The 576,716-nt window shown below is 42.3% G+C and overlaps 4 protein-coding genes and 3 long non-coding RNA genes across 13 annotated transcripts in view; 3 read left to right on the forward strand and 4 right to left on the reverse strand.

Annotated features, from left to right (window-relative positions):
- The first annotated feature begins 22,240 nt into the window (after positions 1–22,240).
- Positions 22,241–330,128, forward strand: LARGE1 (LARGE xylosyl- and glucuronyltransferase 1). Its single transcript, XM_083400742.1, has 15 exons — positions 22,241–23,346; positions 102,945–103,128; positions 158,543–158,844; positions 168,476–168,558; positions 187,178–187,301; positions 199,637–199,808; positions 260,561–260,665; positions 274,452–274,564; positions 276,784–276,909; positions 287,861–288,016; positions 301,742–301,905; positions 309,233–309,511; positions 318,644–318,790; positions 323,733–323,928; positions 328,422–330,128. The coding sequence occupies exons 2-15, from the start codon at positions 103,023–103,025 to the stop codon at positions 328,617–328,619; spliced, it is 2,271 nt and encodes a 756-aa protein (XP_083256868.1). The 5' UTR covers positions 22,241–23,346; positions 102,945–103,022; the 3' UTR covers positions 328,620–330,128.
- On the reverse strand, positions 317,496–360,699 carry LOC310658635. The gene is made up of 3 exons (XR_014502390.1): positions 360,316–360,699; positions 359,198–359,792; positions 317,496–317,810 (listed from the first exon to the last, which is right to left on the reverse strand). It is a non-coding gene; the product is annotated as an uncharacterized lncRNA (long non-coding RNA).
- A 15,070-nt stretch (positions 360,700–375,769) lies between these two features.
- SYN3 (synapsin III) lies at positions 375,770–570,382 on the forward strand. 4 transcript variants are annotated; one of them, XM_083400762.1, is made up of 14 exons: positions 375,770–375,788; positions 407,014–407,481; positions 415,465–415,522; positions 417,218–417,309; positions 429,267–429,423; positions 433,040–433,129; positions 537,166–537,228; positions 551,668–551,810; positions 552,808–552,882; positions 555,315–555,417; positions 560,420–560,554; positions 563,925–563,997; positions 564,862–565,159; positions 566,833–570,382. In XM_083400762.1, exons 2-14 carry the CDS (start codon positions 407,168–407,170, stop codon positions 566,963–566,965), a joined length of 1,734 nt encoding a protein of 577 aa, XP_083256888.1. In that variant the 5' UTR covers positions 375,770–375,788; positions 407,014–407,167; the 3' UTR covers positions 566,966–570,382. The 4 variants fall into 4 exon arrangements, with proteins under 4 accessions (XP_083256888.1, XP_083256885.1, XP_083256886.1 ...); XM_083400759.1 differs by lacking the exon at positions 375,770–375,788 and adding an exon at positions 388,190–388,507; XM_083400760.1 differs by lacking the exon at positions 375,770–375,788 and adding an exon at positions 388,513–388,570.
- On the reverse strand, positions 384,588–389,895 carry LOC310658646. The gene is made up of 3 exons (XR_014502402.1): positions 389,662–389,895; positions 388,588–388,798; positions 384,588–384,924 (listed from the first exon to the last, which is right to left on the reverse strand). It is a non-coding gene; the product is annotated as an uncharacterized lncRNA (long non-coding RNA).
- On the reverse strand, positions 436,448–490,788 carry TIMP3 (TIMP metallopeptidase inhibitor 3). Of its 4 annotated transcripts, XR_014502386.1 has the most exons (7): positions 489,993–490,788; positions 448,331–448,413; positions 443,484–443,595; positions 442,557–442,678; positions 440,119–441,650; positions 437,420–440,077; positions 436,448–437,236 (listed from the first exon to the last, which is right to left on the reverse strand). XR_014502386.1 is itself a non-coding variant. In XM_083400856.1 (5 exons), the coding sequence occupies exons 1-5, from the start codon at positions 490,123–490,125 to the stop codon at positions 441,453–441,455; spliced, it is 648 nt and encodes a 215-aa protein (XP_083256982.1). In that variant the 5' UTR covers positions 490,126–490,712; the 3' UTR covers positions 436,448–441,452. The 4 variants fall into 4 exon arrangements, 1 of the variants encoding a protein (XP_083256982.1); XR_014502387.1 differs by having other exon boundaries at positions 436,448–440,077; XR_014502388.1 differs by having other exon boundaries at positions 437,420–441,650; positions 489,993–490,712.
- Positions 570,383–570,588: 206 nt separating the features above from the next.
- Positions 570,589–576,716, reverse strand: part of FBXO7 (F-box protein 7) — a 12,912-nt gene continuing 6,784 nt past the window's right edge. The window contains exons 6-9 of the mRNA XM_083400771.1: positions 574,850–574,942; positions 572,248–572,424; positions 571,889–571,926; positions 570,589–571,281 (exon numbers count right to left, since the gene is read on the reverse strand). Of these exons, the coding sequence (XP_083256897.1) occupies positions 570,919–571,281; positions 571,889–571,926; positions 572,248–572,424; positions 574,850–574,942 (671 nt within the window). The 3' untranslated portion in view covers positions 570,589–570,918. The remainder of the gene's footprint in view (positions 571,282–571,888; positions 571,927–572,247; positions 572,425–574,849; positions 574,943–576,716) is intronic.
- On the forward strand, positions 572,433–574,955 carry LOC310658650. Its single transcript, XR_014502406.1, has 2 exons — positions 572,433–574,693; positions 574,738–574,955. It is a non-coding gene; the product is annotated as an uncharacterized lncRNA (long non-coding RNA).

Raw genomic sequence — 576,716 nt, forward strand, 5'->3', positions numbered from 1 at the left:
CTTATTGCATCATAAAGCAGTCTCTGTACTGAACATTGTCTGCTGACTCCCAGTGAGTTGCCAATTCAATTGTGCATCATTAAACTATAGATCTTGCACCATCCTTTGGAGGCTGGTTCAAGTGAGTTTAACTAAGATAATAATAATAATAAATTTTATTTATATCCCGCCCTCCCCAGCCGAAGCCGGGCTCAGGGCGGCTAACAACAGTAAAACAGCACAAACAACACTTTAAAATCATTCATTATAAAATTAATTAATTCAAGCCACTGGCAACCATTGGGCCAGAGCTCTGCGAAGATTGCCAATGGAGGGAGTCAGGCTGTGCCCTGGCCAAAGGCCTGGTGGAACAGTTCTGTCTTGCAGGCCCTGCGGAAAGATGTTAAGTCCCGCAGGGCCCTGGTCTCTTGTGACAGAGTGTTCCACCAGATCGGAGCCACGGCCGAAAAAGCCCTGGCTCTAGTTGAGGCCAGCCTAACTTCTCTGTGGCCTGGGACCTTCAAGATGTTTTTATTTGAAGACCGTAAGTTTCTCTGTGGGGCATACCAGGAGAGGCGGTCCCGTAGGTACGAGGGTCCTAGGCCGTATAGGGCTTTAAAGGTTAAAACCAGCACCTTAAACCTGATCCTGTACTCCACCGGGAGCCAGTGCAGCTGGTATAGCACCGGGTGAATGTGATCTCGCAGCGAAGACCCCGTAAGGAGTCTCGCTGCAGCATTCTGCACCCGCTGGAGTTTCTGGGTCAGTCTCAAGGGCAGCCCCACGTAGAGCGAGTTACAATAATCCAGTCTGGAGGTGACCGTCGTGTGGATCACAGTGGCTAGGTCAGGGCGAGAGAGGTAAGGAGCCAACTGCTTAGCTTGGCGGAGATGGAAAAATGCCGCCTTTGTTGTAGCTGCAATCTGCGCCTCCATTGAAAGGGAGGTGTCGAAGATTACACCCAAACTCTTAACGGACGGTGCTGGCACTAATTGCACCCCCGCAAGAGATGGGAGTTGCCCCCTCAATCCCATATCGTCCCGTCCCAGCCACAGGACCTCTGTCTTCGAAGGATTTAACTTCAACCGGCTCCCACGTAGCCATCCAGCCACAGCTTCCAGACATCTGGTCAGTGTGTCTGGGGCCGAGTCAGGATGGCCATCCATCAACAGATAGAGTTGGGTGTCATCAGCATACTGATGGCAACCCAGCCCAAAACTCCGGACAAGCTGGGCGAGGGGGCGCATAAAGATGTTGAAAAGCATCGGGGAGAGTATCGCACCCTGAGGTACTCCACACACCAAGGAGTGGCGCGATGACAATTCCCCCCTAAGCGCCACCCTCTGTCCCCGACCAGAGAGAAACGAGCACAGCCATTGAAGGGCTGTGCCCTGAATCCCCACGTCGGCAAGGCGGTGGTCCAGAAGTTCGTGGTCGACCATGTCAAAAGCTGCTGACAGATCTAGAAGAATCAGCAGCCCCGACCCACCTCGATCCAGCTGTCTACGAAGATCATCTGTTAGGGCAACCAGAGCCGTCTCGGTCCCATGACCAGCGCGGAAGCCGGACTGGAATGGGTCGAGAGCCGATGTTTCATCCAGAAACCCACCAAGCTGTTCAGCAACCGCTCTCTCAATCACCTTACCCAGGAACGGAAGATTCGAAACTGGGCGGTAATTGGATAGATCTAAAGGATCTAATGATGTTTTCTTTAAGAGCGGGCGCACCACTGCCTCTTTCAATTCTCCTGGGAATGTCCCCGTGCCAAGGGACAAATTGATGATATCCCCCAGGAGGGCCCGCACCTCATCTGGACACGCTCTAATCAGCCAAGACGGGCACGGGTCGAGAGGACAGGTGGTGGGCTTTCCAGCTCGGAGGAGTCTGTCCACATCGGCTGGGGATATCCGGTCAAAGTGGTCCAATACTGGACCCGAGGACAGTCGAGGGGCCTCCAGTTCCTTTATTGTATCCAAATTGGCAGGGAGGTCATGGCGGAGCAACAAGACCTTCTCCGCAAAAAAGCTCGCAAATGCCTCACAGCTATGTGTCAAATTGTTATTTAAATTTGGCTGCCCCTCAAGGGACGTTAAAGACCTGATTATCCTAAATAATTGCGCCGGGCGAGAGCTAGCGGATGCAATGGAGGCCGAGAAGTAAGACTTCTTAGCAGCCTTCACCGCCATCTCGTAGGTTTTCATAAAAGCCCTATAAGATGTTCTTGAGGCTCCGTCACGGGCACCCCGCCATACTCGCTCTAGCCGTCTGAGGTCCCGCTTCATTTTCCGGAGCTCCTCGGTAAACCAGGGAGCCCGGTTTCTGCGGGGTCGCAGAGGGCGCTTAGGTGCGATCTCATCGATGGCTGCCAGGAGCTGGATATTCCAGCCCTCAACAAGCTCAGTCAATGAGTCGCCAGGGGGGGCAAGGTCCCGCAAGGCTTGGCGGAATCTATCAGGGTCCATCAGCCTCTGCGGGCGAGCCCAAATTGGCTCGCCACCTAAGCAGGGTGGGGGTGGAAAGTCAATCCTGGCTTTCAGAGCGTAGTGATCAGACCATGGTACCTTCATCGAAGGAGACATGATCACATCTATACCTACGCCAAAGATCAAATCCAGCGTGTGACCTGCTTGATGTGTGGGGCCCGAAACAAACTGGGAGAGCCCTAGTGTCGCCATGGAAGACACCAGGTCCAGAGCCTGTGAGGAGGGAGTGGCATCAGCATGGGTGTTGAAGTCCCCCAATACCAATAGGTTAGGGAACTCCAAGGCCCAGCCGGCCACCGCCTCCAATAGGCCTGACAGGGTGGCTGCTGGTGCGCTAGGTGGCCGGTACACCAGCCAGACAGCCAAGCTCTCCTCGGAGCCCCACACTAGGCCAACACATTCAATGCCAGGGATCGATGGCGATGGTAGAGCCCTGAAAGGACAATCTTCCCGGATTAATAATGCCACCCCTCCCCCCCGGCCCACAGTCCGCGACTGGTGGAGGACAGAGAAACCCGGGGGCGCCATCTCTCGCAAGGTAACTGTTGCCCCTTCGCGCACCCAGGTCTCCGTCACACAAGCCAGGTCGACCCCCTGCGAGATAAAGAAATCTCGCAGGGTGGCGGTTTTGTTGCCTATAGACCTGGCATTGCACAACACCAGTGACGGAGGTGAGTAATCCTTGCTCACCCTACCCTCGTCCCTCGGGATGAGGCGTCCCTCGGGAAGATGGCAAAACCAGCGTCCTGCAGGGACTCATTGGTTTCCACTTGGGCAATAATTTGTATTTTAAAAGCTGAGCAAGAAAAAAAAAATATTGGAAAAGTTCCTGGACGTGCAACTATTACTCAAGTTCTGCCAGATGCAACCCAGTTTGAATCCTGAGCCTTCCTGCTTTAAGCACTAAACTGCAATATTCATACTGTGGTGTAGTAGCATTATTTTAATGGCTTCAAGGAAAGCCAGCCAGGTAACACTGAAAACTGTAGAACTGAATATCTAGCTTCAGTTTCTGCCTTAGGAAGGGAAATTCTTTCTGATATTGCTCACCATACAGATTGGAATCTACGCTTAGAATAGCAGATTTGGGAATATAAAGTGTTTATATAGAGACTTGGATTTAGTTTCCCAGTCTCCCCCTTTCTGTGAAGAGATTATTATTATTATTATTATTATTATTATTATTATTATTATACCAGGCAGAGGGCCTTCTCAGTAGTGGCACCCACCCTGTGGAACACCCTCCCATCAGATGTCAAGGAGATGAGTAACTATATAACCTTTAGAAGATATCTGAAGGCAGCCCTGAAGCTTTTTAATGTGTAATGTTTTACTATGTTTTTTATATAAGTTGGAAGTCACCTAGAGTGTGGGTTACAAATTATAAAATTAGTAGTAGTAGTAGTAGTAGTAGTAGACTGGGGATGTGCACATGCAGCTCTGGCTATTGTACAAATGTAGAGTAGGATCTGAGCCTATGTATTAAAACAGGTATAAGAAGCCTATAGCTTCCCAGATGTTGTTGGACTGCAGCTCCCATCAACCCCAGGCAGCTTGGCCAATAGTTATGGATAATGGAAACTGTAGTCCAGCTACACCAGGAATGCCATAGGTTTCATACCCCTAGACTGAAACACAATTTACTTGAGTTCGGCAACATTGGTGTTTGTTTTACTGATCAAAACAGCAGTTGGCTTTTCAGGGCAGGAGAGGGAGCTTGCACGATCCCATGTAATTTTTAAATTGAAGTGCTATCACACACTTTTCTCATAGATACTCAAACGTTCTGACAAGTTGCATTGACTGTGACTACTTTACTTGTTATGTCTTGAAGATTCCACTCCTGGCAATTGTGCACCTGCCTCTCCCTCTTGGTGCTGTTCCCTCACTTTTCTCAATACAGAATGACAGTGGAACCATAAATCAATGAGTGATGGGAAACTCAGCCATTAAAAAAGTGTACCATGACTTCAGAAAGATCTATTGATCATCTAGCCATGACCTTGAGCTCTTGGTTTCACAACAAGGACAAAAACTCAGTGCAGACTGTAAGTCCATTCAAACTCAGTAGCGCTGGCAATTTGCAATTTTCACATGCAGGTTAGTTTGTAAAACTTGCTTTTGGGGGAAAGTGTGCTTTCAGCTGAACACTTTCTTTTCACAATTCAAAACAGTTTCTTAGCATATGGTATTTTCTAGCATAGTTTAGGGAGGTCCTGACTATATTTTATGAGTACAGAAAATGTTTTGCTTTGTGTTTCAAAGAAGTATCACCCAGTCTAGCCTTGCTAAGGGCTTCAACTGTTGCTTGGTTAATATGGCAAAGGAAACAAGTTGCCACACTGGCATCACTTCTATCATGATTGGTTTGTTCCCCCCGTTATTTCCACCACCTATACAAAATAGGACTACCCCATTCATTTCTCACAATGCATTACACTATTTGCTATGAGGACAGAGGAGGGAAGGAAATATATATGTTAGATGTGCTATCTTGAGCCCCATTAGAAGATTTACATCATTAATGACTACGACACACCCATGGGGTGGGATGCCATCTTGTCCTTCACTTATCGCAGCAAAACGCCGTGCGTCAGCTTTGAAAGCTCATTCATTGGTATAGCCAAGTTCATCAGCTCAGACCCCAGAAATTCTTGTCCTTTCAAGATCCACAGAATATAATAAAGTGGGGAAGGCAGAGAGAAAATCATAGGGTCTAGCAATGTTTGGAAATCATAAAATGCCGGCAAATTGTTAAACACAAAAGCAGAGCTGTTTGATACTGACAGGCTAATTGCCATTGGCTTTGCTGCTATCATGTTGCTCGACCTAAGCTCCAGCTTTTCCCAGCAACCGCTGATGAGGATGAAGAAGATTATCCTTTGGCACTGACAGTTTCACTGCTGAAAAGAGGTGACCTTTTCTTTCTCAGTGCTGTCAGGGATATCCCCAGCTCTGCATCCATACCTACTCAAAAGCTGACAAGACTATATAACAATTTATCTGGGGGGGAAAGACTAGGCTCATCTCAAAGCTGCAAAAGGAAATGGATGGGCATCTCAAATTTACAGATGTCTGTAAATAAGTTCATAACCTTCAGCATGAGACTCTTAATATCAGGGCCGTGGGTTTGAGCCCCGTGTTGGGCAAAGAGATTCCTGCATTGCAGGGGGTTGTACTAGGTGACCCTCATGGTGCCTTTCAACTCTACAATTTTATGATTCTATGATTCACAATTAATATGATGCCTCTTACAGTATACCTGCGTCCTCTTCAAATATTTGTAAGAAGATCTGCATTTTACATTTACAGTACAATGATATCACTGTGACAGTCATGGCTTTCACCAGAGAATCCTCGCAACTGAGGACTCTTAGGAGAACCCTTATAGTACTATAGTTCCTAGCACACTTAACAAACTACAGTTCCCAGCATACTTTGGGGGGAAAGAGTGCTTTAAATGTGTGGTGTAGATGGGACCATCTACATCACAGACTATATTGGCCCCATCTGCACCATACATGTAAAGCGCTATGATGCCACTCAAATAGTCGTGGCTTGCTCAAAAGAATCCTGGGAGACGTAGTTTGTTAAGGGTGCTGATAGTTAGGCGACCTTGATTTCTCTCACAGAGCTTCAACTTGCAGAGTGGTTTAACAATCAATCCCTCTTCCCTGGGAACTCTATGGTTGTTTCTTTATGAGTAGGCTAAGGAAGGACCATGATATGCAGGTACTGAAGAACCAAAGTGGTAATGAGTGTCCAGTGCACAGTTTGACACAGAACCTCTGACACATTAATCCAGCCCATCAGGAAACTGCACATGAACACATTCAATTAGAGTGGGCGGAAGTGCCACAGCATGCAAGCATAACTTGGGCAATTGAATATTTTCCTCTTGGCAGAATAGTCCTAATCAGCACACTGAGGAGGAGAGACAAGCTGTCTGTTCCAAGTGTTTTAAGGCAAGAATTGGACCTGGTGGTGTTTTGTTTTGTTTTAATCCACAATGCTTCTTTAGCTGTACATACAATTAGTTTCACCTTCACTCTTCTGTTGTCACACACATCCTCCAGGATCTCATTCTACCCATGTCTTCAGATATTTTCTCAAGGCCCTGTTCCAAGTACACTACCCTTTTTTAAAGAGGTGCACTGTGCTTCAGCAAAGAACATGATATTTTCTGCAGCAGAACCCCAACTTTGGAATGCAGACACCTGTCCAGTGCCAACATTGCAAGCTTTGCAACATCTGGCGAAGACCTCCCTATTTGCTCAAGCAAAGATGGGGAAACTGTGGCCCTCCAGATGTTGTTGATTTATGCCCTCCCATCATTCCTGACCATTGGCTGTGATGTCTGGAATGGATGGGAGTTAGAATCCAACAATATATGGAGGGTCACAGGTTCCCTATCCTTGGATTAAGTGGTTTTGGGAACTTTTCTCTATTCTGTTCCCCCCATCCCACCCCCAGATTTCAGTCACTTCATTTCGCTTTATTTATCTGTTGGTTTGAACTAGTATATGCTAGCACTACCACCTTAAAGAGGCAGCCAGTACAGGATCGGCTTCCAGAACCAGTTATATATACTTGCGTTGATCTGCCCTACTCACCAACCTAGCAGCTGCATTCTGCCCTGACTGCAGCTTCCAGACCAGGAGGGTTAAGATACATTTCAAATAAAAATGGGCTTCACCCAATTCAGTCCACTCCTCTATGGGTTTTGATGCAGCTATTAAATGTTGGCAGTGAATCCTCATTTTGGGTATCATAAATGCACTGGTTAGGTGCAGAAGGAGCCTGTGGCCAGGAGACTATTCATGATTAATTTGGTTGGGTGGCATTGGACTTGACAGATTGCTTAACAATATTTGTTATTTAAATGCCAGAGTAGCTTATTTTAGTATCTTAGTTTAGTGTGCTTGGCTCTGGGACTGATGCATTTGTTATAGGTATTCTCTGAATTTATATACCTGGCAGTAATTTCTACTGTCTGGCAGCCACTCTCTGTCAATGACTGAATGAGCCTTCTCTCAAAGAAGACACAATTCTTCCCTCAGACTAAAGCCAGTTCCTTTCTAATTAGCATCATGGTTCTGGGGTCTGTAATGGTAAACCTTTCTGAAGTTAATGAGGCAATTCTGGGAACAATTAACCCTTCCATGTATAAAAGACACACAATTTTAATGGAAATGAAGTGTTCCATTTTGAGCAGGAGTAAAATCTTCATTCCTGCCTCAGCTATAGAATTGTCTGTAAATCTGGTTTTAAGATACAATATTAAACTACGAGTTAAATATAGATACATCCTCTTCTTTCTAGTATAGACAGGAAAGGAAGCGAATGTTAATTACAAATAGATGCGAACTAGTTCATGTTTTCCTCAGTGTCATTACTTGCTCACATTACATTACGGAGCAATAATTGGAGAATCCATTTATTTATCCTTAGCATCAAGCAGCAAATGATATTATCATGCAGGATAAAACTTGTCCATGGTGCTGCCATGATGGAGGCTCATGGGAAGGATGTGGTGCTGAGTAAAACCAGGCGGTAAGTCAGATATTGGTTGGTAAGAGATGGCTGGGCATGGTTGGTGAGAATGTCTGAGCATGTGGTTTCTGTATGAAGGATTGCTAAGAATGTGTTTGGGAGCTGCTCCTGAGCTGCAGAAATGTGGGTGAAGCTTCTATAAATGTGCCTTGTATATGTGGATTTTTAAATTGCAGTATAGTATTTTATTTTTATTTGCAAATTTTTTTTTAATGCTTAAGAGAATATATTGTTTTCCTGTTAAGTATGCTACCCTAAATGTGGATCTTGTGTTTGATTTTCATTTGCAATGCTTTGTTTTTACATTTTGTAAGGTTTTATCTGATATTTTAAGATAGGTTGTAAACTGGTTGAACATTTTCTTTGGAGGGAGGAATGCAACACAGAGATTATATAAATAAAATGAATAGAAGTGTGTCAATTAGACAGCAACAGAAATTGCAGTAAGGTATTAGCATTTTGTTCATGCACAAAGTAACAGCTCTTAAGGAGAGCTGGTCCTAAAGCAGGATCCGTCCAATTTTTCCTAGTCTCTCTGGTCAAATCCACACCATACATTTAAAGCACATGGCTTCCTCAAAAGAATCTTGGGAACTGCAGTTAACCCCTCACAAAACTACAATTCCAGAATCCTTAACAAACTACAGTTCCCATTATTCTTTGGGGGCCAAACAATGTGCTTTAAATGTATGGCATGCATGTGACCTCTATCTGCCTTGTTCCACTGTACTTGAAGATAAGCCTGTAAAGATCAGTTTCCACAAAACTGAAACTAGCTGTGCTGGGCTTCTGCTGCTGGCTCTGACCCTTAGCAATGGGCCTAAAGGACAATTTCCCTGTGCGTCCTTACAATTTAAGAACATAAGAAGAGCCCCACTGATCTATCAAGTCCAGCACTCACAAAGACAACTCTTTGTTGAGCTTATCAGTGTTTGCAGGGCAGCGGCTGAAGAAGGAGCCAAAAGGGGTTTCTTGTGTGTGTGATTCTTGTGGCTGATTAACTGCTTTCCCTGGTCAAAGGTCAGAGGGGGCAGGGTTTCTGTTGAGGCAGGTGATTAGCTGTGGGAGGAGCTTATCAGTGTTTGCAGGGCAGCGGCTGAAGAAGGAGCCAAAAGGGGTTTCTTGTGTGTGTGATTCTTGTGGCTGATTAGCTGCTTTCCCTGGTCAAAGGTCAGAGGGGGCAGGGTTTCTGTTGAGGCAGGTGATTAGCTGTGGGAGGAGCTTATCAGTGTTTGCAGGGCAGCGGCTGAAGAAGGAGCCAAAAGGGGTTTCTTGTGTGTGTGATTCTTGTGGCTGATTAGCTGCTTTCCCTGGTCAAAGGTCAGAGGGGGCAGGGTTTCTGTTGAGGCAGGTGATTAGCTGTGGGAGGAGCTTATCAATTTGAACCATCTTTTAGATTTAGGGGAGCTAGTCTCAAGCCCAACGACACATTCTCAAGATGGAGGGGGAGGGAACAGCTGCAGTCGCCTGCGGTTCCTGCGCAATGTTTGCCATCTTGCCAAAGGTTGCAGGCAGCTTTACGTGCAGCAATTGCATGTTGATTGCCCTCCTAAAAGACAAAGTCCAGCAACTGGAGGAACGTGTAGCTACGCTCCAAAGAATTAGAGAGCTGGAGCTCTTCTTGGAAGCAACAGAGCACACCGTCTCCACCAAGGAGGAGACAGGGGACTCCCCTGAGAAGGAGGCTAGTTCACCAACACAGGAGCCCGATATGTGGAGAAACGTGACTCAAAGAAGTAGGAGGCCCAGGGTTCGCTCTGATTGTCTAGAAATACACAATCGCTTTGAGGTCCTCTCCCCTAGCATGGAAGACGAAGAGCAGACTCCATTTGAGGATCTCTCCCTCATTACAGTCGATCACGTATATGAAGATGAGCAGCAAAGTCAGTCCTCAGGGAATGTGCAGGCGACCTTGGAACGGACCGCTCATGGAAGAACCCTGACCAAACCTAAGAGAAGGCGTGTAGTGGTGATAGGGGATTCCCTACTGAGGGGAACAGAAGCAGTGATCTGTGGGCCTGACAAGATGTCTCGGGAAGTGTGCTGTCTCCCCGGGGCTAAGATCCAAGATGTAACTGAACGACTGCAAGGAATCATAAAACCCACTGACAAATACCCCTTCCTCTTGGTTCATGTGGGAACCAATGACACTGCAAGCAATAGCCTCCAGAAGATCAAAAGAGACTACGAGGCTCTGGGCAGGAAATTGAAGCAATTAAATGCACAAATCGTCATCTCATCTGTCCTCCCAGTTGAACGACGTGGCCCAGGGAGAGAGAGGAAAATAGTGGAAGTAAACAGCTGGCTTCGCAAATGGTGTAAACAGGAACGGTTTGGATTCTTAGATCACGGACTGCAGTTTCTTGAAGATGGACTTCTGGCAAGCGATGGGCTGCACCTCACAACGGTTGGGAGGAATGTTTTTGCCAAAAAACTAAGAAACCTCATCAGGAGGGCTTTAAACTGACTAATGTGGGGGAGGGAGACAGTGCTCCTGAAGGTAGGAGTCTATTAATTGATGAAGATGATCATCCAAATGTCATAGACCAAATGGAGCAAACAGCAAGCAGACCTAGTGGTGGGAGGAAAAAATCCTTAAATAAGAGACACGGGGGAATGACTAATGGACTTCAATGTCTGTACACTAATGCACAAAGCATGGGAAATAAACAAGATGAGCTTGAGCTCTTGGTACAGCAAACTAAATATGACATAATAGGCATCACTGAAACCTGGTGGGATAAGTCCCACGATTGGAATGTAAAAATGGAGGGATACAATCTATTTCAGAGAAACAGACCAGACAAGAAAGGAGGAGGAGTGGCGTTATATGTCAGGGATGTGTATACCTGTGAAGAGATCCAAGATTTAGAACCTCAAAGCCAAAGTGAGAGCATTTGGGTCAAAATTAAGGGAGAGAAGAATAATAGTGACCTCATTGTGGGAGTTTACTATAGATCCCCAAGCCAAACGGAGGACATAGATGATGCCTTCCTGGAACAGATGGCCAAGCATGCAAAAGGAAGGGAGATAGTAGTAATGGGGGACTTCAATTACCCAGATATTTGTTGGATGTCAAACTCAGCCAAGAGCATAAGGTCAAACAGATTCCTCACTGGCCTTGCAGACAACTTCATTGTCCAGAAAGTGGGAGAAGCAACAAGAGGAACAGCCATTTTAGATCTGGTCCTAACCAATGTTGATGACCTGGTTAATGGGGTAGAAGTGGAAGGATCATTAGGCGCAAGTGATCATGCTCTTCTGAAGTTTACTATACAACGGAAAGGAGCAGCCAAGCATACTAGGACTCAATTTCTTGACTTTAAGAAAGCCGACTTCATAAAACTTAGGGAAGTGCTGGGTGAGATCCCATGGACAGTAATACTAAAAGGAAAGGGAGTTCATGATGGCTGGGAGTTTGTTAAGAGGGAGATAGTAAAAGCACAACTTCAGGCAATACCAATGAGACGGAAACATGGAAGGTGCCTAAAGAAGCCAGGGTGGCTATCTAAAGAACTTTTAACTGAGTTAAGATTAAAAAAGGATGTGTACAAAAAATGGAAAAGGGGGGAAACCACCAAAGAGGAATTCAAACAAATAGCCAGCACGTGTAGACACAAAGTCAGAAAAGCTAAAGCACAGAATGAACTCAGACTTGCTAGAGAGGTTAAAAGCAACAAAAAAGGCTTCTATGGGTATGTTCGTAGCAAAAGGAAGAACAAAGAAACAGTGGGGTCACTCAGAGGAGAAGATGGTGAAATGCAAACAGGGGACACAGAAAGGGCTGAACTCCTCAATGCCTTCTTTGCCTCAGTCTTCTCCGATAAAGAAAACAATGCCCGACCTGAAGAATTTGGAGGAAATGATTCAGCAGAGGAAACACAGCCCAGAATAACTAAGGAGATAGTACAAGAATACTTGGCTAGTTTAGATGTATTCAAGTCTCCAGGGCCAGATGAACTGCATCCAAGAGTATTAAAAGAACTGGCAGATGTGATCTCAGAACCACTGGCAATCATCTTTGAGAATTCCTGGAGAACAGGCGAAGTCCCGGCAGACTGGAGGAGGGCAAATGTTGTCCCTATTTTCAAAAAGGGGAAAAGAGAGGACCCAAATAATTACCGCCCAGTCAGTCTAACATCAATACCAGGGAAGATTCTGGAGCAGATCATTAAGCAAACAATCTGTGAGCACCTAGAAAGGAATGCTGTGATCACCAATAGTCAGCATGGATTTCTGAAAAATAAGTCATGTCAGACTAACCTGATCTCATTTTTTGACAGAATTACAAGCCTGGTAGATGAAGGGAACGCAGTGGATGTAGTCTACCTTGATTTCAGCAAGGCATTTGACAAGGTGCCCCACGATATTCTTGTAAAGAAGCTGGTAAAATGCGGTCTTGACTATGCTACCACTCAGTGGATTTGTAACTGGCTGACTGACCGGACCCAAAGGGTGCTCATCAATGGTTCCTCTTCATCCTGGAGAAGAGTGACTAGTGGGGTGCCACAGGGTTCTGTCTTGGGCCCGGTCTTATTCAACATCTTTATCAACGACTTGGATGATGGACTCAAGGGCATCCTGATCAAATTTGCAGATGACACCAAACTGGGAGGGGTGGCTAACACCCCAGAAGACAGGATCACACTTCAAAACGACCTTGACAGATTAGAAAACTGGGCCAAAACAAACAAGATGAATTTTAACAGGGAGAAATGTAAAGTATTGCACTTGGGCAAAAAAAATGAGAGGCACAAATACAAGATGGGTGACACCTGGCTTGAGAGCAGTACATGTGAAAAGGATCTAGGAGTCTTGGTTGACCACAAACTTAACATGAGCCAACAGTGTGACGCGGCAGCTAAAAAAGCCAATGCAATTCTGGGCTGCATCAATAGGAGTATAGCATCTAGATCAAGGGAAGTTATAGTGCCACTGTATTCTGCTCTGGTCAGACCTCACCTGGAGTACTGTGTCCAGTTCTGGGCACCACAGTTCAAGAAGGACACTGACAAACTAGAACGTGTACAGAGGAGGGCAACCAAAATGGTCAAAGGCCTGGAAACAATGCCTTATGAGGATCGGCTAAGGGAGCTGGGCATGTTTAGCCTGGAGAAGAGGGGGTTAAGGGGTGATATGATAGCCATGTTCAAATATATAAAAGGATGTCACATAGAGGAGGGAGAAAGGTTGTTTTCTGCTGCTCCAGAGAAGCGGACACGGAGCAATGGATACAAACTACAAGAAAGAAGATTCCACCTAAACATTAGGAAGAACTTCCTGACAGTAAGAGCTGTTCGACAGTGGAATTTGCTGCCAAGGAGTGTGGTGGAGTCTCCTTCTTTGGAGGTCTTTAAGCAGAGGCTTGACAACCATATGTCAGGAGTGCTCTGATGGTGTTTCCTGCTTGGCAGGGGGTTGGACTCGATGACCCTTGTGGTCTCTTCCAACTCTATGATTCTATGATTCTATGATTCTAAAAGGAAAACCTGAGCACAACAGCACTTTCTCCACTTGTGATTCCTAGCAACTGGGATTCAGAGGTCTACTGCCTCCGACAGGGAAGACAGAGCTTAGCCACAGTGGCTACTAGCTATTGATAGCATCAACTTCCACGAATTGAACTTTTGTGATAAGAGCCTAATTTATCAGATGGAATGGAAATTCCAGTGTGGTTGTCCACTTGCTTGTTCTTCCTGTTTCCCCCCTGCTTGTCTTGCTGCTCCTTCTTATCTGCTTCTTTTTACATTACTTCCCAGCCAACTTGTGGTGACATCCTTAGTGCATGACACCTAACAGAATTACCGGTAGGCAGCTTCCAGGTTCAGCTAGCTACTGCACTGAAACTCAGACCACTATTTTAACTATAAAGTTCAATGGCATTGCATCTTTTTCCCAAATGCAAACAGTCAGGAAATTTGGGGGAGCGGGAGTGCCTGAGCTTTTCAGTGGTACTCTTTGCAATATCACTGATAAAAATGTTTCATGGCTGGCTGGCTGGCTGTTTCTTTCTGTCGCTCTCTCTCATACACCAGTTAAGCTTAGCCTCACACAACTGGAATACAAGGTACAATGGTCTCCCTCTGCAAGACTTTTAAGATGTGTTATAGTATCAGAGGGCAATATACCATACTGGTTAATAGGATTCTGTCAGCATAAGTGAATGAATCACTCCTATTCCCAAACACTCCCCTCCAGTCTTTGTTTAACAACATTTGCACTTTCCTGGGTCTCTGTTGCCATCATGCAATAGACCTATTTACTTTATGATGTGGGGCTTGGGCTTGCTTTCTGGAAGGATTACATTTGGTCTATTTTCTGTTGCAAAGCTTTCAGCTGTACTCTGATGGAAAGCTGTCCTGCTGATCCAAGTTAGGTAAGCCCTGCATGCCCCTGCTGTAAATGTAATTGTGTTCAGTGCAGTGGCAAAGTGGGAACTGGATGTTTAGTGCTTAGCACATTTCCTATGAAACACCTCACCACCACCTCCCAGCCTTACACACCTCCTGCACGCTCCCTCAGCCTTCTTCACGTTTCAAAGGGAAGAATCCAGCACTGCTTAGGACCTCTCCACAGGGCCTACTACCGCAAACAATACTCTTCTTGAATCATCGTATCACCAGAGACTTGGGTAGTTAAAATCAATGGTCCAATTCATAAGTTGTGAGGCTATGTGGTAAACCACATCCCCACATTGGACTCTTGCACTGCCCCTGTAGTATACAAAAGCTCCCATCACAAGGAATTGCCTTGATCACGTTGCATTATTGATCTGCTATGTGGAAAAGATATAAATGTAGCTGCAAAGACTGCACATTTCCCATGATGTTAAGGGCAGAGTGCTGTGTCCTGCTAGGGAGATTAATAATTTTATTGGTTCATGTTCCCACATCCTAATGTTTTATATCACATTATTCACATTACTGCCATTTTTACCATATGTCAAAATAGGAACAATACTTTCCCTATGGAGGATGATGTGGTTCACTAGGAAAATTCAGAATTCTAAGGTTGTCTCTCTCTGTGTGTGTATACATTCATATATATATATATATATATATATATATATATATATATAATTTGAATTCAACCTGTGTCCGTATTATTTAAGTTCCTTTTTGTAATTTTTATTCAAGTGTGTATCCCCCTTTGTTAAACTTTTGTTTGGCAATGGTCTGGTGATCAATTACCAATAAATGAATTTGAAATATGATTCCTTCAACGCTGGAGGTAAAGGAATTTCAAGCAGGGCCTCAGATGATGACCGGAGTGAGTGTGAAGGAAACTACAGAGGAAGGCAGTTACTAATTTGTGGAAGAACTTTCTCTCTCTTTGTTCAGTTCTTGTTTTGTTTTAGAAGATACTGGACATGAGAGAGAAATTTGCAGCCAACTGCCTGTTTAATTAGTACCAGGGTGGCCATGTGTCCTACTTTACAGAGGACATTAGTGAAGTGCAGCCAGGGGACAGTCCTCTGCTTAAAGTGCTGACTGGTCTAAGTCTGGTTTAAAAATAAATAACCATAAGCAGGATGAGCAGGGGCCTTGAAGCTGTCCATCAGCAGCTGGCACCTGGGCAGCAAACTGAGCAGGTACACAGACCACCTGGTCCCAGTCTTCCACACGATGGGGAATTGCATTGTGTTACTATTTAATTTAGTCATTTCTAAATTTGCATTTGTGCATATAAATTAACAGATGCATTTCCCCCCAGACTTGTGTTCTCTATTGTCCTCTTTTGGGGAAAGGTTTTTCTCTTGCTTGGCAATACATAAATGGCCACTCTAATTAGTAGACATGTAAGCATTGCATTGCAGGAGGTTGAACTAGATGGCTCTCAGGGTCCCTTCAAACTCTACAATTCTATGATTTGATGATTGGAAAATACATGTGCATATGTTCTCAAACCAAATTATAGGGAAGCATAGTAATAGCTTGCCAACCAGGTAGCAAACCGCTGGATAACTCAGAAGCTGTTGGCTGCACAGGCAGATACAGATGATCAGAGACCTTTCCAATTGACACTTTCTTTTGCCCTCTCATTTGCCAGCCACTCTAATTCACTCTATTTATTTAGAAAATTAATACAACATCTTCAGTAAAACATGGGTTCTAAAGGGCAGCATGCATAAACGTTCCAAGTATCAATACAATATTAAAACAATCAATAGCAAATCAAGCAATGTCATAAACATGGAGAGCTAATAAACCAAAACCATTCAGACAGCTAAAACCATATAGTAAAATTTAAAAGCCTATGCAAAAAAGCCTTGGTTTCTTAACCAGGTGCCAAAAGGAATACTCTATCAGCACCAGTCTTTATCCCCAATGTTAGAGGCAATGTGCCTCTGAATGCCAGTAGCTGTGAATCACAAGTGAAGAAATTGCTGCCCCCAATGGTTCCTTTGCAGCCATGAGTTTATCTGCCCCACATCCAAAACCACATGTGCCAAATAAAAATTGCACCTGGACTTAATTTAGTCTGATATATACTATCATCTGCAAGCAATGCTCTTCTCCATTCCACATAAGACCAAAAAAAGACCAGTCTCTATAGAAAAGAGTAAACAGATAAGAATCTGATATCAGAGAGAGACGTATTCAAAGAAACCAGTGGGGGGAGATTTCAACCTCTCATGACATTGTGTTACTCACCTTTAGGGGGACTATTCTTGAAGACGAAACTTCAAATAGAATTTCCAGTATAAAACCACTGAAATACAACTTCTCAAGAAGTTCTATCACCTGGCCCCGGAAACGAGATAATGGGTTTTTTATCACTGCAGGTGTTCATTGGCTTATCAATACCAGGATACTTGTACCATCATCCACACTGCTTTGTAAATGGTCACCATGATGATTTACATAAGACACATTTAATATAATCGTAATAGTTTGGACTTTTTGCATTTCATTTCTCTGTTATCTAACAGTCCCTCTCTCCACGAACCACCATATAGATACCTACCCACCAGTTTATATACCTGATTAAGCAGATTGTAGTCTGAAAGCTTGGACCATAATACATTTGTTATGGTTTAAGGTGCTACAAGACCTTGTTGATTTTCCTGGAATATACTTACATTGCTACCCCTCTCCTCTGAAAATTGTTTTGTGGTTGTTGGTTTTAAATTGATTTCTTGTTCAATTATGTTTGTAATGCTTTCTCATTTATGTTTGGGAAGGGTTAACAATGTTTTGATCCCTATCTCCAACCATCTGCAGAGAGTAGGAGATTTAATTTCAACACCTTTTGAAAGTAAAATGAATTCAGCCAGCCATGTTTTATAGGTGCTAGCTACACAACTTTTTTTCCCCTGCCTAAAAAAAATAATTAAAAGATTACAGCTGAAATGGTACATATCATAGGGTTCTGGTAATAGAAAACTCATTTCATAATTTGACTCTAATTGTATTGACAAGAAAGTTTGGAGGAGGCAAAGAAATATGCTTTCCTCCACTCAAAATACAGGGAAAGAGCCATGGATCATAAGAGCTCAGCTCTAGAATCTGTTTTCAGTGCTCCTAGATTAGTATAGGGATGAGTTACTAACACAGAAGCTGCCTTTGCGCATGTGCAAAGCAAAGCACAAGTGTGTCACAAGCAAAAAAAGGGGGTGAAGTTACCATGCAACATCTGAGTAAATTGCATGGGCATGATCTGGCTGCACAAGTAATTTCTCTTGGGTAAAGAGTTGGAAGCAGGGTTAAGCATGCATAAGCCTATAGGGTAGCTTATGACATATATTTGCATATGGTGCTGCCTTCCTTTTTTTTGCTATGGTGGGGGAGCATATCTTTAGTCCAGAAGGGAAAGAAGGATCATAGCAGTGTGGAATATATTTCCTTTATCTCCTGATAGAACCCCATTAACATAGCCAACTATCGTGCATTATTATCTTGTGAACCAGCAGAGCAAAATCCTGCCACCTACCTCTTCATGCTCCCTGTTACATTGAGAAACCTTGAGGAAACTGATTGAATTTGGAAGCTCCCTTCACATTTACACTGCAGAATAATCTGCTTGCATTTTAACTTGCCTGAAGGATTGTGCATGGCGAGAGGAACCATATTAAACTAGTTGTGCGATTCAGATGGGGCCCCAACTGGAATGAAGATCCCAAGACCAGATTGTGTCCGTATTCACATAATCTATTTACAACACTATGATACAACTTTAAACAGCCATGAATTCCTACAAAGATTTTTTGGAAAGTGTGTTTGTTTATGGGTGCTGAAAGTTGTTAGAGGCCCTCTAGTCCTCTCAGCCACAATTTTCAGAGTGCTTTAACAATCAATCCCTCTTCCCGGGGAACTCTGGAAACAGTAGCTCTATGAGGAAAACAGGGGTCTTCTGACAAATCTCAGCACCCTTAGCAAACTACGGTTCCTAGGATTCTGTTTAAAGTGGTATAATGCTTTAAATGTATGGTGTGACTATGACCTGTGTTGGTAATCAGTACCTGATCTTCTGCCCCATTGCCCCAGCCCCCAAATCGGTGTCCAAGTCACAACCTCTTCAGATCTCTTCAGATGGTTGCTTATCGACCCATTGCTAAGTGCCAGCTGATACAAACCCAATGAAAGTAATCAGTCCCCAGGAGTAAAAGTGTGGCCTATGAAGTTGACAAGAGTAGTTCTTTTATTTCATATGCAAGTCACACAACTTGTATATTATCATGTAAGATTGTTTGCTTTATTGTCTAAGTAAATGCCAATTAAGTGAGAAGCAGTTTTTTCCCCCTTTTGCTTTTATTGCACGCATTTGGTAGCTTTTATGGTGACTCACAATTCAATAAATAGAGCAGCAAATCATTACTTTCTGCCTTAGTCTGATGATTGATTTGCTTTTCCTGGGGAAAGCTTCTTTATGGCTCTTGTTGCCTAGACTAATGGAGGAACTTCAATCTTTTAAGCCAAATTCATTTGTGGTTAAATACCAGTGGTTAACCATCTACTCTTTATTTCCTTTGCCACATCCTAGACTACTTCAAACATTATGTAAATGTGAGGGATTTTCAATGGTTAAAATATACATACTCATGAAGCATTCTGCCACATCCCATATCTTGAATTGATTCTCCCAGGCACAATTAGAAACAAGATAGAAAAATACCTTAACTTCCACAAAAGTCAGTCTATTTGGTTCAGCAGAAGTTCTCCAGGGTTTTAGACCTTTGTCTTTTCCAGCCCCACCTGGAGTTACCAGGTACTGAAACCTGGGACTTGCTTCATGCAAAGCACCCCTTGAAACACAGTCTTTTCCCACATGGTACAAACTTACGGCTATAACATTTCCTTTTTCAAGAGGCTTGGTTGTTGTTCATACTTTGGTGTCTAGCTGACTATACTGTTTGGAGATGGAAAGTGAGGACACTTGCCCCTGTGATCCTGTTTTTTGTTTTGCTTCATGTAATACACTAAAGTGGCTAAAGTATTTTAGATCTCTTGAAACTCATTCAGATACACCCATCTATGCCTTCTCCTTTGGCCTGTGATTTCATTCTAGACAATTGGAATGTGGCTATGTTAAAAGGCTATGTTAAAAGACTGCTTAAGTGCCAGCCTTGTTCCTTAGTACAGAATAATTATCTAGGGTAGAGTGCTTGCAGTTGTCCTCCTTGCTTGAGAAAAGAACTGCCAGCATATCATACAGTGTTTCTCCAAATCATCATTTCTTGTTGGAACTCAGCAGCTATTGTAGATTTGCCAAGATATTTTTCATATGGTTTTCCGGGGTGTCATTGCATGTCAACCGTCCCAGTCCATAACAGTTAAATGATATCACTGCCATGTTGAGCTTTATGGTATACTTCAGTTCATCTGATATAACTCTGACTGTAAAGCATTCAGCAGTGGGCACTGCTGGAGGCAGGATATTAGACTTGATGGACGAATGCCTTGATGTGGTATGGCAAATGCTATCTTCCCTTAAGTAAACAGTTCTGAAGTTCAAGATATTTTGGTAGACTTTGCTGCAAAATATTATTTTTAAAGCCCCTAGATTTATTTAAACCTTCAATAAAACACTCCCCACTCCTAAGCAAGCCACCCTATTTAAGTGGCTGTTGCGAGGAAACAACTTAATATTTGAAGTATCTGTGGTAGTTTAAAGCTTTCCAAAGATGTCATTCCTCCCCATAATTTTCTGTTACCGCTCTGGAAAGTGTTTTTTTTTAAAAAGCAGCAGTGAATGTTTAGTTGTATCATTCTCTCCCATGAATATTTACATTATTGTTCATGGCATATATGCTCACATCTCCACCCTCCATGTGAAAAGGGTGGGTGGGCTAAATGGAAACAACTCAGAGGGTTTTAAAAAATAAACTGTTATTTGTTAAGTGCTTCTCTCAGCTGCTTAAAATGTTTTGTTCTCTTTATGCTTAACTCCTTGGGCTATTCTCAAACAAAGGCTCTTTCTTAATAGGTTGATTTATGGCAATAATCCACTTTGCATCCCCCTAATGGAGGGGAAGAAATGAGTTAGAAGAACACTGTACTTGCAGACAGGTGCCCCTGGTCCACACATGTCAAAAAATAAGGTATCACAAAAACAAACTCTGCTACATTTTTATTCATTTTTTATTTTTATTTTTGAAGAAATGAGTTCAAGGAAGTGGCATTAAAATCTGACATGTTAATGGGACCAGGACATTAGATATTATTTTAATATGTGGAATATTGACATTTTGATGGCAGCATAATTATTAGATGTTATTTTGTTGCACTGAAACATCATGCACCTGTGAGCCATATGGGATTAACCCATTGCAGTACATCTCTAAGAGGAAAGGGAGGGAGGGAAAGAAGTTCAACTCTACAACTGTGAGTAACAAACATGAAAAGGAAGGGATCTCGATTTGAAACCAAGGTCAGACTGGTTCAGGGCATAGCTGTCAACTTTTCCCTTTTCTTGCGAGGTATCCTATTCGGAATAAGGGAATTTCCCTTTACAAAAGGGAAACGTTGACAACTATGGTTCAGGGACAATTTTAGCAGTCCACTCCTAAGACACCTATATTTACTTTGCTGGAAAAGAGAGTCCAATGGGAGGATGGCTAGGTTCAATCTCTGGTATCTCCAGGTTAAAGGATCAGGTAATGGGAAACCCTCTGCGGGAGACAAAAGTAGCTGGAAGTCCAGCAGAATAAGGAGTCGCCAACGCGCTGCCCTGCCTGCTGCTGATGGGACTTGTAGTCCACGACATCTGGAGGGCTCCTCATTGGCTTTGTCCTCCGCCTTTGTCCCTGGAAGTGCACAGAACGCTGGCAACACTTAGCCAGAACTAGACACAGGGCGCCTTAGCGCCGCGCGAGTCTGCAGAACAGGCTCCGGCTCGCAAAGCTCATGAGGGGCTGAGGGCGCTAACTTCGCCGCGTTGTCCCCATGGAAACTGCGGAAGACCGCAGCGAGCTCGGCGACGCTAAAACTGCCTCTCCGCTTTCAAAGCCCTTTGTGCCGGGCTCCCTCTTGGCCCCAGAACTTGCACAGGGCCTCCCCCCGCTCTGCAACACGCGAAGGTGTCGTCGTGTGAACGGCTCCGGGGAGGGTCTGCCAACCTCATCCCTCCCCTGTGTAACTCCGGCCGGCCCAGCGGAGCGCACGAGGCGGAGGAGGGCAGGACGGGATCCGGCGCTTCTGTCGAAAGGAAGCCCAGACGGGCTTCTGAGTCGCCGCAGCCCGCCCGAGGGAGAAGGAGCCACCGCCAGTTCCCTGCCTAGAGACACACGCACATGGCTAGAAGCGGCGGCCGTTATTCACTCGGATTATTATAGCCGCTGCTCCTTCTAGGCTCCCATAAGAAGCAGGAGGCGGGCGCGTGAGGAGCCGGAGAGCGTGTCCGCGCTGGTGCCCGCCGTCAGCACTTCGCGGGGTTTCTCCGGACTTTTTCCTCAGCGAGGCACCGCCTCCTCCGGGGGGTGCGAGAAGCGGGACAGAGAAGAAGCGGAAGAGCGGGGGAAAGGCTCGCCCTCCGGCTCTTTCCCCTCAGTCTAGCCATCACGGTGAGGGGAAATACCCTCTCCGTTAACTCGTGAGCTCCGCTCCCTTCCCCTCTCTCTGCCTCTCTCCTCGGTGAGGCGACAAGCGAGGGGAGGACGGCTGGAAGGGGGAGGGCTCTGCAGCAGGGGGCCGCTCCTGGTTGGGCCCTGGCTCGCCGCCTGTCACAGGGCGGCGTATGTGTGTCGGCGGGCTGGCCCCGCCTCGGCTCCTCGCCGCCCATCCCCTCCGCTGCACAGACAGACATGACACAGATCCTCAGTGGCTGCAGCTGCCGCTGAGCGAGCGGCCACTTCCTCGGGCTGGGGCGGGCGCGAGGGCGCGCAGCCTGCTGGCAACCGGAGCTGAGGCGGAGCGGCGGCGGCGGCGGCGCCTTAGTCGGCTTCCCCCTCAGCGAGCAAGACAGAGAGAGAAGCAGCCCGCCTGCCTGCCAGTAGCCACACTAGGGGCCAGCCTTGCTTAGCGCCGCCCGGAGCCCGCCTTCCTGCCTGCCTGCTATACCTCCGGGCGGGGGGCAGCCCGGCTCTCCCGGGAGCGCCGAAGCCGGCTGCCGAAGTGGTGGCACTTGGAGAGCCGGCGGGGCGGCGCGGCGCTGCTGGGAAGGAGAGCGAGTGACTGAAGCGCCGCCGCCAAGGCAGCCCGAGCGGCACCCAGCGGCCACGCAGACCGCGCTGCCTCGCCGCCGCCGCCTCTTCGTTGTCCGCGACCTTCTTGAGGGGCTTCCCCACACCAGCCTCTCCGAGCCCTGTCCGGGCCTGGGTTTCCCCCGCCCGGCGTGCTTGCAGGCCCCGGGGAGGCCGCAGCGGAGCTAACGGGACGTGCCCCTCCCCGGGCCAACCCCGCGGGCCGCGCGAGGGGGCCTGGGCGCAGCGCGAGGCGCCCGGCGGGCCACGGGGGTTGCCTCCCCCCCAGGACAGCATGGGGGAAGGAGGAGCCGGCAGGCCCTGAGCAGGCGACCGGGGAGGGGGGCTCCCGGTTCTCCTTCCTCCTCCTCCTCCTCCTGCTTTTCTCCCCCCCCCCCCCGCTTCCTCCGCTGCTCGCACGCAGATCGGACCAGCTGAGCTGCCTTACAGTCTGGGACCGCCGGAGAGATCCTCCGAAAGCGCTGGATCGGCGCCTGCTTTTCTCGGGCAGCCTGACCATCGCTCCCCCCCCCCCCCCGCGAGCAAATTAGATTGGTAGAAAGAAGGGGATCTGCGTCTGTTCCGGGTGCCTTTGGTTCCCAGAAGGAGCCCAACAGCTGCCCGGCTTAGAAGCGGCCAGCCTCGCAGGGGATCCCCCCTCCCTTGGCAAAGCACCTCTCCGCAGCAGCAGCAGCAGCAACAACAGAGAAGGTAAGAGGCTGTTTTGGGCTTGGGCGGTGATGCTGAGCCGGGTTTTGCTCTGTGAGAAAGAAGAGGGGGAGCATCTTCCGTCTCTTCTTTCTTTCTCCTCCGTAAACCCCTTTAAATAAGCGTGCGGCCCGATCCGACGCCCATTTTACGTGAAAGAAAGTCCCGTTTTGTTCACTGGAGTTCATCCCCAAGTAGGCGTGGATGGAATTCCAGCCTCACTTCTGCTGCTGCTGCCTCGTTTTGTGTGTTCTTCTTCCTGACGAATTGGGCTTCTTTTCGAGATACACAATCGCAGCCATCTCTCAAGAGCTGCGCTCCTTTCTGTGCAGCCCATTGTTGTTTGCACGGTTACTCCGAAGCAAGCCTCCCAGATTTCCGTGAGTGTTGGTAGGATCGCAGTCGTCTTGAGTCGGTCGAAGGAACGCACCACCGCCAGTTATCTCCATTGGCGGTGGCTAAAAGGAGACCGGGTTTGATTTGGAAGACAAGTCATTTGTCTAGGACTGGATTCATTCGCATACACTTTGCTCAAAAAATAGTTATGATGCTTATTGCACGACCAATACATACAAAAGTCAGGAAGATGGCAGTTGCCACCTGCATTCACTTCACTGATGTGCAAAGGATTTACTTAAAGCCACAGAGACCTCTGTAAGCAAAGAAGTGGGCTATTGACTTTATTTACTTTTAAGTGGTACTTGCTGTTCAGAAAGGGTGTCATTTGGGTGTTGGTACTCAAAAACAGACCATCTTCAAAGTGAAGCTTTAAGACCCCCATGAATTCCAAAGTAAAGAGCAAAATGTTTGATGGAACTGAATCCTCTCAACATCACCGTTGAGTTGTGTGTAACTTGTGAAAAGTACCCAGGGTGGAATGGACAGAAGAACCTGTTCAGAGTTTATGGATAAACTGTTTGTTGAGGTCTCAATATGTGTGTGTGGATCTTAGCCACCAAGTAGAGGAGCAGATTTTGAGATTGGGGAGAAAAAGGAGGCAGATAGGCTCTCTTTGAACCTTACCATGTATGCTCAGGAGTCAATTACTACTTGCTTCAGTTCTTGAACCATTCTACTAGCATAGGTCATTAGGATTGCAGCCTTAGAGATTTTGTTTTGTTTTGTTATGTGTGGAGAGATGAGAATATTGGACAGCAAAACCATCAAAGCTAGCCCTGGGCAGGAGATATTGATGAAGAACTGTGCTTAAATGTGCAGCCCTGTGTATCTTGAAAACTTGCCTATTCCGCAGGCTAAAAGGTCTTTGTTGTATACCTTGTATAATAGATTTTTTTAAAAAAAAGCGTTTCTGCTGTATCAACAAATAATTTCTGTGTATCTGCATGGGGGGCATGAGGAAGGAGGGAGGGAGAGTTAATGAGCATGCTTGAAAGGTCACTTCAACATTTCAAGAAGCAAGCTTTCTGGCTGGTTTGACTTAAGCGATTAGGTTCAATAAGGAGTTGTCACATTATCAGCTGTGTCCACTTCTTCTCCAGGATGAATGGGCTGTAAACATTATTTCAGTCCTCTCTGAATTTATTAAAGTCAATACCCTCTTAATAGACAATCTGGTTAAATGGGACACTTTCAAGGAACAGATTGCTTTCAGCTAGATGGCTGTTTAATTGGGGTGGATTCTTCCCTTGTACTGCTTTAGGTTTGGTGTCTTGGACAGATTTCTGCTGTTATCAGTCTGTGTGAATTGTGTCATTTAGTTCATTTAGCTGATCTCCTTGGGGAACAAATAAACAACTTAGTGACTCTGTAGAGATAATATGAAGTTTGGCAGTGCTTCGTGTAAGTGCTGTTGGAGAGGTTCCTGGTTCATATTATGCATTCCAGAGCCCATCTGATATGCTTCTCTTCTGAGCATTACCTCAAATTGGGGTGGGGGCTTTCCTTTTCTGTCTTGCCTTCATTAAAAAAAGAAGAAACAACAACTACTGGGCAGGTGTGCTGTTGCCAGCTAGCAACCAAAGGCTTTCTTCCTGGTTGACTGATGTTAGAGGCATATGTGAAAATGGATTAATTAAACTGCAGCAGAATTTTGAGTAGTTGGCTCTGTGTGCACCTTTCACTTTGTCATGTATAGAATTTGGTTAGTATGGGACCTGTGAGAACTTGGCAGAGGGGTGTCTAATGCAAGGTGTAAAAAATGCATTTCGCATATTAAAAAGTGCTACATAAATTGGGCACAGTTTCAATATAGCTGGGATTGGGTATATCAAACTTTGCATGGGCTGCACATTGTTTGGTCTTTGGACAGAACAGCTCAGGAAATGCTGCCTCTTTTAGTCTGTTCCTAAGCATGTTTATTTGGAAATACGTTCAACTGAAATAATTGGGAGTTACTACCAAGTAAATGTGTATTAAGATTATGGATATTAGACTTACTGCATTAGCTAACAAATACTTAGAATGGGGCATGCCATCCACTATGCCAGAGCTCATTACAAATCATGATGTTATGCCAGTGTTGCAGGCAAATGTGCCAATGCAGATGTTTTGAGTTGGGGAGTCATTATTCAGTCTCTCCCCCCCACTCCAAATTACTACTTGAAAGTGGAATGGAGAGGAATTTGGCAAGGGCACAAATTCTAAACCCAGAGTCCTAGAACATCATTTGGAAAATGCCAATTGATCAATGTTTCCTGCCTAATGGAATCTTTCACAGATGCTTTTTCTTTCTCAAACTGAGTTGGAGAGAACTGAAATGGCCACTGGATTGGACCTCAGTAGTTTGAGTCTGGATCTTAATTCTGGACTAGGTTCTTAGGCAAGTCACACAATGTTTATTGTCCTAGCCTTAATGCACCTTTAGCCACCCTCTAATATTTACTTACTTTTCAATATTACTTGGTGTTTTTTTTAAAAAAAAACATTCTTTCAAGCATACATATGCAGTGGAGAGTCTAAATTATGCACCTTACTAACTGTATGTACCTGAGAGTAACAGCTAAATCAGAGTAAGTGTATGATATATACATGTGTACCTTCTTGAAACTTGGTTTCCTGTCTGTTGATGGTGACTCCCACAGGAAAGGGGACTTGTACATGCGAATGAGTTAAACTTAAAATATCATATAAATTACTATTTATTGACAGTTTTGCACCTAAGAAGTACAGGAACTTTGATAAATTAACCTAAGGTTGCTTACACTTTCGAGAAGTGCTCTGCTGGAAATGGCAATATTTTAACTTAACACAGAAATAGTGCTGAGTGTGTTGCTATTTGTATTCTTCAGCCTCTTACTTCAGCAATATGCTAGAGGGACTAGTATTGCTACTGCCTCAGCCCCTGCCCGCCCGCCCCAGTGTTGGAAACCTAGATACTGTCACAATAAGCTGCTATAATAAGCGAGAGTACCAAGCCCTTATTGCCAAGAGGTCTTGTGCTTAAGACAAATTGGTATCTGTAAACACTCTTGCAGCAGAGGGAAATATCTTAACTAAACCTAAGCAGATCGGAATGCTGAGGTGTGATATTGAGCATGAAGTACCAAATGGTAACTTGCAAAGCATTTAGATGCAGTCTCTCAAGGTGTGTGCGTTTCTAAGGACTCAGAACTGACTGCGGGACAGGCCTTGTCAACTACAAATCCATAATAACACAAACAGATCTGAAGTTTAAACTTGCCAGGTCTTGGATTGTCCTACTGTTTTGGTTGTCTGTGGTGGTTTACAAATCCTGTGGTCAGCAGGGCTTAGTGGCCATGTAAAATCTGCAATGAACTTACTGCAGAGTCATTGATGGGCTGGTAGCTTTGGGGTGGGGGTGGGGGTGAGAACCCACAAGTTAGTTAATGGATATTAAGGCTGGATCCCCACATTGCCTTTGTTGCTTTCATATATCCTGTCTGGAATGTGTGCTGTGGCTGAACATCTCCATTGATGTAACCCATTAGCAAATACTCTTCCTCTAATATACTTTGGAAATGCGTAGGGAAGAATATACTAGTGATAGAGGGCTTAAACTAATCGGCAAGGGTCTGGCTGCTCTCCTCTGTTTTCACATAAGATATGATGGATTTTGGGTTGCATTATACAGAAGGATAATAATCCTTTCAGATGTTGGAGTATGTGTGAAAGAGAGCTAGGAATAGCACTGAATATTAAAAAGCCAGATACCGTCTGCAAGCTATTGAACTTTTCTGGAATTCTAAAGAGTGTCCTCTCAATAAACTGCAGCGCAGAAGAAGGTAGAATTTATACTCCGTGAGCTTGTAACAAAATATTTGTGTCCTTTTCTGGCACAGAATGATAATTGTAAGTACATTTTCACCTAGGTAAGGTCATTCTCTTGACAGATAAATTGTGTTGGTGCACAGAACATCTCTCCTGTGAGTTTTCTTGAGCATATGTTGCTTTGTACGTCTCTTGTGGAAATGAAGCGTTCTTATAAATTCTGTACCAAGATGCAGTGCATTACGAAGCCTGCCTAACCTGCACAGGGATATTCTTGTTCATTTTGACAGGAGTAATTGCATGTTGCTCTTCAGAATCCAGTCCTTTTTAATGAATATTTTTCCTTTCTTGTAACCCAGATTTCGGTGCAAACTGACTTCGGAAAGTGAGTAGCTTTTTGCTTGGTGATTCAAAAGCTGATGGCTGCTGGTGGTAGGAATTCATCACCTACTATAAAAACTGTTCAAAGCGGCTTATGAAAGGAAAACAGCAATGAATCGCAAAATCAACAATCACAAAAACAATTTTGTAGCAGGAATAAAAAAAGTAGGAACATAATAGCAAATGTAACAACATACAAAGAAAACATTTCAATACTATGAATGTAACAGAATTACATTGGCAACATTACAATTCCTGAAAGTAGCAAAAATTCCTGAAAGTAGCAAAAATAATAACAAGTTGCACCTTCTCTCTAGAAACAAGTTTCACCTTCTTTATAGAAACATCCCTCCTGTGATGTTACCTATAAACAATGGTAAAAACTCAGATATATAAGCTAGGCGCCCAGTGGCTCCTTAAACTAGGGTTACAGTCACCAAAACTGAATGCAGAGTTTCCATTTGGGGGCAAGATGGCTTGAAAGTCATATTTTTCAATATGACTTTTTGGTTCCTGAAATTCTGATTGTGCAGATAAAACATAACAGATTCTACAGGATTTGTCGCTAGTCAAGATCCAAGGGTCCTCAGGCACACACCTCCACATGGTGTAGACGTCAGGCACCATCCTGGTGCCCAGCCATCTTCATTTGGCCTCAAGTGGCCTCAAGCCAGGTGCAAAATGCACCTGGTGATTTTCAAACACTGCTCACAGTCCCTCCCCTACAGCAACATATTACAAGGAAAAGTGATAGTCTGTAAGATGGGAGATTATTGGGGTTTTTTATTCTTAATTTCATTATGTATTTTGTGTTATACTGTAATTTTATGTTGTGAACCGCCCTGAGATCTATGGATGAAGGGTGATGTACACATTTAATAAATAATAATCACTACTGTTTCCTTTTGGTGGTTGCTGCTTGAAATGTACTATCCTGTGCCCATTTGCTCAGATGTTTACAGTGGGACCTACTTGTGAATAAGCATGCATAGGATTAAGCTGCATGTCAACTGTCCTTATATAATGATGGGCATATAATTATATGCAACCATGGAATGAACAAAAGCATTGTAAATAGTTGTGCCAGTCCCTTAGAAAAAGCCAATAGCCAGTATATGGTTACAATACATTTAATAGGACCACCGAGAATGGCAAAGTCATGTGTGTGTTGTTGTTTTTTGAAAAATGTAGCTGTTGTTGTTGTTTTTTAAAGTCATTTCATGCATTACTTTCAGGGAGGAAGGGGGCAGCTTTGGGGGCAATTGCCCCAGGGGCTTCATTTGTGGTTTCATTTCCATTTTGGACCTAAGTGCCTTAGTTTGGCCTTGGGGAAGCATTAAGTGTGTAAAGAATATAGAAGTGCAGTGTTCTTCAATGAATGGTTTGAACTTGTGTGTGGAATCCTTTCTCTTTGTGGTGAACCACTAGATCTATGGAAGTTAGATGCTCACCTTAATGGTAGGGCAAATCACAGTCAATGCAAATGTATTGTGCATTAATTGCATTTCCTGCTCCTCTGGCTTCATTTCCATTTTGGACCTAATTCGGTTTTTTGGCTGCTCCTTATTTATACCATTTGCACGGGTGGCGCTGTGGGTTAAACCACAGAGCCTAGGACTTGCTGATCAGGAGGTCAGCAGTTCGAATCCCCGCGACGGGGTGAGCTCCCGTTGCTCGGTCCCTGCTCCTGCCAACCTAGCAGTTCGAAAGCACGTCAAAATGCAAGTAGATAAATAGGTACCGCTTCGGCGGGAAGGTAAACGGTGTTTCCGTGCGCTGCTTTGGTTCGCCAGAAGCGGCTTAGTCATGCTGGCCACATGACCCAGAAGCTGTATGCCGGCTCCCTCGGCCAATAAAGCGAGATGAGCACCGCAACCCCAGAGTCGGTCACGACTGGACCTAATGGTCAGGGGTCCCTTTACCTTTACCTATTTATACCATTAAGACAAATCCAAATTTTGTTAAACTCCCCAAGAGGCTTTGCCCAATTTTTCATGGGGTTTAGAGCAGGTCTGTTGCTGGAAATCTCTAGTATAATTTCCTAGAGCTTGGGCTTCTTGGTCAGTCTAATCAGGAATGTTGATAGCCACTAATTGTTAGTCAATTGTGGTTGTGCTGAATGTTTGCCCACATATTCTGGAGTGAGAAGGGGATTTTTAAGTTTCAACAAACTCTTTGCTTACATTACATGTTGATAGTTGCTGCATCCCACAATCTGCAGCTGATGTTTTTGTTTGTTTGTTTGTTTGTTTTTTAAGTGGCTTCCTCCTGAGAATATTCCTGCCAATCAAGGGTCATGTAGGCCGTGTGATGACATGGTGCAGCCAATCAGATTCGACAATATGACGATGTCACAAAGGCAAGTCAGAGAGTGGGCAGGAACCATTGTCAGGAGTGTTTTTCAACCAGAATGCTGTTGGGTATTCTAAGTTTAGAAAACTAAACTAAGGGCAACATATGAGGTCTATAAAATCTGGAATAGAATGGAGGAAATGCACAAGAGTCCCCCCCCCCCCCCGGATCATACGATGAAATTTGTTGGTAGGAGATTCAGGACAGACAAAAAAGGACCTGTGGAATTCACTAACATATGATATGATGATGTTTAATCAAAGGTTATAAAAATTCATAGGTAGATACTTTTATTAATGGTTTATTAGCAATGGTGTCTAAATGTGATTTCCATGTTCAGAAGCACTGTATCTGAAAATAACAGATGCTGAGATGCACACAATGAGGAACTGCTGGTGCCTCCATGCCCTGCTCATGACTTTCCCAAAAAACATTTGGCTTTCTTTCTGATAAGATGGCAGTCTTTAAAAAACAAAACAAAAACTTTGGTACATTTTAATTAATCTTTGTGAAGTGTCTTGGAGATGAAAAGTATTGTGTAAAATGCTGTGTTGTCGTTTTAAGCAAATTATTTTTGATTCAAGAGGCTTGAAACTAGTCATGATGTTTATTAAGAGCTTTGGTTTATTCCTGGTAGCGTTTGTTGCAATTGCGGACTTTGGAATACAATTTTAAGGTGTATAAAAGACCTGGTTCTGAAGGCAGAACTCAAAGAAACCACTACAGCCATATTTGTGGTTTCTGTTTGCCTGACTGATGTCCACCTTCTCCTCAGCCGCTTCGCTGATATGACTCATGCTGATAAGCTCTCCAAGGTCCACCAGCTGCTTCAGCTCCTTCATAGCTCATACATGGGCACAGAAGGATAGAAGGCAGTGATTTGTCTCTGTTCACTTAAAGCATTGCCTCCAGTTTCCCAGAGATGGCTTTTTCATACATAACTCCAGTGCTCGAAAGCTTGCACTGGCAAATTGATCATGCAGGCTGGCCCAAAACTTCTTGGGGGGGAGACTCTTTAAGTCAATGAGAGAAAATACTTTTTAAAGTAATTCGCAGATGGCACTACACACCTGCACAATGCCATAGGTTAAACTCTTATTCTTATTTATTGCTTTTATCTCATGCCCTTCAAGTCACTTAGGGTGGCATACGCAGCCCTTTCTCTTATTTTACATTCCCAGCAACCTTGTGATGTAGGGTAGGCTGAGACAGTGCGCTCTCAGCTCATCAAATGAGCTTTGTGGCTGAAGGCAGATCTGAACCCAGATCTCATTGGATCTAGTCAGTATTCTAATCACTGCACTACACTGCACTGCGAAGCTGAATATATGGAGGTTGAAGACAGACAAAATAAAGCACTTCTTCACACAGTGCATACTTAAACTCTCACCAGAGGCAGTGATAGCCACCAAGCTGGATGGTTTTAAAAGATGGTTGGACAAATTCATGGAGGAGAAGGATACCAGCGGCTCCTAGCCATTGCTAGATATGGTCTTCCTCTGCTGTCGGAAACAGTATGCTTCTGAATACTAGTTCCTGGAAACTACAGGATGTTTCGCATGGACATATGGTTGGCCACTGTGAGAACAGGATGCTGGTATAGATGGGAGCCAGTGTGGTGTAGTGGTTAAGAGCGGTAGTCTCGTAATCTGGGGAACCGGGTTCGCGTCTCTGCTCCTTCACATGCAGCTGCTGGGTGACCTTGGGCCGGTCACACTTCTCTGAAGTCTCTCAGCCCCACTCACCTCACAGAGTGTTTGTTGTGGGGGAGGAAGGGAAAGGAGATTGTTAGCCGCTTTGAGACTCCTTAGGGTAGTGATAAAGCGGGATATCAAATCCAAACTCTTCTTCTTCTTCTTGGTCTTACATTCTTATGTACTTCATTTGCTTTCTCATCACCTCTCTTTCCTATCACTGATTCCCTGTTACTTTTAGTAAACATCTTACTTGATTTGGATGGTATCCCACATGGAGCCAATAGGATTCCAGCATTCTCCAGGCTCTGGAGTTTTGGTGGGGTCTGCCCACTAGCCTTGATAAATTCTCTCAATGGCTTCATAGCCTGTGGAATAGTGGCTTGACTGTAGCCGCTGTGACAATGACTGTCCTCAGGCATCCTCCCAGCACAAGGTCAAGTGCGTGACTATGACTTTCTTGTACCAGCAGGCATTATTAAGGTAGTGTTTGGTTTTATGATACATTTTTCTTGTTTTCTTGCTCTGTTTTCTATATATTGTTTTTACGTGCACTGGTTAGAAATGTCTTATAGAAATAAGTGGCTCTGGTTCACAAGGGGCCTGAAGCAAAAGTAAGTGGAAGGGAGATAGCCAGAATCAGGTAACGAAAGTACAGCCTGGGATTTGTGTTCTTTATGCTTAAAAAAAGGAAAAAAATCAGTATTGAGAGAATGCAGATGCTGTACCATTAGAAAATCAGTTTTGCAACCTGAATAAATCTTTCCTTCTAACTCCTAGAAATCTAGCTCCCCAACTCTGGCTTCTGATATTTCAGTAGATGACATTTCACATTTTTAACCTGATCTATGCAATCACAATGGCTTAGAATCTTTAAAAGAAAAAAAAGAAAAAACCTAATCAGCAATGTTAAGAATCTCAGGAAGCTGAATACTATGCACAATGCCATATTCTACAGATTTCCCCTGCTCTAGCAGCATCTGTGCAACCCTGAATATAGCCCATTCCTGAAGATTATATGATAGCAGTGGTACTCTGAAGAAATATTTCTGCTTAGCTGCCATTGTGTCTGCAAAGTGCCATCCCGCAGAGTACTTCTGGTGGTGAATAGGCAGGTGAATCTGCATTGTCTCCACTGAAACATTGTCAACCTGCTGTGATGAACTTGCCACCTGCTTTGAGGACAAAATCATTTAAATTCAGTTGGGCTTTGGAATCTCACCTTTCATAAAACAGTGCCAGAGTGTGATGTGTTGGAGGCTCAGTCTTGCCCTATTAGTTTTGATGACTGTTAGTCTGGCTTGTCTACTGGCTTGCGCTTGTCGATAATGAGGACAATCGCTTAAGAGTGGGAACTATGTGCATAATAATATTAAAAGGTGTTTACAGTAGATGGCCCTCAGCTGTATAATTTCCTTCTCTTGGAGAAAGTTCATATCTGTGTGTTGTGTGACAGGCCAGAGTAAGTCAAACACATTTCACTACCTAAAGGCTCAGATTTTTTTCCCTCTCCCCCTGATAGGAGAGCTCAAATTGAGAACATAGAGGAAGCTAGAGAAAGATAGGAATCTTTTCAATGTCTGTTCAGGAGCAAGGGATAGTATAGGATAGAAGGTGTAACAATTTACGCTTTGCTGGTTTTAGAGGCAAGATGGCTATAAATAAAGTTGAATACACAGTACAGCCTGTAGGTCAATTTGACACTGAGCATCTCATGGAAGTGGTGAAAGACATTATCATTCTGATTGCTTTTGGGTGCAGATAGGGTTATATTTCTAACAGTGTGCTATATGTGCAGTACCAGGTTTAATAATAATCAAGCTGAATTTGAGTAGACAACTTCATTGAATTAGAACCACTTCAGATCCTGTTTTGTTTGAGTGGTAGTGGAACACACAACTTTTATTAGTTTGGCTATATAAGGTGGATCTGTGGTGGATGTTTGGTCTTTATGTTGGTGCATTTGAATGGGGAATCAGATCTGGAGGCGTTGATTCTCCACTGTGTTCTTGAAAGGAAATAATGAATGAAAGCATCCTTTCCTTCCTCCCTTCATGACTGTGTGGTAAATTAAAATGTTTCTCTCTTTTTAGCCATAACCTTGTAATGCAAAAACACACTTGTTCTAGGGCTAATGCTTTTGGGGGGGGGGGCAGTTGGCTCCCCTGCTGTGACTTCAATCATGCATTATTTCATAGCTTCAGAGGATTTAATGTTTCTGGTGACTTCTATGTGTTGCACTTAGATGATAAGCAAAATCACTATAATAGGCAAACACCTTCCGTTTTCACCCAACAACTTCTAACAGCTTCACTTCTCTCGTTTTCCTTACTTTTGCATGTTCCCCTGTTCTTCCTTCTTAGGATCTATTTGTGTCCATGCCCATTGATCAATATTTTATGAATGTAAGTCCTTGGATAAAGACACATTCTTTCTGGTGAATAAAATAGGCAGCACTACTTTAGCTACCTAACTAAGTATTTGGCTGGTGAGATCATATATGTAAGAGAGAGCTAGGCCACCTTTTTTGGATCAGTGGGCACATTTTGAATTTTGAGAAAATGCCATGGACACCAATCACAAAATAGCTTTGGAGGGGGGGCATACTGCAAAATAGTTGCCAAGGGGTGCATGGCATAGCACAAAATTAAAGAGACAACCAGCCCCAACAACCTTAGGCTTACCATGGAAGTAACCATGTCTTGCTAATCCTAATTGTGGAGATCACACAACACATACACAAAATGATGCTGTTGCTGTATAATAGCAGGGAGCATTCTTCAGTACCAGGAAAAATATACAAGGTGGCCACACACACCACACACTCTCTCCTTTCACAGAAATTGCTTAGATGGTGCTTGCCCATTGCAGAAACAGTGGCTTGCTGCTGACTTTGTTTTCTTGTCTAGGCTTTCAGATTATAAACAACTTTGTATTTTTACTGCTACTGATTGGTGGTGATGTTGATCATTGTTTTATTTTTATATTTGTTTATGGTGAGCTGCCCTCTACTTCTGCCTGGGGAAAGAATGGGAGGTAGCAATGACAGACAGACAAAGAAATAGGTTGTAAGTGTTGTGAAGTCTGCTTCATTCTCTGGAGCCTTTAATGTAGGCATGGTCAGACTCGGGCCTCCAGATGTTTTGAGACTACAATTCCCATCCTCCCTGACCACTGGTCCTGTTAGCTAGGGATGATGGGAGTTGTAGTCCCAAAACATCTGGAGGCCCGAGGTTGCCCATGCCTGCTTTAATGAATGGTGGCTTTATTGCTCTTCTGTTGTGGTGGCTCCCTCTCTCCCTACCCATTGGATTCTGGATTTACACTTATGGGCTTCATACACTGACTATGTATTCATTTGACTTTTATTATTTCTAAGCCACCTTGTACAATGAAAGTGGAAAGGCAGGTGTGATAACCAGCTTTTTCCCTCTTAAACCCCCCCCCCCCCCGCAAAACATTTCAAGGCCATAATTATGTTGTGATTGCTAGAAACAGCCTTCACAGGTTGACTGTTGCTCCACCTGTTGGTCATAACTTATTGAATGATATGTGGCATGGAGACTGCCTTCATTGCACAGTCTTTCTGTTGCTTCCAGGGGTCTCGGAAATCTTGAGACGTGCGAGGAGATTGCTTATTCTGTCTGTACACTTCACAAAGCCATTTGGCTCATGTGTCACAAGTGTAAACTGGGATACGTGCTATGCCCTCAGCATCTTAAATTGTATTCCCATAGCCAAGCTGTCTGCACAGCACTTTTCCAAGTATGTTTCTAATGCCTGTGCTAATTATAATATCTGTGTGCAATTGCAGCTTGATCTCCTGTGTGTGTCTTACCTACTATCACCTTGTTTTCTTGTTTTCTTGCACATGCCTTTGGCTTGCTGCATTTTGGCGTCCCTTGCTTTCTCTTCTGGGTCATCTTAATGATTTGAATCTACAGCCTTGGGCAGAGAATTTGGCTTAAACTTGTGGTTTCCTTCTGTAGCTCTTTCTGAAGCTTGGCTTTACACATCTACATGGGCTTGGTCATGCCCACAGAATGGAAGATGGTAGGATCCCCAAAGACATACTCTACAGGGAGCTGGCTTCAGGCACTAGCCCTGTTGGCAGAACAAACTCTGCAGACATGACATGAAGGCTGCCAATGTCAACCCCGCCATGTGGGAATCCTTTACAGATGACTGCAGTGCCTGGAGACAGTCAGGCTATTCATATATAGCAATGACCAGAGGAGCAATGACTGCTGGGAGGAGCGCAGAGAAAATAAACGCCATGGTGCATCTGCAGCAGAACAACCAGACTCCTTCATTTGCCTCGGCTGCATCAAAACATGCCTCTTCCATATCAGTCTCTACAGCCATAGCAGGCGCTGCAACCTTTCAACCGTTTGACCTCACCCCCAAAGGTGCACTCCTAAGACAGATGCCAACAACAGCAGTCAGGAAATGGAATCAATCCATGTGGCGATTCCTTCCACATGATAAATATCGTGCAGCAGCCTGCCACATGCCTTGGGCATCCCTTCACTTTAAAGCATTCATTCTGGATGTTTTGCTGTGGCATTGTGAACCTTGTCCAGTCTTTGGTGAAATGCTACACACAAATGGTTCACTGTGTGGTAAAAGCTGATATATGAAGGAGACTCCTTGACATTTCTCTAGGAAGAGATGAGGCTTTGCTTTGTGTTCTGTTGCTCAAAGGAATTTGGTGCAGTGCCTTCTTTGTTGTGGTGGCACAAACACTTTTTAAAGAAGGCTGCCTTTTTTTTCACTGTTAGCTGTGAGGAACCTTTGGCTCTCCAGAAGTTGCTGAACTACAACTCCCATAATCCTTCGCCACTGGCCATGCTTGCTGCGGCATATGTAAGCTGTAGTATATATAAGGTGCATATTTCCGGAACCCACCCTATTTTTGTGATTTCTTCTTGTAATTGTAAGTTTTGAAATTGTTGTTAATGTTGTATTTGAAATTGGTGTAACGCACCCTGGGCCCTTAGGGTGAAGGGCAAGTAATAAATTGAAGAACCAAGAGCACATGTTGTTCACACCTAAGTTGTTTGTGTAGTTCAATCCAATGCATGCTACTCAGAAGAAGGTTCTATTCAGTTCGGTAGGAGTGATAATGTTGGAGCCTTAATCTACTGTTTCAAAGTTTCTATGTAATACATATTTGTTTACATAAAAAATGTATGTGCTGTACATCGTGTCTACCTCTTCATTGTAGACCGGCACTGGATTAATATTGATTATATATATAACTTCTATCCTTTCTGTCTTCTAGCATGGAACCCAGGTGTGGCATAGATGTGGTTCCCAGATACTATCCATGCAGTCACCAGACCTACACTTGTTTAGTGGCCTCATGTGCTTTCAGACCCCACATAAATTGTGCTAATTGATCCAAATTAACCTATCAGATAAACCTGTGAGACTCAGATCCACCCCCATCCCAGATAGCCCACAATTTTTTAATCGCCCATGAACTCCACACTTCATCAGTTTCTTTTGACACTCCAAGCAACATGGTTGTTTGGGAAACTTTTAACTAGCTTTCTGCATTTGCTAAAAATTAAGGAAATGAATGCATTTTTCTTTTTTGAGCAGCAGGCTGCAGAATCACCATCTTTCCTTGTCCATATAATCGCAAACCCATTTTGAGTCTAGATTCAAAACAGGTGAGGAGCCCAAGCGAGTAGTTTTGAATGGACTCTTAGTGAGGCCTGTTAGTTACTCTGTGTGAGTGGAATTAGCACTTCAAGGATATTCAACTGAACAGAGCAGTACTACATTGCAGTCTAGCTGTCTTTGAATCCTAGCTCTTTCCTCCTTCATATGGCATTTGTTAAGCTGTAAAACACCTTGATATCAGCAAGAGGTGTTATAGAAATTCAATAACTCTGAAATAACTAAAAATATCAGTAACAATGAAAAACCATTCTCTTGTAGAAGACAGCGGGTACCTGGCAGAACTCTCTGCAGTAAATATACTTTTCTGAAATAAGTGTCATTTCTCTGCCACAGAATCCTCCTTTAATAACTGTTCTATGAAGGCAGAGTGAAGAGGCATCATATTCCTAAAGGTGAAGAGAGAATTGGGCAGTGAGGAGGGTTACACAACTGCCAGAAGGGAGAGTGGGCTTGAGGAGAGGCTGTGGACCTGATTTTTTAAAAAAGGGTTCTTTGGGACAGCCTGAAGGTGGTCTGAAGATGAGCCTTGCCCTCAGATGATGGTAGACAACATCTGGTCCCCATGTTAAAGGACTTGAATATCTAACTGCTTGTTCATGTGGAATCTAGTCTAACTTGATTTAGATTGAAGTTCAAGAGGTGCTATAGCATAGTCGCCAAAAATGCCTGAGCACTGAGCCACAACATTCTCTCAGTTCAGATCTCACAACCAGGAACTCACTAGGCAGCCTTGGAAAGCCAGCATTCTGTCAGCTTCAGCACCCTCCTCCTTTTTGCAGTAGAGGGGAGCACAAAAATAATGCTAGCCTACTTTACTAGACCATTTGTAAGAGTTCACTGAAATTATGTGTGCAGAATAGTTTGAACACACTTTGAAGTACTACTGCAAATGCCACTGCTACTGTTGTTGTTTGTTGGAAAGGGCAGGTGCAAATTTTGGCAGGATTTGAACACATACATTGAATTTTATTGCCTCCTAATAAGTGTGTGGATGTATACACACACAAGCGCACATAAGTGTGTGTGTGCGTGCATGCACACACAAATTGGATAAAAGGCAGCTCCTTACTGGAATACAGGGTGCAGTTTTTGCCCAGATACAAAATCCTATTAAATAAATAAGAGAGGTACTATGTCTACCTACTGGAATCTCAGGCATTCATTTAGATGCAAGTAGGATGGATGTGTCTAATGAGGGGTTGAGATCAGGGGAAAAATCAGTCTAATCTTAGCCCAGGTGATCTTTGATCAAGCAGCATGCCTTCTTCCAACTCCCCATGTGTTTGGAGCAAAGGTGACCTAAAAAGCTTGACTTGCTTAGACCATTGCCTTGACCATGCATGTGAACATGATTTCTGGCTCGTTCACATACTGGTGTATCCAATGTTATCAGTAGCAAATGGAGTGTAGTCTCATCCCCCAGACTTTGCATGGCATTTGGATTGCTGCAGGGATTCAGATACAGGTTTCCTTCTTCTCTCTTACTCCTAAACCTTGCAGAGGGTTCCTTTTTTTCTCTTTTTTTGCACCTCTTACACCTCTGAAAGGCAGTATGCCGTGCAAACCTATCCACCTTTACTTTAGAGTGAGTAGCACTGGAATTGGTGGTAGCCATTCCTGAATAAGCATGCATAAGATTGCACTTTATATTTTCATGGGCAACTTTTGACTGTATATTTTCGTAGACAATTTGGTTATACCTTTTCACGCAGTGAAGGGTCAGTATCAGCCAGAAGCATTAAGAAACAGTGATTTAGGTGTGCATGGCACATGTATGCTTGAATCCAAGCTTGATGTCTGATGATGTCCTAATTTCTCATTTATTTCTTGCAGTCATAGGATAGTATCTTCAGTCTGTCCATAAAGTGCTTGGTTTTCTGGATGTGTGTAAAGTGTTCAAGTGTGAGTTGTGCAATATCATGTTTTCCCTCCAGAGGCAATTGCAAAGAGTATCTGGAAAATGACAAATGCAGGGAGTAGCATCTGGAATGCAACACTTGCCATATGGACTCTGTGTCAAATGTTCTAAAGTACTTTGTTTCTTTCCTCCCATCTCTCTTTCTGTTGTCTGTATAATAAATTGCCAAAGTGCTGAAGGCTTTGCAAGTATTTAAAAATATAATTAGTATTTTCTTTTACATCAATTTCATCTACTTTTTAAAGTTGGGAGGCAGTTTATTGTTTAGTCTGCATTGTTTATAGTTTAGCCTGTTCTGTAGGCTCTAAGTACCATATTTTATGCTCTATAAGACTCACTTTTTCCCTCCTATAAAGTAAGGGGAAATGTGTGTGCGTATTATGGAGCGAATGCAGGCTGCGCAGCTATCCCAGAAGCCAGAACACCAAGAGGGATCGCTGCTTTTGCTGTGCAGCGATCCCTCTTGTTGTTCTGGTTTCTGGGATTCAGAATTTTCTCTCTCTTGTTTTCCTCCTCCAAAAACTAGGTGCGTCTTGTGGTCTGGTGTGTCTTATAGAGCGAAAAATACGGTACTTAGCTGCAATTTGAATAATTTTAGTACTAACCACAATAAAGCCAATAATTTGTAATGGACTCTTCATTGTTAAGAGAAGAACACTGAAGCTATTCTTTTCAGCGATGGATACATCTCTATGTTCATTTAAACTTGATTGAGTGGTATTGGGGTGAGATGAAGGGGTTCCAACATGAAGCCAAATCATGGTTTGGTCCTATGTAAATGAGCTTGGCTGAACCATCAGAGTAACACACTTCCCTTGCATGTCGCAGTTTAACCCTCATTTTCCTGGTATGAGGTAAGCCATTTGGATGAAAGCACAAACCATGGTTTGTGCAAGGCTTGAAAATCAAGGTTGGAAACCATTGTTTGAGCCCAGTTTTTTCCAAGCAAGCACAAACCATAGCTTGCAGGATTGAACAAAATGACAAGTGACTCTGCTGCAGTCTAGATTTTTCTCTAAGCTTGTGGTATGTTGTTTGGTGGATTATGAGTTTTAAGTTTTTGGAAGATGGCATCCACCAACATTAACATTGTAAATTTGATTATGGGAGTATTGGCTTCCAAACAAAACAACATCTTTCCTGTAGCTCAATATGATTGTACATAATAGTGAATCTGCCAGTTGTAAATCTTCTGTGGTAACATTGCCCAACAGCTAGTTGAAAGCAAGGTAACAAAATGCATGCATCAGAAGAAAGCTTACTCTGAGAGAATTGGAATGCAACTTCTTGAGAATTCACATTTAGATGTAATGGTACACCCTGCACTTTGATTCCAGGTCTGGATGAAAAGGCAGCCAAATTCATGCTCTCAGGGACAAAAATGTGTTTGTTGATCAAGATAATTTGTAAAGGTGTCGGCGGGATGGGGTGGGGAGCTGTCAGTTCACTGCTTGGCACTCGAAGATTCCTCCTTGAGGTGAGAATTCATGTGTCTGTGCTAAACTAGTAAGCACTATATCGGGAAATATGCAGATGCCATTCCCTGCAAGGCTATCCCATTTCTTCCTTCAACCTGATACCTCTTAAAACAGAATGGAAGTTGGTAATTAACAGTGTGCTGTAATGGATAACCAGACTCCAGTCAGTGTAACTTTCTTAATGCTTGCATTAAAAAAGAATTCATAATATTTTGCCTACTTTGAACTGTTCGGCTACATTTTTTCAACCGAGCATAAATATAATGCCTCCATGAAACAGCAATTTAGATACTTGTTAAAGAATTTTCCTTGTGCTGTTTTCCCAGGACAATGGACTTCTAATTCATTTGAAGCTTCATTGGTGGTTAACTTAGTAGTAGCACATAATTTCTAATGTGTGAAGAGTTTAGCCTTTTGTCTGTCTTTGTAATAATGATATAGATTCATATGTCATAATTATTTCCTCTTTACAAATGAAGAACTGAGGCTAGAAAGGAGTGTGAGGCTTGGTACCACATTGAGTTTATGGGTATGACTTAAACTCAGCTCCTTCTAGTATGTTGTTGTTGTTGTTGTTGTTTAGTCGTGTCCAACTCTTCGTGACCCCATGGACCAGAGCACGCCAGGCACTTCTGTCTTCCACTGCCTCCCGCAGTTTGGTCAGACTCATGTTTGTAGCTTCGAGAACACTATCCAACCATCTCGTCCTCTGTCGTCCCCTTCTCCTTGTGCCCTCCATCTTTCCCAACATCAGGGTCTTTTCCAGGGAGTCTTCTCTTCTCATGAGGTGGCCAAAGTATTGGAGCCTCAGCTTCACGATCTCTCCTTCCAGTGAGCACTCAGGGCTGATTTCTAGTATACTTGACACTTATTGAATACATGAATGCATCAGCAGAAGCCCCCACAGATATATCTGTTGAAGGGCTGTACCATATGAGATATCAGGTAGTGCATAGAATTTCTGAATGTTTCCCTGCATTAGATTTTCTCTATACTCTTAGACTTACCTGCTATGGAAAAGGTCCTAGGCTACCCTTTCCCCCAATATGCTTCTGCATTATGAAAGGTGGCTTGAAAATGTTTAGCTTATGAAATTTTCATGCAGAACTGCAAACTATAAATCTGTTACTCAGGATTTAGTTGACAGGAAAAACTGTTTCTCAAGTAGACATACAGATTTATATTACTGGTGTTTTTGAAGCCCATAATTGGTGTATGAATTTGTCCAGCTTGTAGTGTGCTTGGCTGTATTATAAATAGAACATTGTTTCCCACAGAAGCTTTTCCTCTAACTTAGAATGTATATCAGACCAGCCTTTAGCAGCACAGATGCCCAAAGTGTGGTCTTCTGTGTAGGTGTAAGCTCCAAAGTTATTTAATATTAACTCCTCTCAGTGAAACTCTGTATGATTGCTGTGTTTAACTTTCAAAGCAGCTCTTCACCATAGCTAATGGAGTCTGGGGTGGGTTCGGAGAAGATGAAACTAAAATGTTGTTTGCAGGGGCTGGTACAATATGTGTGCACACATTCTGAGCTGGGAGAGAATTCTTGGTGAGGGGGCGTGAATACAAGCTTTTAAAAATTCTTCTGAATTTTGATTCTTAGGGGAACCTGCATATTGCTAATTTTATGTGATTTTTTTTAAAACAAAAGAAGATTCAAAACCACTGATTTGGACAAGGTTCTGAATCCAACAGTGTTATAGGCTAATATTGCTGCATTATTATCTTCAGCCAGAATGCTCCCTCTGCCAAGAATTTTCTGTTGCACTATTAATTGGAGCTGTCAGTGTGAATACTGAAGTAATAACATTTGTTTTGCATGCAGAAGCAGCATAGAGATCAGCAATTAGTTACAGGTTTGAAAGCACCATGCCCTAGTGGGTTACGAGAGGTTAGTGTATGTAACACTGTCTTCACTTTCCACACTCTGCTTCCATTTTATCTTAATTTGACTTTAAGCTGTGTTCACACTTCCACTTACTGTACACTCGCTGCATTTCTAGCAGTGGGTTTTTAATCTGTGTTCACACGACATTACCCCAAATGCATAAGTATCCCATACTTTGTTATAAAATTCTATTCTTTGATGTGTTGTTTCTCATATCAGATTCACACCTATTCGACTCCTTAAACTGTTTCCAATTCATCTCTAGCCAACACCTTTCCTTAGGGTAAAGATGTCCAATGTCCCACCCAGTCAATGCCCTGGTGTGCAGAGTTCATTTCAGAGACAAAAATGAATCTGACATTAACAAAGCTGTGCTGATGTGAATAGCTAGGGGTGAAAGAACTGTGAAATATACCGGGGGTGGGGAGAGGGGCCAATTTCACTGCATTCTAAAGTGGTAATGTGAACACACCCTTAGTTCTCACATTCATTTGAGAAAGGAAGCCCACAACAATATGTTTGTTTAGTGCAAATAAAATGACAAGGGAACCTTCTTTTCCTCCAAAGAGGAGGCTGTCCATTGCTTTCCCTGTATGAGTCATTTCTCTAGCATGTCTCCTTCCAATAAGAAGGCATTCATCCAAAATCAAAGGTGCACTCCTTAGAGTAGATACTTTTTACACTTGGAAACGAAAAGAATTCCAAGAAATCCTTGTGCATTTCAAGGATCAAGACTAGGGGAAAATGCTGATTGAAATGGAGTTGCAGTAGGTTTTGATTGGGCAGCCACAGATTAACCAAGTTCTGGTACATATATATGGGATTAGTTATGCTATGAATTAGATTGCACAATGTAAATGAACTGTAGCAGAGTACAATGTACATAATTAGTTCAGAGAAGAGCTGGTGTTCTAACATAGTGACAGTACATGGTACTGTATGTGATTAATGCCAGTAGGCGTTTAAAAAAAGAAATAACTCACAACCAAGCCAAAGACTTTTTTTGGGTACTGTGGAAATAATAAACCCAAATGGGAACTCAAGTCATCCATAAAGAGTGGGAGCTTTTTGTTCTGTTTTACCTTTTATTATTATGGCTGTATACTGTCTTGTTTGAAGTGACAGATGTGTGCCCTATAATATTGTGTGTTGCAAACATACCATGGGAAATGAAATGCTTTTATTATAAACTGGAGGTGAGTCTTAGCATACCTCTATTTTGGTTGTCATAGGAGCTGGATATGGCACTGCAGTTTATTAGTTGATTACTGATTCCTTTGTTCTTTTGTCTGAAACGAGATAATCCCACCGCTACAGAAAATTAGCTGGGCAGCCAAGTTCACAAGCCAGAAAGCTCCAGAGTTTAGGAATTAAGCGGAAGACTGGTTACCTCCATTGTAAATGTATGTACTGGGTTATCTGCCCAGGTATATTGACATGGTCTGTGGTGATGGATTGGAATTGCACTCACTACTCCTTTCCCTAAGCGTTCATTCACTTGTGCTGTAAATCTTAGGGTTTGGCCAATAGTCTTGTTCAACTCAATGATGCTTAAGGCTATATGCATTCTGAGTGCATTGACTCAGAACCAGGTTCCATTAAATCAATGGGACTTGCTTCCACATAAAGTTTAGAATTGGTGGTGTGAATTGGATTAAATGCAAATAGTGCAGCTTCACTTTTGTTTTGTGCACTAGATGTTATAGCTTAGAATCTGAACTCAAAAGGTGTTTATACCCATGGTGGGGTGAAATTTTATTAACCAATTCTGCACAATAACCGATTAAAGAAAGATAACGTATTTGTGTATCCTCTGTGTAATAGGCAGATAATTATGTTTCCGAAGTCTTAGGTTGCAATCCCAAACACTTCCAATGCTGGCTTTAATAGCATTAAGGCCTGGATTAGAAATTTCAAGAAAAATATTATTTGGATATTGATTTATTTGGCCAATACCAAATTTTACACTGTGATTCCAGAGTAACAATAGACACACACACCTAAGTAGCAGTACTGGTATTGGTACTGGGAACTAAAAAGCTTATTCAAGTGTGCCCAAGGGTTATTGCATACCTAGTGGAATTATTCACTTTAAACAGTGGTCTACCATGCATTTTCAAGATTGATGAAAACCCCCTACAATTCCCTCGCTTTTGGAAGCATTTGCCCTGTGGGATCAGAGCTGCTGTTTAAGGAAAAGAAGATGAAAGTCACCTTGATTAGATAGAATAGGCAATGTTTAGCAAACCCAATTCTAAGCATTTTTCATGCTGGGTGATGTACATTTTAAGACTAGGTTGCTACAACCATGAGTTGCTATCTGTAACTTAGAGGTAGAGGTGGCAGCTGAAGTCCATCAAATTTGGATCAAGCAGTGGAAGTGCTAAGATTTAGCAGCTAAATTGATATCTGGCTGTGAGGATGGACTAGAGAGCCAGTAAACTGAAGCTTAATCTCAGTAAGATGGTGGCATTGTGGTTGAGTGGTTCATCTGCCCAGCGGTGTTGTATTTATCCTGTACAAGATGGGGTTGTGCTGCCCCTTAAGCAACAAACGTGCAGTTTGATGTGGTCCTTGGTCCTTTCTTTGTCCCTGGAGGTACAGGAAGCTTCCATGGCCCAGAATGTCTTTTGCCAGCTTGGGTTGGTGTTCCAGCTACCCTACCCTGGATAGAGAGCCTAGCCTCTGGGTTAAACTGAAGTTCAGCTTAATGCATACCATACAACTACATCCATTGTTCTTCTTAAAGAAGTGGAAAGTGGGTTGTTCTTGTGATCACAGCATGAGGGGAGTTTTAGTGATTTCCTCCCTAGCCATGATGCCCCACTGGGAAAAGGCTACAAAACTGTATAAAAAGAAAATTCATAGTGCCAAGGATATTGGATTTTCAGGTGGAATAGTTTTCATAAGTGAAAACAGGCCCTTCATAGAAGGAAGCTTCCTTCTTTCTATGTTTTAGGCCAGGCATGGCCAAACTTGGCCCTCCAGATGTTTTGGGACTACAGTTCCCATCATCCCTGACCACTGGTCCTGTTAGCTAGGGATGATGGGAGTTGTAGTCCTAAAACACCTGGAGGGCCAAGTTTGGCCATGCCTGTTTTAGGCAGCTGCCATGGCATATTGTGGTGCTTCCTTGCTTGATGCCACAGTTTCAAAGTGGGGAAGTATTAGGCCATCTTGGTCATTCACTCTTATCTCCAGACCTGTGAACAACAGCCTGCTCCTAATCCAGGCCTTGCTCCTGTACCTCTTTGGACAGGAATTTCTCTGCTAGCCCAAATTCCTGCTTTCCTGTGGTTTGTTGTGTTAGGATTCTCCTACTAGTGCACTCACCATTACTATTGTACTGCAGATGTTTACCACAGGTCTGACAGTATTCAAACCACAAGCAGTAAACTGTCTTGATTTTATACCCCCTCCCTTGTTCAGACTGAGAGGAGTGAAAACCCATGTGTGAGGGGAAAAAACCCTTTTTACTTATCACCATTTATAAATTCCCATGTTTACCAATTTGGCCTATTAATAGCACAGATACAGGCATTTGTTGCAGCAGACTATTAAATTAATAGTGTCCTTAACCAGAGGAAAAGAGAGGTGGTTGGCAAACGCCCAAGGAAAGAATCGACATTATTGCTTGGTGAATTCTAATCGCTTAAGTGCTTCTGCCTACAGGGTAGGTGATAGAAATTCACTTTGCAGTGGCGTATACTATTTAAAACACACACATTCTCTCTCTCTCTCTCTCTCTCTCTCTATACATGCACACCCATTTTTAATCCTAGGGTGTGATATTAAAATGATTGTCCCAATAAGTGTCCCTTACTGGTTTGCAGGCATCAGACATATCCTCGTTTCAGAGGTATCAAATATCTTGATAATGTAAAAGACAAGATGAAAGCTACATACTTTTTTTTTACATCTACTCATTTGAGAATAATTCATAATTTCAAATTGGGGACAGGATGGAATCTGGTTCCAAGGCCACACTGGAATCTTGCATTGCATTGCGCTGTACTGTAACTTATATATTTAGAATTGCCTTGCTGCATCAGTCAGAAGGTCCAGTCAGTCCACCACCCTGTTCTCACAGTGGCCAGCCTGATGGCTACGGGGAAGCCTGTAAGCAAGCCATGATACCAAAGCCCTTCCTAAATACCAACAACTAGTATTCAGGGACTCTGATACAGGAGGTAATATGGCCACCATGACTGGTTGATTGTTGATAGACTAGCCATTGATTGTCTTATCCTCCATTAATTTGTCGGATCCTTTTCTAAAGTTCTCCAAGTTGGTAGCCATCACTACAACTTATAGTAGATAATTTCATATTTTAATGATGTACTGTGTGAAGTTTTTCTCTTCTCCTACCATTCAACTTAACTGAAGGACACAGAGCCATAGCACTATATGAGAAGAAAAATAAATCTCTCCACTTTTTCTACATCATGCATAATTCTACACCCTTCTGTCATGTCACCTTTACCAACCCCACCCCAATGAGCTCCCTATTCCAACACTGAGTCTCCACCAGCAGCTAGACTCTGGAAAGCGCACAAAGGTGATGGCCACCTTTGGCTGTTTGTTCCAGAGATCTGATGTTCAGCATGGAATGCTTCAATAAATTGAGGCTTTAAGTTGGTATGTAGACTAGGGGTAGCCAACAATGTGCCATCCAGATGTTGTTGACTATGCATTCTTTCATTCCTGACCATGATAGCTGGGCTGATGGGAGTTGGAGTCCAATAACATTTGGAGCACATGACATAATGTTTCCAGATATCTTTAGGTGCCAGGCAAAAACTTTCCTGTATAACCAGACCTTTGGCCTTTAACTATCTGTGGCCTTTTAAAAATGGGTGGGATGGTTTTAGTGTACTTCTTTTCCTCATTGGTTTTAATGTTACTATATGGGTGTGTTTGTTTGTAAGTCACTTTGAGTTGCCCTGGGCAAGATAAAACAGCTAACAAATTTAAGAAAGGATGATGGTGATGATGTCAGCTACCCTAGTCTAGCCTTTAATAAAGCCATCTAATCCTAGTGCTTATTGCGCCATCTTATAGTGAGTTCTGTGATTTAATGATATGTCATGTGAAACTGTGCTTTCTTCTGTGTGTCCTGGATCTACTGCTGTTCAGGTATGAATTCTAATGATCCCAAGCTCCTCTATGTTTAAATAAGGGAAATAATTTTCTTCTATCCACTTTTGGGAAGGTGCCACTTTATGGTGGAACCTGAGAAATAAGTTCATCTTTTTTTCCTTTTTCCTTTTTAAAAAAAGAATCCATTACCTTAGTGGCTCTGAGAAATTACAGCTTGGAAATACCAAATTCAAAAAAGAATTTCAAGATCAAAAGGTACAAAATATATCCATTCAGACTTTCAGAACCTTTTGCCAGTTTCCTTTCCCCATTTCTGACTTTTCTCCTCATTTCTTTTAGAACCATTCCACCCTTGAGCACCTATTTTTTCGTCCCTTTTCTCTTTCTACAATAAATCTGTCCTTGTGCTTCTATTTCAGATTCAGTAAGGATGGTATTCTGTTTTTCTTCCATTCGTTTTCTCTCCCTCCCCCTCCTTTATAATGATTTCTATCTTTCTAAAAGAAGCTGATCCTGTACTGCAGTGTGCTCAGTCTCTTGGCTTTCTTGTTACTTACATAGATTTGTAGACCAGATTTTTGCAATGCTTGGGGGCAGATTATGTGGTCTTTCACCAAGGAAAAATTCTGATCCATGCTCTGAAAATGATTGATGAACTTATGATACAATCTCTTTCTCCAGTAACACTGGCCCAGGCCCAGGTTCAAATCCCCACTCATACATGAAACTCCCTGGGTGACCTTGAATCATTTATACACCCTGATACCACTGTACCTCTCTGGATTTTTGTGAGGATAAAATAAGGAGGTGCCATGTATGCTACCTTCAGCTTACTGGAGGAAAGGTAGGGTATAAAATGTAATTAAAGAAAATAATATTGGTGTCATCAGTTGTGCGTAGCACAAGATAATAGGTCTGTGCTCTGAAGAGTGTACAGTCTAAAATTTGGCACAGGGGAAACAAGGGAGCAATACATTAGCTATCAATAATTTAATAGATTTTATGTTAAATTGTTTGGATTTTTTTTTTACTTGACCTTAGCCCCAAGGACAGCAGGGCAGAATGAAGAGTTAATGTAATGAGGAATGTAAAGCTAGCTAAACTCTGTGAGTATGTCCCTGCCTAATAGAGTTATAGAACAACAACCTGGCATAGCTTCCCCCCCCCCCTTTTGTCAATATTTGCACCAGCATGTTATCTAGGCAAGGCAATAAGTATGCTATATCTTGGCACTTAAGTTGTTGTGAGCGTGTTTCGCTCTAAGGAGATTGGGAATTTCTACACTGTGCTTTGAAGTTTTCTTGTCTCCACAAACCACACTTAAGTTTTGCCGCAGTTAAAGCTTCAGACGACATGCTAAACCTAAAATGCAAGTAGAAGCTTCCAATTTCTGCCTGGCAACCATGCTGGGAAGGGGAGAACATGTAATCATGGGAATCCAAAGGAGGTTATTGCACTATGGAGAGAATGCAGTTGCAACAAAATCCCCCCGCCACAAGAATTTTAAAGGATTTTTGCATATTTTACATTGTGTCTGAATGTAACACATGCTACTGTACATTCTACATATATACACATAGGACATGGTTCTCTTTCACAAGCATTTTCTATATTTATATCCACATCGTTGCTCCAACCTTGCAACAGATGTCATCTTTTTTAAAGCCACCTCCATGTTCCTCCTGCTCATAAACACCTTATAAAGTTGTTATGTAGCCAGCACTGAGGCTAAAGTCACACTTTAACTGAATTATGTTTTTGACATATGTATTTTTATGCATCTCTTGCAGGGAACATTTAAGACATGAAGTGTGTGGAAACACGGAGTGTGAGAGACATGATTCAGAGAGTTAAGATTCGAGGGCCTCCTTGAATCCAGAAATGTCCCTTCCCTTCATACACTGTGGGGTTTGCTGAATGAGGTTGCCACAATAGCAAATACATCTGTTTGCTTAAAATACATAAATCTGCCCTTGCTGAATAGGAATGTCTTAGCATACTATCTTAGAGTAACTTTGGCACTGTTATATTACCACAAGTGTCAAGAGGGTGGCAGCAACAGTGTGAGCTGGTGCAAAAATGAATATGCTGCACATGAAATTGCCACAAGCCACACATGGTCTTTGAGCTGCATAATAAATGGTTAGTGTGGAATGTCCAGGGAAGAGGAGGTATTCATTTGGGGGAGGTAAGTGGGGGCAATAGTATCAAGCAGTTGTGGGGAACATTTGGCTCCCCAGATATTGCTGAAGTACAGTGTGAGTCCTTTAAAAGAGGCCCCATGGATACAGAGAACACATGTTCCATGGAGCCTCTTTTAAAAGACTCACCCTGTACAACTACCATTAGCCCCAGCAAGCATAGTTAGTACAGTGGACGCTCGGGTTGTGAACACATTTGCAACCCACAGCGTTCACAACCCACGCGGGTCGTGATTCGGCACTTTTGTGCATGCGCAAAGTGCAATTTAGTGCTTCTGCGTATGCGCAAGCGCTGAAACCCGGAAGTAACCGTTCCAGTATTTCTGGGTACGGCGTGGTGCACAACCCGAAGTCACGCAACCTGAAGCTTCTGTAACCCAAGGTATGACTGTATAACTAGAGGGCCAAATCTGATGTACACCCGATTATATAAAATATGTGATGCTGGAGGCTTAGCAACCCTAGTGGGGTAGGTGAAAGTTTGGAGAAGCAGATGTGTCTGGCAAGTCATTACTGAAGCATGAACAGAACTGAAATCTCCTTTCTTGCAGTACCATCAATCTGTAACTCTTTTCCTTTGCTGTTTTTATGAGCACTAAAACCTGTCCATATTTTCCTCCATAAGAGATGAAACAAAAGTATTCCAGTGTTTCATTTGCTAGACAAAGACATTTCAAGAACTTATTTTAAAGATGATGCCGTCTCAGGATATGCATAATTGGAGGAAGAAAGTCGGGAACTTTTCCTTCTCTTCTGCCTTCCCTACTAGTATTTTATGATTTCCCTGGTGAAACCTTTTGCATGAATTGCATGACAAATGAGTCTCCTTCCTTTTGGTTGGCATTGAAAGGGAGTTATTTGGGTAAATGGAGCCTTGCTAAGTTTATCACAGGAAGCACAATAGGAAAAGAGATCAATTTTAAGTAATGTGTGGTACATGAATAGGATTTAATGGGAGACAGGTGGTCCAGGTTACTGATAATGGAAGGAAGCATCTTGTCAAAGAAATGCCTCAACTTGAACCACGTCTTTTAAACAAAAGCCATACGAAAATGGTGTGTGGTTTTTATTTGTGCATTGCTGGTACACCTGTGAATGCCACTGTGGCAAGTCTGAACATAAAATTCTCAAATAGTGGATTGAAAGGCAACAGATAATTGTGGGAGCCTTTCTTGTCAGGTTACCGTAAGGTGTTGTTTATTTCTAATACAGTGGTACCTCGGGTTACATATGCTTCAGGTTTCTGACTCTGCTAACCCAGAAATATTACCTCGGGTTAAGAACTTTGCTTCAGGTTGAGAACAGAAATCATGCTCCGGCAGCAGGAGGCACCATTAGCTAAAGTGGTGCTTCAGGTTAAGAACGGACCTCCGGAACGAATTAAGTACTTAACCTGAGGTACCACTGTACATTTTTCAAGATAGCACTGGAAGGTGAACTCCACTTGTAATGTATGTAAATGACCACTAGGTAAACAGAGGCTAGATTTCCATCATTTGGGATGTTGTAGAAACAATTTTCTGGCATCAGCAGGGGTTGGCCTGATGATCTTTAGGGCTCTGTTCCAACTCTATGATCCTTTGAAGTATTCCATAGTAAGGACATTTATACTCCCCCCCCCCCCAATACCAGACCTTAGAAATAGATAAAAGAGTGCAGAAGGCAGGGTGAAGGGAACAAGCATTTCTTCTTCACACACACATACACTTTTGAATGTATTAGCATTATTTTCTTATGGATATTCACAAAATTCTCCCCATCTGAATTTCTCCTCAAATTTTGAGATTCCATTTTTTCCAGTTATTCTTTATGGAATGGCTCTTGAGTTAGCAATCTTCCATTTTTAAAGCTGCTTCAGGCAGCTATGCATGCACATTGATATAACATTGGAAATATGAACCCTCATGCAGTAATCTGCTCTCAGAGACTTTCCTTTCTTGCACTTTGTTTTAACCTGATGTGTGCATGCTCATTAGTTGCTGCAAGGAAGACAGCTGCTGCGAAATGTGCATGTGTGAATTCTGAAATGTAATTTTAGAAATTCTCCAAGTCAAAACAGAAGGCAGGTGGAATTCAGGGATCAATAATAACCCAAGGAACAATAGCATAATTAAGACTTCCATTCATCTCTATAGAATTTCTAATGTTGATTGCGAGCTGAGAATGTCTGTAAACCAAAACATGCTATTTTTGAAATATGGAAAAGAACTAACTCTTCCTTTGCAAGCTGCCATTCTGATGATAGTGTAAATCTGGGGAAATAAGGCTTAAGCATGACCACCTTTTTATGGTGACTAATCGTAATATGCCAATCCTGTACAAAGATGAATCTCTGCTGGTGTTTTCCCCATTATTAAACTGTTTGAGAATCATTGCTGTAGGGCTGAACTCCTACTCCAATAAATTTGGAAGCATAAATATACAACTTGTGGTTATGAAGTAAGCCTGTGCTGGATTCAATTTGCTCTTCAGCCACATGCCATCTGTATGATTCTGGCCAAATATTTATGGCCCCGTCCCCAAAACGTACTATGCCAGCAAGGAAGTTCTTAGGACAGTGTGCTCTAAACCCCAAGCCAATGTAGCATTGCAGTGACTCATGTCACAACATAATGCCAGTATTGCAGGACAGATATACTACTATGAGTATTAAAATAGCAGAGTGCCGGATAACAGTTTGTGAGCAAAGGGTGGCACAAGAAGAGGGCTGAGTGCATAATATACGATGACTCATACAGATCTTGGGTAATTGCGGGGTAGAGAAGGAGAGAAAATGAATATGGCTCATTTTGCTAAGACAACTTTGTTCATCCAGCTCCAATATTAACTGGGATCTTAAATCCCATCACTCATGTAGTACAAATTCACTTTTTGTTCTTGACAGTGGTTTGTGGTAATCATTCTTTGGCAAATACCTTAGCAATTATTCCTGCTTTGACAGCATGCACTTAGGGGGCTCACCAATCAGTACACTTTTAATTCATTGCTTCTGCCCCCAACCCCCGTGTCTTGAAAAGAGAAGGGGATGAAAGTTCCTGGACAACTTTTGTTTGGAAGTGAAACAGGTTTACTTCCTGGCATCTCCTGGTAGGGTCGAGAAAGACCGCTGTGTGAAATCCTGGCAAGCCAGTCAGCATAGACAATATTGAGCTAGATGGACCAATGAGCTAACATGGTATATTCAGCTTCCTAAGTCCCTATGAGCTTCAGCTCATGTTGGCCAACTTCATTGGTGCTGCATTCTTTTTGCAAAGGACTGCCTGAGCATAGTGGCTTCTTATATTTTGCAGCCATGGGCAGATGCAAACTTTTTGGAAGTTTTCAATTGCACAGGTCTGCCACAGATTGAGGGACATGTATTACTCATTCACACAAGCTCTTTGGCTATATATGCAGATATAGAAGTAACACCCTTTCAACAGCAGTTCTGTTTCCAAAATGACATCATTTTTAGCTTTTGAGCGTTGTTTGAAAGTGATTTGCCTTTTGAAGAACATGTAGAAACCCAGAGTGAAGACACAACTGAGCTTCTGGAATTCGGTGTGTAAGACCACATGGGTGGCTGTGTCAGTGCCCAGGCTGAAATAGCTTAGCAGGATCAGCAAGAGTGGCAGATGCATTGCCCAGCCAACTTTTGTGCTAGCAAGTACCACTTCACTGGCAAATTTTCTGTGTTCTGCTGCAGGAGCTGACATCTGTAAGCATACATATGTGTCCTTTTACTGCCTCATGAGTTTTGTGTTCCTAAGCTGCTTTCTCCCAGTCCACATCTTCTTTCCCATCCCCCAAATCTTCAATCAAAATCAAACTTCTTCAATCCCCACCCTGCCTCCACTGCCATCAACATAATGCAGATGTCTGTTCTTTTTCTTTCCACCTCTCTCTCAAAAAATTCTTGCTGACCACCAATTATGACAGGGCACCCCTAAGCACATGTCACTGGGTTCAGTGAGATTTAGTTCCTAGTGAGTGTGCTTAGGTTTGCAGCCTGGAATTCTCCATCCAGAACTTTGCTAGACCATAGCTAAACCAAATTGGCCAAATTGGAATATGTCAACCAGAAGAGACAACCTGAGTTTTCTCATTTTAAGAACATTGTGCAGTAGATATTTAGATGGATCCCCAACCTTAGATGAACTTTTCTGTATATTAAATAAATCGACAATTGAAATACTAACCCAACCCAGGCTAGGAGATGGACATTGGAATTGCATGTTTTTCTTAGGATGACCATTCAGTAAGATGATGTACTTAGCAATACTCCTCTCTATCATTTCACTAGTAAGATTTGGATTCTATTGGTATAGCCTATCAAGGGACAGAAAGTTTAAAGGTCATATTCCAGAATGAACTTATTAATGATTAAGCCTCACTGGAAAAAATAAATTGAACTCACACTTGTGCATCTATGCACTGGATTTCAGTTATGTGATAGTTGCTTGATTTCCATCTGCAGAGACCTATGTACAAGTTATTTTGTGTTAACCCTTGTCAAGTTTTTATACGTGCTCTTTATCAGCACAACTTCTTTTACAAGGAACTTGGGAGAGTTTTCATGGGGTTATGTACAGATAAAAAGTTCTGACAACTGTATATTAAACTATCACAGCTAGAGTTTCAGTTTTGAAGGAAGGAACATCTTAAATGAATGAGATAATACATGGTCCAGACATAGTGGATCTTATGAAATACCCGTAGCTGTGATTCAAAAGCTTGGTGGGAGAGTGCACTGCAGCCTGCCAGTTAATTTCAAGTTTGTTCCTTTCTCAGGGTGGGGAAAACAGCCAATAGGAGGGCAGCTTTGATTAGTATATAACAAATGTTGCAGTGCAACTGTGACAGGTCACACAACTTTGGAAGAGGAGATCTAGGAAGAGAGGGGAAATTGTTGAAAAAAATAGCTGAAGTTATAATACCATGCTGCAACTTTTGCTAGTGAGTTCTTAAAAGAAAAAAAAAAACCTTCTTTGATTTGATTTGATTTTTTCAATTCCCCCCCTGCATAGGTTTGTTAAAATTAGTTATAACGGGTTTTTCTTTTCTCTAAGGCACGAGTGGAGAGCTTGGGTACTGAATGAGGTCCTCCAGGCACTTTAATCAGGCCTACATAATTATTTCCAGGTCACACACCTCACCAGCCCTGCTTTGCACCCCAAGTGCGTTTGCCAGTCTGGAAAGTGCCCTTGAACTCTGATAATGTCTCTTGCATGTATGGATAGATGATATAGAGAGGTGTGAGAGTGTGCATGGAAACTAGCTTACAGTACAAAAGGGGAATTGTACATTAATTGCTTCGCCTACTTCTACCTCTGGCCACACCCACCCCAGCATCATGTGACCCTTGGAAACTTGTCCCCATCCCAGCTCTTAGGGCTCATGTACTTATGTGATTGATGTCACCTCACTTGGGAACTTGAGATCTCAGGGTCTGATGTAATGCATCCGTGCATACGCTGCAAGAAACATTACAATAGCCAAAATGCACAGGATCTTTATCTGTGTGTCAGATGCTGGTATGGTTGCTCGAGAGTAAACAGGCAAGACTCCGACCTGTCTTTTCCAGGCTTTATTCTTGCTGCAAAATATTTACAGTGAAGAGCGTCATAAGTTCATGTCTGGCTCAATCGCTAGCAGAATCTGGGAGTGGTTGGTTTTTGTACCTCCCCCAGCATAAAAGTCGCGTCACCCCCAGCCTTTTCCTTCCCTCCCTGCACCGAAGCCTACTGCGCAGAATGGGCACTGGCAGCAGCGTACTTCCCACCTCTCCGGTTTGCTCAGGGTCGGTGTCGAGGCTCTCCCTGGCATCCCCTGGTCCCTGCACCTCTTCTCCACTGGAGGTGGGGCTTTCCTCCTCGCCGGAAGAGGAACTGCTTCGCAAGATTTTCAGAGGTTCCCTATAACACAACTGCCCTTCCATCTCTCGCCTCTGAGCTGATGGCAGTTCCCTGACACTGTGCTTTAGCTTCCTTTTATGTACCACAACTCTATAGCTTTCCCTCCATTAAGGTAACTAGAGGTTCTTAAGATTCCTTTGTTGTTTTTGTGTATTGGCTTGCAGTATACAGGCTCCTTGAGGAAGAAGTGTCTTATAAAGTTAATAAATAATCACATACAGTGGTACCTCAGGTTAAGTACTTAATTCGTTCCGGAGGTCCGTTCTTAATCTGAAACTGTTCTTAACCTGAAGCACCACTTTAGCTAATGGAGCCTCCTGCTGCCGCTGCGCCACTGGAGCATGATTTCTGTTCTCATCCTGAAGCAATGTTCTTAACCCCAGGTACTATTCTGGGTTAGCAGAGTCTGTAACCTGAAGAGTATGTAACCCGAGGTACCACTGTACTGACTGCAGAGCAGGCCCAGGAATTCAGGAGGTTCTGTGCTGGCCCAGCCCCTTTCCCAGTCATGAAACACCCATTGTGAGAATAGCCTTCTGCCCACCTTTCCAGCAGGCACATTGGAGCACTCCTCAATAGAAGAGCTTCCACGATAGCAGAGGCCAATGGAGCTGAGCAGGTCTTTGCACCATTCAGACCCCCTCAGGCATGGCAGATGGGGGAAGTGCTGGATTGCTCTGCTGAGTGGTAGTTGCCTGTCCCGACCCCTATCTGAAAGGTGACCCGTAACTCCTAGTGCTCTCTTTGTTCAGGAATTAGAATGAATTGAGGGTGGGGGATGGGGAACCTATAGCCCTCCAGATGTTAAGGCTCAGCTCCTATTGGCCCCAGCCAGACTCTGGATGGCCACAAATTTCCCATCCATGGTCTAGGCCAGTGTTTTCCGTCTCCAGTTGTTTTTGGACTACAGTTCCCATAATTCCTGACCACTGGTGCTGCTGCTAGCTAAGGATGATGGGAGTTGCAGTCCAAAAACAGCTGGAAACCCAAGTTTGGGAAACACTGGTCTAGGCCAAAGACTCCAAAGCAGGAACAGGTTTGCTCAGGAACTAGAACAGTAGCAGCTGATAACAGCTAGAGAAGGAGAGAAAGCACTATACAGTATCAGCCAGAAGCAGGGGTCAGACTTTTCTATCTTTTTAGCAATTTAAATTTTAATCTAATGACAACTTCCTGATGCAACAACACTTCTCTTTCACACGGACTGCTTGTCTCTCCGTCGCATGCATTGCCTGCTCCTACTTGCAGACATTATCCTAATAGAAATGAGTTACTTTAATTCCTTGCAGCTGTTGATTTTTCTCTTTTGACACGATGCTCTGCTGAGAATACTAAGTTTTGCTCCTGTGCTCACTGACCTTTCTTTATCAGCTTATGGGATAAAAAAAAGGGTACTGAGACTAAATAGATTGTTGGTGGGGGGAATGAAAGCTAACTCCTTAAATGTCCTCTGAGTTAATGCAGGCATATAGCTTAAAAATAAACACCACGTACACTCAGAGTGCGTGTCTGAGGTGCAAAGAGAAATTCAATATTACATAAACACATTTAGAGGGGCTGATTCAGAGTTTCCCCATAACTGTCTTATTCTGAATCCAAAGAAATGTGAGAGTGAGTTCTGTTTTCACTGGTGCAATAGAGTTAAGTAGTTGGCATTTCTAGGGCTCGACTTCAGTAGTACGGTATATTGTTTTAAAACTAGAAAGTGTGTCAGTACAGGCTTACCACTGGTAAAGGCTTTTTAAAAATCATTTTTTTGCAGAGCATCTTTCTGAGTTGCTTACCCATTCAGAATTGCTATAGGAGTTGGATCTCCAGATTGGCTTTGTTTTGTTTGCACTTCATTTATTTATTTGCTTCTCAACCTAAATGCTGAGCAAGTTGAGTTTTAAAAATACAAAATAATATTCCACATTTCTAGTGATTCACTGGTCATGGCTCATTTGATATGCAAAGTGTTGCAGGTTTCCTCTCTCTGAGAGTGGTGGCTCTTCTCTTCCCCTACCCCCCAAAGAAGTGAGTGGAAGGACACATGCTTTGCATGCAGAAGGACCCAGGGTCAATCTGTAGGCAGCAGTGGTGAGGAAAACCTTTCTCTGAGAAAATCCCAGGAGCTGCTGCAAGTCAGAGTACGCATTTCTGAACCGGGTGAGCAAATACTCCCAAGTTCAGAAGCTTCTTACAAAATGTACAAGTAAAAATAGTGAAAGGTGGTGATTCTCAAATATCTTTACAGTACATTGATGTCTCGTGGACTTACTTACTTTAGTCATCTGTAGAAACCATTGCAAGAGGCTCCCTGCTTGATTCTGTGCTCTTCTTGTGCCCTGTTGTTTTGGATTATATGAATTTAATGCATGGATGTTAGGAGCAGGGGGACATGGATGAGTGTGAAGGCTTTCTAGGCATGATTTGGTTTTTGTGTTGGTCATTTGCTGTAAAGCTTATCCACGTGGCTACCAAGTTACAGACTACAATGCTTTAAAAAGGCAAAACCTGCCATTTAATGCAATTAAAACATCCTGGTTTTGTGTCCAGTTTATTGTTCTGCCTTTAGGTTGTTGCACATCTTCTTGTACTTCAAGATCCACTTGATTTCAATTTGGCATTCCCACCCCTTCTGCCCACTGCATTCTCTTAAGCTTTTGCTCAAGACTGAACTTAACATGACACATGATGTTTCTGTTTACTTCCTTTTATTTTTACATGATAATCACTGACTGATCTCTGCTAAGATCTGGGAATAGTTTGTTAGCTGCAGCTGCAGAGGAAGCAAAAAACATTTTGTGTTGTTTTTTTTTGTATGGGTCCAATGTAAACTGGGCTTTGAAAAATGCTATTTCTCAGCATCTGGTGGAACAGTACAGCATTTATTTTCAAAAGGCTAGTTGGGAAGAACATTGCTTCTATAAACCATCTGCATGGTGTATGTTTAACCATCACAAGGTTATCAAACCCCAGGTAACAAACCATATCTAGGAGGTTTTTGCAGCATCTGTACTCAAACAAAGGCTATATTTTATGCCTGTAAATGCAGCCTTGTACTCACTGCCTCCACACCACATAACACGGACCCCTTGTGCTTAAGATCGCAATCATGAAATTGGAGTCAGGGCTATTCGTGTGACTCCCACACATTGACCTTATCCAATTGGCTAAGCATATGCCTAAATGAATGACTTCAAGATGCATAACAAATTATTACAGCATATCCCTTTCCCCAGCCATTCTGGAGGGCTCACAATTGAGTGTTAAAAACAATACGGCATTAAATATTAAAAAATTCCCTTAACAGGGCTGCCTTCAGATGTCTTTTAAAGATAAGATAGCTGCTTATTTCCTTCACATCTGAAGGGAGGGCTTTCCACTAACTTTGAAAGATGTAACAACAGTGGCAGGACAGAACAGAGCCTTTTCAAGGTGTGCTCCAAGCCTCTTTTCTCGAGCAGTGGCTTATATTCACATTGTTATTATTATTACTTAATATTGCTTTGATTTATGACACACCTTTTGCCGTAAGATTCCCTAGGTAGGTCACCACAATTAAAAATGCAATATTAAAAGAAGAAGAAGAAGAAGAGTTTGGGTTTGATATCCCGTTTTATCACTACCCGAAGGAGTCTCAAAGCGGCTAACAATCTCCTTTCCCTTCCTCCCCCACAACAAACACTCTGTGAGATGAGTGGGGCTGAGAGACTTCAGAGAAGTGTGACTAGTCCAAGGTCACCCAGCAGCTGCATGTGGAGGAGCGGAGACGCGAACCTGGTTCCCCAGATTACCAGACTACCACTCTTAACCACTACATCACACTGTTTAGAACACATAGGCACAAGACTAGGGTTGGCCCATACTCGAGCACAAGACCCTGGTTAAGAGGTGTACATTTTTATTATATAATAAAATATATTATATCCTGCCTTTCCTCCAAGGAGCTCTAGGTGCATGCATGGTTCTCCTCCAACCCATAATATTCTCATAACAACCCTGTGAGGTAACTTGGGCTGAGAGGCAGTGACTGTTCACCCAATAAGCTTCATGAACCTGGGTCTCCCAGTTCCTTGTCCAGCATTCTAATCACTCTACTATACCAGCTGTACATACTACTTCTGACAGTCTTCTGAAAGGTGGAGACATGGTGTGGACTCTCTCTCTGTATATCTATCTATCTATCTATCTATCTATCTATCATCTATCCTGCTATATCCAATTGCAGACTTGCTTTAACTTTTAGTCTGATGGCTTAGTTGTTTTAGGGTCTGGTATTTTGCTCCGAGACTTGTGGTAGAGTGGAATATTAATTTAAAGATAAAGTTAAAAAAGCAAGGTTGGTTTTTAGCTGATGCCTCATGAATAACAGTCTGCTTTCTTGAAAACGCATTTTGAAGCCATCCTCACTGCTGAATGATCTCCTGACTCTCAAGATTGGCTAGAGCTGCTGTTTGCCATGTTGAATAAACTACAAGCCGGGTGGAGGAATGAGCTATCTGTTTTGCCCTGTAATTAGATGTAATTATAATATACTCTAAATGGTGATGTAGCTTCACATGAGTTAAAGTGCCCTTTCAAAGGTTAGTATTACTGTTGGAAAAATTAAAACGGGCAATCGTGTTTTATGTTTTGTTTTTAATTAAAAGGTTGAATCATCAGTGATATTAGGCAGTGATTTTCAAGTGTGAAGAGTTATAAAAAAGGGTGCAGCTTCAGTGAGGCTTCCTCAGAGAGGGACGCCTTGTTTTTGTTTTTGTTTAAAATATTTAGGCCTAGCTACAGTTGGTGCTGATCACTCTTTATTTTTAGATCAGCTGGACTAAAAATAGGGAAGACAGAGGGGGAAACAAAGCACCATGAATCTTACTGTGTGTGTGCTTTAGCTAGCAAAATTCTGTGTATAGTCTCCAGAATGCGGGATGGGTATTGATTTAGATCTGTCCTGTTCATTGCAAATGCTGTCTTAATAAAAAGGGATATCTTGTTCAATTGTGGTCCAATCTGGAATCAAGAAGGAATTCCTGCTGCCTTCCTGTGATCTTGGGTTCCTCTCATCCCCTTGATTTGGGGAAGAAGAAATGAATGGACTTGCATCATTATAAGTGTTTCCCTTGGGATCAGCCGCAGTTGGATTTCACTCATCTGCAGAGAATATCCCAATGTTCTGCAGTTTGTTTATAAATCCACTCCAGTCTCTGAACTTCTTGGGTTGTATCAGATAGTGTCACATGACCCATTCCATCAGTGCAAGGATTTATGCTTGTGCAGTGGAACTACCCCCCCCCCCAACTAAATTTGTTCCATGGGGTGTCCAAACCCTCTGGACCAGGTTTGGGAAAGGTGTGAGCATGTGCAGGGGGATGAGGAGGAATGAGTACATTGGATACTGCCCCTGAGGCTTCATATTTCCTAGTTTTCGAGAGTGAGATGGATGGATAGCTAATCTATTTCATTTATTACCCACCATTCACCATCAGATCCCAGAGCTAGTCACAACAACTTTAAAATACAGTGGGTTGTATGCAGCTAGCTTTTACTCAGAGTAGATGTGTTAAAATTATTGACCATGACTAACTTAGGCTCATTATTTTCAATGGCTTTACTCTGAGTAAAAGTTGAATACAACCCAACATTTAAAAGCATTTTTAAACAAATTGCAATCACATTAATAGGATCCTAATTTATATCTATATTTAACTATAATAGGGTTGCCATATTTCAAAAAGTGTTGAATTTTGGGGGGTTTTTTGCAAAGTTCTTCAGCTATTTTTAATGACATTTGGCAAATCTACACATTCAACATGGGTTGTCGGATTGTCCAGAACTACTAGCTTATTGACACTTCTGTCCTGTGACTTCTAGGCACTAATTTTCTTCAGCAAATTTCTGCCTGCCCCTCAAGATTATTTTGTAATCTTTGTAAAAACTGTTAAACTCTGAATTGCAGCTGTTGATAAAGCAATCATGCAAAAAACACAAACATTCATATGGTGTCTCCAACCCCGAGACTACAAGTAAAATCCCCCAGATACTGAATTCAATCCAGCATGCTTTCTAGTAAGTATGTTTGAGACTTACAGATCTTAATTTTAATGCTTTGAGGTAATATTTGTGGCATGATGCGATCAAGCTGAAGAATCCTCATCTCTCCACTCAAGGATCCTTTCCAGGCTGCAAGGCACCATTACACAAACTCGAATGTGCTAGAAGTTATCCCTTTCCCATAAAGCTCTTGAACACACATTTGGGGAGAGTGATTTGAGCAATTAAACATGTGTGGTTTAAGTTAAGTGTATACACTAACACTTTATTGGATGAAACTCCAATCCTGCTTTGCTTTTTGAGTTGTCAGTATCTCTAAATTTAAAAATGAAAGAGGAGGGGTCACACTTGGGCTGAATGATAATGCAGCTTGGGAATGGCAATTTGTGTGTATCTCCTTTCATTTTGAGAGGATTTGTAGCCCGTGCAGCATCTTCTGGCATATTCCCTCCCAAGCACCTTTCATTACAGCAAACAGATGTGTTGTGCTTCTTATATGAGTCATCTGAGGATATGAGAATACCAAATATAACTTGAGGGACTGAGGTGTGTCCCATGAAAGCGTTACCTCTTGACTTCAAGGAGGGTGAAGCTGACAAGGTACAAAGATGGGGTTAGCATTCTTCTTTTGGCATGGCTTGTTTCACTACCACAGTCCAGATGCTTACCAAACTGCAAAGGTGTGAGGTAAAAGCAACTGGAACACAAATCAAACATGTGAGAGACAAACCATTCAGCTGTCTATATTGGACAAACAGGCCAAACCAAAGGATAAAGGTAAAGGTACCCCTGCCCGTACGGGCCAGTCTTGACAGACTCTAGGGTTGTGCGCCCATCTCACTCAAGAGGCCGGGGGCCAGCGCTGTCCGGAGACACTTCCAGGTCACGTGGCCAGCGTGACATCGCTGCTCTGGCGAGCCAGAGCCGCACACGGAAACGCCGTTTACCTTCCTGCTAGTAAGCGGTCCCTATTTATCTACTTGCACTTAAGAGTGCTTTCGAACTGCTAGGTTGGCAGGCGCTGGGACCGAACAACGGGAGCGCACCCCGCCGCGGGGATTCGAACCGCTGACCTTTCGATCGGCAAGCCCTAGGCACTGAGGCTTTTACCCACAGTGCCACCCGCGTCCCAAAGGATAAATGGACATAAATCTGACATCAGGAATCACAAGACAGAGGAGCCAGTAGGAGAACACTTCAATCTCCCAGGACATTCAATACAGGATCTCAAAGCAGCTGTCTTATTACAAGAGAATTTCAGAAATAGACTTGAAAGAGAAGTTGCTGAATTACAACTTTTTACTAAACTGAAAACTACGGAGAGACCTGGTCTGAAAAGAGATATTGGATTCTTGTCTCGTTACATATGCTAAAACTATTTTTTGTCATCTGCATACTATCCCTTGCTTTTTCCTGTAGGACTAATTGCAGTTAACAGGTTTAGCATACCCATTGAGTCAATCACCCATCTTCTACTATCCTTCTGAGAAAACCCCATCCCACCCTCCCACTATATGCAGTGGAACCTCTACTCACATACGGAATCCATTCTGGAGGTCCGTTCGTGAGTCGATCCAGGTCGCTGGGAGATGCATTCGGAGGCAGTGCTGTTCTGCGCATGTGCAGATGGTGGCAGCCACTTCTGCGCATGTGCAGTCTGCAGAAGCCGCTTCTACGTGTGCGCAAATCGCAACAAACCCAGTATTTACTTCTGGGTTTGCCACGGTCGCGAGTCAGATGGTTCACGAGTAGGGGCGGTGGTAAGTTGAGGTTCTACTGTATAAGGGTCTGGTGACTTCTGTTTCAGTGTATCTGAAGAAGTGTGCATGCACACGGAAGCTTATACCTGGAACAAACTTAGTTGGTCTCTAAGGTGCTACTGGACATTAAAAAAAAAATTGTTTCTTTTGTCTGCATCAGACCAACACGGCTACCTACCTGAATCTAAAACCATTGTTTGGTCATCATGGCTAACTCACTGTTTGTTAAACATGGCTTAGTATTATGTGCGAACTAAGCTATTGTGACAAATACAATAATCTGTGAAGAAACATATACAGCAATAAAAGACTGCTAACATGAACTTGTATATTATTTTATGCACAGAGATAAGCTGTCAAGTTTTTGTTTCCTTGTTTGTATATCTTTAAAATCATCAAATCCAATAAGTCTTTGCTTACGATCTAAATCTACAGCAAAGAGAGTCTGAGTTAGTAGAGCCTGTGACATTGAATCTCAGGGTTGTGGGTTCAAGCCCTATGTTGGAGAAAAGATTCCTGCATTCTAGGGGGTTGGACTAGATGACCCTCATGGTACCTTCCAACCTTACAGTTCTATGATTCTATGACACAAAAGGAGAATGGACTGGGAGGGAGGTGGAAATAGGTAAACTTGGGTACCAATTCTTAGCTACAAGTTGTATCTCTTCACCCAACTGTTCAATAACATTTATTTTAGTGGATTATTAAACTTGGGTTTAAAAACTATTCCTGTAAGTGGAATTAAAATTGATGCAAATTAGTAATTGCAGAAAAAGTTTTCTTTTGCATTCTAAAATTAATTATTAAACACCACTTGTTGGTTCTTGGAAAATGTAGTTTTCCAGAATACAAAGGCAACTATTTTTACCTTTTTCTGAAGGCTTAATGATCAATCACATACAAAACCAAGAGCCACATCACTTATAGAATCAGGTAGGCATATATTTATTGCTCTGGCCTTTGACATAATTCATCAGGGGAGTACAGAATAAAATTACTGTACCTAAAACTGATCTATGCAAATTTCAATTTTCATTAGACGTGTGAGGGAGGGGAAATACATTTATCAAATGCAAACTAATAAAATAGGTGGTGGGGGTGTAAGCAGAATGCATTTCAGCCTTGTCAATTGAAAGTTGGAAGAGCACAACTATTACACAGTTGATTCATAAATCACCTATAAAACAGTCATTGTTAGGAGTAAGTTGACTGAAGTTAATGAATACTAGAGATGTTCATCAGGGTGATTTGAGGAAGGCGCTCATGTTTCAGAACTGGATCACTCCCTAAGCTGCCAAATGAGTCTGTGGCCTCTGCTCACTCTCGCTCTGTGTGTTTAAAACAGCTCTTTAGAAAAATCTAGAGCTATGAGCATTAAGGAGCCCAGTGTTGTAGAAAAACTGGAATCTATGAAAAAAATGCTATTCAAAGGTTGTTGTTTGTGCTGGCTGCTTTTATTCAGCTCTTGCCTCTTTTGCAATGGGTGCCCCAGTTTGAAGAAATCATAATTACAAACACATGACAGTTGGTAAGCTTAAATATTTAAGAGCAAGTGGAACTGCATTTTACAGACACATTGTTGCAAATGGCGCAAGCATCTTTCTGTCAGAGATAGGAGGTGGTTCTTTCTGGCTAAATTCGCTTTAGGTTACTTGGTGGAAATAATACCATTTTGGTTTGTGTAAAGTAACTTTATGGAATCTGAAAAGCTAACAGGTGGGGAATCTCTGACCTAGGGTCCAATGTTTCTATGTGGCCCTTGGAAGTCTCCTCAAGCCACACCCCCTCCCAAGTTGCAACCTTTTCAAGAGATTTTGCCTGTCCGTCATGTGTCTCTGATAATGCCTCTGGATTTCCTGGCTGGAGTTTGTGTTGCTGTGTGGCTGGGTGGAGTTTGTGTAATTGTGTACAAGTTTGTGTAGACACTCACCTACTGTAGAAAGGCATATACAGTGGCACCTCAGGTTAAGAACTTAATTCGTTCCGGAGGTCTGTTCTTAACCTGAAACTGTTCTTAACCTGAGGTACCACTTTAGCTAATGGGACCTCCTGCTGCTTCCGTGCTGCTGGTGCGCGATTTCTGTTCTCATTCTGAAGCAAAGTTCTTAACCCGAGGTACTGTTTCTGGGTTAGCGGAGTCTGCAACCTGAAGCGTCTGTAACCTGAGGTACCACTGTATATGTAGTCCCTTCCATGACTTATCATGTGGCTCCCATAAGGTTTCCTAGAAGAGAATGGTGGAAAAGATTCCCCACCCCCAAGCTACACCGTGTGCCCTCTCTCTCCCAATCTCTCTCTCTCTCTCTCTGGCTTCAGTGGTAGAGGTTCATGCTCCGGCACCGGGGCGGGGGGGGGGGGGGGTTCGGAGAGCAGGCAGGGGTGGGGCTGGTGTGCATCCCGAGGTGGGGCACACTGCCTGCAGAGGCATGGAGTGCATCCTGGGGGCGTGGCACCGAGCACGGGCGGGTGGGGGGTGTCAGCCGCAATGGCATGATGAGAGCCAGTGTGGTGTAGTGGTTAAGAGCAGTAGACTCGTAATCTGGTGAACCGGGTTTGCGTCTCCGCTCCTCCACATGCAGCTGCTGGGTGACCTTGGGCCAGTCACACTTCTTTGAAGTCTCTCAGCCCCACTCACCTCACAGAGTGTTTCTTGTGGGGGAAGGAGGGAAAGGAGAATGTTAGCTGCTTTGAGACTCCTTCGGGTAGTGATAAAGCGGGATATCAAATCCAAAGTCTTCTACCCCACCGGGATCACGCTGGCCGGGACGGTGCGCTTCCCCCACACTCCTCTTCCTTCACCAGTGTGTGGCTTTAGTGCAACAGGGGAGGGGGAAAAAATAGCTTTTCTGTATTTCCATGAATTTTTGCTGTTGCTGCAAATCCTTTAGGAATATTATTAGGCTCCCTCCTAGCCCTTTGGGCTGTGGGGTTTTTTTTTTTATTGTTGATGGTAATACCTTCATGGTCCATCTGCCAGTTCCCCTACATCTTTTATCCCCAGGTGTTCTTTGCCTTGCAGATCAAACTTCACTGTCACTTCTGCCCTCCCTTTTTACTGTATTTTATGCCTTCACGGACATGCTTTATTCAGCAGCAAGCCACTCTCACCTCATGAAGCCTTAATCTCTTTCTTTTCCACTACCTTCATCTCAGGAGAGGCTTTCTGGCTAGCTGACTTGGCGTCTCATATTCCAGAGAAGTGTTTTCCTTTTCCCACCCCACACATGTCATCCCTGCTATCCTGCCATTGAAGGAGTTAAACAGCAGCTGTAGGTGGATCTCCTGTGAGCTTGTCCTGAGGAATGAATGTTATTTTAATCTTCATTATCTGCATGACAATGCTGTCTGCACTCAGGAGGGTCCCTGACTAGCCAGATGGCAGTCTGATTCCTCTGCTCCTCATAATCAGTTTCATTTTATTTATTTGGTGGTGGTGAAAGGGAAGAGTTTTGCTTTAAAAAAAAACCCACTTCTCTCAGCCATCCTGTTTGTAAAATTTGCAGTGAATGCATTTTACTCCCTCCCCCAATTAGTGGGGCTTTTCATTAAAGGTGCATATCTGCCAGAAGAGAGAACCAGTTCAGTTCAGTCCTAAGGATTTTCCTTCCCACCAAAGGCTGTCAGGGAGGAAGTCAAGTTGCTCCAGCTTTTTTAGGAGCTTCAAATAGTAAGTTTTGCAAAAAATACCCTCTGTATATGCTCCCTCTTATCAGAATAATAATGAGAGTAAACAATAAATAGCTAAGTGGAGGGAATGCAAGGAAATCAGAATTGAAAGATTCCCCCCACCCCTTGTTGGGAACAGAAACTGATATGAGGCAACACAGAGAGGCTAATCAAGGTGGAGTTTTTTTCCTTATACCCAAGATTACAAGGAAGCAATAAAACCAGTTGAACCTGCAAAGAAGGCCATGTTGAGTTTAAAGGCACAGGAGCCCTGAAAAACCTTCATAGTCATTTTGGAATTTTAATTTTGTCTAAGTTTGGTATTTTCTGATGATGATTTAATGTATTGTGTAGATCTATTGTTGTTGCTGTAAGGTGCTTTGAGTATTGGGGAAGCAGATGCTAAGTTTTTTTTTTTTTTAAAAAAAATGTCCACACTAAGCAAGCTGGATCCACAGTTGAATTTTATTACATAATTTTTCTCTATCTGGACACTCTTACATTTCCCTAAGCAATTTTAGCACCTTGGTGTGTTTGTGTGCATACACCTGTGAGTGTTAAATTTTCATTTGCACTAGTGAGAGTGTGTGTGTGTGTGTGTGTATAGGTACCTTGGGTTACAGACACCTCGGGTTACAGACATTTCAGGTTACAAACTCCGCTAACCCAGAAGTAGTACCTCGGGTTGAGAACTTTATCTCAGGATGAGAACGGAAATCACGCGGCGGCGGCAGGAGGCCCCGTTAGCTAAAGTGGTACCTCAGGTTAAAAATAGTTTCAGGTTTAGAACGGACCTCTGGAACAAATTAAGTTCTTAACCCGAGGTACCACTGTGTGTGTGTGTGTGTGTGTGTGTGTGTATTCAACATTTGCATAACCTCAGTGAAATTGAATTTTATAGAAAAAAGAATGAGTATATGATGTCCCAACCTGATGAGGAAAACATGAATGATGGTGTTCTTTTCTTCTGACAGTATGCTGCATCTTTTGGTGTTTTTTTTTTAAAGTAGTAAATTACACCACACTTACTTTCTCCAGCATCCTAAAAAAGCAACTATATTAAGATCTTTTATATGCGCATTTATCTAAATTTAATTGATTGATTTTTACTAAATGCTGTATAATAATAAAGGAAAATCTTTAATCAGAAGACAGTCCTTGTTAAATGTACCTGTGTATTTAATTTTTAAAATGTTGAGAAAGAACTCAATAATGCAGTGTTCAAAGCCAAAGGCTATTACGAGCTAAATAAGTTCAGTGGTCCCTTCTAATTCCCTGTTGGACATCTGCCTGCAATGTCAGAATGCTATGCAGTTTGACAGCTTATTCACAAAAGCGAACTGATTTGGAGAGCTGAGATTACAGATTAACCATGAAGTATATTGGCAAATCTCTGTAGGGGAAATTTGTTCAGTGCTTGCTAGCAGTATGCATAGCTCTTTTGCCAACAATGTGGTGCCTTCATTTTCATTAGCAGAAGAATAAATCTGCAAGCACATTTTTTAATGGCCTTGGCATTATTTTTAGATCTAGTGACCAGTATGTTAGGAATGAATAAAATCCCCCCCATGCATTCTTGCCTGAATAGATGAAACTAGCTTTGCCTTATTTGTTACTGTACTGTAGAACTTCCTTCTATTCACACTTTTAAAAAAGCCAAACCAAATACATTTTAAAATGTAATGTAAAAGGTAAAGGTCCATTAGGTCCAGTTATGGCCGACTCTGGGGTTGCGGTGCTCATCTCGCTTTATTGGCCGAGGGAGCCAGCGTACAGCTTCCGGGTCATGTGGCCAGCATGACTAAGCCGCTTCTGGCGAACCAGAGCAGGGCATGGAAACGCCGTTTACCTTCCGGCTGGAGCGGTGCCTATTTATCTACTTGCACTTTGACGTGCTTTCGAACTGCTAGGTTGGCAGGAGCTGGGACCAAGCAATGGGAGCTCACCCCGTCACAGGGATTCGAACTGCCGACCTTCTGATGGGCAAGTCCTAGGCTCTGTGGTTTAACCCACAGCACCACCCGCATCCCTTAAACTGTAATGCAGCAATTGATAATTAAGGCAAATGGTGATGGGTAAAGTAAACTTTCCTAAAAATGGGAAATAGTCTGGCTTTGCACATGAATGATCCCCACATGCGTTAAAAGGGAACCACGAATTTTGTACTTCACTCAAGGGAGCAACAGTCATAGATCTGAAGAAATTCCTGTATTGATTTCATTGTAGATATCTAAGGACTGCTGCTGACATATCTATCCAATTTCCATCATCCCAGACTATTGGCCATACTGTCTAGGGCTGCATGGAGCAACATCTTGAGGGCACCATGTTGGCCACCCCCTGGCCTAGAATGTACACAGTCATTAATTGTTTGTTTGGTCTTTCTGTATGAAGTGTTAAGGGGAGGGTAGTACCTCTGGTGGGTGACACATTGTGCTTCTTCTGGGATAGTTTGTTCACCTTTGGTCCCCACCCTGCACTCAGCTCTCACCTGTGGCTCCCAGAAGCTGTCAGCATGCAACAGCAGTCACACCTGGGAATGGCTTTGACTAGCTGGCTAAACCAGGTGAGGGTAGCCAACGGGTCTCAAACCCTTGGTAAGTTAGTGACTTCCCTTGCATGTGAAGACAGGCTGTGTCATGTTGAATGGACAAGACAAATAGTGGGTCCAATGGTCAAGAAGGCATTTTCTGCACAAGCTGTTGAGGGAAGTGAGGGGCAGATGGGGCTTGTCAACCTGGGAAGTTCCAGCAACTCCTGCAGCCATGTTGGTGCCAAACATTGTTCTGTTTTCCTTTGGACCACATCAGGAAGGCCCGGGGGGGAGGTATTGTTGTCAGGGCAGCCCAGGACTTCTATACACACTGCCCAGGCTTGTGCCCTGGCGAGGTCACTTTAGTGCTGCAAGACAGACAGATGCCAATAACAACAGCTTGAATTTCCCAGTTAGTATGCCATAAATCACACACACCACCCTGATGCTTAAGTTTCTGTATCTCTGACTTTTTATTTGACAACTCTCACATGATAAAGATGCTTATATGTGGCTGTCCCTTCTTTACAGAATGTGAGCACAGAAGGCACACATCAATAGCAGTCTTTTGTATTTGAATTGAAAAGAAACTAAGTATGTGGGGGTGTTTTTGCCAATTTAAAAACTCTTTATCTCTCAAATAATTAAATCCTCTGGCACAATTATCCTAATAGAGCACAGTGGGAAGGTTTCACACCTCCAATTTAACCAGCTGTTCAAACTAAAAGAAATATTATTTAGTGGGAAGCAGTTATGTAATGTCTCTCAAACTAATCCTTCACAAATGATGTTTATGGAACTGCGAGGTAAGCCTATTCAGACCATACTCAAACACTATATTGTAGCATGCTCTCCTTTATCATCTGACAGCTACACTTTGTTTAGGTGCTTTTTATACTTGCGTATATGAATATAAAGCTATTTACTCTTACATAGTGAAGAACCATATGTCTTCATGTGCACATGAAAGTTGGTATTGACTTGCTTGAAATTTGCACATTCTTACACAAAATGACCTACTGTGCAGTTCTTGGGATGTGCAGATCAGAACTTGGCTGTCCACCAGATTTTGCATTTCTTTGAATGTTGTGCTACAGTTCTCATCAGTTTAAACACACTGAAATTTGCATTTTAATAAGTGCTCTTAGAGAAAATATGCATTTAAATACACATTTTGAGGACTTAAAATAAAAAACCTTTCAGATTTATTGCAAAAAATGTGAATGGAACAGAACTATACATAAAAAGCATGTGAAAGTGACAAACTGGAAATACAGTTTTTCTGTCCTTAGCGTAGATATTTGGGTGTCGGTTAAGTATTGCATCAGCTTTATTAGTATTGCATCAGACCAATAACTGAGCTTCCCCCTTGGAGAACATTGGTCTATCTCAAAAGATTATTGTAAGGATTACTGAGAGAATTTACAAAAAGATCACTCATTCAATCTATGCATGAGGTCACAGCAAATACTCCTGCCCCTGACATTGTGCTTGCCAGTTTGCCCCTTTCCCTGTCATTCATGTGTTCAGTTGTACAGTGGTACCTCTAGTTGCAGACTTGATCCATTCCGGGGTGCCGTTTGCACCCCAAAAAGTCCGCAACTAGAGCACCACTTCTGCATGCACACATGGTGCGATAGAGTGCTTCTGCGCACATGTGAAGCATGCACATTGCTTCTGCGCATGTGCATGCGGTGAACACAGAAGTAAACACTTCTGGGTTTGCCGCATTCGTAACCCAAAAAGACACAACATGAAGCGAATGCAACACAAGGTATGACTGTATGCACAAAGTCACATTTTCTGTAGACATTCATGCTATATGTATCAATGTCATAAAAGGGGCAAGCCCATGCACGTGGTGTCAAGGGTAGGGCTAGTCAGCATGTCTACATTCTGGGGATGCCGGTGGCACTTTGGTCTAAACCATGGAGCCTCTTGAGCTCACTGATTGTAAGGTCAGCAGTTCGAATCCACAGGACTAGGTGAGATCCTGTCACTTTGTCCCAGCTCCTGCCAACCTAGCAGTTTGAAAGCACACCAGTGTGAGTAGATAAATAGGTACCACTGCGGTGGGAAGGTAAATGGCATTTCCGTGCACTCTGGCACTCGTCACGGTGTCCCGTTGCACCAGAAGCGGTTTAGTCATGCTGGCCGCATGACCTGGAAAGCTGTCTGCAGACAAACGCTGTCTCCCTTGGCCTGAAAGCGGAGATGAGCACCACACCTCATAGTCAAATTTGACTGGACTTAACCATCCTGGGGTCCTTTACTTTTACCATTTTTACCTTTGTTTGAACACCTATAGCCTTGGCCCAATATTCTTATTGTGGTTGTATATTTGAATACTGAAAATTTATATAAACGGAGTGGGGAGGGGAGCCCTGAATGACATGATTATGTCCAGGAACTCATGTGTTGCATTATTTACTTCAACAGACACAAAGTGTCTTCAGTGCTAAAGGGAATCTGGAATTACATCCTGACAGAATTTGTTTCCTTTTCTCTGGCAGCAAACTAAATTACAGCTTATCACTTAGGAGATAAAGGAAGAGGGAAGCCAAAACCAATAGGAATAGCAGAGATGCATTGCTAGACAGCCTGATAATAGATGAACACTGATAGTTTGAGAGTCTCTGAAAATAGGTAAGTGCTTACTGGCTAAGTGCTACAAAAATGAGAGCTTCTGATTTATTGTTTTCTACCTTGCTCTGCATAAAAGCTATACTTTGGCTTTTTGGTCTCAAAGCTTAGTAACAGGGGGAGGAAGTACTCTTCCCCAGAGACAACCAGGTGGAAGACTCTGAAACAGTGCAAAGGATCATCTTCTTAACTCTTTGAAGATATGATGATCATACAGACATTGAATTCTATGTCCTTCTAGTTAATAGTTTGATGTGATTCCCATAAGTTCCTAACAGATAAGATATAATAAATGTTTCTTGAACAGGAATAGAACATAAACAGCTGGAATTGAGGAGGCAAAACATAGCCTTATCCTCCATGACTTTGTCCAGTTCTCTTTTTAACCAGCCAAGTTGGTTGCCATCACTCCCTTCTGGGGGAGCGACTTCCATAACTCACCATTGCCTGAAGATCTGTCCTGATCTTCCAACATTCAGTTTCATTGGATGCCTATAGACTTAATCCATGCCACACATAGTTTTATATGCTTCTATCACGTCACCTCTTGCTTACCTTTTCACTAAACTAAAATGTCCCAAATGCTCAACCTTTCCTCATGTGGGAGTTCTTCCATCCCCTTGATCATTCTGGTTGTTCGTTTCTTTTCTTTTCTTTTCTAACTCTAAAACACTCGTTTTGATGTGTGGTATCAGAACTGCACACAGTACTCCAAACACTTGTGCCCACCTGCATGGCCTACCAAGGACGAAGGCACCCTCCTGGTGCTCGAGCTAACCAGCCTCATGGGGTGCTTGGTGCTCCTGTGTGCTGCTTCCTGGGGCCTCAACCTGCTTGATTCCAGTGCCATTGTTCTACTTCCCAGCTGCTGTGTCCCCATTTCTACATATGAGCTTCAGAGATGCTTGAGCATACGATGTTGTTATGATATTAGATGACTAACAGATGGCTTGTCCCACACAACAGTCAAAGTTGGCCCATGAGGTGGGGGGTGATAAAAGATTCCCCACTTCTGTAGTAAAATATTCCGTGCTCTTGGTAGGTACGAGGTGGTCTTCTAGTTCACCCAGATATAGGGGAAGGTGAAAAAAAATATGCAATCTCTCAGAGATGAGATCTGAGGGTAAATTGCATGCTGACTCAAAATTTGGAGAGGTTAGATCCTGAGAGTCAAGCTTGGCTACACAGAGTTGAGCATGGCTACAGGGAGCAGAAGGGAGAGGTGGTCCCCCCCCCCCCATTGGCCCATCTGGAAATTTAACAGTCATCTAATGTACCTTCTTCTTTTTTAATCCTCCTTGTTTATTTGAGGTAATCTTGCTTGGGTATGTATAGGCTTCAGAAGCTAGATTGGTGATAGCAAGGCCTTTCCCATAATGGAGCCTTGTTTGTGTAACACCATCCTTAGGGAGGCCTGCCAAGTATAGTGGCAATTTTCTGGAAACCCCTTTTTTGGGGGGTTGAATCTTTGCTGCAATTAGATATGTGCTTTTCTTAGCAATGAGGTGAAAACTTGAAGCAGGGCGAGTGAAATATGTGAGCACCCCTGCTTAAGTGACTGCATGCAGAAAAGTACATAGTTCACCTTAAGCAAGGCACCCTGCCTCTCTTCTGTTCACACCTCAACTGTGGCATTCTCTGCCCCCTTCCCCTAAGGCTGTATGGGCTAGCTGCCTTTTGCAGCCTGAGATTGCGAATGTTTTCAGTGCTATGATCTCAGACCGAAACTCTAAAAATAGCTGGGATGGAACAAAAAAAAAAAAAAACAACCTACTGCTGGAGACTCTCACAGCCCAAAGGTCTTCAGCAGTGGGTTGTTTTCTGCCCTGCTCCCCTTCCATTGTTGTTAATTTTGGCTATTTACATCGATTGGGACATGAAGACACAAACTGTCCTTCACCTCTTGAACAGGCAGAATTAGACCTTGCAGTTCTAAAAGAGGCTGGGGAAACACGATATGAAAGCAGTGTTAGAAAGTGAGATTTAAAAGCTGGGAGCTAAGTGGCACCTTAAACCTAGGTTATGGGTGTAACAACGGAGAATCTAGGCACCCTTTTTTATAAGAAGAATACAAAGCTAAAATCTTATGTTCATTTTTCACTTGGTCTTGTCCTCAACTGAAGACTACAAAAAAAACCAAAAACAAATCCATGCTTCCCCTGCCTGCCCCCCTAATATTCTTAAGAGGGTCTCTTTTCCAGGCTTCAGAGAGTGGGTGGAAGTAGGGAGGCAGAAAAAGGTCCTCCTTTCGATACAATAATCTTTCTTGTCATTGTCCCATACAGAACAATGAAATTGAAAAAATCTGCATCAGACATTCAAAAACCCAGACATTTCCTTCCACTGTGCAGTTTTAATCTGAAATCTTAGGCACAATACTGCGCCCAGAGCTCTGAAATTGCTCCCACTAATGAAATTCCCTGTTGCAAAATGTGTCTAGAACAATGGGAGTTTCCAATGCAGTATGAAAGCACTAGGTTTTTGAAAACCCCCATCTTCCCTACCCCAGTGCTTTCAACAGCTCACAAACTTGGTGGAAAACATGAGTGCCTAGTAGAAATATTCCCAGAAAGCCAAACTTTTGAGGCAAACATGTGCATTCATCCCCTAGCTATTGCATCTGTTTCATATATCTTTGTATGTGAAATGTTGATCTTGTGTTTGTCACAGGTGAGTTGACATTTGAGCTGCTTTTAAGTTGCCTTGAGAATCTTATATGGATGGGGCCTATGACAGGATATAAGTGACCAAGAGTGCCCCATCTTTAATGTAGCAATACCGGGCACACAAAAGGAAAATGGTTCAAGTCTTTAGGTATGTGGGTTTAATGTGAGAGTCATGACAAAGGCACTTAGACAAATGAAATGCAGCACAAATGAGTGTGCTGCACTGGAATAATTCTGCTTAGTCTTGTACTCTTCTTTGGTGACATTCTATAGGACTAAAGTGAGTTGCTCTAGTTTTGCATTTGCATTCAACGAGGATGGAGCTGGGCTGCCTGAGCTAGAAACAGTGAGCCAACCATTTCTTAATTTTTTTTAGCTAGTTTAATGAGAAAATTGAACAAAAGAAGACAGATTTTCAGATAATTGGGCTCAGGAGGCTTCCTACTTTTTTCTTCTTTCCCCCCAAGTAGATAAGCTGTTCGGATTTTCATAAAAAGTGCTTATGATATATAGAATTTTTAATAGCTCTGGCAGTGGTTTCTTGCTTCTCAAATTTATGCACCATATTCTGTAGGTAGTATCAGAGATCAGGAAGGAAGCATGTTAAAATGAGATTGCAAGGGGGATTGACTTAGCTCAATGTACCTTTCAGGGGGGAAGGTAGATTCAGTAACAATTGTTTTAAATAAAAAATTCCCCGTTCAGAATATCTAGCGATGGATCAGTCTTTCTCCTGGTGATTGTGTATGCTGTCTTGTTTCTATAAAAATTAATATATACATAATTGCTACTTAATAAAGCCTTTATACTGGGTGTGGCTAAGGTGTGACCCTCCCACCAGTCCCAGCCAACATGGCCAATGGTCAGTGAGGATGGATCTTTAGTCCAGCAGCACCTGGAGACTACAGGTCAGCTCCTCCCTCCACACATTGTTCAATATTTTGCCCTTAAAGTAATATGTTCTATATAATGGTGGACGTTACAAGGAAAACACAGGATTCCCAACCCACATTTACCTTGTAATGGCAATGTATGGGCTCAGACATATTGTTGGATGAAGGAATCTTTTTTGCCCATCTTCCTCATTTTCTTTCTACCCTGCACATGCACCCCAGGTAGTTATTGATTCATTATTGCAAGCTAGCTTCACTTCTGACTTTTGGGACTTGCAATGGGAGGAGAATTTTAAGAACACTGAGCAGGGGGAGGGACATCTGCAGGGTATAATCATTGGGCCATGATGGTATTCAGGACACCTTCCATCACTGACTTTCCCCTATAAGTGATCGATTGGGACAAAGTTGGGACTTACATTTGCCAACATAAAGTCACTTTGGCCCTAATTTAAAATTAACCTATGTTCTCTGCTACTTTGATCTTCACAGAATCATAGGTTTGTTTGTAGAGTTGGAAGGGACCCTGAGGATCATCTCTAGTCCAACCCCTGCATTGCAGGAATCTCAACACTTGGTTCCCCATCCAATATAGAAACCATACTGGACCTTGCTTAGCTTTGCAAATGTGCCAGCAGTTTTATTGCTGCACCACTAGGAGGACTCATTAAGACAAACCCCAGTGATCCCTGGTCTAATGACTAAGAGCCCTGAAGTTTCTGCCTCTGACAAAGGTAGATTTCAGGAGGGAAGTAGTGGGCACACATAAGCTTAGTCCAATCTGATGGTGATGGAATCATTAATCCCTCTTGCTTCAGTTTAAGGCAAAACATTAAAGACTTAATTATATTAATTCTAATTTCAAACCAGAATATTTTTAAAACACAATATAGCTCGTACTAGAAATATTAAACAAATGAAGTTAAAAATAAATTTGTAACTTTTTATCCACTTACAGGTTTGAAAATGTAACTGAGTGTGCTTTAAATCTAAATATTACTATTTATTTGACATACTGGATAATGGATTTTGTTGAGTGAGCTTCTTTGAAAAATAATGCTGAGTATAAAGAAGGAATACTTTGCCACAAACACTAACAATATTATTTAGTTTTGCACCTCGTTGCAAATGACATCATGGTTGGTCTCCAACAGCTTTTAAGCCCACAGAAAGAAAAAGAAAATCTCACCTTATTGATTCCAGAACTGGCAAGAAATAAGAAAACAAGCCATGCAAGAAGGCAAAATAAAACAATGTTAAGTGCAGAGAATAAAAATATAATATGGAGGGAGAAAATCTAGTTTGCATTAAGATAAAATGCTATCAGTTCCCTTTTCTGAAAAATGAAAGAGGATTTCCCTACCCTTTTTGCTCATGCAAGATGTCAGAAATTTATTTGTGTGTTCTTGTATTGATACCCTGTGTCTCTTCCAAGGAGCTTAAGTTGGTGGACATGGCTTTCCCCTTCAGAGAGACATGTTAGGGTGAGAGAGAGAAAGCAGTTGTGTTAACTTGTAACACTAAACCATGGTTTGGTGCTAGGAGGATGAGGCTTCATAAGGTAAAGATCAAGTTTCATTAAATGAAGCTCCAGGTTCATATCCTCCCCTTCCTCTCCTTTCCTATGCAGCCAAGAGAATGCCTGCCAGTTTTAATTCCACTTTTAAGGAATCTTGGAGTTACGTATGTATGAATCAGGAATCTTGTTTAAAAGAAACACAGATCATGTTTTAAACTAGCCAATTGCACACACACACCCCAACCAGTTGCATTAGAGAGAAGGACCAACCAAGACAACTGCAGAGCAGGTAAAAACCTTTGTGAACTTCCTGCTCTGCTTTTCCTGCTGCTCCCCATGAAAGGAGAGAAGAGATGCCTGACCATTCTTGAAGGACCTAGCCACCCAGCAGTGATTTACAGCAGCTGGCCTTGAGGCCAAACTTCTTGGTTTGGGTGCAAATATTTTAAAAAATCAAACAAATAAACCAACAGGTTAATGTGAATGATTTTTCGGCTAGGGAACAAGGGGTCAGTGTTGAGGGTTTTTTAAAATTTGCTTAGTTTGTGGGTGGGGGTGTTGTTTTCTCTATTGCATAGTGCTCTGTTGTATCATTGCTGTTATGCAGGGCAGATGGATTCCTCCACAATGTGTTTTATGGAATATTCATGTGACATATGATCCTCCACTTTTGAATGGTATAACATATTTATGCATTTCCCCCTCCAACTTAAGTCACTTGGAAACATTGGGTTACAAGTGACTAGTAAGTGTAATAATAAATAATTGAATAAATCATGGTTGGTTAAGTTGGATTGTTTAAAACCACAATATCTGGTTGATACATAGCCATATTATTTGACTGCAAAGCTAAACTTGGCTGAAGACCACCCACCTGACTACAGAAAAATGAGGAAGCCTGGTGCACCTCTACAACCCTGAGCAAAGCATTTACATAGCACTAAGTATGAGTGTTACATATGAACTGCAACAGTGATTGGTTCAATGCCCCACAGAGAACTTCATAGTTGTGACTTGCATTTCCCTAGCAGCAGCAACTGGGGAGGAGGCCACTGGAACAAATAAGTAAGCCAGGTGCTGATTCTTAGCTGAGCTGTGAATATGCCCAAGGCACAGAATGAGACACTGAGCTGTTCCCTGGGATAGGCTGCAGACTATGCCAGCAGCCTGCTGCTGTTTTGACTTCTCTTGCTGAGGAAATATCAAATGTGGTGGCAAAACTGAAGTGATGCAACATGGACAAAACCAGGAGTTTGTTCTATTGCAATTTAAAACTGCTATCTCCATTATGCCTTGCCTGGCTCTGAAGAAACATTGCAAAAATATTTCATTGCTGCTGCTTCAGATATCTTTGAGAAGATGAAACTGCTGGGCCAGCTGTGGCTGGTAGGCAATGCATGTTTGGGGCTGGTCTGCCATTGCTAGTAGCCTAGCTATTTGAGCTAACAGGCAAGGTGACTTGTGGCAGGCTGACAAGCTTAAAACTTGGCCTCTTGAGCCCAGGCCTGTGAAGTAGCCTTCTCCCTTGTGGTTAACCAAAAAGGTGCAGTTATTTTGGGGCAAGGGTGGCAGCATTTAGAAATATGTAGGAATCTGCTGTACTCAGTTTGCTCAATGTACTCTCTTCCAGGCAGCTACTTTGTGGGCTCTGGTTGGCAGTGATCCCTCTGGTAGTGTGTGGGCCCCCAAAAAACTTATGCCAAATCATGTTCATAGCTAAAAACTGGCACTTAGGCTTGTGTTTAAAGTTCTATAATTGGTGAATTCAAGATTTCTATGCTGCAACAAAGAACAGAAACCTTCCCTCTATTTCTCTGGCCCTCTGTTTAATGCAAAGGGTGAAGAGACTGGCCAAGACCTACTTCCTTTTTAGGGAAATAAAGTCATAAAGAGGCAGGGCTGTACTCTTTATATAATGACACTCGTAGAATAAGGAGAGACTGGTGTAGAGCCGCAAATGATCCAAGAGTTAAGCTTCGGCATCCTCTGTGACATTACAAGGGATTCTAGGGTTCAACTCTTGGATTTCATGCTGCTTCAATTTGAGTCACTAAAAATACAACCACCCTTGGCAATTACTTGTGCTGCTTTGTGCATTATCTAACCCTGGCCTTTCAGATTATCATGATTTTTTAGTTATGAGCCCATTAACAGCTCTGCTGGTCAGTTTAGACTTGCATGGTGTTACAACCAAATACATGCAATAGAAAAACATACTAGTTGCAGAATAGGGGTGAGACTTTGAGCAATGTTGAAAGGGTGTTTTAAAATGGTCATGCAGGAGGCAGCATATTTAAATACAAAAAACCTAATACGTGCTAATGTTTAACCCCCTCACACACCCACATACCATCTCTTTTGCATGGCTGGTTGGGAGTTGGACAAGAGGCAGGGAAAATAAATCAGATAGGCGTTTGGAAGAGGGAAGATAGTGAAGCATATTTGATTAATTTCTGTGTCCATTACAAAGAATAGGAGGACTTGTTCTGAAACAGAGCATCTGTGGAATAGCCGCTATTGAAAGTGAAATAATATGTTCAGAATACATAAAGGGGGAGTATTTGCAGCATATTGGGCACTGTGTCACCAAGAGCTTTTGCTGACTGGCTATATGCATTTTATCCCTCTCATATTGAAATGAATGAAAGTTTCTCTTGCCACATACAGTCAATTTGTTGCAGAATTATCACCACTGCGGTTTAACATGTATTGGATAGTATTCCAGGGTACTGTGCAGAATGCAATGTGTGAGTTGCATGATTCTTGCCCAGAGGGGTCACTTTAGTTTAGACAGAATGAAAAACCCCTTGTAATGCTCTTTCCCAAGCAAAGCCACCTGGCAGTAACTTAAATTCTCCAGTACCAAGTTAAACTTGTTTCTTCTTTTTGACGCAATGTGATGAGTTGATATGTAGTCCATGTACTGGTGATGTTTTAATGCTGCTGCTGCTGCTCTGTATCCTTTATGAGTTTGGGATTGTTTTTAATGTTAACTACTGATAGTGGTTTTTATTTACAATTGTGTGTGATTTTATTCTGTTGTAAGTTGCCTAGAGACTTTTTTTGCGCAAGACACCTGAGCTATAAATAACACTAATAAGGATAGGCAGAGTGAAAGCAGCAGCAGAAATAAGGCTTGAAAGGTGGGAAATGTATGTAATGAACATTGAAGATTTTGAAGAAATAGGAGAGAGGCACTATTCAGCATATAGGGTCCATTGTCTACAACATGGTATTGAGGGAGGATAGGTGTACATCTAACATACATGCAAGATCTGCAGTCCATAGGCGGTTCAAGCACCCCAAAATAGTATCGTGGCACGTTAGCTAGAATCTCTGCTGACCGTGGGCAGGTCTATGCCTTCCACAGGGGTGTAAGAAGGCATTATATTCTGGTTTCACCCTGATTTCATTGCATTCAGCACTTTCCATTCTGCTGCATTTTGTTTTCCATCAAAACTGACATTTTTTATCTTGGTGTCCACTGTAACTTACAATGTCATTATGTTATTCCACCCCTTTCAGTTCAGTGGAAAGGAAACTCAGTGCAAATTAGGAACAATGTAATTGATTATGTATCATTTGTAGACTGAAAGTAACAAGCAGCAGCAAATATGTACCTTCTCCGGATTTATCTCCTTTTAGACATGGGATGAATAAGTGAACACTGCAATTTCTGCTTCTGTTTCTCCCTTCATTGGAATTCTCCAGCATCCTTAGTCTACCAACATAATGCTGTCCTCTTTCAGCAGCCTTTCTTATGATATAGTTCAGTAAAATGTTGTTGGGTGGAGCTACCCTTCTGGCCACCATACCATGCTCTCAGGTCTATTTCTATCTCTGATTTCCCACAACATACTGAATTGTGAACTTTTTAGTGCTATTGAAAGCTGTGAGAAGATCTAAAATTCTTGGATAGTAGAGCAGTTTTAAAAACCATATATATATATATATATGCTGTGCACTGCAATTTCTCCAGAGTGAAAGTGCCTTGCAAATATGCTGAATTTATCACTAGGACATGAGTGTGACTTAGAAAAGCATCATTTTTATCAGTGAGGTAATGGCAAAACTGAAGAACTCTACTGGTAGAAGGACAAACAGGACGAGACACAAATTTCACAATATTTATTTATTGTAATGGCAAGCTTATTTCTTTTGTATTTAACATCAAGGTAGGGAGTTGCACAGCAATAGTTGCACACCCTTATTCTTTTTATGGATTTCAAGCAGTTACTTACCAGGAAGCATTCTGGCATGGCATGGCAGAATGCTTTGGTTTAGATTTACAAGAGAAAAAGAGATAATGCTCTGTTGCATCTTCCCTGCCCTGTCTCTCTATTTAAGGGGAAAGAGGAAGGGCTGTAGTTCATTGGTAGAGCATCCACTTTGCCTGCAGAAGTTCGCAGGTTCACTCACTGGCATCTCCAGGTAGGACTGAGAAATATTCTCTATTTGAAAGCTTGGCAAGGCTCTGTCAATCAGTGTAGTAGATGGTAGTGAGCTAGAAATACCATTGTTCTGACTTGGTATAAGGCAGTTTCCTATCTTCCTGTGACAAAAACAGATATGGCCCAGTGCAACAAAAATTCCTACCTAGCATGTGCATTACCGGATATTTGAAGAACTGCATGTACTGCAATACTGCTAGTATACGAAGTTGCTTTCAAACTTCAGACTATTCAGTGATGTATTGTTATAACAACTATAAAAAAACTCGTATTTCAACACAGGAAATGTTCACACTTCTGTTGTTTTGAGCACTGGAAGTGGATCGGGCGTGAATGTCAGGCACATACTTGAAGGTGGGAGGACTAAACAAGAGCAGAGCTTGAGCTGAGGTTTTGTGGGAATACAGTGGTGCCCCGCAAGATGAATGCCTCACAAGACGGAAAACCCGCTAGACGAAAGGGTTTTCCGTTTTGGAGGTGCTTCGCAAAACGAATTTGCTATGGGCTTGCTTCGCAAGATGAAAATGTCTTGCGATTCCTGGTTGTTTTTTCCCCTCCCCCCCCTTTTTCCCAAGCCCCTAAGCCGCTTAACAGCTGTTAGCTAAGCCGCTTGACAGCTGATGGCTAAGCCGCCTAACAACTGTTCTAAGCCGCTTATCAGCTGATCTAAGCCGCTAATAGCCTTTTAGCAGCTAATCCGCTAATCCCTTAAGCCTTTAATAGCTGCTAATAGCCTTTTAGCAGCTAATCCGCTAATCCCTTAAACCTTTAATAGCCGCTAATAGCACTAATCCGCTAATGGGCTTGCTTCGCAAGACGAAAAAAACCGCAAGACGAAGAGACTGGCGGAACGGATTCTTTTCGTCTTGCGAGGCACCATTGTACCAGATTTTGGCGTTAGTAGTCAGAATTTCTCATTAAGGCAGTTTACGCATCTCGTTTTTCATGTAGAGCCTGCTTGTGTGCCCACAGCAGAGAGGTACAATTTTGCCCCTTGCAAAGACACGGAAGGAGCATGCATAAGTTGCTTGTTCTCCTGTTTTGGGCCAGGCCACCCTGAAAGTGTGTGCTCTTACCATGGACTGCAAGGCTTGCTATATTCCTGTGACAGAAAGGATAGAAATAATTGGGTGGGTTGAACATTCCTCTGCTAATTTGTTTTTAGGAACCCATTACATTATAATAGAAAGGGAAGCTCATTTTGTTGTGGTTGTTCTTGAAATAATTTGTTTATGCAATGTTGCATTAGCGACCTGTGTGCCCTCATTACAATTCTGCACCTATCATCTTAAACAACTTTGTTCTTCTGATCTCTGAAGAGTGCTTTTCCTTGCCTGGAAATTTGCTGTAGCTCCAAAGCTGTGCAGTGCAGTTATGCTTCATAGAAATGCCGAGCAGTGCTGCTGTGGGGGTGGGCAGGACACTGTATGCCCCCCAAAAGTAATACGTGTAAGCAGACGGGAGTGAGTGCAGCATGATATGTAGTTTCATGGTTACACTGCTAAGCTTTCCAACTAGTAGTAGGAAATGCAAACGATGCTCACATAAATATTTGTTGGTTCAATTTCCATATCTTCACTTTTCTGTTTTTGTTTTTTTGTACCCCTGCCCGTACGGGCCAGTCGTGTCCGACTCTAGGGTTCTGCGCCCATCTCACTTAAGAGACTGGGGGCCAGCGCTGTCCGGAGACACTTCCGGGTCACGTGGCCAGCATGACGAAGCTGCAGCTGGCGAGCCAGCACCAGCACAGCACACGGAAACGCCGTTTACCTTCCCGCTATAAAGCGGTACCTATTTATCTACTTGCACTTAAGGGTGCTTTCGAACTGCTAGGTGGGCAGGAGCTGGGACCGAAAGACGGGAGCTCACCCCACCGCAGGGATTCGAACCGCCGACCATGCGATCGGCAAGCCCTAGGCACTGAGGTTTTACCCACAGCGCCACCCGCTTCCCTATTAGGAGTATTTAAATTCTAAATCCAAAGAGCCAGTACAACTCTTGACAAAACCCAGAGCTTTGGGTAAATTTGGTTTCATCATTCCTCCCCCCACAGTTATTTTGTTTTGTCCTTTGTCCATTGAATTATCCTTTCAGTCCCTGCACCATAGCCAGTGAATTGCAACAAGACTGGGTTCAGTGTGAAAAGGGCAGGTAGAAATGTTGGGTGTACTGCTGTCCTCTGAAATGGATGTAGACTTCTAACCTTTGTTCTGCTCAAGGGAAGCCCTGAGATTCTAGTCCCCTGCCAGTTGGCACCAAAGGCTCTGAAGTTTCTCAAGAGGGAGACCTTGTGACCATGGTTTATCTGACCCTTGTATCAGATAATCTGGATGTACATAGAGGCAGAGCTGTGTACTTTCTTGGTACACAGAATATTGAATCTGCTGGGAAAGTACAGAATATTGAATCTGCTGTAGAGACTGCAGCTCTCTGACACTCTTGTTAGAGGGTACATCTATACTAGGGTGTCTTGGCTGTAGAGGGACCAATGTTTAATTAAAAACAAAATCAGAAGATAGAGCTGGGTTGAACAGAGCCTGGATTTTGGAACCATTGCACAGAAGTGCATTCAATAACATCCCCATTCAATAACAATGTGAACTGAATGCATGAAGTACCTTCTTCAAAACCATTGTGTTTGAGGCTACAAGTATTTGTGTTTTTTAATCTAATCCTCCATTTTCCTGAAGGTTTTATACACCTGTAAAAGACTTTTTCTGCCTCTTTTACAGGACACTTTAGAAATTCTTTATACTTTTGGGGGGTGCAGGATTGAGTTTGCTTTAGCATTGCAAGGTGGCTGTGCATGGTATGTGTGTTGTTTTAGCAAACATTTCCCTAATACTCTGCATCCTCCTCAGATTCTTATGCTTTGTGGTCTCAAAATGCCTTATGAGAAGAGTTGACTCATGACTCTGGGTCAGACTCTGGGAAGGGTGACTACTGAGCACCTGAGAATTGTTTGCATTTGCTTATAGTTTAAGGGGGAATCCTTCTTTTTACCCTTTTTTCCTGAACTGATTGCTTTAAAAATAAAAAAAAGACTTCACTATTAAAAAGACAGCCTTTCAACCTTTGACACTTACAGGAAAGCCCAGATGAGGACATCATAGAGTTTTGGTTGAAGATCACCAGAGGGATGATTTGTAGGATTCTTTTTTAAAAAATCTAGCCGGGGTTTCTTTTCCTTTAGCTACTGAACAAATAGTATTGTGGAACTTACTGAGTTGTTAACTGTTTGTTCAAATTCCTTAAAATGATAAGCGGCAGAAAGGCAGCATGACAGTGTTCTGTTCCCTTTTGGATGAAAGCAATGGGGATTTATGGTACGCTATTTTCTTTCTCACTTTCTCTAAATTCCAACTGGGTAACATAATGAAATAAGTCATATTGTGATTTCATTATGAGAATAATTTGGGTATCTGTGAAGTGTTTGGTGATATGTTAAAGGAATTGCCTCATGGGGGGGGGGGTGGATTGCAATCTTATGGAAGTAAGTCACACTGAACATGTAGGATTAACTGCCAGGAAAACATACATGGAATTGCACTGTCTCAATGACTTCCTAGAGAAAGTTGCATTCACTGAAGATTGCTGTGCACTGGCCATTGCCCCACACTGTCTTACAGTGCCTAGAGTTTGTTTGGGTCATCCAGTGTACAGTTCTAGGAACACAGAGAGACAGCAGATCTTGCAATGCAGTGACTCCAGCTTCTTGACTAGTCATGAACAGAGACTGGTGTTCTCTATGCTGTGATAGGGCATATTTGAAACGCTGTCCTGTGTGCCTAGCTAAATGAGGATAGACAGTTCTGTCCCTATGCATGCATGACCTCTGTTTTAGGATATCATGTTTCTAAGAGACATTTTGACACCCTTTCAATATGATGCTGTCAGAGACTATTATTGTTTGAGCATTTCAGTAACACTGTGTGTGCATTACAGAAAACATGCATGCATTAAAGAGAAGTAGGCACTGTCTTTTTGGAAAGTGGATTCCATTTCTTTTTTCTTTATAGTTAAATATAATATAAACTACATCATGGCAGTTGCTGGAGCAGGCACCATTCATGGTCTTACTTTTTACATGAATTTTTGTTCTCATGCCCTCCTATCAAACTTCAAGAACTTACTTTGAACAACTATTACACGTCACTGTGTACCAAATTCCATTAGTGGGCTTGTTTGGCTATCTAGAATTCATGGTTGAAAAGGAGGAGTTAGCAGCAGCATAATGGCAATTGCCAAAGATTGGAGGAGGGCCAGCCCACCCACATTAATGCAATATTCGTGTAGAAATTGGGAAATTGCTGTCACGCTGAAGGAATCAAATCTTGCACTTGTTCAGGAAGGAAGACAAGATGATAGAGTTTGTTGAAATGTTGAAGATCTTTATTGTGGTTGACAATCTTCAAGACAACACTTTGTTGATACTTTTGTTATCAGCTGTGGGTTTTTTTCTTAAATAAAATGTCAGTATCATAATGATCCACGTACATTAAAAACACAATAAATAATAAAATATAGGACAGAGGCAGAGTAGAATCAGCTTGCAAAAAATTAATTGTGTTTCAGGAAGTACATCCCATCTAAAACATAAAATCACCAATATCTCCCCAAATATGCTGCCCAATATGGCAGTATATGTGGTTTTGGGTAAAACATAAAGTCTGCCCCCCCAGCTCACTATGCTGATTTAAATGCCACTGTGCTCTAGCTGACACATGCTTGATTCACATTGAAGCACCCAGCTCTTCTACATTGATCCAAAAATACAGTATTGGAATAAGTGGGTGGTATCCAACGAAACAGACCTAGTAGCAGAAAGAAGTCTGCTTGTGCAACAGAACCCCCCCCTTTCTCTTGCCACACATCCCCTGCACCCTCCCCAAATCTGCTCTGGAGGTTGGGAGAGACCTCAAAACAGATTTAGGGGACACACAAGGGAAAGAGTGGGAGGATAAGTTCCATTGCACAACTAAAAGTCATTGTGTTAAAGGATCTATTTTATTGGATACCACCTAGGGTATTTAGAATTAGAAGTTTGAATGGGTAAACTTATTATTTTTCTTCATGGGTATGCCTAGACTTAGAATGTTGTTCCGTTGTTTGTTTACCTCCCACCAGAACCAACACTGTGCTTTTCCAATTGTGTGTGCTTTCATGTGTTAAATTTCCCAGCTAGGGGTGATGCAAAATTTTCTCAACTTTCAAGTCCCAAGGCAAATTCAGCTGTCTTCCTGCATTTACCTTTGGATTTCAGGCCAAGTGCATCCCCAGTGGATCTCTTTCTAAGGTTCCCCATTGCTGCTGAAGGGGGAAAAGAATATCCTGGATTGAACTGCAGGAGCCCCTTTGGTTTTCTTTAGAGAGCTTTTATAAATGCATCATTTAAAAAAATAATACCCTTTTCCAATTCTGTGGCAGCTTGAGGTTTGCAGTGGCAGAACACAGTATCTGGTGGAAGAAGGTCAAAGTAGATCAAAGCAGTGAGCAGACAAGAACAGGATCTTGGAGAGCTCCAGAGGAGCCCTACTGGCTACCTATTAAGGCAACTACAGGAAGTTATTTCTGCAGGGCAATAGAGCCAGACTTAGCCTTGTGTAGGCTGACTATATCAGAAGTGAAATAGGTTCTGCCTCCCTGGAGCTGGCTGAGTGATTTAAAGGACACACACCTTATTCTATAGTCCTTGGCATCCACAGAGCCGGAGATAAAGGTGTACTGCAAAATACAGTGGCAGGTCTGTTTTCTTGGAGATCGCAGAATTAAGGTACTGATATTGGAGTCCTCCATGCACTACAAGGTCATTGGCCTTGACAAGGTTATTGGTATTGAAAACCCCTCTCTAGTGCTATTGCCAGATTAGTGATTAGTGTTTCCCCTTCCTGTACAAAGTGGGAGCATGGAATGGTAGACCTTGTTAAACCAGGCTGTTTAATTCTGCTCACCATCTTGGACATGATAAGTTTTCATGAAGCACATAGTCACTGCTCTTGCAGTGGGAATAACTGTTTCAAATGTTACCAGAGCAATTTGGGATGATGTAACCCAGTCACTCAGTCTCAGTGAGAGTCCTAGAATTGCTATGATAGATCATTGTTCCAAGCATAAGCAATTACATTATATCGATCTTAATATTATGAACATCATGGCACATGCTGAGCCAAAGTGCTGTACAAGTAATTTAGTGGGATAACTATTTGGAGAACTTATAATAAAACTTGCACAAGAGCATTTACATTACAATAAATGCCTGTGTTTCTCTGTGCTGTTACCTCCCTCCTAGGTGAGATTACACATCTTCCACTGAATGCAGGAGTCTATGAATGTTATGGAGCTGTGTTAATGTATCTTTGGGTCCTCATAGTGAGTGTTAACACTAGCATAATTTCCATGCTTGTTGCCATTCTCAAAATTAAGGCTTGATAGAATACCATACCAACAGTGGGAAGAAAAACCAAGGTAAAGTTATGGGCCCATTCTATTTTGCATCAGGCAAAGGAATACTTTACATAGAGGTGCTATCTCAAAACCCCCAAAGTATACAGCAAATCTGTCAAAACTTAGCTCATAGTGGTAAAGTAGGATGTAGACATTGGGGTACTTTGCACCTATTTTGGGGTGTTTTTTTAATTGAGAATTTCTTTTTGTCATTGATCAGGAGATAGCAAGAACCAGTTCTTAAGTGATCCACCCTTTTTTGTTTGAACTGGGAAACAAGAGGCTCAGAACATATTTAAAAGCTCTAACAAAAGCTACAGATTTAAACTAGCTTACACAAGACACACTGGTATTTCAAAACACCAATGCCAGCACTTTATTCTTGGCTACAGAAAGACCTCATTTGCTTGTATACTAAGAGAAGACTGGAGGGTGTACCATGTAGTTAAAACCATGCAATTTAAATGCACCTAGGCTAGGCATGCTGCAATGGAAAAAATAACCCTACATTCCCATGACAGCAATGTGATGAAAATGCTCAAAAAGATATGTGAAAAGTGTTGTTCAATATAAACACATGTAAATGATGCACATTATGTCAGAAAAATCACTGTTTTGTAGCATGCTTGCATGTTTTGCCATGATGTACTTCATTTACATGTACTCTATAGCATTTGACTCTTCCCATCCCCCACTCCATTTCAAATATTTAGGACTATTCTGTCCTTCCTTCTGATTTTGTACGTGAGGAGGTAAAAAGAGAGGCTGGCTTGGCATCAAAGCTAGACTGCTACATCACTCTAGAGCATTGAGTGCATATTGGAAATGGAGAGAGCGCTTTCAGATTCTGTCAATAAGTATTGGCATTTTAATTAAAATCTTATTAAGAACAATGAAAACAGTTTATTTCTATTTACTAATAACAAGAGGGTGCTTATTCCCAGATTACTATTTTTAAATGTGTTAAGCATGACTGGGTTTATGTGCCACAGCAAAATATAAGCTATTGCTCATGGTATGAGCCAAATGATCTACTTTACTGGCTGGGGAGACCTACTACTTCTTCTACTACTGCTACTACTACTGGAAGAAACAAACCACAATACCTGGATTAGCATGGTTTGTTGTACTCCAAACAAATCACACTGATAAACCAAGATTTGTTCTTGGCTTACCGCTGGTGATCTTTCTTGAGCAAAATGTACTGCAATCCAGGGTTAAATTACAATGGTTCATTTCCTCCTTAAGCAATGGGGGGGGGGGGGCAAAATAGCCCATATAGATGCATTTGTGGTAAACCATTAATTGTGGTTTAATGTTATATGCAAACTGGGCTTTTGTTTTGCACAGTGATTACACATGGCTCAGTTACACAAATCTTATGTTAAATCACAGAAGTATTCAGAGATGTGGTCAAAATGCTTGAGAATTGCTTTGAAGATATCTGAAAGTATCTCATTTTAGAGTGTGTGTATTCTTTTGTTTTTACCATGTAGATTCTCTGAAAAATGCAACAACTTATCACCAGCTAAATTGACTAGATGAAATCTTTTTCTGTTGTTGACATTGTGTTATTTTGACACCACGCAACAGGAATAGCTTTGTTACTCATATCAATCTTTCTCTATGTCTTTGTACGTTAAGAAAAGAGCTTGGAATAATCCGATATTCCTTAAAGCAGTGCATAAGCCCCAAGGAATTTGTAGAAGTCTAAAAGATAATATTTATTTGATGAATTAGACATCCTGGTACTAGTAATACATATATTTATGATTTGAAAAGAGAGTAGTCCTAATCAGGTGTGACATAACCTGGGAGGAATGTCAACCTGCCCAGCATTTCAGGGTGTGTCATGTAACCCAAGGAGGCATTAATGTGGTTCCCACCCAAGCACCGACCAGACCTGAATTATTCTTAGCTTTATCAGTGTGGAAGCCTGATGTACCTTCAGACCAATGCTTAAGGGACATTTGATCTAGGCTGCAATATATAATGCATATACAGTTTCAGCAGCATGGGTGGCTGGTCAAAAGGTGGTGTGTGATTTTCCACCACACTGCACCCCTACACTTTCTGCCTGCTTCTTGTGCATATGAACTACCTATCCCTCATTTTGTAGGATATTGCAGATTTACTAGAACTGACCACATTGTAGTGCAACTTTTGTACTTAAAATGTATTTGGTGTAGATGAGACTCATGAGAGTTGACTTTTAACTAATGGAGGATGGTGTATACTAAAGCAGTGCATGTAAAGCTGAATGTTCTGTACAGCAGCCTGTTTCCTTTTTTTAAGATACATTCAAAGCTGTTGAAGTGACAGTAGCAATCCCCATTCCCGGATTATATCTTCTCTCTTGAGAGTGGCAACATCAGTTCCCTATATTATGACTTTGGTGTTTTCTTCTCACCTGCTTCTTTTTATTCTTCTTCTTCACTTTAGATTGAGTTGGCTATTCACCTTCCTCCCCACCCCACCCTATCCAAGAAATGTTGTCAAAATGAACATAATTGCTGTTTTGATTAAAAAATGAAGAAAGCAATTTAAAGTAATGATCCTTTTCATTGAGTGTTTTGTTATTGGCTGTTGTTGGAGGGTAGCAGGAGATTTATTTTCCAATTTAAATGTCTTACATGTTTTATCAGATTCACTCACCTTTTTTTGCAGATCCTTTGTTCTAGTAGAATGTTCTGAATACTACTTTTAACATTTGTTGAGAGTTAAGAGCATTAAGGTTTACTACCTTTAACCTTGAGAGAAAGTTGCAGTTACCCAATAAGTCAAAGTATTGAGCTTTCCTTTCTGTTACTTTTTTAACTGCTTGGAAGCTAAGCTAGAGTTACACTGTAGATGGCAAGTATTGGCTTGGATCCAGAGAATCATGAGTGGAGCAAGAAAATATCATTACAGTGGACCCTCTGGATATGAACTTAATTCATCTTGGAAGTCTGAACTTACCCTGAAAAGTCTGCATCCAGAGGCGCCGCTTCTGTGCTCGCGCACATGTGGCGCGATAGACTGCTTCTGTGCATGCACGTGCTGTGAAACCTGGAAGTATACACGTTCACAACCCGAAATTATGCTACCCAAAGGTAACATAACCTGAGGTACCACTGTACTGTTCCATAAACTCTTGTGCAAGCTAAATAAGTTTTCTTGCAGCACCACAATGTATCAGGAGTTGGGATACAGTATGAGACACCAGTAAGCAAGGAAGACACAGGCTGTAACATGTAAACTGAATTAACTATCTCAAGAAGGAGCTTTTGCAAATGGAAGAACTCTGGATCTGGGCCATTTTTCTCACACAGCACTCTTCTGCTAATTCTGAAACTACATTTTCATGTCTTTTGGATCCAAGCCACATCATGCAGGCTTGTTCTCACTTTTTAATGCATTCAGATCTGATTAAGTCCTACAAGTTTCACTTCTGCCCCCACCCTTGCAGTCTGAGAGGGGGAAGGGACTTGTTTCACGGTTTCATATATACATTGCAAATTTCCGTTTATTTGCAAGTGTACATAATGTTAGAAATATTTTCCTTGGTTGTGTGAAACTATGCTATGTCTTAGAGGAAGGATGCCTGATGGAGAACTGGAACATTTATAAAATGTTAAGAGTACAGTTCCGTTGATTAAATCAGCCTTCTCTGAGCAGGTGCTCCCAGATGATAGACTACAACCCCCATCATCCATGACCATTAATTAGTTATCATCTGAAAAATATTGCATCTATTATATTTAATAATAGAATCATCATAGAATCTTAGTATTGTAGAACTGGAAAGAACCCTGAAGGTCATGTAGTCCAACTCCCTGCAGTGCAGGAATCTCATATGAAGCATCCATGACAGATTGTCATCCAACCTCTGCTTAAAAACCTCCAAGGAAGGAGCGTCCACAACCTTCTAAGGGAGTCTGTTCCACTGTCAAACAGCTCTTACTGATGTTTAGTCGGAACCTCCTTTCTTGCAGCTTGAATTCATTAGTTCAGGTCCTACCCTCTAGAGCAGGAGAAAACAAGCTTACTCCACCTTCCATGTGACAGCCCTTTAGATAATTGAAAGTAGCTCTTGTAACTCTTCTTAGTCTCCTCTTTTCTGGGGTAAACATACCCAGATCCTTCAACCATTCCTCATAAGGTTGGTTTCCAGATCTTTGATCATGTTGGTTGCCCCTTTGTAGCATTATTTTTTAGTGAAGGAGTTTCAGGTTCATATATTAAAATTCAATGAGAAAAATAGCAATTGGCAAATACACAGGGTTGTATCCAATGCTAATCCAAATCAGAGTAAGTAATGGACACGATGAACTTTGGTTCATTAATCTCATCATGTCTACTTAAGTATAATTTAGTGATATACAATATACCATTCATGTACTGTGGCAAGGTGAGTTAATGTAGAAACCAGGTAAGCCACAATGCTTATCAGTTTAGTTTTCATAGTAGCTTAAATCCAGGTATTGCCGCTGGTTCAGGTTCTGGATCAAGCAGGTTTTAGTGTAATCCTGAAGCAGTCATTTTTAAAACAATATTTGGTCTCAAGATAATACTGAAATAAATCCTTTCCTTGTCATTTAAATTTGGGGATGCAGCTAGTACTTCATTGCAGTCTCTTCCTTTAAGAAAAGAAAAATCTTCTACTAACTTTAAAATCATCCGCCCCCCCTGGCCATAATAAAGCTTCCTATTATTTAATATCAACTGTGGGAGGAGAAAAATAAGAAGGCTGGCTTTATATCACTCAGATGGTTTCACAAATGGTTTTGTACAAATTGGGTTAGACAGTAGTGCTAATCATAAAATACATATTCCTTCATCTTATCCATTATTGTTTGTTCTGCTGCATTTATAATTCAAATACTTACTGTTTCTTCAAGGCAAGGATGATGAACTGGTTCCTTGAGGGCAGTATTAGACTCTGAGCTTTTGTCGAGATTCTTCAACGGAATCAGAGCATTTGTGGGAAGCATGTAGAGTTCTAGTGTGCTTCAGTGGACACTTTGATGAACTTGTGTATGGGATTCAGGGTTTAGATTTCTGTTCTTGTCCTTGGCAAAGTCACCCTCTTCTGAGTTTACTGCCTTTAGCTTTAATGTCATCATGGAATTGACCTATGGTCCTGGATCACTGTGAGGGTGAATGAGATATGTATTTCATGAAATCATAATAAATGTTACATTTAAGATTTAAGGTTCATGATGTGCGGTTTTATTGGCATGCAGTGACAAAATGTGATTGATGTCATGAAGCATTTGAATAATTGTTGATGGTTACATTTAATAAAAAAATCAGAATAAGGCAGATCTTCAGCCCTTACATCTTTCTTTTTAAATAATAATAATGCTATGGAATTTTATTCTGATATAAAGTTAAAATTAAAGACTGCAGAAAGAAACAGGACACACAAAAGCACAACAGGATTGCTAATTAAGAGAGAAAGGAAACATTGATTACAATTTTTAGGAAAGCTTGCAGGACAATTTGAGAAACAGCCTAAAGAAAAGCTCATTACCTATTGAGAGAGTTGTGATGTAAGTTATGAAGCTGAATTGCCCTGGTTCCCACCCTCTGACATACTACTCAGTTTCTTGGCTTAAGGGAACCCAAAAGCTTCATTTAAGAAATCAGTAGGCGTTCTCAGCATCAGTTCAAGGATACCCAAATCAATAAACAGTAAGTAAATCTCTAGGATACATGGCTAGGTGTAGCTAAGGTGTTGTCCCAACACTTGGCATGCCCCTCCCTCCCAACTCATTCACCTGGTTCTCATCTTCAGGGGAGGGGAGTTTACACTGGTGCAAATGGTTTTTCATCCTTGGCAATGGGACCTGAGTCCAACCCTCTGAATCTCCTTCGGCCTCCAACCAGACTGGTTGCTTCCTCAGCTACCATGGGAACTTTGCTCTTAGGAGGTGGGGTAAAGCCTGGGTCAAACAACTCCCCTTCCTTTCTGTGATGTCCAGCAACAAAGGGGCAGGACATCTGCTTGAGTTCCTCCCCACCTCCAAACTGTGAATCATTCTTCCCTTCCTCTTCTGGCAGATCCTGTCAACTGCATCCCAACCTGAGTGGCACCAAGGTTCCATGACATGAATAATAGTTGGGGAGGGGGAATGTGCAACTGTACTTTATCTGAATTTGATCAGAAACTTGAAGGTCTTTTAAGTAAGTGATAAAGGGGAAACCATGGCACTGTAAAAACATTTTTAAATTGAGATTTATTGCCTGTTCTTGTTGAGTAAGCTTGCACATCATCATAGTCTTCCAAATGTTATTGATCCATTGTTTAGAAGGTTGCTTGGGAATCTTCCAATGATGTGCTGTACATAGATTTGTTGCTTTATATACAATTGCTTAAGAAGGCCTTTATGCAGGAATCCAGGGTCCAAATTTATGCAAAAGCATTACATTGTTCAATGCAGTGTGGATATATTGGTTTAAAATATGAAGCAGTCTGTCCATACCCCTTCCCACAGTAGAGTAATGTACCTCCTATTGAAAACTAGATATTAATCTTCCTTTACATTTGTGTTGGTTGGTTGATAAGGTTGTGAAAAAGTTAGAGACACAACACCAATATTAATTTCCCAGAGTTTCACTTCCATCATTCTCCCTTGCCCAGACACTGTCATCCAAAAATGGCATTTAGAGGATATTATAAATAGATGGTATCAAACTTTAACCAAAGAGAGAACATCTATAAAGGATTCAAAATGTATTTTATAAATAAAAAAGTAGGAATTGGTCTGTGTGTTCAATGAGAGTATGCGTAAGAAAGTGATATAGTTGCAAATACCAATACAAATACAGTGAGATTGGTTCATTTCCCCCCCAAGACATTTGCATAGGAGAGAGGCTCTCCTTTATCCATCAACTCAACCAATGTATAATACTGTTATTTTCAAACAGGAAAGCCTATGGCATTGTTGTATGCTGTAGTTTCTAGAAGATGCAGCACTGAAATTAGTGGAGACAGACCAGAAACCAGTTATATCTTTCATTTCACCATTATTCCCATGTAAGTGTGATGTCTTCAGTCACAGAGCATTACAAGGATACACCTAGGTCTGTCACCATGGCTAGCCCATGTCAAGGTATCTGGAGGGTTGTTGCTGCTGCTGCTGCTGTTGTATTTATATCCCAACCTTTTCCCTGACAGGGACGTAAGACAGCTTACAGCCAAACTAGAAAAAGCTAAGAACATTGGGGGGAAAGCATAGTTATCACTGTCCAATATATGTGTGTACATTGATAGGCTGGGAAGCAATGATCAGTTCCAGAAGAAATGTGGGTTGCTGAGTGGCATAGTACAGTACTCGAAGTGGTACTGCTGGAAGTCATTTTGACTGGGGTCTGCTGCAAGTATCTCTTTTGAACTTTGGCTTCCACCTTGATCACATAAAAGCTAACAATAACTTGGTTATTGGTCAAGATAGGAGTTTGTATATGAGTTGTTTTTGGCATCCAGCTGTCTCAAGAGGCAATGGAGTGCATCTCCAGGAGTGAAGTTAAACCGCTGCATTAGCAGCATCGAAGCAACCTCGCTAGTGTGCAGGCCTGGGCAGTATGTATTGAGGTCCTGGGCTGCCCAGGAGACAAGACCCCATTCTTGGCCTCATTGCTGTGGTCCAAAGAAAAGCAGAGCAACATGTTTGGCTCCAGCTTGACCGCAGGAGTTGCCAGAAAGAGGCATACAAGGTGCCATCCATGCGCTTTAGGAACTCCATTCCAGATTTGTGTAGGGTGTACTCCTTAGCCTTTTCTTCTCCCCAAAATATCCCACAAGGCAGGGAGGATTAGGATCAGAGTTTTTCTCCTAGATGGGCTACCTTCCCTGGTTGATCCTCACCTGGTTTAGCTGGCTAGTCAAAGCTGTTTGTGGGATGTGGCCTCTGTGAGCTCTCACTTGTGGCTCCTAGAAGCTTGTTATATGAAGATTGCTTGGAATAAGAGGAGTCCTGACAAGATATTAATCCGTATTTTGGCTGTCTGTGATAACCTATTCTCATGGGTGTCAACTATGTGGGCCCATGGGTACTCAGGCACCCACAAATATTAAACGAAGGGGCTAGGCACCCCAGGAATCTCTTTGGTGGTGCGTGCATGTCCCGCAGCATGCACACATGACATCAGAATTGCCGCAGGGCATGCACATCACCAAGTCCCTGAGATGTACACATGTCACATCAGCACACCGCCGGACATGTGTGCACCATGTTATCACACCCCTGCGACATGCAGACATGATGTCAGCACACCCTGGGCACCCACTGTTGAAGGGGCAAGGTGGCACGCCTGCCTATTCATTTATTTATTTAGTTTCTGAGGACTTGGAGTTCACATTTGAAGATACCGAATTGAAGCTGGATATAGTGAAGTTGCAAGTATTACAGCTCCTCTGTATTTCTTAGGTGTCCCAAGGGCAATGAATTGATCTGACTTGTAGATTTCCTGCAGCATCAGAATATCAGGATGTTACTTAGCAAGGGGGTTGGGCAACCCTCTTGCATCTGACAGGTTTGCAAAGCCTTTTACATTGCAGGATACCACTTATGATCTAAAAAAAGAGAGAAAGCAATTTGGAATCTTTGCATCACATGAGCATTAACATGTTCTCTCTCCTTTTAAGATGCAAACAATTTTCTTACCGCTTATGAATATTACAAGTTTGAGTCACCAAAATGAGTCTTCATTTTGTGATTAATTTCTAATTTTGGAAATATTTCTTATTTGATTCTGGACAAAGTGTTTAATAAAGAACTTATTTCGTTTGCTTTTTTACTTAAGGGAAGTTTTAGAGCAGCCTCTTTCTTTGCTGTTTCAGAGTAAAGATGAATGAATAATCTCACACTGGGTTTTGAATCTGAACACACAGCTTACTGCTTAAACTCTGAATACCTTTAAAACTTCAAGGACATATTTACACTACAAACATTTATCTGTTTTAACTGTCATAGCATTTCCCCATAAAATCCTTAGAATTGTAGTCTGGTATAATATCAGACCTCTTGTTAGAGATTCATAGTGCCACTACCCCACTTCAAACTACATGTCCAATTTTCTTAAAGAGGGAATGCCTGTTCCAACAGGATATGTCTGTGTTGTGGATACATCCAGACTTCAGTGATGTAATTTATTAACGTGTTGCAGTTAACTGCAGTAGTGGCATTCTGCATTCATCTGTGGATTAATTTTCTTCAAAATCATAAAATCTGGATGTAATCTTTTTTAAGATGCTCTTTTGATAGAAAGGCTTTTGTGTATCATTAAAAAAAGAAAGAAAACGAGATGTGCATATTGCATCTACTATATAAGCCAGGAATAAACAATATATATATCTTCGAGATGTTGTGATCTGCAACACCCATCGTCCCTAGTCAGGCTGACCAATGGTCAGGGATGTTGAAAGTTGTAGTCTAGTACACATCTGCAGGACATCATGTTGTCTACTCCTGAATTAAGCAAGCTGTGGCTTTCTAAACCAAGCTAGATTGGTAAGATTACATTCGCTGTATGGATGTTCTGCCTTCCGCAGCACACTGTTTTGGATCATAAACAAACAGTTTATTCCATCCTCCTTGGAATGGAGGGACTACGTGGTTCTTTCATATCCTCTCAACATTTGACAAAGGTAAATAGTCAACATATGTCTGATTAAGTGTTCAAGGTATTTGAACAAGCAAGCCACAACAGTATGAGCTAACGGCATTTTCCCTCAAGATTTTCTTTGAAAAAAGTTTTAGAATTGAATTCGGTGCAGTTTTGACAACTTGGTATGCATAGTTTTTAAAACCTTTTGTTCCTATTTAAAATAGATATAGTTTGAAGACTATAAGGCACCTTTTTCTAATGTGTGAGATTTCTGCTGCCCTCTTAACAGCAGTATAGTCTGCTAAATAATATGACTCTTTACAGCTAAGTTTTAGCACTGCAATTTTTCCTTTGTCCTTTCAATTTGATATATAACTTGAAATATACTGTATTTAAATGTGATGAGGAGTGATACATAGAATTTCTTACACCATTCTCATATTCTGAGGGGTGCGGGGATAGACCAATATATATATACAAGGTTAGACAAGTAATTAACCTTATCTATATTGCCTGATGTATACCCCCAAGCTTGGAACATACCCTCATTACAGAGGACAGCTTTGCATACTGCATCCAATATATAAGCCAACCATGTATGCCTTGACCAAGTTGTGGTGGTATGGTAGTGCTGGTATATTGGGAACTGCTGAAATACTGTGAATGGTTTGGGGAGAATGCAAGCTGAACTTTTGATGCAAGAAGAGCTTTACCTATTACAGCTATTTACATTCACTGCTGGTAGGCCTTGTAATGAACTTAGCAGTCCTGAATACAGCTGTGTGAAACTTGGATTGTGCGTGTGTGTTTTGCTACTCTTCTTGTTTTGACTCTGTGTGTCATTGTGTGTTTGTGTGTTTTGCCTGACTCAGAGCTGAAATAATGCAGAAACATAGAGTATCTCCTACCCACCCCAACTCTTCTGGAGCTTCCACCTGAAAGCACAAATCCCTGTCTGGCAACCATGGGGAAGAAAAGATTAATCCTGGAGGCTGAGCTTGATTTCACCCAAAGAAAGCTGGGCTAAAGTCAAAGCCGAGCTAAATTCAAAGTACATACCTTGTCTGATTCAAGGTTCATCTTGAAAGCACCACTGAGTTTAGCATGCAAGGGAGCCAATCTCTTACAGCTATGATCCAGAAATGGCTTTAAAGACCATATGAGAGACAATCCAATAGAAAATGCATAGATAAGGAAAGCTTACAAAAAGTAAAATGAGTTGATCAATACTTGTTAGTGGTGCATATCCCACTTTTGGAAGGGTATCTGTCTTGTGGAAAGACTGTTGAAAGGAAAATAGAAATAATAGCAAAGCTAAGGTATTTTTAAAGTAGCTAATGCCTTAGATGTACATCTGCAAAAAGGACAGAGTGTATCTGTGTTCCAAAAAAATGGCATAAAATAAAATGACATTTCAAGTTTCTTTGAGGGCTGCTTGACCTGTTGCTGTGAAAACTGGGTACCCACAGTACAGTCTTGCCTGCTTGCAAATACCCATGCCACATTCAAGAGTTCGTTTTATAACAAATGATATACAGAAAACATTTTTACTTAACAGAGTTACTTACTTTTTAAATAAATTGACTCTCATATCGCTAGGAACCTCCAAGACTGTTGTTATTCTCTTAAATAACATCGGTAAATATACGAAGAGTGAAATGTAATCATTCACCACTCTAGCCAGTGAAATCATGGGAAAATTGATAGGCTTTAAAGTATACTTGAAAGGTATATCAGTTAAGAAGTAAAGTAAATAACTGGGTTTTAATACAAAGTGGATGAATGTATAACAAATTCGACTCAATACAGTGTGTCACACATGAATGAAATTCCTGATTCCATTTTAGAAAACAATACAATGCTTTCTGTAGCATTTTAATGCACAAATTAATGTACAGTGGTACCTCGGTTTAAGAACAGCCCTGTTTACGAACTATTCAGTTTAAGAACTCCCCAAAACCGGAAGTAGTATCCCGGTTTGCGAACTTTACCTCTGTCTAAGAACGGAATCTGAATGGTGGAAGGGCACCGGCATGGGAGGCCTCATTAGGGAAAGCATGGCTCAGTTTAAGAATGGTTTCAGTTTAAGAACGAACTTCTTGAACGGATTAAGTTCGTAAACCGAGGTACCACTGTATTACATTAACAGCTATTGCAGAATGTGTTGCAGTAGCTCTCATCAACTTTTGATACCATCCATGATGGTATCCTCCTGGACTCTCTGCTGGAGATGGGTATTGGGGGGGGGGGCTGTTCTTTGGTAGTTCCATCTTATCTCCAGGAGTGGTAGAATTGGATGGGTGCTTCTTGGTCTCCTGGCTTTTTAGCTTTAGGGTGTCACAAGGCATTGTATTGTCTCTGATGCTATTTAACATCCACATGGAGCAGTCTTTAGGAGTTTGGTTAGGATATAAGGAAATGGAATTATATTAAGATATTAAGACTATGATAAAATCAAAGTAAGACAGAGGGAAGGAATTTGCTGATAGAATATATGATCCGGAATACCAGAGAAGGGAGGTCTGGGGAGGTCGGAGAAACAAGCTAATGCAAAGAATATAAGGAGACAAAAATGGTTTTTACTCTTTTTATTTTTATGTATCTTTTTTGCTGTTTTGTGTTTGTATGTCGTCGTATTCTATTTTTTGTTGTGCTGTGTTTCATTTTTTGTTGCTTTATACTTACTGTAAAACTCAATAAAACATTATTTAAAAAATAATAATAGGAGTTTGGGAGGAATATGCTGATGATACCCAACTCCATTGACTGAGAAGGCCCTGGATGAGGCCAAAGAAACTGAGTCTAATACTGGTAAAATGGAGGCATTGTGGAGGAATAGTTCCCAGCTCCAGGAAGTTGGTATGTTACCTCCCCTGGAATGGGCCTGCTCCTGAATCCAGCTCTGTTACTGGAGATGCTGGTATCCTCAGTGTCTAGGGGTGCCTTTTAACAACTTGGGTTGATATGACAACTACAACTGTTCCTAGATCAGGATAGCTTGACCACAGTTGTCCATACACTGATAACCTCACGGTTCAATTAGTCCAATGCACCCTATGATTTGGAGGCTGAAGCTGGTGCAGAACAGGGCTCCTAGGTTGCTTGTGGGGGCAAGCTACCACCATCATACAACACCCTGCTTTCAGGATTTGCACTAGGTGCCAATCTGCTACTGGGCTGAGTTCAACGGGCTGGTACTAGCAGAGAAGTCTCAAGACGAAGTTCCTTGAGAGAGCACCTTATGCCTTACCGTCAGTAGATCACTGCAGTCTGTGGGAGAGTCTCTTCTGCAAAGATCTCAGATACCGGTTTCACAATAACTCAGAGCAGGGCTTGTAATATAGTTGCCCCATTCTGTGGAATGGCAGTCCTTTCAAGGTACAACAGGTGCCCACTATATCCACTTTCCTGAAGCAATTGAAGACATTTGTGTTCTGACAGGCTTTCCTAGCTGGATAAATGGGTCTTTACCCTGAGTGCCTATTTTGTATGGTTTTAGTCTTGATATTTGTTGTGGTTTTCATTTTTTGTTTTTAATTATCTTTAGTGTAAATAGCCTTGAGACTATTTTTTTTAAGAAGGTAGTTAATAAATAATTGATAATAATGATAATGATAATAGTAGTAGTGGTACTTACTATATTTTTATAGCAGCCACAGCCCACAAGGTGGGTTTAAATGTTTTAAATAGACTGCACCTGTGAAAATAATTTTGTGGTGGGATTACTTGTATTCATACAAGAGCTATGCCCAAGCTGTTGATTCTGGATGAGTGCAAGTGCCACAGCAGTGCTAAGAAGCAAACTGAAATGGTGAAGTGTGTTGCTGTTTAGTCGTTTAGTCGTGTCCGACTCTTCGTGACCCCATGGACCAGAGCACGCCAGGCACTCCTGTCTTCTGGTGAAGTGTAAAGGGCCCTAAAAGGCTACCTTACACTTCAGTTTTACATTACACAGTAACCGATCTGAAATCAGAACGGAACACGAGACTTAACAAGAAGTTGCTTTCTGTTGTAGATTCCTGACACGTGAACCTGAATGGCTTACATGTTTGTAAATTATTGCCACATTCACATGTTTTCAGGGAATACCCGAAGCATGTTAAGTGCACACCTAGAAAGCATTGTGTATGAAACAACTCTTAGAGAACATTGTTGCTTACTGCTGCTGATTGCTACTGCTTCTGACTCTTCCGCTTTCAGGCTGCTGCTGGTGTACCTGCTGCTCTTTGGAAGCAGAGGCAGCAGAACAGGTGGCCCTGTTTTATCTACCCAGGAATACCACCTGTGCAGAGACATCAAGGAGAATGGAAGTTTCTTTATTTTCAAAGGGCAGCGTAAAATGGTTGCTTTTTTTAATAAAATGTATGTCGCGTGTAGCTGATATGATAAGATACGCTATTGATTTATGCTCTTTCATGATGCTTCTAAGGAACACATTTATTGTTTTTGACATTTTGCAGAATACTGAAATTGGGACTGTGTTTTTGCAGTGTGTGTGGCCTATTTTTACCCGTGTTTTTGCAGGGACTGTTGGAGGAGTCTAACTTGGCTCATGAGAATGGCAGGGTGCTAATGTGCACTTGATAATGTATTGCTTCCTTCTCTTTCTTTCAGGGAATATGTGGGAGACTGTGGACTTCATGCTTCCGACATAGGAACAGAACCAGATTAGGAATCTCCACTTCTGAGAGAATGCTGGGAATCTGCAGAGGGCGACGGAAATTCCTGGCTGCCTCTCTGACTCTCCTTTTTGTTCCTGCTGTAACCTGGATTTACCTGTTTGCTGGGAGCTTTGAAGGTAAGAGGAAAAAGCCTGTCTAATATTGATGGGTTTTGGGAGCTGATGAGTTTGGGGACTTTTGTTGCTGTCACTTTAGATCTAGCAGCATTTGGACAGATGGGATGAAGTTGTCATCTGTTGCCTCCCCCATTTCCCCACCCACTATAAAAAGGGAGGGGAGGCGATGCTGTCTCTTCACCCTGACATTTTCAGTATCTATTTTCCAGACCTCCTAGTTAGCTAACTTCTGTGGTTGTGCCTATTTTGAGGGTTGTAGCATAAACTGAATTATTAGCATCATAGACTGATTTTATATATATCACCTTCCTTCAGCAACAGTATTTGTTTAACTCTCCTTGTGCAGACTGCCAGTTGAACCCCAGCACAATACAAGCTGTTTGCATTCAACTAGGAGTAAACGACCAGTTTCTGCTTCCCATCTTCACACAGTTAACTATTTATGATCCGAACAGTGTTTAAAACAGAGCAACATTTTTAGAGTGAATTTTTTCCTCTTCATAAATGCATGTCCCCTGCAACTGGCAGTTCAGAGCTGGTGGCAGCATTGTTGGAAGCAATCAGAGTACATTTCATGATTCAAACTCTGTGCTTGGAAAAATGAAGAAAAATAAATCTACATTTTATTGGAGGTCTGATAAAAGAATTGCCTGATATAAATTGATTTTTTTCTTACAACTTGTTGGGGGAAAGGGAGATTCTGCACTTCACAAAGGACATCAAAACAAAATCTATTTATTTTTATACCACCATTTGCACAAGTCACAGTGTGGTTTACAGTAAAAATAACAAGTAAGTAAGAATGCATTAAACCCATAAGAAATGCAATCTATTAACAACAACAACAACTTATTTTTTTCTACACCGCCCATCTGGCTGGGTTGCCCCAGATATTCAGATTAGGTTCCTACAATAATATACAGGTAAAAAAGGTAAATGACCCCTGGACGGTTAAGTCCAGTTAAAAAGCAACTATGGGGTGTGGCACTCATCTCACTTCAGGTCAAGGGAGCAGGCGTTTGTCCGCAGACAGCTTTCCAGGTCATGTGGCCAGCATTACTAAACAGCTTCTGGCGCAACGGAACACCATGATAGAAGCCAGAGCACATGGAAACGCCGTTTACCTTCCCGCTGCAATGGTATATATTTTTCTACATGCACTGATGTGCTTCCGAACTGCTAGGTTGGCAGAAGCTGGGGCAGAGCAACAGGAGCTCACCCCGTCATGCAGATTCAAGCTGCTGACCTTCCAGTTGGCAAACCCAAGAGGCTCAGTGGTTTAGACCACAGCGCCACCTGCATCCCCTACATAATATACAAAAACACAGCAACAAAACAACAAAACAACAGAACATCACACATTAAAAGTGTTCCAATGCTGGGCTGTCTATGGAAGGTTGTTCCAATACAGGGCTGTCTTTAGATGTCTATGGAAGGTTGTATAATTATTTATCCCTTTGAGATCTTATGGGAAGGTGTTTCACAGGGTGGGTGCTGCAATCGAGAAGGCCCTCTGCCTGATTCCCTGTAACTTCACTTCTCACAATGAGGGAACCACTGGAAGGCTCTTGGAGCTAGACCTCAGTCCCTGGGCTGAATTATGGGTGCAGAGACCTCCTTCAGGTATATAGCACTGAAGCCATTAATGGCTTTAAAGCTGTACTTGTACACAAACACTTAAAACACACAACAACAACAAATCACTGAATGCTGTTGCTATTAGTAGTTGTCAATTAAGTCCTTTCCTCCTCCATATACCCTCTGAAAAAGATGTGTCTTGACCAACTACCTGAAGTTATAAACAAGTTGTAGGCTCACAGGATGAAACAACCCTGGTTCATGCTTCTCTTACTGAGGTTAACACTGTACAGCGGGTGGGTGTGGGTGGGTGGCTAACCTGTGGCCCTCCAGTGGTCAGCAATGATGGGAAATGTAGGTAAGCAACTTCTGGAGTACCATAGATTACAGCCAATGGAATGTCACACTCTCTGCTGATGTTGTCATTGCAGATGTCGACATATGCTTACATAGGCAAGTATTTAGTTAATTACAACTTGGCTGTCCCGTAGTCATTGCATAAGTGCTTTCTAGAATAAAACATTAATGGAAGAGTGAGAAATTGGCTACTTGAAATCAGAATGGCTTTTGCATGCTGAAGAGGTTTGATTTCTCCCCTGCCCCTCCTTGCTCTATAATTCAAAGCTCTCCTTTTTTTAAAAAAAGGTGATTTACATTCCAAATTATTATTTCCTATCTACTGTCTTACAGTCCAGCTGTAGATAATCCCATCTCCCAGTTGCTTAGAGGCATTTACGAATCTGGAGTGTGCCATGCAACAGGTGTCTGACTCTTTCCTCCCACCGCCCAAAGTAAATGCAAGAGCAGCAGGCAATCAAACAGCTTGAGGACAGCAGCTTAGATAGGAAGATAGTTTGTCCAGGCTTGTGTCTCGAAAGCATTCAAAAGATGAGCATGGTGTGCTGTTTGAAAGACCCAGCTCAGTAGTAAAAGTACGTTTTGAATTCCAGAGGTCCTATGCTCAGTCTCTCACACCTGCAGGAAGGGTTGGAAAAGGCTCTTGTTTGAAACCCTGGAGAGCTGATGCCATTGTGTAGACAATGCAGAGGTAGATGGGCCAGTGGTTGGAATCTGTAAAGAAGCTTCCTGTCTGTCTCTCCCTTCCCCATACATTGTGCTGTCTTACTTAGTATAAGGAAGCTTCTCCCCTGCACCCACACCATAGAATCTTAGAATCATAGATTTGGAAGGGACCCTGAGGGTCATCCATTCCAACCCCCTACAATGCAGGAATATGCAGCTGTTCCTTACAGGGATCAAACTTGCAATCTTGGTATTATCAGCACCACATGTGTGTTGTTGCATTTGTGGTGTCTAAGAAGATATCCCATTATTTAGAAAATGATTTGTAGGGAGGTTTTTTGAGTTTTAAAAAACCTTCTGCAATATCGAATGTTACAACAATACAAAATTGTTCTAATTACAAAGAAAGGGGGAGGTATTCACCAATAAATTGCACTGCTTACAAAATAAACATAAAATAGCTCTTTTGGTTTTAACATTGTACTCCAGGCTTCATTATCATTTCAGCAGGCAACATAAACAACAACATAGCAAATACAAAATACAAGTAAAGAATTACTCAACAAAATAGAAAAATAATAACAAATAATTTTTTAAAAGAAAGGAAAAAGAGAACTAATTAGCTCTTGAGCCATTATTTGCCAAACAAATGAATCCAATAACTATCTTAATATATATATATATATATATATATATATATGCAGGTTTTGGTGTCCTCGGGTGTCTTCCCGTGTAAAAGTTGGGGTGTCTAGGCGACGTTTCGACGAGGTCTCACTCGTCATCTTCAGGCTGGTGCACAGGCCACAAAACCACAGCTCGCCCCTATACACGAAGCCAAGCCAGAGCACAACCAAGTGCAGTACAGCCATCTTCTCAGAAAAACTCTTCACAAAGTTCAAGAGTTCAAGACACGAAGGCTTTAGCAACTAATCCACACCTAATGACCCACCTAAGTGGGATTCAGGAAATCACTCAAGAAATCACTCAAGATATCCCTCAAGTAATTAAGGAACAAAAGAAGAAAAGGCACACTAGCCTGGGAACCTCCTCTCTGCCCAGAACATTGGAGGCTATACACCACACCTCCTCAACAGTATTTATAGGAACTCAAACACTGAGATCCTGCTCTGTTCCAGTAACAAGAAGCCGAAAGCACCAGCCTGAAGATGACGAGTGAGACCTCGTCGAAACGTCGCCTAGACACCCCAACTTTTACACGGGAAGACACCCGAGGACACCAAAACCTGCATTCCTGTACCCGTGAAAATCTACGAAAGCATATATATATATATATATATATATATATATATCTGGATATATAGACAGTGAACTTGAAAGAGATCTAATTAGCCTAATAAAAACAACCAGTGATTAAGAAACACAAATAATACCTGGATGGCATTTTAACAGTTTTTTCAACACTGAGATAGTGTTCTCATTTTAAACCTTTCTCATGCATTGTTCAGCTTTCCTTTGGACCACATCAGTGAGGCTGAGAAGGGGGGGGGGGTCTTGTCTTTTGGGCAGCCCATACGCACTGCCCAGGCTTGCACCCCAGAAATGTCACTTCAGTGCTCCTAACGCTGCAAAAACATTGTGGGAGGCAACAGTTACAAGTTAACGGTCTCTGCAGCCACAGCAGGCGCTGTGATTCTCCAGCAGCTTGATTTCACCCTCAGAGGCGCACTCATGGTCTGTCGAGCCAGATGGATGCCTGCAACAAACAACTCCATCAGCCACATCCAGCATGGTTAATGATCAGTTGTGTTGGGAGTTAAAATCAAACAACATCTGGAGGGCCACAGGCTGTCCATCCTTGCAGTAATCACTGCCTCTGATGCTGCCTCTTCCAGTGCATACCAGTAACATAAATTTTGTGGCCATAGTCGGCAACTAGTTTTTTTTCCTGGAGGGACACTTCAAATGCAGAGTGAGAGTACATGGGTCAGCAAAGTGATCTTCTACCATGTTCTGTTACGACAATTATATTTTTTCCTATTTCCTACCTTTTAGTTAGGCAACTAGGAAACTGGCTTTGGCTTTGATGGGGGACACCAGCTTTTGAACAGTAGTTTTAGGAATTAATGGTCCATTTGCTTTAGTTTAGCTTACCCCAGTTTTCAAGCCTTCCTTACATTGGCAGGCTCCAAATAGACAATCTCAGCTTCCCTACCCCCCTTCCTTTCTTTTCCTTTTCTTCTTGCAGCAGTGCTGTTTCCTTTATGGGCTGGGGGGATTTAAATTTTCCGATCTTACAATTCAGCACCTCAAAACCCAAAGGAGATGAAGGACTCTCATCTGTTTAGCTAACATCTTGAAAGACAAAGCTAATACTGAAGCATGAAAAAGAGAATGAGGTTTATTCCCCGGTGCATACATAAGCAATATTTGAATGAGCAGTGATTCAAAAGTAACTTTAGTTTCTGTCAGATTGAGAGAGGAACTGAGATGTCTTGCCAAGACTAAAACACTGATCTCATATAACCTTATTCCCCCTCCACCTGGGAATTGCCTGTGGTCACTGTTCTTGCAACAGAACAGGCTTGCACAGCTTCTGTGACTCCCCTGGATGAATGCAACCCAACAGCCATGTGTTAGTCTGCAAGGAACTAGATAACCCCAACCCTAATTTTGTAATTCTAGGCAGGTAGCAAAACCAGAAATTTAATTGCCACTAATTCCCAACCTGATAGATGACACTATTTTAACTGATGGGCTGCATTTGACTTGGTAAGTCATGCATTGTGCTGGTCTGCTTTATAAGAAGGAAAATTGCATGATCCTTAGTTTGAAGTAATGAATACATGAGGCTGCTTCATATCGAATAGGACCTTTGGGCCGTTCAGTATCATCTAATGTGCCTTGCAGTGGCTGTCCAAGGTCCTGGAAACTCTCAACACCTGCCCTGATCCTTTGTAACTGGAGGTACTAGGGACTCAACCTAGCACCTTCTCTATGCAGAGCATGTGCTCTGTCACTGAGCCAAGGTCTCTTACCATAATCTGAGTGTTCAGTAGAGGCAGAGTTGGGGCAGCTGACCATTTCCCCCTCACTGAGCTCTGAGCAGAGTAGGTGCCCTGTTATGAGAAGGAGGCATGTAGGCTCCAGCAGGGTCCTAGAGCTCTCCATACTCCTTCCCAAAGCCTAGTTAGTACTTGCCAAGATTTGGGGAGAATGTGAAAGGCTCTAGGACCCTCCTGGAATCCTCAAACCTCCTTCCTAAAGCTCAGCACTGTGTGGGTGCTGGGGAAGGATTTTTGCCTAGCTTAGGGTGCCATAGTACCAAATTCTACCCATTTATTCAGATCTTTAAAAAGAAAATAAATCCAGGGCTGTTAAACTGAATGGGGTATTCATGTTTTCCAGTTAATTCTAACCAAAGCAGAATCAAGTTTCTGCAGTTTTTACCACTGAAGACTTTGAAAGGGGGAAAGTGGATTTCTAATGGATGTTTCCCACCACTCCTTAGATCATTATCGCACTCATTCCAACTATTCTAGCAAACCTTTGGATTGTGGTATCTGGGTTTAGAGAACCTGGGAATGGATTGCCAGCGCTGGAGAGGTTGGGTCCAATTTATTTGTTTATTTCTTGGTTTGTGGGATTAATCAACTTCCACTTCAAATTAAATCTACTCATGGTGCTTACAACATTTAAAATACAATCCTACAAGATGATAATAGCAATGGTAAAAGTATTATGAATATTTCTGTATAATCACATCCACGTTCAGTGGAAGCCCTTTTCATCTGCCCACTGAAAACAGCATTCGAACATACTAAGTGGGCATTGCGTAGTGAGTTCCCCGTCCTGTTCACACACTCCTGCCAACCCAGCACATGTTGTGGTTTGACCAGTTTGACTACAGTAGTTTAGTTTTATTTGCTGCTCTGGGTTGTACAGCTTCCATGAGCAGAAGTGATTTGGAAAAATTGCAGGCAACGACTGATTAATGCATGTCTGAAAGAAGTCACTAAAAGGGTGGGATGGAATGAGGCGAGGCAGGGCATGCAGGAGCCGGGAACAGAACCCCCACAGTAAATGTCAGGTACTACAAATTTTGGTCAGAGACTTCAGCCAAAGTGGGATTTGGTTGACCGCTTCAAATCCATATAAGGTAAGATAGAGTTGGCAGTCTGAATTCAGCTAATTGATCTGTGAATGCTTCCCTAGGGAATTATTTTCTGGAGAATGCTATTCTTCTTGATTACATCGACAACCTTTAATCCCCCTCCTTTCACTAAACCAGAGCAGCAAATTTCATTGGTTTTTTTAAATATATTCATTTTCAGCCTTGTCCATTTTGGTAGAAAAGCAACTTCCCAGGCCTAATAACTATTGTGAAATCTAAAAATAATTCCACAGAGAGGATCAAACTGAACAGCTTTAAATAGCTGTTTAACATGTCAAATAACTATTCATGCAAATAAGGATTTAATTTCATCACTTAATAGCATCTGTATATTAGGTTCACCAAATAAAACTTGCAATTAATGTATAATGAAATGATGTTTACTAGTAATCTTTTATGCATTAAGAATGGAAGGTGTTTACTCTTTAGAAATGTTTACATCATGAGTACACTAATGCAAAAAACTATTTTAATAATTTAAAGAGTGTAAATTACCAGTTTGCCATGGAGAGACTTGAAAGAATTCAAGTAACCTTGCAAATAGTTGTGAATCAGTTACTACTTATTGCATTTTAACTCCTTGTTTTCCAATGAGCTCAGGGTTATATCTGTGTTTCTCTCCACCACCACCCCAATTAATCACAACTACCCTATGAGGTAGGTCAGACTAAGAGTTCATGAATGGCCAAGGCTGCTCAGTGTTTTTCATGGGTCCCTGGTCCTAGTTTATTATTCATTCATTCATTCATTCATTCATAACCTGCCTTTTCCCCTGATGGGGACTCAAGACAGCTTAAAGGAAAAAAAATAAGAACTGCTAAAAACATAGAAAAAAAATATTATTTAGATTAGTTTTTTTAATCTTGTATTATGAAAAAGCTTGAATAAAATATCATTGGGAGAAAACCAATCATGAAAAACAATTGAACATTTGTAGAACTAAAACTATAAATGTATATAAAATATGTTAAAACCATATCAATAATTACAATTAACACAGCACAACACCAGCCTTTTCATTCCCCATAACCTGTTGAAACAAGAAAGTCTTCACTTGCTGGTGGAAGGACAACAAGGAGGGTGCCAGTCTAGCTTTTCCTGGCAGGGAGTTCCAAAGTCTGGGAGCAGCCACTGAGAAGGCCCTTTCCTTGTGTCCTCACCAAGTGTGCCTGTGTGGGTAGCAGGACTGAAGCAAGGGGCTCCCATGAATATCTCAAAACCTGGGCAGGATCATATGAGGGAATACAATCTTTCAGATAGATTAACTCAGGAGCTGGAAGGTACCACTTTGTCTGTTCTTAGTCTAACCAGAGGAACTCTCCATTCTGTTCCATTGCTTTGCCCGTTTTTTTCTGACTATCCTTAGACTCCCTCCATCTGTCTCTTTCTTTCCCATGCCACTTTCCCACCACAGCACTCACTTTGAAGAGGAAACCACAGGGCAGAAGTGTCAGTTCTCTCCAGTGTGTGATGAAAGGGTATTGCATCAGCTAAGAGGCTGGGATTACATACTCTTACACTGAATAATAGGCCATCAACCATCTAATTGCACATGTGCACAAACTTACTGAGTTTCAACCCAGACTTAGTCATGCTTAGAGGAGAGCATTTTTTTTTTTTTAAAGGAACTTAAATTAGAAATTCCATTGATTTTAGTGGGTCTTTTCAAAGCATGACTGAGGCTGGATCCAACCCCATGGTGTGTGTTTGTTGTATTAAATTTAAATAAGGCCTTGGTATTAGAAGGATGGGTATGGTTCTCATAAAAAAACCTTCTCAAATCATTTTCATTGAGCTGACCTGTTTAATCTCTGAACTGAATACCAGGGCAATATTCTTTCCCAGAAGTATTAAATATAACAACTTCCTAGTCTGTTTCAAAGTCTGTTTTTTTAATATAAAAAAAGGTAACTGTCTCAAAGGAAAGATCACAGAATATTTTATATGAGCTGGAGTACAAATTTCTTGTCTGTGCGTACATAATTATTGCTCTCCAGCAGCTTTAACAAATGTTCTCTGAACTTTTGCCAATAAATTGCGAAGTGAGTAAATCTAAAAGTTCACTTGAATTTACAATGTGGGGTGAGGTCATTTATACATCTATAGTGAGACAGAAATGTTCTCTTTCACTGAAAGTATATAGCATGCACTATCATAGCCTTTGAAAGTCTAATGGGACTTAAAGGGGCCACTTCAAATAAGATAGGCTATTTCATGGAGGCCCCTCAGATATTCTTCTCTGTGTCATGTGCCCCATGCAGCGAGCCATTTTGTAGCCCACCTACTGTTGTAGGAGTGGCTTGTGGAAACATGGTGATAATCCACCTGTTAAGGGTTACACATTAGACCAAAGACAGAGGACCTTTTCGACTTGGGATCCAGATCATAATCTGTCACACCTCCATGGGCCAGCTTTGACAGGTGAGACAGTGGTCCACCTGCCAATCACCTGATGCCATAATGGTGCCAGATGGTTGAGAGGTGGGTTTTCCTGCCCATCTGTCCCTGGCAGGTGGCCATGATTTGTGGGGAATCACCTTGCAGACCAAACTAGGGCTCTTGCCAAGCCAATGTTGTTTGCTCCTAGGTTGGAGATTCTCCCCCTGCATGCACTCACACACACATTAGATCTAGGGATGTTGGGAAGAGGAAACACACATGGACTGATTTATCAATTTGCATGTCCTCCACCAGAGGTACTACGCATCCCCTAACACCCAATACATGCCAGCTTTACCTAGTGGTTGGAGAGAATATACTTTCAGAGAATAAAAAAAAGACCTATATTTTTATAGGTCACTACTACCCTTTGACATGTCCCCCCACCCACACACAAAACAACTTTTTTTCTATGTGCACCTCAGGAAATTTAATATTAGCAGTGCAGATTAAACACATTCAGTTCATCAGAGAAGATATTAATCTTGTTCAGGTCCAATGGGGAATTTAATTTTCCATATTCTATTTCCCTACCTCATGAAGCTCTGGCGGCTGTCACTTGCACCGACATCTGTGGGACTTTTAATAATCTGGCTCCACAAACTCATCCTGGTGGTTTCATTCCTTTTTATTTCTTCCTTCACTCTTGCTGAATTTCATCACTGCAGGTTGTAATTGAAGACCACTGTCAAGAAACAGAGGGGAAAATGTCTTTCCTTTGTGCAAAGCTGTCTCTGCAGCTGATGGTTTTTGCTAGAGCTGGATAAATTAAATCAGGACATGGTCACATCTGGGAGTTTCTTGCAGAATTCTTTCTAGCTTTCTAAGCATCCCTCCATGCTCTATTGAGCATCTGTATGGCTAGACTTTTTCTGTGATTGGAAGAGGAGACTCATCATGGACTCTTCGCCGTTTAGAATTGTAGCGCTCATCAAAGTTCGAAGGTGGAGCATAAGATTTGACTTACATTGCCTGCTTGTTAATACAGTGAGCATTCTTTAAGAATAGTTATTAAGTCATTTATTAAGTTCCATTAAAGTTATCAAAAATATTTCAGAGCAGAGTGGCGTGTGGATCATAGCCTTTGGCAAGCTTGCATACACATTAATCTTCATGGCAGATCTGCTTGCTAATTGCAGAAGGCAAACCTATCCATGGGATTGCTGCAAACTTGCATTTTTATAAGCCCAGATAAGAAGTTCCTCAGTTGTGTAAATGTCAAGAGCAGTTCAAAGGAACTGGTCATCTGTGATGGCCGCATATCTTAAATTGATTGGTAGATTTCTAGAAGGAAATCTGTTTAAAACCACCACATTAGCTGAGACTGCAGTGAGTCTTATTGATCAAATCTGAAAATCCAGCTTTAACCTGAATACCTTTTAGATGATCCTTATCAAAATATGACAAGCACTGACTTTTTTTGAATCTAAATGCCTTTTAATTTTTAACATAAGGTTTGCACTCAAGGACTAAAGAAAATGATTGCCTTTTTACACAGGACTTAGTCCTAGAACAGGGGACAGCAAACTTTTTCAGCAGGGGGCTGGTCCCCTGTCCCTCAGACCTTGTGGGGAGCCGGACTATATTTTGAAGAAAAATGTGAACAAATTCCTATGCCCCACAAATAACCCAGAGATGCATTTTAAATAAAAGGGCACATTCTACTCATGTAAAAACACCAGGCAGGCCCCACAAATAACCCAGAGATGCATTTTAAATAAAAGGGCACATTCTACTCATGTAAAAACACACTGGTTCCCAGACCATCCGCAGGCCGGATTTAGAAGGCGATTGGGCAGGATCCGGCCCCTAGGCCTTAGTTTGCCTACCCATGTTCTAGAATAAATATAACACAGGCACTCTGTAAACTGTAGTTATCAAACTAGAAGATAACTTTAAAAATGCTTACTCCCACCCTTCCTTCCCTCTTCAGTGTGAATTTGAGAAGAGTGCTGCTGGATCAGACTAAAAACACATCTAGTCCAGTGTCCTGTTTTCACAGTGGCCAGTCAGAAGCTCACAAGCAGGACATGAGCACAGCAGCAGTTTTCTATTTGCATTCTCCAGGAGCTCTTATTCAGAGTCATGCTGCCTCCAGTGCTGAACCAATGCATTACTCTGAATAAGAGCTCCTGGGGAATGCAAATAGGAAGCTGCTGACTATATGCTTCCCTTCTTATGTCAGCTTTAACCATGAATTAGTACTGCAGATTCCCCAATGCTAACCATGGGGAGAGTGGTTGGCATTGACCATCTTCATCCCTGGTTTCAGATCCTGGTTAAGACAGCTTGCTAACCATGATTAAGAGGGAAATTTATTACTGTGCTCTTAATCATGTTTAGCATTTGGTGCAGCTGTCAGTTTAACCATGGTTTACCACTGTAAGAGGAAGTGGGGGGATTTGTGCTAGAGGAGGAACAGTGTGTGTATCAATGTTTTCTTGAAGTGGGTTCCTGATCTACCAACCATGGTTTGCAGGGATCCACTCTTGTGTCTGCACCACACCTTTGACAAAGACCTTCACAGATCCTTTCTCCCTCCACTAATATAAGTACATGTCAAGTCAAATAGGTTTCTTTTGGCTGTATCTTTGAATGGCACTGTGATACAAATTCAGCATTATTTTTATCACAACCAAAGAAGAGCCTAATTGCCATTAATAATGACGTATGGGAGCAGTGATACTCCTTGGTAGTAAAATGGGACAAAATGACATTAGTTTCAGAACAAAATACTTTTACAACCTGAAAAGTGTTTGCTGTAAAGGGGAAAAAAAAAAACTAATTCAAAACCATCAGGAACATTTTCCCTTTAATTGGCATCATTGTTTTATTTGCAGGTTTGCACAAGGGATCTGTGTATACAGTATTATTCAGTGCTGGTCTGTGGCAAGAAATAATGGAGTTTCGTAGAGAAAATTTTAGAGCATGTTGGGCAATCATAAAAACATGAGATCCCATGCACAAGGGAGGGGAAGTGTGCACTTCTGTACATCATCTTTGCAAGCAGCTTGGGCTTGCAAACATTTGCTTATTTAAACAAACAGCCTTATTGTTAATTATTAAAGAAGTTGTTTGCCTCATATATCCCCTAGTAAATAAAAAGGAATATAAATATATTGGCATTATGCAGAAGGCTAAAAACTTTGCAGTGATTTTGTGTTGTCTGACTGTAGAGCAATTTCTGCAGAGTCAGAGCAACGTGTGATTGGTCTTCAGAAAGGAGAGAAAAGTAAGGGCTAGGTTTTCTTGTGTGCACTTCCCTTTTAGAAACCTAGCAAAAGAACCTTTCAGTTTTAGGAGGGGGCAGGGCTGCAGCTGTGGCAAGATGTGTGCTCACCTGCCTGACTGGGAGGAAGATTGCTTTTGTGCTGTGCCCTTCTACCTTTGGCACATTGGAAGCCTCATTTGCTTTGTTGCTTTGACAGTGCTGCACTCCTGCTGCCTCTGCATTTGTTGGGCTTATCTTGAGCTATTATGCTGAATCCTTTGCTGATCCTGCTGTTCCTAACTTGTAGTTGCCCATAACTCATCTTGGGGGCATTATTTTCAACAGTGCCTCTGTGGCAAATGTATCATCTGCTATGAACCCCCTTTAGTGATGGTTCATCAGGCAGCAGGTATCTGCCATTGTTGGATCTACTTCTGCAGTGAAGCTTTACCTTTTTCTTGCTTTCCCAAATGCAGTTCTGCTCTGAGAACCAGAAGGACTGAGTGGTTGTTTTGATAATTTCCTTTGGAGGAGAAACGAGAAAGAAACTAAATGCTTCAGATGTAGTATATCTTGATTTGAACAATGCTTTTGACAAAGTCCCCATGATATTCTTGTGGAGAAGCTGCTAAAATGTGGGCTGGACAAGGTAACTGTTAGGTGGATTTATAGCTGATTGACTAATTGAACCCAAAGAGTGCTCACTAATGGTTCCTCATCATCCTGGGAAAAAGTGACAAGTGGGATGCCACAAGGTTTTCTCCTGGGCCTGTTGTTGTTCAACATCTTTTCACATGACTTAGACAAAGGAATTGAGGGTCTGCTTACGCAATTTGCAGATGATACCAAACTTGAAGGGGTAGCTGATGCCGCAAAAGAAAGAATTGGCATTCAAGATGACCTTAACAGGTTGGAGAATTGGGCCCAAACTAACAGAATGAATTTCAATAGGGACAAATGTAAGGCTCTACACTTAGGCAGGAAGAACCAGCTGCAGTAATTTAAGATGGGGGACTCCTGGCTTGCCAATAGTACATGTGGAAAGGATCAAGGGGTCTTAGTAGGCCACAAGCTTAACACGAGTCCACCAGTGTGATGCAGCAGCAAAAAAAGCTACTGCTTGGTTGCACAGAATGTAGTATCCTGATCAAGGGAAGTAATAGTACCACTCTATTCTGCCTTGGTCAAACTATACCTGGTCACTGTATCTAGTTCTTGGTGCCACAATTTAAGATGGATATTGGCTGGAATGTGGGCAGAGGAGGGCATCCAAGATGATCGAGGGTCTAGTCTAGCTTCATGAGGAATGGTTTGAGGGAGTTGGGTGTGTTTAGCCTGGAAAAGAGGAGACTGAGAGGAGTTACGATAGCCATCTTCAAATATCTGAAGCGAGCTTGTTTTCTCCTGCATCCACAGCAAGAGGTGTAGAGCAAGTGAAACGATACTGACATTTCATTCTGATATTCCAAACACCTTCTTCTGCATTTCCTAGCATGTATCTTAAAATGCAAGAAGGGAAAATGGCCTGGGATGACAATTGTTGAATGGTAAGTGTATTTCATTCATTGGATGTGACTGAACTGAACTACAAAAATAGCCACATCTGAAAGTAGCGGGCAACTTTTATAAAATGTCATCCAGGCTTTCAAAGCAACAGAAAAGGAAAGGATTTCTGCTTGTCTCAAGCAGATAATGTGCTGCTTCAGATGCTTCTGAGCACAGTGTGCCACTCAAGTGGAAGAGTAGAATGCTGATGGTAAAAAGGTGAGATGTTTTGGGTACCATCGCTGTCACTGAGAGCAATGATTTAGCACTTTTGTTTCATGCTTTCTGGTTTATCAGCTTCCCTCAGGAGCTGTGTCTATGCATTTTTACCATCCTTGACCCCATTTCCAAATGCTAAGAGATTAGTAGGTGATTCTTGTAACCTAAAGGGGGGTGAGGGGGGAAATGGGGGGGGGACAGAATTAGAAGCATTTAGACCTGGGATGTAAGTAACCCTTTACGGAGATTTAAAGTAGATGGGTTTATTGCTAGATGAAACAAGTTGACATTTCATATATTAAGCTCATTTAATTAACAATCATGGAAGATTCATTCACACCGGAACTACAAAATATTTCCTGTGTAGAAAGTGCTTTTTCTTTCTATGTTTGTGTTTTGTAAACCTGCTTGGGGAGTCAAAATGTCCTTATGAAGTCTTAAATGTGAAATTCCTCCATGACAATTTTGAAATGGGAGAGATCAGTTTTCATATTGCTGAGAATGGTAGGGTTTCCCCACAGTTGCTATCAGAAGAGATAAGAAAGGAAGGCTTGTGAAGATATTACTTGGGAGGGAGTGGACAATGCTAAGATGGAAGGGGCCACAATCTGCCTCAGTATGATGCATTCAGAGCCATTCAATAGGTAACCAAACTGAAATGCATGGGTTTGAGTTAAATTTCTGTAATGAAGTATACCCTGATTTATTTCTTTAACTTTTATTTTTATTGATGTTCGTTAAACACATGCAAGAATCAACTGCTGAAGCAAACAAACAAACAAACAAACACTGGAGATTAAAGTTATCATTAGAGTTTTTGAACCTGGGCCTGATTTTGGAGTATGTGAGTCCAAACCAGACAGGAGCCCACCACCTTCCAAATTCCCTCTACTAAGTGCTCAGATTCTTCCAGCTTAAGTTTACTTTCTGACAGATTGTGAATTTAAAACATAAGCAGTAAATGCATCATAGAAACCCATTTCACTGGTTTCCTTATCTGTGCTGTCTCTGGCTGTATCACTGCCTGTCAGTTTGCCACACTCTATTGCTCACTTGTGCATTGATTTCTACTCTTGCTTAGTCTTCCATGCTTACGATCAGTGCCTTTTCCTTTTGCTGCTGATCAAGGTGTTGGTGGCAGGATACTTCCCACAGCAGTTTTTCAGGTTTCTGTTTTGCATTTTACACTTCAATTCATTTCAAGTGTCACCGATGCATGCTGATTTTTATTTTGTTTTTAAGAATTGACCGCCTTAGAGCACATCTGCATTGTGGCCAATGGGGAACTGGAGTTGCTTAGACAGAATCTAAACTACTTATATATCAGATGGAAAAAACAGGGTTGCCACATTTTTATAGTCTAGCCAATGAATTGCACTCCAGATGTTGTTGGACTCCATCTCCCATTAGCCCCAGCCAGAATGCCCAAAGACCAAGGATTATGGGAATTATAGTCCAGCAACGTATGATGGGCTTCCCCCTACTCTGCAGTCTTTCACACTGAGCCATATATTCCCTCCTTATGGCAGATATTGAAAGAGAAACTACAGGTGGAACTGAAAGAAGAAATCAAATATTAACTATTTTTTATAGATTTGCATTTCTGACAATGTCACAAAATCACAAAGCCTAGTGTTCAATTTACACATTAACATTACATACAAGAGCTTGCAGGGGAGAGGGAACTGGTAAGGTATATACAACATGCTGTTGCAGGAACTGGACATGGGGGGAAGTGGTTGATTTCTTTCGTGGGCACAAATCACCCCATGTATGAGATAAGCCACCAGGTGCTAGGTCAGTCAAGACAGTTGCTATGGAAACAGTGCAGTGCGTTCTATATAAGTGATTAAGGCGCATCAGCTCATTAGACAGTCACTTTATCTGTCTGTGAGCCAGAGTCTGTGTTACATCTTGAAGCTGGAGCAACAAATATACTTTGTGCTTGTATATATTTCTGTATCTGCACAGCCTACAAGTTTTGTGTATATATCAACGTCCAGAACCGTATTACTGAAACCTACAGCAGTAATTATTTTGGACCTTAAGCTGCCTCTGTGCAGTGACTGGAACTGGCGGAAACTTCCACTATGTGGATATCTCGCCACAAATTTCCCAACAAATGCTCTGTCAGTATTTGGATACCTACAGGTGAGGCAACCTTTGAACTTAACTTGAGCATCATTTCTTTGGGCTCTTTTTAAAACCTAATTCAGAAAACAACTTGAGCCATGTTCATGCACCCAAAGTTATTTTGGCTCACAAGTATGCTTTCTTATTTCACAACAGCCATGTTCAGGCATTTGTCTGAACACATAAAGGATTAAATTGGGAGGTGAGGCAGCTCCACTCCCAGTGCCTCTCAATATGCCAGCTGCTCTTTAATTCTTAGTGGAATTAGTGTAAATGTCCGAAAGGCTTTTAAAGGTGCATTAAACTGAACCATTCCATGAGCAAGAATCATGCTTGTTGTAGTTCCTGATTGCGAGGACAGTTTCTAAGACTGCTCCATTGTTTAATTAGCGAAGATCAAAGGAGTAACTGGTGTTCCTGAGGACACTGAGGAGGAGCTCTGGTTTAGCTCATCATGTGTTTAAGCAACTGCCTAAACATTTGACTGAATGGGTTTTTTTCACAGTGATAACTTCTACAAAATAAATATATGTAGGAAATGTAGTTGTAGTAAATGTTGATCATGCAGACGTTGCATTCTTGACAAACTCTAAATTACAATCCTGTATTCCCACCCACCCCTTAGTTTGTGTTAGCTTTTAGTTCAGGTTCTACACTAGCAACCACAGGCTTTCAGTATATTAAAAAAAAAGAAGATAGAATATTTATTAATTTCATATTTATTACTGGATTATTTTAACTTCATAATAAAGTCTTGAAAAATTAAGAGAGACATTCAGCTCCACACTGTACAACAACTACATCTTATTGAAATTAATAATAAAATAAGTGTAAAATAATTTAATAATCGCCAATTGGATGCTGATATTGCCGCATGTTTGCATGCTGTATTCCAGCCTTTTTATTTGTAATTTTCATTTACAAAATTATACTACCATTATATTCTAGAACTGTTTGTTTTTTTAAAAAATGTGTCATTCTTGGCAACAGTTATTGGAAATGGAATTTAAGAGTATCTTTATCTCCTTGTTGGCAGGGCCATGAAATCAACTGGCATTATCTAACTCACTTTCAATTGTTTTCTAAGTTGTTATAGTTCTCACACTTGAGTGACCAATCCTACCTAACGTTTTAAATAAATAACAAGATATTGGCTTCTTTCATTGCCCTTGATAGTCCTTTTCATACTTTAAACATCATTTGCATGACTAAATCCATAACATCCACTCACTGCGCCTGATCTTTACATTTATTCTGAATGGTGGTTCTCTCTTAGCCTGGCTAGACTTGTTGCATTCTTCCTTTTCTTGTCTGAAAGGTCTGAACATAGAGTTTATTACTTGCTTCCCCTAATCACTAGTACAGATCACATGCAGGATTCCCACAGCACAAAATTGAACATAATTTATTGCGCTGTTTTGGTGGCCAAAATTAATGGAGAAAAGTCAGTGCACTTGTTCAATAACTTTACAAATCTTTGCCTCCCCTATTTCTGACAAATATTTAGAATTTATTGCCATAGGCTGATGTCTCCCAGAAGAGCTAATGATACTTCAGGGCTTGTGGCTGCTTCTGTGTGGTGATGAAATGCCTCTAATAAATACCTCAGTATAATTGATGTTATTGGAAAACATCAGCAGATATTGACTAGGAATTTTTCACAGCAAAGAAGATCTTTCCCCCCTGTGCAAATGCAATATTTTGAAATTTCAGTCTTTATACATCATATTCCCAGAATCATTAAGGGGAAGATAAAGAGATGAGAGTTTGCAAGCAGGGCACATACGTCCAAGTTTGATGAGGAAGATAGCTGTTCTAGCATAACTATATTTTATCTATAGGAATTATTTGGAGGGGAAATGAAGAAGGCAATTGAAGGGGTTGTTTTTATTTGTTAGGTATTTTTGTGTTTTTGTATTGTAAAGTGCCCTGTGATCCTCAGATGAAGGGTGGTATACCAATTTAATATATTTTTTAAAAAAATTAGTTGTAGAGCTCTGTCTGTGACACTGCATTGTGAGATGTATAAGTGAAAATAAGGGGAGGAAAGGGGAAGAACCTACATTTGAATGGCAAATGCAGTTTATGAAGGTGTCTGCAAATTAAGTTGTTTTCTTCCCTCTTGCTGCTTTCTAAAGTGACAACCTGTTCTGTTCATTAGAGTGATCAGAACTAGAAGGTATTCACTTAGCAATTTAGCCCTTTTCCTTCTGTCAGGGGGAGTGGAGGAAATGTGATATTCCTTATTTGTTTACCGCATCACTTTTCAAGTTTTGAACCCAAAGGATCAGACTGTGTTTTCTGAGGGTACATAATCTCCATAGGCTGGAGAGCATGGGGAGATTGGTAACGTTCTGCACTATTAACATAAACAATAAACTCATACCCGACACAAAGAAATTTGCCCCAGCTTTTTTGACTCTAGAGGTTCCCAGTTTATATGCCATTTTTTTCCAGCAGGGCCTATTCCCATACCTTTGTGTACCAGTAAGGAATATCTGCTCCGGCTGAATCCAGCTGTAGCCACAGTTAACGTGGATAATAAACTCCTTACTCTGTAACAGATTCAGCTTTTATATTTTTCATGAAGTAAGTGGGAATCGGACATCCTATCAGCCCTAGGAATAACCAGAAACATCTCCATCACATAGAAAATACCTAATCTAATATGTTTTTCTCCTCCCCCTTAAGACCTAGCTTTATAGCTTTAGCTCCAAGTCAGCTTTTCCCTTCTCCATCTGCTTTTCTTAACACCAGTCTGATGAACAGTTGCTTGCTCACTGTTATGTGGCATTTTGGTCACCCTAATAAATGCATTTCCCTACTACAGATTTGCAGCTACATAATATGTATCAAAATGCATATACCAGCGTAAAGTATGCATAACCCATATAGAAGAGAATACATAACCCTACAGATTTTATACCAAGGAAGAAATATGCAGGTGGTGAAAATTCTAATATTTGAAATATATATTTTTAAGTAGACCTAATTTTTCAAACTAATTCCATTCCGTTCTTTAAGTTGAGCAGTTAATGTGCATAACGACCAGCCATTGTTCACATTCACCAGGCCTCTTCATGTTAGGATTATTCTCCATGCGGCCTGTTAAATGCGCACAATGGCTGGTTGTTATGCACATTAACAGCTCAGCTTACGTTCACCTTAACATGTGTATGCATGTGTGGCTATATAGTGTAGAGAGGAGAAGAAGGAGAAGAAGAAGAGTTTGGATTTGATATTCCGCCTTATCACTACCCTAAGGAGTCTCAAAGCAGCTAACAATCTCCTTTCCCTTCCTCCCCCACAACAAACACTCTGTGAGGTGTGTGAGGCTGAGAGACTTCAGAGATGTGTAACTAGCCCAAGGTCACCCAGCAGCTGCATGTGGAGGAGCAGGAAGTGAACCCGGTTCACCAGATTACGAGTCCACTGCTCTTAACCACTACACCACAAATATCCAAATGAAATTCAAATGAAATGAAGTTCTGTACCTATATCCTCCAACTGAATCACACATAAGAGAAGAAAAGTAAAAAGGTGAATGATTCCATACCAATTTTTTAAAAAGAAAATATCCAGTGAATAACATGTCTGGCAATTACATTAGTGATGAACTTTATTATGCCTGGAATTGTTAAGTATATGGAAGAACAAAATTTGCTGAGGAAGAAACAGTATGGCTTTTGCATTATCCCATGTTGCACATCATACACAGATCTTGGAGGGTGTCAAAAAGCACACAGAACTAATGGAAGTTGTATAATCATTTCTCATCTTCTGCCACCATTGTGTGCATAGCATAACAATCTTCTGACTCTTTCAGGGTATGTATTTGTTTCTTTTGCCAGCTGTTGACAGTGATTTATAATTGCTTCACTTAAAAAATAATCCCCCTGTGTCTTGAACCTTTAAGTGCATGAATGGGACCTGAGAGAGTGTTAATGTGCTTTCCAACCTGTTGTTCAATTGTGCTACCAAAGAGTTACTTGAATACCAGATCCCAGGTTATTTTGACATAAAGCATGTACTCCCCTTGATATTTAAGCTCTACATCTAAAGCTCTTTTGGTCTTGGCTCCTTTTACACTTTTTAGTTGAGTTTTGCCTTCCCTTTGGCTTTTAGCTAATCAACCACACACACACACACACACCACCCCTGGTTCCAGGTTCCTTCTAGGCCAGCTCCATTTGCACATCTTTATGTTGCCTTTGAGGTTACCGTCTAATATTTTTGTTTGTTAGGATTATAGCATTAGTTTGACTTTTAAATAAAATGAAACGGGCAGTTTCTCATTAACATTTATATTGCTTTTCTACCCTCCTTGTTTAGTTGTGGCCAAAAAGTTTTAAAGTACTGGATATCTATAGTTTAGGGAATTTCTCAGATGAAGAATAACCCCTTTAGAGCTGAGAGGTGGCACATAAAGCTTAATGCAGGGTTCAGCTCTTACGAAGGCTGCAAAGCAAAATGAATAGGGTAGAAATGTATTGGTATTTAAGGGAAAAAAATCATTTAGCTGTTGGAGCAAAACATTTTGCTTTGCAGAAGGGTGGATAGGAATAAGGATTGGGCTTCTATTGATCTGGTAGCATAGGTACATCAGGGGGAAACCAGATTAATGCATGCTATAGGGGTGATCAAATAAATACATTTGCAAATACCGTGGTACCTTGGGTTACAGACACTTCAGGTTACATACGCCTCAGGTTACAGACTCCGCTAACCCAGAAATAGTACCTCGGGTTAAGAACTTTGCTTCAGAATGAGAACAGAAATTGCACTGCGGTGGTACAGCGGCAGCGGGAGGCCCCATTAGCTAAAGTGGTACCTCAGGTTAAGAACAGTTTCAGGTTAAGAACGGACCTCCAGAACGAATTAGGTTCTTAACCCAAGGTACCACTGTATGTCCCAGTTATTGGGGGTTGCAAACTGGAAGGTGTCCAAGCAGAAGGCAATTCCAATTATGGAGCAGGGTGGATGTGTTACTCTGATTTCTGCCAATTTCTGTCCAGCAGTTGCAGCCCACTGCTCACCATTGAATGCTATCCTGCAGTTTCCCCTGGTTCTCAGGAGTAGCTTTTGGGATCACCAAGGACTGCAGTAGGATGAGGCAGGAAAGCCTTGTTTTATAACTGGAATGTGATTAGGTGCAAAAGACCCCTCTCCTTAATACATGTTCATCATAGCTGAAATACACAATCTGGTTTTGATTAATGTAGTTTAAGAAAGACGTGCAAATAATAATAATTGATTCGTTGGGCAAGTATATCCCTTGTTATTTAGAGGCCAGACCTTTTCTCTCCATTCTCTGTCAAGAATCAGAGGGATAAATTTTATATCAGCAGCAGCTTCTAAAAATTCTTCCCAGTGACAGCATTCTGAGCTTTTAGCAAAGCAGGGGTTTTATAGTTGCTAGGTCCAGGCTCTAGGTATCATGTCCCCCTATCTAGGTACAAATCTTTCTCCAATGGGTATTTAGGTCACCCCTCTTGGCGAAGAAGGGGAATGAGTCATTGACATTCCATTCTACACCATCTAGGTCTGAGGATGTGGCTTTCCCATTATTCTCAGACTCGGGTAATGATTCCTCTGTAGCTTCTCCTGTTCCACGGCCATGCAGTAGCATGTGATTACACAGTCAGTTACAGTTCCTTTAACGATTGCAGGCAATTCTTCTGGAGAGCACAGGAAGACCTCCCCCTCCTCTGAGGGAAGGCACTTCCAGCCTCCTCAAACCTTCACATGCTGCTGCTGCTGCTTTTTCTTTGGTGATCACTTGTAGCCGGGTAAGATTGTCTTCCATGAACACGGTCTTAACAGTGATTCCGTAAGTGACTATGGAGGCCAATTCTGGATCCACACGTTCTTCCACATTAGGGACATAGGTTTCTGGGCAAGAGTTGATCACAGTGAGTGTTTGCCAAGTGTGCATTCCTTTTGGCTTGTTTCTCCTTTTTACCCTGAGTTCATGGTCAGTTTGGGGATGGATTTTTGGAAGACTCCTGCATATGAAATGTGTGGAGATCAGTGCACGCTGACCAATGTATAGTCTTCGCAGTAAGGCTCTATTCCGATGGCATGAGTATCACGATGACCGATAGATTCTTATCTGCTGCAGCCTTCATCCGCCTTCACAGCCATTGTAACATACCACTTGTTATCGTCCGCCTGTTCTGATGTTGAGGACTTCTTGGATCATTCTTTGTTTAGCTCCTCCCCTTTGACCTTGCTGCCTTGGGTGACCCTACTGGGAATATAAGACTCCTGACAACTTCACTCACAAGGACCACAGGAATGTGCAAGCCCATTCACCACGGCATGGTGATGATCCAGTGAGTGAGACATGATGTTTATCCTTTGCTAAGAAAAGATCTCCAGAAGCTTAGCCAACAGGATCTTCTGGGAGCTGCCCAAGGTCCTGATCTGCTTTCCTTTGTATCTGCCTGCCCTGCCTTGCCTGTGTTTCGGCTGTCACTTTCCATGCTAGCTCCAGCAAAACAGTGTTCTAGTGATTTGTTGGACTTCTGCCAGGAAATGATTCTAGTCTCATTGAAACTCTTCAATTTTTCCTCAAAATACCTTTGAAGTTTTGCATTTTCTGCAAAACCTTCCTTTGGTGAAATTTTAATTGCAGCTCCTCATTTCATACCATTTTGTCTGAGTTTACAGCTAAATAAGATTGACATCTGATCAGACACGGTTGACACTGTGCTGTGAAAAAGTCATGTGAGGCTTGGCAATGGTAATTGCCATGTGCTCCCTGGAAATCAAGATAATAATCATTGTATCCTAAATGGTGTAAAGGGACTAAGACAGGGTCACTTTGAAAAAGTATCTGGTGATGTAACTAAATACTTCTCTATCTCTTGAGTTGAACCCAAATCAAACAGCACACATTGCCTTTCTTTGTAAACTTAGAAAACTTAGGAATAAAATTTAGGAAGTTTTAAAGGATAACAATAGTTCTGTGTCCATTTCCAAATCGTGAGCTCATCTCCATTGCAACGATTACGGTAACCCACTTTATGCTAGTGTAGAATGCAGCAGCCAGACTACTCACAGGAGCAGGCTACTGGCAGTATGTTACTCCTCTGCACTGCCTGTCAATTTGCTACTGGGTCAAGTTCAAGGTTCTTTTCTTAATTCACAAGCCCTTGAGCCCAAAGTATTTTAAGGGTTGTCTGATACCTTATAGAATCATAGAATTGGAAGGAACCTGAGGGTCATGTAGTCCAATGCCCTGCAATACAGGAATCTCAACATTCAGTCCCATCCAATTTGAAACCATACTGGACCCGGCTTAGCTTTTCAAATGTACTAGCAGTTGTATTGCTACACCACTAGGAGGCAGCTTATGTGATGCTTAAATGGATGTTTTTATTTTTCTTATTGTAATTTTATATGCTGTAATTTTCTTTACGGGTGGTCTATAAATATTTCAATCAATACATAAATCTGTGTCTGCTGAATGGCTTTCATGTGGAGGTGAATTCAGGAGTCTGTGTTATTCTGAGTCAGACCAATGGTCTGCATTCCTAGTAGTGTCTGTCTTGGCTTAACAGCAGCCTTCAAAGTCCAGTTGGAGGTTTTTTTGCAGCTCTGTTTCCTTAGATCCTTTTAACAGAGATACTAAGGATTGAACCAGATATTTTTGTTCACTGACTATGTGCTGTACAACTGAGCTGTGGCAGTTCCACATTGTGTATGCTTTAGGTTTCTCAGTGTTGAGTACAGAAGTCACTGCAATCAATCACAAATGCACACTTTTTTCCTAGTATAAGCTGCAACCTCTATAAAGAATGTATTGTACTGAGAATGTATTAGATCATATATTGTCATGGCAGTTGGTATGCATAACTAACATGCCTGCATACCTGAATATTACAGAATATGAAGATAAACTATATGCTTTCTATTACCTTTTCAACATCAACTACAGCACTGAGCTATTACAGTGTGATATTTTGCATCTTTTATGCATATTTGCTTTAAACAACACATTAAAATTCAGTGCAAAAATGCTTCCATGCAGCCTTATGCACAAAAGCTGAGAACTTCCCATTTACAGCTGTGGTGGGAAACATAACTTGGTAATGTGCTACCTATGCTTCAGGGAACAGGTTTACCAACATAAACAGCAACAAAAATGTGCTATTGATGTACAGGGGGTGGAAATTTTGTGCTTTATGGGAGCCATATTTATATTTTTGAGCTTCCTACCTTTCCAATATTAAGTTACGAGTTCATTTCCCACACTGCATCTGTACATAATGTACACGGCAGCTTTCCACCTAACCAACCTGCCTTCTTGATTGACGCTCTATATTTGCTGATGATCACCATCCATCCTGTGGGCAAAGTATGAAGCATTGCTTTATATTGGCTCCTCTCCCTTGCTCCCTAGCTTTTGTTTGTCAACAAATAAAGTTGCTCCGATCCCTATACAGTAACACAAAAAATACTTATCCATGTATAAGACGAGTATTTTTTCCGTTAAAGTAATGTTTTAAAAAATAGGGTTGTCTTATACATGGGTAGTTCAGAGGGGGGATGGGGGATTGGTTGCTGCTGTGAGTAGGAGATGATCAGCGGCAGTAGTGCATGTGATTGGTGGCTGCAGCAAGCGCTTTTTTTTAATTGGCTGTTGCAATAGTAATTGGGCAGGCGATAAGCGGCTGCTGGCTGCGAGCGGTCAGACATTTGCTCAACAACTCTGTGCAATTTCCCCCCATTTTCTTAATTTTGAGTTCCCCAAAATAGGGGGCATCTTATACACTGGGGCATGTTATACACGGAAAATTACAGTAATCTCTCTTGTTGCTCATCCATCTGATGCCCCTCCTCAGTGTGCTACACTGGCTTTCTGTTCCATTTCCTATGTGGCACAAACCTCTTGCCCATACATTTTTAGCATTTCCCCATAGTGTTGCTTCTTGGTTTCCTGCAAATTCCTGGCAGTGACCTATTTCTCCTCCACCATCAGTCTCTTCTTTAAACCAGAAATATCTTATGTATACTAGGGGTGTGGCTTTGGAATAACCCAAGGGGCAAAATAAGAGAGGCTTTGGGGGCACATATGAAAATATTTATAATTCTAAAACTTCCAAGACGCTTTTCTTCAAATTGGCTACATTTTTATCCCCACCCCTACATTTTATTAGAATTTGCAGAAATTGCGGCTTTCCTTTTCCTTTTTTCAGAAACAATAAACTTTCTCCTTTTGCATTTGTTCAGAAATATAGGATTCAAAGGACTTTATTGATCAAGCTGAGAGGCATGGAATTCTGGGCTAGACAGGCTTTGCAGAGCTGATATGATTCTGGCATCTCTAGCTGCCAGTCAAAAGTTGTTTGTGTTTCCCTGATCTCATGCTAGGCATCTTTCCACCTCCTCTCCTCTCCTACTTGCTTGATGGTTCAAGAACTTCAAGATTTACTTTTGAATGGCACTTGAACAACAGGAAAAGTTTGCAGAATGCTTTTTGGCTCTTGATGTGATTGATATTTACACTTTCTCTCTATGCATGAGATAGCTTACTGATATCTTTCAACCTTGTTTCTGTCTGGTTGTTGGCTGCTGTCTCATCTCAGAACTGTTTACACAGTCTATTTCTATCTTCCTGCTCCAGGGTCTTTTCAGCTGTGTGTGTGGTTTGTACTTTGTCATTCCAAGGTGAATAAGGATGATGTTCTCCAAGGGGACTCCCATATTCACCCTGTTTCCTATAACATTCTTTTAAAAGAAATAGAACTAGAAATAATTCTAGTAATACTAAAACCTGCATTGCATTGGTTGCTCAAGTCTGTGAAACAATACTGTCTTAAAACAATAAGATGTTTCATATTTCTCAATAAAATGATATAAAGGAATAAAGCCACAATAAAACAATATTAATAATTAAGCTGTACTGAAGAGGTACTGAAGAGGTAGCTATGCAACAGCTTTTGAACTGAAAATGAAAGCTCTGTTTGTAGTTGAGGAGGAGTAAACTAGCAATGTTCTGCAAAGGTCTGTACAACGTTTTCAATAATTTCAGGTCACCATGTTGGTCCATTGTGTGTGTGGGGGGGGGATCCATAAGTAACAGCAGGGCAGTGACTTTACTAGGAGGACTAAGAGCTGGGATGGGAAAATTCCAGATGTTTGATTTCAACTCATCCTCCGCAGCCAGCATGGACAGTGGTTAGGAATGATGGGAGTTGTAGTCTGGGAGGCCACAGTTTCTCTCTTCCTGAATGTAATGAGCGTCAAAAAATGAGTGTGCTTTGAGTTCATAAAACGGAAGACCCCCAAGTGACTGTTAGTTTTTACCAAATAACTACTAGCTTTCCAAAGTGGGAGCAGCCCTGCCCCTGTAACCAGATACCTTTTTGTGTGTGCCATACATAATTTAAGTCCAAGTCCTCTCCACAGTCCATTAAATTCACTAGGGCTTACTTATGAGTAAACATTTATCTGCTTGATCTGTATATGTACTTTAACATTGCCCCCCCCCATTCAGTCTTGTAGTGGTCATCCTGCAGACTAAGGCTTTCCTCCTTCCAGCCACTTTACCCAGCAACATCTATTTTTAAGCCCCCTGGGGTTTTGGGGGAGCCGGGGAGCCGTTTGAGTTTTAGCTTGATGAAGGCTTTTTCCTGCTGAACTCAATATGCCTCTCTTCCTTGTTACATACAGGTATTAGCCAGCAGTTACTCTTGCATTTTTATTATTAATGGCCAAATTAGACCGTCGTGTAAGGTCCAACAACTGCATTGTGATGCTTTCACCTTTGAAGCACCTGTGGTTTCACCACCACTTTCTAAGTGCATTTTGCTGCATTAAATACCACTCAGCACAGCATGCACCTTTTTATTTATAGCATTTTAGAGAGAACAGAAGAACAGTGGGAGAGATAACAGGGGAAAGGGGTGGAGAGAAGAACTGAAGTAAAAATGGGGGGGGGGACATATGGCCCTGTGTTACAAATTGGACTTAAATTGGAGTTGAAGAAAGAATCCTTGGGCTGAAAAGGTAGTTACCTATGAGGTTAACCTCACTGCCATTTTCAGTACAGTGGTACCTCATGTTAAGAACTTAATTCGTTCTGGAGGTCCGTTCTTAACCTGAAACTATTCTTAACCTGAGATACCACTTTAGCTAATGGGGCCTCCCACTGCCGCCATGCTGCTGCCATGTAATTTCTGTTCTCATCCTTAACCTGAGGTACCACTGTATCTACTTAGTTCACCTTCCCAGTCAAGGTGCTTAACTTAAAGTTTAGGGAACCAGAATGACATCAACTTTAACTGATTCACCTAAGAGTGATTCTTACCAATTATGCAAAAAAAGGCATGAGAACTGTAGAAAATGCAAGTGCCTTCCACTCTGGGTCCTATTGTTGTTTTATTTATAATAAAATATTTCTATACCACCCTTCATCACTATTGTCCCAGGGCAGTCCAGAAAAATAAAACAAATACATCAGGAAAAGGTATAGTCACAATAACATTCCACCTATAGTAGCTGGGTCATATTTTCACCTTAATAACTAGAAATATTAATAAATAGAAATTGAACCATCTAAGACTGGGTAAAAGAAAAGGAAAAGGGATCCCTGACCATTAGGTCCAGTCGTGACCAACTCTGGGGTTGCGGTAGTCAACCTTTTATACCTGCCCCCCCCCCCACTAATGCATCTTTCTTGATGGTAAAATTTCCTTACCTCCCACCAGTGCTCAATGGAAGGAGGATTCAGCTTGTGCCGTAGAACCCCCTATCCGCCCACCTAGAATCCTGAAATGCCCACTAGTGGGCAGTAGGGACCAGGTTGACAACCCCTGATCTAAGATGTGTCCATTAATTGGCCTACTTAAAGCCTCGATAAAGCAAGTTTGCATGAACTGGGAACACATTATAGGTACTCACCCATTAGCATCAATCAACATTAGGAACCTCCTTCCAAATTATGACCCCAAAACCCTTATGTCATGCTCCAGGGCTGTCCTTAGGGGTAGTGTCTCAGTCCAAGGACATAAAAGCCTGTTACCAAACCACTTACCCAAGAGAGTAGGCTCCAGTTGCTGCATGATTTTGCACCAAGAATCAGTTTGGGTCCAAAATATGATCCAGAAGCAATGTCAGGAAACAGTCCAAGATCAATATCACAGAGGGATCAGACAAATGTGGAACTTTAATCAGGATCCAGAGACCTGTGTTTTTCCCATTAACTGGAAGGATCAAGAGGGAAGCCTTATATACTGTGGCCACCTAGATCTCATCCTAACCACAGCTTCTGAGAGCAAAGAAGCTCCAGGGATGGCTTCCTCGCTTGTAAGCCAAAACCCATGAGCTGTGTGATGACTCTAGGTCTGTAAGGACATGCTGTGCTGTTGCTCTTCAGCCCGGGCTCAGGTTTCTGATGCTCAAGAAGACTGAGGGGTAGTTCCAACTCCTCCTTGTGACAGCTCCAAGTTTCTTCAGCATGTCTCCCACAAGAAGGCCTGTCCAGGGGATCCTCAGCACTGTTTCCAGGAAGTCCTACCTGCTCCTCTCCTTGACCTGTGGAGTGTCTGGTTCAACATTTGTTGATTCAGTGTCACCAGGTCAGGGCTTGATATGGCAGGACACCTTAAAATGAAAAGACCTTGCTTCTTTCCCCTTTGTTTATTATTTTGTTTGTATTCTCTTATGGTCAGGGTTCCAAGGGAATGTGTGGCCTCATGGTTCCCCTCCAAGTCTTTACCCTAAAAACAGTAGGCTAAAGCAGGGGTGGAGAACCTGTGGCCCTCCAAATGTTGATGACTACAGTTCCCATCATCCCTGGTCATTGACCATATTGGCTGAAGCTGATGGGACTTGGAATCCAACAACATCTAGTGGGCCACAGGTCCCCACTCCTGAGCTAAATGGACCTGTCCCTCCCCCCCCCACCAGAAGACTGTATTTTCTTCTTCCACTTGGAAAAGGTAAAATCTGTATCCTAGTATTTTTCCCTCTTTAATTTCTGTCTTCTGTCTTCCCTTTGCAGATTACCGAAACTGTCTCTCAGTTTTTAATTTCCTAACTTTTCTGTTCTATCACCCTCTCATCTCCTTATTTGACACCAGCCTTTTGCATCCTCCTTGTATAGCAAAAACTCCTTGTTTCTTTTCAATCTATTTGTCCTCTGTAGAATTAGCCCCACAATTCCCTGTCCAATGTGAATGTTTCATCTGTAAATAACCTTTTGTTTCTGTAATATTGTAATAAATTACTCATTTGATTACTCTGTTACTGGCTCTTCTGTCTTGCTCCAAATTCTTTCCCCCATACCAGTGGGAGCCAGTTGTCCCTGTAACACACCATGACTCTTGGCTTAAGACCCAAACACATGTTCCTTCTGCAACCAAGGACACATGGTAACAAGTTTGAAGACTGCTGACTTAGATTATGGAGTAGAAAGTCTTTTACAGTACTTGCAGAAAGCAGTAAAGCATAGGAAGTACAAGCGTTGCTCAAGGTTGAATTTAAATTCAAAATGAAATTGTAAGGTGTAATTTTCTCCTTCCTTTTTAAAGCTCTAGAGTATTGTTTTTACAATATTTTAACAGATTGGGGAGGTACGATGGTAACAGAAATGAGTCCCACTTCACACAATTCCTTTTCTAATTACACCCCTGTGCTATTGTTCATCCCATGACATTGTCAATAAAGTAACAATATACAGACAAAGTCTTAATATTATAGTGTCAATAGACATACCATTTGGTCAGGAGTAACACTTCTGGTTTGAATTTTAAAGGCAGATGTTTCTCTGCTGACCCTTTTTATTTTACTCCTGATGAGAAAGTTGGACAGTGGAATATAATGTTTCACCAAGTTGCAGAGGGTGGATAGCCACCTGCCCAGGCAATTGGCTGTGGTTATTGTGAGCTTATATTAAATGTATTATTCCAGCTGTTTGTATACTAGGTCAAACAAAAGTCTCAAGATAATCTGCATGGAAGACTTGGGATTCTACCTTTAAATCCTGCCTTCTCACTAATTGTGATCCTGATTGAGAGACAGGCCTTTTAATATTCTTCATATAAAAGTCCATCAGAGACTAGTCCTTTAGTGACTAGTTTCCCCACCCTTGATTTCTAGAGGGAAATAATATCTGCAATGGCACTTGGAGATGCTAGAGCAAATGGGAAAAGGTTTTCATTTTAATTAAAGAGATTCCACCCAATGGGAGGTAAATGAACCATTCATACAACATTCCTGTTAATAGTATTCTGAATTAGGCAAGATGTTCTATTTATGTGCTGCTCTGGAGCCTACAGGGGCTACTATTCCAATGTGTTTTACTACTACTGTCACTTTGGGACTACCTGCATGTTTGAATCAGAGAGGACCTGCAATTACAAGGGTTGACCTCAAATTTATTGACACCAGAAGGCTTTGTCTATGTCTGATGCTGCCTTGGCACTGTCCTGGGATGAATAATAATAGGAGAATGTTCTTCTTCAAAGGGGAATTGTGTGAAGTGGGAGATGTAGTGCTCGTAATGTTCATGACAAAGTGCAAATACAGATGCTACCATTACATCAACAACCACACTTGCCTAAAGCACAAGACTTGTTGCTCCGTTGTATATCTAGCTTGAAACTCACCCACAGAATACTGTTGTGTTCTGTTGCTGGAAATTGCCCATCAGTTTGTTCTACTGCTTGCCCATAAGCTTTTGAAATTGCATGCAATTTGGAACTTGCTCAGCAGTGACCAAGGTACCAGTGGTGTGTGAAATGGAATAGAACCTCACAGTCAGGGTTGAGTTGAATTGGGGTCCAGTACAACTAGGCAAATTTCCCACTCATCCAGCCCTTTCTGAATCCTTGCATGTTTCTAGGACCCATGTAGAGATGGCCACGCAGAATCTTCCCACTCTCTCCTACTGGTTTTAACCCCCTTGATCCAATTGACGGCTTCACTCCGGTAGTAAAAACACATGGTGTTTGGGGGACCTCCTCTGAAGATTGTCTATTTGCCTCTTAGAAGAGTGGCCTTGATTGTTTTGTCCTGGGAAAACTCTCCCAGGACCTCATGTTTTCTGTTTGTAAATGGTGTGTGTGTGTAAGAGAGAGGGAGAGAGAGAGAGAGAGAGAGAGAGAGAGAGAGAGAGAGAGGATAGGATAGGTGTACTTCACTTCTCAGGAAGTATTGTGGAGATAAATATATTTGCCATGCAGCAATGCACTCTGGTAATGGAAGCCAATAAAAAACACACACCCTAGGATTTGATAGAAAACCCTCTTCAAAGCCAGATTGTTCCAGCAGTTTGCACAGAAATTACCATTTGACATGGTCAAATGCATTGGTGCCAGCCATGGTCGTATAATGTACATTCCAGGTTTCTGCTTTTTAGTTTCTAATCTTTTCTTTGTACTTTCTTCCTCTTTCTTGAGACTTGTGTGTTGCAATAAACCCTGCCTGACTTTGCAGTTGGATGTGGAGGAAAATGGATCCAGGTGTATGTTTTATCCCTTTGCCACTGCCCTGATAGCTTTGAGTTTCATTAAATAAGATTGGCAAAATTTTTCCTTCTGTGTGCATCTATACATATATATTATCAGTTATTAAGCATATTCATATTAGGGTTCTGAGAATATTAGGGTTCTCATTTTGCTGCTGTTGCTGAATATATGTATTCTAATGGCTATTAAGGCTTGTCTGCATTGCAAACAAATGGGCTCCTTTTTGTGTGGGTGTTGGTTACTATCAGATGAATTCTACATGGGTTGTTTGACACCTGTTTCTGTCCACAATCGGGATGACGCTTGGGCTTGGTGTCTGGTCCTCCCACTGAAGTTTTTTAAAAATCTGACAACAGCATGGTCATGGATCTGATTAAGGCAGGCTTCCTAACCTTGGCCCTCCAGATGTTTTTGGCCTACAACTCCCATGATCCCTAGCTAGCAGGGCCAGTGGTCAGGGATGATGGGAATTGTAGTCTCAAAACATCTGGAGGGCCGAGGTTGAGGAAGCCTTAAGGGGGGAAGATATCTTGTTCTATATGAACAACTTCATGTTTTGGGACCAACTGATGTTTTTGAGTATGAAATTTCAGTCCTTCTCCTCAGCAGCCCTCTAGGTTGTGAAACTCCCTCTCCACAGAGGTGCTTCTGGTACCTTCATAATATAGTTTTCAGAAATGTTGAAGACATGCCTCTTTATCCCTGCTTTTGACACCTGATATGCGTATTTTTAGGAACCACCTTCTTTTTGTGTTTTTAAGTAAAAAAAAAAGCCACCTGATTTTAATACCATGTTTCAATTGTTGTAATTTGGAGGAAGGGTGGGTTAATAATAATTCTGCTTACTCACATATCACTATCTGTCTTGCAAATTCTGCATGGTCAAAACAAAAGCAGAAGTTTCTTCATTTTATTTTTTTAAAGGAAATAACTTTTTGGCATGCCATTACTTTGTAAGCTATCATTTCTCTTCTTTATTCAGACAATAGAAACCATGTGCATTAATGAAAGATGGCATAAGTACATATCCCTTCCCAACTCTTATTACCTTGAATGCTTGATGGTTCTAAATTATAGATCTCCTTTTAGTAGAGAAAATGAGCGGACAGCAGGGACAGAGTTAATAAATTATCCTAATCTGCTTTGCCTTTTATCCATAGATGTATGAAACTTTGCCAAGAGAGATCTTGAATAGAAATCCATTATAATAAAGTTTTTAAAAGGGTGCATTTTTTTCTCCTTTAAGGGGTCTCCATTTTATAATTTTCAAAGTTTTTGTTCTTTCGAGCACATTTTGTTCTCCAAGCACATTTTGAAACTTTGACTCAAACTACTATAGCATATTGTAGCCAGTGGTGGCCCTCTGCCGGGCATTTTTGGGGCAGGTGGGTAAAGCCACTGATTTGCTAATCACCTGATGCCATATGATGTCTGCTGGTTCGTAGGTCAAGTTGTAAGAGTAGGCACTGGACCATCTCCAAAGTTAGGGCTGTACTCCCAGAGCACCAAGACTGGAGATAAGCCTCTGCTATCACCCCTTATTTCTGAGGAGGAAGCAGAGGCTTATCTCTGATTTTAGTACTGTGGGATCATAGCACTAAGGTCAGAGATAAAAGAGTTTACTATCAAAGAGCAGGCATAGGATTGCCTCTGATCTTGGTACTAAGATCAAATGTAACCTTGGCTCGTGTTCTTGCACTGTTGTGCTTAGTACTAAGATCAGAGATCCCTTATCTAAAATTGTGGCAATTAGTGCTTAGGTCAGAGAGAACAGAACTCTGCACCATATGCTCTCAGGTGACTTGACAGGTGTGTGGGCCAAATTTAGAGTCCTGGTGGTCAGAGACTTCCCTTCGTCATTGTGGAATATGATAAATTCATACCAAGCACTCTACATTCATGTCACTTAAAAAAAGAAAGCAAAAAAGTAAGACCAGGAGAGCATGGCTTTACCCATTTCAGTTCTTCATTGGCCTGGGTTCTACATAACTTAGGAAATGTAATTACCCCACATAGGCCTCTGGTTCACTTCAGTAAGAGGAAAAGATGCCTTCTACTGAGAGATGGGAGTGTGGCAGATTTTTCTTGATGCTGGTGCTCATGTTCCAGAATGCCTTCCCCATGTAGGGCCACAATTTCTCTATCAAAACACTCTACATTCTGTTTTTCTTTTCAGGCTTTTGCACTGCCCCCCCCCCCTTTTTTTTGGCTGACAGAAATTATTGGGAAGGATTGATAATGTTTTGTAAATTGCATATTTATCACTTAATGTTTTTGCACATAGCTTGGTTGCTAGTATTGCACAAAGAGCAGCTGATAAGATTTACACATGATGGCTTAGATCCTAGGATCTGTAAGGAGAGAGAATTTCACCAAATTATTTCCACACCAACCCTGCAACCACTTGAGCCTCTTCCCAGAGAGTTGTGAGAACAATGATAACAGATATCATTGTGACACCTCAAAGCAGGGGTTGTTACAGACCAACTCCCATCAGCCCCAACCAACATGGTCAATGGTAAATATAAATTTGTTACTTTGTGAAGTGTCATGGGACTCTTTATTGGCTTTGCTGCAAGAGCTTTTTACTGCTGAACAATGTCATCCAAACATTGAGCCTTTAAAGTTTCTGTGCATAAATGCCAAAATCTCAAATTGAAAGGCATTGTGGCATTTTTGTATATATTTAATGCCAGCATTGAAACTGGGCTGGTTTTTCATATGCCTGCTTCTGCATTGTTAAGATCGAACCTCCTTTGTATTTAATGTCTTGCATCTTTCATCCACATGCTTAATTTGCCTTCATCCATCCATGATTAAGTATAGAGTGGCATAATTTAGACATCCATCTGGTTCAGGAACATGCATTGTATAACAGGGACCTCAACAAATGCATTGTTGATTCTAAGCAATACAACAGCAACTTACTCCGCTATAACTCATAACCAGACTTCTGTGTTTTGCCTACTAAATGCTATTGTCAATACTGCATGTTGCCTATAGTAATGTGCCGGGTTCATCCCAGCTCTCTTTTCTTTAATTTCCTTGTGAAGCAAGTAATTATGATTTTAATTTTATACATGGGGGGGGGGGGAATGAGACTGAAGCTGTGCATTGTTTTGCCTTAGCCAGCAGAAGTCTGTGTTCATAGTGCATGCTCCAGTGCCTGACAACCATTGCTGAGTGGCATTGCATTTTCCAGCTGACACCTCTACGCAGGGACTTGGGATAGGGAGGAGCGCTGGGGAGGTGCTTTCATACTGCACCTGCACAGAATCCATAAGACCTTATGCAAGCTGACTGTGTTCATGTTCGTGCAGACCTTTGGAGCAAGTTTAGCCTGGTAGTACAGTACCTTTATCCAGGGTCCTATAAATTATGATGGCGCTCGGTAACTGTCTTTCTACTACTTGTAACAATCTCACAAGGAATTTCACCATTTAAACTGCTACTCTGAAACAGCAAGTCCAATAAAGAAACAAAGAAGTCAGCTTATAGTTGAATCCTTCCCTCTCCCCCCCCCCCATCTCTTATTCCTGTTTTATTTTTGATTTTCTAGTCTCTTGCAGTTCAGGTTAATAGTTTGAAATGTTAAAACTGAGTGATTGCAAAAGCTTGCAAGAGGACAATTCAGGAAAACTTTAAAGCTTGCCACTCTTTTACTATATTTTTGTTGATCCTGATAAAAGTACTGGAGGGTATTTTTTTTACCCTTTGTTGTGCCAGCACAACTGTGTTTTGCTTTTTGTGCTAAAAGGTTGCAAACCAAAATAATTTAAGGCAGGCTACACATACACCATACATTTAAAATACTCTTAGGCCACTTTAATAGTCGTGGATTCCTTCCACCCCAACACAAACCAAAAACTGAAAATGGTGGTTTAAGGGTGATAAGCTCACAGAGTTGCAGTTCCAAGCACCTTTAACAAGCGACAGTTCCCATAATCCTTTGGGGGAAGCCATGACTGTTGGAGTGACAGAAGAGTGCTTTAAATGCATGGCAGGGATATGACCCTAATCTTCACCAATGCTTGTTAACTGGGCTAGTATCCAGAAAAGCATATGCTTTTTAACTGAAGTTTACAGGTAATCCACACCTTATATGAGGGTTCAGTTCCAAGGATGACGCATACAGTATATGAAAACATTGCGTATAGCCAAAATTTTGTTACCCTGGGAGCTGCCCCATGGCTAGTGCCCTGTGGTTAGTGAGTAATGGCATCCCTTTTGCTCCCGGAGCCAGTGTGCTAAGTCAGCCTTGCCCAGAAAGCAAGGCTGAGAGCTTAAAAGCTCTTGTTCTGGGTAACCACAAGCAGATCTGGCATGAAAAGAGTTTTTAAGCTCTCAATCTTGCTTCACAGGCAAGGCCTACTTGGTGTGCTGGCTCCAGGAGTGTTAGGGATGCTTCCCCAAGATATTGTGGGACAAATCAACTTCCTGTGAGATGTCATGAGAGCATCCCCAACTTGCTCACGCATGGTTGAAATCACTCAAGTTAAATGTGCATGCGATGTGGGTTACCTGTATTGGATTCAAATGTTTTCTGGCTACCTTTACAATAGCTTTTTAAAGAAAACAAATTTTCCAACAATGCTATAAGGTCAATGAACAGCCTCTTAAATCATTTATTTGAAGTACGCTATCTAACATTCTGCTATCCTCTGTTTTCAATAATAAGCTGTTAATACTTTATATCACTGCTATTGATCCAACTGTTTTCTGAAAGCTCCAAATAGCAGCCAATAAAGGGTTTAAATTATTGAAAAGAATTGATCATCCAACTGGATACTTGGATTTCATTATATAGAATGCATCTGATGAAGCACATTTTCATTAAAGCAACAAACTGAAAGCTTGGTTATTAAGAGAGAAGGCCAGGCTTATAAAGTTGTGAACAGCTACAAATAAAACATTCATCTTAATAATGATAATAAAAAGGATGGCTGTTTAAATGGCCAAGTTAAATGAGGAACATTTATAGCTCTTAAATGGCTCCTTTTTCTTTCTTGTGAATGTCAGTCTTGCATTCAGGAATTCTGAAGCATGCAAAGGTTTAAGATAGTTGCCACTGTAACAGTTTGCACCAAAAGAAAGAAAGAAAGAAAGAAAAAAGAATGGTTCTGGAAATAATGTTGGCCCATGCATATGTAATGGGAAACTATGGTTTTCCTCTGTAGTGAGCTTTGGGCTCATATGCTCCCCACTTCATTTTTTATGACTGCAAAGAGGAGGATGGAAGTTTCTGCTTCCAATTTTAAACAAACCGCAGTTGACTGTTACATAAATATTTAATGAGCTGTGGTTTTGCATCCCTCCCCCTCTTCATGGTGTAATTCTGTGGGTATTTTAATGTGAATTTTAATTTTTTATATAATGTGGTGGCATTGACCCCAGGTGCTTGTTTTTATTGCCCCGGTTGAGTCAGAAAGCCTATTTCTCACATGGTGTAATGCTAGCTAGAAGCTAAAATGATTTGCAGTGATTAAGAATAAGAAGCTCACATCTGCAAACATTCTCTTCATGCCAAAGAAGAGGGGAGTTAGCGTGCATCTACAGTGTCTGCTTGCCCAACAATTGAGTGGATGAAGAAGGCTATGAGAGGGTTTGCGTTATTTGGACATGCAGTATTTCTAATAAAAAGTCATGTTTCAAGTATCATAGAATTGGAATAGCTATCCATATTTTTTTAAAAGTTGCATTCCTTTAAACATCACTGGTCTAAGATGGGCTCCATGTTGGATACTCATCGTTCTTTTGTTGGTGGCATTTATTTATCTCAGGTTTTTGTTTTTTGTTTTTACTTATTTTCAGATATGCTAAATCAGTTGTTGCTAGGCTTTTTAGCCTTTGCAACCATGTTTTACTGCTAAAATTAAATCTGAACAGAACATTCTCAAATAGAGTGCTCTCTGTTTTTTCCTGTATTGGACTGTGCGTCCTCTGTTCATCAAAAGTTATGAATGTGAAGGAGTGGAAAATTTAGAAAGAGGGAGAAACAATATCTTCTGGCTGTGCTTTATTTTAATGTGACCTTTTAAAAGCATTAACTTGGGTGGGTAAAGGAGTTTTCAGAATGACTAGGTTGTCATTTGTCATTTTTATTTTTGGGGGGCACATGAATTGTTTTATCAATCCTCTCCCTTGTCTTTTAATAATATGGCTGAGTTTTATCTAAGAGCACATTGTGGAGAAAAGGGAATAGAAAATGATGCAAATGTAATGAAATGATAGAAACAGAAGCTGAGGAAGAGTTTATGACAGCAAAGCCCCTTGAACTTTCAACCCACTGGACGGTTCTCTATTGAAGGCATTAAAACTAAAAAAGCTTGTTATCCTACGGATATTACATTAAGAGTGTGGATCAGTTGTCAGTTCACATTAAAACATACAGTGGTACCTCGCAAGACGAATGCCTTGCAAGACGAAAAACTCGCAAGACGAAAGAGTTTTTTGTTTTTTGAGTTGCTTCGCAAGACGAATTTCCCTATGGGCTTGCTTCGCATTCCTATGGGAAACCGTCAATGCATTTCCTATCGGAAACCGTGCTTCGCAAGATGAAAAATTCACAAGACGAAAAAACTCGCAGAACGAATTAATTTCGTCTTGCGAGGCACCACTGTAGTTAATGTGGTTACAAATAATTTTTTTAATAAAAAAATAAATAATGAAAATACATTATCAAATAAACATAAAAATAATATAAGATTTGAAAATAAGGGTAAAAATAAGCAGTATGTATTAGTGCAGATTGCTCAAATGTTTTCACTTTGCTCCTGCTGTTGCTATGCTAGGGAGGAGACAAGGTGGAGGCTGGCTTAATTTTATATACAGAACCACACTCGTGGTTTGTTCAAAAGAAACATCATTCCAGAAACATCCTATCCCTTCATGCCATGCCCATTTCTCAGTGAAATTCATCAGTACTTTTTTGTTTCCCTGTCTTTTGAATGCAAACAACAGTTGCTATCTTTTTAGAAGCTTTTAAAATAATGTGGTGCTTTCATGTTTAAATGTTCTTGGATCTCTTTTCCTACATGTATTTTAAGAATCCTAGATAATGTGAAAAATATGCAATGTGATGAGCCATACCTCAGTTGGTAGAGCACGGGGTTGTTGTTTTTTATATGGAGACAGCCCAGATTCAATCCTTGGCATCTGCAAATAGGCTTTATAAAACCATAGAATCATAGAATTGAGAGTTGGAAGGGACCCCAAGGGCCATCTAATCCAACCCCCACAAAGCAGGAATCTCAATTAAAGCATCCATGACAGATGGCCATCCAAACTCTGTTTAAAAACCTTCCCATCCACCACCTTCCAAAAGAGTCTTTTCCACTGTAGAATGGTTCTTACCATCAGAAAATTATTCCTTATGTTTAGCTGAAATATCCTTTCTTGTAAATTGAAGCCACTGGTTTGGGTCCTACTCTCGGAAGCCGGAGCTTCATATTCTGTGTGACAGCCCTTTATATATTTGAAGATAGTTATATATCGTCTCAGTCTCCTCTTTTCCAGGCTGAACATATCCAACTTCCTCAAGAGTTCCTCATAAGGCTTAGTTTCCAGACCCTTAATCATCTTGGTTGCCCTCCTCTGCACAGGTTCCAGCTTGTCATCATTCTTAAATTGTGGTGCCCAGAACTGGACACAGTATTCTGGGTGTGGTCTCACCAGGGCAGAACAGAGAGGTACTATTACCTCCCTTGATCTGGACACTGTGCTTCTGTTGATGCAGCCTACATCAGCATTAGCCCTTTTTTTGCTGCTGCATCACACTCTTGACTCATGTTAAGTTTATGGTCCACTCAGACCACTAGATTCTTTTCACATGTATTATTGACAAGCCAGATGTCCCCAATCTTATATTGGTACAGCTGGTTCATTTATTCCCATTGAAATTCATTTTCTTAGTTTGGGCCCAGTTCTCCAATCTGTTATGGTCATCTTGAATGCCAATTCTTTCTTCTGCGGCATTAGCTACCCCTCCCAGCTTGCATGAGCAGCCCCTTAATTCCTTCATCCAAGTTGTTTATAAAGACACTGAACAATAACAGGCCCAGGACAGAACCTTATGGCACCCCACTTGTCACTTTCCCCCCAGGATAATGAGGAACCATTAGTGAGCACTCTTTGGGTTCAGTCAGTCAGCCAGCTACAAATCCACCTAAGAGTTACCTCATCCATCTCACATTTTATCAGCTTTCCCACAAGAATATCCTGGGGGAATTTCTCAAAAGTCTTACTGAAATCAAGATACACTATGTCCACAGCATCCCCCTGATTCACCAAGCTTGTAACTCTCTCTATATATATATATAGATTCATCTGAAATGACTTGTTTTTGATAAACCTATGCTGAGTCTTAGTAATCGCAGCATCCTTTTCTAAGAGCTCATAGACCGACCATTTACTTATATATTCTAGGACCTTTTCTGGTATCAATATCAAGCTGACTGGTCAGTAGTTACCTGAGTCTTCTCTGAAACCCTGGAGCACCACTGCCCTTCAGTGTAGATAATCTTGAGCTAGATGGATCAGTGGTCAGATTCTGTATAAAGGCAACTCCCCATGTTGCTAACATTTGTATATGTGGAATATAAAGGAACATTTTGGCAAGGTTCCTTGTGTCTCTGTGTTTAAGAAAGCACATTATTATTTCCTTTGTTAAACCACATACTCCTTACTTGTGAGTCCTGGTTCCCTTTGCTTGGCCATGTCTATAATATATGAGAACACTGTGAAAGGGAGAGTTTTTCCTTTTGTTTGCTGTGCAAGAAACACCGCTGGTTTGTGATGTAGCACCAGGGAGCCGACCACATGCTGACCTACTGCTGCACAGTGTCGTGTTACATTTATGGTGCTACATAAAAATGATTTAGAACACCATGCTCTACGCATGTAAAATTTGGGAAAGATGAGGCTCATTGCTGATTCCATAGAAGTCAATGAATTCTGCCAAAGCCTTCAGCAAGAGTAAGATTAGGCTCAGAATATGCCATATTTCCTTTGTAAGAAAAAGAGTGAGATCAATAGCTTGCCTGTATTTTGACTACAGTCATTCATCACCAAAGTTAAGGATGAATGTGCAGATCCTTATATATGTAATTCTGCCTTTGCAGAAGCAGCAAGGTGGATGAAGAGATGGCCTGAAATGAAAATCAAAGAATTAAGCGGCCTTATATGTAATACAGCCTTGGTTTTTACTACTCTTACCATGAAGTCCTTATTTTCATAAAATTCCTATATGGATATATTTAAGTGGAATATAATGATCCTGGGTAGTGAGGAGAACAAATTTCCATAATTCTGCTTTTTCATCAGAACAAGTTTAATCTCTATTACTTTCTATTCCTTTCTTCTTCTTTTACCCTCAAAAGAAATTGAGTTTTAATAAATTTACCATAATTGATTAAATGTCCTAGATTGGTAACTGTGTTAGCCTGTTGCAGCAAAAGAGGTGGGGGGAAGAGTCTCTTATTGGGACCTTAAAGACTTAACAAATTTATTATGACAAAAGCTTGAAGAGGAATCTGGTCTACAAAAGCTTTTGCCATAATTCAAATTCAAATTTATTAATAAGGCAGCCAAAGCAAGGTTATAGCCAAAGAGAAACAATCGAACTGGGAGTTTGTGACCAGGACTTGAAAACAGGGGAGTATGCTAGGGATTGGTGGAGGAGACTGAAGAGACTGAGCTTGTGTCTTTTGGATTAAGGCTGGTTGCTTGTATGAGCTGTTTGGAGGCTGTGTAGGTGTGGCTGTGTGCTGTGCTAGAGCACAGGTTCTGAAGGGGGTGGGCTACTGCTGAGAGGAAACCAGGCTAAACAGGGAAGTATGTTGGGGGAGGAGTTAGCAGCCAGCAACCATTATATTTAGCTGATTGCAATCTCTGGGAGCTTGTGGACTTGTAAAGAGTTGGTATTTGCAGGGATGTTTAATGGTGGCATTTGAGGGGGAGGCTTGGACTGTTGTCTTGCAGTGTACATTGGACCAAGAGATGGATAGCGAGGGAGCTGCTGCAGTGACTTGTAGCACCTGTGCTGTGTTTGTCTTCCTGCCTGAGAATGTGCAAGCTACACCAGCTGCAAGTGCAAGCTGGTTGCCTTGCTGGAAGAAAAGGTGCAGCAACTGGAGGCCCATCTATCCATACTTCAAGCTGTTGGCCAAGATTAGGAATTTCTCACTAGAGCAGAGTGAACTGTCCTGGAACAGCATTGAAGGGTGGGTGCCCCTAGAGAGGAAGAAGATCACCCTTTCCTGGAGATGTGCTCCTGGAGGTACATGACACACAGAAGCAGGACTGTAAGGAGCCATGCTGTGTCACTGGAGCTGCAAAACCAGTTCCATGCCCTCGCCTTAGATACCAATTCTGCACCAGAAGAGCAAGGACAGCAGTTGCAGATCTCAAAGCACACTGAGGTGGCTGTGGAAGGTTCAGCGTACAGAATGATTCCTGCCACTTCCCAAAGAAGGAACAGATATGTGGTGGTGGTAGGTGTCTCCCTACTGAGGAGGACAAGGGTAGCAGGTGCAGAGGTAACAGGATTGCCCTAGAAGTGTCCTGACTTCAGGAGCAAAGATTCACAATGTGACAGAAAAATTGCCAAATGTCCAATGACCACAACCCTGTCCTTCTGATTCATGTGGGTACAAATGATACTGCCAGACATAGCCTTTGACATATAGCAAGCAACTGGGTATGTTTAGACTGGAAAAGAGGAGACAGAGAGGCGCTACGAAAGCCATCTTCAGATATGGCTTTCATGGAAGATGGAGCAAGCTTGTTTTCTGCTCCGGAGGGTAGGCCTCGAACCAATGGCTTCAAGTTGCAGGAAAGAAGATTCCAACTACGGTAAACACCAGGAAGAATTTTCTGACCGTAAGAGCGGTTCGACAGTGGAATGGTCTCCCTCAGGAGGTGGTGGACTCTCCTTTATTGGAGGTATTTAAGCAGAAGTTGACTTGCCATCTGTCATGGATGGTTTAGTTGAGTTATCTGCATTGCAGGGGGCTGGGCTAGAGACCTTTGGGGTCCCTTCTGCCTCTACAATTCTATGAGTCTATGATATGTAAGATATATACATAAAAATAAAAAGTTGACCTATACAGTAAATAAAACAGAATAAAAAAAATAGAATCTTAAATATTAAAGGTGGCCATATGACCTTGTCTAAGCTGAGCAGCCTTCACTGCAAATTTACCTGAATTAAACATTACAGGCCTGTCTGAACCAGACAACAGATATACAATCTTATTCAAGTTACTACTGTATTAATGTTCTTCCCAGCACCTTCCAGCTGCTTATGGTAGCAGGAATATTTTATGGAAACAATTTATTGGATTCAACCATTTCCCCCCTCATTAAACAAAAATTAGATCTGCCTTGTTCGTTTTTATTTTTATTTTGTGAGAAATAGCCTGTACTGAGGAAGGTTGTGATAACAGAAGTTATTAACATATTCACACACAGACATGAGAAGAACCCTGCTGGATCAGATCAAAGGTTTATCTAGTCTGTCATTCTGTTCTCACAGTGGCCAACTCGATTCCCCTGGCAAGTCTGCTAGCAGGATGAATTCATTAGAACTTTCCCATTCAAGTTCCCCGGCAACTGATATTCAGAAGTATCCTGCCTCCAAAGCTGGAGGTAATATATATATATATAATTATTATGACTAGCAGCCATTAATAGTCTTATTTTCCTTGAATTGGTCTAATCCCATTTTAAAGCAATCCAAGCAGGTGACCATTACTGCCACTTGCTGGACTGGATTCCATAGTGCTGTGTGAAGAAGCTCTTCCTTCTACCTGTCTTGAATCTCCCAACATTGAGCTTTCTTGGTTCTAGTCTTATGAAAGTAGGAGACAGGCTCCTCTCTGTCCAGTTTCTCTGCATCAGGCACAGTCTTACGCACCTCTATCTGTGATGTTCTGCCTGACTTATTTTTCCCCCAAATGAAACTTAAAATCCCCAAATGTATCGTTCCTACATTATCATTTTGGAGGTGCAGTGACCAGAAATTGTATACAGTGGTACCTCGGGCTACAAACGCTTCAGGTTACAGACTCCGCTAACCCGGAGGTAGTACCTCAGGTTAAGAACTTTACTTTAGGATGAGAACAGAAATCGCATGGCGGCAGTGGGAGGCCTCATTAGCTAAAGTGGTACCTCAGGTTAAGAACAGTTTCAGGTTAAGAACGGACCTCCAGAACGAATTAAGTTCTTAACCTGAGGTACCAGTATACAGTGTTCAAATTGTAGTTGCACCCTATATTTTTGTATGAGGAAATTAATCCAGTTAATTTAAAGATAGCGCATGCTGCCATTAATTTTTCCTTAAGTCTTTAAAAAATAGCCTTTCAATCTTTTGCTTTGGAATTGGGAAAAGACCGAGCAAACAAGGTCTGCTTGCGTCACAGCAGCAAAATGATTTTCACTTTCTTCTTCTGAGGTTCTTTGCTGCATTTGCTAGAAGAGGATTTGTTAGGGCTTCTTCTTTTTTTCCACCTCCTGAAAAAGAGATGGAAGGAGGGAGGGCGAGAGGAGCTAATTCATGAGTCGCTTGTCTCTCCTCACAAGTGAAAATAAGTGTCATAACAGAGATCAGTCATCATGTATTCTGAATATGCCATTATTTTGCATTTTTCCTTTCCCTGCTTTGTAGGACTGAAGTGACTTTAATAGCAGGTGCACTGAATCAAAAATTCTGGGAAAGCAAGGGGAGAATAGAAAGCTCCAAGCACTAGGAATCTATTAATATCTCATTTACTGCTGTTTCATCACTGGAATTTCACAGGTGTTTGTTTAATAAACCAACTTGACAATAGCCAGTATGCATCATGCATATGTAATATATTAAAAGGGGAAAGATGATGTTGTACAAGACATCCAAGATCATTTCAGAGGTCCAGTGTGGATGCTGCATTGTTAGTAGAAATCACAGGCAAGAGAGTCACTTATGCTTCTGTTCAACCGCTGATAATGTACATCCACATCAGTGGTACCCAGATCTTTCTTTAGCCTGATTTTTGTGTTCCAGAGATCCAAATGACAGCAATTTGGATGTAATATATTACTAGCAGATGAGCTGAAGCTGAGGTTTCACATCTGTCATCCCCCCTAAAAGCCAAGACCGTGTCAGAATATTTTTCTCTTCTATAGAATTTCCTTTTTTTGTTGTTGTTGAAAGCAAGTTTCCAGGTGCTTATAGGTGCTGGCTGCAAATAGATGAAATTTATTTCATCTGTGCAGAGGGCACAGAGGTGGCAATGTAAGTTTTCCAGTGTTAAAAGGGATGGCTGTAAAGTCAGTGTTTTACCTATACCTTGTGACCAAAAAAACAATAACAAAATGACAAAAAGTGCAGAGGAAACTATGCAAAGTAAGAGGAATCATGCAACTTTCCTATTTTGCTTAATGTATACGGGTTGCAGAAGTATTCTTTTTGTTTGGTGGGTTTGGTTTTTTTTAATTGTTTGGGTGCGGAAACATAATGTTTGGGATCTGAAGTACACACAATCCTACCCAGAATGCAGAGATGAGACCCTTGCCTTATTCTTATCCAAAATGCATGTACAATCTTTGTATGTGTGTACATTTATTGACTCTTCCCCAGTTTGGCCATCTCAGATATTTCTCCTCTTTTAGGGGCCAAGAATCTTGACACATTCTTCTTCTCTTCCCTTGGCTTTAAATGCCTTTATCACCCTTGCAGCTTAACATATTGTTTAGCTCAACTCTGCCTAGGCTTGCACATTTCTGGAGTGACTGGATAAAATCAAGCAGCTAATTCTGGGTGCTAGAGCTATACGTTTCAAAGATGTTCCTGCTGCTTCTTGGTTATCTCTCAGTGTTGCTGCCTTGTGAACTGCAACAGAAGTACAACCATATGTTGGTTTCCAGGTGTTAGCCAACAGTAGCTTCATTTCATAGGCTAGCTACAAAATATAGGTGAATTGATATGTAAAAATATCCGGTATTTATATACCTGAAAACTGAGACAGGTACTGGGGGGAAATAGAGTTCTCTTTCTATGAGGGATGCTAGGGTTTTATAAGCAGCAGCTGCACCCAAGTCTGACAGCAGATGTATTGATGCCTAGGGAGAAATACTCCAGTGCTGCTATGGCACTGTCAGCCTAGTTTTAGGGCCTGGCGATTCCTCTTCATCAATCCCACCAGGCTTTATGAATTATTGCCTCTCTAGAGCATCCCACTTATTCATATGCTGATGCACACCTGTACAAGCATTCACAGAACTTCCATAGCCGCATCAGAAATCCATCCTTGGCTGTAGCCTTTATTGCACCTCTTGGAGAATATGTGTTCCTGGGAACTTAGTTTGTGTTGTTCGTGTTGCATGCACACAATCACATCTGCAGCTAGACCCGCAGGCATGATAGGAATTTGCAAACAAACAAGTTACTATATTTTACATGCAGTGCCGCTTCCTTTGGATGTGTTGTTGTTGTTCTAATTGCGCACAGTACAATTTAATAATTAACTCATTCTAGTACCTCATCAGATTTAGATTATTTGCTTGCATTTACTCTTAGATAATGAAGCAGTCTCTGTGTAGTACTTTACTCTCCATGCTCCTCCTAAGTCTTATTAAACGAAAAGCACAGGCAACATTATCATAGCCACATTTTCACCAAAAGGCTGCTATAATCTCTGCTTCTAACAGATTGTGCTCCCCTCCCCCCTTTTTTGTTTCTCATTGTGGCTCACCTAATGAACATGTGCCACTGCTAGGAATGTCAGAGAATTCTGACAAATGGGACCAGAAATTGCCAAAGTTCGCTTATTCGTCCAGTGTCTGGAAGAGACATCAGCGAAATATGAGTCAGAACAGAAATCCATGCCTTTTTACATCCCTGCAGAACTATAATGAAGTATGAATGCAAATCTTCTAAAAAAGAGAGAGAGTAAAAAATATGGGGCAGGGGGAATGGATAACAACATATTAACTCTTCCACATCCCTGCTCTACATCATATTCTGCAGTTGGCAATATGTGGACCTGCCTTTTTAAACCTGGTGCTTCCCAGAGATGTTGGACTACAACTCCCATTTTTCTCAGCCAATACAGTTGTGCCCTCCAGATGCATTGGCTTGGTTCTTCTGGCAGCCTGGTGCTGATGGCATTTGTATAGTCCAGTGCATCTGAAGGGCACCAGGTTAGCAAAAGTTAATGTAGACAATGGCAGGTAAGCACATGCTTCTTACAGGTGTCTCAGTTGAACATTGACTCATTGTAATCAACAAATGCAGAAGCCCCTTAATCTGCACTAATCAGACTTCATCTGGTCTACTGTGTCTATTTCAAGGTACCATACTTTAAAAACAATGCATGCAAACTGGGGCATATTTTGAGGAGGGTAATGAAGAAGGAAAGAGTTGTGGAACTGGATGTGTTTAGCCTGAAAAAGAGAAGACAGGTAGACTGGCAAGACATTCTACTACTTTTAAAAATATCTTGAGGGTTGTCACACAGAAGAGGGCAAGGGTTTGTTCTTTGTTACTACAGAAGGCAGGACTAGATATGTTGGACTTAAGGTTTTGGTTGGTTGAACATTAGAAGAAACATTTTGATCAGTTTACTCCAACACGGTGCCCTCCAGTTGTTAGTGGAACCAACCAGTTACCTAAGAGGTGGTGGTTTTCTCTTGCCGGAGATCTTCAAGCAGAGACTGGACTGGATAGCCATCTGTTTGGAGCACACTTGCTCTGGATTACCTGCATATTTCCTAGATTTGGGCATCTAGATGGACTAGCCTACAATCCCTCCTGCACCCCTCTGATTCTATATAGTACAACAGTTGGGAGGATAGGGTGATGAAGGTAAAACTCCATCCATGTGGACATATTATTTCAGCTTTGAAAATGCTTCCAGAGAACATATCCACCTAACATTTACTGTGTGTGTGATTTCTTAGAAAAATGATTTCAATAAAATACATGTCTTAATTCCAAGGTACAAGCAGATGAGTTTTTACATCTGCTTATGTGTATGTATGTCTGAGAAAGAATAGCTGTATTTGTTGAATTGTTAACATCCTTTCATTCATTGTACTGAAAGAGAAACGCAAAGCTCACCATGCCACCTTTGTCCCTGAAAAATCAGTGCTGCACAATCGGAACACAAATTCCAGTCTCCATAGTTGCGTCAGCAGGGGAAAGAATCCTTTTACATAGGCAAATACTGCTCAAAAGTTTAACTCAATAATTAGCAGCTGGAGTCTTCTGCTGATGAGCAGCTGAGACTATTCAGCAAGAGAATCTGAATTAACCACATCTGGGTGCTGAGTTAGCCTTTTTTAATCCATTGATATTTACTGCATCATGATTTTAACATATCTGAGGCATGCATTTGTGAATTTACCAAATTTCTTTTTACTCTTCTGGCAATGGTCTGTCTTGCTTCTCAGCCAGACATGACAGCAGTAGGGAGTGCCCCCAACTCCAAGGTTAAAAAGAGTCTGTTGTTGTACCACAAATTCATGTTAGCAAGTGCTTGCTTGGGGCATTTAAAAAAGAGATGAATAGAAACTGAAGCTATTATCCAGGGTTAAGAGTGTGGAGCACGGATTGAAAACTAAACTTCTCAGGGTTTTCTGGAAAGATTTGCATGAAATAAGAGAGGTAGTATCATGCAGGTGTTCTAAGATGATGTTCCAAAGATATGGGGCAGCAAGGTATCTTTTGAGGGTACCAGAGACCTTTGGGTACAGGAAAAGCTAGAGGGGCAAAGGTAACGGGGATCTAACGGGGTATAAGAGCTGGAAAATCTCATTTTATCTGGAAAGAATATTCCCATCTTTGTTCCCCACAATCCCCATCCCACTAAGTGTTATCTGAGGCCTAAAGTGCTGGGAGCAGGGAATGTTTTTGCAGTGGTTGGAGTTTGAGAAAATAATTCATCAAGAGCACAGATGGTTGATTTAGAACCTAATAGGTATTAACACACTATTTCCCCCAAGCTTCGCTCCTGATATTGATAATGTGTTATCTTTGCCAAGCCTCCCCTCTTGATAGCATGTTATCTTTGTCAAGCCAAGCCTCCGATAAAATCTTATTTTTCACTCACTGCTTAGCCTGATAAAATGTTGTTTTCTTTCGACTCCACTCTGCAAAAAGGGCAGTGGAGGAGGAAAATGTTTCTTTTAAAGACTTCTCTTTTCGGCAGAGTTGTACATTTCCCTAGGTCATATAAAGTGGGTTGCAGGAGAAAGATTGGGGACGAAAGTAAAAAGGCAGTAGCTTCACGGAAGGCTGAGAAAATAACAGGGCAAATCATTTGCAGCTCTATATTCCATTTACCTGAGAGGAACTTTGTGTGACAGTTTTAAGTAGGCATGCAGAGGACTGCCCTGTTAACCAGCTGGCCACTTCTCATTACTTGGTTTTCATTTATAGACAAGCAGGTAGATTTAGCATCTACTGTAAGCAAATATGGCAGTTACCTCCTATTTTGGGCAAAGCCCACCTATTTGACACCATATGACATCAGGCTTGGCGATGTCTCATCTCCAGTCTTGGTGCTAAGTACCACAGTACTAAGATGGGAGATAAGTCTCTGCTTATATACTTAGAATATGCACACAGAATGGCAGTAGTGTCGTATCTGTATATGCAGATTCTGACTCTAGCAGAAGTCTCTTAATGTGTTTTCTAATATGTCAAATGGCAGCTTTTAATGTGGCAATGCTACACTGTAGAGAGTAAGCCCATTAAATGCAATGGGATGTAGTTCTGAGGAAACACATACAGGAATTCACTGCAAGTAACATTATGCAGTAAAAGCTATAATTTTATATATTGCAGATGGGATTCAGTCTTGTACTAACAAAATGAGGTTGCACAGCTAATATAGATTTGGCACTCTTGTGCAACAAATCCAATTCAGGGGGAAAATGGACTTTTTACAGTAAGGAAAGTGATGTGGAAACACACTGGAAAGTGTAGGATAACAGTTGCTTGACATGATACTGTGTAAGTTCCCTGCAAACAAATCCAAATGACTGTTCAATAAACAGTGAATATTATATAATCTTCCTGAAAACTTTGTGCAAACAAGTCAGGGTGAATCCTCAATAAACAGGACATTTGGAAGTGACATCTCCATTCATTCATTCCAAACAGCAGCAGCAGCAACAACAACAAACCATGGATTAGTTAAATAAAACCATTGTAGAAATTTATTTTCCTTCTTTTTTAATCATTATTGTAATTTCTAAATTTGCATCTATACTTATAAATCACTAGGTACAAAGTTCATGCAAATCAATGTCTCCTCTTTTTATTATAAATTTCCTCTTTTTTAGTGATGCATAAATGGATACCTAAGTAGGCTGAAGTAAGATGGTTCACAAATCAAGAGAGCAGTTCAATAACTTTTCACTTATAAAAAAGCTTCCCCAGAATTTGTTACAGTTTTTTCAAACCGGATCATTTCCTTCAATGCTTTGCTGAAGTGGAACTTGACTTTGCAGCAGCCCAAAATAGTCACCTGTTTGTTGGTGTGATCCATGCTGAAAAAAATTGCTGCTAGTCCAATTTATAGTGACAGCAAAGTACCTTCATGCTACCTTACACTTCACTGTTGCTGTCACTGGTTTCATCAAGGCAAGGAGACTTGAACCTGTACATTTGGCACTTGCTCACTGTGTTCAAAATGCTCTTGAGGTACCACTTTTCCAGATTCATTATACTATTCTCTTAAAACTTCCTTCATTCTGTAAGCGTTTTCAGAGGTTTCACTCATTTCAGAATTAGAAGATGCCTTGTTTACAGTGCAGACATCTGGAGAAAATTGCTCAGCTTCGTTCAGCAGTCCTATCGGTTGCTGTCAAAACAGCTCATCAGGCAGCATTCTCTAATTCCAGCTGATGCTACCTCGGAGCAACTTAAAAACTTACAGTAGGACACGTCGGTATAAAAATTCTCAGTGGGTGTGGGAATGAGTTTCTTAGCATGCACTGCGATTGCTGTGTGGAGATGCAGGCGTTGAAACACCAAATGGTTAGCAAAAACAGCCTCAACCCCGCAGCTGACATCCATCTGAGCAGTTTGTAAAGCCAGGTGCCTATAGACAGCCAAAGCAGCAGCCAACAAGTTCAGAATTGGGGAAAAATTATACTGAGCATTTTTCCTGCAGCTCAACACATTCTGTTCTATTCTTGCGTTATTTTTAAGCTCCTTGTGTTCTGTACTTATTAAATGTGTTTTGTGTCAATATTCTTGTATTACTAGTGTGTGTGCGCATCATAACACATAACACATTTCATTAGGAAAAATACCTCTTCACTTTTGTTTCATTTTGGGTTTTTTCCTTCCAAATTTTCCCCACCCCCACTGGGTGTGAAACGTATTAGACTGAATACAGATGTGCAGGTATTATCTTGCCTTTTTGAACATCTACCATCTGCTTACCGTATTTGTTTAGGGTCTTTTATGACTCTTTTATTTATATTAAATTTTTACCACACCTTTCCACCAAGCAGTTGGTTTAGGATAAATAAAAAGTTCTGGACATATCTGTTTGCCTTGGAATTTGAGTTTCTTTTTGGCCCAAATGTTCAAGCAGTGTGGTGAAATTACTTGGTTCCTTTGAATCCGCCAGCATGTCTGTTTAGAAGTTACTGTAATTCATATATCTTTGTATAAATAGAAAGATGTATATACACAGGCCACACAAACTTAGTTTAATTTTCTTATCTGATTGTAAATTCTGGGTTGACTGTCCCTCTAAGACCAGGGATGGAGAATATTTTGGGGACTTTTGTCCACATTTCTTTAGGGTAAATGTGGTTGGGGGCTTCATACTGTCAGTGTGTGGGGCCAACACACACACCAGGGTGGCATCCCTTTTCTCTTTTCTAATCATAGTAATAGTCAGTTTGTTTATTTCACACATTTTCCACAAATACATTGGTGCTCAATGTAAACAGTCTAAATGTAGTAGTACTGTACATTATCTGTAAACAGGAGAAATCATAATATCACTGCAACACAATATTAACAATTAACAGTTTAAAATATCTCAGAAATGGAGGTGAGCATAAAGTTTACCAACAGGTAAGCCTTCTCTCCCTATTTCTCTCCCTTTCTCCTACATTCCTCCCTTCCCCTCCCCCGACTCAAGAGCATTCGCTCACTGTGGCACCCTCTCCCCCCAAAAAAAGAAATCTGCTAGCCTGCCTCCACCAGTTACCTGCCTTCAGTAAAGCAGCAATTGATTCCCAGTACACAGAACTGTCCAGAAGTGGTCTGGATGCTAAACCACAGAAGATGGGTCCTAGAGTGTCATTCTAAAGGACTCCTCTATATGAGGTTAGGGAACCATACTGTTTTGAAGGACCATCCTAGCTCTGTGCTTGGCCAACGTGCACATGAATGCCTTTCTGACAGACAAACATTTTCTTCTTCTTTGGTGGCTTGGGGGCCACTGTGAAAAAAGTGGAAAGCCATAGGTTGTCTACCTCTGCTTCATGTTCTGTTACAAAGTGAAACATAACCGATTTTGCTTCACTTTCCTGGCACCTGTACCCTTATGACCGAAGAGGGTCAGCCCCAGAGTGAAAGAACTTGAATTTGATGTCCCAAGAAAGCACCACCTTACTTGTATAACATGTAGTCCATACACTGCCAGAAGAAATATTTGGATTTGAGTTGCTAAACATATTCATATAGGGTCATGAGAATTTTGGCTGTCCTAAAGCAACACATAATTTGCATTCCATAGCAGCCTGAGACTGAATTATGTTTGTTTGGAAAAGGTGGGTGCGAAACTGCCATTCCGGTTGGGTATGTGGCATTTATTTATTTTGTTTTATCTTTATTCTTGAATTCTTAAAAGCGTCAGCTACTCAGACATTATAAATCGGGTTTAGAAATCATGTGAGGGGTGGGTGGGTAGGCAGGCGTAGATGAAAACAAAGATGGGGATATGAAGCATAAGGCATTCTTTCCTTTAAATGAAAAAAAAAGAGGAGGAAAACTGGGTTTTCATGCGGCCTGTGGGTTGCTTGTTTCTACTCCTGTCACAAATAAAGCCAAACATAAAATAGAAAGTCTGTTTCTCTGCCCTGCGTAACTATGGAAAAAAGAGGGTGGCTTGGAACCCTCTGGAAAATGATACTTGTGTACTTCAAACAGCACCACTGTTTTGTGTTTTTTCCCCTTCATTGGATATGGATGTGCTTTCTGGGAGTAAAGTTGGGTATTTATAACTTCATGTGAACCACTGCAGTAAGATTACCACTAGCGATAATAAGAAATGTCCGCTGTAAATAGTCTTCCTTAATAACTGTGGTAATATAGCATTAATAGTACTCAGTTGTTTATCTAGAACAGTTCCATCACCACCAGTTGTTTTGCATGCCCACACACAACACTGTGGTTTTAGCAGCTGTTCATAACTACTAAAATACTTGGTAATGGCTACATATCTGATAGAGCCTAACACGCTGGTGTTACACAACTGCTTTCTGGCAGTAGATGTATCAGAGCCATTAATAATAGAATAGCTCACCGATAATATCAGAAATAAAGATTATGGGGGAAAACAGTGCTTTTTTTCTAGAAAAAGAAATGCTGCCTTAAAAAGCACTGAAAATGCATGCTGTACCAACTCCTGATCCATCCATCCGGGGTCTACCAGAACTCTCAGAGGAGGTGCTGAAACTAAGTTCTGGAGTGTTCCAGCTGAAAAAAAGCTCTGTGGAAAATATAGGAGAGAACCTGGGGATTGGAAACATGTGCAAAGTTATTCTATTCTCCTATTTTCTGTAATTGTCTACACAGTCGCATCAGTAGTGTATTACAAGAGTCTCCCACCCCAAGCTCCATATTGTAATACTCAGACACCAAAACTTGGTACTGGATGTGGACAAAATGTTTTTCCTGGTCTTGTATAGTGTTTTGCTTAAACCTCCTGACCACTTTCATTGCTGAGAGGCTCCTTGTTGTTAAACTCTACAATGCTGTTAAGTTTGGAGGAGAGGTCATAGGTCACTGGAAGAGCACATCCTTTGGATGCGGAAAGTTCAATATCTGGATTCAATCCCTGGCATCTTCAGGTAGGGCTGGGACAGACTCTTCTAGTAAAGCTTCCAAGAGCTGCTGCCAAGCAGTAGAGTCAATACTGTGAGCTAGTGGACCAATCTTCTGATTGAGTACAAAGCAGCATCCTACGTTTTCTGCATTTGCAACACTAGTGTGTGTTGTTACATGACCTAACTTCTTTTGTTGGCACCCGTCTGTCTTGGAAGACAATGGAGGAGTGCACCTTTGGGGGTGAGGCCAAGCTGTTGGACGGTTGCAGCACTTCCTGTGGCTGTAGATATTGGTGTGGCAGAGACAAGTTTCATTGCAGCTGTGACGGATGAAGGCATCCAGTTGTGCTGCTGCAGATGCACCATGGTGTTTCTTATCTCTGTCTCCTCCCAGCGGTCATTTCTCCTCTGGTTACTGCTAAAAATGCACAACTTGACTGCCTGTCTCCAGGCACTGCAAGGGATTATAGCCTTCATGTCACATTTGCAGGCACCGAGTTGGTCTGCCAGTTGGCCTGGTGCCTGAACCCAACTCCCTGTGGAGCAGGTCCTTGGAGACCCTGCCATCTTCCATTCTGTGGACATGACCAAGCCAGGGTAGACGTTGTTGAGGCAGGAGTGTGAACATGCTGTAGGCTTGGGAGAGCACATCTTTGTTACTATGCAACAGATATCTCTCAACTTACAAACCTTCCTACGTTTCAGACAAGCTGTTTGATTGCAATCCATGATGCAGAGAGAGATTGCAATGATTGTAACCAGGTCTCACAACAAATGTATCATGTTGGAGCTAGAGAAAAGTAGGTTTACCATGACCAATCACTTCCAAAGAAAGTGACAGGGATTCTGTGTGCAACTCACTTCTATTTGCAGAATAACTAGCTGCTGAACAAGACAGAAGGTGCTACTCTGACCTGATTCCTGAGTTACAGGATTGGTGTGACTGTTGTTCTGTTGCAACTCTCTTCACATTGGTCATGCAACAACAATAGCAAAGCATATGGCAGGCACAGGATCAGATGACAAGAACGACAATAATACTCTGGTGGTGATGCCACCTAAGTTTGATGCCAGAGTGCTGTTTCCCCTGTGTTTCTGGTCTTCTTACATAGGTTGTATCCAATGTTAGTTGTACTCAGAGGAGACCTATTGAAAATTGTGGACAGGACCAACTTGGGTCCATTAATCTTAATTAATCTACTCTGAGTAGAACTTGGTTGCCTATTATGGTTTCTATAGTCTTACATTATCAGAAGGTCTTGAGACAGAATCAAACAAGCATCAACTACATCACATATATAACAAGAAAGATAGGACATACCTGATGCAGAGGTGGAGCTAGCTGCTGTGCATCTGGGGGCAGGGCTAGCCACCCACAGGGGCGCCGCCTGTGGCAAGCATCCCAGGAGGGTGGGCACCCCTCTTCCTCTGCCAGTGACCTGATGGTAATTGATATATTGGGTTAGTCATGTGCATAGTTGTTTGTTTTTTAGCAATTCAGGACTTATTACAGAAAAAGGTTCTCTCTGTTCCTTTTTGAAATCTAAATTTTAAATGTCCTTTGTATCACTGCCTCTTTCCCCCCTCCTTTCATCCTAGATGGAAAGCCAGTGTCATTGTCTCCAATTGAATCTCAGCCCCACAGCCCTCGTTACACAGCCACAAGTCAACGTGAAAGAGAGAGCCTGGAGGTCCGCATGCGAGAAGTGGAAGAGGAAAACCGGGCACTTCGCAAGCAGCTCAGTCTTGTGCAGAGCCGGGGCCTGTCCCATCGCCGAGGCAACCACTCAAAAACTTATTCCATGGAGGAAGGGACTGGGGACAGTGAGAGTCTGCGGGCTGGCATCGTGGCAGGGAACAGCTCAGAGTGCGGACAACAGCCAGCAGTGGAGAAGTGTGAGGTAGGTAGATTGTTCTTCCATCTCAGGCCATGCTTCTCAATGTTTGGCTGGCCAACTTTTCCATGGATGCATTTGTGAGAAAGGAACGACCATGCTCTGCAGCTTCTTTGAGTGCTTTTGTCTGGCTTGAATGTGTCCTTACCAGGGTGGAGAGATGCATGTGGGGTGGTGGTATAGAAACCTCTTACCCCTAACTGGGTTGCTGGAATGCACCTATTGTACAAAGGTAAGAGTCACATCTGTCTCCCCTCCTTCATGCCAGCATGAAACTGATTATATAGTAGCACATTCCTGCTGTCTAAACTGCATAGGGATTAAAATGTATTTTGTAATTGCCCATTTTTTATTTTATTTTTTGCATCTGGCTCTACCAGCTTCTGGCATGCAGCCACCAAGATGTTGCCAATGAAGGAATGAAGATTGCGGGTTGCAAACAGGTTCCCTTCCCCTGCTCTGTTGAGAACTGGTTGGCTTTATTGGGGCCTTGGCCTGCTTTCAGTGCTATACCCACGTCATGGGCCATTGGCAAATAATTTTTATAGATTCCATATATATTTTCTCTTTTTGTGAAAGCAAGCAAGTCAAGTCAGTGGTGATACTGTGCTTGTTGATATGTAATTTAGTAATATGTAATTTAGGAAAGTTGGAAGCAGTGCACAAAAATATGAGAAAGACTGGAAATAAAAGTGATATTAAAGAGAAAACACATTTGCTTATATGGCATAAGATAAATTTGTAGTTAGAGTTGGTAGAGTACCATCATGACCAAGGACAGCAACTCAGTAAAATGCTGGCAAGTTCCATAGGACAACATTGATGTTTGTATCAATTATATTATCTAATTTAATGGCTGTTGCCCCACAATTTTCAAAGTCCATAGGAAGTTTGTTAAACTTGGTCCACTGATTACTTTAACATCACAATGTAAAATCTACCAAGGGTGCTTGGTGCAATAGGCAGGTTTTGATCTGTCATTTTCACTTATCCTCAGTTTACCTTTAAATGTGACTGTCTCTACTTTTACAAGGTTGTAGAATTTATTTGAATGTAACTTGTTATGTACAAATTATGAACACCCTATAAGTAATGATTACATTGACCCCAAATCAGGAAAGATAATCTATTATAATTCCCCGCAGTTCCCATGGGTATCCTAACTCTTCTATCTAATTTCCATATCTTCAATTTCTTGCACATATTCACAAGCATGGTTCCTCTCCTCATACTGTTGAAGAAGGATGCTAGCAAAATTCCCTCAAGTCGGGCTCAGAGGGCTTGCAAAATCCTACCTTAAATGAGAGGCAGGTTTTGAAAGCCCCTAAATCAGGCATAGGCAAACTCAGCCCTCCAGATGTTTTGGGACTACAATCCCCATCATCCCTGACCACTGGTCTTGTTAGCTAGGGATGATGGGAGTTGTAGTCCCAAAACATCTGGAGGGCCAAATTTGCCTATGCCTGCCCTAAATTCTTCTCTGGCTTAGAATAACCTGCCAAGCAGAGAATAATCCTTGGTTTCCCTTCTTGGTCCCCAAACACCCTTCCTGCCAACGCTTCAGTCTCCTAAACATCCTCTTCCTGCCTTCCCCTTTATGAACACTTCCCCAACAAGGCACCCTCAGGCTATTTTGCACTGCAACTCCAATCAACCCCAGTCAGCATGGTCAATGGTTGGAGATAACTGGGTGCTGGAATTAAAGCAAGAGGTAAGGGAGGAGGATGTTTTGGGGGGACTAGCAAGGAGGGACTCTTGGGGATCAGGGAGGTAGGTTATTTCGCCAAGCTTTTGGGTGTGTTTTCCCCAGATTTTGTTTAGTTTTCTTCAAAGTCAGTTGGAAGCAAGTGGGTGCAAGCTCACTCCTCTATCAGATTCCACAGACCTTCTAAGACCCGCTGAATACAGCAGACATGTCAGCTTCATTTAGACCTTGAAAATGTGTCAGTTTCCCCAAAGATGTGCAGCGGTAAATATGACAATGGTTTTCACGGTTGTTACACAGCATCACTGACTCCATTGTGTTCTTTCTTCCAAGATGTATTTGTGATTGTCACTCACTCTCATTTTGCGAACTATATCCATTCAATTTCAAAAGGAGCTGGGAGGAGGTGATACCTCACTTGAGTAGAAGAAAGCCAAGTTTTTTGAGGACACTTAACAGAATACACCAAGGAGAAATCAATAAACAATGGTATCGGCAAGTTCTGAAAATAGCTGCAAGCAGCTATTGAGAAGCTGTAGATGGGAACAGCTGGCCCGAATATCTCTCTCTCTCTCTCTCTCTCTCTCTCTCTCTCTCTCTTGTCTCTCTCTCACTCACACACACAATTCCAACCAATCAACAAAACTTAACAACTGAAAGGAAATCTCTTGGCAGTTCTAGATCTGCCTCCTGTGCCCACTTCACAAAGAGCAAATCTCACTGAATGTGGTGGAACTTGCTTACCAGTAAGCATGCATAGGGTTATATGGTAACTGTCTTCCGAGTCATATTTGTCAAGGGAATTTTTACACCACCACAATATTTCCCAAATGGTAGGTGGTCTATAGATTCTTTACATAAATCAAGAAAAGAGTACAGGATGATGGTGGTGGTGATTTGCCTTTGTAGTATCCAGACTACTCTTTTTATATTCTACTTTTTATGAGTTTGATCTGAAACTGTAGGAATCAGAGAGGGAGAAATCCTTTGCTCACCTAGGTGAGAAGGTGGGAGAAAGGTAGTCAAATCTAACAATGCATATTCTTGCTGGTTAGCATGTGAATGGGTTAAGGACTTAGCACTGTATTGCTGATAGGCGGACACAGACCATAGAGATGTAACTGGCAGAGAAGGCTCTGTGTGATGTCATTTCCCCTCCTCTCCTGGGAGGGAAAAAGCAAAAGAAGTATTTCCTGTTCCTTCTCTCCCCACCCCTCTCTTCAGCCAGCTATGAAGGAAGGCATGCCTCTGATTGCGCCAGCATGCCTGCAGCTGGTTTTGCTGTAAACACAAGTATTTTACCTGCATTTACTTTTAATGCTGTTGCTGCTAGGGACAAATGCTTGCCTGCGGGTAAAATATACGCTTTAAACTTGCTTTTCAGTCTGTAGCCTGTTCCTTTGACTAACAGGGTAACAAAGTGGGAAATCGGCCTAGCAGCTAATTCCTTTGCTTCCAATTAAACTGCTTAAGATGAGATTTAAACTCTGCTCATTCCCGCGCTTTTAACTGCCAGTAGTAATTCTTTTGTCTGTTTCTTTTGTCTGTTAACCAACACACATAGGTTTGTAGGGCAATAAAATATAGTTAATTATATTCCCTCACCTACCTAATAAAACCCATCAGATACAAGGGATGCTAAGAAGTCATCGCCTCCTTGGCAAGGACTTCAGTTCCCTGGGTTAACATTAACGAATTCAATTAACATCCCCCCACTCCCCAGGAATCAGGAGACCAGACAATAAGTAGAAAATGAAAAAACACATATCCTCATTTTAGCACACCTACAGTCATCACTAGATGTTGCAGGATATTTGTTTGTCGCCCAAATCAACAGTCCCATTTCTTTCACTTGATTCACTTTTTCTAATAATTGAATAACAGAGAATGCATGATGTCACATCATCACTTGGAGAGATTATCTGTCTTCTGCAAGCAGAACCCAGTGAAAAGGAACAGCGATTTGGTAATTTCCAGAGAGGTGGCTGTGTTCTGTTGCAGCAGAAGGATACGAAATGCAGAAAATTACAATGATCATTGTGTTATTAAAAGTGGCCGGTCACAAAAACCAAACAGTAGTTGATGACACAGGCATCCTGGCTTTGGTAAGCCACCTAACACATGCAATGTTGTAGAAAATCCATTGTTTCTATTCTGTCCACACTGAACCTCTTGATGAATTGTAATTCAGGGTTTTCAAATTGTAGTCTACCTTTGATGTTTCCTGGTTCTAGTATAGCCACCTTAAAGTCAATCCTGAGTATGCAGGGAGGTTAAAATGTCCAACTGTTTTTTGGTTATTGCTATTTCTGATGTTAGATTTATGCCCATTAATTGCTTTGCCATTTGTCCTACACAGAACAAAGAAGGGTATTGTTGGCAGATGATTTGCAATATGATGATGATGCATCATTATTAGATATGGTAGGCAGAGGGTGGATGAAACATGAAGCTGTTGTTGTTGACAGCTATGGAAAAAAATCTGTGAAGGCTAAAAATCTGTGAAATCCAGAAATCTGTTGTGGTATATAATATGTCCAGCGCATTCGACATGCAGTCTTATTCAGTGGCAAGAAAACCTTCCACTATCATCTTCGACTGTCATGTTAAAGTAATTCACTTAGGGCATATTTTCCTCAGCAGCAGTTTGATAATGATATTCCCATGCTTTTGAAATATTGCAGATCATTTTTAAGTAATGGGGGTAGGTTTTGCAGGGGTGGGATTAGGAGATTACTATTTGCTTTACTAGGAAATGCACATGAAGCAGTTTTTCCAACCTAGTGCCCTCCAAATACGTTGGACTACAATGGCCGTCAGCCCCATCTGCTGATGGGAGCTGCATGCAGTCCAAAATACCTAGAAGGCACTGAGTTGTTGAAGGATGATTTCAGCTCTCTCCCATCTTTCTTGTGCTCCTGCAGAAATTTGGATGGCTGAATCTCTTAAGGCCTAGAGGTATATGTGCTGCAGCCAATTTTGGACAAGGGAATAGCGGCTAAAAGGGGTGACTAGATTAGATGGCCTTCCAGATTATAATGACTTTTACCAGTAAATTTACTTGCTCAGCAGGGGATTAGTGTTATGCCCCAGGCAATGGTTATGTAAAACATGAAACTTCCCCGCTCTCACCATGCACCTATCTTAACCACACAGTATTTTGATAATGAAATAGCTTTAACTTTTTCCTCTTAAAAGATTCACACAGTAATTCAGCGACAGAATGTAAGCTTAATTTAAACATCCTTATTATCAGATTTGCCTTCTGGGTTCTCATTTATCCTATTACTGGAAATGCCAGTTATGTGTTTACAAGAGAGGTCCAATTTCACTCCACCCCCCCCCCATCCATAGTAAGATATTATTTTAGCTTCCTTTCCCTCAAGGTAGGGGAGAATTAAGGCCAGAAAAGGGAGGTTAAGGGGAGGATTGTGTGATATAACAGAAAACAGAGAGATAAATCAACACTAGCCCTCCTCTTATTGCATTGTTTGGGGGGACCAGGAGTAATCTGAGAGAGGCAAACCCCCCCCCCAAAAGCAAGTGCCTCTGTTCAGCTTGTCAGAAATAGATGTGATTTATAAGCAGAGCTTCCAGCTGAAATGTTACCACCACCATCACCACCCACAGACCCACCACACTGGCATGGGAAGGAAGACATTGTTCAAGCACCTCAGTGGAGTGCCCTTTGCTGCCAAGGGAGCTAGGAATCCAAGTCAGTGTCCCAAGTAGGAATGTGATGTTGCTACATCAGTTTCTGACAAAGGGTCTCCATCAGTGGAAAGTCACATTCCCAGCAGAGACCTGGAGTCTCAGCTCACCTCTCTACTTGGGAGGAAATTGAGTGCTGACACAGAGCTGAAGCACTCGTGCCTCCCTTTTCCTCTACTCTAGATAAACTTGGTGGACTCTTGGGAGGGAGGTAGCAGAGTTGGCTTTGCAACATTTCTGCTTAGAAGCATACACAAGGGATTGAGACCCTCTGGGGTTTGAAAAGGGATGCCTCTGCATTCTTCATCATAATAAAAACAAAAATAAAAATTATTTAAGATTATGAGGATCATATTTTGAGAAATGCTATAGGTAATGGCTTACAGAGAATCTGACTATAGAATCTCTATTCTCTTTTGTTACTTCATGTTGCAGCTCAAGTCCAGCTTCCCATTCCTCCATGTGGTGTTGGATTTTACATTTCTCCTTGTTATATTCCTCCTTTTTATATTTAAATTGCCCTGCCCCTAGCCCATTGAGTTATATGATCCATTTAAGTAAAAATTCAATAAATATTATTCTTTAACGACATTAGCAATTTTGTTCCAAAAACAATTTTTGATTCATATGTCTGGTTTTACAACAACAATAAAATACTATTATTCCCATTTGGAGGATTGAGTTTACTGGAGGACAAAATTGCTAAAGATGTGAAAAATTTTAATTTTTTTTTTTTTTTTAAAAATGGGAGTAGCTAATCACCTGGAGAGGTAGCAGGACCTTTCAGATGACAGTAGCATTAAAGGAGAACTAAACAAGAGAGGGGTTAAATGAACTATTTGAATAGGCCTTCACTATGGAAGTTCTTTTGGTTTCATGATGGAGAGCTCACTTAAAAATATCAACTCAGTGTGCAGCAGCACTGAAAAAGGCAAATTTAATATGGGGAATTATTAGGAATGGGCGTGTCTTCTGTGGAGTGTCTTCATCTGGAAACCTTGTATAGTTCCAGCTCTTTCGCCTCAGGAGGGTATCCAGTGTGGTGTAGTGGTTAAGAGAAGTAGTCTCGTAATCTGGGGAACGGGGTTCGCGTCTCCGCTCCTCCACATGCAGCTGCTGGGTGACCTTGGGCCAGTCACACTTCTTTGAAGTCTCTCAGCCCCACTCACCTCACAGAGTGTTTGTTGTGGGGGAGGAAGGGAAAGGAGAAAGTTAGACTCCTTCGGGTAGTGATAAAGCAGGTTATCAAATCCAAACTCCTCCTCCTCCTCTTCTTCTTCTTTTCTTCTTCTTCTTCTTCTTCTTGTACTGGGAAAGATACAGAAAAGAGTTCCTGAAATTTTAGAGAGTTTTCTTAGATGCTTCTTTGTTTAAGCAAAATATAACTAGGGGAGGGCATTAGAGTTCATAAATTTATGAATGCTAGAGAAGAATAGATAAGTTTTTGTAACACAATTTGTTACAAATGAAATAGTTGGATGGTAGGTTCAGGCAAAAGGAATCATTTCTCTTATGGAATTGATTGCCCCAAGAAGTGATTATAGCCACTATCTTAGATAGTTTATAAAAAGAGTAGAGAAATTGATGGAAGATAGAATGTAATCACTGTGTTGCAAAGGAAGTATAGCGTTGCTGGGGGACATACAATGGGGGGAGTTGCTGCCTTCAAGCCCTAGTTGAGACTTCCCACAGGCATCTGGCTAGCCACTGCTGGGAACAGGATGATGAACAAAATGGACCTTTAGTCTCGTTTCAGCGGGACTTCGTGTTCTCAAGGCCACCCGGTGAGATTTGAACCAGCTGTCTCTGCTGTTTACACGAGTTTCAGCAAAAAAAGACAATAATGTCAAAGTAATTAAAATGAAAAGTAACAGGGATGTTTCTTCTGTTTTCTTTTTCGGGCCTTAGAGGACATACCTTGATGTGATTATTTGCTTCTTTGTGTATGTGAGAGTCAGTGTGCTGTATAAGAAATTGATAAAGAAAGCTAAAACTATTATTAAGGAGGAGAGTGCGTTCAATATTGAATCTGACTAATCCATGAAGTATCACTAAGTTTGGGGACAGAGATCTACACCAGTGGTCTCTGTTGTTTATATGGGTTTTGGTGAAGAAGAAAAAAGACAATACTGCCATAATTCAAATTGTGGTATTAAAAACAAAACAAAAGTCCTTTAGAAATTCACTCAAAAAGAAGCAGACTTAACCACATAACCACACAGCTGGAATGCCACATGGGAAAATCAGCTTGGAGTATGGCTGACTAGAGTACTTCTCTGTTAAAAATGGCAGCCTCTCAAATCTTCTTAACAACAACAACAAGAAGATTAGGAGCATGCTTAGAATTAAACCACAGATCTATGATTCTCAATGGGATCAGCTATTGAGAGGTATCTTCCCTGTGGTTAGTTTAGATGTTCCTTGGTTGAGATAAACTGGGTGGCAATTTTTGCTGGGCTCTTTGTGTGAGCAGCAGCATGATGGGATACTTCTTGCCTTGATTCTGCTCACAAGAATCAACCCTATCGCAACCCTATTTCAAATTCATGGTGGCTGCTGCTAAAGGAAACATGAGCTTTTCTTACCTTCCCCATCCCCTCCAGCAGGATGGCACTTCCCTGTGTCCATGATTCTTGGAGCCATAGAATTCCTGCAGTGCAGGAATCACAGCTAAAGAACCGCAGACAGATGTGTTCTGTGCACAAATTTTACTGGCATGTACCTTCATTAGGAAGCATGCAAACCAGGCCAAGCATCCCAAGGCTAGAAACTGCACTTGAGATTTCATGTTTTGTAAAACACATTGATACATAACTTCAGTATAGTTGTAAGAACATAAGAAAAGCCCTGTTGGATCAGGTCAAAGGTTCATTTGGCATCTTCTTCTCACAGCGGCCAGCCTATGGGAAGCCCACAAGCAGGATTTGAATGCAGCAACGCTCTCTCCACTTGTGATGCCCAACAACTGGTATCCAGAGGCGTTCTGCCTCCAGCAGTGGAGATAGAACACAGCCCATTGTGGCCAGTAGCCATTTAAGCCATCTTTTGTAGACCTGGTATCACAGAGGCACACACTTCTTAGCTTCTCTCAGCAGAGCATATAAATGCAGCTGAGTACTTACTTGTGTCAGGAGATTGTCTATTGACTCCAAATACTTCCTCATTTTATTCCTAGGATTTCCCCCCCCCCCCCTTCTTATCTAGGATCTTCTAGGAGATCTCAAATCTAGCCCCCATTATTAATAATAGTGATGTTATTAGCTGCCTACCTAGAACAGGCATAGGCAAACTCGGCCCTCCAGATGTTTTGGGACTACAATTCCCATCATCCCTGACCACTGGTTCTATTAGCTAAGGATGATGGGAGTCATAGTCCCAAAACATCTGGAGGGCCGAATTTGCCTATGCCTAACCTAGAACATGGGACGCGGGTGGCGCTGTGGGTAAAAGCCTCAGCGCCTAGGGCTTGCCGATCAAAAGGTCGGCGGTTCGAATCCCCGCAGCGGGGTGCGCTCCCGTTGCTCGGTCCCAGCGCCTGCCAACCTAGCAGTTTGAAAGCACCTCCAGGTGCAAGTAGATAAATAGGGACCGCTTACTGGCGGGAAGGTAAACGGCGTTTCCGTGTGCTGCACTGGCTCGCCAGATGCGGCTTTGTCACGCTGGCCACGTGACCCGGAAGTGTCTGCGGACAGCGCTGGCCCCCGGCCTCTTTGAGTGAGATGGGCGCACAACCCTAGAGTCTGTCAAGACTGGCCCGTACGGGCAGGGGTACCTTTACCTTTTTAACCTAGAACATGTGAACTCTCCCTGGAAAGGATTTTTGTTTGGTCATAAACTTGGGAAGTCTCAACTTATTTGTGAACTTCTGAAGGCTAGCTATCACAAATTTTACCATCTCCTTTTCCTGCATCATATTCTATATCTATCTATCATCTATCATCTATCATCTATCATCTATCTATCTATCTATCTATCTATCATCTCTATCATCAATCTACATAATAAAACTTCAAGTGCCTTGAAGCAATGATTTCAAATGTAGATGGTGTTACAAATATTTAACATACTTGCTGTTTAACATACAAGTGTCAGATGAGCATTAAGCACAACAAATGGCATTGTTCGATAGTGGGACTGTTTTCCTGTTTAATGAATAATAAAAGTGAAAAATTAAATTGCTCTTATTCCCCTTGCTTTCATTGTCTCTTTCTTTCTACTTAGACAATCCATGTCGCCATTGTCTGTGCCGGATACAATGCCAGTCGGGATGTTGTCACACTCGTCAAATCAGTCTTGTTTCACAGGTAACACCTTTATCTTGTCGCATGTTTCTTTGTAAACATGATCAAGTATGGTTTTGCTCCTTCTCAGTACAGTCTTTGGGTAATGCCATGTTCCTAGCCCATGCAAACAATACTTTACAGTCTAATCTAAATGTCCTCTGTGAAGAATGTGTGTTAGGTACTATATGCACTTTGCCATGCATTATAAAGTTGGCAGCAATTCTGTATGGGTACTACCAATGGGTGTGTCTGGCTGCTTCTCCTGTTTGCATACTTCTATAGCTATTATCTGATAAATGTTAGCGTCACCACCTGAGCAAGTTTTTCTAATAACAACTGGGCACATTCTCTCTCAATAGTTGGGTTTATTATGGAAACGGGCAAAAACTGATCTCTTCCACCTAAGCAGTAAAGGGCTTTAGATCAACATCAGATTTTTTAAAAAGTTGTGTTCAAAGGCTGGTAGGGAATCCAATAATGATAGAGAAGTGCTATAATACCCTTTGAGGAACCCATTGACAGTAGGCTACCCTATTCTGCACAAACTGGAGCTTCGAAATTATTTATACGTGCATTTATACATGAAGCATATTACATTAGCCAAGCAAAATAATGGTAACTATATTTGCATCTTGCAAGGCAAAATTTGAAAATGCAATCAAGCTGAATTAGAGATACTGTAGTTTGTAAAAAAAATACATTCCTTACAAAATGATGTGGCTTTGCACTGGTCACTATTAATTTGTCTTGCACTGGTCAGCCTAGCTTTTTGTTGTTGCTGCTTTCATCTTACATAGACTTCAACAAATCATAAGCAAGTTTACAGACATTACAGAAGCATTAAACCTGCAGTCTCCTCATTGCATAACTTTTTCAGACAGAACATGTGGCATCCATGTTTTTTTCTAGCTGATATTATTTTTCATTTTACTAAAAAAAAGAAATAGTGAAAATTTACATGGTGTCTGTCTGATTTTGAGTGGGCATGCCTTTATTTGAAAACTGCTCATGTTTTTCCTTGGAAAGATTTTACAGATGACATGTAGTAGTAAAGGTGGATCTGTATTGGAACAGATGTGAAAAATCACTTTAGTTCAGTATTCAGCTATGCAAGCTAAGCTCCCAGCTTTCCAGCATTGAGCTAAAACTGTTCTTACCAAGAACTACACCAGGGAACAGCTAAATCTGGAAATTGGGCCACTTTTCCTAGTCAAGATAAAAACCAAATCCATTCTATTTACTTAGAATTTATTCTGCTCAAACAAAGCGTGGTTGTTGGGGTTTTTTGTGGTATAATTGGTGTGTGTACTCATCTGGAAAGCTCACAAAGCCCCCCCCCCCCCCCCCGATAAAGCTAGTGGTCTGATCTCTAGTCTCTACAAATCAGTGTTATCCATACAGGGCCTCTGAAAGGAATTTTATCAGGGGGTGCAAACTTTCTCTGGGGCCACTTAATATCTCCTTTAGTTGTTTTGCTTTTATCCACCATGCCATGAACTATAGGCTGTAAGGTCAAAAAGGGTATGGAAGATGAGAAAGGAGTTGAGTGGAGCACTCTGTTCATTTTCTGCATTTAAATCTTATACTCCCTCCATGATAAATATAAATAAATATACATAAAACAAGAGGATCATAGATAAGAAAGCATATTTGATTTGAACATCTTTGTTTATTTGAACATCTTAGGTTTATGCTACAATACTGATAAGGAGAAAGAATTCTCTTTGAAACAACCTTTTATATTGCAATGCAGATCAGATCAGAAGACATTAGTATTATGTAATGGTTCTAGGGGTTGCTCATGCGTAAGTTGCGGCCACTCCTGGCTAGGCTACTTGGTTGAACCCTTTCTGTCTGGACAGCCTCAAGTTTTGTGGCTGCCTCAGTCGCTGGCAGAATCTGTCAGTGGGCATTTCTTGAACCTTTTCCAGCATAAAAGCTGTTTGACGCCCAGTCTTCTCCTACTCTCCCTGCGCGGAAGTCTTCTGCGCAGGGAGGGTGTGGGCAGCAGAGTACCCGTACTCTCTCTGCTGGTCTCTGGCGAGGAGTCCTGGAGCCACCTCTCCGATTCCCCCATCTGCCCCCCTTCTCCACTGGTGTTACGCTGATTTCCTTCCCCAGCGGATGGGCTGCCTCTCTCTCTACTGGGACCCTCTCCAGCATCCCTCTGGAGCCTTCTCTCCGCCTCCAGCTCCGATGGCAGTTCCCTGACATATTAGTATAAAAAAAGTAGATAAACTTACTATTCACTTTTTAGAAAGAGCTTTTCTGTTCTTTTTTGTGAAAAATTTCTAATCACAGCATGAATATTAATTGTTCTGGCAGTGTTTGATTCAATACTTAGCCTGGCCAAATCTGCAAGATGTTCCTGAGACGTTGTAGGCCTTAAATAATTTTTAATTATTTGCTAAATGACCTCTCTCCAAAAGCTACTGTTGCTGTGAATGTTAATAGTATTCTTAAGCTAACATAAACATAATGGAAACAGGTCACCGAGTTTGTACTCTGTCAACAAGTTCAACAGATCTAATGGCTTTAACTGTGCATTTACAAAATTTGTTTTATGTACCGAGGGTAAATATTGCATTTCTTTTCCAAAATCACCCCCATTAAGGTCAGCAGGACATTGATCTGATAAAGTTAAAGCTTTTCTCTCCACATCATTTTTGGACATAGTAAGATATTTCCACAAGAAGTCAACTTTTTCTGCCAACAGCACTGAAGTGAACAGTTAATCCTGCTATAACACTGTCTACCAAAACATAAAACACACACTTTGTGAAGTAGGCCTCTTCTGGAGTATCACCTCTGCCATTCACTTATTCCAAGTTAGCATCAGGTGTGCTGTCATCATGCAACCTTGCCCTCTTGTGCCTAACTCCATCACATATGCAGGAGAGTTTTATTTCTATATTTATGGTATGTTTGATGCAAAAGATGCCACATATAATAAAACTTCATGGACTTTGTTTGTTGTTTTGGCCATCACATTTAATCCTAGGAGGTCTTCTAGTGGTAATTTAATGGCAGGCAAGTGGGCTGCAAAAGGCTTTACACATTCAGCATGATCTGTCCGCCTTGTTTCAGACATACCATAAAGAGCACAACCAATACATTTTTGTAGTAATTCCCACCACTTAGAACTGGAACTGAACAAAGTGGTATACAGTTTGAATTGTTCTGAAAAAGGCTATTGCTTCAGATATGCATTCAGCAGAATAATTTCCACATAAGATGAGTGTATGACAACCACAAGGTGAAAAAAAAAATGCTGTTGAGAATTGTTCCTGTATTTTTTGCTTGTGTGCCGTTGTATTTTGTGGCCATATTTCCCCCATTATCGTAGGCTTGAGCTCTACAATCACTGAGAGAAATAGCATGTTCCTTCAGTGTATGCATTAGCAACTGAGCCATTTCTTCTCCTCTTTTGTTGCTACAATCTGCAAACTTGAGAAATCTTTCTTGAATCTCCTACCCTGCTTGTCTTAAAAGTACATATCTCAGAAGAAATGTTGTTTGTTCAATATGGGAAGAATCTAGTGTGGAATCTACTATGACTGCAAACTATTTTGCAGATTGCCTCTCAAACAAAATGTCTTGTTTCACAAGATTCGAGCATTCTGCAATAAATTCATTTTGTGAGTAAGAAGCCTCTTATTCCTTTTCTGTGACTCATCTACACTTAGCATGTGTTCTTGGAGGATGGTGTTCCATCTGGAGAACAGTTCAATGATTCCTAAAAAAGTTTCCATTGTTGTAATCACCATTTTGATGGGTGAACCATTAAATGGTAGACCATGCTCTCCCAAGAACAGTACAGCGCTGATGAAATACTTTAAAAGGTTGTACCATTTCACAGCTTCAGTTTTGATTGATGCTTCTAACATGATATCAACTCCTCTCTCAGACAGCAGGGCGCCATTCTAGTTCTCACCAAGCTAGGTAACATTCTCTGTGACTGTTGTTCTTTTCATGTTTTGGGATCCCGTAGGAAAGTTTATGCCACTTCCCATTAGAATCACAGCCTTCAGCAAATACCAGTGCAGATTTAGGCACAGAAGTGGTGATATTGACTGTCTTGTGCCAAAATAATTGACATAGAAAGCTACATAAAGCTTGTTTCTCTTGACTCCAGGCAAGCCGCATGTAGTTCTCCATTAGTGCTTTGGAATTTCAGTATGCTTTCTGTCATGCTCTAAGGGGATGTATTTGTAGTAACACTCTTGGGAAGGGACTATTTAAAGCTGCCGTTTTTCTCTGTACAGTCATACCTTGGTTCTCGAACAGCTTAGTTGATGAACAAATCAGCTTCCGAATGCTGAAAACCCGGAAGTAGGTGTTCTGGGTTTTGAACGTTTTTCGAAAGCCGAACTCCAACATGGCTTCTGATTGAGTGCAGTAAGCTTCTGCAGACAATTGGAAGCCACACCTTGGTTTTCGAATGGTTTTAGGAGTCAAACAGACTTCTGGAATCGATTAAGTTTGAGAACCAAGGTTCCACTGTAGTAAAATACTGAATGCTATAACTGATCTCCCTCTGTTCAACTTTAAAAATGTTCTCCCGGCTTAACCACTCTTTCTGTCAGTTTCGGCTTTTTTCATAAGCAATATTATAAATATAAGTAAAAGGTACAGCTGTGCTTGCTTGATCAAAACAACAACAAAGTAGCAAGAGCTCACCTGCAAACTTTGCAGCTCGTTGCAGGTTGGCCAAAATAACTTGAGTTGTAAAAAGATTTTACAATTCCTTGTTAAATATATCTGAGTAACTTTGTTTCTCAGGTTAAGCAATAATTCCAAATTAACAGCACCTTTTGTCAGCAAAAGCCCAAATTAAAATACACAGAGATGAATAATCATCTGATCCTCTATTCATAGTATTAATAAATCAAAGCACAATTAAATATCTTAGGTAGGGGTTTTTAAAGGGACTTTTTGTTGTTGCTTTTATTATACCCTTACAAATATTAACTACCTCCTGGTTTTTATTAGAGTTATTTGGAAAATATAGTTTTACCGGTTGTAGTCAGTTCTTCATCAGTTTGTGATGATAGTGGTGGCAATGATCTGTTTTGCCCTCCCCTGCTTGAAGATGGACTGCTGTCAGTGACGTCACCCACTGCCCTTCACTGGCAGACGGCAGTCCCCTCTGTAGGTGGAGCTTGTCACCTGCAGGAGAACCAAGTCAAGCCTGTCTTCTTGCTTCGCCCATTCATGTTATCTTTCGCTGGGACTTCAGTGCCACCTCTCTGGATATCTTAGGAGAAGTAGGTGGCAGCACGTTGGCAGAAAACAAAGTGGCCGGGGGAAGAAATATTCTGGTGTTTTATGCAAGCTTACACAAAATGTAAATGTTAGTTTTCACACAATATATGCATATGTTTTCTGAGGTCCCAGGGAATTCCTGGCTCTCTCCTTTGGTTCCCAGGATCCCCTTTTTGACCCCAGGCAGGGGTATGATGTGCCCTCTGCACTCCGCATGTATCCGTGCAGGCAACCGATTGCATAACCAAATGCCTTCCCTGCAAGTGGAACAATATTTTTCTTGAAAATTGTAATCAAGGTGACAGGAAGCAAAGGACTTTTCGATTAGCAAGAACCATCCTGCTGCCAAGCCAGAACCAAACACTCATGTGGATCTTCCTGATGCAGCCTTGAACTGCACTTGAAAATGATTGGCTCAGAGGTTGAATATGTTATCATTTTAGTTGTGATTTTAAAGGGAAGATTGCTTTAGAGAGGTCTCATCCTCCACTTGACTAGGGCACATCATACAGCAACCATGTAATTCAGTATAATTAGTAGGCTTTGGGATTGGTAGGCAGCAGGATGCTAAATAGCTGGTGTGTTTAGATAGCTGGAATGATGGTGAAAAGTGAAGCTGTGTGAATGAGAGACAGGGGTAGTGCAGGGTTATGCAAGCTTGCCCATTCTACATTCTTTAACTTTTGAGATGCTCTTAGCTCTTGGCTTTCATGGTCGCCATATTAATTCCCATGTGTACAACATATATGGCAGGAGAAATGCACTGTCAGAAGTATTACAGTTGAGCGTAATCCATTCCGGAAGACCGTTCGACTTCCGAAATGTTTGACAACTGAGGCATGGCTTCTGATTGGTTGCAAGAGCTTCTTGCACTCAAGCTGCATTGACGTTCAACTTCTGAGGAACGTTTGAAAACCGGAGCATTTACTTCTGGGGTTTTGGCGTTCGGGAACCGAAACGTTCAAAAACGGAGCCATTCGAGAACTGAGATTTGATTGTACCAGCATATATATATATATATATATATATATATTCCAAAATGGCTCTTCTGATTATGAATTCTAGGTCTGATAAGCCGGCCCAACATTAGCAACAAAGACATATTGAAAAAACTGGTTTGTAAGCAAAACATTAAAACACAACAACTAGAAAAATAAATCATAAACCTTCTCTGGTACTCTTTTCCCTGTACCACCTGTTGGGGTTGCTTTTATGAGTCTTCCGGGTTCTCCTTAACTTGCAGCTGGGTCTCTTCTCACTTTTGAAGGGAATGGCATTGTGGGATCTGCCAGGGCTGAGGTGAACGCCTACAGAGTCTTACAAGTGACTGCACAAGTAATAGCCAGTATCCACTGTCATACAGTAAAATTCCATGGGCTGCAATCTCTAAAACCACACATATTTTAGAAACATAGTTTATATAATTCAGAACCTCTCTCAGTATTTGAATTATGTTCCTCCTCCCATTTTTATTTATTTATCATTCCAAAAGCTGCAGTAGATAACGTCTGCATCTTTGTTTTGCTTTGCCCCAGCGAAATGTTTCAAAACCACACTTGAGGTTTCAGATGAAAAAAAGAAGTTTAGTATCTCTAGATGTGCAAACGTATGTGCCCACTCTGTAGAAATCCTTAGCACTTTTAAGTCAGTTTGACACAACTGAGCAGGAGAAATAGAATAGCTCTCGAGTGCTTGCAAGCTGCAATAAATATTCATTGGTACTGCTGCATAGATGGAAGCTTGAACAACCCCTCATCAATCTCCGGTCTCTGAAGTGATGCAGATATTTCCCCAATACAAACTAGGCTAGCATTTGTAAGTGTGCCACCAAGGACTGGACCTCGTGTAGCACAGAACAGCACTAACTCATCCTCTGTTCTTTCTTTGTTTTTATCTTTCCAGTGAATTATCCGTAGGGCTAGCCTATCCTCTCTGTGTATATCTGTGCTATACCCAGTTTTAATGTGTATATCCTCTCCTCGTCCACAGATTTCTTTGCAGCTTCTCTTCCAAGAATAAGAATCCTGGTGTGCTCTGAGATGTAGGTTTGGCATTGTCCTCCTCCTCCACTGCAGAAATTACTGTTTCAGACCGTGATGCATCATTTTCTGTAAGGGGTGGATTTGTAGTCCTTTCAGTTTTATCTCTGCAGAGATCTGCCTATACCATCTCCCACCTGATGCAAACTCTTTTCTAACTGAGGTATCTGTTTCCCAGTTGTCTTTCTGCACACCTTGCCTAGTACCTTTAGCATGTCATTGTGATCCCCCTGATTCACTCATGCCCATAAGTCACACAATATGTCCTTACTTAGTGAGGCTACTGGATTTTTCTTATCTAAATGTATACGGTATGTTGCTTTCTTGGAAGCTTAGCAAGGAGTTCTATGTACCTGTGATATTGAGCCTGCGATAGCTGTTGCAGTCATTGGGAAAGGAAAAATGCACATGTGAACTTGCCATAGTCATTGTCAGACATGGGCCTGATTTGAATAGAATAGTAAACCATAGTTCTAACCCATTACACGAATAAGCTGCAGTGAACCACATCATGCACTCCACCCACAGTACTAAATGCACAGCTTCTGGTGGTTATGAACCATGCATCTTTGTCACAGGGAACCACTAACAGACTCCTCTGAAGATTTCAGTGATTGGCCATAGATACAAGGAACCAGGAAGTTCTTAAGATATCCGGGACTCAAGTTATTACAATTTATTAATTGCAAATTAATACTGTACAAGAACCTTGAACATGACCCTGATAGCATCTCGCAACCAGTGAAAGCTCCTAAACACCACCAACCATCTTAACAGCAGAATTCTGCACCAGCTGAAGCCTCCAGACTAGGCCTCAACAGCAGCCCCACATTGAGGTTACCAATGCATGAATAAACGTGGCCAGGCTATCCCAATTCAATGGCACCTGTAGTTGGTGTGCTAGCAGTAAGTGGTCAAAGGCACTCCTAGCCACTGAGGCTGCCTGAGGCTCAAATGACAAAGAATTATTTAGGGGCGTCCCCCAAACTTTGAACCTGTTCTTTCAAGAAGGAATGCACCTATGTCCAAAGCACACAACTGGCTAATCTCCTGGACATGGAAACCTCTATGAGCTTCGAGAGGTCACAAGACTATCTTGAAACTGAGCATTTAATTATTTATTTTTGGCCAGGAATTGAAAAGCCCATTGCACATTACAATTATTATGTAAATTGCAAATAATTAGCACAGACTAATGGAATAGATTTGCTTCAAAAGGCTTACACAGTTTATGGCTCAAGAGAGAAAGGCTACCTACCTGTTTCTGTAGGTTGTTTTGGTTGCTAACCATGATTCTTACTGCTGGTGATTTAGCAGCACCTTTAGCTGATAAGAGAGAACAATAGCATCAATAGCATATGAAAGGGGTTTAGAGTTCAAACCATTCATTCTGCCAGTAGGTGGTGGTTTATAATAGATCCTCTCTAAATCCATTTTGCAAATGCTCCTGGGACATCCGTAGCCTTTAAGTGTTACAACTGTTGCAACCTATTCCGTATGTTTTCTTCATTTAAAATTAATGGTGCAAATGCATTAGAGTTTTCACCTTTGCCACTGTTTGGCAAATATTTCTGATTTTCCTGTCACTTAATTCAGAAGTGAACGTATAAAGTTCTCTCATTCTGTGTGGTACAGGATCAGGACTTGGCAGGGGGCAGTTCAGTGTCATAGGGCTCAATATTCATCCCGTAGGTTCCCAGATAACAGATACAGCAACATGGGTGTGTTCCAAGAACTTGCAGTTTATTCTAATCTAGAAATGCAGGCAAAGATTCTTAAAGGTAAAATGTTAGCCTTAAAACCATTAAAAAATATATTGTATGGCACTCTGGATTGTGATTTATGAAAATGTTGCAGTTGATAATTTCAGAGCTATTGCTCATCCAGCTTGGAAGACCCGACTTCTCACACTGTCCAACATGATGACCATTACAATTCTTGTGTATATTTGTATTAAGAATAAGGAAATGAAATGGGATGTTATGGCATTATGTGCCAATTAGGTTTGCTCACCTATGACAGTTGGAACAAATATGTAATACATTTAGTAGTACTCCTCACTGACTTGTATGGATTGAATTTATAATTGTTCATATCTGTGGTTCTATCTTGCCCTAATTCCAAGTTTACTCCATTTGCACCATTATCAAAAACCTTGAAAGCTGTACTTGTGCAGAAATACAATTATTTATTTATATCCTTGTAGGAAACTCATCCACAGACCGCCATTTACGTTCCATCTGTTCAGGGACTAAGAAATCAGCCAGAAACATCAATAACATCTTTATTTCCCAATTTGCTTTCCATTTTATGTGGCTAATTTCATTTGTTAATATTTAGCATACTTGATACTTAACTCCCCTATGGTTTTTAGGTGATGGGAGCCTTTTGTTGTTCTTATCTTAACATTTCATTTCCCCCCCTGATAAGAATTATATGAATAAATTATCTTGAAAGGCCTAGAAAACAAGTACAACTGCATGATCTCCCATAACATTTTATCTGGAGAGTTTCTATTTCTGTTTGGTACCTTTAGGATTTTCAGTCTTCCAAAAGAGGGAGAGAGAAAGAGAGAGAGGCAGGTGGGGAGAAGTCACCTTGAAATATGTTCTTGCTAATGCAGTATCCAAACAAAACAAAACAAAACAAAACAAAGCATTCCAAAGGCACAATTTTATGTTGCTCATTTTAAAAGTTTAAATTCGGAGTAGGGGCAATGGACTAGTGAATCTGTTGTGATTGTTTGACTACAGCTTCCAGTGCTTCCGACCATTGGCTTTGCCAGCTAGATCGGATGGGAGTTGAAGTCCAGCAACATCAGCAAAGCACCTTGTTGCTTACCTGTGCTTTAAGATATGTCAGAGTAACATCATGTGCAAAACTAGCCTCCACCAGGAGAAGGGATTTTTCAGTAATTGCTTGATGCTGTGCAATTCTCGCCTCCCTGAAAGTTTGCCTGACAACACTTGTTTGTGGTTCGAGGACCCGGTCCCCGCGTAGTGGAATGAAAACACAAGGACACGTGATATAAGGTTAATGAGCAAGAAAAGGCCACAACTTTATTTATTACAGCAAGTGAAAAGGTATTGGCTTAGGCATTGGATTACGTCAGCTGACTCCACCCCCTCAGAGAGGGGTGAGTCTAAAACAGGGGGGGTTATTCACCAGTAGGTGGAGCCTGTTGATGCTAATCCAACTATAAGCTCTCCCCTGATGTCACCGAGGGTCGTGCCATGGCCTCCCGCCACGCAGGCATCGGACAGAATACACGACCGCCGGATTCCTTTAATGGAATACCCAAAATTGAAGGCGCAGGCAATGGCCACACCTAGCCCTTCGACACACCACAACACATTATTCCAATGCCTAACTGCCACCCGAGCCCAAAAGGCTCACTGCCAATACCCTCACAGCTGTAACCAATCCCTGATGCTGCTGCTGATGCTATGTAACCAAATGTCATTCCCTTGAACCCCATCATTCCGGTACAAGGCCTGATCGCCAATCCGGATATGGTCATAAAGCACACCCAACGGGCTATTGCACAATTTAAGAGTTTCCTGGATTTTTCAATGGCCATATAGTTCTGCGCACCGTGCCAAACAATTCTCTTCAGGAAGGAGGACAAGAACACCGTTGTTCTGGGACGCAAGGCAGCAATCTCATCCAAATATCTTTTTATGTTCCACGACAAGTCCGCACTTCTTCTGTTAACAAGGTTATTTCCCCCTAATTGAAGGATAAGGATTTCGGGAGGGCAAAACATGGCGACTTTCTCCCTCAGCAATGGCACAAGCTCTTCCCAACGCATGCCTCGTCTCAAAAACCAGGAAACTCACACTCCAGGTGGCAACCCAAGATTAGGGGTGAGGCCGCAGTTAGCCAACATGGGCCCAATGGACTATACTGTGGCCGCAAATCCAAACGCCTTTTTTTTTTTTTGAGAACGGCTGAGAATAAAGGAAAGAGAAAGATGGGTAAGTAGAGGTAATGCAGCGGAGCGCATACTAGCGAATGTAACCTTTATAAGCATCGTATTTCCACCGGCCCATTTCTTTAATCCTATCCGCCGGCAGACCCAAGCGTGCCGCTGTTGTGGTGGCACCAATCCTGAATGAGTGTGCAGCATAATCCTGGGAAGATAAACCACAGGCATCAATAGCTTTGCGGAGTACCCTTGTGAATTGGTGTCTCAACAAAGGTGACCCATCCTCGCAACGGGCCAGTACCGGGCAATCTGAGGTAAAGGTACCAACTAGTGTCCTTGACCGGGCATGGGCCCCGCTGCGCTGAAGCTGTAAGTTTTACGAGGGAACCCCTACCTGCCTGATCCGTTTTGGATTGACGTATCTGCACCGTCGTGCTGGCTTCGGACAACTGCACGTCCTCCATGAGGAGGCCACGCGTTGACCCAGTTGCGTTAACCTCGGCTACTACTTCACCGACCCTCAAGGCACCAAAAAAGGCAATCGCATATGCAGCAGAAAAAAGGCGGGCCTCAAACTTGGTCCAGCAGATTGACCTAAGCTTTGTGCATATCTGAGAGAGCAGCCCGTAAGAAATTGGCTTAGCATATGCTGCGGAAAAGAGGCGGGCCTCAAACTTGGTCCAACAGATCGACTTAAGCTTTATGCGTATTTGAGAGAGCAGCCTATAAGAAATTGGCTTATGGCCCTCGGCTCTAGGGGGTTGCAGCTTACCCCAACCTTCAATAGCTCTGCAGATCAGGAAGTCACTGCACGGGTCAGAGGAAAACATGGCTTTACAAAAGAAGCTGATGGCGGCTACGTGTTTCTTTAAAGTTTTGGGGGCCCGGCCTAAAGGAGGTTATAACGTATGCCGCAGAGAACACCCGGGCCTCGAACTTGGACCAGCAAATTGACCTAAGTTTCATACGGATTTGGGACAGCAGCTCGTAAGAAATAGGCTTGCGGCCTTTGTTACTTGGAGGCTGCAGTCAACTCCAACCTTCAATTGCCCTGCGGACCATGAAGTCACAGCACGAATAGGTGGAAAAACATGGGTCTACTAAAGAATGTGATAGCGGCTATGTGTATCCTCAAAGTTTTTGAGGCTCAACCTAGGCCATGAAGGTGTGTTAAGTATTGCAGAACGTTTTCTGTGGAGGGTGTAACATTAGTGGAAAGGGAGGATACTTTGGACCTGAACCCCATGAAATCACACCAGACCTTCTTATATGATCTAAGCGTAGAGCAGGGGTGTCAAACTCAAATTCATCGGGGGCCGCATCAGCAGTTTGGTCACCCTCAAAGGGCCAGTCTAAGCAGGCATAAAATGCGTTGCAACAGTTCGATCCTATGTAGATTTTAGGGAACCTAATTGTATATAGGATCGGGCAGATATTAGCTCCTCTGGAGCAATGCGGTCGTCTCACCAATAAAACAAAATGGGTATTAGAAAATGGAGAGCTGTGGACGGGCACTCATTTGGCAACCACATAAGAGGGATATTTCCCTGCTCCTCCTGGAAGATCTCCGCAGAGGAAATTCAACAGGTGCCGTCTTTTTCCCTCGCTGTAGCCACACCGGCAGATTTTCTGCTCGGCACACAGAAAACCTACCAGAAAAATGTTGGCAGGCATTGTAACAATTAAAAGTTAGCAAGGAAGGCTCCCCCCCCCCCCCGCACCTCCAGGAAGGAAAACCCTTTTGCCCTGTTAATGCAGTTATTAAAGGCGCGATCCTCATTATTTTAAATGAAGCGGGCACACTTGGGAGGCAGCCCATTGAACTCAATAGGACTCCCCGATTTCACACGCACGGAGAGAAACCAATGTTACCCATTATATACATTTGCAAGTGGCAATGACTAAAGTAAATAAATATTTCCTTCCCCCTGGAATTCCTTAAATATTTGTAGCTTTGTCTCCATTGTGCACAGCAGCGTATATTATATTAGAGTAATCGGAGGGGGAAGGGGAGAAAAATGAGCAAGCTGCTCATTGATGTTACTTCCTACTATGCTGCTGCTGCTGCGCAGGCGCTCTTAGCCGAAGCAGGTTTTGAACTCAACTTCCCAGGGATCTTGGCGCGCCTTTCATTCGGTTGCTTAGCAACCGACATACACCTGCCATGGAGCCGAAGGCGGAGCAGGAGGCGAAAGACGCAAAAGGTACCCCCATTCCCGCCCCTCTCCATTTCCCGCCTTCAGCCATTGCCCAGACTTGCCACCACGGGGTTCCCCTCGAAACTACCCCTTGCTCTCAGTAACGTTGGCAACACTCCACTAGTATGGCACACTTTAAAGCGCCGCTAGAGGGCAGACGTTCTCTGGCTTGTAGGCTGCTGCGCGTGCGCTGAAGAGGCGGCTTTCTTGTGTCAAAAAAAAGAAGCAGCGAGAATAAAAGGTGAAGACTGGCGGCCGGCGGCGGCTACACGGGCCACATGACGAGGTCTGGCGGGCCGGATTCGGCCCGCGGGCCTTGTGTTTGACACCCGTGGCGTAGAGGGTGCGACAGATGCTAATACTCCCTTAATCACTTCACGTCTCCAAGGTTCTACAGGTGCTCCGGAACGGGTTCTGGCAGTGGCTGAGCCCTGGGAGCTAATGCTCGGAAGTGAGGCACCGGAGGACGAATGATCGGAGTAGGCGATGACTGCTTAGCCAGTATGTTGACCACCGCCTGGTTATCAGTTCTGAAGCACACCCGGCGATTCTGGAACTCCTCAGTCCAAATGTGAACAGCCACAACTAAGGGGAAAAAACTCCAGAAAAGTGAGATCCCGCGTGATAGCCTCGCCTTGCTACTCTGCTGGCCATTGTCCCCTAAAGAATAAACTGAAGCCCAAGGACCCAGCGGCATCAGAGTGAACCTGGAAATCTGAGGACAGGTTGAGGATTTCCTGCCATAAGGACAATGGAGGGGGGAAACGCACAAGCACCCTGGCCAACAAATTAAAATGTAAGGCAAACCCACTCAGTCACCCAGACCAGCCATGCAATCGGACAGGCAAGGGCAATAGAGGGGAAAGCGTACAAGCACCCTGGCCAAAAACTAAAATAAAATGCACAGCCACCAAGGCAGAGGCAGGGGAAGGAAAGCGAGGAGACGAGGGAGAAAGAAAGACGGAGCCACACTCACACTCAGACCTCGCTGGGGGCGGAGAGACCACGTGCTGGGCAAGGGAACAAGCTGCAGCTTAAGAAAGGTAATTCGCACTTAGACCGCACAAACAAATCAAGCACCAGGAGTGGGGGGAATTAAAAGCTTAAATGTAGGTTTTTACACGGAAAAGAGGACATAGCAAGGCAAACCTGGATGCCTGGGTTTTTTAAAGCAGTAAAGCAATGAGCGCACGCAAGCCTCCTAAAGTTGAAAAGGCAAGCCAGGAACCAGGCAGCCTCCACACACAGAGGACCCCCCCCCCCCCCGACTCCAAACCTCGTGACTCTTTCCTGTGATGACTCCTAGCTGATGACCCGCGACGGGACGACGAAAAGTGAGGCCAGAAGGCTGGTGCCCCAGCAATTTAGGCTGCTAAACACGCCCCTTCACAGGCACCTGGTTGGGTGCCTGCCCGTGGGCATGGGCACCAGCCAGGTGAGTGGGAGGCAGGGGGCTAACGCCCCCTGCTTGAGGCGGAGTCCGGCTCCCGACCACAACCACTCCTCTCTTGCAGGAGAAGAGTCTTTCCTTTTAGGGCAGCTGAAAACATCATTGTTCTGTAAAGCCTTTTTGACAGGTTTTTCCTGCTGTCACCCATTTTAAAACCAGTTTAAAACCAGTTTAACATTGTGTTTTAATTGTCTTTCCGAGTTTTGAAGACAGTCACTAAAAGGTAAAATGTAAATTTAATAAATGAGTGAATGAATGACATTTACAATTCAATGGGGCTTGCTCCCAGGTTAAGGGAGTATAAGGTTGCAGTGTAATTGTTTGATAACCAAAGAACCATTTCTTATTTACCAACAAGTTGTCACAAAACTTTCCCTGGGAAACCTCCAGAATATATGAAGTGGTTGCTAATCTGGGCTAATTTTAAAGCGTCTGCAGGGTAGCAAATATATATATGGTGCAAAAATAATGTTCCTGCTTTTTGCTTACCTGCTGTGTAGGTAGAAATCCTTTTTAAAACAAATACCTCAAGTGTTTTGATCTGGCTTTTTGTTAGTGTTCTTGAGTCTGATCTTTAAGTTTTAATTGGTTTAGATGAATATAGAGTTGCACATAATTATTCAAGGGATTCAGAGACAAGGTCACATTCAGAGAGAGCTGTGCAGACATGCTTCTGCCAATGGCAGACAACTGCCAATAACAATATTGTGTTCCAGATTTTTGGAAGCAAAAATACCACATATTTGTGGTGTGCTCTACTTTTAGAACTCCATAATATCAACTTCTCAATTGGAACAAATCAATACAACTTCACTGACTGACACCAGCAAAAGATCTGGGTTTTTCCCCCTTCCTCTTCTATTTTTGACAGTGTTTGTTGTGCAACCATATTCCCAAGAGGTTACACATAATCCTTAGCTGTTTTCCCTCTTTGAAGGAAGGAATTGAGGGCCTTGCACTCTAATACTTGTGTTTTCCAATTCACTGATTTTTGTACTTTGTTTCTCCTGACCTTTTGTCTTCAAGTGAAATGTTTTTTTCCTAATCTCTCCTATGAGAGTATGTAACATTTCCAACTTAATGACATTCTCTTTTCTGCAGTCTTGGTGAAATGCCTGAATTCTCTTTAATGACATGGCGCTCAATTCATACCTGTTGGTCAGCAAGACCATTCTGCCATTCCCTGAGGTTACCCTTAGAGGGACATTGGGCTGCTGGCTTCGTCTGTTCCATCCAGTTATCGCTCTTATTTATTTCACTTATGAATTGCTTCCTATGAAGCATCTCAAAGTAATTTCACAATAGAAGAAAGCATCTGTAAAACAATTGCAAATATAAAAACTGTTAAAACGATCGCATGTATAAAAACAGTTTGAAATCCAATCCCAATGCTTGACTGAGAGCAAACCCTCCACTTCAAAGACTTGCTGAAAGGGGAAGGTCTTCTGCAGGCACTGAAAAGGCAGTAGAGATTGTCCCTGTCTGATCTGTGATGATCCAATCCACACTAAAGGCCTGATTCAGACATTATGCAGAACAGACCCCCTGAGAAGATGGTGTCTGCAAAATGTTCTCTTGCAGCTCACAGTGATTGGCTGGGTATATAAAAGATTCGATCTATTAGGTATCCTGGCCCCAAGCTGTATAGGACTTCACCAGTACCAGCCCCTTGAATTTAGCCCAGTAGCTAGTTGACAATCAGTGTAATTCTTTCAGCAGCAGCATAATATGTGCCCAGTGAGCAGCCAAGCTACCAGATTTTGCATTAGTTGCAGCTTCTGGGTCAAGCTCATAGAGCATGCTGCAGTAATGCAATCTGGAGGTTACCAGCACATGGACAACAGCGGTTGGACTTTAGAGATTTTTGAAACACTCAGCCAAATCTAAATGCTTTGCCATATGCATCATAGTAATAATGTGGTTTGCACTGAGATCTCTCCACACACACCTCTTTCGTGTGGGAATTAACAGCAGGAAGGTTATAATTGTGGGTTTTTCTTGTGTCCCTGTGACTTTATTACTGTGTTTTCTGTGTCTGTATCCAACACTTTGGTCAAAGCACTTGAATTTTGTAGAACCTTTAGGGTCACGCAAAACAACTATTGGAATGGGCTGCTGTTGCAGAATTAGAGCTTGCAACAAAAATAAGCCTCTTGGCTCTCTTACAATGACTATATGAACACATGTAGGATTGCAGTGCATATGCAGAGCTCTGTGGCCCCAAGGAACTGCCTTGTTCATTTCAGCATCAAAAAAAGTGCTTTCAATGCGCATTGATATCCGTGAGGAAGCATCTTTTTGCTTGTAGTTCGCATGCTCACTGACGATCTGTGAACCTTTGCTTATATCCTTTACATCCTGATTACTCAAGATATGCACTCCTTATGGTGAATACTGTCATAATGGTTCTCTGTTTTCCTTGCTCCCATTTGTTTCTGGTTGACTTTATTCATTGTTTGCTTTTAAATGTCTATAGAACACTTAAGGAGGAACCAAAAAGGACCAGACAGACTTTTCTAAATTACTATATTGAGTTAGACATTAGGAAAGAGAGCAATACTTTGGGTCAACCAAATTAAAGTGTACTAGGATTACGCAATCATGCCAAACACACATTTATTGCAGCACCTTATTAAGCATCCCATCGTGGATGAAGAATGGCACTTGACAGATACAACTATTTAACTTTATAAATTCCAAGTAAATGAGGGCACATTGTGCCATTCAGAAGACTGGAAAAGGTTTGAGAAGGATGCTAAAGGCTAACTGGACCATCTGCTGTTTTAGTGGCTTTTTCTTACTGTTCTTCCATGCTTAGTAGGAAGTTGCACAATGGTAGATAAATTGCAGTATTTGTCCTACCATGCAACTTAATCACACAGATTGACTAAGGTCTAGTTCTCGAAGAGCAGAGAGGAACCAAATCTGCACGCTTAAAACTAGTATCAGGAGGTTTTTAATGGTTGATGTATTATTATGTTTTTATATTTTTCTGGAAGCCGCCCAGAGTGGTTGGGGAAACCCAGCCAGATGAGCAGGGTATAAATAATAATAATAATATTAGTAGTAATATGTCAGGAAGAACATTAGGCTAGAATTGTGCAAGACAGTGGTGGTTGTTTGCAGGGTGTAAGTAGTATTCAGTCATCTGAGCCCTTGCCTGCAGTGGTGCATTTCAGACACAGGTTTATCTCTCCCATCTGTTCCTTTTGAGATTGGCTGTGGAATGTTCTGCTTCTCCTGAAAAGGGAAGCATATGTGGGAGTGCAAACCTGATGTTTATAATTCCATCTTATCCCAAGGCACATAAGGGTCACATAAGAGATCTCCATGCTACTCTAGAAGTAAGTTTGTCACTAAGTGCATAGATGTGACAGTGTTGGTTATTGACCCCCCCCCCCAAAAAAAATCTTTATCCTCTATTTTGGAGAGCTGGGGGAGAGACATTCTTATTACACCAAGTCGGCACAAGGTAATTCAGAAACTTCAAAGCAAATCAGACTAGCACTTTCAGTACACAAAAGAGAGAGAGAGAGAATTAATAGCCTTTGAAGGAGCAAATGCATGAGAGAGCTTTAGACCACAACTGAACTAAAATGGAATATATATATATATATATATATATATATATTCCCAGCTCATTATACAGCTGCACACACCTATTATAAAAGAGTACGGGTTGTAAATGGGGAGAGCTCCTTTTATAAACAGAGCTCGAAGCTCTTACCAGTGTTATTTCCTTCTCTTTTGTTTCCATCAGACGGAACCCTCTTCACTTCCACCTCATTGCAGATGCCATTGCAAAACAGATCCTGGCAACTCTCTTCCAGACCTGGATGGTGCCTGCAGTGCGCATAGACTTCTATGATGCAGATGAGCTGAAGGTAAAGTAAAACAAAATGCCATCATAATCCAGTTCACCCTGTTCATAATTGTATATAATTGAAGAATCAGCAACTAGAGCGGGCATAGGCAAACTAGGCCCTCCAGATGTTTTGGGACTACAACCCCCACCATCCCTAGCTAAGAGGACCAGTGGTCAGGGATGATGGGAGCTGTAGTCCCAAAACATTTGGAGGGCAGAGTTTGCCTATGCCTGAACTAGAGGCTTGGGGGCCAAATATGGTCTTAAGAGGTGCCACATGACTCACCCATCCCAGCTACAAGGCTTGAGTGACAAAAGCCACACCCAAGTGGTCATACTCTGGACAGGGAAATGATTTGAAGCAGACGGAATTATTTTTTTTTCAGTTTGTATGAAAATGTTTAGAAACTTGGCATCTGAAGACAGAGGCATCTGAAGGTTGTGGCAGTAATTTGTATGCCATATCAAATCAGTTCCATGCTAAACTTGATTAAAATCCTGTAAAAAGGTAGAAACAAAATTTAGCAAATTGCTCTGCTAATTAAGGAAATTTCAAACCACTCCATGTGTTAGGAGGAAGTGAAAACAGATTATAATTAGAAGAAATGGCAAAGGGGAAGGATCATATGTCAGAAAATACTCTCACTTAAAAAATTTGAAAGAGATGACTTCAGGATGTTTCACATATTAAGCAGCAGACAAATATTGACCTAGATGAATCTTCCTGCTGAGGACGGCTTTGTGAGGAAAATTGAGGCTTCATTATTATTTAAAACACAGAATCCATACACAAGAGATTATTTAATTAATTAAAACTGCAAACTTTTCCTTCAGAGTTTCTTCCTTTCTCTTCATTTTCACAACTTCAAGAGAGAATTTCTTCCATTGTTTGAGGCGGCTTTACTAGTATTTTGCTTGTGATGGCTGCTGCCACTCATCCTAGCCAATGTGGTGCCTTCCAGATATTTTGGCCTACAACTCTCATCCACCCCAGCCAGCCTACCCAGTGATCAGGGATGAGGAGACTTGTAGTCTGAAAAATCTGGAGAGTACCATGCTTTTAAGAAGCTTAAGTTCTTTCCAGGTTGCTTTTCTATCCAGATGGCAGTCAATTTGCTCACAAGCTTCATATAGTCAAATGGTTGGACAAATTGCTTCCATGCAGGACACTGTAGAGCAGATAAACAGAGCAGATGCTTATGATTTGCTGTTCAGCAGAAAACCAAATTTGGGAAAGTGAATTAGCTTTTTTATCAAGTGCTCTTGAACCTTTCAAGAATCCTTTGTATGCTCTGGGACATCTTCTCTGTATATGGATGCTCACCCCTGAGCTACTGCTGATGAAGGATACATCTGTTCCTGTTTTATTTCTGGAAGTTCAATGAGAAAGCTACCCTCAGAATCTGACAATGTGACTTTGTTTCAAGGGCCCAAGGAGGGAACGTGACACCAGTAAATTCTGAGTTCTGATTTGTTGCAGTAGCACATCTTCATGTCCTGTCACCTTGAGCAAATAAAGGCAGATCTGCAACACTTCAATACCATTTTTTTCCACCGACTGCAGCATTGTCCTATACATGTCTGTCATGTCTGACCTCTAACAATCCCTTACACACCTCTTTGTGGCCTGTTAAGCCACTTCTATTCAACCATTTTACTTTAGCTTGAAGGATCCTACTCTGTGTGGGAGACTTGGTATAGAGTAAGGCCCTACGTGAGTGGGAGACAGGGAGGGAGTTTTTATGTTGCTGTTTCCTTGATACTATACTGCCCTTAATGAGCTGGTTGCAAATTATGGTTAATGCATTCAGTGATTTTTGTGGCAAATGGTTGGCTAGGCATTAGCTGTGTTGTGTGGGTATGGATGGAGGGGATATTTCAGACTGAGGTTTGTACATTTGCTTGTTTATTATAAAAAAATATTTGAGCACCACTAGTCGTAAAACTAGTTCGCAATCAACATACATACGGTATGTTGAAGATTGCGAAGGTTGTGTTTGAGAGGTGTTGAGAGTAGAGTGGTTGAAGCTTCTATCTCAGTTATCTTGTGGAGGCAAAGCTATCTATGTGTACATAGCACAGCATGTTGTATACTGAAACAAGAAAAAATGTGTGTTTTTTCCAAAGTTGTTTTAATCAGTTTCAGCAGAAGTGCTCAGTAGTAGTTGTATTTTTAATTCTAGTCTTGCACCATTTTTCATGGGGTTGTCAATGCAATAAGGTCGAGTGTTCAGCTTTCCATGAAACAACATCTCCTGCCGAATTATGTTATTATATGGGTTACAAAAATAATATTGTGTAAAGTCCATCAGCTCCTTTCTTGGGGTGGTTTGTTTTCTCCTTGTATAGAGTCAGTGTCACGGTCCAGTTTATGGGTGGTTGAAGTCCCGGCTGAAGACGTTGGGACCTAGGGCAAGACGGCGGGGTGGGAGCAGAATTGGGAGTCCGGAAACCAGGAGTCAGGAAGCCAAGGGTCTGAGGGTCATGAAACCAGGAGTCAAGAAGCCAAACGCAGCAAGTCAGGATGCGTGTTGCTGTGGCAAAGAGCCAAAGGGAAATGCTGACCTTATATCCCTTCCCGGCTCTTGCCACCAGGTGCTGTGAGTTACCAGTTGGCCTCACCTGTGCGGCTGCACCTTGTCTCTTCAGAACAAACTTAGGAAAGCCCCAATCCTGCGAAGCCCTACTGGTCACAGGGCCTGGCTCCTGCATGCACTCCTGACAGTCAAAATGTATTGTACATAAGTTCCACGTTTATGCCTGATACCTGGTTTCCTTGAATACCATTCATATAAATAGTTATAGCCATAATAAAACTATTACTAGTAGGTATAGGAATCAGATAGAGGTAACTGTAGAATCTTGTTTTCAATATTAAAATATAGAAGCTTTATTGTGAAAGGATTTCCTACTGTCCAGCCAATACCCTGAGAGCTCTAGGACATCCCTAATTATATATCATTTTGAGGAAGCATTCAGGTTAATGTGTCTCTTTTTTACTTTTGACCAAGCATCTATGGTCAGTATTGTGAAACAGAAATTTAGGTGTACCACTGCTTATTGTCTTACAATGTCTTATAGCTTATCCCCTAAAAGCTTTTTTTGCTAATCATGGTGGTTTCTACCAAAGCTGTCACTTCCTCCCCTTCTCAACAGACACTGTTCCTTGGTGTTGAGCTTTCTAGAAATGTCATTAACTCATATATTGGAATTGCTTCTGCACTGAAATAGCTGGAATGAATCATATTGAAAGGTCGTCCTAAAGGGTCACCCTAAAGTTGGGAGCATTAGCCTACAACTCATTTATATTGTACTACTAGCATACTGTAGGTGCTTTATAAATATTAAATGATTGTGAGCAACTGGCCACATTCTTAACAGTCTGAAAATGTTCACAAAATGGAGCTGTCTGCTGATATCTAGCAAGCAGAAGAGGTTTCTCTGCAATTCCATAATATTCCAGTATTCATTGAAGGGTGAACTGGTTTTTTGCAGTCTTATTCACTTTTTCCAGTGCGATTTTGGAGGAAAAATCACAGGTAGCCTGGGAAGAGCTCCAGGAGGGTCCACCACGTTCAGTTGGTGGTGCCTTGTGCATATCTTTCTTTGTTCCATTTAGCTTCTGTAAAGACTTCTGTAACATGCATCAAATGATGTCATCAGCTGTTATCATAATTAAAAGAATCTTTGTACACTTGCTGCTGGGGAGCTGCAGTATATTGCTGTGAGTTAGACATGCACTTCATGATGGCTGGGGGTGGAAGTTTGTGGAGCTGTGGCCCTCCAGATGTTGCTGGACTCCCCGTCCATCAGCCCCAGTCAGCATCACCAATGGTCAGAGGTGATGAGAGTTGTTGTTGTTGTTAGAAGAAGAAGAAGAGTTTGGATTTGATATTCCGCCTTTCACTCCCTTTAAGGAGTCTCAAAGCGGCTAACATTCTCCTTTCCCTTCCTCCCCCACAGCAAACACTCTGTGAGGTGAGTGGGGCTGAGAGACTTCAAAGAAGTGTGACTAGCCCAAGGTCACCCAGCAGCTGCATGTGGAGGAGCGGAGACGCGAACCCGGTTCCCCAGATTACGAGACTACCTCTCTTAACCACTACACCACACTGGCTCTCAATGTTACAACAAAAAATTCACCGTATTTTTCGTCCTATAAGACGCACCAGACCATAAGATGCACCTAGTTTTTGGAGGAGGAAAACAAGAAAAAATATTCTGAATCTCAGAAGCCAGAACAACAAGAGGGATCACTGCTCAGCGAAAGCAGCAATCCCTATTGCTGTTCTGGCTTCTGGGATAGCTGCGCAGCCTGCATTCGCTCCATAAGACGCACACACATTTCCCCTTACTTTTTAGGAGGGAAAAACTGAGTCTTATAGAGCAAAAAATACGGTATTTAATCACCTTCAAAGCCACCAACTCAAGGTGATTTACACATAAAATAATTAAAAATGCAAAAAACCCAACAGCAAATACATTTAAACCAAAACTAAAACCCTAACAAATTGACATTTATGGTAAAGACCCATTTATGTAGTTGTGAAAGTCTGTTCTCTGCAGCATTATGGGCCTGCCTATGTAGCAGTGGGCTACAGCTCGTGAGGCAATAAGGTATATAGAAAGCCTCTCAGATTTCACACATGATAACAAAAAATTGGTTGTACAATATCCTTGGTACAAAAATTGGTTGTACAATATCCTAGGTTGTGGGAGAATGTGGAAATCAGCTAAGGTTGTCTGGGCAGAGGAATAGAATTCTAGCCCCTAACTTCATCTGGCTAGCAGGTGGAAAGACTAAATGCCACACTAAAGGACTTGCTTGAGTACACTTTCTCTGAAACTGAAGATCAGGACAGGTTGAAGGTTTCGCTTGCTGAATCTGCAACTCTTATTCCCAAGACAGGCATTGTAGAAAGAAAAATCTGACAGGAACATGATTAGCATGTACAGTTGACTCTGGCATTCCTCTGTGTTTGTCAGTAGCACTTCTCTCAGTAATTGTGTTACTGCTTGTTCTTTCAAGCTTAGTTTGAGGTCTTTTTATTATTTCTTATTTATTTTCTGTATAGCCTAGTTTCTGTAAATGCAGTTATGCTGGGAGTGAAGGGATGAAGTTACATGATATCAGATTTGAAATAGACTAGTGGTGGCCTAGGGAGCCCTTATTATGCAGTTCTGAATCCTTAAATTCCTTGCTTATTAACTCTTGGAAATATTAGGATAGAGCCCCAAGAAAAAAGAATATTTGATGCTCATACGTATTAATGTACATTCAATCATGTCCCCACTGTATCCTTTCATCTGTCATTGTTCTTTTTGTGCACTGATTTATCTGTAGCCCTCTAAATGTTTTGGACTTCCAACTTCCATCAACCTCACTCAGCGTGGTCAATGATCAGGGGCAATGGAAGTTGTGGTTCATCAACATTGGAACAGTCACAGTTTAGCCACACCTGTTTTATTGTTTGCCATGCCATCTTTTGAACCATAGGAAACATCTTAATAAAAGGCCTAGAAAGTAAGCACAGACATGTGATGTAACAATCACACATCCAGCAACGGAGGAGTGAAATGCTAACAGGGAGACCATCACTCCCTGAAATTTTCAGCACCTCTAAATTATGGAGCCCTTTGAACTGCAGCTGCCTAGCTCAGCTGTCCGTATGTGAACCTTGTCTGTATGTGAAAATCACAGCAGTAGCAAGTAAAACAGTAGAATAATATAAACACAGCATCAGTAAAAGCAGAATAAAAAAGGCGGAGATATAAGAAGTATGAAAATATAAAAAGAGAGTTTCAGTTGGCAGCAAAGAGAGTATTAAGATGGTGCCAGATGAGCCTCAATGGGGAGAACACGTTCCACAATTGGGGTGCCACCACTGAAAAGATATTTGGCAGAGGTAGCTGGAGAAGGGAGATCTTCTAAAGAGTGACCTCAGGGTTGATATATGTGGGAAGAGGCTTTTGACCTTTCAATTCAAAGGTCAAAAAGAGTACTCTCTACCCATGAGTTTACTTTTAGTGCAGGAAGCAAGTTGGCTAGGTCCTTCTGCTAAATCCCCCAGATCAAACCCTCCGGCACCTTCCACAAACTGGGACAAAATTGTGATGAATTGTTTGATTCCCATTTGTGTCATTAAAAAGAATTAGAATTGACACAGCTTTGTAGTTCACGGCTGGCTTAGATTGCAGAGATGAATTCGGCATTATTAACATCTTCCCAAGGGGCCATTTGGCCTAGAGAACTTCCATAATAAGTTCAAGGTTAACCTCAGAAAAAAAGTGTCTGGTTTCACAACAGTGATTGACATACCTAAAAGAACAATCAGAAGTGACTCTCAGCCATGCATTGACATATTGCCATGGGTAATAGCCTGAGAGCAAAGGAATTAGTAGCTGTTTGAAGGTGACTCTTCTAATTCAGGGCAGGTATCATTTTCGCAGCTTTCTCTGCTTTGTGCATGAATCTTCCACTGCAGGTGGTATTGTCACGCAATATTGTCTTTTCATTTAATAGACCAGGGAATGCTATCTAAAATTAATAAGCAAAATGTAGTCCTATAGTGTATTCATACACAGACACAGTCTTCAAATGATTTTTTCCACAAGCATGATCTGAAAATACAAAAATGCATAAAGATATTGAACCCATGTAATATGTAAGAACAATATATAGTGTGTGTGTGTGTGATTATAAACTTAAACTTAACACACTGTATAACTAGCAGACTTGTATTCCACTTTGCTTGGGATTTCTAGGAAACTAAAGAATCGGTTTTGAAACTAGTAGTTAAAATCAGTGCAGTTTTGAAAATTTCAGCCCACCATCCAGTCGTATACAAACATCAGTGAAAACCTTCTCCTTGCCCTCAGGAACTGTTATGCTAACTTAAGAGGTGTCCAAATGCATAGTGGACAAATAAGCAACTTTCCCAAATATATCAAAGATGCATCATGTGATCATTATAATCAGTACAGGAAGAGAGTTCTTTACTTGGTGATATGTGACTATCTATGAACAGGAGACTGCTGGAGGTGTCATGCCTGAACCAATATCATTTGTCAATCTGGTTCTAAAATCAAATTTGGGTCCTTAACATCCTTCCTGAATCCATCCAAATGACTCTTACTTGTGAAAAAGAAAAGAGATTCCCTCTGTTTTGAGAAATACTTCAACTTGGAATTCTTTGACATAAAAAACACATAAAGCACCAGTGCAACAGCAATTATTACAATGACTTATCATCAGCCTTTATTTCAGTGAGTTAGGTTTCTCAGAGAGTTAATGAACCCCGGGTGGTGAGTGCCCGGAAACCCTGGAATCTTACATTGCTCTGAGCTTCTAGTGATGTGCAACAATATGATTGCTTGGTTTCAGGATCAATATGTCTATAGGTTAATGTAATGTTTAGCCTGAATAAATATTTCAAAAAAAGCTTGCAAGAGAAGCATTTAATGCCTGAGCCCTGGGTGTCCTGAAACTGGAGGCACTTTTATTTATTTTCTTATAGGTTTTGCCAAATACAATACTTGTTTTCTTGATTGCATACATGGGTACAATTTATTATCCAATATTAAATTGCATTTCTTTTGTTCTCATTTCTATTCAGAGAAAGTAATGATAACCAGGAACCTCTGAGAGCTACCCCCAAATTTATTTCAAAGTAGCCAAATAATACATCTATGATAAAGAGACAGGGAAGGATAAATTAAAGTGAGCTTCAAGGACACTTCATTTAAAAATGCATTTGTGTGTGTGCTCATTAATAGTCTGCTATTATCACTTCTGCTGGAGTAGCTGATGCTGACAATATTCAGTGCCTTGCACTTTTCTTAGTTTCCCCAAGATCTTCTCTTGCCACTTTTACACAATTATTCATTTGCAAATGACAGTATTTATCTCTCTGCTATATTTGTACCAGTCCACTGTCACACTGGTGGTGACGGACAGCACATGATCCAGGCTGAAGGAAGCATCACAGATAGGCAGGCAGTGGGACAAGCAAGCTGAACTTGCAGTGGTGAGACAAGCAAGTGGGGGGACAGAGCAGGCAAGCATTGGGGGGGGGGGTTCCAGCGAGAGGTTGAAGCAAGAATGTGAGTTGGACCTGCAATGCTGAAAGTGCTGAGAGTGAGGGCAATGCAGTGGCATGGGTGAGCAAGTAGGAAGCAAAGCAGGTGTGTGAGTTAGGCTTGCAGTAGTGGGGCAGGTCAAGCAAGAAGGGGTTGTGTGGCATGAAGTAGGAAAGTGAGCTGGGGTTTGCTGCAGGCAAATAGAATGAGAGGGTCACTATGGGCAAACTCCAAAGGACCCAACAACATCAAACATACCATCTCAGGCCTATTTAGTAATTGCTCATCTTCTAACATGGTGTATGCCATCAAATGCCAGCAATGCCCTTCAGCTCTCTATATTGGACAAACAGGCCAAACCCTACACCAAAGGATAAATGGACATAAATCCGACATCAGGAATCACAAGACAGAGAAGACAGTAGGAGAACACTTCAGTCTCCCAGGACATTCAATACAGGATCTCAAAACAGCTGTCTTATTACAAAAGAATTTCAGAAACAGACTTGAAAGAGAAGTTGCTGAATTACAACTTATCACTAAACTGAAAACTATGGAGAGACCTGGTCTTAACGGAGATACAGTGGTACCTCAGGTTAAGAACTTAATTCGTTCTGGAGGTCCGTTCTTAACCTGAAGCACCACTTTAGCTAATGGAGCCTCCTGCTGCCGCCGTGCCACTGCTGCACGATTTCTGTTCTCATCCTGAAGCAAAGCTCTTAACTATTTCTGGGTTAGCAGAGTCTGTAACCTGAAGCGTATGTAACCTGAAGAGTATGTAACCCGAGGTACCACTGTATTGGATTCCTGTCTCATTACATATGCTAATCATCTGCATACTATCCCTTGCTCTTTTTGTAGGACTATTTGCAGTCATTAACAGTCGTCAACAGGTTTACCATACCCATTGAGTCAATCACCCATCTCCTACTACCCTCCTGGGGAAAAGACCCCACCCCACCCTCCCACTATATATAAGAACAGCCATTCTTGGTGACACCCAGGATCTAAGTAGCCAAGCACCCTGCTTCCAGTAATGGTCAGCCATGTGCTTTCAGGAAGCCTCTAAGCAGGGAATGAAGCCAACACCTCTCTTGCTCTTTGCCACCCCCATCCAATGGTATTCAGAAGCTGACTTTGCTGAAACAGGAGTGCACGTAATTCCTGGTGTAACTATTAGACATGTCTCTTTGTGGTAATTTCTTCAAATATATAGACCTTATATTTCTGCATCATATGAAATGGAGCTGATTGGGCATACAGATCCTTTCGCAAACAGTATAATTGCATCTTATGCACATTTTACTTGTGCAAATTCTGTTCTACCCGCTCAGCTCTGACGGTAGCCACAGCATTCCCGGCAACAGTTGCAAAGATGAGCTGCATGTTGCAGCAGAGGGAGATGGAGGAAGAAGATACCCTGTCTCCCATCCTTCTCTGGAGGAAGAAGAAACCCCAGCTGCAGAAGGGAGGAGAGAAGCTGAAAGAGAGAGCTGAAAGCAGAAGAAAAAAGCCAGAATGGAGCTTTTTTTTCTCCTCCCTTCCATAGCCAATAGAACTAGGTTTCTCCTTTCTTCATCTGGCTCTGCTGCTTCCCCACTAATTTTGTAGCCCAGAAAGCTAGATGTCTTGTTCCTCTGGCAATGGAGATGCAGAGGTCGTCCATGTGGGAGTGCCCCTTCCCTTCCAGCAGGCAACATTTGGCTATGAGTGAATTTGCATATCTGTGCTGCCTCTGGTTTGGAGCCCTTTTGTGAGCTGCAATCACACTGTATGTGTGTATAAAAACCATTTTTCACTTTCTTTTTGCAAAGCTCACATTTCTTTCATTTTAGAAAGTCCTCCTTTTAAACAAAACAGCAACAACTGTATGGTTCTGTGCTCTGCTTTGGTCCCTAAAGCTGTAATGAAGAGGTCTGCCACTTATATTGTTCTTAGTGGACAACATGTTCATGGTGCAATAAAGTTCTATGCTTGGAGCTAAAATAGAGTACAAGATAAAAGGCAGGCCTTGTTAAAGAGTACAGAGTGAAATCCCTACAGTCAGGGACTCTTACCCTTTTCCTGACCCTTTCGTCTAAATAAACTCTGGATACCAGTGGTAGCTTTTAATGAGAGAGAGTGGAGATGTTGAGGGGAAAATGAGGGTAAGGAGGTTGAGGAAGATGCTTGGAACTATACTAGATGGATGGCTATAGATATATGTGATACAAGTATGTCAACTCTGCATCTGCTTAGCAAATGCTGCAATTAAGAATTACTGATTTTCTCAGTTACTTTCTCCAAAGTATAAATACACAAGGTAGTTCCTCAAAACTACCTTGTAGGAAGTGTCAAAACTGATGTCTGACAATGGAACATTGTGTCAGTAAAATTAGGCTTTGGGTGTTATAACATTGACATAATCTATAATGTACTTAAAAGCAGTAAACATTTGCTGATATAGGTTAGTGCCTGGTCTCAAAATATAACCATTCTTATCCTGTTGAGATAAGGTCTGTACTGAAAAGGTGACCCTGCTTGTCTTTTCCTTAAAGAATTAACCTTTCCCTTTTCATTTTTAAATGTAGGGCCAGCATCCTCCCCTAATTTAAAGCCCTTTGGTTTTCAGTTAGCATCCAAAAAGCATTGCAATGCAAATGATTTATTCTGTGTCCTCAGAATAAATGTTTAAACCTCGTTGTTTTCCTCTAGTTCAAATTCCAGAGCAGACTATAGTGGATATGTGACTTTGGCATAATGGTGTATTTAATTTCCAGTGGTCTACAAGCACAATGCTTTCGTGATGATAATTCAGCACACTACACGGCTACAAAGTCCGTTTACATCTTGCAAGGGTAGACAGAGTGATTCAGTTATAAGAAATTATTCTCGCTTTTAGGAATTCAGTTGTGTTTCAGACCATAAAATCGGCATGAATTTCAGATAACTATTTGGGTTCAGGGGTGGGACCAGGGCCCAAACTGCACTATACACATTAAAGCACAATCATACCACTTGAAATAGCCATGGCTTCCCCTAAAGAATCCTGGGAGCTGTAGTTTGTTTGGGGTTCTGAAAGTTTTCAGCTGACTCATAGTCACTTGATAGAGCTACAGTCCTTAGAACTGTTTCACAATCGATTATTATTATCCATTATTATCCATGTTCCCAAGAACTCATGACTGTTATAAAGTAGCATCATACTGCTTCAAAAGTATAATGCAGATGGGACCTATGGCTTTTGCATGTTTGACAGATGGAACCAAAAATAAGCTTCAGGGATGGGGGGGCAGTGGTAAGGAGAGTTTACACCTTCTGGGGAATATTCATTAGACCCTATCCCCTTGCAATTCTACATTTTGTGCCCTGACTTTCAGCCAGCTATTCTTATTACCCCCTTGAGTTCATCCTGCTGCCACTGAGACCTACGAAGGAGGTGACAAGAGCCTTGCGGTGGTTGCTGCCTCTACTGGCATATAGCTTTGTGGACCAATCCATAAAATATGAGATTACTTCCAATTTTACTAAAATACTCATTGCTGGGTCTCTTCAAGATGGGCTTTGGAATCTTCTTCTGAAACTCATGTCCTCTCACATTCCATGTGGGTCCTCTTGTCAACAAGTCTTTTAACCCACCTTTAGATGTTGCCACTGTAGTAAAACCTGCAAAGCTCAGGCATACAAATCTGGGCTAACCTATATGAGAAGCTGATATTGATGTCACCAGAGGTCAGTGGAACTCAAAGAGTCAGCAGCTGCCACCATACTATTGGGGTAGCTTTTGAATTTGGGCTTCAATATCCAAGCTTTATTTATCCCCCCCCAAAGTGTGTTTGAGTAGTGAAGGCACAGAATGTTGCATTTGGCTTATTTATTTATTTATTTATTTATTTATTTATTTATTTATTTAAATTTCTATACTGTCCTTCACCCGAGGATCACAGGGCATCTTACAACATAAAACACAAAAATACACAACATAATAACAAACAAAAACAATACCCAACCCCTTATCTTAGTACCTTTGGCTCAGATCGTGTCAATGTGACAGTTTGTGGTTCTGCTTATGTGCAACTCTGGCTATTTTGGAGACCTTTGGAGTGTGCACAGAGCCCTTGTTTCTCCAAACAATTATCTGTATTAATCAAGGATGACTGAGCAGCACTTTTTTTGATTTCAAGGACAAGCATTAGGAAGAATGCTGAGAAACCTGTTTTTTATAAGAACTACTATCTCTAATAAAGCTTGTCTTTTCCTTTCCTTCCTTCTCTCTTCCTTGTCCTTTCTGTCTATTAGTCTGAAGTGTCCTGGATACCCAACAAACACTATTCTGGGATATATGGGCTGATGAAGCTGGTTCTGACAAAGACTCTGCCTGCCAACCTCGAACGAGTCATAGTACTCGATACAGATATTACCTTTGCTACAGACATTGCTGAGCTCTGGGCTGTCTTTCACAAGTTCAAAGGTATTGTAATGCCTTACGTTTTCATACTTTTTGTTAACCATCCAGGACGTATAGAGAACTCTGTTGTTTGAGATGACTATTCTCTGCCTGCTGTTACTTTCCTTTCATAGTCTGCTGCCTATTCATTTACTGCCAACGGTAAATTAGAGTGCCATTTGGGGGGTGGTTCTGCATACAATATTGTATTTTAGAACAGGATAAGTGGTAAGGTGTGAATGTGTGGTGGGGGTTGCATTGCTGTTGGTGTACATTAGAGACTAGGTCAGTGGAACTTTACAAAGAGAGAATTAATTGCTGATGCAGGAGGAAGAGGCTATAGCAGAATTCAGGGCTACCAACTAAGGCACAGCCAAGAAAAGGTAAAGGTACCCCTGCCCGTACGGGTCAGTCGTGTCCGACTCTAGGGTTCTGTGCCCATCTCACTTAAGAGGCCGGGGGCCAGCGCTGTCCGCAGACACTTCCGGGTCATGTGGCCAGCGTGACAAGCTGCATCTGGCAAGCCAGCGCAGCACACAGAAACGCAGTTTACCTTCCCACTAGTAAGCGGTCCCTATTTATCTACTTGCACCCGGAGGTGCTTTCGAACTGCTAGGTTGGCAGGCGCTGGGACTGAGCAACGGGAGTGCACCCCGCCGCAGGGATTCGAACCGCCGACCTGACGATCAGCAAGTCCTAGGCGCTGAGGTTTTACCCACGCGCCACCCGCGTCCCTACAGCCAAGAAATCCCATAGCAAAATCAGAATGGCAACATGTACTCAAAATGCAGTGAATGCATCAGTGTTAGGAGGGCAGCGGTTTCTTAAAAGAAGCTTAATGTCATTTCCTATTGTGGCCTTGCAAAACAAATCAGTAGAGTTTTTCAAAGTAACTTTCAGAGTATGTTGACTGCAATAATGTGTATTGAAAACACAGTTCAAAAATAACCAGAGTTATGGAGCAGGTATCGCGTCACAATTTTTTTTAAGAGTTCAATTTTGTTTGTGTTGGAAAAGCTAGGCTGAATCTCTTACGTATATATTCCTACATGCATTTGTACAGAGTAGATTAGACTGAGAACCTGACTTAGCTAACATAAGTTACGATTGCAGCTTTGATTGAAACAGATCCAGTCATTTAGCATGTACTGCTTCTGTTAACTTAATGGTGAAGGCATCTGCAGGTAATAATGTTCATGTTCAAGCAAGTTTCCCATCATTTTCCCAATTTAGCTGCTTACCGACTGCATATTTTAACTACAGCAGGAGTCTGCATGGAGTTGCTGGAACTCATATTAACATTGTGAAACATACCTCTCATTGTTTCTGTTTTTGTAGGTACTAGGCTGTTCATCCCATCCTCCTCTCAGCTATTTTAATATTCACACTTTGCTTGCTTTGATTTTTTCCTTCTTCTTATTACAATGTCTGGCACTCTCATTACATTTGATTCCATAATACAGATATGAATTCTGTCCATTGCTGGATCATCACATGAAAAAAAATCTATCTTTTAGTGATTATTTTTTGTTTCTTTAGTCCTTCCTCTGCTTTCCTATTATAACATCTTATAGCAAGTTTAAAACAACCTCTTTGGGACAAAATGCTTCATGAAAAGTACTTAACACAAGGGTAATAATACTGTCCTTAGAAGAGAGCTCCTCCTCTGTAGGAGCCTGACTCCATATTCTGCTGCATCCTTCAGGGTAGTTTTGAAATCATTGACTTTCTTACCAGAATTGTTCAGGCACCCAATTGCTGGCTAGAATTGTCTTGTACAAAACCCTTGTCAGATTTGATATTGTTTGAGCAGATAAAATAATTTTCACAGCAGGTAGTGCAAGGAGGAACAGAATGTCTTCTGAGATGCTCAGAAGAAGCAATTTTTGCTCAGCCTTTCAGATTTACATGAAAGACTCATGCTCTTTGGCATTTGAATGCTTGCAAATCATCCTAAATAATCCAACTGCAAATTATGATTTGGGATGGGAATAACTTGCGTTTTGCTTGAGAGTGTCGATGATGGAGCTAATGTTAGCCGGAACTAACAGCTACCATTCCCCCCTCGGTAGTGGCAAGCTCCCTTATATTTAATCTTAGGCATGCTTAAGAAATTTGTACTTTGCAGATCCCTATATGAAAAAGCCTGATACACACTTCTTGAACTAATGCAGTGACCAGAATTTAGTAATCCCTTAGATTTTGCCCAACCTCAAATATTCTAACGCATAAAGAGAGTCCTGCTGCACCAGGCTAAAGGCCCCTCTAGTCTTAACATCTTGTTCTTACATTGGCCAATCAGATGCCTTTGGAACCTAGCACAACACTCTTGTCACTTGTGACACCCAACAATGAATTTTTGGAGGCATATCGCCTCCAGCAGTGGTGGTAGAACCCATGCATCATGACTAGTAGTCATTGATAGCCTTACCCTCCATAAATTTGTCTAATCTTCTTTTAAAGCTATCCAAATTGGTGGCCACCACTACCTTTCTTTAAAACACTTTTAACCCACCTTTCAGCCAGTAGGGCTGCAAGGCATCTTACAAACGTCAGAAATAAGCAAACCTTAAGGCTTACAATCTGAAAAGTGATTGGAAGGGTGGATGGAAAGCAAACACAGGCACTAACTATTGTTTATGAAGCTGTTTGTCTGTTTTAGAGATTTATAGCCTCCCTTTCAACAAAGTCATAGACTGGTTTATAAAAACATCAAGATTTAAAGGTTTTTTTTAATTATTCCAATTTTAAAAGAGCAGCAAAAAAAAACCAACAGAATAATACTCTTCAGATTAAAAAGACTGTATGTTTGTGTGGGGAGTTCTCTTGACATCAAAAGGACATAAATAAAGCAGAGGCCAAGTGAGCCTATCATGGGAGAGCATTCTGTGGGCACCACTGCTGAAAAGGCCATTTCCCCTTCACACTTTCCTGTTATTTAAGATCATGTTGAAATTGTTTTTCAATCTACTAAAGTGAGAATGGCAAACCAAGTGTCCTTCAGATGTTGCTGGACTACAACTCCAGTCACCCCTGACCATTGGCTTTGTTAGCCGGGATTGATGGGAGTTGGTATCCAACAACATATGGAGGGCATCAGGTTGGCTGTCTCTAAAATATTTCAGGATTTATTGAAGAAATAAGGCAGAATAAGTCCATGATGGTGGTTCACTTTCTTAGATGTTTGTGCAGAGAAGATTTGGGATCTTTTCTTAAGATGGTATAAGAAGCAGAAATCTTTGTTTATTTGTGTGTACATGCATACATATGTATGTTTAATAATTTAGTTTTGGTGATCTTGTGATAATGAATGAATGAGATCACCTAATGCACATGTGTTGCACAATTTGTGTGGACCGAATTCCTCTAAGTTGCAACTCCATCAAGTGGTAGAAAGGTATATACATGACTTTCTAATAGCTGCTTACTTCTGCATACTCACAGTATTTTTGAATGTTTGCTTCTAAGCCAGTTAAGCATGTCACCCTGGGCCCATTCCTTGTGTGAAGGGTTGGTTTTTAGCTGTGGATATAGGTCTGAGTAAGAGAATAGGTTGGTATCTAGTGCTATTATGTAGATATTGATACTGCATTGGCATAAGGCAAAGAAATTCATCAAGCTCTGATCATGCACACCTGTGCTAATTTCTGTAGTGCCTTATGGGAGAACAGAAGTTTTCTCCAAATATTTTACTGTACATTTTGTTTTTGAGGAGCAGGTGGTTTTTCTACTGTCATTGAGAAGGTCATTGCACAGTAGGATCCACTGTGTACTTTACAGGAGCTGCAATTGTAGATGGATAAAATCCTCCGGCAGATACTGAGGTTCTAAGCCACAAAACTAATGGATCTGTGGGTTTTCTTTGTGCTGGTGTGATTTGCATGGGCAACCCATATTTCTGTTCCTCTGAGCCTCATATAGAAGTCTGTTTAATCACTCCCAGTTGTCTAGTGGCAGCTGACATATGTTACCCTTGCTCCAGTTTGCCAGCTGACAGAGACTGACGGGATTACAGCCATTTTTATATGAGAGCAGCATTCCAGAAACACATGAGAGAAAGGAACTATTATAGATGGCAAGTGCAGAAGAGCCAGCTTTAGTCTACATGCTGTAATATTAAATAGAGAGGTGGAGAAATATTACATCCATGCTATTCAGGAAACCTACAGCCATACAGCCTAAATAACCATAGTTCTTGAGTTGTGGGGGGCAGGGTATAATATTTTGAAATCGGTTGCTTTTTCTAGATGATGCTACAGCATATATAAAAAGTGAAAGTAGAACCTTCAAATTCACAGTGTGTCAGTGTAATTGCATAAACACTAGTAGGTTTCAAAATTAATCCTAAGTAGCTCTATACACCCCTAGTAATTTTGAATCTCGGCTACAAAATTAGTTTTCACCAGCCTTGAATCCCTCCTGGTACTCCTGGCTGGGGCTGCTAATGGGAGTCCAAAACATCTGGAAGTGTACCAGGTTGGTGAATTTCTGTTGCAAAAAAGATACTATGAATCTGGAGAGTTTAAAATAGAGAGGAAGTTCAAGAGCAACTGTGAATATCTGTCTACACCCTCATCAAACTTGCAGCATGGATAGGATTTATTGTTAAGGTGATACTATATGCCCTTCTTGGCCAATGTGTCAGGACAAAAACAGCTTTTATTTTGAATTGGGGGTTTTTAAGGCAAAGGGCTGCACTGCCCTGGCCCCGTTCTGTAGCTTCCCTGCTGTAAATATTGCTATGTTTTTCATCTGTATGTTACTTGCGTATTTTAGGTGGTTTTATCCTACTTCTTAATATTATTAATGTTCATTATTTTGTAACTCACTTTGAGTTTGTGAAAAAAGGCACTAATATACATAACAAGCAACAATAATTAATTTTTTTGTGAAATAGACCAGAAGAACAGAGAGAAAAGGCAGCATTGAAAACAAACAAACAAACCCATATGCATGGCAATGGGCATTACAGTGGTACCTCGGGTTACATACGCTTCAGGTTACAGACTCCGCTAACCCAGGAATAGTGCTTCAGGTTAAGAACTTTGCTTCAGGATTAGAACAGAAATCGTGCTCTGGCAGCGCAGCGGCAGCAGGAGGCCCCATTAGCTAAAGTGGTGCTTCGGATTAAGAACAGTTTCAGGTTAAGTCCGGACCTCCGGAACAAATTAAGTACTTAACCCGAGGTATCACTGTACTCAGCACCATGGCACCAAGTGAACATTCAAGGGAGTCCCAGACAATCCTGGCTCTCCATTTTAATAGTAGACTCAAGGCTATTTAAATACCCTTCCGAAGTTTTTATACATAAATTTCTATTTAACTCCTATGTATTGAAAACCTTCCCCCACACCCACTTAAAAAAAGAATTAGATTTAAGTTCATCTACACAGCTGGTGATGCAGGTTGGTGTTGTTGTTGTCTTAAAGACAAAAGTACTGACATCTCAGTGCTTCTATCTTCCCTGGATAAACACAGGCTACAGAACCTGTTTGCTTTGCGCAGCAGCTCAAACAGTAATAAAAATCTGTACTGACATCATAAATACCAGAAAAGGTCACCAGCGATTTGGGTGCAGGCACAAGTGCCCAAAGCTGAGGAAGGATTGGCACATAGTCAGTCTGGAACTTTAAATCCTTAAGCTCCCAGCATGTCGGGGCATTGGTATATTGCTCTTCAGAGTGCCGAAGGTAACAATCTCACTATGTGAAGTTTTTGCAGCTCTTTTGGAAGGAATAAAGCACATTTTTAAAGCCTGCTTGATGGTATTCTTACAGGGAGCGTTACTGGCATGAAAGTTGCTGTGAAACAGCCTTTGCAGGCCTGCAAAATAAATTCATCTCTACAAAGAAGGTCATGCATTTGCCCCTGGGAATTTGACACCAATTGTGTTAATGGCCGACTTGTACAATTGGATCTGCCTACAGAAAAGTTCCAACAGGATCAGATCTATCAGACAGCAAGCAGTAAGCAGCACTGTGTCGGGTCTGGCTCTAGGTGGACAGACAGGGAAGAACTAAGAACAGGGCCCTGCTGGAGCTTGTTGGGCACACAGAATGGTTCAGACACCTGGAATGAAGAACAAAACCATGATCCATGTATCATGTGGCTGTGATTCTGCAAGTATTTCCATTTAACTATATAAAGTCTAAGTCCATTGGTCAATGAAATTTACAATTGGCCTGGCAAAGTGCAATTTATCCTGTCCCTGGGCGTGGGGCCAAGTGCCCTCATTGGTCAGTTGGCCCCTCTCCCAGGGGAACACCCAAGATTTGCCACCACCATAGGCCAATATGTGGCAGGCAGATGATCCAGCTGGCCATTCATTGGTTCATCTGCAAAACCGCCTGCCTAGGAGGGCAAACAGACTTCCCACAAACACATTCGAAAAATCATTGAATGTTAATCAGCCAAATCCCTGGTTGAAGAGAAGCTTTTTTTCCCCTGGTGCCTAACGATAGGTAATGAAGGTGCCAGGTGAGCCTCCTTGGCTCTACTCTGCTTCTGAGTAGACATGAATAAGATTGCACTCTAGGCTAGAGGTATCAACGCCATATTTTCTCAGCAATAAGAAACTCCTTAGGAGGTGTTTTCTTCAATGATGGGATATGCAGAATTAGCAAGTCTATCTGGTAAAATCAGTTAATGAAAGTTTTCAAGGAGGAATGGAAAATGCTTGTAGATTATTTTAAAAATTACTGTAAATGTGTTAGCACACTAGCAGGTTTGGAGTAAGTTCAGCAGTACAAGTTATTTTGAGAATAAAGCTGAGGGAAAAAAGAAGGTATAGATTACTTATAATGTGCAGCAGCAAAAGATAATCATGAGAAAAGCACTTTTTACGTGATGTTTGATCAATTGTATTTTATTTGTGAAAAATTATAAACATTAAAAAAGGAGGTGTTTTCTTCAGAGTGAGATTAATGGAACAGTTCCTCTGAACTGACGTAGAGAGATTGTTTATTGAAAATATTTGTCTCCTGTCTGTACAGTAATAAGCACACCACCCAAGGTAGCTCAACAGTAAAACAAGCCAATAATAGCAATACAAAAGAAAAGATAAAATATGGCTTTTTAATGTTATGAGCAAAAAAACTTCAATCAGGAAGTAGTTTCAAAACCTTCAAGCTGCTACTGAAAAGGTCCTTCTCCCATGTTCCAACAAGACACAACTCGGGTAGTGGTGGCATGTGAAGCAGAGCATCTCTGGCATACTGTAATAATTGAACAGGCTTATATGAGGTAAGACAGTCCATTAAGTATCCTGGTCATAGACTCCTGGAACAGCTCTTGACTGTAGTTAGGGCTTTTACCATTCAGGGCCCTAAGTACACTGGTACATCTTTGTACCACCAGCACTCCTGCCTCTGAAAGGTGCAACTGTACAGATCAGCATAATAAGTAGCCCCATTAAGGAAATTAGTAGCACTTCACATTTGAGAAAATCTTCATATAATACATCCCTTCGATCTTGCTCTTGCATGACTGAAGTTAATTATAAGATAGTTTCAATTCAGCCAAAGTGCCATTCAGGTAAATAACTAGCAATTCTTTCCCTTTTAAAGTAATTTCTGTGTGTTTACTATAATCTCATACAAATAATTTTTCAACAACCTTATAATGCGACTTCTGTGCCTGTGAACTGAACTTCAGTTTCCATCTAAGATCACATATAAATAAATGGACTGAAATTTAGTAATTTAGTATATAAATAGTTTCTAACCAGAGCAATCAGTTTGTGTATTAAATTCTATTACTGGGGAAAATATGAGCAATAATAGCTTACCTAGCCTCCTGTAATACAAAATCAGTCAGAAATAGGTTGTTTTCAGTTGTAAATAATTCATTGTGCATGTTTAAAGGCTCTAACCTTCAGAGAGAATGCAATCTTTCTTTAGGAAAATTGCTAAGAAGCACAGATGGATACCATCAAGGATTTTAATTGGTTATTTAAATCACAGTTAAAACTGGTGATTTAAATACAATCCACCATAGTTTTGACAAGATAAAATTCATTTTCTTCAAGGAGCTCTGCTAAGTACTTTCAGATGTTCAGAACTTGGCTCCAGGTCCACATGGGAGGTTCCAGGGCTGATTTGTTTTGAAGTAGTCTTCACAGGGCAGTGTGCCTTTAGGATTTGGGGCAAGGTTTGTTGTGAGAGGCTACATAAGGTGGCCAAAATGAAATGGAATTGACTATGCCTGTGTACTTTACAATTCACTAATGGATTGTCATTTTTGCTTTAATTTGAATATTGTATGCTTTGCAGTGCCTTTCTGAACACTGAACAGAATTCCATGTAGAGATTCAAAAATTATTGCATTTAACTGGCAAGAAAAGATAGAAAAGTAATATAAGGCATCTTCTGTAGCAGACAAACTGTAACTGAATCATTTTGACCAGCCAGTCCTGGGTGTACAATAACAGAATTCGCCTTATGCCACTTCACATCTGCTTAGAGAACTCCATGACTGAGGAATATTTAAGTTTCAAAACTCCTGGAAGACTATCAAAGAAAAAAAATGCAATGCCATGTGTTTGATGTTTCGCATACTGATAACCAACCTGCTGCCTTCCAGATGTTGAGGACTACAGTTCCTATCAACCCTCACCATTGCCCATGCTGGCTGGAGCTGATGGGAGTTGTAGTCCAAAAATATATAGGGGAGGCATCACAAGAAGGCACCTTCACCATATTCATTGCTAAAAACATTCTTGTTTAGACAAGCCTCTCCAAATGCTTAGAAAGCTAGTGTAAACTTTAATCTGTTTTCAGTATTGTAACTCATCCTACCCTAACCTGGTGCCCTCCAGCTACAGATGGGAACTACAATCCAGAACACCTGGATGGTATCGGGCAAGGGAAGTCTTCTGGTAGCAATGCAGCTTTCAGTTGCCACCTGCCCATAATTGTTATGGGTTGTTCAGGAGCACTTGCTATGGATAAATTTGTCCATCTATTTGAGAACAGAGAATTGTGTGTCCTGATCAGCTTTTATCTTCCTCCTCCTCCTCCTCCTCCTCCTCCTCCTCCTCCTCTTCCTCTTCTTCTTGGGGTTTAATTAAAAAAGATTTCGAGAGGCAGCAGAATGCAATAGCAGATACAGTTGTTACTTAAAAACCTTGACATAGAAAGGCAGTTTTATAGAAAGCATAGTGTTTCATATGATCTCTGATATCCATTCTGAGATCCGAATTTAATATGTTAAACAATGTGTCTAGGCAAGCAAAACAATAAGCAAAAGAAAGAACTTTGACAGTGCACAGATATTGTTGTTATTAATTTACTACAGGAACTAACATTACAGGGCTGGCCACAACAATTTAACACACAATATCAAAAGCAGTTTAAAACAAGTTACAGTCACAAGAATAGGGTCGGTCCTAAAAAATAAACATTTCAAGCATCAAAGACTAGGGAAACTCATAGCCACAATATGTGTTGGTGGACATACCTTAGAATTCCAAAGCAGATTGGACACATCCATGGAGGATAGGTCTATCAGTGGCTATTAGCTATGGTGCTTATATAGTACCTTCAGATTCAGGTGCAGAAACACTGGTAGGTGGAAAGCAACAGCACATGCCCTATGTGGTCTTCCTTGGGCATCTGTTTGGCCACTGTGGGAAGCAGAATGGTAGACTGGGCAAACCTTTGGTCCAATGTGACAGGGCTCTTGCTCTGATTTTTTTAGGATACCACAGATTGCTAATTCTGTGGTATGCAATGAAGGGCTAGGCTATCCACTATTTATCAGGCTGAAAGATGGCAACCCTCATGCCCTTCAAAGAAAAGAAGTATTTTTCTCTCTCCCCCAACTGGAGTGATATTAAGCAGCAACCCCATCCCTGATACACGCAGCTTCTGGGTTTGTGCTGCGCACCTGAATTATTTGTGCTTGCCTAGAGCATTCTAACTCAAGGCCTGTACAAGTAGAAGCATCTCTTTTCAAATCCTGCAGTGATCATTCTCATTAATTTAGCAGGCTACATAATAGGTTTTCATGTTCCTGCTAATTAAGACACAGCATCAGTGACTCTCATCTTTGTTATGTGTGAAAATCCGCAATATGGGCTAGCCAGTTTAAGGAGGAAATGGGACCACAGAGTGCATTAATAAAATTGTCAGGCAGCTATTAAAATAGTTTTAAAGTGTCTGAATTTTTATAGATATGTTGAAAGGTTGAATAACACTTGTCTTCACTCTATAAAAAGAACATCTGCTCCTTTCTGCTGGACCTGTATAAATGTCTAATAGTTGGGCTACAAAATGCTCAGATGCAAAATTGTGCTACACTTTGACTTAAAGGTTCCTTTGGGGACTCTGCTTATTTAAGCTTTCAGGCACCTGAAAACTGCATTGCAAATGTGTTCCCTTTTACTATTTTCAAAAATACCACCTACCAGTTATTGCATTTGATTTATTTCACTGATAATGCTCAGCATGTGGAAGACTTCTGTGGCTTTTTACATGTTGCCATCTAACATATTGAGTCTTGTAGCATGGGGGTCTTACAGCACAGCATCCTTGTGTGTCTTTTTCCAAGAAAAAGGAAGCCATGGTGTATTGGAGTGAGTTAAGTAAAGATATTGCAAAGTATTCTTCAGCATGTGTTATCTCTCAGCCATTGCTTGTTATTCAGAGATTGATTATTTCTGTGGTCCAGTGTTTAGGGTTCTACAAACGTTAGCTTGTGCAAGTCATGATTTGTGCTTGCCAATGACTCCTTTCACCCACCTTGTGTCTGTATACTCAGTATGCTGCAGGATCCAAGGGACTGTCTCACAACATGCTGGACAGGTAAGAGACAGCACATGTCTCTCAAAATGTAATCCAAGGTCCAGTTTAAGTGGGGAACCCTCACTTCTTGTACTTAGGACCAAGCTGAACAAAATGAAATTAACAGAGAAACCCAACTTCCTAACCACTGTGATCAGGATATGTGAATTTCACGGCACTGAAAAATTATTTCTAGTTGATTTTTTTAGTAGTTAGTTTTTAATTGCTTTTAAGAATTCAGATTCTGCATTCATGTATGTAGTTATCTGCTAAAAGCAACTGTAAATATTCTCCTGGGTCATTGATTCTTCTGCTGTCTTAGAGGAACAGCCAAACACCTTTCCCTGTTGCACTCATAGGCCATGTTTGCATGTTATGCCGCTCTAGACGATGGCTTATGACTATGCAAATGCACTGGATCCGGGAAAGAGATTGCAGCTACTTTTTTCATCCCCAAGCTTTTTAGCTTGCCACAGCATGGCAGATAAACCAAGGTCGGGCTTAGCATATTGTGCAAACCAGGTATTGTGGTTATGCTCTCTACTCCAATATGATTTGTCCAATGGTGGCTACAGTCCATGTTTTAAGCAGAGAAGACACTAACCATGATCCTGAGTTTAGGTGACATGATAAACCAAACACTGGTTTAGCTGCCATCTTGCACTAAGCTAAAAAGCCCAGGGAAAAGCAAAGTCGACGTGAGCTTCTTCCTTGGAGTCAGCATGTTCCTGGTTTACCATGATGTGCAAACCGAGTAATAGAATATAACATACGGCAGGTGCTACATACAGAGTGTAACTAGAGTCTTAATCTGGACAATACATCCTCATTAAAACTAAATAAAAATGGGGGACAAATCGATCTTGCCACATGAAATATTTTCATTACACATTAAGCTGTGAGTGTAGCAGGGGAACATTTACCTAGTCTTTGACCTTGAAAAGAGGATCAGTGGCCTGGCAAATGCATTAATCTGGCCAAAATGGGAGAGGTGGAGCATAAAAGTGTTAAATGCATCAATAAGTAAACTAGATTGCAGCCAGTCCCTTATACGTAGGTTTTGTTTTTCAACCGTGCCCTTTTATTACATTTCACCATTAAACAAACTTTGCAGTACTTCTTATATTTGGTTTGGAGACATTTGCACAGGGAAAACTATGGATACAAAAACTTCGAATATATATGTTTAGATGGCAGTTCTCAAAGAAATATGATAGTAAACATTTTAGAAGTACAGTGGTACCTCGGGTTAAGTACTTAATTCGTTCCGGAGGTCCGTTCTTAACCTGAAACTGTTCTTAACCTGAAGCACCACTTTAGCTAATGGGGCCTCCTGCTGCTGCCACGCCACTGGAGCACAATTTCTGTTCTCATCCTGAAGCAAAGTTCTTAACCTGAAGCACTATTTCGGGTTAGCAGAGTCTAACCTGAAGCATATGTAACCTGAAGCGTATGTAACCCGAGGTACCACTGTATATTGAAGAACAGGTGAAAGTTAAGATGGCCAAAATTGGTTTTTTTTAAAAAAATATACATAACTATTCCTCAAGATAATATTTCCACCTTTGGGCGCAGTGTGTTGCTTTAAAATACCTGATACTATAGCACAGCTCCAAACCCAGAGAAGCTGAGGGCAGGAAATGGGAGCATGGTCCAAAACAGGTACAGTCAACTTTGAGACAACATAGATCAGAGTCCAGTGGCATGGGTTTCCTCATAGCCAGTTAGAAGGTCTAACTTCCCAAAAGGCAGTTCAGGATCAGAGGAGCCACAGACAGGAATGAGACAGGGGACAAGAGCAATAGTAGTAGCAACAGAGGCGCTGAAGGGTAGAAAGTGGGTATCAGATTGCATCCTGCACAAGTCATGATCAAAGACAGCAGAAGAGCAAGTAGAATACTTGCACTCAAGATAGGCTGCTCAGACAGGAGACTGAATGATTAAGGGTTGCCCTCTGAGGTCAACTGGTAGTGTTCAAAGAGGCTGTGATTAACCAGCCAGATTTGCCAAGAAGTAGCATAGGAATAGCTGGCTATCTGGACGATCTGGTTTGAGACATACACTCACTTCCTCTGGTGCCCAACGCAAATGAGGAGGTGATTTTATGCATTACCCAAAAATAGAGAGACCAACACCAGGGACAAAAGAGGACACTGTTTTGCATATGTTGATTTATCTGTATAGATGCAAATGCAAAAAGAATGTTTGCAATTTAAATAGAAATGCAATACTTATCAACATAGTTGAGGAAGACTGTGTGGCCTGTGTGCCTGACTCTGCTGCTGTCAAGGTGCTGACTGTTTGATGGGCAACTTCAAGGCCCCTGCACTCCTTTTTTATGAATCTTTTTATTTAAACTGGATTGGATGACAAAGTAAGTATTCCTTCATATAGAGGAATGCCCTCTGTAAAACAGGACACATGGTCATGCTATACACAAAGCTGGTGTAAACTTTATTAGTTCTTCATTAGATGGGAAAGCACTTGGAGTGCTGTTTAAAAGTGAAGTACAAATACAATATTTTTTTTTAAAAAATAATATATACAACCTTCCACCACAACCCTTTTTTAAAGCTCTGTTAGGGCAGTTTGCTCATTAGCTCACATGTGCTAATAACTCAAAATTAGTTAATTGATAGTAAACAGAGTAGATGAATAAATAAATGGTGTATGTGGACAGAGCAGCCACCAGCCCATCATTTCAGCAATGTTTAAGTTTACATCTGTAATGATGATCTGGCTCAAAATACACAGAAATGACCCTAAGGAATGGGACTCCAGGATCCGTTATGTCACTAAGGAAGTTTACTCTTAGGTTTGATGGTTGCATAAAGGAAGGCAGGGAGTTTATAAACTCAAACCTAAGACTTCATTCCTTAAGGCCCTTGTACTATTCACATGCAATCTATCAAACACATTGGCTTTTCATGGTAATCGCTTGATATCCTACCCTCTCAGAACATGCCTGGCTCACTGTCGACAGCACCTGGGCCATGATAGTAACAGCCATACTTCTAAGGACCTAAGGCCCCATTTCCAATTACAAAGCTCTCGTCTGAGGTTTTACCTTGGAGGTTGATGCTACAAATCATGTCTGCAATGCTGTGCTTGGCAGCAGACCAATTTCCACAAGGTACACAATGGCATAGGGGCACATCTGCCTTGCAGTTGCAGACCCAGGACTAAAGGTGAGATGCACTGCACAGAGTTCAGTGACCTGACTGTCCCAATTATGAGGTGGTGAATACGCTGTTGTTAATCTGGGAAAGGGGAGAAATACCCTTGCTTTTGAAATGCAGTGTGTCCCTGAGAAGTATGTTTCCTTGAGCTCCACATCCATGCATCCCATGAAAGAAGAGAAATGCATGGTGATGGAATTAGCACCAATCCCTCATTATTTCTCTTGTTGTTTGTATTCACGGAGGCCTCACACATTCCTGTTCCCTTTATAGTGATCTTGAGCGTATGCCCATATAGCTCAGTTAAATGGAGGATCTTTTATTTTCCAATTTTATGTTTTAAAATTTGTTTTAGATTTTTACTTTTCTGTACCAGTAGATTTTTTTTAAAGTACTGGTCACTTCAACTAAAGGCTGTTCATAAAATTCACAACAGGAGACTTGTGGCATAATCTTTAAAACTGACAGCTGGTGAGCAAGATTATCTGCAAGGTTCGGCTGTCAAAGCACTTTGTGCAATAGCAGCAGCCTTGGAATTCATTTGGTTCTTCTACTCCAAAAGCAAACATATTGGTCTAAGGTAGAAGCATATCCCAACCTCTCACTCTCTCTCTCTTTCTTTCTCTCTCTCTCTCTCTTCCTTTCTGAGCTTTGAACAATGAATACCTCCAAACTGTGTGGTAGATTGGGAAGAGAGGCTGTTGTTATTTCCATTTTGGCATGATAGGCAGGATTTGGATCAGACAGAACACTACCAGGACTAATGCAAATAGTATGACAAGTCAGCCTGGAGGAGAGAGGGAGTTTGTGAGATTGTATGACTTAAGCTGCCTCTTGCTATATGCCACAAAGCAATTTCTGTTCTTATTAATGGAGAGTCAAGCTTATTAACAGAGAGTCCATGAGTGCTTCTAGACCCGTGATAGTGAACCATTTAGAGAGTGAGTGCCCAAACTGCAACCCAAAACCCACTTATTTATTTCAAAGTGCCAACATGGCAATTGAACCTATATATCTCATTTTTTCTCTGTGTTTCACGTTTCTTCTTTATGAATGCTGTTGTAATAAATAATCCTTCATAAAACTTATTGCATTACATTCTTCATTAAATTATCTTTCTGTTGATATATAGTTTTATGGTATAACTCGGTGCTTTTTTTCTTAAAAAAATGTTTAGGGATACTCTCATTGTGACTCAAAAAAATCACACTTGGGGGGGGGGATAAATACAGTTCAAATTGAGAGAAATAAATACAGTGATACCTCAGTTTTCAAACAGCTTAGTTCTCAAACTACTTGGAACCTGGACACTTCAAACCCAGAAATGAGTGTTCCGGTTTTGGAACTTTTTTCGGAAGCCAAACATTCTCTGTTCTGAGTATAACCTTCATTATGAGTGCCACACTTCTGTTTTCCTAGTGAGAGAAGGCGGGCCAGGCAGCAAGTGAGCAGGCAAGGGATGTTGGCACCACCCCCACCCTGCTCCTGCTTGCATGGGAACAGGAGCTGGATCAGGGCTGCTCAGCTGGGGAGGTGCAGGCTCCATCACACTTTCCATTGAGGGGTTCATGGCTGCACTCCCCTCAAAGGAGAGGTTTAAAGGAGCCCCCACCTCCGCATCAGATCCCCTGCAATCCCATGAAGGCAGCCAGGCTGAACAGTTGCTGGGGTTGGGGAAGGCGGAGGCAGCCCAGAAGCTGCATCTGAGAGCCCCTGTACCACCTGAAGGCAGCCAGGTGCTCCTCAGCTGAGCTGCCCGCTCCCGCTCCTGCTTGCATGCGAGCAGGAGTGGAGGCAGGGATATCTCAGCATGAAGCCTCCACTCCACTTCTGAGAGATCCCCGCCTCCACTCCTGCTTGCACACAAGCCCTCCTCCTCCTCCTCCCACCCCACCCCCAGCATGGAAGCTACGGCCCTGCTGGGACGATGGCACGCATGCCCACAGAGAGGGCTCTGAGTGCCCTCTCTGGCACATGTGCCATAGGTTTGCCACCACTGTTCTAGACTGTTGCTATTTTCAGATCAGAGTCATTCATATACCAGCAAATGCAGGTTCCACAGTGAAAGTTGATTTGGTGCTCTTGCACCATAAACCTCCTTCCCCCTAAAATTGGACTTTTTGCAATAAGGAAAGTGATGAGCAAAACACACTGGAAATGATTGTTTCATGTAACATTGTATAACCTTTCCTGCAAACTTGGTGCAAACGAACTAAGATAAATATTCAGTAAATGGGTCATCTGGAAATGGCCTGTGTTGCTAAGCACTCTTAGTTTGAGAACCAGATGAGATGTGAGTATTGCCATATAGTTGAATTAAAAAACAAACAAAAGAAATAACTATCACTGTGGGGCAGGGAGCAAATTGGGAATGTAGTTGGATAACGTCCTTCATTGTCCTACTTAAAATTACTGCCATGCAGTAACAGGAGAAATGACTGTTTACCTACTGGCGCTAAGGAGAGCTTTCCTGCCCCTGCAACTGGCAGGTATGGGGCATTATTCCAGTTGGAACCCAGGTAGCAGTAAAGAGTTAAAGACCCCTCCCACAGTCCCAGTCCAGCAAGAGTTTATTTTTTCATTTAAAAAATAAACTAAGCAAGGGCAACCTACATGACAAACATCATGTCTAGTTTGCCCCTGAGTGTATATAGTAATTTATTATAGGAAAGAGCCACTACTTGATCATTTTTTCTCCTTTATTCTCCCTTAAGGAAGCTTTCTTGTGAAAGTATCCTGACATGGTGAAATTTATGGTTAGTCACCTCCTGAGGAATGATCAAAAACTGACCTTCGGATTGTAGAGTGTTCATTCATAAGAAGGGTGCACCACCGCTGAATGTAAGGAGTGAGTTGCCATAATAACTTTTGCAACATAACATGCTGCCGCTTTACCAGCTAGGACTGAGCCTCTTTTTTCTTCACAGAGGCAAGGAGAACTAACTTTGAGAGAGAGAGAGAGAGAGAGAGAGAGAGAGAGAACACTCACTCCTTTAGACCACCTATTTATTGAGCAGTCATCCAAATTAGTTTGCACAAAGCTTATTAGGAGGTTAGGCTGTATTATTCAGCATTATTCACTACTCAGCAATGATTCTCATTGGTTTATGAGGAAGATATCCTGCATATCCACTCTGATTTGCTTGCATGGCGATTACAATGCCATCCCATTGATCATTCACCCCACACTTTTCAGCATGTTTCCTCATCACTTTCCTAACTGCAAAGTGGATTTCTTGCACCAGCGCTTGCATACACACCATACATTTAAAACGCATTTTTCCCTCCAAAGAATTGTGGGAACTGTGGTTTGTTAAGGGTGCCGGGAATTGCAGTAGTGTGAAGCTACAGTTCCCAGGATCCTTTGGGGTAAGCCATATGCTTTGAATGTATGGAGTAGGCACAGCCAGAGCACTTTAATCCACTTAAATCGCAGAAAGCTAAAGTTCCAGTATGCTCTTGAATTTGCTCATGCAAAATACCGACAGTCTGGAGGTGACCAAAATACCAGCCAGCTAAGTGAATTGTCGTCATCGCCACCACTCTTCTAAATTGGTAATTTAAAGACCATATGCACTTTTTACTGTTTTAGCCACTTATTATTATTTTTCCTGATCTTACATAAGCTGCTCTGGGAGCTTTGTCGGCTGAAAAGTGGAGTAAACATGCTTAAAATAAATACATCATAAATAATTTAAATTCACCTGCAGAAAAGCTCAGAAGAAAAAGGAGCTATGAATGTTTCCTATCATCTGTTGCCAGGGAGCCAAGTTCAAAACTATGAGGACTGAACCCAGACGTTTTTGACAAGTGACTGTAATAACCTTACCCTGACTTTGATCCTTCTTTATGAGTTTTTTTTTGGGGGGGGCAGTAAAAATACAGACAACTGGTAAAGTGGTCCTGGAAAGACCTTTGGGTATACCAGACACAACAGGGACATTTTTCAACATGCAGGAAGATCTAAGACAGTCAAAATGTGAAGGTGGTGCAGTGTGACTAAGGCAATCAACTTTTCATCACATTGTCTCTCTTCCTTCCCAGATAGCTGGTTTAAGTAAAAGAAATATGATGGGCATAGCTTAGACATAGCAGGTTTTGTACAATTGGCTCCAGAAATCCATGGGCCAGGGGCTGCGGAGGCTGACTGGCAACACCGCCACATTTTCTGCATTTCTCACTGTAGTTTATGTCACAGCTAAATAAAAGTGTTTGTTTACTCGGAGATTTAAAGAATCTCTCTTTTTTCTATTTTCAGTAATACAGTATTAAATAATTCATTCAGACATACAAAACAGGATGTCAAAATAAAAAAAGAACTGCAGAGAGAAATGTACGTTAACAATGGATGTCCTCTATCTCCCAAATTTTCTTTCCTTTTACGTGTTCTAGGAAGCCTTTTTGAAAAGATCTTACTATTGGTTTTGTTTTGATTTAAAGGTGATGTACGAAATGGTATGCATTTTACCTTCCTTCATATAAACAAGACTATTCCATCAAGATCTGGCACCAAATCCTATGGTCCAACAATGCTAGCAGCTGCTGCGCCATGAATATACTCGTATAAGGCTGATGCATTTGCGTTATGATCATATTGCACTCCCAGCCACAACATGAAAAACTCAAGAATAACATTGGAAATGGCTGTCAATTTTGCCCATCCCTCTTCACCCCATCCTGCCACATCTCCCCACATTCATTGCCTGTGCCTGCTGGTTATTGTCCCAGTAGGGCTTGCCTCATTAATGTCTGTCATCCACTTCTTGGTCTGTTATCACACAAAATCAGTAAACTAGGAATCAAGAAGACAGTGAGCTGTTGCGGCTTGCCCTGTCACCTTACCTGTTGCTCTAAAGGCTCAGGGCAAGTTGCAGACTTTCACACCTGTTGGGGGGGGGGCAGTGGAGGATCCTAGCCTATGCCGTATCCAGAAGGCAAGTCACAAATGGGGAGAGGAATCTGCTGGTTATGATGAAAACAGCTGACACAATTCCAGCTTTTTCCGAATCACATAAATGGCAGAGTGAGCTGGAGAGCCTCACAACAGAATGGAGTTGCCATCCTTTCTACTTATGCATGAACTTTGATTCACTAAAATTGCAAGATGGCAAAAGAACAGCAAATAGAACATAACCCTGGAACGTGTCCAGAGGAGGGCAACCAAAATGGTCAAAGGCCTGGAAACGATGCCTTATGAGGAACGGCTAAGGGAGCTGGGCATGTTTAGCCTGGAGAAGAGGAGGTTAAGGGGTGATATGATAGCCATGTTCAAATATATAAAAGGATGTCACATAGAGGAGGGAGAAAGGTTGTTTTCTGCTGCTCCAGAGAAGCGGACACGGAGCAATGGATCCAAACTACAAGAAAGAAGATTCCACCTAAACATTAGGAAGAACTTCCTGACAGTAAGAGCTGTTCGACAGTGGAATTTGCTGCCAAGGAGTGTGGTGGAGTCTCCTTCTTTGGAGGTCTTTAAGCAGAGGCTTGACAACCATATGTCAGGAGTGCTCTGATGGTGTTTCCTGCTTGGCAGGGGGTTGGACTCGATGGCCCTTGTGGTCTCTTCCAACTCTATGATTCTATGATTCTAACCCATATTGTTGAGTACCACTGCAGGCTTCTCCACACATACCTTTCCTCTGCTTTTCCATGCACAGTCTCTGCTTTAAAGCTCCGTGTTCGAGTGCCCCCAGCCCCCTTTTTTCTTTTGTTCCAGAGCTTCCCCCTTGAAACCTGCTCTTTAAAACTCAATCAGAGCAAACGCCAATCTGTGGGGAAACCCCAATTGACGTTTCTTCAGATTGACCACTGAAAGGCAGGTTTTTGCAGGGAAAGCTCCAGGGCAAAAAATAAATAAATCAGAGATTTTAAGAGCAGACCTGTGCTTGAAAAAAGCATGGCTAAAGGTGAGTAGGGATAAGCCCTGAATCTGTGCATTGCCATCTGCCATGTATTCTTCAGAAGCACAAGAAACCAGGAGCACAAAAAATTCAATAAGTTCACATGGAAACAGGTGGTTTTCTAATGGTCCCTTCTGTTGCTAGAAGACCTGTTTGTGGTTTGAATTGCACTACGTTTGGAGGACGGCAGTGCCCCTGCACCTTTTGAAGGGCTTCCCTGGAGATAGCTAAAAGATGGTTGCAAGAAATGGTTACTAACTTTAGTGGGAATGTTTTGATTCTGGTCACCTATTTTTCAGGCATAACTTTGCACTCCTGCAGAAAGCTGAGACTTGCTCTGAGCAAGAATAGGATTCTACCTAAGTCCTACCTAAAGAATATTGTTATACTAATATGAATTCATTTTTCACGCAGTGCTGTGCACCGTCAGGTTGCAGTGTTAGAAGTTATGTTGATAGTCAATCATATGGATTCACCCACTTTGCACATTATGGTCATATACCCCATAATTTCACCAAGTATGTGTTATGGCTTAGCTGGAACAAAGAATTAGATTTGTTGCATAACTTGGAATCACTCAGAATAGTGATGTCTGGGCTCTTTCCTTTTGAGTTTATATGATTGCTTTTTAAAGGACTAGTTTCCATAACAACAGGAAACATTCTTTTATATTACCATAGGAACAGGCTGCTATCATGGGTGTCCCCTCCCCACTTTTCAGTTTTATTTCTTTTTTGGCTTTGTGACAGCACATTACTTGTTTTTATATAACGACCTTTTTTGCAAATGTACCACATCACTGTAGATGTTTCATAAGATTTTGGTCATATATAACAGAAGAGGAAAAAATCAGGTTATTGATATAGTCATGAAAAAGAAAACTTGGCTTGTGAGTAGAAAAAAAATCTTAATTAAGACTGTACAAATGCAGACTCATTTTGATTTTGTGTTGAAAATGCTGCTTTCTAGGACAGAATTTCTTGAGACTTTCATCATGACAATATTCACCTTTCCCCAATCCTGTTCACTGCCTTTGTTTTCTATTCTCTGCTGCTGCTTTGATAAGGTAAAAGTACCCCTGCCTGTACGGGCCAGTCTTGACAGACTCTAGGATTGTGCATTCATCTCACTCTAGAGGCCGGGAGCCAGCACTGTCCGCAGACACTTCCGGGTCACGTGGCCAGCGTGACGAAGCTGCTCTGGCGAGCCGGCACCAGAGCAACACACGGAACGTCGTTTACCTTCCCACTATAAAGCAGTACCTATTTATCTACTTGCACTTAAGGGTGCTTTCGAACTGCTAGGTGGGCAGGAGCTGGGACCGAACGACCGGAGCTCACCCCGCCGCGGGGATTTGAACCACCGACCATGTGATCGGCAAGTCCTAGGCACTGAGGTTTTACCCACAGCGCCACCCGCGTCCCCACTGCTTTGATACCATCCTCCTAATTATTCCTATTCCTTTTTTCTAGATTAGTCATATGGGTGATTACAACCAGTCAGGGCTCACAGAGTCAACAGGATACTGCCACAATTCTGTATTGATTAGATTTAGCTATCCAATGTCACTGAAGGCCAATGAAATAAATTTAGAGCAGAGTTTTTAAACTTTTCTCCCCATGAACTACTTGAAAATTGCTGATGGTGTTGGTGGAGCACTTAAATATTTGTTCTGCTTCTTGTAGCAATTATAATGCAATATGCTGTATGTTTCTAAATTGTATTTTTTCACTGCTTTTATTTCTTATAAATAAGTTGTATAGAATTGAATTTGTAATATGATAAAATAAAATAAAAAGAAGCAAGAAAATACAACAAATAAGGAGATTATTTAGTGCAGACATGCAATGTACCACCTGAATGAAGCTCATGGACCACAAAGCTCATGGACCGTTTTATTTTGGTTTGGGGTTGAATATTGAGTGGGGTGGGGACTGGTTTTGTTTTGTACAATTGTTTTTTGTTTTGTTTGCTTTCTATTTGTAAATGGAGGTTGGTATGAGGCTTGGGATTGCTACCGTGGTAGGGCGAGGGAGGTATGGCGGTGGGGGCAGATGTCATAGGCGAAGGGGATCGAGATACAGATATGCTCGTACCCCTTCCAATCTGTGCCCCATCCCGAGGGACGAGGGTAGGGTGAGCAAGGATAACTCACCTCCGTCACTGGTGTTGTGCAATGCCAGGTCTATAGGCAACAAAACCGCCACCCTGCGAGATTTCTTCATCTCGCAGGGGGTCGACCTGGCTTGTGTGACGGAGACCTGGGTGCGCGAAGGGGATACTGTTACCCTACGAGAGATGGCGCCCCCAGGTTTCTCCGTCCTCTACCAGTCGCGGACTGTGGGCCGGGGGGGAGGGGTGGCACTATTAATCCGGGAAGATTGTTCTTTCAGGGCTCTACCATCGCCATCGATCCCCGGCATTGAATGTGTTGGCCTAGTGTGGGGCTCCGAGGTGAGCTTGGCTGTCTGGCTGGTGTACCGGCCACCTAGCGCACCAGCAAGCACCCTGTCAGGCCTGCTGGAGGCTGTGGCCGGCTGGGCCTTGGAGTTCCCTAACCTATTGGTATTGGGGGACTTCAACATCCATGCTGATGCCGCTCCCTCCTCACAGGCTCTGGACCTGGTGTCTTCCATGGCGACACTAGGGCTCTCCCAGTTTGTTTCGGGCCCCACACATCAAGCAGGCCACACGCTGGATTTGATCTTTGGTGTTGGTATAGATGTGATCATGTTTCCCTCAATGAAGGTGCCATGGTCTGATCACTACGCTCTGAAAGCCAGGATTGACGTTCCACCCCCACCCTGCTTAGGTGGCGAGCCGATTTGGGCTCGCCCGCAGAGGCTGATGGACCCTGATAGATTCCGTCAGGCCTTGCGGGACCTTGCTCCCCCTGGCGACTCATTGACTGAGCTTGTTGAGGGCTGGAATACCCAGCTCCTGGCAGCCATCGATGAGATCGCACCTAAGTGCCCTCTGCGACCCCGCAGAAACCGGGCTCCCTGGTTTACCGAGGAGCTTCGGAAAATGAAGCGGGACCTCAGACGGCTAGAGCGAGTATGGCGGGGTGCCCGTGACGGAGCCTCAAGAACATCTTATAGGGTTTTTATGAAAACCTATGAGATGGCAGTGAAGGCCGCTAAGAAGTCCTACTTCTCGGCCTCCATTGCATCCGCTAGCTCTCGCCCGGCACAATTATTTAGTATAATTAGGTCTTTAACGTCCCTTGAAGGACAGCCAAATTTAAATAACAATTCGACACACAGCTGTGAGGCATTTGCGAGCTTTTTTGCGGAGAAGGTCCTGTTGCTCCGCCATGACCTCCCTGCCAATTTGGACACAATAAGGGAACTGGAGGCCCCTCGACTGTCCTCGGGTCCAGTATTGGACCACTTTGACCAGATATCCCCAGCCGATGTGGACAGACTCCTCCGAGCTGGAAAGCCCACCACCTGTCCTCTTGACCCGTGCCCATCTTGGCTGATTAGAGCATGTCCAGACGAGGTGCGGGCCCCCCTGGGTGATATCATCAATTTGTCCCTTGGCACTGGGATATTCCCAGGGGAACTGAAGGAGGCAGTGGTGCGCCCGCTCTTAAAGAAAACATCATTAGATCCTTTAGATCTATCCAATTACCGCCCGGTTTCGAATCTTCCATTCCTGGGTAAGGTGATTGAGAGAGCGGTTGCTGAACAGCTTGGTAGGTTTCTGGATGAAACATCGGCTCTCGGTCCATTCCAGTCCGGCTTCCGCGCTGGTCATGTGACCGAGACGGCTCTGGTCGCCCTAACAGATGATCTCCGCAGGCAGCTGGATCGAGGCGGGTCGGGGCTGCTGATTCTTCTAGACCTGTCAGCAGCCTTCGACATGGTCGATCACGAACTCCTGGACCACCGCCTTGCCGACGTGGGGATCCAGGGCACAGTCCTTCAATGGCTGCGCTCGTTTCTCTCTGGTCGGGGACAGAGGGTGGCGCTTGGGGGGGAATTGTCATCGCGCCACTCCCTGGTGTGTGGAGTGCCTCAGGGTGCGATTCTCTCTCCGATGCTTTTTAACATCTTTATGCGCCCCCTCGCCCAGCTTGTCCGGAGTTTTGGGCTGGGCTGCCATCAGTATGCTGATGACACCCAACTCTATCTGTTGATGGATGGCCATCCTGACTCGGCCCCAGACACACTGACCAGATGCTTGGAAGCTGTGGCTGGATGGTTTCGTGGGAGCCGGTTGAAGTTAAATCCTTCGAAGACAGAGGTCCTCTGGCTGGGACGGGGCGATATGGGATTGAGGGGGCAACTCCCATCTCTTGCGGGGGTGCAACTAGTGCCAGCATCGTCCGTTAAGAGTTTGGGTGTAATCTTCGATACCTCCCTCTCTATGGAGGCGCAGATTACAGCTATAACAAAGGCAGCATTTTTTCATCTCCACCAAGCTAAGCAGTTGGCTCCTTATCTCTCTCGCCCTGACCTAGCCACTGTGATCCACGCGATGGTCACCTCCAGACTGGATTATTGTAACTCGCTCTACGTGGGGCTGCCCTTGAGACTGACCCAGAAACTCCAGCGGGTGCAGAATGCCGCAGCGAGACTCCTTATGGGGTCGTCACTTCGAGATCACATTCATCCAGTGCTATACCAGCTGCACTGGCTCCCGGTGGAGTACAGGATCAGGTTTAAGGTGCTGGTTTTAACCTTTAAAGCCCTATACGGCCTAGGACCCTCGTACCTGCGGGACCGCCTCTCCTGGTATGCCCCACAGAGAAATCTACGGTCTGCAAATAAAAACATCCTGAAGGTCCCAGGCCTCAGAGAGGTTAGGCTGGCCTCAACTAGAGCCAGAGCTTTCTCGGCTGTGGCACCAATCTGGTGGAACGCTCTGTCACAAGAGACTAGGGCCCTGCAGGACTTGACATCTTTCTGCAGGGCCTGTAAGACAGAGCTGTTCCACCAGGCCTTTGGTCAGGGCGCAGCCTGACCCCCTCCTCTGGCAATCTGCACAGGGTCCTGCTTGCTGGTTGCCATCAATTTGTTTCTGATTGATTTTATGGTGAAAAGTTTTTAGAATGTTGGATTGTTTTTATTGTTGTTAGCCGCCCTGAGCCCAGCTTTGGCTGGGGAGGGCGGGGTATAAATAAAATTTATTATTATTATTATTATTATTATTATTATTATTATTATTAAAGCACTCCTGATTTAGAGGGTGGACAACCCTTCCTGATTTAGTCAAATGCTTGCTAAGGCAGCTTCCCACAACCAGAGGTATTGCCAGGTATTTTAGAGTCTAACTGGAGAGCACTTTAAGCAGGCACCAAAAAGGAGATTTGCTCTGTGAGTTTAAGTGTAGCTTTCAGCTCAGCCCTACATATAAACATCTATATAAATAAGAAGCCAATAATAGAAATCAAGCAGCCATTTCAGGTTATTTTTTAATTGTCTAAATATTTATACCCCATCTTTCCTTGTTCAAGGAGTTTAATGTTATCCCATTTTTCTCTTCCTAGTGCTTCCAAGGTAGCTCACATACCGGTAATTTGACAGTGCAGTTCTATGCTATGCATATTGACTCAGAGAAGTAGTTGAGGTCAATGGGACTAATGCTGCAGCCTAAAACAATGTTTAATAACCCTGCCACATGTCCACTTTGTTGTCCTTTTTGATGCCAGACAAATCCTTTTGTGTTTTTCAAGATCTTTTAAACACTTTTCAATGTTAGGTCATAGTTATTTCATATTAGCCTCTGCAACATTGGTGGCAATTAGTTGGTTTAAGTTGTTTGTAGTGTTTTAACTCTTTTATATGATCAAATGATTTTTACTTATTTTTATGTGTGAACATAGCCAGCCCAAGACATTTGCTCTCTAAGGCAAAGAACAAGATGTCCCCCATTCTATGTGCAGAAGCCAACTGGCCTAGCAGTTGAGTCTTACTTTAAAACTGGGGGTGAGTGAATACTTTGCTGCACCTGAGGGTAACAGTCTGGCTTAAGGGACACACAGCTGGCTGTGCAACACAGTTTTGTCCTCCAACAGAAAGGAACAACTATGTGACTCAGAAAGAATAGCAGGGGGTTACTGTTGTTGCCTCTTCTGCCACATCTGTCACCTGGAGCAGTTGCTTCACTGTTCCTAATGGTAGGGCCATTTGAGCATATAAATTGTTTTGTATTTTGTTTTGTCCTTCTTTTTTGAATTTCTGTTTTACGTTAAGATTTGCATGTCACCTACTCTGTAAGGTGACTGTTAAATACAGAATAACAAATCAGTAAACAAATAAGTATAACAAATCAGTAATGAAACAAAGGATTTCAAAACTCTGGTGCATGAGACAATCTCCTAATATTTTGAACATGGACTTCAGCCACAAATAATGCCAATAGGATGTATCATGTTGTTGTTTTTTATTATTCATCCAGAGCACAGCATCAAGAAGCTGTTCCCTGTTTACTGATGAGCCACAACAATGTTTAAAAATGTATGAGTGCCAAGACAATTTCAGTCTTTAGCAGTGATGGGCAGTACGACCATTTGTCCAACAACTCTGATGTCTACAAGCTTATTTTTTTAAAAATAAAAACTGTAATAACTTTGCCAGTAGATCACCCAAAGGAGTTTTGGTGTCATATGTACTCTCCCATCAGATTGTGGTTTGTTTAGAGCAAGACATAAGCCTGGGTTCACACATAACACTTAACCAAACCATAGCTTAGTCCCAAGTAACATAATGGTAGCAGGACCATGGAGAGGAGCGAAATGGCCATGCTTCTTGCTCTCTGCGTTATTGTTTTTAAGCTTGCTGGTTCACACTTGGCATTATGTGCAAACCAGGTCACTGAATGAGTATTGTACTACAACAGACCATTGTGTGCATGCTAAAGGTGAAAACCCATTTGTGTTGTATATTTGGTGTGATACTCTTTATCCTTTGTTGATAATATTGCTATATAATGCAATCCTATGCAGGTTTACTTTGAAGTAGACCCCACTGTGGTTGACCCCCAGGCAAATGTACATAGGATTTCAGCCTAACGACAGAAAGAAGCCACACCAGTCAAGAGAACTGGGCATTTGGTGTGTGTTTTTTCTTGACTATATCTAAGAATGTGGCCTTTAACCTTGCTGGAAATGGTTCCTTCCACCAAAACAAAAAACAGAAATCACATTCCATTTTGCTCCCATCTTCCATCTGAACCAGTGTCCCTGGCTATAACACTGCCTAGGATAGAAGTTAATACTAATTATTATTGATGCAGTGTTTCTCAGTTCCCTTCATAGTTGGCAGCATTCTGACTTCACACTGGGTGAACTCTGAAGCATGAAGTAGCCTCATCCTAATTTCAGACAAAGGGAAAGGAGTTTTTTTAGTTAAAAAAATATCATCACCTTGAAATTAGTTTCTATTACCCTTAAATTATTGAAGATTGACCACCGTGCAATGTGATTTCTGCCCTCATTAATCTTACTAACTGGCTGCATTCAATACAAATCCTTTCCCAGTGTTGTCCTCCCACCTATAATTTGGAACTGCCTGTGTCAGCCCATTCTTGCATTCTATTAGCAATCGCCTTCCTTACACTTTAATTTGTTATAAGTGACTGGTGTTTTCTCGCTGGCAGCCGTAGATCTTTATTTAGTGGACAGTTAGGCACAAATCCTGATAGTTATTTTCCACTCTTCCCATCCATATAATCATATCGGAATAGACGTTGATGGGCATGCTGTGGGATGCACGCATCTGCGGAGAGATTGTTGAAATGCCACCTTCAGTTGTAATATAAAAACCAAGGTGAGAGCAATTTGGAGACCGAGCAGTGGAAAATGATTGGCTTATTTTATTCAGCATTTATTTGGTGCAGCTGTGGCCTTCTGTGGAGCTATTGGATTAGACATCCCATTTGTTAAGTCCAAGTCACTGTGTGAATTTTCTCCCTGAATCAAAAGCACTCCGGTACAAAAGCCGAGGTTGTACCTGGCAGTAACGCTCAAGGAATTTCATATCTGTGAGTTTACAATTGTGAACTGACCTTACCTGAATCTCCTGGAGTAATGTGTGGCTCAGAGCATAAGGTGTTGCTTTTTTCTTCTTCTTTCAAATATTGCAATGTAGTTCTGGGATCAAAAGCCTTGAAATGCTTTAAAAATGCATATTTGATAGGGGGAAATATGTTCAAAGGTAAGTATTTCAATGCATATTGAAATGTACATTTTTGTACATATATCTCTTTAAAGTTTGTGCAATTTAATGCAAAAATGGGATTGAATGGACTTATTACTGAACACATTTGAAAGTGACACAAACCAGAAATAGTTCGGTATATTCAGCACTAACTGGGTGTGTGCCAAAACTGTTTTGTCATAATTATACACCGCCAAGGGCTTGGAGATCTGATTAACTTAGGGAATAACAACTTCAGAATTTGACCTCATTATCTGGAGCAGGAATTCAGCCAGCAAGGCCAGTGAGCAGGAATGATGGGAGCTGTAGTTAATGATGCCCAGAAGGTACCACATTGGGTAACTCCTGCTCTAGGGAATGTGTGGTGCATGCTGCCAGGTTATCCAATAAAAAATCATCTCCTTATCTGGACACTTCCCAGGTTCATTGTGACCATGGGGAGGGTGGGGGAATTATTCAGCTGTCCAATGATCTTTTCTCCATTGTTCAAACTCCTGTGTGCTCTTCTCATGGACTGGGAACCCATGTGCCTATCAAGCTGTCCTGGTGATAGAGCTGCTTTTATTTTAGAACCAGCAAATATTAATTTTCTTTGTCACAAGACTGAATTAATTACTATTCCAAATAAGCTGTGAAGTGGGCCTCAGATAAACCATGGAAATCTAACATGAGAATTCAAATGAATTTCATATCCTGTGTCCTAATAGATTTCTGGGTATAGAATGACAATGACAGGGTTTTTGTTGCCTTTTGTTTTGGATTTGGATTGCTAGCTGGATTATTTTTTTTCCTTTGAGGGAAAGGGAACTGATATGTAAAAAAGGAGGCATCACTTTTTCCCCCTCAAAGGAGACATAATTTCTCTAAGCAGGATTCAGAAACACCGTCCTTTTCTCCCCTTGCTCAGGAATGCTTCTCTAAAACCATATAAGGTCCTGCATGCTTTGGCACAAGCAGGGAGTCTAAATTAAAAGCAATTAGTAGTTCAATAACTGTCAGTTACTGTTCAGTGTCTTAATGAAGATGTAATTAGCACTAATGATGACTTTATGAAGGAAAATAGCAGTGGATTAAACATGCACTCGCAGCTCCTTTTCCTTCCAAACGCAAAGCACACACTTTCTGAAGTAAACCTTTGTGATTTGAAAAGAAAGAGTTAAATCTGTATGCACCGTGCCATTCTTTGCTGTGTGTATCATGTCAGTGAAAAAACATGTTGCAGTTGCCTAGATATTTCAGTAAACGTGTATTATCTTGCATAGCCCCCTCCCCAATGGTCTGGCATCAGTGACTGGTGGGCCATGCCAAGGGTCCAGCATTTGCTGAAGGATGTTGGCACCAGCCCTGTATATTCCTTGGAAGGAAGCTGGTCTGAACCTCAGGTCTCAATGCCTCAACCTCAGAGTTAATTTGGAAGTGAACTCTACAGCTGCTGAGGACCATATTCATAACTGCTATGACCACTAGATTTAGGTCAGGGACCCAATAGTGAGTTGCTTCCCACTAACAATTAGAAGAGAGTAAGATGTGTGAGGCCACTGTGTGGATTCTCCAGGCTTCCCCTATTTAGATGTTCAATTCCAAAAGATGGTCTTAAAGGCTTTGAGATGTCAGTGCTAAAGCATGATCCCCACTTCAGATGCAATGGCAAGTCCCATTTTAATGGAAACGGAAAGTGAAAGTTGTCCTGGCCACATGGGAGGAGAGGGCAGGGGTGGTATGCAAGCCTGCAACCTCCTGCAACATGCAAACACTGCCTCTGTTCAGCGTCAGTTATCAATTATCTGTATCGGTGGGACTGAAGCTTCTTTTGCAGCTAAGCCCAACAATTCAGAGCTGCCCACAAAAAGTATTCACACTGCAGTTGCCAACAGCTCTAAGACAGAGAAAATTCTAATTTCTGTTACTGAAAGCGCAATTTTGCAAAGCTAGGCTGGAGTGAATATCAAACCACACCTGGACACTTCAGTCATTTTCAAGAGCCCTTTCTAGGAAGAGTAGCTTGCCTTTTTAAATCTCCCTTCCCCATAAAAAAGGAGGGAGAAGAAAAAGTGTACATGAAACATAGGAAATCTGGGGAAAGGAGGTGTTTGCAAAGGGTTCTGTTGACCTTAATGTATATCTTCTTGCAGTTACCCCAATAGTGAATAACCTAGTCCAGGGGTCAGCAACCTTTTTCATGGGCTGGTCCACTGTCCCTCAGACCATTTGGTGGGCTGTATTTTTTTTGGGGGGGGGGATGAACAAATTCCTATGCCCCACAAATAACCCAGTGATGCATTTTAAATAAAAGCACACATTCTACTCATATAAAAACACCAGGCAGGCCCCACAAATAACCCAGAGATGCATTTTAAATAAAAGGACACATTCTACTCATGTAAAAACACGCTGATTCCTGGACCATCCATGGATTTAGAAGGCGATTGGGCCGCATCTGGCCTGCGGGCCTTAGGTTGCCTACCCCTGACCTAGTCTAACAAGGTTGCTTTTCTTACCTCTGTACTAAGGAGAAGACAAGCTCATCTCTCTGCTTGATCCTGATACAATGCTTCTCAAACTAATAATAAAATAAGTTGTGCAGTTGTATAAGCACTATTTCCCCAGGGAGCCAGTGGCACTTCAGGGATATTAATGAATTAATTAGCACAAGCCCAGGACGTATTATTGCTCACATTTTGTTGGCAGTGAAAGAGGCAGGATAAACTTGTCCAGGGTCAGGCAAAAATTCCACAGCACAGCAAGATAGAGTGGTGGAGCGGGGGAGAATCCTTATTCCCCATGCAGCACCTAAAATCCGATCCTGCTACATAAACATTTTCCACCCTAGAGATACTTAAAGCCCTCTTGTCTCATTCTATAAGGCCAATGCTATGCTTATCCATGCAAGAGGATGTACTGGCTTTTTTGTTTTTATATCCCATTGCAAATTCATGGCTAATTTGCCCTCCGCTATCAAATAATACTGTACTTAGCACTTATCTTTGCAATACTTTACAGGCCTCTGCCATTTACATCGGTATCGTAATCCTCCCTCTACCCAGCAGTACTTGCTGAAACGAAATGAAAGCGAAGAGGATATGATTTGCTTGGGGACTGGGGCTCACAATGGATCAGATTCTGATACCTATGAATATGCAGAATTGCACCTGACTCCATTCTTACCTACTGAAAATTCAGTTACTTTCAAGTAAAGCTTACCTTCAGGACTGGCCCAGTGGGATTCAATGAAGAGTTGTTGCATTTCCCTTGGCCTTGAGAAAATGCTGGTGGAATATTCATGACTAGCTCTTATTGAAGTGGCCCTTTCTGATCACACTAATTGGTGGGCCATGTGCACTCGGCTCCACCGAGTGCCAGAACCTTTTCAAATCCATGCATGTGGGGTGGAGAGTAGATGACTAAAAGGCAAAGGGAACAAGTAGAAATGTAATTGCAATAGACCTTGCTTTATATAGAGATGAGGAACAGGGTACCCAGGTCAGAATGATCTGATCTGAAAACTTTTATAGTTCTTATTCTGTATCACTTACTGATGTGTTTGGTTTATAGGGTAAGGTATGTGGAGGCCAATGGTTGCTTTGTTTTCACTGTCTTTCAGATTAGTAGCCACCGCTAATTCCTAAGGGAGGGGTTTCTGCCACACACTCCTGAGTCCTTCCAGGCCACAGGATGTTTATTTGCCAGAATTCTCCAGTTCAGAAGACTCATTCCTAGGGCAGCTCTTGCTAGTCCCATGCCATAGTAACAAATGGTTGCAGATTAAGTCAGTAGCCTATATCAGGGCACAGACTGCTCCTCAGAGCAGACAAAGTCTACAGCAGGACTAATCTGGCCAATTTCACAAAGGCCTTATTGCAGAAGCAACAGTTTCGCTCAGTAGATGAGAGCACTCCGGTCAACTTTCTCATAGTGCTCTGTCCAAGGTCCTGACAGTGACAGTACCTGGCCTTCTCTAAGTCAGACCTGGCTGATTTTGCTATAGTTTCTCTTTAACTGATGTGAATCTGCTATAGCTGCTATATCTCACCTTACCACACCTGACTCTGCCCTTCCTTCCAACCATGACTTGACCTTACCAGATGTGACTCTGCCTTATCTGCTGTTATTCTGCCCTGCTAGCAGGCACTACTGTTCAATATGCTTCCCTTCTGATCCCGGAGCCTGGCCAGAACAGGACAGTGTGATCCTGCTCCTCACACCTCCACAAGATCACAGTAATGTAAAAAGTTAAAAATTACCTTGCAAATTGCAGCTTTTATATCATTGCCCCATATACTGGAATCTAGAACTGGAATGCATTCACTGAAAGAATTCAGAAACAAAAATACTAGCCTTCCATTTTTGGAGTAATATTGAGTTTAATGGTTGAGAAAGGCCCTGAAGTTAACAACTAAGGCTGTGATCCTAACTCCACTTACCAGGGAGCAAGAACCACTGAATTCAGTATGACTTAGTTCTGTTTGCTTGCTTAGGATTCCAGTGTTATACTTAAGAAACACATTGACATTTCTAGATAAGACGTAGTAGCAGCTAATGGTCTGAATCCATGCAGGGAGAGTGTGAAACACTGGACAAAGCATTTGGTATGAACATCAGAAACTTGTGTTCAACTTTCCACTTAGACATGGAGTTCTCTTTGGAGACCTAGAGCCAAATCATCCTCTCTCTGTCAGCGAACCCTGCATCAAAGAATTATTCCACATTCAGGTATTAGGTGAGTTCAAGTGCAGCCAGATATCTATTGTTAATGTATTATTCTTCTACCTTTTAAATGAGTAGGAGCTCAAATGAACAGCTCTTTTCTATCTATTTAATCATAGCATAACTCCCAACACAACAACAACCAGAGCCTTGTTTTGCCCCAAGCTTGCCAGTCTGTTTTCAGGAATGTTATGTCCTTATAAAGTGGATGATGAATTTCAGCCAGTTTGCAGCCATCACTCTTACATAAGAGTGTCAGCTACCCTGAACGGCTAGAAGCAGACGGCAGAGAGCTCTGAATGAGAAATTTATTTGCCGTTCAAGATAATAACAATGGCTTTTATTGGCCCTATAGAGAGCATAAATGGGTTTTTCAAATTACCAGTGCTTTGTTTTTCATAGACCAGGCCTCCACAACTTCTGACCCACCTAATGAGGCACAGCAAACTAGCAGGGTATTATGGCTTACTAGGTCTCCCTGTTTTCGTAGCCGCAACAAGCTGAAATCCTACACATACCTACTTGGAGGTAAATGTTACTGAATTAAGTGGGACTTAGACAGACATGCATAGACTAGCACTCTAAATATCTCATTTGCAGAGGCTGCCATATTGTCAAAGGTAGTTTGTATTCTGTCAAGGGAAACACATTTTCAAGGGGACTCCTTGTGTGCTAGACACCAGATTTTGCCATGTGGTGGTACATTGAAGAGAAATACTAACCACATTGATGTGGAAGAATATTTTGATCATAAGAACTGGACTTTACACAAAATAGAAAATTTTGTTAAATAGTTAATAAATGATGCCTAATCAATTTCAAGTAAAGAATGGATAGTTCCAGTTCAGATATTGATGATGGCTTAATTGTGTGAGATGTTGCACTGATAGAAAAATGCATAGGAATTAATGATAAGGTCCTGATCTGTCATTGTTAAAGTCACAACTTAGAATCATAGAATTGTAGAGTTGGAAAGGGACCCCAAGAGTCATTTAGTTCAACCCCCTGGACTGTAAGAATCTCAACACATGGTCCCCCAAACATGTGACATTTTACTAGGGCTACAACTTGCTTTGTGCTACTATGTCATCAATGGCTATCAAACAAAATGTATGCAACATAAGAATAGTAGGTGTGATGAGAATAGAGATTGTGCCTTTGGTCTGCCATGGCAAAGTCCCAAACAAGTACAATCTTAATCACCTTTTGCATTGTAACACGCTAGAAGTTTATAATAGAAGTGAAACTGCCAGGCAGCTGCCCTGAGTTTACTTGATTTCCATAGGACATCATTATAGCTTGGTCAACACATATCATTATTCATTATGTTACAGATCTGTGAGATTCGTAAGAAAAAGGGTGGTGTAAACACACACACACAGGCTGTGGGCTTTCTTCTATATCTACTGCATTGACTTGTGTTAAGTGGTCAGCACAGATGAAGCACACTGAATTCATCTTAAAACAATTTCATTCTTCCAATTCTAAGGTGCATTTTCAACCTTTGCCACAAGACACAGCATGCTCATGAAATTGTATGCTGAGGTCAGAGTTCTCTGCACATTATCGGGCATAAATATCGCAGGAAATATTTTGTTTCTATGAAACTAGTTCCTTTTCTTAGCTAGACCTGAGCAAGAGTTGGAGGTGTTGGAACAAGACATGCATTAAATAGCAAGGAGCCCTAGGTGAATGTATTATTTCTATTTCCCCATAAGTTACAGGAACTTGGGGAGCTCTAAGTTAGCAAATGATTTTTTTGACCTCTAGCTTGGCATGTCAGCAAAGCCAAATTTTGCAGATTTTTGTGACCTTGGGTGCAGAGACGAGAATTCTACAGATTCACACTAGAGACACACAGCTGTGATCAGAATTGGATGGGAACACATTTGAGGGCTCTTTGCCTCACTTCAAATTTGAAGTCACATTTGGGCTGTAGAAATGTAGCTAATTCCCCATTCTAGATGCAAGTAGCAATGCACAAACTATTCCCATGGCGGGTGACACCCTGCAGTTGGTGTTTGTTTTGGAATTTAGGCTTGGCTGTTTTTAACCTCAAATTCTTATCCTCAGCATGGAAAATGTGTCTGTCTTGCTAAAGGACAATTCTGAGTAAAATGATAACTAGTTGGGATATGGCCAGACTAATACCTTCCTCCAAGTTTATTTTGCTTCCTGCCACAATCTCAAGATCCTTTTCATCAGTGCCACTAAATTCAAAGTTAATCCTCCTTTTGTACTTATGCTGTGCTTATGGCCGACACTCACTTTCTTGAATTCTGTTTTAATTTAAAGCCTCTTGTGACCAGGCTGCCTGCAATGCATTAAGTTGAGCTGTGATATTTTCAAGTAGATTTAAATGCTGGGTATCCAGGAGCTACTTTGGCAGTGCGGCTGCATGCCCAGCTGTGTTTAGGAAAAGAATCAAGTTGAAAGTGTGCCTCCCCACCTTGTTTCCTAGAAAGAAAACATGCCATCTGTGTATCAGCTGCAGAGAGGCATGCTGGGTCAGCAGGGGTTAAACAGATATGTTTGGCATGTAACTACCTTAACCTGCCAATTACTCAGCAGGAAGGAAAGGGCTTGCTGGGTCTCCTTGGTTATGGGCTGGGAAACAGCTGATAAATACTAAAGCCCAACAATTCATTAAAAAGGATAATGTAGGGAAAGGGAGATGCTATTTACTTTTAGCTTCTTATTAAGAATTTTCCATGCTTCAGCTGATCTATTGGTGGAAGAATCCCATGGTGCATCTTAGCCAATGCTTGATGGGAGCAGACTACTGCTATGAGGGTCATTCCCAACTCCCCTCCTGAAAACTTACACAGGATCAGACCAGTAAAGGAGCATATCAGGCCACCTTCTTGTTGTTCCTGCCATCTTACGGCTCCCACATTTGGTTTTCACGATGAGCACCATGTCCACACCCTCAGGCTGCAACATGCACAATCTGGTTCTATGTAGAGGCGTCGCATTACACTATGTCTTTGGTAAATAAACGCCAGTGGCGGGTGGCTATCAAGTCTTGTTCCCACCATTTCCCTGGTTAGAGAAACTCTTTGGAAAGACCCTCTGAAGAAAGCAAGTCATGCTGATTCACTTCTGTGAATTTATGAAAAGTTTTTTTTTAGGGTTTTTTTTCTTGGAAAATCTACAACTAGACCATGAGTCAAACCAAAACCACATGTCTTGTATGAAGTCGATGTCTATATTAAAAGTGTTCTCTTGTGGCTTACAAAGAAAAGAAAAGAAAAAAAACAATGGAAAAGCTGTGACAATTGAAATAATCCTATAGAATAGGAGTAGATAGTGCTCTAGGGACCTTTACTGGCCTGCACACTTAGTGACAATCCAATTCAAGTCAAATGAAAGCAATATTTTCCTCTATATACTTAGTAAACATATTACAGCTTACTTCCAAACATCCCTACTCAGCAAAATAAGGGCCAGTTTAGAGCAGTCCCAGCCAGTACTTACCCCCTCAGAAGGTATTGCTGGACATCTCACCCAAGCTGTAATGATAATGATGAAGTGTTGCTTCTTTGCTACCCTGACTGCCACAGAGTAGAATAAGTTAGGGCTCTCATGTATTTAGTCAGAGTCACATTTTGTCATTAGTACTGTAATCACCTCCCAGTCTGTTTCATCACCCCCAGCTCTCTCTGACCATCCATGGAACTGAGCAAGTTCTCAAGGTAGGAGAGGACATGTAGGAGTGATCGTATCCAGTGCTGGAGCTCCGTAAATTGGAAATACTGGCACCCTCACCCATATGCACCTCCAAAAACAGCTTATTTAGGGCAATGGTGGCTGAAGAAATGCACCTGCCCTCTCCAGTTTCCCCTAAGGTAGGCTCATGCTCTGTCTTGCTTCTCCTGCACTCCCACACACTTACATTTAAAGAGACTGAAACATTGAAACTAGAGCTGTGAGCAAATGGCCACTGGAAACGTGTCACCATATTTGTGGGCAGAAAAAAATGGGGAGACCATTTCTCCAATGGGAGGAGTAACTATCCAACACTTTCTTAGGGGTGAAGTTAAACATTTTTCTTTTCTTGTCTCCTAAGTAGATGCTGATGGTGGTTGCTGCTGCCACTGCAAGCAACAATTGTTTCGGCAAGTTGGTCACCATTTTGCATCCTGCACAGTGTATTGCTGAGGATGGTAGCCAGTGTGGTGTAGTGGTTAAGAGCGGTAGTCTCGTAATCTGGGGAACCGGGTTCGCGTCTCCGCTCCTCCACATGCAGCTGCTGGGTGACCTTGGGCTAGTCACACTTCTTTGAAGTCTCTCAGCCCCACTCACCTCACAGTGTTTGTTGTGGGGGAGGAAGGGAAAGGAGAATGTTAGCCGCTTTGAGACTCCTGAAGGGGAGTGAAAGGCGGGATATCAAATCCAAACTCTTCTTCTTCTTCTAACAACAACAACTCTCATCACCTCTGACCATTGGTGATGCTGACTGGGGCTGATGGACGGGGAGTCCAGCAACATCTGGAGGGCCACAGCTCCACAAACTTCCACCCCCAGCCATCATGATGTGTATGTCTAACTCACAGCAATATATTGCAGCTCCCCAGCAGCAAGTGTACAAAGATTCTTTTAATTATGATAACAGCTGATGACATCATTTGATGCATCTTACAGAAGTCTTTACAGAAGCTAAATGGAACAAAGAAAGATATGCACAAGGCACCACCAACTGAACGTGGTGGACCCTCCTGGAGCTCTTCCCAGGCTACCTCTGATTTTTCCTCCAAAATCGCACTGGAAAAAGTGAATAAGACTGCAAAAATTCAGTTCACCCTTCAATGAATACTGGAATATTATGGAATTGCAGCTGCTGGGTGACCTTGGGCCAGTCACACTTCTTTGAAGTCTCTCAGCCCCACTCACCTCACAGAGTGTTTGTTGTGGGGGAGGAAGGGAAAGGAGAATGTTAGCCGCTTTGAGACTCTTGAAGGGGAGTGAAAGGCGGGATATCAAATCCAAACTCCTCCTCCTCCTCCTCCTCCTCCTCCTCCTCCTCCTCCTCCTCCTCTTCTTCTTCTTCTTCTTCTTCTTCTTCACAAAACAAGGATGGAGAATGTTTGGGAGGAAATCTGCAAAGTGGCTTTACATACAAAGATAAATATATAGGCTTAAAGGAACAAAATAAATTGGGGGATAAATGTGGAATTGTGTCTTTGTTATTCAGTGAGAGTTGAACAGTTAGAGTTTGTGATATCTGATATTTTCCTTATAGCTTGGTTCCCCGTATAGAACACCCTTGAACCTGGTAAACCAAGAATGCGTTGTGTGACTCTCTAGTAATCCAGTACACAGAATGCAGGTGCTGAGAGGCCTGTCTAGTTCTCTTGAACAGATAAGGAAAATAACCCCATGGTGCTGCCCAAGAATTCTTCATTCAGTGATAACTGTTGAAGATAAGCACACAGCTACCATTATAAACCTCCTAGGCCTTGGAAGGTGTGGGTTCAGATCTAGATTGTGGTGTGATTAATGAAATGTGTTTAGTAGCCTTATCTGAGTCTTTAATGGACTGTTTTCCACATTAAACCTCTGCTGTATGATTGATGGGCTTGTTCAGGCTTCTGAAACAGCGGGGGAGGACTAGTGTTAGTTGTTCAAGCTATGGAGAGGAATAAAGGAAAGCTTCTTAGCTAATACTCTGGTAACTGCTGTGTCTGTGTCTTTCCCTTTTCTTACCCATCTTGCTTTCTGGCTGAATATATACCAATTTCCACAAACTGTGTGCCAAGAAACAACCTAATATATTTTGGAGGTTTTGTAGAATCCTTGAATCATAGGGGTGAAGAACATTTAGTCCAACCACCGTACACAGAGCTTACTATCCCAATACTCACAATACATTAGTCTGTAACCATATAATAGTGGGCCAAAAGAAGGGAACAGCAGAGAACATAATGCCATAAACATAGGAAAGGGGATAAATTTTCTAAAAGTGTATACTTAGCAACATTCAAGCAGGTCAAAGCAAATACTGTCTCTTCTTTCAGAAATTCCAACGCTTGGCAGCGATTACCGACACTCATTCTCAAAGGGCAACAACCATCAGGACTTCATTGCCCTTTAAGAACTCACGTTATCAGTTGCTGTCAGGTTGTGCCCAAATTGCATGATGGTTTCTGTCTTCTTAGACCTTAATCCTTTCACTTTTACTTGGGTGAAAAATAAAGCGAACAAAAAGAGTCCTTCGGAATTTAAGACTAAAAGACTCCATGTAACAGGACAGAGAGTTTTAATGGGTCAATTTGAGATGCATGGGAAATGCCTGCAACATGAAAGTACAATTGTAACTCCCACAGAGGAAACAAATAATGCCTCAGCATTTTTTCAGGCTAACGGGGAATTGGGTTAGAATGCTGGACTATATCCATACCCCTAACAATTACAGTTGATGAAGCCAATTCTTAGTTCACCAAGTCTCCAGCTATATAGGGATTCGCAGATTAAAATTACAGTGGTACCTCTGGTTATGTACTTAATTTGTTCTAGAGGTCCGTTCTTAACCTGAAACTGTTCTTAACCTGAAGCACCAGTTTAGCCAATGGGGCCTCCTGCTGCTGCTGCTGCTGCTGTGCCGCTGCTACACGATTTCTGTTCTCATCCTGAAGAAAAGTTCTTAACCCGAAGTACTATTTCTGGGTTAGCGGAGTCTGTAACCTGAAGCATATGTAACCCGAGGTACCACTGTAGTTGGTGCATTTTCACACAGCAGCTACATGGAAATGAATACAAGACACACATGTAAGCTATCTTACTATCTGTCTTGAGTATCTAAGCAGTGGTGTTTTAACATGCTAGCTTCTAGATGGCCTCCCATGATATCTGCAAATCAAGTAGCTATATACTGTGCTGGAGGTTTGGAACACATACTGTTTCAGTTGCAGGACAGAGATCTCAGGACAGTCAGTAAGATCTAGAGGCTCATATTGGGTACCTTCATATTTTAATGGCAAGAAACCTGCATATTTCAAGAATATATAAAAATGCTGTTAACCAGAAGGCTGGTGGTTTGAGCCCATCCAGGGACAGCTGTGGTCAGGATTCCAGCATTGTAGGGGTTTGGACTAGATGACCCTCAAGGTCCCTTCCAACTCTACAATTCTATGATATATATGTATATATATAAAACAAACACACACAAATAACTCTAGGGAGATAATCAATGATGCAGGGAAACAGGAATCCCCTTTTTCAAACCAAAGGGTTTTGTTCTTTTCAATAGAATAGAATAGAATAGAATAGAATAGAATAGAATAGAATAGAGATATAACCGGTAAAAGTAATTATTTCTAAAAACAGTCACTCTGTGCAAAAGTAATGAATTGGCTAGAAACATGAGTGTTCAATCTAAAATGAGATGTCAGAGATCACAACTGACAGCACCCACCCCACACAGGGACAAAATAAAGGTCAGTTGTACGAGGGCTGCATCTGACATAAACTTTATTAGACATAATTTCTGACCTCCCGTGCCTATGGGATTCTCAATTCCTCAACAGAAAGTGAAAGGAGGCCTGTATACATGAATTCCTCTGCCATTACCATAATATTGCTATTGCTGACTCGTAGCAGCAGAGAAAGGACAAAGGAAGTCAGCAGAATTTCATGGCTGATCATGATGATGGTGAACTGCAATTCTACATTGGCAGTGGAAGCTTTTCTGAGGCCACACGGAGCCCTGTAAGGAAATATTTTTTTGCCTTGCTGCTTGTAACTCTTTATACTTTTACAACATGAGACCAGATTTATTGAGCTAAATGTATTGCTCCCTGCTAAACTAAACACATGCTGCCATGCACCGCACTGCCCTGTAGGTAGTCCATCTGATCATCTCCCTGTTTTACACTGTTTTGTGTTTTCCCTCTTCTATAAGTAATTTGTCTTCTCTGTTACTTTCCATTCATCTCTCCTCATATTTCTTACCTTAACTACTCATTTGTTTGCCTGCTGTTTGTGTTTCCCCACCCACCCGCCATAATATTTTACAAGGTATTCGGGCACTCTTGCCCATCCATCCTGTTCATTCTGTGGGTCATTACACCCTTGCCTTCTAGCTGCATATCTGTCTACCTAATTGTGCTCTTTCTTGTCCCTAATCTCATTTCTTTTATTTTCTCATTATGTTGGTGAGTAATAGCCTTGTATTATTAGGGATCTTGTGAAGGAACCGTATTGATTGGATCTTTTTTATTTGCTAAGTTAATAAAACCAACTAAATAAATAATCATGTCCCACTACTATAGCCTAAATGCTTTTGCATCCTGCAAAGGCACAGGGGAGTTCCAGCCTGCTTGCTCTTTAATTAAAAGTAAGTTTTCAGCCGCCTCTTTCATCATCAGAATTTGCTATCACCTTGAAATGAAGGCTCTGATGTTGTCTTCTAAAATTATTGAGTGCTAGCCAGCTGGGGGAGTTGAGTTTAGAATATACATTAATCTTCTTAACTACCTTCATCAAGATGACTGTCCAGGCTGCCACAGATCCAGTGCTTTTGTTCTCTGTATCTCTCATTTTTTTTTGTCCACAGTTTGCCTCTGTATATGGTCCATGAATATAAACCTTGTGTTATGTGCTTCTTAATTAATAGGACCAGGGAATTATAGATCCAGGTCCTTGAAGTTTTTTCCAAGGTGGTATCTAAGGTCAATAAGCTAATATGCAGCATTAGTGCTTGGTTTGTCTTTCAATATACATGATGGCTGTATAATATATCATACCATATCAGAGGCAATATGCCTCTGATTACCAGTTGCCAGGGAACAGTGAGGTAGTGGCTACTTGTGGGTTTCCCATAAGCATCTGGTTGGTCCCTGTGGGAACAGAATGGTGGTGCAAATGGGCCTAGCAGGACTCTTCTCAATTTCTTACATTTTTTGTAGAATTCCAAGTTAAAAGTCTAATTGCTATAGCAGTCGCTTTTGCCGTTCCAGAAAATAGTGTGTGAATTTCTTCTCAACTGTTTAGTTTTATAGTCTGCCTTGAGAGTGAGAAAACATACATGTGAAAATGTCCTAGTGCACATGGAACATTGGCAATATATTCTTCTCTCCCCTTTTGTCCTCCAGAACAGTTTTCCATCATCAACTGTGGTTTTGCATTGCACCTACACAACCCATAGTTCTTTCATGAACCAGAGACGGAAACCATGTTTTAAGTATGTTGCAAACCAAAGTAAAATAAAAAATAAAAAGCAGACCTGTGTTTTGTTCTAACCATAGTTCATAACAGTGCACATGAAACTGTGGCTAGTGCTGAGATGAGGGAAATTGCTGCAGGGAGCGGAAATGGGGCACATGTTTTTCACTTGGACTGGCTCCCAAAATGCAAACTATGGTTTGGAGGAAGCCAGTGCTACTCCCTTCATGAGATCAATGAAAGTTTACTCAAATCATGCTGAATTTGTCATATAAAAATGATGTAGGAATTAGACGTTGAAGTAAGACTTTTCTTACTTCAGGGATGCACTAATTGTTTTCTGAAAACTATGCAATCCTAGAAATCATATAATCATAGAAATGTAGAGTTGGAAGGGACCCGATGGGTCATCTGTATCTACTTAGAAGTAAATCTGGTGGTGTTCAATGGGGCTTAATCCTAGGTAAGTAGGCATAGGATTGCAGCCTGACTATCTTGCTTTCATGTAAATCTCAAGACAAGTTATAATTTATAGAAAGCTGGGATATTAAAATATATCCAAAAAGGGTTTCTCTGTCTTAGTAAGCAAAGAGAGATTTATGCTCTCTTGACTTTTTGTTCTTATACATTTTGATTAAAAAATACATCAAGATATGAGATGGCTAGAACACCCATAAAAATGGTTTTACTGCACTATAAAGGGGAATTCTGCTTCCATTGCATGCATTAGTAGAGAAAGAGAGGATTAATTGATAAAGTAGCTCTCTCCTATTAATATTTTTTTATTTGCAAAAACTGTATCCAGGTTCCAGAATTTTGAAAGAATGGAAATGTGCAATTGACGTTGTTAGACTTGTAGCCAAAATATTCACTTTGTCCCTGTTGTGGTTCTAGGGATTGCTTGTGCGTAAATTGCCTTCACTCGTGGTGGTCTGGCATGGCTGAACCCTTCCTGACAGAGCAGCCTCTATCTCGTGGCTGCCTCAGTCGCTGGCAGAATCCGTCAGTGGGCGTTTCTTAAACCTTCTCCAACATAAGAACTCTTTTACTCCCAGTCTCCTCCCTCTCTCCCTGCGCGACAACTTTCTACGCAATGTGGGAGCTGGCAAGGGAGCACTGGTTCCTTCTCCGCTTGTCTCTTGTGCAGAGTCTTGGAGCCACCTCTCCGCTTCCTCTATCTCCTCCCCTTCTCCACTGGTGCTACGCTGATTTCCTTCCCCAGCTTGCGGGCTACCCCTCTTTCTGCTGGAAGCTTCTCTGCCATCATCCTGGAGCATTCTCAGCTCCTCCTCCTCCTCCGATGGCAGTTCCCTGACAGTCCCTAAACTGGCCTCTATCAAAAGAATGGGAAGTAGTCAACACAACACTATGTTTTTTTAATTAAAAAAAATATATCCTGGATAGGTCCAGGAAATTCTGGGCAGATTAGATAAATATTAGCTCTGGATAAACTGTGATATTAAGAATATCAGCATGGCCTGTGCAATGTTAAGTCATGTTTCACAAGACCTTTTGAAGTTTGAGAACAAGAATGTAAATAAGACTGGATGAAAGTATATGCTGGAATTTCTCAAACACTTTTGATAAAGATTCCCGAGTAAATCTGAAATAAGAGGGCAGGTCTTCTTGTGGATTAATAACTGGTTACATGGCAAGAAACAGAGGGAAAGACAAATGAGAGGAGCAAGAATTGGGCTCCTCAAGGTTCTGTATTGGGACTGGTACTACTTCACATCTTCATCAATGATCTGTTGTTAAGCTGAGCAGTGAGCAGTGAGGAGCCCAAGTTTACAATCTCCCAAAATTATTCAAGTCAGACTGCAAAGAATAAATGTGTAACAAAATGGCAAATAAGGTTCAATATGTGGGAAATGATGCATGTTAGGGCTAAAATCCCTAACTTCACATCTGAAGCAGTGATAACTAGCCAGGAAAGAAATCTTGGGGTTGGGTGTATAGTTCAATGAAAATGTCAACTCTGCATGTGGTAGCTGTGAAAAAAAGGCAAATTTTATGCTAGATATAATTAGGAAAGGAACTGTAGTTACAATTTGCAGTATTGTAATGGCTTTATGCAAATTGGCATTGTGACTACATTTGGTTCTAGCTAGCGCAACTCCAAAAAAATTGTTGAGTTGGGAAAAGTGTCAAAAAGTACAACCAAAATTATCAGAGGGTTGAAGAACCTGTATAAACACACACACTACTGTCCATACCAATTCCAAGGTGGTTTACAACCTTAAAAGATAATTCAGTGACTTCAAACCAATTTAAAACATCAAAATAAATACAAATTAGTTCAGTAACTAGAACAGTAACTAAACCCAGTTATCTGTAATTCCCAGAGGCCTGGATTAATAAATGTTTTTAAGAAGGCACCAAAAACTCAACAAGGTTGGTGCCTGCCATATTGCTTGGGGGGAGGAGATTGCTCCATAAACTAGGCACCGTGGCAGAGAAATGCCTCCCCCTGATTGATTCAAGGTGTATTTCCTCAACCAAGAGGGTCTCATCCTGAGATCTGAGTAGGAACAATATAGTATATATAGTAGTAACAATACAGGCGGAGGCATTCATGGAGGCCATGGCTGTCAGTAGCTGTTTGTCAGGATAGCTACATTCAGAGATAGTATGTCACTGAATACTAACTGTGCACTGAGGAGCACAGTAGGACAGGGATGTTGCCTCCATGCCCCGCTTCTGGTCTTCCTTAGAGGCATCTGGTTGGCTCCTGTGAAATCAGAGTGCTCAACTAGATGAATATTCAGCCTGCTCCAAGAGCGCTTCCTTTATGTGCTTAGTTAACATGCTAATCACATTGCTATCTAATTCAGAAATCTCTCTTCTTCCTCATAGTGGTGCATTAGCTATATGGATTTTTAATAAACTTCGCAAGTGGAATGTTGTCTTTGTTAGGGAGGAGCATGTCAGTTTAAACTTCTGAGTGCTGATTGCAACCCATTTTTCCCTTTGTGCTGCATCCCTCCAACACTCACGGCTGCAAGACTGATGAGTTCCTCATTGTGGAATATGGATGACTCACCGCTCCCCTAGATAGGGTACTAGCAACACCATATACTCTATTCAGACAGCAATTGCTTTAAGTTGTGCATGTTTCTCACCTTGGCACTCTCCCTCCTGAAGGCATAGGATCAACCCATGTCATTGGCCCCATCCATACATTTGAAATTGTTTTCACAAGCATACCACACACCACACATGTACCAGCAATGTGGGATAACATCCATGCTACTAGGTTTGTAGAGAGCCTTATGCAATCTGGAAAGCATTACACCACATGTAGAAAACAGGTGCAGAAAATGTGCCACTGAAATTTTTCTCTTGCAGTCTTTTCAATTAGAATTTGAGGACTCATACTAAGAGGGACATTTGCAGTAGGTCTCTGAAGGAGGGCAGGGAAGGAGAAGGAGCTCTTCATCTGCTGGGAAGTGAACCACAGAGGCTCTGTCGATGTCAAGGCATGTAGACTTTTTGCACCCTGTTGCCTTCTGCCCATATAATACCAACATTATCCAGTGTGCAAACTCCAAGTAATGAAGTCTGAGTCTCTCCCCCATCTGTCTCACTAAATGCCACTTGGAACAAGCGCCTTTTCATTTGACAATAAAATCAATGAATGAAATATTATAGAACTGAAGGAGATGGTGCACAGAATTCATAATGGGGGCTGTTTGTGTTCTGGCAGAGTCTTGTCTCCTCTCCATCCTTCTTTCCATTATCACCCAACTTAGATTTACTTAATGAAAACCTCCTGCTAATCTCCTACCTAGTTGCTTTTCAACCTCAACCTTTTTGCACCCCTTCAGAATGCCTCTGGCTCATGTCAATGATTTTGGAACCCTCTGAACTAGTTAGATATTTGTCACAATTAAAGCACATATGGTGTTAACTGAGTGAATGAGTGAGAGGCCAAAGAGATGAACATAGCATTTAATGGCTCCCCCTACACTTTCCACTGTATTGTCTGTTATGCCCTTCCTTTCCTCGCAATGATATTCTTCAAGATGAGGGGAAATCCTCAGCCATAAGTAAATAAATGGTGAGGAATGAAAAATGCCTGCAATAGAATGGACTTCTGTTAATCCCCTTAAAAAAAACATTTCTTATCGGCAAAGGTTGGGAAAATGCTTTCTTATTCTTTTTATCAGCAAATAAGTTTCATTCTCTTTGGGGAATATTTTTTTCTAATAGTGTTTTCTCAGACCTGGTATTTTCTCTTGGGGGGTGGCTTATAAAGAATCATAGAATTGAAGAACTGGCAGAAATGTGAAGGTCATCAATATAAACCCTTATGCCATGGCTGCAATATACTTCTGCTGCTGTTTTATCACATTTATATAACACTTCTCATCTGCAAAGTGCTTTGCAATGTTTCCCTTTTCTTCCCCTCTTAAGAACCCTGGGAAGTAGGTCAGGTAGCATTCTGAGGCTAAAGAATAATGACTTCTTCAGGAAAATGCAATGACCTGGTTCACACATCACATTAAACCATAGTCAAAATAAACTATGGTTTAATGTGAATGAACAGCGGGTTGGTACACGCTGCTCAAAAGTTCCCAATTTCTTCTTTCTCAGCTCATGCTGCCCTGGTGAGCAAGTAATCCATAGTATTGATGCTATGTTTGAACCCAGGATCATGGGCAGAACCATAAGCAGAAGCCAGTGTTTGTTTTTGTCCTATCATTCATGGTTTGTCTCAGAAATCAGACCAAAAGCCTGGATGTGAACATAATGACATAATGTTTCCTGCCCAGTGCATACAGTATCTACTCCCTAGCCACTTCATTGTGGGCGACTTATAACACTGTTTTACAAAAACCCTGATTCCTCCATAAGACACAGAGTGTTTCCTTATCCAAGCTGGATGTCCTGTTGGGATTCAGGGTTATTCAAGGTAAACATCTGGCTGAATTCTACTCAAAACATGAAGATTTGTCATCGTTCCTACATGCTATGTGACTAGCCCATTGTCTGAGCCTTATTAATGGACCGTCATTTACACCTTCGGAATTGTTAGTACCTTCTACTCCCAGCTTTTAAATCTTTCTCTGTAAGAACGATTTGGATCTATAACTTGTCTGGAAGCCTAACGTTGACAATGTGAATTAGCTTCTGCATAAAAACAAATCAATCGCCCCTGTAAGAAGCAATAGGTATATATGTTTACAAACAGCAGTCTGAGTCTGCTGGAAGCAGGAGTATTTTATGTTTTCATCTCGGCAGGTTCATTAGTACCCCTAGAGAAATAGGCCCTTCACATTTTATTTTGCATCTCCAAAGAAGGACGGAAACATCAAATCAGTTAACGATATGTCTGAAGCCAGGCAGTTGCCACACATTTTGTACTTGCAAGTGTTGCAAATAGGCTGCACAGTCTTCATGCAACCCAATCTCCAACCTCAACTAGGAATCTATTACTATTATTATTATTATTATTATTATTATTTGCATATACAGTGGTACCTTGGGTTAAATACTTAATTTGTTCCGGAGGTCCGTTCTTAATCTGAAACTATTCTTAACCTGAAGCACCACTTTAGATAATGGGGCCTCCCGCTGCCACCGCACTGCTGGAGCACGATTTCTGTTCTCACCCTGAAGCAAAGTTCTTAACCCGAGGTACTATTTCTGGGTTAGCTGAGTCTGTAACCTGAAGTGTATGTAACCCGAGGTACCACTGTATAGCCCACCTTTTCCTCCAAATTGCTTAAGATTATGTACATACTTCTCCTCTTTCCCAATCATATTAGACTAAGAGGTAAGGCCTGGCCCAGGGTCACCTGGTGAACTTTATGGCTGAGTGGGGATTTGAATCCTGGTCTCCCACTATACCACACTGGCTGTCAGCCACTCAATCCACCAAGACTGGTGGCAAGGAGCTGGGTGAGTGTACTGGTGTACTGGTAGCCATTCCTGAGCAGTGGCTAAGGTGGCACATTCTAGCCACATTGCTCCTGTGCTGAGACCTCCAATAGCTTGTGTAAGCTGATGGCATTAGCTGAGGCCTTCATGCATTCATAACCACGCACCTGCACTAGAATGATCAGGTGATTTCCCCCAATTAAAATGGCTGCTTCCTGCCAGTAATAACCAGAACAGTTTTGGAACCTCCCTCTTGTTTGGGAGCCATAGCTGTGTATCTCACTGGTCGCTGTACAAACTTTCTGATTTCAGTGCTCTCTCTCTCCCCCTCCCGCCGAAGCTGCTTTCCTGCTTCTCATGCTCCACCTTTTCCAGGGTTGTGTTCAGGGACCAAGCGCAGCCTCTTATTTCACAGCAGGGATGACATCATCTCCTGCGTCATGATTTGCCAATCCTCTTCATGCCAAATAAATAAGCTTTTCTCAGGGAGAGAAGTCCACCAAAATAAGCTAAGCAGCAAAGGAAGGAAGAGGTAGGTTGCATTAGCAGGCATGACTAAGGCTAAATTGCCACTTTTATCTTGGAAAAATTCCAGAGATTTGGGGGTTTTTCAAGTGTCTTGCAACTGAAACCAAAATGTCTGTATTGGTCAAAAATTCATTTCTGTGGTGTAGTCTTAGAAGTGGCACAGCCTTGCAGGTTGTCACAAAGAACACCTGCACTTCAGAACTGATTGCTACACCCCTGAAAGAAATAGGGTTGCGCTTATGGAGCCCAGCCCTGGTAAATCTATCACAGTCCAGCCACTAGCTGATTTTACTGTTCTCCATTACATGGATGCATTCTTCTGACAGGACTTGTGCTAACTACCTGCCTTATCACAGAGCTTTATCCCCTTGAATAATAAAATAATGCATCTGTGAAAGACACGGTCATGGTGCATGAGCAATTACTTTCATGCATTCAGCACATTCCTTCAAGATCATTTCACTACGTTATCACTTAGAGGCATGAAGGGAAAAAAGAACCTTTATCCCATAAGTGCATTTCTTCACGGTACTGATTCATACTGTCCCCACAATACACTGCGTGTTACTCCTACGCAGCCTTCATTCACTGCAAAGGGCTTAACGCAGGGGTCCTGATGAAATCCTTTGAAATGGATAGTAGTCACGCATTTGCTGTGCCAGGTAAATTGTTCCCTGTGCTTTTTAATGGACTTGTGCTCCTAAACCTGGTACACATCGAAAATTCAGCTTTCCTTGCATTATGTTATATCCGGTTTGCACTGCACATATGCTGGGCGGTGTGCAGGACATGGAAGGATGGTCTCTGCCCCAAAGTCGTACAAGCTGAATGCTGCAGACAGACCAAACAGTGAGGATAAAGCCTGTTTGAAGAGAAAGCAAGAAGGGAAGGGATGGGGATCACTGTGGGTTGTATTTTTTAATATGCTATTTATGCATGTTTAAAGATGCTTTTTAAGGACTGGATCCTATGACACAGGGCAAGCCCAACTGAAGTCCACTTGCACAATGAGGAAAACAAGCTATCTTCTGAATCGCTTCTTCATATTAATGACCTGTCTGGAAAATAACATCCATTGTGAGCTAGGAGGAAAGACGATTGCTTGTTACTTTGCGATGCAATTGTTACAGCATAAAATATTGGGATAAAGATAGAGAATCTGTGGTGTTTGTGGGTGGTTTGTTATTACCGCTAGAAACCTTCACATTTCAGTTCTTGTTCTTAAGGCTGGGAAGTAGATTTGAATTATAATTCATCATGGAGAACTGCATTTGGTAATAAAACTGAATCTCACTGCTGTGGAAATGGATTTTCAACTTTATTGGCAGAAAGGTCACCAAGCGTTCTCCTTTTGGACTGGAAGTAGCAACAGTTCTAAATGACATCACACTTGGCTGGCTGATGCCTGGAACTTAGGTGGTACAAGAAAGTGAGGTTTTTCTGTCCTATGAGGCAACATCTGGTTTTGGGGGGTAATTTGAGTGGTGTGCAGAAACTGTATTAAGGGCAGCCAAGTTCAAGGTGAATTACACTGCAAGGATGAAGGCTTGAATGAAAACCAAAGGATTTATGGCCACTTGACCCTCACACCATCAAAGTTGGTGAACACACCTTCTAATGACACTTTCTGCCTTGTTTAAGAGTACAGGTTGCTGCCCCACAGTTTCTATCTAACAAGGGAGCTGTCTCACCAATTGAGCAGGTCTGAAGAGGCCTCTCAAAGCGTCTCTTCTAGCTCCTTCCAGTGAGGTTATAGCTGTAACTCAATGGAAGAAAATCTGCTTTGCATGCAGGAGGTCCCAGTTTCAATCCCCACCATCTACACTGAGATAGGGAACGCCCTCTGTCTGAAACCCTGCCTGAGCTAGATGGACTGTTGGGTTGATTAAGGATAAGGCAGCTTCCTCTGTTCCTGAGACTGTGAAGCTGGCCCCACTGAGCATGGCACTGAGTGGAGAAGTGCTAAGATGGGCAGCTGCAGTGGCCACCATATGCTTCCAACCATCAATATTTTGCCAAAGGATGCTACTTTGAGGCAGAGGAAAAACTCTAAGGATGTATTTGGGGTGAAGAGATAGCAGCCACTGCAACCCAGCACTTCCCTCAGTCCCAAGTCCTTTAAAATTGTAGTAGCAGTAGTAGTAATAAAATGGTGCAAGTATGAGCTCTCTGGGGCACCCAGTACTTACCCAACTATGGCATGTTTTAAAGCTGGGCCTACAACTGAGACAATTTGCAGGCAAAATAAAAATTGCACCTTGCTCACTGGCTCATGTTTACAATCCTCCTAGCATTTCCTGAATTTCAAAACCCCAAATATTTAAGTGGGGTGGCAAATATGACATCTCATTGTGCTTTCTCTGTCGTAGGGCAATGCATATTTTGAAGTTAATGTTTATGTGCTCCACATCTTGCCCATTTGAGTTGGTTATGACTATACCAGGAACTTGCCCTCACATTTTATTGAAACAAGAATGTTGCTCCTTATGTAGTACAGCAATGCACAGTATACGTCTTATGTTAGGAAGAGAAAAGACCAAAGACTTACATTTCTTGTAATTTTGTGTGTGTGTGTGTGTGTGCACGCGCGTGTGTGCATGTGCATCGGTTTTCAAAGATAACAGCTTACAAATCATAGGGTGCAGGAACAAGCACACAAAGTGGCATTACTAGCTACAAAATAATATTAGCTTGAAAATTCAAAGGCATCTTCTTACATCCAAATCCAGGTTGTCTCTTGTCAGTTTACCTTGTGTCTGCACTCTCAGATTCAGATGAGGAAAACATATTCTAGCCTCCTTCTACCCTCTGGAACAGGTGGGTGTTAACCTGGGACACATTCCAATGATCTTAACTCCAAAAATGCCAAGAAAGAGCCCTATGAGCTGCATAAGGCTGAAAAATATAGCAAGCTAGAGACTTGTTTCTTACATCCAAAGCTACTATTTTAGCTACTGCACCACATTGGCATAATTTTCCTGAGACCTAGTCCAATAACCTTATTCTTATGAAACAGTAACATATGTCTGGTATGTAAGGTCTCCATTGTATCCTCTAGTCCTAACTACAGTAGAGCTTACATTCTGAGCAAAACAGTTCATAACTAAAGATATTAGAAGGCTGCTCTTTGCAAAATCCAAGGGATTCCCCAATCTGTTTTACGACCGAAGCCCCTTTCAGGGTGCTACATTGTTTGGAATAATCCTGTTCTAATTCTGCCCAACTTGATAAATTTTCTCTGTGGTCATGGCCGGCATCACAACCTTGGTGTTTGTGGGTTCTCTCCCCCGCCCCCCGCCCCCGTTGTCTGGCTATTAATGATGATGTATGTATAAGTAAAGCGGACATCTTCATTTTCATAAGCTAAACTTGTGCCTGGAGTAGCAAGGAGTGAGTGGAGTGCACTTAATCATAACTCTGGGTCTAGAGCAGAAAACAATGACAAAGCTTTTGCTGTTAGTCACGGTGTTTTACTATAATAACTCTTAAGAAGGAGAGATAGGCAGAGCAGAGTACAGAGCAATTGAAATGCATTGTGGTCGCTGCTATGTTCTCATCTAGCAAAGAATCGTGATGTTTGCTTTGTCTTTCAGAAAAGGGATCCATTCCCTTTTCCAGGGGCGCAAAAGATTAGAGGAGCTAATTCTTCACCTCAGGAGATCCAGGTTTGAAATGCCAGCACACAGTGAGAAGTGAAATGAGTTGGTAAAGTGCCCAGTTGGAGGATTGATCATAATAGAACAGAGCTCCCAGAGGGCTTGGCACTGTGATTTCTTCTCTGGAGAGACCCAAAGGTAGATGCTGCTTTTGGAAGAACTATGTGTCAGTGACTGAGGCTGGAAGTCCATACAGTGGCGGAGCTTCATGCTCCAGCTTGCGCGCATCCTGGGGGCATGGCTTCCAGTGTGGGCGGGGGGCAGCCGCGATGGCACCCCACCAGGATCACGCTGCCAGGGGCCGTGCACTCCCCCCCCCACTCCTCTTCCTCCGCCAGTGGGTCCATACTATCTTGACAGGAAACTAGTTAGATCCCAGGGCACAGCCAGAAGGAGCATCAGGCCCCCAGCTTGCTGAAACTGAACAGGACTGGGTCTGCTCACTGCCTTGATGGGTGGTCACTTGAGAATCACATGTACATGACCTTGGGTTGGATGAGGGAAGAAACAGATAGTTTGACTTTTCAGGAAACTACCAATGGTGGCAGTAATTGATTGTTACAAAGCCTTCTTAACACTGATCGAGCATTCGTTATATGGCAGCACATGAGAGGGTGTTGTTGTTATAATAGTGCCCCTAGTTATGGAATACCCACACCTCTCAAGTTTGACCAATGACAATCATGCTGGGTTTTAAGTAACAACTAATACAGTATTAGGCCTTTGGTTATTAGCATTAATTGGTGGAGATGAGAAATACCTGCGCTAACTGGATCCATGTGTCGTGTTGATGATGATGATGATGATGATGATAACAATGTTTTATTGATTTTACATTATGTTTGAGCTGTGTTACAAGATCCTGCTCCATTCACTTTGAGCAGAAAGACGCAGTCACAAAGTGGTGTTAACCTGGTGGCAGAATGCAGCACCGGCACAGATTTAACCAGAAGTGGGTGGGTATCATTAGGTGCATAGCGCATACACAGAAGCGTCCGCCATCGTGGCATGGTTCTATCAAACAACATAAAACAGGACTGCAATGAGGTCTATGTGGTACAAGTTTGGCTTTATTATTTGATAGAAATGACAATAAGTGCTTCACCACAGAAAAGAAGGGATAATCTCAATAGTGTCATACCAAAACAACAACAACACAACCACACAGAATAACAGTCCCTTACTTAAGGAGGGAAGTCTTTTTAATGAAAAGTAGCCAGTGTAATTTGAGCTGAAAACAGGGCTCTTCATTCATCAGGGCATTCAAATTGTGTTTTCTAGAAGACGGTTTTTTATTTCTTATAAAGGGGTAATTTGTTCCCCACTGTTCAAACTAACAACTCTGCCTGAGAGCTGGTTGCTGAGAAGGAAACCAAATCTAAATAAAAGTCTGTAAAGGTATAGTTCCATTTCAACCATCCCTTCTGTTTCTAAAATTCAGTCACTTAGTGATGTTGCTTGTATAGCCAAAATGGCACCAACCACATGCAAGAGTAGAGGTATCAGCAGACTTGGGAGATGCCAACATTTGCAGAAGTACAAATTATTTGGCAGGGAGGAAGCAGCTCAATGTGAACTACGTATATTCAGTGGCCACAAATTCTGGCTGTTTATTGAGTGAGGTTACTCAAAACTGAGTTGAAAGGAGAATGAAATGGAGTGTCATGGAAGAGCACAGGACTGACTGGCTGGATCAGTGAACAGGAGCACTTCATCCTGCAACATTTTGTCACAGGTTCTGTCTGTCTGTTTTGTTATCATTTTTAATGGACGGCAAAACGGGCTCAAATCGGCACTGGCAGAGGAAGGGGGTGCGGTGGGTGCAGGACACCCTGGGTGTCATCCCTGAGGGGGGGGTGACATCACCGCCCCACCCCCCTTCGACACGCGCCGCACCCCCGGTGCACAGCATATGTGCCGTTCCAGGCGCCAGAACAGCTAGCTCCACCTCTGCAAATTGGGTAATACGGGTGTTTAAAAAACAAACAAACCTGGATACGGCTTCCAAGTGAGAGAAGAAATCCATTAGCAACCAACAAGGTTTGTGCATTATCAATTATGAGTCAGTCTGAGGACTGACCTGTGTGCCTTGAGTTTGAGAGAGTAAAATGAAAGTGGATGGGTAGTCTACAGAGAGGGAATTCAATATTGACTTCTTGCAGATAGGATTTTCACATTTTTCTTTTAATGCAGTTTGTAACTACTTGAGAAGACTCTCTAGACTGCTGAGTTATGAAATCCCTTGCTGGACATTAGACGAGGTCAGCTTGTTCTTCTCACCAGTAATATTTGGTTCCACCTGAGCCAAGTTCTAGGATTGCTAAATTGTACCAATTAGGACTTGATTCTGTCTTTATTCTTTTTATTACATTTTCACCCGACTTTTTCCTAAAATGCCCAAGATGGCTAGCAACAATAAAAACTACAATAGAAAGTTGTCATTCCATATAATGCAATAAGCAATAGCCCAATAAAAGCATATTGGGCATATGTGAGAAAATAAAAGTAAAAAAGAAATGTTAGTTAAAAACACATTAAATACTGAGCAAACACAAACTAGCAGAGAAGAACAAATCTACTAAGTAGGACAAGCATGTACTTAAATGAAAAGGTTTTCACCTGCAGGCAAAAGGGCATCATTGAGGGGACTAAACGTGCTTCCCTTGGCAGGGAGTTCCAAAGTCTGTGTGCAGTGACTGCAAATGACTTTCTTTTGGGTTCCTACCAAAGACTTCAGAAGCTGACAGAACAGAGAGCCAGGGCCTCCTTGAAGATCTTAATGCTCAGGCAAGTTTACACAGCGGGCAGCCCTTCAGGTAGCCTTCTCCCAAGTCATCTGGGGCTTTACGGATACTAACCAGTGCATGGAATTCTGCTTGGAGCTGGGCATGCAGCAAGTGCAGCTGTAACTGTTTTAACCCTGGAGCCACTTGCTCCCATAGCCTGGCTGTAGTATTCTGAACCAGTTGCACTTCCCAAACATTCTTCAAATGCAGTGCCAGTTGGACTCCTATTCTCTGATTTGCCTTTCTACCAGCCAGGAACACCTCTGTCTTAGGTGGATTAAGTTCCAATTAGCCCAGCCTCAACTAGTTCAGAAATTGTATCAGAACATCAGCACTTTTCTTTGTGACAGTGAGACAGAATTGGATGTTGTCTGAATGCAGATGACACCAAAGACCTGGACAGCCTCCACCAGCAGTTCCATGTAGATGCTAAACAGCACACACAGTGGATAGAACAGAACCCACCCTTTGGGACACCATAGGCTAATGGCTACCCCAGCTCCATCTTCTGAAACGACTCCTCCAAGAAGGACTGGAACCACTTCAACAGTCTCATCGCAGCAGCCAGTCCAGAGTGATCTCATGGTTGATGGTATCAGAAGCCACTGAGAGGTCCTGAAGTGTGAACAGGGTGCACTTCCCTTCTCCAGTCCCCAACAAAGTGTCAGTTTGCATTTTTTGGTGCAAAATGTATTGGTCTAAAGTGTAGAGATCTTTCCTATTCTGATTAATTCAAGAGGGTTCTGGAAGCTTTCTGTGTGATACAAGCTGGAAGTTTCTAGCTAACAAGCAAGCTTCTATTCTGCCTAGAAACAGGCAGAAGGTTCCTAATGTTTTGGTTATTCTTTCAGAGAAGCTGAACAGCTGGTTGAAACTGGTTCTGTTACCTCTTTCTGTCAAGGAGCCTGAGTTTCACTTTCTGTCTCTCTTTCCCTCTGGTGTGGTGTTCTGTATATAGTATGCTTAGCGTTAAGGTTTCAGTCCTATTACAAGTTAAATCTGCTGCAACTGGATTTCTTATGAACTGTGCCAATCCTGAAGATGTATGGATTTGTGACCTATAAGCTCATTTGTCTTCAATAAACTCTGTTGGATAAAGCTAATTTGCCTCTGGTCTATTTTGGGGGAATCCTACAACGTGTTTTAAGTTTTGACTCTGCTAACTGCACATTGGAGTCTGCTCTGGATCAATATGAGCAGAATTCATGACACAAAGGTCATCAACTACAAAGGCAACCAAATCATTGTCCGGCCTATAACCTAGTATGGGGAATGGTTTTCAATCCAAGGGCGACATTCCTTTATGGAAAATTGTCTGTGGGTCTGCATGCCAGTCATAGTACTGCGCTGCTTTTATTTTGTTTATTTATTTTAAAAAATGTTTTTATATTGCTGTGCATTGCCTTCATATTTTGTGAGGGAGCAATATATAAAAATTTAAATATAAAGCAAATAGGAGAGACCAGAGGCAAAAGTGCGAAGATGAAAGGGTATACACCTTACCTTTGCCCAGTAGTTCACAAACAGAGAGAGAATGGAATGAAAGTTACAGGTATGGAATATTTTTCAGAGCGGCTGAAGCCTTCCAGATTGCAGACAAATATGCAAGGGGTTTCGGTAGAGAATCTTTAAGAGTAGTGTATGTGTGTTCCAGAAAAGGATGCCCTAACATGCAGAGCAGCAAGAAGTAATCCCTAGGTAAGCTTCCTGCCTTGCAAAATTACAGAAGGATAAGTGAAGGCTCTACACACTGTAGGTTTTAATGAGTTTTGATGAATGAAAAACAGTTTGAGTCTTCTTTGTTTTCTGCACAATTCAATTGACAGTCGCACACTGAAGACGCACTGCACAAAACACAGAGACAGAGTCAGACAGCTACTATATTATGTTCGCAGACAATCAGTCAAACGCAGACTTACAAATAACACTGAAATGAAATTAAATGCTGCTAGAGAAGGGAAATGATTTACCTAGTAATAATAACACGCAAGGCAGACAAACAACAGCGAGTACGATCTTACAGAAGAAGAAAAAGGCTACAAGAGATGGGATTGGTATGGAAAGGAATAAAAGGTAAGGTCACACACAAAAAATACAACCAGTGATAACTCCACAAAGTTGTTAGAGTCAGCTTGCAAAGAACAGTGAGAAACAATGAACAGTTTATGATGTTACTTCAATGCTGCTCCCAAAGGAGCTACAATAGGAGAACCCTAGTTAAGTCATAGAAGGCTAATCGCCGAAGAATTGATGCTTTTGAATTATGGTGCTGGAGGAGACTCTTGAGAGTCCCATGGACTGCAAGAAGATCAAACCTATCCATTCTTAAGGAAATCAGCCCTGAGTGCTCACTGGAAGGACAGATCCTGAAGCTGAGGCTCCAATACTTTGGCCACCTCATGAGAAGAGAAGACTCCCTGGAAAAGACCCTGATGTTGGGAAAGACTGAGGGCACAAGGAGAAGCGGACAACAGAGGACAAGATGGTTGGACAGTGTTCTCGAAGCTACCAGCATGAATTTGACCAAACAGCGGGAGGCAGTGGAAGACAAAAGTGCCTGGCGTGCTCTGGTCCATGGGGTCACGAAGCATCAGACACGACTAAACAACAGTCAAGTCATTCTCCATTTAAAGCTGGAAGTGACAAAAGTATACCCCCTTCCTCTCCTTCTCTGTGCCTGGTGATAAATATCTTAGCTTTTCTGTGGGACGTTCAAAATAATTTTACTTTGTGGGCTTCATAAAAAGGTGATATACACCCTTGATATTGACCATTCCATTGTGATAGTAAACCTGCCTTCATGAGCTTTTCTCATATAGCTTTAAGAAATAATACATGGTGGACTCAGTTACATTCGTCAAAATAATACATTTTGAATGTGTTATAAACATCTAACACCAGATGGCACCAGAGAGCAAAAATAGTTTCTATGGATTTTTACATAGGCTTTTTTCCCCTTTTGTTGTAACAAATTAACTTCTGACTTATTTATAGCACTTTTAACCTATTTCTGGATCCACCCGGTGTTTTCACTAACTAATTATATCGTATATTTTAAACAGGCTGTTTATATTCCTATGGTGACGTTGTTGTTGTTGTTGTTGTTGTTGTTGTTATTTACGTGCCCTTAACCCTAAGATCCCAGGGCAGATTGCAACATTAAAATACAATATTAAAAATAGTTTAAAACAATTTATAATCACAGAAATAAGCAAAATGGTTCGTGGTGGTTGAACTAATCTAAGCATCTAGAGGTAATTACAATCTTACAGGTCTTATGTTCTTCCAGAATGGTTTTTTTCCTTTTTAAAAAAGTGAAAGAAAGCAAAATAATCTTGTTTAAAATCAACATGGATTAGAGTAAGAATTTGTCGTCAAACACACACTCTCTATTCTGCACTGTTTCTTCGAAAAGCTCAAAAAGAAAATAGCTTACATACGGTTCCTTGTTGATATCCTATCTAGGCATCTTATATTGCCAAACCTTATTTACCCTGAGCAGTTCAACAGTGTTTTGTGCCTTCCGTCCAAATACAAATCACAGTTGGTAGCATGAACATATTTATTTGACCTTGGAGTTCAAAAGTGTTCCATAGTTTAGAACAATGTTAAAACAAACCTCTCATTCAGCATATCATGTTGGCAAACATGAAAAGAAAGAAACAAGTTCAATTAAAGATAAAATATTAATCCCACACTTATTAAGAGTCTGGGATGCTTATAGAAATAAATTAAGTCCAGGCGTTTCACCACTGTTGCCAATTATTTACCATGCTGAGTTTAAGACAGCAAAATCAATGGGAGGCTTCTTTCAGAGAACAACATAACCTAACATAGCTGTGTGACGTTATAATAAGCAGCCATATGATTCCTCTCTCTGAAATAAAATAGAAAGCTGTGAGGAAACCTTCTAAATGTCAATATTTTCAAGTTAAATCCTTTGTAATAAACATTTAAATGGCGAAGGGGGGATTAGGGCATTAGCCAGTGGCAGTTTTCAGGGACCAATAAGGGGTAACTATCCAGCATGGATAAATTACTTCAAGGCTTGGAAGATACAAAGGGCAAAGTAAAAATAATGTGGGGGGTAGGATTTGGAAGGAATCTGGGTTTTTTGCATGTTTTAAAAAGTGTTACTCACCCGGTTTTCTTTTTCTCATTCCCCCACCACCACAAAGCCCCTGCTTTTGTGTAACATCTTGCCTGATGAAAAATTGTAGAGAACTTGAAAACTTACCATAATCCTGTGGCATTTCAGTTCGTCTTCATAAAGGCACTGCTGCCTTTGCTGTTTTTTCATCTTACCATGTTTGCCTTGGGGGATATTTTCTAATGAAAATCATTGATACCATAGGCCAGCCAGACATAAGTCTAAGGCTTTTTGTTTGCCTCATTTCTGTTCTGCTCTTCTTTCATGGAGCTCATGACAGTGGATATGAACTTCGGAGCTGGCCCCTACTATTGGGCAAAGTGAGACAACCGCCTCAGGCAACAGTTTGTTGTGGGAAGGCAGTAGAACAACAGTGGCAGCTGCCAGGTTGTTCCTCCTAATTCCCTTGGTCATTCTGTTCTCTTGGAAGACAGGTGCCTCTAGTACAGTGGAGGATGCCACCCCATCAGCATAGTTTATGTAGGATTCAGTTGCCAGTTGCTTTTGTACATATAGAAAGCGACAGGCACCATATTTGCCTCAGAAAATGATATGCCCTGGACCTTCCCCCATGAGTGTATCCTACTTTATCCATACAAGAACCCTGTGAGGTAGTTTGGACTAAGAGATAATAATGTCTCCAAGGCAAAATGAGACAGTTAATACTGACTTTTTTTCCACATACACATGGGAGAATTACAGATATGTAATACAGATATGAATGATCCTACTAGGGAAATGTTTGAGAGATGATGAATGAACACTTTTAGATGCTATCGGACTGAGAGATTTTACAGGTTTGGTTAAAATCAAAGTATTAACTTTTAGTCTGGTTGGAGGGCATATGTGTAAAACTTACTTTTATTCTATGGATTCATTCGAAGAGTTTATATAGCCCACCTTTTGAGCCTTTTCCAGGGCAGATTGCACTAAGTTCCTTATTGATTAGTACTGTATCTTATTAAGCACTTCATCTTTTTAATATGTTTGCTATTCATTTAATTCTGTCGAATATGTGTCATACAAACATAAGTAAATAAAACATGAAACAGTGCCTTATTTAAGTGTCTCATGATAGACCTGCTCAGGCATTCAATACCCAATTGGCTACCTTCACCCCCAGATACCAACTCATGCACTGGTTGCACTTCTGGTTGATCTGGATTCATGTCCCTGAGGAGGGAGCCCTATGTACATACAGCCTATAAGGGATTGGAATGGAAATTCTGCCAAGTTTGGTTCTGATGTTGATTCCCTAGAACATGATTTTGGCATTGAGGAAATGGGTGTGGGCAAGGTGCCAGGGCACCCAAGCCCCAGCAGCTGCTATAAGAGGTAGGAGAGACCAGCAAGAGGGTGGCAAAGGTTGTGAGTCTGTGATGTGAGGAATAATGGGGACCAAGGTAAGCTTTGTTATCTATGGATTCTGAAGGAGGTTATGGAGCTAGAAAAGCAGGCTTATTGGGCAGGGGAGTAAATATAATGAAAGCTTTGCGTTCTGTGATGATTAAGCCCTTCCTAAGCCAAGGTCTAGGCTAGAGGATATTTAGCTCTCTCTTTTAGGGATTGCAGAGGCATTAAATAGGCTCCGAGTGGTCTTATGAAAAAGGGGTTTTTCCATACATCTGTATGCCCATAGGGTCCCCTCCATCTGGGGGATGTGGCCAGCATGTGCATTAGTGTCTAGGGGACAGGACTAGCTGGGTGCATTCAGAGAAGCCTCTGAACAGGGCTGATTTGGTTCCTAAACAGGAGGATTGGCTTGTGTCGGGTACAATGCCATGCAACATGTTTTCATTCTACGTGCATTATGTCCCTCTGGCATTTGTGTGCTTGCCTGTCTTTCCTAAGAGTTTGTCCTTGGTTTTTTGTTTTCCAGGCCAGCAGGTTCTTGGTTTAGTGGAGAACCAGAGTGACTGGTACCTTGGGAACCTCTGGAAGAACCACCGTCCCTGGCCAGCCCTTGGGAGAGGTTACAACACAGGTAGGCCAAATTGCAACATAGAACTAACTGAAAAACTCTGATTAGTGAAATGAAATGAGGGAAGGGCTATAAATCCCTGCCATCAGGGGCATGTTGGACCAAGTTGAGAGAACAGGATGCCTCCTTCCCACAGCTCCTGCCAGTACCTCTTATCAGGTGATTTAGAGGGAGAGACCCTCTGCCCTCAAGTTAACATTGACTCTTTACATTGACTCTTCCAATTTATGAGCAGTCTCTGAAAAACAGGAGAATGTATCCCACCTGAAGACCATCATAGCCAGACAGATGTAAGCCAGAAAGTATTTGACGGAGAGGGCTGCCCAAATCCTCTCTTGCATTTCTACCTAAACCTGTACTTAATGGCATTATAACTTGTCTAAACTATATGCTAGTTCATTTCACAGCACTTTGGTTGGGGTTTTTCCCTGCCTCCTGCACTCAGTTGCTGGAGAGGAGGATTCACTTGGTGAAATAGAAGTATCTGCATTCCTAGATTTGAAAGTTCCAGCTGAAATTTAAAAATTATGAATACTCAAAAACTACCATTTATATTTTCTCTGTCATTTCCTTCCCCATCTCAATATCACTTTTAAAAAAAGTCACTCACTTTCAATTTTAACAGCTGTTCTCCTCTTGATTGTTTGCCACATGTTTCTACATCCAAATTGACATTCATATTTTTAATATTTTACTTCTGGTCTACATTAATTTGTTCAGATTGTTTCCATGCCCCTTCATAATTTGCAACATGAAATGAGGGTGCCCTTTTGTTTCATACCACCTTAGTTGTTAGTCGATACTGCAAGGATGTCTAGAAAAGTGTTCTGTGAGCTCTCTTACAACTCTGGAGGCAACCATTCCTTACAGCTTGGTTATGTTCAGAACCACTGTAAGGTTGCTCTTCTTGTTTGGTCTTCGATAGTCTGGGCTAAGCTAGTAAAGCAATGATGTGTGGCAGAGCATCTTGTTAACAGGACTGCTCATGTTTCTGTTTACACATGTACCTGAATACATATGTTACACATGAGTTCAAGGAAGCAAAACCTTTGAGGATCTTTAATCTGAAGATGAATGCATGCCACAGTGGTTATTGCACCATGTGCCATTACCAATTTATAAATGTCAATTACATTTACTAGAGGGGATTAGTGAGGAATAACACATGTCAAGATGAATTCAGGCAAAATGTTTATTTACGTAAAATTGTGGGCAGTGAGTAAAAGGGCTTTGTGGCTTGAAGCTCCAATTCAGTCATTTAAAATAACAAGATGGTTAGTTGTTACACAAGCTACCCAAACCCACATTTGCCTGGGCCAATAGCTTAAAACTATTTCTTTGAGAACAGTAGGAAAAGATGGAGTTTCAATAAATAGAGCAGGATGGCTACAAGGGAATGCTGAAATGCAGGTGGCTGGGGTTTGGATAATGCAAAGACAGAAAGATATAAAGATTTGGAAACTAAGAAAGGTAAAGATTAGAGGAAAAGATGAACACCAATAGCTACCTGCTCCAAAGAAGGGAGAGTAAGGAGCTATTGTTTTCTGAGTTTCAACGTGACCTGCTTATTTGATATTGTTGCGGCATATGGATTCCTTACAGCAGTTCAGTTGACTGGGCGCCCCGTCCTTCCAGTACAGAGACTCAGCATATCAGCTTCCTGCTTCCTGAACAGACACCACAGGCTCAGGCAAAAAAGGGGGACCTCAAGTCAAAGTTTGACTACCACCCTGGGTTCCTGAGAAGTCTCCTAATGTAATTTTTTTAAAAAAACAAAAAACCAGAAGCAATTTCCATGAAGGGACATTACTTGCTTTTGTTTCCTACTTTTTTAAAAAATAGAAGTGTAGTGGTTGGAGTGTTGGACTAGGACCTGGGAGACCAGGGTTCACATCCTCTTTCAGACATGAAGCTCACTGGGTGATCTTGGGCCAGTTCACTTCCTCTCAGCCCCAACCTACCTTACAGGTTTGTTGTGGGGATTAACTGAGGAAGGGGAGAACCGTGTACACCACTTTGAGCTACTTGGAGGAAAAGATGGGATGATGATGATGATGATGATACAAGAGTCCTGATGAACCTGAAGAAAATAGCAAACACATCTGAGAGGCGAGGCGGCAAGGGGACAGTATCTAGCTAAGTGAAAGGCAGGTGTGCTCCCCTAGCCATCCACGGGGCAAGGCAGGCTTGGAGAAGGAATGTAGAGTAGCTCTCTGGAGTATCCAGATGGCTGAATAGTTTGGGGATGTGTGGGAAGCACAGTTATAGGAGAGAAGCTTCCTGATGGACATTAGCTCTAACACAAAGGATGATTACCTTAATGATAGTACTGGAAAGAGGGTTCATTAAATGTTAATTAATTCAAATACTGAGTCATTACCAGACGTATCAATATAATTTCACTACTGCAGAATGGCAGAGTGGTCATTACCAAGCCAATCAGAATTCACATCCAGATGACTGAGGTGTTTCCCATGGGGAAAGTCAGTGGTACTTTCCCAGGAAGGGTAAATTTAGACTAAGCATGATTACCAGTGGAATATGCTTCCTGGAGGAAGTCTGTAGGGCCAAACAAGGGCATATGTTTGCATTAGATAATTAATTAACTAAACTTTTTTTTTTCTGTTCATGGCTTCTGAAGTTACTGTTCAATCCCATGCCCATGCAAGTCAGCCCACTCAAGCCAAGGTTTGCTTCCTCTGTTACTTTGCAATAGCACCACACTCATTGCACAGACGTGGTGGCGCTGTGGGTTAAACCACAGAGCCTAGGACTTGCTGATCAGAACGTTGGCAGTTCGAATCCCCACAATGGGGTGAGCTTCTGTTGCTCGGTCCCTGCTCCTGCCAACCTAGCAGTTTGAAAGCACATCAACGTGAAAGTAGATAAATAGGTACCACTCCGGCGGGAAGGTAACCGGTGTTTCTGTGAGCTGCTCTGGTTCACCAGAAGCGGCTTAGTCATGCTGGCCACATGACCTGGAAGCTGTACGCCAGCTCCCTTGGCCAATAAAGCGAGATGAGCGCCGCAGCCCCAGAGTCGGTCACAACTGGACCTAATGGTCAGGGGTCCCTTTACCCTTTACCTTTACATTGCACAGAGCAAAGAGAAAGTAGCACCTACTTCTTGAGCATATTAAACTGATCTTCTCAATCACAGTAATCTTCCTAGTGGCAGGCTGGAGTGCTGGTCTTAATATAGGGAGAGCCAGATTCAAATCCATGATCTGGAGTGGTTGTGGGAAACTTGTAGACCTAGAACATGCTTCACCAACCTGGCCGCCTCCAGATGTTTTAGACATCACCCCCAGCCAACATTGCTAACTCCCAGGATGATGGAAATGGTGGCCTAGAACATCGGCAGGGCACCTGGTCAGGGAAGTTGCCAGCAACAGGTGGGGACAGAGAAGTCTGACGCAAGGGGCAAATTTGCTGAACATCATTTACTTTCTGATTGCATCATGTTATGATAAGGATTGTATAGGCAGCATTGGGTGATGGGTGGTGTGCTACATTTGGACAAGGTAATTGAACTAGAACGACTTTGCTTTCTTCCAGTTCTGTAAGCTGGTATTCTGAACAACGGTAAAATATATAGAAATAAGATTATGACAGAGTGATGGACTCATGTCCCTTCATTGCTGGGCCCATTCACATAGCTGGTCAACAGTATTTTTCCCATGGCAGAGGAACTGGCATGCACCATTGCACATAGGGTAAAGTGTAGCCATAGAGGCCCCATTTGTGTAATATCTCATTTAAGGAAAAGAAGAAGATTCAAGCAAATGGGACCTTTGTGTCTAAGTACCTTTGTGTGCAGCATCTTCACTGCATGTTAGAATAGTTGATGTGCACTTTGAATAGTGGTTCTTCTGTGTTTGCAAATTTACATACCCATGCATTATCATTCTTATAGATCTTAGTCTACTCATACTTCTACTTTTTCAGTTGTATCTGACAGATCTATTAAACCTCGCCCTTTTTCAGCTTGTATGATTAGGAGAATCTAAAAAGTGGGTGGAGAGGTGAATGGAAAGCCGGTGAAAGGAAAGAAGATTGGATAGGAGGTTGCCGTAAATGGAACAACATTTTTCAAAAATGTGGAACAAGAGGTCATTGAGTGAGACACTCAACCTCTTGAAGACAGCGAAGGATGGATTATTGACAGAGTCAGCATACCCTGCCATAAAGAAATCCAGTAAAAATTGAAATGTATTATTTGACTCAATGCTCCTGGAGGAGAACAAAGACATAAATCTCTTGAGGAAGGTAAAGAAATAGTGAAGGAAACTCAAGTCTTATCAGATACCGGCTCAGTAAATTAGAGCAGCTGTCAAATAACACAACTGGTGGCGGGAGGGGGGGGGGCAGAAATCTCTAGAAAATGGCAGAGGAAAGATGAAAGCCACAGGCAAATCAATCATGGTGCCATAATGGAGAAGCAAATGGACCAAGCTCTGGAGCTATTTAGACTAGAATGGAAAAGTAAGCTTTAAAGAAACTGTCAACCCTAATGGTTACTGGAGAAATAGAGAAGGAAGGAAGGAAGGAAGGAAGGAAGGAAGGAAGGAAGGACTATTTGCCTCTTCAATAAAGCATGAGTGAAGTCAGATCAGCACAATTAAATGAATTTAACAGTTTACAAAACTTCCCCAAGGAAAACTGTCCCTGCTTTTGCTCTCATTAATCCTTTGCCTCAGGGCCCCAGCAAAACTATAATATTAGTCCCAGGGCAGGCTACACATTCATGGATTCACTGCCAGTCATTGTTTTTCTCTATATATAGTTAGATGGTGTTCTGGTAGGTTTGAAGGCTTGCGTGCTATTTTGTGGCACAGGTATTGCCTTAATAATGGATTTGGGGATTTAAATGGATGAAATATGTAATTTAGATACAGTTGTGTAGGCTAGAACTTACCCAATGCAGACTCATGGATTCGCCACCTGCCAAACCTTTTTCTCCACCCCATTCTCTCCAGCCATGTTTAATGTCTAGCATGACAGAGAGTTCTGGAGAGCTCGAAAGCTAGATTCTTGACTGGAATTAAAATTTCACAGGATGGCACACATCATTAGCTGTCTTTTATCTCAAAAAAACCCCAGGTTGAAGTCAAAATCCACTGACAGCCGCTCTTTACTTGTAGTATTTGAGCCAATATTCCACTAAGACACAGTGTGCTGCTTCATCAAAAGGCAGTTTGATCTTCTATGGACTCCTCTGCCCTAGGCCCTATTTATGCCATTGAGGTTTCCACTAGTGGAATAGATCAGGTTATAGGTCTATAGGCAGGCAAGAGCAACTGTGGAAGTGGCAGTGATAGCTGAAGATCCCTATTACAGTAATTAAACAATACACATCTTTGTTTAATGAATCCATTCTAGTAGCCTTTCTGAAACCTCTTTTCATATTGCTAACACATAGGCTTGTGCACAAAACTTAATTGATTTTGATTTGTTTTAAAATGCTGGTGAATATATGGAACTTACCAGAGGTCTGAGTGCATCAGGACAATGTGATGATCAACTTTGCTTTGAGAAGAAAGCTTTATGCATTATGACAGCAGTGGAACACTAATGAAGCAGTTGAGCTTTTTAAGGTCTGCTTCCTCTTATAATGTTTGTCATGAGCCACTGACAACATTTACATATTAGATGTCCCAAAACTGGCTTTAACCCAGCAAGCGAACTTCAGGTCCCCCCCCCCCACCGCCCCACATCTCATTATCAGCTTATACTAGTTTATGAAATGTGTCTGACACTTTAGGGATGGAATTCCAGGAGGAATTCATTTAATCCTTGCATTGCAGGAGGTTGGACTAGATGACCCTCAGTGTCCCTTCCAACTCTACAATTCTATGATTCTGTGACCATTAAATATGGAATAGCCATTGCCTACTCTGAAAAAAAATAGACCTACAGTGAGTAAATTAGCATTGCAGTGGATAAATTAGTCCTCTCTTTCTAACATTCTCATATGTATTGCAGCCTTCTCTAACCTGGTACTCTCCAGATGTTTTGAACTACAACTCCCATCAGCCCCAGCCAGCATGGCCAATGGTCAGAAATGATGGGAGCTGTAGTCCATGACGTTTGGAGGTTTCCAGGTTTTTTTAGCAGTTAATGTAATTACTCGTGTAGCTAGATTATTTACAAGAGAGGTGGCCAGCTGGGCAGCCATAGGCCAGATTGTGTCCCCCTAAGGAACTTTTCCAGCTAAATCAATGAGACATAAAAAAACCTTTCCTACTGTTTCATTAAGGAAAATATTTAATGACTCCAGGTTGTAAGAAAGGGAGACATTTCTTGTAATAATAGTAATAATAATAATAATAATTTAATAATAATTTTATTTATACCCCGCCCTCCCTGGCCAGAGCTAGGCTCAGGGGGGCCAACACCAATAAAATTACAATAAAAACATAATGGGGGGGACACCCAATTTAAAATACAGGTTAAAATGCAATTTAAAATGCAGCCTCATTTTAAAAGTAGCCCATAGATCAAGACCTTAAGGGGAGCGAAACATAAGGGTCAGACTGAGTCCAAACCAAAGGCCAGGTGGAACAGCTCTGTCTTGCAGGCCCTGCGGAAAGATGTCAAGTCCCGCAGGGCCCTAGTCTCTTTTGACAGAGTGTTCCACCATGTCGGGGCCAGTTGAGACCAATCTTACCACCTTGCAACTTGGGACCTCAAAGTGTTGTGATTTGTGGACCTTAAGGTCCTCTGCAGGGCATACCAAGAGAGGCAGTCCCGTAGGTATGTGAGTCCTAGGCTGCTTTGTTATGGCACCTGGCCACTTATGAGAATGCCAGGTTGTTTAATAAAGTACAGTGGTACCTCGGGTTACAAACATTTCGGGTTACAAACACTTCAGGTTACAAACTCCACTAACCCAGAAGTAGTACCTCGGGTTGAGAACTTTGCCCCAGGATGAGAAAGGAAATCGCACGGTAGCAGCGGGAGCAGCAGCGGGAGGCCCCATTAGCGAAAGTGCGCCTCGGGTTAAGAACGGTTGTGGGTTAAGAACGGACCTCTGGAATGAATTAAGTTTGTAACCTGAGGTACCACTGTACACTTTTGGCTCCCAGACCATTGTCTGGAGCATAGAGCAGCACCCAAGAAAACAAAGTTCACCATCCCTGATCTAGAGCACAGTAATGCCTTGTACAGTGGTGCCCCGCAAGACGAATGCCTCGCAAGACAGAAAACCCGCTAGACAAAAGGGTTTTCCGTTTTTCAATGCGCTTCGCAGGACGAATTTCCCTATGGGCTTGCTTTGCAAGACGAAAATGTCTTGCGAGTCTTGAGATTTTTTTTTGCTCCCCACCCACTTTTTCTAAGCCGCTAAACCGCTAATAGCCTTTTAGCAGCTAATCCGCTAAGCCTTTAATAGCCTTTAATGGCCTTTAATAGCCGCTAAACCGCTAATAGCGCTAATCCGCTAATAGGGTTGCTTCGCAAGACGAGAAAACCGCTAGACGAAGAGACTCGCAGAACGAATTAATTTCGTCTTGCGAGGCACCACTGTATATTTGAAGCAATAAGCACTGGGGCCCTTTTACCTTAAGCTTTGCTAATAACTGGTTTGTTGCTCTGGTTCACTTCTTGACATTCCTTGTTTTTTCTGAAGAATATAAAGTAATCCCATTAACGAGGAGGACACGTCTCAATTCCCACTTTTAAATGAGGAAATAATGCCACTGTAGTTTGATTTAAGACCCCATTATCAGAGCATAAATGTATGGAGATGTGTATGTTGCACTCTAAATTGCTTGTAGAAAAGAATTCTTGTTTCCCTCCATCCTGCTGTGGACACTGAAGGAAGCATATGTTTTGAAGTAAGAACCAAAGAATATAACTAATTATGCTGCTCCATTCTCAGGAGTGCTCTTCCCTTTCTAGTGATGGGAGGCCTCTCATCAGTAATTTTAGCCCAGACAGAAGAATTGCACATCAAAGCCAAGCGTTGCTGTCCTGGTGACTAAACTGAACAAAAGCCCTATAATAGATAATGGGGATTCCATGAAACTACATAGTAGTAGCGGTAGTAGTGGCAATGATTCTCACTTACTGAATGCTTTCATCCCCTTTACCCATGTTGCTTCCCTACATCGATTAAATAATAATATCCCTACATAATAGATGGGGGCAGAGATGAGAGCGAGAGAGAGCCTAAGTGAAAGCATAAGAAGTACCCTGCTGGATCAGACTAAAGACCTAGCTAGTCCAGCATTGTATTTTATACAGTCGCCAGCCAGATGCCTATGTAAAGCCCACAAACAGGGCATGAAGGCAGCAGCCTGCTCTCACTGAGATCAATCGATCCATTACAGTCAGCAGACCAGTAGTAAAACAAAAGCATACAGTAGATTCTAGATTTCTGATAGAAACTCATGGAATCTACTTAATTCTTCAGCTGCAGCAACATCCACTAGGGGCTGAATCCCCCAAAGGTATACAGTATTTTTTGCTCTATAAGACTCACTTTTTCCCTCCTAAAAAGTAAGGGGAAATGTGTTTGCGTCTTATGGAGCGAATGCAGGCTGCACAGCTATCCCAGAAGCCAGAACAGCAAGAGGGATTGCTGTTTTCACTGTGCAGCAATCCCTCTTACTGTTCTGGCTTCTGAGATTCAGAATATTTTTTTCTTGTTTTCCTCCTTCAAAAACTTGGTGCGTCTTGTGGTCTGGTGCGTCTTATAGAGCGAAAAATACGGTAATTCATTTACAGGGGTAAACATTTACAACTACTTGGTAGGTTTGTAACACAAACAACTGTCCTTTGGGTCTGTTATAGCTTCTTTTGAGAACTTTGGATTGGGGCGCAAATTCAGTTTTGATTTGCAGTGATAAAGAAGCCCATTCAGTTCTCCTCTAGGTGGAAAATGTAGGCACAGTCTGTGATACAAAAAGCAAAATAATCTATTTTATTTTGTTAAGGGTTGGGTTGATATCTGAGGACGGGCAAGACCTTTTCCTGCCTTTCACACTGGTGAGATTAATACTAATGTACTTCCTAAAATAGGCTGGGAGAGTGAGCCAAGAAACAGAAAGGTTTTTTTAAAAGCAGAGTGTCTCTAAGTAACTACATTTCCATAGCCCCAAGCAACAGGCCTGAACATGAATTACAGGAGACCTTCATGCCTTTATAACATTGCTACTTATTTGTTAGATGAGTCTTGTCTGACTAGTTGTCACCCTGCTAATTCAAGAAGATCTGCTTGTATCTGCCTTCCACTCTTTTGTGCTTATGTGCTGGCAAACTTTCCCCCTTTTCCTTCTGGGTGGGAGAATAAGGGAAAATATGCTGCTACGCTGTCATTGGAAGATGAAAGGATCGCAACTGGAGCCAGATGTCCAAGGAAGGGAAAAAATCCTTTGATTTCCCCTGTTCTCCCACCTCCCATCTCTCTCTCTCCCCCAGCACAAACAGATGAGGACAAATCCCTTTCTGCCCTGCATTCTGCTGTTTGTCATCTTGAATCTAGCCTGAATTGCACTCAGCATGACTCTGGGGAAGGAAGGACTTTGTGAGGCAACTCTTGTCACATACACTCCCACAGCTGAATGCAGTTCTTAACGAATGTGAGGGTCATGAATCTTGGAGAGAATGCCAGTTTGAGCCCTGGCTTCTAGAAAGCAAAAATTCCTTTATTGCCTGCTTCAGTTTTGGGGGGCCTTTTTTGATGCTGCTAATATGAAATGAATAGAATAAATTCATCCCCGTGGCATACACTCCTTCATCTTGCTAACACTGATAGAAATTGTGCCCTTCTTAGAAGTAAACATTGCAAACTGCAACAGGCTGAGCTGCCCTTTATTGCATCTCTGTCTTTTTTGGTGTTCAAACCCTGGATGGTTCGGCAATATTTTCAAAAACACTGTATCCTTTCTTTGTATTAAGAGTGGGGATCATTTACACATCCATTCCAGGATGATTTTAAATAAATGTCCATGCCACTGTGTAGTAATAGTAATAGTAATAATGATTCTGAAATTGTTTTAGATGCTCTTGAGTCAAATATCTTATAGTGTTGCATTTTTCAGCCTTTGTGTTTGGTCTCCTTCCAGTCTTTGCCTCTCAGCTGCCACTGTTGATAACCCCTTAATCTCTTTAGTTGTGACACCATAATCTGCCAGCCTGGGAGAAGAATGGAGAAACAGAGGGGGGAAATAACAATAAATGCCACCCCCACAGCACTCTCTTAAATAAGTATTTATTAGATCATTTTTCCTGTTTTTCAAATGTAAATGTAAAACCAGTTTTACACATCCTAAGGGTCTGAGTGAGGGATGGTTTATTTTATTCCTCTCTCTATACCTTATTCTTATAACCAAAGTTCTTGCTGTCTGGAGGTAATCCACAACAGGGAGGGGAGTTGTTACTTTACTATCTAATCTATCTATCTATCTATCTATCTATCTATCTATCTATCATCTATCTATCTATGATGGGAAGATTCCACTTTACAATGACCTTCAGCCTCAGCCAATCATTCCTTGGTGGTATTCGTGGCCACAAATACTTTTTCTCACTCTCAGTCACACATGCAAACGCCTGACAGGATTAAAGCTCTTTTTTCCAGGCAAATGTTTCAGGGGATTAAAAAGGGGGGGAAAGAAAATCAGTTGTGCCAGTTAGAAAAGAGGTTGGCTAGCATTTCATCAGGACAGATTTTGGGCACGGTGATGACCTTTTCCTCCTCTGATGACTTCTTGCAGCAGGAAAGCAAAGAAGATATAATGGAATGCTTCAATACCAGATGGATCATTGTGAAAAATGTCATTCAAATGCACTTGGGGAGGTGACTTAAATGCACTTTTTTATTGTACAAATTCTTCTGTTGGCAATAGATTCTGGTTGAGAAGTAGTGCCAGGTTAAATCCATAACCTTTCTCCCCCAATTTTGGGAACATTTTTCTCTCCTGGACAAAAAAAAAATCTGCCATACTAGATGTCAATCTTTATAATAAAAAAGAGCGAACAACACCACCTTAACTTTTAGCAATAGGATGAGTCAATAAGGCTGCAATCCTGTGCACACTTACGGAGGAGTAAGTCACACTGAACTGAATAGGGCATACCTCCGAGTATACATGTCTAGGATTGCTCTGTAAAAACCACCTGTGGTTCACCCAGCCAGTGGATTGACTGGTTCAGAATACATATTTCTTAATCAATGTAGTTTGAGACAGGACATGAAATGGAGGTTGCAATAAGTTCCTGTGAATATAATTTTACAACCTACCTAGGAAGCCTTTTTGATTAAGTCACCCTTTCTGGATGTCTTCTGTCCTTTTCGACAGACAGAAGTTGTTGATTTAGCATTCCCCTTTGGTTTCTGCTTTTGTTCTTCCCCCCTACCCTTGGTATTTCACCTATTGCAGGTGATTGCAGCTTATAGCCCCTGTCTTGCTCCTTGGTTATTATCCTGATGTGTTAATTTTACAGCATCTCCAAGTTTAACTATATTCTGTTTCTTATCGCTCCTTTGTTGCAGTAATGAGGATGTTAAGCGAGAGAGGGCCTATCGCTGATCCCTCTAGACGGTTCCTGCTTGCATTAGAGGCTGCCATTATCAGGACCATTTTTTGTTTAGCAACTTACAAGCAGTTACCATTCCCCAAAATGAGGTTCTTATCTATGTCCACTGGTATTTCTTATTGAGGCAGTCCCCTGAGACTCTATCTTAAAGGTTTCACTGAAAGCAGATACAGGGTTTGTAGTATATCACCTTCATCCACTGCTTTTTGAAGTTTGGTTTTCAGCTATGTACGGAACAGCTGGGAGGGAGGAGACCCACTGGAGTATAATGAATAGACTGCAGCCTGTTTTGCATGCTGATTTCTGTGTTAACCCTGTCATCACTGCAACAGTCCACCATAATAGATTTTAACTACTTTAGTCTTCTCCGTTTGTCCTCATGTGCACTTCATATTGTGGTTTTTATGTTGATCTTTTCTGTGAACCACCCTGAGGCTTCTGGGTACACAGCGGCATATAAATTCAATAAATAATAATAATGAATAATAATAATAATGCAATGGGAAGGTGCTTCATTCTCGAAAGCCTTTGCAATGGGGGTGATAAGTGGAGAGGGAGAGGAAGTCGGTTGCTTAGTGACAGCTTCATTTTGGAGGCAAGTTGGAGCTTTGAATTTGGGGGTTTTCACTGGGACAATGGTGTGGGGGGGGGGGGTCAGCCCTACCATTGGGCCAAACTGCTGCCAATTGTCATGAAATAACAGCAAATTGTAACTTGTTTAATTGATCATTATTGCAGTCATGCTGTCGGGGGGGGGGGAGGCATTTGTGGGATTTCCTGCTTCAGCTGCCAAAACAACCCCTCTCAGGCCTTGGCACCTAGATTTGAGTGGCAGGGGGCAGGAATGTCATTAAGTGCTCTGTCTCAAGCAGGAAAATGTTTTGGGATCAGTCCTGTGCAGGGGGAAATGATTAATGTCAGGAGCCGGAGTCATGTATATGTCAGCTTCAAAAAACAACAACACAACAACAACAACCACCCATGGTGCCAATGGAATTAACTCTTTATTCAAGGAAACAAACCACAGCTCCAGCCTAGTGGTCTCAGCAACTCTTTCTAGGAGGTCTTACCCCAATGAAGCAGTTGTGAGGACTGAAGGTCCCAACCTTCCCAGTGCCCACTAGGAGTCCTCCTCTCCAGGGTCCTTCCCACACAGTCTCAGGCAGTGCCTGCACACAACCCCCCTCTGCTCTGCCCGTTTCATTTCTCTGTGTGTTCTAGGACACCAGTGGGGAGGGGAGCAGAGCTGGTCTCAGCCGGAAGGGGAGACTCCCCGGCTTCTTCAGCAGCCTGTCTCTCTCTCCAGTCCCCACTTTTGCCTCAAAATCTGAACTGCTCTCTGCTACAGCCTGTTGCCTCTTCTGTCAGCATCTCCTCCTCCCAGTCTGTTCCTTCTTCTCTCTCTAAACCCTGATCATCATCCCACGACCAGCTCCTGGCTCTGAGCCTTCTTCCCCTGGGGGTTCCCCCAATGGTGCTTCCCACCACTTTAGTAGCTCCTACCCCTCTCCTGCTTCTTTTAAAAGGAAACGCATACATTGGCAAACAGTGTCTTTAACTTAACAAGTTTGGTCCAAAGTTTCACAATTATTAAGCTAATTCTTTATTTTTTAAAACAAAACAACAGCAATAAAACTGGTTGTGTTCTGATCAGGATAGTTTCTTTCTCTTCCTCTGTTCATTGTTTTCTGCAAAATGATGGGCTGGTTCCCATTTTTAAAGGAAGTGCTTGCTTTTAACACAATTCAAAGTGTTGGTGTTGACCTTTAAAGCCCTAAACGACCTCGGCCCAGTATACCTGAAGGAGCGTCTCCGCCCCCATCGTTCTGCCCGGACGCTGAGGTCCAGCGCCGAGGGCCTTCTGGCGGTTCCCTCACTGCAAGAAGCAAAGCTAGGCAGGCAGAGGGCCTTCTCGGTAGTGGCGCCCACCCTGTGGAATGCCCTCCCATCAGATGTCAAAGAGATAAACAACTACCTGACATTCAGAAGACATCTGAAGGCAGCCCTGTTCAGGGAAGTTTTTAATGTGTGACATCTTAGTGTATTTTTGGTCTTTGTTGGAAGCCGCCCAGAGTGGCTGGGGAAACCCAGCCAGATGGCCAGGGTACAAATAATAAATTATTATTATTATTATTATTATTATTATTATTATTACCCAGTGCAGCACTGAAACATGAAAGCCTTTGCTCTCCCTGTTTTCATTTTCTTTTCTTTGCATTTGTTGTTGCTGCCATTGTTGATTCCAGGGGTCATCCTGCTACTTCTGGATAAATTGCGCAAGATGAAGTGGGAGCAGATGTGGAGGCTCACCGCTGAAAGAGAGCTAATGAGCATGCTCTCTACCTCATTGGCTGACCAGGTGAGTGTGCAGTTCAAGGTAATGGCACAGAGGTTGCTTCTGAGAGTAAGTAAGGGGTGGGGAGAGAGAAAATTGACACAACTTTCCTAGCCAATGATGGTTCTTTGCTGCAAAGATTCCCCTGGAAACATGTTGGGAATTAGGTGCATAGAAGCATGGAAAAGGTACGCCAACTTTCCAGGATGGTGGGGTTGCTTGTAAACATCAAATAAATGAATGAGTACCTTTCATTGGAACCACAGCTTTATAAAAATACATAAATACTAGAAGTGAGCTTTCAAGAATCACACCCTTTGTGAGGCTGCAGGTGTTCAGAGTGAGAACTTTCAAAATGAGTATTGTACATGCGGAGGCTCAGTAGTTTATTTACCTATTTATGTGCCATATTTTCAGCCGTTCACTTGAATCTTAAAACGGCTTACAAATGAAATAGAAGTTTGCAGATCCATGGCACCTCTACAATGAAAAACACTGGATTTTAAAAACCTGTAATTGGAAGCCTGCACAGAAAACATTCTGAAGAAGCCAAAACCAGTCAGCAGCAAATTGAACCTTGCCATGGAGAGCTTTCCATGCAGAATGAATGTCATTATGGAAAAAGCCAAACCCATTGCCCTTACCATCCTTAACCCTGTAGGACAATCATGGAGCACAGATCAAAGGGACTGGGGAGTTACATACGAGAGGAGGCCCTACTAGAAGTTAGCAACCTCTGGGCCATTTACAGCTTGTGGTAGCCAGATGTCTCTTGTACACTTAGATCCATGCAGCTCTAACCCATCAAGCCAAATGCAGCCTACTAGTCATGCAGGGCAGCTTTCCATAAATCTCATGATTTTGCTGCCTGCTAAGATAGTGCTGAGCTGAGCTGAAAGTCTTTGGTTGCTAATTTTTGGTTCACAATGGGAGATGGGAGGAATGAAATCTAGGGGCACTGGCACTGATTCTTAATTTCCTTTTGTGGGGTATAACTGTAGTTTTTCAGAGCTCAGAGAAGACATCTGAAGGCAACCCTGTTTAGGGAAGCTTTTAATGTTTGACAGACAATTGTATCTTAATATTTTGTGGGAAGCCTCCCAGTGGCTGGGGAAACCCAAGCCAGATGGCCGGGGTATAAATAATAAATATTATTATTATTATTATTAGTAGTAGTAGTATTAGTATTACTATTATTACTAGTACTATTACTGTTGCTATTCTCCACCACCTCCACAGAATGGCCCAGAACTACATCATGACATTGCCTCATTCCAAGGAGCATCCTGGGGATGGAGAGGAATGATGGTTTGCACTGGCAGCCCCAGTGTTGTCTATTTTACCCAGTTCAACTAAAACGGAAAAGATGGTTTTAAAAAATGGAGAACTAGTTCTTGAGCATTTGAGGAATGTTGTTGGTGGTTGTTTATCCTGTGATTTCAGAAAACTAACATTTTCTCCACTACTGCGCACGCACATTTTTCTTTTTAAAGAGATGCATGTCATTTTCTTCCTTTGAAACAAAAGGCTACAGGCTTCTACGAAGCCTGGAAATACTATTTCCTTCTCTACTGGTTTTGTCATTCTCAGTTCAGCAAACAGTCATTATGATTTCATCTGACTCCAGCAATTGCAACCACCTCCCTCTCTTCCATCCCTTGCCATACAATCTGAGCACCTCACAGACATTAAGGATATTATCCTCGCAGCACAGCTGGGAGTTAGAGAAGACTCATTACCCCCCATTTTGCAGAAGGGATGCAGAGATGTGGAGCGATTAATGTTCTGATTCAAAACCTATCAAAGTCCATTTTAAAACTCCTGCCAAGTTTGGCTGCCATTCTGAAGCCAATTTTCTTAAGAACAGTATGCTGAAAACCACTGGGACTACTCCAGAGTGCATATTGTTTCGGGTCTACAGCTTTAGATTGAGTTTAGATTGAAATTCGTTGACCAAAAGAGACACTATTCAACCTAGGACTTCAAAGGCAAGCTTGTCTGTATTCCATCCTCTCTTTTTGTTGAATGCTATTGGGACTGGACTGCCACCTGGCATCTTATAATGCATGAAATGTTAGGTCTGAAGTATGATTATGTGGGCTTTTGGGGGAGCCTCATAGTATCCATTAGTCTTTACAACAACAACAACAAAGATGTCAGCACTTTTACTTGTTTTCCAAAGGCTGAAAACTTTGTGTGTGTTTTTTCACAAAGTGGCAATTTTTTCTTCTCTTGTCTGGCAGGACATCTTCAATGCAGTCATCAAACAGAACCCCTTTCTTGTGTACCAGCTCCCTTGTTTCTGGAATGTGCAGCTGTCAGACCACACCCGCTCTGAACAGTGCTACCGGGATGTGTCTGATCTAAAGGTAATGTTGAAACTGCTTAATTATGACTTAACTAATCCTGCATGGGGTCAGAGAGAACGAAATGGATGTTTTCCCGCAATGCAACTTAAGGGATGCCCCTTTAAGCAACTGGGCAATGTTATAAACGATGCATATAACAGCAGGTTCAGACAACTCACTCCACATGTTGAAACAGAGCAGGAAACCCCACTCCCCACCTCTTGCGGTTGTGCGCCACAGCTAATGTCCACACATTCAAAATATGCGGGATGAAGCGCTACATGTGTCCTGATGTACATGTGCAAAGATCTCCATAGGTCACTCCTTGCATAGAGGGGCTTTATAAACATGCATCTATACACTCATAAAGCACCTTCCTGTGCATTCAGAACAAGCAGGCATCTGATGCCACAGTGGCCAGACTGTACTCCACATATTCATGGCATTAAGCACCCGAGATGTATCCTACAATAAAAGCCACTGGGAGTGGAGGGAGAAAATGTTCATTTTAATGATTGCCAGCTACTTTGTAGTTTCGTTTGCTGAGGAAATTGCAAATATACTGTAAATGCCAACACTTGGGCTTTGGACACATTAATGCACAATTCTATGCACCTTTACTCAGAATTTGTCGGTCAGTGGGGTTCACTTCCCTGTAAGCGTGCATAGGGTCACAGCCTCAGTCACTTAAAAGTGGCTACATGTAGAGATGAAACAGAACTATCTTGAACCTGTTATCACCTTCAGCCTTTTCAGGTGAATGGATCCAGCCTGTTGCACTTCTGCCTTCTGGAAATGGGTAGAAAGGATTAAATAAAATGTACTGTATTTAGCATAAAAGCACCGTTGTTTTATGCAGGAAATTTCCCCAAGCAGCAATAGGGTGCCATCTGCAGTAGGGCTTCCCAAATGCAGAAAATAAATGTTTGGTGCATGCAAACCATTGTGGGATTGCTGCTGTGCACAAGCAAACCCACTGGCGCTTGCATGGATAAAATACATCCTTCATCCTTCCATCGTTTTATTCGTATGTTGCCTTTCCATAGTTAAAACCATGCTCAAGGCAGCTTAAAGGTAAAGGGACCCCTGACCATTAGGTCCAGTCATGACTGACTCTGGGGTTGCGGTGCTCGTCTCGCTTTATTGGCCAAGGGAGCTTCCAGCTTCCGGGTCATGTGGCCAGCATGACTAAGCCGCTTCTGGCGAACCAAAGCAGCGCACGGAAACACCATTTACTTTCCCGCCGGAGCGGTACCTTTTAATCTACTTGCACTTTGATGTGCTTTCAAACTGCTTGGTTGGCAGGAGCAGGGACCGAACAACAGGAGCTTACGCCATCACGGGGATTCGAACCGCTGACCTTCTGATCGGCAAGCCCTAGGCTCTGTGGTTTAACCCACAGCGCCACCTGCGTCCCCAAGGCAGCTTACCACATGAAAAAAATCACATAATTGCAAACATAACAAAAGTAGTTACAAACAGTAATCATGTACACAACCAAATTGAAAAAATTTCCACACAAATCATAATAAGATCTAAAATAAAGATACAAAAAATAATAATATCAATAACAGCAACAACAAACCCTAAACAATAGTCCAGCCCAAGAGTCTGTTCAGCAGCCTCAGCTTTTGTAGCTGGAGTCAGTCCAGTCCCAACCTTCCCAGGCCAGGTGGAAAAGGGCCTACAAGGCAGGGAACAGGTCTTCCAGGACTCACAGCCAAATGTTCTCTAAAACAAATGCAGCCTCTTTCTAAGTGAAGCCCCTAACAGCTAATATAATTCCTGCCCTTCCTGTATTCTGTTGGTGTGGGGGGAAGTGGAATGACTTCTTCCTTGTTTGTACTATGAACCAATGGTGTAGCTAGGCAATAGTCTGGACTGACTCCAGCTACAAAAGCTGAGGCTGCTGAACAGACTCTTGAGCTGGACTATTGTTTAGGCTTTGTTGTTGCTGTAGCTATCTATTTTGGAAATAGACTATTCACTAAACTGTGTCAGCATCATAGTGACAGTTTAGTGAATGGTAGGCTAACATATGAGCAATCCCGCAGTTTGCGCCTACAAAATCTGAGTCCTTGATTTAAAACAAAAAGCAGGTCATAGACTATTTCCAAAATAGATAGCTACAGTCTAAAATTCTTAATGCTTAAGGAATGATTCCTGTTGACTACTTTAATTGATCGTTGCATTCAAGACAGATCTCACTCTTTGATTGCCCTTCTTCCAACTTGCGATGCAAATTCTACCTGCCACTACCTGGCTTCAGGGCCAATGTCAGGACCAGAATTGGCATGGTCAGGCATCTGCCAAGGGCCAACAGCCCAGCAGAGGACCCATTAATAAAAGCCATCTCAACCTGTATCTCCTCTTCACCACTGCAGCCTGGTTGTTCACCAGCTGCTTATTCTGGCTCAGTCAGTGGTGGAGCAGTGGATGAAGAAAGATCAGTAGATGCCACTGCCTGCTTGATCAGTGGCTCACTGCCTAACAGTAAGCAAGTGGCAGCAATAAACAAGAAGAGAAGGAACAGGACTCACTGTGGGAGTGGGTCCTATGGACCCTCCAATATCTGTGGCTGAGGCAGTGGCTGATTCCCACATAATGTTGATGGTTTAGTGCTTTGTGGACATACCTAGACAAGCCAGAACGAAGCATCAGATACATTTGCTTTCCCCATCCCTTCTGCTCATCCTGCATAGCCAAGAGGAAGACTTTGGCAGAATTTAGTCTAATTTGTAAAGAATCCTGGCTTAGCATTTAATTCATATCAGGGTTTCATTTTAAAGCAAACTTGGCTATGTTTTGTTTTAACAAGCCATTGTCAAACGATGGTTTATGAAACCAGTTTGTTTTAAGCCAGCATCCCTGGTTCAAACACATATTAGCAGCCTATGCATGTAGTCCTTAGGGAGAAAACGTGGCTGACATATTTAGCACAGGGTGGATTTTAAAAAACAACAACCTGGAAATTAGGAAGTTCCAGTGACATTTAAAATAAATGGCACAATACAGTATATTTGGCACATTATGTATTTTATACTGAATAGGACTGGAGTGAAGAAAAATGTAGCAGAAGCCTCCAGTGGGTGGAAGAGAAAAAGATGAATTGTATACATTGGTGTTAGAGGATTAAGAAGAATGGTGTGGGAAGAAGGAAACACAGAAGGAGATTTTAAATTCCAAACTAAGCTGGACCTGGCCTTTGCATTCCTCAAATCAGATGGAACCAAATTATTCCTATCAAACTGAAAAGGCATCCATTTAATTCCATTTGACCCAGAAGTCACTGAGGTCTGGGGATTTGTCATCATTGCACTGACCCAACTTTATGTTTCAGACTTCAGGTGTCCTCATCAATGGCTGTTGTTCTGCTATGGGTGCACTTCTCTGCTGCTCTGTTCACAATCTTGGGTGATAGACCTATGTAGCTGCTAAGTTGTGAAGTGGACTCCATCTTTTAACAGGTCTCTCCTGTTGCCCCCAGTGGTGGTAGAAGAAAATAGCCTTGTGTGTGTGCGATAGGAGTATCACAGCTGTTCTGTACCCAACAGGAGTTATGAAACTGGAGGCTCCCCATATATGAGGAGTAGAGAAACTTTTCAGTTCAGATGAGTCAAGCTTATCTTGAACATCTGATTTAAAATGCTCCACTTGAATGGGAGTGAGTGGGTTGTTGCATGCGGAAAATATTTATTAGATCACAGCAAACAGGAGATAAGGAGATATGGATAATTAAGACAGTCTGTTAATTTGTAGTGATCAACCAACCAAGTAAATTAAAATATTACCCCCTCTTTTTTGTCATCTGTCTTCAGATTTATAGTCTTTTTCACCATACCTTGGAAACAATTTCCTCTGTGCTCCCAACTCAAGATCTAAGATGGCTTAAACCTAATTGATACATTGTCCTAATGATGAAGCAGCAAATAGACTTCTTTCTCCAGCAGTCTGGAGAATGCTACCAAGGACACAGGCACAAACTACCCACCCCCTGCTCACCTTGCCCAGACCTCCTGGCAAAGGGAGCTTCCTGGTCTTTAATGCCATTGTTGACACACCATGTACTGCCATTTTTTGCATTTACTCTGAATACAGCTGTCTTGTTTTGAATGAAGAGACACACTTTCCCCCTGCAGTTTCTCAGAGCAGGACTAGACACTGTATTCAATATGGGGCTGCCACCCAATGCAGGTGATGGGAGCTATAGTTATTTGGAGGAAGTTGCTGAAGGGTGGCCTAGACATAGCTTCCAGTATTTCACATCTTAGGGAATGGTGAGATAGCATAATAGCTGGCAGGAGGTGTTGAGATAATTTTTATTTTAGTTCAGTCATCTAACAACATTTGCATACTGCTTGACTGTAATAAAACCTCTAAGTAGTTTACAAAAGAAAACAAAAACATTAAAATTATCTACCGTATTGGCCCAAATATAAGCCACACCCACAAATAAGCTGCACCTTTAAAATTTGGCGGCTTGGGGGCGGCTTGGGAGCGGCAGACAGGACGTGTGCCGTTGCCCCATGCTCCTGGGCTGCTTTCTAGGGGGGAGACGCACCGTTTTGCCAGTGGCGTAAGGTTGTGAATATAAGCCACGCTTTAACTTTTCACGATCGGAATTTGGAAAAAAAAGTGCGGCTTATATTCAGTCCAATTTGGTACATGAAACTCATACTATGTACATTGATAGAGGGCAGGATTAGCCAATGTGATACCCTGCAGATATTGCTGAACTCCAAATCCCAGCAATGCTAACCAGCATGACCAATGACCATGGATGATGGGAGTTGTAGTCTAGCAACATAGGGAGAGCACCAACTTGGCTACCCCTGCTGTAGTGTATACAGTAGGATACAGCAGGTCCTATTTAATTCTCAGTCAACAGCACTTTTGGATACAGACTACATTCAGATTAGATTCTTTACATTTCAAGCAATAATGTGTTTTTCTCTGTGCAATGAATTTTCAGTTGCAGCATTTTGAAAAAGACCACACGGCAGTGAAATCCTATACAACAAGTTAATGAATTGTGATTTTCCCCAACAATGAGTTGTGACCTCACTGAGTGAGTCAGGCAAGAGAATTTGCTGGTTGTCAAGGATACAACATAGATATTCTGGACATTCAAAATCATGAGAGAAGACATAGTTTTCTTTTGTGGGGGTAAGAAGAATGGAGAGTTCAACAGAAATTCATTTAACTTCTTATTTTTATAAAAACAAAAAGAAATTGCCCCAGAAATACATTGCCTGGCATTTGCAATCAGTTTGAATGTAATCTATGTTGAACCAACAGATGCTTGGATTGTGATCCTAATCAAATCTCTCCATATGAAAAATGAACTAGCTGGATGTGAGTCACCCTGTCTTCCTCGGCCATGTTTTCCAAACTGGAACAACCTGGTGAAACTTGTCTGCTAATATTTGCATTTTTCAGAGGCCTTAACCCAAAACAGTCATTTCAGATTCACCTCAAACATTTTTCACCTGCTGAACCTCTTGCAAGTCCAACTGCAACTCAAGACCGAGCTGACTCATTGCAATGGTGTCCTGGAAACTCTCTAGCTTAGCAAAACAATTGTGGCAGCTGAAAAATGTTAATGGAGCCCTTCTGTCCAAAACTGGGCTCCTCATGTCTTTGATCCAAGCACCGTGATAAGCTCACTTCCTCAATGAAGGACTGTTCTCTTCATACAAGGTATATTGTCAATTGACAGCATTTCCATGGCCAGGCTGTTTGGGGAGGCCACCAGCAAATTAACAGCTGAGCTGAAATATGAACTTAAGACTCTCCACTCATTCTCTTGACTGCTACACTATGCCGGTTTCATAGTTACCAAAACGTAATTACCACCGCTGTACTGTACAATTTATCAGTGGTAGACAGTGTACTATATTTATGTCAGTCTGTAGGAAATTCAGATTCAACTTACAATGCAACTGTAATTCACCTTACATGTCTACTTGGAAGTAAGCCTCATTGAGTAACTCCCAAGCAAGTGGGCATAGGATTGCAGCCTTAACATTTCAAAAAAGAAGTAGACAAACTAAAAGAATAACTGCATATTCTCTGATAAAACCTAAGCGAGGGGGAAACAATAGCATTGAAAAGGCCATCTTATTTTCTCAAATTAAGTAGCGTGTGACCTTTAAGAAGTATTTGCCCTTTAAGGCAGTTAACATGAAAAATACAAATAGAAATTAGCCATGTTTTTTTGAATTTCTCAGAAGGTAAGGCTAGCTGAGTTGGGGTTTTATAAGTGAAAAATAGCACATTACAGTTTGGGTCCTATATGTAGCTGTAGATAGGTGCTGTTTGATATTTAATGCCATATTATATATGAGAGAGCCAGCACGGCACAGCATGGGAGACCAGGGTTCAAATTCCCACTCAGGCAGGAAGCTCACTGGGTGACCTTGGGCCAGTCACTGCCTCCCACCCTAACCTACCTTTCAGGGTTGCTGTGAGGATTAAATGAGGAGGAAGAGAACCAAGTGTGCCACTTTGAGCTCATTGGTTAAAAGGGTGGGATATAAATGCAGTAAATAAATAGAAATAAAGTAGACAGTGTTAGCTCAGAAATGTGCATGAGCCTGCCATGATCTGGGAAGCAAGTATTCCCAATCTCTATTTGAGCATTTAGTAGTAAAGGGCTTATGATTCTGTGGGTTTAAGATGGAAATGCTGAGTTAAAATTCAGTGTCCTCCAGAGTTCTTGAATTTGAAATGTGTAACTGTAGTATTGACTTCAGCCGAATTAGGATTTAATTATGTATATTGGTTTCAAATAGGCTGCAGTTCTACAGCACATTCATTTGTAAATAAATGCATTTGAGTTCTGTGCAGTTATTCATGAAGAGCTCTTAATTTGCATTTGAGTCCAGCCCAATAACCTGTGCAGTGGGGTGCTTAATGAATTTACAAAAAGTGTAAATTTCCAGTTGCTCAGAGAAGTTTACAAGGCTATACACAGGACTATAGGCCAAGACGCCAAGAACCACACACAGCTAGTCCCTCATGCTGAACTATTCTCCAATAGTTATCTGCATGATAACTATCCTTTTTTCAACAAGCCCAACACAAATACAAGAGCGGAGTACATACGGAATAGTGCTATATTGGACTCGCAAGTACATAGTCATTTATTTTATTTATTTACTACATTTCTATACTACCCTTCATCCATAGATCTCAGGGCAGTCCACTACAAAAAAAATACAAGATAAGAAACGCAAAATACACAGTAAAACAAGAACAAAACAATACCCCCCTCCCCGCAACTGTTATAGTTGGTTATACAAAATTAGCCTAAAAAATATAACTCAAGTGGTTGTTACAACAAAACATACAGTAATCTTGAACAATGGAGTACCAGTAATGAGCCATTTCCATGCAATCTTTCTTTCTTTTTCCCAAATCCATGCATCATTGATTTCCAATTCTGGGAAATCTTTTTCTGATGGATTGGAAACTGGAATCTGTTTGGAATGATTCAGGACCACTTCGTGCTTTGTTGTAATATCCACACAACTTGCAGATATAGCAAGACTTGTCCAGCGTTAAAGGTTAAGGGTGTGTTGGTTGTTGGACTATAACACCCATCCATCTCAGGCAGTATAGCCGCGGTCAGGAATGTTGGGAGCTGGAATCCAACAATATCCAAAGGGCTACAGTTTCCTATCCCTGTAGTCTAGCCTGCCAGTCTTTCTCCATACAAAAGAATGAACTGCACTTTCTCAGCTATCTTTCCAGCCAGATCATTTATTTTTATTGGTTGAACTAAGCACCTCAAGCACTAAATGATTTTGCAGCATTTATTATATCTTTATTTTTGTCATTGTTCATCCTGTAATTTCATTGCTAGCTAACACACCTACTGTGTTTGCAGAAATTAATAGAGGGGTATTAATTACAAAACAACAACAACAACACCTGCACTACTAAAAATTTGGTTGTTTCCTCCTGTCCTTTAACCATGTTAACACCTGCCTGTCCTTCAAAGAAAAAAATTCTGGACACTATTCAATTCCATTCAACTTTCATTCAACCCAGTCCAGGCTCTCTTGGACATCTGTTCACATACAGATTCCTGACACACATTTCAGCTCCGATTAAATCATGAATATCAAGTTCTTGATACACACTAGCTTTTGGAAATGCGAAAACTTTTCAATTTACAGCTGCCTGGAGAGTTGAGGTTGACAAATACCAATATCTAGACTGGCCATAGTGCACCCACAAATCTACAAGATGCCAACCGTTCAGGGCTTACAGTATCTCTAACTCAATTTGGGCTTCATGCTTCCAGAGACCATTTTGGTCCTCAGAGGTATGCACTACCGAATGGATTTCCAGACCCCAAATAAATACAATCTGTTTAGAGCTGAGTTGAGGGAAAATTCTGTCTCTCTTTTTCTTTTTCTCACTCCCCTGCAATTTCTCACACTTGCATGCACGCACAGTGCCCTAGCATAATGCTACACCAACAGCACTAATGCCTCTGCTAATGGTGAGGCCCAACCCCTAGAAACTATTGTATGAGTTCTACTCCCTTGGAGAAACTCAGTGAAATGATCCCCACAATTTCTCTGCCTGCAAAGATGGCGGTGAGTTTTTGGAAGGCCAGGTGTGCACAGCTCTGATTGTAGCTGCCTGCAAGGTCAGAAAAATGGGTTCTAGATCTACTCTACCAAAGCAAGAAGAGTGGAGTGGATTGATCCAACTGAATGAAAATCTCCTTTATTTTTCTATCATTCTCCTCTTCTTGTCTGATGGCTGGTTTTCCTGTAGAGCTTGGCAAATCCGCTCCAGCAACATTCAAAGTCCTGAACAAATAAACTGCCCAAATTTATTTTGCAGGGTTGAAACCCAGTTTGCTCCAATAACAGGAAATTGCTGTTTAAAAGATTGGTTTTAGGAATGGCTGTTTTGATCATAATTAGTAATAGCTACGTTTTGGCTCTGGTTCATGGGGTCACAAAGAGTCGGACATGACTAAATGACTAAACAACAACAACACATATTGGCTCAGTTCAGAATCCCAGGTTGAAATTTTGTGGCAGTCAGTCAGGCTCTACTGAGAACACTGGAAAAGGAAATTATCTTCTAGTTTTGAGGACTATAGCTTGAAATGATAGCAATGTTCTTACTTTTCCCTTCCTCGTTTTCTCCTTTGTGCTCTTAAAATAGTCTTCCTCCCCACCTTTTAGGTGATCAATAATTCCCATCCTTTGCCATTTGGGCAGAATCACTTACTTGCATCCTTCTAAAGCTGTTTAGCTGCAGCTTAAGCATTCTTTGCTTGCATTCACTTATTTTTCTGCTTCCACCAAGGAAGGCAACTTCATTTCAGTAATGCTTTAACACACCCTGCTTTTTAGGTTTTATGCAAAGGGCTAAAAAAGATGGTGAGCCTATTTCTCCAGGGGTGATTCGCATGGAAGGATTTGAATGTAGTGCAGACCAGCAAACAATTTCGCTGTGCCTTATTACATGACCATCCCACTGCACCACTCAGAGGCTTGCTCTTTTGGAGCTAAAACTAGACACTCCACATAAGCAGCAAAAAACATCCCTTTTTTACAAGCAGACATAGTTTTAGCCAGCATCACATACTGAATGAGGATTGGAGTAGGGAGGCACCATTTAGGGTCTTCCACAGTTAAACCCTTTCTTCAAGGAAACTGGAGAACATGAAGTAGCGTATGATCCTAAGTGATTTGAGACTACTTCATTTCTTCTTGGTTTTGTTTATATATGTCTTTTTATCCCTCAGCGGTTAATTTTGGCCTTGCTGCATAGTCGGCACTCTGAAATTCCAAATAGGTTTGGTCTCATTGCCTAAGGAAGATGCTTTCAGATTAGTAATAAGAAGTGCCACGAGGAAGTTAAATAAAGCTGTGATACAGCACTGCAGCCACTGCTTACTCAGCTCTTGGCAATTTTTTTGCTGCTCAGAGTGCTGCCGCCCCTACATGTAATTTCTCTAATGGATGTACAAAGCCTTCAGGAGCCCCAGTTTGGAAGAGTTCCCAACAAAATCCTCTCTCTCTCCCTTCCTCCATGCATACACACATCTTGGCCTCTTTGGAATTCATAGAAGCTAATGCTTGAAACAAAGAATCCATTTTATGCCTAAAATGTAATCTCCATAAAATGAATTTGTTCCAATCTGTCACTTCTTGATCCCCACTGGAGGTTTTTCTTCAGGGCCTTTAATTCTCACCCTATTATCATCTCCCCATTACGTTGCCAAAGCAGAATGAATGGTGGCTTGTTGATTGGGCTGGGGGTAGGGAATGGTGGGGTGACACCTTTTAAATGGGCTGCCTGGACTCTATTGAAGACACAGTAGGTGAGCTGTTGAAGCTGGCAGGACACGGTATTCATGCACAATGCAGCACAAGACTTCAGCAGTGTGGAGAAGAAAATTTCCCAGTGCTTAATTTTTTTTCCTGCAGAAAGTTTTTCCAATTCATAAGTTCATTAGTAGCAGGGGATGGGTGCCAGCTGTCACTATACATTAGGCAAGCTTGACAGTTTCAAAAGTTTTGGCTTTGTTTACTCAATACAAGTAAAATAAGCATGCTAAGTTATATCACTCTGTAGGGCATCGGGGGGGGGGGGGGAATCCAGTGCAAACTAATATTGAATTTTCAAATTCAAACATTTCCAGAAAATTCACATTACAGCAAGCCTTCAAGTGAGATAGAGTCCTATTGTATGTCCTTGTTTGATAGGGATGTTTCCCCAATGTTTCATGTTCTGCAGCTTCCTTGAAAAAAAGGTAACTGTGGAAGTCCCTAAATGGTGGCCCCCCCCCACTCGAATCCTCATTCAGATTCCAACGCTGAGAAAGGATGAAGTAAAATGATTGTAACAATATAATGAGAAAGGTGTTCTTTAAAGGCAGCAGGCAAATGTGGCTGCGTTTTCATGACGGGAATGGCTGCTTTGTTTTTTCTCCTAGGTGATCCATTGGAACTCACCCAAAAAGCTGAGAGTAAAGAACAAGCACGTTGAATTTTTCCGCAACCTCTACCTGACATTTCTAGAGTATGACGGGAATTTATTGAGGCGGGAGCTCTTTGGGTGCCCCAGTGAGGCTGATGTCAACAGCGAAAATGTAAGTTGGAAGCATGTGGCTTAAAGATGGGGGTGGGCTTTTGTTTTACATGGACCTGTGCAACTTGGAGGGAGGAGGGCTTGTATCCCAGGGCTTGTATCCCAGCTGAAAGAGTACAGGTTTGCTGTAGAGTCCATTGCCTTTCTTACTCTCTCTCTCAACTTTCAGAGGATAGCTTTCCCAGATACCGACAGACTGGTTCATAACAGTCATTCAGACTTGACTCCCACAGATTATTTTACAAATTTATCAAGAAAAGGGGTAGAATCTCCAGTATCCTTAAGCAGGTGTGGGGAACCCTTTTCTGCCATGGGCCTTGTGTCTTCATGGGTAATTTGTTGGGTGACTGCCAAGCCAAAAGTAGGTGAGGCATCCTCTTTTCCCTGTCTCTCACTTTCTACCACCCTCCTTTCCCTCTGGCTGGCACAAGCTATTCAAGGACTTTTCCAGCCCTAATACCTGAAATTCTTCTAATGGGGGAGGCAAACCAGGGACCTTCTGCACACAGAGTATGTGATCTGTCATTAAGTTATGATTCTTTCCCTGCCCACTCCCAAGTAGAAATGCAATGGAAAAGAGACTGGATTCACAAAACGTCCCCCAATCTCAATAGTCTACATTGTTGAAATGATGAAGAGATGGAAGTAGCTAGACCTATACTTTTGAAAAGTTATGTGTCTTCATATTTCTGCATATATATTGCAAGCTGTATAATGGGAAAGCGTTTGAAGGTGCAATTATTGTGGGAAATTGTTTGAAATTACAGCTAGTTTCCTTCCGTAATAGCTATATGCTGAGTTCTTCCTCCTTCCATGTACCTATGAAGCACAATAGCAGTGTTCAGGACAAGTAGAACAAAACTTGCAATTCAAATCCCTCGGGCAAAGTGGTCCTTTTTAAGTTAAATGCGGGGATATTTATATATAAAGGTGTGTTCTTTTGTGTATGCAGTATCAATTTGTTTAAAATGTTACAGGCAGGATTTACTGCATGATGCATTTAAATCAGACTTTTGCAAAGCCACCTACAAGAGAATTCACTAGCAGAAACAAGGGAGGCAGATAATTTTAGGTGCCCCTATAAGAAAAGGAGTTTGGGCACCCCAAAATTCCTCATTACCTAAATTCTGCAATTTAATATTCACAATAGTTTATAACTGTTGTTTGTGTTATGCTCACAACCACCCTGTGAGGAAGAGGGCTTTGCTGGTGGCAGAGGAATACATACTGAACAATTGCTTTTAGGCTTCCTCTATGTATATAGCTGGTCACACTTCAAACAAATGGTGAATAAATGCAAGGCTGAATTAGGTTGGTTGGGGGTCCTGGTGCAGTTCCCAAAATAGGACACACACACCCCCCCCAATGAAATTAGGTGCCACAAATTAAGTCCTGTAGGATCTTAAAAGTTAACAAAATTTTATGGCATAACCTTTTGTGGACTACGAGCACTACTCTGAGCATGTGGAGTTTCACAACTCTCAGCAAAATGAAAATGAAAAGATTCTTACCAACCATACAGTGAAGATCTATTACTCTGTGCCAGGGCCAGCCTTATCATTAGGCAAAGTGAGGTGGATGCCTCCAGCAGCAGCAGATGCTGGGAATTGGGAAGCAGTAGCCAGACAGAGCTATGTGTGCTCTGTTGTTTGCCCTGCATCCCCCAAGCTAGCTTTTTGCCCTCGGGTCCAGTGGAAGAGGCTGTGCTGTCACCAGTGTAAGATTCAGATGCCAGTCTGGCCAGGCATCTGTACTTGCAATTGGAGGGAGCACTGTTGATTCTCCACCCCACCCCCACCCCTTTGGAGTTATTTTCCTACTCTTCTTGACTTCTTAAAGAGACGGTCATGTTGCTTTAGAACTCATGAAGCTAACTATTGTGCATAATTTCATATCTGAAAATCAAGGGTAATTACATATGCCTCTAGATATACTCCCCCAGTTCAAGCATCACACCACACACACACAACTGTAACTTACAAGATAGAACTACAGTTTCTCACTTCATTTAAAAAAACAAAGAAACTAAACCCTCAAACACACTGGCCCAGTTTAGACGTAAAATATACAAGCCTGGAGCTCGTATGCTCCCTTCTCCTATGTCAATGTGACCATGAGAACAAGATTATAAACTTTTCTTTCCAGTTTCAGTTAACTACTGTTTATCTTAATGTCTCCGAACCATAAATTTCAGTTGATTTTAGCTATGGTTTATGGAAGCAAGCCAGCTTCACATACCATGGTTTGAAGCTGGCTTATTTCCTCACTCCATGAAGACTAACCATAATCTGGCTAGGTTTGGACATAATCCTCCATTGCTGTGGTTGGTTAAAATTGGAAGCAAAATCTCATTTTTATCGCAATACATTCCAATGAGGCCTCTGTAGTTCATCATTATTTTTATTCTAAGTTTATTTTCGCTCACTAGTTCCTTTCAGTTTCTGCTCAGTGCATTCCAGCAATAAATGTACTCCTTTCTTAGTTGCAATAAAGTGAGGAGGAGTTTTATTTATATCTTAAAAGGTGTTCCTAACAACACAGAGAAGAAATTAAGTAGATATTTCAAAATACCTTACAAAACCTGCAATTTTAAAAAGAAATCTTTCCAACTACGTGAACAACATTTAGAATACAAGTCTGAAAACTTAGCATCTGAAAACCACGGAGAGCAAGGGGGGGCTGTTCCTTTAAACGGCAATTCTAGTTGTGAGCCTATAGTCTCCACTGTGTCACTTGCCATAAATTGTTAACACAGACTACCAGTGTACCAAGTAGGGAAGCCTTGCAATGTATTTATTTTTATTTCATTTATTTTAAAACATATACAGATAGCCCTCTCATATAAAATATCAACAAAATAGGCAAGTACAAGATAAAAATGACTAGCTCACCTTGAGAAACGTAGCACAAGTGGATAGGCTTGAAGAGAAGTCTGAAAATTAGCAGCAAGGATGCTGGCCGAATCTTTGCTGGAAGAGTATTCCTCAGCATGGGACCAGTGACACAGAATGCTCTACTTCCAGGTGAAGTCAGTTGTCCCCATGTTTCAAAAGCTTGGCTAACAGCACTCTTATGTAGCATACCTTAGCACAGAGGTAACTTTATGGAATGGAATGGAATACAAATGTCATTCATTCATTCATTGTAATATTTCCCTTTTCCAAAAAGCAAACGATCAAGTTGAGTTGGGGGAGGTAAGACAATAAAGAATACGTTCAGAGATAGATGGCAGCAGCACATATGGAGGCTGCTCCTTACAAGAGAAGGGCTGTCATTCTGTTTTGCTTTGCCTGCAAAAAGTCCCTGGCAGCTCCAGGGATGGGTGAGGAATATCTCCTGTTTAACACCCTGGTTTGCACCTCCCAGTCAGTGTAGACAGTACTGAGATTGATAGACCAATGTCCTGTCATGAGTCTTGAGGCATCACCAGGCTCAGGAATGGCAGACTAAGATGGACAAGAAGGAAAACCAGGCGAATGACCGGGGGGAGGGCTGAGACCTGGGAACAAGAGCCTTGCAAGTGGGCACCCTTGGCCCACCTTTAAAAGCTTGGCAGGTGGGCATTGCACCCCATTGGGACAACTCCATTTTTCTGGCCTCCTTTCCCTGATCTTTGACTCCTTGGACTTGACCTGCTGCTTCTAGCCTGGCTAACCTTTCATTTCCTGGAAGCTAACCTGAGCGTAGCTGCTATTGTGATCACTAAATTTTGCTGAGCTTGTATATCTTATTTGTCTCAATGAAGATCTCTTCCTTACTCTCAAGTAAGAGCCTCTCTCATCATGATCTGGGTGGGAACCAGGATAATAAGGCACTTCCTATGTTCCCGCTGGGAATGTTAGTGCCAATTCGCCAAAATGTTCTGCTTGGCATTCCTTGTAGTTCTGGTGCTGGGAGGGGTGGAAATTACATTTGCCCAGTGGGCAGGCTAGCCCCACACAAGAGAAAATACTAGTACAGGATTTAAAACAGCTCTGCCTCAGATAATTTGAGGGTTGGTTGAATGGTAGCTTTCATTGTTTACAAGATCAATGGCTTATGCCTGTCACTTGCAATCTGGCTGTCTCAGAATTTACCCTCAAGGGGTCATTTCAATATGTAAGCTATTACAACTTAGCAACTCCATGTTATTAGAGGTATTGCATTTAGAATTTAATTTGTAATTAAGAGAGCTTGTTTGGAATGCAAATATCTGTTAAATACCTAATGGAGTTCAATAGGTTTTATACTGCCCTCAGTTATGCTTTGGCCTCATTACAGCACACTAGTGTTAAGAAGAGGCATTACAGAGAGCATAAATTAGATTTATAGTTTTTTCCTTATGCTCCTTGTTTTTTGCCTGTATGCAAAGTAGCTCATTTCTCCTGTATATTATGCATTCTGCTGCATGCTGGTGGTTTCTTCTTTTTGTGATTTCCCTCCCTAGTTTGAGTTTTTGTACTGTGGGTTGTGGTGAAGGAGATCATTCACAGATGCTAAAATGATTTTTTTAGTTGCTCCAGGGATAGAACACCATTTTCACATAATGGTTTGACATCAGAAGCATTTGAAACAGGATAGGCTGGAAGTTTAAGTAAATATTTAAAAAACAACAACAACAGGGGAAACCAGGGGCCTAATTTCTGAAACCAAGTCTTTTGCTTACCATTGAAATATGTTTCTTGATTTTGGTGGGCAGAGCAAAGTCTCACGCTGTCTTCAGCATTATTATTATTATGTATTAAATTTGTACATTCTTCCTGTCAGTAAAATTTGAGATCTAAAATAGGATGGGGACCCTCTGGCCCTCCAGGTGCTGTTGGGATGCAGCTTCCATCAGCCCCAGCCAGCATCACAGGTAGTCAGAACTGGTGAGGGTTCTTTTCCAAGAACATCTGGAGGGCCACCAATTCCCCCTTCCTGTTCTGGAACATTGCTCCTTACAAGAAATAGGCATTTCATTGCACAGCTTCTGGCAAATGCTGAAGAGGCTCCTCTTTACCCTGGCTTTTGATACTTGGCGTGGAAATTTTTAATACCCACGTTGTATTTGTGACTGTAAGTTGTTTTACACTGTTTTTGATACTGTGTTTTAATGTTGTAACCCACCCTGGGACCTCATAGTGAAGGGCTGGTCGTCAACAACAACAGATTCCTATATGTCAAAACAGTTCTTCCCTCAGTTTAACATTTTTAAAACCAAGCTTTCTTTGGGAAAACCCAATTCAGCATCCCCCTGTGTGAAGGTGCCAGTACCTGATCATAGCAACACACAAGGAGAGCTTGAGACGTGGGAGTTAATGTGATGGAATGTCCTGAAAAGCTTACTAGAAGAATTCATTTTAGTTATAACAAGCACACAGATGGCAGAGATTATCAAGGGAAGAAGCCCAAGAACATGACATACTTGACTTCAGAGCGGAGATGCTTGGAATGTTTGTCAATGGTAGCTTATTGTATCATGTGACTGTTATTGGGATTCGTAAACTTTTCTTTCCTTCCTCATGTTTACAGTTCGGTTATCCTACTACTTAGTTGCTTTCTTTAGAGGAGGGATATGAGTATCCTGACATTAAATATATATTTTTAATCTCTGTTGTGGCAACTGAACTTGTGTGCTTGGGTTTGGACAGATGGAGGGAAGGGGGGAGATCTGATACCATTAGTTCAAATGCAACAGGGGAGCACATTTGGTACAAAAAGGGAAATTATGGTAAGAAAAATAAGTCTTTTGTGCTAAGTGCAGGGCCTGTAAAATGGAAACTATTGAAGGGTTTTTTATGCTGCCTAATAACCGGTGGTGACAATATATGTGATGCACCACCCGTGTCATCTGGTGACTTTGCTTTCACAGTTGCTAAATGAGCCACCAGATTTAACAAGGGTTCTGCACTAATTTGCTCCATATCTCATGCATGGCATGAAACGTGGAAGGGGGAATTTACAGCCCTTGAAGTAAGTGGAAAGGACCTCAGCAGGATTAGTGGCCTTTAGATCAAGCATTGTTGCCTGTCTCATCCTCCTCTTCCCCGCCTTCTTATTTTAATGCTGAAAGTAAGTTTCCAATGAAAGTCATAAAAGCAATGCACACTATAATATCTTATTTATGAGCTTTCTATAGGCCTTTAATGTTTATGTCCAGCATTCCATTACCAGAGGACCTACTTATAAAGCGCAGGGTTGTTCTGTAGTATGTTTAGTATACCCAGTTGTGACTTCACAGCAAAAGCTGTAAGGCAAGATATAATTTCTCTAGTAAAGGCCTCATATTCATTCCGTATTCACTTTTTTTCTTTTTGCCGCGACTTCTGTCAGGGGCATTCATATGATGAAGCACCAAAACTACTGAGAGCAGTGGCAGTGATAAAAACTGTGGTGCAGGGTAGAGCAGTTTTGTGACTGAAAGAACTTGCATGTTACCAGTTTTAAGGGAATTACCCTGCCAGTAACAAAGAATGCTTAATTACCTCCAGAAAGAGCTGTGCCAGGGGAAAAAATCCCAGCCACTTGATTGCCCAGCCACTGAGGGATCTGATTTTTATACATGGAGTTTTGAGGATTTATTCAGTTCTGTTCAAGTCTAGTGCAAACATGTTGGATGGTAGCTTTTTTTGGGGGGGGGGACAATTGCCAAAATGTAGGCATTTGAGGAACTTTCCTATCCTGAGTAAGGAATAGCTGATGGGGAAATACTGATTGATTATGTAAGCCTTCTTGTGAGGGCTGTGTCCTACAAGATAACCTGTAAATAAGGATGTAATATAATCATATAATAATTGGTTGAAGTCACTGTTCGCGTCACTTTTTCTGTCCCCAAAGTCTTGTGTGGTAGAATAGTAGCTAGTGGGCAGGGGTCAAAAACAGGATCCACAAATACTCATGTCATGGTCACCATGGCAACCACCCTTCCTGATTAGCATCACTTATCATAACACATACTTCAAAATATGTTGCAGAGGCAGAACCACCAAAGCACAACATGAAGTTAGGCCTGGAAATGGCACACAAAATGGGGGTCCCCTCACGGTTCCTTTTCAGTGTCTCCAAAGAGCAGCCTGGAAAATGTGGATGAGGCAGGGTAGACCCTTTAACTTTAGAATGTACTGTAGGGATACTCAGAGCAGAGACTGAACTAAAAGCACAGCAGCTGAGGGCAGGAAACAGCAGGAAAATTAAAAGCTGCTGAAACCACTCCGATTATAAATTCAGACCAGCTAACTGCTGTGCCTGGGAGCGCATGATCAACAAGACGAAAAATACTGTTGCAATTAGTCTCTGCACACCAGTGGAATAGCATTGCCTATCTAGAGCCTGTTTTGGAATGCAGAACATTTTAACAGCTCCTCCATCGAAGTTCCTGGACAATTCCTTCGGAATAATGCAGCCCAAATGGAGACTTGCTTTTAAAGCTAAGGTTGTATATGCACTTCTAAATTGCTCAACTTGATTCAAAGGTTTGTTTGCTTTCAGCAAGCTGAAGTTTTTTTAAAAATAAAAAACACAGCATAGAACCACATAAGTTAAAGTAAATTGATATAAGCAGACAGCCGACACTATTATTTGTATTTGGGCACACATACAAAAAAGTCCCCTTTCCCCTAAATGGATAGCCACAGAAGAGCCACAGCAGGTATGTATTTTGGCTAGCCATAGGGGAAAAAAACAGTGAAAGCTGTAAAGGCAAAGCACAGCATGCTTACTGTGTGTGAAAGAAAGTTTATAACCATGCAGAACATGGAACACAGAGTTCTGTGACTATCAGAGCAATCCAAGCCCTGTTGTTTGAGGTGGGGGGTTGGATTGGGCAAAGGTGTTCCCCTACACAGCTGTGCTAGCTAATCCTGCCTCCCTCCAGTCACTGCCAACAGAATGGCCCAAGGGACATGCCATCAGTACAGCACTTCCCTTTCCAGTGGGTAAAAAATGCCACCAGCCAGATTCTCCCTGGAAGTCGAAGAACTTGGAACAGGCCATTATGGGGATGTTGAGTGGGAGGGACAAAAATGGCCTGGATCCCAAACCAGTTTCACTGATGTGACAAGATGCCACCAGGCCTGATATGAGCCTGGTGCACCACTTCTAGGCTGGTGCAGCAATCTTCATGCCACCTACTTTCTACCCCAACAGCTGTACCTCAGTGGTAGAGTACCTGCCTTGCATGCAGAATGTCCTGAGTTCAATCATCAGTTTCTCCATGTAGGGTAGGAGAGACTCTTCTTTGAAACCCTGGAGAGCCACTGCCAATCCGTGTTGACAATACTGACCTAGATGGACCAGTGGTCTGACACAGTATTGGGCAGCTTCTTGTGTTCTTCACCCAGCACAGCAGGCCTGTGGATGCAGTGGTTTGAACAGAACTGGAAGTTGGGAAGGAGACAAAAGTGTTGACTAGAGAGCAGGGTTCCTGTGCTTGTAAATTGTTGGGAAGAGATAATTTTGGATGATGCACTTGTCCTACCTCAGTGTTTTGGGGGAGAGAAATACCAGACCTGTCAACAGCCCCTCTTCAACAGAAAGGTTCAGAACCTCGTCCTCTCTGGTATTTCACCATAAGCTGTAAAACTATGACCGCCTACTGGCATTAATAATAATCCTCCTTTCAAAAGAGGGAGCCATGTTAATTAGAGCAGTAAGAGCAGCTCTGCAAGTGCAAGACCTAAAACTGGTTTAGAAGGAGATTTGTGCTCGTTGCTGTTATGAGATGTTGAGGGAGAGTTTTAAGCTTTTCTTCCCCTAATTAAAAAAATCCATTTGCAAAAGAAGTTGGAAGTTACTGTGCACTGAAAGATAACTGTATCCATCAAGGACAGCCTTTAATCTCACAATTAGGTCCATGCGGACAAGCAAGCCAGCTCAAGACATTTTGCTGCCTGAGGCAGAGCAGCAGACAGCTCTTTCCTCCCATGTCAGGGTGCACAGTTCCCAAGGCTGGTCAAGTTATTTTGGCACCTGAGGCACAAAATCCCACAAGCACCTTTCTCCCTTCCCAGCAGTACAAATGCAGTACAGTAATAAGTTAAATAACCATCAGTTTGCTGCCCTTTCATGTCACCTAAAACTAGCTGCCTAAGGCAGCTGCCTCCTTCAGCCTAATGGTAGGGCCCACTCTGTACAAGATCCCCCAGGCTATAAATATTTCTTTGAGGAGTTGTTGTTTTCAGCTTTAGTAGCTAATTAACGTACTGAGAATTCTAAAACAGAAGGTTGGCCATGGTAGGCTTAGCTTGTCCATTGACTTGGGCATGTCTAGTGCAAAATTCTTCTCCTCCTCCTTTGAATAGGAGAAAGCTGTGTTGTGTTATAATCTGCATTTGAAAGACCACCTCAGTTTGTGGCATGGTGCACAAGGACCTGCTGTCTGGAGGTAGAAGACCCAAAGTCCCCTTGAATATTCAGAATTAGCTGTACAGTCGTTTGGCCCATTTTCCCTTATGGCTTGTGTAAATATTAATATATCATGAAGCTGCTTGGAGAACTTTGAAAGGCTAGAAACTGGCTATAGAAGAACAAATGTAGCAGGCGACTACCAGTCAAAAGGTGAACATATGCAATTTGTCACATCAGCTTTCAGTTGATTGCATGTACAGCAAACCAGCCCTCATGCAGTAGAATTTGTTTCACGGACTATCGTGTCTTATTCTTTAAGGTTTTTTGTGATAGACAGCAAGGAGCAGCTAATCAACTGTCTAGGTAGATGGATTCTGTCTGTCTAAGCCACAGACAGGGAGTCACCCTCCACCACTGATGTTGTTAGGTTACAGTTTCTAATGTCTCTGTTCATTGACCAAGCTGGCTGGGATTCACAAAAATGGAGTCCAACAACACCTGTTGTTGTTTAGTTGTTTAGTCGTGTCCGACTCTTCGTGACCCCATGGACCAGAGCACGCCAGGCACTTCTGTCTTCCACTGCCTCCCGCAGTTTGGCCAGACTCATGTTGTAGCTTCGAGAACACCGTCCAACCATCTCGTCCTCTGTCGTCCCGAGATGGTTGGACGACACCTAGAAGTCCACAGATTCCCCATCCCTAGTCTAGGTCCACCTCAAAAGCAGTTTCCTCTGATCTGAAGTTGAGGCGCATGCCCCAGTTCACTGTCCACATAACTAAGTTAGAAAATATCCTTTATCTCCTCTTATTTTCGTTTTGAACTGGTAGAAATCTGTATCTCTTTGGTAGTTTTTTATTTTGTATTTCTTACACCTTCTACATTATTTTATTCAAAATCTAATGAAAGTAGTTGCTACTTGTATCTGTGGAACCATTCTCGGGGGGAGGGGGATTCTTGAAGGAGGATTGCAAGGGCTTTTAAAATTATTCCAGCTTAATATGTACAATCAGGAAGAAACTGACTACTTGAACAGCTGCACGGTCCCCTTTATCTAAAGCTTGTTCTTATACAGTGGTACCTCGGGTTACATATGCTTCAGGTTACATACGCTTCAAGTTACAGACTCCGCTAACCCAGAAATAGTACCTCGGGTTATGAATCTTTGCTTCAGGATGAGAACAGAAATTGTGCTCTGTCGGCGCAGCGGCAGCAGGAGGCCCCATTAGCTAAAGTGGTGCTTCAGGTTAATAACAGTTTCAGGTTAAGGACCTCCGGAGCGAATTAAGTACTTAACCTGAGGTACTACTGTAAATCGAAATCTTCTTACACTTCTTTATATCATGAACAGGAGTTACGAAGATGTTTGCCTAAACACAGCATTTAAAGGGCAAGTCAAATGCATAGGTTGGAACCTGCATTTCATTATAAATTTGGGTATATAACTAATATGTGTATAATTCGGCAAATTTGTTCATGTCCTGCCAGTTTTCTGGTCATGCATTGTAATTTAATAACGCTGTAGACACATTGAGGATCCGGACTAATTGCATGCATCTTTCACATAGATTAGGCTATAATTATTCAAAATATGAGTTGCATTATTACTTGCTCTTTGGCATAATTTAAAGAGAATACAAGGATCCTCTTCAGCAGAGTGAGCAGAAGCAGCGTCTGAGGCTTTAGGCCTTGAGTGGAAAAAGTTGCTGAGGTATTTGGAAGTTAAATGTGCTGAAGCCTAAGATACCAAGGAGGCACACAAACGCAGACATCTTAACTTTTATCAAACTTTATGATTTCTTGCTTATCTCTAGATCATTGAGAAACTGACTAGCATATTTGAAATTAGTAATACTCTGGTCAAAATGTATTGGCTTGTCATAAATTGTGTTCCGGAAACTTAAATGTGAAGCATGCCAATTAAAACTTTTGCAGACTTGGGTAGTATGGGGCTGGCTGGCAAGAGAGACCATGCAGGGCCAGCAGATGCGGCAACGACACACAGGCTTTCACTACATGTTGTTAATTACATTCCTTCTCCTGGATTTCATATGTGATGCCCTGATAATATTTGAGCATATGTGCTCCTTAAATGAGAAGTTCTCATTGAAAGACAGCACAAACTTTATAGTCAAGCTTGAACACTAATGAAAGGTTTCTGTTGGACAAAAATACATTTCTGGGCCACCATCTGCAGATCAAAGTGGGGGGTCATATATACAGCATCTGGCCAGCTTTGTATTGGAATTGTCCCTAAGAGACAATTCCTCCCTCTTTTTTTGCATCCTGGGCTCCTTTGAGAGGAAGGGCAGGATATAAATTTAATTAATTAATTAATATAATGTAACATTTCCCCTGTGGAAAGATGTTACATAAATATTAAACTTGCATTTGGTCCCCTTCTGGCTTCATCCCACCCCCGGTTAAAATACTAGGGCATGAAATGCGATCTTTCTTTATTCCATTCCTCAGCAGTAGTCAGAGACATAATTTAGTCCATAGTGCTATTCCATAGCTCATAATTAAGTTGTTATATCCTTTTATCTTAGAAGCCTGAAGTAATCTGATAATCACTCAGTGACTACCTAGATAATGGCTACTTTGCAATTACCAACTTATAGCTTGGCTATTTGTGAAATTAAAAAAAGAAGAAGATACTATGATATCTCGAAGGAGTGGTATGGTACAGCTCTTCTAACCATTTCTACTTAGGCTGATGAATAGAACTGATAAGGGGAGAATGCTAATGTCTTTCCATGGAAGGAAATTAAGATGTTTCATCTAGTCATTTCTGGCTTTATTTAAAATGTTATTTGTGCTTAGGGGGAATGAAATGAACGAGGGTGTGATGAACTGAGGTTTTCAGTGGTGAATGAAATGTAAGGTGATGGAGAATTTGTGCCCACAGTGGTAACTAGAGTAGGGCAGAAGAAGAGAGGAAGAGACACATGGAGACAAGGATTGGATAAAATCAGTCATCACTTTATAGACTACAGCTTTCATAATATCTGGGCATGGCCAATGGTGTGGTGGGTGGGGATGTCTGTGCAACTCAAAGACTTTTTTTAAAGGAAGATAAGGATGCATCTCTGGCCATCAGTTGATCATTTGATGACTGGAGAGAGGACAATAATCCCCCTGCTCGGCTGATCCACAGCTGAGAATGGGAAGAGGGGGTCTGTGCTGAATGTGTCTGCTGGTGGGTATGTCCTCTGTTCGTGCATGAGAAGGTGTGAGGTGACCACACCCACCACTGGCACGGGGCCCTTGGAAGGTTGGCCAAGAGCAAATGCAACCCCCAAACTATAATCAATTCTTCTTCTGTTTTGTTTGGTGAGCCATTTAGTCATGCATGAATTTTGATGGCTCTTCGAAAGAAAACATACCTGCAGCAGTAGGAACCCTTGATGTGTTTTTTCCAGAATGCCAATGGCATAGCTTTCAAGTACAGTGGTACCTCAGGTTACAGATGCTTCAGGTTACATACGCTTCAGGTTACAGACTCCGCTAACCCAGAAATAGTACCTTGGGTTAAGAACTTTGCTTCAGGATGAGAACAGAAATTGCCCAGTGGTGGCAGCGGGAGGCCTCATTAGCTAAAGTGGTACCTCAGGTTAAGAACAGTTTCAGGTTAAGAACGGACCTCCAGAATGAATTAAGTTCTTAACCTGAAGTACCACTGACAGAAACTGGAGTATCTGGTACACTGCCTAAAAGTAAGTCTTGTTATATCACTGCTGCAACAAGGCTGGATCCAGAACAGCATATACAGAGACAGAGGCAGAATTTTGCCAGCACAGATGTCTTCAGAAAGTTCATAGAAAGTAGTTCATAGAAGTTCATAGAAATACTTGTTGATATACATGTATTCCCCTGCCAGTGGTTAATCTTTAGCATCTCTCAAAAACCTTAGATGAGTTGTTGTTGTTGTTTCCCTATCCTGGCTAGTTTCCACTGACATACCCAGTGCTTCTGGAAGGGCTTTACTTTGCATGCAGATGGTTCCAGGTTCAATCCCTGGCATCTCCAGGTAGGGCTGGGAATGTTTCCTGTTTGAAAACCTGGAGAGTCACTACCCATGTGAACTACTGAATTAGCTGGACCAATGATCTGATTCAGTATAAGGCAACTTCCCATGTTCCTTTTAAAAAGTTTATTTGTGCTGATGGCCACTATAAAAATATATTTGGTTAATGAGTTCTGTAAGTTAATTATGCATTGTGTGAAGTAGGCCTTCTATTTCTTTTAGGGTCTGTAAGTGAGATGACTTTGGGGTCTGTGAGAAAGTTCATACATGCAATGAATGAAAGTGACAAGATGCTAGTGAGGTACCTAATCTTAACAAATGACAACCCTTCACTAAAAGAGGTTTAGTAATATATATGCTTGTGGTTTCCCCTCCACCACCCTACCCCCACTACAGCTCCAGAAACAGCTGTCTGAGTTGGATGAAGATGACCTGTGTTATGAGTTTAGACGGGAGCGTTTCACTGTCCATCGCACCCACTTGTATTTTTTACACTACGAGTATGAGTCTGCTCCAGACAACACTGATGTAACGCTGGTGGCTCAACTCTCAATGGACAGGTAAGAAATGCCATTTTATTATCCCACCAAGAAATCTGGAAAATGCAATTAGCACCCGCTAATGAGTTCAAGAAAATTTCACAAGGTCTTATGTCGGTGGGGAAAAGAACATTTGGGATTCACTGACAGTAAATGAGTGCCATTTTCTTTCCTTCTTGTGGAAAGCACCAACAGCTGTTTTGTACAGAAAGAGGGACATGATGAGTCAGAGACTTCAGTGCTCAGGTGCAGGGTAGGAAGTTACGACCCTGGAAATGGCCTGATCTACCCTATTGGTAGTTAACTGATCATCATCATCATCAGTTCCCCATGTTCAAAATGCTATGCAGGACAGGCAACATAAGCACAGCAATTCATACTTAATGAATTGACAATGCTGTATAACAATGGCAATCCAGCCATTATAGTTCATTTAAAATACAGCAAAAGTGTAAATGAGCGTAAAAAAACATGTGGTGAGTCAGGAAAGGAAAGAACCTAGATAACATTGATTGGTGACTCAAGCAGAGGGTTTTTGTTAGTTCTCCCTTACCTTCTGTACCTTGCTTTGCTGGGGATTTTACAAAATAGGTTCTTTGTTCTACAGCATATGTAGACCTCTCCATTTGGTCCATAAGGGTGTTTAGGCCAAGCCATGCCCACCCTGGTGCCATATATGATGTTAGGAGTGGGATAGTCAAAGGTGAGTCTTGGATTAAAGGGGTTTTGATGCTTGCAAAGCCTCTTGAGTCGTGCTTCTCAGGGGAGTAGTTCTTCTCAAGGAAAGAGGCACACTTGTACTGCAGGGGTGGAGGTGGAAATCAAGTTCTGGCCCACTAGCTAGATCCTCTTCCATGCTCCTGTCCTAGAGCTACCGCTGTCCTTGATAGCCCACGCTTTCTCTGTCTTGCTTTTGCTTTGGGCACACTCATAATTTTCTTTGAGCAGAAGCTGTATTGAGCTGGCAATTTTTATCCTGTCAAATTTGGTTTTTAAGCGGCTGCATCCCGAGAGCCTGGATAAACCCGGAATGTGCGTTCACAGAGATTTCGAGCAGCCTGTAAAATGTGCGTCACTTCTATTCAGAAACCAAGAGCATCTCATCTGAATTGCAACATCAGAACCCCCACATCTCAATACCTGAGGCCCTCCTTCCTCCCTGCTTTTGGTAGAGTTAGTTCTAGGAAGGAAGAGGCCCGTCTTCAAAAGAAGCAAGCAGTCAGCACTGCATTAGGCAGAGCACATACCTAGCAGAACATGAGGCATGTGTAACACCTCTGTCCCTCTAGTTGACTACACAGAAAGGTCAGTGTTCCTCCACAGGGAGACCCTAGGAACTTAGGCTGACTAAATGCATGCTGATTTGCTGTAGAAATGAGCATAAGCCCACAAAAACCACTGCACTGTTTGGCTGCTAGCTTATGCATCTAGCACATTCAGTCATCATTCGCCACGTTCACCAGCGCCTGTTCTATTGATTTTTAATTTGGAAAACATTTCTTGGGGTGGTGGGGTTTGGGGCTTTCATGCATGCCTTTTGAGTTAAACAAAGACGAAGAAAAGAATCTCACACAAATCCTGTGTGAATGCCACAATGAATTAGAGAAGGAAATGAGGCTGTGTATGTTTTCCCTCCAGGATTTTAATTCAAAGGAGCGAACTGCAGCTCAGCACTGTTTTGCTGGCAACAATGCAGCAGTTGAGCATCTGTTTCGCTTTTTTGGATCCATTCAGGGAACACGCTGTATTGATAGACAGGGATGCCCATCTTTATTCAGAAAGGAGAAAGCAATTGGCCTGACATGAGAAAAAAAATAATCTTTCCACGCACTGTTAGTAAGTTGTTGTTATTCATTGATTCGGGTTGGAGATTCTCTCTTTCAGCTAAAATCAATAAATAATATCCCTACCAAAGAAGCTTTTAGCCATTTTATTTCCTCTTGCACCTTTCAGTTGTTTTTCACTATCTGTTTTAAACTGTTTTCCTTTATTACATTCCTCCCACAACACTTGTATTGTGTGTTATTGTCATCGGCAAGGAGAGGTGCAAATACTAGTAATAGATGAGGCTATAGCATTTGTTCTTTCAGTGAATGCTGTGAAGAGAGTGGGCTAGATGCTTTGAAATGTCTCTCCTCGCCGCCATCCGTAGCAGAGCTATTTTGCAGTGCTCCTGCAGCACGATCCCTGGGAGTGTTGCTGCTCCCTGGTCAGTTGATGTCGCTGTGCTGGCCTCATCTAGAGAGCAAATCAGCAACATGCTAGGCCTATGGGGGCAATGCTTTGGGGTGCAGACCTGAGAGAAGACTTTCTCATTTTTCTAATCCTAAATTCAGTTTTCCACTTCTGCAACAGTTTGTGATTTAAAAAAAAAAAAAACAACCCCATGTAAATTATCAGCATTTAAGTGTGAATTTTTCCTAAAATACATGCCTGTATGCAGTTTTACGAAGTAATACTTCTTAATATAATGCATTTTTGTATCTTATTTTCACCGATATATACATTTTCATGCACATTTTACTCTAGTATATGCACTTCTGTACACATTGTTTTACTGGAGGACTGCATTGAAACATTTGGGAAGGTGTGAGTTTTGAAGGATGGACTGTGCTGTGGTTCCCAGATGGTTTCAAAAAATGCAGATTTGGTAGAGTCACCTATAAAGGCATGTTTAACCTACCCATTCCCGCGAGACACCATTGCTGCAAAATACCATTCCCCGAAGCAGCCATACTGTACCGCTGATCAGCTGTTGGGGAGGAGACAGAGTGTCAACTTGAATTCTTGCAGTCTGCAACAAATCTCTATGGCCCTCTCCACAAGCCCAGAGATGGTGGTTGCTGAATGATAGCATTTGGAGGACCAACAATCTGCCTAGGCATTGAATCGCCAAGCAGGCCAATAAAATACTAGCCAGGTAGTAACCCTATATCCTTCCACTCCCACAGGTAAACTTTTGCAGTATGTCAGACACCCTGAAAGGGCCCAGGGACCCTGCTAGACTTTTCCATGACCACATTGAAGCAATTGGGAGAGTTATCTGAAATCAGTTCCATCCATCTGTGCTGATTGTCTGCTTTTTGTTGCATAATAGGGAAGAGAAATCCCCTGTGCTTTTTACTGTATATTTTTTAACAGCCTCATATGTTTTATTTATGATTCCTATCACGGGCTAGCTAAAGCTTTGCACATACCTTTGGGGGTGTTTTTGTTTGTATCGATCCCTATTTCTAATTTAAGTGTGTGTTACACCCAATAATAACCATCATTTCAATAATAGATTAAAAAAAGGAGAAAATAATGATTCAGGTATAGACTAGCAAACGTAATCTCTGGTATCTAGGGAAGCAAAGCTTCTTGAATGTCATCAGGATCATTCAGAACTGCAGGGAAAAGCTATTAATGTTGAAATCAGAATTTATATTTGCCGGTTTGAACATGTTATTTCTTTCTGCTGCACAGCTTAGGAAAGATGGTGGGAGAAGAAAACAATTATTATTATTTTTGATTACTGTAATGAAGAAAAAAAGATTCTTTTGCCTCATATAAACATTAATAGGGAGGTTATAGTAGTAGGGATTTGGAAAATGCAGAAGAAAATCTAACTGCCATGTCTTGATATTTTAGGGGGATTGGGATTTGTTTTTTGAGTGGTTTCTCTGCTTTCTCTTTAGATTAATAAAATAAGAGGTTTGGTTTAGCAAACACTTATTCACATCCTTATGGCTGCTCTAGTTATTCTTGCTGCAGAGGATGAGGACCGTGACTAGGCAAGATTTAATTCAGCGATATATATGGAAAATGTTATGTTGTAGATTTAGGGGGACACCCCCCCCCCCCCAGAAAACCCTGAAATTTAATAATTGGTAGGATTTTGATTATTTGAAGGGGAGATTACAGGCCAGTGGGAAGATTGCAGGCTAAGCTTCCTATCCAAGCCAGGGCCTCACTTGGGATAGAGGCATTAACATGACAAAAGGTGTTGATGGCCCATCAAAGGGAATTCTTGGACCTGGACAGAGGTTGCAGTGGTGATGGGGAGGTGTTTGAGGTGTCAGGAAAAGAGAGTCTTTAGAGCAAGGTGTGCTGGGAAGAAGGAGGGAGAGAAAAGACTGGGATCCATCTTGGGCAGGCTGGTTGAAGGCTGGCTAGGAGAGATGTCTTTGACTCCAGGGCTGCACTGCTGCAAGTCCCTCTTGAAATGACCATGCTAAAGATCTGAAATCTCTCCATGCAGACTGAAGGTGTAAATAGGTGAATAAATCATATTTCTTAAAGCTATGGCAGTCTCTACCGTGTCTCAATTCTCCAAAGCAACACAGACCCTGGGTGAGTGCCTGGAACCCCCTGGTATCTTGCTACAGAAGTAAGGTAGCACCCAACTTCTGTAACAGCTATTGGCTTTACATTTGTTTTTCATTTTAATCTAAAACACCATTCAGCTACACATACAGAAGAACTTCCTTATGTGATAGAAGACTTCTGCATCCCACCACACTCTGCCCCTTTGGAGTGTGTTTACTTAGGATTCACACATGTAATCAGTGGCTAGTTTTCCTGAAAGAGGAAAAAAATAGTGGAGCCTCAAGTCACCCTTGAGAGCAGCCTGCCAGCAAGTTCAGTTGCCACAAATGCCATTCCCCAAACTTTTCACCTTCAGCTTGGCAACTGGAAGACCACAGGGATTTCCAGAGCTGAGATTAGGTTCACTGGTGGCCACTTACTGACCCCTGGGTAAAGATTAATTAATTTGCCTCAATCCATTCCAATGTTCACTTGCACTTTTGTCTGGTATTTTCCATTCTGCTGCAATTGTTTTAATTTTGCACAAGTGGTTCTTCTGTTTTGTCATCAGCTGGTGCATAAATATCCTTTTATTATACATATGTCATACAGCATGATAGACACACATATCTCAGCAATGTCTACAGATCAGTTATCTTATGTGTGTTCCATTTCAAAGTGGCCTTGTGGCACCTTAAAAACAAAGTGGGTCTGTGACTGAAATCCTAACCATGCAATCCAAACCATGTCTACTCAAAAGCAATCCCCATTGAATTCAATGAGGCTTACTCCAAGGCAAATGGAGTAGCATTGTAGCCTGTCTCCCTATCTTGATTCCATAGTTCAATATAAACTTGTCACCATGCACTGTTTTCCTCACTCGGACATCAGGGAGAGACAATTTAGCACCCTGTTGATATTTTGCTCTTTCTGTTCTAGATTGTATGGATTCCTGTTGACATATTAAACGTTTTACAGGCACTCATCTTCACTCAGTGCAATGCCACTTAATTACACATAGATCATTTAACTGCAACATTTTATTTCATAAATACATATTTTATACAGAAAATGGTTGCATGCATTTATCTGCTAAAACATAAAACTCAAGCTAATTTATGTTTTAAATGTTTATACTAAACATGATTTTGTTTTTGACAGCTTGAAATCTGTTTTTGTGCCATGTAGAAAAGAACAATAATGATGATGTGTTCCTTTGGTTTTTAAATTCACAGTACAAAGGGGATTGAATAGGTCTGTATAGGCTGCCACTAGCAAATAACTAGAAGTTATAAGTCAACAACTTCAGTGGGGGGATGAAATTTGCCTGGGGCTGGGGCAAGGACACTTAATATTTTAAAACAAAGATTTAGGGGATAGATGGAGGGTGAAAAATGAGCAGTAAAATCCAGTTGGTTCCCCCCTACTTTGACAAAGAGACTTTAATTGAGGAACACAGATGAAGTGTACAGATAGCAAAAGAGATCACGTCTTCCCATATTAAAATAGCCATAATGCATTCAATTTTTTAAAAATTCACAGTAAGAAGCGGATTTTAGTTCATGTTGACTGTCTCTAGCAACAAACAACTTATATGCAGTCAAAAAACAACACTTCTAAAAAAAAAGAAAATTGCTGAGGCACCTGTCAGGACAGCAGCAATTATACATCAATGAATATGTAAATAGTGTATATTGCAAAGCAATTTATGCATCTATTTAGGTATAATGTGAATATGTTAAAAAGAACTGAGGCAAGCATCATTCATAGCAAGAATCTGTGCCATGATGGGGGTCAAATGGGCAGGTGGAAAGAAATCCACTTGAAAGTCTAGTCTTGATTTCAAAAGATTCTTCTTACATCTCTACCCCAGCACATGCACATGATTTCAAAAAACAGACAGGCTTAAACTGCATTAACATCAGCAGGTAAGTACTTCAATTCTATGCAGACACATCAGTGTGGTTCTAGTTGCTATTGAACAATGATGAGTTAAAAAAACACAGTTGTTTTAAGGTTATCTGGGATTTTTAAAATTTTGTTTTTATTGTATGTTGTCTACAGTTGGAAAGGTAGTTCACAATTCTATAATATCATTATTATTACTGCAAACTCCACAGAGAAGCAAGAGCATCAAGGGGTGTTATTTGGAAAGAGCATTCTACCACTTTTTATCAAAGAGGGCAGAAGTTGTTACACTCTACCACAATCCCAAAGCATTTTCAAAGCATTAAAGAGCAACCAAGCCATCTGCATTCAACAGGAAAGTATGGCTGGCCAAATAAAAACTCAACAACACTATGGACACATCTAACTGTAGTTCACGGAGCTAAATAAGTGATAAACTGCCGGAATGAATGTTGAAACAGAAATTCAATATAAATTCAACTTCTTGTGAATTTACCACTTAATAACAACCAATAAATGTCCTAAGTAAATATTAGTAACCTAAGTAGGGCTCCCTGAAGTACTGCAGCTTCCCACAGCTGAGGAAAACATATATATATATAAAAGCAGCATAGCTAAACATTTCTTTCCTTAGCAGAAAATACAACAGCAATGAATGAAGCAATACAATGTAGTGGTAGGCACTTACTCTTGAGTATACCATTGCCTTTCCCAACCTGGATTGTTGAGGATTACAACTTCTGTCAGCTACTCAGCACAGTACCAGGTTGGGAAAGACGTAACAAACAATTACCTATTTTATTACTTAAATGGTTTCACTCTTTCAAAAGATTGAAGGTGATTTTTGCCTCTCCAATGATTCCATAGGCCCTCATCTGCTGCATCTCCCCCTTCCTTGTTCTCTGTGATGGGACAAAATCTTTAAAATTAATGTTTCTTTCATTCTAGAGAAGATGTAAAATGTACCAGTTTTTAGTTGGTCTTTGAAGCTCCCATTTCGGAGACGGATCTCCAAGTGATCTTTCGACTTCAAAGTATCAACATATGTGGAAATATTTGCATGGAGGTTACCCAGTACAAGAGTTTAAACAGAAAAGGGGGACATCCCAGTGGTAAAAAATTCCCTGTTCTAACCCTTCCTTTCTCATCTTAGACTCCAGATGCTTGAAGCTATCTGCAAACACTGGGAAGGACCAATCAGCTTGGCACTCTACCTTTCTGATGCAGAGGCACAGCAGTTTCTGCGCTACGCTCAAGGCTCTGAGGTCCTCATGAGCCGTCACAATGTTGGATACCACATAGTGTACAAGGAGGGCCAATTTTATCCAGTGAACCTCCTACGGAATGTGGCAATGAAACATATCAGCACGCCATACATGTTCCTGTCAGACATTGACTTCTTGCCTATGTATGGACTCTACGAGTACCTCAGGTAAGCACATGAATTGTTCTGACAGGGTCACAAGAGTCAAGCCATTGGTCCATCTAACTCAGTATTTTCTACAGTGACTGGAAGCAGCTCTCCAGGCTTTCAGAAAGAGAGTCTCTCTCGGCCCTACATTTCATTTCATTTATTACTTATTTTTATTAAATCTGCCACCCTTCATCCGTAGATCTCAGGACAGTTCATAACATAAAATTACAATATAAAAAAACACAAAATACATAAGAAAAATAAAAAACAACCCAAACCAATAATCTCCCCCTTCTGCAACACAATCAGCTAATGGCCTAGTTAAAGAAGAACGTCTTTGTCAGGCGATTAAAGATGTATAATGAAGGTGGCAGCTGAACCTCCCTGAGGAGAGCATTCCACAAACAGGGAGCTACTGCAGTAAAGGTCCATTCTCATGTCGATACTCTCCACAGAGGTGGAGCTAGTTGCTCCGGTACCCAGACCGGCAGACATGCTGTGCACCCAGGGGTGGGGCCATGGGGGCAGGGTGAGCATTCCAGGAGGTGAGATGCCCATGGGGGCGGAGCAAGCTGCCCATGAGGGGTGTAGCGAGCTGCCCATGTCGGGCTGCTTCCTGAGCGAGGGGTTAGAGGGAACCAAGCCGCTTTGCCAGCAGCCTTCCTCCCTTCTTTCTTCCTTTTGACAGCTCAGGGGAGGCTTCCCCCCCGCCAGAAGCAGCCTGGGAGCGGGGGGCAATGGTGTGCCGCCCACCCCCAACTCCCAAGCCTCCCCCAAGCTGTCAAGATGAAGGGAGAAGGGCGGAAGGCCGCCAGCAAGGTGGCTCAGCTCCACCCCTTCCTCCGACGGCTCATGGTAGGCTTGGGAGTAGCGGGCGGGCCGCACTGAATGTCACCCCCCCCCCCAGTGATGACACCTGGGGCAGACTGTCCCCCCTTCCTCTGCCCCTGACTCTCCAGACCTCTCATGGAAGAGGCACACAAAGAAGGGCCTCAGAGAATGCTCTCAGGGTAGGTTCATATAGAGAGAGGTGGTCCTTGAGGTATTGCGGTCCTGAGCTGTTTAAGGCTTTATAGGTAAAAAACAGCACTTAGAATTGGACCCGGAAACTAATTGGCAGCCAGTGCAGTCAGACCAGGATCCGCGTAATATGCTCGAACTGTCTTAAGCAATCTGCCCACCAAATTCTATACTAGCTGAAGTTTCTGAACCTTCAGAGGCAGCCCTGTGTGTAACACATTGTGGTCATCTAGCCTAGAGGTTACCAGAGCATAGACAACATAAGTTAGTCTATCCCTGTCCAGATAGGGGTGCAGCTGGGCTACCAGCCAAAGCTGATGGAAGGCAAACCATGCTACTGAGGATTTATTTATTCATTCATTCATTCATTCATAATGGGCACTTTGATAAAATATGTTGAAGTGGCTTGCAACATACAAAGTATAATAAAATCAGTTGATAAATCTCCTTAAAGCATAATTAAATTGCCCTGTGTCCCACCCATCCCGCAGCCACCAGGAAACAAGAATATTATAGAATATTCAATGCACTATCACACAGAACAGTTCGTGATAGTAGAAATGGTCAAACTTAAATATTACAAAACATGAAATTGTGTTCAAAATTTTGAATCTAGATAATATACTCCAAAGGGAGATTGTGAAAGTCTCTGCTGTGAGGCACTTTTAAACATAAAGATGCTCAAAAGCTATACTAAATGTACAATCACATCCTGAAATGGCATGGAAATGGACCGGGTGCCCCACAGGTCTCTCCCATCTCTGATATCTATTCTTCTAGGATGTCTTTAACAAGAGGGGATGTGAAAAATGTTATTGAAGTTGTTATCTCCCTGACATACTGTTAACCCAGCACTGTACCTTGAAAATGGAGCTGTGATCCAAGCAGGTTAGATAAGTGATTGAAAGATAAGATCTTGTCAAAGCAGAATAATTACTACACTGAACTTTGGAGGTGGGGGGAGTGACTTCAATGTGTACAGTAGTATAGCAATAAATATGAACAATTTGGGTTTCGTGGTCTTCAGACCTCTGCTCTATTTACATGGCTTCTCTTAATGAAGATTCCCCCCACACTTTACCTCCTTCCAATACATGGAACAAGGAGGACACCATGTGGTCAGAAAAAGGATCCAATATCCTTGATTTTCACGAGCTGCTTCTTTTAGAGAGGGATGTTGTTGTTTTTACCCAACTTTCACCAAACCCATTTTTACTCCTATCACATCTTCTTTTTCTGCCCATATCCATGTGATAGATTATTCTGATAGATACTTTCTATTCCTTATTTGCTGTCTGCAGTTTAGCTGAAAGTTTTATGAACCACTTCACTTTCTCCAGTTTTGGATTCCATGTTCCTGACCTTGGCTAAGGACAATGTGTGCATTCTCAAACTCAGCTGAGCAGAATCTACAGTCCTTGCAACAGGCCCTGCTCAGGAACTGTTGCAAATGCTTAGAGCCAGCATTTTCTGCATATTTGTGTGCAAGCACACACATGTTTATGTTGGCTCTGGAAAGTGAGAGGTGAGCTGTGTTTTGTGCCTTGCAGAGTCTTAGAAAAGTCTTCCAGTTCAAAGTGTTGAACAGGCAGACCAACTTACTGATTAGAAAATAGATACTGAATAGAAAAACCATCTAATTTTAGGAGTCCACGCTCCACTTTGGTTCTTTTCTGTCGCATCTTGAAATATAGTTATTACATGTCAATTTGTGACTGCTTATGCCCTAACATAGAAGAATTCCTTTCCCCTTATCATACCACTGGTGAAACAGTTCTGAGGGGGTAATATAAAATATATATTTGATGGGTTATTCTTGAACAATTAAGTTACACTTTGTCCACTGCTGGTGTGAGGAGGAAATTGGAAGCTCCTGCTTTCATTTTTAAACAGTTTGTTAGTTATGTCCACAATTTATATACTGCTGAACTATGATTGCCTCTAAGTGGTTTACAAGGACACAGCACAAAAATATGCAAATCAACATACACAAAATAGCATAACAAATACTGTGTTCAAAATATCATAGTGGATCCTAATACCACGAAATGAAATCCCTATTTGTCCTAGCCTAGCCTGATAGAAAAGTAAGGAACAATTCCACTTGAAAATAAACTCTATTATAATTCAATGATCTTTTACAATCTGGTTTGACTACATGGACTTACAAAGTTGTCTTCTACTAAGTCAGATCACTTTGCCATCCAGCCCAACAGGCAGCAGCTCTCTGAGGTCTCAGGCAGAGACCTTTTCCAGCTTCAGTCTTTTGCACTCTAGATCAGGGATGGAGAACTCTTCATGTGGTCCTCCATATGCTGTTGCACTCCAGCTCCCATCAGTAAGGTAAAGGTAAAGGGACCCCTGACCATTAGGTCCAGTCGTGGCCGACTCTGGGGTTGCGGCGCTCATCTTGCTTTATTGGCCGAGGGAGCCAGCATACAGCTTCCAGGTCATGTGGCCAGCATGACAAAGCCACTTCTGGCGAACCAGAGCAGCGCACGGAAACGCCATTTACCTTCCCCGCCGGAGCAGTATCTATTTATCTACTTGCACTTTGGCATGCTTTCGAATTGCTAGGTTGGCAGGAGCACAGACCGAGCAACGGGAGCTCACCCCGTCACGGGGATTCGAACCGCCGACCTTCTGATCGGCAAGCCCTAGGCTCTGTGGTTTAACCCACAGTGCCAGTACCAACCAGCAATTCCAGTGGTCAAGGATGATGGGACCTGTAGTCCAAAGACAAGTGGAGAACCTCAGGTTCCCATCCAATGTTGCAAATGCTGGAGGCTGAGTCACCACTTCACTGAGTCACTGCATAGTCATTATTATTGCTTATCGCTTCATCATTTAGCTCATGATCTGCAGTCTGGTCAGTACGTAGCTCTTTGTTGAAGGATTGTTACAAGCATGCCTTGGGATTGCAGGGGGCGTGTTGTTGTTTTGAAAAATCATAAATATTATTTTCCACATGCTCTTTCTTTGTCTTTAGAATGTGGGTGAAAAGTAGGTGCTGGAAAGCAGATATTTATGTCTGAAACCTGAACCAATCTGTTCAGGCATTGTATAGAAATAAATACGTAGCCTGCACAAATCTTTCTACTTCAAACACCCTGGCACATAATATAAATATATTAGAAGTACTGAGTCACACTTGAGTCAGCTTACGGAAGCACTACGTTTAATGCAAGTGCGATCGACCGAAACTGTCCTTAATTGAGCAAACTGGAAAGAAACGTCCACTAAATGAGTTTATATAGATCCTCAGCATGAAGCCTCAAATTCAGATATAATATCCTGAGTCTTAACATAGATCCTTTCCCATTATGAAGCTCGTATACTGTTGACATTCCAGTACTGCCTAGTAATGGAACCAGGCAGCTCTTCAGCCCAAGGAATAACAAAGTTCACATACTGCTCACTTCCCATTTCTGGGTGAGGCTTATCTTCCTTAGCTTACACCTCTCATTTTGGCACTTTGGACATAGAATCATAGAATTGTAGAGTTGGAAGGGACCCTGAGGATCATCTAGTCCAACCCCCTGCAATGCAGGAATGTGCAGCTGGATCGAACCTGCAACCTTGGCATAATCAGCACTATGCTCTAACCAACCAAGCTACCCAGTGAGTTGACATATCTGCATTGCAAAATTAGTTAGTCATTTACCACTTGCAACTGTCATGGCCTTGCCCTAAGAACCCTGAGAATTATAGTTGGGTGAGGGGCTAAGGATTCTCTTAGAGATTCCTGTCCCACTCTAGAACTGTGAGAACTTTTGGCTCAACTTCAGGGGAAGACGAAACTAAGCCTCTACCCTGTTTTGTTGATTGGAGGGTGGGACTGGGGTGGAGTTTGTGGGTGGCTTGTTAATAGCCACAGAGTAACTCATTATTTCTGAATTTTAGGGGGGGGGGGTCCTGATAGCTGCAGGAAATCACTTTTTGTATGGTAGCCATCATTTCCCACATTAACACACAATGTCTTCAGATGATGCAACATCTGAAGGCTCTGACAGGATCCTAGAGTCCTCCTTCCCAAAGCCTAGCTAGCGCTTGCCCAACATTGGGAAGGAGGAGGGAGGTCTCCAGGACCCAGCACCTCCCTTATCCAGCTTTTGGAAGGCACCATGAGGGCTGGGGTGGGTGTCAAATCTTGGTCTTGCATATTACCAAGGTCTGTCCCTGATCTGGGGCACTGTGGACAAAGCAAAATGGCAGGTGGGCTCTTGCCACAGGGTCTCTGTTGTTACTACTATGAGGGGAAGCAGGAAAAGGAAGGAAAGGAAGGGAAGGGAAGGGAAGGGAAGGGAAGGGAAGGGAAGGGAAGGGAAGAAGGAAGGAAGGAAGGAAGGAAGGAAGGAAGGAAGAAGTCAATGTCCCACATCTGCCAGTGGTGCTCACTGACAGATTCACCCACCCCAAGTTTGTTTAGCTCATCTAGATTATCACAATTTGTAGAACTTTAGGAGAGGAATAGTAGGGACTATATGGGAGAGTGGTCTATTGGGAACTTGGTCATGGCAGCAGCTGAAGTGGTTACCAGAAGAGGGACATGACCAACCTGCTCGCCACTGGAAACAAGGCTCAGGCTTCCACTGGTGCCAGTGCCGCACATCATGTGCATTTTAAAGCTATTCTCCACAGCTGTGTGGCTTATAGATGAGACACGTGGTTAGAGTAGCAATCTGAAGATCCAGCATTACTGCAGTCTTTCGGGAGCAGGGCAGAAATCAGAGCTATTGAATAATGCTGTGACCATAATCATCATCCATATGTTTCATGTACCAAGCATATTAAGAACATCCTAGTCATATACCTGTAGCCATTTGACTGCCACTCTAGTGGTACTTTGTCTCCCATTTCTTCTTAACCATTGGCTGCATCTTCCTTTTTACAAAGGACAAGAAAGGGGCAGGGCAGGGTCTTTTTATGCTACTAATGCAACAAAGGTCTTAACCCTTTCAAAGTATTCCCACAGTTCCAAAAACAACATCAAACACAAGGTGCTATTTCCAAAATACTACTTACACTGCCTACAGATGCTTTAGATCAGCCTTTCTCAACCTGTGGGTCCCCAGATGTTGTTGAACTACAACTCCCATCACACCTAGCTAGCAAGGCCAGAGCTCAGGGATGATGGGAGTTGTAGTCCAATAACATCTGGGGACCCACAGGTTGAGAACCGCTGCTAGATTAATGCTAAACTGGTGGAGAGCGGGTGCAGTAATAGTACTGCTAGGTAGAAGTGCCCACTCTTGTGATATGTTTGCTACAGCTGTTGTTTTGGCCATGCACGCAGACAGATCTTGCAGTGCCCTGATTTGCCATTTGGATCAACATAAGTCATCACACCGTGATCATTGTACAGTTGCAGTGAAGCTTCTGGGTGTCTGCTGGATCACCTGGAAAACTGATTCCCTGGAAATGTCCTGCAAAACCTATCAGCGCTTGTAGGAATCCAGTTCTGTCTCCTGTTTGCACAATAAGGCTGAGGGAAGCCTACAGTAATAGCAGAGAAAGTCAAGATAATGATCTACAGATTAGGCCAATATGAAAGCATTTTAACTAGTTTAGCCCCACTGCATTTAATGAGATGCAAATGGCTTCAGTGCACCTTCTTCCTGCTTCAGTACTTTGTGGGTCTTGCCAAGTTCTGTGCCAAATCTACAGAAGAAGGCACAAGTTAAAGCAGTGGGTGGAATCATTAAGAGTGTCACGAACGCTGAATAATTCTGGCAGCTGGAGGAGGCTGGTTGTAAAAGAACTTTCTATTTAGAAGCAGTTGCCTGGGTCAATTAGAATTGATGGAAGGTAGGGGGAGAAGAAATAGAGAAAAAGTACCCAAAACTTATAATGGGAAGCTGATAAAATTCAATAACCTTTGCACACTGACAAGGAAATTTGATGCAGACTCTTCAAACAACTTTCAGAAAAGTTTCCCAAGAGTTACCTCATTTTATGGAACATCCACACAGAGAGGCCTGAGGGGAAATCTTTGATTGGTAACTATTATGAAATCCCCAAAACTTAAAGTTTATTCAGACAATTTACTTCCCAACCCCACAGCAGATGTGACAGCACATCCTAGGATGTGGCTCCCTTTCATTTGTAATAATCAGAATCTTGAACTTGGAGCTCTTGAGTTTGCTAATATTTCCCTTGAAGGCTCACAGCAGTATCATAAACATCATTACAGTTAATCCTGTTAAGGGGAGCCAAATTTGACATAAGTGGAGAATGAGACTTTATTAAGGAAATGTTTTTTTAAAAAAAAAATTGATGCTGCACTGTTTCTTCTGACAACAGCAGTCAGACCCATGCAGATGTTCTGTCAGCCACCTGTGTGAGCAGAATATGTGTCTGTAATGTAATATATGTGGTGTACTGGTTAAAGTGTTGGACTAAGATTGGGGTGACCTGGTTTCAAATCTCCACTCAGCCATGAAGCTCAATAGGTGATCTTGGGCCTGTCACACTCCTTTTCTCTCAACTTAACCTACCTCCAGGGCTGCCCACTCATGAGGCAGAGTGAAGTAGCTGCTTTGGGTGGTGGAAACCCAAGAGGCAGTTCCCCTGCAGACACCTAGCCACTGCTGGCAGCAGGGAGAGCTCACTGAAATCTTGCAAGATATCACAACACACACAAGATCTCATGAGAATTCAGCAAGATCTTGCAACATTTCAGTGAGATCTCACCAGAAGCTGCCACTGCTGCCACCACCACTTCATGGGTGGCGCCGCACAACCCAGGTAAGGGAGGTGGCACTGTGCCACATTCCCATTTTGCCTCAGGTGGCAAAATGGGACACATCACCCTGCGTGCCTCACAGGGTTGTTGTGAGCATAGAATGGGGAGAGAAAGAACCATATGTGCCATCCTGAAGGAATTGTAGAATATAAACATAATGAATAAAATAAAATATCCCAATCTGCAGGAGTCATTTGAATGGCCATTCAAGAAGAAATAACTCAGTTGTTGAGCATGTGTTTTATAACAAGCCTTTTTTATTTATACTTCACCCATCTTCCAACATAATAAAAACACAGCAAAATGTCAAACATTTAAAACTTCTTGATACAGAGCTGCCTTCAGATGTCTTCGGAAAGTTGTGTAGTTGTTAATCTGTTTGACTTCTTGTCTCCAGTACCCTGAAGAAGACCATGAGATGTTCAAAAGTATACAAGAAAGTGATAGGCAACCCATGCTGTCTGCCCTCACAATCGACCTCCCTGAGTGAAGGTTTCCTTTCCAGCTGTTGCAATTAATATCCCACTAGCAGGCCTGTCTTCTTTGAAGAATCTGAGGAGAAACAGGGCAAAAGTCTTCAAGCAGGAATGAAGAATCTGTGACCTTCCAGACATTGTTGGAACTACAGCTTCCATCATTCCTGACCTTTGGCCATGGTGGCCGGGGCTGATGGAGAAGTCCAACAACATCTGGAGAGTCACAGGTTTAAAGATATCCAGACTATGGGGTTTGAGCTCAGACCCAAAGCAGTGGAGAATCATCTCACAATGTAGGACCTCAGGCATGAAATAACAGCTCAATGAGCTCCAGTTTTATTAACATACAAAATAAAGTTTGATTGGTAATCCCCGCCCCCCAACTGGGAGAGAAAACTGTACAAAGTAAATCTTGCGGAAATGACTCAGGAATTATTAGAGTGTAGAAATGTTGAACACTAATGCTTGTTTGTTGCTAATGTGACTTCCGCAGACCTCAGCAACTGACAAATTGTGTACTTTTAAAAATCCCAATGGCAAAATTATTAGTCTTCCTAACATTTCCTCTTTGAGCAGTGATTTTGCTAGTGCATGTGAGCTGTGTGGCAGAGCAGAAGCTTTGCATCTCTTCACAGGGGAAATATGGAAACCACTTTTTGGGCATAACAGGGATGCCTGGAGAATTGGAAGTACATCCCTCCGGTGATGCCTTTTTTCCACCACTTATCCGCAAAAGCTCCAAATGCAAATGAGAACTTGCAGTTTAGACAATGGGTGACTATAACACATGCAATGTACTCAGTGGGAGCTAATACCTCTCAACTGTATTTGTTCAGGTAAGTCTTTAAAAAGCTAATTAAAATTTTTGCTAATTGGTTTTGGTTTTTTCTTTTCATTTTTCTCCTCCAGGAAATCTGTTGTCCAACTGGACTTAGCCAATACAAAAAAGGCTCTCATTGTACCTGCTTTTGAGACCCTTCGCTATCGCCTCTCTTTTCCCAAGTCAAAAGCAGAGCTGTTGTCTATGTTGGACATGGGGACCCTCTTCACATTCAGGTACTGCATGCCTCTTTTTAAAAACAGCACCCAACCACTCACCCACAGTCAGGGAATACTAGCAAAGGCAAAGGGACCCCTGACCTTTAGGTCCAGTCATGGCTGACTCTGGGGTTGCAGTGCTCATCTTTGTTAAAAACATATAAAAGTTTGTGAAAACTCACTCCCATGCTTTATTGCAGTGACCCTCCCTAGTTGGACTACAAGGCCTATCCTTTATTATCATTGGCTATGCTGGTTGGAGGCTATAGCTTCCCCACCCTTTTTATTGCTTCATCTCAACCACCAAAACTCATCCCTTTTCCTGCAATATAGGAGGTTCTCCAGATGAGGGAGTCCATAACAATTGCACAGTGACCCCTGGGAATGCCTTTGTATTTTTCTTGTTCAAACTTGGTACAAACTTGGGAAGACTGTGAAGATCACTCAGCCTTAGTGATTTCAGTGGTGTATATACAGAACGAGATGTACACAAGAATGAAAAGTCCAAACCATATGGAGCTGCATAAATTGTACTGAATATGGAGCTTTAGCATTTGCCAGCACTGTTCTTTGCCAGTTAAAAGGTAAAGGGACCCCTGACCATTAGGTCTAGTCGTGGCTGACTCTGGGGTTGCGGCGCTCATCTCGCTTTATTGGCCGAGGGAGCCGGCGTACAGCTTCTGGGTCATGTGGCCAGCATGACTAAGCCGCTTCTGGCGAACCAGAGCAGCACACGGAAATGTCATTTACCTTCCCACCGGAGCGGTACCTATTTATCTACTTGCACTGTGTGCTTTCGAACTGCTAGGTTGGCAGGAGCAGGGACTGAGCAACAGGAGCTCACCCCGTCACGGGGATTCGAACCGCCAACCTTCTGATCGCCAAGTCCTAGGCTCTGTGGTTTAACCCACAGTTAGGTTGATACAAAATCTCATACTTCCATCATTTAAAAATGAATGAAGGGTTTTGCTTGGTTTGCATTACTAGGACCAGGCAATGGGATGAGTTAGTCTCTCCCAGTTGTGCCTGCCTGGGAATTTAGGACAACAGCAACAGAGGCTGGAGTATCAGGGAGGGGAGATTGCTGTCATCCTTGGGAATTCTGTATCCCTCTCCGGGCCTCTGAGCCAAGTGAGTACTGATTTGAAGTGTGTGTATCTTATGTTTGTCACTTGGGGCAAATGGAGGGTGCTATCACCAATTTGTGTACCACCCACCCCACTATCCTGAAGCCTCCCAAACAGAGTTTTTGCAGGTGGCCTTGGTCTTGGTGTTGGGGACTCCCTCGTTGATCGCTCAGGGAGACTTCAACATCTGCTTGGGACTGCTCAGGACTCGTGGCATTAAATTCTTTAAAACATAAATTCTTTAAATAGTTCCTCTGGCAAAAGCACAATAATTAAGTCCTACATAAAAGACCTAGAACATTCTTGACCCCTTATGAGTAGGGTGTGTGTTTTCTAACCCATTTTTGATGATGGGGCCTTTTCAAGCCTTGCTGACATACACAAGGGCTTCCTGGTCTTAGTGTTCAGTGGAGTGCTCCCATTCCACATAGCTTCGTCTTCAAAAACTTAACAAGTCCAAACTGAACAGTTGATGAATGTGAGGAGTAAGATTGTGTGTTGATACAAAAGAACATAAAAGGTAAAAGTAAAGGGACCCCTGACCATTAGGTCCAGTCATGGCCGACTCTGGGATTGCGGCACTCATCTCGCTTTATTGGCCCAGGGAGCCGGCGTACAGCTTCTGGGTCATGTGGTCAGCATGACTAAGCCACTTCTGGTGAACCAGAGCAGCGCAAGGAAACACCGTTTACCTTCCCGCCGGAGTGGTACCTATTTATCTACTTGCACTTTGATGTGCTTTTGAACTGCGGGGATTCAAACTGCCGACCTTCTGATCAGCAAGTCCTAGGCTTTGTGGTTAAACCCACAGTGCCACCCATGTCCCACAAAAGAACATAGTATGTGCCAAAAATACTCTTGCCTCTTCTGTTTCCTAAATTGTGTAATAATTTAACAGATTTGTGTGTGTGTAATTAGGAAAATAACTGAATCTTTCCTAGCTAAAAAGAAAGCTACTGGGAAATAAAACCTCTAAGTGTTGACCTCACTTTTATGATCCCTCATCAATCAAATTTTCCACTTGCATAGCATTTATTTTCCCATTAGGGGCTTGCCTCTTTTTTCTAATTAACAACAGAGAACAAAGGTGGGCTGGGCTTCTGTGCTATTACCATCATTGCACAGTTAGTTCTCACACTTTTATTGGCCTGTCTAATTCTTCCAAGTTCTATTCACCCACCCTGCCCGAAAAGCAGCTGACAATTTCCACCTCTATTTTCAGGTTGGCTTAATAAGTCATTAGTAGCCATTGAGGCCAAGTTGATGAGGGAGGGCTTCCGTGACAATGATTGCTGATCATGCCTGCAGCATCCCAAACCCTCTCACCAAGTGCTAGATTGCAATCTTTCCCTCAGTGAAATTGCTTTTGTCACCTCTTTCCCAAATTCATGACCTTTCCTGCCTTTGGGCAGCAGAGAAATATAAAGTACCTCTCCCTTGTAAATTCCTCCCCACCCTTTCAGTCCACTTCTCAGCAAATTCTGTGGTTGCCTGGCTATTCTAAGAATTTCATAACTGGAGATTAATGTATGACTCCATTCTGCCTTTTGTACCAAGCCATTCATATTAAAAGTGACCAGCTCCCTTGCGGCAGGAAGAGTCAAGCTATTAAGCTTTGGCCTGCTAAAGGGGACATCTAGGTGGTTAGGCTCTTCAGCACAATGAAAGTCCAGCCAAGTGTGTTGCTGCTGCTCCTAGGTCCACATACTAAGTTGCTACCAAACTACATGCATCACCTTCATGCTGGGGTGGCACATTCTCCCTTTTCCATGGTTACAAGAGCATCAGTGCTATTTATGCTTTTGAAGGAGTTGTAACTGTGCTATCTGGGGCTAAGACACCTAGAGAGGCACTGTAGAGTGTTTTCTTATTATTCAACACATCCCTCATCCCAGGGAGCTTATGTACTAAGCAGAGCCTTTTGTTCTGATTCTCATGTATAGCAACAATGGACTGTCCATGGACTCAGCTATACAACTGCTAATAAAGCCTTTTAAGTGTGTTGTAAAGTCCATTATACAAATGTGACACTAGATGGCAATTGTGAGCTATGGCAAATTCAATATATATATTTTTTATTTTTTTTAAAAAAAGCATTTTTCACGTTTTTTTATATGTGTGTAGATTCCACCCATGTCTGTTAGTCTTACATGAGCAGGAGTACGTCAAAAGGCCCTGGTTGAAGCCCCCTTTCTTTGCATAGCTCCAACCGCTGGATTATTTAGTTCACAGCAGTTTATTAGGGACATCATACTCTGTTTCCACACTGAATACAATCTGGCAATTTCCTTGTTGGGGCACTGGTGAGGTGTGACTTGTCAGCCCCTCAAGCTTCTCCCTACTTTGGCTCAGCTGGATTTCAAGTCTGGAATTCTCTGCCTCTTCCCTTCCTCCTCAGTTATAAGGTACTTTGAAGGCCCACTGTCAACAGCTGTCTCCCCCCAGCTGTTCCTTATCTGCTTTATTCACACTGCACAGGGGAGAATTGGATGTCTTGTCTAGCTACAGGCTTGCATCCTAGCCTTCTCCACCAGTAAGCCCTGTTGACTAGGGCCATGATCCTGCATCCTTTCAGGGACAAAAAGCAGAGGGCCATGGGTCAGTCCATGCTGGTCCTCCATGATGTCCAATGCTTCATGTGTGACCACTCCATATAGATGAACATTGTAGTCCCAGAAAACAAGAAAGTGATTTTTCCTGTCACACACACTCTTTTTTCCAATATTTCACACCCAGAAAAAAGCATCTCTATGAACCATCTCCATGAAAAGGCAAGGACAATGATTTTTAGTGCACAGATTCTGGATATCTTCTGGAAAATGTCTAGATGGTTTGGGATCTATACAACTAGGAGTTTGCTTTGTTGTAATTTGTTGTTGCTGTTTCTTCAATTCCTAGCAAAACATGGCTATAGCAGAACCTGCTGCTACAAAGATGCAACTCATCTGTGCTTACTCACTATCTAGTTCTGTGGAACATGCAAAATATCCCAAGGAGTCCTAGGTTAAGCCAAATCTCCATGTCAAGCCCAACATTTTTAGAGAGTTTGTGGGTGAACTGAGATGTCTGACAGGAGCATGTCAAGTTGACTTGACTGCACTGGTTCTTATGATAAACATTTGAGCGCACTGTAATACATGCTGCCTGTGATGTAATTATTTCTTGGTTTAATCAATAATCATGTGGCGAGGGCCCATGTCAGTGATTTCAGGAAAGGCACAAGTGCAAGAGAAAATTATTGATCGTTGTCTTAATAGGGTGAGCTCAAGCTGTGCTTGAATAGGCCTTGCTGTGACGTGAATAAGATTAAGAAAATATAAAAGGATGCCTTCCTGCAAATTGAATTGATTGTCTTAGATGGAATTGTGTAGATGGCACATAGCAACAAAATGAGAACTGTGATGGCACTGAAAGTATTTATCAAGGCTTTGTTTAATGTGTTTATCGATCTGAATTTCTGTCATGATATCAAAGAAGTGGCACTTCAGAATTCTGCATGCCTTGGAAACAAGCTGCAGAATGAAAAACAAGCCTTTATCATTACTAGGAACAATATGTTAGCTCATTTTCAGTTGCTTTATCTCAAAGTCAACATCTCATAGCTATCTTCCAGGACTGGAATTACTTTAAAATACAGAAGTGAAGTGTCATAGTTCAAGAATGCTCCCCTAGTCAGTCATGGTTTGCCTTTTGCTCATTAGAACCGTGTGCTTGATGCTATAGCCCTAATGTCCATGTTTCCAGCTATTCCATGAGCAGTCAATGTAAGGTAGTTTCCAGCGTTTGCCCCATTTCAGTGAATTGTCTGACCAATGATTTTACATCTGTTCAAGGTATCATGTCTGGACAAAAGGGCATGCACCAACCAATTTTGCCAAGTGGCGAACAGCCACCACACCATATCGAGTTGAATGGGAAGCAGATTTTGAGCCATATGTCGTGGTAAGGCAGGACTGTCCAGAGTATGACCGAAGATTTGTCGGATTTGGCTGGAACAAAGTTGCCCACATCATGGAATTGGATGCACAGGTGAGGAGGAAATCTTTGCTCCAATATGGCATGTATGTGCAGGCAGTTTAAAAGAGGCCTGCTCCTCTCCAGGTTGTAGTACAAACTGTTGATCAGGGGTGGGGAACCTGTGGCCCTCCAGATGTTGTTGAATTCCAACTCTCATTGCTCATGGATGTTGGGAGTTGCAGTCCAGGAATATTCGTGGGGCCACAAGTTTCCCATTGCTGTTACTGAAGGAACATTCTTGCTTAGAATTCACTGGAAATAAGAGATGTGAGCTTTACATAAGCTGTCACAGCTAAAAGGTAGCTAATCATCATTGTTGACAGGAGACACATTACAATCTCTCCTTATCGCTTGTTCCTGTTGGATGCTAGTCCTAATGCAACTGTGCTCAGAGATGTTGTGTGAAGATACACCACCTCAGTTGCTTTAAGACTACCTATCAGATCGCTTCTGAACTTTTGGTTTACTGCAAGTCTGAATTTGTTCTCCTTGTTCTATTCTGCCATTAGGATGTGTGAGGAGCTCTTCTGTTAGGGGGAGACATTCAGACCCCATAATAAGGTAGCCTGAAGTCAATGCTGTCCAGCAACAAATACATCATAACCATCTGCTGACCATGTAGCATAGCTCTTTGCCATTAAGAATAATGCTGCACTAAATTTTCATCTTAATTCTCTTTACAGTGTAAAAGTTGTTATTTGGGGAGAGGAATTAACCTCCCACCAAAATAAAAAAAGAAAGAGGCACCCTCCACACAAACAAAAATTGTTTTTTTGTGCCAAGCAGTGCATAGTGCAGACAGTCACTCCCCGCCTCCCACTTGCCCAAAAAAGCAGGGGGGTTGGGGGGTTGGGTTAAACCATACATGTTCCAAGTCACCTTATTTAAATTTGCACCTAGCATTTTAAAGCTGGAGGTCAGATCCACAAGCAACATCTGTGTTTCTCTCATGGCAAAGCAGTTTGCCAAGCTAGGTCAGGGGATAGTTGTCTTGATTGCTTCTCTTTTTACTGCTATTTGCTTTTTACTGCTTACGCTCCCGAAGCCAGTGAAGAGGGAGACTGGGAAATCCCACACGGGAATGTCTTAAGTTGCAATGTAAAGAATGGTGGGTTCCAAAAAGCCAACCTGGTTCTCCACCAAACACTGCAAGGTGACAAATGTTTACTTTTGCTAATGCTGCCCTTGGTTATCAGGTCCTGAATTCAGTCTGGCCCCTAATAAACCCCAGGCCTGGTTTTATGATTTATTTTACTTCCCTTCCCACTTGCTATTCCTCAGCAGTTTCAGATCTCTGCCAGCCTGGGTGATTGTTATCAGAGAAGGTCAATTTTGATCTTGCCTGTAAATATGTCATCTTGTTCCATAATCTGTCAATCTATAAGGCCCTGTGCTTTGTTAACTGACCTATTATTAAATACAGGAGAACTTCCTTTACCTAAGCATCCTTCTTGTAAAATTTACCCTCCTAATGTTGACATGTAACAGCCTTGTTCAAGGAGTCTTTGTCTTGGATGGCAATTTGGTCATTTAGTCAGCGAGGGCACATCTTCTGTTTAATCACAGCATATTTGAAAGTTTGTTTCTGGAGTCACATGGCAACCTTGGAGCTCTCACTCTACATTCTATGCCCATACCTGGGGAAAGTGGCAGGAGCACAGAAAGATGTATTCTACTAAGTCAAGCCCCACTGGTCCATCTAGTACTTAGTACTGTCTATACGAGTTGACCATGGCTCTTTAGGCTTCTGATATTAACAATGTGGGAATTTTGCATGTACCTTTTTTGCTCTACCACTGAACTATGGTTCAGGAAGCTTTTTGGAGAAAACTGCTGCTCTAGGACAACAAAGTAATTGAAAACCTTCCACATGGGGTTAACCATCTCCTTTTTGCAGCTACCTGGATTTGCCAAACTCTGTCTACTCACTTTTTATAGACAACTCTGACAGTGTTGTTCTCAGCCTACTTACAGCATTCCTGATTTTCTCTGTTCTATTGCTTTCCTCCAGACCTGCTTTATGCAATTTCCCCACAACTGCATATTCAGCCAGTTCAATGTAGCCTAGCATCACATTACTGGATATTTTTTTTCAAGACTACTGTGCCTTTAATTAGAAACTTCCTCTTTGTGGCTTCTGTCTATAATTGTTTCCAGTTCAGTGTGGTGTGTTATTATTGATGAAATCCCTTTTCTTTGTCTTTTAATTAGTGAATTCTAGTTCCTGATGAGGCACTGAATTACTGATCTGCCCTCATTGTCACCTTTATTATTATGAAAAGATGCTATTTTGCTTTTTAAAAAAGGAAAGAAAAATGAGATAAAACCTATACTTAAAGTCCCCCTTTGGAGTTCAAGAACTACCTAATTAAATGTCAGGTTGCGGACAATTCATCACTAACGCCATGTCTCTTGAACAGAAAGGAATTAGATTAGGAATAGGGAACCTGATGTTGCTGGACTCTTAACTCCATTAGTCCCTGCCAGTATTGCCAGTGGTCAGGGATATTGGGAGTTGTAGTCCAACAATATCTGGAGAACCACAAGCTCCCCATCCGTGAATTAAAGGCAGAAGGTGCAAGAAGGAAGCCTCTAACTGAAGTTGTGGGGAACTTTTGCTGATTGGCATATGCATTACAAAAAGGCCTTGGCCATGGAAATGGACAGTGCCTGGTAATATAACACTGTATTAAATGTTTTGAAGATGCACTTATAATTTTTCTTCCGGTGGATTGCAGGAAAGCAACACTTAAGCAGCTCTAAAAGACTCTTGTGTAGAAGTATCCATAGTCTAAAAAGGCCAGGAACAGGCAGATTCTTTGCCTTTGAATAGGCTCCAAAATTCTCAATGGGTTTAAGCTTGAGATTCCTAAGATATAAGGTGTGGGGGTTTTTTATCATGGAAGAGCTTTTTTCTTGCCATAAGATATATAAGCAATGGAGAGAAATAACTGCTCCTAGAAAGGATGGGGTTGATGAGGTGTAACAGCAACACTGCTGAATAAAGAGGATGGATGAAAGGGCAGCCGAGGAGGATGTTGATGACAGTTAAAGCCCATAGCCCTCATGCAGGAGGAGACATTAATCTTCATAAAGGCTGCAAAATTCTCCAGCGGAGCTGGGAATAAGTAGATCTGACTGTAAACTAACATATATGTGTATAATAAATTCATCATTAAAAGAAAACGAACATTGATTAAGCATATGGATTCACCTTTGCCATGTGCAATGTATCCAGGCCAAATACTACAAAGACATTACTGCTCATTTTTAACACCAGAACTAATAGTACAGGGTGGGGAAGCTGTGGCCCTCCAGAAATTGCTGGACTACAACTCCCATCATCCCTGGCCATTGGCCATACTGGCTGGGATTGATGGTAGCTGAAGTCCAACTACAGCTGGAAAGATACAGGCTCCCTCTCTTCAGTCTACCGTAATGTATCAATAATGTTTGGATGCACATTTTAAGGAAGGATTTGCACGTTATTTTGTGGTGATCAACATTAATCCTGGGGTTGCAGGAGCAGAACAAGTGTGATGGGGAAAGGGGCTATGCCTTTTTCTGAATTTCTGTGATAAGTGAGGACGAACCCCACCCCTAAGAATTCTATAATGCTATGCTAGTACTGTTTCACTAGGAGGCTGGCGCATTTGATGTAGACACAGATTTCAGACCCTTTCAGATGCCAGCCCTTCCACCCAGACCCTGCAATAAATGCAGAGCAATTAATTTGGAGGTTCAGGTGTCTGTGGAGAGGAGGCTTTTGTGAGCAGCTCAGGTGGCCCTGGGTTGCAAAGCTGTAATTCTTTGAAATAGCAGCCCTGAGTGACTTGAGCAGCATTTCAGCTGTCATTCTTTAGTGATGGCAAAATCCCGAGATTTAATGCCCCGTGTCTTTGGATGCAGCTCAGAAATGTGCTGCCTCCTACTTCAGTACCAAAAACAGAGAAGAAATGGGCAGAACTTAACAGTTTTATTCTGACATTCTCTAAGATTCCAAAACGGGAATTCCCACATATGCTTTCATTTGCAGTTTTATGCGGTCCTAATGCTAGCTTTTAGAAAACCATAGTTTGCAAATCAGGTACCAGGCTTGTGAAAGTGCATTTCCTCCTTCCTCTCTTTCAACCCTTCCTTTGTCAGGCTTCACCTTAGTTTTACATCAGCATACATAGTGTAACTACACATCCTCATCTGCATGTGTAAACAGGTGTGCACTTGTCTCCAATCCACATGGTTTTTGAAGTTATTAACTGAGAGTCATGGTGTGGATTGGGGCAAATTATACTCATCCGATAGGGGTTTAGCAACCAGACAACAGACAAGAGCTACACGGGGGAAATATGCAAGTATATTATAAAAAAATTAATTAATTCCAAAAACAACATCTAGTGTTGGACCAGCAGTTATTTAGTTAAATCTGAGGGGTAGATGATATTATTTTTTATTATTATTATTATTATTATTATTATTAATTATTATTATTTTGTCTGTGTTCTCAGGAGTATGAATTCACAGTGCTGCCCAACGCCTACATGATCCACATGCCGCATGCTCCCAGCTTTGACATCACCAAATTCCGCTCAAACAAGCAATACCGTATCTGTCTCAAGACCCTCAAGGAAGAGTTCCAGCAAGATATGTCACGTCGCTATGGCTTTGCAGCGCTGAAATATCTCACGGCAGAGAACAACAGCTAGCACCACTTGGACTGCTGTGGAAAACAGAGACTGAAAGGAGGAGCCATTGAATGTGTGCGGCCCAGTCTTTTAGCCTGGAACTGAGAGACGCCTTTGTTTTGGGGATTTGTTTTTTTTTTAAAAAAGAAAAACGCATCAAGCAGTTCTAACCATAGAGATTTGGAACAAGATCTCTCCAGACTGTGCTCATGAGCTGCCACCTACCCGCCTCTCTAAGGCCTTTAGTGGGTAAATGTGCAGAGAACAGCAGTGCCTGCATCTATGGGCAGCACCCAGGGTGGCAGGAACAGTGGAGGGAGTAGGCATTTGTTCTTAAAACCGCACAGCAAAAAAACAAAAAACAAAACGATCTTCTTTGAAATATAGGCTTTCATGTTGCTATTTAATAATTCCACATTTTTTAAAAATATGTAAAGGAAGATCTTCAGGTCACTGTCCGGTGAATTAAAACAAAACGGGGGGGAAAGTCCCTTCTAGAAACTGAATTTGCATCTGTAAAACAGCTGTTGTCTACCCACAGAAGAATGCTATAGAGCAGGATGAACCAAATTCTGCCTGTCCGATGAAGGGGAGCTATATCTAACATAACAGGATTTGTGGTTTATTATATATTGAATATACGCAGTATTACTGTGTAAGCATTTCTGTGGCATCACACAGACATTTTTCTCTAATGCTGCAACGATGGACTCTCCTCCAGCTCCTCACTGCTGCCACCTACTCTGGCCATGTACCTTCCTTTCAATCCAAATTGCACCCTTTTGCACTCCATGTTCATCTCCAGCTCTGGCCATTCATGCCAGAAGGTCTGTGCTTTTACCGCACTGTTTAAGCTCTGCTTCCACTTGAGAGCTTTTTCATGCACCTTTCATGAAACAAGTGGCCAAAGTGGATTTCTGACTACCATTGGTGGGGTGGGGTTATTTTTCAAAAAAGAAGAAGTTTTAAGTATTAGTGTTGGCACACATACAGGTCATTTTATTATTATTATTATTATTATTAGGGAAACTCACAGACCATTGGCTCTTCCACAGCACACCTGCTTGCAAAAAAGACTCTGTACCTTTGGCTGTAAGTGGACGTTGTCACGGAACAAGCAAGTTTAGCTTCAGTAGCCATGGGGCGCTACAGACTCTTGAGAGATTGCTTCAGTAAAGGAGTTCATTAGGAGCTAAAAGGAAATAACTCCCCATTTGTGGTAGGGAGAAGCAGGAGACATTGACGGCTTTTGTTTGGATGGAAACTGATTCAATTCACAGCCACTATTAAATATAGGAATACTTGGTGAGGGTAGGCAAGGAGTGCGAACAAGCAACACATAGGAACACACACAAAACCAGACACTGGACATTTTGTTATTATTATTATTTTCGTTATTTCTTTGGAATTAATGTTGTGTTTACATGGATGGAGGAGATGAGGATTAATGCACTACCCTTACTTGGGGCTACTTGTATTTGGTTGCAATGTTATTGAGAGAGCAGAATTTGAATAAATGAGAAACATGTCTTTCTTCCTTCCCCTGACAATGCAAAAGGTCTTGCTACCACTCACCCACCCTATACAAGTCACTGTGTTTTGGTGGTTTGCTTTATGGGCTAGTCGTTTGGCTGCTGCCAGGTATGCCCTCCTGGCTTCTTCATTGAAGCCCTATGTGAGTTCTCCCATCTGCTGTTTTAAGTTACTTGAGTGTGTGGTGGTTTTCTATGTCCCATGCTTCAGAGGCTAATGAGTGACAGCTACATCATCTCCCCCCCCCCCCAGAAAGCAAACCAAATTGCAGCTCCTGATCAAGAAACTGGAAGAGTTTGCAAGAGACAAATACAGTTGTGTCCTATTCCTGTTTTCTTCTGATGTAACGTGTATTTGGGACTTCTCCCCACCAGCAAAATCCATGAGACACAGGAGCTATCTGGAGATCACAGATTAAATTGCTAGCCCAGATGCATCCATCTCCACTAATGGGTGGCATGTCAATTGGCTCCTAAGAGATGACTTGACTCGTTCTGGGAGTAAGAGAGGTGGCTTTGGGTTAGCAAACTGCATGAAAAGTGTGAGAAGCTCTAGAGGAGCTGCTGGATGAAACCACATATGGTGCACTGGTCAGCTTCCAACATAGGCACTGCCTTACACCAAGATCAGAAGAGGCAGCCACATGCGTGTACCCTTTTGCCAACTCCAGGGATGGTTTACCAAATGTACTGTGCATAGTGGATGTATCACAAGTCATTGGGAGACCTTTAACCCCTGAATACTCACTCCTTTGTACATGTCAGGGGAAAATGACAAAAAAAGAGGGCTAACTGCAGCTGAACTGAAACACAAGTTGTCCATCACTATTCATCTTCCCCTGTGGCATGCAGCTGCAAGAGAGAGTTAGCTATGTTGTAGGTTGCACAAATGGGCCTTGCATAAACCAAGTGTGCCTTAGAGCATTTTCCAGAATCCTCTGCAATGCACAGTAATGCTGCGAAAGAAAGCTGGTGTTCCCTGGATGAAGTTCGGCTGCCATTAGGATCATCGCATTAGAGGGAGACTTGCATGCCATCTGGACCAACTCACTGCTCAGTAGAGGGAATTTGGAGCTACAGCACCCCTAACAGATGGCTATCCAGCCTCTGGTTGAAGACCTCCAGTAAGTAAAAGAACATACACACAGGAAATCGGCTCCACTGTCAAACTTACAATTTGAAGGTTTTCCCAATATTCAACCAAAATCTACCCTCCTATAACTTAAGCACTCTGTTTCCCACCCAAAATATACAAGCAAGTGGCTTTAGGGAAATAGCAGTACAAGCTCAACAGTTGACATAAGGCCTAGGAGTCATAATTCAGCAGTTCAGGAGCAGGGCAAGAAATTCAGAACTGGACAGAAGTGATGAGAGATGGCAGAACAAGTTTCTGCACCTTTCCTGCCAAGCATTTAAAGATGAGGCATGGGATGCTCACCCACAAGGCTCTTGCCTTATGGGAATATTGAGTTTGCAAGTGTGTACTCCATTGCTGGGGGGGGGGGGTCCTGCGAAGGCAGCATCCATATCTAGGCAACAAAACTGCACCCTTCTGTTCAGACACCACCATTTCCTGTTCAGACTCCCCTATCAGCTAATCAAAGCCCTCCCCAGCCTCATCTATGGCTCCTCAATCGCAGGCAGGTCAGATAGGAGAGACAGCAGCCCTGCTTCCCCTTCTAATGTAGCTGAAGTCAGGGCAAAAAGGAAAGATCACCTCACCCAGGTTCCCACAATTCCCCTTCCTTCCCTCTGTTTCTTCCTACTGTCTGATCCTACCAATCCAAGCCTGATCCTGACCATGCTTTGAGGTTCTTAACACCAAGGCCATTAGATCTATGTTCCCCTGTCAGGAGAGACAACATGGTCATGAAAGTGGTTTTCCCAAGGTGAAGCTCATCATTGCTCTCCAGGTGTACTGACAGCTATAAGATTCCCAAATACAGAAAACATAACTGCAACTTGAGCCACAAGAGAACAGGTATCTCTGTCCAACTGTGTTACAGCCCCTCAGGTATCTGAAGAATGCTATATTGCCCCAGCAACAGTCTCTTCCAGGCTGTAGTTCCTTCAACCTATAATCATATAACTTGTTTTGTTTTCCATATTCCCTGGCCATTTTCATTGCTGTCGTCTGAACCCATTCCAGTTCGTCTGTATCTGCATGCTATTTTCCCGATGAAGCCTCAATAGTACATAATAAAGTAGAACTATTATTTCTTGTGACTTGGAAACAATAGTTCTAATAAAACAGCAAAAAATAACATTAGCAATTGTTTTGCAGCCATGTCACACTGCTGACGCATGTTCAGCTTGTGATCAGCTGCAATCCTGAGATTCTTTTCATGTGTACTACTGCCATTATTTATTTTCTCATTAAGAAATCCCTGGTAAATGTCTAAGGAATGTTTAGAATGTACCTAGAAATATAAAATATAAAATTCACACTTTAGGTATTATGGATCCCTATTGTTCTATTGGGTAATGTACTAGAAAGTTAAGAGAAGGGATTACAGGGAATCATACAGTTCTGGGCTGATTCTACATTTTTAATCTAATTTGCCAGCCGGTGAGAGTCTCTGTGTGAGAGATCAATCAGACTCCGGTTTAAATTATTTTAAACTATACAAAACTCTGTTTGCTTTTGCTCAAGGAAGTCTTGGTCTGTACAACTTCAGAAACAAAAACAATTCAATTACTACAGATCAAGACACAAAAGAGGCCAGTATCTCTGCATCTCAGGTGGAATGGATCTAGATATTAATTTGCAGTCGGATGAATGAGATGCATTTTTTCAGAGAATCATTAGCATCTTGAGCAAGTAACTGCCTGGAGATGTGGTTAAGACACTGGTTTTGGCTACCATACATCTCAATATGACTCCTCGGTGACTATGCTAGAGTGGCCTTATTCAGATGTAATGCTAAATTAAGGTTAAACATTAAGATAAACGAGCCTTGGGCTTGTGAGATCCCCTCTCCTCTAGCACAGCCACAAGACAATTGAAACTGTGGCTTCTACTTTTAATTAACCACAATTTATTGTCATGTCTAAATCCAGACAAACGGTGGTGTGTCTTAACAATGATTTAGAGAAACAAGCCAACTTCAAACTGTAATTGGCTTCTTTCTCTAAACTACCCTTTCCCAACCTGGTGGCCTTCAGATGTTTTGAACTACATCTCCCATAATCTCTGACACTCCTCCATACTGTCTTGGACCGACACATGTAGATGAGGACTGCAAAGCAGAATTAAGGTGAACCACAGTTCTGGGGTCAGACATAATGCAGATGCTCCACCCGCTGCTCAATCTGAAGTCTTACTTGTTTTACATAGGGAAATTCAGCAGAGGGCTTGTAGTCACATTCACTTGAAGGTGAGTTGGATTCTATGTAAGATTGGAGATCCTGTTAAAGCAAAGTCCCCCAGCTCCATTCAAGCAAACATGAGACAGAGCCTCCTGCAGATCTTCACCATGCAACATCGAGAAGGTTGGGCATGGAGGCAGAGCTTGCGTACACACCCCTTTCCCTGTGCACACTTTCAATAATTGTACATTCAGGTGAATATCTGAATACGCCTATTAACCATGATGAACTGAAAGCAGAAGTGAATACTTCCAATCTTGCAGCCATGTTGGAGAAGGAGAGGGTAGGAGCATAGTTCAGTGTTGCATCCAAACCTGATCGCTGAACTGCTGGCTACTTTTGGATGTGCCACTTTATAACTGGGACAAACTGGGTGTTTTAACATGCATACGGCTACAACCAAAGCAAGCATCTCCCACCTGGTTCCCCCAGAGCCATCAGGATCCAGGTAAGTCGTAAACAAGAAGGAGAGGGAAGTAATCATGTGGTTGGTAGTTTTTGCACCTGCCACACATGACATAGAACGATTGGTTCTAAACATTAGCCTAAAATGGGTGAGGAGCCTCAGTCTCAGGGGCCAAATGTGCTCCCCAGTCCTCTCTCTCTAGCCCTTTGGACTCTTCCCATGGCATCTCCTTGTCCCTAGCAACAACCCTCCCTGGCCCTGCTTCACATCCTGTTTGAATGTGTCTTTGAATTCTGATTATGCCTCTTGCTGGCGTGGATGACAGGGGTGTGAGTGTACAAGCCAGCCTATCTTACAAAGGGGCAAGTTCCATTCATTGCTCTCCCCACTTTTCCCTCTCACCCCACTCAGCATTGGCATATGGCCCCAGGAAAGTTTCCCAGAAGGGGATTCGGCCCTTGGGCAGAAAAGTTTCCCACCCCTGGCCTAAATCAAGTTAGTGCATAGCTTCTCTAACACTATTTAATGTGGCTCCTCCCCCACACCCGGCCAGTATATAAAATAAGTCAAAACTAAGGTTCACTCTTACATAGCTTTCTAATGGAAGTGTTGAATCATACTGCCTAATGAGAAGTTTTTATAAGATCATAGATCTTTGTGCATTAATATCGAAGAAGGAAAGGTCACCATCACAAGTCAACTTCAGATAACATTTCTTGCTAATTGTGCATTCCACAAAACTCTGCAGTCAGCAATGTCAAGCTGCAGTGGACTCAAAGAACCACCGAAATATCCAGGGCCATAGTTTTAGCTCCTGTCAGTCTCATATCAGCTATTTGATCAAGCGATTGCATACAGCAGGATAACAATCAGAATCTGGCTGAAATCAGGCCCTGAATAATAACCAGAGCCATGTGTCATTAGGATAAGAAGCTTAAATTGGTTAATCAAAGGGATTATGAGTATTGTACCGGTTAATTGGGAAAACCACTAGCCTGGTGGAACACATAATTTAATAATGATATTCTGTTGCGCAAATGCCCTTACTTGATGGAAGAAATATGGAGACAAAGGAAAGAGAGCTATCTATCCCATCCATATCAGTGCAAAGTGAAGGGGTTTCAGACTGCTGATATGGAGGGGAAGCTTGTTCACATCTCTACACTCTCGTTGATATTAACAAGCTAGTGCCCTTTAAATAATGGTTGAAAAATACTAATTGAGTGGGAGGACAAAAGCAGAGTGCCCTTCACTTCAGCTCTTAATCAGCAATTCAACTCACAAACCTCAGAGTGCGTTGCCTGCTTCACAAATAATGAAAGAAGATCCATTGTAGGGCTCAGCCACACTTCTGCTTGTCGCTGCTTCCCCCTGAGAAAACTCACTCTTTACCAGTGAATTGGAGCAAATGTCAATCGAGTTTTCTGCAAAATGTTTGCTCCAATTCAGCAGGATTTCCTGGGGGAAACAATAAACCACTTGGACCCGTGCGCCAACTCCAGAGGGGGGCGCCCACAAAACTTTTGCTGTGGGTGCCTGGCCTCTGCCCCTATCACTGCCACCCCACCCCTGCCACACGTGGTAGAACAGGGTTCACACACACACACATCCCTCCCCCAACATGGGGACAGTGGGGCTGGATGGCACATCCAGCAGAGCAAGGCCAGCAGACACCCTGCTCTCTGCCTCTGAGGGAGAGCTACTGTTATGTAAATATATGTTTCTCCCATTAAAAGCAATCACATTTGAAAGTGAATAACTTTGGCTGTAATTTGGACACAGTCAATTTATCGCACCTCCAGCAGGTCTTGCCAACATAGTATCCTCCGGATGTTGCCATAGTACAACTCCCTTTACCTCTGACCAATTACCTCGCTGGCTGGAGTTGAGTTATACCCCACAACATCTGGAGGACACCTTATTTTCTACCCCTGGCCTAAGGCGTGGGGTGGCCCAGGCTCCAACACCTTTCATAGTTGTGCAGAAGAGGGGATTTCAGCTGGTGTAGCTCGTCATGCAAGCTATGTCTGCTGAATTTTCCCTCTTCTGCACTACCTGTCTTCCTCAACCTGATGCCCTCCAGATGTTTTAGCTTACCATATCCATCAGCCTCAGCCAGCGTAACCAATGGTAAAGGTAAAGGTACCCCTGCCTGTACGGGCCAGTCTTGACAGACTCTAGGGTTGTGCGCCCATCTCACTCAAGAGGCCGGGGGCCAGCGCTGTCCGCAGACACTTCCGGGTCACGTGGCCAGCGTGACATCACTGCTCTGGCGAGCCAGAGCCGCACACGGAAACGCCGTTTACCTTCCCGCTAGTAAGCGGTCCCTATTTATCTACTTGCCCCCAGGGGTGCTTTCGAACTGCTAGGTTGGCAGGCGCTGGGACCGAACGGCGGGAGCGCACCCCACCGCGGGGATTCAAACCGCCGACCTTTCGACCGGCAAGCCCTAGGCGCTGAGGCTTTAACCCACAGCGCCACCCGCGTCCCTTGCGTAACCAATGGTAAATTGCAATAAAAAAATATCTAGAGGGTACCAGGATGGGGAAGGATGGCCTAAGGCTACAATCCTGTGTACACTTACCCTGACAATAACCTCCACTGAACACAATGGGATTTCTTCTTCTTCTGAGTAAACATGCATAGAATTGCACTGCTCATGTTTTATGAGTTTTCTTACCTTCATCTACAAGCCCAATGAGATACCTTTGTTCAATTTTTTCCCAATGGGTTCACAGACACACACCAAGTCTGCCCACCTGAATAGCTTTGCACCACTCCATCCAGATGCTGGCACCTGAATGGTAATCCCCTGCTTTGCCTGATAATTAATAGATGCATCCAGCAGCACTGGACCCCAGCACACATGCTTCAGGCCAAGTTGAAAATTGACTCTGCCAACTTTTAGCTAGTGTTTAATAAACCATGACAGTAATTTACTCCTCCATCCTTTGAATAATTAGTTTCCTTTCCATGTAGATGTCCCTGCAAGGAAGCTAGTCAAATCCTTTTTGAAAGCCACTGCATGGCACTTTCAGTGTTCATCCATACTGTAGATGGCATCTGTATATCACAGGCCAAAAAGGGTAACAAGTCCCATCTGCGGCAATTCACAAGACCAAGGGGGGTTGTTTTGTTTTTCCAAAGGCCCGTCCATTCATCGTTAAAATGCATCATGCATTCACTTATACAGCCTTCGCTAGCCTGGTGCTTTCCTGAAGTTATGGATCAGAACTCCCTTCAGTCCCAGACACCACGGCTGCATTTCTAAATGCACTGGTTTTTCTAAGTGCCTGTGGGGTTGTGGTTAGAATGTCAGACTAGGGCCTGGGAGACCAGGGTTCAAATGTTCTCAAATATTCTGGAAGTAACAGGATGCACCAAACTCTCAGCTTATCTATGAAAGATAATCAGAAGTGAGTTTCAACCATTGATCCTCCCAGTCAATGTATGGTTTCTCGTACTTTATCAGCCACATGGCATCATGTTTTGCACTTGGAATCCATTTGAATGAACAGCTAAGTCAAACAGAAAGAACTTCAACATTTGCCCAGGTGACCAGTGTTTCCCACCACAGACATCCTTTGAGGCTGTCTTGGAGGCTGATTCTAAAGTTTGCTGTCTGGCTTTGCAGGGGCCAAAGATAGCAAAGATAGCACTGAAGGGTGTGGAGTCTGTGGCCTTCCAGGTGTTGTTGGTCTTCTATTGGCCCTAGTCAACACGGCCAATGATAGAAGTTGGCATCCACCAGCATTTGGAAGGTCACCGATTCCACACCCTTGACACTGCTGCATGCTCTCCATTCAGCTTTTTGGATCAACTCCCATTATTTTTAGCATCAGAATATTGCTTAAAATGGCATTCCGTGCATCCTGTGATATGCGATTTACCATTATCCTGCAGGACCCTCATAACCGGAGCACGTTCGCAACTGGTATTTATCACAAAGCTTTTCAAGAGGCAAATGTCGTATTCCGTGAGATATATTTTGCACTCAGCATCCATTTATCTAACCACTCTGGAGGTTAAATGTGTCAGCAAATTTAAATTGAGGGTTGCATCGAAGTAATTTAAGAGCTTACAAGATTTGAGCTGACTAATGTATTAATATTTTAAGCAGCATCTTAGAAAGTGAAGGAGAAACTTATGGATAAACATTAGTAGGCGTTTAAAGAGAAAAATTAACAAAAAGGGGGGGGCGTGAGGTCCAGTCTAATATATCTTCAATTGTGTGCCTGATGTGGATTAACAGGAATGAATATTTAACTGAAATTCATAGATGGAAGCCTAAATAACATAAAAATATACAGTATCTGGCAATCCATCATCTGTCTCTGATATGCTTAAGGTTGCATGACCTATTAGAGATCACTCATGACCCATGCTTAGGCAGATGAGAAATGGATGCCTGTGCAGTCACAAGCTCTGAGGAATCAAACTCCTGGCATCCTGAACACAGCCAGCAGGAGCCTCCAAATAACCCATTTCAAGAGAATCAGGTAGCAAATGATGGCATAAAATTCTGCCTGAGACCTTGGAGAACTGCTGCTAGTCTAATCAGAGAACATGGCATTGGTCACAATGGGCTTGTGGTCTGATTCAATACATGGCATCTTTCTGCACTCCAAAATACTCAGATCCAAGCATTGCTGGCTAATCAAGCCTAATCAAGCAGAGTGAACTGAATAAGGAAGCCCAAGCTTGAACAGTGAACTCTGGGCATACAGTGGACTAACAAGTGGGTTCACTATTTGACTCAATATTTCCCCCCGCCCAAACATGCATTTCTGTATATTGAGTACTTAAAAAAAAAGTCTGGTTACTTATCTGAACTTCACCCCACCCCACCCCCAATTTCCTTTGGAGTGAAATGATTTGTAACATCAGATACAGAATATTTGCTAAGAGGATTATTTATGAAGTTTCTGAGTTGAATCTTCCATCTGTCATTCTCTCAGCCTCAGCTCTACCCTCTTCTTACAGTGATGGTTGTGCAGATCACACCAAGGTGATGTATGTGGAGTGGTTAAAAACTGAAACAGATTATATACAAATGTTTTAAATGAAAAATGAGCAGCCTCAAGCCCGGTGTTGCATAGGAATTCTAAGAAACAAAAAAATTGCCACCGTTTGAAAAGTTCTGCTCACCATCTTGATTCAAAATGGCATCCAGTTGTATCCAAACATAAAGGAAAACCCGCTGCTTGATCTCAGGAAGAATCATGCAAAATGTGGTTATAAGTGATGCAGTTTTGAAAGGGTCAGTCCATCATATTGATCCAAAATGACAGCCAACTGTATCCAAACAGACAAAAACCTGCTCCATGAACTCAGGGACCACCATGCAAGGTGTGGACATCTTAAGAGATGTCCAAATGCAAAGTCAACAAACACATTTTCAAAATATATAGTAGATATGAATGAGCCTTTGCAGCATCAGCACTGGCTTTAGCAATCCTGCAACTAATATTTCTGGACTGTCAGAGAGTTCAGATGAGAGAGAGAGAGAGAGAGAGATCAGTGGAACTCATAGGACCAGTTCACAAAGCCATTGCTTGCCCAGTTCACAGAACACATGTCACACATCATTTTGTATGCAAGGCAAGTATCCTGCTGCTTTTTTTGGATCTGTATAGTTTTTACACTGAATTTACAGGTTTTGCAGTTAATAATTATGTGAACCAAACCCAAGAAAGGAAATTTCAAAGCTGGGTAATGGAAGTGACATTAATAAGATGAGTTTTATAAAGCTCCATACATATTCTTGACCAATTGACTTTAACAAGCTCATTATAGGTGGATAAACAGACTGATCTGGTTTTATCTGCTAAATAAATGTTTGTTCCTTTATTTCTAATAGCACATGCATTATTTCTTCAGCTGACCATAACAACACTACTTGGTTGAGAAAGCACAAATATTAAGGCAATTATTGAGCCCAAAATGTTTTTGCACTCTTATCAAACATAACAGCTGCCTCTGTACTCACAATAAACCATGGTTTCTGACTTATCTTGGTTTGCTGTAACTGAGCAGCATTTGGTCTCCAATACTGTTTCATTCCTAGTATGGCACAAATGGAAGCGACAGTTAACTTTGACTTCCTATTACAGTTGTGCCCAGGATCATGGGTTTACAATAGTACCTCAGTTTTCGAACGTCTTGGAAGTCGAACGTTTCAGCTTTCGAACGCCGAAAACCTGGAAGCAACTGCTTTTCAGAAGCCAGATGTGCCATGCAGCTTCTGTATTGACTTTTCCGGACGTAAATGCTTCCAGAAATGCATGCTTCAGTTTTCAAACATTTCAGTCTTCTGGAATGGATTACGTTCAAAAACCGAGGTAGCACTGTATATCCAACTAAGTGATGCACAGGGTAAACCCCTTGAAAGCATGAAACCATTAGTAATATCCTTTAACATCAATGTTTAGTGTAGATAAGCCAATACCAAACTACAAGTTATGAAGCTGGCTTATTTTCACTAATCATAGTTAAGATTAACTAATATTTAGAATTCAGGCACACCATTAAAACAAGGATGACTAACTTATGGCTCTCCAGATGTTATTAGACTAGCCATCAACATCTGGAAGGCCACAGATGAGCCACCCCTACACTACCCTACACTAAACTGGCTAATCTAAAATAGAATTTCTTCCTTGTAAGATTAAACCATGGTAAGCTACACAGTCACTTCTTTTAGAAGTGAATGTTATTTCAATGCCTGCCCTTGGAAAGAACTGGAAAAAAGCTTGGGGGAATCTGAGTCTCTAAAAGCAAGTGTTATCAGTGTACAATAATCAGAGCCTTTCCCAAAGCTGTAATGATCAACTTTCAAACTCGTTACTTTAAATACATAATGACCTTTTCAAAGCCTTCACGATTTAAATGTTTATGACATTGGGAATCAATGGGACTTAAAGGTGCTTAACTGTGTTTGTAAATCCAGAGCTTTACCCGACACTGAAATGACTGGAGAAACCATTGTTTGCACAGAGCTCTATCTGCACATCATGTTCTGATCTGCAGGGCTGCCGCCTTCTGGCAAGGCAGGCCGGCTTCAAGTGCTCAAGTTCCTCCAACAATGAGAAGTGGCCTAAGGTCTCCAATCCACTCTTCCCAAGCTCTGCTGCCATGGGCAATGTGGATCTTAAAGTGTTGATTCCTCAGCCTGAAGGTGATGATTACTTTGCCTTTCAGTGCCCTCCTGCCTTGTGTTTGCCCATTGTCATTATGCAGACATGCTAATGCGAGCCAGGAAGTCAGGCTCAGGGGGGAAACATCTGTGAGGGCCCAGACTTGACCACCAGGCTTGGACCATCAGGAGCCTCATCCAAGTACCACAGTATGGGAAGTATGGGAGACACTTGACTCTTCTACCAGGTCTGGCTCAGAAGAAGCTCACTGAGGGTTCTGACTCAGGATCTGCAACCTCCCATCCACTGGTCTCAAAACTTTATTTAGTTCTCCAGACAGTGACACAGCAGCCCCAGGTTGGCTGGCCCTTTTCCAGCTTCATTTGGGACCATGCCATGTTGAAGTCTCCATGATGGGTGTGCACCATGGGTGGCAGCTACTGCAAATTACTGCAAGTATTATGGAGCTAGCACCACAGTGACCAGCGGTACATCTCATGGACTCTAGACATCCTAGGCATGTGCTAGGATGCAGTGGTTGCTTGCAGGCTCAGCCAGTGAAAATGAAGATGCTGATTTTATCACCTTGGATTGGTGTTAGCAATCCAATACCTTCTTGAATGTGCCCAGACCTTCCTTCTATACCCCAACTACCCATCCTCTTTTCAACTACCCCAATGTTGCCACTGTAGCTGCAGCTAGATAAATTTTAAATGTCTCTTCATCGAGCCAAAGACATGGTTACCCAGCAGATAACATCATTCCTTGTTCCCAGCAGGAACAGACTAGGAAAAGCTGGGAAGAAGCCTGAATGGTGCCATATCCCTATTCTTTCCTTGCTTGGCTTGGCTTGGCTTGGGACAAGGAGCCATGTCTACTGCTGAGTGACAATTGGAGAGTCCTTGTTCTTGGCTGGGAGTCCTTCTCTACATCAGGGATGGGGAAGCTGTGACCCTCCAGATGTTGTTGGATTCCAATTCCTAGAGGCGTGAGTTTGCACAGCCAATTGTCAGGGAAGAAGAAAGCCATGGTCGAGCAAGATCTGAAGAGCCACAGCATTCCCACACGTGCTCTACAAATATGCAGAAATGGGTGACAGAACTCTGAACTGAAATGCTCTAGTCCAGGGGTCAGCAAACTTTTTCAGCAGGGGGCCTGTCCACTGTCCCTCAGACCTTGTGGAGGGCCAGACTATATTGGGGGGGGGTGAACAAATTCCTATGCCCCACAAATAACCCAGAGATGCATTTTAAATAAAAGCACACATTCTACTCATGTAAAAACACGCTGATTCCTGGACCGTCCGCTGGCCGGATTTAGAATATGATTGGGCTGGATCCAGCTTTAGTTTACCTACCCATGCTCTAGACTGCAAATATGGGTCATGGGGGTTCACCATGGGCTGCATACACCCATATTCCCTGCCCTTTACCCCAGAGTTTGGCTCAATCCCCAATCAGCCAGGAGAAAACCCTACTTAATTACCTAGTCATAATGGAAGGAAGAGATAGGGAAAGCTCCCACTGTGCACCTGGTCAATGGGAAAAGGCAAGCAGATGGATAGTCAATTATCCCTGGGAAGTATTTTACAAATTGTTATCAGACACACTGTCAAGGAAGTAAGGTAAATCTATATGCCCGTGACAGTTGCTAAATGTAGCTTTACTGCGATGTAAGAAATCATAACTGGTCCTCTAAATAACTGTTCTGTTCTGACTTTTATGATTAATACAGGCATGAAGTTGGGGTTTCAGTGCAGTATATATTTTTTGAAGTTTTCGTGAAATAATATCTGCATTTTGACCACAACTGTCTTTTCCCTATCAGAGCTGTCCCCTGAAACCTAGAACTGCATATTAATCCTGCTGCTGCCAATATTGCAAAATGTGGCTCTTGGGCTCGCTAAACATGAGGAGCTGCCTTAGCCTTAATGGAAAGCAAGAGAGAAGGGATGACGTTGTGGCCAGACATGACATGACCTGCATACATGATCACAGCACTTCTTACTACTGTTTATTGGAAGTCTTAAATGCAGCTGGAACAGGTTAATAGTGTACAACTAACTGGTTTTTGCAGTAGGCTGGAGTAATTTTTTCTAGCTTCCTGCAGACATCTCCCATCCGCAATTCCCTGGCTTAAAAAAGGACTCAGAATGATCCAATAAAAAGACCTACCGGTAAGTATCAAAAAAGGCAAGAATATGAATAGAGGTCCTTTCCTTCATTTGGGGAAGGAATGTACAACTACTTTGTATGCAGAAGGTCCTAGGTTCAACCCCAGATGTGGCTGGGTGAAACCCTGGTGTGAACTCCCAAGGAGCCTCTGTTAGTCACCGTGTAGACAACACTTGAGCTAGGTACTTGGGAAAGCATTGTGGGAAATGATGCACGACATGCCTTTGCCACCTGGACTCTGAAGAAGGTGAAGAAGGCATCATGTACAATACAGCACAAGAATATTTCAGGGTTAAAAGCATTACCAACAAACGAATGAGCCCATGTTGCATTTTCGTTTTAGCCTGGTTTGCTCTGGAATTGCACTCTGTTTAGTCGTGACACATGTGGTGTTTACATTCTTTAGGGGGAGAACCTACAGTTTCATGAGCCTTTTGGTGAACGGTGCATGAAATTATGTTTGTCATTTACTTGCGAGTTACATCTCACCGAGGAATTTAAATTTTAAAATTATGCGGCAGCCTAGTGGCCTGAACTATCGGTGAACCCTTTTCTCACTCACTCACCCACTGTGGATGAACCTGGAGACTACGCTTTGGGAAAGGGGGGTGAGAAGGAACTCACACGCCTGCTTTGTTTTACAAGCACCTTTTTGAGAGAAACTCATCTCCAGAGTGCAGCTTTCTTCACCGCCACCTTCCTGAGCACCTCCTGAAAGGAGCCAAGTCTACTGGGCTGCCATGGCTCAGGGCCAAAACAAACCCTCTGCCCCAGGCACCACCAGTTTTTCTTTAAAAATAATTTTGATTATGTAAACTTGGGGTGGGGTACCTCAGGCCTAGGGGCCAAATCAGGTCCTCCAGGCTATGCCACCCTCCCCTGGCCAGCCTCCCTTATTGGCCCTGCTCTGCACCCTCTTGAAGTGCTTTTGTCTGCCTAGAACGTGTCCTTGGACAGTGGTACTTCCTCCTGCTTGCATGATGGAGAGCTGGGTGTATGCATGCAGAAACCTCTGACTTTTCGCATGCTTTAGTCTGCAAAAGTCAGAGTAATGTCCGTTACATAGCTCATTTTGGCCTCAGTGCTGCTGGGTGGCCACTAGAAGGTTGTCCACCAAGCAATGTGTCTCTTGGGCTGTAAAAGGTGAAGTAAAGGTAAAGGTAAAGGGACCCCTGACCATTAGGTCCAGTTGTGACCGACTCTGGGTTTGTGGCGCTTATCTCGCTTTATTGGCCGAGGGAGCCGGTGTACAGCTTCCAGGTCATGTGGCCAGAATGACTAAGCTGCTTCTGGTGGACCAGAGCAGCGCACGGAAACGCCGTTTACCTTCCCGCCAGAGCGGTACCTATTTATTTACTTGCACTTTGACGTGCTTTTGAACTGCTAGGTTGGCAGGAGCTGGGACCGAGCAACAGGAGCTCACCCCGTTGCGGGGATTCGAACTGCCAACCTTCTGATCGGCAAGTCCTAGGCTCTGTGGTTTAACCCACAGCGCCACCTGCGTCCCTAAAAGGTGAAGTAGGTGATGTGAAAAGACTGAGACCCTGGAAAACCACTGCCAGTCAGAGATGACAATGATTCCACCACCACCTCATATAAATTCACTATTTCCATATGTAGATATGGGGAGAGGCCAAACCTGAGTGGTACAGAGTACTTGCATTATATGCAGAAGGGATGGCTTTTGCAATGGTTGCAGTTAACTCATTTTCCAATGGGCTGGAGTAAGTTCCTCTCGCTTCCTGTAGATGCCTCCCACCCACAGTTCCCTAGTTTCGGATTTTTTAAAAAGAATTGGAATGATACACTTCAAAGACAGAAGTACCAAGTGGCAAAAGTATGAATTGTAATTATTTTCATCATCTCAGACAGTGGTGAAGCATGCGCCTTGCATGCAGAAGGTCCCAGATTCAAACCCTGGCATCTTCAGATAGGTCTGGGTGAGACCCTAGTCTGAAACCCCAGAGATCATGGCCAGTTAGGCCACCAATGGGCTGGCAGTGTCCTGCATTCCTGCCACTCAGCTGTTGGTCTTCAACTTGTAACTCTTGCTCTTTTTGTGCTCTTTCAACATGAAACCGTGGCTGTTTTAAGCAAAGTTGTTTTCCTTGGCACACACAAAACAGCATACTCTACATTTACACACTATATACAAGTTAAGGTAAAGGGACCCCTGACCATTAGGTCCAGTCGCGGATGACTCTGGGGTTGCGGCGCTCATCTCGCTTTAGTGGCTGAGGGAGCCGGAGTACAGCTTCCTGGTCATGTGGCCAACATGACTAAGCCGCTTCTGGCGAACCAGAGCAGCGCACGGAAATGCTGTTTACCTTCCCGCCGGAGCGGTACCTATTTATCTACTTGTACGTGACGTGCTTTCGAACTGCTAGGTTGGCAGGAGCAGGGCCTGAGCAACAGGAGCTCACCCCGTCGCGGGGATTCAAACCGCCGACCTGATCAGCAAGTCCTAGGCTCTGCCCACAGTGCCACCCGCGTCCCATATACAAGTTACACCAATACTTTTATCCCTCTGGTCCCAGAGGGGTTTCTGTACTTCAATGTCCTTACTGAACAAAGTCCACACATAAGTTCTAAGTCAATTTTCACATAGTCCTGTAACAGCTGAGTCCTGAGGCAATTCTCAAAGTCTCAGACATGCTCTTCTCAAAGTGTTCAGATAACTCCACAGTTCCACAACAATCCACTCCTTCCTGACAACAACCCATGATCAACAACCAACAACCCACGGCTGTAATCTAAGCCCCTATATACATAAAGTTACATGCCTAATCTGCCCAGTAACACTGCTAATGAAGTCACCAGATTCAGCCAGGTACATCTCAGGAATGAGTCAGCTCTTTCCTCACTAATGAAATTAACCCATTAATGGCATTCCTTAACAAGGACTTGATCCATTTATAGGTGTGTGCAGCATCACAAGTGCGCTTTGTCTCCAGTAAAGATGGCATGGGGTGACCATGTGCCCTAATGAACTAAGGGCAGCTTTGAAAGGCTGTCAGAAAACAGTGTTCTGTTTTACAAGGTGTCCTCTATTTGAAAGCTGTCCAGTCCAAGGCTGGTTTAGAGACAAGGAGCCATAAAAAGAGAGAACAGGAGCCATGAAATTGCCCATCTACACTGAGCAACACCTGGTCAGCCAACAGGGCAGGCATGTCAGTCACCTGGCGTCTTGCCTGCCACAGTAAGATGTGTCACATTTCTATTTCAGTTATAATAATTTTTCATTAATGTGTGTCTATAGCTATGAATCGTCAGGCGCTAAGCTTTATGCAAATTGTGGCTCTCTTTTGTCCCACCCCTCTTTTTTAGTGAGGTGAATCCTCATTTTTGGCAACATATGTGGCAAACAGGCAGGACAATGGGGAGAAGAAAATGGATCCTAGTGAGGGATGTGGCTGGGACTAGGGTACACCAGGGCAAGCAAGAGATGGGGAAGGAAGTACTCACAGGGTGATGGAGAAAGGCAAGGGGATGAGAGTCAATGCACAGGAGCCAAAGCAGCAGGACCCATCACCAGAGGCAGAGGAGCCCCTGTCTCCATGGACACGGCAGGCACTGAGATGTAGAGAGCAGCAGGAGGGGTGCTCTAGGACAGGGGTCAGCAAACGTTTTCAACAGGGGGCCAGTCCACTGTCCCTCAGACCTTGTGGGGGGCCAGACTATTTGTGGGGGGGGGGAATGAACAAATTCCTATGCCCCACAAATAACCCAGAGATGCATTTTAAATAAAAGGACACATTCTACTCATGTAAAAACACCAGGCAGGCCCCATAAATAACCCAGAGATGCATTTTAAATAAAAGGACACATTCTCCTCATGTAAAAACACACTGACTATCTGCGGGCCGGATTGAGAAGGCGATTGGGCCAGATCCAGCCCCCGGGCCTTAGTCTGCCTACCCATGCTCTAGGAAGCTGAGGCAGGCAAGGGTCCACAGCCCAGCTCCCTTGCTGGCCAGGTGAGACTCATTAGCTCTGGGAGGAGGTGTGTGATTCCTTAGCTGGATTAGGCTTGGAACAGGTGAGGGTCACAGGCCTCATCAAGCCCAGATGCTGCAATCAGTCAACAAAAGGGAAGCAGAGTTGAGGTGCTGTGTTTGCTCAACTGCCCATGTTGAAGGACCTCAGCTTGGATGCTCCAGGAGCTCTGTGAGATTATGATTCAGTTTGAACTTTGGACGCACGGATTGACCCTGGATGGGCGGCTTGACATATTGACTTGCTTCCAGGTAGGCCAGGGGTTTGGGACAACATAAAGCAGGCCCTCATAATGAATTCAGGAACCAACTTCACCATGACGAGCCAGTTTGCAATTTATAAAAGAGAGCTTTCCCTCCTCTGGTTTTCATGAAGGTGTTTGATCACTATCTGAAAGGAATACAATGTACTTGCTCATTCTGTGGCTGGCTGACTTCAGAAAGAACTGTCTGAGGCCTGTCAGTGTGATATTATTTTCATTATTTTGATGTGCAACCACATCAAATCCTACTAGCAGCTTGATGCTTTCATCTGTATAATGCTGCTACATTTTACGTGAAGTAAACCCTTACTGGCTTCTGCGCAGCAATACAACAACATGGGTAGCCACTGTAGTGCCCTCTAGATGTGCAGTCTAATAACATCTAGGGGGCACTACTTTGCCTGCCCCTATATTACACACTTAGTTAGAAGTTGTTTATTATTATTATTATTATTAATTAATTAATTAATTAAATGTGTTCTTCACTTTTTCTTGCCCATTGCAACCAAAGCAACTTACAACCCTACAACCAAATAAACATCCCCACATAGATCCATTAAAACCGGGGGGGGGGGGGGGAATGCATTATGTTCACATTTCTCCCCCCCCCCCGAAATTAATATTATCACAAGATTGTCAAAACCTCTTATCTCTGTATGTACTACAGTACTAGCTGTATCTCCCATGAGTCTCTGATTGTAACTATCTTCCTTGTCCTGGAAGCCAAATTCGCATTTTAAGCCCTTTCTCAATACCCTTGCTATGCCCCTTACTTCCACACCATCACCCACAAACATTCCTGAATGTCTCTGAAAGCAAAAGCTGCTGCAGATTACCTTAGTGTACCTGCCACATTTAGCTATCCTCCTCTTTCCTAGGATGTTTAGAACATTAGAGAATCTGGTGGAGGTGGCATCCATCTGTTTCGAGAGACAATGGAGTGCGCCTCTGGGGGTGAAGCCAAATTGTTCCCTAGCTTAGCTTAGAACTTGGCCCTGACTCTATGCCAACAGTGATAAAACAGGTGCCTGATCTGCTTCATATGCCTATCCATGTGACAGGATGCTGAGGCTATTTTTTTATTTATTTATTTATTTATTTTAAGACTTCTCACATAGACATTCCTGAGTCTTTAAAACAGAAAGTGTTCTACAGACAGTTGTATCATGTACCATTGCTGCCCTCTACTGTTTAGATTGATAGATATTTTTAAGTAGCTTATTTGTGCGGGCAAAATGCAGGACCTCAGGGTCATCCCATTGTTTCCTGCTGACATTCCTGCTGATAGTTTCCCAGTTGGTTCCCAGTTGGTTTTTGGTGGTGCTAGAACACAGGGTGGTGTGAGAAGGTAGGTCAAGGGTTGGGCTTGTGCAGCTGATTTTGGGGGGCACAGGGTCTCAAATCCCTTGGCACTTTTGTCAGAGGCTGGCAAAATGTATGCATATAACCAAGCCATTGTGACAGGATTCACTTCTGCAGCAAAAATGATATGTGGCTTCTGAAGAAATTAATAAGATTTGCAAAAGCAGTAGTGGCACCACTTCCTTCCCTGCAAACCCTCTAGGGTGTTAGGATCAGTGGAGGGGGCCTTTTCGGTAGTGCAGCACCCTCAGAAGCGGGTGTGTGTGGCCCGAGAGAGACCATTTTCTATGGTAGCCCCTACAGAGCTGCGTCTGACAATTTCACTATACACTTTTCAGTGAATGGCTCTTTACCCTGGCCTTTGTCACCTGATAGGTATAATTTTAGGAACCACCCTATTGTTGTGGTTGTGAAATGTTTTAAACGGCTTTAATGTTGTTTTAAAAATTGTTGTAACCTGCCTTGGGGCCTTAGGGTGAAGGGTGGGCAATAAATCTGACAACAATGTAATGTCACATTTGTACATTGGAGTTCCTTAGAGAGATGGTCACAAAAGGAGAGCCAAGAAAAATTTCCAGACCCCTTAAATTCCCAGCCATTATTTTTTCCTGGTTGTAAATATTGCTTCCTCTTTTAAGATGTTTCCTCCAGTTTTTGTCAGCCCTCTTCACACCCAGCATGCTGCTTTTGGAGTTGTTCACTCTGGATACTGTTTTGCATCAGTGAGGAGGTTGGATGGAGTCGATGGAGAACTTGGGACCATTGAGCAGTCTGTGACCTGCGTTGGGTGGCCTGAGGTTGGGCCCTTTCTGCATCCCCCCTTGTCATTCTGAAGTTTCTGTAAAGCGGGGATGGGGAACCTAGGCCCTCCAGATGTTGTTGGACTCCAACTTCCATCAGCTTCAGCCAGTATGAACAATGCCAATGGAGACTGTTCCATTAGAGCAGGGGTCTGCAACCCGCGGCTCCGGAGCCGCATGTGGCTCTTTTACACCTTTGCCGTGGCTCCGGGGCGGATACTAGCGAGGGGAGGAGGCGCATTGTGTGCCCCGACACTCCCCACTGTGGCGGGCGTTGTGGCGGGCGTTGTACTGGCTGTGACGTCGCATGGGGGCGGTGCGTGCGTTAGTCACTCACCGTCCCGACATCACCTTCCCGGTTTTGCGGCTCTGAGAGGCACTGAGTTGTTTTAACGTGCTTGATTTACTGCATATCTTAATCATGGATATTATAATGGGCTTATTGTGTGTTTTAATTATGGCTGTATATATATTTAATGTTTGTCTCGCAGGTTTTTACACCTTGTAAACTGCTTAAAAGTCTATTTTGGCAGTAAGCGGCATATTAATAAATAAGTAATAAAAGCACTGATGAGAAGATGATGAGACTAATCAGGAAAAGGGCCTTTGAGGACATAATATCCAAGGGACTCCCAAACCTGGAACCACTGGCAATTAAACTGTGTGCTAAAAAGACTACCTTAAAAGAAAACACCTCATATATTCCTTTTAAGAAAGTTGTACTGGCGTCTATGGTTAATGATTGTTCTGGACGTTAGCAGAGAAGGTCTGCCAGGCTAGAAATCATGAGATGCTAAACTGCAGGGCCAAGAGAGCTGTTGTCCAAACAAAATAATAAATAAGATAAAATAATAGCTGCAATGATTTTTTGCCTTACTTCCTGTTTGGTTCCCCCACCCCCGTGCTGCCACTCTCAGGCATACTCAGCAACAATACTATAAAACCTTCAAAGTTCTCCATGTTTTTATGAATGTTATTATGTACTGTGTTGTGAAAATAAAGAGAACACGATGTGATTACATCTGTCTTGGTACTGCAGTGCCAGGGTGGAGGTCACCATTCTGAGTAGACACTTTGCAAGCTGTGAATAACGTAAGGTGGTTGGTGGCAAAAATGTGTAGTAAAAACACCCTGGAATGATGTGAGCTTGTTTGGACTTAAAAATTAGTATTGCTTTAGAGATGGGACAGAGGAACCATAGAATCACAGAATTGTAGATATGGAAGGGACCCCAAGAGCCATCTAGTCCAAACCACCTCACCACCCACCGCAATGCAGAAATCTCAGCTAAAGCATCATTGACAGATGGCCATCCAACATCTGTTTAAAACCCTCCGAGGAAGGAGAGTCCACCATCTCCCAAGGGAACCTGTGCCTCCCCCCCTCCCGATGTTCCTGGACCTCAAATCCCAACATCTCTGACCATTGGCTATGGTGACTGGGGCTTTTGGGAGTTGGAGTCCAACAACATCTGGTGAGCCACAGGTCAGCAACCTCTGAATTAGGTTAACAGAACTATGGGTTCTTGGGATAAACGCCACATTACACAGTGCATGTCGTAATGTCCCAATGTGTAGTAGTATTGGGAAGAGGTTTTTTCGCATGGAGAAGTAGTGATTTGGAGGGAATGCTTAACCCTTCTCCTGCCTACTATTATTCTGCTGAATGGGATGTGAGAGAAACTTGATGGCTGGTTTTAAACGTGAACCTACCAAATCAGTACTTCCCAAAACAAGATGCAAACCAAACACAGACATCCTTCAGAATTCACAATTCTTCTCCAAATTTTGCAGTGAAGTTCTCAAGCCAAGTAACGTGTACAAAAACCACACATATTCATGGGGGAAAACATACCAAAACGCATTATATTAGGAAAAGTTATTTTTTTAAAAAAAGGGTATTAGGCAAAAGCGCACACAAAAATGTGCATATTGCAAGAAATTTTCAGTAAAATGCTTGTGCATGTTCATGAGGGTAAGGGGGGAATCACAAACAGATGTGGAAATACAAAGAACTGAACCTAAGACTGGAAGCATGAGAAACTGTTAAACCCAAACGGACAGATCCACCCATCCCCTGGCCAAGCTGCTGTCCACCCTGTAGGATCCCAACATGTTACTGGAATCCTAAAACACTCACACCAGGTGCAATGAGAACAAAATACCGTATTTTTATGTGTATGAGACTAGGTTTTTCCCCTTAAAAATAATATCAAAACTGTGGGAGTGTCTTATACATGGAGGCCATTTTCTTAAATTGGAGTCCTCAAAAATAGGGGGCGTCTTATACATGGGGGTATCTTATAGATGGGGAAATATGGTAATTGGGGAAAGGATTGTGACCACTTCACCATGTCAGTTTTCCACACAACACACCCTCCCCCCCCCCTCCAAAAGCTGCTTTTCTCAATGAAACATTCAGTTGGAGCTTTGTGACACCTGTTTGGGTGTAATGTGTACTTTCACCCTCACCTTCCAAAGCAAAGCTGGGCCAAAGTGACACATAACTGGTGGCTTTTTCTGGCATTTCCCCCACATTTCCTTGCTCTTTCCCACAGTGAAATCACAACATGATGTTGGTCTGTTGCCATGGAAGCAGATTCTTTTCAGAGAGCCACTGCAATAAGATTGGAAAGTATTCTGTTGGCAGTAGGGTAAGGATGGGAGAGCAACAATTATAGGGGAACCTCCTGGTGGTGAGGGCAAGGAAAAGGAGAGGGCAAAACCTGAAGATTTGCTATTGGGGTACAAAAGTAGATTGACAGGTTTCATTCAAAGGAAACAGAAACTTTCCCAGCACTCTGGTTTTTTGTTTATAACACTTGTGGATGGGAGGATTGTCAAATCCACAAAGCACTTAAGGCTTCCTTCCTTTCATTTGTATGAAGAGCAGAGCTACGCTGGAATCCTAGCTTCTCAGTGGCTGTCTGCACATTGATGCCAGAAGCGACTTACCAAGTGACACGGAGTCACTTCGCGAGTCTTGCTCATGAGGGCTATGTGGTCCTTCAGCCTGGTTTAGGCAAGCTGCCCCTTCTTCCCACACTGTGGTTTAGTAAATGATTTGCTGCTTTGGTTTGTAAACAGCCAAAGAAATGCATTGAAAAGCACTGCTTTTTCGGGGACATTTTATTCCTTCTCACCCCTGTTTCACAGAACCCATTCACGCATGCGCTGTAAAGAGTTTGCAGACCCTAGTTTTACACCATTCTCATAACCCCATTCTTGCACACACAGAAAACCTGATCAGGTTCACACATTACCACTCACGACATGTCGAGGAGTTGAAAAGCAGGAGGCTTTTGCACTTCATATATTTATGTCATGTCTTATTTGGCCACGGACGCCTGTCTCTCGTTCATACTACTGTTGGGGATCTCATGAATCAGGCTATCTGGTTGGCCGTTAATGTAAAACAGCCTTTGCTGAAATAAGGAGCAGAATAAGGCATAAAACAGAGAGGATGGAGCATATTTTTCTAAGTGCTCTCTGTGAATTTCCCTCACTGATAGATGAATGAGAAGAACAGGGGAAGAGGGGCGGGGGACAGAGTCTTGCTTTCCATAGGGGGATGAAGTTGCTGGTGGTTGCAGGGAGATAGTGTTTAGCGTGCAGTAAATTTCTCATATTTCTAAGTCATTTGAGTGCACGTTTGCCAAGACTTTAAGATGTATGGAACCATACATCAAGTCCCGTGTAAAACTGGTGCCATTATTCTCTCATTTTTCACCGGAGCTTGTAAGCAGGTCTCATATATCTTTAGCTCCCGCTGCAGCGCAGGTTTCTTCTGCCTGTTCTCCTGCACCTTCCTGCCAATTAGATTCCAGCAGGGACATGATTTATGTAAACACTTCATCAAAGTAATCACCCCAGGAACCTGAGAAAATGGCAAGCCAGTGTCAAGCATGGGACACACATCAAAAGATGCAAAATCCACATTTCCCCCCCAGTACGATTTAGCACTAGGGGAACAGATCCATCCTAGCTTTGCATCAAAGCCACTTTTTACTGTAGTTCATGTCATTTTATTTTTCTCGGAAATGAAACCAAGGACATTCTTTTAGGTCATGGGAAATGTCACCAGCTTGTTTGGGGCATCAGTTCTGACAGTTCTGGGTTGTGTTGCTTTGTGTGCGTTTTCCCAGATCTTCTGTCTGATGAGATCTCTACCTTTCTGGAAATGTTTTGCCTGTCACCAAGTGGAAGGTACTAAAAAGCCCTCAAAGAAGGTTTCAAGGTGCATATTTGTGCAGTGAAATTTACACACACACACAAAAATGTGCACTGACTTTTTGAAACGGGGCATGCGGAATGATAAATAACTCCCTCCAGTTCTTTGAGGCCTTTTCCAAAACTGACGCCTGGTTCCACCACAATGTTTGCAGTGACTTTCAGAGTGTTTCTCTTTGTTCTGTTTTTATCTCCATGGGTTGCATGTAGTTTTAGTGTGTTTTTGCTTTAACTGTTGTTACTTCCAGTGGTGGAAATGGAAGTGAGACAGTCTAAAACTACACACGTGGATGTATGGAGCAGAGCTGTAATAAGGCAACCTTTTCATTCCACTCTGTGTTTGTTGCACGCAGCACTGGTTCCATTCTGCTGAAGTTTGCCTTCCACCAAAATTACACTATTCATCTTGCTGTCCTCTGTGGTGAATTTACATAACTTAGAGGTGCTTGATTTTGCCAGGAGCTGGCAGGCCACTTGGGGTGGCTTGGCAGGCTGCATCCAGCCAGTGGGCCATGGGTTCAGCATCCCTGTGTATTGCTAGACCAGATATGGCCGGTAGGCGGCGCTTCCTGGTTTCAATGCAGCTTTATTATATATAACTTATAATGAGCAGTTATAATGAGCCAGATGCAGCCATAAAGATGTCAATATAATCCAAGCTATATATATATATATCTGTCAGTATGATTAACACCTTGCATCTGTCAAAATAATTAAGACTTAGTGGGCACGTCTATCTTGGCCCAGCCATGGAACTGTAATGGACAGTGTTTGGTGTTTGTGTTTGATTTAGAAGCAGGAGAGAGTGCTTGCTTGGGATACTGAATAATCAGGTTAGGAGGAGGGGGATTTCAAGGGAGCATGGGATGACTGTTGAGAGGTGCAAATTTTGTGAGTTGATAGCTGGAAGAAGGGCAGTAGATAATAACTGAATAATGTTCCTGAAGTTCAGTAAATAGTGAAGTTACAGGAATGTGTTTAGGATATTAGTGCTTTTAATCCCATTCAGCCCTGACTTTGGTTTACTGTGGATTTGTATTCATTATTCTTCAGATAAATCCTCTGTCTGTTGATAACCCTGGGTACTTATCCATGAATCCATAAAATCATCTCTACACTTCCACTTGCACCTCCACTGTGCTGTTAGCACGGGAAGGCAGTGATTACCCCCAATATTTATACATTGTCCAGATAAACACATTTATTCCCATCCCTGCCCATCTGCTCCTCCATTCCTCTATCCCTGACTGTCTTTTTTGTTTATATTTTTAAAAAAACACTAAAACCTATTTAAAGCACTTAGTTTCCCCATATAAATATTCCGTAGCAGTCAGTTGTTTTATGACACAACCTTTAATTTTAAACAAATGAGTACATGCATGCACTTATGCAGATGTGGAAACAATGTGAAGCACATCCTTTTGATTCGTAAATATAGAAGCAGTAGCCTTCTAATAAACTTCATGGAAATCAATGCACACTTCATGTTCTGCTTTCATGTTTCTATGAAAATTGTAAAACAATGCTTCTGAGCCATTGGTGTGCCAGAACCCAACTGCATCCTAGGCATGTTTATTCAGATGTCCAATGAGTCTCACTTCCTAGCTTCCCATTTAGAATTCTTTCCCATCCCTAAGTGTACCTATTATAGATTAGGTGTACTTCTTGCAAATCAGAAAAATCATCTAGCCAAATGTTTGCAGGACAAATTATGACGCGAGCCATTTGGATCCAGAGTACTGCATAATCTAAGAGTCATATATGAGATAGCACAAAAAATAGCTTCCTTCTGTTATCCCATCATGAGCCTTTTCTGCATCCAACCACACCCTATCTCCTTTCTCTAATTTAAGGATTGCACTTTGCGGCAGGTTTTCATAAGCTTCTGAGGTAATCTGATCAGATGCTTTCACCTCAGCACCATTCCTTGCCAGGATCATATGTGAATTCTGGTGTCCCTCCAGGCTGTAGGTGCAATAATATACTCCTGGGATTTGGCAGGTGAATATGCCAGATGACTCATCAAAGACTTGCTGCTCGTTGTATAGAATATTTTGAAATTCTATGGGCTGATTAGGTGCTGGATAGCTTTTGCCCACTTTTGCAGAAAATGCAGATTTTGGTGGTGCTCTTAGGCCTGGTTGACAATCAGCTGCTGGCAATCCATGAGGGCATATCAATTCTGGAGTCCCTGGCAAACCTTTTTAAAAATTGAAGAGAGAGGGGGGGAAACAATTTAGCAGAAAAATCACTGAAAGATGTCTGTCTCAAATCAAAATAGCCTGCAGCTGTTTGGGTACAGACTCTTCCAACCACTCATAGGGCCCAGGCACAAAAGCCGTGTTTGAATGACAGGTACCCAGCTTTGGCTGTTAAAAAAAGAAGTTAGCAGTGCATTGAAGTTGTCATGCAAATAGAAATAATTTCTTTCTCAGAATCTCTAGAGCTGAGGTGGGATTCCTGCTGCCCCCCAAATGTTGGACCCCCAATTGCTATCAGTCCCAGCCAACATGTTCAGTAGTCAGGAATGATGGAGCTGTAGTTCATCAACATCTGGTATAAACCATCTTGGCTTTGAGTCCTGGAAGACCTGCTCTCTGCCTTGCAGGCCTTTTTCCACCTGGCCTGGGAGGGCAGGACCCTGACTGACTCCAGCTACAAAAGCAGAGACTGCTGACCAGACGTTTGACGCATTGTTTAAGGAGGGCATTGTTGTGAAGTTGGTGTTGCTGTCATTGGTGTGGGTTTTTGTTGTTGTTGTTGTTTTGTATCTTTATCTGTATTATAATGACTTATGTGGAAATATTTTGATTCTATTGTGTGCTTTTTGATGTGTTTTATTTATTGTTTATGACTACTTTTGCTATGTTTGTAATGGCTTATAATGAGCATGGCTTTAAATGTGGGAAGATGGCATACAGATAAAATGATGTATATAGGATTAAACGGCATTAGGTATTGCAACACTCATGCCTGATTTTTCCTCTACCAATGCACTGGAGTGAGGGGTGATTTTACAGAGGAAAAGTAGTGGGAGAATAGAGAAGGGAGAAGAAGTTGTTTGGATATTCACGTTTATCCATCTCCTGCTGTTGTGGCACTAAGATGTTGCCAAAGGTTTTGATTTCCTGGTTTGGAGTTCAAATTTGTTCAGCTTGCAATGCTTAGTTGTATTATGAATCGAGCAACATTTCCCCACAAAGGTCTTGGCCAGCTGGGAAGGTAAAACAGGGTTCTGCACCTGCATGGCCTTAGCAACAGAGCAGGTACCCCAAACCAGCTGCTCTGTAGGCTCATGCACAGAATACCTTCAGTGTCAACCACACTTACTCTCCCTGAAATTCCCAGTGCAAAATGTTAATGCTGTAAGCTGTTTTGAGCATTATTGATGAAGTGGGACAGCAATAACTACCAATTAATACACTAATTATTGTAATTATCTCCTGCCAACCTAGCAGTTCGAAAGCACGTCAAGTGCAAGTAGATAAATAGGTACCGCTCTGGCAGGAAGGTAAACGGCGTTTCCGTGCGCTGCTCTGGTTCACCAAAAGCGGCTTAGTCATGCTGGCCACATGACCCAGAAGCTGTACACCAGCTCCCTCGGCCAATAAAGCAAGATGAGCGCCGCAACCCCAGAGTCGGTCACGACTGGACCTAATGCTCAGGGGTCCCTTTACCTTTACCTTTAATACACTAATTAATTTTTGGACTTTGATGGACTTATAGAGGATGTGATGAGGATTTGTACTGGAAAAAAACAATTCTCAAGCTACATATTTAGCATTATCTTAATATTATAGAATTGTTAATTGTTAGTAAATTGTTAATGTTTAGGATATTAACCCTGTGCAAAACAAAATATGGCCCACCAGTCTCTCAGTAAACCACTTGATTTTTAGCTACTTTCCTTGAATAGCAAAAAAAGGGATGTTTCAGGCATTTGGTAGATCTCATGATTGCTGGTAGCTTGCCTTCTGTGTGGTCAGTTATATGAAATGCATTTCAGCAGGCTGAAAAATAGTTCAGATTAGTGGCTGAACCAGAACTGAACTGGAGTTTAGACATTCAGGTGTTCAGAAACCTGAACAGAACTCGGCTCCCTTACTATACTTTTTTAAAAAAAACAGCAACAACACAATATTGCAGTTACTAAAATTTGTAGCTGTTTCTTACCATGTTTTGACCTTCTTTGGTTTTATATAATCATAAAAATTATACCATTTGATATAGTGAAATCTCTCCAAGTGGTGTACTAAAAAACAATTTTAAAAATACAACAATGTTCCGCAAAATTTCCTAAAAAGAATATGAAACAAATAGCAACTGTATATTGCAAGTAAAAATTAAAACAGGATGGGAAAGGGGTGGGGTTCCAGGAAAAATGACTTTGGCAGTGGCATGCACCATTGAACCCAATGGACTTCTCTCCCCCCACCCACCCCCCTCTGAAAAAAGCTCTGGTTCCCCACTTGTCTCCCAGAACCAGAAGAGGCATGAAAAGGGAAGAGGAGAGACTGACAACATGCAAGCACAGTCTCTGATTGCTTGGGGGGGGGGGGATCCTGAAGAGGAAGAGACTTAGGCAGCTGTGGATAGGCAGAGACTTTCAGTCTCAGCAACAGCTTCATGGGGAAGGACCTACTGGGAATGGGTTGTGGTGCTTATTAGGTCTAGCATTCTGCCAAGTCTGTGCAAATTGTGCTTTTGCTAATACTTAACGCTGACTTGAACAGTGTGATTTACTGCTGGCTCACTCATGACACTGACCCTCCTCCCAGTCCCTCTCCCTAAAACGGGTGACTAACAGGGTGACCAAAGCTGTTTCTATCTGCAATCCAGGATTAAACCCAGCACCTGCTTTGTTTATTTGGTAAACATAACCAAGAACTTGATTTCTGTCGCTTGGTTTCTGAAGTGTTCTGTCTTCCATGCAAAGTGTAGTATCATGGGCTGTCCCCTGAGCCCGCTAGATGACATCGCAAGGGATCCTTGCCTTAGGAGAGTGAGAAAAATTCTCAGGGATAATTCACACCCCAGCCAGCACCTCTTTAATCTTCTACCCTTGAGCAGGAGATATAGAAGTATAATCAGTCGTACCAACAGGCTAAAAAACCGTTTCTATCCATGGGCTGTTAGGCTGCTGAATGGAAAATTATATAGTGCAACTGACTTTCGGGGTTGGTGTGTTGTGCGACAAGCACACAGAGTGCAATGAAATTGAGTGTTGGGGGGGGGAGGCTCGGTTAATTTCATTGTACACAGGTTGACAATAAAGGTATTAGTAGTAGTACTAGTAGTAAAAAATTTGCTGAGAATTAAGCTAGAGATCATACCTGGTGCCCCCTGTGGTCCAGGAGCACCTATAGGACCAGGTGGACCAGGAGGACCAATGAAACCAGGAAGACCAGGAAGACCAGGTGGACCAGGTGGACCAGGAATACCAGGAAGACCAGGAAGACCACGAGGGCCAGGAGGACCAGGTGGACCGGGAATACCAGAAGAAGCTGCTTGAACTTCTCCAGCTCTGGCCAAAACTATGGTCAAAATCCAGACACCTGAAGCAAAATATAAAAGAAATAAACTACCTTAGCATTTATGTAGTGTAGATAGCTAAAGAGATAGCCACATAGGCAGTCACATTTGGACTACATGAGTTTGATTTCTACTTGATTACATCACTCATGAAAGTGGGCAGAAAGACTGATAAAATCTTTAGAGTCAATTCTACTATAGCAAAGGCGAATAAATGGCTAGGTGGCTGTTTAGTATGTCTGAACTCTGTAGCTCTCAGAGATAGAATATTACAAACTAATTTTAAAAGAAGGCTTCGCATTGAGGAGAAAAATATAATTATCTTGAGAGAGGTCCCAGGGAGGCTGCTTAAAAAAAAAAAAGACAGAATTATAAATTTCTCCCTACTGGGGAGGGCTGTGAAGGAGGTCTCCAAGGAGCATGCAGCAGCAGGCAATATATTCCTCAGAGGACAGATTGGCTGCCCCTGTAGATCCTGACACTTGAAGCAGTCACCTCATCCAGCAGCAAACACCCATCTCAATAGTCAAGCCTTAACAATAATGCTCAGAAGGCTCAGAAAACAAAAGTGAGCTTAGCTGCCTCTTCTGCAAAGGATCGTGCATGAGGAGAATGGGACAACCTGTAGCGCATTTCAGAACCTGGAAGCATTTTAAGTGGGGCATCCTTAGATGATCTTAAAATTGGTTGGGCCAAGGTTGCGAGCCTCTTGCCCTCCAGATATTACTGGACTACAGCTTTCATGAGGTGACTGGCCAGGCTGGCTGAGAGCTGACAGAAATGGAGTTCAACATCTGGGGTGTCTGGATGTAAGGGCAAACGTGCCACAAGACCATTCTTAGTGTGCCCTGGCCCCAAGCTTTGTGTATTACCAGTATTGCTCTTACAAGCCCTGGATGAAATGCCAGCTGATCAGCACCACTTTGCATGCTTGTCCTGATTTTGGGAAGAGAATTAAACCTATTATCAGAAATGAAAAAACAAACCTGGACAAAGGAAGCTGCAGGGTCTTGATGTTCCCAGCATCATCTTGATGGTTTTTGGGGGTTTAAAGCTGATCTCAGTTCTTCTCTCAATTCCTCCTTAGCACCCTCTGAGGTTTAAGTGTGTTTGAACAGCTTTGTCACATTTATAGCTTTTTAATGGGTGGCTGCAGTTTTTGTATCCAGGAAGGAATTTCCCAACATTTCTACTTCTCTAATATTTACTCTATAATATTTACTCTTCATGTAAAAGACCTGAACTCCATTCTCCTCTGCTCCCAAAAGAGCAAAGTCTGGGGTGGGGATGATCACCTCAGCCTATTTCAACATCAGTTTCCTGCAAATGACACTTCAGATAGTGGAGCAGATGAGGCCCTTGAGTTATTGAAAGTTGAACTTTTACATAGTAAATAAATATGGCATGTGGAATATCTTCTGTGGAAAAATCTTCCATATGGTCATGCCAGAGTGTCAGAATAAAGTTGAAGGTCAGGGAGGAAAGTAAGTCTTGCCAAGTTTCTATCCAAGCAAGTTCCCTTCTCTTTACCCACTATATGCAAACATTACATTTCAACACAGAGATGGACCTGGTAGCCTTTGTGATTACATTTCTCTATCTTTTTTCAAACAACAGGAAATTCAAAATAAATTATCCTTTGGATTTTTTTTTAGTTACATCACAGCAGAACATAGACAGCTGTCAGGTAATGTAGAACCGTAGGAACATAGGAAGTTGTCTTCTACTGAGTATGGATAGGAATAACATGTAAAACATTTTGGGATGCTGAGGGTTTTCTTCTGTATAAAAACATTAAAACAATGTCACTTATAAAAATCATTCAAAAATCAGCAGATAACCGCCAAGCAGTGGAAAAAGTAATGTCGGAAGTGGCAGAAGGTGGTTCTTCCAGTGCTCTGGTCTCAAACTATCCTCAACATTGGCTTCAGAGGCATTGAAAGAAAAGCCAGGTGTCTTGCACTGGTTTTGAACTACCATGTCATGCCATTTCTTTCTTTCTTTCTTTTTAAATAGTAAATTTTATTAGTATTTTCCACACAACAACAAAAAACGAAAAATAACAATACACAAAAACAAGCATATAAAAAACTAATCCAAATCTTACAAATCAATAATATAAACACTAAAAAGGAAAACAAACATTGACTTCCACCAATCCCACAGCACCTCCATTACCACTCATTGCATTTTCCTGTTTTCCTGATCATCTCTATCCTAACATCTATATATAAATCCCTCTTTCTTATCCTTTCACTTCACAAGGTTATTCCAGACTCAGCCAGATTTCTGTCCTTGAACCTTGGCTTTTAAGATATTCATTTAGGCACTTCCATCCCCTTTTCACTTCACTTTTTGGTTTTTGTCTTATTATATCTGTTAATTTGGCTAATTCTAAATATTCTGAAAGCTTACATAACCATTCTCCCCTAGCGGGTAATTGATTCCGTTTCCAATACTTAGCCACTAGGATTCTTGCTGCAGACGTTGCGTATAAGAAAAATTTACTTTTGTCTTTTGGAATATCATTTAAAATTCCTAAAAGGAATGCCTCTGGCCTTTTACTATATGATATTCTTAGTATTTTCTTTATTTCTTCGTGGATCATGCTCCAAAATTTCCCAATTTTGGGGCATGTCCACCACATATGGTAGAAAGTTCCTTTTTGTGTCTTACATCTCCAGCACTTATTATTATATGTATTATTCATTTTTGCCAGACTTTCTGGCGCCAGGTACCACCTATGATGCATTTTCATATAGCTCTGTCTTATTAGGTAACATGCTGTGAAATTTATATTTTTTTATCCATAGTCTTTCCCATTCATTATATTCAATTGAATGGCCCAGATCTTGTTCCCATTTTTTAACAGTGTCACCTTTTTCCTCCTTTTCTATTTTCCCATTTTGTAACAATTTATATATTTTTGAGAGAGTCTGTTGTTTGTTATATAAGATTTACTTCTCCCATACCGATATTTTTTAATCAAACCCCTTAAGTTTATTATCCTTCTCAAATATTGTTTTTCATTGGAAATATTCTAACCAATTCACCCCCCTCTCTTTTAATTCTTCAAACTTTTTTACTGTCGGGCAATCCTTTATCTCTTTTTCGAGTTCCCTATATGTTAGCCAACTGTCTTTCATATTATTCTATGCATGGCTGATGACTCTATAGGCAATAGCCACCAGCGAGTTTTGGCTGTTACTATTGTTTTATTTCTTTCCTAAACTTCGAATAGGGCCTTTCTCACCAAATGATTAGTAAAGCCTCTGTGTGCTTTTATTTTATCATGACCCAGGTAGCCTTCCCACCCGAAAACTTTGTCCTAGCCCTCCAGGTCTAGGATTTCCGTATCTGTCAGTAACATCCAATCTTTCAGCCACGTCATGCATGCAGCCTCAAAATACAGCTTGTGGTCCGGGACCGCGAACCCGCCCCTTTCTCTGGGCTCCATCAATACTTTGAACCTTACTCTTGGCTTCTTACCCTACCAGATAAAGTTAGAAAGATCCCTTTGCCAGCCTTTAAAACATTTTGTCCCAATAATTATTAGGATCGTCTGGAAAAGAAATAGCATTTTTGGGAGAATTGACATTTTTATCAAGGATATCCTACCCCATAAAGACAAGCTCAATTTATTCCATTTATTTAAATATCCTTTTATTTCCTTCCACTTCTTCACATTATTATCCTTGTACAAATTGGTATTTTTATTTGTAATCCAGATCCCCAAATAGCTTTCATGGTGATTTTAAGGCCTGTTACCGTCCAATTCTTCCTGTTCCTTTACCCCCATATTTTTCGTTAATAATTTAGATTTTTCTTTATTTAACTCGAAGCCCGATACTCGCCATACTCAGTCAATTTCTTTAAGGCTTCTTGTACACTTTCTTCTGGATTTTCTGTAATAATTCCAGTAATAATTACATCATCCACAAATGCTTTAACTTTATATTGTCTATTACCTAGACTAATCCCCTTAATTTTTGGGTCCTTTCTTATTGCTATTAGGAGTGTTTCCAGCGTCACAATGAACAAAAGTGTGGATAGAGGACATCCTTGTCTGGTGCCTCTTTCAAAGAGCAGGGGCTGGGATGGGAACGATCACCTCAGCCTATTTCAACATCAGTTTCCCGCAAATGACACTTCAGATAGTGGAGCAGATGAGGCCCTTGAGTTATTGAAAGTTGAACTTTTACATAGTAAATAAATACGGCATATTTATTTAATTTCTTCTGTGGAAAAATATTCCAGATGGTCATGCCAGAGTGTCAGAATAAAGTTGAAGGTCAGACAGGAAAGTAAGCAAGTCTTGCACTGGTTTTGAACTATCATGTCATTTCTATAGAATTTAATTCTATAGAATTAAACCCATTCTCAGAAAGAAAAACTAACCTGGATGAAAGAAGCTGTGAGACTGGCATGTTCCCAGCATCATCTCATGTGCAGCCACAGAGTTAGCTTGCGGTAAATCACACAGATCAAAGTTGGAATTAACCCTTTATTGGCAAAAAAAAACCCCACTATCTTCGCAGACTTGGCAGAGTTCCAGGCCTAATGGAGCACAGAAGCTCACTCCCTGTAGGTCTTACTCCATGAAATCAGTTGCGGAGACTAAAGGTCCCTGTCTCCTCACAGCCATCTATGTCTGCTCCTCTTCATGGCTTTTTCTAAACAATCGGAGACTGCACCTGTGTACCTCTCTTTGCTCCTCCTGTTTCATACTTCTTTTGGTTCTGGGTTTCAGTAGGGAGGGGAGCTTTTTGCAGTTGGAAGGGGAGACACCCAGGACTCTCACCAGCCTGACTCATCTCTGCCTCTTGGCCTCCCTCTTGTTTCAGCTTCTGCCTCTGATTCTGGACTTTTCTCTGCCACAGACTCTCCCAGCTCACTAAGTCCTGTTACCTCATCTACTTCTGACACCTCCTCTTCCTCGTCTTCTCCTTCTCCCTGTGACCACTCATTGTCATCCCACCACCAATTCCGGGCCTTTGAGCCTTCTTCCCTTGGGGGTTCCCCACCTGGTTCCTCCCACCATTCCTCTGCTTCCAACCAGTTCATGACATGTGCTTGGAAGTGATCTATCTCTGGAATCTGTGTTCTTCCCACAACTCCTCTGAATAGGGTCAAGTGTGGTCAACTGGCTTTGTCACTTAAATGCTTCCATATATCCCTTTGCCTACATTTAAAAAATCAGTAATCATATTATCCACAAATCAAATACCCCAAATTCCCAGCATTTCTTGTCTTTAATATTTATTTCAAGCTGCCCAAAAGTACATGGATTCCAACCCCCATTGCCAAAAGACAAATCAACATTGTCCCAGAAACTAAACTTGACTTATCCTAGGTCTGAACTTTGTACATCTCAATTTACTGCAATTAGAACATTTTCATAATGGGCAAATGCAACGTGTTTGTTTGATTGACACTGAAAAGTATGGCAGATGGTCATAGCAGGCTTGCCTGGTTAAATAAGCCCTTCCAACTCCACTTTACATATTATATGTAAGCATCACATTTCAGACATGGAAGTCACCAGTCTAACTTCCCCAGCATGAACATCTACAGAAGAAGCCCTTCCCATTGTCCCACCAATAACTAGAGCAGGACCTTCTCTGTTATGGCACCCCATATGTGGAATTCCCTCCCCAGAGAGTCAGTTGTTCTCTGAATTGTTTAATTCTAGGTATTAGCTCACAGCATACCTGTTCTCTCCGGCCTTAGGGTACTGGTTGAAAGGGTTTTTGGACTTGCTGGTGGACTGTAATTTTTTACTCTTGCTCTGTGGATGTTTCCATCCTTTATCTGGTTTGTATTGTGGTTGCATAGCTTTTGCATGGATTTATGCATGTTATATTCTGTCATGTACTGCCCTGGGAACTTTTGGGCTGAAAGGCAGCAGAATATCAGTCCAATAAATAGCAATGAATAATAACTTCATGGCTGCAATCCTATATCCCCACTTTATTGGAAGCAAACTCCTTTATTTATTGTATTGCACTTGCAGACTGCCTTTCTGCCAAGGCACAGACAGTGGTTTACAATTTTGAAAAGAAAGGAAAATGCTATAAAGTTGATCTTGCAGGTGGAAGGAGGACAGACTGACTGGAGCAAGCCCTGAATTTGTTGCTTGCCTGCTTGCCTGCCTCTCTTCTTCTCACCAGTGGAGGATGGTGCTCATTAGAACTGGGAGGGAGGGAGGAAAGGAGGGAGGCCAACAGTTAGGCTGAACTGAGCAAATGGCTGGTAGAGCTAGGAGTGCTGCTGTTTAGGAGGAAATGTCACGCTCCCTTAAATTTTACCTTCCACTTCAACATTCTGCCCCACACAACCTCCACTATCCTTGCCCCAGCAGTAGAATTAAACCCATTATTCAATTATTAATAATAATTCTGAAAATAGAAAGCCTAACCCAGCCAAAAGAACTTGTGAGATATTTTGCATTGTCTCGAGTGCTTGGATGTGATCTGTCTCTTGAAATCTCTCTCTTTCCCCAGCGTACACACTGAAGCTGCTGTATTTACATAGTCCCTCATGCTTACATCATTGGTGGTCAAAGATTTCCTATCAGGCTTGCTCAATTTTTACTAAGAGTGCTGCCAGCACCATCCAGGGCAGGGTGGGGTGGTATACTTGCCCCAGGCCTCGGACGGCTACGTTGGCTGGAGGGAAGCACCAGGGTCTTCCCAGCCAACCAGGGATTTAATGGGCCTACCCCAAACTCAGACAAGCTCCGCAGCTGCTGAAGGCCATGCACTCCTTCTGGGTGTCCTGGGCCACAGGGTCATTAGCCTAATAATTTTTGCTGCCTGAGCCAGAGCAGCAAACAGTTCCTCCCCCCAAGCAGACATCAAATTGGCTTCAAAGAAACGTTTTAGATGAGAGCAGCCAGTAAAACAAACACAAGCCACATTATGATGCCTGTTCTTCCCATAGGGCTGAATATATGCCCTTCCACCACCACCAAATTCCAAAGAACTTGGGTGGAGCCAGAAATAATTTTTTGCTGTAAGGCACAGCATGTCCTCTGGACATGCAAATACTTTGTTTGCAAAGTTCAAGCCAATTCGGGTTTAAAAGCAGCTCTGTCAAATTCACTTTCTGAAACCATATGAGAGCCAAAACATAGCCCCCCTTCCGAACCCATACTCATCCCAATTTTTGTGATGCAGTTCTCTAGGCAAACAATGTTTACAAAAAATAATATATTAAGTGAAAGTGTGCATAAAATGAATTTATTGATGAAAAAAACATTAAAATGTGCTATATTAGGAGAATGGGATGCGGGTAGTGCTGTGGGTTAATCCACTGTGTTGCTTGGGCTTGCCGATCAAAAGGTCGGTGGTTTGAATCCCAGCGGCGGGGTGAGCTCCCATTGTTCAGTCCCAGCTCCTGCCATCCTACCAGTTCGAAAGCATGTCAAGTGTAAGTAGATAAATAAGTACTGCTCCGGCAGGAAGGTAAACGGCATTTCTGTGCACTGCTCTGGTTTCGCCAGAAGCGGCTTAGTCATGCTGGCCACATGACCCGGAAAAACCGTCTGCGGAAGCGGACAAACGCCAGCTCCCTCGGCCTGTAAAGCAAGATGAGCGCTGCAACCCCAGAGTCGATTGTGACTGGACTTCATTGTCAGGGGGTCCCTTTCCCTTTTATATTAGGAGAAACTGCTTACAAAAATGTGCACGTTAGTCAAAGCTGCATTCAAAAATATTGTTGCATGCCACCCCAAACTCCAGGGGTTCCAGGCACTTACCCAGGGTTCATGCTGGCACAGTGAAGACTGTGGTGTCTTTGGGATATATGGTTTATTTACACACATATATACGACCTGAATCTATAATGAAGGGGTTCATAGCAGTAGCACCTCAAGAGGGGCCTGCTTCACCCATAGCCACAGCCTTGGATGTGAGCAGAAATCAAACATCTCTCACTCTGGCTTCCCAGTCTGCTTCTTTGTTCCTAACTCAGATCACTCAACTCTTAACTCTGGCCTTTCTCTTACTAAAAATTAATTAATCAGAAATTGCTGCAGAAATGTGGGGAACTGAATTTAAGGTGAGAAACTGACAGATCCTTTAATCTCTATTTGTTCCCTTAAACTGCCACTAGATGTCAGCCCAGGATATGATAAAATAGAGACAGATTTTTTTTTTCAAGAATTGGCTGTGGTGTGTAAAACAGAGACAAGTAGAATGATACATGAGGTGTTCACAAGTTACATTCAATGACTGTACAATCTGTGTACCTGTGCACACAAATAGCTGAACTGCATACTAATATGTGTAATGCTCAATTAGTGTATAGTTCATATGGATACAACATACCACAGCTGAGCCAAGCATATTTATTTATTTTATTCACACTTGATTGTAATAAAAACTCAAAGCAATTTACGAAAAGGAAAAGAACCATAAAATTATCAGCAGAGAAACAGTTTGAAAACAACTATTAAAAACTTTTTTTAAAAAGTGGGGGGAGATCAACAATGAGCTGAAAACCAGATTAAAACGCATGTCAACATTCTACATTCTGGGCTTGCAGGCGCCGAAAAGAGAACAATGAAGGGACCTACCTGATGTCAATAGACCTCAAGTGTATCAGCAGGACTACTTGGGAAGTGTCCTTACTGTGTTATGTTCAATTGTATATTTCCTCTTGTTAATCAACCTTGTAGAGCAGATAATTGGTGAAAGGTTCTAGAGCTTCATTGTATGGCATCCAGTAAACATGCCCATCTGAAAAACTTTGGAGTTCTGTTGCCAGACAGCAGCACAGACAACATTGAGCTAGATGAACCAATGCACATAGGAAGCAGACTTATACAGAGTCAGACCATAGGTCTATCTATGTTGTTATAGTCTTACAAGTGGTGGCTCACCCAAATTTCAAGGTTCTAACCCAGCCCGACCTGAAGATGCCAGGAATTGAACCTGGTATCTTCTGCATGCAAAGCAATTGCCTTACCACTAAGCCAAAGCTCTTTCCCCACATTGTCCAACCTGATGTAAGGTAGCTTCCTATTGAGACAAATGTCTAAACTTTTGGTGCAGAAAATGAAAGAAGCCACCAAGCACAATGTACTGAAACACTGGCGCATTCATGAAAATGGCTGCTTGACCCAGGAGAGTATTGTAGATTGCATAGATTGAAGCAATATAGGATGAATAAAAACTAACTCCTCTTGGAATAAAAATTGTCCAGACCCAAAATGTGGTTTTAAAGCTTTACTAACAAAACGTTCTTCAACAGACACAAAACAATAAATGGTATATCAAGACAGTTGCAAAATGTCATATGCTTGTCCAAGCATAGGCTCAGCTTCTTACAAATAAGACATAACTCTAAACAGACCTGAAATCAAAGGTCTCTCTCTCCAGACAGATTCCATTAGCCTTCATTCCAGCCCAAGACTGTTCCTCCTAGAGAGAATCATTAGCAGACCTTTCTTCGGTGGCTTGAGAGAACAAAAAAAAGAAACCCTCAAAATGGTGATTTGCAAATGAATACCTCTCATATGATATAAGTTAAACACCACATCAGAGCTAGCAGAGAGACACATCAACAGTTAATTATCAACCCACCAGGTACTCAGAGAACGCTTCCTAGCTTTAATGGAATTTCCTCAGTGTTATCTTTCACAATACACATTGAGAGTCATTTTCCCTTTCAATGTACAATTAAACAAGTATACTTACCAAAGAGTATTCAAAATCCATTACAGGCTTAGAGGCTGTACTCTTCCCCCTCCCAATATATCTTTCTGCCAATAGAGGTCAGCCTATGGTAGTCTATGATAAATAAAACCATGTAACTCATGGGTAGGAAAACCAAGGCCCAGGGGCCGGATCCAGCCCAATTGCCTTCTGAATCTGGCCCGCGGGTGGTCTGGGAATCAGCATGTTTTTACATGAGTAGAATGTGTTCTTTTATTTAAAACGCATCTCTGGGTTATTTGTGGGGCATAGGAATCCATTCATTTTCCTCCAACATATAGTCTGCCCCCCCCCCAGAAGGTCTGAGGGACAATGGACTGGCCCCCTGCTGAAAAGGTTTGCTGGCCCCTGATGTAACTCTTCGGGAAGCTGACCACTGACAGGCAGTGCCTCTCCACAATTCAGTAGAGGTTCCCCTTTCCAACCCTACCTGGAGCTTGGGTCACTATGTGTGCTGTACATGCCTGTAGTCCTTCAAAGCCCCCATGCAAATGCATTTGTGATGTCATGAACATTGGGAGCAAGCAAGAAGTGTTTAATCACTTGTGGAAATGCCATCTTGTTATTTGGAAGGGAATAGCGGTTCTGAGTTAAACAATTGGCCACCTCCCTGGTGAGGTCAAATTGCACACCAGTGAGGATGAATCACTATACCCAAAGGCAATGATAACACGTTTCTAGACAAGCTCTCGCGTTTCGTGCTAAATAAATAGAAACAGTGATATGGCCCAAGAGGGAAGTCATGTTTTATTATCTCAAGCAGTGGTGTTTTTACAAATGAATGCAATGCTTTCTGTTGCTCCTGTAAGATTGCTGTCTAAAGCAGAAACTGCCAGGTGGATCGTCAGTGTAAAGAGACAGGATTTCCCACTTGGGCGATCTGCACAATTTCAAGCTAAATTCAGATTGCTGGATCTTGGATCCAGATCACTGAATCTGCTTTAAGATGAGATGCTTAGATAGGCCTAATCCTTGCTGCCTTCCTTGGGCCCCAAGAGGATCTTACTGAGGAACACCATCTGCACTTTATCACTGCTGTTTCACAAGCTCTGTTTGCACAGGATGTTAAAAATATCCTCTAAATGGAAGCAAACACAGCTGTATCCTTTAAGATAGGGATGGGGAACCAGTGGTCCTCCATATGTTGTTAGACTATAGCTCCCATCAGCCCCAACCAGCCTAACTAGTGGTCAGAGATGGTGGGAGTTGTAGTTCACCAACATCAAAAAGGCTGAAAGTTCCCCATCCTAAGGGAAGTAGTGTCAGACCCAGCTCCCACTCTGACTCCCTCTTCCAAGTTTGAACCTATCCTGTTTGCAAGCATACTGACACACACATTTACACCTCCCAGGTTTGGGAGAACTTACTTATCCAGACATGTGGGCTTGGTCATCTGATGGATCAACGAGGAAGGCTGAGCTTGCTGAATTGCAAATAATCTGGTCATGGCCAGAAAAAGGGATTGGAGTTAAACACATCGCCTTCCAGGGAGATAATAATGGGGACCTACCTTGTTGTAAACCTGGAAAATGGATTTTTAAGAGGCAACAGCCATCTTCAAATAGTTGCAAAGCTGCCATATAGCTGATGGAGCAACTTTGGTTTCTGTTGCCCCAAACCTGAACCAGTTACAAGAATTGTGATTATCACTAGATCTGGCCAGCCTGGCCTCAGTTGACCATGCTCCAGTGACCTCCTGTCTGGACTACTGTCCAGAAGCTACAGATAATGCTGAATGTGGCTGCTAGGTTTGTTAAGTGGGGGAGCCCTGAAAGCACTGCACTGGCTGCCAGTGAGTTACCAGGCCAAATTCAAGGTACAGAGCCATAAATGGCTTAGGGCCCAAGGTGGAATTTAGACACAAATTTAAAACGTTGTGAAAATGCTTTTTTTAAAAAAAAAAAAAAGTTTTTAAAAATATTGCATTTGCCATAGCTCTCCATCGCCATCTGGTGTCACATTTGTATAATGCACTTTAAAGGTAAAAGGTAAAGGTACCCCTGCCCTTACAGGCCAGTCTTGACAGACTCTAGGGTTGTGCGCCCATCTCACTCAAAGAGGCCGGGGGCCAGCGCTGTCCGAAGACACTTCCGGGTCACGTGGCCAGCGTGACATCGCTGCTCTGGCGAGCCAGAGCCGCACACGGAAACGCCGTTTACCTTCCCGCTAGTAAGCGGTCCCTATTTATCTACTTGCACCCAGAGGTGCTTTCGAACTGCTAGGTTGGCAGGCGCTGGGACCGAACAGCGGGAGCGCACCCCGCCGCGGGGATTCGAACCGCCGACCTTTCGATCAGCAAGCCCTAGGCACTGAGGCTTTAGCCCACAGCGCCACCCACGTCCCATAATGCACTTTGCAGCACACTAAAAATGTTTTATTTGCAGCTATAAAGCTGAGTCTCAAGTTTCTAAAAGAGTGCCTTCCCCAATATCAGTCATCTCAGGTGAGGCCTTGATAGGGACTTTTCAATGGTGACTCTCTGTTTCTGGAATACTGTCCATAGTGAGGTGTGTCTGTCTCCCTCATTATTGTTCCTGGCAAGCCAGAAATCAGTTGGCGAGAATGTTTTAACTGCTTTTAGTTGTGTTTTTACAGATATATAATTGCTGTGTCTGCCACCCTGGGTTCCATTGGAAGGAAGGAAGGAAGGAAGGAAGGAAGGAAGGAAGGAAGGAAGGAAGGGATGCATATATTGTATTAGGAATAACTCCCCCCAAAAAAACAAGCTACTAGGTTGTGAGGCAGACTGTCTTGGAAGGTTGTGAATGCTCCTTTGTTCCAGGTTTTTAAGAAGAACCCTTCAAGGATGCTGTAGCAGTGGGGTTCTTTAACTGGCAGGGATTTACATTACAGGACAATCCAATCCCAAACAGGGCAGCATCTGGGGTGAAAGCCAAGGGGGCAAGCAAATTGCTGTGCCAGCCTGAAGCCATGTTTCATTACATTTGATGGGTAGAACAGGGAGCTCTGTGGCAGTGGAGATTCTGGCATCACTTTGCCTTCAGAGGCCAGCAGGAGTGCTGGACTGCAGCCTTAGATAACTTCTAATGTAACTGCTAACTCTATGATTCTGTTACCAAATCAATGCATGCAAAGTGCTGCCTTAAATGCTATGTATTATTATGGACTTGCACGCCTAAGTAGGATGAACAATTGGGAAGGCAACATGGCCGTACATGCCTGTCCTGCAGCGTTTGCTAGCTTTGGCATGGGGTGGAACAACAAGAGCTCATCCTGCCTCCATTAAATAAACAGCCAGTCTCAACTCCGGCAGCAGCAGCAAGCCCTTTACAGGTCCCATTCATCCATTTGCGGAAATCTCCTGCTGCGTCTCCACTGGCTGGATCGTATGAATAATAGAGGAGAAATGCTCGGCTGAAGCTGGGCGCATTGGCAGTTTAAGCCGAGCATGAATAATTCAGCGCATTTCCTTTCCAGGAACAAAAGCAGCTGCCATTGGAGCTGTTGATCCCATTCAGCTCCTCATGCTTCTCTCTTAAGCATCTCCGTTTAGCCTTGCCTCGTACAACAGTATCAGGTTCCTTGCGTGTGATCATCCCTTAGCCCTCGGTTTGGACAGTTAGGGCATGCCACTTAACTTATGATTTTAATCAAGGCTCTGCTCTTGAGGGACTGGACACAGCCAGTTCTTTAGTCAGCTAGTTGGATGACTAAAGAATAAGATTAAGTAACATCCAGTTCACAATCCGTATGCCACTAGCTCTGCCATAAATTAAATACAATGCATTTCACCCAAAATACTGAAACTAAGGCTAAACTGTAAGCATACTTACCAGTGCATAAATCTCATTACAGCACAACTCCATTATTTATTATTGTTATTGTATTTATTTATATCCCACCTTTTTCCCCAGACCAGGAACAGCAACACAGATAAAATATAGAAAGCTGAAAACATATAAGAGATAATAGTTTAAAAGTAATTAAACTAAAATAGAATTAAAACCATAGGAGCCAACTTCTAGGGGCTGAGGGAGTTCTGGGCATCCAATAGAATATTTGTAGGGGCCGGGGGCCCCTCAAGTTAATGTGCATTGCTTACAGCCCTCGGCACCCTTAATAAACTACAGTTCCCATGATTCTTTGAGGGACACTAACTGTTTAAAGTGATTTGATACTGCTTTAAATATCTGGTGCAGATGACACCTTGCTAGATCTTTGATGTCCTTTCTCTCTGTGTCACTTGCGCTCTCTGTGTCACTTTCTTGATGGCAGAAAGTGAGGAGGAATTAAAGAACCTTTTCATGAGGGTGAAAGAGGAGAGCACAAAATATGGTCTGAAGCTCAACATCAAAAAAATGAAGATCATGGCCACTGGTCCCATCACCTCCTGGCAATTAGAAGGGGAAGAAATAGAGGCAGTGAGAGATTTTACTTTCTTGGGCTCCATGATCACTGCAGATGGTGACAGCAGTCACGAAATTAAAAGATGCCTGCTCCTTGGGAGAAAGGCGATGGCAAACCTAGACAGCATCTTAAAAAGCAGAGACATCACCTTACCAACTAAGGTCCGTATAGATAAGCCATGGTTTTCCCAGTAGTGGTGTATGGAAGTGAGAGCTGGACCATAAAGAAGGCTGAACGCCGAAGAATTGATGCTTTTGAATTATGGTGCTGGAGGAGACTCTTGAGAGTCTCATGGACTGCAAGAAGATCAAACGTATCAATTCTTAAGGAAATCAGCCCTGAGTGCTCACTGGAAGGACAGATCGTGAAGCTGAGGCTCCAATACTTTGGCCACCTCATGAGAAGAGAAGACTCCCTGGAAAAGACCCTGATGCTGGGAAAGATGGAGGGCACAAGGAGAAGGGGACGACAGAGGACGAGATGGTTGGACAGTGTTCTCGAAGCTACAAACATGAGTCTGACCAAACTGCGGGAGGCAGTGGAAGACAGGAGTGCCTGGCGTGCTCTGGTCCATGGGGTCACAAAGAGTCGGACATGACTAAACGACTAAACAACAACAACTCTCTCTATTATAGTCTTCTGTTATGAGTCAGTCACTTCAGACTTCATGGGGAGGGGAATCTCCCTGGAAATCCTTTACATGCTAATCAAAGGTTAATTTGATCTGAAATAAAAGCATATAGAACTAAGAGCCTTGGTCCAAGTCACACAAAAATATTATATCCAGAAATGGTTACTGATGACGATGAGCTGATCAGAAAATGGAAGGTTCTGAGTCATTGTCCCCTTTGTTCCCAGCGCATGCTGCGCCCAAGAAGAACTGCGCAGTTGTAGCTTCACCATTGACAGGACAGTAATTCAATCAAGCAGTTGTAAGAGATACCAGAGAAAAAGCTGTGGGCAGGTCAGAAGTTCAGCAGAGCCCAATGAAATACATCAGAGCGCCAGGAAGTAAAGGCTTTTCTGCATCCCTGAATGCTTCATTAATAGATTTTCTAAAGCAAAGAAAAAGAAGTCTGGACCTGCACATTTCAGTTTTTGCAGGAATCTACTATGCACAAAAGAAATATCACTGAACAGCCTGATCCTGTGCCTCAGAAGTAACTCCCACAGAATTCGGTGGGATTTACTACCAGGTAACTGTTCAAAGCACTGCTGGCTACTGTCATCCAGAGGAGAAAAAACTTAAACACATTGCAGAGTTCCCCAAAAATAGACCAGAAGCAATTGTACTTCATCCAGCAGAGCTTTACTGCTACTGAAGGCAAATGAGCATAATGGTCACAAATCCAATACATTCAGAATTGGCACAGTCAAACCTTCAAGCTTTGGTATAATCTAGATCAGGATTGTCTCCTTCGGCATCAGTGCTCCAGGATTTCGGACATGGAACATTTCCAGCCCTAGCTGAAGGTGCTGGGAATTGAAACGGGGACCTTTTGTCCCAGGCAAATACTCTGCCACCAAGCTATGCCCCATCTCCATGCAAGGAGAAAGAGCAATACTGAGCCTGGATCAAAAGGCAGAACAGTAAGGGACAGAAGTTGGTTGGTCTTCAGCAAGGGACACCACGGGCCCCTTCAGGTATACTTTTTATTCTGCAGTCTTGATTCTTTGAGTTCATGACGGCATGGGGCCACTTCTATACCCTTGCAATACTGTTTGTGCCTGCAGAAGATTCATGGCAAAAATACTGCTTCATTTCCAATCAGCCCCATAGGTTTCTGCTGAAATCCTGCAGCTGCTGCTGCTTCTTCTTCTTCTTCTTCTTCTTCTTCTTCTTCTTCTTCTTCTTCTTCTTCTTCTTTATTGCAGGCCCAGTCACAGAGCCATCTTACTGGCCAGGAGGTAACACCCCCACAGTCGCGATGGCCAAGGGGAAGCCCACCCCCCCCTTGGCCAACATCCATGCAGGACCAGCCAACTGGGAAGGAGATGAACAAAGGTCCGCAACCGACACCCACTGGGGAAGAGGTGAGCTTCTATTATTAATTAAATAACTAAATAACTAAATAATTAAATTAAATTAATTAAATTTGTATACCACACTTCATCACAAAAAACTAATAAAGCAGAGTGATATGTGTACAGTTCAGAATAAATCCCCCACTTAATAAACTATTATTGCTTTGACAAGTTGCAGAATACGCACACAAAACAACAACACGCCAGTCTGGAGGGCCCCAGGATACCCTGCAACCTCATGAAAAAGAATCTCAGAATCAGAGTGAAGATTTCTTGGGAGGTAAGTCAAAGGATCTATCTTGTTCCAAGGTGGAATATGAATTGTTCCTGATGAGTTCCATGGAGGGAAATGAACCAAAAGGAGCAAACTGTGCCATTACCCCTCTGATATATCCATCATTTGCTGAGAGGCTAAATAGTTCCTTCTTCCACCCTCTTCTGCTCTTGCTACATATTGCTGTCATCTGTGCAGTGCTTTGTAGGAAACAGGAGAGAGAAAATACCTAAGTATGCATCCTTCTAGCTGTAATAGGATTTTGATCTATAGGTCTGAACTTTGTACCTGAAGGGTAGAACTAGACAATACGAGAAGGGTATAGGCTGTGAAGCAAGAGCTCCAGGCCCCTGTCTACACAATGTGCTGTTACTGCTCACCCCATGTTGTGACATTGGGCATTTGCTCAGCCTGCCTTATTCTACCGGCAATGTTGAGCAGCAGAGACTGGGAAACGCACAATGTCAAGATGCTAGAACATGCAATAAGCTGGGTGTGGCCAGAAGGTAGATTGGGATGTGCTAAAAGATCTTTGGATGATTTGCCTATATTGGCCATGGTCTCTGTCTTTCACCTGTTTAGCAAAAACAGTTAAAATGTTTCCCTCCCCTCAAATTATGGTGCTGAAATAAAGAAAGCTTGGAAGCAAACCAGGGGCAGATTTTTATATGAAAGGACTATGGGCTCAGTTCTGGTACTGAAAACAAATTCCTGATCTGAGCATGCACTCCAAGTCTTTCTGTTTCTTAAGATCAAGTGAAATGTGATTTGCTTGTTAAAGGAAATGACACTTCATGCATTATTTTATTCAATCATACATAAGATAGCTGTAACAAGTGGTGATAATCTGAAGTGCCATACAGAACACAGAACTGAAATGGCAACCTTTCAAATGCAGTTGCTTCCTGGTCAACAGCAATTAGAGATCACACAGAATTCCATCTTATGAAAGTGGTTTGCAATTAAGTGCATTGAATTAGGTAATATTCCAAACTGGCTAGGCTGTTTGGCTGTGCAGCTCAGTTGGTTTGCATGGAAAGATTCAAATTTTAATAACATCACAAACAATCTGCTGTACTAAGTGAATAGACATGAATTGCTCATTGCCCTCCTTTTAAAATTTGTGGACCAAATAGTGACTTGGACCCACACATCAGCTTGAATCCCAACATCCTCTCATTTGTACAGAAAGTGTCCACCAACATTTGCCCTGGTTGTAGCCCTTTATTCTGTCCCAGTCCAGAGAGTCAAATGACCTTCCAAAGTGGCATGCATACAATGGGAGCAAGGGACTGCAACCAAGAGAGAACTGGCAGTTCACCATCTGCATGTGGATCTGCTCTCCATTCATGCATGGGGATAATGGGATCTAAGCCATTGCTGATGAAGGTGAAAGCGGTGGATGCAACAGGGCACTAAGCCCATGCCAGCTGGTGTTTAGTAAACATTCCAGCTCTTCCCTCTAATGAAGAAAGCATCTGGTCTCCGGGAAGTGTGGAGCTAGGAAGACTGTGTCAGAAATGAAGGCTGCTTGGAACGTTGCTGTATTAGTCGTTGGGGAAATCAGCAACTGTTCTGCTCAACTGACATAAATAGCTCAGCCTATCTGCATTCTCGGTGGCTCTAAAGCAGAGCTACTCTGGAATTGGCCGGATTCTGTGTCACAAACACATGGCAGGGCAGGAGGGACCAGCATCGCGATTGTCATGCCATATGCCATTTCTGATATCATAAAGAGACGGCTTAGTGATTGATCTCAACCTAACATGGTGCAGTTGGCATGCTAAGGAACAAGGATATGTTGTGTTAGACTAGTGTTAAGTTCTAGGCACTAAAAGCCTTTACGGATGAAAGGATGGCTTCAGCTGTTTCTTTCTAAATCTAACAATGAGAACCACAGTCAGTAAGATCAGACTTGAGTCAAAGAGAAAGAGATAATTTTTGTATATTTTAATACAGAATCAAACAGGCAATGCTTCAGCGGCACATTCATATATCAACTGAGTCTAGGAAAATGCAGATTTGAATTTCCAATCTGACCAATGTGCTGAAATGTGCATGCTTTGTCTGAGCCTATCAGCAAGCCAGATTGATTGTAACCAGTGGCTGAATTATTAGCTATTAACTTTTGAGGGGCTAAAGGGGGGGGGGGGCGAAGTTTGGAATGCAAAGGGTTACTTGCAAAACCACACACACAAACATGTTATTCTGCTTCAAGGCCATTTTTCAGCGAATGTTCTTGCCTTCTGCTGCTCCTCCCTCACTACACAATTGGGGATTACATAATAAATGTGATATCACATCACTATGTAGCCACTCAAAGCTGGCTAATAGTGTGAAAAGAGGAAACACCATCATTGTTGCCTAGGGAATGAAGGGTATTCTCTCTCTTTATGGACAATTTTTTCCCCTGCTTGCAGCCCCCTCCCCTTCAGCTTTACCTCTGCTTCTTGTGCCCTGATCCTGACCCCTGTGTCATTATTTATATTTCAAGCAGCATGTGTGAAGGAATCATACCAAATTTAAAAAGAGGGAGTTTAAATGTGTGTGTAGGTTTGCCCACACACTCCTGGAGTATGATGCATGCTTTTTTTAAAAAAAAGGGGGGGTTATCCAACATTATTCCACCATTTAAAGACTCTTGTGCTCACAGCTTGGTTTGCAAGCATGCTGTTAAATTCTTAATCCTCATCATTAGTACTGACTGAGACAGATGTATGTTCTCCAAGTGCCAAAACAGATCAATTCACATGTCTTATGTGCAGTAACTTGCCTGCAATGACAACAAATAATAATTTTAGAGTTGGAGGGTTTTTATTCTAAACCCTCTGCTCAGTGTGGCCATTAATAATACTTAACATTTGTCTAGTGCTTTCAAGCATCCGTTGCACTCCACATGCATCTATTGGTAACAACCCTTCCAACAACCCTGAAAGGTCAGTCAGTGTCCTGAGCCCCTGGCCTACCAGGTGGCAAGTCAGTATGTCAAGTTCCCAGTGCAAGTTCCCAATCCACATGTCCAAAGTCCTGCAGTGATCCTAGGCTTCCAAACTGAGGTCCCTCAGCATGGGCTGTTGAGCAGACACAGCACCTCGGCTCTGCTTCCCTTTTGTACTTTGCCTGCTGATTGCCGTATCTGGGCTTGATGAGACACGTGACCCTCACCTGCTCCAAGCCTACTCCAGCTGAGGAATCACACACATCCTCCCAGAGCTAGTGAGTCCCACCTGGCCAACTAGAGAGCTGGGCTGTGGCCCTTGCCTGCCTCAGACTCCTAGAGCATCCCACCCACTACTTCCTACATCTGAGAGCCCACCATGTCTGTGGAGGCAGGGGCCCCTCTGGCTCTTGTGATGGGTCTTGCTGCTCTGGTTCCTGTGCACCAACACCCCCCATCTCCTTAATCATCTTCCATCAATCTGTGAGTACTTCCTACACCAACCTCTTCTTCCCCATCCCCAGCTTGTGTCCTAGTCCCAGCTACACCCCTCACAGGGACCCTCTTTCTCCTCCCCATTGTCCTGCCAGTTCATGGCAGTCAGTATTATATCCCCCATATTGCAGATGTGGAAAATGAGCCTCACCTAAGGCCAGGTAGTGAATTCATGGTAGAATTAAGATTCACTGAGGACTTCTTGATTCACAGCCCAGACTCCTAGTAGGAACTCTAGTACACATCTCTCTGGAAACTCAAATGTATGCACATTTAACATGTGAACATTAAGTACAATTCGGTACAGTATATAAAACATAAATCCACTAGTGCTTCTTGTCTAATAACCTACTGCATTCAGAACCCTAAAGTGGAGAAGAGAGAGAGTTCTAGGCTAGAAAGAGCAGAAGAAAAAAGATGGGACGGGAGCGTGTCAATTTGGCATGGGATTCTGGAAGACAAGGAAGGGGTGAACAGCTTACTTATCCAGGGCTTAGATGAACTGCTGCAGCTGTAGATGGATGTGTGTATCTGTATGTCGATGCCAGCACTAAGTGCCCAGGCCAAAGATCCTATGCCTCTGGTTCTTGCATTATTTCAGCTCAGAATCACGAGCCCTGACATTTAGTTGTTCTGAGTAAGGTCTCAGTGAGAGGAAGAGGCAAGCAACAGAATACCCAAAGCTCAGAGCTTCCCAGTTCAGTGTCCTGCGCCAAGATGCTCCTTGCAGAGAGTGTGTGTTGTATGTGTGGGAAGAATCCGCCTTCCTGTGCCAGAGTCTGCCCCCTGTTTGCTTCCTTGCAAGCTAATACCACTAGCAGCAAGTTACTACTGTGGGGTACTTGGGTTGGCAGTCTGGGGGAGCAGACCTGCTCCCCACATCTGGCCCTAATAGTGATGCTACTTAGAAATGTCAACAAGGGTGGGGAAGAGTTGATTCAACATGCATCACAAGTAAATGAAACAAGCCACTTTTATAAATAATTTGTAGTGATCTCAGCAAATGCATTTTATTCAGTCATAGGAACACAAAATGAGCAAAGGGAAATACAGACACGGCAAGTGGTTCTAGGCTATGCTGACAACTAAACAGTAGCACTTTAAATATGTTCATTTGACTAGCTGAGCAGAAGGTAGGCAGGAGAAGACTGGACTGGATCTCTAAGGCTTCCAATTTTCTTCTGTCCTTGGCGTTCTCTCCCCATATTGCTGCTGCAAGAGTTAACCTACCCATGCAAAATGGCGCACGTGCATATGCTGGCACACAAAGAGTGTCTGAGAGAACCCAGCCCTCTAACCATCTGCTCTTCCATATAAATAAGTAGAAGGCTGAACAGTCTGAGCACAGAGACACCTGCCAGAGAGAGAGATGGGAGGGGAGGGAGAAGCGACGCCACAAATAATAGCAGAGAATGTTTGTCTGCAAGCATCCAAGGCACAGGCAGAGGCCATTTGTTCTATTCGTGAAAGTGCTATCGGGTTTGGTGACAGAGGGATGGAAAGAATACCTGCAGACTTTTTAACCACAGACCATGGTTAAAGTCCAGCTTCATCAGGCAGACTGGGAAGGAAAAGCAGATAAAATGGGACTGGGCAGCAGGACTAGGAGACAGTTCAGTGTGTGGTGCCTCTTGTTTGCTCTTCCTGACTATGGAACGAATGGTTTAAGTTGTGGGGGTGAGATGATGATGCCCTGCTCATACTATCTTAGGGGCTGTAGCTATGCAGGCGCACAATATCTTCTGGTTTGATCCTTGATGGACAATGCATGGTGCTAGTCCATCTTTCAATGCAGGCACCTAAAGACACAAGCTACATTGGGCAGGGTCCAGCCAAAGCTAAACACTTTGAGCTCCATTTATTTCAAGGGAAAATTAGGCAGGTGCTTAAATCTCTCATCTTTATAACAATGTGACATGCAAATAATTAACTTTGGCTGGATTGTACTCTATCTTTGTGTATTCCCCCCACCTCAACAACCAGTGATGTATTTTCATCCATCAGCAAAGATAAATGATGTTCTTATCTCTCTGCCATCATTGCCTACCACAGTCATTTTTCACTGACTTTTTATTCAGTTGAAGCAGAAAAAAATGGCACAGCAGAGTTTGAGATTCATTTTTCATAAATTCTACACCAACTTTTTAAAAAGCCCTTTCCCAACTCAGTCTCATTTAAGTGTAACAAAGTTTGTTATATGGAAAGGTGTTAACTGAAACTCTATGAGCACTCTCGAGCACGCGCCACATACACACTTTAAATAGCCTGTTTTGCTTCCAAATGTTCAGGTCTTTACAACATTATTGGAACTGGGGATTAAAAAGGAGAGAGAATAGATGGCTTGGTTTGAACCATGCATCCCTGATCATTTCAGCAGCACAATTCACGAGCACATTTGTGTCTGGGGGCATGTTCTCTAGAACTGTGAAGCCCTCACAACTGGATGGTGGGAAATTTATTGTGGCAGCCAGGCCATTTGTGGGCCATTTAAACTGTACAGCAAAATGCACTACTGGTGTTTGGAGACTTGAGTTGGCCCCTCAAGATTGGAGATACTGACCACCCCCAGTTTACGGCAATGTTTAATATGAGTAAATCTTCTTTTATTTTTCTGTTTGTTCCCCCATCCCCTTCCATTATTCTCTAGAAGGCCAGGGTAAAATGCTGATTGACTTATTCCTTCTGGAGAAAGCTCCAAGATCCTAATTATAACCTGATAAATTGCCTGCATCCACTTGAGAATTGAGTTCCTCCCAGTCATTAACAGCCTTTACCTTGGAAAAATCACTTAGCCTAGAGCCTGGCTTGATGCTTACGGATGACAAGTGGGACTGTTTCATTCTCTTTCCATCCCCTAAGCTTGTAACAGGAGCTTTGTGGAGCTGTCCAGTCTTTCTGCAGGAGAATAAAGTTTTCTGAGTTAAGGTCAGGGTCAACTACCATCAGCATTCCCTACTTCCTGAAAGCTCACAGGTTCTTGTCAGTTTGGGATTATTATTGGGGTGTGTGTGTGTGTTAATTTATAATTAAAAAAACCAAAACTTTGATTTACAAGCATGTACTTCTGTGGATATAGGAAGTTCCCTGAACTATAATTTTTGAAGGGCCCTGTTTTGCTTCTAAACAGATCGGTGCTCCATCATATTAATTAGAGCAGTGCCCAGTGCAAAGGGCTCCAGTTTTTGTCCTGTTTAAAAAATTACCGTAGTTCTTTTCCTTCTTTCCTAGCCACCTTCTGGTTTACACTAATGCCTTGCTAAAACATGTATTAAGTGGTGACTTATTTTTCCTCTCTGCTAATTAATATGGAAATTCTCAGGATATAAAAATTGCCTGTAAGATTTTATGCATTCCTGATCAAGAATCTTTAAGTATATGAGCATGGGGGGAGCCCCAGGTGATGAAGCATCTCAACACTGCAGCAAGGTAAAGAGTTAAACGGACAGCTGACTTAAGCCCCTGTGGAAAGACCAAAGTTGTCAACTCCACTGCTGATATTTAACAACTTCATTTTCTAAGTAAAAACACCCAATAAACAAAAACAGCAACCAAGGATGAATTATAGCTTGCACAAACTAGCAAGGACAGACATGTATAGTAACCATTTTTTCTGGGGCCTCACACATTTCAAAGCTAATATTCCCCATCGCTAGTACTCAACAGACACATTTAGCAAAACATATGGAGGTGGATTCCATCCCTCCTACCCTAAACGGTGAAATCTGCTTCACAAGAAAACACACGGCGGAGCGTGGCATATTGCCCCTAGCAGAAGCATGATTCATATGGTCACTGGTAGCTGGACTCTGCCCCCGGCCTATTTGATTATGAACATAATTATAAAGAAGTGCATGTGTATAAAAAGGAGCAATGGTTTACAGAAGAGATTGTAAATTGTACCTCGGTTGAAAACAAAATGAGTAATTCTGGAACCGAATTCTCCTATCCCTTAATTATGCATGAACTTTGCAAACTCCGTTTAATTAGAGGTTCTACACACACTGGATTGCTTCCTATTGTTTGCAGCCTTCCTGAGCTCAAAGCTTAGACATGACTCTTTTCTTCTGGCTCTCCTGCTGCTAGGTTGCATCCATCAATCTGAATGGAGTGACAGGTGCCTGGTGCAGCAGCAACACTAAGTATTCAGTTGAGACTAGAATATCCAGAAATGTGTTAGTGTCTGATGAGCAGGAAAGGTGAATGCATATTACAAAGAGGGAAGAGAAAGATGTATATGTATCCTTACACACACTTTTTTTCTGCACAGTCCTATAATTCTGCAGTCTCTGGGAACCCATTAAGGGTTGTTCCTTGACTGAAAGCACACAGCTCATTATTATGATGATTATTGCTTTGGTCATAAAAATGACTCAAGAGTGACTTGCAAAAGAAATACTAAAACCAATTACAGCAAACACAATACAGTGGTAACTGGGTTTGCTTACTTAATCCGTTCCGGAAGTCTGTTCTTAAACCAAAGCCATTCTTAAACCGAGGCGTGCTTTCCCTAATGAAGCCTCCCGCTGCCGGTGCCCTTCCACTGTTCGGCTTCCGTTCATAGACTGAGGTAAAGTTCGCTAGCTACTTTCAGTTTTGCAGAGTTCTTATACCGAATAGTTCGCAAACAGGACTGTTTTTAAACCAAGGTACCACTGTACCTAAATACAAAACAAGCAAGCAAGCAAGCAAATGCACCCATACAAATAAAAGGCATGCCAAGCGTGTGTTAATGAACCTTTTGCTCTGTGGACACATGCTAGAAAGTTGCTGTTGGCCACAGCATCCCAACAAATGGAAATTCAGTAAATAGTTGTGTGTGTATCATCATAGATGAGAGACATTTCCTTGTAGCAACTTCAAAATGCATGAAATGGCTCCTCAGTTAAGACCCTCTTCTGACTTTATCTTTCCAAAGTGAGAAGAACAGCAGAATCTACCCCTTCTGCACCCCCCCAAAAAAGGAATTACATTAGGACTCAAATAAATAATCTAATTAGAATAACCCAAAGTAGATTCCAAATGGATTGGGCTGCTTCTAAATGCTCTAGAGGCAGATATGTGGCAAATCTTGTGGTGCCATTTTGGGTGCCATTTTTTTTTATACAAAACAACAATGTAATGTGGATATAAATAAAAAGCATCATCTTGTACCATTAAGAGCCCTGATTAATGATTTAACATGCATTTATTTATAATCATGTATAATTATTGTTTACATAGTGTACTTTTGAGATGTTTTTGTAGAATACAAAACCCAAAGCATTAAAAGGTAAATAATTATTTAGTTAAGATCACTAAAGAAAGGATTATCATAGCTTCAAACCACTCAAGAGTAGACAAATGTTAATCAGTCCATCAGTAGTACTAGCAACAGCTAGCATGTCCTGGCATTCATGACAGAGACCTGAGCAATTCAGCCATTGATACTGATAGTCGGCAATTCATTAATGAGATGTGCCTATCTGGATCTTGTGTGTGTTCAAATGTAACAGTAAGAGACTGACTTCCAAAGCAGTCTGTATTGGAAGATCCCTTGCAAAAATAATGTGGTGGTTTTTCTTAAATAGTTGCCTGGCAACCAACCAAAGGGCGCATAGTATGAGACTGCAGATGAGCCTAAGGAGATAAGGGTTCCTATCAGTGTCACAGTGGAGAGAGCTTGTCTTCAGTATGAGCTGGCTGGCTGGCTGGACTGGTATTATCTTTGACCTAGTTCCAAAAAACAAGCAATGAACAAATAGGTGAGATGATAAACTTGTGTCTCAGTTGTACCACTTGAGATTTAAGGGAGAAGAGGTCATATGGCTGAATGCTCCTCCAATCAACAAAAGCTCATTGAACATAGAAAAATAGATGTCAGGAAGGCGGGTTTTAGCATAGTTCTGTGTAATATTAGGGTGGGGTGTAAACAGCCTCCCAAAATTGTCAACCACTATTCACATGATGTGAATTTGGGAGGGATATCATTTACCGTATTTTCGAGAATGAGATGTGGCCTTTGCTCTGATCCAGTATGGCTCTGCTTATGTATGTACAACTGCTGGAGAATAATGATAATGGGTGGATATCCAACATTCATCATAGCCCCTTGAAATAAATGGACTTAAATCCATAGATATCCTATCAGTGAATTTGTTCCAGTAGCCCAACAATCAAGTGAGATGGATCCTTTCATGTCCCATATATAGCCCATAAAATGTGCACCTATCATACTCATAACCAATCAGATGGAATTTCCCTTTTGTCCTGTCTGTCTTCTCTTTATCTGCACATCATGCTGATATCCTTGTTAAATTTTCAGTAATCCCCTGTTGCATAATCGGCAACAGATTAGGCCTCCTTTTGTACTTATGCCTGTTTTTGTTCCGTCTAACACAATGGAGCCTGGATGCTGATTAGGGCCTCTAGGATTCTTATTAGCACAGCTATGAAGTAACCATGATAACAAGCATAGTCGTCATGACCTCTTAATTGGAAAGGGAAAACAGTCTGCAGCAAGAGACCTTTTTTTTGTCTTTAGACATGTGTTTGTCCTCTGGTAAGACCATAGCTGAATACAAAAAAGGAAAACAAAGTCTGAGAAAAGAATGTTGATTTGTTTTGGTTTTCTGGGACATTTGCTCAGTGTTTGCACCCTAGTTTCACTGTTCTAGAAGTTCTCATTTTATCTCATTTTTTAAAGGGAAGTTGGGCAGATGTTCCCTTGACAAAAAGTGGCAAATCAAAAAATCACCTATATATTAAATTCTTTACTAGGGGGTGGGGCAAGGTAGGGAGCTTTCAAAGATGCAATCCCGCATCCCTATTCTGAAATGGTACAGTCCCAAGAAGGCTGTGCCACATGTTTTTCCGAGCAGATTCAGCTGCCAGTTTCCCTCTTGCAACCTACTTTACAAGGCTGCTGGGGAAAAACCACAAAGGACTGTAAACAACAACAGCATATTACCAACAACAGCTTAAGATGATATTACGTTGTTGTTGTTGTTGTTGTTGCCAGGGGCAGCTCTGGAGTTACTGAAAACAATTTCCAGAGAGGAAACAGCAAATAAGATCAAACAGTTCAAAGGGTTTCAGTACCATGGACAGGGAAGGACTACAGAATCAGTAAAATCACCTCTTGCTCTTGAGGAGGTAGTGCGGTTATCATAACCTCATAAATACAAGGGACACAATTCAGGGAAATGCCTTGCAAACCATGTCGTCTTGCAAGCAATGGGGTGATACCTGGACAGAATGTGGAGTCCCATTGATTTGAATAGGACTTGCTACTTAGATGGCTCATTGTAATCCTATGCACATGCATGCCCAGGTATGAAGTTTGACTGAGTTCAGCAGGGCTTATTTATGCATTTTAAAAAATTATATATCCTGCCTGATTGTAGTAAAACCTCTAAACCAGGCATCCCCAACCTGCGGCCCTCCAGATGTTTTGGCCTACAACTCCCATGATCCCTAGCTAACAGGACCAGTGGTCAGGGATGATGCAAATTGTAGTCCAAAACATCTGCAGGGCTGAAGGTTGGGGTTGCCTGCTCTAAACTCTTGAAACGGCTTATATATACTGCTTGATTGTAGAAAAACGCAGGTAAGTAGATACAAGAGTGAAACAATATCTGTGGTGTGTATCTAGATAAACTTTTTGCACCATGACGCAAAGCATGATACACACAATTGGCAATATTAGCTTCCCATCATTACAATTAGAGATTGTGGTTTTTGTACCGATTTGGATTGAATGGAAGCTTCTGTCCTGGAACAAAAGCAGCTTGAAGTGGTGGTTTCTATCAAGACTCTGTGAACATGAGAAGAGGTCTGCTGGATCAGGCGAAATCCAGCATCCTGTTTTCACAGTGACTGGCCAGGATGCCCAAGAGAATCCCACAAGCAAGACCTGAGTGCAGCAGCAGCATCGTCATATATGGCTCCCAACAACTGGCATTCCGCGGCATACTTCCTCTGACAGTGGAGTTAAACCTTATCCATCCACAGCTAGTAGCCAGTGGTAGCCCAGAGGTGGTTTTAGGGTAGCACAACTGGTTAGGTGCTGTGCTGCAGGGAGTGCCACAACAATGCTGTGGAATGGAGCACAAGAGGCAGGGGGTGCCAAATTTTAGCGTCATACAGGGCACCTCTGAAATTTGAGAGCCCAAAGCCTGCCACTGGATAGCTTTATCCTCTGTGAATGTGTTTAATTATTTTTTTAAGAGAATTAGACACATTCACATTGGGGGCCAACACTATAGCATATGGGAGAAAACTCCACAGTTTTAACAATGTGCTGTAAGAGAAAAGTACTTTGTTTGTATGCACCACAGTCCTAATCATAATTCTCTCTCTCTCTCTCTCTCTCTCTCTCTCTCTCTCTCACACACACACACACACACACACACACACATATCTGTTATTTACAGGGGAAACAAGTTAAATACAATCACACGTTTAATGTCACACCCTCAATTGTAGAAGCTAGAAACTTGTTGGTGCTGTGTAACTCAATTCCAAACTAAGTCCAGCTACAGAAATGTAATGCCTGTGTATCTTTCCTGTCAAGCTCCAGATGTTATATTTTGGGTGTTCATTTCTTTACTTGCAAAAATTGTCTGTTTCCCTCTCCCTCCCCCTCCCCCCATTCCATAAAATGTTTGGGTTTGTTTTTAAAGGAAAGCAGAGACTTTGAATGCTGATTTCAGTGCTCACAGCTGTGAAAACTGCAGAATACACACAGCCCCAAACCTAGAACTGGCCCATATTATTTTGAGCCAGTACTAATGGCAAATGTGGAAGGGAACATTTCCTGTCTCCTAGCCCCAAGCATTATTTGGTCTCTTCTGAAACAATCTCTAATGAAGGTTTGGTGCTGGCAGGGGAGGAAAGGTTACAGATAGAGAATTCTGCCCTCAAACCAAATCCTCTCCTCTCTCTCTGCCTCTCTGCCTAGGATGCTGATAGGGTGAGTCACTGAATCTGTCTCTGGGTGCTACTTCAATGCAGCAGCCTTTCGGGAAAAGACTTCTCCTGCCCTCTCCAGCAGGGCTGTGAGATATCCAAGCCTGCCCACCAGTAGTTTTACTAAATAATTCATTATGCTCCCATGATAACTGAAGTATAAGGAGGGGCTTGATTTAATTTACTGCCTGCTTCAAGCCAATCGGGCGGTAAGGCTGCAGTAGAACCGGGTGACAGCAAACCCTGCTTGTATGCTGTGAATGTGAAAGAGAAGCAGTTCCGTGTGCAGGTTAAGGGGAAAGGATTGGATCCAGAGGAGCCACTGGATTAAGAGACTGGCCAGAAGGTAAGATTCAAGTGCGGATCTGGATTGTCCAGAGGATTAAGCAGCACAATGCAGACCTTGTGTGTAAGAATTCTCCTTACCTAAGGACGTATTTTCCGATTTATGGGGGAGGGAACCATGGGTGTGTGGAAGCCTAACGCATGCAGCTGGCATGTAGGCTTGCACTGCTTTTGTGTCTTTTGTCTGCATGCACCCGCTGTCAATATCTGTAACCGAATAGCTGTCGTACAAATAGCTGTTTCCATTGTGCATTCCGTACGCTACATAATCAGTGGCACGTTGCATTTGTGTCTGTAAAATCAAAGGAACAAAAACCAATTAAGAAAGGACACACAGACCAGCCCTTGGGGGCTAATGGAATCAGAAGGCACCCGGTAGTATTGTAATTATTCTTTTTAAAGTGGTACGCATCTTTAAAATCTCGAATGGCTTCCATCTGAAGTGTGAGACAAACCTCCCTCTGGAGGCATGACTGTACAAGCAGAGGCATAGAATAAATTAAGAAAAGGGGGTAAAGGGAAGTGGTTTAAAGAAAGAAACTGAGAGGGACTGAAAAGAGAGGAGGACCAGAAAAGGAGCAAGAGAAGCAAGGTGTTTCCCCCCCCCCAAAAAAACCCACCTTTCTGAAGTTGTAGGTATCTTAAAATCATGAATCAACTCTTTCTGCCCCCATCCTAAGCATATGTACTCAGAAGTCAGTCCAATGGGTTTCAAATGGATACAGAATACAAGCCTGTGCATGTTTGTTCCCATTCTATTCACACTCCTGAAAAAGTGTGCACAGGATTGGAGCCTTAAGCATGTGCTTAGGATGAGTACAGATTTGCATGAGACAAGACCAAAGGCAATGTTTATTCCTTACAAGTGCTGTCTTCCAGTGTTGAGGCAAATTCCTGAAGAGCGTGTCTGTAGCCATCAGTCGGTTGTAGCAAAAAAGAGTTCTATGGCAACTTGAAGATCAACAAATATCACACAGCATATAGAGAGGCACAGGGCACCTGATGGCACATCACAGGGGGGGAAATAGAGGAAATGCACCACCAAAGCGGGGGATAAAAGCAGGCACATATTTGCATACAATTTGCATTGGTTCATGTACAAATGCAAATTTAGAAATAATTCACATAGTTACATAGGATCGCAAGACAACTGACCATAGTGGGGAAGGCTGGGACCAGGTGACCCGTGCTGGTGAGCAGGTTCAAAGCTGCTTCTGCTCTCCCTTCTTTTGGTTTTTAATCTCTAAAGCAGACTTGGGTCAGACAGCCCTTCAGATAGAGGGTGGTCCTCTCAGAAGAATGCATAGTCACCCTAGAAAAATCACATGATTTAAACATTGATGCAAGGTGCTTTTTTTAGCTACAGGGCAGCTCTGTTCCCCTTGTATATAGGCCTGTGTATGGGGTGATTCTCCTACCACACCTAGGAGAAACTATGCACTTGGCATGGTAAGGGCATAAGAAGATCTGGGGAAAGTTGTCACCTTACAATACTACATGGGAAGGAGGTGGATTGTTTAGTTGTTTTTGTTTTTATTATATATTTTGTGTTCATATAATGTGATTTTATGTTGAGAACTGCCCTGAGACCTGCGGGTATAGGGCAATATACAAATTTAATAAATTATTACTGGGTGACCCATAGAAGTAGTATTATTGATTAGCAGTAGGCCTGGGACATATAGAAGAAACTTACCTTAGCTTGCAAACTTCAATGCTGCAAACAGTGGTGATAGCCATTAGTTCTGTAGGCTTTTGAAAAAAAGATTAGAGAAACTGGACATGGGATAGGTCCATTAAGAGCTATCAGCAACAGAAAATAACTTCCACCCTCACAAGCAACATGCTTCTGAATCCTGCAGACCAGCAACATGGGAAGGCTGTTGCCTTCACACTCCACTTGTGAACTTCCCAAAGGCATTTGGCTGGCCATCGTTGGAAACAGTGGGATGCATGCATTTTTGGCTAATTCAACAGGTATGGTCTCAGATTTGCCCTTATATCCATCCTAGATCTCAAATAATAAGCTTGGCCAATGGCCAGGGATAGTGGGAGTTACAACCCCTGCATGGTTTCGGTGGGGAAGCACAAATGCTTCCATGTTCCCACTACACCTACAATATAGCATGTAATGCATCTGTATGCACAGACAATGCACACAGTTCCTAAAAGAAGGAGGGAAAGGGAGAGAGATGTTGGTGATTAGCATATATGGCCCTGAAATGATTAGCATGTCTCACCCTGTCACTCAGTCTTTGTCCCCTTCTTTTTGATGATTGCATGGAACATCAGGAAAAAGTTTCTGACAGTAAGAGCTCCTCAACAGTGGAACGAATGGACTCCCTCAAGAGGTTAGGCTCTCCTCCCTTGGAGGTTTTTTAGCAGAGGTTGGGTGGTCCATCTGTCATGGATGCTTTAGTTGAGATTCCTGCATTGCAGGAGGTGGGACCAGATGTCCCATGCGGCCCCTTCCAACTCTACAATTCTATCATTCTATGATCTATATATACAGATGCATAACATGTTATATTGTTGGTCAGATGGCAACACACAAGCCTAAAACCCACTTGGAAGCTGTGCTTTGCACTCTAGAAGGCATGATAGCAACCCATTTCCTATCCATGCCTAAACTTTACATGAGTGTAGGAAGTGGATCTCAGTGCCTCTGTTTACAAGTTAAGCTTTGCATAAAGATTCCCAAGCACTATATTGTTATAGAACCTGGGGATGGGGGAGTCCTAAAGATTGTTTTTTAAAGAAAACAGAAACCTTTTACATTCATTGTGCATTTCTATAGGCTTCCTGTCTTTTAAGCAGAGGATTTAGCTGTTCACTTCTCTTTCAAACATGTTATTATATAGAATTTATCACTCCTACATTACCAAAAGAAAGCAGGCTTATTGGAAGGACTTGAACACCATTGTGCTCATTTTGGAAAGCCTCAGTGTGGTATAGATTGAGAATCTCTCCTCTGTGGTGAGAGATGGTAATGAGTAGGGGGCAGGCAAGCCCGGGCTTTGTGTCTTGGCAAGCAGAAATCAATGCTAAGTGCTCTGTGTAATCAGATTCCATAGCATGGGGGAGAAAGTGTGAATGACTAACACCAGGATTTATTTCTGGCAGCTGCTGGTCTAGCTATACCGTGTAGTCGTTCTAGGTGGTAATTTAGTAAGGCTTGCGTTTCTAAATATTTATCGCAGTTCAAGTGATGTGGATTTCATGGGCTTACGCAGAGTTATGGTGGCTTGCACATGCACAGAGCATTCCAACAGAAACCCTGCACTTGCTATCACTCTTATACATCTTACTTGTGAAAGGAAAAAAGTACCACCCAAACTCTACTGGTGGCTGGTGCCCATTGTGACTGGCAGGGAGCCCAAACAGTAACTAGAGCCGAAACTAATGACAGGCAAAGCCAACTAACTCTAGTTTTGTCCCCATCCTTTCCCCTGCTGAGTTCTACAAGGGCAATAATGAGACTAATGAGGAGGAGGATGCTATTAGGCAGTGCCACAACCTGGACTGGCTGTAAGTGGGACAGGTGGCTGGTGAGAGGCTAAGGCTCTCATTTTCGGAAAATGAGCCTCCAGAGCAAAACCCTCTCTGCTAATTTTCTGGAGTCGGTTTGTGATCAATGGGGCTTCCCATTGAATAACTCCTAGGTAGTGAGCAAGATATTATTCAGAAATAATGGCTCACTGCCCATCTAGCAATGGCAGACTTTAGGTTCTCAAATTTCATTGGGACACAAAAATTTAGTGCCCCCCATCTCTTGCACTCTGTTCTACATTATTATTGTGGTGCGAGCACCCAGTATAGCTGAGTGGTTGGGCTACCCTAAAACTGCCTCTGGTATAGGCTCCCCCTGTCCCTTCCCAGCTCCTCTCTCAATCCTAGCTGGATTATAGCAAGTACCACCCTGTTGGTGGGAGCCAGAGCCAGAGAATGGGCTGCAACACTAGTGTAAGGGACATAATATTCTCATAAATATATTGCTGCCTGCGGGGTGTTAAAGCAACAGTTTCTTTGCAAGGGTCAACAGCTGGAAACCATTTCCCCCAGCCACATTTTCTGCTTGGCAGGTGTAACAGTTACAGAGACAGAAGTGTGACCTAATTAGCTGTGCCTAATTGCAAGAGCTTGAGGCAGGTAACAAAAAGTTATACACACTCATTGCAAATGCAATTTAGGCATATTGAAATCAAATTAACTGAAGCAGCAAGCCTATGTGTACATCCTTGGAAGTCCAATTGAACACAGCCGAGTCTACTGCTGAATAAATAGGATTGGGACCATATTCGACCACTCGTAACAGGGTGGCTTCACAAAATGTAAGGCCGTGTACTTACACTGAAATGACAGGCAGCACAATATTGCTTTATTCCTGAAGTACATGAATGAAGCAGAGGTACAATTCCTGGAACTGAAGCAATGTTTTCCTTATCTAAGGAATAGCACATTTTCTTCCCCAGTTTACCCCTGCTTTCTTTTTCTCTTTCTCCACATCCTCTGTTATCTCCCTCGTGTCAAATTCTAGATAGAACACAAGCTCCTTGCAGAAGATGTCTGGCTTTTTGCTTCTTAAATGGGTGCAAATAATAGCAGCAATAATGACAGTTAACAACAGCAAACACATTTATGTTATATATACTGCAAAAGGCTGGAGGCTCTTTCAATACAGCTGTCGTAACTATTGCTTTGATTTTTTAGTACGTAAGAATAGGAAGCTGCCTTCTACTGAGTCAGAAAATTGGTTCATCTAGCTCAGTACTGTATACACTGACTGGCAGAGGTTCTTCAGGGTTATTAGTAAAACTGAACTGCCGCTTTCCCCCTTGAAAAGTGCACTAATAAAGCTTATTAGGTGTCTGTTCTCAGCAACACAGCTGCAATAGGAGACAGGGAATGGGATGCAGTTACAGTCTTTCTCCCTGGTTGGTTGAATCCATTGTTTGCGCCATCCTTGGCATTAACATTTTGATTTGGAAACTGGGGCAAAATGCCAAGCACTCCTCAGGACATATAATCTCATTGCCCGTCCACTGGCATTGTGCAGGTGAAATTTGAGGTTGCTTTTCTTGTTAGGAACATAGGGCTCTGCTTTCTACTGAGTCAGGCCATTGGTCCATCTACCTCAGTATTGTCAGCACTGTCTGGCAGCAGCTCTCCAGGGTTTCAGACAGGAAATGTTCCCAGTCCCAATGCCGGGAATTGAACTTGGGGAATTCTAGATGCTCTACAACCAAGCTCTCCCCCTGGTTGCTGAATTGATTAATTAATGAAATGTTGCTTCCCTGCACTGGCTAGATCATGAACTGTGGCAGCAGGAGGGCAGGCAGTTCTAAAACTGTGTCCATTTTAGGTATTGTACCAGGGCTTGCACCCCCCACAACTGCCGATTATTGGCAGCCCCAACCTTGCTTCAGAGGGTGCCTCTGAGTCTGCACACAATGATGTTTTCACCTGCCAGCCAGTGTGCAGTGCTGGGTTGGGGAGCAAAAGGGAAATCAAGGTGCGGCAGGCATGTTTTCCCCTTACCTGTGGCTACTGAAAAGAATTCTCCTTTGGACTAGAGGAGAGAGAAGGGAGCTGCTGACTGCGCACACTTGCCTCATATTATGGGATCAAAGATAGGATCTTCTGCACCATTCTGCATACAGCCTAGGAACTAACAGAGAGGAAAGAGAACGGATGAAGGGAAGCTCCATCCTCAGACTAGGGAGTATGCCCTCAGGTCACACATCATGAGCAGAGCACTGGTCAAGTGCCTCCCCAATGCAAGTGGAGGCAGAGCAAAGACTAAATAGAGAAGCACCTGTGTCTGTTCTTCCTACTCCCCAAACACTCTCCTCTTCTTTTAGGCATTACCTGTCACAAACTCCAAGAGAGAAGTTTCCAACGTCAGTGCTATTTTCACACTCTACCCAGAGATCCTATTGATATAAATGCTTCTATTGCTTTACAGCCTCAGGAGTGAAAGACAAAAAAAGATAAGGAGAGGGGCTAGTTTCCCTGACTCCTCAAGGACTGGTTGAGGCAGTTCTGCACTCCCCCTCTCTCTCACACACACACTGAACAGAAGAGATGTGTGTGTGTGTGTGTGTGTGTGTGTGTGTGTGTGTTCTTGTTCTCCTAATGTGTACAAATACATTATTTGCAAGGAGTCGTGGATCATCCTTTGGTAGCCCAGTTTCCCTTATGGTATAGATTAAGTCCCACTCCAACCCGACTTTTATGTCATGTTCATTTTTGATACGCAGTAAGCCCTCACATTAGAAACCGCTGGAAAAACATAGTGACTTAAGGACTCAATCAGAGAAGAGAGCTTATAGTAGCTGATCCCTGAATAGAGATTTGCATATTTATAGTCAAGATTTTATGAACTAAGATGTTGGTTATTATCCAGAGAATGGGTCCTCCCCCTCCCCCAACCTGCACTGTTACTATAATCATTCCAGCTATCCATGCACTAGGAAAAAATCTCAACATACAGTATTAGAGAGGAAGGGGAAAGAACAATTATAGACAACAACAGATGTACAATGGCTTCAGGAGTAAGAGTTCTGGGGTGGTCAAAACAAGGGCTAAACATTCCTTTGATCCAAACATTCTCAGCTGGGAGAGGGGAGAAGGAACTTGTTTGGGAGCTAAAGGCTGCTTCTGTACAAAATGGCCACCCTGACCTCCTTCTCTAGCCTGGAGATGGGCAGAGGCATGGAGCTTCTCCCTCACTGTGATGAGCCCTCTGAAGTTCAGTGGAGCTGTGGAAGGGAGATCCCTGTCCTAACCCACAGAGGAAGATTGGGGCTCTTCTTATTAAACTTGCTACAAGACAATGAGACACTCTCTGCAGAGAAGACAGTGAACAGAATTGTGAACCCCTGAAGAAAAAGAGGATTGGTCTCCTCAAGGACACCATTAGAGCAAGGACTAAACCTGTTCACTACCTTTGGGGGAAGGGGCAGCAATAGCCTCCTCTCAGCTGTGTCTTAGATGGAAAGTTGGGCTTATATGGATAGCCAGTGCTTTCTTTCTTTAAAAAAATGTTTAGGGGTACTCTCATTTTCCTCCTCATATTGAAATACTGCCCCTCAATGAGGCCAAACTTAGATTCACAAAATGTTCTGGGGTATGCGTACCCCTGCATGCCCCCCCCCCGAAAAGTACTGTGGATTGCTATACTTGTAATCCATAATTAGACCCATAGCTTAATTCTAAAATTTGTTCAGGATGTGGGACCTGCCAATAGTAATGCCTAGACGAAATTGCAAACTACAATGTTACACTCAGGTAGCACACACCAAGCCACCCTTTTATAACTGGGACTTAGGCTGCCGAAATCTCTTCTCTCTATGTGAAGCTCTTTATTCTAGCTATGTTTAGTATAGAGCTAACTAATGGGGAATAGTATTGAGCATGTTTATTCCTGTGGCTGTGCTGAGCTGTATGGCTGCAGCTGACTTACTGTAGCACACTATGCTGTTGTATCTTCTGGAGAATTTGCCTAATTCATACCGTAACTCCTTTTGGTAATCTTCCTTCCTGTATACCAATAGAGGAATGACAAGACTATAATATTGCTATAAAGTATCGTAGCACCATGGAAAATCATGGATTAGTTTAGATTACTTTGTGTTATGAATAATAGATCACTCAGCGATATCCATTACTGAATCTACATAGAAATGATATGTACAAGTTGTTTCCATGATAAACTAGTATGTGCATACATATGGACATCGGCACAAGCTCAATATTTAATAGCTGTGCACTGAACTGCTCATTTAACAAATGGCTTGTTTTTCTGAAAGTCCTGTAATTGCAGAATTATGCAGGGACTCCCTTCCCACCCTCACTGTAATGCAGCCTTTGAATCTGCTTTACCACTTGGCTCAATCATTATTGTCTTCCGCATGCTAACAATGCAAAAGTTCAAAATATTTTTGGTGACTTTGATGAAAACCGGAAGCAGCTTGACCTTTTCTCTCAGGTGGAACATTTCTGAAGCTTAAAGGTTGCTCCCTGCAATTACAAAATTCAACTCACACAAAGCTCCTGTCTCCAGAGCTTAAACTCTCTTCACTGAAAAATCTCAGGTACACATTTGGGCTACAACTCCAAGCAGGAAGCAATTATTGCTAAGAAAGTCTGCATATTGAACTGATGCTAGCCTGAGACAAAACAGAACAAATGAAGTTCAATGCCTGTCATTATATATATATATATATATATATACACAGTGGTGCCTCGCAAGACGAAAAGAATCCGTTCCGTGAGTCTCTTCGTCTAGCATTTTTTTTGTCTTGAGAAGCAAGCCCATTAGCGGTTTAGTGGCTATTAGCGGCTATTAAAGGCTTAAGGGATTAGTGGATTAGCTGCTAAAAGGCTATTAGCAGCTTAGTGCCTTAGAAAAAGGGGGTGGGGAGTGAAAAAAAACCCCAGGAATCACAAGACATTTTCGTCTTGCGAAGCAAGCCCATAGCAAATTCGTCCTGCGAAGCACCTCCAAAACGGAAAACCCTTTCGTCTAGCGGGTTTTCCGTCTTGCGAGGCATTCGTCTTGCGGGGCACCACTGTATATCTTTTTTGTAGAAAATAATGATAATAATATTTAAGACTTAAATACATGCATATGTATGTGGTTTGAAGTGACTGAGGAAGGGACATTGTTTTAGGATGACACGTATCATTTTAAAGTTCTTTTTCAATAAATTGTTGTAGTTTACTACCCAATTTTAGGTGCTTAGTTTTGTGTCAGATGGCTCAGTGGTGGCTGAAATGTTTTTTGGATAGTAGAGAGTCAATTTGTCTTCCACCAACAGCATCGTGAGATAGTGGGAGGAGGTTGCAATTAGTTTGCTTTCAGTATCTTAAGGCAAGAACTTTAAGAGATGTTATTGAAATGTGGCTGCAGTGCTGTACGACAACATCTATTACTACAGGCAAGGCTGTTTACAAGCTGAGAAACAACAAAGATCACACACCTTATATAACAATCTGATCCAGTACAAAAAATAAGTCATAATAAAAACGTAACTTTAAAATAAACAATTTATATCAAATAAAGTAATGTTCATTAATCCATTATAATAGCATTGGATAGTTCATTAATCCAATATAATAGTACACAATGAAATTAACCACGAGCAAACAATAATTAAACAAAAAAATTCACTCTTAACATTGACAAGAAATAATTACCAAACTATAATCAATAAAAATAACAGCAAGGAGTTCCACAGTGCAGGACATGGCTCACTACAGGGCTGGTCTCTGACAAAGGCTGACTAAACCTTGGGATGTTGGAGACCACAGAAAATTGCACCATCAGAAGATCTCAGTGATCCAGGTGAAGCATAGGGAATGAAGTCGTCCATGAGGCACTTTGGGCCCAAGTGGTTTAAATTAATACAAGAGCCTTGAACCTGGCCTAGCAGCAAATCAGCAGCCAGTGCAGCTCCCTTAGCAAAGGAGTAGCATGTTGTGAGCAGTCTCACCATTCATTGTGCACTGGTTGTAGCTTATGGACAAGATACAAAGGTGTTATCATATGCAATAAACTCTACCTTGCTTCCCTCTTAAATTTACTCACCTGAGCTAGACAGAGGAAGAGAATTAGCAGCACAGTTGTAAATCCAGGATAGGATCATGCTACCATGACTTTACAGTCCAGCTTTTGCTTTGCTCTGCAAAATGCGATAGTCAATCTAAACAGAAAGGAGATAGGTCTCAGGAAAGGAGTACTGTAAATCAGAGGCATGCTGATGGAACTTCATAACTCTGCATGTTCTCTATGGTTTCTACAGCCAGAAGCAGAACAGTTAAGAGGAAAATGGAAGGGAGCAGAGCAGTCAGACAAGGCAAGAAAGTATAGGTCCTGTTGGCCACGAGATTGCTGTACAGCTGTTTGAGAGGAGAAGGAGTCAGCATTCTGCAACGTCTCAGTACTGTCTCAGGAATAGCCTCTATAGTACTATTGGCCACACATATAAGAAGAATGAAGTGGGAATGCAATGGTATAATTCTGAAAGTGTCTCATGATCTATTCTATTTTGCCACATTAAAAAAAATAAAACTGTCTAGGAGCAGAAAAGTAGCACAGCAAAGGTCAGGCTGGAGAATAATCTCTCCCTTAGGTGCTTTTTGGTGCTTTGTTCTTTTACATGCTGAATGGCTTTTTTTTTAACATGGGAAATCTCTCAGGTCCGCAGTCTAAAGTGGTACAGCCCACTCTGCACACCCTGGCATAGTACCACCACATTTTTCTGCTGAGTGTATAGACCAGGCCATAGCTGCTTAATCGAGCAACAAAAATGTATAAGTCACTCATTCTTGACAGGGCACCTTTGGCACAATAGTTCTGTGAGGGCACCAAGCCTATAATTCTTATTAAACTACAACTCCCAAGATTATATAGGGAAGAATGGATGACGTTCAAGCCAGTTTTAGGCTGTAATACAGAGATGCCTCAAGAGGCTTGATGTGGTTTGCAGGTAGCACTGAAGAACAATGTTACAATCTCTATGTGGTATTCCTCTGAATAGAAGAAGCAGTTTGACTTCTGTATGAGGTAAAGAGAATGGAAGGGACCCCCCACCCACCCGGAATTGGCCATGAAGGATAACCTGATTTACCCTCTGCAGTGTTAATAATTTAGACAAACCTTTCAATGGCAGTGTTGCATGCTGCTTCCCTGCAAGCTCCAGTTTATGTTATGCATTATAATTACTTTATTTGTTTCACAGTAATGGTTCCTGAAAAGCTAGTAACATGTGCCCATCTGCCAAAGCTTATCTCTGATTCCATTTATTATTTCTCACTTCTGTTTGTTCTGTTCTTCTCCGCTTGCTGGTGGCAAAACACACACAGGATCCATCTCAACAGAAAATGCTGTTCACACAGGACCCAGATTATCTGAGGGTGGGAATTACCTGAGCTAGGAGGCCCAAGGGGGCCCATAACCATGACTAAACCAGGGGCAGGGAACCTCAGGCTTGGGGGCCAAACACAGCCAAGTCTCTTGAAACTCTACCCAGCCAGCACCCCTTTTGCTCCAACCCTGCCCACCACTGGCATGTGACCCCAGGAAAGTCACCCTGGGCTGAAAAATATTCACTGCCCTTTGTCTAAATTGTAGACCATGCTTGAGGATACAGTGGTGCCCCGCAAGACGAATGCCTCGCAAGACGGAAAACCCGCTAGACGAAAGGGTTTTCCGTTTTGGAGGTGCTTCGCAAAACGAATTGCTATGGGCTTGCTTCGCAAGACGAAAATGTCTTGCGAGTTCCTGCAATTTTTTTTCGCTCCCCACCCCCTTTTTCTAAGGCACTAAGCTGCTAATAGCCTTTTAGCAGCTAATCCGGTAATTCCTTAAGCCTTTAATAGCCGCTAATAGCCGCTAAACCGCTAATAGCGTTAATCCGCTAATCCGCTAATGGGGTTGCTTCGCAAGACGAAAAAACCGCTAGACAAAGAGACTCGCGGAACGAATTAATTTCGTCTTGCGAGGCACCACTGTACTTAAGCAGATTCATTTTCCTATATCTGCATTTTGGATCTATCTACCTATTTACACAAATATTTATATCCCACACTTCTAGTGCTTATGCGCCACATAAAATCAATTACAAAGTATCATAATGTTCCAAAAACACAATATTAAAAAAATAGATACAATATAAACAGAGACAGATGCAACAAACGAAGGCATTAGATTTAATACCTATCCAGAAAAGCCTGCCTAAAAAAGTTTTTTTGAAGTACAGAAAATTCACTAGTGGAGTCTCACAAGGCAAAGAATGCCACAATTTAGGTGGGATCACAGAAAACACCCTTGATCTCCTCCCCACCAACCAAGACTCCACCATAGCTAGGCCACAGAGGAGGACCCTTTTGTCAGAAGAATTTAGGGCCCAAACAAGCTGATATATGTATGGAATGTCCAGAGCTTGTGAGATATGCTGGAGCCAATCAGAAGTAGTGCCCGAACAGAATGAAAGCCTGCAATCCAGTACCTACTTAACTGGGAGTAAACCCACTGAACTCAGTGGTATTTTTTTCTGCATAGATATGTACAGGAAAACAGCCTGGTAATACAAGAAACTGTAGGCCTTGCAGTCTGAGAGACTTGAGAAATGTGGGTCCCCTACAGGCAGAGGGGATGGGTTGGCCCAGTGTGGGAGCTGACTGGCAACAGGAAAGAGGGATAAGCACCATAATAAGAAGCGACACTGACATCCCAGGGACTGTGAGTTGGGGCTGCGTATAGGTTTATGGGCATCAGAAGGTATGTGAGTAAATAAGCTAGGCCTCTAGCATCATTGCGCACTGAAGAAAATTCATGTCATTATATCCCAGGAACAAGGAAGAATTCCTAAAGGGCATTTCTTAACATATATTTAAGTCTATAATATTATGTATTGATATATATATATATATTTGCCATACTGCGGTTTACGCCTGTAAATACCTAAATCAGGCAGCCAGAAACATAAGGAGCTTAAACAAGAAGGGGGGGGGAGCTAAAGAGCACTGATCAATCCTCCACCCCACCCCCAAACTTGCCAAAAAATGTCAAGAGATTATTGGGTAGGCGGAGGGTGGGGGCTGGGTTAGAAATGGATACCAGGCCTAGAGAAATTATGTCCAGGGTACTCTTGTCTACCCTACCCTACCCAGGGCTGCTTCCAGAGGCCTCCACCATGTAAGGTGCGATAGCTAGGTGGAAAAATAAAATGCTTTATTGTCTTACATAAGTGAATATCCTACCTGCCTATATAATAGCTCAAATATATGTGTGCTAATTTCATTGGGGGTATACTTTTCCCTAGGGATTTGAAGAAAGATATAGACTTTCCATTCTCATGAAAGACTATACAGTAATAGCCAAAGCTGTTGGTAGGATTGTGAATGTATTCATTCAAATGCTAAATGCTCTGTAATATGGCTAATGGCTTCCAACCAATGGTCTCCTCAGTCCAGCCCACTTTTGTGACCTCTCCTTTATCTTTATTAGCAAGGCTACAAGAGGGAAGTGGTTGTTTACTGGTTTAGGCAGCAAAGTTGTAGCTTATAATAAAACAAACCCCAGGTACTTGTAATGAAACTTTGCTCCCATTCATTCCCCATTACCTTCAACTCCCTTTTTCTTGTTCTCTATTGTGTTTTTTCCTTCACTTCCTTCTTATCCTTCCTTGTCTCTCCCCTTGCAACACACACACTTTTCAAAATTTAAATTGTGAGTTCCTTGGGGCAGAGAGAGTTGTTTGTGTGTGTGTGTGTGTTCCCCCAACTTTTATGTATACCGTCTTATTGTGAGCATGTGGCGATTTACAGATTAAAGGAGGACATAAATCATAGCATTTCCAGATCAGCTATCAACATCTTTTTACTCAGTGAAAAAATTATGCAGCTTCTAACTTGAATGTTGCAGATTGCCATTTCTCCTGTGCTGCAAACCACTTTTGAAATTGAGACTTTTTTGCAAGCAGTTTTTGATGTAGCTTGGAGGACAGCTGCTCAAAGAAAAAATGCTCATTCCACTAAGTATGTTCAAACCGTGGGGCGAATTTTCTTTTGTCTTACTTGCTTTTCATAGTCATCCCCACCATGAGATGAGTACATGTTCCCAATTTACAGGTGGAAAACTGAGGCAGGCAAACCTGAGGCCATGTATTGAACCTTCAACCTTGTCAGCCTAAGTCTAATGTTCTTGCACAGCCATTTTCAAATTAAATAGGACTATGGAAAGAGCCTGTACATGATAAGGCTGTGAACTATCCTCATGGGGGAAATGATGTCATGATAAATTTTGTCACCTAAAAATGGGCATGTGCCTGGTAACTCTCTGATCAAATTTCCAGGCATTCAACACCAATGGAAGCTTCCCTCCAGGGACTAATAACAGCTTTGAGAGTGTGGGTTTTTGTTGTACAGTGCTACTTCAGGTTACAGACTCCGCTAACCCGGAAGTAGTACCTCAGGTTAACAACTTTACCTCAGGATGAGAACAGAAATCGTGCAGTGTCGGCACGGCAGCAGCGGGAGGCCCCATAGCTGAAGTGGTACCTCAGGTCAGGCCCAGGCGGGGGGGGGGGGGCATGTGGGCCACTAGGCCCGGGCCTCCAATTCCAAAGGGGGCCTCACTCAGCATATTCACAACCACAGGGGATTTATAAGACTTCAGTTATCCCCAGGGTAAAAAAGGGGGGGCATATTATCTACCTGGCCCAGGCCTCTGCCTGGCTCTGCAAGGCCCTGCCTCAGGTTAAGAACAGTTTCAGGTTAAGAACGGACCTCTGGAACAAATGAAGTTCATAATCAGAGGTACCACTGTTATTTTGGTATGGTTGGCATATGCCACATCCCACCCCTGACAGCAGCTGTTTACATTCTTTAAAAGAAGCACATTTGTTGCTTTCATGAAATTAACATAACACATCATTTGAACCACATAACTATTCAAATGAGTTCAGCCTGCTGGATGAAATATCAAAGACTTTCAAGTATGCTTAAATCCCAGAGTAGTTAAATCCTTTACGGAGAGCAGTTTTTTAATTAATGGTGTCTCGGAATCCTCTTTGTGAAGGAATCTGAATTGCTGTTTGGTCCAAGTCCAGTTTAAGATCCCTAAGGAGGGAGACCAGGAGCCTTGAAGTTACCTACCAACAGTTAGTACCTGGTTAGCTGACTTACTAGGCACATGACACCTGGTTACAGACTTCCACACTGTGTATGTATTGTATTTCCATGTAAAAATAAGAATAATTTTAAAATATGCATTTATACATATAGAATAGCATATGGAAGCAAATCCATTACTTCTTTTTTATCAGTGAATTTACTATGGGGGGGGAGGGTATTAATGTTCACCCTGTTTTTTATTGGATTTCTGTAGCAGGATGAGACACAATTCATTAAGAGTAAAACTGTAAATTAGAAGGAACCATACACTATAACCATGTTAACATAAGCACATAAAAAGAACGTGCTGGACCAAGCCAGCATTCTAGTACAGCATTCTGTTCTCCCAGAGGCCAACCAAACTGTATGAAATAGTCAGCCCAGCAGCTGGGATATAATAAAGACAAAAAAGAAACTTTAGGAGAACAAGGCCAGAGGATTGTTCAATCAGAGTCCTTTCTGATGCCTCAAAAATTGACCTGGACATTTTCTTTCTCAATGGGTTAATGAACCTGGGGGAAGCAGCTGGTTTTATACAATGGTGTAATGTGTCCTTCCTACAAAAAAAGCAACAGAAAAGTCACCTGCAAGCTTAATTCGCACAAGGCTTCAATGTAGTAATTTGTTCTTAGTGATACATTCCTAGGGGCTAATGGCTGCTGGGTATGGTCTGAAGGCACAGGAGGTCACCATCTTGCTAAGTAGGTCAGAGCCTGGGGCAGTGCCTGAATGGTGACCGCCTAGGAACCAGATGTATGCTTCCTTTGGTTCCATGATGGAAGAAAGATGGAATATAAACATAAGAAAATGCATGGTGACAAATGGTGAATCATAGTAACTGGACAGGCACTGGAACTGACAGGTGGCAGCAGATTAAAAACAAATCCTAATAATAATAATAAGAACAACAACAACAACATCCCATGAACTTTATTGGCTCAAGTGGCCATTTTTATCACAACTAGTATAAACGTTTTTGAAAATTGAGTTGACGGAAGATACAGTTGGTACCCAGAGATGGACCAAATGCCAAAAGTGCATCTCCAGTTTGATCATTCTCACACTAGAAAAAAATGTTGAAAAAATGTTGACCATTGATCTGGCCCAGCATCATCATCATCATAATAATAATAATAATAATAACAATAATTTATTTATATACCGCCCTCCCCAGCCGAAGCCGAGCTCAGAGTGGCTAACAACAATAAAAGTAACACAGTTTACATGTTAGTTCTTATGGATTATTTCCAAAGTTAGTCAGACATTTCAATAGGTCAGCTCTGAGTAGAACTTATTTGGATACCACCCTATGTCTACAATGGCAGAATTATATGAAAAACTGATCCAGATTTAACAATATTCAGTACATTAGGATCCGTGGGGAGGGCAATCCTGGTATAGTAGAGAAACTGGCCTTAGATGAAGTGCATCTTCTGAGGCCAATTCAGTCCATCTTATGATTGTTTAAATTATGAATGGGAGAGTGGTCCATGACACGTGCACTTTGTACATGCATACATTGGGAGCACATTCCTATAGTGACTGTGTATTTATGTAGTGCACACACAGATGTTAGTATCAAAGTCTGGCTGTCACAGTTAGCATTCAGTAGTTCAATATGCTCAGTTTCAACAAATCAGGTATAAACCTTCCAGCTTTATCTTGAGAGAAACCCACTGTTGAAAAAAACATGTTTGACCACTGATCTGTAATTGGTGCTTACTAGCATTCATTGTTTGGAGATTTGGCATGTGTTTATAAAATTTTCATGTTGTTGATCTTTTATTAATAGTATTATATAAGATTTGTATATTTACAAAAAATAATCATCAGATTTGTACTAAGGCTCTTCACAAGATTATAATACATGAAGGCACTCTCAGACAGGATATTTTGTACAAGCACAACACATTTCGCTTAGCCTGCTGCCTTTTCTCATCTTCTTTGTAGGGTACAAATTTGGGCTGCCTTTTGCGGAGGTGGCCATTTTAGCTCCATAGCAAGAAAACAGCTCAGTTTAACCCTGGCTTTAAAAACATGGATCTGTTGTGACAGCTATAAAAACACATGGTAGAGAGAGCCTTGAGATGATGTGAGAAGAGTTCTATTTTATATACATCAGAGCACAGGGCAGGCTGAGACTAGAAAAGCTCTCCTCTGTTGTGAGAGAACCAGCAAGTTGCTTTCCAACTGTTCCCATAGGCATTTTTATATCACAGCGGATCCTTAATGCATCTTGCCAGGCCCTGCGAATTAAATACACCCAGCTTATTTTATTCAGATCAGTGCACTTCAAAGCCATATCTCTCTCAGTAGAGGAAGGCTCTGCTCTATTAATGCCAGTCATGATGCCATATAGTCTCCTGTCATTTAGTGGGAGACTAGACTTTTGCAAACACATATGACATCATGTACCATCAGGCCTAGGGCTGGGGGAGAAATTTGATTCAATTTGCATTTAAAGGCGAATCCACCTAATTTGCACTTTCCAAAACAATACGAGAAATGAAACACAGCCAGCCTTTGAAATCTGTACTTCTCTTTGCAAAAATTTGTATATTGGGGGAAATTTGATACAAACGTGTATATTAGAAGTGTACACTAAAATGCTGATGCATTTCCACAAGAACCATTTTATAAAAAACAAACAAACCACAAATGTTGAGAAACTGAATTTAAGGCAGGAAAAATGAGAAGCTGAGAGAAGCCGATACTCATAGATTTGCCCATCTCTCATTAGATCCCAGAACTAGACTACAGAAAAGTGGGGGAGAGAAATAGACAAACCAAAGAACCCCATTATTTTCAGGGCTTCAAAAAGAAAAGAGCCAGACCACTCTCGTGGCATTATTCAGTAAATCTGTAGTTTTTATTTTCCATCTCTGCCCTCAGTTTGCACTGACGTCACCTGCCTTCATTTGAATCTTTGATAGAGGAGGAATGCCTGTGACATTTATGCTCAGACTTAATCTTAATGATGGCGGAGGTGTTTGCGTCAAGAATGTGCAAAGGCAGGCTTTCATTTGAAAGGCCTTTACTGCAGGGGAAGGGGGAAATAAGTAATATGTTGCACAGGAAGACTTTGAAGATGGAGATGGCTTCTGTAATTTCCAAGGATTAGCACTGGATTTATTTCCCCAGCGTTGCAGGCTTTTGCTGAGCTGCCTCTGGCTCCCCTGATAAGCAGGCATCACAAAAGGCCTTTGCAACCCATGGAGTTGCCATGATAAGACTCTGCCTTGGTCAGGCGACAAGCCATGTGATTGTTCCCATTGCCAGAAAGAATAGCATTGTGAAATTCAAAATTATAAATCACAGTTTTAATATCCAAAGGGTCTCTTTTTCAAACAAAGGGACATGATGTGCAATGCCAGCGCTGACAATCCTTTCCCGTTTCAAAGTTGGGCTTTTGATGCCCCTTGCGACATCTCTAGAGTGTATCATAAACTATCAAGCTGTCATAGAAATATCATGGACAACTATGTATAGTCTCAGGGCTAGGGCTGCCCAACTGCTCCCACAAACATGTTGGACTCCATCAACATGTGGCCTGCCTCCATCAACTTTTGTGGCCTGCCTGGCATTACGCTGTACTGTTTTTAACACTTGATTGGGAGCCGCCCAGAGTGGCTGGGGAAACTCAGCCAGATGGGCGGGGTATAAATTATTATTATTATTATTATTATTATTATTATTATTATTATTATTATTATTATTATTAAAGCAGGGGTTGCCTTGTGTAGTTTTTCATGAATTGGTTATGGATAGGGATCCAATCAAATGAGCTGAGTTTTACTGTGGTTTTTTTGTGTGTGTGTTTTACAGGTAAAACTATCTTGAGGAAATCAAGTGTCTTCCTCCCCAGTGTACAACTGGTGACAGAACATCTCTTCCAACAAGGCAGCAAGAACCCCAAAGGCTCTTTAGACTCTTCCACTGTGTTGTTTTGTCTTACCTGGGTATTCGGGAAACAGCTACAATGAATTTCCTGCGAAGGCGCCTCTCAGATAGTAGTTTTGTGGCCAACTTGCCAAATGGTTACATGATGGACCTTCAGCGTCCCGATAATTCCACCAGCAATCCTGTTTCCCCAGCAACAGAGAGGAGGCAGCAGCCTGTACAGCAACCTGCTTCTGTTTCTTCTGGTACCAGCATCTTTAGTTCCATCTCCAGTGCCATGAAGCAGACCACGCAAGCAGCTGCGGGGCTCATGGAACACACACCAAGCCCTACCCCTGTAGTCCAGCAGAAACCCCAAATCCTATTGGTAATTGACGATCCGCACACTGATTGGTAAGTACCCATACTTTCTTACAGAGGTAGACAACACAATGAATTCCAGATATTTGTTAGTCTACAACTTCCATCATCCATGAGCACTGGCCATGATGGCTGGGGCTGATGGGATTTGGGTTTTATTACTGTCAGGTGGTATATAAATGTTGTTAAATAAAATAGGATTGATTTCCCTTCTTTTTCTGTAACGGGGATGGGGTCCAATACCACCTGCTGTTTTCTCAACTAACCTGCTTCTGTGTGAATTTTATGCCTCCTGTAATGGCAACAGAGGAACGCTAGATGTCAGAATCTCATCACTGCTTCTCCTGAGGAACTCCAGATAGAGCTGTACAATAAATGTATTATAGAAATATGACACTATAGTGTTCAGGATTCTGACTGAGTTTGGCAATGGTTGGAAGTAATTAGAGTACAGGCTGTATTTAGTGATTCAGTATTGCAAATTAAAACCTAAACTCACGTTTTCTCTCTTAATGGACCTCCGTGCCTGTTGCCACCCATGCAGAACTAATTCCACAGTCTTCTTTAGCCACAAGCAAGAAGTCATTGGCATTCCTGCTTGTGACTTTTAGTCCTAGAGGAAACTAACGAATGGAATGCCCCCCATCTCCAGCTCCATTGTTTTTTCTAGAGTAAACATTTCATTCACAGCTTTTCTTCATGGTTGATAGTCTTCCCAGAACATGCAAACATTCACACATTTCAATAGCTTGTTGCATCCAGACCAGAAGTTTTTTCAACCTGTATCTGACAGCACAGAAAGAGTGATGTCAGAACCACACGTCTCAACCTGTCAATGTTCAGAGTTCCACTTCCTAGGGGACCCCCCCCCCCAAAAAAAAGCTTTATTTAAATAACAAGGTATAAAGAGCCTTGGCTCCAGATATGGATATGCAGCAAAGGGCTTTATTCCAAAAGTTGTGCACATGTACCTGGTTCTGCCTGTGCACCAGTCAAATGCTCAGCTTTTAATAATCTAGGGTACTGTTCATTCCCCCTCCCCAGAGGGATACACCAGGCAATCAAAGCTAGTCAAGATCGAAGTGACAACCATGAAACTGAATCTATGTATCCAGGGCCCAGTCCTTCAGCAGGAGCTACACATGCATCTCCAGGAGTCATTATGACGACCCAATCTTGAGTAGTATATTCACAAACACCTGCAAGCCATGTGGTTGGTTCAGAAATGAATCAACAGGAAGCATGAGCAGATGAGCTTCTTTGCACATGTAAGTCATGTGCTCAAACTTTTATCGGGTCAGAACATCTGTGATTGGACTGGAGGACAACAGTCTTGAACTGTACAACTTTCCAGCCATTTCCCCGTGCTTCTTTTGTATAATCAACAGAGCTGGAAGGCTCATCTAGTCCAACCCCCTGCTGAAGCCTGCCACTTAGAGCATCCAATACTACTGCAACATCCCCATCAACAGAGCATTTAAATGCATCCTCAATATGTGTGCCATCGCACCCCTTTTCTCAGCCATATAACAACAAACTAGATTTCAGGCTTTTTTGTAATCCCATGCAACTAATTCCAAATGCCAGGAGATTTAGGCACCACCTGCACTATACATTTAAAGCAGGAGCATACCGCCTTAAAAATCATGGCTTTTCCAAAAGAATCTTTGGAATTGGTTTTGTTAGGGATGCAGTCCCCAGGATTCTTTGGGGGAAGCCGTGACTGTTTAGAGAAGTAAGATACTGCTTTAATTGTACAGTGCAGGTGGAGCCTTTTCTTCTTCTTCCTCCAACAGTATCCCATTGGGCTGTGTAGCAGCAAGCCACTTCTGAGATGCAAGGGATATTCAGAAGCAGTTTGTACTGAAACATAAAGCTGGTGCGCTGCCCTTGAATACAAATCACAACTACCTCTGGGTGCACATGAGTCCTCGGAAGTGAGGTGATTGGTGCTTTAGTTCCAAGGCAGTTTGTGCTATGTGCCTGGTTGGAAATAGATTTGTGGCAGGGCGCTTGTGGCACTCCTTAAATAAAGAATAACCTAGTTTTAGGAGCTCTGTGGATTGCTTGGCTCAGGAAGAGGGATGCACCATGTGCCAGAAAAATGGGGACCTGGCTTGTGTGTATGCATGTGCTTCTGTTTGTTTAGGTAGAATTTTGGGAAAGATCCTTTTCTGCTTGTGACAGAAAGAAGAGGGTGTTTGTTCATACTGTAGTGCGTACAGTCTGAGTGCACTTTTGGGTGACAGGTGGGGCAGCCTAGCCAGATTGCTCATTTAGTCTTCTCTTCCTGCTTGTCAAAACAAAGTAGTTTAACTACCTAGAAGGCTGGTGTATCTAGCTGATACTGCAGAAAATTCATTGCTTTTCTCCCTCGGGGATGTGCATTTTTGAAAACTGTTTAACTTCCCAAGGACACCTGTGGAAATGCAGAGTCCACAAACATGGGAAAGGATTGGCTGGTGGGTGGAGAGAAGACTAAAGCAGTGTATTTATTCACAGTATGAGGACATGAGGAAACGGAGTGGCAGAACTCCATGTTACTGTAAGCCAGCCAAATCTGAACACATGACCTCATCCAGGAGGAAAACGTCCCACCTCTGGCAACTTCCTTGCCCAAATCACTTCTAAGTAAAATCATGCTCTTGCTGGAGTGAATTTCTTAAATACAAAGTAGGGCTATATAATGTTAACCCTTTCAGCAGCAAGAAAAGGCTGTGCTCCTTCAGTTTTGGGAGAGAGAGACAGAGAGACAGACAGACAGACAGACAGACAGACAGACAGACAGACAGAGAGAGAGCTGTCTATTGATACCATATCTTGAGACCCAACGTATTACAGAAAATAAATATTTTGCATGCATTGATCAGTTACTCCACCAATCTTCGAAACAAAAGCAGTGTTTTGTCTAAATAATGCTCAGATTATTCCACAGTCACCAGCTGACTTGCTTAATACTCATCCACAACATAATGGCTTTCACATTGTATCATTTACAAATCAAAAGGTTAAAATCAGAGGGACTAAAAAGTGCTTAACTTTGGCTGGATCATTCCCTCAGTTTATACTTAACAATGTGGTTCCAGTGTGAGGTACAATAATACTTTCTGCATGGTGGCCTGGTTTTCATGGAACACTAAATCAAACTATAGTTTTCAATGAATGAGCAAGTGTGTTGGTACACAGTGAAAAATCACAGCTGCTTCACTGTTCCCCAACTCCTGATGCTGCCATGCTATCAGAAGGTAAGCCACCTTGGGCAAAACATTTGATAGCTCCCTTAAGTTACTTTTAATAGTTAAAATCAGAAAATAGAAGCACTGAAATAAGTGTCGCAAAATTCCCATGGGTAAGGTAGGGGTGCTTATACATCCTTAGGTTGCCTCTGAATTCCAGTGAAACCAAAAATTCAAGGCAAATTTGGAGATTCTTGCTTAGGTGTAACACCTAAAAAAGAATTTCCATTAAAGGGGGTGGGTGGAAAGGAGGGAGGATCTTCAAGCCCTGTTGTGATGAAGAATACAAATGCCGCTGCCCCTCATTAGTTTTGGAAGATTGCTAAAGGGTTAACAGCTACACATCCCACATATCCACATTTTGATTGTTTTAAACAGAGGAGAGAGAAAACATGCAGACAAAAGACATTTCCTTCCCATAATAGTTACGTGCAAATTAGACGGTGCAGAGATGCAAAAAGATCATGCAACACTAGGAGATTGAAGAATAATATGGCAGGTGAAATTTACTAATTGTACACTAATATCTGTGATACATGTAGGGGGAATCCTGAGTTATACCACATTACTACATGATGCCTTGGAATCCTTGTAAATACTTAATGTATACCAGTGTTCTGACCCACAAGATTCCAGCAGCAGCAACCCTTCCTGGACTTCCTTTGAAAGAGTCAACAGGAAGACTTGGTTCTCTTGCCATTTTTCATACATAGTAGATTTGAGCTTCTTTTATACTATTAGCATCACTTACAAATAATGTTAACATGGGGGAGAATTCAGAAGTGAAATTCAATGTATGCTGTGGCCGGCCAGGTTTTATAAACACATCAGGAGCAGATTTAAAACAAAGCCAATTTAAGCCCCATGTGTGAAATGCCCTTAGCAGCTCATGCTCCCTTATTACAACATAAATAAAAACAAACTGGCTGCAATCCTGCACAGAGTGAGCTGTATGCAGGATTACAGCAAATGACAGCTGCACAGGGGGGTTGGGTATGAATGAAAACCCTGGACGTCATCCAATTGTGGCAGAGAGTTCAGGTAAGGCTGTCAAAGCGACATGATAAATAACACTTCTCACATAACTGTGTAGTGTTTCACAGGTCTGCTGCTGCCACTTGTATTTATATTTTTGTAGTGTATACTTAAAGCACCTTGGGGATCCAGTCCTCCTGGCAGAAAGGTGACCAAGAAATGTGAAGGATTAGCATTGATGCAAAAATAGACATAAGGGGTCTGGAAAATATTCCCTCCTAGGTTATAAATACAGTCATGCGAGTCAAATTTGGTAGCCTTAATTACTTTAGCAGAGTCTCCTTAAATGTACTGTGTTTAACCCTATAGATTCTTGTTTGGAATGGCCCAGTGACATACTTTCCAACTTTTGACAGATGAAAATAGATACACTCATTTTACACTAAGCAAGCAATTGGGGTTTTTTTTATTTCGTACATTAATATTCCTTATGTATATCATGGAACCCAAGTCAGTGCATGGGGTTCGCAGGTGGTCTCCTTTCCAAGAACTGACCAGTTCCAGACCCATTTAGGTTCAGCGAAGGGGCTTTGTCTTGTGCCTTCAGCAGACAATGCCTAGATTCATAGTGTGTTATTAAGCAAAGTGGCAGATGTTCTGCCCCAAGAATTCTAAAATACTATCTTCGAAAACAGAATTGGATCCAGACGTAGGCTTGTTCACAGTAAGCCCACTGACATGTGCCACTGATATTGCTGGGTCTACTCTAAATCTGAATTTCTTACAGTCTTACAAACCATTTAAATGTTGATACTACAAATCGGCTCATTTGTTATTCTATCATACAACAAATCTTACTTCCTAAATCCAAAAACGAACATTTGCAAAACACACCACAAAGTAGCAAAATTGTAAGAACAATACCAAATAAAGACATGAGTATTAAATCGAGCAAATAGGTCCCTGGGGGTAGATGTGGAGTTGCTTTCCATTAGTTATAAATTTAGTACGCTTCAACTTTTACACAGCTGGTGTGATCAAGAATTCGAGTTTAACACCATTATGTTTTTAAATATCTTTAGGACATATATTCAGGAGCACTTAAATATGGATTAGTTGCACATTAACTTTTCTAACCACAATGGCAGCCTTGTTCAAAGAATCCATCTCCATGTGGTTAACATCGCATGACTTGATAGCAGGGCTGTGCTCAACATGCCCCACACCACAATATGGTGCTGTTGCACTCAGGTCCTGAATGCAGGTTTCCCATTAGGGCAGGGGTGGGAAACCTCAGGCCCAGGGGCCAAATGTGAACCCCCAGACCTTTCTTTCTAGTCCTTGGCACTCATGCCAATGCACACCCCTCACTGCCCCGATTTGTATCCCAAGTTAAGTTTTTTTCCTGGCTGGAGTGGTTGCCTAGCTGGAGGACCAAGATGGATGTGTGTGTTTGTGTGTGTGTGTGTGTGTGTGTGTGTGTGTGTGTGTTGAAACCAATCTACTGTAGAAAGGTGAATTGAACCTTCACTGTACTCTTTTTGGTGCCTGCTAAAAACATTTTTGTTTAACAATCCTATCCAGACATGTAAAGCGGATATGTATTTTGACTTGCAGTTTTATTTTATAATGTGTATTTTAACTGCAGATTTCATTTATGTATTTATTTATATGAATAACAAAAAAATTCAATTTTTAGTGTATAGTTTCTATTTCATATACTCCCCCTTACACATTCCTGCAACTAAGCAGTTATACAAATTCTGATATATGAACAAATAAAATACCTTCATGGAAGTGGCAGAGATTAGGAATGAGCATAGGGAGGGTAAATTTAACATATAAGCAGGGCCAGGAGTGCATTCTCTTCCAACTACGAGAGTGATTGCTGGTGTTTGCTCCAGACTCTTTGCCTGTTGTTTAAAAGACCAAGGTGGTATCCTGGGTGTATATGCCTGTTTGTGAGAGATGGGAAACATAAAATGATGTCAAAATGAAACCAAACACTTAAGATAAAACATTATTGAGAAGATCAGTTGCCTAGGCTTCTGCCTTTCTCTTGAACCACCAGAGAGATATTGTTATAGAAGCCAAAATGATGTTGGCCTGCTTCTGACAGGCCAGAAACGTGACCATAGTTCATAGGTGACTGGAGAAAAGTCTGTGATAACTTAGAGCAAGGATAGCCAATGTGGTGCCCTTCAGGTGTTGTTAGACTCCCGTCATCCCTGACCATTTGGGAATGCTGGCTTGTGTTGACTGCCCTGATTAACACCTGTTGACTGCACCAGCCATCTGGAAGACACCATGTTGGGTACCACAGGCTTAAAGGAAGGCTGGCTCAAAGGAAGGCTGAATATCTTATAATTAAGTGTTTGCAGTTGCAGATGGCATAGCTCCAGGAAATGAGCTGCTTTAGCTGTGGCAGTGCACAGCATTCTGTGCACCCTTTACAACTAAAGTGGATTTATAGGACTGAACACCTGCTAAAATGGTTCGTGGATGTCAGCCATAATGAGAAAACAGGTACAGTTGTAGAGGAAACACGGCAAGGTTTGCTGGGACCCGTGAGTGAACCTGGGCTGACCGTCAGGAAACATGGCCTGATTTATGGATCTCATGTGGCTTTCAAGTTAACCTGTTCCCAAAGTTCATATGGATGGTTTCCATTGAAAACAAGCCTGTAATAAGCATTTCCATGCTGTTGCAACAAACGGATACCCTCTTGCGTGTATCTCTGGCATGCTGTCTGGCCTTAGTAACAGGGGACAGGCCAACAATGCACTAATTTGAATAATGTGTAAAGCAAAATTGTTGCTGCATGTTATACAAAAGCCCTTAAGGAGCATCTGGGAGAGTGGCAGCCAACATTTTGTGGCTGGGATGAATCTGGCTCTGCAGAAGGGCGGAGTGGGGGGGCGGGAAGCAGGGTGGGTAGACCCAAGAGGTCAGGCCCTGGAAAAATATAGAGGAAAAAGATCAATTGTAATACTAGTTTATTTACTGATATGCTTCCTGTTCAGGAATTGTTATTATCTTTGGCGGTCCCAATGAAACAGGATAGATAACTACAAACATGTTTCCCCTCCACAGAAAGAATTCTTACAGCCAAAAACAAATCAGCCCCGAGCACAGATTTTGTAAATGCGTGCTGCCTTTTTTATGCCCATCCATTTACATAGAATCAATTTTGAAAAATCACTTTGGGATTGCAAAATATGACATGGACTTACTCGTGCTTAGAGACCCATTGAAATAACAGCTAACTTAAGTCCCATTGATTCCACGGGACCCCTCTAAGCCTGACTGAGACTGCAGTCCTAACCTCACATATCTGGAAGTAAGCCCCATTGAATTCTACATAGGGATGTGGGGGAATTGCTTCAGTTTGCAAATAACATTCAAAAATGGATTATATTAGGAGGAAAGGTTTGCAAAAATATGCATATCAGTCAAAACTGGATACAAAAATGTTTACTAGGAGAAAGTTGCATTTTCATGAGGATTTTTATTTAGTCAACTTTTTGCAGAAAGGTGAATTTCTGAATTTAAGATTGGAACAATGAGAAACTTGGAGAACAGATACTGACAGATTTGCCCATCCCTACTTCTGAATAGGCATAGTTAGGATTGTACTTTAGTCTGAACCAACCTCTATGTCTGAATTGGCTCCGAAGTTGAGGCTCACGTTTTTCAACATCAAGGAAAAAACAGCCGAACAAAAAAGCAATCAAAAGCATCATTTATATCTATTTAATTCTCTCTCTCTCTCTCTCTCTCTCTCTCTCTCTCGTTTTCTCCATAGGTCTAAATATTTTCAAGGGAAGAAGGTGAATGGGGAATTTGAAATCCGAGTGGAACAGGTTAGTGGGCAATGAAAATCTGTCAAAAATTGGCTCAGGCACGCAACTCAGTACTTGTTTTGCAGGTGCCTGACCATTTCAGCTAGGAGGCAGTTGAAATTAAGGAAGCATTTTGAGCTGGCTTACATCAGATTTAATTTGGTTTTCTGTTATGGTAGTTTATTCATCAAGGCCTGGAGTGTTTTTCCAGGTGCCTGCTGAATCACGCTGCAGATTTTCATACTTTGCTTGCTGTAGGTGAAAACATGGCCTTTCTGAGGGGAGAAAGTTGCTGCTGTTTAAGTTTTTTTTAAAAAAAAGCAAAAATAGTAGAATATTTTAGAAGAAAACGTCTGAACAATTTAACACTTCTGCAAACAACATCACTTCCCACCTGTTTTCTTGTCAGACTCCATTAAGTATGGATGCAAGTATGCAAAGGTGCATCCACAGACACCTTCTCAAGACACCCCAGAACAATTCTGAAATGTATTAACATGTTTGCCTTCTTAATTCTTATAACATCTCAGTTCCCCCTTGGCGCATTCTAATTTTCTACTATGGCCTGCTTTGTGCAGAAGGCACAGAAGGACGAATAGTGTTTCCCCCCTGCAAGTTATTCGCTTTGGAAAAGAAGGCCTTCAGCACTGGTTCTTCTTTTCCATCACCTTCTGTATATGCTCTCACACCACACACCATGGCTACCTTTTGACCTGTTGCTTCTGCTCCTTTCCTGACACGCCAGATTTCACACTTGGCGTGAAAAAAAGTCAGGCTTTCTTTTGAGTTATCTGCTTGGAAAATATACAATTTCTTCCTGGCTCTGCCTTTTTTTATCTCCTAAACTCCCAGCAGTTTTCCAAATGGTATAAACCATTCGCCACCACACCCTAGTACACCTTGTTTATTTGCAAGTTGCAACACAACAGCACATAACTTGAGGACTGTGCCATTCCCCCTATCACTATATAACCCTCTGCATCCCCCACTCCCAAATCTTCCCATTTCCTTGATTTCTTAGAAAGGTTTCTAGGCAAGTAGGCATGAGCCTGATCCCCCTAATTTACAAATCAACTGGTGCTTTCAATACAGAGAAACCAGATGTGTATAAGTATGGTTTTGTGATTTTAGTGCCAGTTACCATCTGTGTGCCTGGGAGAAGGCAGAGTCCAGTAGATCCTCCAAATGTTGTTGGGCTTCAGCTTCCATCAGCACTAGCCAGTACAACCAATGGTAAAGGATTATGGGAGTTGTAGTCCACCAACATCTGCAATGCCACTGATTCCTCATCTCTGATTCAGATCAAACACTTGGGTAAAAATATAATAAACAACAATTGCTTCAGCCCAGTTCCCTCACTTGCTTACATTCTCGCCAATAGCAAATAACAATGTAAAGACACTATCCTGACTAAATAGGCATTTAAGTCCAAGTCAGATGATGTCCTCTTGGGATTTGGTGCTGACCACTCTTAAATCCGCCTTTATTTACAATTACAGTAATGCCAACTCAGGGTTATCAATCATGTTTCATTAATGTTGTACCATAAACAGTTTACATTTGCCAAACAAATCACTACTAATTAAATATGCTGGTAGAAATCTTGTTAAGACAAACATTCCGTTTGAAAGTGAAATCCAGGAATAGGTCAGTTTTATTTCATGTGTTTTCTGCTGTTATCAAATAATCTCATTTATTTTTATTTTTCCACTCTAGGCAGAGTTTTCAGAACTGAACTTGGCTTCATATGTAGGCACTGGCTGTATGGTGGACATGCAAGTCATGAGGAATGGCACCAAAGTGGTCAGGTGATTGAAATTAACTTCTCCCCCTTTACAATTAATCTCAATCTTGTTGCTGTTTTAAAAAAACCAATCTGGGTGGGATTCACCTAATAAACCACATCAGTGGAAGCCCTGCACAAGGACCTCTGCTTGTGCAACAGAGCTTCCCCAGTCCCTCTGCACACTTTCCATGACCCAAGGAGCATTTGTAATCGTCCAACACTGAATTCCACCCTCTGTGTTTTTCCTACTATCTGGGATGGACAATTATGAGCAACCTGTTATGGGCTGACCAGCCTGATGGAATGTGAAGAAGTCAGGACTTCAGGAAGCAAGGGCTGATGGTTTGTGTATTTGTTAATTGATGAAAGGGATTCTTTTGGAAGCAGTTTTTCATAGTAATCTGGATCTTGAAAAAGCGGAGCAGTGTTACTTTGGAGTGTGTCCATACTGCTAGAAAATTATATCCACAAATATCCAAAGTACATTGCCATCTTACCTTAGCCCACCCCATTCTCATTCCCTGGGTCAAAAAATGTATAAGTGGATTGTCCCTTGCATTTTATGGCCATTCCTTTTGTGAACCAGTATTTTAAAAGGATTCTTGCAAAATGTAACCACTTGATCTCAAGTGCCTTCTTTAAGAAAGCATGTGTTTCAGTTGTGGCTCACATGCCTCGTTTGCAAAGGTCTCAGGTTCAAAACCAGATATTTCCAGGTAGGTCTTTTGCACCTCTCTGAAACCATGACTGCCAGGCCAGTCACTGTAAGCAGTACTGAGCAAGATTGACTGCTGGTCCAATTTGGTATAAAGTTTCAGTCTCTGTGATTCTAGCAGGATAACAATTAAGTTTTGTTTATTTTTATACAACACAAAATGCAAATACAAGCATCTCTATGTGAGCAAACTCCCTGGGAATTTGCAGGGGAAGAAGAGGCTGTGGGTGTTGATGGGGAGTTGGGACCATGAATGATGTTCACAAGACACAATTCTATTCAAATTACAGGAGTCTACGCCACAATTTTGATTAGCATGAAAGCAATTTCCTCAGGGTTGTGCCTGCTTTTCACAGGCATGCATTGTAATGCAACGAGAATGGGAAAAACATAGCAAAGGAAAAGTACATATGGATGAATTTTGTGTTACAGTACATCCAGGGAAACAGAGCAACTATTCTTTTTCTGAGACACAAAAACTTATTGATGTCTGGGTGTGCACAGCAATGCTAGCTGCTGAACTCATTTAATTTTTCCCAGTCTGTTCATTTTGGATACAGTTGTCTTTTTTCTTATCTGAATTCCTAGGCCCTTAGCTGAGAGGGGGGTGGGTTAGAATTTGTACTCGTCCTACTCAACTCATCCCTTACATTTCTTCTTCTTCTTCTTCTTCTTCTTCTTCTTCTTCTTCTTCTTCTTCTTCTTCTTCTTCTTCTTCCTAAAATTTGTATACCACCCTTCATCCGTATATCTCATAACATAAAAATACAAGATAAAAACACAAAATGCATAATAAAAACAAGAGCAAAAAACCCACAAACCAATAACCTCCCACTTCACATCTCCTTGTGTCCTCTGGGGTTATTTTATTTTCTCTGTCCTGAACAAGTGATAAACCACCTCACAGCAATTGCAAGGGGCTGTATACAACTTTCTCTGTCTGACAGCACATGGGTGTGTGTGATGTGTGTGTTGTGGAGCGTAGCAGCCCAATCCAGAATACAAAATTTAACCCAGTTCAGACCCATCGGACTCACTGAGGTAGGAAAAGTTGAACTCCAATTACTTCACCTTAGTAGTGTTGTGGATCTGGCTGTTAATGAGCGCGTAGGTGTGCTCAGGATGACATTCTTGCATATGTGGCCCAAGGCATGTGTTTTGACATATATCTGCTCTGACATACTGCTGCAAACACTCAGCATTTGTTCAACACATGTGCCAGTTTGGCCCTTGGGAAACACAGCACGACCGTCTTGTGTTACCACCCTTAGAGTAATTTAGAAGATACTGGGTGGGGGAGTGAAAAGAGATTCACACGCTTTCCAGTGTCAGCCTGAAAGCATGCTTTTAATGGGTCTGTTGGAAAGGATCCCTAATTTATCCTCCTCTATAACTTCATTCAGAAAAAAAGAAAGCATTCCCATAGCCTTCAAATTAATCTGTGCGGAGGCAGGAAACAGATTTCCGTCCAATGTTCCAGACTGAACTCCTACCTCTCATTGTCCAGAATCCTAGGCAAGTCAAGAGCAGGCAGGCATTTATCATACCTTACATAATATTCATCGTAAAATATAACTTGAAGATGCTTTTAATTTTGAACACGTTCTTTTGTACATCTATTAGGTTGATGCCCATTGGGGTATTATGGGCTGAAGCTGCCCGCATGTGTGGACAACTGGAATTGAAAATGACCTGAAAACACTGCCCTTCACACAAGCCCCCTTTTAAACCTTTGTGTAAAAATAAACTTGTACCTATCAGCCAAAAGATAGAAACACTGAATTCGATATTGTGGTATTATTATTATTTCAGGCCAAAAATATAGTATGAGCAGTGCCGGATTTACTTAGAAGCTAAACAAGCTATAGCTTAGGGTCCCACTCTCTTGGGGCCCCCCCCAAAAAAAAATTAAAGGGGGAAAAACTGGATGTACATTTCCAAAATATAAGCTAAAAAACAAATGAAATAAAATAAACAACTAAAATTAAACCTACACACAGCAACAGTGTTTTGCGTTGTGTAGGCTCCTATGATGTAAGTAATGCTGGCCTGCTAGCCAGCTCCCTAAAATATCACTAGTTTGCTTATTTGCTCATAAATTACCATATAGCATATATTCAACACAAAAAACAGTGACAATTTGTTGTTGACAAAGGACAGCTGGACATATAAATGGCCCCATTACCTTCAGTAGCTTAGGGCCTCATCAAACCTAAATCCGGCTCTGAGTATGAGGATTTGATAAAGTTCTGTCGGTGATCTCTTGGTTAATTTATTCCTTGCACAAATGTGAGTTAACCTGTGTTTATAGGTTAGCAGCTAACTTCAGTACCATTTTAAGCTAAATCTCTCCTGCTGTGAGGACTACCATTTAGTATAATGCATTTAGTATGATAAAGCCCAGATATACCAGAATGGATATACCACAATGATTGATCTAGAGAACCACCTATGGGGCTCTATAGCCTTTTTCAATCAGGGTACAGATAATGGGAACCAAGATACAGATCAAACACAAGAGTAGTAGTCATTGTAGATCAATATATCTTAGTGGTAGCTTAGTGTAGAAGGTCCCAGGTTCAATCCTTGGCATCTCCAGGTAGGGTTAGGAGAGACCTCCACCTGAAACCTTGAGAACTACTGTCCATCAGTGTAAATAATGCTGAGTTAGATGGACCAGTGGCCTGGCTTGGTATAAAGAACCACGTTTTCCTGCCTGATCAAGAGGAGATAACAAAAGCTGAGAGGGCAATGAGTCAAGCCCTGGAGAAGAGCAAATCCCCTAAAGGGATTGTTAGTGCCAGGAGGGAGTGGTTTAATGCTGTGGTCTCTGTTTGTATTTCAATGCTTTTGTATAAATGCATTCATTCTTACCATGGTGGTTGGCTAAAATTCCCCTGTCAGAACTATGGAGAGGTCAAGGGTTGTTCTGTTTCCTTGGTATAAATCTATTCATCCTTTAATTAAAAGTGACTTTCCTATCGATTCTGGTTGGCCAGTCCTAGTGTGTAATGTTGACACAGTTGTGACCTGCTGCACAGGAATTCCAGATTGTCTGTGGCCTGAATATACACGGCCTTATGACAACTTCATGATGTTTTAAAAAAAATTTTATTGCTAGGCTTTCTACCACACCTTCCTGCCAAGAAAATGTACTCATGGCAGCTCACAAGATTATTAGAATGATAAGACAAGCAAATGCAACAGTAATACATAAATAGTGGTAGTTAAAACAATTATTGAAACAGTCCACATTAATAAAATACATGGAATAAAACCATATTCACTGCCTTCTCTTACTCTGCACGCTGGGGAAACCTGCTATATTAAAGCAAGTTACCTTCCTTTTTCATGGCATGTGTCTATATTTCCAACAGGGTTGTGTATAAAAACAGAAATCCACATTTTGCACAGTGTTAGCCCAGATTGTATTACTCTGTACTGAAACACACTATAGAGCTTTTACGATGGAAGTGACTGAAAAAGAGGGGGGAGGAGCAGAAGACATTCTCTGGCTGCCATTGGCTGAACTGCTGATAATATCCTAGGCGGAGCAGAGTAAATTGGAGCCATAAGGAAGGAGGGGTGGTGCGTGGGAAGGGAGAGAAACATGAGCCTAGGGTGGGCAGAAGGCAGAATAGGATCTACTTGTAGATCTTTGAGTGATTTAAAGTTGATCAGCAAGGATTTTGCATTCCCATTTAACACAATTGGCCCCAGTTATATTGCTGAAAGAAAGTATCCTTTTGATTGCACGTTCATTGTGATTTGTGCTCGTGATGCTATTGGAGCAGACATACGCAGTCCCGCTCTCAATACTGTTTGTTCCCGCAAAAGTTTTAAGGCACTCTCAGTTCTTGAATTCCAATTAGTGCACATCCTGTGACTTCCTGCAGAAATTCTGTAACAAATATTCCAGTTTATTATTGGCACATTTTGTTGCATTATATGCCCCTCCATCATTGTGCACTTTGGATGCATTATAACACCTATGGGTAGCAATCATGTAGTGGCACTGGGGGAACATCACAGAATAAATAATGAAGCAGAATGGATCCTCTACAAACAAACTATTATTCTGTCGATTGCATGTTGCAGAAGACACCTGCCATAAAACACCAGCCTAAAGGGTGAGAATGTTGAGGGGGGAGGTAACTAGGAATGCATTTTTGGGTGGAAGGCTTGTGGGCTTCATCCCAAATGGTTACACAAAACAATTTCCTGGACTCAGCATTCTTTCATTCTAAGTTTATGTGTTGTGCAACTGGCTCTAGTTGGCGGGTCTTGGGGCTCTAGCAGATCATGCAACCCTGAAGTCTTCTCAACCCTGCCCAGAAGCATAAATCAGTAGCTTGGTGAGAAGGCAGCAGGCCAAGGGAAACAGGAGGTAGTGTAGGTTTGAAAAGGAGGAATGAATTAACTCAGGGGAATGAGGGAATGAGACAAAAACCAGAACAAAGATGGAAGAGATGCATGTGGCCTGAAGCTGAAGAAGTGAGGAAGGGGAAAATGTAGATGTTGATTTCAAATGACCAGTTTTGTAATGTCCAAATCAGAAACCATGGTTTGTTTTGCTCAAACATATCATGGCCAGAAGCCAAGACAAAACATTCCACAATCCCAGGTTCAGACATAGCACTAAAACAGGGATTATGATTTGCAGCTCCTGCTTACACTAGGGAGGATTGAACCTGGAGATACCTGTGCATTTACAATAAACCATTAACTATGTCTTGCCATCATGGAGTGGCAGGAAGAGGTAAGAGGGCCTGTTCTGATGACTATAGAATGTAGGTAGGTTCATGTGGAAACATATGATCTTTAATTTATCTGAGTCCCAAAGTGTTTGGGGGCTTTAAATGGCATCACCAACACCTTGAGGCAGGAAACAAATTAGGTGCCAATGTAACTGAAATATTGCTTGTCAGAAGACTGGGATTTCTTCAGCAGCCTCGCATCTATATTGCACCTGACAATGATGACTATTGGTAGTGTACAAATACCTTTACCCGCCTTGAAATGTTCTTTTCTGGATAAATATGAGTGCTATATTGCTAGTCATGACACAGCAGCCGTTTCATCCCATGTTAAAACTCTTACTTGACAATAGGGTGGCTCATGGGATCTAGCTATAAGCATCCCAGACAGATTGATATATATAAGGTCTAGAAATTATGCAGTTATACAAATTACTTTGACTTAATCTGTCACCATCACCATGATTTCTTTAAAAAGTGGCGGGGGGGGGGATAGAAAGTTCTCTCTTTTTCTCAGCCTTTTGCCGTCTCTTCTCCAGTTGCTGCTATTAAACAGCTGCTTGGGGCAGGGGGGTTACTCTCGTTGTGGGTTTGCTTATCTTCTGGATGAATAATGTCCCTCTTTAACTCCTCAGCAGCTGGCGTCCAGCCTATGTGTGAGAAAGATGCTGACAGTTATTGGGAAAACATTTGGAGTGGAGGCAGCTGCCAGAAAATAAAAATAAAAAATACTGTTAGCAGACAAGGGCAGGGAAAGATTGGGGGTATTAATACCTTCCAAGTTCTTTCACATCCCATATTCCTTATCTGAAGGAGTTATCGCTCACCAGGACCCAGGTTTTTGATAGTTAAATCACAGGAAAGATGAAAGCCCTATTTAAATTTGTTTTGTTTTTGGTCATGTATCATTCTTATCATAATTTGCCTCCTTTCATCATGGCCTTTTATTGAGTCTAGTTTGAAAGGGGGGTGGAAACAAAGGTTAGCATTTGAGGGTCTCATTCTACTCTGTTGTTCACATATGGAACTCCAGATGACTTTCACTTGATCCTGGGAAATAATCCACTTTCCAAGCCCCCTTTCCCCTTCTGGTTCATTTTTAATCAAACACACACCCCTTTCCAAATAACATCTGAACTTTATCCTGAGATATAACTGTGAAGTTGTTATAAAGATCTACATAAAATCCACTATGGTGCATATATATATATATATATATATATATATATATGCAGGTTTTGGTGTCCTCGGGTGTCTTCCCGTGTAAAAGTTGGGGTGTCTAGGCGACGTTTCGACGAGGTCTCACTCGTCATCTTCAGGCTGGTGCTTTCAGCTGGAAGGTTTCCTCCCCGTAGAGGTGAGATATTTGCTTTCGTAGATTTTCACGGGTACAGGAATGCAGGAATGTACAGGAATGTACCTGCATTCCTGTACCCGTGAAAATCTACGAAAGCAAATATCTCACCTCTACGGGGAGGAAACCTTCCAGCTGAAAGCACCAGCCTGAAGATGACGAGTGAGACCTCGTCGAAACGTCGCCTAGACACCCCAACTTTTACACGGGAAGACACCCGAGGACACCAAAACCTGCATTCCTGTACCCGTGAAAATCTACGAAAGCAAATATATATATATATATATATATATGGTTCAAATCGTTGTCCAGCCATGAAGCTCACTTTGTGACTAGGTTTGCACCAACTCTCAGCCTAACTTGTTGTGGAGATAAAATGAGAGTGTCTTATGTATGCTACCTTGGTATATAAAGGAGTGGGTGGCACTGTGGTCTAAACCACTGAGCCTCTTGGGCTTGCTGATCATAAGATCGGCAGTTCGAATCCACAAAACGGGATGAGCTTCCATTGCTCTGACCCAGCTCCTGCCAACCTAGCAGTTCAAAAGCACACCAGTGCAAGTAGATAAATAGGTACCGCTGTGGCAAGTAGGTAAATGGCGGTTACTGTGTTCTGGCTTCTGTCACGGTCCTTCGTGCACTAGAAGCGTTTCAGTCATGCTGGCCACATGACCCGGAAAGCTGTCTGTGGACAAACACTGGCTCCCTTGGCCTGAAAGCAAGATGAGTGCCGCAACCCCATAGTCACCTTTGACTGGACTTAACCGTCTAGGGGTCCTTTACCTTTTACCTTTACCTTGATATCAAGGAAGGATTCCCTGGAGAATCCTGTTTAATTGTATTTAGTGCATAGATTTAAGAAAACTACTTATTCTGCATGCAAGAAAAAAAATAGTATTTATACACAAAGAACTGATAAAAGTCAAAGAATATGGTCAATGTTGAGAACAGGTATACAAGAGAAAATTGAGTCACCATTTTTAATGGTTTGTTATAATGAGGAAATAGGAGATACATCTTTGTTAGACAATCTATCAGTAGGTATAGTAATGATTAAGATAAATAATGGCTGATTAAGATAAATAATGTATTTGAGGGCAGGATGTTTAAAACATAAAGGGGAAATGGGAGGGCATCAGCCCCCAAATCAGGTCCATTTGGGGGTTTGTAAGAAACAAAATTAATGTTATAACCAGATACAATTTACTTAGAGACCCACTGCTTAAATTATGATTTACTTACAAACCCACTTGTTTAATTGTTTGCTTATGTAAAAAAAAAAAAGTTCATTAGGAAATATTCCCACTGGAAAAAAGAACTCCTAGCATAAAAGATTGAATTTTGAGGATCTGAGAGCTGGTGAATATGATAAAACTAGATTGTATAATGTGTGTCATGTATCTGCACCATAAGGCACAAGAAGATAGTCACCTACATAGCATAGGAACATTATTAGAAAATAACTTATTGGTAATTGTATTTATGCTATATTTATATTGGTAATAGTATTTACATGATATACATTTCTTTTTATTTAGAGTTGTACATATCATTTACACTGAATGAGATCTTTTCTTCTCCTACATATGGGGGGGGGGAGGATTTTTGTACATTCTCACAACCATTATCCATAATTCCCAACAGGCTTTGGGGAATGCGCAAATCTTGACTGAATTCTGTACATTCTCTGGCCAATATGCATAATCTCCAACAGGCCTTCATGAATATGCATATCTCAACTGCTTTTGTGTATTTTTCGGGCAATATGCACATTCTCCAGTCAGTATGCATAGTCTCCATGGAACATGCTTTTCCCCCTATCCCTAATTCAGCAGTTTGCAATTTCCACTCCCTGACTTGCTTCTGACCCACTGCTTATTCACACATGGCCCATAGCATACTCTCCCACAGATCAGTTAAGAAGGGATGCAGCTCCCCCCAAAAAACTTTCCTTCCTCCTTTCTCCTACTTTCCTTCCTTCCTTCTTGAAAGTCCATTCAGCTGAGCAGCACAAGGGGAATCACAGGGAGAAGGAAGTTTTAAACCTTCACCTCTTACCCAAAAAAGAAAAGAAAAAAGATTGCAGGGGGCTCAAGTTAGGGGGACTAAAGCTATAATTTGCATCTCGGATACTGTGAATGTCTCCAAAGCTCAGCAAGTCAGAGACAAGCCTTTGTATGTCAGAAAATATAGAGAGTTGTGGCAGCTGCCAATTTTGGCTGAACACTGTTTGTGAAACTGTGAATAGTTGACTCAGATTCACTGTAGTCTTGGGTTTTTATTTAGCCATCACAGCAATTACTTGAACCAAAGAACACTAAGGATATTACACCTGAAGTCTCTGTCACATATGACTGTAATATGATTTCAGCTATTTACACTAAAGGATAAAGGAATACTGCCCTGTTACTTCAGTAAGACCCACGTGAATGAATGTCCATGATGTGCCGCAGTGCATCGCGGGGTTTGTTCTAAGGTCATCACTGTTGATTCCTATTAGCTCAGGCACACCTGAAAAAGGACATTCTTTGGGAGATTATCGTTCTTCCCAGCTAGCTGAAGTGACATATATGCTGGATTTATGCCTCAGAACTTTGCCTGAGGAGGCCAATAATACCACAGCAGTGTGCAGCCTGTCACATCTTATTGCCTAATTATTTATTCTCCCTGCTTTGCCCTGAGTCCTGAGAAAACAGTTCAGTTCCAAATCTCCTCTTTAGTCAAAACATGCTGGTCAGCTGAGCATGGTGCTTGTCAGGGTTCAAGCCCACAGCAGGTCCTGAACCCGGACAGCCAAGCAGGGATTCTTGAATGTGGTGGCCTCTCTTTTTTGCCTGTGTGAATAAATAACAATTGTCCAGTAGCACCTTAGAGACCAACTAAGTTTGTTCTGGGTATAAGCTTTTGGGTATAAGCTATTCAGACCTGGTCTGAATAGAGATATTGGATTCTTGTCTCATTACATATGCTAAAGATATTTTTGGTCCCTTGCTTTTTCCTGTAGGACTAATTGTGGTCTTTAACAATAGTCAACAGGTTTGCCATACCCATTGAGTCAATCACCCATCTCCTCCTACCCTTCTGAGAAAACCCCCATCCCACTGTCCCACTATATATAAGGGTCTGGTGACTTCTGTTTCAGTGTATTTGAAGAAGTGTGCATGCACATGAAAGCTTATACCCAGAACAAACTTAGCTGGTCTCTAAGGTGCTACTGGACATTTTTAAAATTAATTAATTAATTAATTTAGGCTGCGTCACACCAACATGCCTACCTACCTGAATCTTGCCTGTGTGAGGCAGTTATGGGGAACCTCGCCCCGGGCCTAGTTCAGCATGTTAGGCCTTCCCATTTGGCCTGATGTCCTATATGGCAGCAACATTAAGAGCTAACATTAATATCAAAGGACCTATAATAAAAGGGAAACAACAGCTAGTTAATTTATTGCTGGTTTAATTTTGTTGAATGTCTTGATTGTTATTCATTTATTGTTTTTGTAAACCGGTTTGTGTAATTCGTTTGTTATAACAATCAAGCAGTAAATACATTTTATGAAGTGAAAATAAATAAGAAACACTGCAAATCACCCCAAGATCTATCAGTAGCTTCTGATCTAAATACTGCTCACTCGTGTTCTACAATACTCAGGTGTCCCACAACAGATGCGAAAATAATCTCTCGAAGGCGTATAGCCAGGTGGGACTAAGCCTCTATGCTAGGTTCCTGGCAGGTGAGGGCCTGTTGCCTACCAGGAGAGAGAGGGGTGAGGCAGCAGGGGAATCAACAGGAAACAAATGCACTGGGCAACCCACCACCTCACCCATCTCTCAGCAGGCAATGGTGACCCACCTGGCTGGAAGCTAGCGCAGTGGCTCTGCCTTACCCCAGACACTGCTTCTGGCTTGTGGGCGTCCTGAAGGCATGGCTGGCTGCTGTACGAATCAGGATACTGGACTGGTTTGATATTGGGTCTGATCCAGCAGAGCTCTTCTTGTGATGAAAACTGTGCCTAAAAAGTAATTCAAGGAAATGAAATAAAAGTAACCCAATAAATATTAAAACACTTTCCCAAGTTTGAACCCAATTCATCAGAAAACACCCTGAATAATAAACAGCTCAAGGTATAAAACTGCTTTAAAATGTTTATATTTAATCTACAAGGGAGGGGAATTAAAGAGGTGAGAAGCATCTCTTCTATACTTGTCTATTCTATCCTAGGTAGATTCAGACCAGCAGTCTTCCCACAATGGTCTATTGGTGCTTGATTTTAACTTCTTTTTGCTTTTAACTTGTTCTTAACTTTTTATGATAAAAAGTTTGGTGGGGGTGTAGATAGGTAGGTAGGTATAAACTGTTGCTATGTATTTTTGTTATACAGCAGTATATAAATATTTTAGTTAATAAATAAGCAAACCTCAAAAGGAGAACTCTTCTATCAACTAGGGAGTCTGTGTCTGCATATACCCCGCACATTTAAGGTACTCCCCCTCCCAAAGAATTATGGGAGCTGTAGTTTACTCTTCACAGAGCTATAACCCTCAGTACCCTTAACAAACAACAGGTTTCGGGGGGGGGGTTATGCTTTAAATGTATGGTATATATGCAACCTATGACAAAACAGACAATGCTCACTTTGTGTTTTCTATGGGAAAACATTCTCTAATAAGTGAACATATGTGTTTAATGGATAGATGTTTTCATTCATAAATGCCATGTGGTGATCTTTAAATTGGTCTCCAGCTTTAAGAATTCAGCAACTGCTTTTGCTCTGTCATCTGTGCAGCACATTGCAAAAAATTGCCACCAAACCCATCCAAAGTTTTCACATGAGAACGGCTGGAAAGACACTTTTCCATTCCTAATTTATTATCTTTAGTTCTTGTTGTAGATCATTCCTGTATGAGCCTTCCTGTCTGAGCCCATAATGGAAACTGTGAGAAATGTACCTGGAGTCCTCTCAGTTCTGTTTCGTAAATCCTAAAATGAAGGATTTTATTTATTGATGTCTTTAATATAATAACAATGACTGGTGCTTTTTTGAAATCTTAGAATTATAGGAAGGAAAAGCATTGGAAGCAAAAAAGAAAGTAATTGATAGGAAGTGGATGACTTGACTGACTTTTAATAAATGTCCTCGGATTATGTCTTCTAGATCCTTCAAGCCTGACTTTGTTCTCATCCGGCAGCATGCTTACAGCATGGCACTAGGAGAGGACTTCCGCAGCCTCATCATTGGCCTCCAATATGGCGGAGTCCACAGCGTCAATTCTCTTTTCTCCATCTACAATTTTTGCAGCAAGCCCTGGGTGGTAGGTGCCATTCTTAAGCTTCCTTACATGAAATGAGAGGGGAGTTGAGGATCCCCGTACTGCAAGAAGCTCCCAATTTAATACTTTGGTTGTTTTGGTAAATCTAAATTATTTTGCTGTTATTTTGTTTCAAGCACACCAGGTATGCTGTGAGACTGAGGATTCTGTGCAACTCAATACCTAACAGGCCAAATAGCTCAACTGAGGAAAGCGGGCCTTGGGCTTTTGCTGAGAGAACATTGTCACAGGCAACTCAGTACTTTATAAGTGTTGTTTGTCTGGCATGTGGCAACCACACACTGGATTTTCCAATGGCCTGGAATTAAGTAATCTGGAAGAGTGGAGGATTGCCATGTGCAAATAGTTTACCTGATAAAGGCTTAGACTTCTGGCACTGATACATCCTGCAGGTTTCAGGGTCTGACTAAAACGTTACTTTCTCTCCACAGATCCATGGGGTGGTATTCAAAGTACTGGGAGGCCATGGTCCCTTCAGCACAAGTATTACTGCTTGCACAATGGAACTTGCCCCGCTTTCTTTCCCTTGTGCCCCCCCCAAACCTGTTCCCCCAATTCTCCAGAGCAGATTTTAAATTCTGAAAACTGAATGGAAAGCAGGGATCACAACACAGTGTGCCATTTCCCCCTAATAAAACCAGGATGGGGGCAGAAAAGCATGGCTGTTCTTTATTTGCCAAGTGCAGGATTTTTGTATATTTTATTACATTTATATCCTGTATTTCTTCCATCATGGGACTCAAGCGAATGTAGATATGGTTGGTTCCCAGGTGGCTACCCATGTAGGCAATGATCAAAGCCAGACTTGCTTAGCTTCAGCAAGGTGGTAGTCCCAGGTGCCTTCACATTGTCCCCTGGGATGCGCGGCATACAATATTTGTACTGTGTAATCATAATCATAATGTGATTTATGGTATTGGGCTGCCCAGATTCTTTAAGTCCTCATGAGCTCATAGACTCTACTTTCTCCCACTACTGCTTAATAAAATCAAAGAGGTCAAACTGGCATTGGAAACAGTTTTTGGCTTACTTGATTGAATATGGGTCAGATATGCATTTCAAGCACAACTTAACATTGCTGAGGTCATCTCTGGCAAGGAATACAGACCTGAAATTATAGCAGACTATTAAGAAATTGAGACAGCAAACTTTGGGAATTAATATTACTCTATTGCAGATATGTAAGCTACAAAGTAAGTATTTGAAATTAGGCATCTGCTCATCAATATTTTGCTGAAAATGTGCTATATATACAACATAGAAATAAACAAGTCTTGAGTTGCAGAACAAGATTATTTCTTTATTTTCACTCAGATTAGCATGTTTTCCTTTATTTATTTATTCTACTTCCATGGTCAAAATTTAACCTTCCTATATGGTACTAGATTGTCCACAGTGTGATGGTATTTCATGCTACTTGGAATTAGCAAAGCACTCTACCAATGTTACTTATTGTGGTCACACAAACATAACAATTAATTAATGAATTAGTATATTTGACTAAGGTATGCAAAGCAAGCAAGGAAAACAATTCAGCAAAAGGTTATTATTCCCCATTAACTTGTTTCAGGTGGGCACAAGTACATTCTAAAGATGCCCATTAAAACTAAGGCTTCAGAGTTCAAAGATAAAGAAGGCTACAATGTACGCTGACAGAGAGAAGCAGCTGGGAGAGATAGCAAACTGGTACCACCATAGATGGATAAATATTCTCTGTTAAATGTTGTTTTCTCTGCTGGCCCTCCAGAGACAGTGAAAGTTTAATTACCTTTCCTTATTTTTCTTTCTTTATATCTTTTTTTCCAAAGCGAAGTAGGAAAGCTACTATAGGTCATCCATGTGAAGTGCATTTCATACCCCATTCTTGGTATGTGGTAGCATGCATTCCAGTGCAGGCTAAAAGCATTTACAAATACAAAATATATAAATGATATGTTGTGAGGTCCTCCCCTATCAGCCTATTTGCTCTCTTAGATCTCTTGGAGAGGCCTTTCTCAGTGTCACACCAGTGTCTGAAGCATGATGGAGTCAGAATGAAAAAGAGGGCCTTCTCTACCTGTGCCCAGGTTGTGAGCAGTGCAACGCAGCTGCCATGAGCAATGCAAATGCATTTGAAAAGCAGGGTATACGTTTTGGAAGCAAATAAATAAACATTTTTGTGTGTGCTGCTGCTTTGTACAAGTTTGGGACCAGGGACTGGCATAACCTGCTGAAGGAATGGCAGATTGCCCCCATGTGAACTGCAGCATGCATATAAAAGATAGATCACACATGTTTTTATATTTGAATGTGCTACATAATTGTACGGTGACTAACATACACTCCTCTTTTGCTTGTTGTGTCTATCCTCTCTCTCTCATATACACACACTTAAACACACAGCTGTAACTTCTTATGTTTGCTCACTGAGCTAGTCAAAACAGTTTCATTTTGCTTTTCTCATCAGATGTTCAGGGTTAGTGTAAGTAGTTAAGAGAGGCAATCTCGCTTCTTTATGCTGGGTCAACAACCTGTGTTGCCAACAATAATTGCAGGGGGAAATGGCAGGCTATTTTATTTATCTGCATGCACTGATCTCTGACTGGGCTTGCTGGTGACTTTTTACACTGTCACATGCTGTTGGAAGATTTCTGGATTTTCTCAAATATTTAATTTCCCCCCTGAAGGAATAGTTTTGTTTATTTAGACAAATGGTGAAGACCAGCAATATCCGAGAGGCATACAACCATGCCATATAATTTTTGCACTTCTTTGGGGTCGAAGAGTATGTGCACTTTAATTTTCTAAGAAGCACCCTAAGTTAAAAGGCCTTTCATTATGACAGGTGGGATTTTTTTGGAGCACAAGCGGGAGAGGAAAACAATCCTCCTCCTGCTGCTGCTGCCCATAATTGGCCTCTAAATTTTTGCCCTTTGCAAAGTATTGTTCCCAAATGAACTTTACTTTTATCTGTAGGATCCATTCACTGGGGAGCTTGTCAAGGAGTATGCCTTGACATTGGGGGGGGGGGGGGACATAAATTTGCTCCTGGAATTGCCGGTGTCTATTGTGAATATTTGGTTTTGTGCATCTCAGTTATGTCCCAAGTTGTCCCAAGGTTGTGCTTCCGCATAGAACTCAGTAGGAGTGGTTTAGGAATCGTTATGCCCCTACTGCAGGTTCCATTTCTTGCTCTTGCTCTTTGGGGCAGAAGATGATGGCCTTGGGCAGGACAACAGTGCTGGATTTAGGGTGGTGTGGGCAGTTCCCCATAGGGTGCTGAGATGAGGGGGCACAAAATAATAATAATATTCAGAATATCCATTTTAAAAGCAAATCTACCAAAAGAAGTTATTGTAAAAATAAGAAATAGGAGGGGAGCAGATTTTGTCCTTGCTCAGGTTGCCATATTCATAGAATCATAGAATCATAGAGTTGGAAGAGACCACAAGGGCCATCGAGTCCAACCCCCTGCCAAGCAGGAAACACCATCAGAGCACTCCTGACATATGGTTGTCATGATTACCAAATATGATTACCAAAGTCCACCCCTGAGGATAGGAATTGTTATATGTATGTGCTTGTTAAGTTACATGAATCCTCTTTCTTTCCATTTTAGTTCTCTCAGCTAATTAAAATCTTCAACTCTCTGGGTCCTGAGAAGTTCCCTCTTGTGGAGCAAACCTTCTTTCCAAGCCATAAACAGATGGTAAGTACCTTGGGTTTATTTTCTTCGATGGTGTGCTATGATATATAGAGAATGGGACTGTGACTCTGGAGAGAACAAGTAAACTATTCTGTGGGCACTTCCAGACTAATGTTTTATTATGGGTGTACTCTACAACATGTTCTTGAGACAAGAAGAGTGGGTTTGTGGTGAATTTATTCCACTTAAGTGTTTTTGTGTGTGATGGTTCCCTGATACTACCACGTTATTGAACGCGGGTTCACGTATGACTATCCAATAGCATCATGAACACAAATCATAATGAATGCACAATAAAAAGCATGTCTGGAGGGGCCCAGTGACACCTAACAGAAAAGCAGCAGCAATGTGATGGCATTATTTAAATGTCCCATTCCCATTTTTTCCCTAGTTCTGGGAGGAGGACATTAGAAAAGTGAAGTAATATTTGACTGATGCATAAAGACTTCTGGATCTTGACAGTAATTGGTTCATACAAGGATGGAGGGCTGGATTTAGGTTTGATGAGGCCCTAAGCTACTGAAGGTAATGGGGCCCTTTATATGTCCAGCTGTCTTTTGTCAACAACAAATTGTTGCTGGTTTTTTTTGTGTTGAATATATGCTATATGGTAATTTATGGACCTAATAGCCATTCACACATAACAAATAGGAGTCTACACAACACAAAACACTGTTGCTGTATGTAGGTTTTATTTTATTTGTTTTTTATCTTATATTTTAGAAATGTACATCCAGTGGTTATTTTTCCTTTACATTTTTTGGGGGGGCCCCAAGAGAGTGGGACCCTAAGCTATAGCTTGTTTAAATCCAGCACTACAAGAATGCATTCCATATGTATCTTTTTGTGTCTTCAAGTTTGCCAGTATTGATGGGTGTGACATTGTGTCTGTCAACAGATATGCCCATCCCGTTTGGTCAGTTTTACTCCTTCAGGCTTGGTGCCTTGAAGGCCATTCCTCCCTCATGTGTGGCTGCTGATGCCCCAGTCCTAATGACCATGCTTCCTTTTCATACTTGTGCCTGTGTACACACAAAGTATAAAAGGGTAACATTCATGACTAGGGTGTTGGCATCTCCCATGCACTGCAGAGAAAGATGCAGTAGCAATGGGAGGGGCAGGCAACGTGGGATGCGTCTGAAGTTTGTCTGAAGAGGCTGTGTGTGTGGCCTGATTATGCTAGTCGTTCCTATGGCCATAACTCTGTATTTCTATCTGCGTGCCTTGGTGCCATCAATATCATTTTTGCTGTGCAGGACTGCATTCAGAGTAAATGCAGCTGTTTCTGCAGGAATTTGTTCCTCCTATTTGGACAAATAAAGCAGACTGTGTGGTACAGTACTTGGAAAGATGTGTGGGTTTGCATTCAGCATTACAACTGGTCTGAACTTTTCAGTGATGAGAACTACACAGTACTTAAAAAGCTGTGATACCATTGCTAATAAACATTTACATCAGGATTACTCTGTGAAGTCTGTTTGAAAAATGTGACCCAACCTGACTTCCTTTAGTTATAAAATTATTTCCCCATCTCTCACCCAAGTTTTCCTTTTGGGAGCTTTGGTTCTGTCAGTGATCCAGTGGACTCTAGAAATAATAATAATAATAATAATAATAATAATAATAATAATAGGCTTTATATACCACCCTATACCTGGAGTTCTCAGGGCGGTTCACAGAAAAGAACTGCTTGTTATTCATTTAAAATCTCAATAAGGACTATAACTATTTACATGGAAGTCCAGGTATCTTTTCTTATAACATGAAAAGGATTTAGTGCATTTATTTTTATACATCTAAAAAGAGGTCTGGATATGCATAGCAAAAGTACTTTTTCTTTTAAAAGAAAGAACTTGATCCACAAAAGAAATGCAGAGGTTATTAAAGCAGTACTGTTCTTTCTAGAATACAAAAAACACCAACCATCCCATACTTTTTCTGGGGAACTTTTTCTTTTGTTGTACAGAGCCTTAGGGCAGTAAGAATCAAAAACCCCACTTTGAACCAGCTTGTTTCTAGTAATGTAACAAATGCTGTATAATGCTTAACTGTAAATAAAACCTCTAAGTGGCTGTTTAATTAGAATACTGTGTATGGGCCTAAAACATCTGTGTTTGTAGAATTATAAGCAGCCAGAGCTGAGGCATCAAGAGTTGCTGATAATTTATGAGGTGTAAGGAGAGCAGAGGAGGGAACCCTCTTGCATGAGAAGAGGTGAGGATGCTACTATTCAAAGTTTGAGTGCCATAATCTCCCTTGGATCTGAGCTGCTGCAGGAGAGGACACTGTAGTAGATTACTCCAGCTGCTCTCTGTGAAGGATTCCCATTCTATTCCCTTGCATCATTGGGTAGGGCTGAGATAGACTGAGTTGCTTCTAGTCAGTGTGGATTCTGAGCTGGATGGACTGATTGTCTGACTTGGTATAGAATTTCAGCTTATCATGTAAGTAGAGCTTTGCTTTGCACTTGTTACTCTTCTGAACTCTGTTCGCAGTTCAAGATGGATAAAGCAGAACCTCACAAATGACGCGCCATATATTGTTTTGACTACTGGATACAAAATGAACTAATGTAAATGAAAGTAAATCTTGCTTGCATTTGCACGTGGCCAGTGATCCCCATATGATTATTATCTTCTCCTCCAAATAAAAAATAAAAATCAATTTTCATGCATAATAATTATGAGAAAGCTATGTGACCGACACATGCTAGATTTTGTTCCCAGCTTTGGCACAGAGAAAGAGGAGATGAGAATTCCCAGGGATGACGCAAAAGTCAGAGTGGGAATTCTAAGGAATTAGGAATAAGACCCGTTGAAAGCTGTGGAGCTTAAGGGCATGTTCACATTAGTGGCTTAAAATGCAGCAAGGTTGTTTTTCTGCACTGGGTTTCAAGCCACATTTCTATAGTGTTGTTCACATCAGAGTGGGGGCAGGGATGTCTTAATCAATTATACATTACCTTTTTGGTTTCTCCTCCCCCTGCAACACCCACCCACACCCCAGAACTCCTATTTATGAAGCTGTATTCTGTGTATGCACCCTTATCTGCAAAGGCACAATGGCTGTCTTAAATGCACACACTGTTCTTAAGCATTAAGTGAATGTGGCTTAAGTTTTCTAGTCAGATTGAAGCTGGTTTGAGAAAAAGCACATCAAACAGAAGTATTTGTAAAGGATCAATATGGTTGTGGAGTAAGTGGTAATATGAACATACCCTAAGTGTCTGATAAACATGAGTCATCAGCTTTCTGCCACCAACCAGCAATAGCCAGTCAGATAGCTCAAAACTGTCAACCAAATTAAAGAAGGGAAAATGTCTGTGATAGAAATAAAACACTTTATTGTTTTAGAATAAAAGGACACTATAAAAAGTGAACATTATTACCTTAAAAGACAATATACATTCATTGAATATAAAATTTATAAATAACAAAAACAAGGAGGAAAACTGTAAACAGTGCTACAAAACTAAGCAAAAATTACATTCCTTCTGAGGAGACGTTTTCTCCCAGACTGATAGTAATGGAGAAGAAAAAAGAATGCAGATTTACAGCCCAACCCAGTGCCTGTATGTTCACAAGAGAGCCCCACTAGGTTTGATGGGACATACTAGGACTGCAGAAGGCTGCAATCCTGTGCATACTTGCCTGGGAGTAAGTTCCATTGAACTCAGTGGGGTTCCTTTATTCGGAAAGGCATAGGATTAAGCTTTATTTGAAACGATTAAGGGTTCTTCATTGGGCTTGCACAGACCTACATCTCAAAACCTCTGGAATCAATGGAAAGGTGCCAGTTGACTTCAACAGGTATGGCTCAGGCCCATGCACCAAGTGCAAAGCTCAGCTTAATAGCTATAATGGCTGAGAAGCCAGTGTGGTGGATAGAGAGTTGCACTTGGGTCAGGGCTACCTGTTTCAAGTCCCACTCTTGTCCTGGCAACCTGTAAATGGGAATGATGGCAAGGGTTGTTGTGCAAGGGAATGAAGCAAAGATTATAAAGCAGTTTGCAATTTTGTTTTATTTTTAATGATTTATAAAAAAATGTTAGCAGTAGCAGACAGTAGGATGGGGCAGTGGTGCTGGCCTGACTTCCCGGTAGCAGAGTCACTATTGCTTACTGGGATGAAGGGTGGGAAGGTCAAGGTAGTAGGAGAGTTTGATGCTGTTCAGATGCAGCAAATATGGCGCTCCTGCCAGTGCATTTCTACAGCACCAAGCTTTCTCCCCCCCCCCTTGCCCCCCACCCTCCCTCCCAGTAAGCAGCAGCAACTACCCCACCCCAACATCCACTACTGATTATTAGTAACACTAAAAAATATGGAGATCTCCCAAAAGAAATGTATTTTTTGCTGGGTTCTTCCCCCTCAATCTTTACCCTCCACTTGACTCCTTATTAAAACAAAACAAAACCCCAAACAACCCTCTTTGATGGCTTGATTATCAGCGTGGTGAAAGGTTGTTCTCTTCTGCCCTTGCCTTCTTAGTTGTGTTGCATGCCCTCCAACAACTCTTTACTTTCTGTAATGTACAATGGAAATCTGTATACAAAAAGAACTTACTTTTCCCCCCGATGGGTGGCCTGTTTGTTTGTATTTTGTTTGTTTTCCTACAAAGCACACACATATATTATAGCCTGTATAAAGACACATACCTTCTTGGCAATTAAAGAGATTTCTACAATAGCTTGGTAGCAGAGCTGTAAAGTCTCAGCTATGATCTTAAAATTCTACAGTCAGTGAAAATAATACAAATGCGGAGCTGCCATTCAGTGGAAATACAGATCACATTTTTTAACAACCCAGTCAACAGGAAGCTGCTTCCCCTTCTTGCCTTTCAAGATCTGAATTCATGTTAAGTTTATCTCAGAAGCGACACAAACTGAACTTAGGCCACCTTATCTCCAGCAAGCTGATAAATAACAACCACTGCTAGAAACACTGAAATACTCTCCCTACCCACATCAGTCATAACACTGGCTTCACTGAATTTGGCCTGCTGCAACTTAAGCTAGACTTGTTAACTTCCATTTCAGAAGGGTGAAGGCTTGGTGGAAAGAGGATTAACTCAAGTCTCAATATGATTTTATGTGGCCTTGGCAATTTTTCAAGATCTGATTTATGGGTACGTAGACAGGTCTGGAGGGTGCATCCTACTGGCTATGAATGAGCTACTGTCCTCAAACCTTATGTGGGACAGCGAATCTGCACGGAGGTTTTGACAAGTTCAAAACATTAAAACACTTCTCATATGTCTTCGTATATTGTAGTGAAGTGCACTATTTTGTGCCCATATGACATTAAAGAAAAGCTGTATTATCAGTGCCCACTGTGCAGCTTTTAATTTCCAAAGTATGGTGAGGGATCCACCCCTGTGGTTCAATACTAAAATGGATATGCCTTTAGAACAATGCCATTGATTTTGGCTAGATTAGAAGTAGTGTTAGTGCTGCAGTTTTCGCCATTGTAGCTCTTCAGAAATATCAGTTCAAGAACGCTTCTGCTGCCAATAGCTCTGAAAGTGTCAGCAATTCCATCACAATGATGGCTTTAAAATAAGTGCCCTAAAGGGTCGATATTTCCTCCCTGGAAACCAGTACGAAACCAGGCACACTGAGTCCTATCTTACAATTGGCAAAACTTGCTCTTTCTCACTTCTTGCTATGGATGCCCCCTCGTTGTACAAAAAGCCCAGCTCTAGGCAGGGGTGGACTTTGGTAATCTTTCATAATATGCCACCCTGTGTGAGGCCAAAATTTAGCACCCTTAAATGTATCTTCTCAATTTTGCGCCCCCTCAGCTCAGCACCCTAAGTGGGGGAACTGCCAGCACCGCCCTAAATCCAGCACTGCCTCAGGGTCCAGCTCTGCTGCCAGAGGGAACACTGGATGAACTTTGCTACTGGCCTAGTGCAGCAAGCAAGAACATAGGGTGCAGTCTTGAGATTAGGACCAATCTGCACAACCAGCAGACCACGTGATAAAACCACTTCAGTCTACAGACTACGGATTGCATGACTGAATGCTCCCTCGTGTTAAAATAACTTCCTACAGAAAAATAAGAAATCAGCAAAAAGGGAACTAGCTTAGATTTCTCTGGGATATGCTGGTTTTCTGTGTACAGTACAGGGTTTATTTATTTCAGGATCATAGCCCTGAACTCCAGGTCATGACTCTCGTGGTTGTGGGAGCTTCAATGCACACATGAAGCTCTCCCTGCCTGTAAGAAGGTAGCTAGGCACATGCTTAAGTTGATCGCTTTCCAGCTTATGACAGCTCTATTTTCTACACTGGAATGAATTGAAGACAGATAGCAAATTAAGACACACACAAAAACCAACTTTTAAAAAGTACTGTAAAGAAAACTTGTGTTCATTGTCAATATTTCACCCCATTCCACAGCCTCCGCAAAGTATATAGTTGCCCATCCCATCAGTAACCCTGCTTCTTGACAACATTATAATGTAAAATACTTTTATTACAATATTTTTATATTATACTTTTTCATAATAAAAACAAACAAATTACCAAGTCCACAGTGAAGGTGGGACAACCTCCTCCTTCATCCCCATTGCCAGAAGGTTTACTGAACCCACAAGCATAGTTCTGCTTAATCATAGCCAGCAAGGTAATACATCACTAAAATGTTCCTTTAAGCTATAATCCTATACATACTTACCTAGGAGTAAGTCCCACTGAACTCAACGGGACATACTTCTGTGAAACATGCATAGGATTCCATTGCTAGAAGGTGATTTCTAGAGCCTTAGGAAATTCTGTACTTCCTAAGTATTTCTCTGGTAGCACAGATGGGTGTGTTATACACCCATCCAGCGTATTTTTCTGGCTACTATGCAGACTGATGCAGATCATTTCAGAGGAGGAAAAAGAATGACCAAGGAGTGTTTCTCCGCATAGTATTCATATGGCAATGTGGTAGTGTGAAATGGCTCCTGTGTAGTATAATCGCCACACAATGAAAAGTCCTAGAAACAGAATTATTTTTCACTTTGATTAACCAGGGCACATTCCCAAGACTGCTTTGTTAATGACTGGTGAAGAGGAGGAAACATAGTGACTTTTCAGTCTTCGAATAGCTGTGTGCATTGGCCCTTACTGCAGCTAAAAGGAGAGGAGGGAAGCACATATCATGGGGAATAAACACCCATTATTGTCACTACTGCAGAAACACCGGAAAGCCAACCTCTTTAGTTTTAAACAAAAAAATAAAATAGTATCCAGTGACTTGGAATGTGAAGATTCAAACTTGTCATTGCTTATAGCATGAAACAATTCCATGTCCTGTCAAAAATAGCTTATATCATCATATCTATATACATTTCCATTCAACAAAACAGTGTTTTGGCATCTAATTTCTTAATGCCAATAGCCTTAATTAGATTACTTTTTTTTCCTTTTCTCCAGACTTCCCTTTGCCTCTATTTCCAAGTATCTTTGTTTAAGTGTATTTATTTGTTTTATTTTGTATTGATACGTTTGCATGTTATTAGGGGTTTATGTTGAAAAGGCCTCTTTGAAGCCTGGCTAAAACCCCCAAAATGCCTGGTGTTGATTTGGTTCTGAACTTGTTTGCTCCGTACTTAGGAGAGGGATTTGCTCCCATTAATTGGTGTTTATTTTTAAAAGCTGTTATTTATGCTCTTGCACAACCCAGAACTACAATGGAGCTTCTACATTCACATTTCAAACGAGACAGGCATTTTGATGTAGTGCTTTTAATGCACATGACAGCTGAATCCCCCCAGTGCTCCATCCAGTTCAAACATCATCACTTTCTTTTCATCCATCCGGTGTGTGGCTTAAATTTGCTCACATTGTTAATCCTAACTGGTTGCATTTTTATTTTTTTTAAAAAAGAGTATCTACGTGGTTTGAGGATTGAATGTGTAAGTGAAGAAGCAGCTTGGGGAGGGGGCTGGAATTGTGATACAATACCCATCTGGGAAATTTTTGAGATTTTTGTTTTCCTACAAAAATATAGATTATATTGCTATATAGAGAGTGATACATAACTGAGAGCCAAAGCTCCCTTATTTATCTGGTGTGCAAACAGAAGTTCCCAGATAAATCTCTTCTGACCAAAAATGGGTGATAGCGATTGTGTTGTTGTTTTTAAGTGATTTAAAACAAAAAGATAATCAGTTAAGACAGCATAGATTTAAAAAACAAACAAACACCAAAGTTCGAAGTGCTAAAATTCGCAAGAAACAGGCACTAATATCATGGTTGTCATCATGATCTGATATGAGTTAGTGTCCAAAGAATGCTCAGCCGCATGGGAGGGAAGGAAGAAAGAAAAGGGGGTGTTCAGGGGTCTGTGGCATTGATGGTTGTTTTATCAGGAGGTGCCCATCCTCTGTACCAGCTGCAGTAACCCTCCTTCTGCTTGATGCAGGCATAATGCTTTGACTGGTACCCTGGTTGGCCGAAGCTGGAAAGCATGTCTGTCCACAGGCACTCATTCTTGGAGGTCACAAAGCACGGAAGGTAGTAGCAGGGCTTAATCTGTAGTTTCAAAAAGAAAAGAAGTGATGGGGGTTGGCTAAAATGGTTTAAGAAGAGTCAGGCGCTTTGCGGCTTTTTCTCTTAATGTTGCATTACTATACTTGCCAGCTCAGAATTAAACCCCATTTGAGTTTGATTTGATTTACTGCCTGGTAAGTCCTGTGCCTATGTTTGTTTGTTTTGTTTCTTTTGAAAAGTAGCACGTCCATATGGAAACATATGAGTTTAGATCATGGGTCGGAAATTCAACTGAATTGTAAAGCTGAAAAGTATATTTCTAGTATTTTTGTAATGAGCCGGTCCAAAAATCATATTCTTGAACTTGACCTGTGCCTTGATTAATGGAACTACCTTAAGCCCCTGTCCCTGGCAGGGAACCTCAGGGAGCCAAATGCAGCCCTCCAGGCCTCTCTATTGGGCCCTCAGGACTCTTCCCAGGCAACATCCTATCCTCAGCCACATCCCTCACTGTCCCTGCTGTGCACCATCCTTGAACATTTCTGTGTGGCTGGAATGTGTCCATGGACTCTGATAATACCTCTTGCTTGCTTGCCTGGATTTAAGATACCATGAAATGTATATGTAGAAACTAGTCTGCTGATAATATAAAATTTACATTTGTTGCACCACTCAGTTTTGCTGCTGGTCCCACCTGCTACTGGCATGTGGCCCCCAGAAGGGAATCTGGCCCTTTGGTTCCTTATTCCTGCTTAAGCCTGCGGGAGATGCTTGCCATGTGACTGAGCTCCTAGCCTTTGCAGAGCTTTCATTTTGCTCTTTTCTTCCCAGATATTCACAAGGAATAAAATTACAACGTTCCCTTCTATTGCCTCTCCCTTCTCAGTCCATCCCCAATATATGAAGTTGTTCACAACTCAAGGAGTGGTCACCGTAGACAGCACACACCTTGCAGCCACAACCAAGGTGGTAACGATGGTTGAGTCCTTTGCGCTGGGAGAGAGTCAGTCGATCCCACTTCTCATTCAGGTTACACAGTCCTGTGTAAACCTTTCCATCATAAACTCGGCCTAGAAAATAAAACTGCAAATGAGCCATTCAAGTGTAAATAATTTGTTAAATTCCCAGATGTGGAAAATATCCGTAGTGCCAGTATTTCTACAGTTTGGAAGTTGATACCAGATACGAAAGTCCCTCCCACATGCAAGGAATTAGCAACAGCATGGCTACCTTTTGAAATATAGTAAGGAACTGTATCCTACTATGTCATGCCTGCTTATTTTCATGCAGGGCTTGTGTCTTCAACACCTATATAATTAGCACTGAGAAGATGAGGTGGGTGGGAGGAATTCCCTAGGCCATTATGCTAATCTGAATATGACTGCAAAAAAATCAATTTCACATGTGTCCAGTCTAAATATTGCCCAATATTTCCAATTCTGAATGATGGTAGTTTAAGAAAAAAATACCAGTTAGTAGAAGACCTGAATTTGGTATTCATCAAGATTGAAAATCCTTTTTTAAAAAAAATTATCTCTCAAACTTCAACTGGAAAATGTTCAGAATAAAATTGACTTTGAATTTTGAAGTGTTGATAATTCCCAAATTTGTGTGAATTTTCATTAATAAGATACTGTCTTCTACAATGTAAAACTAACAGCCACTTCTCCTGCACTTGTTCCAGTCAGACGACACCTGATTGGCACAGATAATTTTGGAAGCAGAGTTAAATCAAAACTTTAGTTTTTGAGACTTGTGGGTTAAATACTTGTAATCCACATCCACTAGCACTAAGCTGCAACTCCTCTAAAAATACAGTTGAAACAAATACACCCTGCAAGCGAGCTGTGACAGACAACTCTGCTATTTCTTTACCTGTAATCAAATACTGGTACTTGTTGACCTCCAGCTTGACCCCGCAAAGGCTTTCAGAGGCCTCTGTGTAGATATATTGAACATGTGGCATCGTGTCAAAACCCCTGTACATCTTTAAAAAGGAGAGAGAGAGAGAGAGAAAGAGAGAGAGAGAGAGTTTTTAATAAAATATCATGCAACCAAAAAATAACTGAGCTTGGAATTTCTTAGCTCTGAGTATTCAAACTGCTAACTCCAGGATGGCAACCCTGTATTTCATTTTAATATGTTGCAGTACATTTTCTAGCATGGTGGCCCCAGGAAATTTGGCAGATGGTGGGTTTGTACAGCATCAAGCATAAGTGTGTGTACTCAATGGACCACTAATATTAGAGCACAGTAATGTCCCTTTTCCATTACTGAATGACTTCCTCAGCTCCAGGAGTTAAGAATTATATTATAATGTATGCCCCTCATGTTTCCAGATGTTTGTGCCTCTCACAGAACTACAGCTCCCAAAGTTGCTGGGAAGGGAGCGCTTATGATAGTTAACTGGTTCTGGTTTGGGATAGTAATGTAAGGCATGCTGAAACTCTCTTTCAGAGATGGATGGGCATGTTTTGCTACCTTGTACAATGGACAAGGGCAGCCTGTGGAAACAAGGAAAGTCTCCTGAAAAGAAAGCTCTAATCATTGTTTTTTTGTTCTTAAAAACACACACAGAATATCCTACAGCTTTTATTAGTTCAGGGCACAATCCCGTGGGATCTTTCGTAACCTGCACCCACTCCAACACAGGAGTAATTCTGAATAGACTGTTGATTTTGTCAAGAAGGCAGCATTACTACTCTTAGAATCTTTCTGTCTCCACAGTCCTGTATTTTAGGAAATGAATGTTAGAGAACAAAGTATTAATGAGCATTGCCTGGTAGCGCCTGCTAGAACAGCACCAGTTCCCACTGACTCAGCATTCCATTAAGCAATCCTCCATTCCTGGGGATTAGGTGAGACTGTGCAGGAAAAATCTACGTACAAATCATGTGGTCCATCTCATTTTACAGTGGCCTTAAGACGGATGTCACGAGACAGAATGGTTGCTGCCACTTCATGAGTTTTAATTCATGGTTTAAATACTAACTGCTTTCCCTTACAGCTATAAAAACTTTCCTATCCTCTGCCTTAGAATGGGCTGGAGTGAAGATATTGGCAGCTGCATGTGCTGTGTGCCTTTCAAATTGAGTAGAGACGCCAACAGTGTCAGTAGTAATGCTGACCTCCTTTGTTGCACGGTCAGCTACAGTACTTTTGGACAATTCCCAGAACACGCTGCCTTTATATTCCCAAGCAATAACAAAACATCATGGACTGAAGCCATATCAGAAATATTCTCTTTAGTTCTCTTTAGTATGCAGTTGGGAAAGAAAATAATATTTCATAACACAAACTCAAAAGGTTTACTCATGGAACTGTACAGTTTACTGCAACTGTACAGTTTCAACATATAGTTAAACCGTGGAATACATTGTAATGTAATGAGGTCCATCAACTGGGACAGCTTTACAAGAGGTTTAGATAAATTTATGGAGGATAAAGCTCACCATGAAATCTGTCAGGCCCAAATTGGAATCTGCAGTTAAAGTAGATTCTAACAGCTAAATTTGTTAAAGCAACTATGCCACTGCTTTCATATTTTCTATTTGCTCAGTAAGGCTAAGTATGTTGAAGTCAAGCATAGCCCAGTCTCCTATATTTATCAGCAAATCTCTGTGTTTGGGTGAGTATAAGTCATTGTGTCCTGTAGCCAGATAGTGGCAAAATGTCTCTTTCTCACAACATCTTCCCTCTATTTCACAGTAGGGCCCTCTCTGTGCCCGCCATACAGGGAATGGAATCTTCCTCAGTAAAAGTTAGAGGAGAGCAGAATTCTGGGAATAATCTCACACATCACTGCTCTGAACATGATTATGTGGGAGAAACAATCCTTAGCTGACCAAAAAGTTTCACCACTGGATTCACCTGGCAGATTTTAGGTTTGGCACAGGGATGTGTCCAAAGAAGAAGAAGAAGAAGAGTTTGGATTTGATATCCCGCTTTATCACTACCCGAAGGAGTCTCAAAGCTGCTCACAATCTTCTTTCCCTTCCTCCCCCACAACAAACACTCTGTGAGGTGAGTGAGCCTGAGAGACTTCAGAGAAGTGTCACTAGCCCAAGGTCACCCAGCAGCTGCATGTGGAGGAGTGGGGAATCGAACCAAGTTCACCAGATTACGAGTCCACCACTCTTCACCACTATACCACACAGGCTCTCAAACCCTGGGAATCCAATCTGCTTACACCTTGTGGTGCTTTATATTACCAGATCAATCCCTGCTTTATAGGAATTCAGCACAGCCTACGTTTTAACACATGGGTTGGGCTGCCAAAACCTCTAGCTTGCTCCTATGTAGCCTGTACAAAAGTTATTGATGTCATTTGCCTCTACACAAATAAATGCAGACCCTAGCTGTTATCAACCACTGCCATAAGCACAATACCCACAAGTGATTTTATTTTTTAAGAAAGAAAGACCAGTGGAGCTACACAGCTTTAAATAAAGTAAGGGAAACTGAGATTTCAAGCAAAAATTCCACTCCAGGGAAGGAGGTGTGTCGAGGTTGGTTTTGGCAGCAAGTATAGTTTGCGATGGCTTTGGTGCTGCACAGCTTTTATACTTAGCTGGATGATGCCTTATAAAGAGAATTACTGTTATTAGGAAGCAGGCAAGTGGTTGTTTTTCTAAACCATTGCTTTGTCTAATATGTTTCAGATTTCTGCAAGCACTGCCAGAGCCTCTATTTGTTCCTTTTTTCTCCCTCTTCTAAAGATATTTTAACCAGTCTTATGACTGAGATGTTGCAGCCAAGAAAAACAAACCAGAGCAGATTTTTAACATTACATAACAAGAGGTCAGTTGGCAAAGGAATGTCCAGAGCAACAGGTTTAAGGAAAAGCTGCTCATGGCTAGAAAGTTCAGGAGAGAGTGCAAGTGAAGGCAATGAGGCCGCTTTTATTTCTCCCTCCCTCTCTCTCCACAGTCAGCAGGCAAAATCTAACCAGGCTCAAAGGGTCCAAGAATTAGTTGCCCCTATATAATTATCAGATATGTCACTGCCTTGCTTAAGCTCACTCTGGGGGATGTGGGCATTTATTGGCACTGACAGCTAAGAAAGCAAGAGATTTGGAGTTCATGATCTTGAACTGATATTTCTTGTGGCAAAGTAACATGTGGGGGGCAAGTCAGGGGCTGTGTCAAGATGCATCTCCATTTCAAACAAATATCTTGAAAATGAGTTAAAAAAAGGCCCTTGTGCTGCAATGGCCGCTTACCCGGTCCAAGGGTTGCCGGCACTTGCAGCACAGCAGCTCCTTCCTCCCCCTAGACCCATGCAATGTTTGTTTCAGACATTGGTCCCTTCCCCTGTTTGCCGTGGTGCTCTCTGGGTTCCCACAAGATCCAGGTTTGAATTTGCACTAATCCATGGCCACTTGTGGGGTGGGGCCAGGGAGTAGACCTGGCTGCTGACGTTTTCTCTCTGGTCTACTCCCAGGGCATTTAAATGGGCTGGTGCTGCTCTCAGTCAGAACAGAATGTGGGAAACCAAGGTTCAGCTCCTGCCTCAGCCTTGAAACTCACTGGGTGACCTTGGACCAGTCTCAGCCTAACCTACTTCACAGGGTTGATGTGAGGATAAAAGGGAGTGGGCACAATCTTGAGCTCCTTGGAGGAAGGTGGGGCATAAATGGGATAACAATAATACTCACAACCACCTCAACAGTAGTTACTCCCCAGCTCTGGAATGTCCTCACCTCTCAGGTACAATCAAGCACCAAGACTGATGGCATTTCGACATCAGGTCACCAGGCATTTGATAAAGTTGTGTCCCTCACTTGGCTGATGCAGTTATTTGTTTGTTTGTTTACATTGTTATAGCATACTGTTTGTTTTTACATTAAGTTGTACTGAAATGAAATATTGCTTTCTTGTAATTTAATGTTGTTTCTTGTTCTGAGACTGGATGAGGAATGAGTAACAGGTTATAAATAGTCTAAATAAATATTGGCTTGATCACACATATTGGCTTGATTTCCTACATAAAAAGGTAGCATGCATGAACCGTTTTCATGGTATGTCCTGGCTGCAGAGTGAAATGGTCTCTAAACTAGGTTGTCAGAGTGACAACTACCCCTCCTGCATAGGGAGCAGCAACCCACAACTGAGAGAAAGCCCAGAAGGCAAATAATATTCTGTTCTGTAGCACCTGGAGTAGAATGGGAAGTTATTTCTAAGGACTGTCACGCATGCATGTGTCGTCTTTGTGTTTTGAGAGACTGTGGGCCAAACTATTGTGAGACACTATTCACACAATTAACAATAGTAGGTATGTGTTCATGGTGAGTGGGACTATTTGCACCAGGACCCACAGGGTAGGTAGGCTTTAACCCTTTGCTATCTCACTGAAGCTCCAAGCCAGATCCACCCACCCCCGGCCACACAAGCTATTTGCACTGGAAAAAGAGCTCCCATTCACACCAAAGGAAGATTTTATTCCAGTGCTAATAGGGTAAAATAAGTAGAAAAATATGCATTTTTGAGAAGCAACACATTAAAAAGTACTGGGAAAATTTGCATGTTCTATTAAAAAAAAAATTAGCAAATTGATGCTAACAAATTTATGAGTTCAAATATATGAAACTGGTCCAAAACTAGACTAATCCCTTCATTCATAGTTAGCATATGATGGAGTTTCATGAGATCTATTCTCAGATAATGACATTTCTACAATTTGAAATGTTTTGCTGTCTCAATCCAGTATGATTGTGTACGTACCTTCATTTGTTTGACAGTATATTGCATCGTCCCAAAAGGTCCATCCTTCATAAGCTTCTTGCCCACTACCTTGGCTCGGATGACTGTAATGAAAAGAGAAGGTTTAAGAACAATGCTGGCACCAGGTCAATAGCATCTCTGGCCTCTAGTTCAGCACTGAAGACAGTATGCATCAACAAAATGTATCAACTGTCCCAGAGTTGTCTCGTATTTGTTTAATTTCTATGCAAACTTAGACTTTTAGCATAGTGGCACCAGTATTTTGGAACACTGTTCCTATTGAAATCGTACAGGCCCCTACAATTTAATATTTCATCAGCTTCTGAAAACATTTTTGTTTCACCAAGTATTTTTATGTAATTAATTTAATTCAGTGTTGCTCTTTTGTTCTGTATTTTATTATTTTATAATCTTACAAGGTTTAAAAGATTTACAGAACACTGCCATGGTATTTTCTTACAAGTTGGTGATTTATAAATGTTCTTAGAAACAACCAACCAAAACTGTTTAATGAATAACATAAGCTACAGGGCTGGGAAGATTCTCTCTCTCTCTGTGTGTGTGTGTGTGTGTGTGTGTGTGTGTCCCCAAGTGCATAATTGTACTTTTGCTACATACATGTCAGATATCAAAGGAAATTTGAAAATTATCATGAACAGCCAAGTTTCCAGGGTGTGGTTTTTACGATTACTTAGCTTACACTTGAAATAGAGAAAATTCCTTGCAGAAGTTTTCCCCTCTACTATGTGGCTATACTGTTCCGTTGGTAGTGCTAGAGAGCCACACTCCCAGTAAATGGATATGCTAAGATGGACTCACCCCAAATACCATAGATGTCTTGAATCAGCATGTTTTCTTGATCCCTTCCCTCAACAGGTCTCGTCTGCCAAGCACCTTTAACAAGTTTCGTTCACAGACCAGTGAGAGGCAGACTTGACTCTGCTGATGAGATGGGATAGGAAACCATTTACTGCTGGAGAAGGGAGAGAATTTATTTCTTAAACAGGAAGATGGCCCACTAAGGCCTGCTACTTTGACATAAGCATGTTGGCTTTTATTAAACAAATTTTGTAAATTAAGATTTGTCACCTAATTTCACCTAAAGTCAGATTGAGAGGTTCCTTCTAAGCCAGGACATCTGAGGAGTTTTAGTGAGTTTCTAGACTAGTAGAATTTCTCAGAGAGGAATGCACATTCTGTAATTTCAAATTCCTTCTGCAAATACAGATAAGCCAAAGCCACAATATATATGCAGGGTGAGGGCTGGATAGGGGCCAAATTAGACTACTTCTCTGTAACTTTAATAAAGGGTAACAAAATGCTTTTACAATTTCTCCTTTCCTGCGAATATTATCTTCAGATTCCATCAGTCATGGGTGAATTGTACTGACCCAGATTTTAATTGTTCATAAATATTTACCCAAGGGAAGCAAGGAATATGATTAGAATTTGCTTTGGCTCAAATGCAGGCTTTTGACCTTTTCCTTTAAAAAGAGGGATAATGGTGAAGTTTATTTACTAAAGGAGACATTCACCCGATTGCCTAGGGCTTCTGTAAAGTCCACATACCTCTGAACATGACACAAATTCATTTTTCAGTGCCAAAGTGACTGTAAGCAATATATACACAGCCTAAAACAAAAGCCAAGCTTTTATATTTAATTTCGTGACAGCTTTGGAGCAAAATAGCCTGCCTTATGAAATAGATCCTGTCGTCTTTATTCTTCCTGACCTAAGAAATGAGTTTGCAGCATTATCTAGGAAATCAACTATGGCCCAATATGAATCCATAGCTAGTTTCTGTGTGTCATGCTTGGGCACAGATGAGTCCCAGCATGGTGATATTACCGACCCATAGTTCTGCTTGGAGGACTAGTTTTGTATTAAGTTTTCAGATTCTGACAGATTGGTCAGCTCTGCCAGCACCCAAATCTTATCCCATGGAAACACACATTTCAAGCACAATTCCATTTCTGTGGCAATCCTAGATTCAACTGCTGGTTACCCTCCTCCCTGTCCTACAAACAAATGAAAACCAACATAGTGTTTCAATGTTATGCAATTCTATTGCTTTTACTCAGATCTGAAAAGAATGGAAGTTGGTTCAGAATGTGACCTGGGCTTTAGGAAAGTTTCTCTTTGAGACAATAATGTTTGTGCAGAGAGTGTGAATTTCAAAAGGCATATCCTGATATTTACACAAGTCTTAGACTTTGTGTTCTGAGAGGTGCCAGGGATTCTCATGCCAAAAATGACAGAGACACAGAGATCAGCTTTCTTACAGATGAACAACAGCAGTATTTCCCTATGTCACCCATATTTTGCAGACTAGTCTTGCCTCAGTTCGAGATGTCAAACACAATATGGAATCATGCTCTTTGTCTTTAAAAGTGGCAAAGAAAAGAAAGATTCTTGCAGGTGCGGCTATTTGGGTTTGTAGAAGAAGAGTGGGAGGGGAGAAATTGTGCCTGCCTAAATTTCCCCTTCTAGGTTATAGGAGAGCTAAGAAATCTCACTTCTTATTGAATTCCATAAAAACCTACCGCACAAACACAGACACACCAATTAAAATAAATTAAAGAATGTAGCAGTGCAGGTAGGCTAAAGCAAGTTAAATAAGTACTGATTAATATGGGGCTCTTCCTTTGTTTCTTCTTCATTTAAGTGACTGCATAAATACTAGTGTGTAGTCTTCAAAAATATGTTCATCCATCCCTGAAAGCAAGTCTAAACATGATTTGGATCAGTCTGTTGCCAGAACTGGTCTTTTAAGGGTACCAAAATGGGACACAAGGGCATAATTGAGCAAGTAAATAAATCTTCCTAAATCCCACAGTGAAGCCGCTAGTGCTGCTGAGCTGGTACAGAGGTGGCATAGAATGCTATGAAGGAAGAAGGTGCCACTGCCTGGCGTTCTAGTACTAAGTGCCTGGCACTCATGGGATCTCTGGTAGGAACCAAGGCTCATTGCCTCTGCTGCACCTGCTAGAAATGCAATTTGTTGATTTGTGAGGCCACAGCGAAAGGGTATTCTAGGAGGAGGTTGTAAATGGTCAGAGCTCTAATCCACAAACCACTTAATCCAGAATAATTCCATAGAAGTCACAGGAGCTATTCTTAACTAAGTGGTTACTTCGAAATGACTGCCTTGCATTTACACATAGTACTTAGGACACAAAAAATAAACTCTCTATACGTTTTTAGCAGATAGTTGTGCACATGGAGGCACAGTTTCTCCTGCAAAACCCATCACCTGCTAACTGGAGATATTTCAAACATCCTTCTTTGCTCACATACAGAAGTTTATTTCCAAAATATATTTACATAAGCCCTCTTCAAACCCCCTGCCCCACATCATGTGAGAACTCACCTGTTAGCCACAACCCAACCACTGCAACACCCACTCACTGGCCATGAATTTGGTGGCAATGTGAAGAGGCCCATTGAGCAGATGTGCATAAGTTGGCCTCTTCTCCACAAGCAAGTGGCCAGAATTTCCTTGGAGGACTACACTCATCCAAGTTGCAAGTGTATAGGTCTCTACACTACCACTGAAATTGTGACCTCTGAAGGGCATGTCTGGCTGCCATTAGGCAAGGACTGCTTAATGTGTGATAGGATGTCTGAATAAGGCTTTTTTGAGTTCTTACATAAAATCCAACAGCAATCAATGTATGCAAATATATAGATTTATGTAACATCGCAAAACTAACATGAGGCAGTAAGTGCTTTAGACAGATCCACATAGCTTGTGAGCCAGCAGTAGTCTGTTACTCATGCATGGTGGTTCACTAAAGCCTCAAAGAATTTCCATAAGAGAGCCGGGGTGGTACAGTGGTTAGAGGTTTGGGCTCAGACCTGGGAGAGCAGGGTTCAAATCACTGCTCAGTCATAAAACTGAGGGCTAGTCACAGGCTCTCAGCCTAACTTACATCAGAGTTATTGTGAGGCTATGCATGTTACATTGAGCTCCTTGGAAGAAAGGTGAGATATAAATGTAAAAAATAAATAAGAAAGAGCATACTGAATCAAATATAAGATCTTCTCTAACAACTCATTGGGTTCTGAATTTGCAGTAACTTCTGCTGTGTTTTGTGACTTTATTTGCAGTTAGTCACAGTTACCTCAAGAAAAAAGAGAGGCTCCTAAATATTATTTCATCAACATACTGCATGCTAACCAGTAAAAAGACACCTTGAACACCCTTCTTAACTCTCTCATTTCCTCTGGAGTCCTATTACAGTCCTACTATTACTGATGGGAAATTTTATCCCACACAAGTGGACACCAAAATAGCAGCATATTTTTAAACCGCAGCCACTTTGAAGTGGTGCCTATGAAAACATTCTGTGAAGAATGTTTCTGAGTACTTTGGGGTTTCGGGTCGAGTCATTTTGTGGGATCAGAGCAGCTGACAAGGTCTCACGGATGATTTGTAATTATTTATGTAATATTAAATTGGATAGGCGTATAAATCTCAGATAAGATAAGCGTGGCAGCTATGCTTTGGTCCAAAAACAACCCCAACAGGCCAACTCTTAATAATAACTGATTGTCACTGAAAAATATAGGTGCAGTTATTTACATTGAAAATATACATTTTCCATATGCTTGGGCAGATATTAAAAAAAAGAAGTCTTTTGTTTTTTGTTGGAAATTAATAGTCCACACACATTCACACACAAAAAAGGTTGACTGTCTCGGTCAACTCTCCAAGTCAGAGCTATAAAGCAAGGGTGCCAAAAAGAAAGTACGTATATATCTTTGCAATTCTGCTTGCAATTTTAAAACAGCAGATAAATATAGTGATACTTTAGGCCTTGCATCTGATCTTTTACTGTGGGTTTTGCATTAGCAGCCAACATCTGCTGGATTGTTGCCAATGCACGTGCAGAGCTCAAGGCAGGCAGACATTCAATCTCTGCCTGCCCGGAGTTCGACATTTTTGGGCTAACCAATGAGATTTTATTTCTTCTCATAGTTTTCTTTCTTTCTTTCTTTCTTTCTTTCTTTCTTTCTTTCTTTCTTTCTTTCTTTCTTTCTTTCTTCCTCAAAGCATACATAAAGCAATTTCATATATAAAAACAATCCCATTTACTTAGCGTGGTCTCTCCATTAACTTAGGGGAGGAGCAGGGGAGAAAAGACTACAATCCCTCCCACACACACACAGAAAGGACCTTTGGGGTAACAGGGTCTTTGCTGGGGCTGTTGAGACTTCCATGCCCCACCTACCCAGAAATCACTTTCTCCATTAAATTGGATCAACTGTGGAGGTGTGCATGCATGGAGGTGTTGTTTTTGTTTTAAAGGTGAACTTTCAAGTACTACCTAGTTCCCATATTGTGTGATAAAGATGTAACAGTGCACATGACTTAAGACACACACACATACTTTTTATTGCACTTCAGATTGGCATGCAGCATGGAATGGTTTTGCAAGCAAGGGAGATACAGAGTTGTTTCTCACGGATGTTAATTGCATTTGTGAAAAATACCAGTGCAGGGATGTTTTGCAAACTAAAGGAGCTTAAGTGTGGATTGCTCCTAGGTGTGGTGCTCTCAAGTATTACATCTTCAGATATATTTGTATATCAAATATTGGACCCCTGATCAGCCCAGCTTGGGAGCAGGAAGATGAGGGGGAAGCTATGTTGCAGCTGTCTCGCAATTGGAATGGCGTTCTCTTATGACCCATCAAGTGTGGATTGCAATCTTTCCATGTTTACTGATTTCTAACAGCTTTTGGGGGTAAGATTAGAGACATAACAAAAATGGCCCGCAGGGAATACCATGTTGCGCTGACTCCATAGCTTGTGACTGTACAGAAAGAGCAGAGGGGAATTCTATTCTGACAGGAGAACAAGCCTCAATAGTTTATGAGAGAAGCAGAATGATGTTCAGTGACGGTTAGTATCCTTTACACAGCTGGGGAGGTGGATGTATTATTGCAAGTGACAGGGATTCTTTTGTTCAAAGTTGAATGGATAATGCCTTTAGCTGTCAGTAACACTAACTGCTCGATCCTGTGAATGGTGTGCACTGGCAGGAGGCAAAGCCAGCTGTGTTCTTGCCAGGCACATAATGTAACTTCTGCAAAGGAAGGTACAGGTGGAAGCCTTAAAAACCTACATAGGACTGAATTGCTCAGGCCATACAATTTTTAAAGGCTCGCCTAAGTAAAGGATTGCAACTGAGCAACATTTTTGGATAGCACCGGCCCTGCCATTAGGCACAGTAAGGAAGCAGATTTCAGGTGTCCTGAAAGGACAGCAAATTGGTGGTTATTTAATTTGTTATCATTATATTTTACTGCCAGGGAAAGGGCGGAAGTGGGGCTTCTAGGATTTACTGCCACAGGTGGCAAAATAACTTGGCTGGTCTTGGGTTTTACACACCTTGGTTTTGGTGAGTGCGGATTATGGGTACCAGTTGTTGCTCCACCTCAACCAGCAAAACATCTTGGGCAAGCTCTGTTTTTAGAAGCACCTATGACCAGAGGGCGCAAGAAGCCACTGAAAAGTTCTCATATTTCTGAAGAATTAGTGTGGCTAAAGCACTGTTTTGGCAAGAAGAAATCCATTATGGTGATCATTCTGATAAGCCTTGTTCATCAGATGGCAATTCTGTGCATGTGTATTCGGGCTCACCCTGATAGAGTCCCATAATGCCCAACAATAAGTATGGGAATCATCAGTGGGAAACAGGTGAACCTATTTTTCTGGGACACTCTGCTGTACATGCAGGAAATCATTCTCATTGGTCCCTGCCCAAAATTGATGAAAACTGTCACTAAGGGCCAAATTCTATGTGACACTAATCACATAGTTTGCCACTGAGTGCAAGCTTTTACTTTTATTACTTGCAAGTACAGGGGGTCCAATCCAGATGAGGACCCTACTGTGCAAGCAGAGGGCTTTACCCTCAGTCCCCACCCCCTGTTGTGGTCTGGATTAGGGCCCCATGCCTCCAATTTGGTTTGAAAAAACAAGTACCCAACTGGGGTTCTAATATGCGTGGTTGTGGTTGTTTTTTGTCTTCTTTAATTTATGTTTTCATTTTGTTTAGTTTATCTATACTATTTCTAGGGGGGGGGGGGATAAATACTTTTTAAAAAAGAATCAGTGAACAGTTAAACATTCACTAGTTAACAAATGCCAAGGGTTGTTGTTTTTTACACTCCCTACAGTTTTCATTAGAGATTCTAATGTGACCTCACTTCTGTAGCTAGAGATCTGTATCAGAAGTTCCTGAAAGGCATGGTTTTATAAAAGCTGTATTTATATTAAATTAAACATCTAGATGTTTGGACTATAGCTCCTGTCATCCATGGTTTAGAGAAACTGCATTTATGTTAAATTAACTGTTAATTTATCATAAATACAGCTTTAAAAAAAACAACAGATGGGAGGTGGCTGATGGGAGATGTGGTGGCCATCAATATACCCTGTGGTAGTGAACCATGTAGTATAATAATGGGCTGTGTAAACTAGTACTTGCTCTTGTCTGTCTTCCCTATTGGCCTTTTCCACACCATGTATACTTTTACAGAATATAATGGGTTAGGAAGCAAGGTATTATCAAAGCACTTGCATACTGGAATAGAATTATATTGCAATAGATTGTTGATAAATGAAGATGGAGAGAGTTGTATCCAACACTGTGTGAGAGGAGTCTTGCTTGTGCAACACCATTTCCCCTTCCTTTCCTCCCTCGTGCCCCCCCCCCCAAATCTCCTCCAGAGTATTTCACAACAATCTGGAGCAAATTTTGAGGTGTGCGGAGCAGAAGAGGAAGCGGAAGCTCTGTTTTGCACATGGAAGTCTGTTGCGCAAACAGAACCACAGCATTGGGAATCTAGCTCAAAAATTCTCTCTATGTTAACCTTTCTTTCAGTAGCTGTGTACTCTGTGTGTTCCTATATTTGTCTGTTGTGCTAAGAGAATATGGGGGGGGGGGGATTTGGATTGGAAAAAGTACTGTATTATGGGGAAAGGGTTAAAGACCCTGTCCTCTGCTGCCACTGTTTATAACCCTTTTTAAGTAAAAAAAACAAAACAAAAAAACATATTGAGACCTAATTGTGAAGGTCCTGCATGATTTATCTTATATTGTAACTTTTATTTTATTTAGAGCATTCATAGTACACCTTTCACACAAAGGTCCTAGGGCAGAAAATACATATTTATTAAAACAAAAATTGGCAACATTAAAACTAAAGCAAAATACAACAACTGGTTTTAGCTGGTGCTAAAAAAAGAGAGAGACTGATCTGATCCACAATAATGATTCCACATAAGCAGGTTCTAGATGCAATTAAATCATTGTGTGAACTCATCCACCCAGTGAGTTCCTCAATGGAGCTCCCCATAACAGCCTGCTAACTTGGGGCTTTAATTTTTGCATGCAGCTTGGTTTGGGCCTGAAGAAGGGTATTTGCTGTGAATGCTTTGTGGCACACAGGTGGCAGAGATAAAGGAAGCAGTAAAACCAGGCTAAGACAAATGAGAGAGGTCTTATCGTAAGCTGTATAAAAGCTTTCCTTCATTCTACAGGGAACAGAAAATATTCAGAGCCTGTTTGAGAGAACAGCACATAGGAGGCAGCTACCTGGGCCATAAAAGTAAAGCATATGTTGTTAGCCAGAGCATGTATATTCCAAGTACCCTGAACTAACTATGGATTTAACCAGAACAGTATGAAAAGGAGCATGATTTGGGTAGGATGAAAGGAAAGCGTCCAAGTACGATGGATGGGAAGACAGACTCAAACAAAAATGTGTTGTGTATGCTGGGAAGAATCTAGATAATTGGCACACTGAGTTGGCAGTATTAAAAAAAACACAGAGGGAAGGCTGTCAGTTCAAAAAGTTGCCTCTCTGCACTTGTGATATTACATTTTCCTATTTGGACTTTGCCAGGAAATGCATTAAAAATATGCTTCTTCATAAAGTTTGAAGTGTCAAACAAGGGGAAGGGCTACAGCTCTTGGCCTTCATCAAAGATGAAAAACATGTTTGTGATGAGATTCATAAAGTGGGCAGGTGAAACCTCTGGGTAAAGAGACTATGACATACCGGAAGAAGATAAGATTCAGAAGGTATACAGTATGGCTGGAACTACCATGGCTAGAACCAAGAACCCCTGGTTCTGTGTGCAACAGTCCCTTGTAATTGAGTCACAAATCTCGAGGTTGGAGCATCTCCCCAAGCAGTGGGGTATTCTCAGACTTTGGACTGGCCACACCCACACTAGCCACAGGACCCTCCCAGACAGGAAGGTTTCCTATTTGGGGTACAACTTTGCATGAGAAGCAGCTGTTTTCTCAGTTCTGGTGTATTCTTGTGTATTGCCACCCAGGGCTCCTTCTAGAGGGAGGTGTGGGACATAAGGTCAATAAATAATATTTCAGTGTGCTCTTCAGGTCCAACTGTCTTCTGAGTGCTGCCAGCCCAGTCTTGCCCTGATGCAGGATACAAAATCAAGCCGGCGCCTCTTACAACAAATAACCTACGTTGTTGTACTTTGGTCAAAACTTAGACTTAGCCTTTCAACAGACAGAGCTAAATTTAAATATGGGGGGATATGTGTGGTGATTTTTCCTCAATGTGTACATTTCTTACATGCATGGACATCTTAGTTTAAGGCAGCTTTCAAACAAGTGATCCTCTGTATGCACTTCATTATGATACAGGCCAATGATAATAATTAGTATGTGCTTCCACCTGTGTACAGTGGTACCTCGGGTTAAGTACTTAATTCGTTCCGGAGGTCCGTTCTTAACCTGAAACTGTTCTTAACCTGAAGCACCACTTTAGCTAATGGGGCCTCCTGCTGCTGCTGCACTACCAGAGCACGATTTCTGTTCTCATCCTGAAGCAAAGTTCTTAACCTGAAGCACTATTTCTGGGTTAGTGGAGGCTATAACCTGAAGCGTATGTAACCCGAGGTACCACTGTATTTGAATCAGTTTCATGTCAATGTGACCCACTGTTCTATTGGATCCTATCCATTTACCATATTTCAGTAAATTCACAAACCATTGCCTCTTTTTACACAGCGAACAGTCTCTTCTTCATTCCATCCATTTCTTTGCACATCAAAGTGTGTCCCCCCCTTCTTTACTGGGAAGGAAAAAAGCAGCAAAGAGACGGGATTCGGCCTGATGTGTATGATGCATATTCTCACACATCTATTGACTTGTTTCAAGGCACCCACATACCTAAGTGTTTCATTTCAAGAGCCAATAGGAAGACCAATTAAGGCCAACAAAAACCATATGCCGTTTCAATGAAATGAGCTGGTGCACTGAGAACTTACTACTGTGGGATCACTTATTGCCTTCCTGAAACGTGCATCTGGTATTGATTGTTACCCAAGCCATCCAGTGAGCCATTATACGGCAAACAAATTGGAGCATATAAACAAAGATTGCTTCTTCTTCTTTTCAATGAAGTGTAATTTGGAAGGGAAAGTGTGCAGAAAGGGTAACATGTTCCATGTCCACTATTTAAGTAAAATACCACATTGCCCCTCTGACCATAAACTATAGGCTAAACATCAAAGCAACTGGCAAGGCAGTAAAGAGTGTGTAGGGTAATGATGCCGCAAGAAGGTATTTAACTACTTAAGAGGCATCACTTTTTCCTTATAGAAGAATTACAGGTTTATTATTACATGCAGAGCAAGTAAGACAAAACTTTCATTTTAACAAACCAGTATTTAAATTGCAGGGTGCTGGGTTTTGAATAGTGTTCTAAATACCAGTTATTCCCTGTCTCATTGGCTCTCTTTATAGGAAACCTGTAATTCTCTCATATAAACTGTTGATTTCCTCTGCTTACTTCCGTTCCCAAACTTATAATACCACCTGCAGTCCTACCATATGCCTAGCTCTAAATGGGTAGGTATCTAAGTAAAGGTTCTGCATCGGCTCACTGGGAGTGAATTTCCCACAAAACCCAAGAAACCGGGCCATCTTCTTGACCTTTCCAGTATGACCTTTTCCAAGAGAAAGTGTCAGAGTCCCAAGCTCCGAGTAGTTCTTCACTGGCATGTCAGAGGGCCATCTCTCCTTTCTCCAAAACCTCACCCCACTGGGAAGAGTGCCAGGATTTCTGGAAGGAGACTAGACTTTACTGATCACATGTTTTGCACACATTTTTGCACGTAGCATCTACAGCGGTTAGCCGAAGAGGTGTTTGGAAACATGTAAGGACTTCAGGGGGATTGGGTGGGCCCCACAAATTCCTTCCTGCATATTAGAAAACCTGCCCAAGTTGATAGATTAAGCAGCTGTCCAAGCCATAAGGAACACATACATATATATCTTTAACTAGAACACAACTTATGCACACCCTGCTCTGCATTTTCTATTTGCATGGGACCTGAGAATAGGCTGGCACTTAAACATGCTGTGGGCTTATCTAGATGGTTACCAACCCTGTCCTACCACACTTTCCCCTAAATACTAAATTTACAGAAATAACAAGTGGAGTATTATACTGTCATTATACAGAGTGGCCTGGCTGCAAGAAACAACCTGTTTGGTCTCACTTTTTAAACCAGAAATGGGGAACCTGTGGCCTGCCAAATGTTGACAGACTCCTTCCATCATCCCAGACCATTGGCCATGCCGGCTGGGTTGATGGGAGTTGGAATTCAACATCATGAGGCGGGCCATAGGTTACCCATTCCTGTTTTAAATGAACAGAGAGAGAGTCATAACCATTATGTACTCCAGCACTGGAAAGGGAGAGTGCACATGCTTTGCAACTTTAAATAGTTATTGGCTTCAGACGTCACTTCAAACATCCTTGTGCCAGTACATTCCTATCTGGTGGTTATTGTTTTACAACAAATGGAATTAACTGGACACACCAAAGCTTACAAGCTTAAAGAGGGCCGTGTGCAATGACCTTTTGATGGACTCTTGTTGCTTTTGCTATAAATTTATCCTGATTTCTAATACCCATTTGTCAAGCATTTATCCTGATTTCTGTGCATCCCACACATTCAAAACTGCAAAAGTCCAATCCTCCTTTTAAAGTAGATTTGTTGCTCACACCATACATTTAAAGCACATCACTTCTCCCAAAGAATCCTGGGAACTGTAGTTTTTAAAGGGTGCTGGGAATTTAGCTCTGTGGTGGGTAAACTACAGTTCCCAGAATTCTTTTGGGGGAAGTGATGTGCTTTAAATGTATGGTGTGATCTAGGGCAACAAAGCCCTTTAATCAGTTTTAATTGTGAAAACCTAAGGTTCTGTTATGAGCTTGAATGCCTCCTGTCAAATACTGACAGTCTGGAGGCCCCTTTATTCCATTAGGAAGCTGTGCTTTCTTGGCTCCAGTGGGAAATGTCCCTTACATTGCTAAAAGAAAATAATCTTTACATAGCACGTAAGACTGTCTCTGAGTCTTGGTGGATGAGAATGCAGGTTACAAGGATCATTAACTTTTCCAAAACAGGGAAACCTTTTAGGTGCATTTCCTGAATGTCTGCACATCTGGGTAATTATTACCAGAGAATCCGCTTGACAGGCAGAAAGTTCAAATTTTCAGAACACCCAGACTGTGAATCACCACACGCCTACTAAAATGCATCCCTAAGAATTGGCGACATGACAATCTGGGCTCAAGATAAAGATATCAGCTGACCATTTTTGGTGCTGGATAAAATGTTTGAAACAAGCCCTGTGACTCATATTGTGACAAGCCACCAGTCTTGGTACTTCCGTGTGTACAAAGTCCTTTCATGTTGCTTCAGAGATGACCTTCTCAGTGGTGGCACCCATCTGTGGAACTCTCCCTGCAGAGAGTAAGCCTATGACTAAATCATGTATCTTTCTTTTTAATCTACTTTCAGCTGTTGTTTCTTCTTAAGCTGTACTTCTGATTTACACACACATCTTTCCCATTTAGCTCAACCCCCTGCTAGAGCATCCCTAGCAGGTAGCAGCATTTCAGCCTCTGTCTAAAGACCTTCAATTCCTCCTGTCTTTACAAATGACCATTTCAGCTGGTGCCGGTCCTTTGCCAGTCCCCATCTATCCCTGTACAAACCAGTTGGGAGTGGCAAGTGAATCACTGAGTATAGGGTGGCCATGTGTCCCACTTTACAGAGGCCAGCCCAAAGAAGAAGGGAGAGCAATAGGGACCTAGCAGTTACCCATGAAAACTAAGCCATCACAAGGGTCAGCGAGTCAGTCTTGGCCTGCTATTGCATGATATATTTCAATGTCAATTCTAGTAATTATTTCTAAATTTGCATCTATACGTATATATTAGCATTTACACATTCCCCCCCCCCACGTTTGTCCTCTTTTTGTGATGCTAAACTGGCAACCCTAAATTTGTTGTGCAGGCTAGATTCTGTAGGTATATGGAGTATACCTACTATCTCTTTTCCCAGGAACATGCATTCTCCCCCACCTTCTAGTTTTCTACTAATGTGCTGAGCTAAAGGTTGCCACATAGCTACATCCTCAGTGTGCAGAATTTGTTTGTTTGTTGCTTGTTTGCTGCAATTTGCTATGCAGAATGTGTGTGTGTTTTACCAGTTCTTACAAAACACCTCAGAACAAGTCGGTATTCCCATTTTATAGAACCCACGTCAATTTACAGCAAAGATTTATGATCTGCTGTTCACCATTAAAAATAAGAAACAAATCAAAGTTAAATACCAGCTAAAACAAATTACAGCCAACAGAGCAGAATGGGTGCCTAATATATATCTCTTTTAGCTGAGTAGTTGTGAGTTCTCAAAGATGCATGCTGCATCAGACATAGTGCAAATTCATGTATGGGGTCATTCCTTTAAAATATATATGACTTCTTCCCCATCTTATCCTTTTCATGGAGTTTAAAGTTGATTTTAGGAGAAAATAGTTGATTTTAGGAGAAAGAAAAGTGTACTTTTACCACTGCACATAAATGGCGAGGAGGTGGAGAGGGTTGGTAGTTTTAAATACCTGGGCACTTATATCTCTGAGGACCTCTCATGGACTGTAAATATTAACATGGTTGTGAGGAAGGTGCAGGGGAGGTTGTATTTCCTGAGAATGCTCAGGGGACTGAATCTATCTCAGTATGGAAGCAGCTCTGAAACGGATAAAAAAGCTTTACTGAGAATAACTAAAATTACCCAGAATGTTATTGGGCTCCAGCTACCAACCCTGGACGAGATCTTCACGTCTCGCACTTTGAAGAAGTCACACAATATCCTGAGAGATCCTACCCATCCTGCTCACAACTTTTTTGAACTGTTGCCTTCGGGCAGAAGATATAGGACAATGAAAACACGAACCACACGTCTTCTGAATAGTTTCTATCCAAGAGCTCTGATTGTACTAAATAATGATCTCAGGGCCAGTTGTAAGAAATAGCAAGCAGGGAGTAGGAAGGAATGAGATAGGGTTTAGGTTATGTTATGCCTTTAATAGGTCATGTTATATTCTGGATTATGTATGTTTTATAGATTGTGTATGTTTTATATTCTGGATTATGTATGTTTTATAGATTATGTCGAAATGGGATGAGAGTGTTGGAGGTACGTGCAAATGTGTATGTGAACCCGGTCTTTGGGTGGGTGTTTTGATTTTCGTTGTTGTGTATACTGTGTATATACGGACAATGACAAATAAATTTCTATTCTATTCTATTCTATTCTATTCTAAAGGGATCTCTTCCCAGAAATGCATTAATGTGCACATCACATCTAATGTGGCACACACATTAATTTTCCCCCTCTTTGGATATGCATAACAGAGCGTGCACATGTGCACGCGCACACACACGCACACACAAAAGTAAAGTAAGACTTGGCCCTTGCAGTCTTCCCATGGAAACCAGCAAAGGTTGCCCTGCAGCTGTGCCCTCCGGAGCACCCTCCCTTCCAAGGCTGAAGTATAACTATAGGGTGAAGAGGAAGGCGGAATTTTAATTAACCTATTAACAAAAATAAAAAGCTGGCTAAGCCATTGCGCAGCGACTCTTTCACTCCTACTCAGCCAGGGGTCATGGTCGTGGCACTCAGGCACCTTCCAGGGCACGGGAAAAGTTTCCTGGTTGCATTCACATACCGTGCACAGCATAAAGGGGTGTGTGTTGTGGGGGGGGGATCAGCGTTCCAGTTAATTAGCAATATGATCAGACAGCGAAACAGACAGCTGAGCAGTTCAGGAAGTCATCAAGGTCATTGCCGAGTGATGACAATACCTGCACCCAGGCTAGGATGTTCAACAAGCATGCCAAGGCCATGGAAAACAGCCCCAGGGCTTGGGCAACAACCCAGGTTAAAGGCAGTTTGGGTAGCTATGAAAGAGCATCTAGGTGAGTTGCCTTACCTACATAACCCCATGGATTTTTCTTACTGTACTCTCCAACTTCCTTGATGTAGCTGATAAGCTGCCACCACAAGGACCTTAGAAAACCTCAGTCACCCAAGAAATAAAAGTCTGAGTGTGACTGTGTGTCACTAAGACAAGCCAAAACATAAGAGCTAATATTGCTGGATTTTCCTCATTGCTGGCAAGGTTCCTATACTGATAATCACTACAAGACACGTCAGGTTTCTACCTTTTGTTTTCTGTTTGGCAGAGCTCCTGTGCATCTTAACAGCTGTGTAAGAAAAGCAAAAATTTAACAGATAAAGCATACCTATTGCTATATCTGCATGTCAGGGGAAATTTCACCAGCTTATTTCTCCACCACCACTCCATTTGTCATATAGGTGCATATGGGTGGGTGGGAGAGGCTGGCAAGCCTAATGGCAGGCAGAAATCCAACTGGTGCAGCTTGTGTCGGCATAGACACTGAGTGATAGGGAAGCTTTAGCTGCTGAATGTCTGGTTAATATGCACATTTTAAAAGCAGAAAAAAGGCAAACAGAAAGTTGGCAATGCTAAACAGAATTCACTGTTAACCAAGGGATGGTGCTTGACTGATCAGAAAAAAGATTTACACAAGAAATGCAAATACTTCATTTTCTTACTTCAATCCTAGCCAATTTGGGCCATGACACTGATTGGAGAAAATAGTCTTGAGGTTTTTTTTGTTTTGTGTTTTGGTGTCGGGAAGAAGGCATCAGAATTGTTTCAGCTGGACTATGAAAAGCAGAGGAGTTCTGCAAGAAAAATGTTGGCAACTGAAAGCAAACACTACTGTCTTAAACCCTGTGTTAAAGTTCTAGTAATCCTGAGCCAACACTCAGGTACTAAAATGTCTAGCTTATCCCCAAGTGGTGGTGACTTCAACATGTTTAAAATGTTAATAGGAGGGTAATTTACATCTGGTTATAGTTACAAAGGTCTGCCTGGTAGAGCAGAGTGAATTCAGTTTATCAGAAGATTTGAGTAAGTAACATTGAATAAGATCCTTTCATATATTATTGGGAAATATGATCCCTGAACATGCGACTTGTGTCATGGGACACTGGCATTGGGGCCAGAACAGAGCTGCTTTCACTTGCAGTGTGCCCTATAGAGCCAAATACATTGAGGATCAGACTGCCTGCATTTTTCCAAGCGCTGGGGCCCTCAAAAGTCAAAAACAAAATAGTTTCCATAAATAAACACAGAGGGCAGCAAAATAATGACACTCCTGCCCCATACAAACTTCACAAACTGGTGCAGAAACTAAGATACATTCATAAAGTGCCTTTTAAAATGAAAAGTGGCATTTGGAAAGGGTAGCATGATTTAACAGGGTAAAAAGGAGAACTTGGCAGTGTTAATTTCAAAAGACAGACTGGGAAGGAATAAAATGTACTGCACAGAGCACACACACTGTATGTGTGTGTGTGTGTGTGCGCGCGCGCGCGTGCACGCACACGCGCATGCATGCATGTATGTATGTATGAGAGAGTAAATAATACAGCATGTGTAAGCCCCTCATGCTGTACTGCAATTTCCCAACCCTGAATGGCGGATATCCTCAGAAACTCCTTCTGTCTCTTGGAGTTTTAGCTGCTCCCATTTGCCAATTGCTTGCTTTTGGAATTCCATTCCCCCACCCCACAAAACACACATGTGTTGTGCTGAGGCTCATACTATAGCATAGGGTGTTGTTGGGGGTTTTTTCCACTTCTGAGGTTTATAAATCGTCACTCCTGCACATGTGCATCTGTCTCTTGATAATAAAAATGGTTTCCAGGGGGGGAAAGGATAAAAGAGCACAAGAAAACTACAGGTAGTTTGGTTCTTATGAAAACTGTGGTGCTTCAGCATGGAAGGGTTAAACTATAGCACAAAGATGCCAGAAATGCTGCAGGAATGCAGATGGTTTGGTACAGAAAGGCTCAAATATTCAAAGAATGTCATTATCATAAGACATACTCTATACCGCCCCTTCATAAAATTCCAAATCAGGATTTGAATGATGGAACTACAGGATTTGATCCAGAATACCAGTGGTAACAAGTATTCAAAGGTGGGCATGGTTAGTTCCATGACTAACCATGCCCACCTATCCATGTCCACTCAGAAGTAAATCCCATTATGTTCTGTGGAACATAGCTACAAGTTAAGAATTGCAGCCTAAACTATTATTACCTGAATTGCAGCCTAAACTATTATTACCTGCACAATGCTGTACATGTCAGATTCTGATTTTTCTATAATAGTAACAAATGCCAATGAACCCTATTTTTATATAACCCCAGGGCTTTTTCAGGGGGAACTCAGTTCCAGCACCTCTCCAGTGGGAGCCATTGCCATTCTAAGAGAACGAGAGAGGGGTTCATGGTGTGCTACAGCACCTCTTTTTGTAGGAAAACAGCACTGCCTAATCCCAACCTTTTACAACAGTGGAATCCCTGTATAATAATGTATTGGATCACCACAGGTGCTTAATTTCTAAAAGGAGAGATACAGAGGCTTCAACCTGTCTGGGCACCTAGATCAGGAATGGGGAACATGTGGCCCTCCTGATGCTGTAATAATAATAATAATAATTTATTTATACCCCGTCCATCTGGCTGGGTCTCCCCAGCCACCCTGGGCAGCTTCCAACAATGTATTAAAATACAGTGGTCTGTTAAACATTAAAAGCTTCCCCAAACAGGGCTGCCTTCAGATGTCTTCTAAAAGTCTGGTAGTTGTTCTTCTCTTTGACATCTGGTGGGAGGGCGTTACGCAGGGTGGATGCCACTACCGAGAAGGCCCTCTGCCTGGTTCCCTGTCACTTGGCTTCTTGCAGTGAGGGAACCGCCAGAAGGCCCTCGGCGCTGGACCTCAGTGTCCAGGCAGAACGATGGGGGTGGAGGCGCTCCTTAGACTGCAACTCCCTTCAGCCCCCACCAGCAGGGCCCATAGACAGCTATGGTGGGTGCTGTAGTCAAACAACACCTAGAGGGCTACAGGTTCCTCATCCTTGCCTTAGATAGCTAGGATGTGGTAGGGGTTATTTTATAAGGTGAGAAATGCTTTTTCTGCATATACTCAGCAGCATATTCTCCTTCATTAATAAATCACATGTTCCAGTTCTAGGTCTGAGCCCTGGAACCAAAAATAATTTTGGGGGTTAGTTTAGCATGGCTATCTGTCCTACTTCTCAGTCCTCTATTTGAAATACTGCCTCATCAAAGTCTGATTTAAGGAGAGCAATGTGAGCAGGCATATGTCACCTCATCAGTCTTCCCCACTACAGTGAAATGTATTTATTAGGGTTTCCATAAAGTAAAATAATGTCAGGGAAAGTACGGACATATGGCTATCCTATTGTGTCCTCCATTTTGGCTACCCTAAGTTTGGTTCTGCCATTGAGGCTAAGCCGATCTGACCTGGTAAGCTGCTTGAATGAGAGGCAGCTGTAAGCACCTGAAAGATACCTAAGGCACTTTACAACATAAGAGACGAAGAGAAATGTCTCCCCCCTATTTGCAGGCTTCAAATCTAACTAAACACATGAAGGAGAGTGATGGAATAAAGGAACACAGTGGAGGTAGAGATACATTGAATCAAAAATTGAGTGGGGGAATAGGATGTTTTTGAAGAAAATAGTGGGAGAAATTGGGCTATGGTAGAATTTGAGGCAGGGTGCTCTGAGCTCCTTGGCTATAGATGCCCACATTTCTATTAGTCCCTGCTGCCATGCACCTCGACCTGCAGCCACTGGCAAAGGATGAGAAGGCATTTCACCATGTCATGAAAAGCTCTCCTTGCTGATTTCTGCAAATTAAACAGCTGTTTAAAAGCACAAGGGACGACCAGGAAAGTCTTCTAGAGGAAGACAGGGGCATAAATAAAATGAATTAATTAATGTGTACAATTATAATTAAATGAATTATAGAGGACGGGCTGGAAATATTCACCATGCAGCTCCTCATTGATGTGGGGAGACAAGGCATTCCTCATTTATAGCTTACCTTCCAGACTATAGTGTGCAGAAGGAAGCAGGCATATCATGAATATCCCAGAGGAAGGAACCTATCTATTTGGGTGTGTTTTTTCTGACTACCACACCATTCCCATCCAGACATACACACAGGTGCTGTCTGCTAGTGCTATTAATACCATGCTTGAAATGGTCCGTGGAAGGACCTAAATGAGGCATCTGAATGGCCCAAGACAGACTCTGACACCAAGTATTTACTGAGTATTGTCAAAGTGTTAGACTGCTGTTTTGCAAAATGAAAGGAATGCAATGTTTTTGAGAACACATCTGACCCTGAAAGGCAGGCTGTGTGCGTACATCCTGGTGCTTTATGTTGTGCAGAGTTCCCAAAAGTGTTGATGTATCTTGCTTTCTGAGCATTCTGCTAAGCTTCAGAAAATTTATTTGACAATAAACAAGATAAACACTGTTTCCACAGTTCTGTAAATAATTTAGTTTCCAGCAAAGCTGACCAGGAAAAAAATCAGCTTCACTCTTGGGGGTTAACCCTAACCCACCCCTGGCCAAAATTGCAATTTGCAAGTGGGTAGCTGTGTTGATTCTGTGTTGTTGCAAAACCATCAAAGAATCTTGTACCTTAAACATTTAACAAGCTTGTTATGGTATAAATTTTTATGGACTAGATTTCACTTCATCAGAAATATACAGTGGTACCTCGGGTTACATACGCTTCAGGTTACAGGCTCTGCTAACCCAGAAATAGTGCTTCAGGTTAAGAATTTTGCTTCAGGATGAGAACTGAAATCACGCAGCGGCACCAGGAGGCCCCATTAGCTAAAGTGGTGCTTCAGGTTAAGAATAGTTTCAGGTTAAGAACGGACCTCTGGAACGAATTAAGTACTTAACCTGAGGTACCACTGTATCTGCTATCCTCAGTTGCAGGTATATGAATGGAGGTATATATAAACGGCAAAAAGAGAGAAATGAAATGCAAAAAGTATAGATAATGACAATTATGTAATAGACAGGAAGCAGACTGTGCAACAGATGCAGATGCCTACTCTGGCTCCAAATCTACTATGGAATTACAATTTATCAAGTTCAGTTCTTTTCATTGAGGTCTGAACAGAATCAATGGTTTGCTGTCCCACTACAGATGCCAGTTTCAACATTACTAAATTGATTGTATTACCACCTACCAGCACTGTTATGAATTTATTTTCCATATGTTCAAGCTCTCATTGAATTAGGACTGTCTGTACTTTTAAAAATCCCCTTGCCCTGCCATGTATGTGCACTTGCAGTTGCAACTAAGGATAACACTTAATGCATCTGATGTAGTACATGAAAGCTTATGCCATAGCAAATTTATTACTCTTTAAATTTCTCCCCACTGATCTTCTCATCTAAAAGAAAACCTATGACTTTAACAAAAAGAACATTAAAACAAATGGTTATGAATTGAATAGAGACCTTGGGCTGCTAAAACTGCTTCCAATCCTCTGCTGGATAATATCTTTTCCACTTGGATGTAAACAACTTTGTGACTAGGTCACTATCTTGTTGCATTTGTAAATAATTTTCAAGGCTGGAAAAATCCCAGGAACCTGGATGCCAATCTCTCTCTCTCTGTCTCTCAACACACACACACACACACACACACACACACACACACACTGTTGAATGGTGCCTAAGAATCTGAAAAATGTTCCCACACCTGGAGGTTGAATGATTCACATGCATATTTAAGTATGATGACTGGGAGTGTCTATAATATAACATTATTTGTAGAAGGAGGTGCGTTACTTACAAATTTACGAACTACTTAGCAAAAGCAATTGCTGGTGAGACAATCTGGAAATATAGTCTCCAGGTTAGTTCAATACACTGCAAGAAAACCTTTAGCTATAAAAGGGATCTAAAGGCCCAGCTAAAAAGAATAGGGACATCATTCACTTGCCCACCCAGTTCACATATAAAGTGAGAAGAGGACTTACTTTAACCATAAGGCATGTGCAAAGAAGGGGAGCTGAACCTCTCCTGCTCCCACGCTTCACCTTTCCACAATAAGTACTCTTCTCCATTCTTAGCTCTGATCCTGGAACTGAGCTGCAATGGGGGAAAGTGTCTGGAACAATGGGCACTAAGGGGAAATATGGTGTGGGAGGGGCAAAGTACTCATCTCCAAGATAGCGGTGGGGTTCCCAAACCAATATGCACACCAAAACGCACCTCTCCTTCAAAATTTGCAGCTCCAAATTATGCAGTGTGACTCTCCAACCAAATAACACTTTAAAAATGTGTACATCCATGACAAATGCATGCAAAGAATGCAATCTTCGTGAAATTAACATATAAAGATTCATTCTGCTAGGGTAAAATTAGGGAGGGAGATGCATACATTAGGATAAATCCACATGAAATTGTATCTGAATTATCATGTAGACTTAAAATAAATTCACAAATATATAGAATCATATACAGTGGTACCTCGGGTTACATATGCTTCAGGTTACATACGCTTCAGGTTACAGACTCCGCTAACCCAGAAATATTACCTCAGGTTAAGAACTTTGCTTCAGGATGAGAACAGAAATCATGCAGCTGCGGTACGGCAGCAGCAGGAGGCCCCATTAGCTAAAGTGGTGCTTCAAGTTAAGAACAGTTTCAGGTTAAGAACAGACCTCCAGAACGAATTAAGTTCTTAACCCGAGGTACTACTGTAACGGTAGAGATGGGAAGCCATTTAGTCCAACCCCATGTAATTCAGGAATGTCAACTAAATCATACATGACAGGTGGCCATCCAACTTTAAAACTTCCAAGGAGGGAAAGTCCACCACCTCTCAAATGAATCTGTTCCATAGGGTAAACCAAATTTATGGTTGGAAAATGAGAAACTGAAATTGACAGATTTGTCCATCCCTATGCATAGATGCTCATTTTACTGCTAATTTTACTGCTAATGTTACACCAACTTTGCTTTGCCAGTCCCTTTTTGTTGACCTTCAAACCCTGCTGGCCTAGATAGAATATTGCAGGTATGTTTCCATATCACTCTATCCATTCATCAGGATCCTCAAGAGGCTGTCCACTCAGTGCCCTCACCATCTCAAGGTGGAGACAGGGCATTTTCAGTGGTGGAACCTGTTTATGGAGTTCCTTCTCCAAATAGTCTCGCCTGACATTGTCTTTGTTATATTTTAGGTGCCAGGTGACAATCCTTTTCATTCTCCCAGGTCTTTCTAAGTTTTCAGCACTGGCCTTTTCAAATCTTCTCCTTTCAGCTATGCTATTTCTTGTTACATTGCATTGTGTATTACTTCATTGGACTGTTATTATGAACCTCCCTGGGAGTCGTTGGCTGAAGGGAGGTATAGTCATTAAAAAAGTAAAATAAGCAGGGCAGACATGTGAAAAGAAATGCACTGCATCTAATTTGATCCTAAAGGCTCAGAGTAGGTTTTTTTAAAAGAGGTGTGTGTGTGCCCAGTCCTATGCAATTTTGTTCCATGGGGCTTCTTCCAAATAAGCATATATAGAATCACAGCTTTAAACTACCGAGTACATATTTCAAGTTACAAGCAAAGCAAAAGAAGGTATTTTTAGCACTGTTAGAAGAGGAAGGCAGGAAGTAGGAAATTGGGAGAGGGGACTTGGAAAGTCCATAAGGGGCCAAACCACAAGGCCAAGCCTGGAATATTTTTTCCCCTGAAAGGGGATGTAGCAATGTCACAGAAAATAGTTGCTTTAACCCAGATATCCGCTTAGCTCTCCAACTCAAATATCTGTTACCTTTTCATACTAGTCACTTCCCCTCTTGCAAAGTCAGGTAGAAGTATTTATTTTTCTACATCTGGTGGTTTTCCTCTGTCCGGCCACCAGCAAATCTCTTCCTCCTTGCTGCTTTTAACTGCTTAAATGCTGGAATGAGACATATTTAATCACGTGAAAGCCCTTTCTCATGCCTTTGCACAAGTCCTGGTAAATTCGAGAATGTAGGATGTGTGTTAAGCTGACTTTTTTTCAGGGCACGTCTCTTAAATTTTGCACACCTTTCACGCAGGTACTGTTACTGCAAACAAAATGAGCACAAATTAAACTTGTTAGCACTGGCAGGGTGGGGGGTGGGAAATACCATGATTTTCAAGGATAATTCGGAGCAGGTTTTCAGTTATCCTAAAATTATGTGATATGTGGCAGCACACATAGGCCTATATTCACTCCTAGAACTGATGCAATTACCTGACCCAGAGTCTGAAGAACATAAAATATGAATAGAACAATGCTATTGTTTCTCCCCTAGGTTTAGGCCCATCTTTGAATACATGAGATTTTCTTGTTTTGTGCACTGATACTCCTGTACACTTTTGTTTGGAGATACCAGAAAGACCAGCAGAATCCCTAAGAGTGCTGTCACCAAGACCACTTTATCCGAGATTCCTTGAGCATGGAAAAAACCTGTTTGGAAGGGGATTGTTCACTTACTCAGCCATCTTACAAGGCACTGGTGTTCCTGGGAATAGTTCAGCCTTAAACATTTTGCTGTTATGATTCCCATGAGGAATAACTGAAAGAGCAGGGGGTGTTTATCACAGAAAAGAAAATTAAGGAAAGACATGAGAGCAATCATTAGCTATCTGAAGGAATCAACGTAGAGAAGGGTTGATCTCTCTTGTTCCAGGGGTGTCAGGTTTCAGGAAATGGGCTTCCTCCCACCCTTTGGCAGTAGATAAGCAGAACAAAGTGAAAGGAGTCTCTTACCAGTTAGAAATTTTAATGATCATAGTGAGAGAACAAAGAATCTATTTCTAGGAATGAAGGTGCTCCCAATTAAGGATTCCACCCAATTCCCCCCCTTGTCATCCACGTCACTTCTGCGTCTTGCAACCTGCTCTCACAACCACTTTGCTTTCTGTGCTGCCACCTTATCTGCTCTCCTTGACCTTAGGCTGAGAGGCTGGACGCTTTCCAGTGAAAAAGAGTGTTAACTCTCTCTCTCCCAGTTCTTCTTTTCCTAGGTGTTCACTACCCAGTTCTTCCCAACTTCTGTCTTCTGAACTATGTCCCTCTGCAAACCACTGTTCCAAATCTATACAGTGGTACCTCAGGTTACAGACACTTCAGGTTACGCATTTTCGGGATGCGCAACACGCTGAGCTCGGAAGCACCGGAACAGGTTACTTCCGGGTTTCGGCACTCACACATGCGCAGGAGCGCTATATCATGCTTTGCGCATGTGCAGAAGCGCTAGTTTGTGACCCATGCATGTGCAGATGCGGCACTGCGGGTTGCAAATGTGCCTCCTCCGTGGATCATGTTCACAACCCGAGGTTCCACTGTACAGTGGTACCTTGTGTTGCGTAACCTCCAGGTTACGGCCGCGGCAAACCCGGAAGTGCATACTTCCGGGTTTCAACGCTCACGCATGTGCAGAGCGCTCTGTGGACCGTGCTCATGCACAGAAGTCCTCTACCACACCATGCATGTGCGCAGAAATGGTGCCTCTAGTTATGGATTTTTCGGGGTGTGCATGGCACCCCAAAATGAATTAAATCCATAACCAGAGGTACCACTGTACTGTCCCACTGCTCCTCAGAAGATCCAGGATTCTGATTGGGGGAGGGGGAGACTCCCACCATTCCTCCTCAGTGCAGCTCTCCTCAGCACGATCCCTGACAAGAGGGCGGAACTAGAATCAACTTATGAAAGCCGCAGGGAAGCAGATTTCAGCTAAACGGTTGGTTAAACTTCCTAATGGTAAGAACGGTTTGACAGTGCAACTGACTGCCTTAGGACATTGTGGCTAAACTCCCCTTTGTGGAGGTATTTAAGCAGATATTGGACAGCCATCTATCAGGTATGTTGCATATGCATCCTGCACTGAACTGTGCTAGGGTCCCAACCTAGATTGGGGGCGGGGGAGAGACACTGGCTATTTATGTTTTTAAGGTAAAGGGACCCCTGACCGTTAGGTCCAGTCTCAGACTCTGGGGTTGCAGCGCTCATCTTGCTTTATTGGCCAAGGGAGCCGGCGTACAGCTTCTGGGTCATGTGGCCAGCATGACTAAGCCGCTTCTGGCAAACCAGAGCAGTGCACCTTCCTGCCGGAGCGGTACCTATTCATCTACTTGCACTTTTGACGTGCTTTTGAACTGCTAGGTTGGCAGGAGCTGGGACCGAACAACAGGAGCTCACCCCATTGCGGAGCTTCAAACCACCGACCTTCTGATCGGCAAGCCCTAGGCTCTGTGGTTTAACCCACAGCGCCACCTGTGTCCCATATTTATGTTTTTAAAATGCACTTGAAACATAGCTGTGTAGCAAATGTAAAATGTGGTTGTCCCACAGTCAGTGAGATTCAAGTCTTAATGAAGAAATAACCCCCCTAATGTGACTCTTCCACAGCATTCCTTGTACTGGACAGAAAATCTAGAAACTCTGCACACAGATACCCCTTGGGTAGGTAGATTCTTACTCTTATTTTCTGCCTTTTGCAGTTGCTGAAAACATCTTGGCTGCTTTCCTTTTCAGGAATATGGCATGCTAATTCTTTTCAGCCTAGTTTCCCCACAATTAGGTCTGCACCACTTTCAGCCAAATGTGTTTTTTCCTCTGCATCTTGCTGGGGAACATGTCACGGCTAAAATGGCCGCTGTTTCTTTAATGCGAATAAAGCTGGGTCAGCATGACTCAGCGGCTTGCAGCAAGTTGTATATATAAGTGAGAAATGTTAGTTTGCAGCTGAGGCTGGTGTTTGGGTTGGTTGGTGTTTGGGTTGGTTGGTTGGTGCTGGTGTGTGTAGTTATTCAGTCGTGTTTTGCACAAGGACTTTTAATAAAACTCTGCAAGGATATTCTCATGGACTCTTTGTGCCGACAAGGAGACTGAAAGAAGAAAGGGAGGTCAGAACCCTTTCCTTCTTTTTTTGCTTTTTACAAACACTGACAGGTTATGGGCCCAGTGTTTCTGAGCATGTGCAGAGTGCAAAACGACTGACAGTCCTGGTGGTGTATGGAGCCAGTGGCTTTGCGTTGGAGCAGTTGGTGGCAAGCTGTAACTGTCTGCAGTGACGCTGGAGCGGCTAGGATCTGAGGATCAGGAAAGCACTCAGCGTCAGCTACTGGAACCGTTTGAACTGCTAGAGGACCACAGTAGGCGACTCACAGAGCGGCTACACCAGTTGCAGAGCCAGGCGGGACCTGAGGGTCAACGGAGGCAGCTGCTAGAAGCCGGTGAGTGCCAGCCAGGACCATCCAGTGGGACTCCAAAGAGAGAGTCCGGAGAGATTGCTGGAGACCCCACAGAAGGGGCTCAGCAAGCACCAGCAGAGATGGCAGATTTCCAGTCTCCCCAAGTTGTAAATATTGGGGGAGGCATCCCTTTTGAACTTCTCTCAGAAAGCAACTGGCTTAGTTGGTCAATTAAAATGCAGCAGTTGTTAAGGAGAGATGGACTATGGGACTGTGTTGAAACTGAGGTTTTGAGGACTGACTCTGCTGAGAAAAAACGGGTAGATGAAAGGGCCCGTGCCCAAATTATGCTGTGTTTGAGCAACTCTCAGTTATTGCACGTAGCAAATGCCAGCACAGCGTTTGAGTGCTGGAATTTATTAAGGGCAATGCATGTCAGAGAAACTGCTGGAACTATAATTTCTCTGACCAGAAGGCTGTTCAGGACTGTTATGAAAGAAGGTGAGAGTTTGGCAACTCATCTTCAAACGCTGAAATCTCTGTTTCTTCAACTACAGCAGAGAGGTAAGCGTTATGATGAGACTGACCAAACCTACATTATCCTTTCAAGTTTGCCTGAAAGCTGGTTGCCCGTGATTAACAGCATGGAGAGTATGCGTCCCCGAGACCTGACCCTTGAGTATGTGGTTGGCAGATTGACCGAAGAAGCAGAAAGAAGGTCGGATAGACAGGCTGAACTTCAAGAGCAGAGGAGTTACAGCCGAGGGGTCCAGCAGCAGAATCTGCCAATGGAGCAACGCCAAGGTTTGGACTTGGCCATGGCGGTGAGGAGGTGCTATAGATGCAACCAACCCGGGCATCTCCAACATCAATGCAGGGCAAGACTTCCAGGAGACGACGTGGAGCAGAGACAGCAATCGACGCAGAAATGTAAGCAGAAGGGGTTCTCTTCAGGGAAGAAGAACATGCGTTCTGCTCAGTTTGTGTCTGCATTTTCTCGGGAGGAGAGGAAGATACCTCGAGGAACATGGTTGCTGGACTCTGGGAGCAGCAGGATTATCTGCAACCGTCGGGAGGACTTTAAGACCCTGGGGAAGCCAGCCGATGGAAAAGACTCAATCTATCTTGCTGATGGTCGTAGAAGCAAGATTAATGGCCAGGGAACATGTTTCCTGCAGTGCTTGAACACTACTCTACCAGAGACTCTGTTTGTCAGCAGTTTGGACTATTGTTTGCTGTCTGTAAGCTGTTTGATTAATGCTGGGTATAGTGTTAAGTTCACGCAGGATGGCTGTCTGATAAAGAATGGAACTCAGGTATGTGGCCATGCAAAGTTGGAAAATGGGTTATATGTAATGCAGGACAAGCCTGTTAAAGCAGCCCAGGTGGTTCAGGATAATTTGCCAGTTCATAAGGGGTGTGTACATGAACTGCACAGAAAACTGGGTCACACCAATTTCCGTGTGCTTTCAGAAATGCAAAAGGTGTGCAAGAACCTAAAAGTAAATAGCTGTAACTGTTTCCTAGATTGCAATGTATGTAAAATGGCCAAATCTAAGAAGAAGCCTGTGGCTTCTAAAAGTGACAGAGTATCTAAAGAGGTTTTAGAACTTGTCCATTGTGACGTGATAGGCCCTTTCCCACAGAAGACTGAAGGGGGCGCCAGATATGCTTTTCTGGTAATAGATGACAAATCACGTTTTAGTTGGTTGTTTTTGTTAAAGCAGAAATCTGAGTGTTTCCCCACATTCAGAGAATGGGTTGCCCAAGCTGAAAAGCTCTTCGCTCGGCCTGTTGTGCAGCTGCAAACAGATAGGGGCGGAGAATTTCTGAACAAACAATTTGGGACATGGTTGCGACATAAGGGGATCACTCATCGCTTGACTAACCCTTACAGCCCTGCTGAAAATGGTCTGTGTGAAAGACGTGGGGCTGTAATACAGTCAGTAAAGGACTGCCTGCTAGTGGATGCAGGACTGGGTCACAACCATAGGCTGTGGGGCGAGGCTTTTCTCACAGCAAACTTTTTGATTAATAGAACCTGGTCTAGCTCTATAAAAGATATTCCATATCGTGTGTTGTTTGGGAAAGAACCAGAGTGGAAAATGCTCCATAACTGGGGTTCCTGGGCACATGTAAATATCCCCAAAGCTCAGCGCCAGAAAGGGGGCGCTAGAGCGCAGAAACTGCGGTTTGTGGGATATCAGTCCTATGGCAAAGGGTGGCGTTTCAATTTACGCCCAGGACGAGTGGTTCTGTCACGAAGCGCAGACTTTGCTGACCAGGACAGATGGACTGCGATCCATGCCAACCCAGATTGCCTACTTCCCCTGCAAGTAAGAGAAGAGGCTTCTTCTCAGTCATTGGCAACACAGGAGCAGGATGAGGAGGAGGCACAGATTTCCCCAAAAGATGTGGCAATAGATAATACTTCTTCTCTAGAGGAAGAGGAAGAAGAGCCAGAGATAAGGGGGGAAGAAGAAGTAGTTGTGCCTAGGCGCTCCCAACGTTCAAACAAGGGTGTACCTCCTCAACGTTTGACCCTAGGAGGAGTGAGAGTATGCAATGTGAGTTGTGTGGAACCACAGAGTTATAATGAAGTCTTAGACTTACCCCCTGGAGAACGTGCTTTGTGGGAACAAGCCATGAAAGAAGAAATGGATTCTTTTAAACGTAACAAAGTGTTTGAGGTCATAATGCCGCCACCTAGTGGCAGAGTGGTGTCATGCAAGTGGGTTTACAAAAGGAAAACCCTTGCATCTGGGGAACCACGTTTTCGAGCCAGATTAGTAGCCAGAGGGTTCACTCAAATTAAAGGGGAGAGTTATGATGAAGTGTTTTCTCCCACTGTAAAGAGTGAAACTTTTCATTTAATGCTTTCCATTGCTGCTGTAAGACAACTAGCAGTGCACCATTTTGATGTTGATGCTGCATATCTGCATGCAAATTTAGACCATGAAGTGTTAATGAGACAACCCCCTGGGTTTGAAGAGGGGAATGGTGCAGTCTGGCGTTTGAAAAAGCTGTTTACGGTCTCAAACAAAGTGGAAGGTGTTGGAACCAGTGTTTAAATGAAGCCCTTGTAAAACTTGGTTTTAAAGGGAGTGTGGCTGATCCATGCCTGTACACCAAGGGGACAGGCAACAAATATCTAATGCTCTTAGTCTTTGTTGATGATTTGCTTGTGGCAGGGAGTTCCACAGATGAGATCCAGAAGCTCACAAGCCAACTGGAAAAGAGGTTTAAGCTTAAAGCCTTAGGGCCTGTAAGCAATTACTTGGGAGTAGAAGTAAGGCAGGAAGCCGATGGAAGCTTCCTATTGAGTCAGAAAGAGAAAATTCTTCATTTGATAGAGCAGTTTGGCATGGAAAACTGCAAGCCAGTTCAGACTCCCATGACACCAGATTTCCCAAAGACAGTGTGTGATGATGAATTTGATCAGCCTGAGTTGTATCACTCAAAAATAGGATCACTGTTGTATTTAAGCCAGTGGTCAAGGCCAGACATTGCATGTGCTACAAATGTTCTGAGCCAACGTGTATCTAAACCCAGTACTGCTGATTGGTGTGCTTTGAAAAGGCTTATCAGATATCTAAAGGGGACATTAAATGTATGTTTAAAGATATCTAGTACACAAGATGAAAAACTAGAAGTATTTGTTGATGCGGACTGGGGAAGCTGTGTAGCTACCAGAAAATCTACAAGTGGAATGGTTATGATGTTTGCCAATTCCATAATTGGGTGGAGGTCAAAGAAACAAGGATTTGTTGCAACCTCATCCTGTGAGGCAGAATATGGGAGCCTATCGCTAGCATGCAATGAAATCATGTGGTTTATACAGATACTAAAAGATCTAGATTGTAAAGTAGATTTGCCTATCCAAGTGTATGAAGATAGCCAATCGTACATTGCATTAGCGGGCTCGGAAATAATGAAATCCACATCAAAACATATTGCTATCCGTCATGCGAATGTGAGAGATTGTGTACAGAATGGTGTAATCAAACTGGAGTATTGTCAATCACAAGATAATATTGCTGATTTGTTTACCAAGCCTTTGCCAGCAACATGCCATAATGAGTTGATGACAAAACTGGGTTTATGTATATAATGTATTGTATGTATTGTTTCTGTTGGGGTTTTTCGCATTTAAGAAACAGAAGGGGTGTCACGGCTAAAATGGCCGCTGTTTCTTTAATGCGAATAAAGCTGGGTCAGCATGACTCAGCGGCTTGCAGCAAGTTGTATATATAAGTGAGAAATGTTAGTTTGCAGCTGAGGCTGGTGTTTGGGTTGGTTGGTGTTTGGGTTGGTTGGTTGGTGCTGGTGTGTGTAGTTATTCAGTCGTGTTTTGCACAAGGACTTTTAATAAAACTCTGCAAGGATATTCTCATGGACTCTTTGTGCCGACAAGGAGACTGAAAGAAGAAAGGGAGGTCAGAACCCTTTCCTTCTTTTTTTGCTTTTTACAAACACTGACAGAACAGGCATTAAGGAGTTCTTTCTTCCAGCTCCATTTCTTAAAAGGATTACTTAAGTGAGATTAGCGTTCATGAGAATGAAAGGAAGCCCCGGCTAGAGCTCCGGTCTAGTGTTAGAACGGCACACACAATGCTGTCAGGCCACCAGACCTTGGTGCTAATCCATGTTCCAGGTTGGCGCTTATTGCATATCCTTGGGGAACAAACAGCATCTTGTGGTTTTATGAGGCAGATAAGCTGCAGGAAAACTAACAGCCTCATGACACAGGTCGCTAGAATTAAGACTAGCCATATGACCAGCAAATGGACTTTCCTCTAAATTGCAGCCTGGAGTTATTTACCATAAATAGCTACGGTTCTACCATGGGACAGATGCTGCTACAATAGGTTTAAAAGTAGAAATGCAAGCTTGTAGTCCTACAGTAGATTGATCTGAAGTTTTGGTTAAATGGTGGGAGCAATTGAATTAGTGGGACTGAATGTGAATTTTATTATTAGTCATGTTACTTATATACAGTTCCTCCACAGAACCAAGGGTTACCTAAGTGATTATGCTTGGTATTCCTCATACATGCATTGGATGTGTATTACAGGTGTGTTGTATTTAAGAGGGGAATGTGCATGATTATCATGCTCACATGGAATGAGAGAGGAACATTCAAGCTAGCACTAATACCTCCCACCTTGTATGTTGCGAAACAAACAAGATTAAGGGGAATTGCTTGTCATTTATTAATGCAGACTTCTGCAAAGTTCTTTTTTTAAAAAAAATCACAACCTTCTCTGTGCAATATATTTAACGTGTCTCACTCTCTGAGTACTGTTTCTCTCTAGAAAGGGCTTGTGTAAACAGCATCAGGAATTTGGACTATTCATGGTCAACATTAATTTTACTGCTACAGAACTCAAGAGGCCTCTGTCTCATTTCTAAGCATGTCCTGGAATCTCACCCAGTCAGCAGCAGGACTGCTGAGTACAGAAAATCATCAGCATTGTGAAAAATATTGCGCTGTTTTTAGCCAAGCGTCACTTCGTGCACTGAGCCTTGTAGCCTCAAGGGGCAAATGACGGAAAAGAGAGTTACTGTGTGACGCTATGCAATGTCTACTGGGAAGTAAGCCCCAGTCAGTTCAGTGCAATGTACTCCCAGGTACATGAGTAGAAGAAAATGGCAGAGTATTCAGTGGAGTGCAGTGCAGAAGTTTAAGGGAAAGAGGAAGAAACAGAGGCATGAGAGGGAAGCTAGGGGATCATAGGGAAGCAAAGGGCATAAGGCCATGAGGGGTCTCTTGTGTCTCTAGGAATTACATAGAACTCTCCCACCTCTGGTTTTATTTATCCCAGACTAGTGACCAGGCAATCTGAAAGGGGCAGTGAGTGCCAAGATGTAGTGTATCCCATGCTACATCTGTGTGGGATGCTAAAGTACACAAATGGATTTGAACTGAGCACTTCTTTAGCTGCAGATCTCTAGTAAGAGTAAAATGATGTTCGGCCATTGACTAGTTTTACAGGTGATGGAGGGTAATGGGAGGGTCAAAGCTTCCCCGGTCACCCAAAGTTGACAGCCAGCAAGACAAATTGGTAGAGCCACCATTCCCTTCACACACCGTACCTATTCTGCATTGGTAACTGGGAGGCAGGGCACAGCACCAGAGTTACTGACCGCTATTGGAAAGACCTCATGGGAAATTAAGACTCTTAATGGTTACTGTTCCTGGTGGCTATGTACTAAGTCCAGTATCAGAGGCATCATTTCATTTGGTTGGTTGGTTGGTTGGTTGGTTGGTTAAGGCATTTATATACTGCTTAATCATTAGCATTTCTAAGTGGCGTGCATTAAAAGAAGAAAAGCTATTTAGCATTCCACTGAACACCAGTAGCTGGGGAACAAAACCAAGCAGGAGAGCACTACTGTGTTCATGGCAGGTTCATAGACTTCCGACAGGCATCTGATTGGCCACTGCGAGAACAGGATGTTGGACTGGATGGGCTTTGGGCCTGATCCAGTAGGGGTTCTTCCTACATTGCAGTTCTCATGCTGCGATACTGGAAGCAGTATGCAGAAACTTCCCTCCTTGATCCGTTACTGGTTGCTAGGGTTCTTTGGGGGATCAGCGGGTATAAAACAGATGCTGTCATATTTTGGGTTCTTGTCCTTGAACCTTTTGAAGTCATGTGCAGACAGGAAAATCAACTTCAAACAGACTTAATTCAACTGGGGCAAAACGGGCTTATTTCAAACTGTTTGTTTTAATTAAAGCAATTATGAACACATTAAAAAGGGAATGTAAGGCGAGCCTTCCACAGAGAGAGGTCTTAAGGAAGCAGGTATCAGAGCTTTGCTAGGGCAGGCTCAGTATGGAACATGCTGCCTTGAAAATGCCATCTTTGCTTATCCAGTTTTGCTTCTGGAAACACAACTGAATAAAATAAGTTGGGGTGGTTTTTTTACCTTTATGGGAGATTGTGATAGACATGTCTGCAAGTAGAAGGTCCAGGTGTCTCCAATTAAAGGCTCCCAGGTAGCTGGGAAAGCCTCTGCATGAAGGCCTAGGGAGGCAGGGCTGCTGTTAGTTGGCAATAGTTTGCCTGAATGTGCCAGTAGCCTGATTCTGTATTTTGCAGCTTCCTATGTTCCTATTATAGGGACCCGGGTGGCGCTGTGGGTTAAACCACAGAGCCTAGGACTTGCCGATCAGAAGGTCGGCGGTTCGAATCCCTGCAACGGGGTGAGTTCCCGTTGCTCGGTCCCTGCTCCTGCCAACCTAGCAGTTCGAAAGCACGTCAAAGTGCAAGTAGATAAATAGGTACCGCTCTGGCAGGAAGGTAAACGGTGTTTGCCAGAAGCGGCTTAGTCATGCTGGCCACATGACCCGGAAGCTGTACGCCGGCTCCCTCGGCCAATAAAGCGACATGAGCGCCGCAACCCCAGAGTCGGTCACGACTGGACCTAATGGTCAGGGGTACCTTTATGTTCCTATTTCCTAGATATTCTAAGAGATCTGCTGTTGATTCCATATACTGTATTTTATTTTAATTCCACTTCTGTTGCCCATTGTTCACATCTCTTTGGAGCAACTCCAACTCCCATCAGTGCCAGCCAACATGGCTGATTGCCACTGATGATGGGAGTTGTGCTCCAGCAACATCTGGGCGACCATAGCTTCTGCAGGCCTGAGCTAACCAGTTTTACCTATTCTCAAGGAACAAGTGCCTCCACATTCACAGTCAGTCTGAAAAATCTCCATGTGTTGCAAGGAGGGACTCCATAAACGCAAGGTTGGGGAACCTTGATCAGCCCAAGGGCCACATTTCCCTCTGGGCAACCTTCTGAGGGCCACATGGCAGTGGTGGGGCCAGAGGCAAAAATGGATGGAGCAACAAGTGTTAATTTTATATTTGCATAATAGGCTAGTTTTCTACACATACACCTATCTATGCTATATTCTGAAAAGCAAGAGGCATAATCAGAATTCAAGGACAAATTCTAGTTAGGCAAAAACAATACCGTACAGGTTTTCCATGCAAATAAATGTATCCTACAAGGTAGTTGCAATTGGTTTCTTGCAATAAGGAAAAAGGATATGAGAAGCTGGTGTAGCTCAAAAGTGAGATGGGAACCAGGAAATCTTTGGTTCAAAACTCATCTCTGTCATGTATTCACTAGGTGGCATTAATGAGATAATAGTGACTTGCTTCACTGGGCTATTGTAAGGATTACTCTCACACACATGTAGGGGAAACAGTGAAGGTTCCCTATGGAGATAAATAAAACTAGCTAATGAAATCAATAAACATTTATTGTACATACATTGCACACACACCTTCATAGTTACAGTCTCATTTAGTATGACAGAAGTCAGTGCCAACTAGGGAGCAGTCAGGGAGAGCACAGAAGAAGGAAATGGAAGAAAACTCTTTCTCAGTTGGAACTAAGAACCCTGAGTCAAAACTAGAACATCTGTCTTTCTGCACATGTTGAGGTTTTGAGGAGTTTACTTCCCACAGGAGATCTGGAGTAAGCATGTGCCGTGGTAACTAGATACTAACAGAACCCTTCAGAATTGCATTATGAAATACTGTAATACACACAATCTTCTATCGCATTTTTGGAAGAAAAACATTTGGACTAGTAACAAATTACAAGCCAAATTCCACAAGGCACCAAGTGTTCTCAAATCCCCAGGCCAGCCTCTGTAGCTGTCACTCAACCACTTCTCTTGGCTGCTAAACCAGCCTTCAATAACCTGGTATCCTCCAGATGTTTTACTACAACGTTGCCATGTTGGCTGGGGCTGATGTGAGTTGTAGTCCCAAACATCTGGAGAGCACCAGGTTGGGGAAGGTTGTATCCTTCTCTTCCGCAGAATACTTTGCTGTTGAGTGGAATATCCTGTTGTACAGCACTTTGATAGCCTCAGGCTGGGGAGCAGTTTGCCAATTTGTAAAATAAATAAATACCTTGTAACACATCTAAAGACACCAGCTGATTGTGACCCAGAACTCTGCCTGGGAAGTTGGTTGATTAATTAGCTCCTGAAGATTTAACAGAAATATCATCTGAGAGCTTTTTTTCAGGAAGCAAATAACTCTAAACTAACAGAAGTATGTACATGTAATTGGAAGTGCATTCGTATTGGTTGGTGCCCATTAGGAATAGAGGGTCAGAAGGCAAGAATACCAACAGCAGGTGGAGCTAGAGCCAATGACAATGCAGAGGCAACTAATTCTAGTCCAGTCCCCACCCTTTTCCCTGCTGAGAACTCATAGAGGTAATTCTGTGAGTAAGGAGAAGGAGGCTGACAGGTAGTTCCACTCCCTGGCAGGCAAATGGGGCTGGATAAGGGCAGATGCAGGTTAGGTACCAACTTGATCAAGCCAATGGCCCATTTGATGCAGCATCCTGGCTTCCACTAGGAATACTCGGGCTCCCTGCTAAACAATTCATGGTGCTGAACTGAGCTACAGGGCAATATACTGTAGAAGGGTGTGGTGTCTGCTTTATACAACAGCAAACTCATGCAGATGGGGTAAGTTTATTTCAAGAGGAAGAAGAGTTAAGATTTTAAACTCTTGAGATGAACAGGGACCAATAGTATCCACCCATTACATCAGATAATTCCTTGCATAACATGAGACATATGCTCATGCGTTTATTAAAACTGGTTAAGTTTTAGTCAGAAAAGGCTGGGGAAAGGGTGTAGCCATAGGACATTTTTCTATCTAAGTGTAATTGGGGTGTTGGTAGCAGGTGGAATAGTGAAGTGAGATACTTGTAGCGTTTTATCAGAAAGAAGGGAGTGGGGAGGGTCTCTCCGAACATACAGATATGCTGCATTTAGCAATCTGAAGAATTCTTGCTTCTCATGCAAAAAAAAAAGGTTTTAAAAAGTGCAACGAAAAGTACAACATGCCTGCTGGAATGATCACAGCTTTGTAAGGGGAGACAAAGCAATTGTCTCCATTATTCCACATACAATAACAAAAAGGGGGATCAAAATGTGTGTCCTTTGAGGGGCAGAAGCAGCAAAGCTATTTTGTCAGGCTCACTGAATTCTCTCGTGTCATGTCCTCTCTTCTTTTTCAAGCCATCACTACCTTAGGTCCATTAATTTCAATGGGTCTACTCTGAGTCAAACATAGGCAACCCTATGATTAGAAAAATAAGAATCTGAGAGCAACTGAAATTGGCAGTTTCACCCATCCCTACTTCCAAATAAATGCACACAAGACTAGTATAAAACCATATAAAGAGCAAACATTGCTTTCTGGCCTATACAGTATTAGACTATAATGAAGGGTCCCATTTCTGAATGCTCCCTCAGTGAAAGTCCTTCCATATAGGAAATTACTTGTGGTATCATAACTACAACTTTCCTCATTTCCCAGGCAATGGTCCCTTCTGATCTTCTTATTGTTCTCTGTAGATCACTGTTTCTATTTTGCCCTATTTAGGACATAATTTAGGAGCAAACAATAATAACCTGTTAGTCAAAATAAACTGCAAGGATACAATTAAAAAGCCCAGTTTGAACTTAAATTGACAATTTCCTGTAGGACAGTTTGGCCCAAATATGGTAGCAAACAAGAGTAAATCTATGATACAATTTAAGATGGCTATTGTGGACCTTAGACTGTCATAACTAGCTCTTGTCCAGTCTGGTACTCCGTTGTGGCAACATGGACTCTCCATAGACCCAATTATGGATATATTTTTATTTATGACAGTCCTGTTGCTATCCTAATTTAAGTATGGTTAGAGGGAAGGCAAGATTTTGCTCTGAGGGAAGAGACAACCTTGGCTAGGCTGGATACTTCCTGTTCCTCCTTTGTCTTGCATCCAAAACCACCTTTTCGCTTCCTCTGATGCTGGTGTCACTATGACTCCATAGAACTTGAACTGCCTTTCACCACTGCCATCAGAACTGCCCTCTTATAGGCTGCTGTCATACACCAGTATGAAGAAATGAATGAGCTCACCCTAGTACCTGAATTCAAGCAAGTGTGTGTGTGTTTTTTTACAAGATGCAAGCATTATCCAGCTCCTTCTGAAACCACATTAGCATTTCCTAAAAGGTTCTCCAGGATGCTTCCTAACTGCTTCATTGACTTGCAGAGTCACAGGGACAATGTGAACAGATCTGTCCTGGCAGCCTTTTCTGAAGCACCTGTTCTTGCTGCACTGACTCCTCCCTAAGACATGCATTTTTGCCAGGAATCTGAAGAGCTGTACAGAGTTGCTGCCAAGCCTAAAAAACCTTCTTCTCCCCACTCTATTACACATACACAATTTGTTTTATCAACCAGCATGTAGTTTAGTCTGCCTAAACCCCGCTCTGGTACACTGCTACAAGTCTCCATGGAAACACTTATGTCTTCGTCAGCTAGAAGTTTGGATCCAATTCTTCCTCTTTTGGCTCTTCAGGAGCATGGCAGTGTTTACTAAAGAGATGCTGGCAGGGCTGGTAGTTGACCGAAGGACTTGGCCCTTCACAGACCACAGTGTGCTTCTCAGCATTGTGGATAAGACATGTTTAAAACGAAAAATAGACTCTTAGTATTGGAAATTCTGTTAATCTTCCACTTTATATGCTGTTCCCTAGTGTTTATACTTTGTGGTAAAAGTTACACTCTGCCCCAGTTTCAGTTCAGCTTGCAACTAACTCAAATTCTGAAGCTATGATCTAAAAATAAAATGTAGATAATTCAGAATTTGACACTGAATTAGCACAAAGAGTCTGCCTACTAGGAGCTTATTCACACCATCAACAATTAAGAGACTGTTAAGTTTGAGTCACTAGAATAATTTGTTACTACGGCTGGATCCGATTCATGCTTCATTTAACAGAGTGAGTTTAAAACGCATATCTATTAATATGCCGTATAAAATTCAGGGCTCGCCCCCACTTCTGCTTGTCCCATGCCTAGAAAGTATGAGTTGGAGTGGTTTTCCAGCTCAGCCAGAGGTCCATCTATTCCACACTTCACTCTTCCTGGCAGAACTTGGGTTTGGATTGTTCCCTGTGTCTTGTCCCAACCCCTTTACTGTGAAAGCAAACCCAGCAGTAGAGCTAATCCAAAACGTACTTATTAATTTTCACTTCAGCCAAAATCACGCTTGTTATTCACACTTCCAGATGCACCTTCTCAATTCTACCCTCTTTGCTCCCACATAAACACCAGTATTTATAGTACGCTGAGAAATCACAGCATTTATGATTAAGAGAACAATACAATCTCATGCATCACAGTACATTAGAAGCACGTGGAAGAGCACACAAATGAGCTTTGAAAGTATTCCCATTTTCAGAAAAATGCAAACTCTCAATGGCAGTGGCCTCTAAATTGATCTGCCTACTCCTACAACACAAAGAAAGGAGCAGCATTAAAAATCTTCCAGTGAACTTTGAGCTGTCCATTTCCAGGATTTTCCAATCTAAAATTATTCAAATAAAACTGCAACTCTCCCAGCACTTTTTTAACATGCAAAGTTTTTCTTGGCTTTCCGTCCCCAACATAGTACCTAAACTAGACATGAATAAATGGACTTGGCTAAAATCTCTAACCCTCATTCTTTATTTTTATTTTATTTTTAACTTTCAGTGGGAGTTATAGGCTAACTACTTAGAATGACATTCAGAGAGAAAAAAAGCAGAGTTTTCCATATCAATCCATATCTATAAAACCTTTTCCATCTCAGCATTCAGGGCCAGCTTTACTAGGAAACAATATGAAGCAGTTACAGCATAGTTTGTAAGAGAGGCCATTTTCCTGCCTCCCTCTTTGTGTGTGTCATGAGAGAGAGAGAGAGAGAGAGAGAGAGAGAGAGAGAGAGAGAGAGATCCAGTTCATAGAAGGAGCATCATTTCACCTGCAGTTGTGAAAAGCTTAAAGTGGAGGTAATATCACCTCCATGCCTGTTCAGGTCCATGTAAATGCTTTCACCACTTGGTTGCTCCACCAGCATGTTTAGCATACCATGCAAGTAATTCACCCCCCAAAGGAAGTGGCAGCACTTGTGGGGAATATTAAACATATTGTCAAACCACCGCATGGATGGATGCCTTTGCACAGCCACTCACCCTACAGCTATCTGGATCTGCAGTATAAAGGGATCCGCACTACCAGAACGGATCTAGAGAGGGCACCACTTTTATCGTACAGCTTTTTACCTTTCTGTAAAGTGGGGGGGGGTAACCTGCAGCCCTCCAGATGTTGTGAGATTACTGCAGTACTCTTCATCATCCTTGATCACTGACCATGTTGGCTGAGGCCGATGGGAGCTGTATTCCAACAACATATGGAGGGCCACATAATCCCCAACTCGGCAGTAAATGTCACTCAGAGATTACAACCTTTGCTTGTTATTATCTGGACATAATGAGCATGGGCATATATACTAGACATGCCATTTTCAAGCTATTTTCAGGAGTAGCCAACGCGGAGCCCTCCATCAGCCCCAGCCAACATGGTCAATGATCAGGGATGATGGGGGTCATAGTTCAATAACATTTGGAGGGCACCACATTGGCCACTGTCACTATGGGTCAAACTGCAACCATGAGTGTCACAAAAGTCTTGGGATGAGCCTCTCAAGTAATTGTTCTGGGATAACAATGCAGGACAAGGAGCTAGGGGACTACTGAGATCCATTTCAAGCCACTAAGGGGGATGCTAAGCACAGAATTGTCTTGTAAGTGTCCAGAAGAAAAAGTTTCAAAACTGTTGCAGTAGACTATGAGAGACCAAGTGTGGCTATATGTGGTCAGTTAATAGCACCATATCAGACAGAGGAGGAGTGCACTGTTACTCCACTGGTTGACTGTAAAAAGTCAGGGTGCTTATGAACTACATTTTTCAGAAGGAAAACTACGCAAAGCATTTACAAATGAGCCATTTTAACTTGTTCCTCTCTCCCTTGTGACAATTGTGCATATATACAGAATACACATAGTGATTTCAGAAAGCCAAGTACCACACTTCTTTTGTTTTGATTGCCTGAAAACACGACACAATTTATGAACCTGCCCAGTTCAAAGCACACTGCACAGAAAGCCTGCAATGCCTTTTCCTTGACACTGTGTTCAACATTATGAGAATGAGGAGCCCATAAATACAGTTGTGACTAATTGCTGTGAATAACACTATTTTCAAGTTGCTGGGCACAGGCCCTTCGAGCAGGAGAATTTGTCCCGTGTTCTTGTTTTAGTATTTGCTTGACACTAACCCAGCTACTTGAGCAAGTATAAAGGACATTTTGGCTGCACACACACCTTCAGTTTTGTTTTTGTCTGTGTAGGAAAGAAGCCAGTTTCACAGTCTGTTACTATAGCCTATAAATCCATGCTGTACTTTTCCTCCTTGCCCTAGAAGACTCTGTGATTATGAGAAGCATTGTACCTTAAGGTGTGTTTTTTAAATACTTATCTACAATATTTCTTCAAGAATATGCCAACACAGAGAGAAGTGTAAACATACATCACTGAAATATAGATCAGTTCTCCCCTTTATTTTTAACTGCATTTCATAGTTTAATTGAAGTCAGGTTGGGTAGGACATCAAAGGATTGGCACATCCGGAAGTGCATTATTCACTGTTCCTTCTCTGGAACTGCTGAAATCCATCAAATGTACTAGGCTCCCTCTGGTATGCTCTGAAGCTGCTTTCCTTACTAATTCTTCCGGAAACTGAGCCCTGACATAATCAGCTCACACTGGATCAGAGAACTTTCTGAATATCACTAAACTTCATAACACCGCAAGCAATCGTGAACTCCACTCGTACAATGTATAAGAAAGAGAGCATACAAGAGAGGAGGAAGAAAAGGAAACGCAACGGGGAGGTTTGGCTTAGAATTTTGCAAAACTGCTTAGCTCTCTTGCAAAGCAGGTCTGTGTCACTGAGAGTTCCGACAGCACGTCAGAGGCAAATGGCTTTGCATTGAGACTCCACCGGTTCGGTACTGTGCAGTGCTTAAAGTTAAAACGATGGGCATCAACACACAGGCACACCTGCGTGCGTTTTCCAAAAGCAACCACCGGTTCTTCAAATCTATGGCACCAGGGAGGTTAAGAAGCCCCCAGGAGCCAATAATGCTGCCCGTTAGCGCGGGGGGGGGGGGGGCAGGACAACTGCAGAGGGAACTGTGCACTTACCAATGTCAGAGTTGCAGAAAGCATCCTGCGGGTGAATTGGGACGCAGGTACAAGCTTCCACCAGCAAGTCACTCAGGCTCCAGCTGCAGAGCAGCATGAGAAGGCTCACCACGCACCCGAACATGCTGCTCATGCTCCTGCCCGAACAGTTACTCTCTCACACGGACCGGGAAAAGGGTGGAGGGTCTCTGCAAAACTCTTGCGTTTTCTGCAGCCCTCTGCCTCCCTCTTCTACTTTGCGGCGGCGGCGGCGGCGAAGAAGAGACTGCACGCTGGATCTTGCGGGACTTTCTGTTGCTGCGTTTCCTTCCACCCCTTCTCAACAGAAATTCGATTCTCTCCTGCACGAGTTCGAACCCCGCTGAGCGCCTCTCTGCCTTCTCCGCTCTCGGCTGCTGCGGGGAGTTATAGCCTTGATCGCGCCCCTCTCGGGCTCTTGGGGTGCCGCCCCCCGGACCAATCGGAGCCCCGCATTACCTCATCCCTCAGGAAAAGGGGAGCGGCTACCAAAAAAAAAAAGCACCACCACTCAACCTCGCTGGAGGCGGGGTCGCAGCAAGGCATTCAGCTCCATATAGGGAATAATGTGTGCGTTCACTGTATGCGCTGGCTGGGGGGCTGCGAACGGGATTTCTGGCAAGAGGAGCCGCCTGGTGCGCGCGGAAAGGGAACGGGGAGGAGGAGAATAGGTTAATCGGGACGTGCTCCTTGCTACCTGTCGCTGCAAAGGAGCCTCCGGCCACCGCCGCCTCATCCCCACCCAACAGGTCGCCAAGAACTGCTGGAAGGAGAGGGCACTGCCAAGAGGCAGCAGGGCTGATTGTGCGTCCCAAAGACCGAGCCAAGTGGGCACAGAACTGCTCCCAGGAGTGCCAGCTTGGCCCTGCGACCGTGGGTGCCAGGGGCTGTGAGGGCCACGCAGCATGCATGCTCTGGCACCGAAATTCGTGGGTGCCTAGCCCTTTCAAGGAGAATTATGTGGTGCTCGGGCACCCAGGGCCCCAGGGAGTCGGCACCTATGGCTGCTCCCATAACTAGTCCACAGTGCTGCCCATCCCACCCCATATGACATACATGCTTTGCAAGCCACTCTGGGACATATGAGCCAAATCCTAGGGGCCGAGGTCCCTTCGTCACCCCCCCCCCCCAGTGTAAAATATTTAAGGGGGTCCCAGCCAAGTTGATGGACATTGACATTCAAATAGTGTGTGCGCACAGCATCTTGTGATTCGATTGCCCCCCCCCCCTTCTGGGAGGCTCTGCGTTTAAAGAAAATTGTTTTAAAGAGATTGTTTATCACTGCTTGTGAGGTGGGCTCCTTTGGGGAGGAAGGCGGGATATTAATCAATAAACAGATAAATAGCTTTTGAATGCCAGTTGTTGGGACTCACAAGTGGTTGCGAGTGCTTCTCATGTCCTGCTTGGAACTCACTCCCCCAGAAGGCAATGGCAGCCACCAACTTGTAGGACTTTAAAGGAGGATTAGACAAAGCCATGGATTGCAAGGTTACCAACGTATACTGCCCACAAGGGCTGTGTTCTGCCTCCACAGTAAGAGGCCCTGTGCTTCTGAATACCAGTGGCTGGGAATCACAAGTGGGCAGCATACTGCTGAGCTCATGTCTCACTTGTGGGCTTCCTGCGGACACCTGTGTTATGTACTAAGCTTGGATCCTAGAACAATAGGCAAGTAGGATCCTAGAATGCAACAACTGATTGGCTTGCATGAGAAGACCAATCAGGCTCCAGGAGGAAGTTAATCAGCCTATTAGGCTGGTTGGATTGCAGAATGCAACAACTGATTGGCCTGCAGGAAAAGACCAATGAGGCTCCAGGAGGGAAGCAGAATCAGCCAATTAGATGGAACTCATTGTGTAAATAATGTATATAAAAGCCTGAGGTTTGGGGGGCAATTAAATCACTGTTTTACAAGCTGCAATGAAGAGTGTGAAATCACTACAGGACTGAGTATATTTCAGCCTGATTGGCCACTGTGAGAACAGGATGCTTGGCTGGACAGGCCATTGGCCGGATCCAAGGGGGGCTTTTCTTACATTCTTATGGGGGTTGGGCAGAGCACCTGTCTAATTTTGTTTATTTTCCTACCAAACCTATGACTTTTTCTTTTCGTTTTTAAAGAAAAACTCAAGTGGGAATCCTCCCATTCATGGTGGATGTTTCACACACCAGGCTTTGACTGTGGAAACTGGATCCTGTCAAAACTGGGCTAATGCAGGTCATCTGAGTCAAACCTGGTTTTCTGCGTGTTTATCACACCTTTGAAACAGGCTGGAAGCCACAAGAAGAATGTTATATGCTATGTACCAACTTTGGCTCTTTTCATATAAGTTTAACTTTCATGTTTTCTCCTAAAGCATCCTGGGGACTGAAATATAGTGAAGATGCAAATAATTCTGCTTTGCGATGCCTATGACAACCTTACAGCTCAAGGAGTGCCTTGGGGAAATAGCTAAATCCTATATGTGTGGATATGTTCATGGGGTGCAAGCTAATTCTGAATTAGAGATAGTAAAAAGGAATTCCATTTTAAGTGCCTTTTTATCTTTTTATGTAAGGGAAAAGTGCAGCAACACATTAATGTCACATTTCTTTCCCCAATAAACAAATGTGCTAGTGGGGAAATGATGGCATGTTGTCTTGGCACTGGAAAACCATTATTTGATGTTGAGTTGGGTAATGCTCAAAAAAGTTCCACTCAAAGCCTCCCTGTCACTATGAGTTTATAAAGTCAGCTGTTTAGAACTGAGTTTGGAAAAGCCCCATCATCTTCCAACTCTTAATATTGGTGCATATTTCAGCAATTGCAATAATCTCTGCAATTTATGGGGAGGAATTGTTTGTATTCTTTTGCTCCATTCCCCTGTGGGATCATATGGCAGAGACAGAATCACAGCAAAGGAAACTGTGAGATGCAAGATGTAACAAGGCAACCTTATTATCCTGGAAAGACAGGGCAGGGTGATTAATCACATTAGACCACTGTGTGTGATGTCAGAACTCTATTATTGGGATTTAGAAGATTTAGGCATCGCTAGCCTTACATTGTGCTGCTAAAACTGGGGTCACCAACCTTTTATGGCCCACGAGCACATTCGCAAACTCGAGAAACTGCCATAGGCACCACATACCCAAGTCCACAACTGAAGTTTGATTGCAGTGCAGGGGGCTTTTTTCTTTTCTTTTTTTTTGGGGGGGGGGGCTTTCACAACTGCATTATCACAGCATCACCCAAAACGCCACAATTAGGATTTAAGTTTAATATTGTATATGTGTGATATTATAGGCTTTAATATTGTATTTTTACATTGTTCTAACCTGCATTTGGAATTTACAGTGAACGTAAGAAATCTAATAAACCTTAATGAAAATGAGACCAGTCCTTTGAAACTGGCATGATAAGGTGTGTGCTTGATATTGCTCCAGAGATACCAGGGGTGCAGTGAGGGAGCATATAAATTCTTCAGCCTGCCCCAATCTATTAGCTATGGTAACAACAAGAAAAGTTAGCATTATATCCACACTTAATGTTTTGCAATAGGGGCAGGATCAGTAGAGAACAAAATTGCAATTCCCTCTCTGTGTTACCTTTGTGTGTAGACTTTGAACCAATTGCTTAACTCCCAGATCATTTCCCCCCTCTCCAACCTCCTTCAGGAGGATGGAGAAACCCTGTAATTAGAGTGTACCATGTCACATGAAATATATCCTTTGTAAGAAAATTAAAATAGTGCTGTATCATCAAATAATGAAGCCCTAGTTATCTTTGTTCTTGCTCGGATGAGGCTAAGAGGTTGCACCCCAGGATAAGGTAACCCATAGTGCATAATGAGCTCTTATCTGGCGTGCTTAGACTATAATCTGAAACAAGCCTTATATAATTAATTGAAAACCCTCTAGTGCAGTTGTTGCTTTGCTATGAAATTGTCTCAGAAGTTGTGGGGTATTTTTCCCAAGGGGCCACATTTGCCTACTGTTTATCTCAGCTAGGTGCCTGTCCAAGCCCTTTAGAACAATCATAAGTATATTTACTCAGTCTCCTGCCAAGCTCAGTGAGGCTCCCTTCCAAGTAAGTGTGCTTAAGACAGCTGCCTCAATAATACTCAGTATTTACGTATGTAGTACTTTTAGCATTCAAAGTGCTTCCCATACACTATATTAGGTCACACCCACACCATACATTTAAAGCTCTATTCAACTACTTTAACAGTCAATGTAGAAATCTGGGAACTGTAATTTGTTAATGGTGCTATCCTCACAGAGCTAAAATTCCCATCACCCTTAACAAACTACAGTTCCCAGGCTTTTCCATGGCAATTAAAGTGGTATAATAGTGCTTTCAATATACAGTGGTGATGGATGTGAATTTATTAATCCTTTAACCCATTCACCCTGGCAAGGGAGACCAGCATTATTTTATTATATTACAGATGAGAGCAGAATACACTTACCTGCCTATGGCCACCTAGTGGGTTCAGAGTGGAGATGAAATTTTTGAATTGTAGACTTTTCCATTCACAGCTCTATCTATGCTATGTTGTAATTGGTACACAGATAAACATAGAGTAAGAAATATGTGCACCTTGCAACTCTCAAAAGGTGATAAGTTATTTCTGAAGTAGACTGCCAACACTACCAGAGCAGAAGTTTCCTTTAGAACATATTTCCCTTCCCAAGTCAGCTTGGAATGTGTCTGAGAATTATGCTAGAGGGCACTGTGTTCCAAGAGACTGGGGCTTTGGGGATTTATTGGAGAGAAGAAGAAAATATGTTGCTCGTCATTTGAGATCATTAAAGATTCAATTGATCTTTTATTTGCATGGCTCGGGTTTCCAGTGCTTCTTGAGGTCTGCCTTTGCTACATTCCAATTAAGATCCCTCTGTTCTCCATCTGTCAAATTCCCAAGTCCATCTTGGTTGTTCACTCCTGACTTCTCTTCCCAGCAAGGAATATCTGAGATGCCATTCCCAAAAGATGCCTGAAGAGGGTGAACTGTCTCTAGACAGGAGCTAAAAGGCTCTGGTATCTTCAAGGACACTATTACTCAATTTTTAAATGAGATTATCAGTTAATAGCTAGGGAGCTCTAGAATCCTAAAGGTAACTGCTTCTAAAACAACAGAACCCTGTGAATGTAATTGTATTGGCAATTGGCCACATTTCTCCACTGCTTGAGTCATCTTATTCATAACTTTCCTGTTCCAGTCTAACTCACATAGAATAGACCATGCATACTTCTTTCCCCATACTATATTGCTTTCACACCCAAAACTAAAGAAAAGCCCATTCCAAACATCGGCATCACACATCCCCTTCTCTCCTGTTTTCCCCAATGTCAGTGTGCCTCCACAGGCAGAATAAGATAGAAGTGAGAAGCAACTATTCACTTTTGGGGAAAATGTAAAGGGGTTGGTAAGGGCTAAATCTCCTTGCCATTCTCAACTGGCCATTGAGAATCAAGCTTGATGTTGAATTCGTAGCTCCACTCCTTCATCTACCTGGGTTCTGTTTCTTGGTAACACTGGAGGGCGATGAGAATGCCGGATTCTCATTTTAATACAGCTAGCTAGTTAAAAATTAGCTCTAACCAGCGCCTGCTTACAAACATGCAGACTTGGAAGACATCTGAAGTAAGCCTTGTCTAGGGAAGTTTTAAATGTTTGATGTTTTATTGTATTTTTAAATATTTTGTTGGGAGCAGTTGAGTGGCTGGGACAACAAAGTCAGACGGGCAACATATAATTAATAATATTGTTATTTCCTCCCTGTGGCAGAACTGTCGGGGGGGGGGGGAATCATGGATATTCTAACCGCTGAGAGGAAGGGTCAAGTCATACAGTATTCACAAATGAGTGCAGCTACAAAAAAAACCCAAAAAAGCTCAGTTTGGTGAGCCATTGACAGTGAGCGGTGCATGAGGCTCTGGGCTGGTTAGTCCAAGTCAGAAAGCAGGCTGAGGATGCTGAGTGGTCAAAGAAAGAAGGGAAAAGGCAGAAATGTGAGGGAGATATTACCACCCATAAAGGTTTGGCTTAAACAAATCCTCAGTCATTGACCAGGAGCAGGAGAGCTGTTGGTGGGGATGGACTTGGCCTCATAGAACACAACACGGCTGCACTATGTTTTATATCTTGATACAATAACCAACCAAATCCTTGTCTGCAGATCTCTGGTTCTCGCCAATCGCTTATCCTTTCTATAGTTTGCTGGGGGAAGTAGCTTATGCAGGGCTATGTGCTGTTACAATAGGGGGCCTACTGCTTAGTGAGCAAGGAGGGAGAACTCTGGTCGACAGCCATTGTTGGGGAGCAGCTGCAAAGAGGAGATAATCTACTCACCTGTAAACATACCACTGCCTATCTATAAATACCATGGTCTTACTTGGCTTTATCAGCATGGTTCTATTAGTAGATATCAGCTATAAGTCCAGTGTGTGTGTGTGTAATGGTATCCCTTTTTAACAAGCCTTTACTATTATAAGTTTCTACTTATCTCAATTCACTGTGCGTCCACAATGAAGCCTTACGTCAATGTAGCAGTCTATAAATAGTGTTCCCATTTGTCTGAACTTTTTATTATCCCACTGTTTTAAATGTCCTTCCAGAACATTTTTTTTTAAGCATTCAGTAAAAATCAGGCACAACTCACAAGCATGGCATCCAGCTACGGCACTAGCAAAAAGATTAGCTCTTCCTTGCCTGAATTACTAGGTTAGACTATTCTAAACATAGGACTGTATTTATAAAGACATAAGCATGTAGCTTTCTTTTAAAATAAACTATTAAGAAACTGCAAATGGTGTAAAATGTAACCGCCAGAAAGCTGGTAGGATCTATATGGCTCTTATACCAACTGCCTGTTCATCTCTGTGCTTAATTTAAAGTGTTCATCTTAACCTTTAGACCTCTGAGTGGCCTAAGACTAGGTTATCATTCACTCATGTGAACCTGCTTGAGTCCTAGAATTGGTTTTAGACTCTGCTCTCTCACCACCTACAGTGGCTATTGATTGGCAGGTATAAGAGGCAGGGCCCTCTCAGTAGTTGCCCCACAGTTCCAGAACTCCCAAGAGAGAGACCCAGGCAAATTTCGAAAAACTTTTCATTCTGACAGTACATTCTATTTGATTTCTCATGTTTTAAGGGAGGAGGGAAATGTGTTTGTTTTATTTAATTAATCACATACTGCCCTTCAGAACAACCTTCCAAGGTGCCTTACGAAAACAAGATAAAATGCAAATAAAACTCAAATGGCATCATCATTAATACATTTTAATGCATTTTAAAATTTGGGGAGATAAAAGTCTTTTCCTGGGGGCTTGAAAAGATAAAAATGTTAGCATCAGGTGGGCCTCTCTGGGAAAGTCCTGGGTGAAGACATAGCTTTTTGCAAGGGCCTTTGACTGAATTATCTTTTGCTGGCTTAAATTCAGCATTTGGAAGACTCCTCTGTCATTCTGAATTTTGTGAAATTTATTTTAGCTTTTTATGGTTTCTCTTTCGATATTTTTTTAATTTGGCTTAATTCTGGGCTGACTATTTGTTTTTATACTGTGTTGTTATTATTATCTTATTTGTTAGCTGCCTTAGGTTCCTTCCAAGAATTGGGTGGGATAGAATTTTTAAAAACAGAGAAGTGCCACCTCTGAGAAGGCTCTTTCTCTAGTCACCACCCACCTCCCTTCAAATGGTGGGGGATCTGGAGGAGAGCTTCTCAATGTACAGGCATATTGGTATAGGAGCAGGCCTCCCTTCAGCTACCTGCATCCTAAGCCATGTAGTGCTTTAAGCATGTACTTTAAAATGGACCAGAATACAGTGTTCCCACCGACTGGTCCCAGTCAGCAGCCTGGCAGAAGCTTTATTTGAACCAAGTTTCTGAACATTCTTCAAAGGTGTCACTGTGAGCCTTTCTTCCAGGATATTTATTTTTGGGGATTTGGGAGCAACTTTAATTATTTGAAACAAATAACTAGATGACTGATCGTTGTTAGCAGTGCAGTGCCAAAATGTGCATCCAGCAAGAACTTGCTTTTAACCCACCAAAGGCTTGAGGCTGTCCTTCTCTACTATATGCCAGCTAGTAACTAAGCCCCATGTTTTCAGTGGCAGGAAGCAGACACCTTCTTGCTGAAATGAAGCCGTTTCCCCTCAGCTCAACTATAGAACTCCCCTTGCTTCACACTGTGCCCTGGCGTCAGAAATCCCGCTGTAACCATTTCAGGCTACATTAAAAGCAGGAGTCATACCTTTCGTTGATTCTCTTAACACAAGGATCTAATTCTCTGTACTCTTACAAGACACCTTTTCTGAGACGTTAAAAAGCCATTTGTGTTTGCGAGCTACAATTTATTTGCACTTAGAAAGGCTGAGAATAAAGCCTCCATAAATTCCTTCCTTGTGTCGGCGTTCTTCATACATTATGCTTAGGGAGAAAATTGCTTCCTTGTGGTTTCTTTGAAAGCTGCATCTATGGCTCTTTCTCACTCCTCAACATGCCTATAACATTTCAACAACTTCTCAACTTCTTCTAGGAGGTTAGAGAGGAGTCAATCCACCTTCCTGTCTGCTTGTCAGAGGCAGGTGGGTCTGCACCATTTCCCCATGCTTCACATTACAGATAAAATTATGTAGATAGAATTCCTATTTTTTTCTAGAGTTACTCTCATCGCAGAAGGATCTTACATCAAAAATTATGGAGAACATGAGCACTTGACCCAAGATTAAAGGTAAAGGGACCCCTGACCATTAGGTCCAGTCGTGACTGACTCTGGGGTTGCGGTGCTCATCTCGCTTTACTGGCCGAGGGAGCCGGCGTACAGCTTCCGGGTTATGTGGCCAGCATGACTAAGCCGCTTCTGGCGAACCAGAGCAGCACACGGAAACGCTGTTTACCTTCCCACCGGAGTGGTACCTATTTATCTACTTGCACTTTGACGTGCTTTCAAACTGCTAGGTTGGCAGGAGCAGGGACCGAGTAACGGGAGCTCACCCCGTCGCATGGATTCGAACTGCCGACATTCTGATCAGGAAGTCCTAGGCTCTGTGGTTTAACCCACAGCGCCACCCGTGACCAAAAGATTCGAATGCTGTTAATAACACATCAGCAAAACCAAAGTTCATTCCAAGTCAGTCAGGCTTAGGGCTTAACCCATATCTATTGCTTATCATCAGTCTCTCCAATAGCACACTTAAGGGGTTGCGTGCCTATCAGTTTGGGAGGGAAATGGGGACACCAAAAATAAGTTAGCAGTTTTTATGTTCTTGGGGGCTCTGTGAGACCTAAGAAGTCCCTACAGTGTCACCTTTTTGCTTCCAAATTGACACTAAGGTACTGTTTGGAGGTTATCTGGTTGTGCTACAGAGCACACATTGAGGGGCTGCCTAGCTGCTGAGATGTATGGAGTTCTGCTTGTAACAAAGTTGGCAATGGTTTCAGATGCCCCTTATTTGGGGAATTCTCTGGTGTGTAAAGGAGGTTTTGTTGCTTATCTTCGGTGGTAGAAGAGCTGCTTTGCAAAGCAATAGTCAACTACACCACCACTGGGAAATTCCTTTATACACTAGGTCAATTGCAGTTTCATCTTAAGAAATCTCAACCAGAAGCGGGATAGCTTTCATATATAGGATGCTATCAAACAGAGAACTGTCCTCTTGAATGAGAGGGCAGTCCTTTGTAAAGTATATGGCCAACCTTGGGCTATTTACTAGTCTTCATGGGCTTCACAGAAGCATACAGTTTGCCACTGTGGGAAAGAGGATGCTGGTCCAGTCTAAGTTCTTAGTACTGGAGACCCCATTTTTCAGCCTAGCACACAAGTCCCCAATGAAAAGCCTTGGGAATGGTGATGAGAGCTAGTCCAACCACTCATTCCCCCTCTTTTTCTTTGATCCTCCTTTTCATTCCGGGAGAGCCAGTTTCAACTTCAAGTGTTTACCATTCAATTCTGAAAGGCATTAGTAGATTTTTTTAAATGAAACAAACAGGTTTCAGAAAAATGAGGTACTTCAGAAAGGCAACAGGCAGTGGAATTCTCTGTGCTTTTGTGTCTGGCATTGAATAAGGGATAGAGTGGTTAAAAATCAAAATTACCTCGCCTCCCCAATTGTTCCTTTGTGTGAACCAGCTCCTGGCTTATGCAATGCGCTGCAATTAAAATGTCTGGAATGCTTCACATTTTTAAGGGTACTTTAAAGCAGCTCAGTGGCATTGTGGCTGCATGCTGGTGGAGTTCAGGAGCAGATGTAGCTGTAATTGCGGTTGAAGTGTCTTATTGGCATATCTTGAAAGAGATGCTGTCGGATACACTAAGGCGAACATGAATGATATTTGAAGAAGTGTGTTGGTATCTATCTTTCACATTCTGACATTCTTCCAAGGAACATACAACATACAAGGAATGAATCCTTATGTAGGAGAAGGGGCAGGGAAGGTAGCAGCAGGCTCAGGGAAACCCCAAAGTTTGCAGAAGTACAAAAATATATTTCAAGAGGGAAAAAGAACCCTAAGGGCGGGGGTGGGAACCCAGAACAGCTCAATAAGGATTAGGAATGGGAGAGAAACACATTTAAAGGCAAATGTACTGAATTTGCACTTTTTGAAACAAAACACAAATTGAAACAGGGTCATTCCTTGAAATTCACATTTCTCCAGATTTTGCAATGCAGTCTCCAGACAGGTAATGTGTGCAACAATGCATTCACTGGGGGAAAGTTCCTCTTTCAGCAGTTTGCATCCAGTCACCACAGGAAACTGAGCCTTCAGTAATCTGCTGGCGGTTCTCCATATAAGATCATAGCTCACAGTCAACCTTCTGCGTACATGTATGAGTGAATTTGCTTTAAGCTGTACTATCTATTTCCTGATAGCCCAAAGTAAAAAAAAGCAGACCTCATCATGTCCCACTTCCAATACAAAAAGGCTATCCCTTCCAATACAGATCCACAGTCAATCTAAGCTCTGAAGTAGGTAGTTAAATTCTAGTGCTGTTGATGCAAATATATCAAGGCTTCTGTTTCCTCAGTGTTGTGGAATTTTCCCTCATACATTTCTCAAGCATAGTCTTAGAAAGTTGACAAGAGGGTGGCAGATATATGGCCCGAAGCACAGATTGTCTCACTCATCCCAACCCCCGCTGTTCTTACATCAAGAGTAGTAAATTCTTCAAGAGAAAACTGAAAACCCATTACTTTGAGCTTCAAATATTCCATATTAATGCCAGAAGTTGGAGGACCTGCTGTATGTTCCACACTTACATGATTAAATCCTTTCTCAGTTTCAGAACTGAATATTGGTAGGTTCTCAGATCATAGATATTTCTAGACTTATGGTGGTTGGTTGTTTTGGACTCCTTGATAGAATTTTTAGTTTACCAGCACAAAGGCACCAAAGGGAGCTATGGCAGAGTTTCAGGACTTTTCCATTCCTTATCAAAAATGTCTGTAAGCGTAATGTCTTCTTGGTAATACTGTATAACTATGGTACAAATTTAAAAATGCAACTAGGACAGTGCTATAAATCAGGGATGGGGAACCTCAGACCCAGGGGGCGTATGTGGCCCTCCAAATTCTCTATCTGACCCTTGGGACTCCCTCCACACCACACCCCTTCCCAACTACAGCCTGTTTGTATTTTTGAGTACAAATTATAAAAAGGAGTGCGTCCCACACTGCAAAAAGCAAAAGATATGAAATCTCAACCCGATTTTTATGCCAACATTTGTGCCAATGAGGAAGGCTCATAGGATTATTCCATGCTGAACAAAGCAATTAGAGTTGTGCAGTACATATCCCATTCTCTCCCCCAAGTTATGCCTCTCACCAGCCATATTTTGAACCTTCCCTTGATGTTTTTGCCTCACTGGAATGTGTCCTTGAACTCTGATAATGCCTTTTGCTTGCCTGGATGGGGTCTAGAGATAGGTATGAGTGTATGTTGTAATTGCCCTACTGTATAAAAGTGCAATTTCCATTTCTTGGTCCATCCATTTTTGCCTCTGAGCCCACTAGGGATGTGGGGAAAATTTGATTCATTTCACTTCTAAAGGCCAATTTTACCTAATTTGCCTACATTCCAAAATAATACGTTAACCGAAACACAGCCATTCTTTCAAATGTACACTTCTCTGAATTTAGCAATGCAGATCTTTAGTCAAATAATGTTTACAGTGGTACCTTGGTTTACAAACTTAATCCGTTTTGGAAGTCCATTCTTAAACCAAAGCGTTCTTAAACCAAGGCGTGCTTTCCATAGCAGCGGGGGACTCAATTTACAAATGGAACACACTCAATAGGAAGCGGAACATGTTCTACTTCCAAGGCAAAGTTCACAAACCAAAACACCTACTTCTGGGTTTGTAGCGTTCTTAATCCAAGTTGTTCATAAACTAAGCTGTTCTTAAACCAAGGTACCACTGTACTAGAAAATGCATTATATAAGGGAAATTGATTTTCAAAAGTGTATATATTAATACAAATTTGCATTAAAATGCTTATGAATTATCCTTAGGATTTCTATTTTAAAAACCCACCAACAAGTATGGAAATGTCGAGAACTAAACTTATGACTGGGATAATGAGAAATGAAAATAAAATTAAAGTGACATCCCTAGGCGTCACCCATCACTGGTAGGTAACCACCACCCTGGAATATTACCCAGTGCAGTCCACTTTACAACCTTGGCCTTCTGCCACTGCTTGTTGCATAGGTCGGCCAAGCCTTGCAGTCAAAGAAGAGATGTTCAAGGGAGGGAGGGATTTGCCGTATTATTCTCGTATTCAGACTGCTTAAATGTGGCCTGTTCCACTTTGGAGTGTTGTCTGCTTCAAATGCAATCCAAAGAACTTTAAGCAACCAGAGTCCTAAATCCAGTGGGATTACACAAGAAAATACTTTCTATAACAAATGGCCTTCTACAAAGGCTCACTGTGCTCAGAAAGGTGGGGGTGGGGTGGGGGAAGCAGGTGCAGTAAGTGTATTTTATTTCCATTGGGCACTTCTAGGAAGCAACGGGTCATCTTGGCGGAGAAAAATGCCTTACTAGGGTTAGTTCTCAGAGGATTCTCTTCGACATATTTTGAAACAGATCAGCTTCCTGCCTATTGTTTGCTCTACCTTTTCTTATTCTAAGGCCATATGTTCTAGTCACATGAAGATTTATTGCCTCAAATTTACTGGTCTTTCAGAATCCATAAGTTTATTTAAGAAAACGTTATCTCCGGTGCGCAAGGCCTGGACTGGAAAGGCGAAGTCGTATCTAATTTCGCTTTCGGAATCCAGTAAGCCTTCCCACATCCTTATTTAGGAGAGAATACAAAATTGTTACCATATGGGGCAAGCATCCCTTAGCATAGGTGCAACGTTCGTGTTATCAAGAGGGGCTGTGAACTCTGTTCTTGCTTTCCTGTTTCCAGTTGGAAACCCTACAGCTATATCAGGAATTCCTGGCCACATTGTCTGCAGTTGCAAAAGAAGAAGATGACAACATGCATATGACGAAGGAAATTCCTTCTGGCTAGATCCATGTGTATCGCTCAAGATATTCTGGGTGGAGGAGAGTTCCTTGGAAAGAGGAGCACAAGTGGGCGTTGAGTTCCTTTTTAAAAATAAATAAAAAGAATCCTTTATCAAATGTTCCTCAGAGACTTCAACATTCTTCTTCTCCCTGCTAATTTTAGTCATGTGTAACTGGCCCCCTCTGACTCTCTTCCTCCAACATTTATCTCTCACACCCACCAGTGAACTCAAGCCTCAAGGAACATCTATGTGGGTGAGGGTGAGAGATGATGAGAGAGGCAACCCTGCTCTGTATTAAAGTAACCAACACAGCTAGATGTAAAATTGAAGAAAAAGCAGGAAGCTGAGGGGCAGGACTTGCCGTCGCTCGATGCCAAATAAGGGAGTATATGTTTTCACATGCAAACCCCCAGCAGCAATGCCCTGTTTGAACCGAAAACTAAATCAAAGAGCGTAATTTAATTACAGTGGTACCTCGGGTTACGTACTTAATTTGTTCCGGAGGTCCGTTCTTAACCTGAAACTGTTCTTAATCTAAAGCACTACTTTAGCTAATGGGGCCTCGCGCTGCTGCCACGCTGCCGGAGCACAATTTTTGTTCTCATCCTGAAGCAAAGTTCTTTACCCAAGGTACTATTTCTGGGTTAGCGGAGTCTGTAACCTGAAGTGTATGTATCCTGAAGCGTATGTAACCCAAGGTACCACTATATTCTTTAAAAATGCCTCGTCAAAGCAAGGACATAGTTTGGGGGTATAGTTTCCGTTTAGGGGAACAACTGTAGCTCATTGGCAGACAGTGATGGAGGAAAATTATGTTCTGCACTTTTAACTGAACCCACCTAATTCGTACCCTCTGGATGAATCCTCAGGTCAGAACATATGTTTATCTGGATTTTGTGATAAAGTTCCCAATGGAAAAAGTTGTCTGTGGAATACTCTTCCCAGGGAGGTGCACTTGGCACCATCCTTCAGTTGTGCTCATCTTTTAGTGGGGTGGGTAGGACTTGTTTCTTATTAAAGAATTATGTTTCTTATTAAAACATTGATGGGTGATCATTATGGTTTTATCTTTCTGGTTTTTGATTGATTTTATGTGTTGTGTTTTATTTTGCCAAGTCATTTTCAGACATCTCATTGCATAAAGCAACTGATAAATGTAATAAATAATAATATGAAATGCATAAAATGTGCATTTTGCCACAAAATACATTTATAAATTGAGATAAAATAATCTTTAAATATTTATTTTGTGATAAAACATGTCTTTAAATAGGAATTTTCATTTCTTTTTATTTCAAAAAGCACAAATTGGCACAGGAACAGGACAGAAGGGACTTAAAAACAAACATGTGTGAAACTGACACAGGATGGAAATATATCTGTCCTTTCGTGCCTGTGGAGGACATGCTTTGCGCAAGTTCAATTCCCAGCATCCACAGATATGTCTGGGAAAGGCACCTGTCTGAAACACTGGAGAGTTGCTCTGAGAGTGTGGCCAATACCGAGCTAGTATGACTCAGTATAAGACATCTCCCTACTTTCCAAAATTATTATGATTAATTGTTAAACAAAAAAGGGTATCCAAGCAGATTATAACATATTGAAGAGCATAAGCTTAGGTAAAAATACGTTATAATAAAAATACCTGCAACATTTAAAAATCCACCAAACAAGCTCCAAACAGCAGCCAGAAGCTTCGGCAGCACAACTAACAACATACAACATTATTGTAACCCACCAAAAGCTTCAGGAGGGGTTAAGGCATTACCTGGCCCCAAATAAAAAAGTGAGTGAAGGGGCCCGCCAGATGCCACTGCCAAGAGCATTCCACAGATGAGGAGCCACAACCCCAAAGTCCTTCTGTCTTGTCATCATCCTCTGAATCTCCCTCAGAGGAGGAACTAAGGGTGCCGGTAGGTTGACCTTTGTGTCATGATCAGGATATTACCATAGTCTAAACCTCTACAAGTAATCACCAAATGGAGCACAACTCACATTGCCCATGTTGGGTGGCCCACCAGAAACTTGATAAACCTCCTTCTCTTGCTGCTTTCCTGAAACAGTTAAGATTACTATGCCTGAAGATTATACATAAAAGCTCTCTATTTTTATCATTATGAGACAAACATATTGATAAAAAAAAATCAGACAACTGATGTGAACCTTTATGTTGCAATTAGAGGGTAAAAAAGGTAAAGGTAAAGGGACCCCTGACCATTAGGTCCAGTCATGGCTGACTCTGAGGTTGTGGCGCTCATCTCACTTTATTGGCCGAGGGAGCCGGCGTACTACTTCCGAGTCATGTGGCCAGCATGACTAAGCTGCTTCTGGCGAACCAGAGCAGCACACGGAAACGCCGTTTACCTTCCCGCCGGAGCGGTACCTACTTATCTACTTGCACTTTGACGTGCTTTCGAACGGCTAGGTTGTCAGGAGCAGGGATCGAGCAACGGGAGCTTACCCCATCACAGGGATTCAAACCGCTGACCTTCTGATCGGCAAGCCTTGGGCTCTGTGGTTTAACCCACAGCGCCACCCGCGTCCCTAGTTAGAGGGTATAACCATATATATCAGGATTGTGAAGAAATACACATTCTAAAAAGGGAGTGCATTACATACTGCAAAAAGCAAAAGATATGAAACTTCAACCCTATCCCCACTTTTATGCCAAATTTTTTGCCAATGGAGAAGGCTCATGGGAATCATTATAATTCCATGCTGAACAAAGCAATTAGTGTTGCTCAGTACATAGCCCATTCTTTACATGGTTTCAAAGTCTGAATAATGAAGAAAAACTCTTCCTGTTAATGGGGGGTTTCCATCCCTGGCTAGGCCAGCTGCATAAATTGTCAGAGATGTTGCTAGATAAGATGGAGGGGATTTTGGAAGGCCTTTTGGTTCAGTTCCGCTGGGACTGTGCAAGTCACGCTGATAAATTAATTTTGTTCATTGGTCTCAAGAGTGGAAACCCTGCAACTATGGCAAAAGCCTACAGAGGAAGTTCTCGTTTATTTTCTTCCCTGCACAAACTAATCCACAGCTAAACAATGCTGTGGGAGTTTTGTTATGTTGAAGCAAAGGAACTTCTTTCACTTCCATCATTCTTCGTCTCGTAAAACCTTCCTTCCACCGCCAGATGCACCTCAATTCTATGGCTTCCACGGATGTAGCTACAGCACAGGCAGCATTCTATAGAAGCCAAATGGAGAAAAGTCCATCCTTCTATGCTGCCCATCAGTCTGCTAGCCTATCATAAAGGTTCTACAGTTAGGCAGGAGTAACCAGCTGCACAAATATAAGATGGAGGACAACTGGTTTTCCAGTAGTGCATGTGAAAAGGATCCACAAACTTAACATGAATTAACCTTTTTTTGTTGGATAACTGTATTGTGACATTAAGAGAAGTATGCATTTTGAAGGATAGCTGTGTTTTGGTTCCTGTAGTGCTTTGGGAAATGCAAATTAACTTAACCAAACTTCTCACTCATCCCTACTCCACACATGTGGGTAGCATTTGTCTGCTTAGTTTTTTTCTGGTCAGCAACTCCAGAAAAAATATTTTAAAAGAAATGTGGTGGGGAATACATTGTCATGCACACACACTCTTCATAGCCAGTGCAGACTTGTGTGCATTATACCCAGGTACCTCTACCTGAATCTGTATTTTTGCATGAAGAGCTATTCTGGGTTGCTTAATGTCATTTAGTAAAGCAAGACCAAAGCTTGATCATTACTTTTGAGCATGGGTCTCTAATCTACACTGCTCTGGATGGCTGGTTGTTTTGAAATGAAGGATATCCTTTTTCCATTTCTTCAATGCAGCTTTAATGCAGTGGAATCAGTAGGGACAACCTCACAAAATAAGAGAAACTGGCAACCCTGAGTGGAATCTTTTTCTCATGGCTAGTAAAGAAGCAGATACGGGATCCCTGGGCAGAACACTGCGTCCATATCCCAGCACCCTATCTTTCCTAGTCCAGACTATTTTCTCATACCAATGTCATCTTATCACTGCTTCATGAGATACAACTGTGGCCATCAGGAAATGAGGGCTGGTGTCAGGTCTGATGCTTCTCCCAAAAACAGCAACCCCATAAAGAGGCCACAAATGGATTGCCATTAAGTGAGGCCTGAAGCACTGTCCAGCAATCCCTACGCCTTCAAGTGCTTGTTTGGCTAGAGGGTGGGGAAGAAATACTTCTGGCATGATGTTGGAGGGTGGAGCAGTGTGAAGGGGAGGTTAGCTGCAATTTCAACATCATATTAGGTAACATCAGAGCAGATTGCATGCCATGAAACTACCAGGAAACAGGAGAAGGCAGAAAGGTTGCTTGCTTGTTGCACCCTTCATGTAGAGCTGTGCCCTTCATTAGTTATTTTTCCAAGGGTAGCATTGAATTAAGGTGTATACTAAATAGCTCAGAACCACAGCCAGTTGTCGTGCTCCATCTTATCTATGTATCTTTATCCAGGATTTTCCCGTGCTCCTGGTCCAGAGCTATATTGCACACAGTGTTCCAGGTGCCTTTTCCTCTGGAGATTCCCTGCAACAAACACAGGAAGCCAGTCTGATCAGATGCAGAGCTAGCAGTGTAGTTACATAGCAGGGCAATAGGGTCACCTGCTTCACAGGCAACCCAGGCAGAGGCACCAATGGACTTCAAAGGTCATGTAATATATTCACAGTTATTGATATCATGCAGTTTTCATAGAGGAATAGCTCTGCTTGTTACCTGTTTGTTGGGAGGCTTAGTGTGGACAGCAGACTAGGCAAAATGACACTTGCCATAACTTCAGGAATGAGTGGTAGCATGGTGCCAGCCTTCCAGCCACAGCTTTGCTGCTCCTTAACTGAAATAGTACAGGGATGGAACAGGACACGGTAGTGGTGGGGCTGAGGTGATGTGGGCCCATCAGTGAGGGAGACAGATGGCCTCCACCAGCACTCCTGCACTGCCCCAACCTTGTCACTACCCTGCCCTTGTCCTGTAGTAGCCTGGCTGATGTGAGTTGTCCCTAAGTAATATTATGAGCAGATGTCCATGGTACTGAAGCCAAATATGGCAATCCTGTGTTGATCCACTCCTGCTAGGCCCTATATCATATCATATCTAGCTTGCCTTACCTTGTCTCATTACAATGCATGATTCCTTGGCTCCATGCTCCAAGAGTGGCTGGTGAAGTCAGGAAACACACCTCATAACGCTGTGAGACATAGGTCAAGTGGAACTGGAAGGTCATGGGAAAACTTGACTACCATTTTCATCTGCATGTTATTTGTAGTGTGCAATTAGAGAGTGAAGCGATATATGAAGCAATATGTCACATTCCCCACCTCTACTGAGACTTCAGTGTACAATGTCATTGCCCTCTCAGTTCCGAAGGGCATTTCCCTGCTACCTATTGCTGGAGTTCTGTTGCTCCAGCTTAAAACGGATATGATGCCATCATCATTGTTGACTTGGTGTGCAAGTCACATGCACAGCGTAAAAGCAATCTCTAGAAGTAATCAATCATTAAGTCCTTCTGCACAGGGACAATGTGGAATATACTGTGAGTGGCGATGACTCACCAGCCTCAGTAGTACGTAATTTGTAAAGCTACCTTTCTGTATTGACCCTGTTCATTAAACACTTTGTAGGAATGCTCATCTCGTCCTCTCCTGGGCTTCCTTGCCAGCTCTGCAGAGGTTGTACGCCAAGCACTGTCATTTACTCCAGGGTCAGCTTACAAGACGCAAGGTTGGCATGTGGCAGATAAGACAGGAGAGCTTCTGGGATAGAACTTCCATTTGTTACACAATTAGCCTTTGTTTTGTTTTGCTTTATTTAAAAGAAAGAAAATAAGAGCAGAGGTTTGAGCACAGTAAAGTTCACAAACTCCTTGGCATGATTTACACTAGTAAATGGGTTGCTTAGACTCCAAACTGAGCCACAGCCATTGCAGCATGAAATGAATTACTGTAGTAGAAAGTGGTTTTTCCAAAGGACTGACAATCCTAGCAATGGGTGATTTCTTTTCATCATAGTCATCTCAAGCCATGCTGCTCCTTTGCACTACTCTTCCTTCAAACGGACAGTAAGTTAGTCAAGATTTGGGTGGACATGCACACAGTTTAGACATAAACTTCTTAAGTTCTGAGCCAAAATCTTTTTCTAATTTCAGTTCAGCTCTAAATAAGCTTGGTGCCACTCTGAGCTGCCCCTTTCCGATTGCTGCACAGGGCACAATAGTTTTAGGAGCACCAGTGAAGCCATGTGTGAGCTAAGCAGTGTTGCATCCACAGAGGGTGTGGGGGCACAGTCCTTGGACAACACACAGTTATCTATAATCTGAGATATACATATATGAAATTGCAAAGAATCATGGGTGGCACTTCTTGAAGGGCCGTGCAAGTTGGGCCAGTAAAATATATTGGGCTGAAAATATATTTATTTCACAACTCATGCACATCCATAGCAACTACAAGGTGCTGTCATATACTGACTGGGCATCAAGAACTGCTGGGTCTAGAACTAGGAACCCACTGCTTCCTCTCTGTATAGCTGTACCCTTTGATGAATCACCAGAGCTACAGTCAGAAGAATCTGCCTGGGCAGAAATTCATCCCCAAGAACTGCAGTGGTTCTGCTCACCCAGGCTGGCCACTGGCTTTCCTCAACCAGACATGGTATGAAGCAGCGAAGAGAAATCTTTTTTCAGCCTGAGGGCTGCATTCATTCATGAGCAACCTTCCAGGGGTGGAGCCAGAGGCCAAAGTGGACAGGGCAGTGGGTGTGAATCTTACTTTGGTACAGTAGACTACATTCCAGCCATGAAAAAGCCAGAGGTTTTACACTACTACCCTTGTATCTTTCCATCCTGCATCCAGGCAAGCAAGGTGCATTATTACAGCTTAAGGACACATTCCAGCCAGGTAAAAGCACTCAATTAAGGGCTGGACAAGGGAAGGTCCCAACCCAAGGTCAGATAGAGAGATCTGAAGAGCTGCATTCTGCCCCCGGGTCAGAAGTTCTCCACCCCTGCTATAAAGGCTTCCAGTATGGTTGTGACTTTGCTTAATAATAGTATATCCCAGCTCTGGCTTATTCCTACTCTTGGCTTGTTCTCTGGCTACCACCTGATGACTGCATACAGCTCAGACCTGGCACTAGAAATTCTGGTCAGACCTGCAAAAACCTGGCTCTTTGGCAACCCATCAGCCACCTTGATTTATATGTGGCAGCTACTGAAAAAATAAAAAAGTGGTGCATGCACAGGAATGTTACAAAACAGAATGGTCAAGACAGGTGAGTTGACAGCTGCTGGGAGCAGCAAGTTTAAAAACAAGGAGATGGCCCTGAGATGATAGAGCAGGAAGTTGGGCTCCTCTGCCAGACAAGGTAATTGAGTATCCCTGCCCTAGATGACAGCTCCTTAGAATAACAGTAGCTTGCATTAATAACTCCAGTGACAAAATATATTTTTCAAATCAGCATGAAATCTGATGCCACCCCAGTCCCTGAGAACTCACCCAGTTATTTGCCTTGCAAGATGAAAGGCATTGTGGAATGTGCTGGCTCCAAATGAAGTCCCTGTCCTGTCAGCGTTTTAATGGGTTTCCTGCTCCTGTAGGTTCAAAGAGCAATTACAGGCTCCAGTGAAAGTACAGAAAATGGAAAACAGATTGCCTGGCTCTCCCCAAACTCCTAGAGAAAAAGCAAGAGCTAGCTAGACCCACGGCCATTTAATGAACTGAAGGGGAACTTCCTCTCCTTTACTCCTGGGACCGCAGGAAGTTCCTGAAGTGGGATGTTCAGAGCTGGAGAAGGAATCCAGTGGCCAGACATTTTTGTTCTCTTTTCTCAAAGGGGCCAACGCTAAAGTCCATGGAGGGTAATGAGCTGCTAAAGGATGCGGAAGCCTAGCATCTTTGCGTCCCTCTTCAATGTTGTGTTTCCCTTGTAAATTCTTTGGCAGTCAAGGATGAGTGAGCAGCATTCATTTGTTCTTCATACGCTCATAACAAAGTTTTAATTCTTGTAATGAAAAAGAGGTTCAGCAAAAGAAGGTGGGCCATGGAGGCGAGTTAAATGGAATGCCAAACTGCAGGTGCTCCATGGTTTGCCCATTTTAAAGAATGCAGTGCCATCAAAAACTGTAGATCCTGGTGGGAAAACAAACATATTGGAAGCACTGGCAGAGAGTTATTAGTACACTGTACATCATTACAGAGAGGATGCCTTTGAAGGTGTTGGCATTTATTCTAAGAAGCATCTGGAAAATCTTAGAGAAGTTGCTAGGGATATTTAAGCAGATGATAACTCAGTCAAAGGGAGTAGCAAATAATAACAGAATAGTGAACTTCCACAAAACCCTTTGGCCTGTTTTGAAAAATTGGTCTTATAACCATGGTGACCATGTACCCTACTTTGCAGGAGATAGTTCTCTGTAGGGCTGTCAGAGGACAATACCCTTTTGGAAGAAATATCCTATTTGAAAGACTGCCTGGTGCAAGTCCATTTCAAACAACCATAAAAGTGGGCTAAGCTCCATTAACACTATTCACAATCTTTTTGTTTTTAAATGTAAGTTGCTTGGAGACCCTTGAGTGACAAGTGATTAACAAATTCAATCATTATTATTGATAATAATCTGACTTCCAAGAAAGTATCCACAGTTTTGCAGCCTATGTTTAGGGAGAGCTTTTGAAAATATAAATAAATTTGTGTCACTAATTTGGGGAAACGATGCGGATAACTAGTCCATATATTACAGCCTGTTTTGCATTTTTTTAAAAGCCATGTTGTACCCCTGCCTAGATTACAGACAGGTGCTCTTTTTCAAACCCTGGCTATACTACTGGGTGAAAAGGATTGGGAGAAATCTACTTCATTAATCCAGTTTAACTGTTAAGATTCTTTCCCCCTCTCCAGTGTACAAACTGCGGAAAAGTATTTCTTTTTTCAAAAAGGCAAAAGAAAAAAGAAAGCAAGGGTTAGAATTAATGGGAAATGGCATATGTTCTAGGAAAACCGAACTGGCTTTTAAAACTCTTGGACACAGTACAAAGAGCCAATCATTCAATGAAGCCTTTCCCCGTCTGCTGAATATTATAATGACTGAATGGAAAATAAATATGCATGCCCAAACTCTGACTGAAAGGTGGAAAACACTGTAGAAAGGTGGGATTGTGATTATATTGATGGAGCTTGCCAGGTGATGCTTGGGGCTGTGTGAATTCCATGTTTCTACAGATTCACCATGCCAAAAACACACATGCATATAGAACAAAGTGTACAACCAACAGAAGCACACATTTGCTTCTTTGAATAATCTGCCTTCAGATCAGAAATTGTATTGTCTTCACTCACAGCTGTGTATTATACCATTTCAGTGTCTCTCATTCAGATGTGGTTCATTTGCCTACATAATTATTTGTGTTTGAACAATTCTCAGAAAGGAGTAGCATTGTAATCTTATAAACCCCATATGCTGAGAGAATATGACCAGCACAAGGCTACCTGGTAAGCTGTGTAGCCAAGTTCAGATTTGAACATGCGCTTCCTAAACCAAAGCCCAACCTGCTAGCAGTGACTCTACCACATATAGCTCTGTTGGGTTTCCATGGACAAGGGCACACCAAACGTGCCCGTTTCCATGTCTTTGGTCCCTCTCTTTCTGTGCACAAATCGCCACAACCACTGGATTGTTCAGTTTAGAGTTTTTTCATTAGGAACAGGGTGTTAACATCACACACTATTCTCCCACTGAATACACTTCAGCAGTCCCTTATTAGAGCTCCAGTTGGGTATTGTTATTAAGGGCCATACCATCAAACTCCTTCCCAGCCCCTTCTTCCTTTAGTTCAACTAGAACTCTTGTTAACTCCTCTCTGTTCCACCCCTCCCCTACCTCCTCTGTTAGAACAACTCTGAAGCCTTGCTATTAATACCTATGCTTCCTCCTAGCTATTCCTTATCAGGCCCCAATACAGGAAAGAGAAATGGCATGTCTTGTGGCAAGGCAATTATCTTATCTATGCCAAGGAACAGCATGAACATAAATGGCCAATAGTCAGGGATGTCAAAACTTGTAGTTCCTAATGTCTGCAGGACACCAGATTGGCTAACCATGGGTTGTATGGTAAATCAGAAGCAGGGAACCTCAGGCCCATATGGACCCTCCAGGCCTCTCTATCTGACCCACAAGACTTTTCCCCAGGACACCAGCCCTGCTCCATGCCCTCCTTGAGTGCTTTTTGCCTAGCTCGAGTGTGTTCTTGAACTGTGGTTATGCTGCTTGCTTGTCTGGATGGAGGATACAGAAGTGTGTGTGTGTGTGTGTGTGTGTGTGTGTGTGTGTAGAAACCTTTGACATTTTGCATGGCTGGAATGTGGCCTTCCTGTACAAAAGCATGAGTTGCGGCCATTGCTCCACCCACTTTGCCCTCTGACCTCACCCACCACTGGCATATGGCCCCCTCAAGGGAATGTGGGCCGCAGACTGAAAAAGGTTCCGGAACTCTGTGCTAGACTGAAAGCCAACACTTCTCCCAGTGTCAGGGCAGCAGTAACTATTAGTAATGCTCTATCACATATGGTTAAATGCATGTTGCAGTGCTCACCAAATGACTTGGGAGGCAGGACAGTGGAGATATGCAGCCATCCTGCTTTACATGCAAAAGCCTGAAGCCAAACAACTATGAGAGACTTTAGAGTTGACTAAGACAGAGCTGTCCTCTTTATCAGTACTTTGCCACCACCATTGCATCCACACAGAGCCATCCAGTGAATCTTTTTCTGAGTGGATCAAGACCTTTTTCACCTTAGCCTATTAAGGAAGTCCACTGCAATTTGTTTGCTAAGTACTTTTAGGACAAAGTCACTTGTACCTCCCACAAGCTAGATGCCACTAGTTTTGCAGTAATCTTAATAGATGTGTCTAGCTTTTAAGTGCAGCACACTTGCCAGGCCCTTTCTGATTTTGGAGTTCTGCCTCAATATTACGCAGTATGACCTTCAAAGCAGAGGTTTGCTTTAGATATTATTATCTAACTTTAGATATTATAAATACCCAGTGATTCAAAACATGTGTGAGCCTAAAACCATATTGCTGGTGTAGGCCATGATCTTAAAATATGTTTGAATGGAATCAAATGGACTCAAGTTAATTGTTGATTAATTGGTATGCCAGTCTCTGCATCTAACCAGACAATATATTTTACCTCATGCTTTGGGCGTCATGCACAAGACATCAAGTACTTTTGGCACAGGGTGGGCATTGTGATTGCTAATACTGTTGGCTGGTTCCTGAAGGTGATGTCATTCCTTCTGCCTAAATCTGCAGGAACACACTGCCAGGCTGCTGATCAAGCTCTTGTTTTGGTTGGGCAAAAGCAGCTTAGCTCATTTAGGCTAGCATCTTCCTCTTGCCTAACCACAGTTGGCTCTCTGAATCCTGGCTAAATCTGCTCTTGTTTTGCAACACCTGACACTTGGATTCCAAGGCAAATCACTCATGGCTTCCACTGCAGTCTGGGGTTCATTTCGTGTTTATTTCCATCTAGAGAGAAGGCTGTTATCGGCAGGATAATCATTACCTCCTCGTCCAAGTGGGTTTTCTTGTCCTTTACAAATGTAACAAATGTAGCATGCCCAGCATCTCTTTCTTGTGGTCAGACTAGCATCAGCACTCAGCATCCATGGGCAGCTGCTAAGGCCCCCTGTATTCCATTAGCACCCACTAGTACTGGTGCCTGTCTTTCCCTTGCCCCAGAACAAAGGGTAGCTACATGCTGCTGTTTTGAATTTCCAGTAGTACCCTGGTACACTCAATATAGCATTGCTCTGTTGCATTGTGGGAAATGTCACTGGCAAGCCCCTAGTACTATCTGGAGAAACAGCCATTCAGTTTTACTCAGAGCATTGCTGCTGCTGGATGAAATTGCCAGGCAGTCAGTAGCAGGGGAGAAGATCCACTTTACTGAGGGCCCCCTTTGGTCTGCAACCAGTTGTGCTTGTGGCCCTGAAACTGAGACAGAAACTCTTCCAAGTATTTTATTGTGATTTTACTAAAATGCAACCTAGATATTGTGCCATAGCTTTAAGCTGCTGAAAGATTAAACAGGGCATATAGCAGCTGCAGCTTCTGCTAGTTTCTTTCCTATTCCTTTGGCCCAGCACCTTCCCCACCTGCAGCCTGGTGACTCATTGCCACAGTTGTAGTTATCAAAGAGACAGGCAAGCCTCTTCCCAAAGGCAAGTAAAATTATTTTGGGGGAAGACACAAGCCTTTCCTAGGCACATCTCAGCTCACATTTTGGTCTACGCTGGCAGAGCTAAGGGACAGATCATCCCATATTACCACTGAGGTCCAATCTGAAGCTCGTACATTGTGTCTGGGTGTCATGATCTGGCAGAACGACAGGGAGGAGGAAGAGGACCCCGGCGAAGGGTGTAGCTGGGTCTGGGACACAACGGAGCAAGCAGGGGATGGGGAAGGAAGTACTCACAGGGTGATGACGATGGTATGTGGATGAGGGTCAATGCACAGGAACCAGAGCAGCAGGACCCATCACCAGAGCCAGAGGGGTCCCTGTCTTCATGAACACAGCAAGCTCTGAGATATAGGGAGCAGTGGAAGGGGTGCACTAGAAGGCCAAGGCAAGCAAGGGCCACAGCCCAGCTGCCTTGCTGGCCAGGTGGGTCTTGCTAGCTCTGGGAGGAGGGGTGTGATTCCTCAGCTGGAGTAGGCATGGAGCAGGTGAGGGTCACATACCTCGTGAAGCCCAGATGCTGCAATCAGCAGGCAAAGTACAAAAAGGAGCAGAGCTGAGGTGTTGTGTCTGCTCAACTGTTCATGTTGATAGACGTTGACTTGGATGCTCCTGGACCTCCAATGGACTGTGCTTTAGGTTTGGCTGGACTTCAGGCTTGGCTACTTGGATTGACCCTGGAATGTGTTGGATTTTGGACTTTGCTTGTGTGCATTGACCCTCAGACTTTGGACTTTGGACTGACTTGCTGCCAGGTAGGCCAGAGGTTCAGGACACTGAACCCCTGCACTCTTCTGTTTTTGTCTAGAACTAAGTGGCTTAAGGGCTTGGGAAAGGAAAGCTCACTGGCAGCATCTGCTTTGCATTCAGAAGATGCCTGGTGCAATCTCCCAGCATTTCCAGGTAGGGTGCCTGAAACCCTGGAGAACCACTGCAACCTGGTGTCAATTGTACTGAGCTAGATGGATCAATGTTTAGCTGCAGTGTATGTTCCATGCCAGCTCACTGTCCTAAAACGTTTGGATTTTGTTATTGTTGTTTTAACTGCAGGCACCTCTGACATTGTACATCAGGGCTACTCTTGCTCTCTGGAGCACACCATCGTCTTATAAAAAGCTAATCTAGTTGTGCAGGATCCTGCCATACTAACAGTGATTACATGAAGGGAATGTAATCTGAGGGCACATCCAGACTTCTGTTTGTCTCATTGCTTTCCCCAGGGAAAAAACAGCTCTTTAGTGCTAAATCGGAGCAAACACCAATCAGGTTTTCCACGGATTGATGTTTGCTCCGATTCAGCACTGAAGAGCTAGTTTTTCCTGGCGAAGTGGAGGGGCAAAGGGAAAACTGCTCAGACCCATGCGTTCTAGGCATGGGACAAGCCCTAAGATGCAGCTGTGGTGACTACTAATAGTTGCAGAGAAAGAAAAACTTTCCAAAGGTGTCACTTCTGCTGCCATGGTGATGAGAGAAGCTGAACCTGCTAAGATGTTGTTTTCTACTCAAGTTGTACAGGGGCATCATCCTTGCCTTATTTTTGAATCTTGCTTATTTTCAGCCCTACAATTCTGTAATTGCACAGAGGATTTTCCATCCAATTTGTTTTCCGAGAATGTCAACATGACATGGAGCCGACAACTCCATGTGCTGCTGTGGTGTCTGTGACAACGTGAGGTGCAATCTAAAACTGCTCCTCTCCAGCAAAACCCCAAATCCCACATTTCTGAACAAACAGCACCCCCCACCCGCATGCAGGGCTGCTGCTATTTTCCTCCTGGCACGTGGGCACACACATGCACACACTCCCACAGTCCACAAGAGTAAGGTTTGAGGTTTCCTTTAATGATGGGAAACACATGTTTTGGGGCATATCACTGTTACTCAATCCCCGGAGAAAACAAGGGGCCTTGTGAGTCACTGCAAGCAGTTCTATTGTCTGTTACTGAATCACGTCCTGTGTAAGGGATTCCTTGGCTGGTTCCAGAGGCTGTACGCTCAGCAGGCAAGCTGTGGGCTGAAACCCTACGGACTTGCTCCAAGTGCTTTTCTCGTGGCTTTTAAAAATCGTTCTCATGCAATCCGACTGAGTGACTCAGAGGGCTGACACCATGGACTGATGTCACCCTTCTCATACCAAGACCTCTGGAGCTGGGAGAGGACCTGATAGGATTACCAGAAGGAAAAAATCAGTGTTTTATTTTAGGAGAAAAAATGTGACTTTCATTAACAAACTCCCTCTGCAAGAGAAACAAGTGGTAGAATAAGTGAAGGTGTCTTAATTATGTTCAATAACACCTAAAATCAGCTTGATACCCTTTCTGCCTCCCTATGTCCACAATTAATTTATTACAATTGTTTTTATTACTTGTATGGATGCGGGTGACACTGTGGTCTAAACCACTGAGCCTCTTGAGATTGCCGATCAGAAGGTCGGCGGTTCAAATCCACATGTCCGGGTGAGCGCCTGTTGCTCTGTCCCAGCTTCTGCCAACGTAACAGTTCAAAAGTATACCAGTGCATATAGATGAATAAGTAGTGCTGTGGCAGGAAGGTAATAATAGTGTTTCAGTGCACCCTGGCACTCGTCAGTGTCCCATTGCACCAGAAGCGAAAAACCTAGCAGCAGCTAAAGTGACTTTTGTCTCCTGTTTTATCAGTGCAACCGACTTTTTCTCCAGGTTATTATCTGGCAACCCTACTGCCTCAAGCCACTGGGCTCCCTCCACCACTGCTAAGAGCCATTGAGCAGTGCAAGCTTGTGCCACACAGTGAGGGCTTGCATAGGAAGCTGCCTTATACAGAATCAGACCATTGGTCTACCTTGTACTTACCATAACTGGGGTTTCAAGCAGGAGTCTCTTCCAGACTGACCTGGATGACACCAGGAATTGAACCTGGGATCTTTTGTAGGGACAGTGCGTGTTCTTCCTTTGAGCTGCAGCCCTTGCCTTAATCCAGGCATCCCCAAACTCGGCCCTCCAGCTGTTTTGGGACTACAATTCCACTACAATTCCCACCATCCCTAGCCACTGGTCCTGTTAGCTAGGGATGATGGGAGTTGTAGTCCCAAAACTGCTGGAGGGCAGAGTTTGGGGATGCCTGCCTTAATCCATGTCAAGGGTAGGGAATCTGCAGCCTTCCATATGTTGTTTGACTCCAGCTCCCATCATCCCTGACCATGGGTCATGCTGACTGGGGCTTAGGGGAGTTGGAGTCCAACTCCATCTGGAGGGCCCCAGCTTCAGATAGATGCATTCTAAAAGGTCACACCCATTACTAGTTGCCAAGTCCTAATCTGGAGAATTTCCCTACCTTTTTAATAGCCCCATAGCTGTAACAGAGGAGGTAGCTGTGATTTATCCTGTCTTGTTTCTCCTTTGGTTGCAAGATAGATTTTACAGCTTAGCTGAGTGGAGGTAACCTGTTTTGTATATCCATAGTAGGATCACAAAATAACCATTTTGCCCCAGCTCACCATGAGCACAATGACATGTTTGAAACACATTGATCCTTCATTTTCTTTTCTCTTTTTTTCTAGCATAGACCTAACCATCTGGAATTACATCTGAGGCCTTGTTCACGTACATGTTCCCTTTTTTTAATAGGGTAACTTGAAGCCCTTAGTACCATTCCCAGGATTTGGTTCACTGGATTTTGTTGGCTGCCCATTACATTTTCCAGTAATGGAAATATCATACCCGCTGCAGACACAGCATACAAGGTGGGTGCAGCCATGCCTAAAACATGATGCAAACCAGTCACCTAATCATGCTGAATTCTACAAGCACAAAGTGTGAGGAGGAAAAATGCAGTCATTCTGGCCTCTTAGATATGACGGGGACTCTACCCATAGAGTTGGCTGCATGTTATATAAATTGTGCCAGGTAATGGGTCAAGGAATGCGCCCTGTGTTTGGGGTGTCAATTAGCAGACAGCTAATTAGTTAGACTGAGCTGGAGGTTTATTTGTTTTGATGCTCAAGTGTAGCTCTTACATGGATCCAGTATTAAGTGGTCTCTTGTGCCAGCTGTGAGTATCTTACTTAAGTTTATAGATAAGTTTATGGGCTCCTTTGTTCTTTGGGTCTCAGGTTGTCAGGATACAAGTGGCATTAGCATTGTATCAGCAGATGCAATTTTCCCACCAGGTCAATGAAAAAAGCAAAACAAATATGGCTGTCGGAGGGCTGGTTTTAGGAGAGAGAGTCGGGGTGGGAGAGACACGCCAGGTGAGAAAATATTTATTGAACTACCTTCTGTTGGCAAAAAAAATAAAGAAAAATCCAAATGTTCAAACTTGTATACCAACCTGTTTCTAAATGGGAGACATATGTGTGTCCATTTATTTTTAGATTGCAAACTATGGTGACTATACTTGCCATAACAAATGTGTCACATGCAAAACACTTTGTTTTGTATTTGTGCTGAAGAACAGAGATCTATTCTGTTTTGTGCTTGAAGAACTCCACCAGAAGTCAGGGTATAGAGGTGATAAATTTAACAACTGATCCTGCCACAAAGGCCTCCTGTAAGGCCCCTGGAGATCATTTTACTTCTATACCTACAATATTTTTTGCTCTATAAGACGCACCAGACCACAAGACGCACCTAGTTTTTGGAGGAGGAAAACAAGGAAAAAAAATATTCTGAATCTCAGAAGCCAGAACAGCAAGAGGGATCGCTGCGCAGTGAAAGCAGCAATCCCTCTTGCTGTTCTGGCTTCTGTGATAGCTGTGCAGCCTGCATAAGACGCACACACATTTCCCCTTACTTTTTAGGAGGGAAAAAGTGAGTCTTATAGAGCAAAGAATACGGTACCTACTCTCTCTCCTTACAGCTGCTTTTCTTTTTGTCTTTATTGTTACCCATAGCAGTCCCTGATGATAATACCTCCACAAAAGATGAGATAACTCTTGAGTTAAATAGGTGTTCTGTTTTGCACAGTCATTTTCCACAGTTTTGGTGGAAGAGATGTAACACATCATTGGTACCTTGGACAGTGCTGTGCAGAGCTCAAGTTGGCATTTCCATAAGAACAGGACCCGGGTGTTGTTTCAGCAGCAGTGATCCTCAGATTCAAGGCCCCTCCAGAAATCCTTTATATTGTGCATTCGTAATTATTGTGCTCAAGAACGCATTATGTGTGGTCATGCTTTCTATATTGTCTGCACCTGCACAAGCTTTGAGGCAGACATATTGCTTCATTTCCTGTCACTGTATGTCCTGTAACTTCCTACCGAAATCCCATAATTTCATTTATACTACAAATGTTCCAGGTTTATTTATTTATTTATTTATTGGCCCTACTTTTGTTGCTCCATAGCACATTAGTGCCCCTTCAGATGGCAATCATGCAATAACATTGGGGAAGCATTACAGAACAATTAATATAGCAAAATGATGTTTGGACTATCTGGAATAAAGACACCACTAATGCACTATAATTGTGTCAACCACATGTTGCAGAATACAAGCATGCAAAAAACCAACCGTCTGGAAGGACACTGAGAAATTTCGGGAAAGTTGGCTTAAATGCATGTGAAGAAATGTAACATGTCTCTGGTAAAACTTTGAATGCATCTATCTTTCAATTTCCTTCATAAGTAATAAATGGGGGTTGTTTTTTTTCCATTCCAGTTTTTTTTTTTTTCTGTATCTGAACAAACTTCTAATGCTTTTAAGCTGAGATCTGTGCTTTTAAAGAACAGAAACAATTGCCTACCTGGGCACTAGTATGTTTCTCTATTGGGATTCATGTCAAATTAAGAAGGAAGACAATCAATGTCTACATCAATTTTATTTACACCTTGCATCAAAAACTTACCAGACATATTAGTGATTTTCACCAAAAAAACCCAAAACATACACACAGAGTGCTGTTAGCTGTCCCTACAACTGTTGGTGGAAGGCCTACATAATATGCATTCATTAAGAAAGAAATTTCCATGGGAAACCTGCCATAATCTGAATGATGGGCTGTCTCTTATATGCCAATGCCTGCTCCTTTGGGGAATCTTGTGAAGCAATACACTTCCTTTACATATGTCACAGTTCAATTCTATTCCATGTCACTCAGCAGTCTGTTCTTCATCATAAGGTGTAGTGCATGATGGGGCAGTCCTTCTCTCTTTCCATAACCGTTCCATTTGTTTACTTTCCTACTGGAGCAACAGAATTGGAGAAGGAAGCATTACACATCAGGAAATCGCTTCTCTCTTCTGCAAACCTGTGGCAGCACAAGAGAAGCAGGACAATATTGCACAGCCTGTTTCAACCTAAACATTCTATGCACCAGTCTAATCAGACTAGCGCACCACTTTGCTCATACTGATGTAAATTCAGCATCTCCACCCCCGCAAAAACTCTGTTGCCTGATAATGTCATCAGCCAATACACACACACCAAGTTCACCATCCCAACTCCAAGTACATCTCTGGCCACCAGCTGAAACTCCCAAGTTGGATGAGAATAATGAGCATGAAATGAAGGTTACTGTAGTTCAGTGGTTGCTTGGTTTGCACCTGGATATTTAAATTCATCAAGTCTCTGGTTCCCATCAGTAAGCTGCAAAATGTAGAGCATACATCAGGAAACAGAATGAGAGCCAAGAAAAAAGGAAAGGAGAGGAGGTTGTTGCTTTTCTGATGACATTCACAGAGCAATTGCAGAAATGGAGCTAGATTCTCAGATAGCTACTTTTGTTCTTGTCTGGTTTCTTATTATAAAGACATTTCCTCTTTAGCTTCCTCTCTAAGACTTGCAAAAAAAAAAAAAATGTAAATCCTGAACTTGTCTTTCAATCATCCAGAGATCTGTTGTCTGTGTTAACAAAAAAAAACCTAGCACAATTTGGCTGCAGACTCAGGGCTGGTTCAGAAAAGGCTCGGGATATAGAAATTGCTGCATACTTGGTCACTTTAGCTCAGTAGGGTCTACAATGACCAGCAGTCATTGTAGGGTTTCAGACCAGAGATATTTCCGGTCCCACCTGGACATGCCAGACATTGAACCTGGGACCTTCAGCATCCAATTAAATAGCAAACCATTTGCCCCACTTTCATAATACACAAAATCAGTTGTCTGAGGCAATTACCTTACTAGTACTGCTACTAATGCACTGCCATAAAAGGGAGATACATCAATACTGAGCTGCAGTCCTTCCCTGAAAGGCTGTCGAGTAGTAAAGCATGAGAGCAAACCTCTGGCTTGCATTTATCCCAGGAAATGCATCCAAACCCCGTAATTATTCAGTTCAGAAACTGAAATGAATATATTCATAATCCTCGAATGTATAACCAGCCTTAACTTCAACCCAACAAACTTTAATATTTTTTGTAATTCAAACCTAGCTTAATATATTTATTTATATTTTTATGCACCTGGGGTTGGCATAACTAAGCAGCCAAACTCTGCCATTTTTACACATGCTTCTTTGTTGCTTGCTGTAACGCTTTCATTTCCAAAGGAAATTAAATGCCCACATGTAGAATGGTTTTACATTGACACCTTACAGAACAATCATAAGCCCTGATCCATCACGTTAGAGGTTAGACTGTTGTGGAGGTTTTTCCTCTTTCCACTCACAGGGTTGGGGGGAGGTGTCTGCCATGAATGTATATGCTGCAGCTGCCAAAAGTAGAGTTAGGAGTTATCCCTGCTGAAGGTAACCAGCATAAAACCCGGTAATGGGGTAAGGAGGGCCACCTGCCAGTGGTAGAGTTTATTTGGCCATCTCTGCTGCACCAGCCTAGAGCTGGCACAGGGAAATCAGTAGTTTTACTGCCCCAAGCCTTCCACACTGGCTGGCACAGGAGGCAGGCTTTGGCTGCAGCAGGTATTACAATTGTGCCCTTAGTTATTACTCTATGTCAAAGGAAATGCTCAGTGCCAACATTTGGAACTGAAACCATACAAGAACCGATAACGAGTAGCAGAAGTAGTCGTTCCTTGACAGCATTAGCAACATGCTGTCTTTCAGTCTTCCATGTCAATATGTTTTTGATGTTAATAGGCTGGGCCCTCTCTATTCACAAGCAGGTGGCTCCATGTGCAAATAGCAGTCCAAGGAGCTTACTTGCGGGCAGGACATATTATAAGAAGGTATGCCAGCTTGCTGTTCTACTCTGAAGTAACGACTGCAGTCTACATTTTGAAATGGCATGGCAGCATGCCTCTCTGCCAGTAGATCTGCTCATGCGTAAAGCTGCAAACTTAGGTGAAAACCACATTGACAAAGTGGGACTTACTTCCAAGTACATGGATAAGACTGCCCTCTTGGTGCTGTAGACTGCCATCTCAACTAAGGAGCAATATTCCTCATGATATCTGTCATAAACATATTGATTGTCAGTGCAGGGATATTGGTAGGAATTTGGTTGTGATCCTGACTTTTCTGCAGATGAAAGATGAAAGAGATTTTAAATTCAGTTCGCATTTAAAGCTGAACCTACCTAATTGACACTTTCTGGAACAATGCGCAAACTGAAATGCATCCTTGTAATCTGAATTTTACAGTGCAATTCTCCAGCCAAAAATTGTGTCCTTGGGTAATGTGTGCATTAAAATGAACGTATTCATAAAAATAGCACTTAAAATATAATGTGGAAATTGTTTCACAAAAATGTGTATATTAGGCAAAATCCACACTAAAATGAATTTTCGTGAGGGCTTTTTTCAAACGCAAATGCAAACTGAAATGGGAGTGTGGATAACTGCAAAAAATGAGAAACTAGACATAAAATGAAGTTGACAAATTCACCCATCCCTTTCTGTAATTAAACCCAGAAATGCTACCCAGGTTTCAATGCTAACTCGGTTTCAGCCATATTATCAAGGCAGTTGTCAGGGGCAGGTAACAATAACTCACCAGGGGCCAAGAAACAAAACAGCTCAGGCCTAGTGAGCACAGCAACTCCTCCCAGCAGGTTTTGCCCCAGTGAGGCAGTTGTGAAACTGAAGGTCCCCACCTTTCTACAGCTCTCTAAGGCTCCTCCTCCCTCAAGTCCCTCCCAAGCAATCAGAGACTCCAGCTCCTTGTCTGTCTCTGCTCCACCCTCTTCATACACCTGAGGGTTCTGGGAGACTGGGGAAAGGGGAACTAGTCACAGCAGCAGGGGGAGACACACACCTCTGGCTTCTTAGTAGCCTGCCTCATCTCTGCCTCTTGGCCCCGCTCCTCTCCAGCCTTTGCTTCTACCTCTGCTTCTGAACTGCTCTCTGCCACAGCCTCTTCTGCTCACTAAACCCTGTTCACTCTTCAACTTCTGACACTTCCTCCTCCCAGTTTGCTCAGTCTTCCCCCTCTGACCACTCATTGTCGCCCCACCACCAATCCCCTGGCTCTGAGCTTTCTTCTGTTGGGGGTTTCTCCAGCTGGTGCCTCCCACCACTCCTCTGTATCCAGCCAGTCCATGACACATATCAAGGCTTAACTGTGGAAGATTGTGAACTGTGACTTTCTTGTAAACCACTTAGCTTTATTGCAAACTATTTAAAGGTTTGGCTGCAATATACATTTTGTTAAATAAAATGAATAATAAGATGTGGGACAAAAATCAAGAAGAAAGCACCCATGCAGAGCCTTCCCTTTAACAGTGATGAACATAGCCAGTCCCACACATCTGGGATTACAAGAAAATGTTTCTGTGGCAGAGGATGTGCCTTTCAGAAAACACTGAGCCTCTTCACCTCCTGCTCAAGGCTGTGCCCCTGACTAGAGGCCCCACACATTCTTGCTTTATGTTTGTGATGCAGACTAGTAGCCTCATTTGTTAGAACTGTGGTACAAAGTATTTATGAATTTGTAGAACAGCCTAGACATGCCGCATTGAAAATATATTCCAGGCGGTGTCCAAACGCACAAACAGCACAATCTGTCCGCCTACTACTATTTACAGAGGGTGAGATAGTTTTTGTCTGTAGGCCTCTTTTACTATGGGACATTTTTGCTTCAGACAAAAAAAAAAATGCCCTCAGATAGCTATCAGCTGAGGAAAGGCTCTGACGAGAACATTCCAGTCACAGAACAACACAGAAGTGTTGTTTGGGTTCACAAACAATGGAAAAAACCAACCCTGGTGTCTCCTGCCTCAAACAACAAGTACTGAAGGACACGCAGTGCTGTCTTCTTCCTAAAGTATTTATACAACTTCACTTCTGTAGTTTTCAAAATGCTACCAAGGTGATTTTATCTTCACTGTGTGTTTCAGGAAAATTAGAAAACTGGAGCAGCCAGTGGCAACTTGCGATCTTTTAACCTGAAACCAGTGAATCGTTGCGTAAATAAAGAATGCCATTATGGGGGTTAAGCACAAGGTGGCACTGGACTGATTGATATCTGGGTGGAGTACCTGTTGCTGTTCTTTCTTGTTTAAGGGAGACGGCAAAGTGCTTGCCTAGCTTCCTGGCTGGTATGTCCTCTAAGCTTTTCATGACACCCTTGAATTCCATTGGTGGCTGGTGTCCATTGGGACCAACCAGTAGTGCAGAAGGCAGGGAGGCCAACAGTAGGTGAAGCCAGACCTAATTACAAACAGCACCAACCCAGTTGGTTGTAATTAAGACGAGAGGCAACTGGTGGTTGGCCAAGGGCAAACTGATGTTGGTGGAGTAGTGCCCCATTTACCCTAATGGACCAGCCGCCACTGTTTAAATCTCCAATTCAAGCATGAGAAAAGGCTGCAACAGCCTCTCACACCACATTACTACCAGAATCCTGTTGTCTGCCTGGGATGTACAATTTGACATGGTAACAAAATGTGATAAAGTCACAGCACAGTTGAGGATTTCTCCTCTGAAAATTGCAAACCATAATGCCCAGCTGTCAGAGAGGGTATCCATTTTCTTTTAATCAGTAGTTAATTGTATTAAATATCTCTGAATATGAAGGACAGTTATTACGTGATTGAAAGTGGGCAATACAAGAGAAGGCTGAAACAACATGTTGCAGTTTAGACTTTGTTGTTAAAGCTCAAGACTCTTAACCTCAGGGTCATGGATTCAACCTCCATGTTGGACAAAAGATTCCTTCATTGAAGTGGGTTGGACTAGATGACCCTTGTGGTGCCTTTCCAACTTTACAATTCTATGATTCTATTCTCTCTCCTATTGAGAGCACTCAGGGTTGCGTGTTGAGACCCCCGAGACCACCCCCTCATTGGTGAATAAGACAAAAGGACACAGATATTAAGTTAATGTTACAGGGCAAATTTAGGCCACAACTTTATTGGTTACAGATACCCGGTAGCATTTACCACCTGTGTTTGTTATTATAATGAGTGATTTAACACCACGACATAAAATTGATTCATCATGAAAACGTGGCAGAGTGGGGACAAATTTGATCCACTTGTGGTGAAATTACATAGGAAGCTGTCTTATTCTGAAGCATACAGTTGGTCCATATACCGTATTTTTCGCCCTATAGGACACACTTTTTCCCCTCCAAAAATGAAGGGGAAATGTGTGTGCGTCCTATGGGGCGAATGCAGGCTTTCGCTGAAGCCTGGAGAGCAAGAGGGGTCGGTGCACCGACCCCTCTCGCTCTCCAGGCTTCGCGCAGCTCTCCGCAAGCCGTGGAAGCCCGCGCCAGGCTCCCACGGCTTGCAGAGAGTTGCCTGCATGCTGAAGCCTGGGCGCGCTGAGCTCAGCGCACCCAGGCTTCGCACAGCTCTCTGCAAGGTGCGGGAGCCCGGCGCCGGGCTCCCATGGCTTGCGGAGAGTTGCCTGTTCTGGGGGCTGGGGTCAGGGGAAGCTTGGGCTTCCCCCGCCCCAGCCCCGTGCCTGGGGGGGGGATAATTTTTTCCCTTTATTTCCCCCCGAAAACACTAAGTGCGCCTTATGGGACGGTGCGTCCTATAGGGCGAAAAATACAGTATATCCTGAGTCTCACTGAGAGGCTGGTCAGACCCTGAGGAGGAGGAGGAGTCTGAGGCCTTAGATAGGGAAGACCCTGGTTATGTTCTCTTAGTTTTTAGTTTGTTTTCATACATCAGTCTTATGAAGCAGCAGAAATGGAAAGCTAGTTTCTGCTGAATACTATATGCTGGAGTTAAACAGGGTAAATATACCATCTTCAAGTCATCTTTTCAGAGAGATACAGCTGGCTGCTGTCTAGAGTGGAATGCTGGACTATATTGACCTTGGTCTGATGCAGCAAAGCAGTTTTATGCAATATTTCTACTTGATCCTTAAAAGATACTGGGCAGGAGTGGCGGTGCAGGAATCTAATATAGAACAGATGATGAATTTATTGACTATTGCAAGGATGGAAATAGCAGTGAAATGGAAATGTTTGGAAGCGCCAAGAATGTATGGTCGGATATTAAGAATTTGGCAGGTTGCTGAATTAGTCTAAGTGACAAATATAGTAAGGGCATTGGAAGGACAAAAGCTCTGATCATTTCCCAAGGAACATACTTTATTTATCCAATTTTGGAACATTCATTCAGGAAAACAAATTGGACCAGGAAATTTATCGTTCGTCTTGTAATCTTCCTGTATGAGAAAAAATATGAAAATTAAAAGGAAAAAACCACTTATCTTGTGAGAACCAAGCCAAATAAGAAGCCCTGCAAAAAACAGTTCTGCATATTAATGCTTAGCATCTATATTATGGAGCTGTGGGAGCTCCTGTCACCAATACAGAAAAAGGGTTTGGGTGGAAAGACCCAATATGAAGATGCAGAAGAGCTAAGCTGCAAGGAAGCACAATATGTCAGATTGTATAATTCTTTATTATTCTTATTATTCTTATTAGTTAAATCTGTATACCACCCTTCATCTGTAAATCTCAGGGCAGTTCATAACATAAAAATACAAGATAAAAAGGTAAAGGTAAAGGGACCCCTGACCATTAGGTCCAGTCGTGACCGACTCTGGGGTTGCGGCGCTCATCTCGCTTTATTGGCCAAGGGAGCCGGCGTACAGCTTCTGGGTCTGTGGCCAGCATGACTAAGCTGCTTCTGGCAAACCAGAGCAGTGCACGGAAACCCCATTTACCTTCCCGCCGGAGCAGTGCCTATTTATCTACTTGCACTTTGATGTGCTTTCGCACTTCTAGGTTGGCAGGAGCAGTGACCGAGCAACGGGAGCTCACCCTGTCACGGGGATTCGAACTGCCGACCTTCTGATTGGCAAGTCCTAGGCTCTGTGGTTTAACCCACAGTGCCACCCCCCAAAAAAATACAAGATAAAAAATGCAAAATACATAATCAAAACAAGAACAAAAGCAAACCCATTAGATTACATGACAGTACTAACACTCCAAGCCCACCCACGGCATTGAGCAGGAGGGCCGAAGGGTAATTCTAAATGCAGAGTTCCAAGTTATAGGGAGGATTCTAAGCATGCTTAGCTGAGACATTCAGAATCACCCTTCAGATCTTCCCACTCAGTTTGCAAAGGTTGGAGGTCAAGGAGGGAAGGCTGGCATGCACCAGGACACTGCAGGAGTTGGGGCTCACAGCCTACTCAAAAATTCCTTTGAAGGCCTGAATTGGGCTTTAGAGGACCCACCCGTAAGGAAGCTAAGCAAGAACTATGTTGTCTGTCTTCAACAAGAGCAGGCTCGGAGAACTCCTGACTCCACCCAGATGCAACAAAGTCCAGTGCCATCTTGCAAGTAAGCCATATTATGACCCCTTCCACAATAAGATGCACCTTGCTGTCTGTCCTTCCTTCCCTTGCTTGGCCAACTAAACCTGCTTCTTGGTAATGTGTCTTAAGTGGTAAAGGGGGCTTCAAACCCCAGTGTGCAGAGATCCTTGAATTGTCTCAGTTTCTGTTAGGGATGCATGATCACCCTGATTGGGATTTACCACATCTCCTATTCTAAATAGCCATTCAATGCATCAGAAGCATTTTTTCATATTCAGAGAGAACCAGAAAAGGATCCAATTGGGGTGTCGCAAACACTCATTTATCTGATGCAACTTGAATCTGATTTATGGTATGAGACACGCTTGGGGCAGTTCAAAAATCATGATTAGCTCCCAGCTCCCAACTTTACGCAATCTCCAAAGGATGAGGTTATCAGTATTGAGTCTTATAAAAGCTTTCATTGAGATGCAAAGCACACAATTAATTAGGGAATATAAATTACCATAACGAGGCCCAAGTTCCACAGGAAATAACAGTATCAAGCTGTGCAATCCTATACATATCAGAGGTAAGACCCATTGAGTTCAATGCAAGTTACTCCCAGATCACTCTGTGTACAGTACAGTATAGGATTGCAGCCTAAACCCATTAGATAATTTCCCATGAGAGGTGCAGGTAAGGGTTGCCGTACATTCGGGAAATCCCAGGCATGTACTCTTGGGGGGAGCGACATGACAATCTGGGGAGGGATTTTTACATTTTAAAGGAAATGTGTGGGATTTGGGGGGGGGGTGTTTGTTTGTTTGTTTGTTTGTTTGTTTGTCGCAGGCTTGGGTTAGCAGTGGCTCGGGCTGTCCTCTTTTTTGCTCTTCAAGGTATGGCAACCCTAGTACAGGTTGTCTTCGAAAAAGCAAAGCATCGACAGGGAGAAAGAAACAGATGTTTTGCTGCCTTGCATGCAGAGCAGCTAGTTCACATTTGTCTCATTTAGTCTTGTGTGATGAAGCATTGCCTCAGAGATGAAATCAGCTCCGACCCCCGCCTTTTACTTTCCAGTAAAAGGAGGGGATTTGCCCTCCCCCTCCATAGACAGGAATGACTGATGGAGTGGATTTAAACAGACCACAGCCTCCTCTGTACAACCCCAGACATGCCCAAGGAAAGAAGGAGACCTGTGTGTTATTCCCAAAAGAATTTCTCAAGTTCCTGCTGCTTGCAATTCCCGGCCTCTGTCCTCTTCAGTGTGCAAACATAATTATTTAAGAAAGAAAATAATGACTCTAGTTACGGTAGTGGTTGCAGTAAGGGGCAGGGGTGGGGTTGGGGGATAGTGTTTGGTGAGTGTCTTGACAAGCCTTTATTTTATTTTGTTTTTTTAATACTGTAATGGCAACTGCAGCAAGGGATGACTTGCCTCGCCTGTGGGCTGGGTGAGTTCCAGCTGTTCATCCCCACTTCCTTGCCTCAGAGGACATCAGTGGGAGCTATTATTGCCTGCTAGTTGTCATCTGCCAGCAAGGGAAGACCTGCCTGCATCAACAGGCTCTGTAGTCTAGTGGGGTTGCCAGTGTGGTGATCATGGATGTGAACCCAGATCTCCCCAGACAGAGTCCAGCATGCTAACCACAACACTACCCTTTCACTATTATATGACTGCCTGGTGATCCTAATAAATTGTGTATTCACCTCTGTACTATTATTCTTTGCTGTTTGAGGATATATCTAGCTGTCTGCATTTTTTTATTCTCCTTGAGGGCATGCCTACACTTCTAATTCACGAGTACACTATTGCCTCACCTGCTTAAATAAAGCTGTTTCTTTATTAGGTCAACTAAAATGTCACAGAACAGTGTGCAATCTTTTGAGTTCTCCAGAACTCTTCATCAGGCTTGAGGTTGGCAGGGATGTGGGTGAGAGAGAGATTAGCTGGCTGTGAAGACATGAGTCTTCACTACCAGCCTTTCTTCTGTTTTTCCCTATCCTCTTTCTTTGCTTATCATCTAGCCTGATGAAAAGCTCTGCAGAACTCAAAAGCTCTCACACTACTTTGCCACATTTTGGTTAGCCTAATAATGATATTGCCCTAATATGGGGTTTTTTTTCTTATGGGCTGGCACAGCTGCCCTTAGGTTTGTTGATTTTTAAACAACATTCCCTGCTTGTTTTCTAGTCAACATTCTTTCATCATGGTCTATTCTACACACAAATTCTGCTCATGAAGAAATGATACGTTTTTCTCTGCCCTCAGTACTGCCTTTAAAAAAGATTCCTGTGTTTAGACAGGTGGCAGCTGGGGATTTATTGGCCCAAGTTCACCACTGCCTGAGCAGCTCTTTGAATATATGATTTCTTTGCTGTTCTTCTACCCGTCTGGATTTGTTTTTACAATTCTCATGGCTGAAATGCTGACAAAATGAAAAGAAAAAACTTTTAAAAAGAAGGGGGGAAAGCTTTTATAATGAACCTGAACTGTGTCTCGCTCTCATTTGACCATTGGGGAAAGGCGCTTGAGTCATATATAAAAGCTGGTTAAAATGACGAGAACTTGGAAAGTCCGAGGGGAAAGTTTAAAAGCTCTGTGTCTAGCCTGGGACTCCACCAACCACTACAATGGCATGCTCTAACCACAACACGTATTGTGAGCAGGGGCCTGTGGTCTGTGGTTTGTTTCTTCCAGAATGCAAGTGACTCCACATTGTTGCCATAATTGCTGTTGAAAAACAATCATCAAAGTGCTAGGTGGGTGTTTTAAGGAATCAACCACACTTGTGGTTTACCGTGTTGACCAAATGGCCCACCACCTAGTAGGAACATTAGTAGCATTTGATTTCTATGCAGATATACCACTCAATAACAAAGGACGTCCTCATGTCCTGTCAATGGTTAGAAAGAGAAGCTAGTATGTCAGGTAGCAAGTTGTCAACCATCCAGGAAACTCTACCCTATATGTGGTGTGGAGAAGGGGGCACCCCACTGCCAGGAAGCAGAGTGAGGCTTGGGGTGGGCATGTAACCTACTTTAGAGAGGACAGTATTTGAAGGTGTTTTCTATTTAAAGGGCTGTTCAGTTCAAGTCCGGTTTAAAGATAAAGAACCAGAAGAAAGGAGAGCAGCAGGGACATTGAAGTTGTTCATCAACAATATGTATCTGAATGCTACTTGCAGAGAATCACAAATGGGGAGGGTGCTGTTGTACCCAGGTCCTATTTTCAGGATTCCTAGAGGCATCTGCCTGGCAACAGAACGTTGGACTAGATGGGCCATTGACCTTATCCAGCTGTGCTGTTCTTACGTTAATTAGGAGCTGGACAGCAGACTGAGCAGGCACACAGGTCACTTGGTTGCAGTCTACCCTGCTGTGATGCATTGCAGTTCTGTGCATTTGCCTCCAAGGAGATCAAGGTGGTATACGTGGTTCTCTCCTCCCCATTTTATGCTCAAAAAATCCTGTGAGAGACAGTGACTGATCTCCCCGTGAGCTTCATTGGCTGAGTAGGAAGAAGAAGAAGAAGAAGAGTTTGGATTTTGGAGTTGATATCCCGCTTTATCACTACCCAAAGGAGTCTCAAAGTGGCTAACATTCTCCTTTTCCCTTCCTCCCCCACAACAAACACTCTGTGAGGTGAGTGGGGCTGAGAGACTTCATAGAAGTGTGACTGGCCCAAGGTCACCCAGCAGCTGCATGTGGAGGAGCGGAGACGCGAACCCGGTTCCCTAGATTACGAGACTACCGCTCTTAACCACTACACCACACTGGAATTCAAAGCCTGGTCTTCCAGATCCTAGTCAAACACTTTTAACTGTTACACCACACTCGCTCCCCAGTTGTAGTCCTAATACTCCCTATGGACGTGGGCATTGGGACTCTGCTTCCAGCAGTAAATGTCTTGAGCTGGCACTATGTACGTACACTGGTCATAGAAAGAAACATTGTACATTCAAATGACAAGTCATTTTGTGGAACTGAAATTTGGGGACTTGACTGCATTGCTTTAGTTGTACCGACCGTGGCTCATTCATCTCTGATGTGACAGCCTCACTCCTTAATCCACAAGCCCACTGTTCTCTGTCTGCGTGACCAACGCAGGCAATTTGAAAAATTCAAATGATTTCATCCTGTTTGTTTTCCTGTTTCTCTTAAGAAAGCAAATCTTAACAAAACAAATACTCTGAAGTTCACTGGTTTATTTTGTCCATGATTTCAGTACAAACATGTTTGTTCTGGTTAAACTCTTGCAGTGCCCTTTCTTAATTATATTCAACACCCTCCCATGAGAATTGTGACTGAGGTTATATAAATATACCACACTTGGTTCCAGCAATTCTAGCTTCACTCTTGTGGCTGTCATATCCCCTTGCTGCGTTTATATAGCCAAACAATCACTGAGACTGAAATTCTATGCACATTTGTTTCATACATAATGACGAAGTAGAATGACTTCTTGTGGAGGCAGTTATGGGAAGGCTGGAGCCAAATTGCCTCTGGCCCCAGCCAAACCAGTGGAGAAGGTCTTGCTGCCTCATCTCACTTTGTCTGAAGCTGACAGGCTGAATGGCTATATCAGATGTTGCCTGGGCATTCTAAGAACATAAGAGCATAAGCAGAGCCCTGCTGGATCAGACCATGACCAATAGTCGGAAGTGGGGGGGCACTGTAGTACAGCAATATCTGGAGGGCCACAGCTTTCCCACCGTATCTATAGCTGTGGGTTGTCCCCATCCTCCTTCCTAATGAACCAGCTTCCACAGGCCACATCATCTGATTGAGTATATGGCAGTGTTTAGTGTTCCTAATGCTGAGTGCAAAGGGGACCCATTACCACTTAAGGATGTTGTTGGATTTCCAACTCCCATCAGTCCCGGCCAATGTAGCCAACAATCAGGGAAGATGGGAGTTGTAGTCCAACAACATCTGAAGGGCTACAGGTTTTCCACCCCAGATATAGGGCAATAAATAGGCAGCTGCTTCTCATTTCATTGTTTTTCCACCCCTGAGCTAGCCAGAATTGCCTGTTATGTGAGCAGCACCCCAAGGTATGAGGAAGAAGTTAAGGAATTCCATTTATGTGAATTATGATATGAACTGACCTAATCTGCACTGCCTAGTCTAATGGAACCTAACTGGAACCCAAGTCTCCTTTTAAATTCTATACCTCTCCAAATTTTGTAATAGCATTTTCAGCTCAAAGAACTTACCAAAATGCATCAAAATGCATATGTATTCCTATGCCCTTTTAAAATGCATTGGGGAGAGTGTTGTTGAGTTGTTGTTCTTATTTTGATTATGTGTTTTGTCGTTTTATACTTTGATTTAATTCTGTGAACCACTCTGGGACCTCCTAAGCACGTGCTTATATTGCTTAACGGTTAAACCAGCCCTGCATGTAGCTACACTTTCGTAGGCTTCAGACTACCAGGGCTGAAATTGTGCCACCAGAGTCCACAAACTGTACTTACTGTGTATGTTTCTATCCAGGAGGTATGCCTGGTCTCAAGGGAAATATGACATGTTAGTTGTATAAGCATCCTACTACTAACCAACATCTCTTGATGCAAAGGAAACATGCCAACACACGCACACATGTCCCCCAAAAAACAATGTACTGAAATGTGTTTATATATAAAACTGCCACAGATGGAGATAACAACCCTCATCTATATTTAGGTCATGCCAGGTTCTTTTCCTTAGAGATAATTGATAATTGGAACAACAGCAATTTTTCCACCTGGAAAGTTCTGGTTTATCAGCTATAAATGGTAATGCATCATCACATGTTAACTGTTTAATGATTCCATTGCACTAAGCTTTGGTATTTATCTTCGTGGCTAACTTCAAAGAAAGCTGAAGCTCAATTGGGTAGAAAAGGGAATTTTTTCAGGTTCAGTCTTTCTCACACCTGCAAAAAAAGCTGCATCTGCCAAAATTCCTTCTTAAGAGCCATTCAAAAACATTTCCAGTGTAGTCCAGTCTCATGGTGCCATGATGATGATGATTTTATTTTATTTTATTTGTACCCTGCCCATCTGAATCACCTGGGTTCACAGATGAAAATGCTGTTATTTCCCTTCCTGGGTGAGTAGCAGTATTTAGGGGCAGAGGCCCGTCTACCTGTGTCTAGCAAATGATTTTGCATATTAATGTATTGGGATATGAGAGAGATTGGATAACTACATTTAGCATACATTATTTGGGTAACATCTTTATTAGGGCAGATGACACATCCCAAAATAGTGTGAAAGCTTTCAAGTTCTCTAGGACTCTCTATCAGGCTAAACAAACCAAAGCTGAGTAGAGGAGGGGAAAGGCTGGCTGGTGGTGAAGTCAGAGTCTGCATCTGGGCTCACAGACTTGAGATGGAGTCTAAGGAGGCTCTGTGAGGTGCTGTGCCCTGGTGCAAGTTACTTCTGAGTAAACATACATAGTCTGCATGTTGAGTATTGCATGTGGCAAGTGGTAGGGTTTTTGTGGAATAGTGATAAATATGTAGAAGGATCATTTATGAGTCACTGAATCAGTCATTCTTGTTCTTGTAATTATTTTTAGCATTAGTCTTAAACTGTGCAAGCATGGATGAATTAACGTTACTAGTAATCACAGCCTTTCTCATCATCCTCATTAGAGAAAGAGAAAACACACTATGGCTTTATGAACTGTTCATTTGAGCTACATGTAGACTAGTGCATCCTTCGCCATCCTGTTGGTGCCTTCCAGGCATGTTGGACCACAACTCCCATCAGCCCCAGCCCCAGCTATTCCTCCTCCCTACCATTCAGCTATTATCAGGAAAAATGGGAATGACTTGTTTCCAGTTCATTAGGTTTAAAGGATGGTTCCTAGCATGTAAAAATCCTCATATGAAGGGCAGTATATAAATTTAACTGATGATCATGGTGACATATAGCTCTCATTTTAAAATGTGCTCTAACAGTTTGTGGGGAGGAAGAGAAGGAAAATTTCATGTACAGTATGATGTAAAATTGCAGAGACTTAAAGAAGAAGAATATAATGAAGAAAGTGTGAGCCAGGAAAAATAAGTGGCAAAAGGCTTTATTTTCAAATTGTTTTCAGAAGCTGCTTCTACTGAAAAGTCCAATAAAAATCTTGTTTCCAATGAGCTCTCTTTAACTATCCATAGAAATCTGTGGTCACACACACACACATACACACCCTTCTCTTGCTAAACCTGTAGCCAGAGATATGGCTAATTGTTCTGAGCCAAAATGTGAACTTCATACTGCACCCCTTCCTACTGGCAGAGTTATTTATGTCCCTAAGCCCCCTGGGATGTTTTTCCCTTAGTCCAGCTGATGTTTCATCCTTGTTGCATATGACAGGACTGGTGATCCTCCTTCAAAAGTCAGAGTGTGTGAACATTCAATGGTATCACAGCAGCTCAGCCAGTAGACAGGTGACAGCTAATTTAGCATATATTTTAGAATTCCACAATAAATTGTGTTGGTTTTGCATTGGGAAATGTCTGCGGGCCTCTGTGTGCGATGAGCTGAGTGAAATTCTAGCTGCGTGGAAAATCTGCACATGTTGGACATCAGTGCGTGGAAAGTCAGCCATATGGACATGCTCCCTGCACATGATTTTCCTTTCAACATACATTGAGAAATACTATAGAGAAGTGCTTTACTGAAAGTCCTGTTCTTCTTGTAGCCACTAGTCATATTACCACATTGTGGTGGTTATATCTGCGTGTGAAACACAATTGAGAGCCCTAAGATTGAAAAAGGTGCTTGTCATGTACCAGTTCTGGACTGATTTCTTCCTTTGCCTTTCAGCTCACAACTCCAGCTTTCCCTGTTGTCGTCAAGCTGGGACATGCTCATGCTGGAATGGGGAAGGTAAGCAAGAGACAATATCCTCACTTTGAGAATGACATATATGCTCTGTACCCTTTGGTGTGCAAAACAGCATACAATCCTTTCACTGGAACAAAGTGAATTTCCCACATCTTCCCAGCACCACCACGACAAAGCCTCAAGAAGAGAAGGGGGGAATGGGGGGGAGACATGATAGTAGTGTTCAAATATCTGGAGGGCTGCCACACAGAAGATGGAGCAGACCTGTTATCTTTTGCTCCAGAAGATATGACTAGAACCAATGGATGGACATTTTGGGGGAGTAGATTTTGTCTAAATTTAGGTATTTAAGCAGAGGATGGACAGCCATTTTTGTTGCAGATTTTGCACTGAGCAGGAGGTTGCAGGGCTAAATTGTGATGGTGCAATTGGTGCAAGTGTACCAGAACCCATGCCTACAAGGGGGCACAGACTCTGAACATTCACATTTTAAAAAAGAAGTTTTTGACCCTCCCAGAAGGAAAGTTACAAAGCAAAATGTGCAGGCAACCTTCTAAGTGTAAGTTGAGCCAGCCTGGCTGCTTCTGGATTTCAGTGTTTCTAGCCAATGAGTGACATCTGAGCTGTGACTGAGTGCTGAGTAAATAGTTTGGACACTAGGCTACAGGAATCCTTGGAGTACTAAAATGCTGCTTTTCCCCTCCTCTTTAGTGCACTTTTTCTTCCTGTGTCTGCCTAATTCTTAGAATCTCTGTAGTTTTAAAGACCTTCCAAAATTCCCCTTGTCTCCCATTGCTCTTCTTTTCTTCTAGTAACTAGGATATGCCAAGAAGAGGGTTGAACAAAAACATAAACCTATGATTCTGTGATTCGTGTCAACTCTCAGTTTAGAGGGGCAAGTCCATATAGTTGGACATAAACCTGAGGCCAGACTACATGAAAATGGGAGAGAAAGGCTATAGAGTGCTAGGGTAGAAGTCAGTTCGGGGAGAGAATGCACAGGGTGGGTAATCAGATTTCTCCTCAAAACCTGGAAAGTGAGCCAAAGTGTGATTGCATTACTGCCCACAAAGGTTCTGTATTTTCAATAGGAACAGGTGTTTTGCTGCAGTGCCCCAGGTCCACCTCATGGAAATTCACCAGTAGCACAGTAGAATGTCCACCGCTGAAAATCCAGGACCTGGATTTTAGCGACAATTGTTATAATATGTTAATACATTAGTACATCATGTCCCAGGATCCTTATAGGATGTATAAAATGAATAATTGAAAATAATGGTATTGCAACAAAAGACATTGGAAATTTTCACCACGTGATATTATATAGTTATGACATTGGGGGTAGGGGACGTTAAAAACATTGACTTGATCCATTTAAGATCAGGGCTTTCCATCTGACAGTGAAACATAAATAGGATTGTGTATATGGAAAGCTTATGCTGAACTGGAGTGTACTGAGCGCAGAGTGGATATCTGCTTGAGAGTTTCTTTAGCAACTATGAGGCTTTTGTCATGCTCTTCATTGAATGAAAATTGGGTAGTCATCTTTCAAACTGTTGTTAACTTGTACCCCAAGGGGCTCATGGGCCCTCTCTGTGTGGGTATTCTTGCCTACAAAAAGTGGTCACCATCAGTAACTGACCCCACTGTTCGATCCTACTGAATGACAGCCTCCTGTTATTTGCTCTTTCCCCCCTAAAGGAAATATAGGCATTCATGTACTGGGATTTCACAGAGAAGGAAAGAAGTCTCCTGCCTTTTTGTTTGGGAGCCTGCCAAGGGAGAAATCCTAAAAACAGTTTTCTTCCAAACCTGTTTGTTTTTCCCAGACTCTCTGGGATCATTCTGCATTCAATGGATTAGCAGCTTCTTTTACTTTGGGAAGTGGAAGGAGCATTCCCCTCTGCCAATGGAACACTATCTGCATTTTGAGCAAAGCTAATATAAGCACCTTGGCTTCTGGTCATGTATACTGTTGTCCCTAGCACTAGGACAAGTAATGTTTTTCTGAATATTATCTGCCAGTTACTCGGGAATTTAGGATCTGATATGATTCCCCCTCCCACACTTAAATGGTTTTTTATCTCCACATCAATATCCATTCAATATCACCATCATTGCCACCTTCTTCTCTCTGCCCTTTCCCTCAAATACCATAGTGTGGACTGAAATAAACCAATTCTTTCTTCATATGCAAAATTCAGGATTACACGAGCATATAAAGTCATAACAGGAACAGTCTTTTTCTCCATTCATTTCTGGATGCCTGCTTTGCATTGAGAAGTTCCTTGCAGCTCTCACAAAGAGAGCTGACCCCAATCCAGTATTATAATAATCATTTTTGATGGCCTGTTGTGATCTACATCTTCTTTCCTCGTTCTGAAAATTTCAATGAATATATATTTTTAAAAGGAACAACTTGTTAAACAAAAAGAAAATAGTGCTGAAATGAAATTAAGAAAGGAAAATTTGATTGATAATTCTTTCCCAATCTTGGAAATGCTCCAAGAAATTAAAATGTGTGCAAATTCTAAACTTAAATTAGTTTCAACCTCCTCAGTTATAGATGCCCCAAGATTTTCTTAAGGCGGAAAGTTGTTGATAAGGTATTATCTTTGACAAGTTATTATCAGACACTCCCTGTAAAATTAACTCACAAAGCCAAACTTCCAAATTTCTGAAATCCTTAAAACATTTAAATGCTGAAATGTTGAATATATACAAAATTTCATTTTACTCTGTACAAGGAAGGGAGTGAGTGAGAGTGTGTGTGTGTGTGAGAGAGAGAGAGAGAGAGAGAGAGAGAGAGAGAGAGAGAGAGATAATATATTGTTGTTGTTTAGTCATTTAGTCGTGTCCGACTCTTCGTGACCCCATGGACCAGAGCACGCCAGGCACTCCTGTCTTCCACTGCCTCCCGCAATTTGGCCAGACTCATGTTTGTAGCTTCGAGCACACTGTCCAACCATCTCGTCCTCTGTCGTCCCCTTCTCCTTGTGCCCTCAATCTTCCCCAACATCAGGGTCTTTTCCAGGGAGTCTTCTGTTCTCATGAGGTGGCCAAAGTATTGGAGCCTCAGCTTCATGATCTGTCCTTCCAGTGAGCACTCAGGGCTGATTTCCTTAAGAATGGAGAGGTTTGATCTTCTTGCAGTCCATGGGACTCTCAAGAGTCTCCTCCAGTACCATAATTCAAAAGCATCAATTCTTCGGCGATCAGCCTTCTTTATGGTCCAGCTCTCACTTCCATACAGCTCTCACTTCCATTATGGTCCAGCTCTCACTTCCATTAATATATTATAGTTGTACAATTCTGTTTATCTAATGCCAACTTTGAGCAGAGCCAGCAGATATGAATTTGAAATCTGTTTGGCCACTGCCAACCACATTACTGCAAAGCAGAAATCAGGTGAGTTTGTTATACTCTGATCTGAAAGCCAAGCTTTCCAGCTGTGCTATCCTTTGGGTAGGGAGGAATTTGGGGATCAAATCACACCCTAGATTTCCTTTCATGTTGCTCTGTTGCTTTCTGTGATGTGTGGACCTTAACTGTGTCCTGTTTATGTTAAAAGGAAGCTAGTCTTGCAAACAAGATGAAAAGTCCATTTGTAGGCTACCTTGTGGTTGCATGACATTTCTTGGAGGACAGCTGTATCCTTGGCACATCTTTATCCCAGACTCCTTTCATCCCTGTTTGTTTCTTTGTTTACATCACATAACCAAGATCCTTTAACTATAGATGAATTATGCTAGAACAATTAACAGTTCCTAACTCTACCCTCACTATCTTTTTATGTTTTGTTGTGCATTTTAATTTCACATTTTAAAAAATGTTTCTGTAAGTAGTTTTTATTTTTGTAAACTGCTTAGAAGTCTATTTTGGCCTTGATAAAATAAATCATTACTATGTTAGAATCTGCACTCCACCCAAATATATGCACTGAAAATGTTGAAATGCAACCCTCTTTGACCCAGTTCATACACTGAACATGTTGAATGGGTCACCATGTGAAACATTACCACATGGAGACATGTGTATGTGGAAAGCCACTTGCACAAAGCCACTCAGCAACATGCAAAGCCAACAATTCCAAAGACACCAATGAAACTCCCTTCACTGTTTCCACTTCCTTCACTGATTGAAACTGATAAACTGATTAGAGGTCAATAACTCCATATGAATGATGCCACTTGGAGCATCCACACTTTGAACAGCCACCAACAAATAGCGATGGAGAAGAAATTCAATTCAGTATGCATTTAAAGCCTAATCTAAAAAATCACACTTTCTGAAATAATATGTGATCTGAAACTCAGCTATCTTTCAGAGTTCTTACTCATCTGAATTTCGCATTGCACTTCTCCAACCAAACAGCACTTACAAAAATGTATATCTTAGAGGAAAGTGTGCAAAAAAATGCAAATACAGTGGAACTTCGAGTTGTGGACGTTATCCGTCCTGGAGGCACATCCGCAACTCGAAGCGTTCGCATCTAAAAGTGCCGCATCTGCGCCCACGCACGGTGCAATTTAGCGCTTCTGCACATGCACGAAGCATGATATAGCGCTTCTGCGCATGTGCGACTGGCGAAACCCGGAAGTAACCGTTCCCGTGCTTCCAGGTTGCCTGAAGCGGATGCAACTTTAGGTATGACTATATTAGTGAAAATAATATACAGTAATGAATTTTATTAGGGAAAATTGATCACAAAAATGTGTACGTTAGTGAAAACCTCATATAAAAATCTGTTAGGATAGTTTTGCACTAAAATGCTGAAAAACTTTCAATAGGTTTTTATTATTATTATTATTGCTGCAAAATGTGAAGAACTGAATGTATGACTGGGGGAAACTAAGAGAACCAAAATTTACACACCCTTCCACCCCTACCAAGAGACTTCAAGCAACAAATTGCACATCTAAAACGAGCAACTCCAATTTTGAAATTATGAATAGGACAAGGCAGCTTTAAAAGTTTCAAATGATGAACAACAAGTAGTTGTTAATCATAAGTAAGCACTTCTTTTAAGCCACTCTATCACTTGAGGAAAAATTCTTACAAGCCTGACCTCTACAACTGAAGACTAGACTCAATAAAATGATATCCCCATGGTTCCTGTAGAGCAGGGGTGTGGAACCAAATCTGGTTGAAAGATAGACTTTGGGTATTGGCTTAGTAAGAGAGGCAATAGCCAGGAGACCTTACATCTTAGGACTTTGCTGGGCTGTTTCTTTAGCACTGATCTGTGTGGAACAGTAAGACAGTCAGAACATGGGTGGAAGTTCAGGGATCAAAGGCACTGAAAATCATGGCCAAAGGATTATTGGCAACTGCTTCCTTCCAAAACCCAGAATAGAACTTCTGGTGGTTACCCAGTAAAACGGAGGCCTCATAGAGAGTTGTTTATCAGCCTTGCTACAGAGAAAAGCAGGGAAGACCAAGAGGGCACCATCTCCCCCTCCCCCCAGCTTCCTCTGGGCTTTTCTACAAAACATAAAGTACTCACTGTGTGCCACTTATGTGGTAGCCTGACTGCCCAGGTGACACAGGGACAGAACTCAAGTGAAAAATAGAACTTTCACCTCTCCTTGACCAGATCAGGGAAAGGAGATAAGTGTTTGAACTACAGTGAAGGAAAAGAACAGCTCCTATTTATGGGTTATGTATATTTTTTTATTACTTGTGCTTTATTTTTAGGCCTCTCTAATTAGACCTGTTAAAAGAGTTCCCTTCAGGTCCATACCAGGCCCAGAATTTCTTTTTTTGAACTTTCCCAATTTAATTCATGGATCAAATGGTTTTACAGCAATGGAAACTAAAACCTTGTTGTCCAGAATGCCACAGTCAACATTATTTTTCTTGTGCAGGATGTGGGCATTTAAAAAACAACAACAACCATATAAAGCCAAAAATAAAGAAAGTCACTATGTCTTGTTAAAACATCAGCAGCCTTTTAGAGGGGTTGGCCCGACTCATCACCAGGACTTTTCCAAGACTGGAAATGAAAATGAAAAGAAGAATGTTCTGAAACCAAGGGCATGAAAAAACTGGTTGTTTCTTTTCAAGATGAAGGCAAAAGAGCAAAAGGTCTTCACTTGACAAGGGACAAATATTTTCTTAAAGAGAGAGGACAACAAATAACTTCAGATGGTAACACACTGTGAAGTGTACCATTCATTCACATTCTGACTCATATCAGCAGCAGCCACTCATTGCTGGAAATAGCGGAGGCATCCCAAGTAATGAACGTCTTTATGCTGCCTTTTTCTGGATACAAAAACACTGTGTCACAATGTCAATATCTGGCAAATACCAGTAATGTGGGTTGTTGAGAACACCCATGTTTTAGATGGAGGTAGCTGAGAAGCATAATAAGCAGTGGGGTAGCTGCTGACAGTCACAGAATAAGGAACTGGCAAAGGTGTAGTGGTTAGGATGTCTGGATTTGGCTAGGAAAATCTGAGTTCACATCCCTATGAACAATGTGGCTTGACTACAGCCTGCGCATGGTTACCGGGGAGTAAGCTCAGTGGTCTTACTGTTAACTGCTTAGATTTCATTTGTAAAATGCCTTGAATGTAAAGAAACAAAGGAATCTGCCTTGTGTTTGTGTGTATAAAATATGCAGTCTTGAAATTAACTGCACTGCAAGCACATTCTTAGAAGGATACTGTCAAACATGAAATCCTAATTGGATGGATACCGACTTAGTTGTGCTCAGAGTAGACCCATTGAAATCAATATGATCTGGGTAGACAGTCTCATATCTGTGTCATCATCAGAAAGACCATAATAAGAAATGGGCGGGAAGGGGTGGTTTAAACACATATGGGCATTAAATATATCCAGAAAACATCAGGATGATGGCCAAGGAAATTCTGTGCCCTCAGCTGCAGATTCAAGGAGTTCAGTGAAGACAGAGAAAGGTTAGAATGCAGGATTCAACATGACTTGGGAGTTTCATCATTGGAGACACTTTGGCCCATCTCCAAGTATACTTTGAAAATGTTTCAGTGATTTACTATGCTATGCTTTACTTGAAACCCCCGAAGCTCATTTCAAACATTTGTAATATATGGTTATTGGAATCTACATATCAAGCATTACAGCACAAGTATTTTGTTTTACTGTGTACTATTGAGCAGCAATCTAAATATAGAATGAGAGTATATATAAAAGCGATTAAGTAAATCAAAATATTACTCCTTATGAGCAGAGATTTTTAAAAAACTTAGTGAATAGAAACGTACCATTTCCTCTTTGATAAAATCAATAAATGACCATGGGCATATCTATGCTACAAAATGGTTTTAAGTATTTTAGTAGCATATAGGCTGAAGTGGGTCATGTAACAAGCACAGTCCCACAAGAACCTGCAGTTCAGCCTTGAGTCTTTGGTCTGAGCACTAGCGTATTGTAGTTTCTTTTCATTATTCATGTCATCCTTGTGCTCAGTTCAGTGAACTAAGAGTGTAATGTCCCCTTAAGCACATCCCTGCCTCTAGACCTCCCTCTTCCCTTGTTATAGAAGAAACCTGCTGCAGGCTTGCATTAGGATGCCTGCTAGCAAACTCCATACACATTGCCCTGGCTTGCGCCCCAGAGAGGTTGCTTTGGTGCTGCTAACGCAGTAAAAACAATGTGGAAGGCAGAAGTTATGAATTATAAGCTCAACTTGATTGGCAACGGTATGAAGGCTATCACTTGCATTTGTTGATGGGAGATATCATTGTGTCTCACAGGTCAGCTATGCCCACTTTAAACTGGGCAGCCCCCCAATCAATAAAGTGCTGACCTACCACTGTTCACCTGCTTCAATGAGTGCTTGGAGTTCAGAATACCACTCAACAAGTGGACTAAACTACCGCATCAGGCAGAAAAAGAAAGAAACAGACCCTCTTGTGCCTAGACAGCTGGAACGTCAGGACTACCTGTCCTGGCTTGTCCACCAATCTGCTTCAGGTCAACAACTCATGGAAGATAGACATCATTGACCATGAGCTGAGAAAGCTCAACACTGACTTTGCTGCTGTACAGGAGAGCAGACTCGCTTCAAATGACAGCTTCCAAGACACCTTTTTCTGGCAAGAAAGGCATCCAGAAAAACCGCATAGGTTTTGCAGGTAGAACCACCAACTGAGGGTTCAGAACACTTGCTCACCTCTAAACCAGTCCAGTTAACATCTTGAGTGTTTACTCTCCCACTGTCTCTACAGCCACAGCAGGCACTGCAACTCTGCAGCGGTTTGACTTCACCCCCGAAGGCACACTCTTCCACTGTCTCCCAAGACAGATGGATGTCAACAGCTAGGGAGCTACATAAAACCCTAAAGCAGTTATGTTCCCAGCATCTATACCTAGAGCCTGAATTCTGTGAGCAAGTGTCAACAGACAACATGACCCTTTTTCCATGGTGGCTGGTGCCCAGTAAGACTGGTAGGGTGGAAAGCAGAGAGATCAACAGTAGGTTGGTCCAGAACCAATGACAGGAAGAGCCAACTAATTCTATTTTATTCCCATTCTCATCCCTGCTGAGTTCTGTAAGGGGCATTGTTGATACTAAGGAGGTGGAAAGTTAGACTTTATTGCCGAAAACAGCAATTTTTCCTCAATTCCTTACAGACTTTCTGGCTCTTATCTGAATTGGGTTACTAAGCTAAGTGAAATCAAAGGTCTGGCCCAATATAGCTTTGCTTATATTTTAAAAGAGGAAGGAATCATGTCTAGTCTGAAACTAGTTTCACAATTACAGCTGTAGCAACTCCCACCCACCAAGGGCCAAATACGTGACATGAACTTCAGAAAAGTTTATTAAACACTGAATTAGCAGCACCCATATTGTCTCCTTAATTCAAACCCCTTGAGACAGAAACACACACACACAAACTCAACAAAATGTGTTCCATGGGAACAGTCTCTTGAAATTTCCATTACCTTCTGTTTGTAAAGGAGCCAAAATATACATCTGTTCTCCAGATACTTTCACTTTTCATTTATAGTACAACTTCACTCCCCAAAAAGGAGAGGTTAATGGAATTGAAGGGTGATGGAATGATGTGCAAGGAGGGCAGTGACACAGGAATTAAAGCCATAAGGGACACATGAACCTAATTTCCTGAGTCCTGAGATTTGTCTGATCTTCCTCTCTCTTCTGTCTTGATGAAAAGAAGCTCGGCAAGGTTATTCTTTTTAAAAATTCAGCACTCTGCTTTTTCACCATTTACTCTTCAGTATATTCAAGAGTGGACTTTTGGACTTCGCTGAATTTTCTCCCCCAGCACAAAACCCTTTTGCTTTTCCCTCCCCATAGAGAATCTGAAATAGTACAAGAGCCACCAAAATCTAATAAAATGGGTTGAGCCAATTTGGGCAAAATACCAATATAAGTGGTTGCATATGTCAGCAAAATCGCAAGGACACCCTCCCACCCTTGCCCTCAGACTAATCTGGGAAATCCTGTACAGTGGTACCTTGGTTTACAAACTTAATTCGTTCTGGAGGTCCGTTCTTAAACTGAGGCACGCTTTCCCTAATGAGGCCTCCCGGTGCCGGTGCCCTTCTACTGTTTGGCTTCCGTTCATAGACCGAGGTAAAGTTCGCTAACTGGAACAATACTTCCGGTTTTGCGGAGTTCTTATACCAAATATTTCGTAAACAGGGCTGTTCTTAAACTGAGGTACCACTGTATAAGGGAAGGCAATTCCACCTTTTTCCCTCCCTAGGCCCTTAAGAGGAGATTGGAGGTGTGATATATGTGTTGGTATGCACCACACACAAGTTTTTGTAGGATAACAATCTGTCCTACTTTACAGTGGACTGTCCTCTGTTTAAAGGGCTGTCCGGTCCAAATTTGGTTTAAAGCTAAAAAGCCATAAGAAGAGAAAGCAACAGCCAGCCTTGAAGTTTGTCCACCAACTCCTAACAACTGAACAGCATACTGAGCAGACACACAGGCCATCTGGTCGGTGGTCCCTGGTACGGTGAGATGTATTGCATTTCTACTTGAATTATTTCTAAATTTGCACATATGCACATAAATTATTACAAGCACTTTTATGCAAATCAGCACCTCCCTTTTTTGGCAATGCATAAGTGACCACCCTCAGTATTCTATAGGGAGGGGATCCAAAAATGGTTTAACTATCATACCTGGAGCCCTGCCAGGCTCAAGCCTAAAGGTAAAGGTACCCCTGACCATTAGGTCCAGTCGCGGACGATTCTGCAGTTGCACGCTCATCTCGCTCTATAGACTGAGGGAGCCTGCGTTTGTCTACAGACAGCTGCTGAGTCATGAGGCCAGCATGACTAAGCTGCTTCTGGCGAACCAGAGCAGTGCACGGAAATTCCTTCAGGGCGGAAGAATGCTCTAGTGTTCCTCTCTGCTTTTTGCAACTTAAAAAAAACAGCTTCTCTCCCATTGCAAACAATTTAACACACACAACACATAATATATAAGCTTCTTATTCAAGAAAGGAAATTCCTTAGGTGGTTTACCAAAAAAAATGGTGTAAAATATTTCTCAAAAAAATACAAATAAAATTAACAAAATTTAAAAACAAGCATACATAATAAAATGATTAAAAATGCAGATAAAATCAACAGATTTTTGTAATAAATGTGTCTGGGTAGGTTTGCCATAAGATAAAATGGTTTTAGCAGGTACCTAAAGTTGTCCAAGGAGGGCACCTGACTGAAAAATGAGAAAGAATTAAAAGGGGGTGCATTGGATGAGCTTTTTAGCTTACCTATCTTTCTCACTGGCTTAGAGTGTGCTAAACTGCTTCCTAGTCCTCCCCGTAGCATAACCCTTTTAGGCCTTCCTAATGTTAAAACATCAGTTGAAGTTAGAGGATCCAGTGAAGATCAAGAGAGAGCATCCACCATTATGAGGCCTTCTCCATTATGAGGCCTCTGTCTCCTACACTGAAGGGGTAGATCCATTCTATCCCATGGCACCTGGAAAGGCATGCCCTCCCAGGGATCATGGGTTCCTACCCTTACTTGCTTAGGACTGAATCCCACATTCTCTATCCACTAGCACAAGGGATCTTGCGCTACCAGACGGGCGACTTTTCATGTTTTGCAACAGAGAAATCCAATGCAACAGTTGCGCTAGTGGAAACTTGTTGCAGAACAGACAGCACAATCTATTGTACGACAAAGTTCGTTCAAAAACGTTTTGGCAGTGGAACAAGTATACTGCTAAATCATTTTTAGCTTACCATAACATTGACTGCAACCCTGTACAAGTACTGAGTTAGCAGGAGCTGCACTGGTGCTCAAGCTAAATAAAGATCAAAGATGAAACTCAGGCCCAAACTAAACATGAGGTTAATGCTTGAATGTATTTAACCACATGCACATTTTTGTTAGGCTCCCCTCCCCCTGTTATTTGCATGAGTGCAGCCTTGGGATGAGAGGTTGCCACAGTCCCATCAAAAATAGCCTCCCCAAAGCTGTTGTTTGCATTCCAAGGGAAGCCTCCCTTTGGTGCCAGCAAAGTCTTCTTAGCACCTTTCTGGTGAAACTTTTTGTGCTGATTGGAAGGCATTTGTCAATACAAGTGTCTGAAGCTTTCACAACTAGTCATGCAATCTCTGTAGGAAGCTGCAGCTGATAGTTTTAGAAAGAGTACCTTGCTGAGCAAACGGACATCACACAGTTTAGCAAATAGATGGTAAATTGTACATTTGCGATTTTGCAAGACGTCTGTTCCATTTGAGGGAGACTGGATTCGTTCTTAATAGGAGTCAAAATAAATGTGCCCTTTTAGAAGTATTTAAACATGGATGTACACACACACACACACACACACACACTGCTTCTTTCTATGAGATGGTGGCCCTGTTCAGACCTGGGAAAGAGCAGTCATTCTGTGACAGAGCATTAGCCTAAGGTCCCGGGTTCAATCCCTGACATACCCAGGTAGCCCTCTTTGCTCCTTAGAGTAAGGGTTGGACTCAGACATGATTATTATTGATGGTGATTTCAAAAATGCATCTTCTAATTTATGCTTTTGCATGCTCTCTTTCTCATCCTTTCTGACTGACTGCATTTTGCCCCTTTCATTTCATGCCTGTGCCTCATTTAATGGAGACAGGACTTCAGCTGCGAGATTCTGTAGAGGCATTCTGCCAAAACGACAGGAGATTTATTAGTTTTATAAAGTGCTTCAACTTAAATAGGCCTGATATAAATACAACAAAAAATCAGTGGTACCTTTTTTAAAAAAACACTCGCACGCTCTGCATCAGACTGACTCTAAATAAACTCTAATTGACATCAATACATCTGTTGCTTATCATTTTGTTTCCACAGAGAAGCTACACTTCTATCAGCTGATAGTGACACCCACCAGATCAAAATTTCCAAATAAGCTACACACTGGAGAATAGGGGAGTCCACTAAGTGGAGCCGAAGATAAAGTTGTGTGTTTATGCTAGTATCTGAGATCTGATGCATCCCCATAAGAAGTATGGAATACTAGGGAGTGCTAGAGCTTGAATTATAGGTGTGGTACCAGGCCGGATAATAATTATGTTCACAAGAGACTCATTGTTCTCAGAGTTTTGCAGAGCTACATACAGATCAAGGCTGACTCATGATGACTAGCTTAGGACTTCTTGGTTTCCGTGACAACCATCTGTCTATCCCATAAAATAACTGGCCTGACAGATAAAGCAGAACCCAATTTAGATCTGACAGCGGCCTGGACATGAGGTTCACTTGTATTTGAGAGACACTGTTCTTAGGCCCACATCATTCCCTTCTAAAGACACAAGTTCCAGATCTCCTATGTCTCTATCTGTGTAATAGATGCTAGTGGAGGCAGCTGGGTTGTAAGCATTTATGGGGAAATAATAGGGATGGGCTGAGCTGCTAATTCCATTCTGTTTTGTTCACGCTGATACAGAGTCACAGGTCTTCTCGGTCCCATTGTGTGCATTTCTGCACCTTTTTGTAAATTTTTTTTTTTTTAATGTTGCATAAAATGCATGCTTTTCAATACAGTAGTCACCAGTAGAATGTGAATCTTGAATGATTTTTTAAAAATGTAAACTGTAAGAATGATAGCTATCTAACTACTTCCACTAATGCAAGGATTTATTTCTCAGCAATGAAACTCTCCCTCTCTCTTCTCTTCTCACCTGCTCCATTCCCTAAATTTGTTCTGGGTTTTTGACCACCATTTTGGATCTGATATGGGGAGGGTGTAGAAGGCACGCAGTTGGAAGAGAGGGATGGGAAGTTCCGTTGTGTAGCCAAAAGACCATGTGCTAGTGGAAGCACTTCATTGGATACCAACCTGTGCTTTCATGCACCCTTTTTCTGCATCAAAAATCCACTGCAAAATCCTGGGAAGTATTTAATGAGACTGGGAGATGCATTACAACCCATAAGCAAATCCAGGATCATTGGTTCACATCAACTGCTGAAAAAAATGCACCAAACATATTCCTGCCCCGTCCTTAGGACATGCAAAAGAATAACTAAAACAACAACAACAATGCTGCTGTAGTATAGAGTGCTTTTGTTCAGGCTTCCAGGCATTCTGTTCAAGTCTACCTCGCCCTCAGTTTCCCATTTTTCTCATCCCAGTAGTCATCCATGGCCACTGAGAGTACTCAATCACCAGTAGACTGTTTGGGAGAGGCACCCCATACACTCACCCACCTTCACACACATTTTGAATTTCCCCCTAAATTTTTTTTTTTATACTTCTACAAACCTTGGGCTTTCTCCCTGTGCATGGGTGGTGCTTTAGGTTGTATAAATGGAACGAACATCTGCTTTGCAAGCAGAAGGTCCCAGGGTTCAATCACCAACATCTCCAGGTACGGGGGTGGGCAAGTCCCCTGTCTGAAAGCCTGGAGAGCTCAGCCGATACTACTGAGCTAGATGGACCAATAGTCTGTGTTATGTACTGTGCTGAATCCTAGAACAATAGGATCCAGAATGCAGCAATCTGATTCGTCCGCTGGAGCCACCCAATCCAGCTCCAGGTGGAAGTGCAGGAGCAGCCAATCAGGCTCCTAGATGAAGTTAATCAGCAACCTGATTGGCCTACAGGAGCAGCCTGGAATTAGCCAATCACACAGGGCCCATTGTGTAAATAATGTATATATAGCTAGACATTTCAGGGAAAGTTTCATTCATTGCTACTATGAGCTGAATAAAGAGCATGAAATTCACACTCGACTCCGAGTATATTTCAGTCTGACTCGATCGAAGGCAACTTTCTTCTAACCTCCTAGAAAACACTTAAAAGCATGGTTTTGTTGCTTTTTTTCTCCACTTCCAGAATTTGCTAAGGAACAACAACCACGTTCATTTACCCATAAGCGTCATTGTCTTATAATCTTAATAAGCAAGAATATTATTATGATCAATATTTTGCTAGTTTGTAGTACTCATACACTAATGCTGCACTTTCTTACACACTCTCACACATATTCTTTTTCCACCTTTCATCAACCAAAGGTGAAAGTTGAGAACCAGCTTGACTTCCAAGACATCGCAAGCGTGGTAGCCATGGCCAAAACATACGTCACAACGGAGACTTTCATTGATTCCAAATATGATATTCGAATCCAGAAAATTGGCAACAATTACAAAGCTTACATGTGAGTTTGCTGTCAAGTTTGGGACTGGGTGGGGTGGGAAGCAAAGCTGCTCTGTTGGTTTGTTTATTTTTAAAGGTATTCATGTTCAAAATTGAATGCACTTTTTTCTTCTCCTAAATGCTAATTGTGGAGAACAACGTGTCTTAAGCAAAAATGTTCTTCTGATCCCCATTCTATGACACAGATCAGTCCTGATGCTGCTCAGCTGTGGCCTGTGAGATCTGACAAGTGCAATGTCTGATCGTATGTCTGGGCAGTCTTTGTGACTGCTGCGCTCCTCCTGAACGCAAAGCCCGGAAGACCATGTTTGCCAGCGGCACAAGCAGCATGAGCAGACATCAACAGCTAGTTAGGAGAAAGGAGACTCGTGCCCTTTAATAACTCTTGAGAAGTCACCGGGAGAAGCTGGTGGGTGGCTTTTAGAACCATTGACTTTTATGGTGGCAGAGATAGCTGCATTTCCAACAGGCTGTCATTACAATGGAAAGCAGGCTCAATGAAAGCCAGTGTTTCCCTTTTCTTTAGAGTTTCACATCGCTCCCTTTTCACAACCAGCTCTAAAGCCCACTGATGTCTGTGGGAAGCTTTCTCTCAGCTCTTCTGGCATGGAGCCTCCTGTGCCGTTTAAATTCTACACTACAGAGCACGAGGTTAATTATTCCGCAGGCTTTTCACAGACTCTTCTACTGTACAAAGCCTGACATACCCAGAAGAGAGTTCATAAGGCCAATATAAGACTACCCAGCCAGCATTTGGATGAAGATGTAACTAAGCAGGAGGATGCCAGCACACAGAGAGAACTTCCCAGCCTCCAGATGGAGTTACACATTGACTAGGGCGTCGGCAATGGCTTAAGAGCAAAGAGGAGCACAGGGCTGAGGAAGGGTTCCCTGCCAACACCCTCCCTCATTCCCACCCTCCTTTCTTTAATATGGAGAGGAAATCACAGTGTTTGGGGGAATTTATTGTCCGCATGTGGTGTGTTTGTTTTTCCCAGGAGGACATCGATCTCTGGAAACTGGAAAGCAAACACAGGTTCTGCCATGTTGGAACAGATCGCCATGACTGAGAGGTAATGAGCAGGAGGGGCTGCAGCCAAAATGCAATATTTGGGTCAATCTGATAGGCTTGGGTCTTGGGCTTCATTAACCATTATCCCAAATACACTGTAGCACGGAGGTTCTGTTTGCATTTTGCATTCTTGACTGGGGTGAGCAGCAATTGGCTCTCAGAAAAAATAGAGCATTGCACCTGTGCATGCCTTTCCACCTCAGAAGTCTACCTGCCTACTTCCCCCAGCTAAATATTATTTTGCCCAGATGGGGTGGGCACAAGAGGGATGGCTGTTTCCCATCCCTAATCTTAAAGCCAAAAGAGGCAGCCACAATAAGCTTAAGCTGCTCTTTCTCAGACTCAGGTCGCATAATGATGAGACTCCTGCACAGAAAGCTTCCAGGGTTCAACCCACATGACGATAGTCATATGTGATCTTTGTAAATTGACACTGTATATTTCAATACGTCTCAGGGGAAGGGCTGAAGCTCAGTGGTACAGGATGTGCTTTGCATGCAGAAGACCAGGTTCAGTCCCTATCAGTTCCAAGCAGGGCTGGAGAACCATGCAAAACCCCACAGGATGGCTGCCAGTCAGCGTAGGTCATGAATAGTGACCTCCCAATGTTATTGGCCTCCAACTCCCATTGGGCCCAGCCCGCATGGCCAATGGACAGGAATGATGGGAGCTGTAGCCCACATTGGGTACCACTAGTGCAAAGAGCATTGAACTACTGTAGATGGAATGATTTGATTTGATTTGATTTGATTTGATTTGATTTGATATGATACAGGGCCGATTCCTATGTACACATCCACAGAAAGAAGCTGCAGTTTGCACTGAAGTGCCTCCTTGTTATCCGCACTCACTCCTGCATTAAGGTCTTGAATGAGACCAGCTAACAAATTTCATATCTGTACTTTTACAGATTTTGAACCAAGAAATATTCACCATCCTGCCTCTCCAATCCCTCTTCATCAGTCCTTGCATGAACAGTGCAAAACCCTTTGCTCATCAGTTTCATGCGGTCCTCCCTGCTGCACCGGCCTTGCAGTGCCTTGTGTATTAGCATGGAGAACCTGCCTGATTCATGGGGTTAATCCTCAATGTCAACAGCCCATTCCTGGCACCCCTCTCCTCATACATACCCAGTGTGGGAAAGAATTAGCTCACCGGTATGAATATATTTATACTTCGCCACTTCCCTGCCAAGAAAGGTATTCAGATGATCACCTCTGGCCCCTTTCTTTCTGCCTTCTCCAAGGGCTTTGTTGCCTCATTATGCAATGGCAACGGCATTGTGGGTAGGGTGGTATTATTCAGAAATGGTATCAAGATCTCCTTCTTTCTCTCTCTATCACACATGAGCCGCAATTGTCGGAGGTATGCCTCCTGCCTCAGCTAAGGCACCCAGATGCAAAAGAGGACTTCTGTATCTGAGGCCACCTCTCAAAAAGGTTAATGTAGAGCTGGGAAAGGTGCAGAAAAGGGCAACCTAAAATGATCAGGCAAATTGCTGAGGGTGCACAATTAAAGCTACACAAGGTGTGGGAAAAGTGAAAAAGAGGGATATTTTTCTCCATCTCTTATAATATGAGAACCAAGGGCTAGCCAATAAAGAGCTGAATGTTGGGGATTCAGGACAAGCAAGAGTAAGAATGTACTCACACATTAGCATTGTTAAACTATGGAATTCACTGCCAGATAATGTGGCTTTAAAAAATAGAATTAGGCAACTTCACGGAAGAAAAGGTTGTCCACAGCTAATAGCTGTGGTGCTATGTTCTGCATCCAGAACTAGAAGCATCATGCCTCAAGATGCAAGGTACTGGAGAACAACAGCAAGAGACATTTGCCCTCACATCCTGCTTGTGAGCTTCCAATAGGAATCTGTTTGGCTACTGTGGGAAACTGGATATTGGACTAGATAAGCCTTTGGTCTGATCCTGCAGGGCTGCTCTTGTGTTCCTAGAAAATCTGACCGGCCCACTATGTGACCACAGACTTTCACAGTCCTGTGCACACAACACATTTGTTTTAACAACTATGGTGCTAACTGGCTGGAGGACTAATTGTGTGCTTTGAGTGCTGCATAGACACCATGCCCTTCAAACAGAAGCACTATATTGAGAGAAGACATTTTGATTATCACAATAGATAAGTAACAACTCTAGACAAATAAACAGGCCAATTTCTCTTTGTGTTTGCCCAGGATTGCTTCCTGCTCTCTCACTAGGTTGCAGAGCTGTTGGCTGTGGCCATAAAAGTGATTACTTTAATGCCTAGGAAATCAACAGCAGAATTAATCTATGGGGTCAGCCATGCATTCCAAGCCTCATAAGATGTTTATATATTTGGCTGGAAGTTAAGAAAACTGATATCTCTGAAGAGGGGGCTATTTGGGGTTATTTTTTTGCAGTTTCTACAAGCAATCTTATGTGGTTTTTGCAGATATCGACTCTGGGCAGATTCTGTTGCAGAGATGTTTGGAGGCCTTGACATCTGCGCAGTCAAAGCTGTCCACAGCAAGGATGGAAAAGATTATATAATTGAGGTAAGAGGTTGAATGAGTGGCATGTAAGCATCATTCAAAAAGGATGTGTAACGAAGTATATATTACATTATTTGACACACACAAAGGCATGCATGTATGTAGAAACTCTTGTGCATGGCAAGTGCCCCTCATTCATTTATTCAACCACGCTCCATATATTCAATGCACATTCATTTAATAGAAGCACAGAATATATCTGACAATGGACTTATCCACACTTAACTTTTGCCCTGCGCTTTCTAGGCACAGGTCAGCACTTTCCTTGTCTGTGCCCCCCCCCACACACACACACATACCGCTTTCCCCAGGAAAGCCCGCTCTTTAATGCTGAATCAGAACAAATGGCTTGATCATAGACTCATAGGTATCTCAGATGACTTCAGGCTGTTCTCAAGCCATGTATCTCTGGGTCTGTAACTAGCAGATCTCTCAGAAATTAGCTGGCCTGAGATGCTATTAGCAGTGATAGCAAAATGAAACTTCCATGTTCAGAGGCATTCTGCCTTGGGGAGACCCACATGCTGGGGAGAAACAACAGGGAATGTCCCTCCCCACTTGAAAGTCCTCTCCAGGTGTTTGAGAAACAGAACACTCAATTGTCAAGGAATCATATATCAGGAAGGAATATTTGAGGTCCAACCCCTCTGCTCAGTGCAGGATCTCCAACGTGGGATACAACTACAGTATCCCTAATAGCCATCAATCCTGTTAAATGCCTCCAGCAAAGGAAAGCTCACCATGGCTGTCTGTACCACTGTAAAACAAGCTGTAGGAAATTTCTTCTAAGGTTTAGGCAAAATCTGCTTCCTGGAAATTTCCCTCCAATGGTTCTAGTCCTGCCCTCTGGAGCAATAATATGTTGTGTCTTCTGCAGGACACATATTTGAACCTTAGAGGGACCTTGCCATGGCCCATCCAGGTAGTGCTTAGATTTTTATGTTCTCAAGACCATGCAAGCCTCTTAGGAACATGAGGCAACTTGAGATGTCTATCAGTTAGGAGTGGGGAATGCTATGAATGGAAATACTAAATGAAAAACCTCTGTGTTGACCTGAAGAAAGCGTAATATTTTCAGCAAGCACCTCTAAAATAATGTTTCCAGATATGTGAAATACATCTGTCCATGTCATCGTTGTCCCTCGCCTGCCCTGCAGTGATCAGAAAGTTGAGAGTGGGGAAAAGAGAACAGAGAACCCCATCCCTTTTCTCCCACCGTCTCCTCCACTTCTGCGTTAAGACAAGGCTAAACTTGTTGCCATTTTCAACTGAACAAGGATGCTGGCAGGAAGGAAGGAAGGAAAGAGCTGATTAATCACATCAAAGGAGTAGTGGGTAGAATGGCAGAAAGGATAAACACAGAGCAGTAGCACAACTCTCACAGGAGGCTGGCTGAGTCCAAAGAGCAGCAAGACAGGCGGCATTACTGATTGCCACCTGGCCAAATAAATTACTCTGGCCTGCTCCTGTGTGTTTAACATCAGCAGATAGGTAGAAATCAGCAGGCACAACTTTCCACTTCATTGTGCAGTACCAGGTGCCTGTAAAACAGAGATGGCCAACCTGTGGCCCTCCAGATGTCAGACTATAGCTCCCATTAGCTCTGGACACTGGCAGGAACTGATGGGAATTGTAGTCCAGCCACATTTGGAGGACCACAGGCTCCCCAAACCTGCTGTAAAAGATAGCAGCACATGATTCACAAAAGGAGCAAAATGGTCTCAAAACAAAGATTTATGGTGTGTCCTTGCTTGATCTTTTGATACCTGCATTGACTACAGATGAAATGATTATTAAAGGCTCTTCAGGGGGCCATTAACAGGTGCCTTTGCCCCTATATGTTAATTTTGCTCCCCTGTTGTCCTGCTGAAATGAAACCTCTGAACTCTTGAACTGGAGGTGCAACTTATTTGAGATGGTAACTAAAATGAAAGAGGAACTCCCGAAGGAGTCTGTGGGTGGCATGAATAATGAACTGCTGTGTCCCAGGAACACACACCAGCTGGGACAAACCATGGCTGGAAAAGCTAGCCTTTTGAAGTGAGGCCTGCCGTGCCAAGGGGGTCCTTGCTTGTGAGAGTCGGGTCGGTCAGGCCACTGGAGAACGGGGTGGGCATTTGAAAAAGAGAGATCTTTTTTTTTACATATTGTTGAAATTTCTCAAAGCTGAAATTGGAGACCTGCTCAGTGGGGGGAGGAGATCATCAAGGCGACTGTGCGGAAGAATGAGCAAGTGTCCTTGGTTACTGTGTGAGGATGCTGGAACGGAGACACGGTGTCTGCCCTGCTGTAAACTCCACCAACGCAGGAAGATGAGCAAAGCCGGCTGAGAGCTACATCCAGGGCCACTGACACATCCAGAGAGCTGTACGTGGGAGAGCACTCTCCCACCCACTGAGTTTGGGGAAGCTGATGAGAACCACATGAGCCCCGTGGCGATGGCACATCCTTGCGCTGCGCAAGTATCCTGTAGGAATCGGTGGCAGGTCAAAGGTTGTGTGAGACAAGTGTGCTGCCAGGAGAGGAAAATATGTTTGCTTTAGGCTTCTCTGATGTTTCTCCTTTTCTTGCAAATCATCCGAGACCAGCTACTGGCACGGTTGCTGCTGGGACACTTTCAAGGGTGGCCACAAAAAGCTGTCCCACTAGTGCCCTGGTACAAAATTCAGTATGAATTGGGCTAGGGGACAACATGGCTTCAGAATTATTTCTTTCATATTTTCATAATAGTGATGTTTTCCCCAATTGCTACATGGTATAATAATATCATAATCATTGTCTTAAAAAAGGGAGAAGAAAGTAAAAGAGAAGGCAGAGGGATTCTGCCTCCGGGTAGGACTGGGTCTAAAGCCTTAGGGAACCACTACCAGTCAGGGTCAACCATGCTGAGCTTGGAGCCAGTCTAAGGCTGCTCCAAACTGAGGTTCAAAGCACATAAAAATGCCGGGGGACTTTTTTCTGATCAGTTGGCAACCCCAATAGCCAGAATTGCCCATCTTGCCACTGTTTGGACTTTGCTGGCTTCCCAAGAGCTTTGTGTGTGTAAACCCTTATCATTTTGCCATTGCATGAACTCACCATCCCTCTGATGTGATGGAATTGGCGCTTTCTTTCCTTCCTTCCGCTCAGCCAACCTCCCCGCTCTTCCTAACTCCTGAGAACAGCAACAAGTTTAGCCTTCGTGTCTCACCACAGTACACAGAGGTCGAGGAGATAGCTAGGGAAAGGGGTATGGGTTTCTCCCCCCCCCCATCCTTTGCCCATCTCCCTCCCTCTCCCTCTGAGATACCTTATCAGGAGAGAGCAGCTGTAGCAGCAGGACACAGCTGCTGACCTTGCACAGTGGTGAAGGCCGGAGCCACATGAAACGCCTGCCTCTGTTTTGTCTCAGCCGTTACATGGAAGTCTTATTTTCAGGGAAGGAGGGGAAATGTTTCTGCTTTGTATATGCCAGCTTTGTGTCTAGCTTCACGTGTTTATCTCAGCATTGTAAGGTCAGGTTTTATTTAATATCTGGCAACAAAGAAAACTCTTGTGCTGATGTGGCAGAAATAACCAAAGTTGCCTCCATTCTCATTAGGGACCTGTAGCTTCCTTTACTTCAGGGGTGGGGAGCCTGTAGCCCTCCAGACATTGCTGGACTACACATCCCATCATTCCTTACCATTAGTCATACTGGCTGGGGAGGCTGATGGGAGTTGGAGTGCAACAGCCGCAAGCTGCCCATCCCTGCTTTACATTATTACCGCTATTGGAGTTCACTAGCAAAATAGCCCCACCTTTGGTGGGTGTTTCAAATACACAGCAATGGCACAGCCTATCAGTTTGCCCTACTTTATAGAGGACAGTCCTCTGTCTGAAGGGCTGTCCAGTCCACATTTGGTTTAAAGAGAAAGAAACTTTAGAAGACAGACCTTGAAGTTGTCCATCGGCAGCTGACACCTAGACCAAGCAGGCAGGCAGGCATAAACACCACCTGGTCATAATCTGGTAGCCTGCCATAGTGACATGCATTGAATTTCTATTTAAAGTATACATGTTTCTAAATGTGCTGGGAATCACAATTGGGGACAGCACTGTTGCTGCCTACTCCATTCTGTGGACTATAGAGGGCTCCTGTGTGGGGTGCCAGGCAAGTCCTTTTCTAGGATATTCCATTCCATTCCATCAGCACCCCATTTTCCTCCCCCCACCCACCCACTTCTCAATGAACACTCAGTATTTCATGGCCACTGAGCAAACTATCGGGCTGTTTTTGAAGCACCCCTTCCTTTACTTTATTCTAATTTTTATACTTCTACAAACCTTGGAGTCCCCCACTACTGATAACTTCCCTCGTGTGTGGATGTTGCCATTTTGACTGTGTAAAGATATACACACAGAGAATAAATTTGCTGTTAGTATAATTAGGGTTGCCATATTTCAAAAAGTAAAAATGCAATTCTTCAATTGACAAAGCGGCACATTTCAGAAATCCCCCCATTGCCGGGCATCGATTCCGCCTTTGAAATCCCAGTATGGCAGCCCTAAATAAGTTAAATAACAATTATTATGTTGCTTTGAGTACAAAGTTTGCAGGGTACAATAGCCCCATCTAGTGATCACAAATCAGCCTGTGCCATTAGATGTAAATAAGGCATCTATTTCCACATGGAACCAGAAGCTGCCAGGTTAGATAACAGGTGGGCGGAGGGGTTGCCCAAGAGAATTGCCTGTGGCTCAGGTAAGCTAATTCAGGTTAATTCTCAGGGCTCCAATGGCTCCCCAATGTGCTGCTCCCCCCTTTTTTAGACAGGCTGAAAAGCCTAACACTATGCTTAAGTGAATGCTTACCAATTGGCAATCATGAAGCTATGCAATGATGGTCCTCGATCTTATCTGTCCACATTTCCCCAACTCTTGGGTTATGCATTTGCCCCATTAGCTAAAGGTGTCTAAAGGTGGTCTGAAGGTGAGGATCTGGCTGCCACTGATATAAAAGGACTCACTTCATCTCTTTGTGCAGGTGATGGACAGCTCAATGCCTCTGATTGGGGAGCATGTGGAGGAAGACAGACAGCTAATTGTGGACCTGGTTATCTCCAGAATGACGCAAGCCTGCCTGAGTGTGGGGTCGTCCCCTTCACCTCTGCGGCCTTGGGTAAGATCAGACAGTCTGCTCCCAAAGCCTGCATTTTCTCACAGTCCTAACAAGAGCTCAAGTGACCAAAAATATTTCTAAATGCAGATTTTTTCCCCCAATAACATCAGAAAACAAAATGATGCTCCATAACTTAGTGGTTAGTGATACTAACATATAAATCCTGCATGTAGTTCTGCATGTAGGCTGCAGTTTGAAAGGGAAGACTAGTGAGGAGTGGCTTCTCTTAAGCCTAGGGCTGAGCACCTCAGCTGTCCAATGCAGTCCTCTCATCAGTCCTCTTTTCCTGAGGCCTTTTTGCCTGGCTGAAATGTAGCCTTGACTAGCAACCATGTTTTTTGATTCTCTGGATGAAAGATTGAGAGATGCATTAAGGAAGGGGGGCTAGAAACCTCTGACTTGGATGTGCTTAGAATGTCGCCAACTGTTCAGAGGTCACTGAAATATACTCAGAGTCGCAAAGTGATTTCATGCTCTTTATTCAGCTCATAGGGGTGAGGAAGAATGAATGAAAGTCCCCTCAAAGTATCTGCTTTATATACATTATTTACACAATGGGCTGCACATGATTGGCTAATTCTGGAATTCTACTGTAAGCCAATCAGGTTGTGGATTCACTTATATCTGGAGCATGATTGGGTGGTTCCTGCCAACCAATCATACTGCTGCATTGTTCTAGGACCAATCAGACTGCTGCATTCTGAATCCTATTGTTCTAGGACCAATCAGACTGCTGCAATTTGGATCCTATTGTTCTAGGACCAATCAGACTGCTGCAGTTTGGATCCTATTCAACTCAGTACATAACAGTCACAATCAGTGCTCAACCCACTTTTGTCTTTGGCTCTGCTACCCTAGAAAGTTACACATGAGGGCACATGAGCCCAAGCACTGAAGAAAGTTCCCTATTCCTGTATTAACTTTGTCCCCTGAAATTACCTTCCGAACAGCTTTGAACCCCACTTCTACCTGCTAACAAAAAGGTACAGCTACATATAGTTCTGCCTACAATATATTCAAAGAATGTTGGAAGACTTTGACTGATTTGCATATGCTATTTTTCCATTACTACTACTACTACTACTACTACTACTATATTTTGCAAAGAAGGACCTCAGATGATCACAGGGTCTGGGTAGGTTCATATGGAGAGAAGTGGTCCTCAAGGTATTGTGGTCCTGAGCCGTTTAAGGCTTTATATGTTAAAACCAACACTTTGAATTGGGCCTGGAAACTAACTGGCAGCGAGTGCACTTGGGTCAGGATTGGTGTAATATGTTCAAACCATCTTGCCCCCACGAGCAACCTGGACGCTGAATTCTGCGCCAGCTGAAGCTTCTGAACAGTCTTCGGAGGCAGCCCTATACGTTGCAGCAATCAAACTTAGAAGGGGAAGAAATGGAGGCAGTGAGAGATTTTACTTTCTTGGGCTCCATGATCACTGCAGATGGTGACAGCTGTCACCAAATTTAAAGGCACCTGCTTTTTGGGAGAAAAGCAATGACAAACCTAGACAACATCTTAAAAAGCAGGGACATCACCTTGCCAACAAAGGTCTGTATAGTTAAAGCTATGGTTTTCCCAGTAGTGATGTATGGAAGTGAGAGCTGGACCATAAAGAAGGCTAATCGCTGAATTGATGCTTTTGAATTATGGTGCGGGAGGAGACTCTTGAGAGTCCCATGGACTGCAAGAAGATCAGACCTCTCCATTCTGAAGGAAATCATCCCTGAGTGCTCACTGGAATGACAGATCCTGAAGCTGAGACTCCAATACTTTGGCCACCTCACGAGAAGAGAAGACTCCCTGGAAAAGAACCTGATGTTGGGAAAGATTGAGGGCACAAGGAGAAGGCGATGACAGAGGACAAGATGGTGGGACAGTGTTCTCGAAGCTACCAACATGAGTTTGACCAAGCTGTGGGAGGCAGTGGAAGACAGGCGTGCCTGGCATGCTCTGGTCCATGGGGTCATGAAGTGTCGGACATGACTGAACAACTAAACAACAACATAGCATAGACAACAGTGATTAGGCCTGTAATAGGGGTCAACTGGGCCACCAGCTGAAGCTGGTGGAAGCCTCAAACGACAGCAGGAGGACCCCCAAGCTATGTACCTTCTTCTTCAGAGGGAGTGTAACCCCATCAAGAGCAGACAACCTCTCATCCATCCAATCTTGGGAACCACCCACTAACCGTGCCTTAGTCTTGCCAGGACTGAGCTCCATTTTCTTGGTTCTCATCCAGTCCACTAGAGGCAAGGCAATGGTTCAGCACAGCCACTGCCCCTGCAGATGTAAAGGAGAAGCTGAGCTGTGTATCTTCAGCATATTGCTGACAATGTACTCCAAACCTCTGGATAACCCCCTCAGCGGTTTCACGGAGATGTTAAACAGCATGGGGGATAAAATCAAATGCTGAGGAACTCCACATTGACGGCTCCACGGGGCCAAACAGCACACCCCAATCATCACTCTCTGGAAATGTTAATCCAAGTAGGACTGGAACCACTGCAAAGCAGTACCTCCTACCCCTAACTTGGATGGGATGCTTTCCCATAATATAAAAGGGAAATATGCCAAGAAAAGTGGTGGAAACAGCTGGAAATGATCCTTTCCTATTTATATCTCTATGCACAGTTGCTGAAGCACATGGAGCGGGGGGGGAGGGGTGTTACGAATGCACACCCTACTTGACAGGTTCTGGGGCACATATCCCAATTAAACAAAGAAAGCAGACTACCTGCAAAACCTCTGCACTACATACATCTGTGGTGATGGATTATCCCTGCATCTAATTACCGTATTGGCCTGATTATAAGCTGCACCTGCAACTAAGCCACACCTTTAAAATTTGGCTGCTTAGGAGTTGTGGATGGGGCGTGCACCGTTGCCCCACACTCCCAGGTTGCTCTCGGGGAGGGGTGGGGAGCCACACCGCTTTGACAGTGGCATAAGGTCGCAAATATTAGCTGAACTTTTCACGATCAGAATTTGGAAAAAAAAGGTGCAGCTTATATTCAGGCCAATACAGTACCTGGTTGCAGGGGATGTTCCTTCAAGCAGTTCAAATACACAGCACCATCACTTTTGAATGCCCGGATCACCTGTCCCGTCCCACCTAAACAGGTGTTTTATGGCACTGTCAAAGCTGACATCACCTGAGGTGACCAAGCCCAAGTTTCTGAATGAAGTCTAGAGAAACATATTGCAGCATGCACCCCAATTTCCATGCATTTAGGGATTTCTACACCAATTCGGAGTTCAGCTTCCTTGGAACGATGGTCATTGAGGAATGTAGTGTCTTTGGAGTATATGTTTCTATTTGCACACCTATACAACCTGATTTTTTAAAAACAATTTTTACCTCCAGCCGAAGTCACAGATGCAGACTCAGGCAGGACCCCAGCTTGGACCACTCTCCCAACCCCGACCGCCTCCTCAAGGTACTAGTCATACTTGCTTGTAAGTTCTGCAAGAGAATATAATGTAGTCCTCTAGGAATGCAGAATAAAAGTAAGGAATTCCAGGGCTGTAGTGTTAGAAGGGACCCCAGGGTCATCTAGTCCAACCCCCTGAAATGCAAGAATCACAGCTGGAAAGCACAAACCAAGCACCAAATTTTATTTGGTGGGGGGAGGGGAGGGGGGAGGATTTTTAAAAGATCTTTATTCCTAGACAACATATTCTGGAATCAGTTGGATTCAATATCAGAGACTCGCAGAACAGTAACAAATACCAAAAATAGCTTTTGATGTCATAAATGGTATTTTGTTTCAGAAAAAAAGACTTAAACAACACTGATGATTAAAAACAAACAAACCAAAGTGATGGATTTTAAGAGCCGAGGATCGGATACCTAAAATGGAGGGTACAGATATTTTATTAGTGGGAATGATTAGAAAAGAGAAGGGTGATAAATAGTTTTCTAAGGCGAGCTCTGCATTGTTAAGTTGCAGAAAAAAGATAACGGGCCAATATAATTTTGCATGACATTCCTGAAGGAGGCAAGGAGGGGATGGGGAGTGTGGATATTGAACACTGCAGCATCTGGAGATTGGTTTCCGCATGATCTGGGTTTGGTCTGGTCTGGTCTTTTGTACTGTCTGCGAGGAATGCGAATTCTATATTCAGATTTTGAAAAGGAAATTTGATGCAAAGCAGGGAGCCCTTTGCAGACAAATGGGAAACTGTACCGAAGGAAGGACTGTAATGCTAACAGCAAGGAGTCTTATTACCTTAAGGGAGATTGTTCTTGCTTCCAACATATAGCACTTGATGTTTTATTTAAGTGTCCCTCTTTGCTTTAGGAGGTCCACGCCAGCCTCAGGGATCACAGCCAGCCCGGACGGGAACTCCACCCCAGCAAAGGCTTTCTCCCCAAGGTCAGCAACCTCTGAGCCCCCTGTCCACCTCACCACAGCAACAGAGGTCTCCTGGATCTCCCCAGCAAACTAGATCATCCGCCGGAAGCTCACCAAGCCAGCCTTCCAAACCAGGCACCTTCCCCCCACAGCAGCCTAGACCTCCAGCCCAAGGACGGGCTCCCAGCCAGCAAGGCTCCGGCGAACCAGCCAGGCAGCAGGCTCCTCCTCATCCTCATCTAAAGTAGGTGCCTTTTACAGTGAATATACTTAACATGACTATTGGAGTGGTGCGCTCAGATCAGTATGAGAGCGAGTCCAAACAAGGTGTAGAGAAGGGGTCAGAAAGCCCTGAGGGACTCGTGCAACTGAGTAGTGAAGGCAACAACCCTCTGTCTCAAGTGGCAGTAGTTTAATCCTCAAACCCAACTATCAATTCCATAAAGGGGACATTTGTGTGGAGTTGAAACCCACTACTGCCTCCACCATTGTTGTGCCGGTTCCTTCACCCAGCTTGCTAACAAGATTCTGGCACCGTAACGCTAAAAAGCCCCCAACACAAACTGCAAAAGGTCCATTAAGAGGAAGCTTAGCCAGCAAAGAACTCTCATCTTCCCCTTTCCAAATTTACCAAGCATATTCACAAGGCTGTGGCTGCTCCATATGACAGAAATACGATTCTGTACTTTGGATAAATCACACAGCTGCTTTTAGGAGCCCTTCCTCCACTTCCACGTAAGGTGTTTGTACCCTGCAGAAAGAGGGAGACAGCAGGTGGCAGCGGCAGCTTCTTAGTCAATGTGCATCTGCCCACCTGTGGCAGGAGCGGACGCATTTTTGTGCACAGGCAGACCAAGACGCACAAGGATTGTTGCAAGGGATACAAAAAGCTCAGTGGTGTACCTAACAGTACAGCGCTAAGGAAGAGGAACCCAATCTTTATGACCACTCTGTAGGGATAGTTCACATTTAAAGGCAAACTTCCCTAACTGAAACTTTCCAAAACACAGAGAGACCTCAAAATTTGCACTTTTCTAAATTGCAGAGCAAGGAGCCTGGGCGAAACAGCAGAGTTGCAGGGTGGGAAGTGTGGCCATTGTTAACCAACTAACCTGGGGCAGGTTGCTTGGGCTTCAGGGGGGAGTCGTGGGGGATAGCGGGAAGGGCTCATGGCTTTTGCAGCTGCTCCTACTGCCTGCTGGGAGGAGGGAGGGTGGAGGGGGAAAGGAAAGGAGAGGAAGTCAACCCACTCGCCATCGACCAACAGGCAGAATTTTGCCCAGGGAAACGACACCACTCACACTGCCTGTCTGCCTGTTTGCTCACTCACACTTCTGAGCTGCTCTCAGCTGGGCACGCAGGAGAGAAGAATGGAGGCTGGTGCTGCCCACGGCCGCCCTGACAATCGTTCCACGGCTCCCTGGTTGAAAACCGCTGTTCTAGGGCAAAGTGTTCCTAAAAATGCATGCATTTGTGAAAATAGCCTACAATCATGCCTATTAGGGAATATTGCTTGCAAAAATGCAAACTGCATACAAATGTGCTTGTTTTCTTGAGGATTTTAATAATAATCTCACCTTGCTGCAGAAATGTGTAGAACTGTATTTAAAGATTGGGGAAATAAGAAACTGAGAGCAAAATTTGACAGGTGAAGTTCCTGCCCTTTGCACACACTGCCCATGTCTATTACAAGATTGGATGCTTTAGTGTAACACTCAGGAGTAGCAGGCAATGGTAGCTTCTGCTGTTATTTTCAGCAGCAGAAGGGCAAGGGTTGAAAGTGAAGCCTGCTGGGCCCTGAAGCCTCCATAGCTGCCTAAATGTCTAGCTTTCAGCCCTCTCCTGTTTGCCCTTGTGAGAGAATTGGCCGTATCTTCATTCTTCTCTTTACCCCCCCCCCCCCCAATTCTCTTTCAGCAAGTCACAGTCCCTGACAAACACTTTCAGCCTCTCAGAATCCTCACAGCGGGGAATAGCCAATGAAGACGAGGCAAAAGCTGAAACCATCCGCAACCTGAGGAAGTCCTTTGCTAGCCTCTTTTCCGATTAATCTCTGCACATCAAGTGAGAGCAATTGTGGGTGGGGGCGGGAGGGGGGGGAGAGAGTTACTTTTGCGGATTCATTTTTTTCTGTGTTTACCTTGAACTTGCCCAGGAGCATCTAGAGTAGTTTCTTGTAAAACCTATTCACATGCACAGCAAAAAAAAAACGGGGGGGGGGGGAATCTTGTGCACCCACCCATGCTCCAGGCCCCCCTCCCGCCTGCATCCATTCCCTATAACATCAGAACAAAGGCCTGCTATGCACATTCTTTACTCCTTACCTCAGGTTTGAGGAGTGAAGTCCACATATCTTGCAGTACACGTGAAGTTCTTCAAACTTCTAAAACTGCTATTTAAGCCAGGGGTGAGGAACATTTTTTTCATCAAGAGCCACATTCTATTGGAGGCAGTATTAATAATGGCACTGCTGTCCTTTTCTCTGCCACCCTTTTTGCTGATTCCTCCCCCTACTCCTACCCCTTAGCCTCCACATTTAGGCCAAGGTCTGAACATGGACCTTCGGCCACAGGTTTCCCAGCAGACATATGGATGGATGAGAGCCTGTGGCAGGTGGGGTGAACTGCTGTTCATTCACCTTACGAATGGCGCTGTGTGTGCACACAAGTTCAGATTCTGCAAACAGAATCCCTTGAAGCTGTCTTTCTGGGTGTCCTTTTCACAGCACCTTAAGCATCAGTGTTTTAGTTTAATCAGTTTGAAGGATCACAGCACTAATTAATTTTTTAAAGAACCTCTGCTATGCAACAGGCTTTCCTACATAAACCCCAATGGAACCAGAACCATTGCTCCATGCCCAAAAGCGATAACTTTTCAGTGTATCATTTTTATATATTATTGCAAAGCAAGCTTATTTTGACACGGAAGTGAACTCTTCTTGGCTGGCAGATTTTTAAAAAAACAAACCTTACAGAAGTGTTAACCATGTCCCAAACACATTAATAAAAAGAGGCAGAGCAATTTTCAGGGCCCTGCTAAAGTGTTTGACAGCCATCTGTAATTTAATGGCTGTCAAACCTTTGGATGGGAGATCCAACACATCCGGGGACATAGCATATTAGCATTGCAAGCTTCTCAAATTGGAGCTAGAACAGACAGCTTCTTTGGATGGATCCCAGGGAATGAGTTAAAATCCCTAAATGCAATTTCATGTTAGTGGACCATCCACAGGTGGGGAAAAATATGCAAGTCTTTGCTTGCTTACAGCTGTAATTTACAGTCCATTTCCAGTTCACTGCAATGTAAAACAGTCATAATGTATTTTAAGATAGGGAGCAATTGGAAATCTTTGAACCACACCTGGAATAGTCATTCCTGTAACTACAACAACTGAGTTCTATGATGTGGCTATCATGAAGTAGATCACTTCCCATTTCAGCACTCTAAATTAGATTGAAGTTGCATGAAGTCACATCATGCACCCAGCTCACTAATCCTAACGTGTGGCTCACTCAGTTTTAAAACAAGCTGAATATGCAATTCTCCTGCAAACCATTACTAAGAGCCAAGCCCACAGATCTCAGTCCTGGTGCTACTTTTCATGCACTCTGCAAAGTCTGCCATATGGTGCATCACATTACATTGGGGAAACACTAAACAAAGCAACAGACATCACAAGCATTTTAATTTTAGCAGCAATCTGGATTGCATTGAGACTTTGAAGAATAATTCAGCATTTGGAAATACGAATGGCTACGATCCAGAAACTTGCTGTTTATAAAGGAAGGTTTTGTGTTGTCTCATCAGGCACAGCACTAACCCATGTTATGCTGGGCTCAATGTTCATATTGGCCTGATCTCAAAGGCTTTGATTTTCTTCAAAACGTCTTTCCAACAAAGCCATGTTTAACTCCAACTTTGCAATGTCATGAAGGACAGCAATATAACTCGGGACTATTCTATCCCTTGACTGAGCTGCTTGGACCTTTTGACCTCGAAAATGTTATGAATACAGAAGCCAAAATCAGAACAGTCTTGTCCTCTGGAGATAGCTAGCACGGGGCTTTTCCTGCACTGCTACATGGGAGTGTTAAGATCCATTGCAAACAAGTTACTGCATTTTAACCTACCTCAAAACAATACAATAATTCACATATTATTCAGTGCAGAAAGGGCTGCTACGCCTCCCACCAATAGGCCACCTTATCAAAAAAAGGCGGGGGCAAACTACACCAGTGCAATAGTATTGCTTAGGAGAAAGCCCTCCTATTTTATCTATACTCAGTGTATGGAGCTGCAGGTGGGCCTGGTGGAAACCTGCCACAATGCAGTACCAGAAGAGACTTAGAAGTGTAACTAGAAGGCACTTGTTGTTTGGTAGCACATCAGAACTATACTGCTATATTTAAGCACTGGTTTGGGCATGTTCTCAACTGAAAACATTTTAAGTTGCTTATGGCAGTTTACCCCATTATAAATTAAGTTTAAATTTGTGCTCACAAGTTTAACAACCCAGTAGCACTCTGCCTCACCAAAGCTGTACAAGTATCAAGGGCCACTTCTAACCTTTAACACAGCATGCTTGGAAATACTGTGACATCCCTAAACCTTAATTGGGCGATTGCTTGAGCAAGCTTAGTGAAGTGAAAAGCAATACAACTAAACTAGAAACCTCATTCTTAACAGAGTACACATTCTATACACACCCAGAAATCATACCATTCAGGGGTGTGTATCTAAAGCTGCAATCAGTAAAAAAAAAAAAAATGCTTTCTTTCTCTCACACAGCATTATGTGAAGCCTTATTTAAACCCAATCAAACAAAAGAAACTTGGGACTTTACAGTAAACTGGCTTATTAATCAGTGCATCTGAATCAGCTGAAAACATTAGATTAAGAAAAACCAATCACCTGTAATTAGTTCCCCCTTACCAGCCAATCCTTTTCTCCAGCCATACCCCCTCTTTACTCTTGGATTCTTTGAACACAAATCAGGTTAACTGGCTCTATGGCTAGTTACATCTTTTACTTCCTGTCAGTTGTGTATGCAAACATATAGAACAAGCCACAAGTAAGTATTTTTGCAAATATCCCTTGCTTACAATTGGTGAAAATAAGTCTTGGGCTCATTCACCTCTAGTACAAGCCACACAATGCTCACCATATTTGATTGTACAGAGTCAGTTCTGTCATCTTATTTTATAATGCCCTTAAATGTTCATTCCTGGTAGAAGAATCATTCAAGGCACAAAGGCAATGTCTTATTATCAGTTTTTGGCATTCTTTCTTACTCATGGTTAGTTTCTGGGTTGCATTGTAGCATGATGTTATTCAACTGTCTGTAGTTGAAACTGTTCAATGTTTTATTCTTTCAAGTGTAAACAAAAAAACATTTTTACCTTGTATTGTTTGTGCATTGAAGTCCTGAACACCAAGTTTGCTTTTCAAGTAATAAAAAGGAGAAAAAGACTTAGCAACAGGTGGTATCTGAAAGCGAATCAAATCAGATACATTTTGGGGGCCATGGGCTGTCCATATGTCAGATGTTACATAGAACAGGAAGTTCTCTCATGGAAGATAAATCTAATCAGGCCAGCTATTCAGGGAAAATCGCAACCACATTCATTTAATAGACCTATTTAAAGAAAAAGACAGTCCAGACCAACATAATGCTTTGTGTTTAAAGTGCTCTTTATCTGATGTAGCTAAAGCCAACCACCTTTTGCTTTCTAAGAAGCAGTTTGCAGATGGTAACAAAAAGAATTAAAGTTTTCCACAAAGTTCTTTCAGAAAAGTCTCTCCAGTTCCAAGGGAGGCAGCACTGGTCATTTGCATGGTGTTGAGCCCAAACCCCCAGAATCAAGATCTCATAGTACATATGCACTGCCATAATTAAAAACAACAACAACCACCAGACACCTGAACCCTGTAGCTGAAATATCCTACGGTGTGAACGCAAACCCATGAGCAGGTATGTTTAAAGCCCTAAAAACCAAGCTGCAGTCATATGAATGCACGGCGGTTATCAATCGGACGGACCCGACTGCCTCTTCCTCGGAGTGTGGGGCAAGGATCTGGAAGTGAATCAATGTGTTGCCTGAAAGAAAGGAATGGATCTAAGGGAGAAAGCTGAGGAAACTCCCTCGCTCCAGAAAAGAGGGAGTGGATCGGGTCTGCAATATATGGAGCTGATGGCCTTTCATCATGTTCACCACCAATCATCATTGGGGGATAAAGAGGATTGGGAAGGAAAGGGTTGGGATATATCGAGTTAGGATGAAGTGGCCCAGGAAGGAGAGGGGGTAGAAACATCATGTGTCGCCACATCAGGGCTTCCCTCTTCTGCTTCCATTTTTTCTTGTAGAGCTGTGGGAAAAACAAATGAAAAAGGCTTAACCCTACCTATAATGATAAATACAATATGCATTTAAGTCCAAACATTATTCAAAGTATCACACTCCCCAACACAACTGCCCCCAAATCAAAGGGTGTTCTGAACAACTTCCTAGTTTAGAGGAAGATGTCCAACTAGGCTGGCCTCCCTTTCTTTTCTTTAAATAAAATCCCCCCACCCCCAAAAAGGAGGCCAGAGATTGTAGGACTCAGATTCCACAGAATTATACAGGTTGGCATCAACTGAGTATTCAAGTACAAGTTTGTATCCTGTACTGGTTGCACTTTTATTTAGCTTAGAAGCCAAGCCTATGCCTATTCTTAAAAACATGTACAGTGGTACCTCGGCTTACACACACTTCAGGTTACAGACTCCGCTAACCCGTAAGTAGTACCTCGGGTTAAGAACTTTACCTCAGGATGAGAACAGAAATTGCATGCTGGCGGCGCAGGGACAGCTAAAGTGGTACCTCAGGTTAAGGATGGTTTCAAGTTAAGAACAGACCTCTGGAACTAATTACATTCATAACCAGAGACACCACTGTATTAGAATTTTTTTTAAATCAAGAGAGTCACTCACTTCCTTCCAGTCTGTATCTCGGGGCCTGGTAACAGAATCTAAGCAGAAATCACAAATTAGAAATCAGTTTCTAATATAGCAATCCCATAAGACATTTCTGTAGCGCAGAAAACATACTCCAGTTAATTCAGGAAGTTGGTACTGTGTTTTATATTACTTTTTTTAAAAAAATTAAAAACCTTCCTGCAGATACAATACCACAAGTCTCTCTGGTGGGTGCACCCTTTTATCCAGTTAACTATTCCTTGAATAGTTATAGACACATTTGCCAGCTGCTCTCCACTTAATACAACTAGGTTTGGGATCAAGCCTGCCATTTCACCTCAAAGCATCGTAAGAAGAAGTGAGTAGGAATTCACCTCTAAAATCCCGCAGGTACACAAATCTCCACAGCAGTTGATCATTTGAAGCAGCATAGAGGTCATGGCAAACAGCAGACAAAGATAAAAGTGAGCGGAAATCCAGGAGTCGGAGAATCCTTAGTTTCAGTTCCAGTGGAAGAACCACCAAGCCAAACACATCTGGGAGGTTCAAAGCTAGTTAAGACAGAATGGGGGTGGAGATAATGGCATTATCCACAGTGCTGTTGTAATAAAATATAGTTTATTATAATATGGTTTATACAATCACAAACTGCTGTCAGATACAAGGCTTGCTGTTAAAATGCAGCTAGAAAACAGTGGCTTTCAGAACAAAAACCTAAAAATGAAAATAATTGTTTATCAAGGGAATGAACAGTACAGTACCATGCCCTCTTTTATGACTTAGTAATGGTCTACAAAATGGTTGACAGGCCTCATTTTTTAAATGATGACAGTGCTTGAGAGACAATAAAGCCACTACTTAATACAAGCCGGTACAATAAAGCACCACCAGTTCAAATGAAATATAAGCAGAGTACAATGGTGCCTCGGTTTACGAACTGAATCCATTCAAGAAGTCCGTTCTTAAACTAAAACCGTTCTTAAACCGAGGCATGCTTAACCTAATGAGGCCTCCCGACGCCAGTGCCCTTCCATCGTTCAGATTCCATTCTTAGACTGAGGTAACGTTCTCAAACCAGGACACTATTTCCGGTTTTGCGGAGTTTGTAAACAGAATCGTTCATAAACCGGACTGTTCTTAAACCGAGGTACCGCTGTAATATATTCAGCCTACATCTAATGCCCATCCTTTAGGCTCCATCACTAATGTGTCTGGTGACGTGCCAGTAAAATACATGATTTTGCATGGGGAGGATCTCAGTTTCAATCCCTAATATCATCAGTAGAATATCCTTAACAGAAATACTAGGAAAACTGTCTCTCCAAGACCCTTTCAGGATGGTTACAACTGGGAATCCAGACCAACAGTCTGATTTATTACTAGAAGTGTTTGGTTGGTCCTCTATGGGGGGTCTCCAATGGTTGGCTATACATGTTCAATGCTACTAGTGGCTAGAGTTCAAAACAGAGAGGTCAGGAATTTGTCCAAGTGACTTACAAGCTCTGCCACCACAAGCGACACCTAAATTTCTAAGGCAAAGACTGATGCTCCAAAGGGAGTGAAGGATCACAGGGCAAGCTATGGGTTGTTTCTGTATCAGGTCCAGCTAACAGCCTGGGCCAAGGAACTTCACTAAGGCATATCTCACACACACATTCAGAAAATAGGTGTGCGGGGGGGGGGGGAGGCATGGCACTTAAGCAAAATAATTCTACCTCTCAGCTATTCCCATTGTAATCATATGGTCGGCTAATATTAAAGAGACCAAGCTTCTCTGGGGAAAATGGGCAGTGTGAATGGTTGTCCGCTATGGGACAAATCAGGTGAGACATTTGGCTTGAAGTTTGGCACTGTATATGTGAAACCAAGTTGCCAACCTGAAAGGAAGGGCTGCTGAGGCAGACGGGCAGTTGAATGGGAGGGAAGCTTTACAATCTGCCACAACTGGAAATTCCATTGTGAGAATAGCATGTGTGGCTGGGGCAGGGGCTCCAGTTCCAACCAGGACTATAGCAGAAGCAAAAGGCTAGAGCCCATCTCTTCTCTCTATGCCCCTACATACACACACAATCTGACCACCATTTGGGGGGGGGGGGTTGCAATTAAATTACCTGTGCAACACCAAACATCACATCTAATTTGGTCCTAACCACCAAACTCATCTATGGCCTCAGAAATATACACACTGGACAAGCGCCACATCCCAGGTCTGGGAACCTAAATCTCAGGCAACTACAACATGACATTGGCTCTGCTCAATATGCTGCATTCTATAGTTTTTCAACAGTCCAGGGATGGTGGGGGGAGAGAACCCATACAGATCAAATCCAGCCTTTTATTGCTTTCTATATTCTCAAGCCACAGAGGAAACAGACTCTCCAGCTGGCTCAACAGAAGAGGTCTTTGCCCCTTAAATGAAACATGAATCTCTTTCAGACTTCAAAAGGCAGTTTCAGATTTTTATCTATTTTATTAACATTTCCCAAATTAGCAATAGGTACTTATTCAATTTTGTAGGTCATTCACTGCAACCATGACTATACTTGACGGGTAGAAATATATTGATTTATGAATACTGGAAAGCAATCCGACACTGGACACCGTAGGGACTGGATCCTTCCAGTGCTGGGACCCATCTTGATCACTTGAGATTAGAGGATGGGGTGAATCCTAAGCAGGAGCATCAGACCTTAGAAGCCAAGGATTCACACACTCACATGCCCATGAACACAGATACAAGGCTACAGAGTCTGTAGGCAAAGACAGTTTAGCATACCAGAAGTATGCAATGCGTCTCAGTGGTGAGTTCCAAGCTGGTGGGTCTATGCACTTAAGAACCAAAAGCAACATGGAAACTAATGGAGAAGTCGGAGAAAGAGAATTGGCACTGCACTCTTAATATATTCTTTAGCCACTATGACAAAGCACTGTTTTCACAAAGGATACACAATATGCTTCCTTCAGTGCTTTCCTTACCTTGCCGGGTAAAAGCCAGAAGGGGGTACACCAGCCGATCTTTAAAGAGACGTGATAGCTTCTGAAGATCCTTATATATTCCTGAAACATTCGCTTAAAAGAAAAAGTTTGGACATCATAGGTTTGCAAATTCCCACTCACCCTATTTTCTACAGCAAATGTCACCTTTAATCAATTAAGCAGAAAAGGAGCTGATCTTATTCCAAATGTGATATACCACAACAATTACCGTATTTTTTCCGTGTATAAGACTAGGTTTTTTTCTTTTAAAAAAATGTTTAAAATTGAGAGTCATCTTATACACCCCTACAATCTCCCCCCATTTTCGTAATTTTGAGTCCACAAAAACAGGGGGCGTCTTATACACGGGGGCATGTTATACACAGAAAAATACAGTATGTTTCTCTGGGATTGTAAAGTTTTGTGTAGGCCAGTAGTCTTTATGGCCTTATTCGCAAGGGTGAATGACTATAGAGCAAGGTACCCTTCAGATGTTGCTGGACTACAACTCCCATCACTCCTGACCACTGACCATGCTGGCTGGGGGTGGTGGGAGTTAGCGCTCCCCATATATTGTTGGCTAACGTTAGCTACCCCTGCCGTAGCGCATCTAGGTGAAAAGAGTCTGCTTTGACTACAAATTCAAGGTAGTCCCTGCCATTGGAGGGGAGGGTAGAATATATGGAGTTGTATGCAATGAAGGTGTCCCCATCAGTGCAGTGACTTCCGCTTGCACAACAGGATTCCTCTCCCTATCTTTATGTGGCCTCTGCTCCTCCCAAATCTGTTCCAGAGGATTGGGGGAACTCCCAGAACAAATCTGGGAGTGCAGAGGCATGCAGGAAGAAGCAGCTCTGATCCACAGACAGAAGCCCTTGTGCTAATAGGATGACTTCACTGGCTATAGCCCATTACAGCAGTTCTATAAAATAATAAACATTGAGGGGGTCTTTTAAGTATTTTAAGACAAGAGCTAGTTATATGAAGCCCTATGTGAAAACGCTGCCATAGTTTCAATGCTGCAACTCCCTCTGCTGGCCAAATGTCCGTCATTACACAAGACTAAACTAAGCTAGCAGGCCGACTTGAAGACTTCTCGATTGACACCAGTTATGCTCAGAGTTCAGCCTTCCAGAAATGTGTAGCAGAGGGTGGGACGGGAGAGGAAGATCAGCACCACCCACTCCAGCCCTAACCTCCACCTTGTCACAGACTACGTCTCTACATAGCCACGAGTACAAGATTTCCTGTTTGTGTCCTGGATAGATGGAAAGATACAGAGCATATATACAGAAGCCTATGTGTATTTGCATGGTCTATCTGCAGACTCATGGATGTCAGGAGCAAGGCCTGTAAAGTGGTGTTTACACATATACCTACAGAACTACAGTCATACCTCAGGTTACAGATGCTTCAGGTTGTGTCTTTTCGGGTTACGGACCCACCTAAACCCAGAAGTACTGTAACGGGTTACTTTCAGGTTTTGGGGGTTGCGCATGCACAGAAGCACTAAATCGCAACCTGCGCGTGTGCAGACACGCTGCTGCGGTTTGTGAACACTGCAGGTTGCAAATGTGCATCCCGCACGGACCACGTTCGCAACCAGAGCATCCACTGCCTGCTACAGACATCTTGCCATTTCTTGACTAACTTGAAAATTATAGTGGATGACATCATTAATAAAGGATTATATTCCACTGCATGCTCAGAAAGGTTTTGTGGCAAGCAGTTGCTAGTTCCCCGTGCTTGCAACACACAAGGAATCTTTTCTGCACAACTGGCAGCCAATTATCTTTTTCTTTGTGGTATCATCTTTCAGGGACGTCAAAATCTGCCTGGAGTCTACAAGGTCTTTTGGAATCTCAAA

Source organism: Podarcis tiliguerta (genome assembly GCF_965153285.1).
Source record: "Podarcis tiliguerta genome assembly, chromosome: 10".
Lineage (NCBI taxonomy): Eukaryota > Metazoa > Chordata > Lepidosauria > Squamata > Lacertidae > Podarcis > Podarcis tiliguerta.

What these genes read in the sequence shown, in the direction of transcription:
- SYN3 (XM_083400762.1), top strand. Translation starts at nt 407,168, where the DNA reads ATGAATTTCCTGCGAAGGCGCCTCTCAGATAGTAGTTTTGTGGCCAAC. An exon ending in CTCATGCTGGAATGGGGAAG is followed by an intron (nt 537,229 to 551,667) that starts GTAAGCAAGAGA and finishes CATCAACCAAAG; the next exon opens with GTGAAAGTTGAGAACCAGCT. An exon ending in AACAATTACAAAGCTTACAT is followed by an intron (nt 551,811 to 552,807) that starts GTGAGTTTGCTG and finishes TGTTTTTCCCAG; the next exon opens with GAGGACATCGATCTCTGGAA.
- LARGE1 (XM_083400742.1), top strand. Translation starts at nt 103,023, where the DNA reads ATGCTGGGAATCTGCAGAGGGCGACGGAAATTCCTGGCTGCCTCTCTG. An exon ending in TGTCTTTCACAAGTTCAAAG is followed by an intron (nt 199,809 to 260,560) that starts GTATTGTAATGC and finishes TTTGTTTTCCAG; the next exon opens with GCCAGCAGGTTCTTGGTTTA. An exon ending in GCTCAACTCTCAATGGACAG is followed by an intron (nt 301,906 to 309,232) that starts GTAAGAAATGCC and finishes TTCTCATCTTAG; the next exon opens with ACTCCAGATGCTTGAAGCTA.
- TIMP3 (XM_083400856.1), bottom strand. Translation starts at nt 490,125, where the DNA reads ATGAGCAGCATGTTCGGGTGCGTGGTGAGCCTTCTCATGCTGCTCTGC. An exon ending in GTACCAGTATTTGATTACAG is followed by an intron (nt 442,679 to 443,483) that starts GTAAAGAAATAG and finishes TTTATTTTCTAG; the next exon opens with GCCGAGTTTATGATGGAAAG. An exon ending in ACCTTGGTTGTGGCTGCAAG is followed by an intron (nt 441,651 to 442,556) that starts GTGTGTGCTGTC and finishes TTGAAACTACAG; the next exon opens with ATTAAGCCCTGCTACTACCT.